Consider the following 556,995-nt stretch of genomic DNA (forward strand, 5'->3'; position numbering starts at 1 on the left):
GCTTTTGTTGCTTGTGCTTTTGGGGAATTATCAAAACAATCCTGACACATTCCAATGTCTTAAAGCATTTCTCCTATGTTTTATGCCAGCATTTTCAGAGTTTCAGGTATTACATTTAACTCTTTGATCCACTTTGAGTTCCTTTTGTATATGATTAGGGACAGGTATTTGGTTTCATTCAATTTTCCCAAAATCAGTTATTGAAGAGACTATTCATTCTCCAAAGCATGTTATTGGCATCTTTATCAAAGATCACTTGGCTAATAGAAGTGAATTAAATGTGAATTTAATTTTAGGTTCTCTTTTCTATCTTATTGATCTATGTGTCTATCCTTATGCCAAAATCATGTTGTTTTGATTACTAGATCTTTGTAGTATATTTTGAAGTCAGGTTATGCAATACTTCCTGGTTTTCTTCTTTTGCTCAAGATGACTTTATTTATTCATTTTCTATGGTTCCATAGAAACTTGAGATTTTTTTTAGCTCTGTGAAGAATGTCATTGATATTTTCATGGGATTTGCATTTAACCTGTAGATGACTTTGTGTAGTATGGACACTTTAACATTTATTTTTCCTAATCCATGAACACAAAAGATGTCTGTACATTTGTGTGTGGATATCCTCTTGGATTTATTTCATCATGTTTTATAGTTTTCATTGTAGAAATATTTTGATTCTTTTGTTAAATTTATTCCTAGATTTTTTATAGTAAAGGGGATTACTTTCTTCATTCCTTTTCCAGATAATTCAATATTAGTGCAGAGTAACACAATTGATTTTTGTATGTTGATTTTATGTCTTTTAACTTTTCTGAATTATTTTATTCTAGTAGGATTTTTTTAATATTTTTAAATTATTTTTAATTATATATAACATTAGGATATATGCTGACATAATCACAAAAGCATTGAACACAACCTGCTCCAGTTCAGTCCCCAGCACTATCCTACCCCACCCAACTCCCTGCACCTTTCCCTCCACTCCACCAATCACTCTTTCAACCAATTTACAGTTTTTTAATTAGTTTCCAGATACATCCAATACTGGGACCCACTGTACCACATCCACGCATACATATACAAAAGTCTGGTCAGATTCATTCCACTCTTCTTCCCTTTTCCTGCCCCTTCTTCCTCCTCAATCCCCTCCATATGCTCTACTTACCTTTCCTCTATTTTGTTGAAATTATGTCCTTCCTTTTTCCCAATTTATCTCTCTCTCTCTCTCTCTCTCTCTCTCTCTCTCTCTCTCTCTCTCTCTCCTCTCTTCTAGTATTTTTTGAATGACGTTTTGGGGTTTTCTATATATAAGTTCATGTCGTTCACAAACAATAAAACTTGACTTCTTTATAATTTGGTTACCCTGTATTTCCTTATCTTTCTTGATTGTTAGGTCTTTGCAGAGGTTTCAACCTGCATGGATGAAGGAAGGGTTAACTGCCAGAGGATGGCATGCCAGCAATAAATCAGTTAATTACCCATAAAAGTATCTAATCAATAAACACACAAGAAGCAATATTCTCTTGGGGGCATGACAGATTAGGCCACACCAGATCTGGCCTCTAACAAGATGGAGTAGGCCAGCTCTTCTTTATTTTATAGTCACACAGGTAAAGGGGCTCAAGATCCGGGAGGGGCTTCTTCTGTGAGGAACAGGATGGGTTGGAGTTAGGGAAGCCATTTGTTTAGGGAACTGGCACATCAATCAGATTGTAAGCCACTCCCACACAGGGCTATATACTTCCTAGGCAGTATATCATGGCTGCCAGTTCCTGGAGTCAGGTCTTTGTATCTCATGGCTCAACCAAATCTGATTCTGCTAGATATGGATGATTTTCCACAGGTCTTCTGGTAATATGTTGAATAAAATTTAAAGGAAATAAAGGGGAATCTTTACAGTTATAGACAAATCTTTCAAACTTTCCCTGTTCATTATGATGTTAGCTATGGGCTTGTTACATACTCTTTTATGTTGAAGTACCTTCCTTTTATACTTAATTTGTTCAGAGTTTTTATCATAATGGTATGCTTAATTCAATCAAATTCCTTTTCTGCATCTATTGAGGCGATCATATGCTTTTTCTCTTTCATTCTGTTGTGTGTGTTGAACCAATCAATATTACTTCCCTTGGATTAATCCCATTTGATCATGATGAATTGTTGGGAGCAGTGAATGAATCATTGCTTTGAACTGCCTGGAGACAGAGGTTGACACCTCTCTTGGAAATTTCTTGGTGGAAAGGCGCTGATTGAAAACTGACCAGTTGATGGTGATGCCCTGTTAAGTGAGGGATTCTGTGTGAGTCATGGAATTTATTAGTTCAATAACCTTGGGTTCAAATGCCAGCTGCCCAAAGGTAGAGATTTATGACTGTAAGCTGGTAAACCCTAATGGCACTGTTTTACCCACATCTTTGGTTTGGTTTTTCTTGAAGAAGCTTTCTCACAATAAATTCTTTGATGTTTAAACCTATATAATAAATGTGCTGAGCCTGCTTATAGTCAGTCAGTCTCTATCAGAGGCCAGCTGGTCCACTGGCCCCACTTTCTCTTCTTTGAGTAGTTTTTCTGTTTTTTCCAATTCTCTCAATGCCTGGTTTGAGGAAACTGAGTTAACGTCATGCTGGTTGTGACAGTGAATAATCTTTTTAAAAGTTGTTGGATATTATTTGCTTATATGTTTGAGGATTTTTGACTCTGTGTTCATAAAGAATATTGACCTGCAGCTGTGTTTTTATTTTTTCTAAATCTTGTGTCCTTGTCTGGTTTTGCCATGAGGGTCGTTAACACTGGTCTCGGGGAATGAGTTCTGAAGCATTCACCACTCTTCAAGATTTGGAGAAAATTTAAAATGAATCTGTACTACTTTCTCTTTAAAAGTTTGGTTGAACTCAGCAGTTAAACTATCTGGTCCTGGGCTTTTCTTGAATGGAAGCTTTTAATTCTTGTTTCAATTTCATTAATCATTGTTTATCTGCATATGTTTCCCCCTTCTTCATGACTTAGTCTGATAAAAGTGTATGTACCCAAGAATTTGTCAATTTCTTCTAGTTTATCAATTTTATTGGCATACAGTTATTTATAATAAACTCTAGTAATGATCTGTGCAGTGTCAGATGTACTGTCTCCATTTTCATCTGATATTTTGAGTTTCTACTATTTTTATCGTTACCTAACTAACTATTAATCAATTCTGTTTATCTTTTTGGAAAACCATCCCTTCATTGCATTTATTTTGCTTAATTTTTAGTCCATGTAATTTGTTTCTGCTTTGATTGTTATTATTTCTTTCCTTCAGCTAATTTTGTATTTTTTTGGTGTTATTGTTCTTGTTTCTTGAGATACAGTAGTACTTTGTTTATTTGAGATAAACAAACTAAAGTAGGTGAACTTCTTCATATTGTGTTTTCTTTTTTAATTTTTAATTATTTTATTTTATTTGTCCTAATTAGTTGTACATAACAGCAGAATGTATTTATGGGTCTTGCTATGTTTTGTTTCCATATTCTTTTAAGTATATTTTTAAATTTTCTTTCTTGACACAATGGTTACTCAGGAGGAAGTTATTTAATTTCCATTTATTTTTATAATTTTCAAAGATTTTGTAATTTATTTCTAATTTTATTGTGTACATTCCCACCCCATTTTATTTTTTATTTTGAGACATCATCTCACTAATTTTCCCATGCTGGACACAAACTTGCAATTCTCTTGCCTCAGTTTCCCAAGTTACTTGGATTATAGGCATTTACCACTGTGCCCAGTTGTAGTCAGAATAGTTGATCAATATGATTTCCAGTTTTAACTTTTTTGGAGACTTGTGACTTATTTTTAAAATATTATTTGCTTTATATACTTCAGTATTTTGTTGTTTAGTACACAAATATCATGACTACTACTTTCCCTCAATGGGTTGTACCTTTCTCAACATAAAATAGTTTTTACATTCTATGTTTTTAATATTTTGGTAGATAAATTATTATTTTCTCAACCAATATTGCCATTTCTGTTTTCTCTTTGTTGTTATTTGGGATGTCTGTAGTTGATTGTGGCTAGACATCCATGCCAATCTCCATCTATAATTCATTCCTATACCCTAGGAAACTTTGCAAGTCAAGTTTCTGGGAATAAGCTGGGTTCTATAAATTAGATGCACTCACATAAAATTAGATGGTGAAGGTGAGGTAGAGCCACACTAAGATTTGGCACTGATATTTTTCAAAACTATGCCATATGAGTCTAATAGATATCCACAGTTGATATCCATAGAAATAAATGGTAGCTATAGCTAATTTCCAGAATCTATAAAGAATTCAAAAAACTCTACACCAAGAATACAAATAATCCAATCAACAAATGGGCTAAGGAAATGAATAGACACTACACAGAAGAAGTGTACAAGCAATCAACAGATATATGAAAAAATGTTCAACATCTCTAGTAATAAGAGAAATGCAAATCAAAACAACCCTAAGATTCCATCTCACCTCAATTAGAATGGCGATTATCAAGAACACAAGCAACAAGAGGTGTTGGAGAGGATGTGGAGAAAAAGGTACACTCATACATTGCTGGTGGGGTTGCAAATTAGTGCAGCCACTCTGGAAAGCAGTATGGAGATTCCTCAGAAAGCTTGGAATGGAAACACCATTTGACCCAGCTATCCCACTCCCTGGTCTATACCCAAAGGACTTAAAATCAGCATACTACAGAGATACAGCCACATCAATGTTCATTGCTGCTCAATTCACCATAGCCAGATTGTGGAACCAGCCTAGATGCCCTTCAGTTGATGAATGGATAAAGAAACTGTGGCATATATATATATATATATATATATATATATACACAATGGAATATTACTCTGCCGTGAAGAATGATAAAATTATGGCATTTGCAGGCATATGGATGAAATTGGAGAATATCATGCTAAGCGAGATAAGCCAATCTCAAAAAACTAAAGGACGACTGATCTCACTGATAAGCGGTTGAGGACATATAATGGGGGGTGGGAGGGGTTAGCGTTAGGGTTAGGGTTAAGTTTAGGGTTAGGGATAAGGAGGCTGGTAAGAATGGAGGAAGGAAGGACTGTATAGAGGGAAAAGAGGGGTGGGAGAGGTTGGGGGGAAGGGAAAAAATAACAGAATGAATCAAACAACATTACCCTATGTAAATTTATGATTACACAAATGGTATGCCTTTACTCCATGAATGAATAGAGAAACAACATGTATCCCATTTGTTTACAATAAAAATAAATAAATAAATAAATAAATAAATAAATGGTAGCTATGGAATTTTATGAATGTCTGGTGAGTGGATAGCGACAGGTCTACAGTCGTTTTCAGGATGTACAAGAGGAAAAGTAGAGAGCTTCACATTTGTAATAAGCTATTGTTTTTCTACCTCTTTATGCACCTGGTGAAGAAACTTAAATTTAGCTATATGGTGTTCAACTTTAAGGTATACATGAATTACTCCAGTGTCTTGTTAAATGCAGGTTCTGCATTTTTACAATTCTTCAGATGATACTGATTCTACTGGCCCTTGGACCACCCTTTCATTAGCAGAATGCCTGGGATCATCAACTTTTCTCTTAGGTCCTATCCCTTATCTTTAAAAACTTCTGAACCAAATGTCCCACATAGAGGTCCTCAGAAGCTACAATTTGAAGGTTGATGCAGTAGCAACTCATGGGACAGTGACACAGATCATAAGATCTTTCACTTTTCCTTAGAAAACTTCATATCTCAGTCTCCTACCCAGCCCCTTCTGGAATTTGAGAGAAAGCTGAGCTCTGTAGAGCAAATTGTTCTAAACTCTCACCAAGAAAGTCCTATTTTGTGGGACTGTGTAACTTGTATCTCAGAATTGTCTTTTTCCCCCTTATCAATCCAGTTCCATCTACCTACTATTTTTAAAAACTTCTTCGAACTTTCTGGTTTCTTTTTTGCAAATTTCCAGTATTGCTATCAACATACTTTCCTTTATATTGCTTTTGTCATTTCAGTGAGATTTGTAAAGAGTAGGGAGAAAAACATATGGGCTTAATTTGTCACATTTGAGCAGAAGCATTGCTTTGATTTTCATAATAATCAAAGTCTCTCACTTGAGGCTTGAGGTCTTGAACTTCTCTCATTACAACTTCCTTGCCTTGTTAAAATGTAAGTTTCCTTTCTGAGCTATTGTCAAAAAACTTAAAGCAGCCACCTAACTCCTTAAAACTCAACCTGGAATTAACAAAATAAATAGTTGGTTCTTTGAAAAAATAAACAAAATTGATAAACCCTTAGCCACACTAACAAAGAGAAAGAGAGAGAAAACTCAAATTACTAAATTCGGAATGAACAAGGAAATATCACTACAGACACGAGTGAAATACAAAACATAATTAGAAGCTATTTTGAAAATCTATACTCCAACAAAATAGAAAATCTCGAAGACATCAACAAGTTTCTAGAGACATATGAATTACCTAAACTGAACCAGGAGGACATACACAACTTAAATAGATCAATTTCAAGTAATGAAATAGAAGAAGTCATCAAAAGCTTACCAACAAAGAAAAGTCCAGAACCAGATGGGTTCTCAGCCAAGTTCTACAAAACCTTTAGAGAAGAGCTCATTCTAATACTCCTCAAAGTATTCCATGAAATAGAAGAGGAGGGAACCCTCCCAAACTCATTCTATGAAGCCAATATTACCCTGATACCTAAACCAGACAGAGACACATCGAGGAAAGAAAATTTCAGACCAATATCCTTAATGAATATTGACCCAAAAATTCTCAACAAAGTTTTAGCAAATCGCATACAAAAATATACTAACAAGATAGTGCACCACGATCAAGTGGGTTTTATCCCAGGGATGCAAGGTTGGTTCAACATCCAGAAATCAATAAATGTCATTCACCATATCAACAGACTTAAAGTCAAGAATCACATGATTATTTCGATAGATGCAGAAAAAGCATTCGATAAAATACAGCATCCCTTCATACTCAAAACACTAGAAAAAATAGGGATAGTGGGAACATTCCTTAACATTGTAAAGGCCATCTATGCTAAGTCCACGGGTAATACCATTCTAAATGGTGAAAAATTGAAAGCATTCCCCCTAAAAATTGGAACAAGGCAGGGATGCCCTCTTTCACCACTTCTATTCAACATTGTCCTTCAAACTCTAGTCACAGCAATTAGACAGACAAAATAAATTAAAGGGATATAAATAGGAAAAGAAGAACTCAAACTATCCCTATTTGCTGATGACATGATTATATACTTAGAGGTACCGAGAAATTCCACCTGAAAACTTTTAGAACTCATAAGTGAATTCAGTAAAGTAGCAGGTTACAAGATCAATGCTCACAAATCTAATGCATTTTTATACATAAGTGATGAATGTTCAGAAAGAGAATTTAGGAAAACTACCCCATTCACAATAGCCTCGAAAAAAATAAAATTTGGGAATCAATCTAACAAAAGAGATGAACCACCTCTACAATGGGAACTACAGAATACTAAAGAAAGAAATTAAAGAAAACCTTAGAAGATGGAAAGATCTCCCATGTTCTTGGATAGGAAGAATTAATATTGTCAAAATGGCCATACTACCAAAAGTGCTATGTAGATTCAATGCAATTCCAATTAAAATCCCAATGATGTACCTTACAGAAATAGAGCAAGCAATCATGAAATTCATCTGGAAGAATACAAAACCCAGAATAGGTAAAGCAATCCTTAGCAGGAAGAGTGAAACAGGGGGTATCACATTACCAGACCTTCAACTCTACTACAAAGCAATAGTAACAAAAACGGCATGGTATTGGTACCAAAATAGACAGGTAGATCAATGGTACAGAATAGAGGACATGGACACAAACCCAAATAAATTCAATTTTCTCATACTAGACAAAGGGGCCAAAAATATGCAATGGAGAAAAGATAGCCTCTTCAACAAATAGTGCTGGGAAAACTGGAAATCCATATGCAGCCAAATGAAACTAAACCCCTATCTCTCACCCTGTACAAAACTCAACTCAAAATGGATCAAGGGCCTCGGAATCAGACCAGAGACGCTTCATCTTATAGAAGAAAAAGTAGGTCCTCATCTTCAACATGTCGGCCTAGGATCAGACTTCCTTAACAGGACTCCCATAGCAGAAGAAATAAAAGCAAGAATCAACAACTGGGATAGATTCAAACTAAAAAGCTTTCTCTCAGCAAAGGAAACTATCAGTAATGTGAAGAGAGAGCCTACAGAGTGGGAGAAAATCTTTGCCACTCATACTTCAGATAGAGCGCTAATTTCCAGAATATATAAAGAACTCAAAAAACTCTACATGAAGAATACAAATAATCCAACCAACAAATGGGCTAAGGAAATGAACAAACACGTCACAGAAGATATACAAGCAATCAACAGATATATGAAAAAATGTTCAACATCTCTAGTAATAAAAGAAATGCAAATCAAAACTACCCTAAAGATTCCATCTCACCTCAATTAGAATGGCGATTACCAAGAACACAAGCAACAATAGGTGTTGGAGAGGATGTGGGGAAAGAGGTACACTCATGCATTGCTGGGGGGGTTGCAAATTAGTGCAGTCACTGTGGAAAGCAGTATGGAGATTCCTCAGAAACCTTGGAATGGAAAAACCATTTGATCCAGGTATCCCACTCCTGGGCCTATACCCAAAGGACTTAAAATCAGCATACTACAGAGATGCAGCCACATCAGTGTTCATAGCTGCTCAATTCACAATATCCAGATTGTGGAACCAACGTAGTTGCCCTTCAGTTGATGAATGGATAAAGAAACTGTGGTTGTGTATATATATATATATATATATATATATATATATATATACAATGGAATATTACTCAGTCATAAAGAATAATAAAATTATGACATTTGCAGGCAAATGGATGAAATTGATGAATATCCTGCTAAGTGATATAAGCCAATCTCAAAAACTAAAGGTTGAATGATCTCACTGATAAGCAGATGATGACACATAATGGGGGGTGGGAGGGGGGCAAGAATGGAGGAAGGAAGGACTGTATAGAGGGAAAAGAGGGGTGGGAGGGGTGGGGAGGAAGGGAAAAATAACTGTATGAATCAAGTCACATTACTCTATATAATTTCATGATTACACAAATGGTATGCCTTACTCCATGTACAAACAGCAAAACAACATATATCCCATTTGTTTACAATAAAAAAAACAGATTAATCTACAGCCAGTATTAAAATAATAAAAAATAAATAAAAATCTCAACCTGGAATCTTTAATTAAAGGCCTTACAAGGGAATCAGATGCTTATTAAGTGGCCCATATATTGCTTTCTGTTTCACTTTCCCTCCAATGCATGTTTACTCGACTTATTACTGTCATCATTACACCTAACCCCAAGCAAGCACTTTCTCCTTGAATGCTCTCGTCCAAATATGGAAAAAAAACCATACCTATGAACTGATCATAGTAGCAATAGTAACAACAATATTGACAACAGTCTCCCTTCATCATTCTCCCTTTGTGGCAGGCCTATGCTAGGAACTCGGTACGAATTGTCTCAAATCTTCGTATTTATCCTGAAGGACAGCTAATATCATTATCCTCATTTTAGTGAAAATGAGGTATAAACAGGCTAAATGACCTACCCAGGTAGCAAGTGCCAAGCCAGAGTCAGAATCCAGGTCTTGCTGAGCCTGGAGGCACAAATTTGTCAGTTTCACTAGAGCAAATATTAGTATATTCAGGTTCAGTTTTCTGTAATTGTACTGCCATTTTCTTCTGGTTTCCAATTTGAGGGACTGACATCTTTCCCAATAACTGAAATTAGCCAATTCCTCTATCTCAGGGGGCTTAGAATCCATGACTCATAAGGAAAACACACAATGAAAAAAACAGTAGATGGATCCCATTTGCCAAAATTATTTCAGCCCATATACCAGATATGTGCAATAAAAATACCAGATATATGCCTTAAAAGAACACTATAAGATGCAATACCAAAATGTTTTTATTTAATAGATTAAATTGGAAAAGAACAAATATGTATATGAAAGATAAGGTCTCTCTATATTTCTTTTATTTTCCCCCTTTATTTTGTAAGTAGAAAAGGAATTTATTGATGGAAAATTAGGTAGCTCAGAGACTTTCTGGGAAAGCTGGATAATTAGTCTTTTCAAACAGGTAGATACTCAAGGCATTCACGAATTTAGAAGAACAGCCCCAATATATCTCATGACCTAGCATTGTGAAATCACAACTGAATGTGGTGTGCCACAGCATTTGCTACTGATACCAACAGCAATGGATCTGGCTGACATTGACATGATGTGTGTTGCTGCCACTGCCAACATCTGCCAGTTCCATATTTAAACACATGGTTGGGTTCATCTGATTGACTTTTACTGCACCATAGTCCTATGATTTTAGACAGTGGGAAAAGGGATTGTTCAACTTTGTCTCCTTCTTTAGCAGTCAGTGACTTCTCATATGGAAAAGATGGAAAGAGGCTCAAAAATACTTTAGCTTCTCATCTGGAAGATGGTGTTGTTTCTGATGGTTTGCTGGCCAGGATGTTTCCCAGCCCGTTTTTCACTTAAATGTGGCAATATGACTAATTCTTATGAATGGAATGGAAATAAAAATGTGGGTCAATGATGATATTAAGGATGGGGGTATTTTGTTCATTTTCTCCTTCTCTGTGACCTTGTATTGAAGAAATACAGCTGCATCCTGGAAGAAGCTTGGAAACAGCTCAGCTCCAGATTTTCATAATTGTGCAAATGGGAAATAAACTTTTGAGAGCTGTGTACAGTTACTGTCATTATTAATTCATTTCTCTGCCTCACCCTCTCAGTCTTTATTTGTACTAACTATTGGAATGACTTTTGATACAATGGTAATTTTGGGATTGTTTTAAGTGTAGATCCTTGAGTATTTCTAACAGTTATTGAACCTAAGGCTCCCAGACTTACAATTGGTCTCAGAAGTAAGGAAAGTCCTGGAGACCTCTAAACTTGACATTAGTGTCAGAAGGAAGAGTGGTCTGAGAAATTAATGTTTGGTGCAACCTATAGCATTGCCACAGTTTGGACTACCATGGCCAATCCTTTATTTTCCATTTGGATACTTCGTCACTATCCCTGCTACTGTGTTAATTTCTCACTTGCTCCTGTCATTGTTTAATAAAGTTCTAGATGTACACTTCTGGAAAGACAAACCTAATGCAGATATACACCCCTTAAATTCCTGTATTATGGAGAAATCTTAAATTGCCTCAATTTCTTTTAGAAAAGGTAAGTCCACATCTTCTTCTAAGCTTTACAGAATAAGAATTCCAGAAATAGAATACTTTTATAGATAAATTTATACACCAAATATCTCATGAATTTTCTATTAAATGAAAAAAAATAGTTAAAAATGAGGGTGTTTATATGTGAATTTTCCTCTTAAGTTTTCATTTGCTCTGACCATTACAACATGGTAGAATTTGTCCTTATCTTTTGAGGAATAATTTAAATCCCCTTGGGCTAGTCAGCTTTTCATTACTCTCACAAATACCTGAGAAAAACAATTCAGGGAAAACATATTTATTTCAGCTCGTAATTTCAGAAGTTTTAGTTGATGGTCTGCTGGCTTCATTGTTTTGTTTATGAGGTAAAGCAGAACATCCTGGTGGAAAGGCATGGTAGAGGAAAGCTGCTCATCATGGCAGCCAAGAAGCAGAGTTGGGGAAGAATCTGGGAATAAGAAGTACCATTCCAGAGCAAACTTCCAGTGACCTACTTCCTCCAACCATGCTGCACTGTCTAGTTTCTATAGCCTCACAGTAGTCCATCCATCTGCCAATGGATTAATACACTGACAAGGTCAGGGCCCTCGTGATCCAATCATTTCCCCTAAATTCCAACCTGTAAACATTGCTGCATTGGGGATCAAGCTTTCAACACATGAGCCTTTGGGAGACATCCCAGATCCAAATAATAACACTCTGCTTTGGTACACATTTCCAATATTTATTAATGTCTAGTTCTCCTGTCCTTTTGGGGTTCATATGAAATTCACAAATTTCTGCTACTTTGAACTTGTGTGAAGTATGTGACTATTTCTGGCCCTTTGGGCTGTGATTGAAAGCAGGGCTAGATAATTTGTCAGTGAGATGAGAAACACTCTAGAGTTCTCTTTCCTGCTGTGTTGATTATGAAAATATTTGTTGAGATTGAGATGCAATAAGATAGAAGACATTCACAGCTCTTCCAGAGAGCCATCTGGATCCATATGGCACAATTTGAATGAGGAAGAAATAAACTTGTGTGTTAAGCTACTGAGATTTGGGGAACATAAATTACTCAATCATAATCAAATGTATTCTGACCAATAAAGAGATTTTCTTCAGAGTTAACAACTCTGTTCTCTGAGTACCATCAGGTGCACATTCATACCTGTTATAGTCCATGTTCTATGTTGTCACTAAACTTGGGGTGACTTGTAGTACCAAGATTGAGTATTTTAGTCATCTTAGTATCTTTAGTGCAGACTACCACAATACCTGGCACAGAATCAGTACCCAGGATATGTAGGTTGAATCTAATTCAGTTGACAGTAGGAATGTGGAGAGGCATAGCTGCTTATAAAGATGGATGTAGCCCAGTCTAGGAACCTACCTTAAATGACACATTGGTGGACTTGAGTAGAAATGATAGAGGATTCAGAAGAACACAGGGCCACTCTATGCCCATGTGTCATCCTTTTTGCTCTTCTCCAAAAAATGAAAACACATTGTCTGAAACTCAAAGTCCACTGGTGAAGGAGGTCACACCAAGACAGAAATGAAACAGAACCAGGAAACTGCTTCTAGGGACAGGAATCTTACTTCAAAACATCCTTCTCCAGCTGTGTTGAAAACACAACTGGTTTAATATACCTATGGCCAGGCACAACAGTTGTCTTGCAGGTTGCAGGACTTGTGGGAGGATACTTGGAAGTCCTATTTTGTAATCGTGGGTTTGCAAGTAAAGTTTTGGACAAGCAAGACATGCTGCAACAGCTTCATATCCTGATCAAGATAGAAATCTCTGTGAGCCACAGGTGAGTAGGTCAGTATGAATAAGGAAATCCCTAATGAACCAAAATCAAGTGTGCCCAGCAGCACAGTGGTGCCTTCAGTGACTTTAATGCTAAAGTAAGACAAAGTCCACATAAGAGACCTTACTACTCTCCCCACAGACAAAAGGACCTGTGGTTGCCATTGCCTATTGAAAGCTTAGATTAGAAAACTTAAGAGGTAGTGCTACCAAGGAGAAATAGTTATGTCACTCTACCCCCTCTGAGGGACAGATAATTAAAGATTCTACCACATAGGAGAAAAGACCAAAGTCTGTAAGAAGTAACTTGGAGTGGGGGATTCCTAAGTGATATGACCTTTGTCTGGGTTCAGAAGGCAACTTTTAAGCTCCTGTGAATTCCCAAGGCAGATATTAGACTTGTAGCTGCAAGGAAAAGGAACGAGGTCAGGAATAGTCTAAGTTTTATAAAAAGGCCAACAGACATGAAAGAAAATGCCATTCATAAAAACATTTGAAGTGCCTCTGGTTACAGGTTAAAATTAGGTTCTTGTGATCTAATCTTCCAGAAAAGACATATAAGGTCACAGAAAATCCGTGGGATGCCTAAAATGAAACATCGGGGCAGGAAGGTCAAGGCTTTTGAGGTAATCTGTCCCAAACCAGGCAAATTCCCTTTATTTTGCAATTGGCAAAAAAAATACACACATTCACACGCACAAAATGGCACGAGAACTGTGCCTGAAGGTATCTTTTTTACTTCTTTTATTGAACTCCATAAATATTTTCATAAGGCTTTGTGTCATTACAACATCTTGTTTTGTTATTAAACATTTTTAACACACAACTTTGACACTTGTTTGACAGAGTCAAACAGTCAGATAATAGAAACAAAAGAATAAACTGGCAAATGCAGAGCAGTAGGGGTAATCAAAATCACTGTTGCCCAACTATTCACCCCAGCCCACCCCACCCCCAAAGCACTAAAAGATCACTATTTGGCTTCACACTAGAATTGTTAGAACTCTCTTGTTGCTGTCCTTAATAGATCCTTTAAAGATATACACATATAGAGAGGGGGAGAGAAGGAGGGAGAGAGAAGAGTTTAATTTCTGTATTGGGACCTCCCCGAAGCAGGGTCCATAGAACATACTAGGAAAGCCTTTTACAAAGCAAATCCAGGCCTAACCAAGTTGAGGAAAGAGGAGCTCAGGGCCATGCAGAAATAGGAGAATTACAGAGTTCGTGGGGTAGTGCTGCTGTAGGGATACAGTAGATTTAGATATTAAGCCAAGGTTATTATGGGCTCCCTCTGGGGCTTTTGGCCACTGGTCTGCTTTGCTGCTATAAGTAGGGGAAACATCCCAATCCATGGAAAGATTTTTTTTTCTCCATAAAATACTGGCATTTGATAAGGCCAGTGGGTTGGGTAGAGTAGAAGGGGGGTGAGAGGTGATATCCCTGATCCTAGAGTCCTGGGTACAGACCCCAGGGAGGGGAAGGAGAAAAGAGTGCCTGGCCCACTCATTTGGTAGATAGGTGCTACAGGCTCAGAGACTTGTCCAAGCATCCCCTCATGATGTGGCTCCAATCCCTGGAGAAGCATGTCAAGGCTGAGCCTAGTAAGGAGGAGTGGAAAGTAGGAAAAGGAGGCACACAAAGGGGAGGCCTACATAGCAACTGAAATATACTTTGTTTGCAGAGAGGATATTTTAGCCTGGGTGCTGGGCACCAGGGTCCTTGACAAGGGGGCTTAAGCAGGTGGGTCATGTGCTGAGTGTAGTGGCCAGTCCCGAGCCCTGGCTCTTAGCTCAGCTCAGATTCATTCATGCCTTAACTCTGCAAGTCTGTCTTGGCTGTGGTGAAATGGAAATTTCAACAACTTGTAACTTGATTCTCACAGGGGAAAACTTCCTAGGTTGTGCAGGGTCTGGCCTGGGTAAGGAGACACAAAGCAGTGACCAAGTCAGCTATGCTGAAGTCCTCATGCAGCCATGGCGGCTGCTTAGTAAGATGAGGTCCTTTTGTGATGAAGTCTTCTCCCATGAGTTCCAGGACAGACTCAATCACCAGATTCCTGGTTACAGAGGCTTTCCATAGTAGGGCCCATTTCACTCCTTTATATCCCATTACCCTTGCCGTTCAAAGTCTATCCATGCAAAGGGCCATGTGGGGAGGAAGAACAGATACTCCTACACCCACAGGGATCCTTCTTATTTGTGGGAGTAGTTAGTTCTCTCCAAGTGGAAAGCCCCTACAAGAAATGATTCTGAGAAGAGCATCTCTGACTTGGACCCTTTTCCACAGGGAAAAGTGTCCCTGGGCCCCTCACTCATTTGCTTCAAATGTCCTGGGATAGGAGGATATTAGAAACAGGGCCTTTTTTGTATGCTATAACTGTTTTAACTATGTCAACACCAGTAATCCTCCGGTGCCAGGAAGGAAGGAGAAAGAAGAAGGACAGGTAAACTGGAAGAAGGGAGCCAGGGAAGATTGTCCATGCAATCTGGTAACAAAGGGGAAGCCTTACACAATTGGGGTGGTAAGAACTACAGGTCAGTATCTTAGATGAAGGCTCTCTCTTTCCATGCTCATCCCTGTTTTTTCTTGTAAGATATTCTATCAGCCTTAGATTCTGTCCAGGTTAATAATTTAAAGGCAGCTGATGATCTTGGTCAAGTGGGTTCTATCTTGAACCCCTCTATAGACTCCTATCAATGCTGCCTTAAAAATCTGCAAATGGGAGCAGGGATGACTAGAACACTGAACTGATTGTTATAGGGAGCCCTGCCTTACTTTAAACCTACTTGGTACTAAGGGAAAGGAATGAAGATATCTCCTTCCCCCAGAAGGCAGAGTCTCAACCTTTTTGCTTCTAGTTCAGATCTTCTATTGGGCTAGAGGGGAGACAGGCCTAAAAGGAGATTTCACTATAAAGGGGACTTGAAAAAGACGCTAATTGGCCCAAACTAACTCCCAGATGCACAACTGCAATGATACAGCAGATCTGCAATATGGGAACCCCCAGTGCTAGAAGAAATAGCCCAAATGAAGAATGTTCCCTGAAGAGATGCTCCCTTCCTTGTGTTTTGTTCTGTGTCTCTCCACAACACCTAAAACACAGTGAAAGCAATAGAAATACCAAGCAGTTATGTCACAGGGCACAATAAAGCATGTCCAGACTGGCACAACTGTGGACAGAGGTTGCTAGGAAAAGGCTGTTTGGGGCAACTGCAGGGCTACAGAAACATTTGCAGATGGTTGGTTGAGGGAGAAGAGATGGGAATCCTCCCCTTCCTCAGTGAGAAGTGAAAGATGGAAAAAAAGAAATTCCAAACCCACCATATCAAATAAAATTCAAAACTCATCAGCATTGGTATCATCAGATAAGAAATACAAGTACATCTATGGTAATAATGACAAGTCAATGAATCACTCACAGAGGAGCAGAGATTATCTTAACAGGAAAAAAAAACAAATAGAAATGTTAATTTTTGAAAGAAAAGGGGAGGGGAACAGGTTAAGAACTGAAAACTTTTAAGAAGGAAACAGGTTTGGAAGTCATTTGTACCTCTTCCTACCAACTACAGATTTCACTTTCCCAAAACAACAGAAAAAGTTTTTGGTCCTTCTCTGTGTGTGTGTGTGTGTGTGTGTGTGTGTGTGTGTGTGCGCGCGCGCGCGCATGCACACATACACACATGCCCACACACACACATGTGTATACTCAGGGTCTGTGTGTGTATATATATGTTCACATATTATATATATATATATATATACACACATATATATATATATAAATTTTTCAACAGTGCTTCTCCGAAAAAAGGTCCATCTATAAATATAATTTTATTTACTTTATTTTAAAATTATCTGCCTCCCTGTAGGTATTATTTTTTGAAGGGGGTTAACCTGCTGAAGTTTTGCCAGAATGGTGACTGGCTGCGCTTGGGTTCGGTGAACTCAAAGACTTGCGACTGAGCGATGCCATCAGGGACCAGGTACTGGCCCTGGTTTAATGGGTCCTGTGGTGGTGGGTAGGAAGGAGGAACTGAGCGGGCAGAGTTGACACCTAGGAGATCAAAGGGAAAGATTATAAGCTAAGTACCAACAGGTTTCTGAAATTGCCCAATAACCACCCTAGGCAGACAATTCACAGTACAAAAGTATCAAGAGGGGTGAAATGGTACAGACTGAGTGTCCTTAATCTGAAAATCTGAAAAGCTCTGAAATTCACAATTTGCCAGGATTCAAAAATTTCAGATTTCCAAGTATTTCAGATTTCAGAATTTTGAATTGGAGATATTTAATCAGGAAAGAAAATGCAAATATTTCAACCCCCCCAAAATGAAATCTTTAAATATTCTGGTCCCAAGCATTTTAGATTAGGATATTCAACCGGTCTTGCAAACCATTCCTCTCCCCATTAGATTTTGGAGTGGTGTGTCTATTACTGCAACACTGCACTCTTCTCCATCAAATCAAGTATAACTAAGAAATTTGGGGTGTTACCATTAGCCATTTTACAGATCAGACTACTGAGACCTGAAGAGAAATGTCATATCCAAGGTCCCACAGTAAATTAGTAATAAAGCAAGAGCTAGAACTCATATTCTTTGACTTCACAGTTCAGAGTTCTTTCTAAGAGACCATAATCTCTTATGCAGGGTTTGGTCCTACAAAGAATAAAATAATTTCCAGGGCTGGGGCTGTGGCTCAGTGGTAGAGCACTAGGCCAGCACATATGAGGCACTGGGTTCGATTCTCTGCATCGCATATAAATAAATGAATACAATAAAGGTCTATCAACAACTAAAATTTTTTTTAAAAAAATAATAACTTCCATTTAATTCCAAAGGACTTTGGTTTTCTCCCTTTCTAACTCCCCCTGGAGTTGTCAAAAAAGCCTGGTTAGAAAATACTGACTTCAGGGAAGATCTCTGGGGGGTTATGGTTTTCTGAAAAGTAATTCAGTTTTTTGCTCTGGGTTGAAAGTGACAACCCTGCATTTAATAGGTGACTGACATTAATAATTGAGGGTAAAAGAAATCTCATCATGAGAAGATACAATCATGGAAATCAAGGAAGAAATGGAGTATATCTGTGCTCTTTCAAAGCAAACAGCTTCAATGACACTAAGATTAAAGATCTTCTCAACTTTTGTAGGTGGGTTTGCAACCATCAAACCAAAGTCCACATTAATGGAGTATTCCAGGAACCAAGGTAGCCTGAGGTCAAAGTTTAATTCTGATATATATCCAAAGCAAAATGAGATGAGGCCAACAACATGATTTAGACATGCCAGGAAGGCCTCTCTATTGCTTGTAAATGCCTTCCTCATCGCTACTTAGTCTCTAAAATTCCAATGTTATAACTTCTTGTTTCCTTTTGCTAGATGACATGATCTTATTACCCTAGAGGCAGTGTCATATTAAGCCATTATCAGCCATTGGCACTTCAGTGGAAAGGATAATGCTCCTTTTTTGTGGTTGGGGGGGACTGGGAACTGAACTCAGGGGCACTTGACCATTGAGTCACATCCCCAGCCCTATTTTGTATTTTATTTAGAGACAGGGTTTTACTGAGTTGCTTAGGGTCTCACTTTTGCTAAGGCTGACTTTGAACTAACAATCTTCTTGCCTCAACCTCCTGAGTTGCTGGGATTAGAGGCAGCCCAGCTCATGTTATTTTAAGAGTCAGTTTTGAGCCCTAAGCAACTCAGCAAGAACCTGTATCTAAATAAAAAATATAAAAAAGGACTGGGAATATGGCTCAGTGGTTAAGCACCCCTGAGTTCAATCTCCAGTACCAAAAGAAAAAAAAGAGTTAGTTTTGAAAAGCAGTTAGTGGCAGAAATGTATTGGATACCAACAGACAATATGGACATACTATGGAGGAAGGTCTACTTTTATCAATTTTTGATTTTGTGCTTCGAGCTTTTGGTGCCAAATTTAAGAACTCCTTGGCCTAACCTAGATCCTGAAGACTATATTTTTTCTACTAAATTTTTGCACAAGGTGTGGTTTTATTTTTAAGTTCCCTTTTTGCCTGTGGAATTCCAATTGCTTCAATACCATTTCTTGAAAAGGTTATTCTTTCTGCACTGAATTTTACTGGTTCCTTTGATAAAAATTAGACATATTTGTATAGGTCAATATCTGGGTTCTGTTCCATGGATCTAAAATGTCTATGCCTCTGCCAAAATTAAATTGACTTGGTAACTATAACTATATAATGAATGTTGAAAACAGGTAAATTGATTATCCTCACTTTATTCTTTTTCAAGATGGTTTTAGTTATTCTTGGATGTTTAGTTGATTTTGAGCTGGGCCTAAACCTCTAGAGGAGATAAAGTCATGATCATATCCTTGGGCGTTTCTGTGTTGATAAACTCAATTGGGTTGATGAACCCAGAATATAGTATCTAACTTCCAGGAAGTTATATGTCATTTCTTGAAACCAAGTCAGTGGGAAAGGCAAAGAAAACCTTTGATAGTAAAGCTAGATCGATCAGTTCCTCTCTACTATTCTCCCAGCTAGACTTCCCTCCCCAAGTGAAATACACTGAGTTGATAATGCCCCATGGTGTTACAGATGGAGTTGAAAAGGATCATTGGAGTAATTAGTCATCCAAAGGCATTGGCATTGGAACCATCTTAACAATGCCTTCTTGTAATGTCTAGGGAGGGGTCAATGGAAGGGAAGAATGCTAGCATTCCTGTGTGTCTGAAAAAACCTCTTTATGTTCTTCCCACATCTATACTATAACCATTGAATTACTAGATTTGATAATCAATTCCACTTATGTAGATCCTTTGAGTCTCAAGAAATATATCAATCACCATAGCCCTGGACTAGGAAGCTCTTGAAGACTGAAAATAGAATGAGAAGAGGATCATATGCTTTCCCAAAGCTTTATGAGTTTCTTTAAATGTTTTAGAATTTCTTTTAAGGTAATAAAACAGGGTAAACCAGTGTTTAAGACACTGGAATTTGAGGACCTGAAAGGGACAGTCTGGAGACTAGATAGGGTAAGAGAGGAATCTGACCCAAAGACTTAGTATGATTTAGGACTGTCTTCTGGTTGGTTATCTTATGGGTGTTCCCGTGTTTGAAATATTCTCAGTGAAAATACCAGTCAGTCACAGATATGCTTGAGGGAACCTGGGCTGGGATAAAGGAGTATCAATCTATCATCTCCATGATTGTCTGTGTGCTAGGGACAGTAGAGTGAGAGTGCTAGGGACAGTAGAGTGAGAGAAGTTCAGAAGGTGAGAGCCTTCAGGGATAGAAGCAATCTGCTAGGACAGTATCCCTTTTGTATCCTGAGGGCTCTCTAGCTACCTGGGACTCTTTTTTGCTCAAATTTCTATCTGAGGAAGAGGTCATTCTTTCACAGAGTTCTCCTGTAAATACAGACAAGATCCTTATTAACTCCAGGTTGATATACAACATCTCTTATATTTTAACTCTAAAATGGTTGACTGACTTTAATTCCTTAAAAGCAATTAGTTTCCCATGACAAAGGAAGAGCCAATGAAGGCCACCCAAGAACAATAAGTAATAAAAGGAGTTCAAAGGAAGGCATGACTATCTAGACAGAGGGGCCTGGCTAGGTGTATTACTTAATTGAGAATCAGAGATTCACAGGCACTAAATCTCCTCAAAGAGAGTTTCATTGGGAATAATTATAGGTGCTTTATATGGTTGCTTGAATTTCAGGCAACTTAAATCTGATAATTTTGTATGGTGACTAATTCAAAACCAGAAGGTCCACTGAGAAAGCAGAAGGGTGGGTCTAGGAAAAGTGAGGTTTCATTAAGATGTCCCACCCCTGGGACAGAGTCAAAAGCACTCAGTAACAGACATAGTTCTCAGTAATTGAGGAGAGACAATAAAGTGAGCTTTTCTTTCCCAGCAAGAGTATGAGATGGAGAGGACTCAAACTCATTTAGGTTCATAATCATTTCACTTTGAAGACCCTTAATTTCTTCATCTAAGAAATGGAGCTAAATAGGGTCCATCTTAGGGTTGCCATAAAGATGAAATGACAGAAGTTATATGAAGAAACAGATACTGAACAACTCCAATAAGCAGACGGCAGTTCCTTCCTTTTGATCAGCTGAACATTTTACTTTTCTTTTCATTAATGATAAAGAGAAAATAAAGCTTTATTTCAGACTTAAATTGATTTTCTGTACATTTTTCTTTTTTAAGTACTTAGTTAAGTTTAAGGTTCTCCATTCTGATTTGGGACTCCTGATTTGACAAGTGCCCCCAGACCAGTGAAAGAAAGTTGAATACATAATCCTATATGTATATATTTATTAAATGTTATATACATCTGCTATTGTTTTTCTGTCTCTAAATTATTAAAGTTTCTTATATTTTTAAATAAAAATTAAAAATGTTTTGTTTTTGTACCCAGCAAATTTTCTTTAGATGTAACTACCCTATACCATTTATTACTGAGTGTTAAAACTTTAAGACAATTTACTACCTGTTATCAGGGACACTAGGGAAACGGAAAGCTATCTGAGCACTCCAAATGAACCCCAGCATGGAAAGGGAACTAGGGCTATGAAAGAATACAGCCTATGTTTTCCTAAGTCTCACACAAAAAATGAGTGGGGGCTAAGTGAATAAAAACCAATTTACCTTTTTGCTTAGGAACTTTTCTCACAGTCATTGCAGCCTGCCTTTTCTGATTTTCAGAAATTTCAAAGCCTAAAAGAAAGAAAGACTGTTATCACAAATATATTCCTTTCTTTAATGTATAAAATAAAACAGCTTTTATGGAAAAACTACTTGGTAAGATTTATATCTTTTGTTATCATATGTTCTGAAACACAAGGTCCTTTACAGGACATTCATTAGAAAGTTGGATAAAGTCTTAGGAATATTTTCTTCAGGTATATACCTAGTTGTGGGATTGCTGGATCATAGCAATTCTAGTTTAAATTTTTGAGGAACCTCCATACTGCTTTCCAAGATGGCACTACTAATTTACATTCCCACCAATTGTGTGTAAGAATTCCCCTTCTCTGCCTTCCCAACAGAATCTGTTATTTTTCTTTTTGATAATAGTCAAACTGGGATGAGGTGATTTCTCATTATGGTTTTGATTTGCATTTTCCTGATGATTAGTGATGTTGAACATTTTTTCATAGGCCATTTGAATGTTTTCTTCTAAGAAATGCCTACTCAAATCTTTAGCCCATATTTTAACTGAATTATTATGATTTTTTTACTATTGAGTTGACTTCCTTATAAATTGTGAATAAAAATACTTTGTCAGATGTATAGTTGGCAAATATTTGTTCCCATTCTGTAGTTTGTCTCTTGGCTCTGTTGGTTGTTTCTGTTGTTATGTAGAAGCTCTTAAATTTGCACGTAAAAGAGACACCTGCTCTCATGTGTTTACTGCAGCACTATTCCAAACAGCCAGGATATGGAATTAACCTAAACGTCCATCAGTGAATGAATGGATAAAGAAAATGTGGCATATATACATAATAGAATACTAGTAACCCATAAAAATGATGAAATCCTGTCATTTTTGACAGAATGGCTGGACTTAGAAGACATTATGTTAACTGAAACAAGTTAGGCACAAAATGATAAACAGCGTGTGATGCCCTTCATATCTAAAATATCTTAACCTCATGGAAGCTGAAAGAAGAAAAGTGGTAACCAATAATTGGGGAGAATAGGGAGGAGGGACGATGTGGAGAGGCTGATAAATGGGCACAATTTATAGTTAGATAGGAAGATGAAGTTCTGGTATTCTACAGAACTGCATATATTTTTGTTTATGAACATATACAAAAGTGTATTGTATATATCAAAATATATGAGCATTTTGAATGTTCTTGCCATAAAGAAATAAAAAAAGTTTAAGTCGGTTCAATATGCTAATTACCCTGAGTTGGTCATTACCCAATGCATACATGAATCAAATATCAAAATGTACTTCATAAAAATATATAAATATCATGTGTCAATAGATCAACTAAAAACAAGATTTAGCAACAAAACTGCATATCACATAATATGATGGTAAAAATATTAAGAACATAGGTTAAGAGACTGTTAAATGGAGAATGTTTAAAGTATGGTGTTAAATGGAAGAAACATAACCAAAAGCAAAAATACAAGGGAAAGGAATAATGAGTTAAAAGATAAGCGACTTAGAACAGAAAATGTATATAGAGAAATGTATATAGAGGAAGGAAAACACTAAATAGTAATAATAAAAAATAATAGAGACATGTCCTGCTGGGACAGGAGAGAAGGGGTGCCATAATAAAGAGAAAATAAAGATAAAGAATTGATAAAATTACTTTGAAAACAGAAGAGAATTTTAGTCTGAACTGATACAAAAGCTGCACAGTAGGCTGGTAGGGGGGTAATGTTTCACTTTCCTTAATTTTTAAGTGGAATACAATGATAAGCAGCCATTTATGAAGGTCATGCCTTAGCTAGCAACAGGAGGAAAGTTAAACTCCAGCTTCTTCTCATTCTTGTTCTTGCAGCAAGATCTGGCAGGGGAGAATAACAGAATTATATACAGTGAGGCTGCAATGAGCTGGGAGTATAGTCATGGTGAGAGAGGAGCTGTGACTGTGGCAAAGGCAGAACTGGGGCAGGGTACACTCCTTTACCCAGGCTCAAGGACATACACAGCCACTGTTCAGGTAGAACATGCCCCACCATCACCTACTGCAAGTGGGCAGAGGATTGGTGAGTGAACTCATACAAAAAATTTTAGGACTATCTTAGTGGAGGTCAAGGTGAGATGTGTGTTAACAGCGTCAGGTACAGACATTATCCTGCAAGCGTATAGTCATTGCCAGTACCAGGGTGGGTTTTGGCCTTTGGGCTGCACAAATCTTAGGCCATCAGAGAAATCTCTGGCACTTGGTCTGACAAGAAGTTACTATGCAGAGCCGAAGAGGATACAGTCCTAGACATGAGGAGGCATCATAGTTGCCCCCACCACATCCAGAGATTTTCAGAGGTCACACAATGGTGGCTTGAACATTTGGCACATCCCCAATACCTCATGGATTCCTAATCCCAAAGTTCCCTCAAAGTGTCTCTGCACCATACCTACCTAGGCAAGAAGAAAATCTTTCTTTTCAATCATACTGTTTGATTTTGCTTGCATAACTTTCTGCAGTGCTTAGTTTTTGTTTGTTTTGTTTTGTTTGTTTGTTTGTTTGGTATTGCTTTTGGTACCAGGTATTGAACCCAGGGGCACTTAACTCTTGAGTCACATCTAAGCTCTTTTTATTTATTTATTTATTTTTGTTTTGAGACAGGGTCTCAGCTAAGTTGCATGGTGTCTTGCTTAGTTGTGAAGGCTGGCTTTGAATTTAGTATCTACTTGCCTAAGCCTACTGAGCTGCTGGGATTATAGGTGTGCACCACTGTGCCTGGATTTTGGTGGTTACTTTTGATCCCCCTTATTAATTGTGACTTGATAATTTCATAAAAATTTGTTTTTTCTTAATTTGCTAATTGGATTTATTCTTTTTTTCTTATTTCTATACTTTCCTCTTCAACTTTACCTTTCTCTTCTCATATTTTCATCTTCTATACCTCTTCACTTCTTTTTTTCTTTCATTTTTTATACATACATATACACACACATATACATATAAAATTTTCTACTTGAGCTGTATTTTCTTTCTCTTTTCTATGTTCTGTGTAGTTCAAAATTAATTCCACATCCTTTTCTTATTTATGATTTACTGTTGTACTTATTTTTTTTAGCTTTTACTGTTTTCCCTCTTATCTTTCCATGTTCTATACAGTTTAAAATTAATTTCACTGTTTTATTCTTCGTCAATGTCAGAGGCACTCTGCTGCTGAGCTGTAAACCTAACCCTTTTTATTTTCATCTTTTTATTTTGTGATCATGTCTCACTGCAAGTGCCAACCTGGACTGTGCTTTCCATAGTCTTGCCTAAACCTCCTAACTAACTGTGATTACAGGAATATACCACTATGCCTGGTTAATCTTACATTATTTATTACCTAACTATCCAGACTTTCCTATTCTATTACTCTTCATTTCTTCTTTCTGGTTAGTATAGTTGAAGAAATCACTTCCAACTAATATTTATTATATTTTATGATACAATTTGCTTTCAAGTCATTAGTTACTGGTGGTTATCCACTCTTCTCAAAGCACTACTGGAGACTGAACATAGCACTTTGGACGTTTTAAGTGAGTGTTTTAATGCTAAAATAAACCTAAGGCAAGGGGAATACTATAAGGAGAAAGCAGATCAATAAAAGGTTCTCAAAGAACAATGGAAGAGATAGTATTCCAAACAGATACACAGACATCAACACAGAAATATAAATTCACAACTCCCTATTACTGAATCCATGGATACTGAAGTGAAGAAAATACCTGCCAAAGAAATTTAAAAGCTAATTTTTCAAGTGATCAATGAATTAAAAGAAGTACTGTGGAAGGAACTAATACAGACAATACAGGATATGAAAGACCATTTCAATAAAGAGATTATGGAAAAGAATCCGATATTTTATAAATGAAAGTCACAATGAGTCAAGCTAAAAGCTCAGTTTGAATGTCTCTCCAATACACTAGATCAAGTAGAAGAAAGAATTATAGGGCTTGAGGACAAGGGTCACACACTTGAATATTCAGAGGAATAATGAAAAAAGTAGAAACTATGATCAGACTATACAAGAACTATGGAGCAACATTAAGAGACTTAAACTAAAGCTCATAGGTATTGAGAAAGGACAGGAGATAGAGGCTAATGGCTCTGTAAACGGATTCCATGAAATAATAGCAGAAATTTTCACAAACCTTGGGAATGAAATGGACATTCGTATAGTGGAGGCATTTAGAAACCTAAATAGACAAAACCAGAAAAGACCCTCTCCACAACACATCAGAATTACATTACCAAAACCAGAATAAAAAAGAATTTTAAAGATTGCAACAGAGAAACACCAAGGTGCTTATAAAAAGCAAATCAATCATAATGACAACAGAAAGTTCAATAGAAACCCTGAAGGCCAGAAGGTATGGGAATGATATACTTCAGCTCTTAAAGAGAAATTGCCAACATGGGTTGCTATATCCAGCAAAGTTATCCTTCAGAATACAAGAAAAAATAAAAATCTTCAAGAGAAGCATAAGCTAAATATATGTATATCCAGTAATCCAGCATCACAAATGATACTGAAAGGAAAAGTACACACAGAAGATTAAAAAAAAAACCTTGAAAATATTATAAGAGAAAATAAGCAAATGAGAATTAGAATTGAACCAAACATCAGAAATAAAATAAAATTACACAAAGCAATACATACCTCTCTATATTATCACTAAATGTAAATGGTCTCAATTCTCCCATTAAAAGACAGACTATGGCAAATTGGATTACAAAATGATACCAGCAACATGTTGCATATAAGAAACACACCTCGTTGGCAAAGATACACAGACTGAAAATGAAAGGAGTAAATTGATATTACATGCAAATGGAAGTCTGAAAATATCAGTACTACTCTCATTCCAGCAAAGCAGACTTCAAGCCAGAATTAATCAGAAGAGAAAGATAAGGTCACTATCTATTAGTAAAGGGAACAAACAATCAAGAAAATATAAAAATTGTAAATATTTATGCCCTGGATATCAGTGTACCTAATCTCATAAAACAAATACTAAATGACACAAAGGCTCATACAGGACCCCTTAATAGCCTAGTGGGTAACATTAACACACATTTCTCACTAACAGGTGATCCAAACATAAGATGAAGATACTAAAGGGTTAAATCACACTAAAGGTCAAATGGCCTTAATCAGCATTAACAGAATATTTCATCAAACCATAGATAAATATAGGTTATTTTCAAATACTCATAGAACATTCTGAAAAGATAAATCATATATTAGACCACAATGGAAGTTTTAGCAAATACAAAAGAAGTTGAATAATGTTTTGCATGGTATCAAAGAATAATGGAATGAAACTAAAAATCAACAGGCAGGAAAACTACAGAAACCATACAAACAGTTGGAGATTGAACAATACATGTTTGAATGATGAATGAATCACCGAGGAAACTGGAGGAGAAATTTAATAATACTTAAAATCCAACAAGAATGTAAATACAAAATGTCAGAATATCTGGGACACAGAAAAAGATAGTTCTAAGAGGAAAGTTTTCATGCATGAGTGGTTACATTAAAAAAAAAATCATGAAGTTCCCTCCAAAAATCCTTAATATTACATATGAAGGTCTTGGGAAAACAAGGACAAAATATTCCCAAAACCAACAGAAGGAAAGAAATAATAAAGATCAGAGCTTAAATTAATGAAATAGAGAATTAATGTAGAACACAAAGGATCAATAAAACAAAGGGCTAGTTATTTGTAAAGAAAAATAAAATAGATTAAATCTTTAGTAAAACAAACCAAAATGAAGATAGAGTGTACCCAAATTAATAAATTTAGAGTAAAAGAGAGATATTCCAATAGATACCTCTGAAATTCATATGATCATTAGTGATGATTTTGGAATTTTACATTGCAATACATTGGAAAATCTAGAAGAAATTGATAAAATTTTAGATATATGACTAACCCAAATTGAACCAAGAGGATACATAAAATCTAAACAGACCAATAACAAGCAATAGGATTGAAGTAGTAATAAAGAGCTTTCTAAAACACAGATCAGGTCTGGATGAATTTACAGGTGATTCAACAAGACCTTAAAGAAGAATTACCACAAATGCTCCTAAAATTGTTTCATGAAATACAAAGTGAGGGAATGCTTCCAAAGTAATTCTATGAAGTCAGCATCACTCTGAATCAAAAATCAAAAGAGGACACTTCAAGGAAAGCAAGCTATGGACCAATATACTTGATGAACATAGATACAAAAATCCTGAATAAAATATTAGCAAATAAAATTCAATAATAAATTTAAAAGATCATAAATGATTCTCAGTTTAATTTGAGGGATGCAAGGATGGTTCATCATACACAAATAAATAAATGTAATATACCATATAAACAGGACCAAGCGCAAAAATCACATAATTATCTCAATAGATTCCAAAAAAGACTTCAACACATTTCAATACCACTTCATGATAAAAGCCTTGATATATATAGGGATTGAAGAAACATACTTCAACATCATACAGGCTATATATGACAAACCTAAAGTCAACATCATACTGAATATGGAAAAATTGAAAAACATTTCCTCCAAAATCAGTAACAAGATGGGGATGTTCATTCTTACCAGTCCTATTCAATACATCATTTGAAATACTAGCTAGAGCAATTATGCAGGAAAAAGAACAGGGATGTAAATAGGAAAGGAAGAGTAAAATTATACTTGTTTTCAGATAGGATCCTGTACTTAGAAGATCCTAAAAGTTCCACCAGAATATTTCTAGATCTGAGAAAAAAAAAAAGCAAAGTAACAGGACACAAAATTACCATACAAAAATCAATAGCTTTTCTATACACCAATAATGACTGAGAAATCAGGAAGACATTTCCATTTAAAATTGCCTCAAAAATAGACTAGGAATTAATCTAATCAAATATGTAAAAGAGATATATAAGAAATATTTAAGAATGCTGGAAAAAGAATGAAGAAACACCAAAAGATGGAAAGTCCTTCCACGTGCAGAGATAGGCAGAATTAATATAGCTAAAATGCTGTATTACCAAAAGCAATCTACATCTTTCCACGTACTACCCATTAAAATACCAATGATATTTGTCTCAGAACTAGAAAAAAAATGATCCTAAAATTCATATGGAAGAAAAAAAAAAAGAAAATCCAAAGCAATTCTGAGCAAAAAGAACAATGTGGGAGGCTGAACAATATTCATCTTCAATTTATATAACAGAGTTGTAGTTAACAAAAACTGGTATAAAAACAGACATGTAGACCAGTGGAACAGAATAGAAGACATAAAAACAAACCCACAAAGATAGAGTTATCTAATTCCTGACAAAGGTGTCAAAAACATACATTGGAGACAAAGATAGTCTCTTTAAAAAGTAGTACAGGGAAAACTGGACATCTATATGTAGAAAAATGAAACTAGATCCCTATCTCTACCCCGTACAAAAATCAACTCAAAATGGTCAAAAACCTAAGAATTAGACCAGAAAATTTATAAGTACTGAAAAAATAATAGGGAAAACACTTCAACTTACAGGTTCAGGCAAAGACTTCCTGAATAAGACCCTTATAGCTCAGGAAATGAGATAATCTTTAAATGGGATGAAATAAAATTGAAAAGCTTCTTAGATTACAGAATGGGAGAAATTCCTTACCAGCTACTATTCTGAAAGAGAATTGATATTCAGAATTTATAAAGAACTTAAAAACACTCAACATCAAAATAACAACCTAATCAATAAGTGGGGAAGTGAACTGAACAGATACTTTCAAAGAATAAGTACACATTGCCAGCAATCATATGAAAAAATATTCAACATCATCAGTGATCATGGGAATGCAAATAAATACTATACTGAGATTTCATCTTAACTTCAGTTAGAATGACAGACTTCAGGAGTACAAATAACTATACATTCTGGCAATGAAGAAGGGAATAAGGAATGCTTAGATACGCTGTTGGCATGAATGTAACTATATAGCCAATATTGAAATTAATATTGAAATTCCCTGAAAAGTTGAAAATATAATAAACATGAGCCAGCTATAACATTCCTTGCATTTATAAAGAAAAAGACTAAAGTCATCACACTTTATAGATACATGCATATCTGTATTTATCACAGAAAAATTCCCAATAGGTTATAGAATTATTCTGGGTATTCATCAATAGATGAATGGATAAAGAAAATATATATATCCACAATAGAGTTTTAGTCATTCATGAAAAGACAAAATCATGTCGTTTGTTAGAAAATGGATGGAACTTCAGACCATATTTTGAGTAAAATAAGTGAGACTCAGAAAAGTGCGTTTGCTCTCATATGTGGAAGCTAGAGGGAAAAAGAACAGAAAATACAGAATTGCCATGAAAGCATTAGGGAGATTGCTAGGGTAGAGGAAGGGGATCAGAGGAGGGAAGATTGGGGGAGGTGTTGGGGAATAATTTGATAAAATTATGATTTTATGTATGTGTGAATGTGGCAGAATGGAACCCAACTTTCTGTAAAATTAACATGCACCAAAAATAAATAACAAAAATTTGACAGAATAGAAGTCATAATTATTGAAAAGAAGAAAAGTTCTTGCCACAATCCAGGTAGGATTAGGATACATAGACACCTGGAAGTTGATTTGTGAGTAAAATGCCTGAACATCAAAGATAAAAGAAAAGAATGTTTCAGACTTCAAGGAAGAAAGAACAAGGTACTTATAAATGGAGAGATGGCAGTATGATTAAAATTCTCATCTGAAATACTGAAGTTTTCTGAAAAATCTTTGAAACAAGAAACCAGAAATCCTAAATTATGAGGAACATGAATAAAAAGGACACTTCATATCAAAATCCATCAGATATAGTAACAGCTTTAACCAATGGAAAATGCACAGTACAATGGTCTTATCATTTTTTAAAATTCAAATTAACCACATTATAGCAATGGAAGTGGAAAAAATATAAAATAAAAACTAAAAGATCACAGACATGTTACAATTTGGATCTGAAATGTCATCCAAAAGATCATATGGTGAAGGCATAGACCCTATGTGGTGGCAGTATTTGGAGGTTGTGGCAAACTTAGGATGTTATTCTTAGTTTAAGGAAGTAGGTCATTGGGGGCATTCCCTCAAAGGGTATATTCGGACTCTGTTCCCCTTCCTTCTTTGTTTGATTTTTGGTTACCATAAGTTGAGCTACTTTATCTACCACATGCTCTCTTCCATGATGTTCCACCTTACCACATGCCCAGAAACAATGAAGTCAATAACCATGGCCTGAAACCTCTGAAATCATGAGCCAAAATAAATCAACTTTAAGTTTATTTTTTCTTATTTTTTCACAGAAACTGAAAGCTGATTAACATAGAACATTGGTACCAAGAGTGGGGTTATTCCTGCATCTATATCTGACCATGTGGTCCAGAAGCCTTTGGAACTCGTTTTCAGGAGGAATTTGGAAAGGTTTGAAGAAGCAGGATATAAAAAGTTTAGGATGCTGTAAGCACAGCTTAATGGGTGATTCTTATGGGCGCTCGGAAGACCAAACTACTGATAAGAAGGCAGAGATTAAAGATGGTGCTGATGAAGATTCAGAGGGAAATGAGAACTCTGATGGGAATTGAACTAGAGGCCATTCATGTTGCATTCTTGCAAAGAACTTATCTACATTTTGTTCATACCCTGTGATTTTGAGAAAGGCTAAGTTTAAGGATAACAGACTGATCAATATGGCCCAGGAATTTTTAAGGCAACATAATATTCAGGCTGTGGCATGAGTTACTGGCTGCTTTTAGAAAAATTTACAGTGAGAATCAAGATTAGAAATAAAAAAGAGCAGAAAGATTTTAAAAACTTCAATTTGGTCATAAAAGATGCCTGTATAAAGGTACACTCAAGAAGAGTATGGTTTCAACTTGCCTTTTTATTATTATTATTATTATTATTATTATTATTATTATTATTTAGCTTTTAATTTTTTACAGACTGCATTTTGATTCATTGTACACAAATGGGGTACATAATTTCATTTCTATGGTTGTACACAAAGTAGATTCATACCATTTGTGTAATCATACAGAGACAAAACAACATAAATACAGTCATGTTATATTAGACAAAGGAGCCAAAAACATACAATGGAGAAAAGATAGCCTGTTCAACAAATGGTGCTGGCAAAACTGGAAATCCATATGCAGCAGAATGAAATTAAACCTCTATCTCTCACCCTGCACAAAACTCAACTCAACATGGATCAAAGACACAGGAATTACACCAGACACCCTGCACCTAATAGAAGACAAAGTATGCCTGAATCTTCATCATGTTGGCTTAGGATCAAACTTCCTCAATAAGACTCCCAAAGCACAAGAAACCAAAGCAAGAATCAATAAATGGGATGGACTCAAACTAAAAAGCATTTTCTCAGTAAAGGAAACAATCAAGAATGTGAAGAGAAAGTCTATACAGTGGAAGAAAATCTTTTCCACACACACTTCAGATAGAGCACTTATCTCCAAAATTTATAAAGAACTTACAAAACTTTACAACAAAAATACAAAGAACCCAATCAATAAATGGGTCAAGGAACTGGACAGACACTTTACAGAAGAAGACATACAGGCAATTAATAAATATATGAAAAAAGTGTTCAACATCTCTAGTAATTAGAGAAATGCAAATTAAAACAACTCTAAGTTTTCATCTTACTCCAATTAGAATTGTTTTTATCAAGAACACAAACAATAATAGATGTTGGCGTGGATGTGGGGAAAAAGGAACACTTTTACATTGCTGGTGGAGTTGCAAATTGGTGCAGCCACTCTGGAAAGCAGTATGGAGAATCCTAAGAAAACTTGGAATAAACTTGCCTTTAAAATGAAGTCAAGTAATTTGCAAAGGGTTAATAGGAAAGATGCTTTCAGGGCATCTCAGGAATAATAAGCAGGACCCCCACCCAAAGGCTCAAAAGTGTAAAAGTACAAACCATTCATTTGAGAAGATAGCCCTGGGCACACTGCTCCTAGAGAGTTGCCTTGTAAGTTGTTTCCCCAGTATTCATTTCATGGTGGTGAGATCTCTAAGCACTCAGAGGTTGCTGCAGCCATCATTCCAGAAGTCTTGGATACTGCTCAATTTGGTGGCAGACATTTGTGTCAACCATGTGGCACTGATTTTGCTGGCATGCAAAATCCAAGAGCTGTGGGGTCGTGGAGGATTCCACAAAGATTTCAAAGGAAAGCCTGGGAGGTCAAGTGTTATGTGGTAGGGATAGAGTCCCTATGGGGGTGAAGGGTGAAGCTTAGAGGGTGAAGGGTGTACCTGTGAGAGTGAAGCTGGAGTTGCAATAAAAATTTCAGAAAGTTATGATGCCAGGAACATGGCAGGTGTGCTGAGCCATGGAAGTGAGCAAACTCAGGCCAAGAGAGTGCTCATGTGGGTTTCAGCCAGAAAGTTCATAAGCGTAGGGTTGCCCAAGTACTTTGGGCCCACAGCCTGCACCACATACCCTCATGCTAGACGTGGAGTTATAGGATTAAACATTTTCTCTGCTGAGTTTTAGTCTTGCTTTGTTCCCATCTCTCCCTTCTGCAATAGGAGTATTTACCCTGTATCTTTCACATCATTGTATGTTTAAAGTATGTAATTGGTATTTTTTTTATTATTTTCACAGGGCCTCATAGCTAAGAGTTGCCTGGATCTCAGGGGAGACTTTGGACTCAGACTTTTAAGCAAGGCTGGAACTGTTGATGCTTTGGAAATTCTTATAGTCGGGCTTAATACATTTTGCATGGTGAGATGAATACAAGGCTTTAGGGGTCAGGGGCAGAATGTTATCATTTGGATCTAAAATGTTCCCCCAAAGCTCATGTATTGAAAGCTTGGTTCTCAGTTGGTGGCACTATTGAGAGGTGGTGGAAACTTTAGAAGATGGTGCCTAATTGAAGGAAATAGGTCACTGGGTTTATGCCCTTGAAGGGTATCTTGAGATCCCAGTCCCTTACTATCTCTCTGCTTCCTTGATACCATGAGGAGAGGAGCTTTGCTGCACCCAGTATTGTCTCACACCACAGGACAGGAAACAATAACCATGTGACCACAAATTAAAATCTCTGAATCTGTGAGCCCAAATAAACTTTCCCTCATTTTAGTTGATTTTCTTAGGTATTTTTTCACAGTGACAAAAGGTTAACACAGCATACGTGGTACATAAAAGTTAAAATTAATTTTTAGAAAAATAGAAATAACTTGCACAAAGGATAAAAAACCTGAACCAAATTCTTTCAAAAGATTAACTTCTGTGATAAGCCTAATTAAAAGACTAAAGTCAGGGAGGAGGAGCAGAAGTTGAATAAAGGCACCAAAACACAGAGTGGAAGAATTATTTCTGGTTCTTCTTCAGCAGAGTAGAATAAACATAGGTTAAAATATTCTATTATATATTTAAATATGGCTAGAAGAGTATGAAATTTCCAACAAATAAAATAACTATTGCCTGAAGAGATGACATGCTTATTATTTGGATTTATTAAACATTATATACATATACTGAATTACATTATAATGTACCCCATAAAAATGTGCAGATACTATATCTGAATAAAATAGACTAATATGAGAAAATAAAGATTTGTAATATTTGAAATGTGAAAGAAGAGCAATATTCACAATTATGAAAGATTAAAATAATAAGATAATATTATATACAGATATATATAACATTAAATTGAAGGTCCATAGAAAAATAATGATTTCCTAGCCAAATATAAATTATCTAAAGTAATATGAGAAGAAGTAGAAAGGCATAGAATTCATGTGAATAAAACCACCATTTTCTTGAAGCAGATAATAATAATAAGACATGGATGAAAGGAGAAAAGGGTCATATTTCTGAATGAGAAAACTTAACAAAAATTCCAAATCTTCAAGCATTATTAGCAAATTTAAAACAGTGCCAATTAGAATCCAAATTGTTTGAACCTAGAAAAAAATAAATTTGATATTGATATCAATGAATAGACACCTAACATTTGATAAGAAACAATAGGAAAGAAGAGTGAATAAGAATTTATTTTGCCAGGCATTAAAGTTTACAGAAATCTACTATAATTTAGAAAGCATTGTCATGACATAAGAATTAACAAATAGAACAGTAGAACAGAATAGAAACTCTAAGTCCAAGTATGTACATAGAGTTACTATCTAAGAAAACTGGCATTTAAATTGTGTGAGAAATATATGATTGATTTAATGATTCTGTACAACTGATTAATCACCTGAAAAAAGCAAAATGGAACCCCTTCCCCACCATATTCAAAGTGTAAATTTCAGATGGAGTACAGCTCTAAAATATAAACAAAAATATTAAAAGAAAATTTAGAAAAATGCAAAGTGTTAGTGGAGTAATGGAGAAAACATCTTAGGTAAGATGAACCTAGAAGCAATAAAATAATACAGACATTTGTCAAAGTAAAAAAATTAAATTTTTGTAAATTTAAGCACCATTAACACAAAAGACATGTAACAGACACAGGAAAATATGTGAAATAAATTCAAGACACAGGAAAATATGTGAAATAAATTCAAAACTAACAATGTGCTACTCTCCATAATACAGATGCTTTATAAAATTACAAATTTACAATTACCATCTTTTTTTTGCAGTGCTGGGGATTGAACCCAAGGCATCATGCATGCTAAGTGGGTGCTCTACCACTGAATTATACCCCCAGCCTACAAATTTATATTCACACATACACACAAAAATAAACATTAGTGAAGGGTATAAACAAGATATTCACAAAAGAATTGGAAATACTCAGCAAGCACACAAAAAAAAGTTAATAGTTGACAAACAGCAAACTGAAAAACGTAAATGCTGTTTAGTGCTAGTGTGGGTGTAGAGAAATGCGTATCTACAAAATTATTCTGGGAGTGTAGTTTTTGTAATTTTATCAAAATTCAATATGAAAAAACAGTAAAATTCATACTGCTCATAATCTCACACTCAGTTATAGTACTTTAGGATATCTATCCTACAAGAAGAAAAGCACCAATATGTAATGAGATATATACATGGATATGTTTTCAGAACTATCTATAGTGGAATAAAATCTGGAAGCAAACATAATATCTAGCAGGAGGGGACCACTTACTATAAAATACTGTGGAATGTTATACAGTATTTAAGAAAGAAGTGTAAAGGCTTTATTGATGTGTCAATTTGACAAGAGTGGGATCTTCACTAATATAGGCATTGCCATGAAGGTATTTTACAGATGTAAACAAAGCCCCTAATCAAGGAGATATAAGGAAGAATATCCTGGATAATTTGAGTGTATCTGACTGAATATGATGGAAGATTTCAAAAATGGGGCTGAGGTCTTTCAAAAAAAGAAGAGAAATTACACCTGTGGAACACAGTTACAGCCCAGGTCCACAAAATTCCATTCTTCTCATGACCTTCTCTTCCTGACTGCCTATAAATGACAGCTTTGTAATCTGCCCATGTGTTTGAGCCTACCCATGAAATTCTGTTTCTGACAGTTTGCACTAAAGATTTCAGAGTCACTTAGGAAGCCTTTGCAAACAAATAAGACAATATATCTCTTAACTGTTTATGCTTCCCTGCTTAAACCCTGACTGACATAAGAAGTACTTACAGATTCTATTTCTTACGTGGAGAGTTATTTATGATAAATTAAGTTTAAAAAAAGTGAGTTGAAATGTGCATGTGTGTATAGTAATATGTAATATATTATAAAAATTAATCCACAATATATACATATGTGTAATTTTATAATTATAAATGTTTATAAATATGTGAAGAGCATGGAATAAGTATGGAAAGAGGCACGACAGATAGAAATACTCATTATTTCACAAAATATAAGACTGAGAGAGATGACAAAAAATGTTAAATATGTTTATACATTTCTACATGGGTTACAATGATTATGATGGTCCTGTGTTAGTTTTATTATTAAAAATAAAAACAATAATAATTATGGTAAATCAACATGGAAGCCATAAAAATAATCTTTAAAAATATTAAATGAAAAAAAAATAAATAAATAAAATAAAATAAAATATTAAATGAGCCAAGCGCAGTGGCTCATGTGTATAATGCCAGCAACTTGGGAGGCTAAGACAGGAGTATTGCAATTTCAAGGGCAGCCTCAGCAACTAAGCAAGGCACTAAGCAACTCAGTGAGACCCTTCTCTAAATAAAATGTAAAAGGGACTGGGGATGTAACTCAGTTATTAAGTACCCTAGGCTTATTCCCCAGTACCAAAAAATAAAACAAAATAAAATAAAATAAAATAAAATAAATGGCTAGGGATGTAGCTCAGGCATAAAGTGCCCATGAGTTCAATTTCCAGTACCAAAAAGGATTAAATGATTTGGTAGAAATTCTAATGATACAATGTGGAGTGAAAAATACAGATACAAAATTATATCTGTGTACCATGGAGTACAGGTATGGGGATATAGAAATTCGGTCATGCTATTTTTTAATATACAGGAAAATAAAGACTAGGTGGAGATACATCAAAACAAAGTGTTTACAAATGCTTTTGCTGTGTTGTAAGTTTTATGTGTGATTATTAATTTTTTCTTCTACTTTTCTAGATTTTTTTGTTTCCCTATGATTTCCTACAATGAAAGTGATTTACTGTGATACTTAGACTAAAAATAAATCCACAAAACTCTCATTAAAAAGATGAGCACAGGTCTATCATGAAATAATTTCTGGAATTTTTCTAAATTAGAAACAAATGTTTTAAAGTCACAGCTTATTAGTTACAGATTATGTGAGAGAAATGGTATTTGAACTAGAGGGAATGAGAAGGGCCTCCTATCTGAATTAGGGTCTGCACACAAATATCAATCCTTTAATGTCTCTACAACCTAAACAGGGTCAGTGGTTGCTGATGCCTATCAATGAGAAAACAGCAACATTTGTATATTACTCCATAGCATGTCTCAATGCAGTGCCCATGTGCTAAAAGCATTTTTTACAAGATCCAAGATGGCAGACTAGAGGGAGGCTACCTTCCTTGTTGCTCCATAACTCAGGTTTTAAGCAGAGGATATCTGTTTCTTGGTGAGGTAGTTTTGCTGCTTATTGATTCCCTGCTGTTTACCCCATTTGTCTAATGTGATCACCTGCAGCCTGCCAGCATATTGACTACTATTTGAGTGCAGACTGCTCACTGGTGCCTACCATCCACTATTTGCCTGCTGCTTGCCTGTCCATCACCTGCCTATCACCTACCCTCACCCACCACCCGAGGTTCACCTCCTGATCTTTGACAGCAGACAGCAGACTGACCACAGACTGCCAGTGGAGTGCCAGCTGCCTGCTGTTGCCTGGCAGTCCACTGTTACTGTACCTGCAGGTTTGGTTACACGTGGATGCCGCCATTTTGAGACAACATCCAGGACCTGTAGGACCCCTGGTCGGACAAACTGAGCCCTGTCTCCAGGATCCCAAAGCCCAACCGACCACTCCCTGCCTCCGGGGCCCCTAGGATTCCCAGACCAACTGACTACACCTTACCGCCATAACCCCCAGACTGACTGACTGCACCCTGCCTCCATGATCCCGCAACCAAACCAACCACAGCCCGCCTCCAGGACACCTGCCCAACCAACTGCACCCCACCTCCAGGACCTCCAGATGACCACATCTACACCCTATGCTGCAGCTCCCCATTTGCCAACACATTTGGAAGCCAGAGTGGCCATCGTGGATTATCCTGAAAGCCATACCTCACATCTTTATTAGGGCAAATATTATCCTAAGATGCCTGCTGGAGACGGGAAGCTCATTTTCAGATACCTCTCATACATCAGGTTACTGAAGACTGGGAGGTTTGAATACTATGATTTTTATAGTGTAGATTTTTTTTCCTCCTTTTTGAAAAATTTTAAGCTTTTATTTCTTTACTTTTCTTGCTCTATTTTACTTTTGCTTATTTGTTCCCTCAGAGTCTCTTTCTCTCTTTTCACATGCTAACAACCAACTTCTTTTGAGTACACTCTCACCCTTTCTATTATCTAGAACTTCTGTAAATTCTTTTCTTATCCCATTAACAGCTACATTCTACACGCCTCCCCATCCTGTTTGTCCTCCATTCGAGGACCTTATTGCAAATCTATTTGTTACACTGCAGATAATAATTGAACTCATTCTGTTTATTATGACAATATTGTTAATGTCCTCATAGGGGCCATTTGGTTTAGGGTTGCATATTGTCTGTACTAGGCACTGCTAATATTGATCACCCCCTTAAAGAAAAGGTTTTGGAAACCTATAGGGTAACATAAGCCTATAGAAGGGAAACTGTAATACCCCAGATCTGCACTACTAGAGGGGAAGATACATGAACAACATGAAAAAACAAGGGAAGAAAATGATCCACACAAACCTAGACTCTATATTAACAGAATCCAGTGACAGCATGGTAGAAGAAATGTCAGAAAAGGAGATCAGAATATACATAATTAAAATGATTCATGAAGCAAAGGATGAGATAAGAGAGCAAATGCAGGCGATGAATGATCACTCCAATAAGTAGTTGAAAGAGCAACTGCAGGAAGCAAAAGATCATTTCAACAAAGACATAGAGATTCTCAAAAAAAAAAAAAAAAAAACCAAAACGGAAATTCCTTAAATGAAGGAAACAATGAACCAAATAAAAAAATTCAATGGAAAGCATCACCAAAAGACTAGACCACTAGGGAAGACAGAACCTCAGACAATGAAGACAAAATATTTAATCTTGAAAATAAAGTTTCCCAAACAGAGAAGATGGTAAGAAATCATGAACAGAACATCCAAGAACTATGGGACATCATGAAAAGACAAAATTTAAGAATTATTGGGATTGAGGAAGCACAGAGATACAAACCAAAGGAATGAACAACCTATTCAATGAAATAATATCAGAAAATTTCCCAAACCTGAAGAATGAAATGGAAAATCAAATACAAGAGGCTTACAGAACACCAAATGCACAAAATTACAACAGATCCACACCCAGGCACATTATAATGAAAATGCCTAACATACAAAATAAAGATAGGATTTTGAAGGCCACGAGAGAAAAGCATCAGATAAACATATAGGGGGAAACCAATACAGATAGCAGCAGATTTCTCAGCCCAGACTATAAAAGCTAGAAGGGCCTGGAACAACATATTTCAAGCTCTGAAAGAACATGGTTGCCAACCAAGAATCCTATACCCAGCAAAATTAACCTTCAGATTTGAAGACGAAATAAAATCCTTCCATGATAAACAAAAGTGAAAAGAATTTACAAATAAAAGCCTGCGCTACAGAATATTCTCAACAGAATATTCCATGAGGAGGTAATGAAAAACAACAATGTAGGTCAGCAAAGGGAGGAACTACCTTAAAGGAAAAATCAATCAAAGGAGAAACCAAGTCAAGTTAAAAACCAAAAATAAGCCCAAATTACTGGGATTACAAAGCATATCTCAATAATAACCCTGAATGTTAATGGCCTAAACTCATCAATCAAGAGACATAGACTGGCAGATTGGATTAAAAAGAAAGACCCAACAATATGCTGCCTGCAAGAGACTCATCTAATAGATAAGGACATCCATAGACTAAAGGTGAAAGGATGGGAAAAAATATGTCACACACACGGACTCAGTAAAAAAGTGGGGTTTTCCATCCTTATTTCAGATAAGTGAACTTCAAGTCAAAGTTAGCCAGAAGGGATAAAGAAGGACATTTTATACTGCTTAAGGGAACCATAAATCAGGAAGACATAACGATGGTAAATATTTATGCCCCATACAACGGTGCATTCATGTACATCAAACAAATCCTTCTTAATTCCAGGAATCAAATAGACCACAACACAATAATTCTGGCTGACTTTAACACACCACTGTCACCACTGGATAGATCTTCCAAACAAAAACTAAACAAAGAAAGTGTAGAACTCAATAACACAATCAATAACTTAGAATTAAGAGACATATATAGAATATTCCATCCATGAACCAGTGAATTTGCTTTCTTCTCAGCAGCACATGGAACCTTCTCGAAAATAGACCATATGTTATGCCACAAAGCAGCCCTTAGGAAATGCAAAAAGTAGAGATACTACTTTGTGTTCTATCAGATCATAATGGAGTGAAATGAGAAATCAATGACAAAATAACAAACAGAAATTACTCCAATACTGGGAAACTAAATAATATGCTATTGAATGAAGCATATCCGGATAACAGAAAACATCAGGGAGGAGATAAAAAAAAATTCTTAGAGGTAAATGTGAATAACGATATCAAAATCTCGGGACACTATGAAAGCAGTACTAAGAGGAAAATTCATTGCATGGAGCACATTCAAGAAAAGAATAAAAAATCAATGACTAAATGACCTAACATTACAGCTCAAAGCCTTAGAAAAAGAAGAACAGAACAACACCAAAAGTAGTAAAAGACAGGGAATAATTAAAATCAGAGCTGAAATCAATGAAATTGAAACAAAGGAAACAATTCAAAAAATTGACAAAACAAAAAGTTGGTTCTTTGAAAAAGTAAACAAAATAGACAAACCCTTAGTCACACTAAGAAAGAGAAGAAGAGAGAAAACTCAAATTACTAAAATTTGTGATGAAAACCAAAATATCACGACAGACACCACTGAGATACATAACATAATGAGAAGCTACTTTGAAAATCTATATTCAACGAAACAGAAAATAATCAACACATTGACAAGTTTCTAGAGACATATGATCTTCCCAAACTGAACCAGGAGGACATACACAATTTAAACAGATCAATATGAAGCAAAAAATAGAAGAAGCCAACAAAAGCCTACTAACCAAGAAAAGCCCAGGACCAGTTTCTCAGCCAATTTCTATAAGACTTTCAAAGAACTCATCCCAATACTTCTCAAAGTATTCCAGGAAACAGAAAAGGAGGGAACCCTACCAAACTCATTCTATGAAGCTAATATCACCCTCATACCCAAACCAGATGAAGACACATCAAGGAAAGAAAAATTTAGACCAATATCATTGATGAATACAGACGCAAAAATCCTTATCAAAATACTGGCAAACGGCATCCAAAAACATTAAGAAGATAGTGCACCATGATCAAGTGGGGTTCATCCCAGGAAATGCAAGGTTGGTTCAACATCTATAAATCAATAAATGTAATCCATTATATCAATAGACTTAAGGTTAAGAATCATATGGTTATTTCAATTGATGCAGAAAAAATGTTCAACGAAATATAACACCCCTTCATGCTCAAAATACTAGAAAAAATAGGGATAGTAGGAACATACCTCAACAATGTAAAGGCTATTTATGCTAAGCCCACGGTCAACATTATTCTTAATGGAGAAAAATTGAAAGCATTCCCTTTAAAAACTGGAACAAGACATAGATACCCTCTTTCACTACTTCTATTCAACATTGTCCTTGAAATACTAGCCAGAGCAATTAGACAGACTAAAGAAATTAAAGGGATATGAAGAGGAAAAGAGGAACTCAAGCTGTCACTATTTCCTGATGATGTGATTCTCTAATTAGAGGATCCAAAAAACTCCACTAGAAAACTTATAGACCTCATCAATGAATTCAGCAAAATAGCAGGCTATTTATAGATTTTAATCAACATAAATCTAAAGCATTTTTATATATAAATGGTGAAATGTCTGAAAGGGAAATGAGGAAAACAACTCCGTTTGCTATATCCTCAAAAGAAAATAAAGTACTTGGGAATCAATCTAACCAAAGAGGTAAAAGATCTCTACAATGAAAACTACAAAACATTGAAGAAAGAAATTGAGGAAGACCTTAGAAGATGGAAAGGTCTCCCATGTTCTTGGATAGGCAGAATTAATATTATCAAACTGGCCATACTTCCAAAGGCACTATACAGATTTAACAGAATTCCATTTAAAATCCCTATGACATTTCTCATAGAAACAGAAAAGGCAATCATGAAATTCATCTGGAAGAACAAAAGACCCAGAATAGCCAAAGCAATCCTGGGCAGGAAGAGTGATGCAGGAGTTATCAAAATACCAGACCTTTAACTCTACTATAGAGCAATAGTAACAAAAATGGCATGGTATTGACACCAAAATAGACATGTAGACCAATGGTACAGGATAGAAGACACGGAGACAAACCCACATAAGTTCAGTTATCTCATACTAGACAAAGGTACCAAAAACATATAATGGAGAAAAGATAGCCTCTTCAACAAAATGGTGCTGGGAAAACTGGAAATCCATATGCAGTAAAATGAAATTAAACTCCTATCTCTCACCCTGTACAAAACTCAACTCAAAATGGATAAGGATAGAGGAATTAGACCTGAGACCATTCAACAAATAGAAGAAAAACAGGCCCAAATCTCCATCACATTGGCTTAGGACCAGACTTTCTTAACAATACCCCCATAGCCCAAGAAATAAAAGCAAGAATCAATAAATGGGATAGATTCAAACTAAAAAGTTTTTTCTCAGCACAGGAAACAATCAATAATGTGAAAAGAGAGCCTACAGAGTGGGAGAAAATCTTTTCCACACTCACTTCAGACAGAGTACTCATCTCCAAAGTTTATAGAACTTAAAAACACTTTACACCCAAAATATAAAGAACCCAATCAGTAAATGGGTTAAGGAAATGGGCAGACACTTCACAGAAGAAGATATACAGGTGATCAAAAAATAAATGAAAAAGTGCTCATCATCTCTAGTAATTAAAGAAATGCAAATTAAAACCACCCTGAGATTTCATCTAACTCTAATTAGAATGGCTATTATCAAGAACACAGGCAACAACAAGTGTTGGTGAATGTGGGGGAAAAGGCACACTCATACATTGCTGGTGGAGTTGCAAATTGGTGCAACCACTCTGCAAAGCAGTATGGAGATTCCTCAGAAAACTTGGAATGGACCCACCATTTGACCCACATATCCCACTCCTCAGTTTATACCCAAAGAACTTAAAATCAGCATACTATAGTGATGCAGCCACATCAGTGTTCATAACAGCTCAATTCACAATAACTTGATTGTGGAACCAACCTAAATGTCCTTCAATTAACGAATGGATAAAGATATACTATGGAATATTACTCAGCCATAAAGAAGAATAAAATTATGACATTTGCTGGTAAATGGATGAAGTTGGAAACTATCATGCTAAGTGAAATAGGCCAAGCCCAAAAAACCAAAGGCCGAATGTTTTCTCTGATAAGTGCATGACAATATATAACAAGGGGGGGGGTGTGGTGTGCGGAAGAGAAGAATAAAGGAACTTTGAATCGTGTAGACGAAAATGGGGTGGGAGGAGGTGGGAGTCAGAAAGATAGTAGAATGAAACAGATAGTATTTCCCTATGTATATGTATGATTACATGAATGGTGTGAATATACATTATACGCAACCATAGAAATGAAAAGTTGTACCCCATTTGTGTACAATGAATCAAAATGCAGTCTGTAAAAATAAAAAAGATTTTAATAAAAAAATAGTTTGAAAGAGGGCCTTGCTAATTTGCTTAGGCTGGCTTTGAACTTGTGATCCTCCTGTCTTAGCATCCCAAGAAGATGGGATCACAAACATGGGCCACTGTGCCTAGCACCACCTTCTACTTCTCCTTCTGAAAATATTACAAGACACTTCAGACATCTCTTGAGGGCTTGAAGAAGACATATGCTCTGGCCAGCTAGGTCCTAGCTCAACGATTATTTCAGTAATTCATTTTGGATGTATTATCTACCAGACAACTTAAGTAGCACAATAACAACAACTAATAAATTTCATTTCAAAAATCAAAAAGAAAAGCATTTTTTACTCTAATGAAACTCAAAGTGAGTTATCAATATGCATTCTACCCAAGATCTGAGAAGACTAGAATTAATGTGTCTTTCTAGAAATCCTTCACAGTCTGACCATTTCATTCCCCAACATGGAAGAATAGGAAAACCCTTTTGTACTCAATGGGTAGGCCTATTTTGCTAGAGGCAGATTTTAGCAACTTAAGCATACAAGCATTTTAAGTTAAAATTCCATTTTCATAAGGAACGGGGCAAAGACAGAAATTGTGTCTTCTCAGATAATTACAAAGGCTGGTTGTTTGTTACTTCTATGACAGAAACAGGACCATGAACAAAAGACCAGATAAGGCTTTTTAATCCACAAACCAATAACTGATGGAACCTGAATTCCACAGTTTGGAAACAGCATAAGAAAATATATCACTGTGTAAAAGGGGAACAATCTGTATCAAGCCAAAAAGTATGTTCGATTATAAATCTAAATCACGCAAATGGTCATAGTTTTATACCTTGTTATATTTTGTACAATTTACTTCGAAATAGATCCACACAGTATGATATATACAGGTGTATCCTTTAAATTTACAGTTTAGGGGCATTTACTTAATATTTAAAGTACCTTAATCATTAATACTTCCTCCAGAGGTGATTTGAAACATATTAAATACTCAGAAGCCTTTGCTTCAGGTCACTACTACCAGCAGTTCAGTCACCTTAATGGAGGAGACCTAATTAGCCTAACGTATGTAAAATGATTCACTTTTCTTGGTAAAATGTATGTTATCAAAGATGTGTACCAAGCAGAAATGTCTTAAGGATATTTTAGCCTTCATAAGAAATTGGTATAAGAATCTCTAGGATCCCATAACCTGTTCCCTTCAAAAGGGGTCCTAAAGCTTACAATTGAAAATAGGTCCTTTGTGTTGGTCCTCATCAGGTTTGTGTTGCCAAACTTTGACCAGAAAGTTGGCTGACAGCTGGTGATATAGCTCAGTGGTAAAGTGCTTGGTTAGTGTGTGTGAGGCATTGAGTTCCATCTCCAGCACCACATACAAACACAAAAAGGAAAGTTGGCTGAATCCTATCAGCATAATTCTACCACATCTGCCTTGACCCTTTTATAGAAGATCATCTTGTGTACCTAAAAACAGAAAGCTGAGACCTCACTGAGATTACAGAATAGGATATATGAATGATTTTGTTTTTTTTTTTTTTTGCTCATAAGTATTTGTTTGGTAGGGAGAATAAAGGCTAAAATTGGTTTTCAATGCAATATGGTTGTCTGTTGATGCAACTTTATGGGAATCTAGTAGGTAACTCACACATATCTCTAACTAATGGAAGTTTTTGGTATTTATGAAAAAGAACCTAATAATAAGGAAATGCCAATGTGCCTTACATCAGTTTGTAACAGAAAACTTTCTTCCAACTCTAGAAAAATGTAAATCAATTCAAACCCTCTATGTTGATCATAGTTTCTTCTATCTCCCTTCAGGTCACTTACCAATTTTTTCATCCTCCTGTACCATTTTCCTCTCTTCTCTGAAAGCCCTGAGCCAACGAATTTTCTCCTCCAGCTTCTTGGCAAAGAACAGATGTACCTCATTTTTCTCCTTGTTTTGAAGCTTGAAAGCATTCTTCATGCTGACATTAAAGTCATCATCTCTTCCATCTTCGATGTCAACCACCTCATACTTATCCATGTCAATGCGGCCTTTGTAGTACAGGATGTCTCTACGGATTAGATCCTAGGTAGAAAGAAAGAGAAGGTGTTTGGCAGTAGGTACATGCAGAGTGGTAACAGGAGAGTTGGCAACATGGGCACAATAGAATACTAATGCTGTCACTGTTTTGGAAAACCAGCAGGGGTTGTTAAAGTCTAAATTTGGGCAGGTTAGATTATCAGTCTTGTCATTGAAAAGCTCATTAACTAGATTCCCTAAGAGATGCCCCATATTCAAACAAAGTCTCAGATCCCAATTTCAATCCTTGAATGTGTTTGTAAGACCGTTGAGGGGAAACAGGAAGCAGTACACCACAAAAATACTACTAACAGGGGCTTTTCCTCTTTCAAAATATTGGCAAATCTACCAGAAATATGAAATGCACTGGCTGGTTGTCTGGAATGTGCTGAGAAACCCAAGAAGACCAATGAAATCAAGGTATCAGAGGAGGACTGAGTAGGAACAATAGTTTGGAGGCCACAGACTGCTGCCAGGGAGGATTACCTAGGGTACATCTAACACTTGGCACTTGGGATCTTTAGAGAAGGCCTACTCTGGCAGGAAAATGGGGGTCAAATTCAATAAAGAACTGGCTCATATATCAACATGAATGCATATCACAAATTTTATTGTGTGAGAAAACAAATTTGCAGATGCATATAAACATTATATTGTCTATCTGTTATTTTGCTCTCAGGTACTGGATTAATCCTAATTCTATTCAATGAGACATTCATCATTAGTTCATGCCTGGTGCTCTTATTTCTCTATTTACTTACATTTTAAATAATGCAATAAGTATTGGTGAACCTGCTCACCAATTCAAATGCAATGACCCCAAGGCATACTCTACCTTAAATCTCATGTTCATCATTCCTCTGGTTTCCTTTCTGTGTATGTGTGCGTGTGTGTGTGTGTGTGTGTGTGTATTTTTTTTTTTTTTTGGTACTGGGATTGAACCCAGAGGCACTTTACCTCTGAGCCATATCCCCAGTCCATTTTATTTTGAGACAGTTTCACTAAGTTGCTTAGGATTCCCATTAAATTGTTGAAGAGGATGGCCTCACATTTGTGATCCTCCTGTCTCAGCCTCCTGAGTTGCTGGGATTATAAGCATGTGCCATCGCACCCATCTCCTTTCTGTATAGTTTTATCTCACTTATCTATTCTACTTGAAAACATACAAAACATGACCAAATAATATTTAGAGATACATACATATGTATAAAAGTTATAAAGGGATACTTGACAATGATACTTGACAAAATCAAGAGTATAAGTCAGAAAATGGGAAGAGGTGAAGGAGGAAGGGAATGGATGTGAAACATAAGAGTGGAAGGGGAGAAAGATCACTTTTTTAAGGAATTATTTAAGTTGAACATTAAGTTCATGAGTGTACATTATATTATTTTATATATTTATGGATATCAAATACATAATAAGTCAAAAAAAGCAGAGGGATGGATAAAATCACATATGGGTCTATGTTAGAGCTGATAAGTCTCTTGGAGTGCCCTTTTAGTCCCTCCTCCTTTCAACTGCCCTCATCCTCCTCAGAGAAGAGACATGGATTACAAATTTTTAGATTATTTGTGAAATACATGCTCAAAAAGTGGGCTCCATTAAGCTAATCTAACTGGAAAAAAAGAAGGAAACCTATAGAGAATGGATAGAATCTATTCTGATCTCAGAATGGTTTGAGTTCAACTTTACCATTCATAACACAATACATAAAGACCTAGAAAGCCAGATCTGGACCACACAGCTAAGAGGTCTGCAACTATAAGACTGAAGCACTGGCAGCCTCAACTACCCAGTTCTGATTCTCAATGAACAACTTCCTTCCACCGCCTACCAAATTAATGTCACATAATCGCTGTCAGCCTTTAATACCTTTGCTAGTTTCCAAAAATGGAACGTATGTGCAAGATCTTGGAACTACATTAATTGAACCTACTTATTGCTTCTTTAGATATTTAAGGATGACAAGGAACTAGATAGAATTTTAGCTTCTTTGGCAGGGTAACAGGGCTAGACTGACACGTTATTGAATTTCTTTCTTTGCAACTCTACAGACAGTGGAATGTGAGTGTTCAGGTGTCAGATTAGTCATAATCCAAATGCTGGGACTAATAGGAATGGCTAAAAATGATCTATTGGCTTGGGAAGTTTAATCAGAAAAGGCAACTAAGGCCATGAAACAACGTGGGACAGTGGAAAGAACATGAGGTAGAATTCAAAGATCTGAGTTTAAAAACTAGCTGCTTAACCTAGTAGCTATATGGTCTTGGGTAAGCCACTTTGAGACTCAACCATAAAATTATAGTTTTCCTTACACTGTAAAACAGCTGAAAAACTCTAATCTAAACATTCAGTTTCCTGATTATGAGGCCAGCCTTATTCACTAAAAATAGCCTTAAGCTTTCTTGCTCCTGCACCAGTGCTTCATAACCTTTTGAATTCCCTTTTGATGAACTTAAACAACATGCTGCCTCTTTTAGCTAATTTAAACTTTCCAAATAAGTTAAATATTATGAGTAAAAATAAGACAAAACAAATGTAAATCAATATTTTTGAAATTACTATCTCTGGAAATTCTACATATTCTTTAAGGATGGGGGAGGTATTTGCTAAATGGTATTTGCCACCTACTCACCAATATCACAGATCTACCTGGGCTCAAAATAATGCTTCTTCTTGTTCCAATCATATCTGACATTGAAATCTTTCTTGACTTCCCGGTCAAATTCACATGTTCCTCTTCCCCAAAGAAACCTTCCCTGACTGTACTCTCCATCTTAAGCTCACGTGGTTCCCCTTCTCCAAATTTTAGCACAAACTATGAAGACCCATACATATTGTTTACCTGACACTTAACCATCATGCTGCTTATACTTTTAGTTCTATCTACCCATTGAGGCTGTGCCCAGTACTGTGTCATTGTTCTTACTTCAATCAGGGACTGTCCAGAGGAGGACAGTTGACAAAGCCCTAAAGATGTCTATAGTCATTTTCTGTATATGGCAAGAGAACAGACCTCCAGAGCCCTGATTGCTTTTGGTCCTGTTGGGAGCAGGCTGCCCACATACATCTTGTTAATGATGGCCTGAGAACCTTCATAGGGATGTGGTGAGTAGGTGCCCCAGAGCAGTTGCTATTTGGATAATCAGAACTTCCCTGCCTAATGGAGTTTATCAGTTCTAAAAAGATGCCAGGCTTCTTTCTTTTTCCTTTCTTCTTGTCTTAGTTCAAGGACATTAAAGCAGCTAATGCTTCTCTAGGAGGTTTTGTCAGTCTGAAGACACCTAGGCCCTGGTCATAGCCTTTCGTTCCTTCAAGGAACCTTCCTTCATCCCTTATACTGCATAATTTAAACAGCTTCCAGCTATTTCAATTTGGCCTCTCTAGGTATTCCTGGGGTTCAGTAAGACATAACGAAGCATTTTGTAAAATGACAGAGGCTGTAATCAGGAGAATACAACTGTTCAGGACCATAGCATGCTTCATTTGTTTATCGGTAGATCCTCCCTGCCACTTTAGAGGGGGGCCTGGTTACTATCACACAGTCTGGACCATGTCAATTTCCCTTCAGATTCTGGGGATCATGAAGCTTTAACTAGGTTTATCTTGGTAAATACCATCTTTCAGCATCTAGAGTGCACGTTCCATACTGAAAACAAAATCATAACAATAAGAGCAAAAGAAAACACTTAAATGGCATACATTATGTGCCAGATACTATCTTGAGTGTTCTGTATTTATTAACCTAAATAATCTTCACAACAATCCTACAAGGTAGGTGCTATCATAACCCCATTTAATGAGAAATTATAGACACAGCAGTAATGAAACTTACCCAGAAATAAAAGCTACTAAATGGGCTTTTAGTTCAGGGTTTCAGGATCTAAAATTTGTGTTTTTGGTACTACAGTGTTATATTGCCTCCCAATAAAAAAAATGCTGAATGATTAGTAACACTACATATACTATAATAGTATTAATAAAACATTTACTAAGTATTTATATTACACCAGCACAGTCCCATTTAACTATCATAATCTACCTTTGTTGTATAAACCATTATGATTCCTATTTTGCAAATGAAGGGATAATTATAAGCACAGAGTTTTCTCAATGTCAGAAAGCTCATAGGAGAAACAGGAATGGTGTCCTCTAGTCATGCCCTAGTATCCATACTCTTAATACTACATACTCCACTACTCCCCACTACACCTCAGGTTGTTCTCCTTGAGACTTTGGGAATGAGTTCTATCATTGACCTAATTTTACAATAAGGAACATAAAGATGAAGTTATAGAACTGGCCAAAGTCCAGACAGGAAAATAAAGTCAAGTGTTCAGGTACTTTGTTTTCCAATTCTCATCTTCTTTGTGCTCTAACCCCATGTCTTTTTCTATTATGGTTTGTGAGTGGTCTCAAATGACTTATCCTCCAAGTTTGGCCTTTCAGTGCAAGAATAAATGGCCCAAATTCAGAAACTTCCCTGAACAGAAGTTTTCTATCTAGTACCATTACATACTGTTTAATTCTGATTCCTCACTATATGGTGAAAGCAACAGAAACACAGAGAAGGGCACAAGGGAGCATGTCCAGACTGACTGGTATGAAGTTTGCAGAGAAGAGGTTGTTTAAAGCAACTACAGAGCTATAAGATGTTAGTGGATGATTTGAGAAAGTGGTTCTACTACCTTTCACAGTAAGCAGTGAAAGGGAAACAAAATAAAAGTGGGGAAATCCTTCCAAAGCATCAAAATAATTCAAAATAATCATGTCAAGAAGAAAACAGCAGAACACGTGCAAAGCTAAAATAACAAGGCAGTGAGACACAGAGGAGCAGGGCAGTTTGCAGAGAAGATAAGAAGAAAGAGAGCAAAAAATTCTTACCTGGATTTCTCAAAAGAAACATGACATGGAAAGTGAAGTTGTGAAGGAAGTTGAAGAAGGGATCACATAATTATAAGCCACTGCTATGTACTATAATTTCCACTGAAAAAGTATCTCTTCTCTTTCTCTTTCCTTTCTGTCCTCTCAAGCCATTCAAACTATTCTAAGTGGGTTAGTCATTCCCAATTCCCAATATATAAAATGGCAAGATTTTGCATAACTGGGAATAAACAGACCCTTAGGAGTTGAATAAGAACTTAATGGCTGGGCCACACGATCGTGAATAGAGATCAGGTCGAATATTTCAATGTCTTCTTTGCAATCTCTGGCAGGTAATCATGTAGCATATATTTGGGTACAATTAGAGATGGGGACCTAATTACCTTGTAAGTCTGCCAATTTCTTTTTGGACATGGGAAAATTCTAAGATTAATGAGCACCTACAAGATTCCAAGCACTCTAACAGGCATTTTCCCTGCATTGATTTCATTTATTCTTCACAAAAATCCTGTACAGAATTTTTTAGAGGCATAGGAAATGACAAATCACTTGTTTGAAATAATACAGTCAGTGCTGGAACCAAGATTTATACCCCAAATTGTCTGAATACAAATTGTATGCCTTATAATTCCATATTTATTCTCTCAGAAGGAAATTACGGGAGAATCTGGTATGCCAGTATGACATCCAGATACTATCTGTCCATTTCAATCCTCCCATCAACTAATCATATTACTGGCAAAATAGAAATGAAGCTTTGTGAGTCATGGCTTGCTCTTAGGAAACCAAATGCTCAGCTATCATGGTGGCTGCATTTTCTTCTAAATGTTCATAGACTATCTTACAATTAATTACAGAATTCTGATAAGCTCAGTGGCAATAATGACATAGAGGTTTTGCCAGTGTAGAATCTACAGCCAGCTTGAATGGATTCGATTCCTGGTTCTATCACTTGTCAGCTATTATGTTGGGAAAATTATATATCTTCTCTATATTTCACTTTACATATCTTTAAAATGGGAATACTGATAGTAACTACTCAGATCTGTTATGAGGATTAAATTGATTATTGTATATACAGTTCTTAGCATCATACAGGCACTCAATAAATGCTAGTTCATGATTATTTTTATCGATCCATATTTTTCTGAACATATTATTTTCTGTTTTGAAAACTGGTACATTTTTCTATCTATAATGTTCTCATAGATTTCATAAGAGCCATAATCCTACAGCAATTCCACTGTGAACATCTGAGGCTTATTTCAGTGCCCAGAAATACATATTTCTAAGTTGTATCACACTCAAATTTTATTAGACTACAAACCCCATGAAGTCAGAGTTTGCTGACCCAGAGTAGGATTCAAAACATATTTTAGAGCAGTGAGGCGCTTTCTTATAACCTCAGATTATTTGGGTCTCAATCCCCTTGTAGTCAGTTTTATGCTTTCCTTCCCTTATTAAGGAATTTATGTAACTCTGTTAACACTAAACCATCTGCCTAAGGCAGGAGGTTATCAGACTCTTTTTTTTTATTTGAATAGATCTTTTAAAATCACTGATATTGTCCTGAACATTTTTAAACTAACTTTGATTCATTGTAGGATTTATGAAACTATTTCTGTCACTTCTGTTAGAACTCATATGTAAAGTGTTATATTACCTAGTCACTTGCTAGGGGCTCTTATTTCCTCCTGTTTAGATATGACCTCATCAGAAAGCTTACTGTAGCCACATCTGATTCTTTAGCTTGCTTTTTCCCTTTTTCTCCTTTACAATTTTTGCCATTTTAAAAATTACTGATTATCTTTCAGGTATGCTTTTAAATTGTATTCCTGAGGTGAGTAAGGTGAGTGAAGAGAAGCCTTCCTCACTTCTGTGTAGTCCTGGTCCTTCCCCTTCCTTTCCTCAATTCCAAGAAGCCTTAAGTATTTCTCTTAGTTCTATCTCAAGAAGAGAATCTTTTATAGTAATGGCAAGTGACTCCTAAACAACTTGGCAAACAAACAATCTTGTCTCCTCACATAACTTCTTTGCATTCCATAATCATTTGTCAAGTTTAATACCTATATGATGAATAGGAAGGCCTATTGAAGATATCAAATGGAAATCCTCAACCATGGCCTCAATATTAAACATCAGATAGTTTTAACAACCTATGTACCAGTCTGTAGTTTATTATGCTCTGGGAAGCCAGTGTCTTGAAGAACTGGGTATATGGACTTGGGAGCCTTATACCCTAGACCCTAGGCTAGCTTTACTCTTGCGAGAAAGACTATGGGTCTAGCTAGAAGAAGACATCTCCTATCTGAGGGAAGCTATGCCTGTAACAAGGTATCTCTTATTTTTGTCATCCCTGTTGCCTACTGTTCCCATACTGCCAGTGTGGCCGATCTGAACTCCTAAGTCCTCCCCTGACTTCTGGTTTCTTCCTTATAATTGGCTCCCACTAGTTGGCTTAGAGTTGACACATCACTTTACCTTGGTTCTATCCCTTGGGTCCTAAAACTTAGCCCACTGTTCATCTTGTTTCTTTTCCTTCATTCCTAGCTTCAGTTTCAGTGTTTTGCATCCTAGGTCCTGGCCATACCACCTATAACCACTGCTTTCCAGAGCCTAGTTTCACATTTTACTTAAAGTAACTGCAAAGTCCGCTGACAGATGCCCAAATGTCTTGGGGATGGGGGACCATACAATAAACCAGGTTCCTGTTTGCAGTCCTTCTCTATGACTAGTTGTTCTGAGCATGAACATACTTTAGTGAAATGAAAGGACACATGACTGTTGGTGATATGGTTGATATGCCAAAAATTCCCTTAGTTGCCTGAAATAACCTTCAAAAATTTGCCTCTCAGTTGTGTGGAAAACCTCAGAAGAACTGGGGTGGGGATATAGAGAGAAATCAGTTTGGGGCTGAATTCCATATTCAGAAAAGTTTTCTCTTCAGCTCCAGATGGAGGCAATTATTATCCCTATGAACTAATTTGCTATTGGTTCCAGAGTCAGCATTCAGAGTTGATTGCCAAATACTAAAGCAGTCTGAATCTATTTAATGCAAGATATGGTACACATATACATACACACAGAGTATAGGAGGTTTAAACCAAATCTGCAGTTTATGTTCCAGACCAAAAAATAACAGTGTTTAATTTGCTATGTTGTGATTCAGCACCCCTCTTTTTTTTTCAGTGCTGGGGATTGAACCCAGGGCCATGTGCTTGTGAGTCAAGCACTCTACCAACTGAGCTATATCCCCAGCCCTAAGCACCCCTCTTTAGGGGCATTCACTATGGGATGAGGAAGAGGATAAAGGGGCTGGGCGATACATTTGGAAAGTCAATTTAAGTACTCTTAAGTTTCTCCATCCTCTTTTATTCTCCCTGCTCACAAATTCTTCTTCCCAACCAGTCAATAGAGATAAAAGTGGTCTGAACTTCCTATCCTGAGGAAGGAAGGAAGGGGAATGGTATTCTATCAGGATCCCTCAGAAGGATTCAGGCTGAGAATATATGCCACCCCTCTTCATCAGGGATAAAAGGCTAAGAAACCAGCATTCAGTTATCAAAGTTATCAAGGGGGTAACTGAGAAGTACAAATTTCACCTCAAATATATTACAAGGGAAGGACAGTGCAGGAGAGATGGTTAGGAGTTGTGAGGAACCAATGCACCTTATATAGGAAATGGGAAAATCTTGTATCACAGAGGTACCTACCTGTCTGAGCAAAAGTAGTAGGCCCCTTGTTGGTTTCTATAGAAGAGAGGGACCAGTTGGTCAGAGACATTAGAGTGGAAATGGGGGAAAGCACTGATGAAGTTATTGTTTACCAATTGGGATAGAATTATTACAATATTTTTCACAACTGTTACAAACTTACTGGCTATCAGTTCTGGGTGTAAGGGAATGAGAAAAAGTACCATTCAAGTCATGAGAGCAAAGGTGAAAAATAGATACCAAGACAAAATGTGCCAACTTCAGAGTATTATTATTCATTGCCTATGATGTTCATGCCACACCAGTGCTCCTGATGTGGAATTACTGCCAATATCCAGCCCGTTTTTCCCCTGGTAGTTGTTGACTACTTCACTGAGAGCCTGGGGATGAGAAAGAGGAAGGGGCTGGTGCCTCCTGAGGTGCCCATCTCCTTCAGAGAAGAAAAAGGGATTACCTTCTTGCAAAGAACCATCTGGTGGTCAAACAGGAAGAAGACCCGCTGTTGGTTTCGGCCATAGGGCTGGTAGATCCAGGCCATCTCCCCAGTGTAGATCAGCTCCGAACTCCTGTCTAGGATGTCCTCACCCTAGGAAGGACATGCAGTGATGAGAGCCTGCCAGGTAGGATGGATGGTCCCATTGCTTACCTGGAGTCACCCAAAGCTGGGCAAAGACTGGGGTGGGAGGAGGCCATAAAGGGCCTGGTAGAGAAGGAAGGAGAAAGGGACTTCTTGGAATCTTCAAAAAGCTTTACAACCATATTCTTATTCACTCTGAGGCTATTGGCCTTACTATCCAGGACTGATACAGCGTCTGTATGCACTCTCTTACTCATGTTCTATCACTCTTTCTTGTTATCCATCTCTCTTCCCTATGAACCTTTTTATGCTCCAGTTTCTCAATCCCTGCTCTATTCTCTCAGTCTCTAATATTGAACAAGTGGTAGAACTCATGCTTCCCAGAAGAGTATAAGGGAACATGGAAGGACAAGAAAAAAAGATGACAGAGAAATAGAATCATCACTTACCCTCTTATAATTATTTTTTCCCTTTCTCCTCCTATTTCATTAAAATTCACTGATTAAACAAGAAACACCATTATTTTGTCTGTTGTTCAGAGAACCTTTAATTCCTCTGCAACATAGAACCAGATTTGGAAAAAAAAAAAGTACCAAGGCACCTGACTCCTCCCTAATTGAATTCTACATTGTTTCCAAAAGCTCCCCTTCTTCTGATTTAGACTGGGGACTGAACCCAGGAGTACCTTATCACTGAGATACATCCCCAGTCCTTTTTATTTTTCATTTAATTTGGAGAGAGGGTCTCACTAAGTTGCTGAGGCTGGCCTCAAACTTGTGATACCCCTGTCTCAGCCTCCTGAGTCACTGAGATTACAGGTTAGCACCACCATGCCCAGCAAGGCCCCCTTCTTTAAGGCAAGGCTCCTGGTCAGAAGTATGTTGGGATGTCTGTAGATGCCAAGCCAGATGTGGTCCCCATTTTTAGAGTTTACATCTCAGCAAATGAGATTAATGCACGTGGGCTCAGAAATCATAGAATACAAGGAAAACCAAACCAAAGTCAGGAGCACAGAGGTGATTGTTTTAGGGCCTATGTGAAGATGTAAAATAAGATCAATGGCCCATGATGTAGAAGAATTAATATATTCTGAGCACCTATATGCTAGATATTCCAGTCTACCTCATAATCATCTATGGGGTATACATTTTTGCTCCCATATTATAGTTTTAAGTACAGAGGTTAAGTGTTAAGCCAAGATCTCTCAGCTAATTAGCTATGAATCTACAACCTAACTCTAATTTCTATGGTCCCAGAGAGTGTACTCACTTTCTATCTTATATTATATTATCTCTAGGCCAAAAAGCACTGGAAGATCTTCTCCCTGGCTCTCACTTTTCCAAGCTGTTAAATGAGGTATATGAGGATTATCTTTATAACCCCAGCCCTGATACTCTGACATTAAGATGTCAAGCCTTATACACAAAAGCTTCAAGGAAAGATTAGGAATAGAATTCCCTGCATCTGCCCATATATAATCAGAAGCAAACAGCCCAGACAGGGTGGTATGCCAAAGAGGGGGACATCAGGAATTGGTGTTCTTGAGTACACCATTTTCTCTAGTTTAAGTGATAGGAAAGAAAAAGGGAACTCAGTGGAATTATTTTTTTTAATTTATTTTTATTGTAAACAAATGGGATACATGTTGTTTCTCTGTTTGTACATGGAGTAAAGGCATACCATCTGTGTAATCATGTATTTACATAGGTTAATGTTGTTTGATTCATTCTGTTATTTTTTTGCCTCCCCCCCACCCCTCCCACCCCTCCCACCCCTCAAAATAAATTTTAAAAAAAAGGTTACATAAAAAAAAACTAAGCGGAATTATTTTCTAATAATAGAATTTAAAAGAAGCTCAGAAATATAGTTAGAGTTAAAACAACTCTAGGCTCAACCTCAGGATTATCCAAGAATGAGGTAAACAATCCTGCTTGAAGGAATGACACACTGTCCTTTGAGTTGGGGAATAGGGTTAGGCTTTCCTGTTAGAGGTATAGGAAGTTAAGAGTAGTACCTTTCTACCATGCTCCACCCTGATGCAGGCTAAGAAGATGCACCACAGATTACTTACAATATGTATGAAGTAAAAGAAAGCTATAAAAGGGACCGGTTATATAAAGTATGGCAAGGGTGCCTTAAGGTTGCTCAACTGAGGATGATCAGACCAGGTGGACTACTTGGAATTATCTGGTCTACCCACTGCACCAGCAAGGGGAACTCCAACTCTATTTTAATACTTGCCCCATTAATTCCAAGCAAAAAAAAATTTGAAAAAAATCATACCCTATATGCTCACCAAGCTAACTGAGCTGAAGCAACTTATATATACTCATTGTGCCTCAGTTTCCTCATACTTAATAAGGATAAAAACATTACCAACCCTATTGTGATGATTGTTTAAATTAACATATAATAAAGTGCCTGGGAAAGTACACATACTGTATATTCTACATAAATCATATTTACTATCCCATGGCTGTGTGTCCCAGGTACTATATGTATCCTGTTTCCTACTAACACTATATCTTCATAAGGTTTGTACTATATTATCTCCTAAAATCAAGATCAGAGAAATTGGAAGTAATATGCCCAAAAGGGCAGAACTCAGGCCAGACTCCCTCTAAAGTCCGTGTTCTTATTCACCATATGGCATTAGAATGATGACACCTACCCCAGTGGAGCAACCAGCTTCAACTGAAGATTTCTGAGATGAGAATCTCAAAAGAGATGATTTCTGGGTTTAGTGCTGCTATCAACTGAACTTTGTGCCTTTGGAAAGTATCTTAAACTCTTTCAATCTGTTTCCTCATTTAAAGTGGAGCCAATAATTACACCTACTGTTTGTTCCACTCCATGTGGCTGCTAGAATACATCAAACATTCTTGTGATGAAAAGGGCCATCTCATTATCCCCAAAACTACAATACCTTCCCACTTCTCAACCCCATGGGCCTTCTGTTCCATTTCTCCAGGATTTTGGTTAGTTGTTCCCTTTGCTAGGCATATATCTTTCTTCATTAGATGGCCAAGGGCATATAGCACTGATTCCAATATCCTCTGTTATGGTTCAGATATGAGGTATCCCTCAAAAGCTCATGTGTGAGACAATGCAAGAAAATTTATAGGGGAAATGATTGGGTTATGAGAATTAATCACCTAATAAGGAATAACTGAGTAGCAACTCTAGGTTAGGTAGGGTATGGCTGGAGGAAGTGGGTCATTGGGGGTACATGCCTTTGAGGTATATATTTTGTTGTAGGTCAGTGTCATTCTCTCTGCTTCCTGGTGGCCACATTCTGAGCCACTTTCCTCTACCACACTCTTCTGCCTTGATGTTCTGTTATACTTTGTGGTCAGAGCAATGGAGTCAGCAATCTATCTACTGAAACCTCTGAAACTGTGATCCCCAAATAGACTTTTCCTCCTCTAAAATCTTTCCCAAGTCTTTTGGTTACAGTGTCAGAAAAACTAAAATATCCTCAATGACTAGCACACAGGGCCTGGTAAAGAGATGTTAAAAATGTAAGTCTCCTAACATCACTTATTTGATCAAAACCCTCTAGTTGCTCCCAACCAAAGAGAAAGCTGAAGTCCTATGAAGACATAATCTTACCTCTTACCTCCCATTACTTTTCTATCCTCATTTGCTTGTACTCTCTCCCATTCTTATGCCACTATGGCCAAACTGGCCTAGTCCTTGCCCTTCCTTCAGCACATATTCCCATTTTCATGGCTTTTGTTTTTATTTTTTCTTCTACCTGAAAAGTTCTGTCCCAAGAATGATTTGCTCCTTGATCTTCTTCAGGCCTTTTCTCAAACGTCACCTCCTCAGGTACTACCCCAATTACTATAGTCTGTTAACATACTTTATTTTTCTTCATGACCCTATCACTCCCTGACAACATGTTATATGTTTGATTCTTTCCTTTCTTCCATACTGGAATATAAATTTGATAAGGGTGGGAATTTTGTCCTGTTCACTGACATACTTGCGAATCTAGAATGAGACCTGACACAGATTATGTACTCAATAAATATCTATTTAATAAATGAACCAAGGAGTATTGAATGAAGAGTGGCTACCAAAAACTACACTGAGCTTTCTTACCAGCTCATTTGCCTTCCTGCTCTGAAGCCAAGGTCTCAGAGAAGAAGCTTTACCTTATTATAATTAATTTTAATTCACCCCCATTTTGCCCAAATTTATTCCATTCTAATTACAGGCTAAATGATATGGGTTTGTGGTTTGAGCAGATCCATAGAAAGGTAAATGACTTCCTTTTCATCTAGTTTGTCTTAACACTGCCTACAGAGAGAAAGGCAAGGAAATAACCAATCCTTTCAGCCCCACATTTGATCTTCTGGTCCTAGGAGTATGCCTCATTAAGTAACCTAAGTTTTTAAATAGATGAGTTTGCTGCCTCCATCATGTTGGGATTTTGTGTTTCCTCCAACTTCTTTGGATCCAATCATCCAGTGGTAAACTGGAAAAGACCTTGGGTATTACACAACCAGGATGGAAGGGGAGGGGTACCACAAAGAGGATATTATAATCACATAAAATCAAACTCTGAACGTGAGTTGTGAATTTGAGCTCCTGCTAAAATTCTACAGGAGAAAAAGATTTAAAAGATGCTGTCAGGGATATGTTCCTTTTCCCTTCCTTTCAAGTGGATTTAATGAATGTGAAAGGTGCCAAAGTGACAATTCAACTAAACCTCAGCATCAGAGAAATTAGAAATGGAAATATTCTAGAAACTGCAATTCCTGATAACAGGTACTTCTCCCTGCTGCTCACACAAACTGCTCTAATGTATTATTACTTAAAGGGATGGGTGACAGGTTAACTTACCTATTTATTTTTAATAAGTCCTGTGGATGGGGCAAAGAACGCTAGTTTCAATAGGATGACAGGGGACAGGGATGGTAACTGGAGTTGGACAAAGAGACTCGGAATGTTCATGGAGAAAGATGATGGAATAGAGGTCTTGAAATAACGCACAACTTCCTTCTCTCCAGCCAGATGCTGTGATTTATTGAGCAAGCACCAATTGCCTACATTTCACTATTCCTCCGATTTCCTCTTCAAGGGAGATTAAACTCTGAAGGTTTGTCTTATGACTCCTGCTTTTCTTTAACAAATGAAGCTGAAATTACTCTGTAGATGATTTTGACAGACACCCTGTTTGTTCAAACATCCGGGAGGCAAGTGGGTGGCAGAGATAGCAAAGCATTGCTTCTTTTGATTTGAAAGGCCTGTCCATACCAGCCCATAGCAATCTGGCAAGATCTCTTTCTTTTCTCTCTCTCCTTTTTTTCTCTCTCTCCCTCTCTTCCTCCCTACCGCCCTGTCTCTCTGTCTTTCTCTCTCTCTTTCTGCTTGTTCAATTTCTTGAGCAAATGGAATACACAAAGAACATATACCAGAGAACCAGAGAGGTTATGTCACCTGTCCAAAGAGTCAGCACTCCATGGAATGTCCATGTTCTATTGCCTTCTGAGAGACAATTTCTAGCACTCCTCTACCTTTAGTTGTACTGGGATTTGAATCCTCCTTTCTCCAAGGTAGTCTCACTGTCTTGTTTAAATATAGACTCTACTGAAAAAACAAGTTGCTATATTATTACAAAAGACATTGACTGGGCTGCAGGAGGTAGAAGGTTGGAGAAATTTGTGGTGTGCTAGTGAAAAGAACACAACAAAGGGAATCAGAGAATAGATTCAAGTTCTAGCTCTGCTACTGACTTGTATGACCTTGGTCAGGAATAAGTATCTCTCTGCCTCTCAGTTCTTCACCATCATAACAAGGTGTGTGAGGATGAATGAGGATGTATGTAAGTATAAATGAGTGTGTATGCACATACAACCAAGGTCAGGGTTGTTGGGGGAGTGCTCTAAGATCCCTGGGGACTCTTTATATTCTAGTTGTATTTAAGACCAGATTCAGCAAACACAACAGATACATTAAAAACCCTGGCCTCTGAAATGTACTCATCAGGCCTTCCTAGAGGAAAAGCTTCCTAGAGGGTAACCCCTCTAGAGCTAACAATCTGCAGTGACTACAGAGTCTGAGAAGTGACCCTGAGTATTTCTTCTTACAAGTTGTTGCGCCCCTCCAAAATTCTTGTTAAAATCTAATCCCGTATGTATTTTATTTGAATGTGAGGTCTTTTGGAGGCTTCCAAAACTGTGAGAAATAAATTTATGTTGTTTACAAGCCACCCAAGTCTATGATATTGTTATAGCAGCCTGGATAAACTAAGACACCAATTTAGATGAGTAAATGTTTCATCAAGCAGGAAGGTACAAGTTTTGTGCAGGCTTGGATGAGATTAGAGAATCAATCTATTATACTAACAAAGGAACAATTAGAATCAAATTTTGTACCCCTTCGCTAGAGAAACATAAAGGAAATATCTTCTGAGATGCTGAGTCTGTAAATCATATCTCAGGGCTACAGAGTTGGGTGCTAATGAAGCTCCCAGGGTAGGCCAAGGGATCTGAAACTGTTACTTGTCCACTATGACCTGAGATCCAAGGACTAGAGGCACAGAGCAATTGTTAGAATTGAGACTTGGAAAGATGCTCCAGGAATAGGAAAACAACTGCTCCTGGGCACCTTCTCTTACATAGAACACTGCCAAGGTAAGAAACAAAGGCCTTCTAAGTAGTCACAATTTCAGAATGCCTCAGAGTTCATGAGCTTGCTGGAAAGCATTTGGCACTGCCCTCTGTCTTAGATCAGAAAACTGGTCAAAGCAAAAAGATACAAGGGAAAGAGAATCCATAATTTTTGAGTAAGTGTTTGCCAGTATTGGCTTAATCTTACCAGCAAGAGGGTCTCATTATATCAATTCATTTCTTTCTATACATTTCAAAGAATCACTGCTATTATACTCTTTTATGAGGATAATACCCTTCAAATAGGACCCGAAAGCTGATCAGAATTATGGTCTCTTCCAATCATCTACATTGAGGAGGAACAAAGGTAGTGGAATAAAAGAAAGATGATATTTTTTCCTTCTAGAACTTGGTTAAGTAGCTATTCATAAGATTGATGACAGTCCCCTTGGAATAGGACAATGCAGTTGCAATGGAGTTGCCTCTACCTCTACACTGTGACCACAAGGCATAAGACTGCCACCCTCTTTCTGCTAGTCTCTCTAGCCTCTTTGATCTTGGTTATATTAGCCCACAGATAATCAGATTGCACGAAGTTGGCCTAAGAGGTAAATGTGAAATATCATTCATTACTCCTGGTTCCATTGGTAGGCATCTAGGAAGGGAGGCTTGAGTGACTTTAGTCACTTGCTTTCCAAGTTCAGAGAAGCCATGGATGTCTTCAATAGAGTGGAAAGTTTTCAGGGTTTATTTTTAGAAAATAATGAGGAAAATAGATCATAATCTGTGGATTCAGCAGGAATAATGGTCATGGCCCAGAGTGTGTAGGCTTGGACAGACTTAGTAGATGTGTCAGGATGAGATGATCACACCAACAAGAAAAGAAGTATGTTGTTGTCCCAAATGGTTAAGAACAAGAGAACCAACCCCATTGTGTTAGTTAGCCTTCTATCACTGTGACAAAACACCTGAGAAAATCAAGTTGAGAAAGAAAGGTTTATTTTGTCTCACAGTTTCAGTTTCCATACATGGTCCACTGGTTCCACTGCTATGAGCCTGTGGTGAAGCAGAACATCATGGTGGAAGTACATGGCAGAGCAAAGCTGCACACCTCATGGTGGCCAGAATTAGAGAGACATAGAGTCAAAGACAGAGAGAAGTTTGGGGGAAGGGAGAGGAAGCAAAAAAAGAAAAAAGAAAAGTCTCTGAACTCTGCTTCCAACATTGGGACCAAGTATTCAATACATGAGCCTTTGGGAAGCATTTTATATTCAAACCATAACACCTATATTCTGTGTCTGGGAATATATTAGTATTTATTGATACTTATCCAAGTGTGCATCCCATGGTCACAAATCCAGGACTTAAAAGAAGTTTGAAGGGCTACTGAGTCAACTCAATTGTTGTTTTGTAACAAGAATCAAAGAGATGAGCCTTTCTTTTCTTAATGAATTATTGTCACAAAGATTTCACTAATCTTCTTAAAAAACTATTAATTACCTAATACCTCTCATTAGCAGGAAGCTTTGCCTTGGGTCTAATCTAAATCCTTCTTGTTACTCTTAAAATCTAATTCCTCTTTGTCCACCCCTTGGCTTAGATGAGCTTTCAGCTAGCTTCCTGGAATCCCCAACACCCCTAATGGTAAGAGGCCTACCTCCCAGTCTAGGACAGAGGCCTGCCACTGGGCAATCTTGTCGATGTTCTCCAAACGTCGCTTGCGTTCGTTGATCTGCTGAGTCACATTTCTCATGACAGCCAAAGCAGCTGCCACATATCTGTAATCACTGTGAAGAAACAAGAGTGCAAGTTGGATGAACCATTATGCCAGAGAACCAATGTTCTAGATGCCAATCCTAACATCTACTCTACTCTTATTCCTTGGTAACTGAAGTGCTGATTTTCAGATAGGAACCCATGAGACATAGAATAAAGACTACACTTCCTATTGTTTTGTCAGCAGGTATGACTATATGACTGAGTTCTGTCCAGTGATTATATAAACTCTCATGTTGGGCAGTATTTCTGAGACATCCTTCTTTAGCCCTTTCTCCATCCTGATGCTTAAAATGTGAATGAATGGCTGAAGTTCTACTCCTATGGAGGATCATGAGGACAAGGCCCATACCCTAGAGGTAGGATAACTGAAAGCTGGAAAGAGCTTGAGTCACTGATGACCATGAAGCCACTATGCCAGCAATGAACCTCCTACTGTATGGCTTCTTTCACATGAAATAGAGTCCCTCTCTATTTTTACCCCACTATTTTTGTGTCATATATAATACAACCAAACAAGGTCTAAGAAGGGAGCTTTACAGAAGCCATAGTTCAGACAAACTAATCATCTCTTCCACTCTATTGAGGGAGTCTCTGCCCAAAGTCACTGTGGACAATGTCCCTACTTTTCTTCCTGCACACAATTTTTAAGAATACAGAATTTGAAGCCAGAGTCTATGAGCTCAAACTCCACTTTTTCCATTGACTAGTGGTGTGGCATTCGGCCAGTCGCACTCACTTCCCCCTTGATTCAATTTTCCTTTATATAAAATGGAGAGAATTATAGTAGAATGTATTGAGGGGGTTAATAAATTAAATACAGTAATCCATGTAAATTGTTTTACTCTTGGCACATAAAAAGTGTTATCAGTTGTTGTTATTACAAATAAAACATTTCTCTAGTAGAGAAATCCCATGAGATGCCCTCCCCTAAATTCAGAATTTTAACACTTGACTCAGCTTCCTGGGACTTTGGATAATCCATGTATCGAGGTTTGCATTCTGCCAAGTTTCCTCTGTTTGTCTGATCTGATTTCCAATTGAATGACTCTTGTGAAAGGCAGAATGAAAATGAGATGTCAGCCATTTGATGGAGCTACAATAAACCAAGAAGGCAAGAGGATGTGTTACAGTTCAGTCTTAACACCTTTCCTTAGAAAAAGCGGAAAATACCTTGTGGTCATTATCCTGCTCACTTTCACAGCACCAATTAGAAAATAGAAGGGAAAAAATGAAAGTGAACAACTACTGCCTTTTTCTTTCTGAATACACTGAAGAATGTGTAGTGGAACAAACATGGGCACAAGGAAGGGAGTTCCAACCACCAGGACAAATGTTAAATATCTTATCATCTTCGCTGGTATCCAAGACTAATTTGTGCCTTATGTACCTTCCAGGACCATGGTCCTCACACAGTCTATCATCTCCATTTGCAGGTTACACCTCCTAACCAGTTTATTGTGTTTTGAGAAACGTGTTAGAAAAATTGACTTAATTCTGAACTTTAATAAGTATTAGATACTATCTTTTTTTTTAGTTGCTGTCACTGATGACTCTTCTTGAACTTGTGACATGCTGTCTAGAAGCTATATCTTTCTCAACCTGTCCCTGAGCAGCTATCTTGCCATCTCCCACCAAACTCTAAAAAATCTTGGGGTTCCTCTGGCCTAAGAAATTTAATGTAACTTTGGATTGTGCTGAAAAACTAACTGCCTTTATGGAACTCTTAAGATTAATTATGCAACATATAGTTTACCTAGTGAATATTATTACTCCACCAGTAAGATTTTTAGAGCTCCTGACAATTTCCACTTAACAGATACTCAGGATATAGGGCAAGTGAATATCTATCATAGAAAAACATATGAGAATCACTCTTTGATGACTCACAAATCTTCCTGTGCACAAAATTTACCTAGATAACTCTTTTAAATGTTAGGTGTTGGGACTATTACTTATGCTTTATATCCTTGTCTCAATATAGACTTGTACTCTGTCATTTTCCCTTTTTGGATCTTAGCCTTTCTGGCTATATCTGACTAGAGGGATAGCTTTTCTAATCTAGGTAGCATATGTATTTTGTATTTTTAAATTAATTTTGAAATATCTTTATTTTAGAAAGGGGTTCTTCAATGTCCTTATTGCCCTCAAGAAAATATCTCAGCTGGGAATGTAGTTCACTGGTAGTGTACTTGCCTGGCTTGGATGAATCCATGGGTTCAATCCCTAGCATCATCACCACAAATGCAAACAGATCCTTAGAAAGCTTGGAACTCAGTTCTGGTGAGGGGCTGAACTAAGTCAAGTGTGACCTACTCATCTCCAGATTTCGGATCTAAAAAGCAGCTAAACTGCTGCCTCAGGAATAAGAGTAGAGTTGTACTTTGTAAAGTCCTGTTTTGTTTGCCTCCCTCACAACAAATAGGTCATGGAAGGTCAATCAATCACTGACCCTGTTACTCATACAAGAAGGAAGTCAAGTGCTATTGTATTTGGGTTAAAATATGAAATTTGCCTAGGGGTCCAGAACCACAGAAGCATATTACTTATACTTTGCTAAAGAAGCAATATCAACTCAAAAATGAACATGGGGATCGACCTAGAAGCTAACATAAACCAAACCAACTGGTCCACACCCATGGCCTTATGCCTCAGATTTGGAAATCAGCCCTAAATGAACCAGACAATGGAACCAAATGGAAGTATGAAGTGGGCCTAATAAGAGTCAGGCTGAAAGCTAAGAGAAATTGGGCAAAGCCCTTCTTTCTTCTCAGAGTGCTTAATCCAAGGAATAAAGCTAAGAGTTTAAAAACAAGTCTAAGATCAGGAATTCAATGCTAATTAAAAGAAAGTTAGACATAAGCTGGGGATCAAAGTCTGAGGTAAGACAAGTGAAAGAGTGGAAATGGTTCACTAAAGGTCACACCTATTGTTGGAGGATTACCTGCAGCATGCACCTTACTGGTAGGAGGTGAATGGTACCATTTACAATCTTGGTGCTTGTTCATTTGTTTAATACTTCAAAAAAATGAAAAAAAGCATTTCAGGGCAAGTCTCAAATCTATTTTCCAATAGCCATACTCTGACTTTACAGAAGATATGCAACTGGGGTAGGACTGAGTAGGGTGAAAAAACTAAAGAAGACCACAAAAGTAACCTTGCAGAAGTTCAGCATCAGTACAAGTTGTCCAGACTATTACCAGGACATTTGGGTCCTTCAACCAGAGTGGATTATATAGTTGAACACTTATTGCATCAGGTTTGATTCATGAGGTCAAGCTCAGGATTAAGTAAAGGGCTTAAATCCCTGCTTCCTGAAGGTAGGGTATACACTGTACAATAATAATGCTGCATGAAGATTTTGCATATGAACCAATTTACAACTTCACAAGCAAATCTCAAAAGCATCCCCTCAATTTACATACAGCAGCCTTGTGAGGTAGATAAGCAGGTACCATCCTGTTTTGCAGATAAGCTAACAAGTTCAGAAAAGGCAAAAATGATATACATTTTCAATAAGCACCAACATGTAAAAGAAGTTCACTCATATCTCCCTCAATTTCTTACCTGTGGTCTTGAGCAGTATACTTGAGGAGCTCAGCCAACTGTAAGGGATATTTGCAGATCTTTTGCACTGGAGTCAAAAGGAAACCATCAATAGCAATGTCAATCATCTGCTGCAAGAGGCGGCAGGCCTCAAAGAAGTGCTGGTAGCGGCTATCCTTCATCAGCTTGGAAAGCTCCATGCAGGCGTCCAGGTGGTTGTTGCAATATTCAGAGTATATCCAGAATCCATCTTGCTGTTGACAGAAGAAACAAAATGAAAGAGAAAGGCTACTCAAGATTCCAAAGGAAGTCTTGAAATAATAGAAAGGAAGACCATGTTTTATGCAGGAATATTAGAATAATGCCAATTATGCTTAAATTGATTCACAATTTAATAAACATTTCAAGAGAAATTATTTAGCAACTAGAGAAACTAACTGTATAGTTGAATATAGAAAATATAAAGTAGAAAAAAGAAAGGTAATGAGAGGAGGCTGATCCTAACAATAATTAAACAGAGCATGGCAAGTAAAATTCCAGTATTTGGTGATAGAAGGAATCATAGATTCTACTTTTTTCAATGAAAAACTAAGTTGTTATAAGACACCCTGCCACTGAGAGCAGCTAGAAAAGCTGAAAATTATAATAAAATCTCTCTGAAGAAATCATCATCTAGAACTTCAAATTACCTTCATAAAATATTCCTTTAGAAACATATCTGGAAGTATTGGGAGATAAGGTAGCCATAAGTGTAAGATGAGTGCTGAGGTAAAAATTGTATGTGTACCTATGGGAGTATACATGCATATAGAGAAAGAGAACAGTTGAGAAATAAGGAGAACAAACAGGTGAAACAAAACAAAAAGGTGAAATGTTAACAATAGTGAACCTGGGTAAATGGTATATGGATATCCTTTGTATTATTCTTATTTTCCAACATTTCTATAAAATTTACATTATTTCATAGTAAAGTCTAAAAAATTCCTTATGGTTTTTCTTATATGTTGCTAATACTAAATTAAAAAATCACCTGATACATGAGAATATAAAACATGAACAAAATATCGAAAGAAAAAAGAGGAAATAGAGACCAACAGACAAAAATAATCAAGAAGATTTTAATACACACAAACTTTTAAAAACAAGAAAAATAATATGCAAAAGTATAAAACACCATAAATATGAGGACTTTGTCTCCTCCAAAAAGTTAACATCATTCTCAAGGATGAAATACTGAATATTTTCCCCTAAGTTCAGGAACAAAGCAAAGATGCCTGTTACTATTTCTACTTAACACTGTACTAAATGTCATGACCAATGTAACAGAAAAAAAAATAGCAATAGAGATTGAAAAAAAGAAATAAAACTGTCTTTATTTAGAGATGACATAATTGTGCATGTATAAAATCATAAGAAATCTACAAAAAATTTGGTGATTTTGAAACTGACTGAAATTGAGGGCAACTTCTTCATGATGAGAGTAACGGCTGCGGGCTGCCCAACTCTGGCCTGAGGGATACCAAGGAAGATGAGATTGGATATTTCCCCTTGCCCTGTCACGTCTAGCATAGGTTAACTCAATCTACATGTGTATATTTCCTGCCTTACTTTGCAACCTCCTCTCTTTTAAAAGCTTTCCTCTCACCAGTCTCCCAAGGATGGAAATTTCAGAACAAAAAGGTTCTTATATCTTCTGTCAAAGCCAGTTTGAATAAAACCTATTTGCCTATCAACTTAACTCCAAATATTGGTAGAACAAAAAGCAGTATAGCCTAGCCAAAGTACACAAATCATCTGTTTTTCTATATGGCAACAAATTCTATGAAGTCGAATTTTTTTAAAAATACCATGTACAATAGTATCAAAAAGCATTTTAAAGCATTTTAAACACTTAAAAATCAAATTTTCAGTAGAGGACATCAGGAAGATGGCACAGTAGGATATGCCAAACTTTAAAATTGGCAGCTATCCATTCACGAACAAAAATAACTCAGAAAGAGATTAGGAGTTCACTTAAGAAATCACCAAAATATAGTGGAAGAAAAAAAAAACTAATAATAACCACATGAAAAGGGTAGGAAGAAGAGTTTCATTTTTCCTGCCTCAATCCCATCCCCCAAATTCTGCTCAGCACAGGCACTCCTTTGGTTCATATGCCCCCTTGTGGGGAAAAGGAAAGCAGCACATACAACCAGATTCCTCAGCTTTTTAGTACACTGCAGTTTCACATCACCCAGGTCTCTAGAGGACTGGGATGGCTGAAATGTCTGGGGAGAGTAAGAAATGAGGAACAGGGATAGGATCTATCAGTATCAACCGCGTACTGGAAATCACTGTGACTCCCCAGTGAACTGTTTGGCAAAATAATACAACATCTCTCTACTGAGGACTACAATACCCCTCATGGTTGGTATATACCACCTTCAATTTTCACTAAGTACCACTCCACTCAATATTCAAGGTCACAATAAGTTTGTTCTGCAGAGGACTCAGCCGGTTATCAATGCTGAGAAAACTAACTGCAAACACAATAGCAACAACAGACCCACTGTGATCTGTCACTGAGGGTGCCAAAGGTTTTGTTTGTTTTTGATTTTGTATTGTGTTATTTCTTTTTTTGTGTGGCAGAGATTAACCCCAGGGGTGCTTAATCACTAAGCCACATCCCAGTCCTTTAGTTTTTAATTTTGAGGCAGGGTCTTGTTATGTTTCTGAGGGCCTCACAAAGTTGCTGAGGCTGGCCTCCAACTTGTGATTCTTGTTTCACCCTCCCATGTTGTTGGGTTGTGATGGTTGCGATTTATTTTTGCCTTCACAATCTCCACTTACATAAGTCATGCTACCTCTCTCCCTGCTCCCTGAAGCCACCTGGTGCTATCAAATTCCTGCTGCTATAGGTGACCCAGTCCTACAGACTTCATAAATTCCAGGTCCCTGATCCACAAGCTCTTTCACTCCCCTGGGTCTGGAGTTGCTTGAGCTTTCTCCTATATATTCACCCTGGCCCAGATACCCAGATTTCTCTAAGTACCTAAGCCACTACTCCTTTTCCCTATATCCATCACAGCTCCTGCTTCTTTGGGAGCTCTCACTCCTAAATTGACCCAGAGCAACTACCATGCATATGTTCACAACAGTTCCAGGGTCTCCCACCACAGACTCCATCCTCACTACCATGTACAACCAAGGCTGACTCTTACAGTCAGCTGCCAACCCTGGCCACCACAGTTATGCATACATAAGCAGTTAGACTTGCAGCCCAGTGACTGCCCTCATCACCATGCTTATAAACCCATAGCTGGTCCCACCAATTGTGGACACATGGACAACTCCAGCTCAGATGTGTAGCTAGCTGTCTATATATAAACAGATGATTTCAACCCTGTCATTAGACTAAAGAGGGCTCTGGAACTGAGGAAGATTCATGGCCCATCAAGCTTGTGCCCATTGTCATTGGCCCCAGGCCTTGTCACCCTGCATAAGCCCATAGCTGATCTCTGCCTAACATGTATGTGCATAAACTGGCCTCTCCAGCACAGGTGTACACATTGTTAGCTCTGACGTTCATCCAATCACTGAAAATATAGGTATATGAGGACTTCAAAAACTTTCACAGCACTGTGGACTTTCCATAGTTTTTGCAGTTGCCAATGTGACAGATCTCAGCTATCTAAGCCAACAAGATGTCTTCCTTCCCAGATATGGAATCACTGCATGCTCCTATAAAAAATACTTTATGACACAACACCTGGTGCCACAGTGCACCCCAGCATGCATCCCCCCAGTATCCACAACAGAGGAAGGTCTTTCTTTACCTACACCAGTCCATAAAATCTAGAGGAGATGAACATTTCTTAAAATTTGCAGTCAATTTCACAAGATTACAAAGATCTGGAAGAATTATGGAAACACAATACCACCAAAGAAACATAATGGGCTTTTAGTAACTGACCTCAAAGAATTAGAAGTCTTAAAAATGAAAGTAAGTTTTTTGAGTTCTTGATAAATCCTGGAGATTAGTACTCTATCTGAAGTGTGTGAGGTAAAGATTTTTTTCCCACTCTGTAGGCTCTCTCTTCACTTTATTGATTGTTTCCTTTGCTGAGAAAAAACTTAGTTTGAATCTATCCCAGTTATTGATTCTTGATTTTAATTCTTGCACCTTAGGAGTCTTGTTAAGGAAGTCTTGTCTTAAGTCAACATGATGAAGATTTGGGCCCACTTTTTCTTCTATTTGGTGCAGGGTCTCTGGTCTAATTCCTAGGTCCTTAATCCATTTTGAGTTCAGTTTTGTGCAGGGTGAGAGATATGGGTTTAATTTCATTTTGCTGCATATGGATTTCTAGTTTTCCCACCACCAGAAGAGGTTATCTTTTCTCCATTCTATGTTTTTGGCACCTTTGTCTAGTATGAGATAATTGTATTTATGTGGGTTTGTCTCTGTGTCTTCTAGTCTGTACCATTGGTCTACCTGTCTATTTTGGTGCCAATACCATGCCGTTTTTACCAAAAATACAAATAACCCAATCACTAAATGGGCTAAGGAACTGTACAGACACTTCACAGAAGATATAAAATTGATCAACAAATACATGAAACAATGTTCAATATCTCTAGTAATTAGTGAAATGCAAATCAAAAATAAGATTTCATCTCACTCCAATTGGAATGGCAAATATCAAGAATATAAGCAACAAAAAGTGTTGATGAGGATGTGGGGGAAAAGGTACACTCATACATTGCTGATGAGAATGCAAATTGGTGCAACCACTCTGGAAAGCAGTATGGAGATCCCTCAGAAAACTTGGCATGGAACCACCATTTGACCCAGCTATACCACTCCTAGGCCTATACCCAAAGGACTTAAAATCAGCATACTACAGTGATACAGCCACATCAATGTTTACAGCAGCTTAATTCACAATAACTAAATTGTGGAACCAACCTAGATGTCCTTCAATAGATGAATGGATAAATAAACTGTGGTATATATACACAATGGAATATTACTCAGTCTTAAAGTAGAATAAAATTATGGCATTTGCAGGTAAATGGATGGAGTTGGAGAATATCATGCTAAGTGGGATAAATCAATCCCCAAAACCCAAAGGACAAATATTCTCTCTGATGAGTAGATAATGATACATAACGGGGGCAGGTAGAGAAGACTGGAGGAACTTTGGATTGGGTGGGGGGCAGGGGGTGGGAAAGACAGTGGAATGAGATGGACATCATTACAAATGGTGTGACTCTACATCATGTACAACCAGAGAAATAAAAAGTTGTACTCCATTTGTGTACAAGGAATGGAAATGCATTCTGCTGCCATGTATAACTAAATAGAACAAATTTTTATAATGTTAAAAGGAAGTAATAAGAATAAAAGATAAAAATAAATGAACTCAATGACAGATCATTTGAAATCACCCAAAGCAGAAAAATAAATATGAAAGAAAGGAGAGGTGGAAAAAGTGTACAGGATACCTGTAACATTCAGAAAGCAAACATTTGCAGAATTTAGGCATCTCAAAAGGAGAAGACATAGAAAGAGAAACAAAGGTTATATAAATAAATAATGTCTGAAATTTTCACAAACCTAGAGGAAAATATAAACCTTTAGGTGCAGGAAGTTTGGAGGTCTCCTGTCAAATTCAAGTCAAAGAAAAGTTCACCAAGACAAATTATAAATAAACTGCCAAAAATCAAAGGTAAAGAATTCCAAAAACACCAAAAGAAAAGCATATCACGTAGATTCAAGTCTTGAGGAAGCTATCACTATATTTCTGGAAAATTCTTAAATACATGGTCCTATGATTTTGATGTTTCCTCCAAAATTCACATTGAAATTTAACTGCAAATATTACTGTTCTAAGAGGTGATTGTGTCATGAGGGCTTCACCCTCAAGAACAGATTAATGTTGTTTTAGCAAGAGTGAAGTGGACTCCTGATTAGAGAATGATATGGGCTCAATTTTTCTCTCTGCCTTACACATGCTGTTCCAGAAGTTCTAAGCAGAAAAAGCTGGAGGTGTCCATGTGATATTAAGCCTGCAGATTTGCCAAATTCAAGCACTATAAGGACATAGTTTCTCCCACCTAGTTCAAAGGATATTGTGCACTGCTTGGGGCCCAGGCAGATACTTGTCATGTGGGCAGTACCAAAGAAGACAACTCGCACTAGGGCAATTGAAGTCATGGAGTCATGGAAGTGGGATTATCCCCAGACCCCAGAACTACAGTGCCAGATTTGAAGAAATGCAGGCATGAGATTCCATCCTGACTTAGCCAAAGCATTGGCTAATCCCAGTAAAGCCATAGTGGTGGGGCTCTCTGATTCTTTGGAGGCACAACTTTTCAGTGTGTCCTGGAGGCAGCACATGAATTAGAAGGCAATTCTGGAGTCTTAAAACTTAATATTGTTAGCCCTGTTCATTTTTTGATTCATTTGGGATGTTATCTTTATCTTGTTTCCAATTTCTGCCTTTTCAAATGGGAATGTCTGTCCTATGCCTGATCCACTATTTGGGAACTAAATGACTTGTTTTGATTTTACTGGCTCATAGCTGGAAATAAATTTGCCTCAGAATGAATTGTGTGCCTTGAATATCAGTCATATCTGAATTAGATGATACTCTGGACTTTGGACTTTAGATTTGATGCTGGGATGTATTAAAGTTTTGAATTTACTGAAAAGGAAGAAATGTATTTTGTATATGAGGACACAAGTTTTGGAAGCAAAATGCTATGATTTGATTGTACAGCCCAATCCCATGAAGTTTGTCACTGTAAGAGTATTAAGAGGTAGGACTTTTAATAATTGATTAGGTCATAATGGGGTTCTACCATAATTAACTTATCAATGATATTATAGCAGGAGTGTGTTAGTTGTTTTGGGAGTAGGCTCCTAATAAAAGGATGAATTTTGTTCCATTTTTATTTTGCATTTATTCACTCTTCCTTCCATCAGTTTATGATGTAGCAAGAAGGCCCTCACCAGAGGCCAAAATCGTGCTTGTGGACTTCCTAGTTAACAGAACTGTAATATATAAATGCATTGATTTTTATAAATTACCCTGTCTGTGGTATTCTGCCACTGCAATATAAAATAGACTATCACATGACAATTAAACAGTGTGCTATTGAATAATCCTGAATCAAAGAAAAATAGGAAAATTTAAAAATACCTTGAGAAAAATGAAAATGGAAGCTCAATATGGAACAAAAGGAGTATTAAGGGCTGGGATATAGCTCAGAAGCAGAACACTTGCCTATTATATGTGAGTCCCCATATTCAATCCCCAGCACCAAACACATACACACACACACACACACACACACACACACACACACACACAAAGGCAGTTCTAAAATGTAAGTTTATAGCAAAGCATTCCTATATTAAATAGAAAAAAATGTGTAAAGGAAACAACCTAATGTTATATATCAAGGAACTAATAACTGAACAAACTAAAACCAAAGTTAGTAGCAAGAAGGAAATAATAAAGATCAGAGCAGAGATAATCAAAGAATAGAAAAACTCTAGAAAAATCAACAAAAATAAAATTTAATTGTGGGGAGAAAACTGAAAAGCCTTTAGCTAAACTAACTAAAGAAAAAAGAAGACAGAAATAAAATCAGAAATGAAAGTGGAGATATTACAAAAATACTCAAAAATGAAAAACATCAGAAGGGACTACTATGAACAAGTATATGCCAACAGATTGGCTACCCTAGAGGAAATGGATCAATTCCTATGAATGAAGAATGTATCACAATTGATTCAAGAAGAAATAGAAATCCTTAAATGAATAATAAGAAAGACATTGAATAGTAATTAAAAATTTCCCAGTGGAGAGGAGCCCAGGGTTGGGTACAGTGTTACATGCCTGTAAACACAGTGATTTGTGAGGTTGAGGCAGGAGGATTACAATTTAGAGGCTAGCCTCAGCAACTTAGTGATACCCTGTCTCAAAACTAAAAGGGCTGGAGGTATAGTTCAGTGGTAAAGCAGCTCTGGGTTCAACCCCCAGTACCAATAAAAAACAAGAAAGAGAGACCCAGGACCAGATGGCTTCAAGGCAGAATTCTGCTATTCATTCAATTAATTAACATCATTCCCTCTTATACTTTTCCAAGAAAATTAAAACTAAAAAGAATACTTTATCATGACCAAGTGGGATTTATCCCCAGGATCAGTTTTGTTTAACATATTCAAATCAATTCATAGGATGTATAACATTAATAAAAGAAATGATTTAAGAAATGATTATTGAAATACGTGCCAAACTAACTAAAAAAGTTCAATATAATTTTGCTATAAAATCTCTCAACAAACTGTGTATAGAAGGAACTTTCCTCAACTTAATAAGGACCGTGTATGAGAAGCCCACTGCTAACATTATAAAAGTGGAGAAAATCTGGAAATCTTTCCTCAAAGATCTGGTGTAACGTAAGGATGCTCACCATCACTACTTCTATTCAATATAGTACTATAAATCCTACCTACAGCAATCATACAATAAATAGAAGTAAAAGGCATCCAAATGGGAAAGGAAGAATTAAAATGACCCCTACTGGTAGCTGATATGATCCCGTGTGCAAAAAGCTCCAAAACCTGCACAAAAATGTATTAGTATAAACAAATTAGTAATTTACAGAATGCAAAATCAACATAAAAAACAACTATACTTCTTTACACCTATAATGATCTATTCAAAAAAGCATTAAATAACACCTTTTATGATAGCATCAGATATATTGAAATATTTCAGAACAAATTTAATCAAGGAGATGAAAGTCACACAGAGAAAACATTAAGATATTGATTAAAGAAGCTGAAGAGGACACACAGAAAATGGAAAGCTGTCCCATGCTCATTGATTGGAAAAATAAATACTGTTAAAATGCCCATACTACCCAAAGCAATAAACAAACTCAACACAGTCCATATGAAAATTCCAGTAATATTTTTCATAGAAGTAGACACAATGGTAAAATTCATGTGGAACCACAATGAGACCCAAAAGGGCCAAAAGAAACCTGAGAAGGAAAAACAAACTTGGAGACACCATATCCCTTGATTTCAAAGCATATTATAAAGCTATACAAATCAAAACAGTATGATACTGACATAAAACCAGATACTTATTAGACCAATGGAACAGAAAGGAAAAAACAGAAACAAACTAAAGCTAAGAGAAAACTAATTTTTGACAATGGCATCAAGAAGACACAACAGGGAAAGGCTAGTGTCTTCAGTAAATGTTCAGGAAACTGGATATTCACATTCAAAAGAATGAAATTGTACCTTATCTTATATCATACACAAAAATCAACTCAAAATATAAAAGAGAACTAAATGTAAGGTAAAAACCATAAAACTGCTGGAATATAGGATAAAAGCTCCTTTACATTATTAATTATTTTTTGATATGACACCAAAAGCACAAGTAGCAAAAGCAAAACAAACAAGTGGGACTACATTAAGCTAAAAATATTCCATACAACAAAGGAAATAATCAAAAAAATAGGTAGCCTATGTATTAGGAAAAAATATTTGCAAATATATATCTGGTGGGGGAGTTCAATGTCCACAATATATATGTAACTCATACAACTCAATAGCAAAAAATAAAAACAAAACAAAACCTGATTAAATATTGGCAATGAATTTGAATACGTATCTCAGAAGAAGGTATAAAACTGGTCAACAGAAGCCAGGTGAGGTGGTGCATACCTGTAATCCCAGTAGCTTGGGAGGCTGAGGCAGGAGGATCATGAGTACACAGCCAGCCTCAGCAACTTAGTAAGGCACTGAGCAATTCAATGAGATCCTGTCTCTAAATAAAACATAAAAAGGGCTAGGGGTGCTGCTTTGTGTTTGAATACCTCTGGGTTCAATCATCAGTACCCCCACACACAAAAAAGTCAACAGGTATATGAAAAGACTTCAACATCATTAATCATCAGAAAAATGCTAATCAAAACCACAATGAAATATCACCTCACGTTTTTTAAATGAATATTGTCTAAAACGAAAAAATATGTAATGTCTAGGGCATAGAAACAAAAATGATTCAATTATATTTCAACAAAACTAAAAGTTTTTGGTTTTCAAAGACATTGTGAAGAAAATGAAAAGCTAAGTCTTGTACAGTGGTGCATGCATGTAATCTCAGTGACTGGGGAGGCTGAGGCAGGAGAATTCAAGTTTGAAGCCAACCTGGGCAACTTAGATTCTGTCTTAAAATAAACAAAATATATACAAAGTGTTGGGGATATGACTCAGTACTAAAATGTTTCAGGGTTCAGTTTCCCGCACTGCAATTAAAACAAGAAAGAAAGAAAATGAAAGGCTATACCACAGACTCAGATAAAATCTTGCAAAAAACATATCTCTCAAAGGACTTATAAACACATAAAAATGTTCAACATCATTATCCATTAGGTGATACAAATTAAAACCAAAGTGAAATACAGTTATATATCTATTAGAAGGGCTAGGAGAAACATTACTGATAATATCATGTACTGGATAATTATTTAGAACAACTGAAACTCATATTAGTAGTAAAAATTCAAAATTATATAGTAACTTTAGAAAACAGTTTGTCATTATCTTATCAAAGTTAAGGAAACACCTATCATACAACCCAAAAATTCTAACCTTAGGTAATTACCTCCACAAAAATACAGAGACATAGGTTCTCAAAAAAATCTTGTACTGAAATATTCATAGCACCTTTTTTCAAAACAGCTCAAAACTGGGAACCCAGATGTCCATTAACATGTGAATGGTTATAAGACACAACTATTGACACATGCAACAACAGGCATATATAAGGCATATGTATTAAAGAATATATTAAGTGAAAGAAGCTAAACAAAATATCCAACTCTCTATATATTTATATGACTATCTATAAAAAACAAAAGTATGATAAGAAAAAACAGATCAATGTTTGCAAAGAGTCAGGGGTAGGTGCATAGATTAACTGCAAAGGGAGGATAAGAAAATGCTTTTTATCCAGTATTGGGGATTGAACCCAGGGGAGCCCAAGCATTGAGCTACATGTCTGTCCCTTTTAATTTTTGATTTATTAATTTTGATTTTGAGCTAGGATCTCACTAAGTTGTGCAGGCTAATTTGATCTTGTGATCCTCCTGCTCAGCCTCCCTAGTAGCTGAGAATACAAGTATGTGCACAATGCCTGGCAGAGAAAATTTTAATGGAGTAATAAAAATGCATGCCTATAATCTCAGAAACTCAGGAGGCTGAGGCAGGATGTTGGTGAATGCAAGCCTTGGCAACCTAATGAAATCCTATCTCAAAATTTAAAAAAATAATAATAAAAAATAAAATGGGCTGGGGAAGTAGCTCAGTGGTAAATTGTCCCTGAATTCTATTTCCAGTATGGAAAAAAATACTCCATATCTTGATTATAATGGTAGTTACACAACCATATGCAATAGTTCAAATTCATGGAAATATATACTTCAAATTTGCAAATCTTATTGTATGTTAATCATACCTAAATATCACTGACAAAATAACATCCTAGAACTGATAAAAATCTAATTTTGAAAAGTAAAATAATACATAAAAAGGGCTAACATACCATTATTAGGAAGACAGTCATTCATTTAACATATGAAAATTGTCCAATTCAAAGTCACCACATTAACAGATTTAAGGGTTAAAGAATACAAATATTTCTATAGATGAGCATTTTTTTTAATCCTCCAGGGGACATTTGGCAATTTGACAGTACCTACAGATATTTTGGTTGTCACAACAGAGATATGAGGAGGTGCTACCAGAATCCAGTGCATAGATCCCACAAATGTTATTAAACACCTTAAAATGCACAGGAGAGCCCACAATTGAGAACCACTGTTCTGTATTCTACTTTCTCCACTCTATAGGATGTTTGTGGTATCTATATGTTGCTATAAGGTATATACATCTAGGCTATTTCTTGCTACACAATACTGAAAAATCAACATCCTTCATGTTTCTTATCCCTCATGCTGGGGATAAAATTGTAAGTTGCTTCTAACTATATATCATTATACACAACACTGCCATGCAATCAATAGCCTTGGTTTGGCTCTGGAGCTCTATAAGACCTTCTCTGGGATATAATTTTAGGAATAGAACTACTAGGTCATAAACATGCTCAACTGATAAATACTGCTCAGGTGCTTTCTAGAATGGCTAATCCAGTTTACATACCATGCAGAAAAGAGTTATCATATCACACCTGAGGATACTATTCTTAGAAAGGCCTGGTTGAAAGTTTTGCCCATGACTAGCATCTTGGAAATTGGATTTCAAGAGGGTTCCCTACTCTATGATAAGCATTGTTCACTACCTGGACACAGTGACACACACCTATGATCCCAGCTGTTAGGGATAGGGAGGCTAAGGCAACTTAGTAAAACCCTGTCTCAAAAAAAAAATAACAAAATAGGCTTGGGATATAGCTAAGTGGTAGAGTTCCCCTGGTTTTAATTCCTAGTACAACAAAACAAAAACAAACAAACAAAAAAACTCGCTTTGCCTGTTCAAACAATGTGGTTTATGTTGAACACCTGCTTTCTTTCTGATCTTCTGAGAGTCTGAAATTTTTGTACATGCTAGACAGAGGGTGCCTATGTGATAAGCATATGAGAAAAACTTTGAATATGAAGTATCTAATGAGTCTCCCTGGAAGACATTTCATATGTTGTCACAACTTATAACTAAGGGATTTAAGGGTATCTTATATGACTCCACTGGGGGAGGACTCCTGGAACGTTGTGTCTGGTTTCCTCTGGACTTTGTCCCATGTATCTTTTCCTTTTGATGATTTTTCTTTGAATCCCTTCAGTATAATAAACATAGTCTTGAGTAAATTATATGCTAAGTCCTGTGAGTCCTCCTAGAAAATTACTGAACATAAGTGTGATATTAGGGACCACCTCAATGCACATTCCCATAAGCAAAGCAAGAAAATTTCCAAAGACTTATTTCTAATGGTATGCTTTGTGTTATTTGAATTTTGAATCATGTGTATGTATTCTTTAAAAATAAATATTTTTATAAAAAGGGGAAGAAGGTTGTCAAAACAACTAGGTTGTCTGCGAATGAGACCCAAAAGATGTTCGAGAGCCAGAGACGTCATATAAAGAAACTTCCTCATACTCTAGATGAGGAAAATAAAGCCCCAAGAGGACAGGATACTTGCCCAAACTTACCAAGACCATCATCATAAACATAGATATCAAATCCTCAATGTCCTATTCCCTACTATTCCTTCTTCTATGTCAATAGCCCCTTTTCTTGCACTTGTCACTTCCACCACCCTAGTGTTCTCACCTAAATGCCCTTAAGAGGCCTACTTTCTTGATAACTATTGTACCCTGTATTTCTCAAATTCCTGGATTTCCCATGTAATGAATATGTTGAGTTCCTTCCAAAACACTGGTTCTCATGGAAAATGAACTCAACAAGAAAAATGAAAGAGAAGCTAAAGAAAAATCTGACTCATAACTATCTTGAAGGACAAGGAGAAGAGAGTGGAATGGAAAAGAAAGAGAATCCTAGGCTAAACCACTGTACCTTCCTAAGTCATCAGAAACTGTTTAAAAATCAGGAATCAAAATCTGAACTAAAAAGGAACTTGTCCCCCACTGCAGGAAAAAGCAGACGAGTAGAACTAGACATGCTCCTTCTATTGCTTCCTAATGGTATTACAAAAACATCACCAAAGGGATAAGATACTTACATGCTCTAGGAAGCAGGGTCCTATCTCGCTGAGGTGGGGGTCATCATTGTTGTACTGTTTCTCTAGGTCTCTCACAAAGCCCATCTGAAACCTGTAGATGTCTTCAATGTTCCCAAAGATTACCTTCAGTTGCTCATCGCTGAACATGTCCCTTCTCTTTCGGCACTGCTTCAGGTAGCCCTGAAGATAAAGGAAAAGTTCAGGATGCAGATGTTCATCACTCTCAGAGGGATTCACAGCTTCCCAAACACTGGGGAGCCTCATTTAAGCTCCATGAAGTAGGCAGGAAATAATCATTTCCAATTTTCATATGAGGAAATTTAAGTTTAGAGAAGGAAGGCTACTTCACTAGTAAGTGATTTTCAGCAAAGGTCTTCAGAGTATAAAGACTCCAGAGTGTAGGACTTTCCCCACCATTCTGGGACTCCAACATCAAAGGACCTCTTTCCAGAAGGTGGTCTTGCATAAACTTACCTGTCTTAGTATCTATTGGTTTAGCTGGATCCATTCACAACTCTTAAGTTTTTTTCCTTATAAGACCCCCAAAATGTCTTAATAATATTGACAATGATCTGACAATGGAGGGCATGGCAGGAATACTTCGGAAAAGGAAATAGTAATGGACAAGACCAAACTATTTCTTCAGGTGAATATCTCAACTATCTAAGGTAGCTGACCTGAAGACATTATTTGGACGAGCTCAGACCACAGGCCCATGAGTACCTGGCTATGGTATTTATAAGATGGTATGTGTTAGGGCACATTTATGAATAAACAGAGGAATTAATACAGCTAGTCATGACAAACAGAGAAGGGAAGAAAGGATTCTTGGTTTGGTAAGTGAGCACCAAGGCAATATAATGAGATCTGGGGCACACTATAATTCAGGGAAATAAACACATCTTAAATTTGGTCTTCTATTCTAAACTTACTGGTGTGGGTTTCTTAACTGATAATTATGTCCTTATTAGAAATTGTTAGCAAATAAAAATATTCTAGGTGAGAACAAATTGTGGTCGTTTGGTTTCATCTAAAAGCTAAGTGTAATTTTCTGAATACCTTTATTAAGCACTGAGCCCCTAAATGAGTGTATTTAGTCTCTGATTTACCATATCTGGTCCTGCTCCCATTATTTTGTCTCCTCTAACTCAGTTGCCAATGAGGTCATCAAGGATTACTCCAGGAAGATTCTCATCCCTGGTGTCGATTCCTTTACCCACCACTTTCAAAATCTCACTTCTCTCTTCTCACCCACCAAATTCAGCCATTAATTATTAGGTGTACTTTAAGTTTTCAAATTAATAATCTGTGCCTGTTTTGACATTTATTTATCTAAAGACTTTTACCCTCATAGATTGGCATGCTCAAGATTTCCTGCATTCTTTCATTTGTTGATCACAAATAAGACACTCTGTAATTCCTACAATACTCTTTTGATTCCACTTCCTTTACTAAAGAATCTCCCAAAATTCTGCTTTCCTAGAAAGATTTCCTTGACTAATAGAGAATCAATAAACTGTAACTCCTCCTAGCTCTATTAGTTCCAAGGCCTAATCTGTCTGGGATGGTCTGTGTGTCTGCCTGGATGTATGTGTTTTGTATCATCCTGCCACCTTTGAAGGTGTCTTAGCCACAATGGATTAGGAAGAGCAGTGAGCATAACATAACATTAAACTGGGGGACAGAGGCTTCCTCACCTCTGCTCCCACTTATTCTCCCTAAGATAGGTCCAAGGGGGGAAAAAGGATTTACAGTTTAAGCAAATTAAAATGCTGATGTCCAGTTAAATTTGGGTTTTTGATAAACACAAAATTAGTGTTTTTAGTAAAATTTTAGTATAAATGTCTCATGCTGTATTTGGAATGTTTATACTAAAAATAAAATTCATCATTTATCTGAAATTTGAAAAAAAAGATAACCCCAAGATTATAGATGGAGGAAAAATTAACAATCTCACATTTAGTATATCACTTCTTAGTAAGCAGTAGGAAATGGTGAGTGATTGCACTGAAAGTCCAGCCTAGATAGCGTCTTTGTTCCCTGAGAAGTTAGTTCATTAGGAAGGAACCAAATGTCATACCAAACATCACAGAATCCCCAAAATGCAGCAATAATGTGAGAGTTCAATGTTGGTATTGAATATAAGGGAAATATAAAGGAAAAAAGAGTGGAAGAGAACGTCAGTGCAGTTTCCTAATTCTCCAAATGTGCCATTCATTGCCATTATTAGGGAAATTGTTTTCTTTCTATTACATTATATTTGTTGTGACTAAAGCTACATATTAGGAAGAATGTGACTGTTCACAGGATGGTGGGACCCTGCAGTGCTTATCAACTGTTCTTAATGCTAGCTGGATGGAATATGACATAGCCATTAAAATGATTAGGAAGACTGTGTAGAAACATGGAAGAATATTTATGATGATATGTGAAAAACAGAACATAAATGTTAGATCCCTATGATTAGAACACTTCAAATATATATATTAAAAAAAGTACACACTTATACACAGATTTGAAAGGCTGATACAAAAACAAAATTTTGTTCTATTTTTGTGGGTATGATTGATTTTGGTACTATTTTTAAACTTCCTGTAATGCTGTTTTCAAATTGTCTTCATGATTAAATGTGAGGAAAAGTCTTTTTCAGAGAATATAAAAAAATACAGCTACAAGAAGGCTTCCTTGAGTGTGATATCAAGGAAGAGGGAAAGATTCAATGTGTTATCAAAATTTCCTCCAGCACAAGGGTGTTTAAAACAAATGACTTGCTGAAAGGATTACAAACAATATTTAGAAACTACCTTTATCAAGGATAAAGGATATGATAAGAATATGTGAGTATTCAGAGAACCCACCATGTTATTCTCAACCTCTATAACAACAAAATGCCTTTGTATCTGGGCAAACAACAGTGAAGAAATATGAACAGTTCACTGGATGCTTATCTTTATTTTTTATCCCCTTCCTTTGACTGGCCTGATGACTATCAAATTTTCCACTGCAGTAATGAATGAAGATTTGGTTTAGGGACCGATCGATACTTGTCTCTTCTCATTCACTTGTTTTTGAGGTATGTAGGTTTAAGATGAAATAGCCATAAAATGTGGCTGCCAAAAATACCCAAAACCTAATATCATTTTAAGTTAAGGAAAAGAAAAAAATAGATTGAGAGACAAAAATGAGAAAGGTAATGGAAGGTAGTCATACCACTGAATGACAGATCCAATTAATTCTGTGCACCCACCACCACCACTTTGCAGAGAAGCATCAATAAAACAGTGCACAATCAGAGGGGAATAAGTAGAATATAAAGGGACCTGAAAATCAACACCATTAAGAATGGCGGAAAGAGTCAAGTATGTTTGTCTTGTATAAGATTCAGGGGTACTCTGAAGGCCTATGACAGGTCAAAGAGGGAAGAGAAGGGATCTATGACTTTTATTATCAGACATGTTTCAAACACTTTCTCTAATCCCCAATTCAAAGGTAAGAGTAAATAGGTGCTAAGGCATTAGGAATAAACTAATTCAAGAGGAACTATTTACTGAGCCTCACTTGTGCCTCCTAGGAGTAATGCAGGCATGGAATGGAAGGAAGGCCACAGAGTAGTTAAGAATTATGTGGGTGTTATCAAATCAGTCACAATTGGCATGAATCAGCACTGGTATTGCTATGGTAACAGCCAAGGAATATTACTCATCCATTTCACTTTGTTCTTAAACCCACAAGGGCTGATGTGGAAGTCTAAATCTAGTGCATTGATCCAGAAATAGTGCCTTGATATGGAACATAAACCATACCTAAGATTTATAGGGAAGTTTCCAAAGACTGTTGAGAAGTAGGATGGATCAAAGGGCCTCTGAATCATCCATGGTATGAGAAAATCTTTAGGAAAGTCTACACCTTAGTGTGTTCATCTCTAAGTTGGATATCAAAAATGATTTCATTGGCTCCTTTCAGGTCTGATTTTCTAGGTTTTGTGTTTTTTTTTGGGGGGGGCGGGGGCTGGAAGTCTGAAGACTGATGTGAGACCAACAAACGTCATCTTGAGTATGAATTTAAGAAAATGAAAAGATAATAACCATAGTTGCCTTATTCTCAGCTGTATCTTTAGAATTTAATATACCTGACATAGAGTTGTGCTCTGTAAGTATTTGTTGAATAAATGCAAAATTACTAGCTCTTCCCATGATAATTATGGCAAAACATAACTTAAAAGGAGGATGTTCAAGTTGATGGTTTTCTTTTCTTCTCTTTTTTGGCATAGGAAACCTTTTTGTTAAATAAAATAAAGCCATTTTTTAAAAAGGAGGATGACAGGAAGGAGAATTTTGTTCTGTACTTTGGATTGAACTCAAAGGCACTCAACCACCTAGTCACATCTCCAGTTCTTTTTATCCTTTATTTTGAGACAGGGTCTTACTAAATTGCTTAGGGCCTCACTAAATTGCTGAGGCTGGTCTTGAAAGTCTAATCTTCTTGCCTCATCCTCCTGAGCCACTGGGATTACAGGTGTCTTCCACAGGGAAAAATGACAAAACATAATATCTGGCATATAAAAGGTACTCCTATAAATCAGCAAGGAAGATATGAGGTACTATAGAAATACAGGGAAATGTTAAGAACAGAGCTTGGGATGTCCAGGTGGTCTATACAGGGTAGGGCTTAATGTAGGCAAAAAAAAAAAAAAAAAAAAACCTTAGCTGGCTACTTTAGGCTAACTAGCAGTCTCACCTTTTTAACACAGCATGCTATAGAAATATTACATTCTATATGGTATGTGATCTTTTTCTGTATGTGCCAAAATATAGAAACAATTGAAAAATCCTGGGATAGAAAAATGATGAAGAAAATCCAAACAGCTAATAAATTTGAAATCTCAGATTTGAACATATCAAGTGTAAATGAAGCTATAGCATGATAAAATTTATTAGACTTGAACAATTATTTGATGGTGAAAGATAAGAGATATTAATATAGCTGTCTCAGGAAAGCTGGCTCTAGGCTTCTTTCCCATGATTAAGTGTCCCACAATGCTCTTCTGGGTACGTGCTGAAGATCCCTAGGGAGCAGGTCTGGTTTCCAACATCCAGAAAATGTGAGGTACTAGAAACCTGCAGGGACACAATAAGTTCACAAGGTAGAAACTCTACTGCCTCAGATTCATACTGTTAGATGGATAGACACACAAACAACATGAAAATGCAGGGGAACAAATAACCCCAAATAAGCCAAGATACTCCAATAACAGAACCCATTGACACCACAGTGGAAGAAATGTCAGAGAAGGAGTGTACAATATACATAGTTAAACTGATCTGTGAAGTAAAGAATGGTATAAGGAGTGAAATCAGACAGAAAATATAGGAAGTGAAAGATCACTTAAATAAAGAGGCAGAGATTCTGGGAAAAAAAAAACACCAGAAATCCTCAAAATGAAGATGTATCAGGAAAGCTAGACTAGCTCCTATGCATGCATTTTAAGACAGAGTTTATTTCACAGTTATAGAATAACTGACAACTCATCCTCCCCATAGAGTCAGAGAAGACAGCTTTATAAGGCATCTTTAGTCCTAGTTTCCCTGTGCCTCAGTTTCACTGATTGGTAAAATGACTTCTGAGGTTACAAGAGGAAATATTACCAATCATTGGTCATGGTGATTTAGAGTTAAATTGAGGGTCTTGTATGTTACTTTCTGGATTTAGAAGAATGTGGTCAACTCATTCAAAATGATCTTTCATTGACTTTACTGAATAACTCATTAAAAATCATTTTATTTACAACTTCCTCATTTATAAAATGAGAGTGTTGTGACTTAAATGTTTGTAAAGCAATTTGTCCTCCAACAGTGTGGATATTTTATATATATATATAAAATAATTTATGTAATAGAGAATAATAAAATAATATATATAATAGAGAAAAAGTTTCTCTAATAGTGTCTTTTTTCTATAATGAATACAATGTCTCTCATTTTTCCTTCAACAAATACAAGAATTAGAAATGTTTAGAGCTCTTCTTGACCCACAGAAGAATAAATGTCATACTTGAGTAAAATGTGTCTTCATGGGTATCAAGAAGAAAGAAGTAGAAAATTCAGAAGAAACCTGTAACACTACAGCTTCCTCTAGTGATGGCATATCCATGTCTTACAGAAGCACAAAAAGTAAGAGCCAGTAATCACTTTAAGAGCAACTTCATCCTACTCATTTTAGAGATGAGTACAAAATTCATGGTGGAAAAGACTCCCCTAAGTCTTCCTAACCATTTGGTCACTAATTAGTGACCAAATGCAATCTTAAATGGGATTCTCAATTCTAAATCTGGTATTGTTTTTGATAAATCATTTGTTCCTCAATACTGTTTCTGGCCCAGCTAGATACAGCTTTCTCTAAATGTATTTGGCATCTGTGGCTGCAATATGGTCAATATGCAATATGGCTGCAATAGTTTCCAACAGGTCAACAAAATCTCCTAATTAGGTTGGCTGGATTGGGCAAATCCTCAAAGTAAGGTTATAGCACTCCTTCTGGGAAGATAAATACTTCCATTATATGTCCCGTAGGAAGAGGCCAAGATAATTGGGAGTTGAGAAAAGATGATCCTTCTAACACTAAAGGACTCCCACTAGGCCACTGGCTAGAAACTGTAAGAAAATAATTGGGCATCCTAGACACTCAATCTGTTGATCTCAAAAATAGGAATAACAACTTTTGCCCTGTTTGAAAATCAAATGGCATATAATGTGAATGTGTTTTGACATGGTAGTACACATATGTGAAAAATCATATTTAATTCTGGCTTTAAGCATTACTTATTGACCATCTACTACATACCAGGCATTGTATTAGGAGCAATGCCTCAGTAAATCATGATATGAAAACCCCTGCACCTCAACAAAATTTACATAATGTTGGAATATGGACAATAAGCAAAATATATAAGTAAAATATATATCAGATAGCCATAGAGTAACAGAGAAAAATAAAACAGGAAAAAGAGAATGGCAATGCAAGTTTATAGATATAATTTTCAGGCAAGTTTCTAAGAATGTACTTAAGTAAGACCTTGAAGGACACAGGGAAGATAGCTATGCAGATATCTGGAGGAGGAGTGTTCAGGGCAGAGGAAAAAAATAGTGTAAAGACTCTGAGTGGGAGAGGAGAAAACTGAAGATCCAAGAAATTAATGGGTTGCCTTTCAGGACACAGGGTTAATTAATGACTAAGGAAATAAAAGTCAGCACTCCATGTCCCCAGAGTCCTTGTGTTTCCTCCCCAACCTTACTGCCTCAAGAAGAGGGGGAAGATAGTCTTTAACCTTCCAAGGAGGGGTAAGAAAATAAGTTGAGGTAAAGAAAGTTGAAGTCTAAAGGTAAAGAAAGTTAAAGCTCACAGTATTTGGCCTTGGCCTTTTCAGAAGATCACTGTCCAATATGGTTTCCATCAATAGCACATGGTTAAATTTAAGTTAAGCATTTAAATGAAATTAAAATTCTATTTCTCAGTTCCACTAGCCACATTTAAAATACTCAATAGTCAGAAGTGGTTGGGTAATAGATATTATATTGGAGAGGGAAGGTAGAATACTTTCATCATTGTAGGAAGTCCCATTGGGCAGCGCTCTAGAGAAACAAGAATATTGAAAAATTTTATAATACTACTGACCTCAAAATGGTCCCCAGGCTGGGGGATAGGAAGTAGGACCTGATCTCTCCTCTAGTAGGAAGGAGACAAAAAGATTCAAAGAAGAGTTTTTCCCTGGGTCAAGTGGAAAGCTATCATTGTGTGTGTTTAATTCTTTTAAAAAATATTACTATAGGGTTGGGATTGTAGCTCAGAGGTAAAGTTATTGCCTGGTATAGGCTAAGCCCTGGGTTTGATGCCCAGCATACTTTTTTTCCATTTCTCATAACTGTTTAGTAAAATGCCCTTTAACAATGCTAACTTGAGAATATGAGCAAAGATGCTGTCATCTTAGAAGAGAGAGAGAAGATGGAATGGATGGGGTTAGGCAAAGTGACATACTGAAGGAACTGAAGCTTGTCCATCTAGCCTTCACCTCTTATAGTTTCTTTCTGCTCAAACCAATAAATGTTCTCCAAGTGAGGGAGGAGTACCAGTAGCATCAACATCACCAGGGATGCTCTTTAAACTTAAGAGATGCTTATGCCTTAACACAGCAAGATAATTGACAAGTTGGGTTCCAAGAGAGAGAATGCTGGGATCTGCATGCTTAACAAATTGCCCCAGGGACTTGGGATGCACATTCTAGAATGTAAATTACTAGCTTGGAGGAATATGTGTTTTGGTTTAATGAGTGAGGGTAGGCCCTTACAAGGGAGCAGAAACTGGATCAGAAACTAAGATGATAAGGGTAGAGATTCAGGATAAGGAAGGAGGGAGACAGAGAAGGGTGAAGGGAAGAAAAAGGGAGAAGGGAAGGGGGAAGGAGGAGAGAAAGTAGAGATGAATGAATGAATGAATGAATGAATAAGAATGAGAAAAGGAGAGAAACCAAAATTGAGAAACTTAAGGGAGCAGTTTCACCCATTTGCCTACACAGGTTGTTTTACCCCTCTGAAAACCTATTGACCCCACTGAGTAGATTCTGGCAGGCCAATTCAGTTGCCCTTTCCAACATCTTGGGACCATCATGGGCAAGCCCATGAGAACTGTCAGTTCTTCACAGAAGTGTTCTCCACACCACTCCGTGGGCCCCTTTATGTAACACCATGATTACCTCACAAATGTCCTTCAGGTGCTTGATGTAGTGACGCTCAGTACTCATGATCTCATTGATGACATTGGCCCGCATCTGGTCCCGGTTCTGTAGTGGCCGGCCCAGACAGAGGCAGTCTGAGTTGGGGTCCAGGTGCCCATTCTGCACATCACTGGGCCCTTCCTCCACCCCATCCTCCTGGTTCACCCAGAGCTGTAGAAGCAAGCAGAAAAAGAATAATTCATTAACCTCTCTCCTTTGAAGATTTTCCAGTAAATAGAAAAAAGGACAAATTAAAACTTATAGGAATTCAGAGAGCCTTCAATCAGAGGATGCTGCAAAGATAATTGTCAGACCTGGCCCTGAGCATGGGTCAAATCCTCTCTAAGTCTCTGGTGACCTATCTGTAAAATGGAAGATATAGGCATAAATAAATCATCTCTGAGTAGCTTCTTTGCTAAGGTCTCAGAAGAGGGGGAAATGGTAACAAGAAGAACTTGTTTATGATGAAGCACATCTAGGTAGCATGGCAGGATCAACTAAAAGATAAAAAATTAGATTATACATCTTAAGTGCCACAGCTGGATTATTGTCAAAACACAGCATTTAAGCACCTATGAGTGTGATTATCTATCAAAGCTGGATGCTGAAGTGGGTGTCTCACAAAGAGGGCCTTTGATATTAACTTACATCACAGGTTATACAAATAATAATAAAAATTTAACTGTAAAATTTCTAGGACATGCAAATATTTCTAACCCTTCAAGGTTATGATGGGGAATGGCACAATATTTCCCCACCACCTAATAATAACAGCCACTGATTAAGTACTTAATATTTATACCAGTCACTATACTAAGAACTTTTAGTAAACTTCTATTCAATCTTGCTGTATAGTTACCATTGTTACTACCATTTGACAGAAGAGGAAACTGTGGCTAAGAGAAGATAAGGAATGAGTTTCAAGTCACACAGTTAGGAAGCAGAGAAGCTGGGATAGAAGCCAGGCAGTCTGATTCTAGAGCCTATGCTCTTAACCACTGTACCAGAAAATTTATGCCTCTGACTCCTAAGGGAGACATGAAGAAAGATGGAAAAGGTTTGAGCCAATGTGGCCTGAGAATTATTAGAATAATCAGAACTGGATATAGTTGACAAAGATTGAGATTGACTATTCCAAATCATGAATTTGGAGGGAAGCTGGGAAAACTTCCCTTGGGAAAGCTGGGTGAGATGTCTCTGGATCTTGTATGACTTAGCTTGAATCAAAGAGATGACCTGTTTCACCCTAGTCCTAGAAAGGGGGAAACATGGAGTAGGGAGAAAAAGAAGTGTTGGCATCCTAGGGAGAGTGGTGAAATTTGTCAGTGGAAATTAGCTGAGGATCTTGTCAGTTGTCTCAACATCGTTAATCAATTCTTCCTATTTCCCTTCCCTACTCTCCAGTTTTTTCTACACCTCCCACTCAAGAAACTTAAGATAAAAGAATTTAGATTCCTCCCCATTTCTGCCATCTGAAAAGCCTGTTAGTGTGTGTCTTTAGGATGACAGAGGCTTTAAGATGAAGCGAGAGGAACAGTAGTTACTTCCCAACTTTCCGTTTTCTTCCTTCTCAGTTTCTTTCCTAGGAGATGGGAAACATTGTTATCACCAAGTAAACCTACAGATGTCATCAGCATATGTTCCACTTATTTGCTACAGGTCAAAGCAATTAGAGATCACTCTGTTTTAATACATTTGGCATAGTCAAATGTACAAAATTTATCTCACCCAGAAACTATCATCTTCCTTGAATTCTCTATTGGAAATCTCTTCCAAAAGGTCAGTTTTGTGCCTTCAATATGTTAATAGCTACCCTTTAGTATGATTGAGAGGCAATAGGAGGGAGGTTAGTCAAAGGATCAAACCAGCTCAAAAGGTGATTACAAGGCACCAAAGTAAACGTCTCATATGCATGATGTTGCTATTTATAGTAATGAAAACCTCAACCTCAAACAATCTATTAGCTTGCTCTATTTCTCACAGAGCAAGCTAAGCCCTGCTGTGCAAAAGGTACAGTTGTTGTTAGGCCTTTAAGGTATAATAATCATTTAATTTCTTCTCTGGAGTTTAAGACAAATTCAAGTCAAAACATTTGCTTTTGGATGGCTGAAATAAAATAAAATATTTAGAATAGTTCCAGTGGGAAGGAGTACAGAATATGAGGGCAGAAACAGAATCAAATTAAGACTAAGGGCATACTTCGTGGCATTGTAGTTCCAAATAACTGAAAGGTAAGGAAGGTAACTGCATTCCAACTAGAAACAGAACCTTTACAAAGAATTTAGTGAAGAAGTTCCTTTCTAAGTAGAACTAAAGGACTTAATGACAGGCTGAAAAGATAACTTTACTTACTCCATTTCAACAACCCCAGAAGCCCATTCCTTAGGTTAAGATCCTGCTTTCATCCAAAAGAACTACTGACATATTCATTCAATTATTCAATAAATCTGTCAATACCTGCCATAGGCCAGAAACTGGGGACAGAGTAGAAAACAAAACAAACAAATCATTGCCCTTTGTGGGTCTTACTTTGGAGAGACAAAGTTTCCTAGTCTAGAAAAAGGTGCCATGCAAGGCACAAACTATTGTGTTTCTGAACTCATGGTAATAAAAAAAAAGATTCCCTGGGCCTGATGATATGACATTTTGGTCTAATCCCTAAATCCCTGCTCTTGTGAGTTTCCCTATTCTGTGTGGATGAAGACCCTAATACACTTGCGTATCAGATTGCAGAGAAACAGGTAAGCTTATAAGCTTATCTTCCCTGTGTGGAAATTCAGCCCATATCAACCAGCCATTATCAACCTGCACAATGACCTGTGCAGGCTAATATGTACCTTTCCACAAGTGTTATTCAGTGATGCTGCAATTAAAATCCATAGGTTGCTGATTATTAGTAAGAAGAAGGGCAATGTCCAAAACCTGCCAGGGTGGAAAGCTTTTCCAGAAACCCTTTCAGAGGACTAAAAAACTGAGTTTCCCCAGCCTTAATTGAACACTAAGGCAGGCTGGAGTAATGTAGTTCAAAGTAACAAATAACTACATGAGACCATTTCTGTGCCTAACTAGCACTAACTGTAAGACATGGGTGAGTAAGACAACCAACTCCTTCGTCTTCTGTCAGAACCAAGGTGTACTTTCCAAATCAGAGACAATCTCTGGTTTCTCATTTTTCCATTGCCACTGGAATTGCCTTCATCTCTTCATGTCTGGATAAGCACCTGGATAATCCCTCTTACATGCCATTATCAAACCAGTTTCCTTGATTTTTCACTCTGATTAACTATTCTTATGCCCCAAATTTTCATTAGCTTCCCAATGATTATGAATCAAGTCCAAATCCCTCATCTTGACATTCAATCTTACAATAATCTGACTCCAAATCTGTATTTCCATCTTTACCTCCTACTACTCCCTTTTAGAAATGTTGGGCTCCTCTCAGACCAATCTGTTCTCAAATATTCCCATTTACATCCTTTAATACAATTCTGGGACAAAGAAATTATATAGTCCAGAGGATTTCAACTACTTCAGCAACAATGAACCAACTTTCAACTTCCTGATGAAGAAGCTGATGCCCACAGATTGCCAGGGAGTTAGCAACATACCCATAACTTTCTAAAAAAATAGTGGAATTCACTGACACACCCATATCTTCAATGTGACCACTTATTTTCATCTTCTATTTTTCTTTCTTTGATTATTATTGTTGTTGTTGTTACTATTATTTTGGCATCAGGGATTGAACCCAGGGCACTTAACCACTAAGTCACATCCCCAGCCCCCTATCTCTTTTTTTTTTTTTTTTTTGAGACACGGTCTCACTAAGTTGTTTAGGGCCTTGCTAAATTGCTGAGGCTGGCTTTGAACTTGTGATCCTCCTGCCTTAGCTTCCCAAGTTGTTGAATTATAGGTATGTGCTACTGCGCCTAGCTTGCGTGTTCTATTCTTGGTTTTATTTTTGAATTATACAATTGATATAGGAACACACTTGCCTTGTAAAAAGTTAAAATAGAGAAAAAGAAAGAAGACTCAAATGACTAAAATCTGAGATGAGGGAAAATATATCACTACCATTACTACATAAATAAGGATTAAATGGGAATACTACAAACAATCGTATGCTAGGAAATTAGATAAAACTATGAAGTGAACAAATTCCTAGAAAGACACAAACTACAGAAAAATGACTCAAGAAGAAATAGAAATTCTGCAAGGACAATAAAAAGTAAAGACATTGAAAGAATAATAGAAAACCTCCCACATGAGGGAAAAAACCGTGGTGCAGAATCAGATGACTTCACTCAAGAATTCTACCAAACATTTAAAAAACAATTAACATTAATCCTTCACAAACTGCTCTAAAAACAAAATGCATAACTCCTCAACAAAATACTAACAATCTAAACCCAGCAAAATGAAAAAAAAAATTTCTACCTTATCAGATAGAATGGATCTCAGAAATGCAAGATTGATTGAACATATGAAAATCAATGTAATAATGAAATAAGGGTTATAAAATCCCACAGAATCATCTCAGACACAGAAAAGGGATTTGAAAAAATTAAACATTCATGTATAATTAAAAAACTACTGAACAATAGTGTTTTGAGAGAACTTCCCCAAAAAGGATAATAGACAATTATGAAAAACCATAAAGTCATACCTAATGGTGCAAGAATAAATGCTTCATCATATACAATCAAGCACAAGAAAAGGATATCTGCTTTCATCACTTCTATTCAACATTGTACTGGGGGTTCTAGTCAGAACAACTGGACAGAAATAATAAAGAAAAGGCATTAAAAACTAGGCAGAAAACAAGACTCCTTAAGCATAAGAAATAAAATCAAGAATCAAAAATTGGGGGTTTGAGTTGTGGCTCAGTGGTACAGCACATGTGGGCACTGGGTTCAATCTTTAGCATCATGTAAAAATAAATACATAAATAAAATGAAGGTATTGTGTCCATCTACAACTAAAAATATTTTTTAAAAGAATCAATAAATGTCATGGATTCAAACTTTTCTTTTCAGCAAAGAAAACAATAACGTGAAGAGAGAACCTAAAGAATGGGAAAAAAATCTTTACAACATGCACCTCAGATAGAGCATTAATCTCCAGGATATACAGACAACTAAAAAAACTCAACACCAAGAAAACAAATAACCCAATCAATAAATGGTCTAAGGAACTGAACAGACTCTTCACATAAGAAGAAATATGAATGGTCAACAAATATATGAAAAATGTTCAAATGCCCCAGTAATTATAGAAATGCAAACTAAAATGTGACTGAGAGTCCATCTTACTCCAGTTAGAATGGCAATTATCAAGAAAAGAATACAAATAACAATAAATGTTGGTGAGGATGTGGGGGAAAAGGTATACTCCTACATTGCTGGTGGGAATGCAAATTGGTGCAACTATTATGGAAAGCAGTATGGAGATTCCTTAGAAAACTTGGAATGGAACCACCATTTGACCCAGTTATCCCACTCCTCGGTTTATACCCAATGGACTTAAAATCAACATACTGCAGTGATACAGTCATATCAATGTTTTTAGCAGCTCAACTCACAATATTTAAACTATGGAAACAACCTAGGTGCCCTTCAACAGATAAATGGATAAAGGAAATGTACACAAGGGAACATTATTCAGTCTTAAAGAAGAAGGACATTATGGCATTTGCTGGTAAATGGATGGAGCTGGAGAACATAATGCTAAGTTAAATAAACCAATCCCAAAGAAGCAAGGGCTGAATGCTTTCCTGGTATGTGGATGCTAATTCACAATGGGGGGTTGGCTAAGGAAGGATAGAAGTACTTCGGATTAGACACAGGAGAGTGAAGGGAGGAAGGAGGTATGGAGGTAGGAAGAATAGTAGAAGGAAACAGACATTATTACCCTGTGTAAACATGATTACATGATTGGTGTAATTCTACATCATGTACAACCAGAAGAATGGGAAGTTATACTACATTTATGATGTGTCAAAATGTATTATACTGTCATGTATAACTAATTAGTACAAATAAAAAAAGATTGGGTGGAAAAAGTAAAACTATTACCTGTCAAAGATCATATGATCTTATATAAAGAAAATCCTAAGGAGTCTAACCAAAAAACCCTGGTTTAACTAATAAGTGAGTTCAGCAATATTGTAGTATGTAAGAACAAAATACAAAACTCAACTGTATTTCCGTAATTAGCAGTCAGTAGTCTGAGAGTGAAATTAAGAAAGCAATTTCATTTAAAGAGCATCAGAGAAAAAATACTTAGAAATAAATTAATAAAAGAATTGTAAGACTTATACACTGAAAACAGCAAAACATTGTTGAAAGAAAGTAAAGATAATCTAACTAAATAGAAATATCTCTCCTTTTCATAGAGAGAACAAAATATCGCTAAGATGGCAATACTCCCCAAATTGATTCAGATTCAGCACAATCCTTATCAAAATCTTTTAGCTGGTTTCTTTGTATAAATTGACAAACTGACCTTAAAATTCATATTAAAATTCAAGAGATCTAGAATAAAACAATTTTGAAAAAGAATGAAGTTGGAGAGTTCACCTTATTAGCTTTCAAATGTTAATACACATCTACAGTAACCAAAGGAATGTGGTGCTGGCAATAAGAGTAGACATAAAGATTAATGTAATATAATTGAGATGCCAGAAATAGATCCCACATTTTTAAAATTTTTAATATTTTTTCTTTCTAGTTATACATGACAGTAGAATGTATTTTGACATATCATACATACAGGAAAGTATAACTTCCCATTATTGTGGTTTTACATGATATGAAGATACACTGGTGATATATTGATATATGAACATAGGGAAGTTATGTCTGATTCATTCTATTGTCTTTCCCATTCTCATTCCCTCTCCTTTCCCTCTACTCTGCCCTGCCCAATCTGGTTAATATTCCCTTCTCCCTTCCCCTGACATATTGTGAGAGACCCCACATTTGTACTGAATTGATTTTTGTCAAAATGGACAAGATGATTCAAGAAGGAATGTTTAGTATTTTCAATAAATGCTGTTGGAAAAACTGGGAATCCCACATGTAAAAGAATAAACATGAACCCCTACCTCACACTATGTATAAAAATTAACTAAAATGTTGAAGGGTCTGAATGTAGAGTTAACAAAGGAACAAGGAAAATCTTTGCAATTTCAGATTTAGGCAATAGTGTCTTAGATATCACATCTAAAGCATAAGCAACCAAGTGAAATTAAATTGGACTTCATCATATTATTTTAAAAATATGTGCTACAATTAACACCATCAAGAAAGAAAAAAGACAGCTGTGTGCAGTGGTGAATACCTTTAATCCTAGTGACTGGGGAGGCTGATACAGGAGGATCTCAAGTTTGAGGTTTGCCTCAGCAATTTAGCAAGACTCTCAACAACTTAGTGAGATCCTGTCTCAAAATTTTAAAATGCATAAATAAAACAGGGCTAAGTATGGAGGTCATTGGTAAATCACCCCTGGGATCAATCCCCAGTTAACTGCCGCCCGAAAAAAAGAAAGAAAAATGACAACCCATGTAATGGGAGGAAATATTTGTATATGTCTGATGAGTTCAATATATTCTGCACACTAGATCCTTATCAGACATATGATATGCAAATATTTTCTTCTATTATGTGGGTTGTCTTGAACCCATTTTAAAAATGATGACGTATTTCAGTAGAGTAGACATTTCTCCAAAGAATATATACAAATGTCCAATAAACACATAAAAAGACAAACAACATCATTAGACTTCAGGAAAATGCAAATCAAAATCACTTCACAGTAGAATGGCTAAAATAATGACCAACAAAAAGGCCAATAACATGTGTTGAGGAGGATATAAAAAAGCTGGAATCCTCATGCACTGTTGATAGGAATAATAAATGATGTAATCACTCAAAAACATTTTGGTAGTTCCTTGACAAGTTAAACATATAGTTATTATAAAACCCAGCAATTCCACTCCTAGATATATACTCAAGAGAAATAAAAACACAGGCTCCCACTGAAACTTGAACTTGAATATTCATAGCATTATTCATAAAAAGTGTAAATAACCCAAATGTTTATCAATTGATAAAGTGGTAAACCAAAATGTGGTTTATCTATACAAAAGAATATTATTCAGCAATATGAAGGAATGAAACACTAATATATGTTACAACATGGATGAACCTCTAAAACATTATGCTAAGTAAATAAGTCAGACAAAAAAGGCCATAAATAATATGATTCCATTTATAGGAAATCTCCAGAATACACAAATCTACAGACAGAAATTATACTAGTAGTTTCCAGGAGCTTAGTTGAAGGAGAATGGGGAAATTTTCATCAAAGTGTACAAAGTTCAAGTTTAGTTGAGAATACTAGAGCTAGGCATGGTGGTGCATGCCTGTAATCCCAGCAGCTGAGGAAACTGAAGAAAGGAGGATTGTGAGTTCAAAGTCAGCCTCAGCAACTTAGTGAGGTCCTAGCAAATCAGCAAGACCCTGTCACTAAATAAAATATAAAAAAAGGGCTGGAATGTGACTCAGTGGTTAAACACTCCTGGATTCAATTCCTGGTACCTAATGATAATAATAATAGAGAACATTTGTACAGTTTGTTGACTATAGTTAATACTATTATTTAGTGAAAATTACTGAGCATAGATTTGAAATGTTCTCCCAACAAAAAAATGATAAATAATACTGTGAAATAATGTACTATAGTGAAATAATTAAGGAAAGTGTGCATGCGTGTGTATATGTATCACACTGTATCACAAAATATAGACAATTTTTAATGCAGAATCCTCAATAAAATTTTATTGTTTTTCTTTCTTTTTTTGAGAATTTTTAAACTTTTTTTATTTTTTCCATATTTCTTTAAATTTTCATTCATTGTACACAAATGAGGTATAACCATTGTTTCTCTGGTTGTACAGGAAATAGAGTCATACCACTTGTGTAATCATACATGCACATATGGTAATGTTTGTCTCATTCTATTATCTTTCCTTCCCCCGACCACTCCCCACCCCTCATTTCTGTCTGCACAATCCATCCTTCTTCCATTCTCCCCTTACCTCCCCCACCCCTGTTATCCACTTAACAGAGAAATCATTCAGCCTTTGGTTTCTTGGGATTGGCTTATTTCACTTAGCATGATATTCTCCAACTCCATCCATTTACATGCAAATGCCATAATTTTATTCTTCTTTATGGCTAAATAATATTCCATTGTATACTTTATCCATTCATCTACTAAAGGGCATCTAGGTTGGTTCCACAATCTAGCTACTGTGGATTGAGCTGCTATAAACATTGATGTGGCTGTGTCACTGTAGTATGTTGAATTTCTCTATTAAAAATAAATATTTAATGAAATAAATGTTCTCTGTCTACATATCCAAAGTAGATGATGTCATTATATTAAAAAGGCACTTGTCTTTTCATGTTTATTATAGCTAAAATATGAAATCAACCCAGATGTCCTTCAGTAGATGAATAAAGAAAATGTGGTATATATACACAATTGAATATTATTCAACAAATAAATGAGAATGTTATCCTGTCACTTGCAGCAACATGGTGGAACTGGAGGTCACTATGTTAAATGAAATAAGCCAGAGTCATAAAGACAAATACTCCATGTTCTCATTCATTTGTGAAAAGTAATAAGACAATCTTGTAGAAGAAGAGAATGGAATAATGAACACTAGAGTCTGGGAAAAACAGAAGGAATGGAGGATGGAAAGAAGTTCACTAAGGAGCACTAAAACACAGTGGAAGAATTGCTTCTGGTTCTTCTTTACCATAGTATGGTATCTACGGGTTAAAACAATCTATGATATATTTCAAAATGAATAGAAGAGTATGAAATTCCCAACATAAAAATGATTATTATTTGAAGAGATGCCAAAGCTTACTATACTGATTTGATTATTATATAGTATATATGTACTGAATTGCAATAATGTATTCCATTGAAGATATAAAATATTCCCCAATTAAAAATTAATAAATTAATTAATAAGACCTAGAATTTAAAAACCAAAATGTATTTCTTTACATTATGTGGAAAGATTCATTAAAGTTTTAACATAAATATAGTTCAAAAAGTAAATAAAAATAAAATGTTTTGGAATTAGGTAGTGGTGATAGCTGCACAACCTGGCAAAAATACTAAAACTTAATAAATGGTAGGTTTTCAAATGGCAGATTTTGTGGCATGTGAACTATAACTCTATAAATATAAACATATAAAAATTTAAAATAGTCTAGAGAAAGTAAAATTTTTCCTTGGACAACTCTCCATCCTACCTACAGTTTTTTTTTTTTCTCCTGAGGAAAGCATGGTTATGGATTTTGTATGAAAAAAAAAAAAATCCAAGGATTTACTTACCTACATTTCTACTACAGTAGAATTGCCACAGTTCCACATGTTAAACTGATGTTCACTCAAGTCCTGGTTATATATTCTTCAACATCTTTAGTAGCCCCTCCCTCCAAAAAAATTGGTAGTTCTAAAAGGAAAGGTGTCATAACATCCAGCTAGTAACTCTCTCATAAGTTCAATAAAGGCTCTGAGATTGTCTTAGAAAGCTAATCTATCCCTGGCTCCAGTAATGTGATGATTTGAAGAAGAGAATGGATAAGAAATATTGCCTAAATCTCACCTTGATATTTTCAGAGGCCAGATCTAGCCAGCCAGAGAGGAGTGATAAGTGAGCTATTTGCTGAGAAAGTGAGGTGTTACTGCCAGTCACATTAAATAACAGAATCTCAGAGCTGGGAAATAAGAGCTACAAAGGAAATGGGAGGTCAGATAGTCTAAACCCACCTCTATTCCCCAATCAATACATAAACTCCCTCAACAACATCCCCTACCAACATCTGCCCAACCCAACTGTTTGAACACAACCAGTGATGAGAAGATCACTGTCTTCCAAGGTAGCACTTTCCTTTTTAGATAATTCTAATCATGAGCAAAGCCCTCTGGTCTGCTTCTGTTTGAATGAAAGCAGCAGTCTAAAAATCTTAGCAAACACAGAAAAATAGCAAAACAGACAAAGGGAGCAAGACTAGAGGGAACACGAACTCTCCTATAACAAAGGTCAACAAAATGCCTTTCTCTTCTACCACAGTAAATCATCAGAAGTTTTGAGATAAAAAGGTAGATGTGGGAGACTGAAAAGAACCTGGTTGGCTGAAGGCACAACTTTCATTCTTGCATACACATATATACCAACCTGTTTTAGAACTCCAATCCCCGTTTCTAGGAGGATCAGGAATGCTTAGAGATCCCTGAAACATATGCCAGGAAGAAATTAGCATTCTTGCCTGGTACAAACACAATCAGCATGGTGTGTACAGTCAAGCACAAAGGCATTCCTTGGTCCCTCAAGGGAAAGAGGTTTAATAACTGTCACTAATTACATGAAAGATCATCATAAGAAGGCTACTGACAAATTGTTCTCTCTTTCCAGCACAGACATAATGAGAAGTAATGAGCTTTAACCACAGCAATGAAGATTTTGGTTATATAACAGACAAAAAGGTAGGGAAATGGAGGAAGAGGAGAGAAAATATTCATGTGAATATCCTATTTTTGCACTCATAGCTGTCCATAAACACATCAAGGGTTCCACTGCATCCCAACACACACCCATGATCTCAGCCAAGCTACATTTTCCATTCATTCCAACACATCCTGTTTATTCCCACCCCTACATCCTTGTATTCTAACGTGTGAATTCTACTCCTACTCCAATACGGCCTTTACCTACTCATTTCTATCAGTCTTTGTTCCTGGCTTCCCTGAAAACCTTGTCCAAGACTAGTCCCTTTCCACAAACTCTCTTACTTGTACTTTAAAGCATTCCTGCAAGGTGGTTAAAGCCAGGTTTATTATTCCCATTTCCCAGATAAGAAAACCAAGGCCAAAGAGGGAGATGCATTATAAGTAAACAGATATCAGTCAGGACTGAAGCAAGAACTCCAGATTTGAAGGCCAAAATCAGAATAGACAATCTATGACAGAGGTAAATGATACAGAATTGGGATCCTGGGTACAAAAATTTGGGGGGGTACCAGGAATTGAACTCAGGGACACTCAACCACTGAGCCACATCCCCATCACTATTTTGTATTTTATTTAGAGACAGGGTCACACTGATTTGCTTAGTGCCTCACTTTTGCTGAGGCTGGCTTTGAACTCACAATTCCCCCTCCCTCAGTCTCCAGAGACTCTGGGATTACAGGCATGTGCCACTGCATCCAGCCAAATATTATTAACTTTACAACTGCCTTGCTGTATAGAACAGAATAATTTACTTAACTTTTCTGTTCCTCAAGTTCCTCTTCTATAAAACAGAATAATGTCACCCTAATTCATGAGTTATTATGAGAATTAAATAAGATAATACATGTAAAATAGTTCCCGGCACAGACTCAATTATTAGTTCTTGTCATTATCCTTAGGTTGACACCATCAATATCTGAGAATAACTGCCCCTCTCTAGGGGCATTTTTTCCCCTGACACAATGGTTTTAGGAAGTACTTTTATAATTGTTTTCATAATTTCCCCAAATTTCTCACACTCCAAATGTCACCTCCTCCAGACTCTAAGCACACCCCTACTCCCACAATCAAAGGGAGACTATATAGCCTGGAAAGGAGATGTTAATGTCTCCTTCCCATGACAAGGCTTCCTAGGGTAAGAGATCAAAATGAAATGGTGTAAATTAGGGTATAGGGAAGAGAGTTTTTCTTCTTTTCCCCCAGTGAAGAAAACTACATGATTCTAAGATGAACTATATTCCACTCTACCCCTAATTCTTCTACTTTTGTTGGTTTTCATGGGCCTATCCTACTTAGAACCTTGATAGAATATGTTTACTAGTAGTCACCAAAGGAGTACTCTGACAGGACCTTCAGAAGTTCATATCTTTTTATTCCTTTGATTTGCTTTCTGTTTGAGTTAAAAGAAAAAGAAGGCTTCTATTTAACTTATCTAGATGTAGAAGTACAAAGTCCAACTCTCCCTGATTTCATGATGAAAGTCACAATAAGGGAGGATGCTTAAAATCAGGGTGACCTGAGTTACTCATCTCCCAAAAAGCTTGCAATTATTTGAATTCAGAAGTGTAAGAAAACAAAACAAAAAACACCTCAGGATGATAGCCTGGAAAAGCACTGGCTTTGGAGTCAGACCATAGGAAGCTTTGTCATGGACCAAAGACATCAACTGACAATGTGTCACTTTTGCAGGGAGGAGGATTTAAAGCTTGGCTCTGAAGGGGGCAGCATTTGGACTATGAGAGTTTGGGGAAATTATGAGAGCAATTATAAAAAGTACTTTCTCAAGCCCTTCTCAGAATAGAGAAGGCATATTTTATTAGATGTTGCCTTATGGTTCTAGGGCCAGATGGTGCCAACTCGGGATAATAAAAACCTAGGAGATTTGTTTTTTGCTATGCCATCTATTGGCATAGGTAATTTCACAGGGTCTCATTCACTATCTGATCTGAAGAAATCGACAAGTGACCCAAATACGGCTTGATCCTTCTTGAGGGTTCTTCAGCAACGTCTACCTTGCATTTTTCAGTCTTAGTATTCACTACCCATGCTGAGATATTCTCTTAAGGCACTTGAGTCATTGCTCCTTCCTGACATCAACTCCTACTGAAGCACACCCCTTCCCTAACAATCCTTGCCTTCCAAACGTCTGCAAAACATTATGGGGTCCAGTGGCTGGGAAAAGGGAGTAATGGAGAATGACTAATAATGGTTATGGAATTTCTCTTTTGAGTCATAAAAAAGAAATTCCATAATAAGAGAGAGGTGATGATTTCACAACATTGTGAATGTACTAAATTGTATATTTTTAAATGGTTGAAATGGTAGAATATATGCTTATTTTACCTTAAAATTAAAAAAAAGATTATGGAGTATGGGTTAGAAAGTTTCTTGGAGTTTATCTGCTCTAATCCCTCCATTTTTAAGGGAGAAAACAGACCAGGCTAATGGAAGTAATTTCACTAAAATCACAGAGCTGCCAGGAGTTGTAGCACATGCCTGCAATCCCAGCTACTCAGGAGGCTGAGGATTGCATTTTTGAGGCCAGACTCAGCAACTTAGCAAAACCCTATCTCAAAATAAAATATTAGGGCACAGCTCAGTGGTAGAACACTTGCCTAGCATATGTGAGGCTCTGAGTTCAATACTCAGTACCACATACACACACACAAATAAAATCACAGTGTTTAGGAAGTTACCTCCCTTCTATATAAGTTCCCAATTCTATACTTAGCCTCTGGAAAAATGGTCTAAGTGATTCTGTATATCCTCAGTAATCAAATGAAGATCATCTGTTGGATGAATTAATTTATATCTAAGCCCTTTCTTCTACAGTTTTAGAAACCGTTTTTATACAAACTGTCTGCTTCTTGATTCCCAGTCACTGTACATGACGTCCTTATTAAATTACACTTAACAGCTTCATGTTGTATTCACTAGTACCAACCACTTGCCATGACAACAATGCCACCTGTCTGCTGCCTACTGCTGCAACACTCTATTTACCAGGTGGAAATTTCTTACAATATTTACAGTTAGGTGGGATCTATCTGACTCCATGATCATATCTTACCCACAACTCAGGTTTAACTAAACTGTAATTTCAGAGCTGATACTGGTTCTGTCTCACAAGAAAGAATTTATTTTATTAAATGTGCCCTTAAGAGTAGGCATTAGGGGCTGTGATTGTGGCTGAGTGGTAGAGTATTTATCTAGCATGTGTGAAGCACTAAATTCAATTCTCAGCACCAACATATAAATAAATGAATAAAATAAAGACACATCAACAAATAAAAATATATATAAATATATGTATATTTTAATATATATAAACATATATATATAAATGCTTTTTAAAAGAATAGGCATTAGACCAAAGACCCTGCACCTACTAAAAGAAAATGTAAGCCCAATACTCCATCATTTTCAGCTTAGGAAATGACTTACATAACAAGACTCCTAAAGCACAAAAAGTAAAATCAAGAATCAATAAATGGGATGGTATCAAGGTAAAAAGCTTCTTCACAACAAAGGAAACAATCAAGAACATGAAGAGAGAGCCTACAGAATGGGAAAAAATCTTTGCCATCTGCACCTCAGATAAAGCATTAATCTTCAGGAAATGAAAAGAACTCAAATAACACAAAAAAATAACAACCCAATCATTAACTGGGCAAAGGAACTGAACAGGCAGTTCACAGAAGAAGAAATACCAGTGGTCAACAAATATATGAAAAAATGTTCAACATCTCTAGTAGTTAGAGAAATGCAAATTAAAAATTCACTGAGATTCCATCTCATTCCAGTCAGAATGGCAAATAGCAAGAATATAAGTATAGATAAATGTTGGCAATGATATGGGGAAAAAGGAACGCACATACATTGCTGGTGGGATGGCAAAATGGTACAACTACCCTAGAAAGCAATATGGAGATTCCTCAGAAAACTTTGGAACCACTGTTTAACTCAGTTATCCCACTCCTCAGTTTATACACAATAGACATAAAATCAGCATACTACAGTGATGCAGTCATATCCAAGTTTACAGTAGCTCAATTTACAAAAGCTAAGCTATGGAACCAACCAAGGTGTCCTTCAACAGATGAATGGATAAAGAAAATGTGCTATAAATACACAGTGGAATATTACTTAATCATAAAAATGACATTATAATTTTTGCCAGTAAATGGATAGATCTGGAGACTATCATGGTAAGTCAAAAACAAAAAGAACAATCCCCAAAAAACAAAGTTCAAATGTTCTTTCTGATACACAGATGCTAACACAAAAGAAAATGTGGCAGAGAATAGAATTTCAGTGGATTAGACAAAGGGGAATAAAAGGAAGGAGGTGGGACAGGAATAGGAAAGATAGTAGCATGAATCAGATATAACTTTCCTATGTTCATATATGAATATACCACCAGTGAAAAGCCATACCATGTTTAACCACAGAATAGGATCCTAATTAGAATAAGTTATATTCCATGTATATATAATATGTCAAAATACACTCTACTGTCATATATATCTAAAAAAGTAAATAAAAAAAGAGTGACCAATACTTACCTAATATATAATTGAATGTAGGCATGAGTCTGCTCTACACATGGCCCTCAGACAAAACTACATTGAGAAGCAATGTCAATAACCTCACTATATCAATAAGTTTATCAAACAAGTAATGAGCTGGATCAAAGGGGAGAATTTACATGTATATTATTATGTCTCTTTTCCCCAATACATTTTACAAAAGATGTTTTCCAATCCATTCTTGGCCTCCAATGCATAGTACAGTGTTTCATCATTTATTTGCTTATAAATGAAGGATACATGCTGAGGTGCTACTCCAGTAACAATATTATGACTCTCGATAGAGACCAGAGAAAGAAAGCCAAGAAAGCAAAATGTCCAAGCACAGGTTCAGCAGACTCATTAGTTGCAATACCATTCCTATTAATCTTGACACCTGGCCATATCAGTATGTCCCAAGTTCCATGTGACCTGTGTCCTCATACAAGTTCCTAAATGGCATAGACCAGAAACCTTACATACCCAGAAGGTCTCACTATAGCCACATACATGTAAGAACAGCAAGAAGCTGATGTGGAGTGAATGACTCATCCAGATAATGAATAAAAGATAAAACCCAGTAGCCTGGAGAATAGGAGAGACTTGGCAGGTGTAATCTCAGACTTTGGACCTCTGAAGGGCTGCCAACAGAATACGGGCTAAGTACATTCCCAAGAGGCTGGAGAGAGTGAGCAAGGGGAAATAAGTATACTCTTCCATTAACATTAATGTTTGTTGTGAATACCATTGGCATCATTAATGATTGCTTCCCATATGTCAGACCACACTGTTAGCAGCTTTTTGCATAATGCAATGTAATTCTCACAAATTAATGAGGTAGGTACTAGTATATCATCAAATGACACAAATAAGATTACTGAAACACAGAAAGTACAAGTGTTCTACCCACGGCCACTTTGCTGATAAATGTAAAGGTTCTGATTCTAATCCAGAAAGACCATTTCCAGAGCCAATGGTCTTAGTCATTTATACACTTCTCATGAGTATAAGCTCTCAAAAGACAGATTTTAGTTTAACATAAGGACAAAGTCTCTCATACCTATCCCTAAGCCATAACCAGAGGCCTGAAGAGGGAGGGAGCTATCTGTCAGTAAACATGTAACATCAGAGACTGAACTGCTTGGGAAGCAAGACTATTTTAGGAGGTATTCAAATATCAACAAGAGAACAAAATTAGATAACTTTTGAGATCTTCCACAAACAACACTGAACCAATCTGAGATTGGAAATTCGCTTCAAATCTAAACACCTATAGGACCCTAGGTGGGTCATAGCCCATCTTGAACGATACTTCCCTCATTTATTATCTGTAATTAGGATGGGAAGGGTCATAATGGAAGAACTCCATAAGATATGATATGTCAAGTAATACACAAAGATAAGGGGAGGGAATGGTGAGGTAGTGATGGTAGAAGAGAAAGAGGGGAATGAAGATAGGAAACTTAGATCCTTTAAATGCCTTCAATGATTTTTTAAACAAGAAATTCCAGGCCTCAACTACCCCAAATGGATTTTTCCTCATATAGCTACACATTTTTCTTCTTCTTTCAGCAGAGGAGAAAAATCAAAGTGAAACAGAACTCTTTATGAGTTTAGAAAGACCTTACTTTTACCTTTAAGGAAATCACCTGTACCTGCAGCAGGCTTTGCTTTGTCTTTTCAAAGATCAACTATATAGCAGGATCAAGGAGGAGGAGCTTGGCATGATGCCATTTTAGATGTTCTGTTACATAAAACTGCATCCCTAGCTTCCCTTTAAATACTTTGATCTCTCTCCAAACACAGCATGGTGTCTATGGTCTTATGTGAAGAAACAAATTAAAGATAGTGAATCAGAGAACAATTTAATGTGCCAGCTCTTAAACATCATCTTCCTAGCACAAAAGCCATATGTTTCAAGAAACTGGCTTAAAATATAGTATTAATACTGAAATAAGGAAGTAGTTTGAGCTCTGTTAAGAGATGCTGGCCTTCTCAAAAGTTAGAGTGATTTAGAAATGATCCTGATTGGAGATTGCAGAATAATCTATGTGACTCTCAAGGTTGCTTTCAATGTGAGGCTTCTATGAGAGGTACACAGGGTGACCCACTGTATCTGAATTTGAAGGAATCATCTGGGTCATGAACAAGCTAGATTTAAGTTTTTTCTCTGAGCTGGAGAGGGCCTTGTATTTTTTGAAATACTAACTTCAATTAGCCAAATGATGTACTAGATAATTCAATCCAAAGCATGTGCATAGTGACAAACTACTAAGATGGATCATACGAATGCAAATAAGTACTAAAAATGCTATTTAAAATTCTAGTGTAGGGGAGAGAAATATCTGTAACCCAGGGAGAAAGACACTCCCTGCTATTATCAGACTTAATTCACAGAGCCTATTATATGTCACCCCTAGGATTAACAGCAGGATTTTCTACATAGAGGGTTAAGGCTGCTGGCTTATGACCACTTGAAGCTTGAATGAATAAACAAGGACTTGCATATCTACCTGCATCCCAAGAAAGCAAAACCACTGATGCTATTATTCTGAAATGAAAGGTAAATACTCAAATGTTAAATGTTTTAGCAGCCTTGTTATCTACTTTTCTGATTGCTCTATAGCCCAGAAGCCCAGTATTAAGATTTAGGAGAGGACAAAATCATTAAAAGTGGCAGAGCAGGGTGCAAAGAAAATAAGTTCTTCCACTTATTTGCAACTCTGGAATATGACACTGCTTAATGCAGGAAAGAGAAGAAAAATTTTATGAGAACGCATTGAAGCATTTTCATTCATCTTCCTACTGTCCTCTGTTTTCCAGTGGCTGAGGAAAGAGTGGCTTACATTCCTGGTATGGCTTGGCTTGTGCCAGGAAGCTATGACTTTGTTCTTAAGATATTATGATTGTGTATTTTGACTTCTTAGCCTTTAGGGACTGGCAAAGAGGTTGACCTTGGGTGGAGTGACTTTCCATACTATGTCCACCTTTATAGAAAGATTTAAAGACATATACTACCTGTGATCACCTGGGGAAAGGGATGGTGATAGGGAAAACAGCAAACAGACTCAAAGGAACAGTGAAGAAAAAGCTGAGAAGGAAATTATCTTGGGTTAATAAAGACTCCAAAGGGCCATCACAGTTAATGGGGAAGTCAGACTGCAACATGCATGCCTAGGATCAGATGCATGCTCAGAAAGAACTAAGAATACCATATGCTTGCATTGCTGGAAGATCTACAGGCTCCATGTAAGTAGGAAGAAAATGCTAAGGCAGAGCTCTGAATGCTATGACCTGACATAGCATTGAAGGAGTATCCCAGTTCAAAGCCAAGCAAAATAGACCAGGAAATTAATATTATTTTTCTCTTACTAGCTCCAACTGATTGAGGAAATCTGTCAGGTCATTAGATGACCAAAGAAAGAACAAAGTCTTCAGTGACCACATGTGAAAAAGAATATGCTATTTGCAAATACAGTTTGGAAAAGTCACTAAACAAAAGGGTAACTGCAGCTCAGCAATCAACAACAGCAAGCATTGTGGGAAGAAGAGAAACTGATTCTTGAGTTCTCACACTATTATATTCAAAATGCTCCCTCCAATTCAACTAAAAATTACAAACTCTACCAAGAAACAGGAATGTATGGTCCATTAACAGGAAAACATAAATAACAGAAAAGCAAGTCATTTCCATTTTCTGGGCCTAAGTTTCCTCAGGATATATACAATAAGGAGTTAAGGTGACTAGTGATTGCAAACTGGGTCCTATGGAGTTAATTTAGCCTATAGATTTGTACTGTTTGACTTTTACTGTATTTGTTTTAAATTGTTAATTACTGGTTAACATTTTTAAACATAAATTCTTACATAAAATCTAATTCTTGATGTTTTCTCTGATATGTGGATGCTAATTCATAATGAGGGGCTAGGGAAGAATAGAAGTACTTTGGATTAGACAGAGGGTACTAAAGGGAGGGAATGGAGGTAGAAATGATAGTAGAATGAATTGGACATTATTACCCTGTGTGCGTATATGATTACACAATCTATGCAACTCTACATCATGTACAACCAGAAGAATGAGAAGTTATACTCTGTTTATGTATGATGTGTCAAAATGCATTCTAATATCATGTATAACCAATTAGAATAAATTTTTTAAATGCAAAAAAAACCCCAAATTCTTGGTTTTTCTTGAAAAATTAGAATATCTGGCTCCACTGATCTTCCCTCCCTCTAGACCCCAACCCACCAATGAGAACCATCCAAGTCACTTGTTCCTTATTTATAGGGCATAGAATTTCCTGTGAGATATATGCCTGCACTTACTCCTTGACACAGACTGTTTCTTCTAGGTAAGTTACCTGCCTGGCCCCGGAATGTATCTTAAATTGGCCACTACTAGTCAAGACGAGTTTTTCCAGTTTTAAAGCCACTGAGTTTTATAGTGGTGAACAGCTTTTCTCAAGGCTCTTCTTGGCTGCAAAAAGAGACACTATACAAATAAAAACCAAGTGACGCTCTAAACAGTGGTCTTCCCTGTGAACAGGAGAGGTTGAGTTTCTGTGACTTATGGTATCTCTATACAAAGGCAAGGAATGAAAGTAATAAAATGCTTCAGTCACCCTTTCATCTCCCTACTTCTAGGCAAGCCAGAAACCAAAAAATCTAGAATTTCTTTTTTTTATTGTTATAAATGGAAAGTATATATCCCACTCCTGAAAGCATCTGGGCAGGATCTTTACTTTCTGACCAAATCCACAACTTGTCACACAAGACCTCATCTCCCATCTGTTGTGTGTCCTATACACTGCCTTCAAGTATGCAGCAAGCTCTACCAAGGGCATCTTCAAAGCCCAGTTTTCTTTCTTGTAAAATGAGAATAATTGGTCTTCTGTAAATTCTTTGTAATGTGTCACATGCTGCTGAATTGAGGATGCTGCTTGATTTGTGTATCTAATAGCAGAATTTAAGCAAGAATCTAGGTTTCTCAGATTCTACATCTTGTTTTAACATGATCAACAACATGTAGGGCTAGCTCAGAACCTCATTAAGCACTATTGATTACCAATCTGGAGTTTGAATTTTCACACAGAAACAATATTTCCAGGTAGGGGATGGAGATGACTCAGTATTTCAATCATCAATTTGACCTAATGATCTATAATGTATCCATTTAGTATAAGGTTAGGAGAAGACTTTCTCTTGTTACTATACTTTCTCATTCATTTTGTGCTAAATAACTGAAGATTCTACTAAATCTCAGCTAATGATGAATCTGGATAAATTAGACAACTCCTATGATGGGAAGGTACAGCAATCTGGGAAATCACCCATTCACCTACCAACTGTATAACACTATTGATTCAATGGTTTAATGGGACCAATATCTATGTCCTACCTAGACATGTCAGAGTCTGAATACATTCTATAGTGCTTCAGAGTTGAAGTAGAAAATAAAAGCCTATGATCATTTACCAAGTGGTAGAATCATCACTCAATCTCAGGTCTGCCATTTCCTAATCTAGGTAGCTCTGTTTACACAAAACTATTCTACCCTCAACCAAAAACAATGTAAAAGAATGAAGATAATAATTCTATGTTTAGAGACCTAATGGAAAAGTGCCTCCATAACTTCCAACATGTAATCCCTTGGGTATTATAAAATATTACCATAAATATAAACCTAATCTTGGGTATTATACAATATTACCATAAATATAAACCTAAAGATAAATACTCACTCATGAGCATTGGAATGTCTTCCTTGGAACCAATACTTATATCATAATGCAACAGACAATACCATTTCTTTTACTGGTGACACCATAACAGTTGGCCTCTAAGGTTCCATGGTACTCTTCCTTAGCAATCTGAATACTGTTTGTTTAAATCAAGCAAGAAGTTTCATGAGATAAAAAATGCTCACTGTGCATATAATCTGAGGTAACATGGAATAATCTGAGGCAACATGGAATAATATTTTACACTGGTACAAACCTCTGAGTTATGATTTAAGTTCTATCGTTAATACTCCAGGTCTATAAACAGTATTCATTCTAGACTTGGAATTGTGCTCCTGATATAACAACTAGCCACATATGGCTACCGAGCACCTGAAAATGTTGCTAGTGTGAATTGAGATGTATTGTTAAAATACACACATGATTTCAAAAATTCAGATTTATCATTGATATTTTTATAGTGGAAATACATATATTATTTTGAATATAATAGGTTAAGCAAAATATATATGAAAATTAATTTCCCTTGTAACATTTTTCCTTTTTTAATGTGATTACCAGAAAAATTTAAAATATACTTGTGGCTTGCATTTGTGGCTCTCATTACATATTCTATTCTCTGATAGAAATATAATGACCATGCTTCATAATCCTTTATGCACAGTAAAAACATCTGGAAGTTGTTTTTAACAACATAATCCTTTATGCACAGTAAAAAATATTTTTAAAGTCTAATTTCTGGTTTTCAATTTTGAAGATTCTTATTAAACTAGCAGGGATTCTGGCTTTTAGTGGTTTGTTTCTTGCTTTTTTTTTTTTTTTTTTGGAGGTTTATTTATTTACTTATTTATTGCTACCCAAGTCATTTATTTTGTTTTACAGTAAGAGTTAAGAACTCCTGGATAGTTGCTATATTCTATACCAAGTGACTGCTAAGGAGGTATGTCTGGAGGAACAATCCCATGGTCTTGGACTTAGGATTATCAATAATTGTTCACTGATATTCAGAAGCTTGACTGTCATCTGCCTTCCAGAGCCATCCTGATGTGCTCAGTCATTTTTCCTCATCCCTTAATTTACTATTTATTATAAAAGTGATGTTTCCCTGAAAGTAAAATGCATTTGGTTTTGGGTATGGTTTAATCTTTCTTTTAAAGAGAGAGAAGTGCCAGTACAAGAGACACAAACTGTAGGCATATAAGGCCTGACACTAGTCCTGAAGGCTGGTGGTTACTGATATGCTCTTTCTGACTACCCCTAGAATTGATTAATTAACCAGCAAAGCTAAGCTGGGACACGGATGGCATTTTGAGATGCTGAAGAAAGATGCCACAGAAGCAAAGATGAAAGGATTGGATATTTTACGAGGAGACTTGTGAGAGAAGGGAATGAGAGGCCGTTTCATCTACTTCCATGCTTCTAGGCAGTGCCTTCACCTAAATCATCACAGTTAACATCCCTCCAAGGAAGGAGGCCCCTCTCAATCCCTAGAGCCAGTCTTGAAACATGGCACTTTTTAGACTTAATAAAGTGACATAATGATGATGTTATCATTTGCCAAGTACCTAACATGTGTCAAACACTGTGGTAGGTATGTCACTTGCATATTTAATTTCATTAAATCCGAATAAAAAATGTTTGCTGTCCTTATTTTTTACAATGAGGAAAGCAAAGTTTGGAAAAGTTAAAATTTTTGTCAAAATTTTAGTAAAGTAGTAAAGTTGTATCTCAGTTTATCTGAACCCAAAGTCCTGCTCCTTCCTTCATATCCTTCCTTCATATCACAGTATTATATGTCAAACTTGAGGCCAGTCAATCTTTAAGAACTCAAGCCCCTCTAACCTTTCATTTGGGGTCCAGAAGACTTAGTCATATCTTAGAGGAGAAAACAACAAAAAAAATGATAGGCTGTGGTATGGATAGTCATAATATGCCCTCATGTGCCTTTGCTATTTGTTTTGCCATGAAACAATTTGCATGCTCCATCCTCATTCACTATGACATTCTCGGGCACTAAGGAATTGTTAACACCATTTTGTAGATGGGGAAAATCAGAGCTTACAATAGTCAAAGAACAAATTCCAGCTCATGAACTCAAGGAAGGCCAGGAGCTGGGATACAAGGTCAATGTTCTTCTCTCACAGTACCATGCTAGTTGGTAACCCAGAAGAAGCAGAAATTGCTGGAAGCCTCATCCCAAGAGTGACTATTCATGGCCAGGTTCTTCATGGTACAATGTCAGAGGCCAAGGCCTTGTAAGCACTCACAGGATGGATGCTTCCATGCCAAGCACATCTTAGGTCCTAGACATTTGACTTACTTGCAAGCAGTAATGATCTGCAATCCATAAACTCTAGACCCTGAGGGAGGTGAGTATATATTCTTACACAAACAACTGAAGATATCCTGTGATAATATGCAGGGGTGTTCATACTTCCCTGGATGAGAGAAATAAGACAAGGGAAGCATAGAGAAAGTAGAAGAAGGGAACAGGTGGGAAGAGAAATAAGAGAAAAGTAAGTAAAAGAAAGGAGAGGAGGTTATGGGAAGGGTCTATAAAAAAGGATAAAAGAGAAGGAACATAGAGAAGAAAGCACAAAAAGAAGAGAGACAAGAAAGGTGATAGTTCACAGTAATTTAGAGTTAAAAGTGTCTTCAAAATCATCCAGGCCAACCCCAGAGGGGAAAGGCCCAGATGTGGGAAGTGATTTGTACAAAGGTGGGGAGAAAAGGAGTAGGGGTTGTTAATATAAGCAAGAGACAAAGGAAATATCTAAAATTAAGAAAAGATTAAAGGAAGTCCAGGTCCTAGACAGTGGAAAGAATGAAAGGAAGGAAGGCAGGCAGGGAGGCAGGCAGGCAGGAAGGAAGAAAGGAAGGAAGGAAGGAAGGAAGGATGGATGGAAGGATGGAAGAAAGGAAGAGAAAAGAAAAGAACAGAAAAGAAAAGAAAAGAAAGGAAAAGAAAAGAAAGGGAACAAATATGAGAAAAGTCACCAAGGGGGAAATGAGCAGAACAGGGGCTAGTGAAAGGGAAGCCAGGGACAGGCAGCCAAGGAGAAAGGAGAGGAGAGTGAAGGCCAACACTCACCCTCACAAAGCTGGCAGGAAACCATCCCTCCTCATCGTCGATCTGGCCCCACCACCAATCCTTGTTGGAAGCATCCAAGACTTTGATGACGTCGCCAGCCTTAAATGCCAACTCCCGGTTGGCCATGGTGACGTGATCCCATACTGCCTCAGCACTAACGATGGAATCTCCAGTGATCAGCTTAGGAGACAAAATGAGAATGTGTTCAGTCCATGCAGCTGCCTACATTGATTAGCCCTCCCCCAACACACAGGGCTCTACTACTTACGGGAAAATTTACATACTTAGTGATGAGGGATAAGGTGAGGGCAACAGCACTAGAGTATAAGCTTTGCCCGGCCACAAGACAGACAATGCTGTCAACTCTCCATTAGCCAGTGCATGGAATGATCCAGTGTGTAAATGTGAACTGTATGGGTGTCATGCTTTTATTCCCTATTCATAAACACCTCCCCCAGGAAAGAAAGGAATCTCTAGTTCAACTATCCTTGGTGCTTCCAGTAGCCCTCGGTCCAGAATGGGTAAAGAGGCTGATATTAATGGCTGAAATGAGGTTTAAGCACATTTGCTTTCAATTCTCTGTGCTCCACCTCTTTTCCTCCTCCTTCTTGGAACTGACCAATTGACAGTTGGTAGTATATTATTTATCCCCACTGTGCCCCTCCCCCTGGGGTAACAGACCATGACATTCCTCACACACAATGGACCCCAGTCCTACAGCCTCCTGCCTTCACCCACACAAGATACCATCCAGAGAGGTCATGGGTATGAAAGAATATGGCTTTCTGTGATGCCCTGTACCCAAGAGACTAGATGTTGGCACGGATTCAGTTAGTGATTTTTGTAACCATCCTATGAGATACAGTGGGGTTCTGGGTTAAATTTGGTATCTAACAGATGACAAAACAGAGCAATGCAGAAGTTTAGGGATGAGGTAAGTATCATCCAGCAATGTAGAGGCTGTGCATGGATTCTAATGTGTCATCAGACTTCATGGACAGCAGAAAATGCAATAACAGGAAAACACTGAGCCTACTGCCACATGAAAATACACATACATGCACATTCATGACATGACACTCAACTAAGTACAAGGACAGAGGTGGGTAATAGTCTGCCTCTCTCTGGCTACCATCCTGACCAATGCTATTTTGTTCTCTTTTTAACCCCAACTGTTTCAGCTTATATGGGCCATCAGTCTTCCCAGCATTTGGGGAATAACATTCTAGAACAGAGAATATATGGCCTGTTAGGAAGAGACTGGAGCACTCTCTACCCATCATTGAATCATTGAACATGTCCTTTAAAAGTCAGCTTTTCCATCAGCTTTCTTTGAGGAAGGACTACCATGACAAGGTAACCCTGGCTACATAAGACTGAAAACAAAAGAGTTAAAAAAAAGACAACAGAAACTACCTGTGGACTATGTATCCCCTCCCACAGGTCTGCAATACAATATACTAGCCAAAGTATAATCCTATAGTCATATAATTAATGTATAACACATCACATACATACACACACAACCTATCTTTTTACTTAAAGTTTACTGTTCATCAAGCCCTGCCTAAGGCATACTTCATTGCTCAGGATTCTAGACTTCATGTCCTCCACAGACAGTAAAGCATAGGGAAACCTCTTCAGAATGGATGCAAAAGAGAATTCCAGCAGAACTTTTTCTATTATCATACTTCGATTACCTTGTGCCTTACTGCATGTAAAATGTTTTCACATTTACTACATCATTTGATCTGTATTGAGTTGGGTTTCACTATCACCTACATTGTAAAATGAAGAAATTGAGGCTAAGAGAAGTGACTTGGCACTTTAGACAATAACATAAGGTATAAATTATGGAGTCAGGACTTCTGAACTCATGTGCTCTTACACCCATCAAACCATACTCCCAATGTCTACTCATTAGTTACATTGAACTTACAGAACTTCAAGTATCACACCATAAATCAGATGACTCCTTTTCTTGACACTGAAGAAGAATTTTTAGGTGGCCATCTTTAGTCACTGTTGTCCCTGCCCCTGAGAGATTCATTTTTATGTTGCTTTCTTCCAATTGCAGTAAAAAAGTCAATATCTCCTTGTTCTTGACTCATTGAAAAAAGAGAAATGCTAGTTGTCAGCCTTAATAAAATAAATCTTAATGGAGAAGTTTCCTTTCTCCTTCCCAAAGTGGGTACTAACTGGGAGTTGGTGAAGCTCAATAAGCGCATATGGCCCTCACTTAGAGGACCATTTGGGCTCAAGGTTTAAAGCTATATCCAAACATTTTAGTCAAGTGTCAAAAGAGTATCTTGGCATTAATTATGAACCTTCTGCTCCAGACACCATTTGTGATGCTGCTTTATATACCCTAGGTCCAGTTATATTTAATTTAACTGTATATACTCTTTACTTTGCAATCTTCTATTTAGTGACTCCATAATCGTTTCTATCAGCAGTAGATGAATCACACTTGTCCCCATTTAGTCCAGTTGACATGCCTTGGCCCTCAGGTCACAAGGCCCAGATATACCCTGGACAACACTATTAAAGGTTGAACATCCATAATACAAAGTTGAAATATGAAATGCTATAAAATTCAAACTTAAATTTTATATTTTGTATTTTTAGATTAGAGATACTCAACAAGGTTATCTATGCAAACATTCCAAAATCTGAAAACCTCTGAAATCTGAAATTACTCTGGTCTCTAGCATTTTGGATAAGCAATACCTGACCTGTAGATTCCCTATCTTGTAGATGAGAAAACTGAAGCTCAGAGGGGATTAAATAATTTGCCCAAGTTCATACAACTAATTAATATCAAAGAAACAATGCAGGCATAGTCTGGCTCTAGAGACACTGCTTTGAACTTATAAACTATGCAGTCTCTGGGTCTCAGACTGCACACCTATAAAATGAGCTATAAATGCCTGGAGAGTTGTAAAACAAAGCTGACAGGTCAGTGTACAGTGGTGTGAGAAGGACTAATCCAGAAGAAGCATGGGTATTATGGTTTGTTATGAGCTATCCATCCAAAAGCTCATGGGTTTTCCAATTTAGCAATATTCAGAAGTGAAACTATTAGTCCATGAGAACTAAAATGTAATCAGTGTATTAACCCACTTGATGGATTAATAATTTGAAAAGACTACTGTACTAGATGGTGACAGTAGGTGGATGGGACATGTCTGGAGGAAGTGGGTCAGTGGGGGCATGCCCTTGGGGATTATAGCTTGTCTCCTTGGCTCAATACTCCCTTTCTCTGCTTCCCAGCTGCCATGAGCTGAGCAACTTTCCTCTGCTATGCTATTCTGCCATGATGTTCTGCTTCATCTTGGGCCCAGAGCAATGGAGTTGGTCAAGAATGAACCGAACCTCTGAAATGGTGAGCCAAAATAAACGTCCTCCTCTAACTTATCATCAGGAACTTTGGATACATCAACATAAAGGTGACCATCACAATGTGGCTCCTGTGTTCTTCCATCACAAACACCAGCAGCACCAAGGGGATAATCCTCTCCAATCTTCTGCACTGTTTTTAAAATGTAAACTAAATCTGGGCTGGAAATTTGTTCCAAGTCTTCCTCTTATATACCAGACTCAAATTCAATTCACTACAAGTTTTTCAAACATTTTCAATTGGCTCATTCATTTTCCATTCCACATTCATCCAGTGAGTTCCTACTGTGTGCTGCTAGGCACCAATAATGAATGCACTTAAAGTATTCTGCAAAGATAGTTAAGGGCAAGCAAACCCAACTTCAATTCTTGGCTTTTCTGATTTAAAAAGTAGCAGTAACAATAGGAGGACAGGCACTAAAGAGTAAAAGGAACAATCCAAAATGAAGCTGTCAGTATGTAACAAAGATACTGTAAAGTGCAATTGTACAAAAGCAAACAAGCATTTGAAACATTTCAACCTTGTGCCTCAGTTTCCTCATCTCAAAAAATGGAATAATGTTTGCCTCATAGGCAGTGTTATAGGTAGTTTGGGCCAAGATGCTGGGTGTACAGCACCTACTACAGTGTCTAGTATATGCTGGCCTAGTACATGACTTCTGAGGAAAGAGAGAATATACATAGCAATTAGGATCTAAGAAAGGGCTTTTAAAATTTTTTTAATTGTAGATGAATATTTATTTATTTATATGTGGTGCTCAGAATTGAACCCAGTGCCCTCACACATGCTAGGCAAGCACTCTACCACTAAACTTGACAACACCAGCCTCTAAGAAAGGTTTTTGGGGGCACAGAAGATGAGACTTAAAGATTGACTAAGACTGTGACATATATAAAGGGAATGGAATAGTATATGAGGTAGAAGAATGACATAATACATGTTTCATAGATGAAGACCATGGGGAATTTGATAGGGCAATAGTAGTAGAGTTTAGAGAAGGTAAGGCTGAGAAGGGAAAGTAGAGGAAGGCACAGCTTCAAAGGTGGGCTACAGTCATGTGTTTAAGGGCATTGAATCAAGTTTGAAGAGAAGGAGGAGGTTAAAGTTGATTATGAGGAGGGGAAATCAATTCTAATCATGACCATTAAAAGCACAAGGGTATATTAGGAGAAAATGACTTTGAAGGAGAACAGATGACAAATTTGCTCTTTAAAGTGTTAAGCAAAAGAGGTCAGTAGGATATGAAAGTAGGTTTGAAGCTCAAGAGATGTCCAAGGAGATAGATATAAAGTTTTGGGAGTCAATGGCCCAGAAGAAACCAAGGAAGTTTGCCCTCAAAGAAAGGCCAGAAACCCAGAGAAATAGTGAAAATGAGAGATGAGAAACAGAAGAAGAATTGGAGGGAAAATATAAAACCTAAATGGAGCTGTCAGCATATTATTAGGATACCAAGCATTGTAATCTCACAAAAGCCAAGAGTAAGAGTTTCAAGCAGCAGAGACTGATTAACATTATCATATAGTACAGGGCTATATAAAGAATGCCAAGGAAAGGCCATCTTGGAATGGCTATACTAAGGACTTTAATTTTCTATTCCCAACCAGGCTCATGTCCCTCTTCCACCAAAATCCCTGGTTCCCAAATATCCCCCTTCTCCATCCTGCAAGCTCAACATTAAGACAAGAGATGTGCTTGGTTACTCTAGGAAGGTACACAAATAGCTCTAGGTCATGGGACAGCACTTCTGTGACTTCTAATAAAATGATTTCCAAACTCCAGGGCATTTGGAGGAGGTATACTGGGAATAGAACCCGGGGAACTTAACCACTGAGCCACATTCCCAGTCTTTTTTATTTTTATTATTATTTATTTTTGAGACAGAATCTTGCTAAGTTACGTAGGGCCTTGCTAAGTTGCTACAGCTGCCTTTGAACTTACAAGCCTCCTGCCTAGGCCTCCAGAACAACTGGGATTGCAGGCATGTGCCAATGCACCAGGCTCCAGGGCATTTTTGATGTAGCACAAAATATGTTGGCTCTTACTAAGACTTATCAATGAGTGGGGCACAGTGTTCCCTACCCTCACACTAAAGACACTTTTGAATATTAGAGGATTGAGAGAGAAGAGTCATAATATCATGCTTAAAACTGAATGAGATTCTATTACTTTTTAGCAAGATTTCCCAAGATCATGAAATATTTTGTTCCACTGAAACCATTTTAACTTGGAAATAAATATCTGGAGGCATTAGGAGTTTGAAATCTAAGGTTTGTCTCTGGTCAACAAGGGATGTGTCTACAGCTGACTTGGAGTTGCCAGTGGGCCCAAAATGAGGGTGAGAAGGGAAGGAAGAAATGAGAAAGAAAGAATATGAGGGAAGAAACAAGGGAAGGCTATTGAGGAAAGACATTCCTAGATATTGAGTAAAGACATTTCTTTTATAGTCTCAAACTGTACAAGGATGAACATCACCATTTCTACTGAAGAGAACTTGTGGGATTAAACAAGTAGCCCATTGTCACCTACATAGTACATAGTAGAACATATTTCAATCTCCAGTTGGCTTCATTCTACAACTGTGCTTTTGCCAATCCCTCATGGAAGGGAGAGAGTTAGATCAGTCTGCCCTATAGATGACCTACACCAGTAGTTCTTAATCCTCTGTAGGGCTTGTTAATTCAGATTGCTGGGTCTCAGTGTTGTGATTTGGTAGATCTGAAGTGGGGCTTGAGATCTTTCATTTTAATCAGGTCCCCATCTGCTGCTGCTTGTCCTGGTCTGGGGAGTACAAATAGGAAACCAATTGCTACAGAGGTTCTTCCCTAAATTGAAAGAGTACTTTCAACCCCTGATGCATCTTTCTCCCCAGGGATCTTCCTGCCACCAATAGGTTGGGCTCCCTTCCTTTAGCACTCCCAGTCTATCTTCAAGGCCTTCCCCAGTGATTACTATATGCCTGAGAAAGGGTATTTAGTGTCATTTAAGAAGCAAGCCTTGGGCTGAAATTGTAGCCAGTGGGAGAGCACTTGCCTAGCATGTGTGAGGCACTGGGTTTGATCCTCAGAATGACATAAAAATAAATAAAGGTTACAAAATAGAAGCAAACCTAATAGTAGTCTGTGCAAACATAGTGGGGGGAAACAGGATCACAGCCCTCAGTTTACTAGAGCTATACCACCTGCCTTCCTCTTCATGCTCTTGCTTGCTATCTGAGCAGTACAAACCTCAAAATAAATATTAATTAGCCTTGGTGTCTGTTAGAAATATTAGAATTTGAATATCAAGAAGGGAGATTTTTTTTAAATGAACCACTATGTGTTGCTTAGATAGTAAATGTGCCTCTTGCTTCTGAGAAGCAGAACATCAGGAAAAGGAAGAATGTGATGGGGGTTTACTTCTCTGAGGTTTTCTCAGTTTGTTGCCTGCTCCTTTACTCTCAGAAGACCCCTTCCTCAACAGCTAAGCAAAGACAAGAGCAAAATTATTTTCTTTGTTCCCATTAAGCATAACAAAAACAAGTTGGAGTTTTATGTTGTTCCCTAAAAGTAGCTAGGTATCATTTTAATACAGCATTGTAAATAGACTGGCTATCTTGCCAAAAGTGCTGAAAGGTAACCACCCTTCATTTCTAGAAAGAAGTAACACAAGTTGCTTCATCAACATCTAGGAAGCAATATAGTGTACAACAAAGCCTGGCATTGACTACTGGAAGAAGTTCTGCCAATAACTTACTGAATGACCTTGGACAGGTACCTTTCCCCTGACTCAGTCTATTTCTTTATCAATCAGGTGACAGACTGAAATCAGATATATAACCTCTCAAATCCCTTCTAGTGCAAGCATTCTATTGAGGTTAACACTGCAGCCCTGCAAAGGACAAAGATTTCATTATTGCAGTTTAGTTATCTTCATCCTGCTTTAAGTTTGATAGGGTGGTTTTTCTGGTTGTTGTTGTTTTGTTTTGTTCTCTGCTGAGGAAATGAGAATTTGGTGTTGGCTAGTCCATTCTTGAAGATAATTCACTCAGACTCTGTTGGTAACACATTAAATCCTAGGCTAGTGCCTGTGTTTTCCCAGACTGGCTAGGAAAGCCAAGGCACTGATTTCTCACTTCAGCCTTTGTCTGCCCCATCAAAAGTCAATAGAGACACTAGGTATGATGGCACAAGCCTGCAATTCCTGGAATTCCAAATTTGAAGTCAGCCTGGGCAGCTTATAAAATAATAATATGGGGCTGAGGATGTAGCTTAGCAGTCAGGATGTATAAGGTCCTGGGTTCCATCACTAGTATCACACATGCATGCACACATGCACACACACAAACACACAATGTCAATAGAGACCTTTCTTTTTTGTTCTGTCCACTTATTCCCAAGAGAAATAATCTTTCACATACTAGCTCTCACTTGCCTGTAGCTCCATACTTCTAACTGCCTGCTACTACCTCCAATAAAACATGTAAAATTCGTCATATGAATTCATCATATTCCCCCTTCCCTAATTTTTCCCACATCAGAAAACTCTACTGGACCTATTTTTTTCCTTCTCATTTTTCTCTCTCAGATATGACCCTTTCTCCTTACTTAGAACATTACTGTTCTAATGTCTGGCTCTCATCACATTACGTTACCTCCTAACTCAACTTCCTGCCCTCCCACATGTCTCTCTTCCTCAAGCTACTCTTTAATGATGTATTTCTAAAAATTTCTTTGCTGGTGTCACTCTCCATGCTCAAGGAGCTCCGTTAACTCCCTGTCATCAATTTCTCAAAGTTTTTCTTTTAACCTAGTACCATCTCTGAAGCCCTTGCCTCTAGGCAAGGACCTTCACCTTCCTTTTGTGCTCCTGGTGATAGAACGTAGGCCCTTGCACATGCTAGACAAGTGCTCTACCTTTGAGCTATACCACCATCCCAGATCTTCTATTTTTGCCAAACCAAGTCTCCTATAAGCAGATGCAATTCTATCTCTGTGCCTCTGATTCAATCATACCCTTAGCCAATGGTTAAGTGCAGGGACACTAGAGCCAGGATTCCTCTTACTTGCTGTGTGAACATGGCCCACCTGCTCCTTAATCCTTTTCCTGATGACTCAAGTCTATACCCTCTCTCCTTCTGCCTCTTTCAGAAATTTCTATTTAGGGTAAAAGAAAATAACCTGGAGAAATGTTGTCAACCACATTTTAAGTTTCTAAATAACCAGAATGCACACTTGTGAATGGTAGACTTAAAACATCTGCTTCATTCACAATGAACAGTATTGTTTTCAACTTCTATCCAAAGTTCTATGACCTGAGCCCTACCTAAAACCAGGCAAGCTTTCAGGCAGATCACAGCAACAGAATTAGGAAGTCTGTCAGGATGCAGAATGTTCTCTATGGTCAAAGAAATTATTTATATAATAAGAACCCAGGTGGTCTATAGGTCAATCCATTGTTACCAAGATTTATGGACAGGTAATTTATGGGTCATACTGGTTTCTGCTTCAGATCTGCACATGTGTCCAATGGTCATCAGACAATGGAACAGAGATACCAGGTAAGAAAGAAACTCAATATTAATATACAAAAATTATTAGAGTTGGTTTTTCTTTTCTCTGCGTCTTAATAGTTCACATCTGGTTGGTTCCAGCTTCAATCTGGGTAAAGTTAGACCCATAACTAACTTCATTTCTGAGCAGAATAAATGGCCCTGAATGTGCTAAAAGGAAGTATACAAATATCTGTTTTCAAGACACAAATCATCTTTTTTATAGTTTGGGTGTGTGATTTGTGAGTCATTAAGGCATCAGATTTCTTTAATGTCCCATCATACCATTCATTTTTCACCTTAATAAAATGAAAGATCTACTGGTAGCTTCAGCCACAACTGGTGGAAGTAAAACCAAGTTGGACTGTTTTGATCTGAAAAGGTAAGCCTAGATGAGAGTCAAGGTTAACAAGAGAAAGACCACTTGATCCAGAGGCCAATATGTAAAGTGGTCATGAGCAAACTTGCACCTTCCAGGAGCTAAAAGACTGGGAAACCCAGACAAGCTCCTTTGGGTATGATGCCACCCAGGGCATTTTCTCATTTATTCTAGGCAAGGTGGTGAAGGATGACTTCTTCCTCCACCTCTTCCAAAGGAAGTCACAAAGTTATCTTAGCTGTAGTGGTGACCACACAGATGAGGGAAGGGGATTTATTTGCTTGGTCTGGACCTTAGTAATAGGTTCTGTTATGAAACTTCAATCCAATACCTCAGTCAAAGGTTTCTGATGTATAGTCCAGCTGCTGTCTCAAAGTTCGCAATGTTAAAAGTTTGGTCTTGTTGAAGAGTGAGCCCTTTAAAGAAAATACAGTCAAATGGTACAAGGATTGCAGATGAGAGAGAAAGTCATTATCTTCTTGGTGAGAGAAGTCTTCTACACTAAAGCAGCCCCCAATCTGATAAACATTAACTTACACCTTCAAAACATCTTGAAAATATGACTTACTAAGTTGTTCTCAATCCTCTGGCATTTCTCAGGCACCTCTGACTCATGGTCCAGGCATAGAAAGAAAAACACTGAAGTTTTTAAATGTGATCCACAGATCCCTGCTCAAAATCACTCCAGAAGTTTTTAACAAGCAACCCCAGTGATTCTAAATCACATATCATAAAGAGATCAACCATCTTAAATTTTCTAAGGCTAAAGAATTCACAGCAGGAATTTTCTCTTATTGCACTGGGTCACTCAGAAGAAACCACAATCTTTGAAACTCCATCTAAAGGCTTCTCCTTGTCCTTTCAGATTCCAGGAATACTGAGGAATGGAAGACAGTTTTCCCAGTCAGCCTTATTAGGCTATCTGCATCTGCTCTGTTCCACCTCCACCCTTGCCCTGACCTTCAGAACTGAGGCCACCACTAGTCCTAATGGAAAGTCCTAGCAGCATCACTCTATTCTATAATATAGGAGCAATTTCCTAGAGCTGTATTCAGTCTACAGAAGGAAGTCTCTGATATTCCAAGACAAACTATTACTAAAATAATGATTATGATGATAATCACAATGCACTCAGCAATGTCCTCTTCATGAGTTGCTGAATCAAAAGCATGTCGTACCAAGCTGGATTTTACCCTAACCCTTGCATGTCTGTTGAGTCAGTTTGGGCTCTATGCTCAAACTGTTCCTTCCGCAAGCATCATGTTCTTTTCTTAGACTTAGTGTGGATGCTAAAGCTCCACCCACTCACTGGGGTCCCTTGTAGATAAGAGATTGCCAGGGAAAACCTAGAGGAGAGTTAAGGAGGCTCAAAGAGCCCCCTGTATCTGAGGTGACTTAGAACTATCCTGAGACCTGTAACTGACTTCTTGAATTTCTTCTTGTGGCTCTACTGGGATCTGTACTGGGATTCTTAATCTTTCTAGGATTAGGACATGAAGCCTCATCTTGGAATTTCCTGGGCAGTGGTGGGGATAGGGTTCCTTCAGGTTTCCAGAAGGTAGGAGGAGGGGGCTAAAACTACATGAAGAATCTGTCCTCTGTGCCTCCTACGTGCATAGTTCTATACTCATCAACACCACAGAGGGTGGGTGGGTAAGGCAAAGAGAATAAGGGAAAGTCATTTTTTATCCTTTTGACAGATGTCGTGTTAAAATCTTGTAGGGGAAAGAGAACTGTAGGTGGGGGGAGGAGCAGGGGAAGAGATAGGTTAGAACTAATGGTTCTAATGTCTAAATGTGGCCATCTGGTCTAAAGTGACAAAAACATGAACAGCATTTAGTCAGAAGCACTGTGACCCTGCTTCTATCAGGAGAATATGGATGGAATAAATATATATTTCAATCAATTTAAACTACCTTTAAATCAACTGAGTATCCCCACCCAGGACACAGACCTGTAAAAGGCTGGGGCCTTGGCATGCATTTCCAAAGAGAAAGTAAGTGTCTCCTGGGGAGTCATTACAGCACAAAGAGGAAATCTGCATTTAATCAGCCCATCCGAAGGTGGAAGAGAATTTCCGTTCATTGATTTTATCTCTGCCTTTTGGCTCCTGTGAGAGAAAAGACATACAGCTAAGGCCAAAGAATCTAACAATACCTCCAGACCCTGTCAGGGGACTTTTGTATTCAGGAGTGGCCATGTTTCTCCTAACAAAGTCTAGTATGATCCTGGATTTCCAGCAGACATTCTGTAAACAGTGAATGAGTGGATGGCAAGGGCATTCAGCAAGCAACCACTGGGTTGAAAGCCCAGGGTCTTAAATTGACTGATCTGACTTTCCCTCACAGACCTTGTTGTTAAAGACTTAGAGCAATACAATATCTAAAGTTTGGCTTCCAGAGAGGAAATGAGAAGCAAAATCAGACCCACCTTCAGGGTTCTGGAAAGATGGCACTAAGTCTATGTCTGCAGGAAAAGTGGTTGTGCTTGTAACTAAAGAACTTCAAGTAGGTCAGCCAAGCTTATGTAAGGAAGCGTCTGCCTGTCTGGGCTAGGTAGAGGATGTGGGGGTGGAGAAGGGAGGGGACCCAGAGCAGTTGATTGAGGGGAAAAAAGCATTTAGTAAGGTGCCAGGACTTGAATCTACTCTTCTTGACTATTCTGGGGCTTAAGAGCCTGAAAGGCAGTCAGTTCTTATAATAAAGAGGTGATCAGGATTGAAGAATCTCAAGAGCTACCACAACTAGTTCAGTCCTCCATTTTACAGAGAGAAAAACTGAGGCTTCGATGAGAAAATCTGCCCAAGGTGTCAGTTTAATTACAAGGAAAGTTAATATTAGAAACCAAGCCTATAGTCTTTTAGGAGGATGACTGATGATTATTTTTGAACTGTATACCTCTATTGCTTTTTTTTTTTTAACCAGGAATTGAACCCAGAGCTGCTTAACCACTGAGCCACATCCCAATCCCTTTTTATATTTTATTCTGAGACAGGGTCTCCCTAAGTTGCTTAGCACCTCACTAAATTGCTGAGGCTGGCTTTGAACTCAAGATCCTCCTGCCTCAGTTTCCTGAGCCACTGGGTTTACAGGTATACACCACCATACCCAGCTGTATACCTCTAGTGTTAATAACAAAACAAATGCTTAGCTGCTCTTTTCTTTAAAAAAGCAATAATGTTCCATGACAGATGTTAATGTGCTTTACTATAGTAATGATTTTAGTATACCCATATGTATCCCATAACATCATGCCCTATACCTCAAGTATGTGCAATAAAATTCTTAAAACACACACATACACACACAAAAACAGCTAGGCAGGGGGATGCACACCTGTTATCCCAAGTACTTGAGAGACTAAGGCAGGATGATCAAAACTTCAAGATCCATCCTGGGTATTTTAGTGATACCCTGTCTCAAAATAAAATTTTTAAAGGGGCTAGGGATGTATCTCAGTGGTAGAGAACTAGCCTAATGTATGTGAGGTCCTGGGCTTGATCCCTAGGATCATGGTGGTGGGGGGACACCAAGAAAACACTTATCCCAATATCTAAATACTACTAATATAGTATGGGCTTTATAAAAATCTCCATACAAATAGAACTTTAAAAACAATGTGATTAACAATTTAATATATAAAAGATTTCCCCTGAGCCTCACTTTGGTGATCACTGGGATATTTTTGGTGCTCTTTCCTCCTGAGTTCTACAAACATTATCCCTTCAGTACTACATAGAGCGCTTGGCTTCTCCTTCCTTTCAGAGTTCCAAACACATGGAATCCTTCTTAGAATTAAGGAGTAAGAACACCTCAGAATCAAGGTTGAATAAAGACACTTCCAGAATCTCCTTATCACCAGATATCTTTTCTTAGTTATCTCAAAATCAAATTCAAAATAAATGCAAATGCTAGTAGAAAAAATGGGATGGGAAGAGTGGACTACAGGTTTGGCTTGATTACTGACTTGCTGTATGAACTTGAGAAGACTGTGCTCCTCTATGAATGAACTGAATTAGATTATGGGAGAAGCACTTTCTTCTCAAGTTTTGAGAGCCCAATGATCTGAGGTTTTTTTGAAAATGAAAAGCTACCATTTTCTTTGTCTTTGCTGCTGCCATGCTTCTGAAAGCAGGTCTTCTCAGGAGGGGAGCATAGGAAAAAAGGAGTCAGGAGAGAAATGGTGTGGGGAAGAAAAAGTCAAAAGACAAAAACAAGTAATTTTTATGTTTTTGCCATGGGTTAAACCTACCCAGAATAGAACTTCAGTACAGGGATGGCCTTGTGTTTCATGTCTAGAAGGAAAAATATTGCTTCCTCTACCTAGTTCAGGCCATTGAGTACAAGCTACCCAAAGTTAGCCTCTACTGAAAAATTAAGCAGCACCTTTACCATCTACTCAGCATATTATAGGATCTAAGATGCTTTCACACTTCTAAGCTAAGTGGATTCTCCCAGCAATTCTAAAATAAGCAAAGTAAGGATGGGTTCCACTTTAACCATGAGAAAACAGAGACCTAGTCAGGGGGAGTCACTTAGCTATCCCAGAAGCAGAGGACAGAAAAAAAAACCTCAGATCTCTGGGCTCTCAAAACTTGAGAAGAAAGTGCTTCTCCCATTTTGTCTTCTAGCACTCCCTCCATTACATGTCAAGTCTCCTAGAAGGGCCAGTACAGTAGGCATTCTGCAGTTTTTAATGGCACAAGTGAAAACAGCAACAGATTGGGTTAGACCCTACCATTCAAACAGTGGAAGTTAGAAGCTAATGCACTGGCAGCATGACAGATGAAGAGGACCTCCCCCGCCCAATGCCTGGAATAGAAAGCCTGACCTCCATAGGTTCTTCTATCTCTCCTTCTTACAACTTTGCCCCAGTGCACCTCCCCTCCCCTCTCTTCAGCTCAGAATGGCATAAATAAGCAAGTTAGAAAGGCTCTAAAAATTTGGCCTATCTCAAGAGTCTTTGATGCACAAAGGAAAAGTACAATAAGAGAGAAAAAGTTAAGTCTAGCTGGATTTTTGTCCACATTGAAGTCAGGTGAGAGTCAGCTCCAGTGGTCTCTAAGGACTCTTCTGAGCTTTGGTTCTTGGATTTCCACAATATTATCCCTCAAGAGTTGGCAAAATCCTCAAAAAAATCAGGTCCCTCAAACATTTCCTCAGATTCCTCATGGTCTACTCCTCAAGCAGGTCAGCCACAAAGGAAGCTGAGAGGAGGTGGGGGTGGCCAAGGTGGATCAAGTGCCTCCAGGGATCCTCCTGAAGAGACTTAGACAAGAAACTCAATTCCCTCTCACATCAGCTTAACATCTCTACGCTTCACTGCTTCCTTCACGCAAGAGACGAGTGGGACGTGAGCTGCTGTGGGAGGAAGAAAGGATCAATCAGTGTGCCTCTCATGGGCAAGCAAGGGTAATGCTGAAGAAGGTCAGACCTCACACATCACTCCCTCCAGTTGTTGCTATGTCAGATAAAAACTGAAGTTTTTACATATATTTACTTAAGCTGCTATTTCCTTTAGCTCTGGAAATCACTAGGTAGCAGCTTGAGGCATGAAAGACAGTACATCTGGTTAGGAGTCCAAAGACATGGCTTCTAATCCTAAACCCATCATTACCTAATCCTGTGTCCTCAGACTCACTGCTCCCCTCTCTGAGCCTCAGTATCCACATCTGTAAAATGGACACAATAATGGTTTAAAGAATGGTATGGAAAAGAGGTGAAGAAATAAAGTGAAAATAAGCTCCTCAATTACCTTCAAACTACCTATAATCACAAACTGGATGAAATCTTAACAACCTAAACATCAGCAACACATGCTTAATATTTTACAAGACACTTTACACAACCTTCATCGCAATGTATTCTTGTAATCCAAAATCCCTTAGGACATTATGATTGAGCCTATTTTCAGAGCAGAAAACTAAAGTTCATGAGAATTTTGCTTACAGGGTCTGGGGCAAGGGGAAACCTGAGATGAATCATTTAGTTCCTGACCCTGTTCCTGTCAACAAAGCAGAAGAAATGACCATCAGTACACTCAGAATAAGTTACTCTCCCAGGGTCAGACCTGGTACCCTAGACTGCTTCCTCTGGCAGGTTGCAGGTACAGGTATTCTGGCTTTGCATTTCCTAGTTCAGGAAAAAGTATCTGCGCCTAAAGCACATAAATGCCGCAAGCATGTTTTCTTTACCAAGTCTGAACTAGCATTGAAAAGCATCTGTAATGGATGAGGGTGAACTCATGACTGATCAGCCTGTTCCCATGAGGATGCCCACCCTTGGCCCAATTTTTGGCTTTTTCTTCCCATGACTACTTTGATTTTGGCCAGGTCCAAATGCTGATGGGTAGTAAAACCAACTTTGTGATAGGTGAGACACAATTTCATGGGTAGAGAACAAGCACATCTGCAAAGCATTTTCTCAACTCTTACCCTATCTGATCCTTGACATCATCTGAGAGTAATAATGGTGGTTTTACCAGTTGACCATATAATACCCAGACAGAAAAGGGGAACCTAAGTGAGCTACAACCTAAGAAGTAGAGTAGTAACTAGAACTCATATTTCTTGACTTCAGTTCCAAAGTTGAGAAATGGTCATGAGATTGTCACCATCAACAGTAAGCTAACTGAGGTTCTGAGGCTGCTAATCATGGGCAGTCCTGGCATACCCTGACTCTCTGTCTCACTGCTTTCTAACCTTTATCCACAACCAATAGGGCCCCCCTCCATCCAGCAGCAGCTTTGGTACCAAGGGCCAAAAAGGCTTCCCCAGGACACCATGACCTGGTTTCTAGCATGAGGAACTCTAAAAATAGCAGGCCCTCATTAGTGGGGCCAGATGGCCCAAGCTGCTGTGCCTAGGGGCTGGGTTGTGGTCATTAAGGATGTGGTTGGTCTGTCAGCCCACTACTAAACAGGAGAGGCTGGGCCACTGCCCAATAGGTCTTGCTTAATGCATTCTACCATCTTCCTTCACATCCTCTTACCCATAATTTAAGGTACTTATGCTCTGGTCCAGGTTGTTATTTCATTCTCAAGAAAAAACAAACTTTAATATTCAGTAACTTTAGGTTTTCTAGGGCACTGCTTCACAGTCATATCACTCCATAGGTTTTTAAGCAGACTGGGGGATGAAGGAGCAGACTTAAGCTTTCTACACTGATTAGTGCCAATTTGCTTTTTCCATTCTTCTACATTTGCCTGTTAACTCATGGCTGAGGTCTCAGATCTGAGTGCTTTTTACCTTCTGGAACCTGCTATGACACATACTGTTGTTAGTATCCATTTTATTACTGAGCTCACTGACCTCTCAAGCCTGATTTCAGGAAAAGGGGCCAGAGCAAACTGATGGAGACCAACCAGCTGGGGCCTGTGACCTGTCACAACTACTTAGAAGAAAGGTACAGCTGTTGGCCCTAGAGGTAGGACATGTTCTGCATAGGGGTGTCCAGAGCACATGGGTGTGTCCCTTTATGTACAATCAAGTATGTTTCATGCAAGACTATTGTTCATCCAAGTATATCCTTAGGAGTGTCTCTCTCAGAGACAGGAGTGCATGTCCTGGAGGGTAAGAGTATATCTAAATATGTATCTGTGTCATATGTGTACATGGATATATACTTTTGTCTTATATGCAACTGTGTGTGTTCATACATGCAATATGCACATGAATGCCTCACGTGTATCCATGGGTGTGTACCCTGATTGTGTTAAGAACAGTCAAGTGTGCATGTGCACCAAACTTAAATGAATATACATGCTTTGAGTGTCAAGGGTCCACCTGTGGTATCCCTTATGTGTTCCAAATATGCTCCAGATATGTCTGAGTGTTTTGTGTGTCCATGTGACCTAAAGTTTGGGTGTTGGTAAAGGGCATGAAGAGAAAATAAACCTAAACCAATTTACTCCCCTCAAAATTTGTTTCTAACAGTCTTCCTTCAAGATACCTGGGTCAATCTGAGACTTTAAGCAAGTTCCTATCTCTCCTTACCTCAATTTCACTGGCAGTATTGAGGTGGTGGGCTCCATGTATGTGTTCTTTCTCATTCTCATCTAGTTACTTCTCAGCTTAAGAACAACAGGTTAATTCTGGGTTCCCTAACCACTACCACAAAGTGTCAGTATGCAGGCATGTACATGGGGCTTAGCACCTGAAGATGTCTCACCCCAGCTCAGGCCCCTCAAGACATAGTCTCCCTATACTAGTCAGTCATTCAACACTCATTTTTCCACTGGTCTAAGCCAAATAGATTAAAAGGAATAAACACATAACCTTGGGGCATATAATCTTCACCAAAGTCAGGGAAAATAATATGAGGTTTATTCAAATCATTCTTCCTCATATTTTGGAATGAATGTGGGAACATGTAAGGGTAAGGAACCAGCTTTTAAGTTCAAGGCATACTCTTTAAGAACAAGACCAGAATTCATGAAAAAAAAAATGCAAACAAACCAGAGCTCAAAGGGCTACAGAATTTAGAGCTGTAAGCTTCTCATGCATTCCTAGGCAAAATGATATTCAGATAGACTTATAGTAGATCTAATAGACGTATCTGAAGTTCCCATAAATGGTTCAATACAACCTAGTAAGCATTATCTAATGGCATCTGCCTAGTTCTTTCTGCTATCTTGACTGATTTTTGTTAAAAAAAAAAAGCTAGATAGAAGCAAAGTTCAGAAGGCATCTTTAGAATGAACCACTTGCTCAAACCACCTAGTATTGATGGATAGATGGTAATTGCTAACTCCATATGCTATGCATCTTCCTAGCACACCACTGTCTTCTAAGCAGCAGCACTGATCTGAGCCAATCAAGCTATTTTCTAAGACTCAGTTTCCTTAGCCATAAAATGAGAACTGTCTTGACCTTGCCCACCTCATATGATCATGGAAAAAAAGACTAATGTGTCAGGGAGAGAAAACTATACAATAATTTTATTCTCTTGCTCTACCCCCAGAGAATTGAGAAGTTTCCAAACCAAATGATGCAAAAAAGGTGAACAGTGTTGATTTGTTCTATGTAGGTCACTGGTCAAAAGCCTGTGATTTCTAAAACAACAATCATATCATGAAACCCAGCAATGCTCATTACAAATCCTAGCCAAAGATTTGGTGGCCAAGAACTGGTTTTAATTGCCAAGTGCCTAGGTTGTTCTGGCTTAAGAATGTGCTAAATAAAAACACAATTAATTTTGGCTTTCTTCCAAGCTCCTCTTTTAGCTTTGCAGGAGACAGGAACAAAGCTAGTTTACTATTCATAGCAACATGTGTGTGAGTTCATGAGAATGGAGTTGAGGATAAATAAAAGAAAGGTTATTGTTTTTAAAATCCAAGCTTTTGACCCAGTAGCTAAAGCATGGGCCTTTCTAGGGAGAGGAGTTTTAAAAACAAGAATCCTCTGTGCTATGTTGGAGATAACTGAGGCACAACAACAATAAGACTTGTTCAAGGTCAGTCAGTGAACAGCTTAATATTTGCAGATACTCTTTATTTTTATGGAAGGCCTACTGAATGTCAGACTTCTTCATGTAGCAGTCACTCACTGATTTCTGCCTCAGAGATTTCTCAGAGATTAGTGGACCCAATTTACAGAAAAGAAAATCAAGTCAGAAAGGCTAATTCACACAGGGTCACAGAACTAAAACTGAAACAATCTCCTAGTTCAGTGATCCTGTTTTCCATCACATCATACAGATTTCCCAAATCACTCCTAAAAGACCAGTGTGACTTGTGCATCTCACAGGTCCAGGAACTCACACCCTTATCAGTCATGTTCTAGCTCCAGCACTACCACTACTGTGTTTCTGGGGCAAATCCTTTTCCTCTCTGGGCTTTATTCCCCAGCTTTAAATGAGAGGATCAGACCTAGCAGCTCTAGAATCCCTTCTGTAGAAGATAAAGCTGGTTGGAATGACTTAAGTAGTACTATGACTTCCAGAGCTTGAGGCCAGAAGACCAGGTTGGAAGAAGCTACATGGCAATGAGTCTTTGAGCCTCATTTTTTCTCATCTATAAAATGGAGATGATTTCTCCTCTATCCACTTTATAGGACAAAAGAGATCAAGTGAGTCAATGTGTAAAACACTGAAAAGTTTAAGACAATGTTCCAGAGGGAGAGTCAAGGATCAAGTAAGTATTCACTAGACTTAGCTGCTTTCTTCTAAATCCAAGTGGAGGGTACATGCAAGTTATGTCCAATAAATCTTGAGTTGTCCTGTGCAGGTCAGACTGGATTTGTAAAACAAGCACCTCAGTTGTCCGCAAGGTTCAAAGGAAATAAATCCTCCACTCCCTTTGGGTCCTATGCACAAAGCAGTATCATTTTCCTTTTGTTCTGAGCCCTGCCACCCTGCCAGACTTATAGAGCCCTGCCTAGAGCCAGACACCTGGCTCTTCCTGTGCATCTGTGACAATGCCAAGGCACCCACTGCCCAGCCCTCTTGCCAGCCAACATGGTTCACAGAGAGAGGAGGAAGGAAGAGAGTGGGTAGAAGAGAGGCTGTGGGAGGTTCAGCTAAAAGTAGCTGCTGCCTTTAGGCACCACACTCTGAGGGGGTGGGGGTGGGTTCTTAGCACATCCTTCCTGCTGTCAGCTGGGCATAGAGGTGCATGGTATCCCCTCCTCTAATGAAAGCAGGCAGGCGGAAAAATTAGCTGCCAGAGCCATTCCCAGGGCTGGCTACAGATGCACAGTGCTGGTCTCCTCTGAGCCCTGAGGGAGGATGGCTACTCAGCATAGGGCTGAATCCACAGCTCCTAGTCTTCAGGAGAGCTAATATGGCCTTCAGGAGACTGTGCTCTCCCCACCCCCATCCCACTGCCTGGCACCCCAAGGACTGCTGACAGGCCTGCTTCCCTCCAGAAAGTTACATAATGCTCTCGTTCTCTGCTCTTAATTCTCCCAGCCTCTTCTCAGTTCACTTTCTCCAATCAAACCTGAAAGAGTATTAATGTCTCTGATCCAGCCAAGAGAACACAGAACCAGAACACTATAAGGAAGGTAGAATATTACAGTGGGCAGTGGTATGATGTGAGAAGTCAGGATCCTAGACTCATCACTGTAACCTTGAACCCCTTTTCTCTTCTGTGGTTTTGTTTTCTTACATTAAAAAAAGGGGGAGTCTGGGTAGGGTGCTTCAGACCTTGCAGGTACATTAATCTCTTCCCTAAGTGATTCTCTGGGAAGCAGGGCCACTTAAATGAATGACCCAACTCTACCCTATAGCCCAACCATGGATGTCCTGTTTCTCAGTTTGGCTGAGCTGGGCAGAGTCTTCCCCTCTCTAACTTCAACTTCCCTAATGACTAAATTCTGCACTGACAGGGATCCTGAGACATTGTCCTCTACCTCTGTCCTAGGCCTGTTTCAAGCAGACCCACTCTGCTTTCTCCTGTTTATGTAGAAGTTTCTGGCTAAAAGTTCTTTTAAGAACATGTTTCTTCTGTTGAAACCACTTCTCATTTTAGTGACATTGAAAGTGAGGTCCAGGTGGGAAGGATCTTCATCAAGATCTAACAGCAAGAGCTTGATACTAGGGCTCCTGAGGCCTTTTCCAGTGCTGTTTCTTCTACTGCAGGTCTGCCTTCTATAAGCCATCATTCTATGCAAGAACAATTTTCCCCTCATCTGTGCTATCAACTCTTCACCCTGATGCTTGAAGCTCAAATGTCCAATCCCTGTCAGGGGCCTGCAACTAGCACAGAAGAGTAATAAGGGCAAGAAAGAGCTGAATTCAGACATCTTTCTCTTCACCTTTCTTCTTCCTCCTGGTTGCCCCCTTTGATCCTTTCTTCAAAGCTTTTCCCCAAGTACTGTTCTGTCAGTGAAACCCCTTTAAGTCTCCAAGAGTCATGACTGCATCCTGTCTACAGGATTCAAAATGCAGGCTACAGTGGAAGCACTGAAAGATATGGTGACAAGGGTCCTGGGTTTTACGTCAGACACTATCACTTCCTACTTTGTAACTGTGAGAAAGTCACTTAATATGTCTTGGCCTCACTTTCATAAACTAGTTTTAGGTTTGAGGAAGGAGTCAACAAAATAACTGGGAAACATTTTTGAAATGCTCATTACTATTAATAGTGGTGTTATGATTAACTGAGTGAATTAATTCTTAAAATACTGCAGGAAGTGACTGGGCTGTCAAAGCAGCAAGTCTCTTATCTCCTAGGCTTTCTCAGACCTATGAGACTGATTCTATAACTATAAGAGGCAATTCTCAATTATTCATAAGGCATATCCCTTTAACAAGTTAAATCCCAAACTGGCATACTCTTGGTACTCAATTCACTATATGGCTCTCTTCCCTGCTTCCTAGTCAGCTTTTGCTCAAAGAATAAAACATATATTTCACCTGTTATAAAGGAACCTTAAGCCCAATATAATTAAGAATGCAAATCTATTACCCCCATAACCACCCTGTGATTCAAAACCTGCTAAAAGGAACTGTTGGATTACATACTGGTTTTGAATAATATCCATGATCATTTTGATCATTAATATTAGTCCCAAAATGGGCACAGATTAGAGCTGATGACATCTTTGAAGGTATCTAATCCACCTCTCCTTATTTTGTAGATGAGGGAAAACAAATTTCAGAAGGGAGAAGTAATTTATCTGAGGTCACCCAGCAAATCAGCAGAATCTTTGCATCATTACAAAAATGTGAAGGAATTTTTTTTCTTGAAGGGTTCAAACAATCTTATAGCTGATTATAATTGTCGCTGGGGATCTGCAAGGGATTGGTTCCAGGACCCTTTTGAATACCAAAATCCAAATATGTTCAAAATCCTTTTGGAAAATGGTGTAGTGTTGGCATAAAACCTAAGTACATCCTCCTGTGTACTCTTTTTATTTTTCATTTTCATTTTTATTTTACTCCTGTGGGTTGAACCCAGTACCTCACATATGCTAGGAAAACACTCGACCACTAAGATATACCCCCAGTCCCACCTCCCATATACTTCAGATTATTTATAATACCTACTAAAATGTAAATGCTATCAAACAGTTGTTATATTGCTCAAATATTTTATATTTGTTCATGCAGCAGAACCTGCAGATACAGAAAGAAAACTATATTTTAAATCCAAATACCAGAAAACCCACTCCCTAGGTTGAATTATTTTTTGAGTGGACACAAACCTTTAGAACTCATCAAGGCCACCACAACTCCTGGAATAAAATTTCACCATCTGCAAAGCTTACCTATGCCCATGTGTGATAAGCTAGATTCAGACTGAGCTAATATTTCCCTTGAACCATTCCATAGCAGTCTCTTTTGTCTCTGGCTAAACATTCTCATCACCTCGGGGAGATTTGAGAAAAAATATTGATGCCAGGGCCCCCACCATGACTAACTCAATCAGATCTCTCTACAAAATGTTGTTAGTCTTGTTAACTCCCCAGTTGACTCCAATGTGCAGCCAGGGCATAAATCCACTGGGTTAATGAAAACAATTCAGCCAAGCAACAAGGAAAACATGTACTATTTCCTGGACTATTTGAGGACAAAATACATTCTGTTTTAAAGCTACATCCATGATGCGCTGCTTTTCCAAAGAGGGGAAAGGAAAGTGATACATATAAACTACAGTTGTGTTACTGGATCCAGTTATGAAAGATCTGGTTTGTAGGCACTGAAAGAAAATAGAGAGCTCTGGAGACTGCTACTTGATTTATCAGGAGTAAGATGCTAAGTAACTTAAACTCCTTTTTCTGAAGGAACCATCATCTTGGCAAATGATACCTATGAACCTAGCATATTATGATGTCTATAAGCACACAACAAATCCCATATGATGTTATCCTCGCTAACACATTAGTAGGAGAGGTGACAGCACAGTCCTATGGAGTCTGCATTGGTTGACGATATACAAACAAAAATCAACAGGCTCCAACTCCAAGAGGGGGGCTATGGTGAGAGTCCAGAAGAGTGAACATTAAACTCAGTATATTAAACATTAATTTGAATCAACAACTTGAGTGATACTCATTTTTCAAATGATGCAATGCTGGAAGAGACTGCTAATCTTATGTGTGAAGTGAAGAAGAAAATAAAAAAAAGCTAAAACAATCACAAACCAAGCAAAATAGAGCTGAATTGATACTCTGTGAGAAGGAACTGCTAATTTATTGCACAGCATGGAGAAAAAACTTTAAAGTCATAAAAATCTAGAATAATGGACCAAACAAACAAAATGTGCATTAACAAGTATGGTTCAAAAATCTAAATTGGTTCAAAAGACCAGCTGCACAAGAGAATAGAGAACTGAACCAGACAGGAAAGGATTTCAAACTATAAACTCCAAAGGCTAATGCAGTGTCTTTTAACTTGGGCTGCATATTTGAATCACCTTGGGAAACTTTAGATTAAGAAAAAAAGCTGCCTGAGACCTAGCCCATTCCAATTAAGTCAGAAACTCTCAGAGTAGGGATCTGGCATAGGTATTTAAAAACTCCCCAAGTGATCTAAACGTTCAGTGAGGATTGAAAACCAGTAGAAGGCTGCATTAGACATTACACAGATAGATCAAAGTCCCTTTGTACTTGATCCCAGTCAGGTGGCACTTGGAGTAGCATTATCAGTTCTGGGCTGCACATTTTTAAAGAAATACAGAAAAATATGTGTTTCAAAAAGAAGGCAAACTGCATTAAAACCGTAGTTCTTTCAAAACATTCTGTATTTTAGGCTTCAGCAATTCAACACTGGCTTTAACCTTGACGATCCCAAAGAGTGACTTTTCATAAGTACGACTAAAGGGAACTTTTTGATATACATCTAAGACAAAAAGGTACCATTTCATAGACTAAAGAATTCTGTGCAAAAGCACCATACAAATAAAAGGTTTTAAAAGGCACTAAAAATGAAAGCAAGTAAAGCTGAGGAAGTTAGTATGACTTCGGGCATGACTCTCACACATTTTCCTCCCTACCCAAAACCTTTCAGTTTCACACAAGCTGGAAATGATCAACTCTGACTCTCCCACCTCTCTGTTGGAAACAAACACCCACTCTCATCCCACCAATCTCTCTTGACTTTTAGCCTTCTCATCTGTAAAACGGAATAGCAATCATCCCTACCACCTCACAAGAATGATGTGATAGTCAAATTAGAAAGGATGTGAGCTACTTTGTAAACTTTATTAGGTCCATGCACTAATAAAGGGTTATTAATATAGCCATTACTGGACTGTTTCCCAAGCCTACTCTCTCCTTGAGAGAGAGTACTTTGGTACCAGGGAAAAGCACAATGAACTAAATACTCTAGAGCTAGATCCACCTGTGGACAGAAGATGTTCTGGGCACATATTGGAAGGCTAAGCTTTAATCAAAGATTCTTAGAAGTCAGAGATTCAGTTCACCTAGAACAAGTTGCAGAGTTAGAAATAAGGCCTAGCTAGTCTGAGATTCACCTCCTCCATCCCATTTCTTGGGACAAAGCCACTGGAGCTAGCTGGAGATTCTGTGAAGGAGGTCTTCTAGAGAGGCATTATTTTGAGAGAAAAGGCATAATTCTCATATCCCTGTCCAAGAGCAAGCACTGGGTAGATCACAGGCTGAGACTAAAGAGGACATACTTAACTACAATCCCCGCAACTACCAATGTGTCTCATCTGATCAGTCAAGTACACACTATCTAGGCCTCACTACAGAACAGTAGAGCACCTCCCCAACAAGATTTTTGGGATCCCTCAGCTCCTAAGCCTGGCTCTAAGTCCTCTTCACCAGCTCCAAAACCAAACTGACTTTCCCAACATGTCTAACTTCCCCAGTCAGAAACTACTGAACCACAGAAAGAACACCCCCTCCAAAATGCACACTACAGCTGGGCTGGTCAGTGTTCCCCAAGCCACAAACAAAATTGGGGCAAACTGCACAAGCAGATGTTGCAGGTTCTGACAAGGCACTCTTAACAGTAGAAAAGTGTGCTGTTTATTCCCATCGAGCTATCACTTTACTCTCTCCATGCTGAAGTCAAAGTTAGGGTGAAAGGAAAAAATGTTTTTTTTTCAGGACCTTCAGACCTCCTTACACCAAAGCTAGGTAGTGAAATGGATCAGTTAATCTTAAAGAGGGAGTAGTAACTATAAAGGAACTTGAACCCATAAGTTTTCCAATTAACAGTCCCCATTACTAGATAAGGCTAGGCTCTGTATGCCTCCTGTGAACATGTTTTCTAGGCATTTGCAGTTAATGAGCATTTTGTTCTTTCTGCGTTCCCTTCCTAAAAGCACCTCTACAAACCTCTCTGGGCTCCAGTCCATGTAGAGACTGTGGGGCTTGGGCCTTTAAATGGTGGGCTCCAAAGCTCAGGGCACAGTGTGAATGGGGGTTGCTAGGATACCAGTAGAGGGCATTTTCTTTAATTCTTTGGTGGGGAGCTGGAACCAAAATCCCTGAGCTGGGATTTTGCCCCTCCTGTAGCAAAAGCTTATCCTGTACTCAAAAGAATCAGAGAGGGGGAAAGGGAAGAAAAGACATTTATGGGGAGCAGACAGGTCAATTCAGAGAGGAAAAGTCCTCTTCCTTACTTCTCATCCTCTTCTAGGGGAGGGGGATTGGTGGTGTTGTCAGGGAAGGGAGAAAACGGAGGAAAAGAGGAGGAAACGGGAAAGACTAAGAGAGAAGTCAGGAGGAGGAAAAAATGAAGACACATCAAAATGCATAGGGTTCCATTCTCTGGACTGGATTTCTCATATTCTCCCACTCTTTTCTCTTTTTGCATGCCCTCACACTTCTGAAGGAGAAATGCCAAACCTTTAGGATTCACACAAGTATAAAGTCACATTGCCACCTTTTGTTCTGTACTTCCCAAATTCCCTTTTGGCTGCTCTAGGATGGCCTGCCATCTGGCTAGGCTGACCCCTTATTTGCCTAGAGAAAAATGAATTTGAAAGGTGTGAACTACAATGGCTAAATTACTGATGGAAGGCTCATTCAAGGTACCCCATATAGCCTGAGGGGTTTAGGTGGTGGGAGGAAGACTGGCATGGGTGACACCCATCCATCCTAGCACCATTTAAATCCTCACAAACCTCAGCACAAGGAGGCCATTCAGAACTATGCTGTCTTTCCTCATTCCTACCACCACCACCTCCATCCACACTCAGGAGTGTGCACCCACACAAAGGCGTGCAAACACTCCCACAAACATACTGCTACCACCCTACACACATACATTCCAAAAAGCCTTTCTAACAAGGGTCTGTCAAGCACTCAAAGGGGAAGGCATTTCATGACACTACTTAATCATAAACCAGAGTCAAAGACTAGTTAGTGTTAGAGACCCATTCTCCCCTTAGTGAAAAAAAAAAGTCCAAAAAAATTCCAGTGTTGCAGTCCCCATTTCCTTACCCCACAGGTAAGCCAAAAATTCCTTAGGTAATATTTATTCTCCAGATACCAGTACGCATATTCAGCCTCTCCTCTTATCATCTCTTATTTAACATATCATTTTCTTTTCACTTGACTTTCCAGTTCATCCCCCTCAGCCTTCAAGTACTTATGGGTGCCCAAAATCATAGAAAGCAAGAACTTGGAAGTCAACTAGTCCAATCATTTCAAAATGCCAATATTAGAATGAATCCCAAATCCACTGAGGAAGGAAAAAAAAAAAAAACCCAAGGTCAAATAGCCACTGAATGAAGAAAATTCCGGTCTGCAGCTGCCCAGTCTTTTCCCCATTCTCCAACACTGTTTCAAAACAAAGTACCCAGGTAAAACATAAACTTACTTTAAATAATATCTCTGAAGCTAACAGATTCAAAAATAAACAACTCACTAGATTCTCTTTGCAAAGAAACAGTTCTTGGTTTCACATAAGGGGTCCGCACAAAGAGACCAAAGAGTAATCAATAATAATGCCAGCAAACCTCCCAGATCATGCTTATACCATGGTATGAAATAAGAAAAAAATAAATAAAACCACAACTCAGTCTCTCACCCACACCGAGTCAATAAGAATGTGCTTTGTGGCTCAAAACCTTGACTGACGCCATTAAATAACTCTCTGGGTCCTGTAGTCAGAATAATTAGAAGGGCCCCTTCATAGTCCCTCTCACTTTATAATCAGTTTCAAAGAGAAATTAACAACAGGGCATGCAACTTGTCAACATAATGCCAGCTGATTTGCACATCATACATGAGCAGCCACCCACATTAATGTAGGGGGAGCATGTGTGTGGATGTGTATGCACCCTGATTCATTGCTATATGTGCCAAAAATGGCAATATTTCAAGTCAGGTAAGCAATGGAATGAGGAAGACCTGACTACATCAACAAGGGAGAAAAAAAAAGTAATATGTACACTGGCATCAGAGACAAAATTTTCCTAGATTTTCCAAGAGCTTTCTTAGCATAAACAGAAATATAAAAATAATAATAGCAACCACTGCCATTATCATATGATAAAAACAAGCAGACATATCTCAAATTGGAATATCACTTCCAGCTCAGGTTTCCTAAGCTCTCATCCCATTTCATCTACACTTCATTTTGGGGTTCAAAACTCTTAATTTAGCACATTACATACATTCAGTTATGGTAATGTATTAATTAGACATCTGTTCTTAAAGCAACAAACAAGAAAGAATACCACCACCACTTTTTCATCAGAGCTATCAAGTTCTATTTAGAATGTAGTTCAAGAACACTATTGCAAATTACCCCAAAGGAGACATATTCAATACTATTATTCCCAATGTAGGTAAAAAGCTGGCTTTTGTTTTTTTTGGAAGAGAACCAGAAAAAAGATTCAAACTCAAATCCAGGGGTACAATCTCTGGGGAAAGAAGCCCAAACATGTCTTGTCGAAGTCCTCTCTTGCCAATTCAAAAGATCAGAGAACACTTTTATGTCCCATTCCACGATTCCATAGAAATTGATATTTAATGCTTTAAGAAATGTTTTAAAGGTGGCTTCTTTCCAAATTGGAAACTGTGAACCCTGGACAGCAAATTGAGATTCAAAGGACACAGTCACCAACTGCCAGCTCAAGGAACCCCACAGCGTCACTTCCTAAATTCTTGCTTCTCATTAGAGATTAAAGAATCATTTTCACTAAATCCATTTCTTGCATCAATTTTCCCCTTCTAAATATCCAGTGCAAGACTGCCATTCCCAAGATCCTAAAATTCACCATGCTCTTCCACAAACCCCTTTCCCCCTACCCCCACCCCAAACAAACCCAAATGCACATCCGAATGGCAAGAGAGAAATTTTGACTTAAATTCCCTAATGGAGTTTAAAGGTAGTTTTTAAGAAAATGAGTTGACACGACACCACAAACAGCGAAGCCACTGTTAAGGATGCAGAGCTTGCTCCATGAACGTCACATAGATGGAGAATACACACACGCATGCACACTTAAAATAGAAAACATTTCTTTATCAAAAAATTTCACTCAAGCAATAAGCAACTACACTCACAGGCATATTTAAAAGACAAGACATGACAAAAGATTTAGGGAGAGATAATATACCAACGTCATACATATCACAGCGAGGCCATGTTGAAGCTCAAAACGTTTTCCCCCCTGAATAAGAATTGCTCTTTCTCTCCCTCTCTTTCCCTGTCTCTGTCTCTGTCTCTGTTTCTCTCTCTCTCTCTCTCTCTCTCTCTCTCTCTCTCTCTCTCTCTCTCTCTCTCTCTCTTTCTCGGTGGCTCTCGGGATGAAATCAAAGCAAGAGTTCGCGACAGCTCAGGTGGCTGGACTCCATTCAGCGCGTTCCCAGGAAAAACATGAGTATGACATTGACAAGCAGGAGGACTACAATCACGGCAAAAACGACTACAGTTTGCACATCCAGGGTCATGGTGCAATGCAGAACACTGTAGTGTTCCAGGTGGGGGGCCGGCAGATTGGGAGATGTCAGTCTCTGTTCTGTCAGACTGTCCATACAGCCACCATGCTAGAAAGGAGAGGAGGAAGTCGGATGGTTAGGGAAGGGCTGGGTTTGGCGCCCGAGTTTGGTCGGGGGGGTAGGGGAGGGGGATGGGGACAGGGGCGCTTGTTTCCCCCTCTCAGGATTGGGCTGATCTTCCTTCCCTAGCTGAGAAATCTTAGCTTGCGCTGAAGACGGCAGAGTCCAGCATTCTCTCTCGGGCGCCAAGGAAAAAGCAAAATCCTGGTTTTCAAAGGGAAAGGCGGGAGGAACCTATCAGAGGTTCTCCAGCGCCTGCTGAGTCTGTCTGGGCGTGCGTCAGTCCGCCTGTCTGGCTAGCGGTCAGTCTCAGTCTCTCCTATTCTCTCTAGTTCCTTTGCTTTCCTAAGGTCGCTTCCTTCCTCGCTCGTTCTCTTCGCGGGGCTCCGGGCTGCCAGCCACTCTTTCAAGCCCTTGCTCGCAGGCCCTCTTCCTCTCCTCTCCCCACCCCCACTTCAGCCCGTAGGCTGCCTTTTTATTCACCAAGAGACTGCGGGCGCCTGCGTGAGGCGCAGCCAGAGCCACTGACAGGACCACCCGCCAATAGAAGATGCTGCTGCAGCGCGTACGCTACCCAGAGGCGGGACTTGAGCTGGCATGCTAGCTGTGGCAGCCAATTGGAGGTCCCAAGACTCCCTGAGCTGGCTTGCTCCATTCCAACAAACAGGAGTCACTGGCAGCCTGTTTTAGCGTGGGGGTGGGGAGCTTGTTGGGGGTGGGTTGAGGGGGAGGTAGAGAGGTAAAGAGGAGACTGGGAAGAAGGGAGGGAGCAGGCCAAAGGGGATGAAGGGAAGCGAACTTGGGCAGGGAGGAAGAAGCATGACCACAGAAAGAAGGGAAGGTGGGAAGAAGGAAGAAAAAATAGGGACTATGATGAAGAAAGAGAAGGGCTGGAAAATGGCAGGGTAAAGTATGAAGAGGAGGGAAAAGGAACGAGAAATTGGGATAGGTAGGTAGAGGGGAGGCAAATACCTTGGCAACCACTTTGGAACCTGGGCCTAGGAGAAAGCAAAGGTGCAGTTGGCCACTGCCAAAAGTATATACAGGCAACTTATAATTAGCTATAAGAATCTGACAGTCCAGTGCTATAGACAGAACCGTGGACATACAATAAATTATTAAAAATTCAATTCTATTTGGTTTTCTCTTATATAGAGATGCCCTGGCCCGGAGAGAGGTCCTTTCCTAATTATAGTTTCTTCACACTATGACAGTTCACATGCATTCTTCAAGCATGCAAGGAATCCAAAAGGGAAGCCAGCTCAGGGTTAAATATTTGCCAGGTATAAATTTTAAATAATGCACAATCTACTTGCAATAACTTCCCCATTCAGTGATCTAGTGTTCATCCTAGGAGGGAAACGTCCTGAACTGGAGACTGGAGGTTTCATATTTACTCAAGCCCTACCTCAAGCTTGCTGTATAACTTTCAGACAACTCCTTTCCAGTATCTGGGCCTCCAACTCCCTTCTGTCACATGAAGACTCATATCTTATCTGAGAATTCAATGAAACCTCAGAACTCTTACCTCAAAAAAAATACACAATTTCTGCAGTTCCCTGGGCCTTTAGAGTTATGGATTACCTCATACAGAAGATCTCTCAGAGATTTCCTTGCTCTTACATACTATATCCATATGAGTGGACAAATAGATAATGGTGAAGAGGGGTAAGAAACTGTTCAGCCAGAGATAGGACAAATTAAGTACTATAAGAGGAATGAGAATTGCTTTGTATTCTCTAGAAATCTTTGAGGCTAAAACACTAATCCATCTTAACTGGATTATTGGAAATTCTGAATGGATGGAGGTCATAAACAAAATGGCCCCTGGTCCTATGAGATAGAATAGACTCTAAATAAGTCCCCACTTAACAAGTTTCATAGCACCACTTGTGAATGATTCTTGCCAAAACAACAAAAACCCCTGAATCAGATCAAGTGTTGAGATTCAACTATCAGCGTATAGAATAGAGGACAGAAAAAAAAAAAAAACTTTTAAACTGTAATGCAGGGATTCAGATTATAAAAACACATACTATAACATCTCCAAGACCAGTGTTCCAGTTCTTTACACATAAACAGCAAGAAAACGAAAAGATTGACTGGTATGGAACTTGCATACAGACACACATACATCTGTGAAATTAATAAAAATCTAGACATAACACAAGCCAAATATTTGGTGATATGAAGGAATTACTATTAATTATATAGAAATGACAATGATAATGTGGATAGGTTTGACAAAATAGGGGGAATAGGAGTAAACTGTTGTGACTTACCATCTGAATTCTTAGAAATGACATGAATGCCAGAGTGACCAAAGAAAAAGTCAGATAATTTGGACGTCATTAAAATTAAAAACTTTTATGTTTCAAAGGGCACTGTCATGAGCATGAAAGTTGAACTCAAAGAATAGGAGGAAATATTTACAAATAATATATCTGATAAGAATCATCCATCTAAAATATATGGAGAGCTCCTAAAATACATAAAAAGAAATATAACCCAATTTAAAAATTGTCAAAGGATCTAGGTAGACATTATACAAAGACATGGTGAATTAAGCATGTAAATGATATTCAACCTGGTTGGCCATCAGGGAAGCTCAAATCAAATACTGGAAACACAAATAAAGGATATTCACTACAGCATTGTTCGTAATGAGATATCTACACTAGATATCCACTAGAATGTAGATTTTACAGTATAGATTTTAGAATCTATATCCCTATACTGCAGTTTAAAATAGTTTTTTCCTCTGTCCTCTGTGTATTCTATATATCTACAGTTGGATCTAGAAGCTCCATCAAATGAATGGATATAATCAAAAAGTCAGATAATAACGAGTGTCACAGAGGTTATGAGAAATTGAAACCCTCAAAATACAGCTAGTAGAAATGTAAAATGTTGGAACTACTTTGGAAAACATTCTAATGATTCCTCCAAAATTAAACAGAGTTACCATTTGACCCAAATAATTCTACCCCTAGGTATGCACTTATGAGAAGTGAAAATGTGCACATGCAAAAAACTGACACATGAATGTACATAGTAATATCATTCATAATATCCAAAATATGGAAACAATTCAAATGCCCATAACTACTGCATGCGGTGGCACACACCTGTAATTCCAGCAACTCAGGAGGTTGAGCCAGAAGGATTGCAAGTTTGAAGCCAGTCTGGGCAACTTAGCAAGATCCTGTCTCAAACTAATAGTACATAAAAAGGCTAGGGATGTAGCTCAGTGGTAAAGTAAACCCTGGGTATGAGCCTCTGTATCACAGAAAAAATTCTGTCAACTGATGAATGGTGGATAACCCAATGTGGTCTATTCAATACAATGGAATATTATTCAGCCATAAAAATGAAATATTGGTCAATGCTCAACCTTGTTAACTTTAAAAATATGCTAACTGTAAGAGGCAGTTACACAAAGTTTTTTATGATTCATTGCATATGAAATGTTCATATATTTACAGTAAATATTGTTTCATGAAGCTTTTGGTCAGTTAAATTTATTAAGTTGTCATGTAAAATGTACTGGTTATAGCAAGTGATGTTCAAAACAGCTTGAAAGTCCCTCTTGTGTGTCATGTTGTGAAAGGTACTAGCTATTCATAATGTGATCAATTAGAATTTTTCTCCAGGCCTTTGAAAGTTTAATCTTACCCTGTCTCTATTTCCCTAATATCTTTTGACCCCTCAACCCTTGTTACCTGGCTTTACACTGTCATCCTATAGACACCTGGAAACTTCCATGAATATAAAAACAAACAACTTGTTGCTAAATCTCACAGCCATGTGTCCATCTTTATCTTTTCTGGATTCTCTCACATTGGATTCCATTGATGCCTCCCTCTTTCCTGAACTGTTCATTTGCCTTGGGGACACCATCTAAATGATCTGTCTGGTTTACTGTCTATGCTTCTTGTCTGGGCTCTTCTTCATTTAGTAATTAATGTCATGATTTCTCATGATTCTTCTAATTCCAGGCACCTCTTCTTCTCATTCTGCACTTGCCTTGATTGGGTTCATCTACTCCCGAGGCTTAAACAACCATTGACTTTACACGTGGATGCACCTCCTTTCAATAAAATTACTGCACATCAGCGAATAACATAATCAGCACAGGCCATTGCTTCCAGAGAGACTGTGTCTCTGCTCAGGAATCCCAGGTACCCTCCTTGGACTCCAGAGATTAATCTCCAACTGTTTCCTAAATCTCTTCTCTTGAATATCTCACAAGTACCTCAAACTTCCTAAGTCCAAAGTTGAAGTCATTTTCTCTCTCCCACCCTTAGATGTTTTCTTCTTCTCAAGTTTTCTTGGGAATGGTAGCTACACAGTGGACTAGCAAGAGGATATCTTTAGCCCTGCCTCTCCATCACCACACAAAGCCAACCAGTCCTGCTGATTGTCTTTCTCTTTCACCTTCTCATTTGTCCCTTTCTCTCCATCTTTCACTCTCTCTCTCTCTGCTACCAGTTCCTTTAATTAGTTCCTCATCATCTCTCATCTATTACAATTCATTGTCTGGTATTTTGTGCTCCTCTCCCTCTGCAACTCAGTATCTACACTCCTGTCCAAATTATTTCCCTCAAAAGCAGTTCTGCTCTTATCAAGCCTGTGGTGGATACTATGGTTTGTTTGCTAAGGTTCTGTGTCACCATCCTACTAGCCTAATTTCCTGTATTGCTGAAAAACTAAAACCCACAAAACTACAACAAACTGGCATTTCCCAGATTTCTTTGTAGTCACTTTTCTCGATATGATAAGAGTTCTGACAGTCTCATAAACATGCCCAATATTTGGAAGGAATTGGTGAGGCAGAAGACATATCTCTGCTATCTCTGTTAGCAAGCACAACAGTGGAGGTACTGAGGTTTTCTGTTGTTGTGTTACCATAAATCCTAGTGTCTGATAGATAGCTCTGCATTTTGAGAGCCAGAAAATGAAGGTTTATTTTTTCTTGAGAATATGGCAGATATGATGGTACTCTACCCAATGATTAGGGCAGTGGCAGTGTCCTGATTCCCAGATCACGGATACAATGGAGTGCTCCCAGCGTCCCTGATCTCCTCCTTTCCTGTTTGCAGCAGAGATAGACACTGCTCTGCTGTTGTTCTTGGAGTCATTTCTGGAAGCCCAGTCTAAAACTTGCCCCTCTGTCCCTTCCACCGATTTTGTAAGCACCTGATTTTCTGTATTAAGATGCTTTCTGCTGAAAAGAATTAGTGTGCATTATTTTCTGCAGCTGAAACCTATATTAAATTATTCTTCTGCTCAAATGCTCCCAACTGTCCCTAAAGCACATTCTATAACATGACATACACTGTTCTGCCCATGTGGTATCTTTGGCCACTCTAACCTCAGATCTTGCCAATATCCTCTCATTCTCTATTCTTTAGCTACACAGAATGTAACAGTAGTTCTGATAACCCACTAGGTTATCTTGCCTCAGATCCTAGGTAACTAATGCTCTCTTTCTCTAGCCTTTTACTTCAAAGCTCAGCTCAGGTGCCACCTCCTCTAGAAGGTTTTCTGTGATGTACACCCCACCCCCACCAAATATCCTAGATGATAGTCCTCTCAGACACCATAAGTAGCCCTTGTGGAACACTTACTCAACTATATTCTTGTTTGTGTCTTTCACTGGAATGTAGAGGGAGGAGGACAGATATTAGGTCTTTCTTATTCATTTCTTTCTCCCCTATGTGCAGCATAGCAGCTGGCATTTAGAAAATGCTTCATAACACCTGTTGAATGCATGAATGTCTTCTTTACCTACTGTTACCACGCAAAGAATCATATCTTCCAATCTAGAATTCAAGACCTTATGAGACTACACAGAAAACTTAAATCTTTATGTTCCAGGTTCCCAGAGAAAGGAAGTCATTTGTCCAAAATGATACCACTAATTGTTCAGAAAGTGGGAAGTGGAACCCATGCTTCATGAGTCTCAAAAGTTCTTTTGAGAGGTCTCACAGTTCCATTCATGGCACTTAATCCTAGCTCTGTCTGTGTGGGGTTGGCTTTCTGAATTAGGTTCCCATTCAATTCTGTTCACAATTTAAAAAGAAAATTAGGAGTTCCCCACATTTCGAACAGCGCTTTTATTGACAAGCATCAAGGAATTGGAGGATCTCTTGGTCTAGCACAACCCCAACTCCATCCTTCAATCCTCTTGTAACATATTGTTTTTCTAGTCTCAGCCCCATCATCCACAGTGATAGGGAGGATTCTCCATCTCAAGACAGTCATTTAATCTTTGGAACAATTTCAGTTGGCAGAAAGTTATTCCATTTCTTTGATCTAGAAGTTATCATTACTTCTGCCACAGACACAAATGAAAAGCTAATCACCCCATGAAAGTGTTCATAATGTCACACTATTTCTTAGAGCCCAAAGGCAGTTAAACAATAATTATAATAATAGCTGACACAAAGTATTCTAAGCCCTTTAAATATATTAATTCTTTCAAACTTCACAATAACCCAATGAAACATTTACTACTATGTATGTCCTTATTTTACACATGAGAAAACTAAGGTAGAGTGAAGCTAAATGATTTGCCCAAGGTCACATGGCTAATAAGTAATGGAATCCATATGCAAAACCAGACAGTCTGGACTGTCTGGTCTAGAGTCTATTCTCTTAAACACTGTTCTATAGTAATGAAACTAGATGATACATATCTCATATTTCAAAAGCACCTGTTGAGATCTTCTCAAATATTACTTAGCCATAAAAAAGAATGAGATTATGGCATTTGCCAGTAAATGAATGGGACTAGAGACTATCATACTAAGTGAAATAAGCCAAAACCCCCAAAACCAAAGACTGGATATTTTCTCTGATATGAGGATGCTGCCTCACAATAGGTGGTGGGGTGTTGGGGGGAGAAGGGGAAATTCACAGGATTAGATAGGAAGAGGGGATGCGAATGGAAAAGATAGTAGAATAGTAAATTTCCTGTGTTCATATATGAATACATGACCAGTGAAACTCTACATCATGTACAACCATAAGTATGGGAAGTTATACTCCATGCATATATGATATGTCAAAATACATTCTACTGTCATGTATAACTAAAAAGAACAAATTTAAAAAGTCATCTCCTGGGTCAATGGAATAAATTGTTTCAATGTCCTGATCTGGACCTGAGTGTTGTACCTCCCAGGTCAAAGATCTCTAGGTTGGAAACATTTGCCTTCTGTAAGGGAAAAGATAATTTCTGACTCTCCTTTGCTTCTCATGCTTCAAACAGCTCCCGAAAACCAACTTCTGCCAAGAGTACTTTCAAGGAAAGTTCCAATTTTTGTCCTGATCTTTCCCACATTGCTACTCACTGATGTGTCATTCGGCCCCCATCCCAGTCACCCTATTATTCACTGATGGTTGCCACAGGCAGTCTTCAGATATTGAATAGTTTGTTCATCGTCTTGGTTACTTATGTAACTAGATGCTCTTGTACATTATTGCATGTCAGTTCTATTTAAGACAGTCAGCTCCCTTGAGGACAAAAACACCAAATTAGCTCAATTATTTAGCACAGAAATCTCCACTCTTCCAAAGTTGGTTCAATTCAATAAGCACTCATTCTAATACATAAGGTGTACTGAGAGGCTCTCAGGGCGCTTATAGTCTAATCAATGATACACATAATTTTAGTGTCATACAGTAAATGTCCCATGCACAATCAGAGAATAAATAAAACTGTTAATGATTGTGGAATGAATCATAGTATTTCATGCTCAAAGGGAAAAAGATCAAGATCATCTTCACCCCAACATCCCTACATAGGAATCCTTTCTACAGTATATATGATAAGGAAAAGATAGGAGGATGAGAAAGAGAAAATACTTTCAGTATGCATGGTGCTAGCACATTAAATATATTATTTTATTTAAGTATTCCCAGAAGTCTAAAAAGAATTGTCATCACAATTTTAAGAAGAAATTATAGTTCAGAATGTTTACATCATTTGTGTATAGCTATACTAGGATGTAGCAATATAGGATTTAAACTGAGATACATTTTCAAATACAACCCTCTTCTCCACTAAATTTCATAAGTTTTATCCAGCAGCTGCTGAAATATTCAGTAATAGAAAACTCACTCTGAAGTTTTCAAAGTTATTATTTGGTTTGAGCTGAAATTTACTACCCTATGGTTTCTGTCCATTTGTTAGAGTGGTACAATCAGACACATGAAAAAACAAAAACAAAAACAAAAGCCACGTCTTTGAAGGCAGTAGTTCTCCTAATCATTTGAAGATATCCATAGTGGGTCCAAAGCCCAATTTCTACTGAATACCCCCACTGTGTGGGTGTGTGCACATACATGTTTTCCATAAAGTAAATATGAACATTATTTTAAGCTCTTGTACTGTGGCATGGTTGTCAGTACTTTCCCTAGGCCAGTTGCTTTTCAGTCTACATCCCTCGGAACATATATTCAAGTATCCAGGTGGGAATAACAATGGGGAATAGGGTGATACTGTCACCTCCCTTATCAGGAACACTGATCTTTCTGTTGATGCACTAAGAAGAGATACCTGTGAGCTCACATTCACCCAAAGTGGATGAGGCCTCTACAATGCCTTGAAAAGCTCATGGCAGAGTGAAAAGAACAGTGGATAAAAAGTTAAAATGTTAAAATGTAAGCCCAGCCTTTGCTTCTTGGTAACTGTGTTTAATCTGACAAGTTTCTTAACTTCGTAAAACTCAAAAAGCTATATCCTGTCTACAATTGTAACTTAAAATGAAGCATCCATTGTTTTAAGCCTTCAACAGCCTTGCTGAAGGTGTGGTAGTGTGGATTTGGTCTCAGTATCCTAAACAAAAGGTAATGGGTAATTAGCTTAAGTTAAAGAATTTGGTTGCATATAATTGAGTGGTGGGGCTAGAGTTTTAGGGCAAAATTCAGACATAGGATTGTGAATTTAACTCTTGCCTGAAGACTTCTCCAAGCTATTTACAAGTTTTGCTCTTTCATCTCCTTAAAAATAGGTCTTTTTTTCTAGTGTTATGTATAACTAAATAGAACAAATTAAAAAGAGTTCTCTCCTAACCACCATTTCTAATATGATACCAACACATCACTCCTCACCCTTTTTATCTTGTTTTCCCCTCACAGTCTTATCACTGCTTTAAATATTAAATAACTCTTTGTTTATAAGTCTACTGTCTTTCTTTCTAAAATGGAAACTCCATGAAGGCAGAGATTTTTTATTCGTTGTTCCTTCTCCAGCATCTAAAATAGTGCTTAGTATTCAATAAGTATATGTTAAATTACTGACTTAATAAAAACCTATGCATAGCCCTGCTGACTTAATGTAGTATGTAGAGGAAATCTAGCATGAAAAGTATTTTCAACTGTAACCTGTGGATACCAGCCTTTGCCCCTCCCCAACCTCCAAGGGCCTTGGTTCATAAGAACTCCTCCAAAAAGAAGTCAAAGTTCTGCACTACAGGCTGAGAATCACAGAACCTTTTCAGCTTTCATTTCTCTGTTGGCAAAGACACCATTCTAAACAACCACACAGAGGCCGTCCATCAGGAAATACTGTCTATACCGCCCTCCTGTGGCCAAAATCTGAAGAAATATCTGAATAAATACCAGGAGCAGCAGTTTCCCTCCTGTTCCTTTGCATAGATCTATTTCAGTCCTATTTCACATTTATTTTGGGCCTATTTCAGTTCTATTTCAAACAAGCCAGTGGGCCAGACCATCTGTCACTACTCAGGGTAGAGAGAGGACTGGTTGGAAAAGAACAGCAGGGGTCTGTCTAAAAGCCCCTTAAGAAGTATAATGGTTTCCTGTCAGGCTTAGGATTTTTCTGGGGCAGCCAAATCATGCATCAATTCAAGACTGGTATGGGCAGTCAATGCTTTTTCAGTATCAAGACCCATTATTTAGTTTTTCAGACTGATCTCCAGGATAGTTCCATTCTTGGACCTCAAGACTCATTCAATCTGCTACCCCATCTGAACTCCATGCCCAGATTTTATTTACAGGCTTCATTTCAGCCACTCGACATTCAGAACACTAAGTGCTTATCATTCAAATTAAACATGGACTTTTGCTTCTAAGAGATGCTTAACAATAATTATATACATAAGCAGGTAGATTGATAGGCATTTATAAAGTATGATAAGAATGATATGAATAAGATTAAATTGCAATAGGAGGAAGAAAGTTAGTTGAGCTGAAGGATTTGTAAGAAGATGGATTAGGTAAGGGAGAGACTAAGGAATAGAATTCAAGGAATTGTATTTTCTATAGATGTCCCAGATTTTCCAGCAATGATACTCTAAGTGAAGATGTTAAGATAAGACCGAATATCAACAAAGTTTGGTAAATAAAAGAATGCAGGACACATAGATGGTTGGAAGCTTATGAAAATTCATGAAGGCCCAGCTAGGATTACTGAAGTTCTCTGCAGATTGATAAGAAGAGATCTCAAAGACACATTATGTGAAAACAGCAAATTGCAGAATAGTATGTATGACATGTGATCTTCAGGTAAACTAAAGGGAAAATAAACATATTTGTATCTGCTTCTAAATCTGCATTTAAAAACCTCTGGGAAGATATACAAAAAGCTATAGAACTGGTGAACTCTGAAGAGTGGATAAAGAGCATCCTCTACATACGTTTTTATAGTTGGATTTTGTTTTACCATAAGAACATATTATTCATTCAAATATTAAGCTTAAAAATATTAAATGAGCTGTGTGGACTTTATAAGTCTGTCTTGGGTCTTTATCTCTCTCTGTCTCTCTCTCTTCTACTAACTTAGCTGTGCTGGGTAAACAAAACCCTAGATTTAGAATCAGTCTAAGTCTAGATTGATAGTTAAGAACACAGGCTTGGGGCTGGGGTTGTAGCTCAGTGGTGGAGTGCTTGACTAGCATGTGTGAGGCACTGAGTTCAATTCTTAGCCCTGCATATCAATAAATAAATAAAAATAAAGGTCCATCAACAACTAAAAAATACTAAAGAACACAAGCTCTTGAACCAGTTTACTGAGATTCAACCCTAGTTCTAGCCATTGCTAGTTGTGTGACCCTGATTGATATTTAATGTCTTTAAGCCTCATATTTCTTATTGAAATGTAGAAGTTGGTAGAATGCCCTGATATTCTTTCGGTCCTTCATTCTGAGCAAACCCAAGATTCACAGACATCTAGTTTCCTCATCTGCAAAAGAGATAATAATGTGGTTGGTTATGATGAGTTAATGAAGGCATGCATGTAAAGCACTTAGAACAATTCCTGGGATATGATATCGCTAAGTAAATGCTAATAAATAATACTGTTTGAGGATTTGAATATCCTAACTTTAGGCAAATTATATACTATCCAAGCCTCAGTTTCTTCATCTGTAAATGATATAAATAGTGCCTGCCACAGAGATGAATTATATAATGATGTGAAAGTGCTCTACAGAATAAAAAATTCAGTTAGGATGTGAAGAAATTCCACAGTGGACAAAGTCAGGTACTAAATAAAGATTCCACCTATTTGAGACTCTCTACTCCTACCTCCAGAATTCAGAGTGAGGTCATACCTAGCAGGCAAGCATAGGTCTTTAAAGGTCATGAGTCATTTGTGTACTAGGTGTCAGGAAATGAGTCCCAGTTCCCACTTCCCATAATCAGAGTGGCCCAAAAAGGGCTACACATCAGTGGTTGTCGCTCTATCGCAAGATGTCAAGTGATTCTGTTAACTGTTCCTATTTCTAGGAGGTGCTGAGGCTTGGTGCAGCCCCCACTCCCTTCAGCTACTTTTCAAAAGAGGAAAGGAAGTGGCACCAGTGCAGAAGGGTCACTTTCTCCCTTTCACACATATGCCTGGTTCACAAAAGAAAGAAAGAGAAGAAAAAAAAAAAGCCAACAATTAAGTTAAGCAGTAACACAAATCCTCCAGATCCCAGAAACTCACTCTTATAGTCTCACTTTATAATATGGTCTGTTCAAATCCATTTCTGGTTTGAATCTCACAAAAGTACAAGGAGTCTGGAAAGGGGTAGGTTGGGAAGGGAGGCACATCATTTGCACAGATCTCACTGTTTCATGGGAGTGGAAAGAAGAATGGATTAAGCGTCAGAAGATCTGGTTCTGGGAAAAGTATTTTAAAATCTGTACAGCTGCATACATTTGGGATTTTAAGAGACTGCCATGGCAGGGCTAGGACTAGAACCCTAGTTTTCCACCCTCCAGGTCAGAATTCTTGATTTTTTTACTCTACTAATAAGGAAGAAGGGAGCAGAAAATAAGGATCTAAACAAAATTATCCCCCAAGAAAAACTAACTGTACCTTATATTTAAATAGAACTTCATAGCTTCCTAAATACTGTGGGTTTTTATTCCCTATAAACCTCATGGCAACCTTGTGAGGAAAATATGCAGGAAATAGGAATCTAAATTTTCAACCACCTACACACATACTTCTTTATCCCTCTGCCCTGCTGTAGTTTTTCTCTATAGCTCTTAGAACTAACATATTACATATTTTATTTAATCATTGCCCTAGCACATACTTCCCTACTAGAATATATGTTCCATAAGGAAAAAAATTTTGTCTGCTTTGTTTACTGTTCAGTGCCTAGAATAGTACCTGCTATATAGCAGGCACTCAATAAATATTACCGAATGTGTGAATAAAGGAATGTTTGCGTGTAGTGGGATGAAGCGAGAAAGAAAGGCCTCATAAAGCAAAGGCACAAAATGGTATTCAGAGGATTTAAATACATTTGCCAGGAAGCCTAATCCCTTTAACTCACTACCTGCCTGGTTCAGTTACATCTTACCCAGACCAAAGGAAATATTTGATACAAACATCTTTGTTCCCTCTTGGGCCAGTCCCAGGCTTGGTGGCTACAGGTGATCTAGGTTTCACACCCCCCCCACACTTATCAGCTCACTCATCCATCCCATAAACACTTATAGAATTTCTTCTATGTATTCAGAAGCACTCTGCCAGGCCTCATTGTCTTTTCATACCAAATACATATGTCATTCATTTGTAAAGGTTCAAAGGGTTTCCTTCAGATTTCACCTTCTTTTGAATGCAGATTGGTGTGGTGGGAAGAAACAGAAAGTCATCTAAGTTTTCTTATCACATGGCCTATGGATCCCTTTCTCTTCCATGCCCTACATGGCAGTCTTTGGAGATTTCTGTCCACCCGATAGGACTCATGGGAAGATTAACTTAGATACACTGTGAAACAGAAGAGTACCTGGCACAAAATCAGTGCTGGTTTAGTAAATGTCAAGACTCAGTGCATTCATAATCTTATTACTGGCGCCCCTCACTTCTAGAATGAAGGAGGCCAAGCAAACATCCACACCTGGCAAGTGGGGATAGTAATGCCTAAGAAGCTATTATGGAGCTACACACTTTTCTTATCCTCTCTCTGGAGGTAGCTGTATGGAAAAGATACTTCACTTTCTACAGCCTTAGTTTCCCAAACTTTAAAGTAGGAACAGTGTTGTGAGGATTACATTAATTCATGTATGTGAAGGTACTCTGAAAATGCAAAATGACAAACAAATGCGAGGGGTTATTATTATTATTATATTGAAATAGTAGTCGTTACTAATTGAGTCCCTCCTGTGTGAAAGACAGTATACTAAGTGCTTTACATAACATATATTATTTCATCCACACAATTGTATCAATGATCAGGCATTGTCATTATTCTAGTTACATATGTAAGGTGTGAGAGTTCATTTTATGTGTCAACTTGGTTGAGTTATGGTGTCCAGATATTTGGTCAGACATTATTCTTGGGGGCTGGGGTTGCAGCTCAGTGGTATAGAACTTGCCTGGCATGTGTGAGTTACTGGGTTTGATTCTCAGCACCACATATAGATAAATTAATTAATTAATTAATTAAAGGTCCATCAACAACTGAAAAAAATTAAAAATATTATTCTTGGTATGTCTGTGAATGCATTTTTCTGGATAACATTTATATTTAAATGATGTAATTTTTAAAATTCTTTCTTTGCAGTGCTAGGGATCAAACCCAGAGCCTCAGATGTTCCCTACCACTGAGCTACACTCCCAGTCCAATATTTCCATTTAAATGGATATACTTTGAGTAAAGAAGATTATTCTTCCTAATGGATTGGTGGACCTTGTCTAATCAGTTTAAGATCTTAGTGACCCAAAGACTAACTTTTGCTGAGCAAGAAGGAGTTCTGCCAGGAAATTGCCTTTGGTCTCAGACTATAGCTCTTTCCTGGATCTCAAGCCTGCCAGCCTACCCTGCAGAGTTTGGACTTGCACCACCAAAACTACATGGGACAATTCCTTAAAATAAATTGCTCTTTCACTCTACGGTCATACCTTGTTTTGGTTTCTCAGGAGAAGTTCAATCAGTAAGTAAGGAAACTAAAACTTTAAGTTATTTGCCCAAAATTAAGCAGCTGGCCAATGGCAAAGCTAGAAACTCCCCACTTCAATATTATTTTTTCCCTGGCCTACACCTCTTCCAATCAAATCCCATTGATTCTAATTTCAAAATAGATGTCTATATATCAATATAGGTGTATTTCTCCTCAAATGAGCTCCCCATCTCAACTTTCATCCTCTTTAATCGCTTCTCTACAGAGCCGGCAAATGTTGTCTTCTGAGATCACAAAGTAGGCCTCACCATTCTACTACTAAACTTGGAATGGAGCCACCATTTGACCCAATTATCCCACTCCTCGGTGCATACCCAAAGGACTTAAAATCAGCATACTAGAGTGACACAGCCACATCAGTATTTATAGCAGCTCAATTCATAATAGCTAAACTATGAAACCAACCTAGGTGCCCTTCAACAGATGAATGGATAAAGAAATTGTGGTATATGTACACAATGGCATATTACTCAGCCATAAAGAATTATGTCATTTGCCATTAAATGGATGGAACTGGAGAATATCATGTTAAATGAAATAAGCCAGTCCCAAAAATCAAAGACTGAATGGAAGGTAGGGAGGGGAAAAATGGAGATTCATTGGATTAGACAAAGGGAAGGGAGGGTAGATGGGAATAGGAAAGACAATAGAATGAATCAGACATAACTTCCTTATCCTTAAATATGAATATCTGACCAGTGTAACTCTATATCAAGTACAACCACAAGAATGGGATCCTAATTAGAATAAGTTATACTTTATGTACGTATAATATGTCAAAATACACTCTACCATCATGTATATCTAAAAGGAGCAAATAAAAATGACCATACTACCAAAAGCAATACATAGGTTCAAGGCAATCTCCATAAAAATACCAGTGACGTTCTTCACAGAATTAGAAAAAAACAGCCCTGAAATTCTTTTGGAAGAATAAGAGCCCAAATAGCTAAAGCAAATTCTAAGTCAAAAAGGCAATACTGGAGGTACTACAATACTGACCTCAAGTTATACTCAGAGCTATAGTTAAAAAAAAAACTGCAAATTACTGGCATAAAAACAGACACATAGACCAATGGTAAAGAATATAAGACACAGAGACAAACCCACACATATACAGTCATAGATTCCTGGACAAAGATACTGAAAACATATAATGGAGAAAAGGTAACCTTTTAAACAAATGATGCTGGAAAAACTGGTTATGGGTATGCAGAAGAATGACACTAGACCCTTATCTCTCACCCTGCAGAAAAATCAAATCAAAATGGATCAAGACCTAGGAATTACATTACAAACTGTGCAATTCTTAGAAGAAAACATAGGGACAACACTCTGGCATAGAGGGACAGGCAATGACTTTCTCAATAGGACTCCTTAAGCTCAGTAAATAATACCAAGAGTTAATATATGGGATGGCAACAAGCTGAAAAGCATCTACAAAGAAATTAATTAACAATGCGAAGAGAATGAGCGTCTTTGCCTCTGACTGAGGTTTAATATCTATAATATACAAAGAACTTAATCCCCCCAAAAAATTAATAAATAGGCAGATGAACTAAACAGATACTTCTGAAAAGAAGAAATATAAATGGCCAACAAATATATGAAGAAAATGTTCAACATCATTAGCAATCAGGGAAACACAAATCAAAACTACACTGAGATTTCAGCTCACATGAGTCAGAATGGCAGCCATCAAGAACATTGAACAAAAAGCTGAGCATGGTGGCACATGCCTGTAATTTCAGTGGCTTGGGAGGCTGAGGCAGGAGGATTGCAAGTTCAAAGCCAGCCTCAGCAATGGTGAGGCACTAAGCAACTCAGTGAGACCTGTCTAATTAAAATACAAAATAGGGCTGAGGATGTGGCTCAGTGGTCAAATGCCCAGAGTTCAATTCCTAGTACCCCACCAAAAAAATGAATACAAACGATAATAAATGCTGGAGAGGATATAGAGAAAGCAGTTTTGGTGGGATTGTAAATTAGTACAACCACTATGAAAATCATTAAAGAAGTTCCTCAAAAGACTAGGAATGGAACCATCATACGGACCCACTTATACCACTCTTCAGTATTTATTCTAAGGAAGTGAAGACAACATACTGTCATGATACATACATACCCATGATTACAGCAGCACAATTCACAATAACCAAACTATGGAACCAATCTAGGTGTCCATCAATGGATGAATGGATAAAGAAAATGTGGTATATATACACAATGGAGTTTTATTCAGCCATAAATAAGAATGAATTACGTCACATGCAGGAAAATGGATGGAACTTGAAAACACTCTTAAGTGAAATAAGTCAAACTTGGAAAGTCAAGGGTCATTATATTTTCTTTCATATGTGGAAGTGAAAGAAAAAAAAAAGGAAAAGAAAGGTGGGGGGTTGTTCATGAAAATCAAAGAGATCAATGGAGTAGAAGAAAGGGACCCGGGGTAAGGAGGAGGGAAGGGAAAGGGCAAATACTGGGGAATGATATTGGCCAAATTATATTTTTATATTGTGTCATGTACAAATATGTAACAGCAAATTGCAGTATTATGTATAACTATAAGGTACCAATACAAGTTATGGAGCCTCAAAAAGAAAAGAAAAGAAACAGAACTTGCCATATTCACAGCACTATCATGTACACTGATTGTGTGCATGTTCACTCACGTTATCCACACTGTAACACCATAGACAGTCCCATTACTATTGCCAATTTTCAGAGGACATAACTGAAGCACAGAGAGATTAAGTAATGTGCTCGAAGTCACATAACTAAGATGTGTTAGAGACATACTTTGAACTCACATAGTCTTATTCCACAGCCCATGCTATTGACCACTTAAACACTGACTGCCGTTGAATATAACAGTGCACATCATGTCAGGGTTTACGAGGTTTTATGAAAGATGATCCTTGCCTTACTTTCAGCTCTCTTGTCATACCACTCACCTCCTTTTCTCCTTATGTTCCAGTCATACTGGCCTTCTTTCTATACCTCAAGCATGCCAAGTTTTTCAACTAGAAGGTCTTTGCATATGTTATTTCTACTGTTTTCCCTCTAACTCACAAACCTCACTGTCTCTTTCTTTATTGATTGATTGACTGTAATCCTTACATAGCTGATTCAGCTTAAATGTTATTTCCCTGGTATGGGAGGCAGGCCTTTTGACAGGATATCTCCTCATGGCAATAGTCCCTCTTAGAGATAGCTGAATGCATTTCTCTTCTTCATTGTCTCATTTCCATTACTTGGCAGCTTAACCACTTGCAGAACTAGTCATTTTCTAAAACACACAAACACATATACACACAATACAATGTAAAACAGCATGATATGAGCTTTTCAAAGCAATGGGCTCCTAAGAGGAAGTTCCTGTCATTATGTCCTGGATCACTGGATGCCTTTCTCAGTTTTTCCTTTAACAGAGAATCCAGAAATTCTTTAGTTGAGGCAAGAATTGTTCCATGTGAACAAAATTCCTGTTGGATCTCTTAGGACTCAAAGAAGAGGAATGCCAGGTCTGATCTAAGATCTGAACTCAGGGCAGTGGGAAAGATCTTGACCCTGCCCACGGAATTGTGTCTCCCCTCTGTCCTATCAGAAATAATAATTGCTACCCTACAGGTAAAAAGTAGCACAATTTACATATCCCTTTCTTGACTATGTCTACTAATGCATGTGATTCTCTCAGCAGACTGATAAGACAAGTGAAGCTATGTGATAGTTTTAATATATCAATGTGACTGGGCCACAGGGTGCCCAGATATTTGGTAAAAATGTGTTCTGGGTTTGTCTGTGAGGGTGTTGATGGCTGTGATTAACATTTGAATCAGTAGGCCCAGTAAAGCAGATTGAGTAAAGTTCACACAATGTGGTTGAGCCTCATTTGATTAACTGAAAAACTGAATAGAACAAAAAGGCTAAGTAAAAGGGAACTCTTCCTGTCTGACTACTTGAGCTTGGATATGGGTCTTTTCTGGCCTTTAGACTTGGATAGAAACAATCAATTCTTCTTGAGTCTCAAGCCAGCAGGTTTGCAGGCTCAAGCATCCTGCTTAAATGTTAGTTCTGTTTCTCTGAGAGCCCTTACTTACACAAGCTATCACCCTCATTTTCTAGATAAGGATGCTGAACTTACATTCAGGTCTCATGTGAAATGATCCATGCCTTATTCTTTACTGGTTCTCAAGAATTTGGAATTGGGCTGAACCTAAACACTTGCCCTCCTGGGTCTCCAGCTTATAGACATCATATTTTAGAACTTCTCAGTCTCCATAATCATGTGAGCCAAACTATTTTAATAACTATTTATCTATTATCTATCTATTCACCTGTCCATCCATCCATCATACCAGTTCTGTTTCTCTGAGAGACCCTTACTAATATAAGCTATCACCCTCATTTCGTAGATAAGGATGCTATAGTTCAGAGAGGTTTAGTAATTTAGCCAAGGACACATAGCTACAGCTCCTGGCGAAGGTAGGACTCAAACCCAGGTCAATGTAACTTGTAATCATGCTTTTCCCATGAAATTTTCACAATAAACATTTGAGTCAGAGTATTTGAGATTCTATATTGATATATCTGTATAATTTGTCTCCAGTTATCAAATAAAATCCTTACCCATTGCCTGTGTCAACAAAGGAATCCTCTGCCTATTTCATTAAGTCATGGTTCTTCTTATCAAAGCTTCTGAATCTGGCATGGCATTCAAAATCCAGATTGATGTGTTTCCAGCCACAACAGAGTACTTATGAGCTGTTTATAGGGCATACCACTTATTTTGTGGCTTGATTCTTTGTTTTATGATGTATCTTCTGTTTGGAATTTCTCATGCCTCATCTACATGTCTACTCCCCACTAGAAGCCAAGTCTGTGATATGAAATGCTTAAAAGTATAGTTTAAATACCATTTCCTCTTTGTAGTTCCACTTAATACTCTGCAACCTCCCCCAGCATTATCTTGCTCCTCCTGTCTTCTGGTTACATATAGACCAGTTGGACTGTGTTTCTTCCCTACTCAATAAAAGTCTCTTAAAGGCATAAACTACGTCTTGCTTTGGCCCGCCCACACTTCAGTCTGGTATAGTGTCTTGGAAATCAAAGCTACTTAATAAATATCCATTTCTTAAAATTACCTGTTAAAATTATGGCAGCATTATTTATCATGGCTGACTGGAAACAACCTAATTGGCCATCAACAATAAAATCCTATGTAGTTATACTAAAGAAGGCAATCTCTGTATGTACTGATGTAGAATAATCTCTGAGACATCTCATTAATTGAAAGAAAAAAATATGAAGTACAGAATTCTTAGAATATGTTGTTATGTATATAAGAGGTAAAGAAAATGTGTGGGGTGTGTGTGTGTGTGTGTGTATAGGTATATATTTCTAAAGGCAAAGAATATCTCTGAACACCTAAGAGAGTGATGACAGTGGCTGCCTCTGGGTAAAAGGACAGAATAATAGGACCAAGGAAAGGAGTAAGATTTACTACTCACTACATTATTTTCCCTATTCTTTGAGTTTTGTACCCTAAGCATGTATTAACCTATTCATGATAATATAATTTCTGTCATGTATCTATTATATGAGAAAGGGAATATGTTGAGTTATTAAGTACTGCCATAAAATTTTCTCAGATTAGCATGAAAGTACACTGAGGAATGTAACATGAATAGTCAGTGATTCTACACACATGAAGCTGCATTTCTGAGTCAACTGGGGTGAGTTCTGACTCTCAGGGAAACATAAAAATAATAACAAATATTTACATAGCTTTTAATCTATATCAAATACTGCTCGAGGTGCTTTACATGTACTCACTCATTTAATCTTTACAACTACATTGTAAAATACGCATGCACTACTATATCACCCATTGTAAAGATAAAGACACTGAGGAGTGAATTGGGATGCCCAAGATTACATGAACAATAAATGGCTAGAGAAAGTATTTGATGGCTACAGGAAAACTGGATCTGGGTCTGTGTTCTTCACCACTAAACTATGTCAATCTCACCAGGACAGAGGGATAAAATCTAGATGACTTTTCCTACTACATCACCAGTACTCAGCAATTTATAAGTGATCAATAAATACATTGAATAAATAAATGAAGGGATGGATGAATGGATAGATGGTTGGATGGATGAATGTGTGTGTACATAGGTAAGAGGTCAGTGGGAGATGAGGGGGTGGCAAATGGAAAGGGTAGGTGGATGGGTTACAGAAAGAATAAGACTTTTACAATCAAGTAGATCTGGATTTGAACTCTGCTGAGGTACCTTCTTTCTTTATCCCTGAGCAAAATGCTTAAGCTGTCTATCCTTGTTACCAAACTGAATTAGAATATAAACTCTGGGAAGGTATGGATATTTTTCAATTCTATTGCCTCTGTTCCTAAAGTGTAGAAGAATACCTGGTACATAGTAGATGCTCAGTGAATATTTGTTGCATGAACTTAAAAGCTGACAAATGAACAAAGGTAGACATTAATAACAATTTTATAGGGGTTATTGTGAGGCGTAATTGAGATAGCATTTAATATAGCTGGTATACAACTGGTGAACTTCCCTTTCCTTGGCCACACTAAATTTACTTCATAGAATAGAGCACACTGAACTGGAAATTTGGATCTTTGGGTTTGTTTTTCAGTTATTAAGTAGCTGTGTGGTCTTGGATCAGGTTCCCTCTCTCTCTGAGCCTTACTGTTTGCAATCTATAAAATGATTAATATCCAAACATTTTATGGGGTGGGTAGGGAGAATGCAGGGTGGACAAAAATCCCTTCTCCAAAATATTAAACAAGAACTCAACATGTAAAGCAAATGCCCAGTTGCTCAGGGCAAGTCAAAGCTGAGCAATCAAATTCCTGTCCTACCCCTTCCCCTGTCTTTCTAAGGCATTGCTTCAGTAATCCTATGACTATTAAGGCAGGAATTTATACATGTTTTCTATAAGGGCCAACCAGTAAATATTTTAGTCATTGTGGACAATATTATCTCTGCAACAACTAAACCCTGCTTAAGTAGCCATAGGTAATAAGTGAATGAATGAATGTGGCTATGTTCTAATAAAATTTACTTATTAACCCTGGAGTTTGAGTTTCATATAATTTTATATGCTTATACCACAAAATGTTATTCTCCTCCACTCCAAACATTTAAAAATGTAAAAACCATTTTTAGCACATGGGCTCAATTTGGTCAGCAGGTTGTATTTTGCTGATTCCTGATTTAAGAAGTTAGGCAAGATTATCCCCAAAGTGATGCAAGTTGGACATCACAGCTGAGATAACCCAGAAATAACATGAGCACTACAGAAAGTTAAATCCCGAAACTGCAGTGCTTCCCTGGAAGTTCTGGAAAAGAGAAAATAAAATGGTTTGGGTCTGCTGCTCTAGGATAGCAGAGCTCTTAAAGGTCAAGTTCTGTTCCTACCTCTCACTTTCTCAAGCTGAATAGCACTTTTTTGGGGGTGTCCCGGGAATCAAACCCAGAGTCTCACACTTTTAAGGAAAGCACTCTACCACTGAGCTATATCTGCTGCCCTTTATATTTTTATTTTTTATTTTGAGACAGGGTCTCACTAAGTTACCCAGACTGGCTTTGAACTTGCAATTCTCCTGCTTCAGCCTCCCAAGTAGCTGGGATTATAGGCAAGTACCATAGTGCCTGGGTCTGAAAAGCATTTCTAAATGCTTAGTAGTTCATCATCTACTCTCAAAACTACAGCTCTTTCAATGCCATCCAATACCCTCTGATCTTGATATCTAGATCATCAATTCCCTATTTTGTATCTACAATGCAAGTGTCCAATCATCTCAGATTCACCAAGGGCTCAGACTGTACTCATCATCTCCTTTCTCGAACCCCTCCCCAAACACTGCTCACTACCCTTTGCTTGCATTCCTTATCTCAATGAAGAATATCACCACCCACTTGCTCTCACAAATAGATTCTCACTGGAAACAGGAGGTCTAGGGCATGTCAAGTTGTGATTGATCCTTCACCAGATTAATGGCAACATCTTTACTATTAGCAATATCTATCGGACTGACTCACAATCTAAAGCTGAGTTCAAACGCTTATTCTGTGTTTCTATACTTGCAGGCATATGGGTAGAATAAGTATTACAATAACTGCAGGTTGTCTCTCAACAGTCTATTCTTCCCCTTGTCTTTGTATCAGAAACATCAACCACATTTTTTAGGTACATACATTGCCACTCAGTTTAATTACATCATTGCCTAGCTTCTCTTGTGATTGGAAGTGGCCATGACTCAGGCCTTCAATGAGATACAAGTAGAATTATTAAACAGGACATCTGGGCAGACTTCTTAAAAATTGGGGTCAAGTCCATTCCCCCCTCTTTTTCCCTTCCAAAATATGGATGTTAGTAAGTTTTCTTGGGCTTTACTACTTATCACAGATCATGAAGAATGGAAGCCAAATGCTAGGGATGATGGAGTAGGGAATTCCCAAAAAGACATCCTGAAGCTGCCAAACTGAGCCCAGGAAGTGTATCTGCAAAAGTGCTAATAATATACTTAATTTTCTTCTCAGAATCCCATAAAACAAGAAACTGAATTCACTGGTAATTTATGTAGAAGCAACCCACACTAAATTTCACCAATGGCCAGGAGCCCAAAGCAGATCATTCAATCATTGACATTTATATGAAATATCCTTGCATGCATATATCTACTCCTTGCTATTTCTAGCCCCACTTTCAACCATCTGAGGATCCAAATAGGTGATTAGAAAGGAGGAAGACAGAGACCATCTATGAACAATGATGGGTACAGTCATTTCATTATATGGATCATCACTATCAGAACCATTTCAAGCTATCATCATCACCTCTAATCTGAATTATTTTAAGTCTTCTCAGAGCTCTTGTCCTTGTGCCCCTACAATCTAATCTCCTATTAAAATTTAAGTCAGATCATGCCTTTCATCTGCTCAAAACCTTCCAATGGCTCCCCATCTCAGTCATACTAATTGCCCTATAAAATTGGCCTGTTTTCTCCCTGATTTCATCTATCATTTCCACTTACTAATTCTTTATCCCCAGGACATTGTTCCTTAAAAAAACCAGTTGTATTCTTTTGGGTGTTCCTTATGGCTAGAACACTCTTCTAAACATACACATGAAGTTTATTACTTCTTTTTCTGCACATCTCTGTGTCCATGTCCTTTAACCAGAAAGCTTTTGACTAGTCTAATATATCATTCTACTCCTTATTTCTGTTATCTTACCTGTTTTTTTTCCATAGTGCTTAGCACATCTTGACATATTGTATGTCCATTTGTGTGACTGTTGAGTAACCCACCTCCTAGAATATAAGTTCCCTGAAAGTAAGAAATTTAATTTTGTTCACTGTTAGCTACTCTGCACTTGGATCAGTGCTGATTCATAATGGATAACCTGTATATTTTAAAATAAGTTAATGACCTCAATAGAATAATGACCTATAAGGTACTCTATTCCCATCTTATAGATGACAATACTGAGGTTTGAAAGAGATTTGACACTTAGCAAGAATTTCAGAGCTAGAGATATAAAAGTCAGGCCCTCAACCTTAGAACTATGACACTGAGAAGAGAGTTCTTTCCTCTCTAGGTACATTTATCAGTAAAAGCTAGCATTGCAGGGAGAAACTATAAATACATATACTGAACAATTTATCATCCTATGTGAACTCACAGTTTAATGCCCTCTATCTATGGTAACAGGTTTTATTCTGTAAAATATTGAACAATAATTTAAGTTCAAGAACCATAAGTCACATGTAATACCTGAAATAAGTTACAATAGTCCAATGTTCTAATCAGAAATCTCACTGTCATAAAAAGCCCAATCTATATTTCGGGTACCTTGCAAATGTAAAAATAAGGAGCAAAGACCATTTGACTAGTCACATTAAAAGATGGTAAGTAGATATACATTCCCTATTTTTTTCATAAGCCACTACTTAAATTTTATCCAACATTTACTCCTAGGAATCTTAGAAACTCAGGTCTGGAAGGCATTTTAGTGATCATTAATAGTCTTACTTAAAGGTGAGAAATCCGAAGCCCAAAGCATTCTTATCAAAGATTTAATAGCAGGGCCAAGACTAGAGGTTTCCTGCCTCTCAGGCTAAAATAGAGTTTATTATTCTTATCCTTTGAATTCTGGCAAGTGGCTAACTCAATACTGTCATCATATAACATTCACTGCCTCAGTACCCTAAAAATACTGAGATTTTCCCCATCTCAGTCTTTGATTACATAGTCTTCATAATATGTCTACCACTCTCTTCTCTCACACAAATGGCAAAACTTCAAATTTCTCCATTTATTTAGTATGTTTTCAGTGGGTGGCTATGGGCCTCTACACTACAATATATTTGGGAGAAGAGGGAAGTCTCACTCAGATATGACTGCCAAAAATATCAGGACTGGTATAGGGGTTTTCACCCAAATTTTATGTCAGTTGTTCATACTGAAGAAGGGCCTCTCCAAAGATCATGACTCTTTGTTCCTTTCTGCCTTTCTCAGCACCATGTGAACAGAGGATTCTGTGAAATAGTGGAGGACAGTGAGGAAGAGTCAGGAGACTCAGGTGCTAGACTGGAATATGCCTCCAAGAGTTTGTGGCTTTGAGCAAATCTCTCCTACTCTCTGATTCTGTTTTCCTGGTTGAACTGCAAGGACTCCAACATCTTTAAAGGCTCTAACCTTTTCTGATTCTAGAAACATTGGATTCATTTTAATTGGGACCCCAGAAAGGGAGGAAGGTCTGGGAAGAAGGGTCTGTTGAAGCCCTTGCATTTAGGCATGTAAACTAGCTGCATTTAAGAACTACTGAAATAGAGAGCCTGAGAATACCCAGAGGAAGGGGACAGCTCTGCTGAATACAGTCCTAGTCTACATAAGATCCCCCCTCCCTTCCAGAATAGGAACAAAAAGGACTTAAATATCAATTTTTGCTCAATTGTTTCAGGCTACTTTGTTTCAGTTGTGGATTGTAAATGGCAGTGCAGAAGTATGGACTAGCATTGCCATCAGTGCTGCTGACCCAACCCAACTGCCCTCCAGGACCCTCTTGTCCATGTCTCCCAGCTGAGGACAAAATCACTGTGGCCTCCCACTCCCCAGAGCACCTGACCAGGCTTGAGCTACCCGGGCTGAGTCAGAGAAGCATCAAGATGCAGGCACCACTTCCTATCTGCAAAGGGAAGTCATTCCAAGGTCTCCAGGTAGACAAGGGAACACCATGGCAAAAAATGAAGTATTGGAGAATGATACTAAACACACACACACACACACACACACACACACAAGCACACGGTCCTTGTGGGGTAGGGGGACTTTGCTAGTTAAAGGTGGCCCAGACCCATTTCCAGAATGGGGTGTTCTGCAGCTGTCTCTCCTTGACAAAGCCCCAAGTGTGAACAGGGTGACCCCAGCCCCAGGCAAGGAAGGGGTGCAGGGCTCCCCTGGAGTCGATCTCTGGCCCTCATGCCTGAGGCTGACCAGGGGCAGGAGGTGCACACAGACTCATTGGGAGGACATGCAGGTATTCCATAAGGACCCCTCCACAAGCCCAGGCTTGCGACTGCTCCCCTCAGCACCGTGCCAGCTTGCCAGCCTCCTCTTGAGTTTCACTGCTTTAAGAGCCCCTGTGCTAGCCCTCTTGCCTCTCTAGCCTCCCAGGTGACCTCTGGGATGCTCCTGGACGCTTCACCTAACCCCCACCCCCATCCCACCCCAATCACAGAGGGTGATAGAAATGCGGAGGGGGATGGGAGGGGGGCTTTCCTGGGCAGGCGGGCGAACCGGAGCTCCTAAAATGGCCACAGCAAGCTCACTGGTGTCTCAAGGACGGCGGCGAGGGCGGTGGGCACAGGCGAAAGGGCTTGCTCCACGGAGGCCGGTTGGAGGGACTGGAGGTGGGGCTGGGGGACTAAGGCTTAAGCAGGGGAAGCCAGGGCTACGTGCACTCACCATTCCCGATCCGCCCCTAATCCACTGCATGGTGCCCGCGAAGTCCGGCTTCTCTGAGGCCCGGTGACTGGCGCGGGTTGTCGCGGGCTGGGTAAGAGGGCTGGGCTGGAGCGAGCGAGAGCCCCAGCGCCCCCTCCGCCTCCCCTCCTCCACAGATTTACAGCCCAATCCCCTCCGCCTGGGACCTCGCCTTCAGTCAGGTTGTTTCATGCCAGCCAGCAGGCTCTGCTTCTCCGCCCCGCTGCTCCCCAGGGGCTTGGCAGTAAGAAGCACGCGAGGGGGATCCCAATGGGCTGCCTTTGTCTCCCCAAAAGGCTTGAGAATGGGGGAGTAGGATACAGGCGAGATTGGGGGCGAATAACCTCCGCCAGGGAGAAGGCAGCTGCCACCTCTGCCTGCCTCCCGTTGCGCTGGAGTTAGATGCTGTTTTTTTGTGGGGCTTCCCAATAGTGTTGAGTCAGCAGAAAGTCCTCTTCAAAGTTGCTTTAAAGGTGTTGAGCCAATCTCCTAATAAGATCCGGCCCCAATGAAGCCATGCCAAAACTCTCAAGCCTCCCTCCCCCAAGCCCTCCATCTGCATACTCCCCTGGGGTATTCTCTCTTGGTGTGAACTATCTTGGGGCTTTCATCTGCATTGCTTTTACTTGTTAGAACAATCCTGTACAAGCAGGCATTAGTATCTCCATTTTACAGATAAACAAATGGAGGTTAGAAGGATGGAAGGGATCTACATAAGCATTCCATACTTTGGTGTTCTTTCTCTTTCTCTCTCTCTGTCTCTCTCTCTCTCTCTCTCTGTCTGTCTCTCTCTCTCTGTCTCTCTCTCTCTGTCTCTCTCTCTCTCTGTCTCTCTCTCTCTCTCTCTCTCTCTCACACACACACACACACACACACACACACACCACTTTAGGATTCTCCCTCATATCCTCAGGAACATGAAAGGCAGTTTGATGATGGATGAATTTTCCATTTGATTATTTTGCTGAGAATGAGTCAAATGTACATCAGCAAAACAGGCAAACGGAGAAACCGCCCACCTCTTCATGATGCCCTCAACTCTGGACAATGCAACCCAGGCTGGCACCATTGCAACTGTTGAGAGTTGATGTTGTCAGTCACATTCACACCCATTATTATTCCACATAATCCTCACAATAACTGTGAGTTTTACACAACAAAGAGTATTAATTATCCCATGCTACAGACATGAACACTGTAACTCAGAGGTTGAAATACATCTGCCCAGAGTAGCACAGAAAAATGAGACAAGAATCCAAGACTCCTGGTATGCAAGGCAATCTGTCAAGAATGGAATTGAAAAAAACAGAGGTTGCAACTACGTCAAGAGAGCATTAAAGTATGATTTCAGCAGTTCTGGAAGGTGACTGGCATGAAGACATCACTGGCATGGTACACAGTCTTGTTGTCCTCTGCTTCTTAGGAAACCACAATTCATCCAAGCCATTGTTCTGGCAAAACAGACCTGGCCAAAGATTTAAGCCTCGATGAGCTCCCAGCCAGGAGAGGTATATAAGCAGAAGCTGAATGGTTCCTAGGCAAGGGATTCTTGAATCAAATGGGAATTTCACCTGGGTAACCTTTTAATATCTTCCCAAGTCTGTTGGTCCAAACATCAGTGGTTCTACAATTTCTTCTCACTTTCCAACATCTGGGCCTTCATTAATTCTAAATATCTTGGATTCACCTTTCCTGCCAACCAACCCATTCAAACTATCATGACTCTTTAAGATTCTGCACTGGCCATAACACCTTTAGAAAGATTTCCAGGAATACTTCCAGGTCTTGTTTTTGACATCTTTCATCTAACTCCTATTGCACTGCCATTTAACTCTCTCAGTTAAAAAGGATCTACTTTATTTCCTGGTTATTACAAGCTTCATAGTGCCCCCCCCATTCATAAATTGAAATTCTAATCACTAGTATCTCAGAATGTGACTTGTATTTGGAAATAGGATCTTTGAGGTAGTTACTAGGTTAAAATGAGACTATGAGGGTGGGCCTGTATCCAGTATGACACAAGTCAGGTATACAGTGAAAACTTGGGAAGAAGACAATTATCTACAAACACAGGAGAGAAGCCTCAGAAAAAACCAACCCTGATTAGACCCTTATCTCAGACTTCTAGCCTCCAAGACTGTGAGAAAATAAATTTTTGTTAAGCCACCTATCTGTGGTATTTGGATATGGCAGCCCTAGCAAATGAATGTTCTGGTTATATGAATATTTTTCTACTACTTGTATGCAAGTTTTTCTATTACTTGTCACTTAAGTGGAATTATAACTTTTTTATTTCTTTTTTTGAAAGCAATAACAATGACTTACTCAACTTAGTATATTGTACAACAGTGTATGGCACATAGGATATAACCAATAAAAACTTCAATTTTTTGATGGATATATATTCATTCAACAATATTATTGGGTCCCTATGTGCCAAGTTTTGTGGTAGATGCTCAGAATATAAGACAAAGTTCCTCATGTAGCTTACTATCTGTTTGGAGTAGATGAGATATAGGTAACAAATCAGTAAACAAACAATAGAAATGTGAGATGTGCTCTGAAGGATATAAGCAATTTATGTGATATGATAGCCCTGGGGTTATGGAAAAATGCCTGTTTACATCAGAGAAACAAAAATTACCTTAGGTTTTTAAAGTTTTTTTAGATTTTTTTAAATTATTTATTTTGGCACTAGGGATTGAACCCAGGGGTGCTTTATCACTGAGCTACATCCCCCCAAATTTTTTATTGTTTATACTGAGACAGGGTCTTGCTGAATTCTTTAGGGCTTTGCTAAATAGATGGAGATGGTCTCAGATTTTTCAATCCTCCTGCCTCATGGGATTGTCCTAGGATTTTTAAACCAGAGAATTTAATATAGTGAATATATCACATGTTCATAGCTAAGCCAAACAAGGAGTGGTAAGGTGGCCCAGGATCTGGTATTCACAGAAAGCTGCTACCATTCATAGATATAGATGGATACTGGGAGAAGATAATGTTATGTGAACCCAGAAACAGGTGCTGGCATGCAGAAGCTAAAAGTATGGTGTGACAACCTATTAGAAGCAGGTTACCATGAACAGAGAAGTTGTTCAACAAAAGCTGGAGACATGGAGATATACAGTTACCACCAAAAAATATTCCTCTGAAGCAGATGGTGGGGGAAATATCCTGGCTCCTCTCTTCTTCCTGCCCACCAGTCTCTTTTGGGTGTGCCTTCTCTTGTGGACAAAAGAAGTGAGAAAGCAAGGGAGCCTAAAACATGTAGTTTTCAATAGAAGAGAGGGGAATGGATCTAAAAGTAAAGGGACTAGAGACTCATGCAGAAGAATGAATGTTGATCCCAGAGGCATAATTAGACACCATTGAATCCAGTGTGTCTAGAATAACTATTTGCCTAGAACCACACAAATAGTTGGAGGTGATAAAACATAGTAGGTATGATCAGTGAATAAGACTAACAAGATTGTTGATAACTATTTGATGGATTCATCCAAGGTAAGAACTTAGTTTAGGGCCTGGTAACCATTAAGCACTCAGAACAGGATAATACAAATCTACAGTTTCAACCATCTCTGTGTTCCAGACCTCTCTTGAAGCCCTGTGACCTCCTAGAAGCTTATATGGTACCTAACCTGGTACGAAATCTCAGTAGGTAAAAGCCAAATAATATCCTCTTTTTTGACCATGAGCAGCAATGAGGAGGAAGATAATTTTAGGTATGTCCCCAGACTGGTGCATTCTCTGTGAGTCCATAGTGATTTGGGGACCCCAAAGACTGGCTTTTGGGGACAAAGGTACCAGCCCAAGCTTATCCCTACCTGGTGTGACTGTAGCTTTGTCCAAAGTTGAGTCAAGGACTAAATTATCTATTGGTGGGTAGCCTGAGACAAGTACCCAGCATCTCTATGTCTCAGGTCAACAATTATGTACCTAAGAGTTTTAAGCAAATACCAAACTGTAGATACCAGTTGGCAAAGGTCTTAAAGAATATCTTCTCCAGCATTCTCATTTTACTGATGAGAAAATACAGTCCCATGGAAAGGATGGAACAAAGTAAGTTAGTGGTTCAGTAGGGATAAAAGAAAAAAAACCTCAAACCCTCGATTCTAGACAGTGAATAGAGTACAGTAGTCAAAATTTAAAGTACACAACTATAATAATGCTACTATTGGCGGCCCAAAGATAACATCTGTATTATAACCCTTGTTGTCTTGATGAAACAATATTTGCTACATATATTACTACCTATTCTTTTTTGTTCATAATTTTAATGAAAATATGTGTCTACTATGTGCCAGGCACTCTGTGGAGCAATGATACTATAGCAGTGAACATGATGGACATATTTCATGCCTTCATTTCTATCCAGTAGACAAGTAGATAAGGTAAATAAATACAGTAATCTAGATGGTAATAAGTGCTATTAGGGAAAGTGAAGGGGTAAAGCATAACCCTGGGTGAGGGGAGAGAGAGTTTAGAAAGGGAAGGCTTCTCCAAGGAAATGGTATATATATAAGTTAAGGCCTAAAGGCATAATGTGAGCCAACCATGTAAAAAGTAAGGAGAAACTATTCTAGGCACACACACAAACACACACCCAAACAAACAATCAAATACAACAACAAACCCAGAAATTAAATTAGTCTAAAGAATGAAACAGGCTTGTAGTCCCAGGAAGTAGAAGCACAATGAGGCTGAAACAGAGAGAAATGGGGAGAATGATAGGAGACAAATGTATCAGAATCTAGGATGTGTAAAGTCTTGAAGGCCAACGGAAAAGATCTTACATATATTCTAAGAATATCTGGAATAGAGGAGAGGAAATTGAGGAGTTTTAAGTGAAGTAGTTTACTTGATTTACATTTCCAAAAGACCATTCAAGCTGCTATGTGGTAAACAGACTGAAGGGGGTGGGGGGGGTGGTAGAAGCTGTTGTGGTGATCCAAGGGAGAGATGATAGTGAATTGGACCAGAAGAACAGTAAAAATGAAGCACAGAGGTTAAAAAATATTTGAACTATAAATTACAAGGTAGAAACAACAGAACTTGATGATAGATTGGGTGTGGAATGTAAGATCAAGGAAGAAGGAATTATGGATAGTTTTAGGTTTTCAGTTTGAACCACTGGGAATCAGAAATTTTTAAAGCTCTCTAGATTATTCTAGTGTGCAATAAGGTTGAGAGCCACTGTCTTGGAGTGGAAAAGCATACACAATAGGGAGAAGTAGTAAAGTTTGTATGGAGTATTGAGTACCTAAATGAGGCTTGTGCTAAAGCAATATAAATCAGCCCAGCTGTAGGAGTTTTATCTAGTTCATTTTGCTTTTCAGACACAGATATGGAGAAGTGGTTGAATGGAATCTGAGGGAGATTTACAAAGCAAATATGATGGGTAAAGACCTGGAAAATGGAGTTGGAAGCATTTGCTTTAGGGTGTAACAGTAATAGTGGACCAGGAAATTCAAACTAGACTGAAGAGAAAAGAGGATACAAGGAGTGTCAAGTATGGGTTAAGGTCAATGGAATGGTAAAGTCAATGAATTGGAGAATCTCAATGATGTATAAGAATTATTGTGAGGTGTCAAAGTGAACTGGAAGAACAAGACACATTGGTCAAAGGGTGGATAATTGAAATTCTGGGGAAAATACATTTGGATACTAGTTATGACAAGATCTAGGGTACTACCAAAGAAATTTTCTGAGTTGGTGAAGGTGAGACCACCATCCACAAGAGATGTTGGTAATAGGCAGACAGGAGAAGATGTGAAGAAAAGTGATAGTCTTCAATGAATGAGGAAGAATGACCAGAAAAACCATCTCTCAACCTACTGTGTTCCAAGTTTGCTGGAGGTGCTGGGAATACAGCAATGAACAAGACAGACTAAATAGTTAGCCTTCAGGAACTTATATTCTAATGGAAGGATTAGACCTTGAACCCAAAAACCAAAATTAGGTAATCTTAGGTACTGAAAAATTATTGTGAAAATGATAAACAGTATAATGTAATAGAAAGTGACCAGGGAGAGAGATACTGCTTTACCTAGGTGATCAAGAAAGGCTTCTCTGAGGAGGTAAATCTGAGTTGGACACAGAAGTAAGGAGAAGAAACCAGCCATACAGACATGTGGAGATGCAGCATCCCAAACAAGAAGAAACAACAAAGGTCCAAAGATGGAAATGAGACTGACATGTGCAAAAGACAGAAGGCCAACAAGGCAGAGTACAATTAACTACAATGTAATGGTGGGAGATGATGTCAGAGAATCAGGCAGGGCCAGAAAGTCAGGAGATAAAAGCAAAAATAAGGGATAATAGGTGGCAGAGGCAAATGGCATGTGCTTCCAAGGAGTCAGTTGTTGTGATGAAAGAAGGGATAGAAATGAGAAACAATGTTATCCACAATAAAGCTAACAATGAAAACAATTTAATTCAAGAGGTTAGTGCAATGGGAAAAATATATATGGGTACACATATATATTAGACTGTGAGAAGACAAATCCAGCTGGGCATGGTGCTGCAGGCCTGTAATCCCAGTGGTTTGGGAGGTTGAGGCAGGAGGATCGAGATTTCAAAGCCACTTATCAAGGCCCTAAGAAACTCATCAAGACCCTATCTCCAAAGAAAAATATTACAAAGGCTGGGGATGTGCAACCTCAGTTTTTAAGTGCCCCTGGGTTCAATCCCCAGTACCAAAAAAAAAAAAAAAAAAAAAAAAAGAAAAAGAAAAAAGATAAAAAGAAAATGGATTCTCAAGGTCATCTAGCCTCTTGCAACTACTCAAATTGTGGTCCTCAGACCAGCACCACCCATTATGAGGGAGTTTAGTAGAATCTACCTGTTGACTCAGCATCAACATTTTCAAAAGATCCCCAGTGATTCATATGCATTTTCAAGTATGAGAAGTTCAACTCTACATCAAATTCCTGTCACCATGTTGGAACCTTTAAGATAACTTTCTTTGTCCAAACTTAAATAAGTAATATATTCTGCGGTATTCAGGAAATGAATAGGCAGAGATCCTGAAGACAACTGCTGTTCCTGATTGGAGAAGAAGGTTTACTGGGTATGTAAGCTCCCATCTCCTCTGTGGAAACATTAGCTAGGCAGTCATTTTCCCTGAGAACACAATTCTTTATCCCCAAGTTTCCCAAGAAACAATTTGACCTTGTATACTAATTCCTTCTCCCCAAGTTTCTCAAGAAGCTCCCTGACCATGCAGACCCAGGCAAGAGTAAAGACCCAGTGTACTATGGAGGTACTTGAAGTATGACAGTAAAGTGGGCACAAGCAGTCAGGGTAAGGGCAGGGAGGAAGTAGTCACACTTATCTGTCTTCAGGCAGAGCCTTAGGACAGGATAAGATGCTGCTAATCAGGCTGCTTCAGAATATACCACCCTAGACTGTGAGGAGATTCAACTCAACAGTCTCACAGGGACCTACCACATGAAGCACCTGTTCTTTCCACAAAGATAGAAACTCATTAGTTTTTCCTACTTTAAGTTTTCCATGAACTCTTTACTCTCAAATTTTTATAAATGATGCGACTTCAAGTTAAACCTCTTCCTAGCACCCACCCTGTTCCTCTTCACCTCCCTCTTCTCTTTATCCCACATTATGTCTCCATCCCTAGCTTCCTGTCTACTGAGGAATTTGATTTCCAGCCCTCTATTCATTTTTAAGACAAATTCAGGACCAGCTGAAATAGTGTCAACTAGATGAGCCAATTTAACCCCCCATTCAAACAGCACTTGGTTATATCACTTGGGTGGATTCAGAACCTACAAAATCCACAAGCATGTACCTGTTCAGAGATTCCCTGGCAAGTCAAGCTCATATGTTAATATCCACCCTTTCAAAGTCCTATCACTGAAGGCATTCAAGCAGAGGCTGGAAAAGTACCTTCTAGTGCTCTAGAATGAATCCTCCATTGATGGACGGTTGTGCTAGAGAACCATGCAAAGAAGTTAGTAAGATGATTCGAGGAGTCCTGTACTAGAAGTCAAGTAATCGCTGTGTAACCTTGGATAAGCTTCTTCACCTGTCATATAATGTACTTACAGTCTCTGAAAGCTTTTTGATTTCTGCTTTTGTACAATGTAGGGAGGGTCTTACGGAGAATAGGTCTTATCCTGGGGAACATGTAGGAGGCTGAGTAGGCAGAACTCTGAACCCCACTTCAACCAGAGTGGTTCTCCTTTCATCTGCTTTATACATTAAGCTTCCAAGTAAGATTTTGATTGAACAAAGAATCCCTGCTCCTGAAAACAAACAAAGCAACCTATACATATCAGAGGCTATAAACAGAAAGTCTGGACAAGAGCCCTGTTTCATTTGCCCACCAAAATGTTTTAAAAGTTTGTTGGATGTTAAGATATATGTTTTTTAAATCAAGATATTTCATAAAAGTCTGGATTTCCATCTTCTCTTCAGGAAGTCTGGCAGCCCTAGACTGGTATTCCTACTTTGTGACAATCAACTGGAATTGATGGCAGCTGCCTCCTTTAGAGCCAGAATTCCCTGACTACTGACCCCAGCTTAGCCTCCAAAGGCTTCTGAATCATGACTTCTGACCTCCATAAGTCTCTTACCATCAGTTTCTTTACCCTTTCACAGTTCTAGGAGACTTAACCCAGAATGGGTTGCTCTAGGAATGGCAGTGACCATACCTGAGAAATGTGGTCTATGTAGACAGTGCGTTTTAAAATTTAATATTAATGGATGTTCTTAGTAAAATGAAGATTATGATTCAGTAAGATCAGGGTGGGGCCTGAGGTTCTATATTCTGCAGTGGATGTTGCTGGTCCATGGACCACACTTGTAGAAGTGAGGAGCAAGTAAAAAAAAGGAAAGAAGTGAAGAACTGAAGACATAAGAGCCCTCGTTTCTAGTACCAGGTTTCACTGACCTTCACTGAATTGTGAGAATGTTAAACTTTCTGTTCTATTGGCCTGCTAAGTTCTTCTCCAGGAAGTAGTAAGTAGTTGAACAGTAAAAGCATTATAAAGAAAATAATCATATGGTGTTTTCCTAATAGGAATTGGGTCTTCTTCCAGGGGATCTGTTGCCATCTTTGACCTGGGATGGCTTGGATCATTTCTCAGTTTCCATGTGCTGATTCCTGAGCTCCAGGGGAATTTTATTTTGTTGCTGAAAGTTCGGAGAGAGTGAGGAAGAGAACAGAGAAGAGATGGAGGGAAAGGAGACAAAATTTTTAAAAAAAGGAAGATGAAGAGGAGGATGAATAGAAAAGGAAAAAAGGAAGAGGAAAAAGAGGAGAGAGAAAAAAGAAGAGGATAAGCACATAATGATGAATGAGGAGGAAGGAGAAGAGGGGGAGAAAAAGGGAGAGAAGAAGGGGGTAAAACAGAAAGGAGAAGGGAGGGGAAAGGGGCAAGTTTCAGAGATCAAGACTGAGGTTTTTCCTAAAGGCTCCTTTCTTGCTAGTCTCCTCCATCTTCATCCGGCCCCTCCTCAGAGTAGGATATCCTCACAACAGGATCCTAAATTCTTTCAGCTCTAAAATTCTGTGATCTTCTGAATGCTATGGCAACAGGATGACCTGACTCCATCCGGCCTGCTATGATGATCTGTTTCCTCTTCTTACATCACACAGCAGGAGCCACCACCCACACCCATGCTTCCTCTTCCTGGTATGTTAGATTTACAGAGTTCACCAGGTTGCTGTAGAAGCCCTGGGGTGAGGAATAATTTGGCAAGGGATAGAAAGCATCTGGGATGAGGGATAAACTGGGAAGGAGGAGAGAATATATATAATTAGCTACCATATCCTGTTGATTATATTCTTATGACATTTCTTTTGTGTAACTCCTCCTCTCTATAATCATAACCCTATTTTTAGGTCAGGCCTTCCTTTATGTCTCTCCTGGACCATCACAGAAGCCACCTATCTGTCCTTCCACGTTTACTTTTACTGCCCTTAAATTCATTCTCTCACTGTTGCCAGAGTTATATGCCTAAAGAACTGCATGATCCAGATGCTCCCTTCATCATATACTTTCAATGACTTCCCTTTGCTTAGGAGATGAAGTTCAAGTTCCTAACAAGGTATTAACAAATATCCAATACCTGACTCTACTCTTCTAACTACACTTTAGTCCCTTTACATAGCCACATTTTCCAGTTCTCATGCCCTTTGTAAAAATGTCCTCTCAGAACCACCCCCATTTCTCATAGTCTGTGTTCTGAGGGGGACAGAGTGACCCCAACAGGTTCCAACTTTCACCACTCTGAGTCTTGCTAGAAATGCTTCCATCTCTCTTCCCATGTCTCTTTTGTTGTCTGATATTCCACAATTAAGCAACAGCTTTTGGGTAAGAAGACATTCTGGGGGAGTCTCTGAAAAAAGCAAAAATTCTTGAAAGAGGGTGGGCAATGATTTTCAAAAGGATATTTACAAACTTTTGGTGAATGGTAAATACTGAAGTAGACTCATGTGAGTGATGAAGTCAATAAAGTGTGTCCTACCCAGATTTTCTTTATTTTTAACAGAAAATATCATAATAAAAGCAAAATGGTAGAGGTATTATATAATGAAAAGTTTATTTCAAGTTTGCATATTAGTGTATATGCAAAAACATATATATATATATATATATATATATATATATATAAAATGTGTCCCAATGTGAACAGTTTGAAATATATTATTCTAAAAGTAAGACAAATACTTGATATGGTTATTTTCCCTGTCTTGAACTCAGTTTCCTTCCCTGAAAAATAGGAATATTAATAGTACCTATATCAAAAAATTGTTGTGAAGAGTAAACAAGTATACATGTGTAAAGTCCTTAGCACAATCCTTGACATTATGTTAACTCTGATGTTAGTGATTAACTGTGGGGTGATGGTGGTTTAGTCAGCTTTTTCACTGCTGTGACTAAAAGACCCGACCAGAAAAAGTGTAGAGGAGGAAAAGTTTATTTGAGGGCTCACGGTTTCAGAGGTCCTAGTTCACATAAGGTTGGCCCATTCCTCAGGCTCAAGGTGAGGCTGAACATCAAGGTGGAAGAGTGTGGCAGAGGAAAACAGTGCACATGAGATCAGGAAGCAGAGAGAGTTCTCCACCTGCCTGATATATATTTATATACCTCAAAGCCACGCTCCAATTCCTACCTCCACCATCCACACCCTACTACTTCAGTTAATCCTTATGAGAGGATTAATTCACTAATGAGGTTAAGACTCTCAAAACCCAATCATATCTCTTCTGAACCTTCTTGCATTGTCTCAAACGTGAGCTTTTGGGGGACACCTCACATCCAAACCATAACAGTAAGGGTAGGGTTGAGGGGATTTCAGAAAGGACCCCTAGGGAGAGTGAAGGACCTTGACAGAAATAATACAAACCATATGTTACTTGTGAAAGGAATAACCAGAAAGGATTAGGGCTGAAGAGTGCCTGATGAGGTCACAGAGGTAATAGGGGCCTGATCCTGTAGGGTGTTAGAGATCATTGGGAGAATTAGGTCTTTATTCTTAGTGAGATGAGAGTCAACTGAAGGATTTTGAGCAGAAGAATGTCATGTGACATGATTTGAATTAAATTTTCATATACTCAGTCTGATGTCCATGTAGAGAGAGAATTGACTGTAGGAGGTTTAGAGAGAAAACAGAAATAAGGAGGAGACAGCATAATGTAGTACTCCTAGTGAAGATCATGGTGATTTAGAGCAGGATGATGCTAGGAGAGGTGATGAGAAGCAACTGATTCTAAATATTTTTTGAAGGTAGAACCAACAGGACTTCCTGATTAATTCAATGTGTTATGTGAGAGAAGATGAGTCATTAAGGATTTTGGTCTGATAATCTGGAAGGGAGCATCTGGAAGTTGCTTTTAACTGACTTAAGAAAAAATGCCAGAGAAATAGATCTTGGGTAGGTTCAGTTTTGGACATAGTAATTTTGAAATGCCTATTAGATATCCAACTGGAAATGCTAAATAGTCAGACATATGTGTCAAAGTGAAGGTTAGCCTAGAGAGATAAATTTTGGAATCAATGTATAAATGTTATTTAAAGTCATTAGGCAAAGTGTGGTTACCAAAGAAGGAATACAAATGGAAAAGGGAAGAGGTTCAATGATTGAACCCTGGGGCCCTCCAATATGTAGCAATTGAAGAGTAGAAATATATAAGTCTGAGAAGGAATAATGTGATAGGAATAAAACTACTATAGTATGGTGTCGTGGAAGTCAAGGAAGAAAGAATTTCAAGGACAGAGTGGTCAGTTTTGTCAAGTACAGCTTAGAAGTATTCTTTTAACAGTTGAGGATGTCAACCACATGACAACTGATACAATAGCTCTTTATGTTCTCATCAAGGAGAAGGAACGTTTGCTCCCAAATTTAATATTCCCTTGAGCGGCCTATACAGAGGAAATGTGACATCAAGATTTGGGCTTGAGAGGCACAAAGATTTGGCCTGGATTGGCCAGCAATTCTGTGTTTTTTTTTAGTGTGTCATCTGAGATTTTGAATACAGAGACAAAAGCAGATGGAACAGTGAGCCACATTGGAGAACCTGGCCCACTGTTCATAGATGTAGAAGGAATGGCTACTCATAAGGTATAGCCAGAAACATTATTGAGACGTCTCCCTCCACAAGTAGACCTCCATATTCCAACATAAGTGTTTAGATTTTCTTATTTTAAAACAGTGACTCACTGTTTTAAACACTTACAAAAACATTGAATCCTCACAACATCACTATGAAATAAATTCTATAATTATCATATTTTTACAGATGAAGAAATTGAGGCAGGGAGAGACTAAGTGCCTTGTCCAAATGCATGTAACAACTAAGTGGTGATCCAGGATTCTATCCATGCTGTCTCCATTGTCCATACTCCTAACCTCTATATAATGCACTAGCAACTATGGTGTTGGCCAAATTCTGCCTGCACCCTGTTTTTTGTACATTTATATAGTACTGTTACAAAAAGAAAAAGATGCAAAAAGGATCAATGTGTCCCACAAAACACCAAATGTTTATTGTCAGGCCCTTCAATAAAAATTTACCAGCCCATATTCAGCAGTATAAAATGGGAAACAATGCTTCTAATTGTGCTGTGGATAGATCAAATTATATAATTTATATAAAGTATCTGGTAGTGCTAAAAAAAGGTAGCAGGTTTCTATGATTCATGTTATACTACTGGGCTGGGGATGTATATCAGTAATCGAGTATTATCCTAGCACGTGTGAGTACCTGGGTTCCATTTCCAGCATACCCCCCCAAAATTATACTTCTTCTCACATCAGTTGTCTACTTCTTGTACTCTCCCCCAGAGAAATATCTCTTGGATCTGACTCATTCCAAACCCCTTTCTCTTCTTCAACTTTTTCTGTAAAGTTACCAGAAATACTCGATCTACACAGCAATGCCAACTATTATTTGTTGAACATTCACATTTTAAAAAATAAGTTAGACTGCTCATGTTGGCACAAGCCTATAATCCCAGCTACTCAGGAGGTTGAGGCAAGAGGATCACAAGTTCAAGGTGAGCCAAGGCAATGTAATGAGACCCTGTCTCAAATTTAAATAGATAAATAGTTGGAAATATAGCACAGAGGTAGAGTACTTACCTGGCACTGGAAATGCTGTCACTGTGATCCCTAGTACCTCAAAAGAAAAAAAGTTAGCACTTTCAGTGACCTTAAAATTCCTAAGTAAATTGAATACAGCCAGGAAGTTCTACCTAAGGAAATCTTGACAGGAAATGGTAAATAAGTGGCTAGGTATTTTTCCCCAAATGACAATTATAAAAATAGCAAGTAAATATATAATATGTATATCTTCTAAGAGGTAAAATTTGAAGTAAGCATCCAGGAAGTTTTAAGGAAGCTATTATTTCCTTGCTTATTACATATAAGGAAAAAAAATATAGAACATTAGAACTTGAAGACTCCAAAGAATTTCTCTAGCCAAACACCCTGAGGTTAAAGATGGAAAATTTGAAACACAGAGACAGGAAGATACGTAAACATGGTGGCTCAGCAAATGTGGAGTTAGAATCTGGTTCTCTTAATGCATTACCTCTTCTATTACACTAGTGATTGGAAATTAGTGTCCTGGGGCTAGATTCCATGTTTACTCTGTCCCACATAATATCAAAATAAATCTGACATTTAAAAGCAGAACATTACACAAGAAAATATGGATTTACAGATTCCATGGGGAACAAAAGCAGAAGATCTAGCCAAAATAATTAGAGCTGGGGCTAGGCAATGGCTCCCTTTTTTAGACTGGGCATGTGCTTTCCAGTTTGACATGCTCCCTGCCACTCTCAAATGCATCCATCCTATAATGTCTCTCATGTCACTTACCAACCAAGCACCTATACAAATTTCTGTATGATCTCCCCACCCTATGACTTCCTTCATTCTCCCAAATAAGGTGTGGAAGGTCCTTCCCAAGGTCCTCAGGAGGATGGTGGACTGAGGAAGCAGAACCATGGACCACAGTAAAAGTTTGGTTGCTTACTCTTGACAGTCGTTGCAGAGAGACTACTAGTTATCTATTAAAGATCAATTTTCCTTTTTTTCCTGGGTATGAATATGCTCAATCTCCTTTGTTACTATGAGGGGCAAATAAGAGGCCAATGGATGGTGGTAGGTGAGGCTTCCAGGAAAACTACGTAGTACGGTGATAGTCAGCTAAGCATGAAACATTTTGCCCTTGCCACTATTTGCAATGGGGATATGGCAGCTGGTACTCCAGGAGCCTTCTTGTGACCTCAAGGATTGATACAGTTTGAATATGGTTTAACTGTCTCTTAAGGCTCCAAGCATTAAAATTTGATCACCCTCATGAGGTGCTAAAAAGTATTGGGCCTTTGGGAAGTGATGGGGATCAGATGAGGTCCTTAGGGTAGAGCCCCTACGATTGCATCCGTTGGCTTCATAGAAGAAGGAGAGAGGCTAAATAGACATATACAGAGGCATATGTACTATCTTTCTCCTGTCATAGGATAGTATGTGCCACATTCAAACTCTACAAGCAAGGCCATCACCAGATGTGGCCCCTTGTCATTGTACCTCCTGAAGCACAAGTTAAAATGAAACTCTTTTCATAAAAACTTACTCAGCCTACTTGAGAACATCATGTTAAGTGAAATAAGCCAAATTCAAAAATCAAGGTCATATATTTTCTCTCATATGTGGAAACTAGAAATGAAAATGTAATAGGTGGGGGGAATCTCATGAAAGTAGAATATAGACTAATAGATTAGAGGAAAGGGATGAAAAGGACAGAGGAGGGGAGGGAAAGCAAAATACTAGAGAATGATATTGGCATGTATGTCTATGTAACAATGAATCCCAGCATTATGTACAAGTATAATTCACCAATACAAAATATGGACACAAATAACAGAAAAAAGTTACTCAGCCTGTGGTACTGTTATTAACAATGGACTAATACAAGCATGACACCCAAGTGCTAAGAAAGATGGTGTCACCCTACCAACCCTGAAACAGCTTACCTCTAAACCTTTCATAAATAATGAAGCCAGAATTAAGGACAGGTAGTTAGTGTAGAAATAGGGGATCAGGTCAAATCGAGGAAATGAAGCCATGAAGCCATCTGCTTCTGGAAGTTGGAGACTGCCCCTGGAAGAATGGAATGTCAAGGATCTCTGGAGCTCATTGATTATCAAATTTACCTGCCTTTATCAAGGACTGCAAGCATGGAGCTGCTAATTAATGCCCCCTGGGCCCTCCCCCTGCCCATCATGTCTCACTTTATGCAAAACCGGGCCTAGTCACTGTAGGCAGGAAGGAGAGATAAGGGGGGGAAAGAACTGGAAAACAAAAGAGACTTTAACCTATAAAAGATGTAGGGTGCGCTCACTTCTTGAGACTTTAGAACATCAGCCATGGCCCCCTTCTTCCTCCTGGGAGAAAGTCTGTATTATTACCTTTAAATAAAACCTGCTTAATATGCTTGCCTTGGCATGCTTCTCCAGTGTTCAAACTTCAACATTAAAGGGAGTAGAACTCGTCACTGTTAAACGGCGGTATCAATAATACAAAAATAAATGCCTGCTTTACTTAAGCCACTATAACATCCCATTTCTATAACTAGCAGTCAAATATGATTTCCCAAGATAAACCAAGCACAAAGGTTCTTGGCCTTGAGTGGTAAAGAAAAATACTGGGGAGAACCCTGTAGATAACCTCAGTGCACTTCAGTCTCCTTGTCTGTAAAATGGAAACATTAATACACTAATAAAAGTCCCCCAAACATGTCCATATGCTATTCCCTGGAACCTGTGAATATGTTAGGGTACATGGCAAAAGGAAATTAAGGTAGTAGATGGAAATAAGGTTGCTAATCCATGACCTTAAAATAGGAAGACCATCCTGAATTATCCAGTTAGGCCCAGTGTAAACACGAAGGTACTAAATATGGAAGAGGGAAGCAGAAGAGTTTGTGTCAGAGGAATGCAATGTGGAAAAAATTTCACCAGCCATTACTGGCTGTGAAGGTGGAAGGAATTCATCAATAAAGGAATACCTCTAGAAGCTGAGAAAAAAAAAAACAGGAAACAACTGTTTTCTAGAGTCTCTAAAAAGGAATGCAGTCCTGCTGACACATTAATTTTAGCCAGTGAGGTTGATTTTGGATTTTCACTTCCACAACTATAAGATAATAAATATATGTTGGTTTAAGCCAACAAGTTTGTGGTGATTTGTTCAGCAGCAACAAGATACTAAAATACATGGTAATGGATTTATAGTGATAAATACAAAATTATTTTTTTCTTACATTGTTGTGGATGGAACCCATGGCCTTTTGCATGCTAGGCAAGCACCATACCACTGATCTATATGCCCAGTACTAAAAATTAAATAATTGATGAAATAAGAAGACACATTTCATTTGACCATTTCATTTCATTTTACAAACTAGCTCCATTTACAGTTGCAGAAATTGAGGTTCAAAAACAAGTAAGTAACTTTCCTAAATTCATCCAGTGAGTTTAGTGGCTAGTTGGTTTCTCCTTACTTACTATCTGCATCTGCTTGACCACTCTGTTTCTTGTCTTCCTAGCTCCAGCAGTGGGAGATTTGCCAACAGATTCCCACATCTGCTGTAACTGAAGTGTGGTAATTGGTTGCTAAGCCATGCATTCAGTTGCTAGGCTCCTTTCCCCCTATGGCCCCAACGCACTTCAGCAACTGGAAGTTAATAATCTGCCAGCAAATTAAATTGGGTGAAAAGATCAGACAGCCTGTTAATCGGGAACCAGGTGATCCCAGCTCATCTCTGAGGACTGTCTGACCTTCTATCAAACACACCCACCCCCTCTCTGGGCTGCTGCTTCCCTACCAGATATATGAACTCCTGGGTTTTTGTGAATCTAAAGGGGGATACATGTATTTCTTTGAGCTAGTAATGAACATGCCTCTGCCTGAGCACATCTCTCTGCCTCCAATGCTCTAAACTCATGTTTCCTAGGATGTTGTAGTTAAGCATGGTTATAGGCAGTGGAAGCCTTATTGCATAGGGAAGATGTTATCACCCAGGAAGCTTTGCCAAGAGAGATACCAGATCCCCAGCTGTGATTCTGATTTTATTTGTCTGGGAAGAGCCTAGATATATGAGTATTAAAAAAAAAAAAAACTCAAATTTCCCATCTGACTCATCTATAGCCAAGAGTGAGCACCACTGGATTAGTAGTTCAGTATAGGAACCTGGAGCTCAAAGACCAGCTTTGATACTTCATAATTGTGCAACACTGGTCAAGCTGCCTAACCTATCTGGGCTACAGCTTCCCCATCTGTAAAAGAGGGAAGAAAATGCTCCTACAGTATAATGCTGTCTTAGGGATTAGATGAGTTAATATATGTAAAGCATTTAGAATAGAAGCAGTTAGTATTAAGGCAAATGAAATAATTGATCTGCAGCACTTAAAACTGCTCCTAGCACATAGAAAGTATTGCACAAATGCTACTAATTATTATATTAATATAAAATTTATAGATGTTTATTTTAATGTATGTTTATGAACAGATAACTAAAATTAATTTTTAACACTAGAATAAAGCTCTCTAATTAAATTATCAAACTTTTCTTGTCACTTTAAGAGAAAATAGTAAGCGAAATGACATCTACAAATGGCAAAAATTATGAAGCTTGGGAAACACTGCCCTAACATCTTCCTATTCATAATTCCTCAGCCCCTGATATCTCCCTATTCCCAATCCTACCTGTTCTTCAAACACCTGTAAAGCATAGATGCCACTATCAGTAGGAAGTCTTTCCTGTTTTTCTCATTTGGAAATGTTTTCCTTCTGTTACAAATTCCCACAGCTTCTTTATCAAATCTCATTGATTCCCTCCCCTTACTCCATTTTCCCCATTTCTTTAATTAGCAGTACCACCATATACCTAGTTGATGGGGCCAAAACCTAGCAGTAGTCCATGATTTCTCATCTCCCTATTTGGATAGTCTTAGTTTTACCTCCTAAATACTGCATAACCAGACTGGCCACTTCCATTCTACCTTGGTTTAAGCCAATATCCTATCTCACCTATCTCACCTGAGATATTGCAGTGGCCTCCTCACTGAGCTTCTGGCTTTCTTGGCCCTAGTGTACCACTCTTCACACAGAAACCAGAGAACCAATTAGATCAGGATGCTGACCATCTTAAGTCCCTCCAGTGCATTCTTATCACTGAAGGAAATCAAACTGACCAGGGCCTTGAAGGTTTTAAGGATCTGCCACCTGCCAACTTCTCTAATTTCATTTATCTAATAGTTTTCCTGCTCCCCAAATGTAGACATATGGGATTTCTTGAGGATCTTTATCTAAAAATCAAAGGAGAAAAGTTAAAGATGTATTCTGAGATTACATTTCAGAAAGATCATTGTGGCTGATGCATGGATCTATAGAGACTGTGAAGATAGGCACTTTAGAAAAGGTTTCTTTGCCATAGTCTTGGGTAAGGGAGAGACATGCATTCAAATACCAATTCCAACATGTCCTAGATTTATGATGTTGTTGTACATGGACAGAATGTCTTTATTTTATTTGTTTATTTTATGCTATGCTAAGGATTGAACCCAGTGCCTCACACATGCTAGGCAAGCACTCTACCACTGAGCTACAACCCAGTCCATATCCCCACTCTTAATACTTGTTATGTGTCAAACATAGTTCTAGGTGCTTTGCTTGTAGTACTAACTCTTAAAATCTTTCTAATTCTCAGTTTTTGACAAATGGGAGTTAAAAAATAGTCTCAGACTCTTGGGGTTATTGTGAAGATTAAATACATCAGTTATTATTAATGCATCTTTCACAAAACCTGATACATAGCAGATCAATAAATACAAACTCATCTCATAAAATAATATTAGCGAATGCCTTTAGGCAGTATTATATGAAAAGGTGAGCCATACAATACTAGAAAATGGACATCAGAGTCCAACTATTTGGGTTGTAAATCCCTACCCTGCTATTATTAGGACCTTGGACATAGTATATAACCTCCCTAGGTCTCACTTATCTCATGTGTAAAATGGAGATAATAAGAAATGTACCTACCTCTATAGATTAGTTGTGCGGATTAAATGAGCTCTTACATACAAACTACTCAGAACAGTGTTTGGTCCATAATAAATAAATGGGCTAATAAACTCAATAAGCATTTAACTCAATAAATGTTAGCTATTATCACCATTGTTACTGTTGGAAGTATGTCTGCCCAATTCTACTGAGTCAGTGATTTTATTTGCCCTTTTATGTATCCTCATAGATTTGAGAGTCCTATAGACTCAACTCATTTCAGATACCTGTCATCCTGTTTGTATGTGTGTGTGTGCATGTGTGCACACCCACTTCTCATTACTTGGCCAGTAGGAGGGCTTTTCAGCCTGGATTAACTGTCATAAATCAATAGCATCACCCTATACAACTCTAAAAAGACCCTTGCTGAAAGTGTATATTGCTTACAAGCATGCATTACAGAATTTAACTACCTGTGTTCAAATCCCAGTTCTGCCAATTACTGAATATGTGGCAAACAACAAGTGATTTCATCTGTTTGCACATCAGTATCATGTCTGCACAACAGGGATGATGATGATGCTAGTACTTACTCCTCACAATTGTGAGAATTGATTCATATAGTTTGTAGAATAGCAGCCGACATGGAGTAACATTATGTGTGAGCTATCGTTATCAAAAACACATAGCCAATGGACTCATATATACTTTACTTCTTTTTTTGGTACCAGGGATTGAACCCAGGGACACTTAATCACTTTGCCACATCCCCAGATTTTTAAATTTTTTTTAAATTTTGAGACTGAGTCTTGCTAAGTTGCTTAGGGCTTCGCTAAGTTGCTGAGGCTGGCTTTGAAATTGCAATCTTTCTGCCTCAGCCTACTGAGCTGCTGAAATTACAGGTGTGCACCACTGTGCCTGGCACATCACTTTACATATTTTTACTTACTTTGACATTCATTGTCACATTTGAGTAATACAACAGTCTTGGTGGGCAAGTAGGGAAGAAATTATCCATTCTGGCTTCAGGATCAGGAAATTGAGACCAGACTAGAAAATTTATTTACATTTCTGATGCTTTAAATGTGTATTTTTACTTTGCATAAAAATCTCAAAACTCCAATATATGTTTGATGTTTGATGTTATGTACCACAATGTTACCTTTTTAAAAAGTTTTTAAATCAGCAAATTATTTATGACTCCTTTAAGGTGACTTACTGAATATAATTTGCCCTTACCTTATTAAATATCAGCTATATCCCAACTACATATAAGTGTTAAGGTGCAATAGTCTCAAGCAACATGGAACTGTGAAAACATTTCCTTGTCTGGGAAATTATAGGTGTGTTTATGTGATAGACTTCCAAATGTCAACCACAATAAAGCATAATGCCACCATCTACAGGTAATGTCAGATACCTAAGTCACTTAATAAATATTGCCAATCCCACCCACACTTTAATTCCCTCAACTTGCATTATAGCTACAGCTCAAACTCCATTGAAACATGTTCCCATGGAGGGTGTCCCTGATACTGCATCCCACACTCAGTGTACTGCATTTTATATGCTTTCTCTTAGTAAAGTGAGTTCTCACCCATTTGGTCCCTTGTCTCATGAGTAAGCATTATTGTATTATGCAAATGAGTAATCAATGACTAGGACAAAATCTGATAGTGCCTAGCCAGCAAGTGTTAAATAAATATATGAGAATACTAATTGTCATTTCCTAGGTGAGTAAACTAAAACTTACACAGCTGAAGTGACCTTCTGAAGGTCACAGAGTTAATATGAAGCAGAATCAAGATTTGAACCCTGGCCTAGAGTACATGCTCTTATCACCTGAGAAGTAAAGAACTTCTTCAGTTCTTTTTTTTTTTTTTTTTTTTTGTTACTGGGGATTGAACCCAGGGCCTTGTGCTTACAAGGCAAGCACTCTACCAACTGAGCTATATCCCCAGCCCTCTTCAGCTCTTAAAATCACATTATTCATTCAAATAACATACTGCTTATTTTTCTGTGACCCTAAGCCTGCTAAGCATCATGCATTTTGACATTTGTTTATAGTCAGTTAAACTCCAGGGCCCATGCTCTTAATTTAGAGGTAATACTTTCCCTTGGTATTTGCTGCAGAACTACTTTTAAGGTTTCTAGGCTTCAGTCTGGGACCCCCCCCTTGTCATGTGACCTTGTATAAGTCAATGTTCCCTTCCACATCTCCTGCAGTGAAGCAAGCAGAAAAAAATGACTTTGTGTCCAGATTTAGCAACACAGGATATAAAAATGATTACTCTTGTATACTAAATGACAGCTTAGAAGAAAAAAATAGCCTTCATTTCAAAGGAAAGTCAAAGGAATATTCAAATGAGGTTGTTTGCAATGGGGGTGAGTTGGAGAGGTATCCCTCAACTGAAAACCTTTGGGCCCTCTGCTATGTAGGTTTCAGATGGCAAGCCATCTTGCGTTAAGGTCATCATGCATTTTTTTTCCAGTATAAATCAGGTTTTGACCTGCATATCTAGCCCTGTTGCTCTCTGAGCCTCCTACATCCTACTGCTGAGCAGCTGCTGCTAAATGGGGGGAGCTCATCCAATCCCTTTTTGCCCCCAACTCCCTACCAGCTTGCTGAGAGGCGCTTGCTGAGGAGGGAGGTAAGCGCTAAGCAGCTGATATGCCTAGTCTATAAGCTGACCCAATTTAGAAGACCTTTAAAACCCAGGAGAGCTGCTTTTTATGCTGCAATACAGCAGTGCACAGAAAGACTACAGCAGCAAGCTTCAAGGTTTTTCAAATCACTCAACCAATATTTATTGGGCACCTGCTGTGAGCCAGACATCATGTAGAATACCATGATGAGGAAGACTAAGACTCTGCATTAATACAGTCACAATCACATTGTGTTAATGTGTGTGTGGGAGGGTGATAAAGAAGATAACACATAGCTATACAGTTCTGAAACAGGATAGAAAATGTTATGGATTATTGAATAAGTATAAACACAGCCCAAGGGAAGAAGGTCACATGAGATGCAGAGGCTTCACGGAGGCTACAGTCTTTCAGCAAAAAACGTAGATAAATATGAGGGGAAGGTATTTTGGAGAGCAAGATTTGTACAGGCTAAGGGTCAGGGATGAGAAAACAGCTGCTTCTGAGGATAGGATCCACTGAAGGAGCAGTAAGTTAAAATGGTGACTCTTTTATTCCATAGAGGATGGCCAAAGAGAGGTGAGATGGGGAAGGGAGAGCAGCTGGGAGGTTACTGCACCAATACAGATGAGAAACAATGAAGGTTTTGAATTAGAACAGTGGCAGAGGAGAACCAGGGGAAATATGAACACAGACATATATACAGGGAGAGCGTGATGTGAAGATGATTGTAGAAATCATGCTGATTTATAAATCAGATATCATAAAACTAGAATTGATGGACTGGGGATTAGCTCAATGTTATAATGCTTGCCTAGCTTGTGTGAGACCCTGAGTTCAATGACCAACACTGAAAAAAACAAAACAAGTAGAATTCCCAAGACTTGGCAAATGATTACACATAAGGTTAGGGCAGAGAGAGGGATAAGTCAGAGAAGAATCTGAAGACTCACAGCTGCATGACTGGAAATATGGTAAAGCAAATAACCCAAAAAGCTCTCTCAGGAGGAGAGGCAAGTTTAGATGAGGTCTTTGTGGTGGTAGTGAGGAAAGCATTTTGAGGAATTCAGAGACACCCGAGGGACATGTAGATGAACTAATCCAGCAGGCAACAGATGTACAGATCTGAATATCAACAAACCAAATAGTATTGATGGTATTTGTTGGGAGTAACCAGATGATGGGTGTCATGGGTTGAACTATGCCCCCTAGAAATTCTCATGCTAAATTTTAGTATTAACCACCAGGTCCTCAGAATGTGAACTTATTAGGAAATAGGGTTAATACAGATGTAATTAAATGAAGATGAGGTCACCCTAGATTAGGGTGGACCCCTAATCCAATATGACTAGTGGAAAACACACACACACACATATGGAAAGCACCAAGTGAAGATGAAAGCTGAGGTCGTAGTGATACAGCAAAGTCAAGGAATACTCAAGATTTCCAGCCAACCACCAGAAGCTAGGAAACAGGTATGGAAAATATTCTCACTCACAGCCCTTAGCAAAAGAGAGTTCAAATCTGGTTAAGTTTCAAATTCATCTTGTGACTTCACAGAGGTCACTTAACCCCACAGTGCCTGTAAACTTGGAAAAAAGTAGATCAAATGATGGTAAGGGTTATTGTCATCAAGTTTGTGTAAGACAGATGGAAAATGGTAATCCTGCTGCATTGTGTGTGGATAAGATTTGCAATTCTTGGTATAACCATTTTACTTGTTTGGTGAATTTAAAAAAGGAAATTAGTACATAACATTTTATCTTTTGAGAACATTCCATGGGCGGACACACTCACTGACACAAAAACACAATCTGAAACTCCCTTTCAAGCAAAGAATCATTGTCTTCCCCCTCTCCTCACTCTATAGAGGTATGATAGATCAGACTCAAATAATCACCATATAGAAAACAGGCTAACAGTTGGGAAATTCACATACAAAAATAAAAAGCTGGCTGTGTGTGGGTCAGTTGTTCAAATCCTTGGGAACCAAATGGAATTAGACTATGAACAAAAATAGTATAGTTGCTAATTACCACTCTGTGTTCAATCAGAGCAGACATTGTGCAAGGCTGGAGCAAATAGCCTACGAGGGGAGATATATAGGACTGATTTCCCCTGAATTTCACCCAAAGCACCAGCAGCAGCCTATTATTGTGCCTGAAATTCCACCATTATAATATCTCCAAAGGGGTGTTACTGACTGCAAATGACCCTGAAGAAAGAAAATGTGTATCAAGGTGGAGAAGAGCTTGATTCCCATGTTATAGCTTCTTGGAAAATTTTTGAAAAATCTTTGTGTCTAGCACTCTTCCAATTTTGCTGATACTCTTAAAGGGTCATCCCTCAAATGAAGTATTTATATTTTCTTAGGGTCATAAAAGACTAAAAAGTGCTTCCCGAGGCCCCCAAAAGAAGCTCTAATCCTAAGATCAAATAAAATGTTGGAGGTTGGAGGACTCTTCAAGCCCAGAAGTTCAACAAAAGAGGATGGAAATGAGCATCAGCAAATGGGAGTTCTAGTCCTAGTTGCAAGGAACTCATCCTGTGACTTCATAGATGTCACTTAATTCCAGAGCATTTGCAAAGCTGGAAAAAAATAAATTAGATGCTGGTAAGAGTTGTCTTCATTAAACTTTGTAGAGTTGATAAGTTTGTGTTTACACTGTGAGGAGAGTCAAGTATTCCAAAATTACTTTATCAATTTCAAGTACCCCTCCCAAAGCTTCTTTTGCCTTTTTTCTCTTCTGTCTCTCTGTATTTTGTTCTCTCATATGCAGTTTCTCTGATACTCTGGTATGGTACTAAATATATGTATTTGGACCTATGCTATTCCTATGTTGTAACTTCTACTTTCTCCTCAGGTTTAATATCTCTTGAACATTTTCTACTTTTTATTTTTGATTCTTCAGGTACTGTAACTTTCAAAGACTTCTTAGATCATACCACAATATTCTCCAGGTGCTCCAGGCTGGCTCACAGTCTCTCCAGTTCAGAACTCCTTCAATGGTGATTGCACAGGAGCAGGGCTTAAATAGTTTGGTGAAAATAAGCTCCACGGTAAGGGACATTGCCAAACATTCTTGTTTTCCTTAGCAAACTACTCGAGTGCTGTCATTCAAGCATTTAGCTAAATCTTTTTTACTTACTTTAATTGATGGACAAAATGTTTACATTTTTATTGTGTACATATGCTCTTCTCCTCCTCTGTTCCTGAATTCTTCTGTGGGAAAATGACTTTTTCCAGTGGTTATGTTTTATTCCTTGCTGTGGAGAGTGGTGACAGAGAATTGGAGAGTAGTGACTGAGATTGGGGTTATCAACCTCATGACCGTGGTATACCTGGTGCCTGTGAAAGTTTCTGTACAAGGGCACAGGATTCCTAGCTTCTATGGTAATGTCCTGCCTGAGGAGGCTCTGTGCAAGAGTCTTATCAGCCTCGATCTTGATCTCTGGTACATAACTCCCAGGGAAAGAGGAATTCTCTTACTAGACAACCACAGTGTTTCAACAACTCTGCTACTCCTGAGTCTACCCCCCTAACGGTAACTTTAAACAGTGAACCTCCTTGAGTGCTACACAAAGCTCCTAACATTGCACATTGCAACTGTAAAACAGCTTCAATAGATGTTTCTAGTTCTGTAACTTTCCTGGGTACAAAAAACAATGTTTGCATAGCCTTTAAGGTGATAATGAGACATATATAAATAAAGAACGTTGACTTAACTCTTTAGATCTGATTCTCCATCAGAGAGCAGCACCCCACCATATCCCACTTTTATCTTCACAATCTATTTGTGTGAGTCTTTATTTTCTAATCCCCCATCGCTCCTTGCAGGAACCACAAGTTTGGTCATGTTGGACGTGGCACCTTGCTTTTTATCATTTGCCTATCCACTATATATTTTTGCTTTGTGGTTATCATAAAGTTCACAAAAATATAGTTAGAAGACATTATTTTAAGCTAATAACAACTGTGATTGCAAAAAATAAAGTAAAACATATAAATCTTTATGCTTTTACTACATCCCCACCATATTTTGAATTTCTGATGTCAGAAGTTATATCTTGTATTAATCTCTAGGATATATAACGAACTCAAAAAACACCAAAAAAAAAAAAAAACAAATAAACCTATCAATAAATGGGTTAAGAAACTGAACAATCACTTCACAGAAAAAGATATACAATATATCAGCAAATATATGAAAAAATGTTCAACATCTCTAGCAATTAGGTAAGTGCAAATCTAAACTACTCTAAGATTTCATCTCACTTCAATCAGAATGGCAATTATCAAGAATACAAGCAACAATAAATGTTGGTGAGGATGCGGGGAAAAATGTACACTCATGCATTGAAAGCATGAATGCAAATTGGTGCAACCACTCTGGAAAGCAGTATGGAAATTCCTCAGAAAACTTGGGATGGAACCACCATTTGATCCAGTTATCCCACTCCTTGACATATACCCAAAGGACTTAAAATCAGAATACTATAGTGACACAGCCACATCAATGTTTATAGCAGCTCAATTCACAATAGCTATACTATGGAACCAACCTAGATGCCCTTCAACAGATGAGTGGATAAAGAAAATGAGATATACACACACACACATACATATGCACACATGATGGAATATTACTCCACTTTAAAGAAGAATGAAATTCTGGCATTTGCTGGTAAATGGATGGAGTCAGAAAATATCATGCTATATGAAATAAGCCAAACCCAAATAACCAAATTTCAAATGTTTTCTCTGATATGTGGAAAGTTAATTCACAATAAGGGGAGAGGACAGGGAAGAATAGAATTACTTTATATTAGGTAGAGGGGAGTTAAGGGAGGGGAAGGGATATGGGGGAAGGAATGAAAGTAGAGTGAAACAGACATTGTTACCTCATGTACATGTATGACTGCATGACCAATGTGATCCTACAATATGTATAATCAGAAAAATGAGGGATTACACTCCATTTATATATGATCTATCAAAATGTATAAATGCATTCTACTATCATGTACAACTAATTAGAACAAATAAAATTTAAATTTTTTTTAAAAATCAGGGGATTTACTAAAAGACTTTTATTCTTAGGACTTGTAGCCTTGGGAGGTCATTTGCAGTTCTATGTTCTTTTTAAAAGTTTGTTTCAATAGAATGTTAGGATTTAGTGGAAAAAAATGTTACATCTTCTTATGTTGCATATCCCTTAACAAATTATTGTGACCATTATTATTTTTAATAATCATGTGTGTTAACCTTCATACTAAAGATAAATTGACTTGCATACTCCCATCACTATGTTAGAGCATTCTGAATTTGACTATATTTGTACATTCATCAGTGACTTCAATAAGTTCAGACACTTTTTTTTTTTTTTGTTTTTTTGTTTTTTTTTGCAGTGCTGGGGATTGAACCCCGGCCTTGTACTTGCAAGGCAAGCACTCTACCAACTGAGCTATATCCCTAGCACAAGTTTAGACACTTTTGATTACTCATTAGCATCTGTTTCTTTCATCTTGAAAAGGTCTCTTTAGCATTTCTTGTAAGACAAGTAAGTGGTGATGAATTCCCTCAGCTTTTTTTTTTTGTCTGAGAAATTCTTTATCTGTCCTTCAATTTTGAAGGACAGTTTTGTTAGCTGTAGTGTTTTTGGTTGGTATTATTTTTCCTTCAGCATTTTGAATGTATCAAACACTGTCTTCAGGACTGTAAGATTTTTTGCTAAAAAATCTGCTGCTAGCTGTATTAGTACTCTTGTTTGCTTCTTTTCTCTTGTTGCTTTCACCAACCTTTCTTTGTCTTTGATTTTTGACAGTTGCAATATGTCTTGGGGTTTTCTTTGGATTAAATCTGATTTGAGGAACTTTAATGTTTAAATATTTTTCCAGGTTTTTCTGCTATTATTTGCTTGAATAAACTTTCGAACCCTTTAGCTTTATCTGCTCATTTTTGAATTCCTCTGAAAATTTGCTATTTGTACAATGTACCCCAAATCCTGTAAGCTTTATTCACTTCTTTTCATTCCTTTATTCTTTTCTCTCCTCAGACTGTAATTTTCAAAAAACCTTTCTTCAAGTCCATGTCACCTTTCTTCCGCTTAATTCTGTTGTTGATACTGTTACATTTTTCATTCTATTCAATGTATTTTTCAGGTCCAGAATTTCTCTTTGCTTTTAAAATTATTATTATTATATAATCTGTTAAAAATTCTTATCTGGCCACTTGTTCTTTTTCTCATTTTAGCGAACTGTTTGCTTATATATTCTTGACTTTCACTGAACTTCCTTTAATGAGTTCATTTGAACTTATTGTGAGGTACTTCATATATCTTCATTTCCTTCCTTTGGCCTCTGGTAATTTATCCCTTTGTTGATGTATGTTTTCCTGAATGTTCCTGATCCTAGTGGCCATGTGTTGATATCTATGCGTTTAAAGTATTGGGTACTTATTCCAGTGTTTGTAGTATGACTTTGTTTGGGAAAGCCCTTCAATAGTCAGCCCATCCAATGAGTCTGGGCAGTCTGTCTGGTATGGTTCTGAAGCCTGGGGCAGCTGGGACTGATGCAGCACTAGGGCAGGCCTGAAACCTGAGACACCAAAATCATTGGGCTTCTGCAGTCAGTCCTGTGCAGGTGTGGCCTAGATGTTGGGAACCCTTAAGGCCTGCCTGCTAGTGTGGGCACTTTGTATTCAGCTCCACAGTTATTTAGACCAGAGATTGTCTCCTCCTCATAGGATTGAAGCCTGGGGTTTAGGGTTCTGCCTGGCACCAGGGCAGTCAGAAGGCAAAATCCTTACACACCATCTTGGAGTTTGGCAGGCATACCCCTGATATATGATATCTCTCTCCATGCTATTCTGCCTGGAGCTGAGGGAGAGTTGTCCTGGGTAGATGGAAAACTGTTCTCCTTATCTTCTTCAATGCACCTTTACTTATTATTTTGCCACAGCCAGGCATTGTGATATTACACGTGATCTGCTTAGCTCTTGTGAAAGTATTTTTGTACATGAATAATTGATTGAATAAATATTTTTGCAGAGTGGTAATTGAGGAAGAGACCTATTCTGCCATCTTTTTCTGCCCCATCTGAATGTTTTTATCTTATCTTGAAGAGGTGTTGGGATATAGCAGAAAGAGCAAGAATGAGCACCATAATAGGAGTCTAAATACAGTTCTAATCTCTACCTCTCAGTCTTTCTTCAAAATATCTGCCCCAGGGCTGGGGAGATAGCTCAGTTGGTAAAGTGCTTGCCTTATAAGCACAGGCCCTGGGTTCGATCCCCAGCACCACCAAAAAAAAAAAAAAATCTGCCCCAACACACTCCACCTATCCTCTCTTCTCCTTTGTCTCATGAGTGATTAGTGCATTTCGTTTTCACCTTTTGTCACATGGCTCAGGATGCAAAGAAGAAAAAAATACATTCCCTGACTTTAAGGACATTTCCTCACTCTGAGATATGTTTTTGACATTGAAACAACTTTCCTGATTTTAAAGATAAACCAATTTGCTTGGAAAGGACAAAAGGACTGTGTTCTGGAGTACACAGTTCTAGACTTAAAGTTAGAAACCCTATTTATACTGCCTCACTCAGCCACCTTAGATCTCTCTGAAACCCCTTTGTGCCTCAGTTTTTTCATAGCATTAACAATATACTACAGTCCAACCTACCCATGTTATTATGAGGCTCACACAATATCATTCATTTTACTAAACTGTTGAAGTCAGAGATTTTTAGCCCTGACCATGCATCAGAGTCACCTGGGAAGATTTTAAAATTATAAATTCCCAGGTGGGTTACATCAGAAACTCTAGATGTGAGACTCAGACATCAGTAATTTCTGAAGATCCTTAGATGATTCTATAGTGTACAGCCAGGACTGAAAACCACAGATTTAAAGAGAAAAGCATAAATATACGTTGGAGAAAATGCAGCCTTTTTAACAAAAGGTGCTGGGAAAACTGGTTATCCATATGTAGATGAATGAGACTAGATCCTCATCTTGGAACAGAAATCAACAGAAAAATGGATCAAAGACCTAGGAATTAAACCAGAAAACATTCTAGAAGAAAACATAAAGGCATAGTTAATGATTTTTAATAGGATCCCTAAAGCTCAGAAAATAGTGCCAAGAATTAATAAATTAAAAAAGCTTCTGCACAGCAAAAGAAACAATGAAGAATGTGAAGAGAGCTGGGCATGTTGGTGCATGCCTGTAATCCCAGAGGGTTGGAAGGCTGAGGCAGGAGTATCATGAGTTCCAAGCCAACCTCAACAACTTAGAATGACACTTATTAACTTAGTGAGACACTGTATCAAAATAAAAAATGAATAAAGAAATAAAAAGAGCTGGAGATGTGGCTCAATGATGAAATACCCCTGGGTTCAATCCATGGTACAAAGAAGGAGAAGAAGGAGGAGGAGGAAGTGGAGGAGGGTGAAGAGGAGGAGAAGAATGGGAGAAAATCTTCATTAGCTTCTCTTCTGACAGAGGATTAATATCCAGAATATATAAAGCACTCAAAAAACTTAGTACCAAAAAAATCCACAATTATTAAATGGGCAAACAGACACTGCTCAAAAGAAATACAAAAGACCAACAATTATATAAAAAAATGTTCAAAGTCATTAGAAATTAGGGACATAGGGGCTGGGGAGATAGCTCAGTCAGTATAGTGCTTGCCTCTCAAGCACAAGGCCCTGAGTTTGATCCCCAGCACCGCAAAAAAAAAATTAGGGACATAGAAAACAAAACTTCATTGAGAATTTGTCTATTCCAGTCAGAATGGCAGCCATCAAGAATACAAACAATAATAAATGCTGGGGAATATGTGGTAAAAAGGAACAATTTACACTGTTGGTGGGATTGTAAATTACTACAGATACTATGGAAATAGTGTGGAGATTCCTCAACAAACGACACAAGGAACCACCATATGAGTCAGCTACACCACTCCTGAGTACGCTAAAGAATTAAAGTCTGAATACTATACAGATACAATCATACTCATGTTTATAGCAGCACAATTCACAATAGCCAAATTATTGTACCAGCACCATTTGTGGAACAGGCTATCTTTTCTCCATTGAATGGTTTTGACTCCTTTGTCTAGTATGAGGTAACTGTATTTATATGGGTTTATCTCTGTGTCTTCTATTCTGTACCACTGGTCTGTTTTTCTATTTTGGTGCCAATACCATGCTGTTTTGTTACTATTACTCTGTAGTATAGTTTAAGGTCCAGTATTGTGATACCTCACATCACTTCACTTTTACTGCTCAGGATTGTTTTGGCTATTCAAGGTCTCTTATTCTTCCAGATGAAGTTCATGATTGTTTTCTCTATTTCTATGAGGAATGTCATTGGAATTGCATTGAATCTGTATAGTGCCTTTGGTAGAATGACTATTTTGACATTATTAATTCTGCCTATACAAGAACATGGGCAATCTTTCCATCTTCTAAGGTTTTATTTAATTTTTTTCTTTAGTATTCTTTAATTTTCATTGTAGAGGCCTTTCACCTCTTTAGTTAGAATGAGTCCCAGGTATTTTTTTTTGAGGCTACTGTGAATGGAGTGGTTTTCCTAATTTCTCTTTCAGAGGATTCATCACTTATGAATAGACATGCATTCAATTTATACTTATTGATTTTATATCTTGCTACTTTGCTGAATTCATTTATTAGTTCTAGAAGTTTTCTAGTGGAGTTTTTTGGATCCTCTAAATATAGAATCATGTCATCAGCAAGTAGTGACAGCTTGAGTTCTTTTTTTCCTATTTGTATCCCTTTAATTTCTTTGGTCTGCCGAATTGCTCTGGCTAGTGTTTCAAGGATGATGTTGAATAGAAATGGTGAAAGTGGGCATCCCTGTCTTGTTCCAATTTTGGGGGAATGCTTTCAGTTTTTCTCCATTTAGAATGATGTTGGCCATGGGACTAACACAGATAACCTTTAAAATGTTGAGGTATGTTCCTACTATCCCTATTTTTTCTAGAGTTTTAAGCATAAAGGGGTGCTGTATTTTATCAAATGCTTTCTCAGCATCTATAGAAATAATCATATGATTCTTAACTTTGAGTCTATCGATGTGATGAATAACATTTATTGATTTCTGGATGTTGAACCAACTTTGCATCCCTGGGATAAACCCCACTCGATCATGGTACATGATCTTTTTAATATTTTTGTATGCAATTTGCCAGAATTTTGTTAAGGATTTTGCATCTATGTTCATAAGGGATATTGGTGTAAAGTTTTCTTTCCTTGATGCATCTTTGTCTAGTTTTGGTATCAGAGTGATAATAGCTTCATAGAATGAGTTTGGAAGGGTTCCCTCCTTTTATATTTCCTGGAATACTTTGAGGAGTATTGGTATTAGTTCTTATTTAGAGGTCTTGGAGATCCATATGCAGTAAAATGAAATTAAACCTCTATCTCTCACTCTGCACAAAACTCAACTCAAAATGGATCAATGACTTAAGAATTAGACCAGAGACCCTGCACCAAACAGAAGAAAAAGTAGGCCCAAATCTTCATCATGTTGTCTTATACCCAGACTTCCTTAACAAGACTCCCAAAGCACAAGAAATCAAATCAAGAATCAATAAAATGGAATGGACTCAAACTAAAAAGCTTTTTCTCAGCAAAGGATACAATCAATAATGTGAAAAGAGAGCCTACAGAGTGGGAGAAAATCTTTTCCACACACACTTCAGATAGAGCACTAATCTACAAAATTTATAAAGAACTTACAAAACTTTACACCCAAAATACAAAGAACCCAATCAATAAATGGGCCAAGGAACTGGACAGACACTTTACAGAAGAAGATATACAGGGTGATTAATAAATATATGAAAAAGTGTTCAACATCTCTAGTAATTAGAGCAATGCAAATTAAAACAACTCTAAGATTTCATCTTACTCCAATTAGGATTGCTATTATCAAGAACACAAACAATAGATGTTGGCATGGATGTGGGGGAAAAGGAACACTTTTACGTTGCTGGTGGAGTTGCAAATTGGTGCACCCACTCTGGAAGGAAGTGTGGAGAATCTTCAGAAAACTTGGAATGGACCTACTTTTGACCGGGTTATCCTGCTCCTCGGTTTATGCCCAAAGGACTTAAAATGGGCATACTACAGTAACACAGTCACATCAATATTTATAGCAGCTCAATTCACAATAGCTAGATTATGGAACCAACCTAGATGCACTTCAACAGATGAATGGATAAAGAAACTGTGGTATATATACACAATGGAATATTATTCAGCCAGAAAGAAGAATAATATTATGGCATTTGCAGATAAATGGATGGAATTGGAGAATATCATGCTAAGTGAAATAAGCCAATCCCAAAAAACCAAAGGCCAAATGTTTTCCCTGATAAGTGAATGATGATATCCAATGGGGGTTGGGGTGATCAGAGAAGAATGGAGGAACTTTAGATTATATAGAGGGAAATGAGAGGGAGGGGGAATATGAAATGATGGAATGAGATGGACACCATTACCCTATATACATGGATGATTACACAAATGGTATGAATCTACATCATGTACAACCATAGAAATGAAAAGATGTACCCCATTTTTGTACAATGAATCAAAATGCAGTCTCTAAATAAAAAAAAATTAAAAAAATAATTACTGTACCAGCCTAGGTTTCTCTCAATGGATGAATGGATAAAGAAAATGTTAGATATATATTATATATAATTGAGTTTTATTCAGCCATAAAGAGAAATGACATTATTTCATTTGCAGGAAAATGGAAGGAACTTGAGAAAGTTTTGTTAAGTAAGTAAAAATCAGAAGGTCAAGGGTCATATGTTTTCTTTCATATGTGGAATCTCAACAGAAAAAAGGAAAAGAGAGGTTGTGGGAAATCTCACGAAAAGCAAAGGGAAACAAGTAGAGTAGAGGAAAGGGTCTAGGGGAGGGTGAAAGGGAGGGAAAAGGAAAATACTGGGAAATGATACTGGCCAAATTCTATCTTTATATTGTATGCATGTATGAATATGTAACAGCAAACTCCACCACGCGTACAACTATAATGCAACAATAATATATGAAAAACTTTAAGAAAATAAAATACTATTTTAAGATGGAATTAAAAAACAAAGCATATAGGAATAATACCACACCAACTGAATGAACACTGGGAAGAGTAGCAGATTTGCATCAGGTAATTTATCTTAAGGGAGCCCTTATGTTGTCATATGTAAGAAATGGCAGCACATGACAATATTTGGAGATGTCATAAGAGCTATAGAAACAAAAATGATCTGGTAACATAGAGAAGGTAGATGTTCCAACTGAGGAAGCCAGGAAAGATTTCAGGAAGGGGGTATCATCTGAGTTAGACTTAGAGGAAGTATAAAATTTCAAGAAACAGAAATGGGGTGTGTATAAGGAATGGTTAGTTAAGGCAGATGAAATGGCATGAACCAAAACCTAAACTATATCTATCTATCCATCTATCTATCTATATATGTATATATATATGTGTGTGTGTGTATATATACATATATATATGACTGATACGGATAAGCTCATTTTGTCCTCACAACAACAATATAAAGGTAAGTCATATTTTACAGAGGACGAAACAGGCACAGAGAAGTTATTCATATAGCTAGGAGGTAGCACAACCAGAATAGTTGCCCAAGCAAGAAATCTGGCCCCCAAAGTTCATACTCTGAATTATGATGTTCTACATCTCCTCTGACATGAGAAGATCTGTGCCTTGGGAAGTTTAATGTAGCCAAAGAATGATGGAAGTATTGAAAGATAAAGTAGCGGATAGGTTGGTGCAATCATCAGCACAGGATGGGATGGAAGTTTGAACTAGAGTCCTAAACCCCTCAGTTATTTACTATAGCTAGGATGTTCTTCAGCCTAACTGGAAGAAGAAATTGGTTTAAGTTTTGTCAGAAAAGATGTACATTAACTCCAAAAAACAAATGCCCAGTTAGTGGAATACAACATAACAGAAAAACAGAACAGAAAGGAAAGGAAATTAGGGTGTATCTTAGGGAGGAAAATGATAGAAAAGACCTCCTAAAGTCTAATATTAAAGAATCTACAAATCACCTCTGATCAATCAATAGCCCACCTGGATCCTTGAAATATGAAGGAATATAACATGTACAGAAATGAGTAGATAAACCAACCTTTGCATTAAGAGACTGAACTTGACAAAGAGTAATCTCCAGGGAGAGAAAAACATCTTTCTTCACCAGGTTTGGAACTCTGTCCTTCCTTCCACAAAGAGCAACAGCACCAAAGGCTGCCATCTTCTTTCAAGGGGATTTCTGAGAAATCTTTGTTCCATACTTTCTCCTGCTTCCTTTCTCTCGTCTTCCCCTCCCTTCTCTCCAAGTCCACTAGCACTGAGCCCAGAGTACAGCTCTAGAAATAGAAGACACCCTCATTACTCTTGCAAGCATAAACCAGTTTGCAAGTATATTCTACCTTGCTCTTCTGAGAAAAAAAAATTCCTTACCTCCTTGTCTTGAAGGAGTCACCTTGACCCATCCTGTTTTGGATATGCCAAAACAAGTGTAAAACACACTACCGCCATTTTTTCCAGACAAAGTCGTTCTAAATTATATTGTAGGAATACTGATCTTCAGCCGGAGTGAGAGAGCCCTAGAAAACTATAAGAAGTTCCACTTGAAACCAAATGTAGGTAGCTCTTTCCAGTGTGGTTTTCTTGACTTGTTCATAAAATGCCTTCCCCAAACTTCTGGTGGGAAGTGGTACATGGTAAAGTATACTGAACAAGGAGTCAGAATACTTGGGATTAATAGATTACCCAGTTCTTGTCAGTTTTACCCTAGTTTAAATCTGTTTCCCTTATCTGCAGATAAAGGTGATGATAACTGACAAAAATAGAGATATTGGCCATTATGTGCCATCATTATGTGCCTCCTGGATAGAGTGACACACACTTCCTGTCAAGTCATCTTGACAAAAATTAAATCTGAATCTGATCAAGTCTCTTGATCTCTTCAATTCATCATAAAGAGAACAGGGAAGAACATTAAAGTACTTCCAGAGGGATGTAGTCAGTAAAATGCATATCAGATTGTGGTAAACGCTAAATGCTAAACCAACCAGTTTCCTCAATAAATATGTTACAAGGAGAGAGGAAGGGAAGGAGAGAGAGGAAAAGTGATGGAGAGGAGAGGAAAATGAATATAGAACCTAAGCTTAATAGAAATTTAAGAAACACAGTAATTTGTAATATAGGAATATAGGGTTCATGCACTTTATTAGGATCCTTATGGGAACACACATTTAAAAATTACCTCTGTGAGACACTCAGGTAAATCTTAACACTAAGGAAATTCTGCATGATGTTAAGGAATTACTCTTAGTATGTTTTTGGTTTTAATAATGTTATTTTAGCTATAATTTAAGAATCTTATCATTTAGACATATTATTATTTTCATATAAAATCATATGATAGTATCCAGCATTTGCTTTAAAATAATCCAGACCTTTGGCTGAAGGTGTAGCTTAGTGTTAGAGTTCTTTCTTACCCAGCATACACAAGGTCCTGTAATCATTATCATCATCATCATCATCATAGTTGTAATCATCATTATTGACATGAAATCAGTGTTATCATCATCTTCCAGAAATGTGTGATGAGAAAGTAGATGAAGGAATAGGTAAATTATTAATTGTTGAAACTGAGCAATGGCTATATGATTTTATTATACTGTTCTAAAATCCATCCCAGCTTCAATCTCAGCAATGCTATTTTTTACAAGCTTTCTTGATAGTTTGAACATTCTATCTTTGGCATCCACCTGCTTGTGCTTAGCTTGAGACTACCCAAGCCACATACAATTAGCCTAGGGGAGATCCATTCTCTTTGTCAAATCATATAAAAGTGGAGAAAATAGTACAAACAGATGATTTTCCAGTCCCTATTTCTGAACGTCTCCACAGCATGGGGGTCTCAAAATGTATTGATTCCTGAATCATTGGCCTCCAGAACTTCTGCCTTGATTCTAGGCATAGACTGTGAGGGTATAGAATGTAACTTGCAATTTGCCTTGGAGAACCCTTCCTCTTTGCCAGGACTCCTCCTCTCCCCCAAAGAATAAGGGACACCACATCTCCAACCTGGAAGACTTGTTCCTTGGGGGCCTATCTTGCCCCCAATCCCAACTCCAGTAGTTTTTAAAGACCAATAATCAATTGTGTTGAAATGCCTTTCACATAAAGTTCAATGAAAATTCATAATGTCTAGGAATATGAGAGCTAGAAAGACTTTAGGGGAGGTCAGGTGTCACAATATTGTGTGAGGCCTACCCTGTGGGGGAAATAAAAGAAGGGGAGAATGGGAGTTTTTCTGGATGTGAACCCCACCAAAAGAACATGCTGGGAGTTCTTATGGGTGCTGAGTTTGAAGAACAAGTTCCTTCTCAGAAAATGAGTGTGGCAGAAAGTGGTCCTTAGTTATTCAGGGAGACCATATCAGACTGCCCCTCTCATTATCAACTCCATAGTCTGATGCTATACCATGACAGCAATAAAACAGAAATAGAAGTAGTTCTGAGAAACAATTCTAGAACCCCTGAAGGGGAAGCTTCATTTTTCCTGAGGGACAGAAAGCAGCTAGGACACTAGAGTGGGGCAAGTTCACCCAGGTACCACGTCTGAACTATACTCTTATTCTCTGAAAGACAAATCCTTGACTCTTAAATGAGGAGTGCAGTCCCTCATCCCTACTACAGTCCTAGCCTTTGGCTTGCAGTCATTAACCCTCTGAAAATTTGACAAGCATAGTGTCATATTCAGAACTAACATGAAAGGACTTTCACCCCAAATGACTTTTTGATTTCTCCCCAAATTGTTTTTGCTGAATGTCAACTTGTAGAATAAATTTCATTACTGACACCTTCCCAGTCCCTTTCATCCCCAGGAATAGATGCCTTCTAAGTAGCTTGGGTTGAGGAAGCCAAATAGGGCATATTTTTATTATTCTCATCTGATGAGACGAGAGAGGCTCTGCTTTTCAGGGTTTAGACCTCTTCTTTTAGCCTTCTCCTCTACCAGTTACTCAGGCTTCTAATGAGAGTAAGCATTTTTTGCTGGGTTTGGAACCCAAGCTTACCCCCTGTCTGGGTGCCACACAGCAGCTGGGCATTTCTATATACAAGATGCATTCTACTGGTAATTGAAATCTATAAATAATCCAAATATCTCTTTCAGCTACCATCATATTATTAGAGTTTTCTTTCCTACTTCACTTTTCTTATTTGCTTTTTATAATGGAAAAATTCAAATATATACAAAAATAGAATCATAAAGTGGATCCATATGTACCCAACACACAGCTTCAATAGTTAACAACTCATAGACACTTTTGTTTCAAACTTTCTTTCTGGACTATTGTAAATCATATCCCAAATACAGCATCATAACATTCCACCCATAAATATGTTAGGCTACACTTTTAAACATTTATTGTAACCAGAGGTGAATGAAAGATCCAAAAGATCCTGTTAAAGGTAAAGAAATTCCAATATCAACTCTGCCACTGATGCAAACCCTAATTTGGGGAAAATCGTTTTCCTTCTCTACATCTCAGTGTTATCATTTGAATAATGAGATTCAAGAGGTGGGAGCATGTGTGTGTGTGTTGGAGGTGATTCACTAAATAGTGCTTTTCAAATTTTAAGGCACACAGGAATTCCGTGTTAAAATGGAAATTGTGAATCAGCAGGTCTGAAGAGGGGTCTGGGATTCTGTGATTTATTTCTTTATGCTTTGTTTTATTATTTGTTTCAGTTTTATTTTCTCAATTTTAGTAAAAGATTCAGGGAACCAATTGACACATATCATAGGATATCATCCGTATTACTTTTTACTTTTTATTGAACAATGAAACACAATCCTTATTCAAGGCAATGGGCAAATGAAGAGATACTATAAATGAAAAAAGGGTTATGCCCAAGGTCAACATCATTCTAAATGGAGAAAATTGAAAGCATTCCCTCTAAAACCTGGAACAAGACAGGGATGCCCTCTCTTACCACTTCTATTAAACATAGTCCTTGAAATCCTAGCCAAAGCAATTAGACAAAGGAAACAAATTAAAGGGATACAAATAAAAAATAAGAGCTCAGACTATCCCTGTTTGCTGATGACAAATTTCTATATTTAGAGTAGTCAAAAATCTCCACCAGAAGGCTTCTAGAACTCATAACTGAATTCAGCAAAGTAGTAAGATATAAAATTACTAATAAATCGATTGCATTCCTATATACCAATGATGAATCAGCTTAAAGAGAAATTAGGAAAATTACCCATTCACAATAGCCTCAAAAAATACTTGGGAATCAATCTAAAAAAAGAGGCAAAAGACCTCCACAGTGAAAATTACAAAACACTAAAGACAGAACTTGAAGAGGACCTTAGAAGATGGAAATATCTCCCACATTCTGGGATAAGCAGAATTAATACTGACAAAATGACATACTACCAAAAATGCTATATAGATTTAATGGAATTCCTATGAAAATTCTAATGATGTTTTTCATAGAAATAAAAAAATCAGTCAGGACATTCATTTCGGAAAATAAGAGACCCAGAATAGCCAAAGCAATCCTTAGTGAGAAAAGTGATGCAGGAGGAATCACAATACAAGACCTTAAATTATACTGCATAGCTATAGTAACAAAACAAGCATGGTATTGGCACCAAAAGAGACATGAAGACAAAAGGAACAGAATAGAAGACACAGAGACAAACCCACATATACACAGTTGTGTCATAAAAGACAAAGGCACCATAAACATAAAGTGGAAAAAGACAGCTTCTTCAACAAATGGTTCTGGGACAACTGGAAATCCATATGTAGCAAAATGAAATTAGACCCCTATCTCTCACCCTACACAAAACTCAACTCAAAGTGGAACATTAGACCACAGACCCTTGCCTATTGGAAAAAAAAAGTCAACTTAGTAAATGACTTCCTCAACAAGACTCCTATAGTACAAGAAGTAAAATCTGGAACCAGTAAATGGAATGGTATCAAACTAACAAGCTTCTTTACAGCAAAGGAAACAATCAAGAATGTGAAGAGACAGCCTACAGAATGGACGATAATCTCTGCCACCAGCACCACAGATAAAGCATTTATCTCCAGGATATATAAAGAACTCAAAAAACCTTAACACCAAAATAATAATAATAATAATAATAATAATAATAATAATAATAAATAACCCAATCAATAAACAGGCAAAGAAACTGAACAGGTACTTCACAGAAGAAGAAATATGAATGGTCAACAAATATATAAAAAATGTTCACTATCTCTAGTAAATAGAGAAATGCAAACTAAAATGACACTGAGATTCCATCTCACTCCAGTCATAATGGCAATTATCAAGAATATAAGTACAATAAGTGTTGGTGAGGATGTAGGGAAAAAGGTTCACTCAGACATTGCAAGTGGGAATGCAAATTGGTGCAACTACTCTGGAAAGCAGTATGGAGATTCCTCAGAAAAGCGGGAATCAGCATACTATTTTGACATAGCCACATCAATGTTTATTAGCAGCTCAATTCACAATAGCAAAACTATGGAACTAACCTAGGTGCCTTTCGAGAGATGAATGGATAAAGAAAATGTGATATATATGTATGCAATGGAATATTACTCAGCCATAAAGGAGAGGGAATTTATGGCATTTACTCGTACATAGATGGAAGTGGATACTATCATGCTAAGTGAAATAAGCCAATCCCCCAAAACTAAAAGGCAAATGTTCTCTCTGATATGTGGATGCTAACACACAACAAAGGGGTGGGGAGAATAGAATTTCACTGGATTAGCCAAATGAAATGAAGGGAAGGGAATGAGATGGGAATAGGAAAGATAGTAGAATGACCTGGACATAAGGTTCCTATGTTCATATATGAATACATGACCAGCGAAACTCCACATCATGTACAACCACAAGAATGGGATCCTATTTAGAATAAGTTGAACTTCATGTATGTATAATATGTCAAAGTACACTCTACTGTTATGTATATCTAAAAAGAACAATTAACATTACAAAAAGAAGAGAAGATAAAATGTTATGTGTGCTCTTTTTGTTGTCAGATTATAAATGTATATGTACCACCACATGGGAGAAATCATTGACGAAACAGCCACATGAGATTCTGTATTTCTTGCAAGTTTACAGGTAATAGAACTGATGGTAATCCCTCGATCATTCTTTCAGTAATACAGTTAAATTTTCTCAAAGTTACATACTTTCACAGTTTTGTAATTCTACAAGTCCAAATTTTCTGATAATTTTGACCATGTTTCTACCACCAGACAAGAAGCATGTTTTAAAATTTCCCAAAATGGCCCAGTTTAAAAATCCTTAAATGAATGTCTCTATGTAACCCCAATCATTGGTATTAAGTAGTTGTGTGCTGATTTTCTCATACTAGACAAAGGGACCAAAAATATGCAATGGAGAAAAGATAGCCTCTTCAACAAATGGTGCTGGGAAAACTGGAAAACCATATGCAACAGAATGAAACTAAACCCATATCTCTCACCATGCACGAAACTAAACTCAAAATGGATCAAGGACCTCGGAATCAGACCAGAGACCCTGCATCTTATAGAAGAAAAAGTAGGTCCAAACCTTCAACTTGTTGGCTTAGGATCAGACTTCCTTAACAGGACTCCCATAGCACAAGAAATAAAAGCAAGAATCAACAACTGGGATAGATTCAAACTAAAAAGCTTTCTCTCAGCAAAGGAAACTCTCCGTAATGTGAAGAGAGAGCCTACAGAGTGGGAGAATATCTTTGCCAATCATACTTCAGATAGAGTGCTAATTTCCAGAATCTGTAAAGAACTCAAAAAACTCTACACCAAGAATGCAAATAATCCAATCAACAAATGGGCTAAGGAAATGAACAGACACTTCACAGAAGAAGATGTACAAGCAATTAACAGTTATATGAAAAAATGTTCAACATCTCTAGTAATAAGAGAAATGCAAATCAAAACTACCCTAAGATTTCATCTCACCCCAATTAGAATGGCGATTATCAAGAACACAAGCAACAACAGGTGTTGGCGAGGATATGGGGAAAAAGGTACACTCATACATTGCTGGTGGAGCTGCAAATTAGTGCAGCCACTCTGGAAAGCAGTATGGAGAGTCCTCAGAAAGCTTGGAATGGAACCACCATTTGACCCAGCTATCCCACTCCTTGGCCTATACCCAAAGGACTTAAAATCAGCATACTACAGAGATACAGCCACATCAATGTTCATTGCTGCTCAATTCACCATAGCCAGATTGTGGAACCAACCTAGATGCCCTTCAGTTGGTGAATGGATAAAGAAACTGTGGCATATATATACAATGGAATATTACTCCGCAATGAAGAATGATAAAATTATGGCATTTGCAGGCAAATGAATGAAATTGGAGAATATCATGCTAAGTGAGATAAGCCAATCTCAAAAAACTAAAGGACGAATGATCTCGCTGATAAGCAGATGAGGACATATAATGGGGGGTGGGAGGGGTTAGCATTAGGGTTAGGGTTAAGTTTAGGTTTAGGGATAAGGAGGATGGTAAGAATGGAGGAAAGAAGGACTGTATAGAGGGAAAAGAGGGGTGGGAAGGGTGGGGGGGAAGGGAAAAAAATAATGAATCAAACATCATTGCCCTATGTAAATTTATGATTACACAAATGGTATGCCTTGACTCCATGTACAAATAGAGAAACAACATGTATCCCATTTGTTTACAATAGTAGAAAAAAGATCCTAAATATTTTAAAAAATGCATCTGCACCGAATGTGTGCAGAGTTTTTTCTTATCATTATTCCCTAAACAATACAGGATAACAACTATTTACACTGCATTCTATATTATAAGTAATACAGTGAAAAAAAAAGTAGTTGTGTGCTGAAGCCAGCTCATATGAACTCTTAAAAGCTAATGACAAAAATTTCAGGAAATTTGTGAGTCAGTTATTTAAAAATATAGCAATTAAAATTAAATTAGCATCCATGTTCATAGCATTATTATGCATGATAGCCAGGAGGTGAAAGCAACCCAAATATCCACTGATACTTAAGTGAACAAATGAAATATGGTATATTGATAAAATGGAATATTATTGAGCATTAAATGGAAAGGAAATATTGACAGACGCTACAACACAGGTGAACCATGAGGACAATATACTAAGTAAAACAAAGCAGTGACAAAAAGGCAAACACTGTATGATTCCACTTAAATGAAGTATCAAAGAGACAATTTTATGAGACATAAGGTAAAATAGTGGTTGTCAAGGGCTGCAGGGAGGGAGAAATGAGGAGTTATTGTCTAAAGGTACAGATTTTCAGTTTTACAAGATGAAATGTTTTCTTTTAAAAGTTTTGTTGCATAATAATTATACAGGAAAGCAAGTTTCATTATGGCATATTAATACAAATGCATAACAAAATTTGATCAATTTCAATCCCCAATACCTCCCCCTTCCTCCCTCCCTCTGATTCCTTTCCTTTACCCTACTGCTCTCCTTTCTATTTTCACAATATCCCTTTTTATCCATTTTTTTCTCTCTAGCTCCCACACACATGAGAACACATAACTAAGATGTTCTAAGTCAGACTTATTTTGCTTAACATGATGCTTTCCAAATCCATACGTTTTCCTGCAAGTGATATAATGTTGTTCTTTATGGCTGAGTAAAACTCCATTTGTGTGTATGTGCATAATCTATAGGGTTACATTGTGTGTGTACACACACACACACACACACATTTTCTTTACCCACTCATCTGCTGACAGACACCTAATCTGGTCCATGACTTGGCTATTGTGAGTTGTGCTGACATAAACATGGAAATGCATGTATAATATACTGATGCTATTTCTTTTGGATATATACTGAAAAGTGGTACAGCTGGATCATATGATGCTTGCATTGTGAGGAACCTCCACACTGATTTCTATAGTGGCTATACTAATTTACATACCTAATGTCATTACATAAAAATTCCTTTTTTCCCCACATCCTCACCAGCATTTATTGTTATCTGTATTCTTTTTTTTTGTATTGTTTTATTGTAAACAAATGGGATACATGTTGTTTCTCTGTTTGTACATGGCGTAAAGGCATACCATTTGTGTAATCATAAATTTACATACGGTAATGTTGTTTGATTCATTGTTATTTTTTCCCTTCCCCCCACCCCTCCCACCCCTCTTTACCCTCTATACAGTCCTTCCTTCTCCATTCTTGCCCCCCTCCCTAACCCTAACTCTAACCCTAACACTAACCCCTCACACCCCCCCATTATGTGTCATCATCCACTTATTAGCAAGATCATTCATCCTTTGGTATTTTGAGATTGGCTTATCTCACTTAGCATGATATTCTCCAATTTCATCCATTTGCCTGCAAATGCCATAATTTTATCCTTCTTTATGGTTGCATAATATTCCATTGTATATATATACCACGGTTTCTTTATCCATTCATCAATTGAAGGACATCTAGGTTGGTTCCACAATCTGGCTATTGTGAATTGAGCAGCTATGAACATTGATGTGGCTGTATCTCTATAGTATGCTGATTTTAAGTACTTTGGGTATAGGCCAAGGAGTGGGATAGCTGGGTCAAATGGTGGTTCAATTCCAAGTTTTCTAAGGAGTCTCCACACTGCTTTCCAGAGTGGCTGCACTAATCTGCAGCCCCACCAGCAATGTATGAGTGTACCTTTTTCCCCACATTCTCGCCAACACCTGTTGTTGCTTGTATTCTTGATAATCGCCATTCTAATTGGGGTGAGATGGAATCTTAGGGTGGTTTTGATTTGCATTTCTCTTATTACTAGAGATGTTGAACATTTTTCCATATGTTTGTTGATTGCTTGTACATCTTCTGTGAAGTGTCTGTTCATTTCCTTAGCCCATTTGTCGATTGGATTATTTGCATTCTTGGTGTAGAGTTTTTTGAGTTCTTTATAGATTCTGGAGATTAGTGCTCTATCTGAAGTATGAGTGGCAAAGAATTTCTCCCACTCTGTAGGGTCTTTCTTCACATTGCTGATAGTTTCCTTTGCTGAGAGAAAGCTATTTAGTTTGAATCTATCCCAGTTATTGATTCTTACTTTTATTTCTTGTGCTATGGGAGTCCTATTGAGGAACTCTGGACCTACTTTTTCTTCTATAAGATGCAAGGTCTCTGGTCTGATTCGGAGATCCTTAATCCATTTTGAGTTTAGTTTCGTGCATGGTGAGAGATATGGGTTTAGTTTCATTCTGTTGCATATGGTTTTCCAGTTTTCCCAGCACCATTTGTTGAAGAGGCTATCTTTTCTCCATTGCATATTTTTGGCCCGTTTGTCTAGTATGAGAAAATTGTATTTATTTGGGTTTGTGTCTGTGTTCTCTATTCTTTACCATTGATCCACCTTTCTATTTTGGTACCAATACCATGCTGTTTTTGTTACTATTGCTTTCTAGTAGAGTTGAAGATCTGGTATTGCGATACCCCCTGCTTCCCTCTTTTTGCCAAGGATTGCTTTAGATATTATGGGTTTTTTATTCTTCCAGATGAATTTCATAATTGCTTGCTGATTTCTGTAAGGATTTTCTGCTCTATTTCTCTGGGATTTTAATTGGAATTGCATTGAATCTGTAGAGCACTTTTGGTAGTATGGCCATTTTGACAATATTAATTCTGCCTATCCAAGAACATGGGAGATCTTTCCATCTTCTAAGGTTTTCTTTAATTTATTTCTTTAGTGTTCTGTAGTTCTCATCGTAGAGGTCTTTCACCTCTTTTGTGAGATTGATTCCCAAGTATTTTATTTTTTCGATGCTATTGTGAATGGGGTAGTTTTCCTAATTTTTCTTTCTGAAGATTCATCACTTATGTATAAAAATGCATTAGATTTATGTGCATTGTTCTTATATACCGCTACTTTACTGAATTTATGTATGAGTTCTAAACGTTTTCTGGTGGAATTACCTGGTTCCTCTAAGTATATAATCATATCATCAGCAAATAGGGATAGTTTGAGTTCTTCTTTTCCTATTCGTATCCCTTTAATTTCTTTGGTCTGTCTAATTGCTCTGGCTAGAGTTTCAAGGACGATATTGAAAAGAAGTGGTGAAAGAGGGCATCCCTGTCTTGTTCCAGTTTTTAGAGGGAATGCTTTCAGTTTTTCACCATTTAGAATGATATTAGCCATCGGCTTAGCATAGATGGCCTTCACAATGTTAAGGAATGTTCCCACTATCCCTATTTTTTCTAGTGTTTTGAGAATGAAGGGGTGCTGTATTTTATCAAATGCTTTTTCTGCATCTATCGAAATAATCATGTGATTCTTGACTTTAAGTCTATTGATATGGTGAATTACATTTATTGATTTCCTGATGTTGAACCAACCTTGCATCCCTGGGATGAAACCCACTTCATCATGGTGCACTATCTTTTTAATATGTTTTTTATGCGATTTGCTAAAATTTTGTTTAGAGTTTTTGCGTCGATGTTCATTAAGGATATTGGTCTGAAATTTTCTTTCCTTGATGTGTCTCTGTCTGGTTTAGGTATCAGGGTAATATTGGCTTCATAGAATGAGTTTGGGAGGGTTCCCTCCTCTTCTATTTCATGGAATACTTTGAGAAGTATTGGAATGAGCTCTTCTTTAAAGGTTTTGTAGAACTTGGCTGAGAAGCCATCTGGTCCTGGACTTTTATTTGTCGGTAGGCTTTTGATGACTTCTTCTATTTCATTACTTGAAATTGATCTATTTAAATTGTGTATGTCCTCCTCGTTCAGTTTAGGTAATTCATATGTCTCTAGAAACCTGTTGATGCCTTCGAAATTTTCTATTTTGTTGGAGTATAGATTTTCAAAATAGCTTCTAATTATGTTTTGTATTTCAGTCGTGTCTGTTGTGATATTTCCTTGTTCATTCCGAATTTTAATGATTTGGGTTTTCTCTCATCTTCTCTTTGTTAGTGTGGCTAAAGGTTTATCAATTTTGTTTATTTTTTCAAAGAACCAACTATTTATTTTGTCAATTTTTTGTATTGTTTCTTTTGTTTCAATTTCGTTGATTTCAGCTCTGATTTAACTATTTCCTGTCTTCTACTACTTTTGGTGTTGGTCTGTTCTTCTTTTTCTAGGGCTTTGAGCTGTAGTGTTAGGTCATTTATTTTTTGAGTTTTACTTCTTTTATTAAATGTGCTCCATGAAATAAATTTTCCTCTAAGTACTGCTTTCATAGTGTCCTAGAGATTTTGATAAGATGTTTCTTTGTTCTAATTTACCTCTAAGAATTTTTTAATTTCCTTCATAATATCTTCTGTTATCCATTCATCATATAATAGCATATTGTTTAATCTCCAGGTGTTGGAGTAGTTTCTCTTTTTTACTCTTTCATTTATTTCTAACTTCAATCCATTATGATCTGATAGAATACAAGGTAGTGTCTCTATCTTCTTGTATTTGCTAACATTAGCTTTGTGGCATAATATATGGTCTATTTTAGAGAAGGATCCATGTGCTGCTGAGAAGAAAGTGTATTCACTCTTCATTGGATGGTATATTCTATAAATGTCTGTTAAGTCTAAATTATTGATTGTGTTATTGAGATCTATGGTTTCTTTGTTCAATTTTTCTTTAGAAGATCTGTCCAGTGGTCAGAGATGTGTGTTAAAATCGCCTAGTATTATTGTGTTATGGTCTATTTGGTTTCTAAAATTGAGAAGGAGTTGTTTGACATACATGGATGAGCCAGTTTGGGGCATAGATGTTTATGATTGTTATATCTTGCTGATTTATGCTTCCCTTAAGCAGTATGAAATGTCCTTCTTTATCCCTTCTGACTAGTTTTGGCTTGATGTCCACATTATCTGAAATGAGAATGGATACTCCAGCTTTTTTGCTGAGTCCATGTGCATGGTATGTTTTTCCCCATCCTTTCACCTTTAGTCTATGGGTATCTCTTTCTATGAGGTGAGTCTCTTGCAGGCAACATATTGTTGGATCTTTCTTTTTAATCCAATCTGCCAGTCTATGTCTTTTGATTGATGAATTCAGGCCATTAACATTCAGGGTTATTATTGAGATATAATTTGTATTCCCAGTCATTTGGTTCATTTTTAAAATTTTATTTATTTATTTTTTGGACACAACTTGGTTCCTCCTTTATTTGACAGTTCCTTTAGGATACCCATTGCTGATTTGCTTCTTTGTTTTTTATCTCTTCCTCATGGAATATTTTGCTGAGAATGTTCTGTAATGCTAGCTTTCTTTTTGTAAATTCTTTTAGCTTTAGTTTATCATGGAATGATTTTATTTCATCGTCAAATTTGAAGGTAAGTTTTGCTGGGTATAAGATTCTTGGTTGGCATCCATTTTCTTTCAGAGCTTGAAAAATGTTGTTCCACGCCCTTCTAGCTTTTAGGGTCTGGATTGAAAAATCTGCTGATATCCGTATTGGTTTCCCCCTGAATGTAATTTGGTTCTTTTCTCTCACAGTCTTTAAAATTCTGTCTTTATTTTGTGTGTTAGGTATTTTCATTATAATGTGCCCTGGTGTGGGTCTGTTGTAATTTTATGTATTTGGAGTCCTATAAGCCTCTTGAACTTGATTTTCCATTTCATTCTTCAGCTTTGGGAAATTTTCTGAAATTATCTCATTGAATAGGTTGTTCATTCCTTTGGTTTGTTTCTCTAAGCCTTCCTCAATCCCAATAATTCTCAAATTTGGTCTTTTCCTGCTATCCCATAGTTCTTGGAGATTCTGTTCATGATTTCTTACCATCTTCTCTGTTTGTTCAACTTTGTTTTCAAGGTTAAATATTTTGTCTTCAATATCTGAGGTTCTGTCTTCCAGGTGTTCTATCCTATTGGTTATGCTTTCTATGGAGTTCTTAATTTGGTTTATTGTTTCCTTCATTTCAAGGATTTGTTTGGTTTTTTTTCAATATCTCTAACTCTTTATTGAAATGATCTTGTGCTTCCTGTATTTGCTCTCTTAACTGTCAATTGGTGTGATCATTCAATGCCTGCATTTGCTCTTTCATCTCGTTGTTTGTTTATCTGTATTCTTGATGATTGCAATTCTGACTGGAGTGAGATGGAATTTCAGTGTAGTATTGATGCATATTTCCTTAATTGTTAGAAATATTGAACATGTTTTTCATAATGCTTGTTGGTCATCTGTACTTCTTTTGAGAGTGTGTGTTTAGTTCATTTTGCATTTCATTCTTTTTTTTGGTATTGGGATTGCCCCAGGTATACGCTACCACTGAGTTACATTCCCAGCCATTTTTACTTCATTTTATTTTTTATTTTTATTTTGAGACAGGTTCTTTCTAAGTTGCAGAGGCTTCCCTCAAACTTGCAATCCTCCTGGTTTGAACTTCCAGGTCCTTGGGATTCATGATCTGTGCCACCATGCCCAGCTTATTTGCCCATTTATTGACTTGGTTATTATTTTGTTGTTGTTGTTGTTGAATTTTTAAATGGAAAGTTTCTGAAGTTCTATTTCATAACAGTGTTAATATGCTTAATATTATTGTTACATTATTGAATTAACAATAGATTACATTTTAATTAGATTATATAAACAAATTATATTAAAATAAGGGTAATAAATAACTTGAAACTCATCACTTCCAACATATTTTAGTACATTTTATCATTATATGTAATATTATTACTATATCATGTACAAATACATTATATGTGTAACATATAACTAATATCTGCATGCAGAAATACTATACAATAATATGCTACTATGCCTCTCCTCTCAACTGCATTCAATAACATTAACTTGGTAGTTTGAAATTAGCCAAAGTTAAAAATTGTGTCTTTCCCTCCTTTACAACTCCTGGAGAACTGGTTTTTAAATATCTATCAGCATAGCACTGGTTCTAGTGACTAACAAATTTTCACTGCCAATAAATTCTTCATCTAGGGTTACTACAGAACTTATCTAATTACATTAAAAAAATTTTCCAGCATGGAGGTGTAAATAAGGTTTTTGTTAAAGTAAGCCACTAAATTGAAATTTAGTTAAAGTAAGCCAGGCTTAGAACAAGTCTTCACCCAATGAATGTTGAGCAACTTTATGTTCTAATCTCTGAGATAATTGCTAAGAATTTAGATAATCCACTCATGACAGAATTCACCTCTGAAGAATAACTGTAATTGGTCAAAATAAGTTCTATTGTGTCTAGGAAACCATTGTGCATGTGCATGTGTGGTTTCATCTTAGCATAGAAAGAGCATTGGCTCAGAGACCTGGACTCAAGTCTTGGGCTTAATACTAGCTATAGGTCAAATGATTTCACTTCTCTATGCTTCATTTTCCTCATCTATAACATAAAGGTGGCAGAATCATCATTATCATGATAGCAAGCACATTCATATGTTTACTAAGGAGTTTACATTAATTCATTAATTTAATCATCACAACTATCTTGGGAAATAACTATTAGTTTCATTACCACTTTACCAATGAGAAAACTAAAGTACAGACAGGTAAAGAAGTTCAACCAAGGTTACAATAGTTAGTAAGTGAAGAGGAGTTACTAGGTGACTTCCCAAATCAGAGTCATTCAATCCTATTTTGGAGAAGTCATTTTCAAGCTGAAGCTGGGAGCCCTGACTAGGGCTCAAGGTCACCTGGTGAGTAAACCAGACAGATGTGAGAGGTTTTGAAAGTATTTCAGTTCCTTGAGTCCTGGGAAATAAATCTAGGACTCCTCTGTCCAAATTGGAGCAGGAAATATAGACGGCAGGGCAGTTTGTGGGAAGTTGCTTCCTATAACTTCATATTTGAGATAGAACAAGCACTTTTTTAATAAGTGACCCAAGTTCTAGCAGGCTCCACTAAACATTTTATGTGTGATGTTCTCAGTGTGATGTTTGGAATTGGGCAGGGTTGGAAAACTAGTTCTATATTTCTTCTTGATGGAATTCATGTGTTCTCTGGGTTTGAATTATCTGTACGCATTTCTCTTGACCAGTGACAATCTTCAATTGATGTAGTCATAAATATACCTAATTGAACTAAGCAGTAGATTCACTCTCACTGGAAGACAAAAATGATATGAAACTATATACATTATCATTTAGCCAAAGGTTCTCATGAGCCATTTTCTAGTATTCTCTTTTGAGGGCAGATTCTTCACTTGCTCTTTTGCATTTTAGCCTGAACACTATTTTTAAGCACCACGAAATCCTAGAGAGTCATAGTCATGGTCATTAAATAATCTTTTCTCATTAGATTTCTTGCTTAAATGATCCAGGGAACTGTACATGGTCCACATGTAATAATAACAAAATATCAAAACGGATAAGGTTGAAAAACTGCCAAAGGCACCAGTGTTATTTTACCCAAAGTGAAACTCTGTTAGAGACCAAAATATTAACTACCAATAGTGACTGCAATATCTTACATTCTGGAAAAGAAGAAGCTGGAAAGACATTGAGGAATCATTAGGATCAGCCATTTGTAAGTATCAAACCCATTTGTAGGTTTCTAAATGTATCAGAGGCTACCTCATGGGGTGACTTTGGTGGGTGCTTGTGACTGATTTGCTGAAAACAAAAACTGTCTTATCTACCATCTTCATAAGTCATGCCATAGGTTATGCTCAATCCACTGGTGAGTCTCTGTCATGTTTCACATTTCCCTTGACCCCCTGCTTTATTGTGATTTTATCTCCTGTGCTGCTGCTGCTGTGTAGAAAATGATTACTTCATAGAGAACATCAAGCAGTGGCTGGTTCATATGGTACTATACAACTATGAAATTTATCATTCTCCCATATTTCAGGTTTTTGTTGATGCCAAAGACAAAGGTGGAAACTTGATTCCTGTTCCTTGGAGCTTATAATCATTTTCTCCTCTCTCACTGAATCTGGCTAAGAACCCCTACAAGGTCACTTTCAGTATATGGAAGAACATGCCTGCATCAAGTAAGAGGTAGTGTGATAGAGTAAAATGGGCACAGGCTTTGGTTACAGGCTTTTGAAGTCTCAGTTTTCTTATCAATAAAATTAAAGTAGTGTATATAAAGGACTTGACACAGAACAAGCATTTAATAAGTATCAGTTCTCTGCCAATAATAGGCCAGTATAAAAGTGATCATTTTCCTTTTTCCTTTTAAAAAAGGAAAGGTTCCCTAACTCAATACTACCACTCAAAAGCTGGGAGGTCATTGGAGTCATTCTAGCCTGACCTCCCCTTTTCTTCTCCCTTTCTCTTTCTTGTTTTATTCTTCTCCATCCCTCTGCTCCTCCTCTTTCATTTCTTACCACCCCTTTGGCCTTACTTCTTTTTTCTCTCCCTTTAACTAACATAGTGAGCTCTGTTTGCACACAGCAGGTGAGAAAATGCAATTCAGTGGGATGGCAAATGATTTGCCAAGTGGATCTGATGGCTTATAGACCTCCTTTCCCGCTGTGGTGTGTGATTATTATTTTGATTAAGCCTCTGAAAAAAACAGTGGTAATGAAGATAGATCAACCAATGTTGTCATCCTGTAGGCCTTTGCTACATGTCTAGCAGTTGACCTGACCTTCTCTAGTACTTAGGCCACACACCAGCTTCCATGTCAGTGAGCCAGGAATATTGGCTCCTGTTCAGGAGTCATAATGTTTGGGGTTGGGGGAGAGAATAGAATTTGTGTAACTAAAACAGTTATGGAAATTGCCTAGATAAGGGATCATCTCCAAGCAGAAAATGATGATAGAAATGGTAATTTGTAAATGAAATGAAACTATATACCCAGATTTTGGAGACTGATGACAAAAGCAGAGGAAGAAGGACTGAATCCCTAGCACACAGTAAGGATTCCTAAGACAAGGTAAAATTTGTTGAATTGTATATTGGTTACAGCTGCCATAACAAGGTATCACAGATTAGGTGGTCTAAACAACAGAAATTTATTGTTTCATAGTTCTGAAGATTTTAAGTATGGAATCAAGGGGTCCACAGGATTGCTTTCTTCTAAGGGCTGTGAGGACATAACTTCTGCTAGTTTTCTATCATTAGCATCTGTTGATTTATAGTTTTCTTCTTTATCTTCACCTACTATCATCTTCCATGATGGCGAGTCTGTCTCAAAATACTCCCCTTTTATTTTTTTATTTTTATTTTTCCTCACTTTTTATTGTTGCATAATAGTTTTGCATGTTGTTGTGATTTGTTGTTACATATTCATACATGCACATGCTACATCAATGTAATATGGCCAATATCACTCCGTAGCATTTACCCCTTCTCTCCCTGCTTCCCACCCCCTTGGTCCTTTCCTCTATGATCCCTCTTTGATTTTTAGGCAATCTACCCCCATTTTTGCTTTCCTTTTCCACTCTAGCTTCTGCATATGAGAGAAAACATAGGACCCTTTACCTTCTGAGTCTGACTTATTTCACTTAACATGATTATCTCTAGCTCCATTCATTTCCTGCAAATGCCATAATTTCATTTTTTTATGGTTGAATGAAACTCCATTGTGTACATCTATCACATTTTCTTTGTCCATTCACCTGTTGATGGACACTTAGACTGGTTTCATAGTTTGGTGATTGTGAATTATACTGCTATAAACATGAGAAAATATCCCCTTTTATAAAACAGACATTGGTAGGGACTCACCCTACTCCAATAGGACTTTGTCTTAACTACATCTCCAACAACCATAGTTCTAAATAAAGTTGTTATGAGGTACTGGGGATATAACTTCACTATATGAATTTGGGGCACAATTCAACCCTTAATGGGCTGGGAACATCAAGGAGCAAGTATGGTAATTCTTGGCATAGGAGGAATAAATAGAATTCTTTATTTTTATTGTTAATATGTACTATCATTTATTGGGTTTCTGTTAGATATATTTCTGGGTTATCTACATGGATTATTTCATTAATTTCCACCACAAACTTATGAGGTAGGTGTTTGTTATTATACCTTAATTCATGCTGTTCTAACACAGTACCATAGACTGGGTGGCTTATAAATAACAAACATTTATTTCTAATGATTCTGGAAGCTAGAAGTCTGAGACCAAGGTACCAGCATGGTTGAGTTCTGGTGAGGGCACTCTTCTGGATTTCAGATAGACAATTTCCCATTATATCCTTACATGAGATACAAAGAGCTTTCTGGGGTCTTTCTTATATGGGCACCAATCTAATTCCTGAAGTACCACCATCATGACCTAAATTACCTCCCCAACCCCCCTCCTAATACCATTACATTGGAGTATAGTATTTCAATATATGAATTTGAAAAGAATGCAACCATTCATTCCATAACAATCTCAATTTTCAGTGGACAAAAATGAAACCCCAGGAGAGGAAGTGAATTACCCCAATGAGGATCATATATTAGGTAACTGCAAAGTAGAATTTGAACTCAGGTCCATATAACATCAAATGATCTTCCTACTGTATACTCTTGTTAATTGGGAGTATCTCACTTTCCCTATTTCATAATGTGAAACACCAGAATCTGCAGAGAAGTGCTTTTGACTTCAGGACTGGCAAGGTTGGTTCAGTGCTCTCAGGATGGCTACAGTATATTCTCTGCAGATATTTAGGAGCAAGACAGCTCTCTGCCAGAGCTTCACAGGATGGAAGGCTGTTTAAATGTGGGGGTATATGCGAGATGTTCCCCAGAGTATCTTTTCAGGAGTGCAGGTTATTGGAGTGAGGAAGAGGACGAGTTAGGAAGAAAGGAAGTAATGAGGAAAAAGTTCAAAGAAACGGGTACTATCATGAGCTCACACTTACACAGCACTTACTACAATGCCAGGCATTGTCCTACACACTTTATGTATATTTACTCATTTGACAAGCAAAACAAATCTGTGAGATAGGTTCCATCTTCATTCTTGGCTTATACATAAGGAAACTGAGGCACTAAGAGGTTAAATTTTCTAAGATTTTTTAAGGCTGGGATTTGAGCCCAAGTATTTTGACTCCAGCCTACCCCAAGCAATTTTTTTCTCTACTTAACTACCCAGTCAAATTGTCATACTGAGATTGAATGTTTCCCAGTGCAATTCATGTTAAAATGCATTAAAGTGTTTCCTTTAGTTTTCACAATAGCCACAGGAGTTCCTCATGAGGTCAGTAACATGTGACTGCAAAGAAAACCAGGGCTCAGAGAGGTTAGATGAAATCTTTAAAGTTATACAGTCACAACAGAGCAGAGCTGAGATTCCAACCCAGGTTTGGCTTACCCTGGGGCTAAGCAGCTTTTTATCTCATTGCCTCAGGGTTTACTGGCTGATTGATGAACAAGATTCTGCCAAGATAGGAAGGCTGATATTAAGGTACCCCAAATGTTTATGCATTTTAACAAGTATTCCTGAAAATACAAACCTTTCCTCCAGAGTAAAGATTCTCTTTGTTAGAAATTTCAGCTCTTCGGACATATCAGACTCCTTAATGGCACAGCCCTTTTACAGGCAAATACCAAGAATCCTAGATGCCGGGTGTTTCTGTGAGTGGGATGGAGGGAATTTCTACATACTTTGACCTTAGTTCAAGAGATATTAAATGAATGATAATATTATATGCAAGTGCAACATTTAACAGGTTTCTCCCAGGAGAAGGATACCGAGAAGACAATGAAGTAAATGCTTATAGCACATTGCGGACAATGTATTCTGCCACATTAATGATTGACTGGGAGGATCTCAGGGTCAAAGTTGGCAGAAATTTCATATATAGGCAAACAAATACTTGTTTTTCCATCCTCATTTTCAGGAATTTTTTAAGGTGGTGAAAATGTTTTATTAAAATTAACTGTAGTGGTGGTTAGACATCTTTATACAGAGGCAAATGTGAAAAACAATTTATTTATATTTCAAATGGGTTGATTTTATGGCATCAGAATTACATCTCAGTAAATATGTTAAAAAGGAGATGGCTGCCTGCTCCAACTGTTACTTTTATAATTTTATTTTTATTTCACTATTTTTATAACATCCCAAAAATTCTAAAGTCTATTATTTTCCCTTCATGGAGGTTACCAGTCTCATGGGTCACTGATTTTACCCTGCACTAAAGGAGGCTGTGAATTAGTGGAAAGAGCCTTCTACATGGATCATAAGACCTAGGATCTGGTTGAGCTCCTGCTTTAGATTAATTTATGTGTGTCCTTGGGCAAGTTACTTGGCCTTTCTGAGTATCAGTTACTCCCGTTTGTAAAAGAGATCAGATATGATTATTTTGGAGTTCCCTTCCATTTATGGTGGTAAAAATGATCAAAAGACCTTCACATTTTTAGCCTCTGAGAGGAATCATTTCCTAAAAGTCTGTTTAAATGTACTTGTAGGAAACAGCTACTCGAAAGCATTTGTAAGTGGATGATGTAAACTGTTTCAGCCTGACCTCATACTTATGGGTATAAGAAATATCAATGCCTGCCTTGTAGTATCATTTCCAACTTTCTCATCCAGGTCCCTATCTCCCAAGAAGGCATGTCTTAACAAACTTAGCAAATTCAATGTGTATTTTGCTCCTCAATTTATTAGATCTTCCAATGCGCCTCTTAGTAACTCAGGTTAAGGACATAGAAACCCCTTTAAGAAATTATGTAAGGAAGTTTTTGAGGAAGGTTTGGACAAATGGTTAAAAAGGAGGAATTTCGAAGTCAACTCTGTATACCTCAAATTATTCTAGGACTACTCAGGAATCTTGTAACCTATCCAACCATATATATATATATATATATATATATATATATATATATATATATATTTCAGGACTAGGAATTCAGAAGGGCAAATGGAGAAAGGTAACTTGGTGCAGTGAATAAAATCACTGAAATGGGAGCTAAAGTGTTTGAGTTCAAGATCTGGCACCATAATTTACTATCTGTGCAACCCTGGACAATTTACCAGATTGAGCCTTATGTTTATCAGCTATCAAATAAGCTACCTCCTAACTCTATTAACAATATAAATATAGAGAGTAAAGTGGAATGATTAAGGATAAGAACTCTGGAGTCAGGTCATTAGGCCCCAAAATTTCATTTTACAACTCACCAGCTACATGGCCTGAGCCAAATTGTTTAACCTCTGTATGCATATTTCTCTATGTATGTAATAATAATAATAATAATAATAGCATCTATCTCAAATGGTTGTGATATATTAACAAGTTGACACACATAAAGTACTTCCCATGGTATCTGGTACTTTTAAATTTTTCTGATAGCTATTATTAAGAGCCTGACAGTGTTTTTGCCTATCTGTACCTGAGCTACTAACCTTAATAAAAAAATGAAGGGAAACAGATAAAACCTCTGAAACTTAGCAAACAGATAGTTAAGTCCAATAGAATTTACCTTTCCAAATGTTTGTTGCTGTTTGCTTGTGAAGAAGTCTGAGACATTCACCTCAAAGGTATCACTCCTTGCTAGAGAACATCAACAATTGCCAAATGAATATTGGAATTTATAGTTGTTAGTTCTTTAAAATCTTGACTTTTAAGTTTTGTGTCTTATAGTCTCATATGGGTTGTTTTTGTGTATCTCTGTAAGTTTTGCACCCCTGGCTTCCCTCCACTAAAATTCTACTCACATTCACCTGTTATCGAGATACTGCAAAATGCTCCCCCACTTTCAAACATCCCCTGTATACACAGCTGATTCAGAAACACCAGTGGACCCTGTACCAGTGACTTTCTGGGGTTATCACTAGGCAGCACCTTTCTAAGGTGCTGGGTTTTGTTGTGCATTTCTTGTACCGAACCTCCAAACAGAATGGGATCTTAAAGGTTTCCCCTTGTGAGGCCAAATTTGATAATTAACCTGCATAGTGACTCCTGATTTGCTAATACTGAATGAAAACTGGACATCTCTTCATTTGTGGCTTATTATTGTGAAAAGTAGCCCATAAGTGCTTCATAGAAAGCAGTGTGGTTTCCTCTAAAGAACAGGGATTTAGTGACCAGACAGATTTATGTTCAAATTATAGCCCTGCAACTTATGAGCTGTGTAACTTGGGCACAGTATTTAACCTCTTCAAGTCTCAGTTTTTCCACTATAAAAATGGGAATTCTAACTTGCTAAGTTGTTTTGAAGATGAATTATGTTAATGTACATATCACATGAAGAATATAGTAGGCCCTTTATAAGTGTAGTTTCCTTCTATTTGATAAGTCTGTCTCCATTTAGAAATAACTAATGACTATAAGACACAAAACTTAAAAGTCAATATTTTAAAGAATGAATAACCATAAATTCCCACAAGTTCCACCTCCTATAATGGTGCTATAAATGATCTGAGAGTGATCCTGACTGGTACCAAACTAATGCTGAATTTTCCTTGCTGGGGAGATAATGAGGGATAGGCAGCACAGAAGTTACTGTAAGAGTAAGCCTAAGGCTCAATGGAGATAAGACCATGGGCTAATTTTCAATTCATCTGTATGCTAGGATTATCAAATGTGATAAGGATGCCACCAGATAACAGAGTATATTTGTAGCCATCAACCTCAGTTTACTGTATAACACATAGTTATTTCCCTTCTTTGACTGCCCAGATGTCCAAAGGGTAAGTAAACCTTGTTTACCATCCTCAATCCCAGACTAGTGAAAAGATTTAAGAGCTACAGGATGTGTACATGTAAACCTAAGTGCTGTGCATAGGCTAGTGAAATAGAATAGAGAATGCACTTATGGCCACATTATTTGGTGCAGAGTTCCCAAGAATATACAATGGAAAAAGGACAATAAATGATATTGAGTAAACTGGATACCTACATGCAGAAGAATGAAATTAGATCCTTATCTCATGACAGATACAAAAAATAGATTGAAAATGTTTTAAAGACTTCCACGTAATACCTGAAACTGTAAAACTATGAGAAAGAAAATGTAGGGAGAATGCACAATGACATTGGTCTGGGCAAAAATCTTTTAAATATGAACCCAAAAGCACAGGCAACAAAGGCAAAAATAGGCAAATGGAACTACATCAAACTTAAAAGTTTCCATACAGCAAAGGAAACTGTCAACAGAGTAAGGAAACAATCTATTGAATGGAAAAAATATTTTCAAATCATACATCTGAGAAAGGGTTAATATCAAAATTATACAACGAAGTACTTAAATAACTTAGTCCCATAGCAATAAAAAAAATCAATATTAAAATGAGCAAAAGACATGAATAGACATTTCTGAAAATATGGCATATAAATGGCAAACAGGTATACAAAAAATGCTCAAGATCACCCATCAGGAAAATGCATGTTAAAACCATAGGGAGATGATCTCCTCAAACCTGTTAGAATGGCTATCAAAAAAGGTGAAAGACAACAAGTGTTAGAGAGGATGTGGAGAAAATAGAGCCACCTCATACTGTTGATAAGAATAAATTAGGGGGGTTTCAAGATGGCGGACTAGAGGGCGGCTGCATTTCATGTTGCTCCAGGACTCAAGATTCAAAAGAGGAGATAGTGAGTGACTTGGAACCAACTCAAAGCCGCCGGGTGAGTTTCTCCCATTGGGGAGGCGTCCCGGATGGGGCGGTAGCCCCGGAACACAGGGAACTTTGTGAAGTAGAGTGGCTCAGCGAGACGTCCCTTCCCCCGCTGGAGCAGTAAACACGGACAGCGGGGAACTTTGCAGAGGAGGTCGCGCAGCACACCGCTAGGTTTTGGAGCAATCTGCCGGGGGTCCGGCAGCTGCCAGAGAAAGAGTTGGGCGGCGAGCTATTTGGACTCAGCAACCGCCAGAACAACGGGGAGGGGGCTGTCCTGAGGAGGTGGAGGTGCACAGTGAGTTGCTTGGTCTCCAAGCGCCCACACAGAACACTGGGTGGCTGCCTGGAGGAAGAGACGAGCGGCGGGTCACTGGGGCTTGGAGCATATGTACGAGGCTCCAAGTGACTGCTCAGAGGAGGGGTCGTATAGCCAGGCGATTAGGTGCATAGCACGGTCCAGTCCGGGGACCTAGGCACCTTTTCTTGAAAGAGCTACACAGAGACAAGCTGAGGGGCGGAGCAAAGTTTCCAGGACTGCGGGCAGCTTCTCTGAGGAGGGGCTACCTAAGGAGACTCGTCTGCGAAGGGCAGGGCTCCCAGGCCCAGGAGGTAGGTCCAGGCCCCTGGGAACATTGCCTGGGAAGGCTGCCCTGCCCAGGCGGTAGATGTGGACTGAGGGGAACCTCTAGGAGGGGAACTGACCAGCGAGACCTCCCCACCAGGTGAGCCTTCCCCGCCGGGTGAGGTTTTCCCACAAGGACGGTAAAACCAGAGACACAGGCCCAAACAGGTCTTGCCTCAGCCCGCAGCCTAGTTCCCCTTTAGATGACCATTGGTCAACAAGTAGAGGCACCTCTGCCCACTAGCAGGGAATATACCCCACCTGAAGACCACCACCCTTAGAGAGGCAGCTTCCTTGGGGAGCACCGCAGTATCAACTTCCTCCAAGACTTCAGACTACTGAAGGATAAGAGGGGATACACTAGCAATCTTCAGGGACATTATAAGTCAATAGAGGAAATCTGCAACATCTCAGCAGTCCACTGATACCTGAACGACATGAGAAAACAAGGGAAGAAAATGCCTCAAACAAATCTGGATGTTACATCAATAAAATCCAATGACAGCATGGCAGAAGAAATGTCAGAAAGGGAGTTCAGAATGGACATAATTAACATGATAAGAGAAGCAAACGATGAGATGAAAGAGCAAATGCAGGCATTGAATGAACGCACCAATCGACAGTTAAAAGAGCAAATACAGGAAGCAAAAGACCATTTCAATAAAGAGTTAGAGATATTGAAAAAAAACCAAACAGAAATCCTTGAAATGAAGGAAACAATAAACCAATTAAGAACTCCTTAGAAAGCATAACCAATACGATAGAACACCTGGAAGACAGAACCTCAGATATTGAAGACAAAATATTTAACCTTGAAAACAAAGTCGAATGAACAGAGAAGATGGTAAGAAATCATGAACAGAATCTCCAAGAACTATGGGATATCATGAAAAGGCCAAATATGAGAATTATTGGGATTGAGGAAGGCTCAGAGAAACAAACCAAAGGAATGAACAACCTATTCAATGAGATAATTTCAGAAAATTTCCCAAAGTTGAAGAATGAAATGGAAAATCAAGTTCAAGAGGCTTATAGGACTCCAAATACACAAAATTACAACAGACCCACACCAGGGCACATTATAATGAAAATACCTAACATACAAAATAAAGACAGAATCTTAAAGACTGTGAGAGAAAAGAACCAAATTACATTCAGGGGGAAACCAATACGGATATCAGCAGATTTTTCAAACCAGACCTTAAAAGCTAGAAGGGACTGGAACAACATTTTTCAAACCCTAAAAGAAAATGGATGCCAACCAAGAATCCTATACCCAGCAAAACTTACATTCAAATTTGACGACGAAATAAAATCCTTCCATGATAAATGAAAGCTAAAAGAATTTACAAAAAGAAAGCTAGCATTACAGAACATTCTCAGCAAAATATTCCATGAAGAAGAGATGAAAAACAAAGAAGCAAATCAGCAAAGGGAGGAGCTATCCTAAAGGAACTCTCAAATAAAGAGGAACCAAGTCGTGTCAAAAATAAACAAATAAATGAATAAAATGAGTCAAATGACCGGGAATACAAATCATATCTCAATAATAACCCTGAATATTAATGGCCTGAATTCATCAATCAAAAGACATAGACTGGCAGATTGGATAAAAAAGAAAGATACAACAATATGTTGCCTGCAAGAGACTCATCTCTTAGAAAGAGATACCCGAAGACTAAAGGTGAAAGGATGGGAAAAAACTTACCATGCACATGGACCCAGCAAAAAAGCTGGGGTATCCATCCTCATTTCAGATAAAGTGGACTTCAAGCCAAAGTTAGTCAGAAGGGATAAAGAAGGACATTTCATACTGCTTAAGGGAACCATAAATCAGCAAGACATAACAATCATAAATATCTATGCCCCAAACAGTGGCTCACCCATGTATGTCAAACAAATCCTTCTCAATCTCAGAAACCAAATAGACCACAATACAATAATACTAGGTGATTTTAACATGCCTCTCTCACCATTAGACAGATCTTCCAAACAAAAATTGAACAAAGAAACCATTGATCTCAATAACACAATCAATAATTTAGACTTAACAGACATTTATAGAATATACCATCCAATGAAGAGTGAATACACTTTCTTCTCAGCAGCACATGGATCCTTCTCTAAAATAGACCATATATTATGCCACAAAGCTAATGTTAGCAAATACAAGAAGATAGAGACGCTTCCTTGTATTTTATCAGATCATAATGGATTGAAATTAGAAATAAATGAAAGAGTAAAAAACAGAAATTACTCCAACACCTGGAGATGAAACAATATGCTATTATATGATGAATGGATAACAGAGGATATTAGGAAGGAAATTAAAAAATTCTTAGAGGTAAATGAGAACAAAGAAACATCATATCAAAATCTCTGGGACACTATGAAAGTAATACTTAGAGGAAAATTTATTTCATGGAGCACATTCAATAAAAGAAGCAAAACTCAACAAATAAACGACCTAACACTACAGCTCAAAGCCCTAGAAAAAGAAGAACAGACCAACACCAAAAGTAGTAGAAGACAGGAAATAGTTAAACTCAGAGCTGAAATCAACGAAATTGAAACAAAAGAAACAATACAAAAAATTGACAAAATAAATAGTTGGTTCTTCGAAAAAATAAACAAAATTGATAAACCTTTAGCCACACTAACAAAGAGAAGACGAGAGAGAATCCAAATCACTAAAATTCGGAATGAACAAGGAAATACCACAACAGACACGACTGAAATACAAAACATAATTAGAAGCTATTTTGAAAATCTATACTCCAACAAAATAGAAAATTCCGAAGATATCAACAAGTTTCTAGAGACGTATGAATTCCCTAAACTAAACGAGGAGGACACACACAATTTAAATAGACCAATTTCAAGTAATGAAATAGAAGAAGTCATCAAAAGCCTACCGACAAATAAAAGTCCAGGACCAGATGGCTTCTCAGCCGAGTTCTACAAAACCTTTAAAGAAGAGCTCATTCCAATACTTCTCAAAGTATTCCATGAAATAGAAGAGGAGGGAACCCTCCCAAACTCATTCTATGAAGCCAATATTACCCTGATACCTAAACCAGACAGAGACACATCGAGGAAAGAAAATTTCAGACCAACATCCTTAATGAACATTGACGCAAAAATTCTCAACAAAATTTTAGTAAATCGCATAGAAAAACATATTAAAAAGATAGTGCACCATGATCAAGTGGGTTTCATCCCAGGGATGCAAGGTTGGTTCAACATCAGGAAATCAATAAATGTCATTCACCATATCAATAGACTTAAAGTCAAGAATCACATGATTATTTCGATAGATGCAGAAAAAGCATTTGATAAAATACAGCACCCCTTCATTCTCAAAACACTAGAAAAAATAGGGATAGTGGGAACGTTCCTTAACATTGTAAAGGCCATCTATGCTAAGCCCATGGCTAATATCATTCTTAATGGTGAAAAACTGAAAGCATTCCCCCTAAAAACTGGAACAAGACAGGGATGCCCTCTCTCACCACTCCTATTCAATATCATCCTTGAAACTCTAGCCAGAGCTATTAGACAGACGAAAGAAATTAAAGGGATACGAATAGGAAAAGAAGAACTCAAACTATCCCTATTTGCTGATGATATGATTATATACTGAGAGGAACCAGGAAATTCCACCAGAAAACTCTTAGAACTCATAAGTGAATTTAGTAAAGTAGCGGAATATAAGATCAATGCTCATAAATCTAATGCATTTTTATACATAAGTGATGAATCTTCAGAAAGAGAAGTTAGAAAAACTACCCCATTCACAATAGCCTCGAAAAAAATAAAATGCTTGGGAATCAATCTCACAAAAGAGGTGAAAGACCTCTACAATGAGAACTACAGAACGCTAAAGAAAGAAATTAAAGAATGCCTTAGAAGATGGAAAGATCTCTCATGTTCCTGGATAGGCAGAATTAATATTGTCAAAATGGCCATACTACCAAAAGTGCTCTACAGATTCAATGCAATTCCAATTAAAATCCCAACGATGTACTTTACAGAAATAGAACAAGCAATCATGAAATTCATCTGGAAGAATAAGAAACCCAGAATTGCTAAAGCAATCCTTCGCAGGAAAAATGAAGCAGGGGGTATTGCAATACCAGAACTTCAACTGTACTACAAAGCAATAGTAACAAAAATGGCATGGTATTGATACCAAAATAGACAGGTAGATCAATGGTACAGAATAGAGGACATGGACACAAACCCAAATAAATATAATTTTCTCATACTAGACAAAGGGGCCAAAAATATGCAATGGAGAAAAGATAGCCTCTTCAACAAATGGTGCTGGGAAAATTGGAAATCCATATGCAACAGAATGAAACTAAACCCATATCTCTCACCGTGCACGAAACTAAACTCAAAATGGATTAAGGACCTCGGAATCAGACCAGAGACCCTGCATCTTATAGAAGAAAAAGTAGGTCCAGAGCTTCAACATGTCGGCTTAGGACCAGACTTCCTCAACAGGACTCCCATAGCACCAGAAATAAAAGCAAGAATCAACAACTGGGATAGATACAAACTAAAAAGCTTTCTCTCAGCAAAGGAAACTATCATCAATGCAAAGAAAGACCCTACAGAGTGGGAGAAAATCTTTGCCAATCGTACTTCAGATAGAGCACTAATCTCCAGAATCTATAAAGAACTCAAAAAACTCAACACCAAGACTACAAATAACCCAATCGACAAATGGTCTAAGTAAATGAACAGACACTTCACAGAAGAAGACCTACAAACAATGAACAAACATATGGAAAAATGTTCAACATCTCTAGTAATAAGAGAAATGCAAATCAAAACCACCCTAAGATTCCATCTCCCCCAATCAGAATGGCAATTATCAAGAATACAAGCAACAACAGGTGTTGGCGAGGATGTGGGGAAAAAGGTACACTCATACATTGCTGGTGGGGCTGCAAATTAGTGCAGCCACTCTGGAAGTTAGTATGGAGATTCCTTAGAAAACTTGGAATGGAACTATCGTTTGACCCAGCTATCCCACTCCTTGGCCTATACCCAAAGTACTTAAAATCAGCATACTACAGAGATACAGCCACATCAATGTTCATTGCTGCTCAATTCACCATAGCTGGATTGTGGAAACAACCTAGATGCCCTTCAGTTGATGAATGGATAAAGAAACTGTGGCATATATATACAATGGAATATTACTCAGCCATAAAGAATGATAAAATTATGGCATTTGCAGGCAAATGGATGAAATTGTAGAATATCATGCTAAGTGAGATAAGCCAATCTCAAAAAACCATAGGATGAATGATCTCACTGATAAGTGGATGATGATACATAATGGGGCATGGGAAGGGTTAGTTTTTAGGGTTAGAGTTAGGGTTAGGGAGGGGGGCAAGAATGGGGGAAGGAAGGACTGTATAGAGGGAAAAGAGGGATGGGAGGGGTGGGGGGAAGGGGAAAAATAACAGAATGAATCAATCAACATCATCCTATGTAAATTTATGATTACACAAATGGTATGCCTTTACTCTATGTACAAACAGAGAAACAACATGTATCCCATTTGTTTACAATAAAAAAAAGAATAAATTAGGATAACCATTATAGGAAATACTATGGAGGCTCCTCAAAACTTAAAATACAACTACTTTGTGACACAGCAATCCCACTTCTAGGTACCAATACAAAGGGATTGAAATCAACATGTGGAGATGCCCATGTCCATTGCTTCATATTCACAGTATTCAAGGTATGGAATCAACCTAAGAGCCATCAAAAGCTGAATGGATAAAGAAAATGTGGTATAGATACACGATGGAATTCTATTCAGCGTGTAAAAAAATAAAATTATTTCATTTGTGACAGCATGAAGGAACTTGGAGGACATTATGTTAAGTGAAATGAATAAGGCACAGAAAGACAATTACTAGATGATCTCACACATATGTGGAATTTTAAAAAGTTGAGCTCATAAGTAGAGAGTAGAATGGTAGACATCAGGAGTTGGGAGCTCAGTTGGAGAGAGAATTCAGGGAGCTATTGATCAAAATATACAAAATTTCATTTAGGAGGAGTAACTTTAAGAGTTCTCTTATACAAAATGGTGACTACAGTTAATAACAATGTATTCTTGAAAATTGCAAAGAGTAGTGTTTAAGCATTCTCATTACAAAATCTAAGCATCTGTAGTAATGCATGTTAATTAAAATTCATCTTCCCACAATGTATATATATTTCAAAACCACATGTTGTACACAATAAATATATACAAATTTTATTGGACCATTTAAAAAGCGCTTAAATTAGAAGAAAAGAATCTTAGTACTATGGGAATGAGACCTTATTGATGTTCCTGGGGAAGAAAATGCCCATGCCTTTTGTTACTCAAAACCTGTGGTAATGTCCTGAGTCCTAGTTCTATCCACTCAGTCTGAGCTAGCTAGTTTGAGCCTAATAGTTTACAGAGCACCTCATCAAAACCCTCCACTTTACAAATTCCAGTCCACAGCCATCAGAGTGACCTCCCTATACTATCAAATTAGATGAGAGTGCTTCAACTTTCTCTAATGGATGTTCTGTCCTTTTTCCTGTGGATAATTAGCTGGTAGCAGGAAACAGAAAAGTAAAGGACAATGTTTTTCATTAACCCAGAAAGCTATTTTGTGAAATTTGAAGCTGCAGAAATTATTCCCATCCCAACAGTATTCCCAGGAAAAATGTTTTCTTGCTATGTCTACTTCCATTCTTCCCTTCTCTTTGGATTATGAAACTGCACCATTTCTATTCCTTCTTAAAGATAAGCTTACAAAACAATGCTTTGCTCACAGTAGGCTCTTGGCACTGTTAACTAAAAGATTGATTCATGCTGCTCAAAACTGAACCATCATATAAATGTGTGGCCTTAGAGCTACACAAGATACACAAAGTAACATGAAATTGATATTGATACACTTTTTCAACTGATAACACTGTGGATTAGGTCATGTCTTCTAAATGGGGAGGGATGTTCTTACTTTTTACTGCTAGGAAATGAAACAAACAAACAAACAAACAAAAGAATCCCTGATAAACCATCTCACAGATCCGAGTACTTGCTCAAAGACTGGACTAAAATTCTGCCTTTAACAGTGGCATAAGGTGTTTTTTGATTTGGCAAAAACCTAGCCCAAGGTGTCTCTCAATTCATGTATTAATAGGGAGAATGACTTTTATCCTCACTGATGATGATAAACATAATCCCCAAAACAATTAATACTATGGAGTACTACAGCTGGCTGGTAGTTAGGGGAAATTTAATGACAAAACTTGCCTTCTCCTTGAAAGTGTAAATGAAATTCTCACCTACAAAACAGTTCTCCCTTCCTAGTAGGTTGCCAGGTCAATCTGAGACTTTAAGCTAGCACTGGGCAACTTGTGCCTTGTATCACTGTTTCCTGCAGCCATTCTCTACTGGGCAGCAGACTGTCAGGTTTTTGAACTGTCTAGTCCACTAGTTGTTTTGCTACTTGCTACTTGGCCAGCCTCTTCTGCCTATACTTGCCCAATTACTTTATATTTTTCACTACCTACTGCTGTCCTGAAGCAAGACTTCTTTGCTAATTGACCAATTGAGAAAAATTAAAGGTGGTGGGATTGATTGGCTGGAGAAGATAAAGGGAAAAGGTGAAAAAGACACAACATTTTGTTGAATTAAAAGACATTTTTGTACATTAAAAACTGTTCCCAGTGTGAATAGGAAAAATAAAGTGAGGTAGGACTACAACTTCAAATATTTAAGTTATTTTAAGTATTATGTTAGATAATGAGGCACTCTATAATTTCAGGTCCATGCTTAGACTCTTCCAAGTCAATGGAAATTATCCCATGTGAAAGAACTCCAGAGAAATTCTAAGGCCTGTCTCATTCATCTTAAAACTTAATAGCTTAAAATTCTAAAAATTTAAAAATTTCAAAAAATTTCAAAAAAAGTTTAAAATTTCAAGAAATTTTGTTTTATATTTATTCCAAATGCTTCATATGCAAAATAATCAATTTTCTTTCCTTTCAGTCTCTGGAAACAAAGGACTGTTGCTCATACATTTGAAGACATTTTTGTGCTCCTGGGAATGTGAACCCAGGGCCTCATACATGCTAGCCAAATACTCTATCACTGAAATATAGCCCAAGCACTGAAGATAGTTTCTAATAGCCCCACAATGTCTTCTCCAAGTTTAACAACCTCAGCTCCTTTAATCTTTCTTTGAAGGTTTTTACAATGATTTCTGTGGTTCTACTCAGGATACCCTTCACTCTCCCTTTACTCCGACTTTAAATGTGGAATCTAAAACTAGGTAAAGTTTTTTAGTAAGTATGAAATACCATAGTAAGTTTACCTTTCCAGTGATCAACTTCACATAATCAGCTTCAACATTTGTAATAGTAGACACTTTCCTGTCATTGGTTACTAAGGTTGTTCTCCATTAATTTTGCTAATTAATTAAATTATAGTACATTAACTTGATGGAATATTATGCAGTCACTGAAAATGATCAAAACTATCAAGAGTGTACAGCAACAGAGGGAGAAAAAATTTATGTACAGCATAGGGATAACAAAAATTGCAAATTACAAACTTACATGGATTCTTGTCTAGGATTGCACATTACTTTATATACTACTTTATTATAGTACTTACCATTTTATATTCATATCATTTGTTTATATGTCTACTGGTCCCTTCCAGGCAATGTAAATTAACTCTGGGGACCTAGGCAACAGTTGAGTCAATTCTGTTGCACCAACACTGTGTGTGGTTCCTGGCAAAGAGTAGGTACTCAGGTGTTGTTTGTTAAGTAAATGGATAAATTGGAGTCATATAAAAATGCCTAAGTATGGAAATAGAGTTTTGGACATAATAGGAGAAAATAAAAAAGATTGTTTTTCGATGAATTTTATTCTTCTCAAATTTTCTTTCACCATTTGTTATTATATAGAAAAAAATGGAAGGGAGTGAAAAACAGGATTAAAGTATTTACTCTTGGCCCCAGTTCTATATTCTATTCATTTATCTTGTTTCATTGTTACTGGACTGTCTTGGTATCTGATCCTTAAGTTTACCTTTAATAAAAAATCCTTGGGAATGTCTAGCTCATTTCCAGAGACACTGCTTACCCTTTATCCCCAACCTAATCTTCCCAGCTCTTCACACCTGGGTGTGACCATAATAAGCATGTTTTAGGGTCATCCCCTCATCCTTACTATCTAACAGTATAATTTCTATTTGGAAGCAGAGCTAATAAAGGGTTGGTTAGGATAAAACCCAGGTTCAAACCTCATGAATCACACCATCCATTTCTGTGCTATATGACCTCAGATTTTATGATCCCAAGATTCTCTATGCCCCCAAGTCTGTTCTTATTTGATCCTTTCAGTTACTAGTTTTAAGACACATTGGATTGGAAATGAAAAGTTAATATGTAATGCATGCCTACTATGCATCATTCAACCTCCCTGTGACAAGTTCTAATACTACCCAGATGTTTTAGAAAGGAGGCAACAGAGGAGTTAGGGTGATATCTCAAGGTCACAGAGATGGCACACAGCAGATCAATATTTAAATCCACATATGTCTGTCTTCAAAACCCAGGCCTTTGATACCATATAACACAGGTTGGGTTGGTAGCAGCTGTGGCTTGACTTTCTGTTGGATCACAGTGATTAAATCAACCCTCTGCTGCTCCCCAGCCTATTAGGAGTCATTATGAAATGGTTTGACATCCGTACTAGAATTGTGCCATCTCAGCTCTAACCTGACATCAAACCACATCTCCTCTCTCACCACCAACATCATCTTTGCTAACTCATGCTAATCTGAGTAAAACATTGGAGGGAACATAACACAGTCATTGAATTCTCAAAGTGTTCTATGGCAGACACATTATAAATGCATAACACACGTAATTCTCACCATAGCTTTATGAGATAGATATGTTCATATTCCCAGTTTTACTAAGGAGCAAGCTAAGCTATAGAAAGGTTAAATATTTGCAAATCATCACACAGCTAGTGAGTGGCATAGTCAAGATCTGAACTTGGGCACATCTACCTCATATTTTTAACACAACACTGTCCTCTAACCCCAGATGCAATGTGAGAACTCAGCAACAAAGCAGAATGGAAAAGATCTGAATTGATGCTAAAGCCAACAATAATATATAGCTTCCATCTAGACCATGTTTTGCAGTTTACATAAGCAAATTTCCACATTGTAGACTCAGGAAATTCTCACAATAAATGTGTGAGTAAGGCAGCACTGATATTATCCTCAGTTTGCAAGGAGACAGTACTGAAAAGAGATTTAAAATCCAGGTTCTGGAGCTTGAATTGGGTTCAAATCCTGGCTCTGTTCTTTCTTAGCTATGTTTCATTGGACAAATCCTTTGTGGGCATCAAGTTCCTCATATGGAGAAATATCTTCACAATGTATGGGAAGTAATTAATTCAGTAATGTATATACAGTATTTCACATATCAATAAATGGTGGCTGTTATTATTAGATGAAGAAACTAAGACCCTGAGAAAGGAAGGACCCATATGTAGCACTCAGGGAAGCATGATCAGAGCAGGGGCTACATTCCAAACCCCATTCCCTAATCCAGTATTCTAAGGCTCTTCACCCTAAAGTTGGGATTAATTGTTTTCCTGGATAAGCCAGAGGTCTGCTACAGAAATTCTGAGAATCAGAATTCTCATTGTGCCTGACATAACCACCCTCTGTTACTAACAACTAAAATTCAGCAACTTGTATGAGGCTGGCAGGTAAGAGACCCTCAGTAAATGTTTACTTAATGAATAAGATATCTAAGTCATTAGCATGTTCTTATTGGACCCTGGGGAGAGAGACAAATAAAACTGTAATCTGTGCCTTCAGGAAACTCACTCATGCCTTTTGGCTAGAACCATCATCATCCAGTAAATTGCCGCAAAGACTAACACAAAGGGAAAGTGGAGAAACACCTGATTTTGTTCTTTATGCCTTTTAGAAAACACAGAGTTTTTCCTTTGGACACATATATATGAATCTACAAGAAAGATGATACTGTAGACATTAAGTGAATGAGTACTGTTCACAAATGAATGTCCCACTAATGTTACCCTGGCAAAAGTGAAAGAATCTATAATGTTACCCATCTTGATTTTGGCATTGTTGTAAACAAGCAAGTTAAAGGCAATATTCCAGCCAAGAAAATTAATGTGCCTATTGAGCATAGTAAGCACTCTAAGACCTGATTTAGCTTTCTGAAATGTGTGAAAGAAAAAGATCAGAAAAAGAAGGAAGTCAAAGAGAAAGGAATGTGTGTGAAGTTGAAGCACCAGGCTTCTCTGCTTGAGAAGAACACTTTTTAAGAACCACTGAAAAGGAGTGAGCTTCTGGAACCTGGTCCTATGAGTTCATAGCATAATAGTCTTTAAAAACCTTTGGACTGTTAAAAAAAATGGAAAAATCTCAGTCCTACAAGAGATATGTACTCCTAAGTGAATGAATGACCAGCAACATGGTAAGTAATGTTCTAGAAGGCTAAAAAGAGCTCTAGAATACATTGGAGGGAGAAAAATGTCATTTCTAATTATTTGTTGGTTAATTCCACTATTCTCTGGAAGAAGATGATGACAATTTTTTTCAAAGAAAATAAAGAGCTTAAGGTGAAATGACAATCAAAGCTCAAGTCCTGACTTTCAAATCCAATGTTTCATCTATGCCTTTAGGAATTCTACATGGGAACCAGATTTCTTTTCTTTTTAAAGAGAGAAAGCAGAAAGTGACCATGATTGCCTCATTCAAAAGTACTACAGTTAGCTTTTTTATTAAGAACTCAACTAAGAAGTTGGGAGACACTGGATGGTACTGATTCAAAGTAGCTTTTGAAATCAACTAGCTGTGTCAAAGTCTAGAAGATGATCTGTACAAGATAACTGGGTGATGAGCTTGAGGCACAGTGAAATCCTTTATGCCTTTGATAGGCCCAAGCTCTAATAATGACTTGGGGTGTCAAAATGGATTTCAACTCTGAAATTATACAAACTTCTAGAATCAAGACTCTATTTATTAGGCAGTCTGAGCTCACAGGCCTTTGAGAGTGGTTAAGTAATGCCCACTGTGAGTGTGTAGTCAGGGATACAAGAAATTTGCCAACTATACTCCATGATTATTTAACATAACTGCAGAGATATATGTATCTCTCAACCAGCTAAAGGAAGGAAATACAAAAATGATTTTCATGATTATTAGTTAGCAGCAGTATCATATTCAGTTATACCACCAAAATTATCACTTGGCATGAAACTCCAAGAAAGACCTTGTTTTGTGTCCCTCCTATAGAAACATAGATTTGAGCACCTCTACCTTGATCCTCAGACCCAACACAGTCTCTCTCATGCCTCTCTCTCTCTCTCTCTCTCTCTCTCTCTCTCTCACACACACACATACACACACACACACACAGACACACACACACACACACACCTATTTACTTTGGCTCAGAATTATATCTCTGCTAATTCAATGCAACAAACTCTGGTTTATCCATTTACTAGCTGTGTGACATAAACAAGTTTTTAACCACTCAGTATTTGGGTTTTTTCATTTGTAAAATATAGGTAACAATAAGAATGCCTGGCACATAATAGGGGTGTTCAATAATTGGAAACTGAGTCAGAGGTTGTGGTGTCTGATGGATGGTAAGGAGTGTGTCTCAGAGTGGAAGGATTCAGGTTGGGAAGTATTGGCTTTTCCAGAGATTTGAAAGACTGAGATTGACTGGCTGACTCCTTAAGAATTCTGCTTGCATTAGGCAGCACCAGCAATCTTGATGCGGGCTATTATATAAGTTACAAGACAAAGCAACTATCCTCTGGTATTAGAACTTGAATATTAAGACTGCTGTAATAGCATGATTTCAAATTTCCACCTCCTTTCTGTCTAACCCTGACCCCTGCCAATTCTAGAGCCTTCCACTTACTGGTCATGCCCACCAACCCCGTAAAATTCTGAACCCACTTTGTCACTCACTCCACTCTTATCTTCCCCAATTAAAAAATACATATTTCCTCAATTACCCTCCTCCTGTTGACAGACAAGTGTTATAACAACGGATTCCCCAGGCAGGGCTCCAAAAGAAAGCAGAGGATTAAAGATTATGTATACAGAGTGTTGGAAAAATTTAATTATATAAAACTATATAAAATGAACTGTTATGCTCTAGACACAGCAGTACTGATATTTTTTTTTGTCTTGTCACTTCTGGTCATGTGATGAGAGGATTCATGCCCCACCCCCAAATGAAAGGTCAGTAAGTCCCCACTGCATTCTCTCTCCCCTGGGGCCTATATGTGGGCAGAATATTCAGCAGGGTCAGCTCTTTCAGCAGACTGCAGTAAGAACAGCCTGGCAAAGCAGGAGCAGTAGTATTTCAAAGGTCTTTAACAAACCCAGTGCTCCATAACTGCAACTGGTCAAAGTGGACAGGAGATAGAGAGATAGGTACAGATAGGCAGACATAACAGTATCTTGGGGAAGTAGAGACTCAGAAAAGGACTCAGAAGAAGACCCATGCTCTAGTAAAGGGTTGTGTTTTATTTCACTTTTTCATTGGCATGACCAAAACACCCAACGAGAATAACTTAGAGGAGGAAAAAATTATTTGGGACTGATGGTTTCAAAGGTCTCAGTCTGTAGATGACCAATTCCATTGCTCCTGGCCCAAGGTGAGGCAGCACATCATGTGAGAAGGGTACAGCAAAGAAAAACTGCTCAGCTCATGGTGGGGTCAGGGCACAGGGGAAGGGCATGGAGGAGGGAAGCAGTTCCCCTCATGACATCAAGGAAGTAGGCTGTGGCACAAGGAAGATGCACTCTTTCAGAGCATGCCACCAGTGACCCACCTCCTTCAGTCATATCCCACCTGCCTACAGTTACCTCTCACTCATTCAAATGAGAATGGACTGATTAGGATGCAATTCTCACAATCCAATCACTTTATCTCTGAACATTCCTGAATTAACAGGAGCTGTTGAGAGGCATTCATATCCAAACCATACCAAGGTGGAATTAAAAATAAAGCAAAGAGATAGAAGTCAAGTAAAAGGGTGAGGGGAAGCACACAAGTGAACAAGAAGAAGAAGGACAATAGAAAGACTGGCCAGGAGAATGTGAGAACAAGGGATAAAAAAATAATAAAGTAAAATTTTTAGGAAAAGAAAAAAGAAAAAAAAAAACCCAGCAGAACAACTTTCAAGTAAGGAAAAATGAGAGCCAAAAAAGAAAGGAATGAAAAAAAGGCCGTTAAATGTGCTGGTGGAGGAAGAGCAGAAATCATCAGGGTCGTAACCTATTTGCTTCTTATTTTGTATTAAGCAATCCTTGTTACCTTCATATTAGGATTTTACTTGACAATTGTCAAGGCTAGTGCATTGACAGTAAATATGGTAAGCAAATGTCGAAGATATTTGTTTTGATGTTCATGACACACCTGATGATATTTTAAAACCAAGGTAATTAGGGAAAGTTGAGGAGGGAAATGAAAAGAGAAAAGCCATGAAGAGGTTTAACAAGTCTAGAACTTTTACTCAAAGTAGGGAGATAGAAAGAAAAGACAGGTACACATGCCCACTTTCAAACAAATTTGTTGGAGGGATTAATAGCCTAGGCATATACTCTTCAAGCAAATGAAGGTGGTTATTTTTTTCTGTACCTCCACCGCCACAGTCTTCATCCTTCTTTCTTTACCTACAACTCCAGCCTCTATTGAGGCCCTGCTAAATGATTCCTAGGGAGATTGAAAACTTATCCTTCCTAGCTTTCCTGGTTCCAACCCTGCCCGATCATCTAAACCCTTATTCCCAATCTTTTTATGGACCATAACTGAACTGTGAGATGATTAGCATGATATGCTGGAGTTAGGGTTGCCAGGCTAAGGACTAGAGACTATCTTTATGTCTATCACTATGGCAGAGGTGCCAGATTCTGTTCTAAGTTGGACAATGTTGTCTGAAGAGTTTTATTTTCTCTAAGATTCCTGCAAAAGAAAGAGGGGGATGGGAGAGGGTAAAGAAGAGAAGAGAGGGCGAGGGAGAGGATTTTACATGTTTCCCATTCATTATTTTTCTATCAAGCAAATAACATCACTGTTCTGGAAAAAATATAATGCATTAAATTAATTTGACCTGAATTGTCTTAAATTACAGATTTCTTTTTAAAAATCAGATGACAATATATTCAATGACTACCAAAGTAGAGCTATGATCTAGCTGAAAGAAAACATAATTTAGGGTCAGGCAGACCTTTGAATATTTCACCTCCCCTGGCTCCTGAATGCTCTGTTACATAACATTTCCATAATTAGAAGTTAGCTTCCCTGCCTCCTCAGCTGGACTCTTGAGTTTTTAAAAGTTTCTTTCCTCCAATTCGCAAGAAAAGCATAGGCATAGACACTATCCTCATTTGACAAATAATCAAGATTCTAAGAGGTTACATGACTTGCCCATTGGCACACTATTCATAAGTACTATGGCCTAGATTTTTAGACAAGTCTACTCAATTAGAGTAGACCCTTATCTATGCTCTTATCTCTATGTTGTTTTAGCTCCTAATGTTAGTAAAACCTCCTGACAAGCAAAAGTTCAACTGCCTTTTTTCTGACTCACCCTATTCAGCTCTTCTAAACATTGATGTAAGTAGGTTCCTTCCATTTTTTGAAACCTTCTATTCCTGTTGTTTCTGTGACACTATTATGCCTTGATTTTATTCCTGTGACTCTAACCAATACTTCTCAGTTTTCTCTGCCTGCCACTCTCATACTCTTTATTCTAAGTCTTCATATTCTCCTTTAGTAATATAATTGAATTCCATACAACTCTATCCTGTTTCTAACAGTCTAGATTCGAATCATTACTGACTCCTGAGCCTCTCCACATGGATATGATTTGGCCACCTCAAACTAAACATGTTAAAAAATCAAGTTAACAGCCTCACCCCTGACTCCTCATCCCTCCCAAGCTCGCTACCACCTCTGTCATGACAATTCCAGTATGTGAATTATATTTCCATAAATACATTATCTATACAAAAAAGAATATGTGAAGGTTTTCACTGAAGAATATATGAGCATATTCAAATAATGACTATGATTTTCATTGTGTGTGTATATATATATATATATATACACACACGCATATATACACATACATACCAAAAATTTACCTTCACAATTATTTTTAAGTGTACAATTCAGTGGCATTAAATACATACACAATGCTGTGCAATCATTATCACTATCCATTTCCAGAACTTTTTCATTGTCTCAATTTTGCATCCATTAGATAATAACTTCCTATTTCCCCAACAACTCCAGACTCTGGACCTCTATTTACTTTCTGTCCCTATGAATTGCCTGTTCTTAGTACCTCATATAAGTGGAATCACATACCATATATCCCTCTGTGTCTGACCTATTTCACTGAGCACAATGTTTTTAAGGTTCATGCATGTTGTAGCATGTATCAGAATTTCATTTATTTATTTCTAGATAATACTCCATTATATGTTTATGTAGCTTTTTGTTTTATGCATTCATCTGCTGGTAGACACATGGGTTGTTTCTATCTTTTAACTATTGTGAATAATACTGCCATGAACATAGGTATACAAGTATCTGTGTCTCTGCATTTAATATTTTGGGGTATATAATAAAAGTATAATGGTTGGATCATACAGTAATTCTATATTTGATATTTGAGAATTTTTCAAACTATTTCTCACCATAGATTTGCCACTTCCAATTTTCATTAGCGATGCACAGAAGTTCCAATTTCCCCACAAGTTCCCCAATATTTTTTCTTTTCTTTTTAATTATGGATATGAAATGGCATCTCAATGTGGATTTGATTTGCACTTTCCTAATGATACCAAGCATGTTTTCATGTGCTTATTGGTGAATGGTATATCTTCAGAGAAATCTCTATTCAAGTCCCTTGCCCATTTATTTATTTATTTATTTTATATTAAGTATTTAGTTATTTTTATTCATCCTAATTTTCATATCAAAATACCTCATTACCTCCTGGTTTATTTCTGAGCTGCCCCATCTTGTTTACAATAAAATTTATTTATTTTTTTTATTATTATTGTATACAAATGGGATACATGTTGTTTCTCTATTTGTACATGGAGTCAAGGCATACCATTTGTGTAATCATACGTTTACATAGGGCAATGATGTTTGATTTATTATTTTTTCCCTTCCCCCCACCCCTCCCACCCCTCTTTTCCCTCTATACAGTCCTTCTTTCCTTCATTCTTACCACACTCCTTATCCCTAACCCTAAACCTAACCCTAACCCTAATGCTAACCCCTCCCACCCCCCATTATATGTCCTCATCCGCTTATCAGTGAGATCATTCGTCCTTTAGTTTTTTGAGATTGGCTTATCTCACTTAGCATGATATTCTCCAATTTCATCCATTTGCCTGCAAATGCCATAATTTTATCATTCTTCATTGCGGAGTAATATTCCATTGTGTATATATGCCACAGTTTCTTTATCCATTCATCAACTGAAGGGCATCTAGGTTGGTTCCACCATCTGGCTATGGTGAATTGAGCAGCATTTAGTTTTTGTTATTGTTAAGTTGTAGAATTTTTTTATATATTGTGAATATTAATCCCTTATCAGATATATGATTTGCAAATATTTCCTCCCATTATGTGAATTGCCTTTACAATTTTTGATAGTGTTCTTTGATGCACAAAAGGCTTTACTTTTGATAAAGTTCAAATTATCTGTTTTTCCTGTCTGTGCTTTTGGTGTCATATACAAGAAAACAGACAAATACAATACAATGTCATGAAGATTCACCCCTGCTTTCTTTTAGGAATTTTATAGTTTTAATTAAAGCATTATCTTAAATAGTTTTTTTTTAAAGTTAAGAATTAGGGATATTGCTAAGTGATAAAGTGCTTGCCTAGCAAACATGAGGTCTTGGGATCACACAAAAAAGTGAAAATGTCCATCAATTAAGTTTGGGAAAATAAATAATGACCTGTCCATAGAATTCTATTTGAAGTTAAAAAGAAAGAGGCAGGTCTATAAATACTGACATGGGAAGACAATCAAAACAAATTATTAAATAGTAATGCAAATTCTACCTTTTTAACACAAAATAGTGTTTTTAAAAACCCCACCAAAATACACTACGGATTTGTATATTTATAGGTAAGAATACATACATAGACACACACATCCCTATAGCATCCAATGACTTAGAAACTGAGTGAATGTGCTCATAAGTGTCCTCAACATAGGGTTTTTTTCCTACTTTCTGTAGAGAAACCAATGTGAACCAGGGCTTCATAAAATGTAAAGAATATCGATTGAAATAGTTTCTTCCAAGCTACAAAGGGAATAGAAAACCTTACCCAATATCTAATCCCCAATCCTGTTCACATGAGATCTCCCCATACCCCTGAACTCATGGAGATAAAGAGGTAAAGAAAAGTTTGTGTAAAGCTACAGAGGCCCAATGGCTCAGGAGGTTGAGGCAGGAAGATCACAAGTTCAAAGCCAGGCTCAGCAACTTAGTAAGGCCCTAAGCAACTTGGCAAAATCTTGTCTCAAAATAAAAAATAAAAAGGACTGGGAATGTGGCTCAGTGGTTAAGCACCCCTGGTTCAATCCCTGGTGTGAAAGAAAGAGAGAGAGAGAGAGAGAGAGAGAGAGAGAGAGAGAGGAGAGAGAGAGAGAGAGGGAAAGGAGAAACAAAAAGAAAACACAGGGGTTGCTCTGTTTATTTATCTGTATTTTCCCTTGCATAATTATTGTCTAGTAAGTGTATGAAGACTCTACTTTTATACTATGTGCCCTACTGTTTCAAATTTCCTGGATTTGCCCTGAGGAAAGGTCGAAATTTCTTTTCTTATTTAGGCAGTTTGTGCTTTCTTCACAAAATGTTGAGAAGGAAAAATATCTGAACCTGTACACTTTGGAGCTAATTTCAGCAGGTCAAATGGAGTAAACAGATAACAGTTTTATGAAACAAAAAACACCAAAACAATGAAAGAAAAGAAACTTAAAGTAACAGTTCATTTTAGATACCTGGTTTGGTATGAAAATTTTAGTAAAGTCCATCATGAATGCTCCCATATGACTAAAATGACGTAAACAGAGTGAAAAAAATAATATAATACTAAAGAAAACAAGACAGAATATGAAAAGTTGGTGTTAAATTTAAAACATCAACATAAATAAGCTTATGATTTTGAAAGATTTCTGTCATACATTCAAGATGCTGGCCACATTGGTTAGGTCTGAGCAGGGAAAATAGGTGGTAAGGGGTTACGGGCAGAGGTGGGGACACTTTCATTTCCAAGTATGTACTTCTGTACCTTTTTGAACTTTATATCATGTGCATGTTTTACCTAATAAAAATGAGTCATTATGTCACAGAACTGGTGGGAATCATCTCCAGTGACTTCCTAACTGCTACCAATCTTAGGCAAAATAATCTAGTGAATGTTCCTAGGTAACACCAAGGAATGGTATTCATCAATGGGTCACCAGTCTATTCTCAAATAAATGGTATAATAAATTATTGGAAGGTATCAGGCACCAAAATTTAAGAAAATTTAATGTGTACCTGGGATATTTTGCTTTGTCAGGAAAGAATATTGAAGATAATCATAATGACTTAGCCATTAAATATGTACTGTGATGTAGACACTGTTCTAAGTGTTTTACATGAATTAACTGATTTAATTCTCATAGCAGCCCTATAGGGTAAAGACTATTAACAACCTCATTTTACAGAAAATAAAATTGAAATAAAAAGAGTTAAAGCCATTTGTATAAGATCAGAATCTTTTCAGAGATGTTTGGAGTAGCTTTTTAAAGAAAATTGAATAGCTTAAAATGGGCTCCCACCTCCCAAACAGTGACAAGGAAAACAAAATATGTAACACCTACCTAAAATAAAAGAAATCTATGAGAATAATATTTAATTCACATATTTAAAAACAGTGTATCATGAATATTTGGTAATATTTTGCATGTTTTGTTGGTGGAAATAATTACTGAGTCAGTAGGATTAGGTATATATCATAAGACAACATTGATAATAATATGGTGAAATACTTAAATTATTATCAAATATCTATATGTGCCAAGAACTCTCCTAAGCATTTAATCTCCATTTTACAATTAAATAAACTGAGGCACATATATATTCAATAGTTTGTCGAAGATCACACAGCTAAGATGTATGAGAGCAAGCTATGAATCCAAGTAGTCTGGGTTCCAGAATCCACTCTCTAAAACTTTACCATCTATTGCCTCACCTCTGGGTCAGAAGACTGTTTAGAGCTGCATGCACCATGAGGTAGAAAAGGTTGTACAATTTTTGCTTTCTTGAAATTACAAGAAAGATATTAGAACATAGAGAAGACTATATAAAGGAAGTTAACTTGAGATTGTGTGGGAAGGGTCTGAGTTGGGGGTAAGAGAATATACTGAGTTGTGACTGACATGCCATTTGTCTTGCTGACAAAACTGAAAATGAAATAAAATGAAATCGAAAACAGTATTAAACCTCAATAAATAAAGTATTCAAATTAATCCAATCTGTCTTTTCTATATCCCCAGTGGACACCACAGAGTAGTCCAGGACTCAGGACTGCAATGTTCATTAATGTCTAATGGCTTTGGGGAAGTAACATAATATGTTGTTTTAGCAACTTGCTAGCATGGTAACACTATCATGGCTTCTACCAATTGCCCCCTGAGCGAATCAAGGACTGCTGTACTTCTTTGCCTTTACTTAGACTGTGATCAATGTCTGTTATGCATGTCACTAGTCCTGCCCTATCAACCCCTTTTCTAAGGCTTGAAAACTTCTACCTATCCCTCAAAATTCCATTTGAATGGCATTGTTGATGGCACCTTTCACAAATGAATTAGTGGGTTCTTTGTTGTACTCTATCACTTGTTGTTTCTTAATATGTCTACACACCAATGATCCTTAATTATACATTAAGTAATTTGAGGGAAAATGCTGTGCTGTGTGTGACTCATATCTAGTGCCTAACACAATGCCAAGATGGGAAAAGATGAAAGCAAATGATAAATTTTCATCATCATCATTGCCAGTGTATCACCATCCTGAAGAACCAACCTAAGTCTACCTACTTATGGGGCTAATAGCTTAACAGCTTCATAAAATCATAACATTTAGGGAACATGGTAGGTATGGGTTTAAATTCCAACTTTATCAATTACCAGCTTTGTAACTGTAGATAAGTCACTTTACCTCTCTGAACATTAGTTTCCTCATCTGTAAAATAAGAACAATAATTGGGTTTTCTTCATGGAGCTGCTGTAAGGATAAAATGTTACTCATACAGAGCACATAGTATACAATAGACACTTAAACAGCAGTCTTTATTATTAGGGCAGTGTACTCGTGAGTGCCAGTGGAGGCCCTGTCTGCTCGAACTCAGCAGTTTGCCCATAATACTCATTCTTCTAGGAACCCCACAGCAGAAATGTTGTGTCAAGCCATTTCTCAGCCCTTCAATAGGACCATAGACTAAAACCATACCAGAGTATGAATTTCTGTCATGGACCCAAGAGAAACTTCTATGAGAAGAGTGGTTTATTGCTCAGGATGAGAATTACTTTGCTCCCAATTCCTAGGACACCTCCAGTATAACATTCTACTTGTCATGACATCAGTGAAAGCCCAGTAGAAATGTGAGTTTAAAGAAACAAAATGGGTCCAAGATGGAAGTCAACTTTCTCCTTCACTCTTAACCTAGCTTCTGACCTTAACTCTATTGTTTGTGGGACAAGTCGCTTCACCTTCCTGGACCTCAGTTTTCTAGCTATGAAACAATGCTGTTGGATCAGGTAGTTTGTCCAGGCCTATAAGTTTGGATACACAAAAGTTCTCTTTTCCTTCCCCTCCTAAATGTTTCTCTACCTTTGGCGAATAATAAATTCTCAAGAGAAAGAGTGGGACCCACTAACCAAAAAGATGGAAAGGATGCACTCTCTACAATAGGAGGTAGCCACATTTCAAAGTTAAGAAGCAAGGCCCTGGTTCCTGACATCTAAGGCACTAAATGTGGGCCCAGAATTATGGGTGATGCCACCTCCTATATGGTGAAGAAAGACACAGAGAAGAGACCCTCTCAAGGGAGGTGATAGTTTTAGAAGTCACCATGCCACAAGTAGTCAGATCTGGCCCAGGATTTTGATCTATCTCACTCATTCCATACAGTCCCATGAGAAAAAAGGAAAAGCCAAGGGAAACATGGAACCTGCCCTCCAGTTATACAACTTTCCCTCTATGATATTCAGAGTCCAGCTGATGAGAAAGGCTGTCCCATCCACTCCCAAATATCTAGGCTAAACCATTAGTCCCTGTTATGGTTTAGATGTGGTATCCCCCAAAACCTCATGTGTGAGACAATGCAAGAAAGTTTGGAGGAGAAATGATTGGGTTATAGGCTTAACCTAATCAGGAAATTGGTACCTGATAGGATTAACTGAGTTGTGACTGGAGGCAGGTGGGGTATGACTGAAGAAGTAAGAATTGGGGCATGGCTATGGGGTATATATTTTGTATCTGGAGAGGAGAGACCTCTCTCTCTCTCTGCTTCCTAATCACCATGTGGGCTACTTCCCTATGCTACACTCTTCTGCCATGATGTTCAGCCTCACCTGAGCCCTGAGGAATGGAGTTGGCTGTCTATGGATTGAGACCTCTGAAACCATGAGTCCTTAACTAAACTTTTCCTCCTCTACGAGTGTTCTGGTTGGGTCCTTTAGTCACAGCAGTGAAAAAGCTGACAAAAACAGTCCCCATGGATTGGAAGGAACTTGTCAAAGTAGGAAATGGAATTAGCATTTGTTGAATCCCTGCTGTTTTCTTGTAAGTATATTCAAACCTTGGAATAATCTAAGAAAAGTAGGGTGGAAAATGCCTGCCCAGCTGTTAAAATGCAGACAGGATTTGTGTTTCAGAAGCTATGGATATCTTATTTTCTCAAGAGAGCCTTGTCAAGAAAATAAGTATCTAAATGTGATCCCTCTACTGGCAGAGACAGGCTGTAAGTATCTAGATAGAGCACATTGGCAAGGATGAGCTAGAGTGGATACACCTAAGTGGCAGGGTTGGGAGATAAGTGGCCGTGATGCAAGTTAGTGAAAGGAAATAAAGAAGCTTCTCTTCAGAAACAAAGCAGCAAAGAAAGAAGTTAAGTGATAGACTGAGGTATTGACCAGGAAGATGGGGGCATAGAAGGTACATGAGGGAGATGGGGGACCTTGAAGGAGAAAGGAGATCATAGCAAAATTATGGGAAATTTGCAGGGACCAGGGGATAAGAAAGGAAAGGAAAGAGTTTGGAGGTTACAGAAGAGGGCAAGAAAGATGTAACTTGGGCCAGAGGAATAGAAGGTATTCATCCACAGAACTGATGGCTCAATAATGGGAAGGAAAAAATGCAAATGTCATGGCAGAAGGGACAGTGGTTTAGAAGGTAGTTAAAATAAGCAAGGAGTTAGGGACTTAAAGGATTGGATATGGGCTAATGATGAGGGGATACCTAAATGAGGTGACCAGAAGTAAATTGAGAGGTAAGAAGCATTGTGGGAGCTTGGTTTTGGGAGGCTGTTAATTAAGGTATAAATCTAGGTTATACCTGGAAGGCATAGGATTATAAACTTTTTTAAACTATGAACTTTTTTAAAAAAATAAAAGAAGAAAATCTTGACAATATAGTTCATTAAGAAGCTCTTAGGGCTGGGGATATAGCTCAGTTAGTAGAGTACTTGCCTCGCAAGCACAAGGCCCTGGGTTCAATCCCCAGCACCACAAAAAAAAAAAAAGAGAGAGAGAGAGAGAGAAAGAAGTTCTTAGACTTGCTGTCAAGAATACCATATATAGAAAGAAAAATCAACAAATTGGACCTTAATGAATTATAAATATTTTTCTCTGTGAAAACCCATGTGAAGCTAATAAAAAGGCAAGCTACATACTGGGAGAAAATACCTTGAAATGTCATATCTGACAAAGTACCAGTATCTAAAATATTTAAAAATTCTCTATGCTTAATAGTAAAAAAATGAATATTCCAGTACGAAATCAGCAAAATATATGAATAGACTATATTAGTTTTCCTCTGCTGAGACAAAATACCTGAGGAGTATCAATTTAAAAGAGGAAAGGTTTATTTTAGTTCATGGTGTCAGAGGTTTCAGTCCATGATTGGTTGTCTCCATTGCTATGAGACTGTGATGAGGTAGAACATCATGGTAGAATATTGGGGCTAGAAAGTTTCTCACCTCATAGTAGCCAGAAAGCAGAGAAAGAGAATGAGGAAAAGGGAGGAGACAAAATAAATTCTTCAAAGGTATGCCCCGTCCCCAAACCCCAGCCCTGTGACCTACTTCCTCCAAATAAGCCCCATATCCTAATGTTTCCACCACCTCCCAATTGTGCAATCAGCAGGGAACCAAGCCTTTATCACACAGCCTTCAGACAATATTTAAGATCTAAACCATAACATACATTGCACCAAAGTGATGTACAGATGTCCAATAAGTGCATGAAAAGGTATTCAACATCATGAGACATTAGATAAATTTAAATAAAAGTCATAATATGATGTCATTATACACCTATTATAATGGTTAGAATAAAAATAGTGACAATATCAAATATTGGTGTAAATGCTTATAAACTGGATTACTCATACACTGAAACATGACACATAATTTTCTGATGGGAAAGTAAATGGCATACCACCCAGGGAAACTGTTTGGTATTTTCTTACAAAATTAACTATGAAATTATCATACCACCCTGCAAATGCGTTCCTGGACATTTACTTCTGAAAAATCAAAACTTATGTTCATCCAACAACCTATCCACAAATGTATATAATAGTCCCAAACTGGACATAATCCTAACATCCTTCAATAAGTGAATTATTTACTATAGGACATTAATACCATGGAAAACTGTATTAGGCATAAAATGGAATGGGATATTGATACATGCAACAACTTAGATGAATTTCAGGGGAATTAGGATGAGTAATTAAAAAACCAACCTCAAAAGATAACATACTGTATAATTCCACTTATGTAACATTTTTAAAAAAAAGCAAAATTTTAGAAATCAAGAACAGATTGTTTTACAAGGGTTAGGGGAAATGGTGAAAGAGAGGTGAGGATGGCTATAAAAGGGCAACAGAATGAATACCTTTGGCGATGCAATGATCAGAACCTTGAATGAGGTGGAAGATACCTGAACCTATGTATATGATAAAACTGTAAAAAACTAAACACATGCAAAAACAGGTCAGTAAAACTGGGGAAGTGAATAAGATTGGTGGGTTGTATTAATGTCAATAACCTGGTTGTAACACTGTATTATAGTTTTATAAACTATTATTATTGGGAAAAATGGGCCAAGGTACTTGGGAATTCTCTATATTATTTCTTACAAATGCATATGAATCTATAATCATCTCATTTGATATTTTCAACTTTACAAAAAGGAAAGAAAATATAAGTAATATCAAGAGCCAAGTTGCAGTGGAAGCCATACATGAAGATAAGCCTGGATAGCCATACACTTAGTGGGGAGTAGGCTGCTAGAAGTGAAGTGCAGGGATAACAGAATCCAACAACTAGGAATGAGTTATATCAGATGTGGGTAGGGGCAAGAAATTTGGAGAGCAAGGTGTTAAATGGGATTTCCCTTGGTGTTCACATCCGCAGTGCCCATAGTCCTCAAACTGGCACCTGAGTCACACAGGCTACTGTAGGATTGATTTCAATCAGGTCAAAATGAGGGACTATGAAAATATTTCCATAAGACCTACAGGTGTGACTCTCTGAGCACACCAGTTAGTAATATTCACACATGACAACAGAGAAGTTCTACATATATTAAGATGGCTTGCCTGACCCAGAGTACTGTAATAGTTTCTCTTTCTGCCATTCAGTTTGAATCAAAAAGCCAAACCTCAGGACCTTGCACCTTTCCTCACTTTTAAGAAGGTTTTAGTTCGATGAGAAACACTAATATTAATTTTCTTTTACTATTGTAACAAATTACCACAAATTTAGTGGCTTTGAATGAAACAAGTTATCTTTCAGTTATGAAGGTAAGAAATCCAAAATGATTCTTACTAAACTAAATTCGAGGTGTGCTCCTTTGGGAACATCGGGTATACTCTTGGGTGGCTTTAGGGGAGGAGCTGTCTCTTTTTCTTTTGCAGCATTTGCAGATGCATGAATTCCTTGTCTTAAGGCACTTCCTCCATCTTCATAGTCAGCAGATTACACCTTCCAACCTCTCTAACTCTGACTTTTCTGCTGCAATCTATCACATCTTTCTTTATCTGAATCCCTTATCCCCCCTTTCCTTTCTGAGGACATTTATGATTATGGCAGATGCACCTAGAGAATCCTGGAAATCCCCAAAATCTCAAAATTCTTAAATTTAGTACATATACAATGTTACTTTTGCCAGAGGTTAAGATAAAGATTTCATTGGGTATCCATTATTCTTCCTATCACAGTGGTGAAAGGATACACAATACTGAGATTTTCTTCAAAGTGGATTGTGATACATGGAAGGAGGGTAAAATGATGAACCTCAGGTCCTGGCATAAGTGAAGGAGAGAGAATGTCAAGAGAAGAGTCTGATTTTCACCTTTCCCAGACTTTTCATTTAACAAATTATGGGCTTGAAGTACTCAGGTTAGAGGAGGGCATATGACAGGTACTCAATCAATGGCCCTGTATCCTCACTTGGAAGCTCATCCAAAGCTTCTCTGATTTAAATAATTACTGAGCTTTCAGAGGTCCCTTCAAGATCTAGCTCAAAAGTGAAGATCACTCCATGAAATTTCCTTCTGTGCTCCCTCACCTACCAGTCAGATATAACTCATCATCTGGCGTTTCACAGCACACTATAGACCACATAGACCTTAATTAGGATCTCTAAATTTGGCCTGTAAATCAACAGGCAATGAAGTGATTGGCTGACTGGGGTGATTGACTCTGATTATTACACAAAAATTTGCTACTACTCCACAGTGAAGATATGGAGAAGTATGTCTGAAATATAGGTCATCCCTTTAAGGCATCTCCTGGCATTATCATACCTTTGACTAAGATCAATGAAAAACTATGCAAACTCAATCTAGGCAGGATAACTCATGACACAGACCTTTAAGTAGTGCATGTTTGGGTGACCCTTCAAGGTCAAGAATTATGACTTGGCCAAGGTTCTTGTTGTGGGGAAAGGGAGTACACATGGGTAGTGGATGATGATAGTTACAAATACCATCTATAATCACATGACCAGTGACAGAGAACTGTATTTGTCATGAGTAATTCCTCAATTTGTTATGAAATGTTTGTGTGTAAGTGTGTAGCAAATATCTTTGTGTTCTTCCCTCTCTTATCCCTCTATCATGCAATAGATGATGTACTGAATTTATATCACAGCAATTAAGTATGGTCAACTTTATATCATAGTACTTAAGGTACAAGAGATATCAAGGAGAATAGTGAACATTATCCAAAATTTTTGTATACTCCTTGGGGTAAAGGGTTAAGGCATTTTCAATTGTACACAGAACAGTTGAACCATGTTAGGTGGAAGTATGATCACACCTTTGTCTTTATTTGGAGTTATGTATGGGCACCAGGTTGACAAGGGGTGGACTTGTGAGGGTTAATTTTATGTTATCAATTTAATGGGGCTACAGGTTACCCAGTTGCTTGGACAAACACTATTCTGTTTCTGCAAGGGGTGTTTTGGTGAGAGTAACAATTTAATCAGTATAGTAAATTGTTCTTCATAATATGGGTGCACCTCAACCAACCAGTTAAAGACCTAAATAGACAAAAAAGATTAGTCCTCCCCAAAATTAGAATTCTCCAGTGTATTGTAGAGTTCATCTGGAATATAAGCTGGTCCTGCCTCACAGCCTGCAAACTGGAACATTAGCCTTTCCTGCATGTCCATCCTGCGTATTGGACTTGCCAGTCTCCATAATCACATGATTCAATTTAGTTATATTTCTCTGGAGAACTCTGAAAAATACAGATTGGAGACACTGGTTTCAGCTAGGAGGAATCTATGGCCTTCCCTCCTACTAGAACAGGCATCCATTAGTGGCAGGGACTATGTATGATCCCTACCTCTATACAGAGGGCTAGGCACAGGACCTCAAAGTGAACATTCGAGTAATGTTTGTCAAGTATATGACAATCAATCAATCGGTCAATCACAAGCATATTTGGGTCAGAGAATTCCACATCTAGGCAAGGTCCCACACATGTCTTTAGCCTCACTAAAGAGAGAGTAGAACATGAATTTATTCTGGAACCTCAATGAATTTCTATTGGTTATGACACCAAGAGTGACCCTGCTCCTCACAGTAAGAAACAGTTCATCGAAAACAGCCCAGCACTATCTAATGTAGATCAATACAAAATAGACATTCTCTACCCACATTTAAATACCATTTGTTGCAGAAGTCATATTAAATGAAAAACTATTTTAACATGCATTTGTTTGTACATTTTTATGGGGTTTACTTGGACACTTTGATACAGGAAACAAATTTTAGAAGTCATGTACTTTGTTTCTGCTTTAAACAAAGCCATTCCCAAAGAACCTTTAAAGAACATCAGGAAGGATGACCCAACCACCTGCTTCAGTCACTTTAGTGCAGTATCAGTACTCATCTTCAAGAAGTTCTAAACCAAGCTGTTCCTAAATATAGCAAGAACAAATGTTCACTGGACACATACCACAAAATAGATTATTTGCTTAGATATTAATATATACTAATTAATTTAATCCTCAGAACAGCCCTATGAATAAGGTATTGTTTTTATCCCCATTTTACTGAATGAGAAAGTAAGACTAATAAAAGTTAACTTGTCCAAGGTCATAGAAGTAATAAGTAGCAGACTTAATATTAATATGCCTGCTGTCTGACTCTATAGGTCCTATTCTTAACCATTATGATTTTCTACACCTGTTATTATATATCAGTCACTTTGTGTAGAGAACAAGACCCAAACCTATGCAGAAACTCAGCTTTCTCAATCTTGGATTCCTAAGTGAGGCATATTGTTTTTTCTACTGAGGAGAAACACAAGTGAGCTAAGCAATGCTGTGCTAAGCCATATTGGAGTCCAAGGCAAAAGAGAATTTTAGCAATAACAATATAATTTTATTTAAATTTTTACTATGTTGTTAATGGTGGATTTTCACATTAATTTGAATATTTACAGTATTACATTTAAATATTATTTATCCTGATTCTTGAGTGTGGTTAGTATCCCCTTAAATTTTGCCCTTAAGGCAAGTGCCTCTCTTGACTCTACCTCATGGCAACATGGCCTTAGGGGGGCAGAGGGGAAAGAATGTCCTTGATCACTTTGTTCTGTCCCATATTGTTCTTGCTATGTAATTGCAGCACTTATTTCCTGAGCAACCCAGACAATGTTGAGGCCTGACTCTATAAGAACAGTTACAGGGACTTCTTTAACCACCAGAACACACCTTTGGTAAGGATAGAAAGGACCTGTGAGGGTATCCAGTTCAACTTTCTTATAATCAGATTAGTAAACTTGATTTCTTCACACAGAACTAAGCACCTCTGTAGTCCTAGATTAAAGTTCTTAGTTCCTTCTAAGACTCAAGGATGGTCAGGAAGGAAATGGCACCCAAATTACCCAGGACCAGGACTATATTCCAGGACTCCTGACTCCCCATTCAGAAATATTTCCTAGACTTTCCATCAGCAGGGGACATTGGTTCCCTACCCTAGTCAAGTTGAATATGAAAACTCCTATATATCTGATTCCAGGACCTATTTTCTGAGCTGTATGCCAAATGGTTAGGAAAGGCCAGTATCTCCTTCAGTAAAGGATTAGGTCTGTGGGAGAGTGAGATTTAGCTAGTTCTAAAGTCTACAGTGAGATGCAGAAATATTGTCAGTTTAACAGTTTTATGACAAATATACTAATAGCATTAAGATCCCATCGCATCTAAGGTCTCCATAATATGTAGCCAAGGATTGGACTGGGAAAAGCCTCTACTTCTTCTGCCTTCTCAGGAAAATGAAAATCATGTATTATCTCCCAGGTCCCTGGGATCAATTCTCTTTGCTATCTAAACAAGGAAATGAAAACAACTCTCAAAACGAGCATTTTTTCAACCCCAAACACTCTTCAAATTCCCAAGACCTCAGGGCTTAACAAGATGATTATCACTTTGGCACTCCCTTAAACTTTCCAACTCAGATCAAGGATATCAAGTCCAATAGAACTCCTGACCTTTGGGGATTCTTTGAAATTCTGAGAGATGTCTACCATCTCATGCTTCCATCTTGCCATTCTCCAAGCCCAGTGTGCTAATTCTGTTCTTCACAACTTTTCCCTCTCTTGGCCTGGAAAGAGATGTCTAATGCTGTCCCTTTCACTCCTTTCACCAGTTTCAGAACACCTGATCATTGTTCTAAAAACATCTACTCTGCAATTCAGGATTTTATCTGTTTCTTTGACTTCTCCAAACAAAATTAAGCATGTCTTAGTCCTAGATTGACGCTTTGTTCCTGGGGTGTATCTCATTTCTCTGATTCTTCATTGGTCTATGGCCTCCTCTGATTATACTGTGAAACCCTTGAGAGCATAGACTTTTAAAATTCTGCATTGCAGCATACTTCCTGAAATGGAATCACTGTTTTCTGAATGAATGAATGAATGAATGAGTGAATGAACAAACAAATATTTTGTATTATAAGAGTTGCTCAGGCCAAAGGACATGAGAAAGTTAAATGATAGGAGAGGGTTAACTAAAAAAGTCAGAAAACGGCCCAGAAAAGATAATGTAACCCCCACCTGCATTTTGTTGTAGTTTTGTGACTAAAACAGATAAGGAACTGAGCTCCGGAGCTAATCCTGTGTAAACATCACCAAATTGCTAGTAAATCAGGAGCTAACCTTGAATAAACATCACCAAATTGCTGGTAAAACCATAAATTTGCCCACCCAAGAAAACTGCTTGTTTGCTTGCTGTTATAAAAAGACCGCTGTACTTTGGCTCGGGGCTCTCTGCCTCTGTCCTGCTGTAAGGACATGTAGTAGGCCCCAGCATGCTTGGACAATAAACCCTGTGTGTGTTGCATGAGAAGGTCTCTTGGAGTCTTCCTTTGCGGGCGGTGGGTGCTGTGACCCTAGCATTTGGAGGTTCCACCGAGATTTCCCTGCTGCCCTGGTCGTCTCCAACAGGCTCTTCTGTTCAGGTTCTGGCATTGCTGTGACTGTCAAGTGTAAGGCGTGCACCTTCCCCAACCGTGGTGGATAGACGTGTCCTGGAACCACAACTCACAACCCTGGGGGGACGCCTCAGAGGTGGGAGGACTCCAGGGACGCCTGGATGTCTCTTTTACAGTAGGTTCTGAAACTGTGACTTTGTTCCCAGAGAAATCAGAATCAGTAAGACCGGTGCACCCTTTGAATTGTTTGTTAACGTCTTTTTGGGGTCGTTTTGTGTCAGTGTCTGTTTTTCTTTGTCTCTTTTTGTATTCGATCTCTTCCATTATTGTTCCTAGTAAGATGGGTCAAGCAACTTCAACTCCTTTATCTTTAACCCTTGCTCATTGGTCAGAGGTCCGCAGCCGTGCCCAGAATCTCTCTCTCGTTGTTACAAAAGGCAAATGGCAGACCTTTTGCTCCACTGAGTGGCCATCCTTCGGAGTCGAATGACCTCCTGAAGGGTCTTTCCATTTGGTCCTGATCAGAAGAGTAAAAGATACTGTCTTCCAACCCGGCCATGATGGTCACCCGGACCAAAAACCCTACATCATAGTTTGGCAGGACCTTTGTGAGACTCCTCCATCGTGGGTAAGACAATTCCTGCCCCCAGATTTAACTCCAAAACCGGCTCCGGCAACTGTGCTCCCTCTACAATCTGACAATTGGAAATTGTTTTTGTTGACAAAATACCAACTAGCCAATTGGACATTAAAGTTAAAGCCCAGTACTCTTACTTTATGACTGGTGAGACTGGCTTGCTGGATGATTAAGATCAAACTTAGAAATTGGAATTAAATACAGAGGCCAAGAGAAAAAAAAAAAAAACAGTATCTTTCCCTCAAAGTCAGCCTGAACCCAGGGAATAAGAGGACTTCTCTAAGGAGCGCTGCAACTCTGGGTCACACAACCTCCTGATCAAGGAGATTGTTGAGACTAGAGGATGAAAATCACTCAGTGCATCTGCTGCAGAGGAGAGTCATGGAAAAAGGGAGACACCCCTAATACTTTCAAGGAAAGCCACCTCATCGAGAAGACCCTGCCTAACCAATGGCACTAATGGAGCTAAGAAGCTGCTCTTAAGTTCTCTATTAGTGACCCATGTGGAAACTCAGCTGACTCTTTAACAAGACAGGAACCAGGTCAATTGGACCAGCTTGATCTTAGACACCCAGCAAAACAGTTAAAACCAAAATATAGCCATTCTTGGGCATTTAAAAGAAATAATAGTTAAATGTAACTTAAGATGTACACTTGTGTTAGTCCATTAGAATAAAGACTAGAAGCTACAATTGAAAGAGTCTTTTTCAAATGTGCCTGATAACTATCAAGGGAAACTGCCAGAGTCAGAAGATTTTAGTTAGTTTAAGGCCTACAGTCACAGGTAGGCTTAACCTATGTTTGCTAGTATGATTATCTAGCCCTAAGTAACAGAAATATAGGGATCTCTACTTAACACAGGCTATACCAATAAAGAGATATTGTACAAAAATCAGATGACATTAAGTAGCTTAACTATATTTTCTGGGGACATCAATGACATTAAGAGTTAAATATTATGTTTACATTCCTGATAACCTGGACGATGTTAAAGTCCCCAAATAAAAGCCTTGTTCCCTCCAGCCTTTGCTAGGCCTTGTTATGGGAACAACTTCTCAGTTCTTCCACCCCCTGGTGAGGAATTACTGACTTCTGTCATCTTTATGATATTCATTGGCATGTTCCAGATTCCACAACATTTATATTGTATCAATCTCATTTCAGTACTCATGTCTTTTTGTTCTTCTCTCATAGAAGCACCCATCCCCAGATGCCTTTACAGCCTGCTCTTCCCCAACCAGACTTCTACCTTGGACCCCTCAGTTGACCCGATTTCTAAAAAGGGAACTCCAAACTGCTTGCCCCACGCTGCCCACTTCCAGCTCGAAGAAGCCAGATTGGTCATCACCCATCTTCCCTACAGCAGTGAAGGAGTTCCTAGTATTGGAGGGGTAAATGAAGTCAGAATTGGGGACAGGCAGTTAGTATAGAAATATGGGATTGGGTCAAATTGAGGAAATGAAGGCCATGAAGGCCATCTGCCTCTGGAAGTTGGAGACTGTCCCTGGGAGAATAAAATGTTAAGGATCTCCTAAGCTCATTAATTACCAAATTTACCTGCCTTTAAAGACTGTAAGCAAGGAGGTCTATGTGCAGCCCTGGGAGAAGAATGTTGGTTTTATGCTAATCATTCTGGAGTAGTGAGGGAATCCATGGCAAAAGTCAGAGAAGGACTAACAAACAGAAAGAAAGAATGGAAAGCTAGTCAGAGCTGGTTTGAATCCTGGTTCAATTTTTCCCCTTAGTTAACTACTCTGGTGCCCGCTATAGTGGGATCCCTAATATTGTTGTTACTAGCTTTAACTATAGGACCCTGTATACTTAACAGAATCATAGGCTTTGTGCAAGAAAGGATAGGAGATGTCAAATTAATGGTAATTAGACAACAAATACACAGCCCTGGGTGACTCAGATGGTCACTAGGATTAGAGACCGACCAAGAGAAGGGGGAAATGTAAGAGTTGCTCAGGCCAAAGGACATGAGAAAGTTAAATGGTAGGAGAGGGTTAACTAAAAAGTCAGAAAACGGCCCAGAAAAGATAATGTAACCCCCACCTGCATTTTGTTGTAGTTTTGTGACTAAAACAGATAAGGAACTGAGCTCCGGAGCTAATCCTGTGTAAACATCACCAAATTGCTAGTAAATCAGGAGCTAACCTTGAATAAACATCACCGAATTGCTGGTAAAACCATAAATTTGCCCACCCAAGAAAACTGCTTGTTTGCTTGCTGTTATAAAAGACCGCTGTACTTTGGCTCGGGGCTCTCTGCCTCTGTCCTGCTGTAAGGACATGTAGTGGGCCCCAGCATGCTTGGACAATAAATCCTGTGCGTGTTGCATGAGAAGGTCTCTTGGAGTCTTCCTTTGCGGGCGGTGGGTGCCGCGACCCTAACAGTATGACTGAGAGAAAATTATTTCACTTCCTATAGCTTGCAGGATTCAAAACAGGAATCATTATGTCCAAATAGTTTTTGAAGACAAACTGATTATTGCCAATTTAAAAGCTCTGGCATAATTACAAAGATAAAGAGAATATCTGCACTGGTCGCAGTGGCACACACCTCTAAACCCAGCTGCTCGAGAAGCTAAGGCAGGAGGATCCCATGTGCAAAGCTAGCCTCAGTCAAAGCAAGATGCTAAGCAACTCAGTGAGACACTGCCTCTAAATAAAACACAAAATAAGACGGGGGATGTGACTCAGTGGTCAAGTGACCCTGAGTTCAATCCCTGGTACCAAAAACAAACAAACAAACAAAAAACAAACAGAAAAGAAGATCTGTGATTTCCAGGGATTAGAGGGGAAAAAAACTGACTACAAAGTGACATAAGGGAATTTGAGGGGTGGGTGATGAAAATGTTCCATATCACAACTGCGGTGGTGATTGCATGACTATATACATTTGAAAAATGCATCAAATAGTACGCTTAAACTCGGTGACTTTTAGTATATGTAAATTACATGGTAATAAAGCTGTCTCAAAATGCTCTGAATTTCCAAGACAAAAGGAACTTTGAAATCTAAATCTATCAATGTAATCCAGGTGGCTATTATAAAAAGAATATAGACCTGAGAATTCAGATACCATGTTCCAATTATGGTTCTACAAAGTTATCTAGGTGATCTTAAATAAGTTGTTTAGTTTCTCTGAGACATCTCTTCTGACTCTGTTAAATAGGTACAATGATATCTGCCTTGTCCAACTGAAATAATAGATGTGGATGCACTTTGAAAAGTTCATAACTTACTATGATCAGAATATCTACTATGCACAGCCAAATTTCAACAAGATTCAGAGATTTTATTGCCTAGAACTCAGGGACAATGAAAAAAAGTAGATCCTGAATCTCAGGGTTTGTACTCATCAACTCCTCTAAAGCAATTTCTCCTCATAATCTGATTAATAAACTTCCTTTTGAAAATATTTTCTTAGAATAGCCTTGGGGAGAAGAGGAGGCTGGCTAATTTTAACCACTGGGAGAAAATGTGGCTGGCTTTTTGACAGGTGGCACATGAGGGTTGCAAATAGGAAAAGTAAGAACTGAGGGGAAGCCCAAAACAGCAGTTTTCTTCTCTCAGACTGGTGGGGATCTGAATGCTGCTCTCACCTCCAGAGTGTTCCCATCAGAGCTCCCTGACTTGGTAAGGTGGGGCACTACCACAGCAGGTTTTCCTAAGACCATCGTCTGATGCCTACCCTGTCAAGGCCAAAGCCAATAAACCCATGTCCCTAGAAAAGGTGGCAAATAGTAGGAGCTGTAGAGGTAGAATATGTCTAGACTCATATGTTTTAACACCTACTGTAGATACCCTGCCATCTTCCCCAAGTGTGCCATGGAATGAACTTCAAGCCACTGGACTTGGGGCCACAAGAAAGTATAAATTATAAACTTAATTACTTTCAGCTTCATTTCATCACCTGAAAAATGGAAGTAACATAGTATTTCCATGATAGCTGTGAGAATTAAAAAGTATTTATGTGCAAAAGTACTTTCTTAACTGTAAAGTATGCACACATGTAGAGAGATTCCTAAGAACTGTTTATAAGAGACGAGCTTAGAATGAGTGTTCCCAGGGGACAAGGATATAGCTATCATATAGCTACTGGCATCTGAAAAGGTCACCTCTTTTTGCTCTATTTCACCCCTTCCCATCATTCACAGCCCAGCTCAAATTCTTGAATATTTCAGCCTACCATATAACTAGATGCTTCTTTTTAGAGTTATTTTGGCTTAATCCCTTGAAATACTATTTTGCTTACAATTCTGAATATTCTGTGATTACAAAAGACAGCATAGATAAAAATCTTACCTTTTGATTTAGGATTATACAGTGAGTTCGGTTCCTGGCTATACTACTTATTAGCAAGATGTCCCCTATTTGCCTGAGAATTTTCATCTACAAAATAGGGTCAAGATTAATTGACAGCACTGCCATGAGGTCAAATGAAATATTGAATTTGGAATAACTTTTCAAAATGCCACAGAGATATAAACTATTATTACTTGTATTATTATTTCTATTATAGGATTATATTAATATTATAGATAATTACATACTATGCATATACTTATATTATTATAATAATATTACTACAGGGCTAATAAGGGCTACAAACTGTTTCTTAAGCGTTATGGAGTCTCTCAAGGCCTTTTTGGTGGTCCCCTAAACCACTGAGCCTGGATATTTTATCATACTGGAACTACTTCCTTGGATTTTACCTCTAGGGACCTTGCAAAGGTTGGCTTACATTGGGAAAGAGTATTATCACAAATGTCTAATTGCTGTCTTTGAACAAGTTCAAATTTCTAATTAGGACAAAGCTGATCATTTTTCTCTAACTAAAGGGAAACCCAGCAGGATGTAGTTCCGTGGTAAAGTTCCCCTGGGTTCAATCTCCAGCACCAATTTTAAAAAAACCCACCATAAAGACATGGCTGAAATGTAAACAGGTGTTCGGAACAATCTATTGGTGTCTTTTTTCACAAAAGTAGTGCACCAGCCTAACTCTGGACTGAGGAAACTAAATGGGAATGCTAGAAAAGAGCAACTGAGCAGAGGGAAGATAATCAGAGAAAGCAACCAAAAAACCATAAAAGGTTTCCTGTGATCCTCTCATTGCAACTCCCAAACTACAACATGAAAACCAATAAACTTCAACTTTATGACACATATCCCTGACCAAGGATACCTAAATGGTATCTATCATGAAACAGGCCTAAACTGCTATGACTAAATGTCTATTTCTGAGTGAGAATATTCAAGTTGTAACATAGTGGTAGTGAAAGTTAAGCCACTAGGCCAGACACCTTTGAAAGCTGCATTCATGGCTATTATTGCTCACCAGGGTTTAGCCACAAGGTTATAAACTATGTGCCCAAACACTTGCTCCCAAAAATACTGACTATTCTGAAATAGAGACATGGGAAAACAGGCATTCATAGAAATCTTTGAGGAAAAAACATGCAAGTGAAAAGGTCTACAGACTCAAACAGATAGAAAGGGTACCATAGGTCAAAACACCCAAAGAACAATCTGACAAAGAACAATCTGACAAAATGGTGTGTGTTTGTGTGTGTGTGTATATATATACACATAAATATATAGATAGATAGATAGGCGCAGGAGAGGGTTAAGTTAAAAAATACATTGTAGTCATGCTGAAAGACACCCACATGTGCACCAAAAAAGTATTTTAACAGGCATGTAATGACAAAGATGCACAAAGGTTTATGTGGACAGACAGACATATTCACAGTTATAGCAAGAAAGCTACACTTACACAAAGGTCCATACAGTGCCCAATAGACATGGGTGTAAAAAATTGTGCTAACACTGAAATCCTAAGTGCCAGTTTTTATGTCTGTATTTATGATAAGGAATGTCTATGAATATGTCACCAGTTAGCACTGAAGATGATCATGAACCTAAAGGATATAATAAAAGCAAACCAAAGTACCCAGGGTTTAAAATCTCACAGTTCCCATCTGCCACAGCAAAGGCAGCCAAAGACAACTGAAGCAGCAAGCTGCATGGAAACCACAAAAAGCCCTTAACTATTCTCATGTAAAAATTAATCCCAGGGTAAAAAGTTCAATGCTCCCAACTTTTATAAAGCCGTCAAATAGTTCTAAATCCCATTTATAAATTGCTTCCATTACACATGCTAGAAGCACCAATACATGTAATATGTGTAGGAAAAGGAAGCTTAGAGGAACTAAGGTACTACGAAAGGGATCTTACTTCATTAAGTGGCTTGTTTCCTGGTCTCTGTAGCTTCCAGTATCCACCAATTTTCTTGCAGATTTCTAGAGTTTTGGAGCCCTGGTCCAAGTTACCTGTGATGAGAGAATGCTCTTTAGACTGAGTTCAGACCCCAGCTCCTTTTGGAGAGTCCCGACGGTTGATCACTTTTGTTCATCTTTCAGAACCACCAGCATTGAGATGTGAGGAGGAAGGGAGGGAAGGGTATGCTCACGTAAATTTAGTAAGAGAAAGATAGCTGAAAGTAGTCAAAAAGAAATCCAAAACCAGTATATGAAGTACCCTGTGCCTACTTAAATTTCTCAGGGAATATCTTGGGAAAAGAAGAATCCCAGGCTCTTGTCTGAAATTACAAAGTAAGAATTCCAGTTCTGGACAATTTTTTGGACTTGAAATCTTAGGTTACATGTATAACCTGGCTAATTAAAATAAACAATAGCTCAAATTTCTTGCCTCTCCTGAGGACTTCCCCAGAGCAACATAAATAGTTTCAAATTTTCATCCCTTTCTGTAGCCCACACCTTTAGAGGAAATGTGAGCAGTGGATGTGTCAAAAACCAGAGAGTAGGAGGATAAACCAAGCACGTATCTAATCAGACCCAATTAGTAAGTGAAATCTGTGTTCTCAGAGCAGTCAAACAGCACTGCTTCCATTTCCAGTATGAGGATACTGAGGCTCTCAAAGAGGGTTCATTATAATTCACTATACAGAAGTATATACAGAAACCCCATAATAGACATCAATCTCCTGACACCTGGTTCAGTTATCAAATGTGGTAAAATTGGTACTACTATCACAGAAATATTCAAATAATGAGTAAACATACATGTTTTTTCTTACCTGCTCAGAAACCAGTGTTTTGCTTAAAATTCTTCTAATTGTTCCAGGGTTGTTTATTCCAGTGGTATTCGGTTCTTCCAGTTGTATCCTACAACTCTCTAGATCAATACCAACCCAGAGCCAATCCTACTGAGAAGGGGCAGTGTCTCAGGGAGAAATGATCTGAATGTTACTTCCAAAACAGGATTCTGAGTCAGCCCAGCCTCAAGTGATTTGAGCAGAGCTCTGCCAATATGTGGGGTGACATGTGTGTGTGCGTGCGTGCATGTGTGTGTGTGTGTGTGTGTGCTTACTGTTAGGGCTCTTTCTGGTGTTCTGGTTCTTTCAAATAGAAGAACCCATCATTTCACTTGGAAAACAAATCTTGAGTTCTAATACTGGCATCTACAGTTATTTATAGACAATGCAGAATATCTGGATAGATAAAAGACATATTCCTATCTTTAACTGTTGTATTGTATTGCCACAATTATAATTTCAGGCTAGTTGTCTAGTACCTCAGCTTATAAGTCACTTTCATGTTTGTTAGCCATTTTAATCCTCATAGTTTTGCCTGTAAGATTCAAATTATTATCCCAAGTTGCATATAAGTAAAGCAATGGCTGAGTAATACTCCATTGTATATATATACCACAATTTCTTTATTCATTCATCAATTGAGGGGCATCTACGTTGGTTCCACAATCTGGCTATTGTGAATTGAGCAGCTATGAACATTGATGTGGCTGTATCTCTGTAGTATGCTGATTTTAAGTCATTTGGGTATAAACCAAGGCGTGGGATAACTGAGACAAATGGTGATTTCATTCCAAGTTTTCTGAGGAATCTCCACACTGCTTTCCAGAGTGGCTGCACTAATTTGCAACCCCACCAGCAATGTATGAGTGTACCTTTTTCCCCACATCCTCGTCAACACCTATTATTGCTTGTATTCTTGATAATCGCCATTCTAATTGGGGTGAGATGGAATCTTAGGGTAGTTTTGATTTGCATTTCTCTTATTACTCAGCCATAAATAATAATAAAATTATGCCATTTGCAGCAAATGGATAAAATTGGGGAATATCATGCTAAGTGAGATAAGCCAATCTCAAAAAACCAAAGGACGAATGATTTCACTGTTAAGCAGATGATGATACATAATGGGGGGGCGGGAGGGAGATAAAAATGGAAGAAGGAGGGACTTTATAGAGAGAAAAGAGGTGTGGGAGGGGTGGGGGGAAGGGAAAAATAACAGAATGAATCAAACACCATTACTTTATGTAAATGTATGATTACACAAATGGTATGCCTCTACTTCATGTACAACCAGAGAAACAAGTTGTACCCCATTTGTTTGCAATAAAAAAATAGAATAGCAATGCACTTTTGGTGAAATTTTCCAGTTCTTTTTCTATATATAGAAATGTTTTAATTTTCCCCTCAAAATAAAATTAGGCTTATATTTAAAAAATAATACTGATGCTCAAAGAAGTAAAATGACTTATTCTAGGTCACACAGGTATTAAGTAGAAGAAGCAAAATTCAAATCCAAGTGATTCTCATTTCCAAACTGTTTTTCTTTCCATCACACTAGGTTATCAGGAAACAAAATTCATTGACTTTACATCTTTATCAATAAATGTCTGTTGAAGGAGCCAAGAGTAAGTAAAAAAATGAATGTGAGGGAGCAGCTCATGTAATAAGATTCAGGTTGAACTCCATAGTGGTGTATGTTTGTATGTGGAAAAAAATCCTTAGGCCTATGGAACTAGTGGTGGACAGCGAGAGAAGAAGCAACCTGCCATCACTGAGAAACCTTGGGTGCTAGGAACTAGGCATTCATACATCCATAGATTCTATTTTATTCAATGCTCACAAAAATGACAGATGTCATTCACTATGCCACAAAAATTTGACACTGGATTTATCCAACTCCAAATTTGATCCTCTTTCCACTATAATGGTGTGCTCTGTCAACCTCCAGGTTAGAAGTTTAGAGGGAAGGATTGGTAAGAGTGTATGTGAAGGCAGTGGAAGTGCAAAAATCCAGTAGTAAAAAATGAACTGAGGTTCTTCAGGTCCTGAACTAGATGCAGATAAGTCAAATACTAATCATGATCTGAATGTGGTCCTTGGATCCTATCACCAGCAGGATCAGAGACTAAAGAGGAAGTAGATGAAACCAGTTTCCCAAATGAGGTACTGATGTCACCCTCTTTCCCAGTGATATATTTAGACTCAAGTGTCTAGTTGGGACCTTGAGAAGCAGAACTGTAATATGGGAGCCATTTATATTCCAAAGGTGAGAGTGGCTGCTGAGGTGATGCCAAAACATAAACCAAAGTTGGGGATATATTTTCCCACCCTTGGCCTATAAATAAGCCCAGAGCAGTCCCTAGGGTAAGGAATATTAACCTTGTCTCTGATGAGCCCTCACCCTAAGGGGCCGTTATATCTTTCTAACAATTAGGAGGCTGGTGTAGGAGTCTATCTGATGCACTTGGCAGTGGAGGCAGGGAGTTAGCAGCTGCTGAAGAACTTCTAAATTGCCAGGGGATAGGTTTGCTTCCTAAGAGAAAAGGAGGGAGGTGATAAAGAAAACCGTGACCAGTTCCTCTGCCTTAGGTCCCCTGACCTGACTTCCTAAGGGATTATGGGAGAGTTCCAGGCAGGGAACTTAGAAAATATAGCAATCATCTGCTGCTGCCTTAATGGTTTATTTTAATCCACCACCTGCAGTTTCCTTACAGAACAGAGGAAGGACTGGTAACTACACTACAGGTGAGTTAGGGTGGAAACAGTCTAGTGTGTATGTGTGTGTGTGTGTGTGTGTGTGTGGATGTACATGAAATATACACATCCACACACATATATGCACATATGTATGTATATATACATTTTTTTTCTTTTTTAACACCAGGGATTGAACCCAGGGGTGCTTAACCACTGACCCACATCTCTGCCCTTTTTTTATTTTTTATTTTGAGTCAAGGTCTCACTACTTGTTTGGGGCTTCACTAAGTTGCTGAGACTGGTTTGAAACTTGCAATCCTCCTGCCTCAACTTCCCAAGTCACTGGGATTACAGGTGTGTATCACCATGCCTGGCCAAATATTTAAGACTCTGGGACAAAACTGGAGAAAAATAGCATTTGGGCATGCTGGAAAGTCAGGATACTGAAACCCTCATTCACTACTGATGTCGTGACCTTGAACAGATCCCTTTACCTTTTTGAGCCTGTTTTTCCATCTGTAAAGCAAAAGGACCACTCAAACTCTCAGGTCTTTCATAGTTCCTGACTGTGAAGGATTATCTACCTGCTCTCAAAATTCTTTACTCTTTCATTTTACTGCCTTCACAACTTTTAGGGATTTTTGAGGAAAATGATGCTACAGAAGATCCAACCAGCTATTTCTTTGAGTCCTACCCTCCTGGAAAGCCAGGAATGAAAGGTTATAAATAAGCTCTGAGTCAAAGCAACCCATTTGTCCCCCACACATGGAATAAAAATAATAAAGGAAGAAATAGGAAAAGGAGCAGGTTCAGGGCAGTTTCATATCCATTGGAGCTATGAGAACCTTGTGGTATGGGGAAGTAGGACTGGGGTTCCAACAAATTTTAGAGACTTTGGAAAGGAATTGTACGTGGTCCTAGTTACCATCAGAATTCAGACTAACTTTGTTTCTATAAAAAGGACTAGAAACAGGCCTGAGGGCTGTTAGGCTGTGGTGTAAAGCACAGGCATCCAAGGGCATGGATTCCCCACCACCAGTGTGACAGAAGATGTAGCTTTACTTGTGAGTGACAAGAACCTGGCAAGACAAAGCTATTGGGCTGAGTCTGAAATGGCCCATTCTGAAGCTATGGAAAGTAATCAGGTTGTTAGATAGAAAATCTCTGGGCATTGAGTGTGTTAAAGGAAGCTGCCCTGAGCTTTGAGGGTTCTTCCATAATCAGTGATCAGTGAAAGAGATGAAGGCCCTAGGACCCATGGAGAGTAGGTCTAGGTAAGGATCAAGAGAGGTAGGACTAGGATGACTCCGTGGTCATGAGGACTAGGCAAGACAGGTTCCTTTGAGGCCAGCATGGTATATATAAGTGCACTGTTAAAATCAGGGAGAACAGAGGGAGAATTGGAATATATGAAGCCTGCAAAGTAGTAGAAACAGAGGTCCTGAGAAAAAGATAGACTTTGAGAAGAATGGAATATGCAAGGGCTTTGAGCTAAAGGGCTGCCCAAATGTGGACAGTCGAATTTTAAAAGAAGAGCATGAAAGGGCAAACTCTATACCAAGGCATTGTTAAAAGATGGATTTCAGATGTCAATAAGAAGCAGTACTGGTGGACTAGATGGCATGGAGGAGGGTAAATGTCAGCATAGTCTGTCTATGCATGAGGCCTACCTGGCATGTCATGCCACAGTAACCAGGGCATAAAAGACATACCAGTGCAAAGCATCATGGGTCTCCTCCAGCCCACTTGATCTAGCTCCACAGGGATACTCTGTGAGATGGGCAGAGAGTGGCATTTTTCCAAGAGGATTTTGAATGGTGGAGTCCTTGGTGATGGTTCAGCTGGAGGAAAGAAGGCCTGCAAAAAACAAACAAACAAAGAAGATTATTTAATAGAAGTGAGGAGCAAGCCAGCACTTGGCTTAAGTGTTAGAGCTTCCATTTTGAAATGTCATCTGGTCCAGGCCCCAAATACAAGCAAGGTGAACATGTGCCATCAATAAATACAATCAAATACCCAAATACCAAGAGTTTAAAAGACATCAGGAAGTAGAAATATCAGTAAACAACTGATTTAAAGAAAATAACATCTATTGTTTCTCTTTTCTAGGATGTCAGTGTGTGTGTGTGTGTGTGTGTGTGTGTGTTTGGTTTATACTGAGAAGCAAGGAGTGAGGTTTCTGCATTTGCAAGGCTCTGACCTTTACTCATTGTTAGACCTGGGGCAAATGATTCAACTCTCTGAGTCTCACTTTCTTCATCTGCATATAAGGAATAGTGAGAGTATATGCCTTTCAGAGTTACAGAGATGATGAAAGAGATAATGCATGTAAAGCACATAATAAGTACTTTGTTAAAAACAAGCATGTGTTCATGCACACACAAGAATGACAGAGACAGAGAAATACTCTTTCAAGAGCACATCTTAGCTAAGATCAAATTCAGGTCCTTCCATTGACATCAACATAACCAGCTATCTTCATCCCAATTCCTTTCTTTTCCAAAACTTGACCTCCAGGTGAAAAATATAGAAAGGAACTAAGATCTATGGCATCTCTGTGGTGCATCTGATATGTATCAGATACTCTGATAAACAGCCTATTTGTCATACTATTTCATAACTACTTCACAATGTAGATAGTAGCCCATTTTACAGTGAGAAAACTAAGGCTCAGAAAGGGAAATGAGTTTCCCAAGGTCATACAACTAGTAAATGATATGTCTATCGGATTATAGGCCTGCCATGTTGCCTTTCTAGACAACATAAAGATAACACCTTGGTGCCTACATCCTTCAAATTCCTCCTCAACACTCCTATGTCACTATGGAAACAGTATGGGTTTCTTCCACCTGTGTACTTATCCATAAGAAGATTGGATGTATATAGCAGTTAACAGTCTGAATGACCCTTAGAAATTGGTTTAGCAATTGGGCAGAGAAAAGTTCCCAATTCAGTTCTTTCTCACAATAGTCACTGGGTCACACTGAAAACAGAGTTTCAGATGGTAGCTCTGTAGGCATCCTATGGCATGATTTTAAGTTTGCTTTTAACTACTCCCCTTAATCCTAACTATTTTACCTTATACACACATAAACCATTAGAACTTGAAACTTTACAAATCAAATAATCTAACCTCCCCACAAAAGAACATATAGGAGAAAAAAAAACCCGAAACCCAACAATGAAAGGTACTGGAACCTTGAATTATTTTTTTATGGATAGAAGTAAGAGGCTAACTATAGAGTATATTGTCAAACTGTGTGCTTTTGCTGAGACCCATACTGAATTAAGGAAAAGTTGAACCCATCTAGAGTATATAAGGGTTAATGGAAGGGAAGGCAGAGGAAAGAGATAAGAGTGGCTAGGAATTTGGTCGGCAAATCTAACTATTGTTTCTTTTACAGAGCATACATTAAGCCTCCAGCAGGTAAAAGACTTGAGAAACTGAACTTGATAATTCTCATAAGACTCCAGAATAAAGTAAGAGGCTATGGAGATCCAGCACTGACCAAAGAGCTAGCCTCCTTGTATCCTGATCCCATGTCTACCACTGACTCATTCTTTGTATCCTTAGATAAGATTTAGTCTTTTCATTTGTACAATGGGGACAACAGCCATTGTCCTAACTGCTTCTGAGCATGGCTATGAGTATCATTTGTAGGCATAAGCTGAATAAAATGAGAAAATGGTAATAAGACCAATAGAACACTGGAAGAGAAAAGGATACTGGGACATCAAATGAGAAAACAGAATTATAGGCACATAGTTAGTGTTTGATATACTATGTTATATATAGCGTTTGATATATTAAGCATAATATTCTTTATTACCTAGAAAGGAAGCAGAGAGACTTCTTATTTCTAGTTGAAAAATAAAGGAAAACAGAAATCAAAATTGTTAAATGACTTATCAAAAGTTACATGTCTGATAAAGTACAAGATCCAGGACATATATTAAGGCTTTTTGACTCTAAGTCCAATGTTTTCTTTCTTCAATGTTTTGCTTTATAATGTGTGATATAAGAATAGTGATAATATTTATAATTAGTTTCTCAAATCACTTTATGCATTGGAAAGCATTATGCAAAGTATAAAGTCATGTACAGATCTAACAAAATTTCATCATTCTTCCTCTTCCTCACTTAATTTGTATTCTACTAATTTTCACTAAGGTGTTAGCATATGATGGGCTTAAGGTGTAGTCCTTTCCTGTGATATGTACTTCTAATAATGACACAAATAGCTAACATTTATTGTACAATGTCTCTTGGCCACATATTGTTATAAGTACTTCTGTTTATTTCATCCTCCAAACAAGTCTACAGGGTAGGTATTATTATCATCCCCATTTCAAAATTAGTCCCTGACTCATAAGGTAGTTGTTATGATAAAATTGAGTTCATATATGTAAAATGCTAAGAACAGTGTCTGGGCACAAAATAAACACTGTGTAAATTTTAGCTATAATTATTAGTATTACTCTCCTCATTTTCTCCATGCATAGAGTGAGGCTTCGTGACCCCTGATGAGACCTATCCACACTCTATGACTGACATCATCCCTTTAAAGATACACCACCTCCTCTGACATTATTCACCTTAAAGCTGCAGTGATAGACTTGACCACAGTCAAATCTGGGCCGAAGCAGTCAGTTTCAGAGCTTCTAGCTCTGAAGGGCTGGATGTGTACACCTCAAAAATGAAACATCCCAAAGGAAGTCAGCCAAAACACACTGTTGCCCTGAGTAACACAGGAAAACCTGGACCTGTATCAGGTTTTTTAGTTTCATTTTCATTTAATAATCCAATGAAATGCATGGTCATTGCTACTTTACAATGTATTGTTTTCATATCCACTATCCCAATTTAGCCTCACAAGAGACCTGAGAGACGCCTGAGGTGAGAATGAGAATTTTCATCTGGTGGAGAAAGCTGCTAAAACCTTGAGGGAGGGTAAGATTTGTGGCAGAGACAAGACTATAATTCTCATATCCTACTTGTCTCCCAGTTTTTGTGTGTCAGGGGAAATCCTTTCCCTTCCCTTAGACTCAGTGTAAATCATCTGTAAAATGGACATCATCTGTAAAATGAACTGAATGAACGAGATAGTCAACAGGACCCCTGACCTATATTGATGTCCCTGACATTCACGGCTATTTCACTCCACATTTTCATGTTCCCTGGGTCTAGTCCTGGGCTTTTTTTTATGTATCAGGGGCTGAATCCAGGGTGCTTAACCACTGAGCAACATCCCTAGCCCATTTTTGTATTTTATTTAGAGACAGGGTCTCACTGAGTTGCTTAATACCTCATTAAGTTGCTGAGGCTAGCTTTGAACTTACGATCCTCCTGCCTCAGTCTCCTAAACTGCTGGAATTATAGGTGTGCACTACTGGCCTGGATGGGCTGGTGTTTTAAACACCAAGGACAACTAGACAGCATCTCTGTGAAACCAGCAGAGGGCATAGGATTTCTGCATAGAAGAGCCACCAGTAAACCACTAGGCAAAAAGGAGGTGACTAATCTCTCACTGAATTTTGAGACAATTACAGGCTCAGATGAGAGGCAAAAATCAGAAAAAGGCAATGTGGAAAGATCCCCAGGAACTGTCTGGTCCAAATTCCCACTGTTCTGATGGAGAAATAGCTCCAGTGAGAGTAAGAAACTGGATTGTACTCACAAAGTTAATCATGAGTAGAAATGAAACTGGAACCCTGTGTTACCTTATTCTCAGACACTGTTCTTTCAACAGTACCAATCAGTTACTGCTATGGTACTACCTTGAACAGTTTCAAAATTATTTGTAATTTACCAAATTTCAGTAGCAGCAGTAGTGGTAATGATAACAATAATAATAATAACTGCTACCACTTTGTAGATGCCCACAATGTGTTGTACATGGTACTATGCTGCATACCTTACATACACTGGCTCTTTTGATCTCCACAACAACCTTTTAGGTAGGCAGTGTTTAATCTATATCACAAATAAGAGGGCAACTCACATCCAATCCTTTGTAATTTCAAAGCCTGTGCTTTTAAAGAGCCCACAAGGCATCTGTACCCAGCACATGTGGCCCAATTTGATGTGCTCATCTGTGACCCTCTTCCAGGTTATGGGTGACTTTGGACATGCAGTGCCCAACTGCAATTGTTAGCTAAAGGAGTTATTCGATATATTTGTTTGCTTGCTTGTTTGATTGTTGGTTTTAAGACTGCTGCAATAAGATTCACTTCCACAGTATTACTCCAATTTTTATGTTCTTAAAGCTTATCATAACTGATAAATGTAATAAGAGAATGTTTGTAAACATATTAATGTCCTTCTCAGATAAAGCAAGACTATTGTTTCTGTCCTGATAGGGCCCAAATGTGACATGCAGGAAGCATGCAGGAAACTCTGGTTTTATCTCCAGCACATACACAAAACATTAAGAACCCAAATTTGAACTCGAATTCTGTCACAATCTGTGTGACTGTGGATAAGTCACTCAAACATTGGGCTTCAGTTTCCTCACTGGTATAAATGAGGATAGTCACTCCTATATCACAAGGTTACTGTAAGAATTAAATGGAAACAATACATGACAGTATTCTGCCAGATTCTGGATATAAAGCTACTGCTAAATAAGTTATGGGAGAAGAATATAAATGGGATGTACTTAGCTTACATTCTTTAGGTCAAATAATTTAGGGTGTTGTTACTAGAAAGTACCTAGAGACATCAAGTGCACCCTGCTGCCCTGATAGGGAAACTGAGATCCAGTCGGATGAAAGGATTTATCTCCAAATCATATAGACAGCAGGGCACAGAGCTAGGAAACAAATTCAGATCTTCTGCCACAGTCCAGAGGCTTCCCTTGAGTCCAGTCTCTAGATCTACTTCCTGCTAGAGGGGAAGGGAGGGAGTAAGGGGGACAAAGCCAGGGAAATGTCTCACGACCTAAGAAAAATGTGAGACCATGACTCACTTAGACATCATTAAATGACCCTCGTCACTTTCCTACTATTCCCAGAGCTCCAGATTTTGGGGCAAGGCCAAATTGAGGTGTGGACTATAAGAGCTCAGCTCCGGGAAGAAGTAAAATTTTCCCAGGGCTTCAGGATCTATGAAGTTCCCTGTACCTGACTGCTAGGAGCATTTATTCCAGGACATCCCAGGCTGAAAGTGGGGTCTGGTGTGTGAGGTATGGGAGTTTAGCTGGCTTCTGGGGTCCCAAATGTTTCAAAGAGTTATTTGGAAAAGCCAGTCTTACCTGAGAATGGCAAACTCCAGAGCAGGCCTTGGTGGCTTTGCCATCTGCATCCCCTGCACCCATTTCCATGTCAAGCTTCTGGGACTTCCTGGCCTGGCTGGACTCCTCTGGTCCCCTATTGTCTTCCTGCTCTTTCATATCACTGGGCTTCTCCTCCAACTTTTCCATGACATCCTCAGTGGTGAACCTCTTGGTACAGGCACCCAATTCAGGGTGCTCTCTGGCACTGTCATCTTCCTTGAGGAAGCTAACCACAGTCTCAGAGTCTTCATCAAGCTCCTCAGAGGAGGAATGATCCCTGTTGGAGGTGTGGCAGTTCCTATGGCACTGGCCTTTCTGCCTCACTGGGTCATCCTGGAACTTGAAGACAGCTGAGGTCACAGAAGAGGTGGCAACATTGCAGGGACCTACTAGGGCCTGGCCAGGAATCTCCTCACCTTCAATGCTCATCTCAAATATGCATGAGGTGTGGGGGTCCTTCCGGTGATGGCATTGGTGCCTTCCCATGGCACTGCCCCACAAGTTGGCTTCAGTGGTTTGGCAGGACAGATCAGGTGGAAAGGTGACCTGGGAGGTAGTGCCCTCTAGGATGAAGTCATCACTGCAGTACGGTTCACCATGGTGGCGGCCCAACTGTGGCTCTTCGCGTGAGAAGGACCGCCATCTGCGGGCCACTTCAGCCATATTGTTGAAGAATTTGACAACAACACTGAATGGAGCCACCTTATCTCTGTGCTGGTGTCCAGGGCTCTCCTCATAGCTGCCCTGTGTGTTGCCTTCAAAGGTGGAGCCCTCAATGGTGGTCTTGAGTCCCTGGACTCTGGTGTCCTCTGTCCATGCAGAAGAGGCCTCATGACACCTGGGGGACATATTTTTCAGGTGACTTCTGGATCGTCTATCACTACTGAAGTGCACAGGAGCCTCCTCCTCCTCCCAAGAATCTTCCTCCACTTGGATGCCAAAATCATCAAAGGCTAGCACCTTCTGGTTTGCCCTCTTTGGCGCTTGCACAAGCCCCTGTACATCTTCAAGGAAAGGCTCCAGACCCTCAATATGGCCTGCATAGGAATGTCGGAAGGGTTTTAGAGCCTCCTCAATCTTCCGTATCCTATAGATACCTGTGGCCTCCTGTGGCTCCTGGACCTTGCCACTCCTAGGGGGAGTATTCTTAGAGCCCCCAGTAGAAGACTTTGACTTCCTGAATGACTTCATTTTGTCCATGAAGGTGACTTTGGATTTCACCTCTGGTGGTCTGGAGATGTCTCCCAGTAAAATCATGGACTGAGGTCGCTTCCTCTGGCTGGAGGCTCCTTTTCTGCGGCTCACAAAATTCCAGATCTTATTGACTTTGGTTTTCTTCTTGTTCCAACCACTCTCTTCCTTGGGACTCAAGTCTCTCTGGTTACACTCCTCAGACCCCTCTAGCTCCTGCAGCCTCACCTCCTTGGTCAGGCCTTCTACCTCAGGGGGGCCTGAGAAGACCTGAGCCTGGCAGCCATTGGGTGCCAGCTTTGAAAAGGAAGCAGTACGGCAAATGCTGAAAGTCTCCATGGTCACAGCAGGAATGGGCCACCAAGGCACAGAGGAAGTGATGACCAGTTATTTCCAGCTGAAGGAGAGAGAGGGAGAGAGAGAAGAAAGACAAGGAAAGAAAGAGGGAGTGAGAGGGAGGGAGAGAGCATATTAATGAGAGAGAGAGAGAGAGAGAGAGAGAGAGAGAGAGAGAAGTACTAGATTAGGCAAGGCTATAAACAGGGTTCTTTATAGATTTGTAATGATCAAATATATAGAACACACTTTACCACAACTGGAGTGCCAAATCTTGAAGACCTTTACAGAGCAAAAACTCATTAATTTGGACCCCACTAGTTTAGGATGTGGATCCAAGATTACAGATTAACTGTGGGCCAAGGAAAGCTTTGATTCTTTGAAAATAAACCTGAGAGGGACATATCTTAAAGCTATTATCACACTATGACAACTGGAGAAAATGCATTTAAAAAAAAACTAAAAGAGAAAAGGCTAAAAGGTACCTCAGAATTCCATGTGTAGATCCTCTCAATTTACAGGGAGGCACTTGCAATTCAGAGAAAACATGTCTTGCCCAAACCACAAACCCAAGGTAGCAGCAGGTAGGGATTCAGTTCACGCTTCCCTCTCACAATTGCTCCTCCATTTACTCAGGAAGCCTGCTTGAAAGAACTCACCTATCAGATCACCTGCTAAAGCAAACATCCCCTAGCTAAATGCTGGACCCTGAGATGAGTCAGATATACACAGCTAGTCATTCAAGCTCACAGGCTACTGGAAGATACCTATAGATGTAAACAAACTATGACAATTGAGCCAGTTCTATACATGCCCTAAAAGATGTACGCACAGGAACAGGAAAAGCTTGGAGGAAAGAAAAGAGAAGATAGTGGAATAAGAGGTAGTGGAGTTGGAGAAGCAGATCAGAGAAGTGAATATGTCCCCCAAGAATATCTCCCAGAATAGCTGGGACCAGAAATTAGAGTTCTCTTATGGAGTCTCTCTCCATACAGTCAGTGCCCTTTGCCCTTCTTCCCTGTACAGTCTGAAAACAAATTTTGCTAAGAAGGAGACAAAGAAAAGAGGGCAGACACATTAAACCATCAAACTGACAGATGCCTTGACTGCTTCTGCTATTTTGGTGTTTTTTCTTAGTAACCAGTTCACCAGGCTGAGGGATGTCTATTCCTCCTCTATTCTTCATAGCTAAATCTCACCTGACATTTTTTCAGACCAAAAAGTAAAAGATTAAAAGGTACCTCAGAAATTCATTGTCATTTTACAGAGAGGCACTGGTGACCTGGAAAAGACATCTGACTTGCCTAAGTCACAGAGCCAAGGGAGCAGTAGGATGATGCATCTACTTTGTTTCCTTCCTGTATATATGTGAATAGCCTACATACAATGATTCAGAAAATGTTCAAGTCAGAAGAGAACATAAAGATGATCTAGTTTAGGAAAATGAGACCAAAAGGGGGCATAGACTTGACAATGATCACATAGCAAGTCAGTGGCAGGCCAAGAAAAGAAGCCTTAGTCCTACTGCCACCTAGGACAAGCAGGATTCTTACCTCTGTACTACACTGTCATCCTCACCCATGAGTTCTGTTTCCTCCTCCAAGTAGGCTGTCTGTCACACTCAGGATAATAACATTTCAACATTCATAAGTGTTCAACATTGCACTAAGTTCTTTATCCTTTTAGTTCTCACATCACCTCTATGAGATATATACTATTGCTTCCATTTTAAAGATGGTGCGATTGAGACACAGAAAGGTTAAATGATTTTGCCTACATTCTCCATAGCTGCTAAGTAATAGAGTTGAGATTTGGATGCAGAAATGTGGATATAGAGGTCATGCTCTTAAATATACTATACTCCCTTTTTATAACACGGGTTTGTTCATAAAATGGTCCAAGTCTGGCTGCCTGCCTCATGAATTCTTTTGGTAATAACAGAATGAAATAAGCTTCCCAAAATGCCTCTGGACACAATATCAGTGTCACAGCCTATAGTAGGGCATAGTGAAGGAATGAGTTTGTGGGAGAGGATCACTATACCTGATAATCTTCTTACAAAAAGCCTTCCCAAATTAGGCAAATTAAATCAGGACTCTTACTTTTCCAAATTGTCCACCCAGCCATAGCCCTTCCCCTTGGAATTTACTCCAAGTGCATTCCAAAAAAGAGCATACCATGAAAAGAGTCAACCTTGTCATCTAAGTACAACTAAAACCAGCAAGAGCTTTGAGATCCCTTCACCCACCCCATTCATCATTTGACAGGATGAAACTGAGGTGCAGAAATTAGAAATGAAAAGCATGTTATCTGAAAAAAATTAAAAAGAATAATATTTATAAAACCATTAAAACATTTAGAAATAAATAGAACCAAAGAGGTGAATGACTTGTATACTGAAAACTATAATATTGATGACAAAAAAGGAAGTAGACACAAATATGTGGAAAAAATGTCCCATATTCTTGTATTAGAAAATTTAATATTTTTAACATGTCCATAGCACCTGTCTTAGTCTGTTTTCTATTGCTATAACAGAATTCTTGAAACTGGGTGATTTATAAAGAAGATTCATTTTGGCTGATGGTTCTAGAGACTGGGAAATCCAAGAGCATGGTGCCAGCCTCTGCTCATCTTCTGGTGAGGGCTTTGTGCTGTATCACATGTGACAGAAAATGCAGAAGAGAAAGTAGGCATGTACAGAGGAGACAAAATATGAGGGGTGGCCTTGCTTTGTAACAACCCTCTTGGAAGAAAGACATTAATCCTTCTTAAAATTACCTAATCTCCTCTTAAAGGCCCCACCTCTCATCATAGCCACATGACAGTCAAACCTCAAAATCAGTTTTGGGTGGGACAAACCATACTCAATCATAGCACTATCCAAAGCAATCTATAGATTCATTGCAATTGCTATAAAAAGTCCAATGACATTTTTTTCACAGAAATAGAAAAAAATTCTAAAATTCATATGAAACCATATAATACTCCAAAGAGCCAAAGCAATCTTGAGCAAAACAGCAAAGCTGGAGGAATCACATTGCCTAGTGTCAAAATCTACTATGTGGCTCTAATAATAAAAATAGTATGGTACTGGGAGAAAGGCAGACTCACAAAGCAGTAAATGGAAAAGAATAGAAAGCCCATAAATAAATCAACACACAGTCAACCAGTTTCAACAAATGTGCCAATAACACAGTGGAGAAAGAAATTTCTTCAACAAATGGTGCTCGGTAAATTAGATATCCATATGTAGAAGAATGAAACTGGAGCATTATCTCATGCTGTATGCAAAAATTAATTTAATATTTATTAACTACTTAAGCATAAAACCTAAAAATATAAAGCTACCAGAAGAAAACTGGGGAAAAACATCATGACTTTGATATTGGCAAAAAAGAAAAAAAATGGGGGATGTGAACCCAGAAGAAAAATGGGGGATGTGAACCCAAAAGCACAGGCATCAAAAGCAAAAATAAGAGACACATAAGACTATGTCAAGCTGAAAAAGCTTCTGTACCTCACAGGAAACAATCAACAAAATAAAAAGGCAACCTATAGAATGAGAGAAAATAGTTGCAAACCATATATCTGAAATGGTTTAATACATAAAATATGTGAGGAAGGAACTCAACTCAATAGCAAGAAAAACAACCCATTTTTTAAAACAAATGGCCAAAAAACATTTCTTAAAAGAAGGTATGAATGACCAACAGATACGAGAAAAAAATTCTCAACATCTCTAGCCATCATGGAAATTCAATTAAAACTCAGTGAGATATCACCTCATACTGGTTAAGATGACTCTTATAAAAATGACAAGCGATAACAAGTGTTGGCAAGGATGTGGAGAAAGGGAAATCTTCTACACTATTAATGGAAATGTAAATTAGTTGAGCCATTATGGAAAAGAATGGGGAAGTTCTTCAAAAGTTAAAAAGATTTGGCAATCTCCCTTCTGGGTATGTGTATCCAAAAGAAATTAAATCAGTATGTGCAAGAAAGATCTGGACTCCCATTTTAATTGCAGCATTATTCATGATATCCAAGATACGAAAATCAATCTAAATATTCATCAATGGCTAAATGGGTAAAGAAAATGTCATATTACACACACACAACAGAATATGTTTCATCTTTAAAAAAGAAAAAAAAATCTTGCTATTTGTGACAATAAGAATGCACCTGGTAGACATTGTATTAAGTTAAATGAGCCAGGCAGGCACAGAAAGACAAATACTGCATGATCTCACTTATTTTCTGGAATTTTTAAAAGTAGAATTCATACATTAGGACAATAGGATAGTGATTTTGGAAGGGTTAGATGGAAAGGAGGTGGTGATTAGGAAGACGTGAGCCAAAGGATACAAAATTTCTATTAAACAGGGGGAATAATGTCAGGTGATCTACTGTGAATCATCATGATTATAGATTGTAATAACATTGTATACTTGAAAATTGCTAGGAGAGTAGTTTTCAATGTTCTCACCACAAAAATAATAAGTTTGTGAGGCAATGGATATGTTAATTAGCTTAATTTAGTCATTCCACCATGTATACATATATCAAAATATGTTGTTTCATAACTATATATGTTTTTATCAATTAAAAAACTGAAAAAAAAACCAGGTACACATTGTGAATTTTTGCACGAACCACAGCTGCAGAGATGGTTGGAACCTTAGAAACCACATAGGTGAGCCTCTCATGCTGCAATAGTGTAATAGAAGATGAACCAGGTCAAGAGACTTCATCCCAGCATATCTTGTTTACCTGCTATCTTTAGTGATTTCCAGGTACCTGGCATATAAGTGTCATTCAGTAATGAAGAAATAAAGCAAATGAAGGCCTGCTACTTATTTTCATAAATAAGGTTTTATTGGAACATAGCCACACTTATTGATTTACATATTTTCTATAGTTGTTTTTGTGCTACAAAAGCAGAATGAGTAGCTACAATAGAGAATAAATGTCCCTCAAAAGTCTAAAATCATTCGCTATTTGACCATTTATCAAAAAAATAAAAATAAAAAGGATTGCCAACCCTGCAGTGAGTAATAATTTGCAGGTAGAGTCCTTATAGTTTACCACTTTTCTATCCCTCTAGAGTGTTTATCTATAGCTCCATTTTACAGAAAGGACAAATGATATGTGGAAAGGTCAACTGACTGGTATCACTGAGAAGTATTTCACACATGGGTATAATTTTGCAACAGAAACATCTTTTATCAGCCTAACTAAAAGTTCCTGATCTCACAGGCAGTGAATAACAGAGCTATAGATAACAGAGGTTCATGAAACAAGGGGGTATGAGTGTATCTGCATCTTTTATAAAGAAATTCATGTTTGGAAGAGACCTGCAAAGACACCTGCATGTCCTACCCAACCCCCCATTTCTCAAAGAGAACAGGCTGTGGGGTCAGTGGTACCTGGGATAATAATGCCTACTTTACTCCACATAATTCTAAGAGAGGATGACCTGCCTCTAAATTTTTCACGTTTGGTAGAAAGACAAATAAGCAATTCATTGCATGGGACTCAGCTACCAGAAAATAAAGGCTCCTTGAGATGAAAGTAATAATGGATTTATTCCTTGGGACTTACCTCCAAACTTTACAATTAACTCAGGCTATCAAAGTTTGTTCTAACTTAACAGACATGAATAAGAGTTTACCTAACCATCTATCCCATACTTTTTGGATTTCACTTTAAGTCTTCAAGATTTCACTTCAAGTGTAAGCTCAAGGTTTCTAAACCATCCTTGTCACTTCCTCATTATAACCTTAGGCATACCATTTTCTTTTTCCAAGATTCAATATCAACATCTGGGAAATGGAGAGAATGAAGCCTGTTTCATTGGGTTGGTAAGAGGAGACAAGACTATAACATGCAAAGTGCCCCCAGTATAATTCCTTACATTCAACAGATATCAGGATGTCAGGAGAAGCCAGATAGAACAGAAATTGATCCACCTTTCATAAAATTACCAAAGTGGGTTGAAAACTTGAATCATTGTCAGAAATCCCCACAGCCACTCTGGCTCACATTCTATAAGGTGCTTCCATAATGGGTGGCATCCTCAGCAGCTATTTGGTATTGAAGAGAAGAGACAACTGGAGTCTGAGACCCTGAGAACACAACCTGACTTGAGCCTGAAGAATGGTTGAAAACATTGACCAACTTAGGCCACCAGAGAAGATAAGCTCAAAGATCTCCACAAGGGCCATCCCCACAAAGGAAGTAAGGATTACAGGCTCTAGAAACAGGTAGCTAGCATTCTCTTTTCAATTACTTCACCTGCATGTAGTCCTTATTAAATGGAGGATTTTCAAATTTTCCCTCTTCTATAGTCTCTCTGCCCCGGAAGATATATTTCCTACCTCGAATCCAATAGTGTTCTAGAAAGCAATAATAGTATGACAGAGTTAGAGTTCATCTAGCCTAATCCCTGATCTAATAAATTGAGAAACTGAGACCCAAGGAGATTAAGTGACTTAACCACATCTATTCAGAGAGCTGGAAACACTCTCAAGATCAAGAATGGGCTAATTTGAGTGTAGTGTATTTTGCTTAAGAAGGCAGGGAAATAAGTGATACATATTCAGATATACTTCCATATGAATAACAGTTAAATGTTCTAAAAGCTTTGGCACTTAATTGGATTTACTTCAACTATCTGGACAACTCATCACTAGTAGAATCATTTTAGTAGAATGCTTTATCCCCTTAAATTATTGAATAAATTATAAAAAGCTTTATATGAGTTTTATACATCAAAATTAATTTAATTTCAAAGGTCTGTACTATTAAACATCTAGTTACCTTTTAAAACTTGTATGTTGTCTTAATTGCCCCCAAATTCAGTACTGAATCTGGTTTAGCCCTGGTGAGTTCACAAGTACCTGCCTTAAATCACTCTTGCAATAAAATGATTGATCAATTTTCTAGTTTCCTGATTAGTTTCAAAATAAATGACTGCTTTTAGATGTCTTCTGTGTAGTAGCAACAGATGAAATCAACATCTAGGGCTTGGATGTGAGTAATACATATTAATAATGTGAATATCAAGAAACAGGTAGTTACTCTTTTCAGAGGAAAACTTTAAGCAAAGTTGACTAGCCTTAGTTAAATATATGTGACTAAAATCCATCTGATTTCAATCCAATCTAGACCTCAGTACCAGCAACTAGTACTCCATTAGATCTTGAAAGAATATGGACAGTGGAACTACAATAAAGCATACTCCTCATGTTACCATTCAAGTACATTTTTTCTTGTCTTATTTCCATGGAAACATAAGAGGGAAGATAGCATTCAGGGTGAGTCTACTACTGGAAGAACCTAAAAGATAGGCTCCAAAAGGAAAAATAAGAGGAGAAAAGTGATAGAAATCCAGGAGATCACAAAAGAAGAGGGGCTCAGCATTTCAGAACTTGGTGAAACAAAACAATATTTACAGTGAATTTTAACCAAGAATGCATAAATAGACAAACTACATTGAGAGTAACTGAGGATAGATAGAGGAAAGATTTGAGGAGATAGTGAGGTAGTGCAGAGCTGGTAGAGTGGAAGGATTTCTACCAAAGAAAGGGTTTCATTCTCATCTCCTGGAGTCTCAATTTCCCCATCTAGAACTCCATAAGGACTTGAGTTCTTTTAACTTACCTGAAGGCATGCTGCATAGCTAAGAGAAGGGTCCCTCAAGGAATACTTTTCTTCTTAACATAAAGGTATTCTAGAAATCTAAGTAATTATAATTGTCAGTACTATACATGAACCATTATTTCAGTGCATATTTTCAATATGTGACACCTGCCACTAGAAATCTGATGTTACTAATGAGATAATTGAGAATTTACTTCACCCTCAGCTATACAGCAACAAAACACGGTAGCAGCTCCAGTTTGTACTGAATTTTACATCCGACCAAGTACATTGCTTTTGTAACCTTTTAATCTGCACAACAGTCTCCACTTATCAGAGGAGGAACTGAGAGTTGAGGGATTGTAGTTTGCCTTATATCTCATAAAAACAAATCAATGAAAAGTTTTGCCTAAAATATGTATCTGTTAAGCCCCAGAATCAATGTGACATTTCACTTTTTTTCATATCTCTGAGATAAAAAAGAAGTACCAGAAAAAATGATTTACATATCTAGCCATTCATGGGACTTATTTTTTCTTGAGCAAATTTCAGAAATTTATGCTTTTTTCAAAATATTATTGTCATCTGAGTTATCAAATTTATTGGCATAAAATTTTTCCTAGTATTTCCTCATTGTTCTTCTAATATATAGAGTGTCTGTAGTGATGTTACCTTTATCATTTGTTATTTGTAGCATGTGTTTTCTATCTTTGATTTTCCTGGACATTCTGGCTAGAGGTTGATAAATGTTATTGATATTCTCAAAGAAATAGATTTGGGTTTCATTGATTTCTTTTTCCTGTTATTTTTCTTTTTTCTATTTCATTGATGCCCATTATGAACTTTACTCTTCCCTTTCTTCTGCTTACTTCGGGGTTAATTTGCTCTTCTTTTTCTAGTTTCTCTAAGGTCATTGATGAGATTTTTCATCAGTGACATAGGATATGAAGGTCAACGTCTGGGCACAAAGTGTGCTGCTAATATGATTCTACTATCATGTCAAACTGGATGGTGTAATGGGTTCAAGGGATTTGGAGACCAAAGAAAAACAAAGAAGGGACAATAGCACACACCAGGTTTAATTTAGATGGATCATTGACTGACTTCATGCTAAGGAAGTTCTCCATAGCACAACATAATCCAGAGGCAATGATGAGGAGCCACCACCTAGATAGGCAGGAGCGTAAGGGAGAAGAGGACCAGAGAGAGGGCTTGTCTGTGTAGGCCATGTCACATGGCAACACAATGGAAAATCTCTGAGTCAAAGAACTCCAGAGGCATGCAGGGACCTGAGGAGTCTCCAGTTAGCAGATTAGGTGCACTTTTCCAGTGTGTGTAAAATAAACTCTAAAAAGCTTTAAATTATGCTTATTTTATTATATTTCAAAAAACTGGATATGTAAAAATTTGAATTTAGAACAACAGGTGGACAGCTTACAGGTCCCAATATACTTTGAAGATGTAAAACCATAACACCAATATACAGGAACCATCTTTAGCCATTTTTATAACACCATGGTTAAACAATCAATGGACATCACAATCCTTTGCAGTATTTTCCTCTAATTTCTTCCCAAGGCTCATACTCAACCCAGAACTGCTAAGCGAGCCAGAGAAAGCTGATAAGAGAATACTGGGATGACTGAATTTACATTTTAATGTGAACAGGTGCAATTCATTCTGGACCTTTTTTTTTTGTACTGGGGATTGAACCTAGGGGTGTTTAACATTTAACCACTGAGCCACATCCCTAGCCCTCTTTAAAATATTTTATTTAGAGGCAGGGTCTCTCTGAGTTGCTAAGTGCCTTGCTAAGTTGCTGAGACTGGCTTTGAACGCATGATCCTCCTGCCTCAGCCTCTCCAGTTGTTGGGATTACAATTGTGCACCACCATGTCTGACTAGACTTCTTTAACAGCTTTATTGAGAGTTGCCACTTAGTTCTTTTTGTAAAATAATGGCTTTAATCGGTTAATTCATCCCTTCGTGCTGCAATAAGAAAATACTACAGATGGAGAATCTTATCAACAACAGAAATTGATTCCTTAGAGTTTTGAATGCTGGGAAGTCCAAGATCAAGGCACCAACAAATCTGATATTTGGTGAGGTTCCAGTTACCACTTCCAAGATGGCACCTCATCACTGCATCCTCCAAACGATTTGTACAATCTGTGCTTACATAGCAGAATAATGGAAGAGCAAGAAATGCAAATCTCTCTGAAGCCTCTTTTGCAAGGGCATTAATTTTTCATGAGGGTAGAGCCCTCGTGATGTGATCATTTCCAAAAATCTCAATTACCCAAAAATGTTGAATTAGAGTTTCAGTGCCAGCATGAATTCTAAAGGGAACACCATCATTTAAAACATACCATGGAGAGAGGATTCAAGATGATGGATTAGAGGAAGACTGCATTCCTAGTTGCTCTGTGGCTTAAAATTCAAGCATCAGTAATACTATTTCACAGTGAGGTGGGTGAAAGAAAATTTCACATAAAATTCAATATTGGACAGACAAAGTGTCTTAGAGACTCAGAAACTTAGGTGCATTGAAAAAAGAAGAAAGAATACATTGGATCCAAGTTAGCTGCAGCAGTGGCAGCAGTGCTGATCCACCACAGAGGTGGGTGGATGATACACAGAGAGAAACACAATGAACAGATTTGGTATGGAAAAACCTGAGATCAGAAATGCAGCCTGAACTTAACTGATCCAGAGGTTGCCCTGAAATCTAGTATTTGAAAAGTGCTCTGTATTTCCCAACTGGAAAGTGAAGAGCTGAGGTGGCAGCCATCTTGAAGAGGCCACACTGCAGCTTATTGCCATGAATCCAGGAGATCATAGCAAACATTGTCATACTGTCCCAGCAAGTGCATAACCATGTGGTCTATTGTTTACCTAATAGAACATGAGTAAAACGGGCACAGAAAAGATTGTCCCCAGGGGAATTCAATTCAGAAAATGAAGGTTTGTCCAACTCTGTGTTTCTATTGAGTCTGGTGACTCATGGGACTAACTGAAGTGGGTTAAGAATCTGAACAGGACGGTGTGAATAAACTAAGGGACTAAGCCTAGAGAGGTTGTATTTGTGGGCAGCAGAGTGTGTGGAGGATTGTCTGTCCTGCCCCGAGGGTAGAATTCCTGGGAGACTCTGGTGATCTACACTCCCAACTGAGATCAACATCAGTCTGACCCTAGGGATGTGTGAATCTAATCTCTCCAGATCAGATACCACTCATTCAAAGCCCCTAAGGCATGATTAGACCTAAGTCCCAGTCACCTGAATTGCCCCATAGAAGTATATAGCACTGGGAGCACACTGATCTGGTCTGTGCAGACAAAATTCCAATTGACAGTACTTCCCATTCCATCATGTCTTATACAGGCAAGAAGGGCAGCTGAGGGATATTTCAACCAGCTTCAGCCCTAAATCACTCCACCTGGCAGTTCAGTGAGCAACACAAATAAAGGAAGGGTTTAATAACCCTTATGCCTTGCTCTCTCTCTTTCAGGACATAGCCCAAGAAGAAATGGAAAGAAGGACAATTGTACATAGGCATTATCCATCCATTCTCATCAGCTGTTTTGAGCACTTCAGGGAAGATGATTCCTTTATTTTGTAATAAGAACATTTTTCCTTTTTTTTGTTTTTTTGCCATGTTGGTTGGTTCATGGATATACATATACACATTTATTGATTTATTTTCATTTTTAACATTTATTTTTTTTTGGGGGGGGGCAGTGCTGGGGATTTGAACCCAGGGCCCTGTGCTTGCAAGGCAAGCACTCTACCAACTGAGCTATATCCCCAGCCCCTCATTTTTAGCATTTTAAAATGTAGCTATTTTTCCTTGCCATATCTTTTGAGGGTAAGAACTTATGGTTTGTTCATTTTGACTTAGTTTTGACTTTGTTTACTTCTCTCGTTTCTCTTTGTCTCCTTTCTAATGGTACTAACAGACAAATTTTCTTGTTCTTACATTCTCTTGCCCTTTACTCTGTTTTTCCTATTTTCTCCTCCTTCTTTATGCCATCACCTGTTACATCTCTTCTGCATTTTCTGTTTACTTTTTGAACATTGTAAACTCTTTTACCTTCATATCACATGTTCCTTGCTCTTATTGTATTTTTATTATCTTTTAAAACTAATTATCTTACATAACTCCTGCCCACACCATCCACGTTGCTGCAATTACTACTGCTATGGATGGCTTAGTTGACATCTGTTGTTTGCTTTAACATCAGATCTAGTTCATAGTTACTTATTGTTTTTACTGTAGTCATTTGCTGACCACACTATTCCTGTCTTTTTGTGGTAATGTTTTAGATCTCATAGTAGGAACCAGTTGTTTATTTTAATGCTATATATTGCTTACATAGGTTGTTTCTATTGTTTCTCCCTATCCTGTGAGGTTCTGGGGACCTACACGCATACTGCAAGTTTATAGGATAGAGACACTGCTACTGAAATAAACTCATCCAAAATATGGTGCACCTTGTTCCACACACAAATTAATGACATTCAAACTGCAGCAATACTATAATACAAACCAACAATGAGGCCCCAAGTAGGAATGGCAAGGGATGGGTCCTCAGGTCCCAGTTACAGATATTCACTACTACAACAAAAACAGAAGGAAGTAACACAAAGGATGTGGATATCAGACCTACAAAGAGGTCTCAATTTAGATCACTCTAGGATACTTTGGGAAGCAAACATTGTGCCCTAAAAAAACCCACACATAAAAGTGCAAGAGAAATACATCCAAACTGATACATCAAACCCAACCCAGGAATATGAGTAATATGACAAATCAAGGTACACAAAATCTCCTAAAGTTAATAATTCACCAACAACTGATCCCAAAGATATTGAAGTGAACTTTGAAAAAGAAGAAATAAAAAAAAATCAGAGTTTGCAAATGAAAAAAATCTAATTTGAAGAGTAGCTAAGTAAATGAGAAATAGGAACAAATTAAATATTACAAGTAAATCAATAAAGCAGAAACTAATAAACATTTCTATAAAACATTATTGAATGTAAATGGTCTCAACTCTCCAATTCAAAGACATAGGCTTGAAAATGCATTGAAAAACAAGATCCAATTATATTTTGTTTGCAAGATACTCAACTTACAGGCAAAGACAGACATGGGGTGAAAGATGAAGACTGGAAATTGATATGCCATGTGAGCAGAGCCCCAAGATAAGCAGGAGTAACTACTGTCATAACTACCAAACCATATTTCAAACCAAAATTATTTAGAAGAGATAAAGAAATTCACTTCATATTGGTAAAGGGAAGAATCCAATAAGAAAATATAAAAATAATAAATATGCATGCCCCAAACATGGGTGCAACTAATTACATAAAAGAGGCATTACCTACACTAAAGCCACAGATAGACCCCAGTACAAAAATACTGGGTAATTTCAACACACCTCTTTCATCATTAGATAGGTCATCCAAACATAAACTCAGTAAAACTCTTTGGAGGCCAGGCATAGTGGCGAATGCCTGTAATCCCAGGGGCTTGGGCAGCTGAGGCAGGAGCACTTTGAGTTCAAAGCCAGCCTCAGAAACTTAGTGATGCCTTAGCAACTCAGCAAGACCATATTTCTAAATAAAATATTTTAAAAAGGTATGGGGATGTGACTCAGTGTTTAAGTACCCCTGGGTTCAATGCCCATACCATTAAAAAAAGATCTTTTGGGATCTGAGAAATATAAATCAAGGGGATCACGGTCCTGTGGGGGCGGTGACTTGGGGCGTGGGACTGGGTGCCCTCAGTCATGGAAATTCAGTTATCAGAATTGACTCCAGAAGAAATAATCTGACAAACCTGTAACAATGGAAGAAATTGGGAAAGTTGCCAAAAAGCTATCATCCCTCACACCACAAGGCTCAGCTGGTGTCAGAGGTTAAAAAAAATCCTTCATGAAGAAGGAAGATCTTAAGCAACATGATGGATTCAAAAGCTCATGAAAAGAGGCCACCAACCCTTACATCTTCAAAACAAGACATCTCCCTTCACACCACAAATGTCAGTGAGATGAAACATTACTTGTGTGACTGCTGCACAACTTTCAACAACATACCCATCATGTTTCCCATTCAGAAGATCCTGTTTTGACAGCAGCTCTAAGGAATAAAAACCCGCGATGTGGTGCTTCAGTTGAGGAGGGATGGATTTAGACTCTTGTTATGTTTGGTCTGTATGAGGATTTGTCTTGCCTTCTCCAAAAGCACATCAGTGCCCCAGAGTTTGCAATCCGTGGCATGGCGGCAGTACTTGCAGGGACAACAGAAGCCATTTTCACTCCATTGGGAAGAGTTCAGACATTGCTTCAAGACCACGAGCATCATGACAAGTTCACAAACACTTATCAGGCTTTCAGGGCATTGAAATGCCATGGAATTGGAGAGTACTATCGAAGTTTGGTACCCATTCTTTTCCGCGATGGATTCAGCAACGTCTTTTCTTTGGTCTTCAAGGTCCCATTAAGGAGCACCTGCCTACTGCAATGACTCACAGTGCTCATTTTGTCAATGACTTTATCTGTGGAGGTCTATTGGGTGCCATTTTGGGATTCTTGTTTTTTCCAGTTAATGTTGTAAAAACTCACATACAATTTCTGATTGGTGAGGAATTTCAGTCTTTCCCCAAGGTTTTCAAAACAATCTGGCTAGAACAGGAAACTGACAAATATTTTCAGAGGTGCCCATCTGAATTACCATCAGTCTCTCATCTCTTGGGGTATAATCAATGCTACTTATGAGTTCTTGTTAAAGGTTATATGAGAAGAGTCATTGGTGAAGTGCCATGCATCAACTAAGTAGACCTAAGAATGTAGTTTGCCCTTATTACTAATTGGCTCAAATATAAGTTGGTGCCACTAATGAATTATGGGCAAAATTAATTTCCTTAAGCTCAACAAAAAGTAAAACAATAAAAAGTGGGCTGGGGATATAGCTCAGTTGGTAGAGTGCTGGCCTCGCAAGCACAAGGCCCTGGGTTCAATCCCCAGCACTGAAAAAATAAATAAATAAATAAATTTAAAAAAAAGTTTCAGTAGGAAAAAATATACATAAATCAAGTGGATTTAATAGACATGAATAGAACATTTTATTTAACAACAGGTAAATACAATTTTTTCTCAGCAGCTCATGGAACTTTCTCCAAAATATACCATATTTTAGGCTAAAACCCTTAGAAAATATGAAAAATGATATAATTCCTTGCATCTTATCAGATAATAATGGAATGAAATTAGAAATCAATATGACCAAACTAATAGAAACTATATGAACACATGGAGATTGAACAATATCTTTTTAAATTTTTTTTTATATTTTAGTGTTTCTCTTTTTAGTTTTACATGATAGTAGAGTCCATTTTGATATAATTATTCAAGCATGGTATATATCTTGTTTTAATTAGGACCCATTCTTGTGGATGTACACAGTAGTGAAATTCATTATGGTGTATTCATATATATACATAGGAAAATTATGTCAGTTTCATTCCACTGTCTTTCCTTTCCTTATCCCTCCTCTTTTCCCTTCTTTCCCCTTTTTCTAACAGACTGACCTTCTAGTCCCAACCATATCATTGGTTTGCTTCCACATATCAGGGAAAACATCAAACCTTTGGGTTTTTTAGATGAACCACATACTTTTGAATGATGAATGGGTTATAGAAGAAATCATGGAGAAAAGTTTTAAAATTCTTAGACTCAAATGAGAATAATGATACAAAATAGCAGAACCTCTGGAAATTAAAGACAGTTCTAAGAGCAAATTTTATAGCTATGAGCACCTACATAAGAAAATAAGAAAGATCCCAAATAAACCACCTAATGATGCATTTCAAGTCCCTTAAAAAAGAACAAACCAATTCCAACCAGTAGAAAGAAGCAAATAATTAAGATCAGAGCTGAAATCAATAAACTTGAAAATTTAAAACAATACAAAATTTTAGGCAGCTAGCAATGAACAGTGAAATGTATGGCAAGGTCATAAGTGTTCTTTAAATTACTTTAGGGTCTTCTTTGAATTACTTTCGAAGTGGACAAGAAAGCAAATGATGGTATTTAATTTGTAGAAAGTAAACAGAAGAGGGCGGGCCAAGATGGCGGACTAGAGGGCGGCTGCATTTCACGCTGCTCCAGGACGCAAGATTCAAAAGAGGAGATAGTGAGAGACTTGGGACCAACTCAAAGCTGCCGGGTGAGTCTCTCCTGTTGGGGAGGCGTCCCGGATGGGGCGGTAGCCCCGGAACGCAGGGAATTTGTGAAGTGGAGTTGCTCGGCGAGACGCCCCTCCCCCTGCTGGAGCGGTAAACACGGACAACTGGGATCATCGTAGAGGAGGCGGCTCAGCATAGCGCTTGGACTTGAGCAGCCGCTGGGGCTCCAGGCGGCTGCCTGGGGAGGAGCTGCGTGGCGAGCTGTTTGGACCCAGAGTGACCGCTTCCGAACACCGGGGGGCTGCCCGGAGGAGGAGGAAAGGCCCGGCGGGTCGCTTGGGTCTAGGAGTGACTGCATCAGAGCCACGGGCGGTTGCCAGAGGAGGAGCTGCGTGGTGAGCTGTTTGAACTCAGAGTGGGCGCTCCTGAGCGCCGGAGGACTGCCCAGAGGAAGAGGAGGAGTGCGGCGGGACGCTTGGTCTGGGAGTGACTGCATCAGAACCACAGGCGGTTGCCAGAGGAGGAGCTGCGTGGTGAACTGTTTGAACTCAGAGCGAGCGCTCCTGAGTGCCGGGAGGTTGCCCGGAGGAGGGGGAGGAGCGCGGCGTGTTGCTTGACCTGGGAGTGACCGCATCAGAGCTGCGGGCGGTTGCCGAAGGAGGAGCTGCGTGACGAGCTGTTTGAACTTGGAGCAGCTGCTCCAGAACACTGGTGGCCTGCCTGGAGGAGGAGAGCGGTGGGACGCTTAGTCTGGGAGTGACTGCATCAGAACCACAGGCGGTTGCCAGAGGAGGAGGCGAGTGGTGAGCTGATTGGACTAAAAGCAACCGCTCCTGAACACTGGTGGCCTGCCTGGAGGAGGAGCGTGGTGAGTCACCTGGTCTCGGAGCCACCGCTCCTGAACACCCGGGGGGCTACCCCAAGGAGGAGGAGGAGGAACAGGGCGGGTCACTTGGACTTGGAGTGACTGCCTAGGGCTACGGGTGGTTGGCGGGAGGAGGAGACCCGAAGTGAGTTGTTTGGATTCCTAGTGACTGCGTCGGAAACCGGGCGGCTGTCCGGAGGAGGAGGTGTGTGGCGGGTCTCTGTGTCTCGGAGCTATTGTACGGGGCGCCAGGTGGTGGCTCAGGGGAGGGGCTGCATAGCCAGGCGATTGGTGCAGAGCAGGGTCCCAGGAGCTAGGTGGCTTCTTGCTGGAAGAGCCACACAGAGACACGCCTAGGGGCGGAGCGAAGTTTCCAGGGCGGAGGGCAGATTCTCTGGGAGAGGCAGCCTAAGGAGACTCGCCTGCGAAGGGTGAGGCTCCCAGGCCCAGGACGTAGGTCTGGGACCCTGGGATCGTTGCAGAAGAAGAGAGCCCAGCCCAGGTGGTAGTTGTAGATTGAGGGGAACCTCTAGGAGGGGAACTGACTAGCGAGACGTCCCCACCGAGTGACTCTTCCCGGCCGGGTGAGGTTTTCCCACAGGGACGGTAAAACCAGAGACATAGGCAGAAACAGGACTTGCCTCAGCCCACAGTCTACTTCCCCATTGGATGACCATTGGTCAACAAGTGGAGGCACCTCCGCCCACTAGCAGGGAATATACGCCACCTGAGGGTTACCACACCTAGAGAGGCAGCTTCTTCGTTGAGCTCTGCATTATCAACCTCCTCCAAGACTTCAGGCTACTGAAGGATAAGAGGGGATATACTAGCAATCTTCAGGGACATTATAAGTTGATAGAGGAAATCTGCAATATCTTAATGACCCACTGATACCTGAACAATATGAGAAAACAAGGGAAGAAAATGCCCCAAACAAATCTAGATGTTACATCAATAAAATCCAACGACAGCATGGCAGAAGAAATGACAGAAAGGGAGTTCAGAATGTACATAATTAAAATGATTAGGGAAGCAAACGATGAGATGAAAGAGCAAATGCAGACATTGAACGATCGCACCAATTGACAGTTAACAGAGCAAATTCAGGAAGCAAAAGATCATTTCAATAAAGAGTTAGAGATATTGAAAAAAAAAACCAAACAGAAATCCTTGAAATGAAGGAAACAATAAACCAAATTAAGAACTCCATAGAAAGCATAACCAATAGGATAGAACAGCTGGAAGACAGAACTTCAGATATTGAAGACAAAATATTTAACCTCGAAAACAAAGTTGAACAAACAGAGAAGATGGTGAGAAATCATGAACAGAATCTCCAAGAACTATGGGATATCATGAAAAGGCCAAATTTGAGAATTATTGGGATTGAGGAAGGCTTAGAGAAACAAACCAAAGGAATGAACAATCTATTTGAAGAAATAATATCAGAAAATTTCCCAAATCTGAAGAATGAAATGGAAAATCAAGTCCAAGAGGCTTATAGGACTCCAAATACACAAAATTACAACAGACCCACAACAAGGCACATTATAATGAAAATACCTAACATACAAAATAAAGACAGAATTTTAAAGGCTGTGAGAGAAAAGAACCAAATTACATTCAGGGGGAAGCCAATACGGATATCAGCAGATTTTTCAATCCAGACCCTAAAAGCTAGAAGGGCCTGGAACAACATTTTTCAAGCTCTGAAAGAAAATGGATGCCAACCAAGAATCTTATACCCAGCAAAACTTACCTTCAAATTTGACAATGAAATAAGATCATTCCATGATAAACAAAAGCTAAAAGAATTTACAAAAAGAAAGCCAGCATTACAGAACATTCTCAGCAAAATATTTCATGAGGAAGAGATAAAAAACAAAGAAGCAAATCAGCAAAGGGAGGAATTATCCTAAAGGAACTGTCAAATAAAGGAGGAACCAAGATGTGTCAAAAATTTTAAATATGAACCAAATGACTGGGAATACAAATCATATCTCAATAATAACCCTGAATGTTAATGGCCTGAATTCATCAATCAAAAGACATAGACTGGCAGATTGGATTAAAAAGAAAGATCCAACAATATGTTGCCTGCAAGAGACTCACCTCATAGAAAGAGATACCCATAGACTAAAGGTGAAAGGATGGGGAAAAACATACCATGCACATGGACTCAGCAAAAAAGCTGGAGTATCCATCCTCATTTCAGATAATGTGGACTTCAAGCCAATGTTAGTTAGAAGGGATAAAGAAGGACATTTCATACTGCTTAAGGGAAGCATAAATCAGCAAGATATAACACTCATAAACATCTATGCCCCAAACAGAGGCTCATCCATGTATGTTAAACAAATCCTTCTCAATTTTAGAAACCAAATAGACCATAACACAATAATACTAGGTGATTTTAACACGCCTCTTTCACCACTGGACAGATCTTCCAAACAAAAATTGAACAAAGAAACCATAGATCTCAATAACACAATCAATAATTTAGACTTAACAGACATTTATAGAATATACCATCCAACCAAGAGCAAATACACTTTCTTCTCAGCAGCACATGGATCCTTCTCTAAAATAGACCATATATTATGCCACAAAGCTAATGTCAGCAAATACAAGAAGATAGAGACACTACCTTGTATTCTATCAGATCATAATGGATTGAAGTTACAAATTAATGAAAGAGTAAAAAACAGAAACTACTCCAACACCTGGAGATTAAACAATATGCTACTATATGATGAATGGATAACAGAAGATATTAGGAAGGAAATTAAAAAATTCTTAGAGGTAAACGAGAACAAAGAAACAACATATCAAAATCTCTGGGACACTATGAAAGCGGTACTTAGAGGAAAATTTATTTCATGGAGCGCATTTAATAAAAGAAGTAAAACTCAAAAAATAAATGACCTAACACTACAGCTCAAAGCCCTAGAAAAAGAAGAACAGACCAACACCAAAAGTAGTAGAAGACAGGAAATAGTTAAACTGAGAGCTGAAATCAATGAAATTGAAACGAAAGAAACAATACAAAAAATTGACAAAATAAATAGATGGTTCTTCGAAAAAATAAACAAAATTGATAAACCTTTAGCCACACTAACAAAGAGAAGATGAGAGAAAACCCAAATCACTAAAATTCGGAATGAACAAGGAAATATCACAACAGACACGACTGAAATACAAAACATAATTAGAAGCTATTTTGAAAATCTATACTCCAACAAAATAGAAAATTTCGAAGACATCAACAGGTTTCTAGAGACATATGAATTGCCTAAACTGAACGAGGAGGACATACACAATTTAAATAGACCAATTTCAAGTAATGAAATAGAAGAAGTCATCAAAAGCCTTCCAACAAAGAAAAGTCCAGGACCAGATGGGTTCTCAGCCGAGTTCTACGAAACTTTTAAAGAAGAACTCATTCCAATACTTCTCAAAGTATTCCAGAAAATAGAAGAGGAGGGAACTCTCCCAAACTCATTCTATGAAGCCAATATTACCCTGATTCCTAAACCAGACAGAGACACATCGAGGAAAGAAAATTTCAGACCAATATCCTTAATGAACATCGACGCAAAAATTCTAAACAAAATTTTAGCAAATCGCATACAAAAACATATTAAAAAGATAGTGCACCATGATCAAGTGGGTTTCATCCCAGGGATGCAAGGTTGGTTCAACATCAGGAAATCAATAAATGTCATTCACCATATCAATAGACTTAAAGTCAAGAATCACATGATTATTTCGATAGATGCAGAAAAAGCATTTGATAAAATACAGCACCCCTTCATGCTCAAAACACTAGAAAAAATAGGGATAGTGGGAACATTCCTTAACATTGTAAAGGCCATCTACGCTAAACCCATTGCTAATATCATTCTAAATGGTGAAAAACTGAAAGCATTCCCTCTAAAAACTGGAACAAGGCAGGGATGCCCTCTTTCACCACTTCTATTCAATATCGTCCTTGAAACTCTAGCCAGAGCAATTAGACAGACCAAAGAAATTAAAGGGATACGAATAGGAAAAGAAGAACTTAAACTATCCCTATTTGCTGATGATATGATGGTATACTTAGAGGAACCAAGAAATTCCACCAGAAAACTTTTAGATCTCATAAGTGAATTCAGTAAAGTAGCGGGATATAAGATCAATGCACATAAATCGAAGGCATTTTTATATATAAGCGATGAATCTTCAGAAAGAGAAATTAGGAAAACTACTCCATTCACAATAGCTTCAAAGAAAATAAAGTATTTGGGAATCAATCTCACAAAAGAGGTGAAAGACCTCTACAATGAGAACTACAAAACACTAAAGAATAGAAATTCAAGAAAACCTTAGAAGATGGAAAGATCTCCCATGTTCTTGGATAGGAAGAATTAATATTGTCAAAATGGCCATACTATCAAAAGTGCTATACAGATTCAATGCAATTCCAATTAAAATCCCAATGATGTACCTTACAGAAATAGAGCAAGCAATTATGAAATTCATCTGGAAGAATAAAAAACCCAGAATAGCTAAAACAATCCTTGGCAGAAAGAGTGAAGCAGGGGGTATCGCAATACCAGATCTTCAACTCTACTACAAAGCAATAGTGAGAAAAACGGCATGGTATTGGTACCAAAATAGAAAGGTGGATCAATGGTACAGAATAGAGGACACGGATACAAACCCAAATAAATACAATTTTCTCATACTAGACAAAGGTTCCAACAATATGCAATGGAGAAAAGATAGCCTCTTCAACATATGGTGCTGGGAGAATTGGAAATCCATATGCAACAGAATGAAACTAAACCCATATCTCTCACCATGCACGAAACTAAACTCAAAATGGATTAAGGACCTCGGAATCAGACCAGAGACCTTGCATCTTATAGAAGAAAAAGTAGGTCCAGAGCTTCAACATGTCGGCTTAGGACCGGACTTCCTCAACAGGACTCCCATAGCACAAGAAATAAAAGCAAGAATTAATAACTGGGATAGATTCAAACTAAAAAGCTTTCTCTCAGCAAAGGAAACTATCAGCAATGCAAAGAAAGAGCCTACAGAGTGGGAGAAAATCTTTGCCAATCATACTTCAGATAGAGCGCTAATCTCCAGAATCTATAAAGAACTCAAAAAACTCTACACCAAGAATGTAAATAATCCAATTGACAAATGGGCTAAGGAAATGAATAGACACTTCACAGAAGAAGATATACAAGCAATCAACAAACATATGGAAAAATGTTCAACATCTCTAGTAATAAGAGAAATGCAAATCAAAACCACCCTAAGATTCCATCTCACCCCAATTAGAATGGCAATTATCAAGAATACAACCAAGAACAGGTGTTGGCAAGGATGTGGGGAGAAAGGTACACTCTTACATTGCTGGTGGGGCTGCAAATTAGTGCAGCCACTCTGGAAAGCAGTGTGGAGATTCCTTAGAAAACTTGGAATGGAACAACCATTTGACCCAGCTATCCCACTCCTTGGCCTATACCCAAAGGACTTAAAATCAGCATATTACAGAGATACAGCCACATCAATGTTCATAGCTGCTCAGTTCACAATAGCCAGATTGTGGAACCAACCTAGATGTCCTTCAATTGATGAATGGATAAAGAAAATGTGGTATATATATACAATGGAATATTACTCAGCCTTAAAGAACGATAAAATTATGGCATTTGCAGGCAAATGGATGAAACTGGAGAATATCATGCTAAGTGAGATAAGCCAATCTCAAAAAACCAAAGGAAGAATGATATCGCTAATAAGTGGATGATGACACATAATGGGGGGTGGGAAGGGTTAGTGTTGGGGTTGGAGTTGGGTTTAGGGAGGGGGGCAGGAATGGAGGAAGGAAGGACTGTATAGATGGAGGGGAAGGGTGGGAACGGAGGGGGAGAAGGGAAAAAATGGCAGAATGAATCAAACAACATTACCCTATGTAAATTTATGATTACACAAATGGTATGCCTTTACGCCATGTACAGACAGAGAAACAACATGTATCCCATTTGTTTACAATAAAAAGAAAAAAAAAATTAAAAAAAAAGAAAAAAAAAGAGCAAATTATATTCCATGCTTTTATAATTATGTCAAAATGAATCCAAACGTTATGTATAAAATACAATATTAAACATTTAAAAAAAAATCATACAGTATACACTCTCTGCACCTGGTTTCTTTCCCTCAGCATTACATTTCTGAGACACACTAATATGGTTGTATGTTGCAACACTTTTTTATACTCGATGCTGTAGAAAATTTCATTATATTAAAAATCATTTATCCAAAAAAAAAAAAAAAAAAAAGAAAGTAAACAGAAGAAAAGAAGCTAATGAGAAAATATGTCAAACGAAAAGGATTAAAGGGGATTAACTCCTGATAGGGTCCATTGAGGTTGGTGACAAGCTAGGAATTATGGCCACAGGTATCCCCATTTGTCCTGGAAGGAAGATTCCTTTAGTAGTGCAAGCACACCAAGATAACTTCCGACCAGTTATTGACCATAATGTCCACATTAGCATGGGGTTGACTTGTAGATCAAGCCCCCCTGAGTAGGATGGCCACCATGACAGTTCCAGAGAGGACTAACTAAGGTCAAAAACTCCACCAACCAACATGAAGGAGGAATTGAACACCTGATTGGCAAAGAGTACAGAAGGTGATCTCCAGTTCTCCTGGTAAACATCAAACGAGAATAAATTTGGAGACAGCATTGCCTCCTTTGTCACTTTCTGCTCAAAGTGGGTCCACTCCCTCTCTCTCTAGAGAGTGCTCCCTGCTTAAGCCTCACTTTGCTTTTCCTTTATTTTCATCTCACTTTCACTTATAATAAAGATCTCTTGCATTTCAATTAGTGTCTGACTTTAAATTTTCTTTCATCAGAACACAAGAACTGAGGTTTGAAGTTTCAGCTCCCTGCTTTCCTGTGAGCAGAAAGCAGAACAGAAAGATTTGAAAAACATGGTCTTGAAAGGTGGGAGTAAAACTGGGGCTAAGGAAGTTGCAGCTTTTAAAGACATTACTGACACTAGAGAAATGCTAAAGACTTTGCTGAGAGGAAATAAAAAAGATGTCTCAGGAATGGGCAAGATCCCATTCTCAGGCTCAAGGAGTAAAAGTAAAAATTCCTTTGTGAAGAGACCCGTGGGGCACCATGCTTGCACAGGGTGATGAAGGAAGTTGTTTAACATTGCCAAGACTCCCAGGAATGGGAGGACCCTGCTGCAGTCAGGGTCCCTGGAGGCTTGGTCACTCATGGAGATGGCAATGGACCTTACCATCAACCACATGTTGCTGGTTCTTTCGGGATTGCTGGATGCTGAAATTAGGGGTCACAGAAACTTCCAGGAAGATTTCAAAGGAAGGCCTGAGAGGTCAGGCAAAGTACAGTAGGGTTGGAATCCCTGCAGGATGCCCCTGACAGGGCAATGCATGGAGATGAGAGGAGGAAGACAAAGCTGCACTAGAGACTCCCAATATTAAAAAATGTAAGTAATGTGGGCTGTCTGCCAAGGAAAACTGCAGGAATTGAGTAGAGACAAGCCAACAGAGTGGTCATGTTGGCTACAACCAGCAAAGCCACAGGGGCAGAGCTCTATGCAAGCCCTTTGGAGAGAATATCACAATATCATGTGCTCCAGATGCAGGACACAGAATTACAGTTCTGTAGATTCCAGTCTTGCTTTGGTCCCATCTCTTCTTTCTATGCCCCTATTTTTCTGAATGGAAATGTTTACTCTGTACCTTTTTATGTTGGATATTTGTAAATTGCTTTTGATTTCTCACAGGAGCTCACAATATGAGTTTGCCTTGAGTCTCATAGGAGACTTTGGACTCGAACTTTGGACAATGTTTGAACTGATGAGACTATGGGAACTCTTGAAAATGGATTAAATGCATTTTCCGTTGTGAGATGAGCATGAGCTTTTGGAGCTAGGGGAGGAATGTTATGATTTAGATATTAGGTGTGAGAATGCAAGAAGATTAAAAGGTTACATGATTGGGTTATTAGAGCCTTAACACCCCTGTGAATTAAACCCCCTGATGGTATTAACTGAGTGGAGCTGAGGGCAGGTAGGGTGTGACTAGAGGATGTGGGCGTTGGGGGGTATGCCTTTGGGGTATATATTTTGTATCTGGCAAGTACAGTCTCTCTTTCTGCTTTCTGATCATCATGGGAGCTGCTTCCCTCTGCCACACTCTTCTGCCATGATGTTCTGCTCCACCATGAGACCCTAGGAACCAAGCTGATGTCTACGAACAGTGAGACCCCAAATACACTTTTTCTCCTCTAAAATTGTTCTTGTCAGGTGTTTTAGTTACAAAAGTAAAAAGGATGACTAAAACATACTGGCTCAAAAGAGAGACATATACCAATGGTACAGAATAGAGGACACAGAGTCAAAGTCACATATCTACAGTCATCTGATCTTTGATAAAATTGCTGAAAACATACATTGAAGAAAAGATAGCCTTTTTCTCAAATGGTGCCGTGAAACAGGTTATCCATATGTACAAGAATTAGAATATATCCTTGCCTTTTGCCCTGAACAAAAATCAACTAAAAATGGATCAAAGATCTAGAAATTAGACCTGAAACTCCTAGAAGAAAATGTAGAGTCAATACTCTAACACATAGACACAGGCAACAACTTTCTCAATAGAATCTCTAAAGCTCAGAAAATAATGCAAAGGTTTAATAAATGGTAGACCATAAAATTAAAAAGATTCTGCAGAGCAAAGGAAAAAATTGAGAATAAATATATAAAAAACTCAGAAAACTTAACACCAAAAGATAACCTAATTAATAAATGGGCCAAATAGATACTTCTCAGAAGAAGAAATATAAATGGCCAACAATTATATGAAAAAATATGTTCAACATCATTAGAAATTAGGAACATACAAATCAAAACTACACTGATATTTTGTCTTACTCCAGTCAGAATAGCAGCTGTCAAGAGCACAAACAATAATAAATGTTGGAGCATATGTGAAGAAAAAGGAACACTTCTTACTGTTGGTGGGATTTTAAATTAGTACAACCACTATGGAAATCACTATGGAGGATCTTCAAAATACTAGGCATAAAACCACCATATGATCAAGCTATACCTCCTCATTATTTATGCTAAATAATTAAAATCATCATACTATAGTGGTACATGCCTACCTGTGCTTATAGTAGCACAACTCATAATAACCAAACTACAGAACCAGCCTAGGTGTTCCTCAATGAATGAATGGAATTTTCTTCAGCCATAAAGAAAAATGAAATTATGTCATTTACAGAAAAATGGATGGAACTAGAGACCATTGTGTTAAGAGAAATAGGCCAGACTCAGAAGGTCAAGTGGCATATGTTCTCTCGCAAACGTGGAATCTAGAGAGAAAACAGAAAAGAAAGGAGAGGGATAGGGGGTGATTGCATAAAAAGCAAAGGGAGAGTAGTATAACAGAGGAAAGGGATGGGAGGTTATGGGAGGACGGGAGAACGTGGGGACATGCTGGGGAGGAATATTGACCATATCGTTATATCGCATGCATGTATATGTAACAACAAATTCCAACATTATGTACAACTGTAATGTACCAATAAAAAATATAGAAAAAAACAGTGTTAAGCTATAATTAATGTGCCATTAAATTTACCCATTTATTTTCTTATTGGTTCTTTTTAGTTGTACATGACAATAGAATTCATTTGGACATAATTATAAAGCATAGAATATAATTTGTTCTGATTCAGTTCCCAGTACTTCCTTCTCTCCCCTCCCCCTTCTCCAACCAATCCCCTCCCTCCACTCCATTGATCCCTCTGCCATCTACACATGGTTTTTAACTTTTTAAAAATTAGTGTCTTATGGATTTATATGATAGTGAGATACACTGTTATTATTCACACGTACACATAGAAATGTTAGGTCATTCATGGATCCAACAGATATACACAGAACATTTCATCCAATAGCGGCAGAATACATATTATTCTCAAGCACATATATGTTGGGTCAGAAAAATCTTAACAAATGTGAGAATACTGAAATCATATCAAGTATGCTTTCTGTCCACAGTGGTATAAAACTAGAAATCAGCAACTGAAGGAATTTTGGAAGAATTCACAAATATGTGTAAATTAAAAAACATACTTCTGAATAACAAATAGGTCAAAGAATAAGTCAAAAGTTTAATAAAAAATATCTCAAAGTAAACAAAAGTGGAAATACAACATAACAAAATTTATGGGATGCTGGAAACACAGTTCTAAGAGGGAAAGTTACAGTAAAATACCTACATTGAAAAAGAAGATAACTGGGTATAATGTTTCACACCTGTAATTCCAGCTACTTCTGAGGGTGTGGCAGAAAGATTATAAATTCAAGGCCAGTCTCAGCAATTTTGTAAGACTGTCAGCCACTTAGAAAGATCCTGTCTCAAATTCTTTTTAAAAGTTAAAAAGGACTGAGGACTGGGGATGTAGCTCAGTGGTGATGTGCTCCTGGGTTCAATCTCTAGTGCCAAAAGAAGAAGGAAGAGGAAGAAGGGGAGGAGAAGGAGGAAGGGGAGGAGAAGAAGACTGGTCTCAAACAAGTAGCCTAGCTTTGCACCTCAAGGAACTAGAAAAAGAAAGCTAAGCCAAATATCAGAGAAGGAAACAAACAAAAATACAGCTGAAATAAAGAAAAAACTAAAAAGATAATAGAAAAGTTTAACAAAAGTAAAAATTGTCCACTTATCGGGGAAAACATTCAGCCTTTGGTTTTTTGGGATCAGCTCATTTCACTTAGCATGATTTTCTCTAATTCCATCCATTTATTTGCAAATGCCATAATATTCTTCCTCTTTATGGCTGAATAATATTCCATTGTGTATATATACCACAGTTTCTTTATCCATTCATCTGTTGAAGGGCATCTAGGGGGGTATGAAAAATGATGGAATGAGACAGATCATTACCCTATGTACATGTATGATTACACAAATGGTATGAATCTACATCATGTACAACCATAGAAATGAAATGATGTACCCCATTTGCCTACAAAGAATCAAAATGCAGTCTGTAAAAAATTTAAAAATAAATAATTTTTAAAAAAGTAAAAGTTGGTTTTCTGAAAACATCAACAAAATTTATAACTCTTTAGCTAGATAACCAAGAAAAAAGAAGAGAAGATTCAAATAAATAATATTATAAATGAAAGAGGAAACATTTCATCAGAGACAACAGAAATATAGAAGACCATACAAAACTACTGTGAAAAATCATAAACTAACAAACTGGATAAATTTGAGTAAATGGATAAGTTCCTAGAGACATATCATCTACAAAAACTGAATCATAAAGAACGAGAAAACTGAATCATAAAGAAAGAGACAATCTAAACAAAACCAATAATGAGAAACAATGAATAAGCAATCAAAAACTCAACAACAACAACAAAGTCTAAGACCATATGGTTTCATGAACAAATTATACCAAACTTTTAAAGAAATAATGAAATTAATGCCAATCTTTCTGAAACTTTTGCAAAAAAATTCAGAAGAGGAAATACTTCCAAACACATTATACAAGGCCAGAATCACTCTCATAGCAATGACAGATAAGTATAATTTTTAAAAGAAAAGTAAATTACAGGTCAATGTTACTGATGAACACAGATGCAAAAATTCTCAAGAAAATACTAGCAAAACAAATTCAACAACAAATTGATCATAAATGATCAATTGGGATTTATCCTTATTATGCAATGATACTTCAACATACACAAAATAACTCAGGTGATACACTATATTAAGAGAAATAAGGGTAAAAAACATATTATTTTCTCAAGAGTAGGAGAAAAAAGCATTTGAAGAATGTCAACATCTTTTCACGATGAAAATTGTCAACAGATATTTAAGGAATGTACCTCAATCTAATAAAGGCCATATAGGATATGCCCATAGCTGACATCATATTCAGTGATGAAAAGCTGAAAACTTCTCCTTTAAGATCAAGATTAAGACAAGGATGCCCACTGTTACCACTTGCATTCAATTATGCAGGAGAAAGATATAAAAAGTACCCAAATTGGAAAGAAAAATGTTCAATTGTCCTGTTTTCAGATTACATGACCTTGTAAATAGAAAACTCTACAAGTCTCCACCAAAAACTGCTATTCAGAGAAGTTGCAGGATACAAAATCAATACATAAAAGCCAGTTGTCTAAGTACTAAAGATGAACTACTCAAAAATAAACTAAGAAAATGATCCCATTTACAGTATCATGGAAAAATACTTAAGAAATAAATTCAACCAAGGTGATCTGAACACTGAAAGCTCTAAGACATTTGTGAAAGAAACTGAAAAAACACACAAATGATAGAAAAATAACCCAAATTCAAGAATGAAAAATATTAATATTGTTAAAATGTCAGTATTACCCAAAGTGATCTACAAATTCAATGTGCATGCTATCAAAATTCCAATAGCATTCTCTCAAGAAATAGGAAAAAATATCTTGAAATTGTGAAATCAATTTTCAGAGAAAGAAAAATATCTGGAGTCACACCACTCCCTACTTTGAAAACAATTTATAATACTGCATTAATTAGAACTGTCTAGTACTGGAATAAAAACATACACCTAATACAATGGAACAGAGCATAGAGCCCAGAAATAAACACACACATATGATCAATTAATCGTTGACAAAGGCATCAAGAATACAAAATGAGGAAAAGAAAGTCTCTTCAGTAAACTACCCAGGGGAAATTGGCTATCAATATAAAAAAAGAATGAAATCACACTTTTTTCATACACCATATACAAAAACAAAGGCTAAATGGATTAAAGACCTAAATATAAAATTTGAAACCACAAAATTTCTAGAAGGGAAGCTGTCTCTTGAAATGATCTTTGAATTAAAGTTTTAGTTATGACACCAAAAGCACAGGAAACAAAAATTTTAAAAGTAGTACAATTTCAAACTAAAAAGGTTCTGAACAACAAAGGAATAATTGGCCAAATAAAAATACAACATACAATATTGAGAAAATATTCCCAAACAATATATCCAGAAAAGGGTTAATATTCATAATATATAAGGAATTCACTAAGCACAATAACAGTAAAAATAATTTAATTTTAAAAATTGATGGACCAGAATAATAGACATCATTCCAAAGAAGATATACAAGTGGTTAATAGATACATGTAAAGGTGCTTAACATCACTAACCATCAAAGACATTTTAATCAAAACCACAGTGAAGACTGGAGATAAACCTCAGTAGTAGAGGACTTGCTCACCACTTGTTCAAGACCTGAGTTCAATAACCAGCACTACAAAAAAATGAACTACTATTTTATATTTGGTAGGATGACTATTATCAGAAAAGCAAAAGATAAAAAGAGTTGGCAAGGGTGTGGAGTAAAAGGAACCCCCATAGACTGCTGCTGAAAATGTAAATCAGCACAATCATTATGAAAAACATTCTGGAATTATCTTAAAAATTAAAAACAGGGGGCTGGAGATATAGCTCAGTTGGTAGAGTACTTGCCTAGCAGGCACAAGGCCCTGGGTTCAATCCCCAGCACCACAAAAAAAAAATTGAAAACAGAAGTACCATATGACCCAGAAATTTCACTTCCAGTTATATATTCGAAAGGGACCAGCCATGGTGGCACATGCCTACAATCTCAGTGGCTCGGGAGGCTGAGGTGGGAGGATCACAAGTTCAAAGCCAGCCTCAGCAACTCAGTGAGGCCCTAAGCAACTTGGTTTATGAGACCCTTTGTCAAAAAAAAATAATGAAAAGGGGTGGGGATGTGGCTCAGTATTTAAGCACTCCTGTGTTCAATCCCTGGTACAAAAAAATAAATAAATAAAGGAAAAGAATTTGAGTTCTTGAAGAAATAGCTGTAATACTGTGTTCAGTGCAACTTTATTCATAATAGCCAAGCTATGGAAACAAAATTTTCAGAGATGGAAGAATGGATAGAGAAATTGTACATTATATTATTCAACCATAAAAAAAGTGACATTTGAAACAGTTTGGATAAATTTGAAGGACATCATGCTTAGTGGAATTAGGAAGACACAAAGGAATACTGTTGAATCTCACTTACATATTCAATCTAAAAAAGTGGAACTCAGAGAAATAGAGTAGAATGGTGTTTGCCAGAGTCTGGGAGATGAAGACATAGAGAGAAAAAAGGGTACAGACTTCCAGTTATAGCATGAACAACTTTGGGGGTTCTAACATACAACATGGGGTGGTAACATATTACATTGATTTGTGGTAGTCATTACACAATACCTATCTCAAACTATCATATTGTACACATTGAATATATTGAGTCTTCATTTGAAAAATTATTTAAAAACATTTTAAAATTTAAAAAGCTACCTGAAAAACATTTTTTAATTATTTAATTCAATGGTTCTTAGTATATTCACAGATACGTGCAACCATCACCACAGAACATTTTCATCATCTCAAAAAGAAATCTCATGCTGTATCTCTGTCCACTCTCTACCTACTGCCCAGATCTACATTCCAACTATAAACCATTCATATACTTTCTCTCTCACTCTCTCTCTTCTGGACATTTAATATGAATGGAATCATACAAAATGTGACATTAAATTTCATTATGTACATATGCCACATTTTGTTTATTCTTAAATTTTATATACATCTTCTCCCCTCCCTCCTTCCCCTCTCCCTTGTCCTTCCCCTCCTCTCCCATTCCCCTTCTCTCTCCTCCTTCTCACTTCTCTTTCCCCTCCCCCTCCCCCTTCCTCTCTCCTCCCCTCCCCTTCCCCCAACAGTCATTACAGAAACATGTTTCTGACTTAAGCCCTCAGAAACCACTGGCTTGCTGTAAAGCGCAAGGCACTGAATCACCTGTCTTTTCCCTGACACTCTTGCTTTCGGTCTCTGGTCACTCATTTTGCCTTAGGGTATGAAGAGTAAGCTCCATGCCCTTGAGAAATGCTCCCAGGCTCAAGAAGAACCCAACTACAAAACCTTTAAAGAAGAGCTCATTCCAATACTTCTCAAAGTATTCCACAAAATAGAAGAGTAGGGAACCCTCCCAAACTCATTCTATGAAGCCAATATTACCCTGATACCTAAACCAGACAGAGACACATCGAGGAAAGAAAATTTCAGACCAATATCATTAATGAACATCGACGCAAAAACTCTAAACAAAATTTTAGCAAATCGCATACAAAAACATATTAAAAAGATAGTGCACCATGATCAAGTGGGTTTCATCCCAGGGATGCAAGGTTGGTTCAACATCAGGAAATCAATAAATGTCATTCACCATATCAATAGACTTAAAGTCAAGAATCACATGATTATTTCAATAGATGCAGAAAAAGCATTTGATAAAATACAGCACCCCTTCATGCTCAAAACACTAGAAAAAATAGGGATAGTGGGAACATTCCTTAACATTGGAAAGGCCATCTATGCTAAGCCCATGGCTAATATCATTCTAAATGGTGAAAAACTGAAAGCATTCCCCCTAAAAACTGGAACAAGGCAGGGATGCCCTCTTTCACCACTTCTTTTCAATATCGTCCTTGAAACTCTAGCCAGAGCAATTAGACAGACGAAAGAAATTAAAGGGATATGAATAGGAAAAGAAGAACTCAAACTATCCCTATTTGCTGATGATATGATTATATACTTAGAGAAACCAGGAAATTCCACCAGAAAACTTTTAGAACTCATAAGTGAATTCAGTAAAGTAGCAGGATATAAGATCAATGCACATAAATCTAATGCATTTTTATACATAAGTGATGAATCTTCAGAAAGAGAAATTAGGAAAACTACCCCATTCACAATAGCATCAAAAAAATAAAATACTTGGGAATCAATCTCACAAAAGATGTGAAAGACCTCTACAATGAGAACTACAGAACACTAAAGAAAGAAATTAAAGAAAACCTTAGAAGATGGAAAGATCTCCCATGTTCTTGGATAGGAAGAATTAATATTGTCAAAATGGCCATACTATCAAAAGTGCTATACAGATTCAATGCAATTCCAATTAAAATCCCAATGATGTACCTTACAGAAATAGAGCAAGCAATTATGAAATTCATCTGGAAGAATAAAAAACCCAGAATAGCTAAAGCAATCCTTGGCAGAAAGAGTGAAGCAGGGGGTATCGCAATACCAGATCTTCAACTCTACTACAAAGCAATAGTAACAAAAACGGCATGGTATTGGTACCAAAATAGAAAGGTGGATCAATGGTACAGAATAGAGGACATGGACACAAACCCAAATAAATACAATTTTCTCATACTAGACAAAGGGGCCAAAAATATGCAATGGAGAAAAGATAGCCTCTTCAACAAATGGTGCTGGGAGAATTGGAAATCCATATGCAACAGAATGAAACTAAACCCATATCTCTCACCATGCACGAAACTAAACTCAAAATGGATTAAGGACCTCGGAATCAGACCAGAGACCTTGCATCTTATAGAAGAAAAAGTAGGTCCAGAGCTTCAACATGTCGGCTTAGGACCAGACTTTCTCAACAGGACTCCAATAGCACAAGAAATAAAAGCAAGAATCAATAACTGGGATAGATTCAAACTAAAAAGCTTTCTCTCAGCAAAGGAAACTATCAGCAATGCGAAGAGAGAGCCTACAGAGTGGGAGAAAATCTTTGTCAATCATACTCAGATAGAGCACTAATCTCCAGAATCTATAAAAAACTCTACACCAAGAATGCAAATAATCCAATCAACAAATGGGATAAGGAAATGAATAGACACTTCACAGAAGAAGATCTACAAGCAGTCAACAAACATATGGAAAAATGTTCAACATCTCTAGTAATAAGAGAAATGCAAATCAAAACTACCCTAAGATTCCATCTCACTCCAATTAGAATGGCGATTATCAAGAATACAAGCAACAACAGGTGTTGGCAAGGATGTGGGGAGAAAGGTACACTCATACATTGCTGGTGGGGCTGCAAACTAGTGCAGCCATTCTGGAAAGCAGTGTGGAGACTCCTTAGAAAACTTGGAATGGAACAACCATTTGACCCAGCTATCCCACTCCTTGGCCTATACCCAAAGGACCTAAATTCAGCATACTACAGAGATACAGCCACATCAATGTTCATAGCTGCTCAGTTCACAATAGCCAGATTGTGGAACCAACCTAGATGTCCTTCAATTGATGAATGGATAAAGAAACTGTGGTATATATATACAATGGAATATTACTCAGCCATAAAGAATGATAAAATTATGGCATTTGCAGGCAAATGGATGAAACTGGAGAATATCATGCTAAGTGAGATAAGCCAATCTCAAAAAACCAAAGGATGAATGATCTTGCTAATAAGTGGATGATGACACATAATGGGGGGTGGGAGGGGTTAGTGTTAGGGTTAGAGTTAGGATTAGGGAGGGGGGCAAGAATGGAGGAAGGAAGGACTGTATAGAGGGAAAAGAGGGGTGGGAGGGGTGGGAGGGGTGGGAGGGAAGGGAAAAAATAACAGAATGAATCAAACAACATTACCCTATGTAAATTTATGATTACACAAATGGTATGCCTTTATGCCATGTACAAACAGAGAAACAACATGTATCCCATTTGTTTACAATAAAAAAAAAAGAAGAACCCAAAATGTGAGTGATGTCCAAGCTATTGCAGCAAAAGACGAGTCCCTCTCTTCCTCCTGTGTTCACTTCAAAGATACCGGCCAGAGTTCATCTGCTGCTGCAGCAATCAGTAATCAAAAACAACCTAGAAGAACCCCATCTACCATGGCTGCTGCTGCTACAACTGTTCCATAATACAACAGCTAATGGATACACCAACCACCAGGTTGAGGGAAAGCCAAATGCCTCACAGGCTATCATTGAGCACTGGGACAAAGGCCTTCTAGACCATAAGGTTACTTTATTGGTTTGTTACCTGCTGTACAAGTATGGAATAAAAGAGCCCATTACAAATGCAAATATGCTGAAAAATGTAATCCAAATGTACAAGAATCACAACTCTGAGATTCTGAAGCAAGCCTCTGTGCACCTGGAGCTAGTCCTTGACATGAAAGAAGTGGATTGGAACAAGAATATCTACATCCTCATCAACAAGCTGGAACTAAATCACAATGCAAAAGTGAATGATAATGAGGTATACCCAAGACCGGCCTGCTAATGACTATCCTGGGCGTTATCTTCACAAAATGCAACTGTGCCAGTGAGCAGCAAGTCTGGGCAGTGCTAAATATGATGGGGGTATATGATGGGAAGAGTCACGTCATCTTTAGGGATCCCAGGAATTTGATAACCAGAGATTTAATGAAAGAAAAGTACCTAGAGTATCAGCAGGTGACCAACAGTGATCCTCCATGCTACAGATTCCTGTGGGGCCCAAAATCCCATGATGAATCCAGCAAGATGAAAGTCCTGGAGTTTTTGGCTAAGATCCAAAATACCATTTCTAATACCTTCCCAGGCTGGTATGAGGAGGCTTTGAAAGATGTGGAAGAAAGAGCCCACCCACTCCTGCGGCTAGGACTCATAATCTGCCATGGTCATTCCATATTCCATGGTCACATCTAGCAGTTTTTCTCGTCCCAAGTGAAGGCTAAGAAAATTCATTATGTTTTTGAAGAGGAAAGCTAATGTTCTCTTTAGTGGAAGGTGGGGTGAGACTGGTGACAACACTGTATAACACATATTCTTGTTCTATGTGATAACTTGGTTATTTATTTAACTCTTGTTCCACTTAATAGACAGTTTATGTAATTTCAGAATCCAATTATGAACAACATGATTTATATATTCATTGATCCTTATAAGCTGTAAGAGTCTTAATATTTTACAGAATAAAATTGAGAGACTTCCCATCTTATTTAGTGATTTCAAACAAGATGACAGAATAGTGGATTATGTATTTCATTGAAAATACGAAAGGACCCAGAAGCAAAATAGACTGAAAAACTAAAGGAAAAAAAGTAAAAGATGATAAATTGTTGTGTTTTGTTATCACTTTTGATCTGTTCTGTAAAATTAAGATATATATATATATGAATTTGTGTAATTCTTCAAGAATATAGTACAAATTATATCATAATAAATTATTTTGGGCTGGGGTGTGGCTCAGTGGTAGAGTGCTTGCCTAGCACTTGTGAGGCCCTGGGTTTGATCCTCGGTACCACATAAAAATAAATAAATAAAATAAATTATTTTGCAACTCACAAAAATAAATTTATGGACATTTAAGTTGTTTTCACCTTTTGGATATTGCAAGAAGTGCTGGTCTAAATATTCATGTGAAAATTTCTGTGTGGACATAAGTTTTCATTTCTCTTGGGTATATGCCTAGGGATGAAATTATTGGGTCATATTATAATTCTATGATTAAATGTTTGAGAATTTTCTAGACTGTTACCCAAGGCAGATTCACATTTTAATTTTCTACCAATAGTGTATCAAGGTTCTAATTTATCTGCATGACAACTCTAGATTCTTACCATAGTACCTGTGGTTTTAATTAACATTTTCCTGACTCATGATATGAAAAAATACTTTTCTGGGCTTGTTGACCATTTTTATATCTTTCTTGGAGAAGTATCTACTCAGATTATTTGCCCACTTTAAAAACTATGTTGTCTTTTTGTGATTTATAAGTATTCTTTATGTATTCTAGATATGTCTCTTTTCAGACATATGATTTATAAATACTTTCTCCCATTCTATCTTTTCAATTTCTTCACAATGCTCTTTGAAGAAAAGTTTTTATTTTAAGAAAGTAAATACATGCCTCATGCCTTCAGTGTCATATCTAAGAATCCTTTGCCAAAACCAAGGTCATGAAGGTTTACCCCTATACTTTTCTGCTTTTTTTTTTTGAGTATGTTCCCCAAAGTGTATGTGTTAGAAACTTAATCCTCAATGCAACAGTGTTGAGAAGTGGAACCTTGAAGAATTAGATTATGTCATGAGGTGTCTCTGACCTCATGAATTGATTAATGTCATTATCATGGGAGTTGTTTTGTTATTCTGAGTGTGGGTTTATTATAAAAATGAATTCAGTCCCCTTTTGCTCTCTCATGCTCTCTTGCCCTTCCACCTTCCTCCATGGAAGATGCTTCCACCACAGAGCACGAAAGCACTTGCCATATGTGGATCCCTTGACCTTGGACTTCCTAGAACTAAAAAATAAATCATTGTACTTTAAGAATTATGGGGGGCGTGAGAAGAATGGAGGAACTTTAGATTATGTAGAAGGAAATGAGAGGGAGGAGGGTATGAAAAATCGTGAAATGAGATGGACATCATTACCCTATGTACATGTATGATTACACAAATGGTATGAATCTACATAGTGCACAACCATAGAAAGGAAATGATGTACCCCATTTGTGTACAATGATTCCAAATGCAGACTGTAAAAAATAAAAAATAATAATAAAAAAGGTACATAAGATATATATATATATATATATATACATACATATACATATATATATATATATATACTTGAATTTGTGTAATTCTTTAAGAATATAGTACAAATTATATCATAATAAATTATTTTGGGCTACAGTGTGGCCAGCACAGTTGCATGTATTTGAGCACAATAGCACAAAAGGAATTAAAACATCTTCTAAGAGATTTAGCTTTTACATGTAGGCCTTGCATTTATTTTTAGAAAATTTTTGTAAATGGTATGAGGTAAAGGTCCAATTTCATTCTTTGGCACATGGCTATCCAGTTGTCCCAAAACAATTTGTTGAAAAGACTACTGTTTAATCCACTGTATAGTCTTAGCCTCCTTCTTGAAAATTATTTGAATTACAGGTGTACTATTTCATTTCTGATCACTGATACCACATAGTGAACTGGGTGGCTAGAACATTTAGATATAGGTATTCAAAAAATTAAACTACATGAAATATTTGACATTTTATTATAAAATAGAATTTGCATTAGATGATTTCCCAATAGTAGTTTAATGCAAGTGTTCTGCACATATTTAAAGTAGGCTAAGTTAAGCTATGATGTTTGGTACATTAGGTATATGAAATGCATGTATTTTAATGACTTAAAATATCTACAACTTTCAATGTGTTTATTAGGAGGTAACATCATCATAAGTTGAGGAGCATCTGTATATTGATCTTGTATCCTGAAACCCTGCTGAACTCATTTATTAAATAATTATTTCTTTAATGATTTCTTTAAGATTTTCAATATTAAATATCATGTCATCTGTTTTAGTCAGCTTTTTCACTGCTGTGACTAAGAGATCCTATAAGAACAACTGTAGATGAGGAAAAGTTTATTCAGTGGTTCATGGTTTCAGAGGTCTTAGTCCACAGAAGGCAGGGTTCACTCCTCAGGACTCGAGGTGAGGCTAAACATCATGGTGGGAGAAGGTGGCAGAGGGAAGCAGTTCATATCATGGTGATCAGGAAGCAGAGAAAGACTCCACTCTCCAAATACAAAATATATACCCCATAGCCACACTCCAATTCCCACCTCTTCCAGTCACGCCCTACCACTTCAATTAATTGCATCAGGAATTAATTCACTGATTGGGTTAAGACTCTTACAACCCAATCATTTCTCCTCTGAACCTTCCTGCATTGTCTCACATGTGAGCTTTTGGAGGATACCTCACATCCAAACCATAAGATCATCTATGACTGAAGATAGTTTTATTTCATTCTTTCCAATGTGGATGAATTTTATATCATTCTTTTGCTTAATTTCACATATTAGAAATATAGTGAAATGGTCACCAAAAGTGGTGAGGGTGCCTTGTCTTCTTCCCTATTTTAGGGGAAATGCATCCAGTATTTCTCCATTTAGCATGTTAGCTGTGGTTTTTCAGAGATGCACTATACCAGGTTGAGAAGGTTCCCCTCCTGTTCTATTTTGTTGATTATTTTTTTCATGAAAGGGAAGGGCACTGTATTTTCTCAGATGATTTTTCTGCATCTATTGGGATGATCATGTGAAGTTGTTTTTATTACGTGAATATGATGTATTACATTAACTGATTTTCTGATGGTAAACCAACTTTGCATTCCAGGTATAAATTCTACTTGGTCATGTAAATGAATTTTTTTGTATATTCCCAGGTTTGATTTGGTAGTACTTAGTTGAGGATGTTTACGTCTATAGTCACAGGGGAAATTTTTTTGATACATCTTTGTGTGGTTTTGTTATGGTAATATTGGCCTCATTAAAAGACCTAGGAGGTGTTCCTTCTTACAATTTTGGAAAGAATTTATTAAGGAGCATTATTAATTCTTCCTTAACTGTTGATAGAATTCAGTATTGAAGCATCTGGATCTTGGCTTTTCTGAGTAGATTTTGTACTATTCATGGCAAGTTTCTGGCTGAATGATACCTCCACTCTAATATATTTGCATTTGGTAGGTGAATACAGCAACCTTAAGTTTTCTCCCTTTGACTGTCTTGATGTGCGTCCACAGTCTCAAAGGCTAGATCGAGGTGACTTGAGGCCTGTATGGTATGCCTAGGGTACAGACACTAGCGTATATGTGGGAGCTAAGCAACAAAAAGGAGCCCTCATAACTGTACTCCCCTTGTTAATTAGCCTCAGCAAGTAACATTATTAGGGAGTATGATGAAAAATGCTGCTCATTTTTGCAAAAAAGTCCTCCAACTGTGATCTGGAGGGAGAGGAAATCCTTGGTTCTTCACTGAAGAAGTGTGGAGTAGAGTCTCTCTCTGGGCTTAAAGGGAGAAAGGAAGGAACAAATTTGGTTCACATACCACAGGCACTCACTTGTCTTACTGTATTTTCATACTTTTGGTCAAATAGATGTGTTTTCATTTGCTGTTTGTCTTTAGAACTGTTTCCATCCTAGACTTTTTACAACTCCAATTTGTGCTACTTAGTAAAATATCTACACAATCTGCCTTGCCTATTCACTTACCTACCACAATCTGTGATCATCTTTAAGAACATGACATCTGGTGATTCTTCAAGGTTATCAGTTAAAATCAGCTGGGACCAAGGTGGCTGCCCAAATGCCACTATGATACCTCAGACTTCATTATCTATCATCTAATCTCTATGTTACGCAAAATGCCCACGTGTGCCATGTCAGCTTAAAATCAACATAGTAGCAAAGAGGAAGGACCACATGAGACAGTGCCTGGCTTCCTAAAAAACCACCACTCTTTTCCCAAAAATCTGATGAATATTCCTTCCCCTAATTTCTGCTGCCTTATCTCTCTGACTCCACAACCCCCAGTGGGTCAAGAAGTTGCTCTTTGAGCTAGCCACCCACTTCTCCATTATATAGTCATTGAATAAATCTTGCTCAGTAGACACACGACTTTGGTTCCAATATTGACTTTGTGAACCCAAAGAGCAAAAGGACCCTACTTTGAGGGTCTCTCCCTCATGTGAGAAGTGAGCATTTTGATTACTTTTCTTTTTTTTTTTTTTTTTTTTTTTTTTGCGGTACTGGGGATCGAACTCAGGGCCTTGTGCTTGCAAGGCAAGCACTCTACCAGCTGAGCTATCTCCCCAGCCCAGAAGTGAGCATTTTGTAGGTAACACTTTTTGTTTGTTTTGGTGGGTGCTGGGGAATGGACCTTATGTCTCACATATGCTAGGCAAGCACTCTAGTGTTGAGATACATACTCAAATCACACTTAGTTGTTTTGCTTTAATTAACTCCTGTTCTTCCCCATAATCAAGATGGTATTAAGGGCAACAGTGTCCAAATGGTGGGTATACACTTCACTAACATATGATCCACACCTAGCAGGTGATTTTCAAAAGTATGGAATTATGTGGATATGGCAACATTTTGAAGATATTCAAAAATGGTTGCAGTTTTGGAAACATTAACATAGGGGAAAGGGTAAAGACATTGAAAGTAAATATACTTTCATTCATTCATTCATTTAACAAATATGTATTAAGTCCCTGTTGAGAACAGGGTGGTATCTGTGCTGCTAACTGTCTCAATCACCCAGATGCAGGCAATACAGGACAAACAGGACTGCTGGGCCTCTGTGCTTACCAAGGTTGTTAAGAGATATTTGTCTGAGGAATGTGCAGTTGCCTGGAGACCTTATCTGTCAAGGACAGGGGGGGCTTAGCCCTGACTCATCTCCTGCATAGTTCACCCCTTCCCTCCTCCCTTCTTCCACTAGGACCGTTCAGTTCTGGCGGGACCCAATGAGAATCAAATAGATTGGCAGGACCCAACCTGAGGAAGACTAATGTTTAGCTGTTCAAATGTTAACCAATTAAAAGAACACTGTAAAACTGCTTGTCTTTCATTATAAAAACCCTACTAAATGAGGGCTCGAGGCCTCTTAGTGTCACCGGTTTTCGAGGGCGCAGAGGACCAGGCTCGAGCTTGCTAATAAATGACTCTTTGTTGCTTGCATTGATCGTGGTCTCTGGTGGTCTTTGTGGGGTCTCGAGCCTTTGGGCACAACATATGGGGGCTCGTCCGGGATGCCCCAAGCCCACCTAGACACCTGATCATAGAGTCATAAGTGACACCTTCGGCCGGTGAGTAAGGCATTGCCGCATGTTTTCTGGTCTGGATTACCTGCAGGTTCTGGTTCTGGGCTGGCAAAGTCCTGGAAGATGCACTATAGGACCCCAGCAGGGTCTGAGTGACCCCTGTGGGAACTCAGCTGACTCTTTAACAAGACAGGAACCAGGTCAATTTGACCAGCTTGATCTTGGACACCCAGCAATACAGTTAAAACCAAAATATAGCCATTCTTGGGCATTTAAAAGAAATAATAGTTAAAAGTAACTTAAGATGTACACTTGTGTTAACCCACTAAAATTAAGAGTGGAAGCTACAAAAGAAAGATTCTTAGGCAAATGTGCCTGATAACTATCAAGGGAAACTGCCAGAGTCAGAAGATTTTAGTCAGTTTAAGGCCTACAGTCACAGGTAGGCTTAATCTATGTTTGCTAGTATGATTATCTAGCCCTAAGTAACAGAAAAATATAGAGATCTCTACTTAACACAGGCTATACCAATAAAGAGATATTGTATAAAAATCAGATGACATTAAGTAGCTTAACTATATTTTCTGGGGACCTCAATGACATTAAGAGTTAAATATTGTGTTTACATTCCTGATAACCTGGACGATGTTAAAGTCCCCAAATAAAGGCCTTGTCCCCTCCAGCCTTTGCTAGGCCTTGTTATGGGAACAACTTCTCAGTTCTTCCACCCCCTGGTGAGGAATTACTGACTTCTGTCATCTTTATGATATTCATTGGCATGTTCCAGATTCCACAACATTTATATTGTATCAATCTCATTTCAGTACTCATGTCTTTTTGTTCTTCTCTCATTGAAGCACCCATCCCCAGATGCCTTTACAGCCTGCTCTTCCCCAACCAGACTTCTACCTTGGACCCCTCAGTTGACCCGATTTCTAAAAAGGGAACTCCAAACTGCTTGCCCCACACTGCCCACTTCCAGCTCGAAGAAGCCAGATTGGTCATCACCCATTTTCCCTACAGCAGTGAAGGAGTTCCTAGTATTAGAGGGGTAAATGAAGTCATAATTGGGGACAGGCAGTTAGTATAGAAATATGGGATTGGGTCAAATTGAGGAAATGAAGGCTATGAAGGCCATCTGCCTCTGGAAGTTGGAGACTGTCCCTGGGAGAATAAAATGTTAAGGATCTCCTAAGCTCATTAATTACCAAATTTACCTGCCTTTAAAGACTGTAAGCAAGGAGGTCTATGTGCAGCCCTAGGAGAAAAATGTTGGTTTTATGCTAATCATTCTGGAGTAGTGAGGGAATCCATGGCAAAAGTCAGAGAAGGACTAACAAACAGAAAGAAAGAATCGGAAGCTAGTCAGAGCTGGTTTGAATCCTGGTTCAATTTTTCCCCTTAGTTAACTACTCTGGTGTCCACTAGAGTGGGACCCCTAATATTGTTGCTACTAGCTTTAACTATAGGACCTTGTATAATCAATAAGTTAATTGCTTTTGTTAAAGATAGAATAAATACAGTACAGCTAATGGTGCTAAAGGCCCAATATCAGCCCATTAAGCAGCAAGAATTAAAACAATACAGACCCAAGATTGGCTCTCTAAATGTTCTTGGAAAGGGGGGAATGTTGAGAACAGGGTGGTATCTGTGCTGCTAACTGCCTCAATCACCCAGATGCAGGCAATACAGGACAAACAGGACTACCGGGCCCCTGTGCTTACCAAGGTTGTTAAGAGATATTTGTCTGAGGAATGTGCAGTTGCCTGGAGACCTTATCTGTCAAGGACAGGGGGGGCTTAGCCCTGACTCATCTCCTGCATAGTTCACCCCTTCCCTCCTCCCTTCTTCCACTAGAACCGTTCAGTTCTGGCGGGACCCAATGAGAATCAAATAGATTGGCAGGACCCAATCAGAGGAGGACTAATGTTTAGCTGTTCAAATGTTAACCAATTAAAAGAACACTGTAAAACTGCTTGCCTTTCATTATAAAAACTCTGCTAAACGAGGGCTCAGGGCCTCTTAGCGTCACCAGTTTTTGAGGGCGCGGAGGACCAGGCTCAAGCTTGCTAATAAATGACACTTTGTTGCTTGCATTGATCGTGGTCTCTGGTGGTCTTTGTGGGGTCTCGAGCCTTTGGGCACAACATCCCTACTACAGTCTAAGCAATTGTCAAGGATATGGAGCCATAACAGTGAAGAAAACAAACAAAAACTTTCCTAGTGTTATGGCCATTCTATTATATTAAACATATGAAACTCTCAGTATTTGACTATTATGGACCTTGAAAAACAGCAATTTCTTATGTTTCATCCTAATAGTAATGGAAAAAACCTCAGTTTTATCACTTGGTAGCTATGTGTCTCCAGGTAAGTCACTATACTTCTCTGAGCCTCAATTCTAACATGTAGAAAATTAAGATAATGGATTTTTCAGGGATGATGATTCTATAAGATGAAAAGTAGGTAAGGTGTCTATCACAGTGTTTGGCACATAGTAGGCACTTGATATACATGAATTTTCTTTCTTCTGAACAACCTCTGCTAGAAATATTGGTAGGGCTTACTTTCTTATTTCCAAAGACAGAGGGTTGGCAACACATAGGAAAAGTATGCCATGCTTCTCTCACAGCCTGGGTGGCAAAAAATTAAATCTTGAGGAGAAAGAGAGAGCATGATAGAAGCTAAATGTCTGTGGCATGAAGGAGAAAACAGCACAGAAAGATCCTGTGGAACACAGAGCAAGGAGACTGGAAGTTTAATCAAGAGAACAAACTCACTGCCACACACAGCTTCCCTTTGAGCCTAATGGACTTCGAGGAATAATTGGAACAGAATTTAGACTGTGGGGCTCCAAAGATTCACTTGTCCAGTTTCATCTTCTAATTTTTCTACTTTGGTTTCCTTGAAAATGGATTTTGGGGGTAGAGTATGAAGCAAAACTGAGGCCACAATTAAGGTGTGCCACCACCAAGGGAGAAGGGAAAGGAAGACAGTAAGAAATTCTGGGGAATGGGCAATAACAGCACAGAATGCACATTTGAGGAACAACAAGAAACAAAAGAAATTTACCATTGATAAATGGCCTTTAACTGTACCAGGCAGATGCTGAGGAGAATTTCTTGACAGGGAAGATTATTTAATTATAGACGGAGAGACTAATCTAGAACAAGTGCCAGTAAACTACCAACTATGGACAAATTCAACCTATAACCTGCTTTTGAAAGGCCATAAGTTAAGAACGAGTTATGATTTTTAAGATTGTAAAATAAAAGAATATGTGATAATGGATGGAAACTGGAAGTGACCTACAAACCCTAAAATATTTATATTCTACCCTTTATAGAAAGAGTTTGCCAAACCGTTTCACATGAATTGGTTCATCCTTGGGGCATTAATTACCTCATACAAAATTTGAATACTAGGGGAGCTTGAAAGTCAGAGTGCAGGGATAAAAGAATGTAGGAATATGTTGAATAGGAAATTACTGTTTGATATACCTTGAGGTTATAAGCTCCAGGCTGTCTTTGGAAGGGCTAGAAGGAATGGGGCAAGAAGTGTGGAAGGACACGGTGGTTAAGGGAGCAAAGAGAAGGAATAGATGAGAACAGTTCACACTAGTCTCATTCCACAGGCAATGTCTCAATGAGGATAAGCCAAAGGAAGGGAAACAAAAAGATGTCAGACTATTGCCATTTGGTTCAGGGTGTTGCTCTTAGAAGAGAGGCTGGGAGGAAACAGATGGTTCAGCCTAGAGAATAAAGCATAAAAAACTGCCATTCATTTGTGTAGATGTTAATTACCTAGACTGAAGTCAGTGAAATAAAAAGGAACTTGGCCTCTTTCTCAGGGTATGTGTGTGGGTATGAGGCTTGGGATGCTAAGCAAGTATTTTAGAGCAAAGCTTGTTTCTGAAAAGGCCAAGTTTTGGTCTCCTCAAAAGGCATCCATCATCATCTCTCCTTTCCAGATTTGAAATTTCTCTTTTTTTTTTTTTTGCAGTACTGGGGATCGAACTCAGGGCCTTATGCTTGCGAGGCAAGCACTCTACCAGCTAAGCTATCTCCCCAGTCCTGAAATTTCTCTTTAATATCTCCATCAAGAAATTCTCCAAACTCCCTCATGTTGGAGAGCTCAATGATTCAAAATAGTCCCCTATGGCCATGTTTCTTGGCTAAGATCTTTTCCTTTGTAAATTGATATATATGTTCCTATTCTCTGATACTTATAGTTTTCTTAGTAATAACAAATAGTTGGTCAAATCCTTCATGGTAAGATCAATGTGTGATAAGATTAAGGAAGGGAGTTAGATTTGGGATCAAGAAACCTGGTTTGTCATCCTGGCTCTGGGGCAATAATCTATCCTGCTGAACCTTATTTACCTCATCTGGAAATGAGTCAAAATAATGCTTTTCCTATATACCACCAAGCTTCATTTGTGCAGATCAAATAACTATTTTCAGAACAACAGATAGTGATTTTGATAGAAATAATTCACAAATTATTAAGAAGACCACAATTGTGAACTATTTGACTATTGCTAATTCTTCATATGTGGACAAAGTATGTGCTTTGGAGACTGTTGTGTTCCCATGACTGATTTGAATCTGTTGACCATAAAGAGATGCTCCCCTTCTTTTCTTACAGGGGACTGAGTAAATTCAGGGAGTTGAAGGCACAGAGATCATAGGGTAGTGGTAGGAGGGAGAGAGGAGTTCATTTTATAGAAAACCAAAGGATAAATTAACCCCTACCATATAAGTGTCACCACTAATAGCATCCTGTCATGCTCTGCTTGAGCTCTTTTAGAATCAAGGGAATGGTGTTTCTTAAAGGGTTACTTTGTGGTCACATCTAATCCTTTCACAGATTATTCTGTTGAATGATCATTGGTCTCCATGCAACTTTGTAACTCTTTGACTTTGGTTCTGTTCTTGGAGCAATTTCAACAGATTCTATTACACATTTCTGCAGGGTTTTGTACAAACAAGAATAAACACATACCCCAACCCCAGTTACTGAAAAAGTGTATTGTTTAATTGCTTGCACTAAACAAGGAAATCATACAATGATTATACTACAAAGTAGTATATGACAAGAATAAGAATTTCCAATCCGTGTGTTATTAAAAAGTGTTAACTTTTTTGCATGATCTTTAGCTCCACCAGTTTTAAAACCAGGAGAGATTTGTCTGGAATAAGTTAAGAGAAGGCCTGCATGTAATGAGGGGAATGGGCTAAATCACCTGAGAGAAATACTCCTAGCCATTGGATTCTAGAATTGCTGTCTCCTAGCCAGCATGGTCACACATGCTAAGCCAAAGGGAGAAACCTGGACTAATCTTGCTACTCTTGGCCTCAAGGAGAATGATACTTGGGAAGTCAAACTTGCCCTTTTCATGACAACTCCCAGAACAGGACTCATTTTATAGGCTTACACTTACCCTAAGGCCTGGCTCAAGCTCACCAGTGCCTTCTACTAGAATATACACTAACGCCCATCCTTGACTCTCCATCATTAGTTAGAACTTGCCATCCAAAAAGACTGGTTCAAGTTCTCTTTCCTACAGCAAACCCTGTCTGTGTCACCTGCTCCCTAGGGTCTTCTCATTCCTCCATATACCACTAGAAACACATTACCAAATGCCCAGACCTCTTGATTTGTCCTATAATTAAACTTGAGTGTCCAGAAGGCAGCCACAAAGGCAATCTAGCTCCATGCCTTATCATAGAGGCTTTCAACTTTGATTTATTATAAATCATAAGTAATATATTTTATATGCCAACCTATTAAGCTGAATCATATGAAATTTCTATTTTAGTAGTTCAAAACCAATTGGATGCTAGTGATTTCATTTTAGTTAAAACTAACTGAAAACTCAAATAAGTTTCAGGAACCAGTACTTCCTCTTACAACACATGAGTTTTTCTATTTTATTCAGTTATTTTCAGTGTTTTGAAATGCTAGTCACAACCCGCTAAAATGATTTAATGAACCATTAATGGGTTGCAACCTGGTGTTTGAAAACCATTGCCTTAAACCCTGTATTCCTTCTGTGATAATAACATGGAAGCCATTTGAATTTTTCTGGCCTCTCAGAATCTGAACTCACTTCCTATGTTTAGAGAATATTCCTCTTGATAAGACTTGATAGGAGGTAGAGCCCATCTACCACCAGAGAAATTGAAAATACCAAATTCTTGATTTAACATTCTCCCTTTGTAGTCAAGACTGTGTAGGCATAGTCAACCAGATGCACCTACCCACACATTGACTCTTGAGCTCTGGAGGTAAGTAAGTAGTAATCATGAGTAGAAGTGGTGATACAGAACTAAGGGTGAGCTCCTAAGTCAAAATGGCAGTTATAGAAAAAGAGTGTCCAATACTAACAGTACAGCATATAGTGCCTTGGGGTAATAGCTATAGTAATATCTTCAACATACAAGTCCTACAGTGTGAAATCAGGATGATACCTTTGGCTATGTAGCCCTAATCCACATTATCCAGCTTTATCCAGAATTCTGTGAGCCCTTCCAATATCATTTGATGTATTATTGAATGCCACTGATACTTGCAGCTCAGACTATTGCCTGCTAAACTGAGCTTTCTCTTGAGCCATACCCTCATGGTAGAAGGCCAGAAGGTCAGGAGTGAGACTTATTTATTAATCTACCACACCCAGCAAAGGGACAGAGCACATGCTGGGAGATCCATGGCATTAAATGTCTAATGTTGTTTTCATGCTACCTACTTCCTCCTACCCTCAGATAAAAGCTTCATCAGCACCATGACTAAGTATTACAAGTATTCAATCAAAATTACTGCCACTGTCCCTCCTAATTTTGACATCATGGGTATACCACCATGATACTAGGGGTTAGTTTTTTAACACTCTAATGTAACTACAGAAATCCTTACAAGTTAGGTAGGCCCAGAAGATGATAAGGAGGGATTTCAGAGAGTACCCTACAAATAGAGGGCATTTGGAGTCAGCCTTAATAATGTGTAACCTTCAGAGGTGCTCCCAACCTATTCCACCCTTCTTTACCTCATTCTATTGGCAGGAGCAGAGAGGAGAAACATATGACCAGACAACCCTTCTTAACTGACAACCTGAGCTTACATTGTGGTTGCCACAGACATTTAGTTTCTCAATGTGACAACAGGCCTCTGGGCTCAGGCAGGAATTCATGGGTTAGCCAAGAAGCTGGCAAACTTGGGACTATGCCAGACCTTATGTGTGAGTCCACTGTCAGTACCCTATAGATAATTTACTACTGCTACACATCCCCTTGCTATACTCTAGCAATTAGCAAGGATGCATCTTTGTGGGAATTGGAAGGCAGTATCATAATCCTGTCCTCCCAACCCTGCCCCCAGTCTATAATTGTTGAAGGAATCTCTTTCCCACTACAGAATGAAGGCTCTAACCTTCTGCCCCTCTTCTCAGCTCCTGATCTTTGGCTTAAAGTCATCCCCTTTGTTTTAGCTTTCCGTCTATAACAAAATACCAGAAATAATCAATTCATAAAGAGAAAACATTTATTTTGGCTCACAATTTAGGAGGTTTCAATCTGTGATTGGTTGGCCCTCTTGCTTTGGGCCTGTGGCTAAGCTACACATAATGATAGCAGCATATGGTAGAGCAAAACCACTCACTTCATGACCAGAAGCAAAAGAGAGGGGGTGGGGGTGCTGGGGTCCTACTCTCCTCTTTGAGGTCATGCTCTAAATAACTTAAAGACTTCCCACTAGGCTCCACCTCTCAAAGGTTCTACCCAATAGTGACATCCTGGAGTCCAAGTCTTTAACACATGGACCATAGGTAGGCATTCAAGATGCAAACTACAGTACTTCTATACACATGAAGCAAAAGAAAACTAAGGCCAAATGTTCTCCTACCATGTTTGAAAGTCTACCAATCCAACCTCTGCCCTGAAATGACTTTTTTTGGCACTATGAACAGTCTACTGAAGTCTGAGGTGTTTAACAGATTCACAATGTTCTTGCTTTTGATGTTCACAGCAATCTTTTGATGTCCATATTATTTGTCATATTTAACATATGAGGAAACTGAGTCATAGCCTAATCAAGAAATGTCTCATGTTGTACCTGGACAGGTAATGAGCTCCTTTTACTGCATGCAAATGGAGTCTGACTGTCCTGTCTGGAAATCAGTAGGAAAGGTTATTTGTCAGATGACAGAAGGAGTAGAGTGTTGAACAGATGACCTTCATTTCAACCTACTACTTTATATTTCTAGGTAGCAGAGCAAAGTCTCAAACTCAAGTTTTCTGCTTCATCATTCTCAGCACAATACATAATTCCACTGGATTATGCTCCTTGGATTACATAAGGTACTTGAAAGCAGGACCATTTCTTATATATCATGTTTATGTTCTGTACCCAACATGTCATAGAGTCTGCATTATATATGTAATTGTTGATTTAACTTCTTGTTGATTTAAAGTCAGTAATAAACTCTTGTAGTCACTGTATGCCAGGCATGGCTCTGAATGCTTTTCATCTATTAACTAAATTAATGGTGACAACAAAACTGTAAGGTATATACTATTATCTGCATTTTGTAGATGAGGAGACAGGCAAGGGAAACTAACATCGTCAAGTCCAAGCAGTCTAGCCTCACAATCCTGCCCTTAAGCATTCCACTCTGCTACCTCTCAGTATATAATGAATATATACATGCTTATTCTTCATAAGTACAGTTTACTAACCCAACGAGAAGCACCATTTCAAACATGCAGAATACTTGAAGTCAGCAATTAGAATGGAAGTCACTTGGCTAACACAAGACTATGTCCTAAACAGGGCAGATGTGGCCTTGAGACGACTGGAGCTCCCATCTGTCTGGCTCTCTTTTCCTTCTCTTCCCAGGCATCCCAGCTGGGGCCTTCTCCTTATATTGTTCCTGTTCACCAGTTATATAAAACCTGGCCCCACCTCAGCCTGGATTTCCTCCCTTCCCTTGTCAAATTCCCAGACAGAGGAAAACAACCCAATATCCCCTGGCTCACATCCTCCAAACCAGCAGGAGCACTGCCTTACCAAAGGCATGAGTAACAGGAGATTCAGATCTACAGATGTGCCCAGCCTAGCAGAGAGCACAAGCCCTAACCCAAAATGCATGAGAGTAGAAGATACTACTTTAAGGCTTCAGCCTCCCAGGTGGGGGCAGGGGAAGCAATCTCCTTGCTGTGACAGTCATGATTTGTAAACTCAGTCCCTGCTAAACAACACAGCTTCTATCCACAGTGTGATACAGATGAAAACCCAGGGAAGCAGAAGCAGTGGGATAATTTTGATAATGATAACCGCTTCATTCATTCAGTTCTTACTCTGACACAAACTTTGTTGAATACTACCAATCATCGTCTCGCTAAGACCTTATCAACAATCCTGTGAAGCAGGTGCTATTAGGCACTTACTTTATAAATGAAACAGTCAGAAGTTAATTGACTTGCTTAAAGTCACATAGAAAAGAGTCAAGTTTGGTATCCAAGACTAACTGAGGCTCGAGTTGTGCTCTTAATGACTACCCTCTGCTACTTTCCTAATGGTCTCTCAGAGCACTTCTTGTCCTACCATGTGAGCATTCAGAGCTCACAGGTAGGATTAACGTGGGTGTTACCATCTTACATGACCATATTGCATCAGGTGCTGGCCTAGCTCCTCTCTTGCTGTGTTTCATGAACCAAACCCCTCACATTACAGACAACGGCAGTGAGGACCAGAAAATGAAATCAATTTACTTGAGGTCCTTAATGACAAGGCCACTCCCAGTCCAGCAAGCCTTCCTCACACCTCCCTCCTTCAGTGATTCCTACAGAATCAAAGGATCAGATTGTCCTCAGATATTGGCGCCTCAATGCTCCACCACTTTTGCTTGAAATGCAAGACAATTTTAACGTTTTTAACATCTACTGTGCAGGGCAGGGCAGCACTTGCTTCTAAACCCAGTAACTCAGGTAGCTGAGGCAGGAGGATCAACAGTTCAAGGTCAATCTTGCCAACCTAAGGAGAACCTGTCTCAAAATAGAAAATAAAAAGTGGTGACATGTAGCTCAGCGGTAAAATACTCTGAGTTAAAATCCTCAGTACTGAAAAGAAAAAAGAAGATTCAAACATCTTTTATATTTTCTTATTCATATTCTCTCTCTCTCTCTCTCTCTCTCTCTCTCTCTCTCTCTCACACACACACACACACACACACACACACACACATACACAAAGAAACATGTGAAATGAGGTGGAGGAACAAATGTTCTAAAATTGTCCATCCTTTTATGTGTCAGAAAACCTAGAGCTGGGAATCCTCAGATCAAATGTTTGAAACTGTTTAGAATCTCCTCAATTTTTCTCAAGTCAGTGAGGTTCAAAATATCTGACAAAATAACAATACATAGATAAGCTCATAGGTTCCCAAGCTCTCTATAGAAACTCTATACTCTCAGAAACTACCTTACATGTAAAATAGTGTGAAAAAATAACCTCTCCATTGAGGCTTCAAGTTGTAGGCTTGAAAAAAAATGTTTCATTAGGCTCAGCATGACCTATTACTTTTCTACCACTAGGTTTAGCATTACCTCTTACATTGATCTGCTTTCTAAATCTCAGTGCCTTTGGAGACAAAAGGGGATTGCTCAGGTCCCTGAAACCTCAGAGTATGCTGCTGACAGGCTAGGAATGAAGCACAAAGGTTCTGGGGGTAAGAGAGTACAGGAAAGTGAAGCAGTCATGACAAAGACTAAATTCACTGGTTCTTAGTGTTTTGCCAAAGGACTTTAAAGATCATTTGACCAAGAACTTTCATTCCCTCACTCCTCAATCACCAACATCACTACCTAGTGTTTACATATTCCCTGTGACATTTCCATAAAGTAATGGCCTCATTGGTTTACATCTCTCTGCTGAAGGATAGTTCATTATCCTTATGGAGCCTCATTTTGAAACCAGAATTGGGGACAGGCAGTTAGTGTAGAAATAGGGGATTGGGTCCAATTGAGGAAACAAATGCCATGAAAGCCATCTGCCTCTGGAAGTTGGAGACTGTCCCTGGGAGAATGGAATGTCAAGGATCTCCGGAGTCCATGGATAACCAAATTTACCTGCCCTTATCAAGGACTGAAAGCAGGGAGCTGCTAATTAATGCTCCCTGGGCCCTTGCCTGACTGAATCACTTTGGCCCTCCCCCTGCCTCATCCACTGCTCACTTTTTACATCTCACCTGCAAAACCAGGCCTAGTCACATAGGCAGGAAGGAGAGATAAGGGGGGAGAGAACTGGAGAACAAAAGAGACCTTAACCTACTTGGGACTTCAGAACATCAGCCATGGCCCCCTTCTCCCTCCTGGGAGAAGTTTGTATTATTACTATTAAGTAAAACCTGCTTAATATGCTTGCCTTGGCGTGCTTCTCTAGTGTTCAAACTTCAACATTAGAGGGAGCAGAACTCGTCACCGGTAAACAGCGGTATCAGATTTGGAGGTCCCACTGAGATATACGCCAAGGTACATGAGATTCTCTCTCCACACACCCCACATCTATTTGAGGTGCATCTTTCTGTCTCTTTATTTTTGGAGGGTAAAATTGGTACCTGTCAGCTACCTAAATGCAGTTAGTGCAGCCGGCATCATTCAAGACTCGGGTGAGAGGTTTCCCGGCCCAGGCAAGTTTCCAATCACCTGCTCTGAACAGACCAGGCATGTTGGACTATACCAAAGCCATTTCCTACTTTTCTGTGCAGGCCCGGAGTGCAATTGCCGTCAGTACACAGTGTCCCTAGTCCTGATCTACCCAGGATGCCTCGTGGCAGAAGAAGGGTTGGAACAACTGTGGGGTTCTCTGGCCCGTGCTACTCTTGGGCAAACCCCAAAGGTTCCTTCTCTAGACTCCCCATCCCGACAGCCCTAAGCGGTATCCAGGGTGATCCGGTTGACAAATGGCACTGAGGAAAAGTGCCAATTACCTTTGCCTCCGAATGGTCTGCACCACACTCCACCACATCCACTCCCTTCTGGATGCTCCCCTTCCCTTGCCAGTCAGACATTAGGAATTCAAACTGTAGAATTAAGACCTGGGATGATTAGTATGAAAATGCCCAGGTTCCCTTTGTTTGCATAGTTAGTTTCACTAGTCTATCTAGAGTCTCCCCATTACTGTACCTGTGCTTAAATGTTCTCACTGTGTTCTCTTTAAGCTGCAAGAGGGAGGCATTTAAAATCAACCCCTACCATGAGACCCTCCAAGAAAAGGGCATTGTACAGCCAAGAACCAATGGATGTCCCCTCACCTTCCAGAGATTCCTTTAGTCTACAGGGCAAAAAGATAGGCAAAAATGCACATTTTTTACTTTTGTCATCATTTTCTTCATAATTAGGAGTTTATAGTGGCAGGGAGGAAAGCAGTAAGGCCCTTAAGTCTGAATCCTCCAAGGGTCTCTAGCACAGGGCAAACTAGGACCCTAGCACTTTGCCAAAGAAGGCCAGAAATAACTTTGGCAAAGCCAGGTAGTGAGAGACAGGATTTTCTGGACCGTAAGGAAGCTCAGTTAAGGAGACGTCCCTAATACTTCTAACTCATAAGGGAGCTTCTCTCTCAATAGTATTGCCAGGTTCACCACTAGCCTGCATACTGGTAAATTACAAATGATCAAGAAAAGTGCCTTTCATATGTTACCATGCTTGACATCAATAATCTCTACCATAAGAGGAGAAAGCCTTGAGGAATCACCTACTAAGGGATGCAAATCAAGGGGACCCTCCCAACTTAAGACAGACAAAAATAAATTTAGGGAGGTTTTTAGAGGATCCTAATAAATATTGAGATGTTTCAAAAATTTATGCCAGTTATTTGAATTCACCTGGAAAAATTATGCTATTAACCATCTAGAGCACAGGCAGTTCCAAGAAACCATCCCAACTGGGATTCAAATAATGAGTAGGATGCCTAAAAAACTATTATGAGGTCTTCAGGAAAGTCCTGCTATTTTCATGGAGAGACTCAGGAAGGCAATAAGAAAACTCACCACCCTGAATCCTGATTCCATAGAGGGCCACCTACTTTTAAAGTACAAATTTATCAATCAGTCAGTCCCAAACATTTAGAGGAAATTACAAAAGTTAGCACGTGGCCCTGATCAATCCTTAGATGATCTTCTCCAGCTTGCATCTTCCATTTTTTAATAGAGATCAAAAAGAAAGAAAAGGGAGCATAAAGACAAGAAAAAGGACTTATTAAAGATCATTCAAAATGACAGAAACTTTTAATGCCTTGCAATAGCTCATGCAATTCACCCATTTTAGGAGTTAAAAAGCAAACTGCCTAGTCCAAAACCTTAGAATAATTAAGCAGCAATTTCCCCACTTACTCTGTTATCTGAAATTCTAGCTGCTGCTTGGTTTATTAAGTTAGATTTAAAAGATGGCTTTTCCTTTATATGCTAGACTCTGAATAGCAATTTCTGTTTGCCTTTGAGGAACCAGATAATGTATCTCAACTAACCTAGACCATGTTGCCTCAGGATTTAGAGATGGCCCTCACCTGTTCTGGACAAACCTTAGCAAAGGATTTAACAAAATTCAGAGATAAAACATCTGTAATTGTTCTCCAGTATGTAAATGACATCCTTTATGTGCCTCCACCCAGGAGGAATATCAAAAGGCCATTGCAGAACTCCTAAACTTCTTAGCTAATAGGAATTATAAGATCTCAAAAAATAAAGCTTAATTATGCCATCAACAGGTTCAATACTACAGGAAAATAGCCACCGTAGGACACTATTCTGCTCCAGGAATATCAAAAAGGGGACTTACTTCAAGCTCCTGTCCTCAACTTACCTATGAAGCAAGATTTAACCTGTTTGTCACTGAGGTGAAAATAAATCCTGGATAGGCAGCCATAAGCAGTTCAATAACCAATGGCATATCTCAGTGAGGAGCTTAGCATAGTAGCTTCATTCTCAAAAGTAATGGAAAATAAGGTCTCAATTTTATTTGACATCCAAACCTGTCCTGATAGAAATGGCTAAAATGCCCTAGGCACAAAGTTTCTGCTAAAAACTGTTATCTCAGCTCCTTCCAGATCTCAGTCAAGGCTTACATTGAAATATAAACAGAGGAAGCCTGAAGGCTCAGTAGGAAACCTGTCTCAAATCCAAGAAAAAAAAAGTAAAAAGAGTCTTACCTGAACTCCAGCAAAAGTAAATTTTATGGTGCTTTACTAAAGTAATTAACGGCTATATCATTTTTCCAGGACTCTTGTTGTTTTTTCTTTTTTTTTAATTCTATATTTTTTGAGCTCATGACTTTTTTTGATAAGTTCTATTTTTTTTATTCAAGCAGAGTTTTTGAACATCTGTTACATTGCAATGGAGATTCACCTATAAAGTTACCAGACCTTTGATTTTGTGTTATTTGTATGTCATGCTGTCTGACATCATGTTTTGTCTGTATCAAAATTGAGCACTCCTAAAATTAAAATTAAAAATGTAACCAGACACTTTTAATTCACGTGTTTTAAAAAGGTTCAATTTAAATTGGGTAAATTAATAAAAGTAAAATGTCTTTAAAATAAAATCACAAGTCTCTAGGTGGTCAAACTAATAAAAATAAAATCACAAGTCTCTAGGTGGTCAAACTAATAAAATGTTGATGTTAATAAAATGTCTAAAATCAATTGTTTCTAGGACTTTTCTTCAACAGGAAAGAGATGGCAAATACTGTTCGGACACTTCAATGATATCTTGGTTTTTACAAAAATAAGGGAATTAAAGTTAACATGTATGGAATTACTCAAATGTGCTTGTAGAGTCATCTGATTAATTTACAAGGCTAAAATGCTAATTGTTAAATAACATCAAATACTCTTAACTCCTTAAATTCTATGGGGTAACATACTTAAACATTATTGGTGTTTTCATAGGTCGGTAAATAAAAAGGGTTTAAAATTGCTTTGTGTCATCACTAAACTAAAAAGTTTACTAAGAGTTATGTCCTAATAGGTACAATTCTATATACAAAGGTTTCCAAAAGTTTCAACTGTGTTTCAATTAGAGTACTATAAATAACAAAATATTTAATCTTATTAAAATGGAGTAATTTATCTAAATTCAGAAATTTCTTAAGAGTTGTTTCAGAATGTGAACACAAAGGGGTCAGCAGGAAAGAGAAAATAAAAAGTTCTAGATATGGAAATATATTTAGTGAAGAACAAAATCTGGGTAAGAAAGTGTTTATGTGATGAAATACATGAGGGTCTAAGTAAGTGCTAAGAAAGTCTGTGTAAGTAAAGGGCACATTTCAATAAGTTTGCATGTAACTAAGTTGGTTATATGTACATGAGACAATCAGTTAAAGCTATTTAAGGTTTTTCCTAAGGTGAAATACTACTGTACTGATATAAACCAAAGTTTAATCTATATGTTAAAATGACAAGGATTTCTTAGACTCTTTACTTTGTGTCTATTAAGTTTTATTCTTTAGAACAAGTAATCTTAAAAATTTGGGTTTATACAATTATGGTTAAGCAATAATTGTGAGAGTATTGTACTATGTTAAAGAGTCTAAATTTTTCTTTAAAAAGTAAATTTGGAATGGTCATTCTTTGTGTATTAAATATGTTCATATTTTCCAGGTATACAAGATTTTAAAGCAGGGAATTTATCAAGCTGCTCTTCTCCAAACTAAACTTGTCTGTAATGGTAATTCTAAATTTATAAAGAGTAAATTTTATTGGGGATTTATTTCTATCATTTAATGTTCTATTATAGGACCTGTTATTAATAGGGTACATGTAAAATTTGTTACTTTTTACACTGAGATAAAATATTTTAAATGTAAATGTATTTCTAAAAGTTAATGAGAGCCTGATTTGTTTAACAACAGAAGGTTAATATCGTGAAACATAAAAGCATTTTGCCACTTTGCCACACAAAAGGAAAGTTAAAAGCTCTCTCAGCCTTTATTTAATTCATGTTTCAGATATAATGTTAAATTGGGTTAACTAATGCTCATATAGACTCAGGAATCAATATATGTAAACTTTTTTAAATGACATTAATGAAGAAGCAAAGATCAATATCAGAATTAGAACACTTAAGATTTGTAAAGAGTCACGCCTTACCTGAGATAAGGCTCTGATTCCCACCTTACTGCATGTTAGAGTGGCTCCAAAATAAGTCAGACTTCAGCTTATTTAAAGTTATAGTCAAAAGATTGGTTCTTGTTGTAAAAGTACTATGATCTCTAACAGGGCATATAATGTGGTGCTCAGCCAAAATTCAAGATAGATATTATACAACTGAATATATTTTTATTCTTGCTAATTTCATTTTGTAAAACTGTTACCTGTTAATGTTTTGCAGAAGTAGCTGATTCAGGAACACACCACCTAGGTAACTTGTGATAATAAGACATCACCTATAGAACAGATAGTGGTAACTTCCAGTACTAATACTGACTCCAGTTAAATAAAAGGGTAAATGACTGTAAAGTTATAGACATTGAAGTTAAAGCCCAGTACTCTTACTTTATGACTGGTGAGACTGGATGCTGGATGATTAAGATCAAACTTAGAGATTGAGATTAAATACAGAGGCCAAGATAGGCCAGTATTTGGATCTTGCCCTCAAACAGCCTGAATTCAGGGAACAAGAGGACTTCTCTAAGGAGCTTTGCAACTCTGGGTGAGTCACACAACCTCCTGATCAGGGAGATTGATGAGACAACTAGAGGATGGAAAGCCAATCAGTGCACCTGCTGCAGAGGAGGGTCATGGAAAAAGGGAGACATCCCTTGATGCTTCCAAGGGAGGCCACCTCATCAAGGAGACCCTGCCTAACCAACTAAGGAGCTAAGAAGCTGCTCTTAAGTTCTCCATGAGCAACCCCTGTGGGAACTCAGCTGACTCTTTAACAGACAGAAACAGGTCAATTTGACCAGCTTGATCTTAGACACCTAGCAAAACAGTTAAAACCAAAATATAACCATTCTTGGGCATTTAAAAGAAACAATAGTTAAATGTGACTTAAGATGTACACTTGTGTTAGCCCACTAGAATGTTGAGGGCCATCTTGGACAAGATGGCGCCTGGCAGTGAGACAAAGGGCACTGGCTACCAAAATAAGGAAGTACCCAAAAAGGTTGCTTGCCTACTAGTTTCTTGGAGACTTATGATGTGTTAACGCCAGGCTCTAGGATTGGCTATCCAATATCATGCCGCGTGTGGACAGTTCGTGATTCATATAGTGTTATGCTGGCATTCCCATGCATGCTCTCCTGCGTGGGAGAAAGCTTTGCTATAACTGGCTGATAAGCTAGGAGCCTGGGGGAGGAGAGAGGGAGAGGGTAGGAGAAGGGAGATAGTGGCAGAAGAAATGAGGCAGAAAAACAGGGAGGTCGCAATAAATCTCGTCAACTAAAGATTGGTGGTGTCTCCTTTCTCCGTGCCGGTTCCACTGGACGGAACAGTAGAATAAAGACTGGAAGCTACAAAAGAGAGATTCTTAGGCCAATGTGCCTGATAACTATCAAGAGAAACTGCCAGAGTCAGAAATTTTAGTCAGTTTACACAGATAGGCTTAATCTATGTTTGCTAGTATGATTATCTAGCCCTAAGTAACAGAAGTATAGAGATCTCTACTAAACACAGGTTATACCAATAAAGGGATATTTTACAAAAATCAGATGACATTAAGTAGCTTAACTATATATTCTGGGGACCTCAATGACACTAAGAGTTATATGTTGTGTTTACACTCCTGATAACCTGGACAATGTTAAAGTTCCCAAATAAAGGCCTTGTCCTCTCCAGCCTTTGTTAGGCCCTGCTATGGGAAAAATTTCTCAGTTCTTCCACCTCCTGGTGAGATATTGACTTCTGTTATCTTCACGATATTCATTGGCATGTTCCAGATGCTACAACATTTATTTTGTACTAATCTCATTTCAGTACTCATGTATTTTTGTTTGTCTCCCATAGAAGCACCCACTCCCAGGTGACTTTACAACCTGCTCTTCCCCAAACAGACTTCTACCTTGACCCAATTTTTGAAAGGGAACTCCAAACTGCTTGCCCCTCGCTGCCCCCTTCCAGCTCCGAAGCAGCCAGAGCAGTCGCCACCCCCTTTCCTTATAGCAATAAGGAGTTCCTAAAGCAAAAGGGGGAATGAAGCCAGAATTGGGGACAGGCAGTTAGTGTAGAAATAGGGGATCAGGTCCAATAAGGAAACTAACACCATGAAAGCCATCTGCCTCTGGAAGTTGGAGATTGCCCCTGGGAGAATGGAATGTCAAGGATCTCTGGAGTTCATTGATTACCAAATTTACCTGCCCTTATCAAGGACTCCAGGCAAGGAGCTGCTAATTAATGGCCCCTGGGTCCTTGCCCAGCTGAAATCACTTTGGCCCTTCCCCTGCCCATTCCCTTCTCACTTTATGCATCTCACCTGCAAAACTAGGCCTAGTTACATAGGCAGGAAGGAGAGATAAGGCAGGAGAGAACTGGAGAACAAAAGAGACCTTAACCTATAAAAGATTTAGGGTGCGCTCACTTCTTGGGATTCTAGAACATCAGCTATGGCCCCCTTCTCCCTACTGGGAGAAGTCTGTAACATTACTAATTTTTAATAAAACCTGCTTAATATGCTTGCCTTGGCATGTTTCTCTAGTGTTCAAACTTCAACAATAGAAGAAGCAGAACTCGTCACCGGTCAATGGCAATATCATGAGCAACCCACAATGTTATGTAGTGATAGCAATACTAAGGCCCAGAGAAAAGAAAAAGCATTAGTCATTTTTTTTTCCATTTGATCAGTATTTTTCTTCAAAGAAAATGTTTCTTAAAGTGTGATTTGGAATGCCTGAGTCAGAACCACCAGAAACAGAGTCTCTTTGAGTTAGAACCAAGGCATCTAAATGGTTAACAAGCACCCTGTGAAGGATTATGGAAGATAATATTCCTGCAACACTGCCCCTGAAGAAAAATGGAGGGAGGTGCAGTTAGGGAGGATGGAGGGGAACTAGTCAAGGAACAATGGGCCGTGGGGGAAAGGGACAGAAACTGAAAGGCCGAAAACCATGACCTTCCCCCATGGCTAATTAGTCCTAAATGGAAGCACAGCAAATACCAATGGGCAAGATTTGAGTACTCACTCCATGGCATCTGGATTCTTATCTCCCCAGACAATGAGTTTCAACCTTTTTACAACTACCCTCCTAAATTAAAGTTTTAACCAGTTCAACTAGCCCCTGCTGGTCAAAACTGTGCATACACAGCTTCCAATGATTACATCATCCTCATTGTACCCTATAAAACCAAAATCCCCTCTGTAACTGGGGGCCATTTTCCCATCTGGATAATGGGTTCCAATGGCAACCGAGTCCACAAAGGAATAAAGGCTTCTCTGAAGGGTTATGAAAAATAATATTCCTATAAGACAGCTCCCCAAGAAAATGGAAGGATGGTGTACCTAGGGGGTGGGGCGGGGGGTGGGAGGGGAAACTAGTCAAACATTAAACCTCTCCCAGTGCATTCCTGATAACAATGGGCCCTAAAGGAAAGGAGCAGATATGGATTGCCAGGCCCTAAACCTTGGCCTTCCCCATGTCAACTTAGTCCTGAATGACAATTCTCATCCCTCAGAGTCTGGTTTTAACCTGTACAACTAGCCCCTGATGGTCAAAACTGCACATACACAGTTTCCAATGATTACTTCATCCTTATTGTACCCTATAAAACCAGAAACCCCTCTGTAACTGACAGCCATTTTCCCATGTAGAAGGTGGACCCAAGTGGCACCCGAGTCTGTGAAGGAATAAAGGCTTCTCTGAATCTGTTGAGGTCTGCTTCCCATCCTTTTGCGTTTATATTCTCTGAATTCTTTGAAGTCTGTTTCCCATTCCTTTGCACTTATACCCTGAGTAATTGTGAGGCAAAATGGAGTTTGAGAACCACAACCTAAGAGTGAGCTACCATTTCACTAATGTTGTCTTGCAGTCTGTGAATATCTGTTGCTAATTAAGAGCTGAGGTTCCCTCTGCAAGCCTCACTAATCAAGACCTTGGGCAGCCTGATGCACCTCCATGGCCTGAGCCCAGACAGCTTTGATGCATCAGATGATTTCGAAGGAGTTCCAGATTGTATACTTAAAAAGAAAAACATCTAGGGGACATTCTCTAAATATCCAGATCTATTTTGAGAAGTCATTCAGTCATTCTTTGAAATATATAACCAGATCTGAGAGCTACTTTACTTCTCTGCATTATCAGTCAGAACACACCTATTTCAATCAGAGATCTTCCTTTCTTGAAATCAAATTCGAAATTTCATCACAAAAGCTTAAATGTCAACCTAAATGTTCCTGCCTTTCCTCTTCACAGCTTCTCAGGCCTTGTTTTTCTGCCCACTTTTCCATCTTCTTCCTTTCCTTAACAAGCTTAATTCCATACTTCAACCCCTCTTTCAGTTTTTTTCTTCTGTCACTCTCATGACTAAAACCTTCAGCCCTTTAACTGTCTCACAACATTTTGATGCAAAAAGCACAGACCAAGTTTCCCCTTGGTGTTCCAGCAACTTCCATTTAGCACAAGAGTGTACCTGTCATCATGCTAGATTATATGCACTGTATGCTTGTTATCTTGGCCATTTTTAAAGCTGAAACCATCAGACCACATCACCATAGGGGAACTGGGACGTAAAAAAAGTGGAGGAGGAAACTCCCCCCTCTATGAATCATCCCAGAAAGTTCCAAAGGTTGGGAAATCCTATGAATTTGAGCATGTCATAGGGCAATATCCAAAGTTATTGCTTAAGTCTCCCAACTATCTGGTCTTTTAGGTATTCAATGTGTCCATTTCTTCACCTTTAAATCTATTCTGAACTAGAACTAGGGAACAAGAACCTTAAATCATTTGGAAAATATGCAAAGAAAAGTAGAGGTCCTTGGTGTCTTTTCTTGCTCACAGTGAGCCACTGCTCTGTAGCAGGAGATAAGATGGTGTTGGCCCCAAGTTTTTCAGAGGGCTCTAGGAAAGAGAAAACACAAAGTGACTAAAGAGCAATGACTGTCCATCTAAAGAAAGTAGGGTGTTAGTTAGTTTGTGAGAAGGTAACTGAGGCTTAGGCAAACCTTTATTTAGCTGTACTTATTACAATTGCAGGATCAGAGACCTATACTTTATTTTCTCCCTAGAGGTTATCATGCTGATAATTCCTCAAGAGGGAAAAATTTACCAATACTATAAAAAATGGTGCACTTTTGAAAGTCTGATTGTATTGGGCATGCTCTGTAATTTCTTTGTTGAAACTTTTTTACCTTTACATAATCTTAACAACTAACTTCAACTGAAAACCCCAGGATCATGTTTGGAATAAGTTCAAAGGTAAGTAGTAGGAATGACACTGGGACACAGTCAGAGCATTCCAAGAATGTAATAAGGCTGGGAAGAAGCAAAGTGGCACCAACACACACTACCTGCCCACTGGCATATGGGCTTCTCTAGATGTTTCTACCATATATAAAAACATGTGTGTGTGTGTGTGTGTGTGTGTGTGTGTGTGTGTGTGTTGTGATATATTCAGATGATGGAATACTATCTATATAACAATGAAAATGAAAGAACTACAAATAGCAACTGTGATTCTCACACTTGAATGTGTACATAAATAATGGGAGGATCTTTCTAAAATGCAGAATTATGATTTAGTAGGTCTGGAGTGGAGCCTGAGATTCTATACTTCTAACAAGTTATGAAATGATGCTGATGCAGATGATCTGGTGACCAAATTTTGGGTACTAAGGGATTAGAGCATCTCTCAATAAAAGGTAAATATTCTCATCCTTTTATTCCATCAATGTGCTCTGTATCCCTCTCAAGCCCCACTGGCCTTGGATGCCCTTCCCAAACTATTTCTCATATTCCCACAAAGAGTTGCCTCAAGAGTCAAACAACTTTCTTTCAGGCCAATATTCTATCGCAAAATCCATTGGTAACTCCCTAAAAAGAAATGAATCACTGAAAGTAGAACTTCAGGCATTTAGGAAAGAAATTTGGAGGCAAGGTACCTTCCTAACACCTATAATTCCAAACCACACAGACAACCACCAACCACTGTCTCCCCCACCACTACTACAATGCCTGCTTCTTCCACATCTTCTGCCCATGGCCTCCTCTTCTCACTAAGAAGGATACTTCTTTCTCTGCTACACAGGTTCCCCAAGGCAACACTTTGCCTCTTCTATGCTGTGCCCTGTTCCTTGTTCCCTGTTCTCCTCCTCAGACAGGATCACACATCATCTAAGTCAAATCTGAACACTCCCATTAATGACTGAAGAAAGAAGCAGGGCTGATTGGAGTAGAATAATGAGGACCCGATTTGAGTTCCACAGAATAGGTTTTGAATGCTGACTTCATCAGTCATAAGCTAGGTGATTTTGACTTTTTGATCAGCATATCTTTAGTGAGCACCCACTGGGTACCAAACATGTTCAGAGACTAAATATAGGACTGATCAAGTAAGACAAGAACCCTTTCCTCATTTTTCCCTCACAGAGCTCACATTCTAGAGGCACAAAAAAATCAACAAATATGCAACATATTGGGTGATTGCAAGTGCTCTGAAAATGATGTGGAGTAAGAGGACAAATGATAGGGGTTGTTATTTGAGATATTAAGGGAAAGTACCTCTAGCATGTGACATTGGAGCATTTTATACAAGGAGAAAAATATTCAAGGGTCATTAACATGTGAAAAATATGCTTAGTCTAATTACTAATCAGGGAAGTGCTAATCAAAGCAACAAGGAAACATTATTTTACATCTACCAGATTGACAAAATTAAAAGGACTGACAATACCAAGTCAGTCAACACTGAGTATAAATGAATACACACAGAAAATTAATTTTCATACCCTATTTGTGGGACTGCAAATTGGCACAGTCACACCAGGAAACCATTTGGCCTTGCCTGATATATTTAAATGTGTGCTTATCTATAAATCCCCAATATTGCGAATATTTACTGGAGAAGTTCCTGCACAAGTACCCCAGAAGGCAGGCACAGGATTATTCAGAGCAACATTGTCATAGCTTCAAACTGGAAACAACACAGTTATTTCCCAACAGTATAATGGGTGTTTTATGTCCACATAATAGATAAATATATAGCACTGGAAAAGAACAAACCTTTGCAACACACATTCAAAGTGACTCAGAAACATAAAATCTGAATGTACAAAATTTGACCACACATTCTTTAAGAATATGTGCCTACATGATAATATCTGAAAAGTAGTGTAATAACTTATACAAAATTCAAAGTAATAGTTACCTCTGGGGAAAAGACAAAATGATGTGATCAGGAAGGGGGCACATATGGTTCTCCATAGTAATGTTCTATTTCTTTTTTTTTTATTGTAAACAATTGGGATACATGTTGTTTCTCTGTTTGTACATGGCGTAAAGGCATACCATTTGTGTATAAATTTACATAGGGTAATGTTGGTTGATTCATTCTGTTATTTTTTCCCTTCCCCCACACCCCTCCCACCCCTCTTTTCCCTCTATACAGTCCTTCCTTCCTCCATTCTTGCCCCCCTCCCCAACCCTAACTCTAACCCTAACACTAACCCCTCCCACCCTCCATTATGTGTCATCATCCACTTATTAGCGATATCATTCTTCCTTTGGTTTTTTGAGATTGGCTTATCTCACATAGCATGATATTCTCCAGTTTCATCCATTTGCCTGCAAATGCCATAATTTTATCATTCTTTATGGCTGAGTAATATTCCATTGTATATATATACCACAGTTTCTTTATCCATTCATCAATTGAAGGACACCTAGATTGGTTCCACAATCTGGCTATTGTGAACTGAGCAGCTATGAACATTGATGTGGCTGTATCTCTGTAGTATGCTGATTTTAGGTCCTTTGGGTATAGGCCAAGGAGTGGGATAGTTGGGTCAAATGGTGGTTCCATTCCAAGTTTTCTAAGGAGTCTCCATACTGATTTCCAGAGTGGCTGCACTAATTTGCAGCCCCACCAGCAATGTATGAGTGTACCTTTCTCCCCACATCCTCGCCAACACCTGTTGTTGCTTGTATTCTTGATAATCACCATTCTAATTGGGGTGAGATGGAATCTTAGGGTAGTTTTGATTTGCATTTCTCTTATTACTAGAGATGTTGAACATTTTTCCATATGTTTGTTGATTGCTTGTAGATCTTCTTCTGTGAAGTGTCTATTCATTTCCTTAGCCCATTTGTCAATTGGATTATTTGCATTCTTGGTGTAGAGTTTTTTGAGTTCTTTATAGATTCTGGAGATTAGTGCTCTATCTGAAGTATGATTGGCAAAGATTTTCTCCCACTCTGTAGGCTCTTTCTTTGCATTGCTGATAGTTTCCTTTGCTGAGAGAAAGCTTTTTAGTTTGAATCTATCCCAGTTATTAATTCTTGCTTTTATTTTTTGTGCTATGCGAGTCCTATTAAGGAAGTCTGGTCCTAAGCCGACATGTTGAAGCTCTGGACCTACTTTTTCTTCTATAAGATGCAAGGTCTCTGGTCTGATTCCGAGGTCCTTAATCCATTTTGAGTTTAGTTTCGTGCATGGTGAGAGATATGGGTTTAGTTTCATTCTGTTGCATATGGATTTCCAATTCTCCCAGCACCATTTGTTGAAGAGGCTATCTTTTCTCCATTGCATATTTTTGGCCCCTTTGTCTAGTATGAGAAAATTGTATTTATTTGGGTTTGTATCCGTGTCCTCTATTTTGTACCATTGATCCACCTTTCTATTTTGATACCAATACCATTCCGTTTTTGTTACTATTGCTTTGTAGTAGAGTTGCGATACCCCCTGCTTCACTCTTTCTGCCAAGGATTGCTTTAGCTATTCTGGGTTTTTTATTTTTCCAGATGAATTTCATAATTGCTTGCTCTATTTCTGTAAGGTACATCATTGGGATTTTAATTGGAATTGCATTGAATCTGTATAGCACTTTTGATAGTATGGCCATTTTGACAATATTAATTCTTCCTATCCAAGAACATGGGAGATCTTTCCATCTTCTAAGGTTTTCTTTAATTTCTTTCTTTAGTGTTCTGTAGTTCTCATTGTAGAGGTCTTTCACATCTTTTGTGAGATTGATTCCCAAGTATTTTATTTTTTTCGAAGCTATTGTGAATAGGGTAGTTTTCCTAATTTCTCTTTCTGAAGACTCATCGCTTATGTATAAAAATGCCTTAGATTTATGTGCATTGATCTTATATCCCGCTACTTTACTGAATTCACTAATGAGATCTAAAAGTTTTCTGGTGGAATTTCTTGGTTCCTCTAAGTATACAATCATATCATCAGCAAATAGGGATAGTTTGAGTTCTTCTTTTCCTGTTCGCATCCCTTCAATTTCTTTGGTCTGTCTAATTGCTCTGGCTAGAGTTTCAAGGACGATATTGAAAAGTAGTGGTGAAAGAAGGCATCCCTGCCTTGTTCCAGTTTTTAGGGGGAATGCTTTCAGTTTTTCACCATTTAGAATGATTAGCCATGGGCTTAGCATAGATGGCCTTTACAATGTTAAGGAATGTTCCCACTATCCCTATTTTTTCTAGTGCTTTGAGCATAAAGGGGTGCTGTATTTTATCAAATGCTTTCTCTGCATCTATTGAAATAATCATGTGATTCTTGACTTTAAGTCTATTGAGATGGTGAATTACATTTATTGATTTCCTGATGTTGAAACAACCTTGCATCCTTGGGATGAAACCCACTTGATCATGGTGCACTATCTTTTTAATATGTTTTTGTATGTGATTTGCTAAAATTTTGTTGAGGATTTTTGCGTCGATGTTCATTAAGGATATTGGTCTGAAATTTTCTTTCCTCGATGTGTCTCTGTCTGGTTTAGGTATCAGGGTAATATTGGCTTCATAGAATGAGTTCGGGAGGGTTCCCTCCTCTTCTATTTCATGGAATACTTTGAAAAGTATTGGAATGAGCTCTTCTTTAAAGGGTTTGTAGAACTCGGCTGAGAAGCTATCTGGTCCTGGACTTTTCTTTGTTGGTAGGCTTTTGATGACTTCTTCTATTTCATTACTTGAAATTGGTCTATTTAAATTGTGTATGTCCTCCTCGTTCAGTTTAGGCAATTCATATGTCTCTAGAAACCTGTTGATGTCTTCGAAATTTTCTATTTTGTTGGAGTATAGATTTTCAAAATAGCTTCTAATTATGTTTTGTATTTCAGTCGTGTCTGTTGTGATATTTCCTTGTTCATTCCGAATTTTGGTGATTTGGGTTTTCTCTCATCTTCTCCTTGTTAGTGTGGCTAAAGGTTTATCAATTTTGTTTATTTTTTCAAAGAACCAACTATTTATTTTGTCAATTTTTTGTATTGTTTCTTTTGTTTCAATTTCGTTGATTTCAGCTCTGAGTTTAACTATTTCCTGTCTTCTACTACTTTTGGTGTTGGTCTGTTGTTCGTTTACTAGGGCTTTGAGCTGTAGTGTTAGGTCGTTTATTTGTTGAGTTTTACTTCTTTTATTAAATGCCCTCCATGAAATAAATTTTCCTGTAAGTACTGCTTTCATAGTGTCCCAGAGATTTTGATATGATATTTCTTTGTTCTCATTTACCTCTAAGAATTTTTTAATTTCCTTCCTAATATCCTCTGTTATCCATTCATCATATAATAGCATATTGTTTAATCTCCAGGTGTTGGAGTAGTTTCTGTTTTTTTACTATTTCATTTATTTCTAACTTCAATCCATTATGATCTGATAGAATACAAGGTAGTGTCTCTATCTTCTTGTATTTACTAACATTAGCTTTGTGGCAGAATATATGATCTATTTTAGAGAAGGATCCATGTGCTGCTGAGAATGTTCTATTTCTTAATCTCGATGGTAGGCATGTGAATGTTCATTTAATTATTCTTTAATTTGCACATAAGTGGGTTTTTAAAATAATTTTTGCATGCATAAGATTTCACAATATTTTAAGAGTGTGTGCTCTAGTGGTAATCTGTGCTTCAAGACAATTGTTCTTGCATTTTGCAAACAGAAGAAATCAAAGAAGACCTTTTCTATTTAGAAAAGGCTTGCATCACAATCACAAGATGTCAACGTTGAAAAATAACTAAATTTTATCTGAACCTCCACCTAATAGTTGAAACCAATCCACAATTTGTTAGGTTGTATATATGAGTATCCCAATAAAACCTCTCTACAATATTGTGAGAAAGATGTTATTACCCTTGTTTCTCTTGTGACAAAACTAATTTGCAGAAAGGGTAATTAATTTATCCAAAGATCTATAAAAAGATAGAACCAGGAATTGAACCCACAGTTCTGAGGTTCTAAATCTATCTAGTCATGAAGTAGAATTTCTTTAACTATGAGAAAGTTCTACCAAAGGTTGATGTGAGAGGAAATGGAGATGGGTGAGGACGGAGATCAGCAGAGACTGTGTAGGAACACTGAACTGACATCTCTGAGGAAATGTGGCAGAGTAGGTGTAGGTGGGACTAGCAGACAGAAAATCTGTATCCAAATCCTACTTCCTGACTGTGTGAGCATGAGCAAATCATGTCACATCTCAGAGTCTCTATTTTCCACCCATATAATAGTATTGACTTCCAGTTTCTAGTCTGATATACAAAGAACTCTGAAGTCATATTCTTGTCCACATAACAAGAAAGAAAAGCTTAAAAAACTGAAATTCAACAATTTTTTTAGATCTATCAGAACTGAGGTCACAAAGCAAAACACTTCCTCCCAAATTGAAGAACTACTCAGGTAGATACAGAGAATCACAACTTAAACGTGAGCAGAAAGCTGAGAATAAAAAACTCGATGGGAACCAGTGCTAGGGTAAGAAGATCTAAACTGTAATTGACAGAATTGCTGGAGGTTCAAACTTTTGTGAGTTTTACCATTAGGAACCCTACCAGGTTCACACATTGATGATGGGAGAAAAATCTTCACTACCTGGCAGGGACAAGGGGGAAAGTAGCCATTTTGAAATGCATCCAGAACATTCTGCTCTTAACAAGGCCTTCCCCTAAAAGGAATTATTTTACCAAAGCTTAGCCAACTGAAATTTGACCAGAGATAGACCGGGGGGAAATATGCTACTCAATATTAACCTGAGAAAGGAAAATACCCCAGCCCCTGCTAGCCTTCCTGTTTCACCCAAGGGGGAAAAAAAGAAAACTAAACCAAGAAATAGTTTTGAAATCCAGATCCCAGGGGAACCTATCATAAATGGAAGTTGGAGTCACTATATTAATTTCAGACAAAGAAGACTACAGAACAAGGAAAATTAACAAGGGTAAAGAGAGGACACTGTAATTTTAAAGAGGTCTATATTCCAAGAAGTTAAAGCAATCCTTAATGTGTATGTGCCTGACACCAGACATGAAAATATACGAGGCAAAAATGAATAGAACTGCAAGAAGAAATAGATGAATTCATTATTATAACTGCAGATTTTAATAGTTCTCTATCAGTAATAGATATATCCAGTACAAAGAAAAACTGTAAAGACCCCGATGAACTAAAGAACACCACCAAGCAACTGGATCTAACTGAAATTTATGGAGTATTCATCCAAAAGTAGCAACATACATATTCTATTCAAGCTCACAGGGAACATTCACCAAGGAGACCATATTCTGAGCCATAAAACATGTTTAAAATTTTTAAAGAATATAAATAATACAAACTATTCTTTCAGATCACAACTGAATTAAACTAGAAATAAATAAAAAATTATGACTGGAAAATCAACAAATACTTTGTTACTAAGCAATAAACTTCCAAATACCACACAGACCAAATAATAATTATCTAGAAAAAGTTTTAAAATTTTCAAATTAAGTGGAAATGGAAATAGAACTAATCAAATTCTGTGGAATGAAGCTAAAGCCATGCCCAGAAGGAAATGTATGGCATTGAGTGAATGAATAAAATAGAAAAGAAGTACAAAATCAATTACCTAAGCTTCTACTTTACCAAATTAGGAGATGAAGAGCTAATTATATATGAAGTAAGTGGAAGAAAAAAATAGATTTAGAACTTAAATCAATAAAATTGAAATAGAAAACTAATAGAAAAAAATTCAATAAAACCAAAAGCTAGTTCTTTGAAAAGATTAATGAGATTGATAAGCCTCTAGCTAGGCTAACTAAAAAGAGGGAAGACATATAAATACTAATATTGGAAATGATAAAGGGAATATAACTATAACTTCCATAGATATTGAAAGGATAATAAAGTAATATTATGAACAATTCTATTCCCACAAATTTCAGTTTTAAATAAGATGAACCATTTTCTTAATATATACAATCTATGAAAACTCACACTGGAGAAATAGATTATCTCAGAAGGCCTACATCTACTAAAGAAATTGAATCACCAATTAATAATCCTCAAAAACAGAAACACCAGACCTAGACTTGTGAATTTTATAAAATATTTAATGTAGAAATTGAGGCAATTTTCTATAATTTATTCCAAAAAATTCACAGAGGAATACTTCCTAAGTCACTCTATACAGCCAGTGCTACCCTAATACCAAATTTTTTTAAAAAAGAGATACTAGAAGACAGAAAAACAACAGACTGATATATCTCATGAAGACAGATGAAAAATCAGAGAAGTGGCACATGTCTATTATCCCAACTACTTGGGTGGCTGAGGCAGGAGGACCACAAGTTTGAGGTCAGCCCAGGCAAAATAAAATAAAATAGGGCTGGTGAAGTAGCTCAGTTTTAGAGTGTTTACCTAGCATATATAAGGTTCTGGCTTCAACCCCCAGTACAAGGAAGGAAGGAAGGAAGGAAGGAAGAGAGAGAGAGAAGGAGGGAGGGAGGGAAGAAGGGAGGAAGGGAGGGAGGAGAGAAAGAGAGAAAGAAAGAGAAAAGGAAGAAAGAAAGAAGACAAATCATGAAGAAAACATTAGCATATTGAATCCAGCAACATATAAAAAGAATTGTCCATCAGATGAAGTGGAAGTTATTACAAGTATGTAAGCTGGTTCAGTATTTAAAAATTAAATAATGTAGTCCATGATCTCAATAGGATAAAGAAAAATCACATGATATCAATAGATGTAGAATAAACATTTGACAAATCCAACACCCACTCATGAAAAAAACTATCAGCAAACTAAGAATAGTGGGAAGTTCCTCAATTTGACTAAAAAAATACAAAAAAATCCTATAGAAAATTTCTTACTTGATAAGAATCTAGACATTTTATCAGTAAGATCAGGGACAAGTCAAAATATTCACTCTTACCATCCCTATCTGAAATCATAATATAAATCCTAACTAGTGCAATAAGACCATAAAGGGGAAAAGGTAAACGAATTAGGAAGAAATAAGCACACTTAACTTTTTCCCAGATAACATGATTGTCCATGTAGAAAAGCAATTAATGAAACTTCTGGAAATAATAATCGATTGTAGCAAGGTTACAGGATAAAAAGGTAATATATAAATATCAGTCATCAGTTGATTTTTTTTTTATGGTACTGGGGATTGACCCAGAGGCACTTAAATCACTGAACCACATTGTGAGCCCTTGTTTTATATTTATTTTGAGACAGGATCTCACTAAGTTTTTAGTGCCTCACTAAATTGCTGAGGCTGGCTTTGAACTTGGGATTCTCCTTCTTCAGCCCTCAGAGATGCTGAGATAGAGGCATGCACCAACAGACCCCCTCAGTTGCTTTCTTATATACAAATGAATAAACAAATAAACAAATGAAATTTAAAATTTAAAACAATGTCATTTACATTAACAAGAAGAAAATGAAATATTTAGAAATAAATCTAAAAACTACATGTAATATCTTACATGAAGAAACTTATAAAGATGATGAAATAAAGGAGAAGTGGTCATATATATATCAAGATATGATATATATATATATATATATATATATATATATATATAAACAGCAATTAGATACCACTACACATTTATTAGAATAGTTAAAATCCCAAACACTGAAAATACCAAATACTGGAGAGGATGTGGAGCAACAAGAAATCTCATTTATTATTGGTGAAAATGCAAAGCAGTACAGACACTTTGGAAGATGGTTTGGCAGATTCTTATAAAACTACCTATACTCATAACAGATGATTCAGCAATTGTGCTTGTTTTTAAAAATCAGTGTTAAAGTTACCTCCTCACAAAAACCTACACACATATGTATATCACAGCTTTATTCGTAATTGTCAAAACTTGTAGGCAGTCCTAGTGAATGGATAAACATCTTGTGATTCATTCAAACGATGGAATCTTATGAAATGAGATATGAGGTCACAAAAAAGAAATGGATATACTTTAATTGCCTATTGCTAAGTAAAAGAAGCCAATCTGAAAAGGCTACACACTGTGCTATTCCAATTACATGCTACCGGGGAAAGGCAAAACTATGAAGATAGTAAAATGATCAGTGATTTCCAGTGCTTTGAGAAGAAAAAGGAAGGGTCAGAGGTGTAGCTCAGTGATCGAGCACTTGCCTAGTATGCACAAAGCCCTGGGTCAAATCTGCAGCACTGCAAAAGCAAGACAAAACAAACAAATACTACCCCTCAGACCAGTTTTAAGCTGAGCTTCGTGGCACATGCCTTGCAATCCCAGCAACTTTGGGGGCTGAAGCAGGAAGATCACCAGTTCCAGGCCAGCCTGGAATTGTTGCTTCAGAGACCCTGTCTCAAAATACATAAAATAAAATAAAATAATAAAATAAAAAGTGCTGGTGATATAGCTCAATGGTAGAGTGATCCTGGATTCCATACCTAACACTGGAAAAAAGGGAAAGATGAATAGGTGATACAATGGTGGTATTTAGGTCAGTGAAACTATTATGTGTACATCATCATTATGCATGATATATAAATGTCTATATGCATTTGTCAACCCCCATAGAATATATAAGACAAAGAGTGGGCTCTAAATTATAAACTATTGTGAATAATTATTTATCAGTAAGGAGTAACAGAAAAACAGAAAATTACATTAAAATATTATTTTTATCTTAAAAATGCAAAGACTGGTGCTACTTTTCAGTTAATGAGATTGCAGAAGGTGTGGTAGTCTTGAGTTTGAACTCTAGTTTGACTTTTTATTAGTTTTGTGATCTTGAGCAAATTATTTATATTTTCTGAACTCTTGTTTCTTTCTTAGAAAAAGATAAATGTGGCTATTGTAATATTATTAGACTGATTATGAACAGAATGAATAAAATGTACCTTAGCGTGAGGCCTAGAACCAGGGTATATGCTCAATATCCACAGTCTTTGAAGCAAATATTTGTGACAAAATGCCCAGCAGTAGATCAGCTAAATAAATCCTATTGTATAACCTATCCATACAATAGAATGCTTTTCAACTTTAAAAAAAAAGATGAAACTTCTAGGAAAGATAAAACTATAGAGACTAAAAAGAGATCAATTGTTATAGAGGAATTAGGAGAGGGCTGTCCTCAATACGACAGATAAAGAAATTTCTGGTATGATAGAACTATATGTATCATGATTGTGATAGTAGTTATACCACTGTGCGTATTTGTCAAAATTTATGAAAAAGTGATTTTTACTTTGTATAAATTTTAAAAGTTAAAAAAAAAGGATGAGAGGTTTAAAAAAATCATTTTACGTTTTGGTAACTGATAAGCTCCATGATGTATAACTAAGAAAAATATAAAATAAAGTGAAATCTATACATAATATGCAACCTTTGTGGAACGGAGAATGTATCTTTTTGTGTATATGTGCATATGTTTGCTTATATATACACAAGGTATTTCTAGTAGAAATATACAACAATTAAAATTAATTGCCTCCTATAAAGGATACTGGAGGGTTGGAGAAAAGGGAGACTTTTTAATCCATAAGCTTTGCTGAAATTTAAACCTGGTGTATGTATTACCTATTAAAAGTAAATAATTTACACTGAAAATATAATCTTATGGAGGATTAGTTCAAGATGGCAGGGTAAATGCATACTCCATCTTGCTCCCCATCATCCCAAATCTCTAAATATTTTTAAAATATTACAATGGCAGTTGAAAATAAGTAAACCCTCAATGGACCAGAAATCCTCAGAAATGGGTATGGGGGCCAGGGAGGAGTGGACAAATGGAAGACAAGTTTTAAAGAAGTCCTTAGGTTCTGGGGTCCAACATCAAGATCCAGGTAATGGGCTGGAACTATTTAAATTCTGCTTCCAAACATCAATATCAGCATGGGGCCTAGATTTTGACCCAGAGTAGAATTAACATCTGGGGATTGAGGGTTGCATGTAAGGAAGGCCTAGAAATTCTATTTTCTACTCAATTTGTGGTTTGGCTTATCTGAATGCCATCAAAAGGTCTATTTATCCAACAGAATCAGCAGTTCTTATGTCCATGATTCACAGATTATGTCCATAAAGCCTATATGTTCTCTCAGTGAACATGACTTACTTTTCCTTTCCATGCTCACACTTCCTGAGGTGATAGCAGGGGTAAGTTACAATGGCTAGTGATAAAGTCTTGTTCAGCATTTCCATTTTTTGTAGTGCCATTAGATCATAGACCCATTATTTTCAAATATATTTTATTACAAACATATAGTAAGAAACATTATGACCAAGTACACAATACATATATAGAGTACCACAAACATGTAAAGAACACTGACAAAAGAAAAAGAAAATAACTTAATTAGAAAACAGGCAAAGGAAATAAATAGACATTTCTCCCCAAAAAAGATATACAAATAGTTGATGAATGCACAAAAAAATGCTGAACACATTTAGTCATCAGAGGAATGAAAATGAGAACCATGAGATATTACTTCATACTCTCTATGATGTCCACAATCAAAATGGCAGAAAATAGCAAGTAAATCAATGAGGACTTGCAGAAATTTTAACCCTAAGATGTTGCTGGTGAAATACAAAAAAGTGCATTCACTGTGGAAAACACGTTGGCAATTCCTCAAAAAGTTAAGCAAGAGTTACCTTTATAACCCAGGAATTTCACTCCTATATATATAGCCAAGACAAATGAAAGTGTATGCTCACTCAAAATCTTACACAAGTATTCATAGTAGCATTATTAATAATAGTCAAAAAGTGGAGACAAAACAAACATCCATCAAATGATAAATGGATGAATAAAATAGGTATATCCATTGCATAAAAATGTTCAATCATAAAAGGAATGGAGTACAGATCTATGCTACAAGATGATGAACTTTAAAAATATTCATGCTATCTTATAAAAGAAAAAGTAGGTCCAAATCTTCAACATGTTGGCTTAGGATCAGACTTCCTTAACAGGACTCCCATAGTACAAGAAATAAAACAAGAATCAATAACTGGGACAGATTCAAACTAAATAGCTTTCTCTCAGCAAAGGAAACTATCAGCAATGCGAAGAGAGAAAATCTTTGCCACTCATACTTCAGATACAGCACTAATTTCCAGAATATATAAAGAACACAAAAAACTCTACACCAAGAATACAAATAACCCAATCAACGAATGGGTTAAGGAAATGAACAGACACTTCACTGAAGATCTACAAGCAATCAACAGATATATGAAAAAATGTTCAACATCTTTAGTAATAAAAGAAATGCAAATCAAAACTACCCTAAGATTCCATCTCATTCCAATTAGAATGGCGATTATCAAGATACAAGGAACAATAGGTGTTGGCGAGGAATTGGGGAAAAAGGTACGCTCATACATTGCTGGTGGGGTTGCAAATTAGTGCAGCCACTCTGGAAAGCAGTGTGGAGATTCCTTAGAAAACTTGGAATGGAACCACCATTGACCTAGCTATCCCACTCTTTGGCCTATACCCAAAGGACTTAAAATCAGCATACTACAGTGATGCAGCCACATCAATGTTCATAGCTGCTCAATTCACAATAGCCGGATTGTAGAACCAACCTAGATGCCCCTCAATTGGTGAATGGATAAAGAAATTGTGGTATATATATACATATATATATATATATATATATATATATATACAATGGAATATTACTCATCCATAAAGAATAATAAAATTATGTCATTTGCAGACAAATGGATGAAATCGGAGACTATCATGCTAAGTGAGATAAGCCAATCTTTAAAAACCAAAGGACGAATGATCTCGCTGAAAAGCAGATGATGACACATAATGGGGGGTGGGAGGGAGGCAAGAATGGAGGAAGGAGGGACTGTATAGAGGGAAAATAGGGGTGGGGGGGAAGGAAAAAATAACAGAATGAATCAAACAGCATAACCCTATGTAAATGCATGATTACACAAATGGTATGCCTCTACTTCATGTACAGAGAAACAAGTTGTACTCCATTTGTATACAATAAATAAATAAATAAATAGAATAGAAAAATAAATTGGCTAAAACTGAAAAAAAACTTCATACTAAGTGAAAGAAGTCAGTCACATGGATTGTATAGTGTATGATTCCACTTATATGAAATGTCCAAAATAGGAAAAGACATAGAGATAGAAAGTATACTAGTTGTTACCAGGGACTATGGAGATAGAGTAATGGAAGTAACTCTTAGAGAATGGGTTTGAAGGTTTAGGGGGGCTATGAAAATGTTTTGGAACCAATTGTGGCAATGCTTGTATAACCTTGTGAAGAAACTAAAACTAATTGAATTGTATACGTTATGAAGATGAACTTTGCTATGTAAATTACATACAAATAAAGAATAAATAAGTGAAAGTGGGCAGTTGCATAGATAAGATAGTGATATTGTGGATATAGAGAAATTATTTAATTTTAGATGCATACTGAAGTATTTAGGAATAAACTCCATAGCATGTATATGTAATTTACTTTAAATACATCAGTAAAATTTTTTAACCAATAAGTAGGGCAAATATTAAATGTTAAACCCAGATGATTCCTAAGATTCCTCATACTATTCTCTCTACTGTCTAGTGCTCAAAAACTATTTGATGGATGAATGAATGAACTAAAGGAAAAACGCAAATCGTTCATAAGCTCGCAACTCCAAATTTATTTTTAATTGTTCCTTATTTTTATCTAGTTAATATATTTTCATGAAATTAACTTTATTAATATAACTCAAAATTTTGAAATATTAAAAATCGTACAGTTAAAGTCCTATCCACTCCTTTTCACATATAATCACTGTTAGCTTTTGAGTAGCTTTTCAGAGGGCTTTAAAATACAGAAAAGCATCAATAAATATATTTTGTTCCCACTCTTTTTAAACAAATATAAAATTATACATAATACTCTGCACTTGCTTTTTAAACTTAACTAAATATTTCCAAGTGCATCTTGGCAATCAGAATTTTCCCTCTCCTGTAAACCTGTTTAAAATCTTCTTGAGCTTAATTTTCCATTTTGGCCAGGTGTTATGAGCTTCTAGAATTTTTCAGTGACATCAGTGGACAATGAGGACCCAGGGGGTTCCCAAAAGAAATTCATAATGAGTCCAATGTCTAAAAACACTGCCTATGGGAAGGGACACTGGGTCACTGGGGAATTCATTGTGGCATTTGTATCAATACAATTTTGAACTGCTTAAATATATTTCTATTTTTACAAACTAAATTAAAATCAGAAGATAGGATATTATATAGAACAGTTAACCTGGCCTCTTTAACAATAACAAAAATGGTATGTGTGCATGAGAGGAGGGACTGACTATATCAAAAGAGAATCAAGGGAGCTAACACGTAAATGCATTAGGGGGGACTTGATTGAAATCTAGTTTAAATAAACCAGCTATCAGTAACATTTTATTTCATGTAAGGCTGAGATCACCCTGTTATAGTGAATTCAAAAGGCAATCATCATGGACGGTTACTAAAGGTATTTGAAGAAGGAAGTGATGTGCTCCCATCTTTGGTTCATCAACGTTATCTTGATGATTTCAAGGTAGAGAAGGGAATCTCTTAACTTCCCCTTGGGGACTTTAAGCAAATCATTTTACAATAAAGATAATAAAATAATTTTAGGGTACCTACCAAAAATATTTATTGACTTTTCTTTTTGTGACTCTCTTGTGAGGTAGGGAGGGGCAAATGTTGAATTTTTTCTACTTCAGCTTCCAAGGAAACAAACCTAGAATGGTTGTGTGTTCAGATAGGAAGTCCAACAGAAGATTGGATGGCAAAGCAGAGATTAGAATTCACATCTCTCAGCTTCTGATCTGCCTAGTATTTTGGTTCATTTTGACAGAATTATGCATTCAAGAAATTTGATTTCAATCACCATCTCTCCTTTTTCATCCCTTCCTCCCTTCCCCATTCTTCCTCCTGTACTCAAGTGATCTTCTTTTCACTCCTTTATTTATACTGTTTTTATTGGTACTCTCTACATATACATAAAAGTGAAATTCCTTTTGGTATATTTATATATGTATAAAACATGATATTATTAAATTCATTCCATATTTCTTCCCCTTTCCTTTCCTTCCCCCCAAACTCACTTTTAGCAGTACCACCAACACTGTCCCTCAATCTACGGACACCATTTTCTACTGCTCTTTTCTCACCTTCCAGATCACTAAATCTCTTTCTATTTTACCCTTTCTCTAATTGAGGCATCCATCATCTTTCATTTAAACTATTATTACAAAATGCTTCTAACTGTTCTCCCTGTCTCATGTCTGAGTCCCAACCCACACCTCACACCTTTTAAGTATCATGAACTCCATCATCAATGTTACTTTTATAAAACTGTTCATTTCTAATATCTAGCAACTCTAGTTTTACCAAAAAATGCATGAATGTGCATAATAAATAAAGTGAAGTTACTTAAAAAGATTACTTTTATAAAAATGGAATCATATTATTTCCTATTTCAAAAGCCTTCACTAATTCCCTAGATAAGAAATCTAAATCCCATAAATTAACAATCAATACCTTGTATATTCTCACCAAAATTGTAATAACATGATTACCATAGTTTCATCTTTTACTATAAACCAAATGATATTTCAAGTCCTTTTCAGATATTAACTCATTTAATCACTTTTAAAAACCAAACATGGTATGTGATATAGGTCCAAACTCCTTAAAGAAAATCCCAGAAATCAGATATGTTTTATAGTTCAAAATTTTTCAGATTTTTAGAAGAAAATATCAAGTATTATTATACACCCCCAAGATTAGGCATAACCAGATTAATTAATATTTCTGTATCAATATGTACAAATATTCACATTAAATAATGCAGACTCTAAAATGTATCATGTCAATTGAGATATCAACAACAATTTAATTTGGGGTTTTCAAAGATTTTGGGATTTGTGGTACTGTGGATCATATGTTCTGGAGTTTTCCCCATTTTATGAATGAAGAAACTGAAGCAAGGACAAGCTCAGGAAATTGTTGGAATCCTCACAGCTAACAGATGACAGAGCCAGGGTAATAAAAGTGAGTGCAACATTAGTATTATTACACAATTTTGTGAGTGGATCTCCTACCCCACTCCCTCTATTGACCCCCACTCCCAAATAAAGACCCCATGACCCATTCTCCTTATTACTTGGCTTTTGATTCTCCTCCCTCATATTTGTTCAAATTATAATCTTCTTTAAAATGTAAATTTCCAGTGGGAGGCAATCAATTTTAATTAACCTGTGGGATCCTCACAATACTTTACTCCTACATTTCTCCTAGCTTTCCTCCTGCTAAAACTACACCCTCTAATAAACTTCAAGATCCTTGTGAAGGCAGTAACCATTTTGTACTTAATTGGTTTGGCCCCCAGTAAGCACTCAGAGTTGACTCAGTGAAGGGGAACCCTTAGCCTGAACTTTTCAAGAGAAGAAAGAAATATAGGGAAGGAAAGAAGAGGTTATCAAGGGACAGAGTCAGCAGAAGAAGCATAAGAAAGGAGCAGGATTATGAATTCCTCAGAGACAAAATGGAAAGAGAAGAACTGGAGTGAAGGAACATATAGAACAAAAGCTGAGGCAGATCAGAGCAGGCTTGGAGGAAAAGGTAACTGGACAAGCCTGACTTCTTGGAGATGAGAAAATAGGAGAGCCATTGGGCAAACCAAGGTGGGGAGAAAGCTCTTTGAGACCAAAATGAATAATCCATTTAAAATCTGAAGCAGGGTTGAAGAGGCTTCTCCTAGTCCCTTAACTGACAGCATTTCAAAATAGCATAACAGTGCCATCAAATGGATATTTCTGGAACAGCAGACAGCTGGCTTGGCCCACAGAGCCACAAATTCCATCCAGACACTGAAAACTAGGATGTTAGGGAATAAAGCTTTAGTGGCAGAGCTCAGGCTAACCCTTGGAAAAGTAACTTACCCTTCTTTCCTAATGTATAATTCATCAACTTTTGGCTTCAGTCGGTCACTGATACACCTTCTTTGGTTTTCAGATTTTCTGCTTCTGTTCTCATTATGCAGGCTACTTAGCCTGGCATATTCTACTTTCCCAATCACTTCTATCCAAACTCTGCCTGTCCTTTTCTTGAATGTTCCTAAATTGCAAAAGAAATGAACTAGAAGATATGAAACCTAGATTCTACTCTAAGTTTGATGATTAATTAGTTGTGTGGCCTAGAGCTAGTCACTTGTATTTGGGGATGTAAAGACTCCCACACAGATAACCTGAAAATATCCCAAGATATCATGTGTGAGAATACATTATAAATGATAACAACCATATAAGTGTAGGATACATGAGTGACATTACTTCTATAAAGTCTCTTGGTCTCTCTTAGGCCTGACAAATCTCACCACTGAAAAATCCTTTTGGCATAATATCTATATCATTTATTTGACCCATATTACACAGTGGTTTGAGTTTTAGTGGGATTTATATATAACCTTCAGAGCCAGACATATGAAGGTTCCTACCTCTCTTCTGCCACTTGGTGACAAAGTAATCTTGAGAAGTTCATTTCACCTCTAATATGTGGTCTTATCATCAGTAAAATAGTAACACATACTTCACAGAAATGTTATAATCTCACCTCCCCCAAACTCACTTTGAGCCCCAAATACTCCATCTCAGGCATCTATTTAGCATGAGAGAGTCAAGAAAGTGGTATGGAAAGAGTTGATCTATATAGACTTCCATTGACACAAAGAATATCTGACACACTTTTAGTTCCTGGTTTGATGAATTCTAGGAACATTTCACAGAGGGAAGAATTCAGAGTGGGTAGTGAGATTAAGAAGTCACATTTTAGCCCTGACCCTAGTGATCAGGGAGTTCACAGAGTACCGACTATTTCAGCAAGGCTCCTCTCAACATGCCCAGATCAGTAAAGAGGATTAGTTCTAAGACTGCATGGAGCTTAAACTGGTCCTACAATGGGAACATGTGGTGAGCTGAAAAGATCAATAGCCTAGCAGCCAACTCCCACTGGCACACCAGAGAAAAAGGAGAATGTTCTATGGTATGTAATGGCTCTTACACAACTGATATTCTAGAATCTAATGAAAACATTGGTCCCTCACCTTCAGACCACTACATCCCCTTACATCCCCTGCATTACTCTTTTAGCCCCTAGAGTCATTTGTTCTCTTTCTACAGCATTGTTTTCAGTTTCATGCCCCATTACTTCAGCAGAGGTTGAAGCACAAATTTGCCTCTATAGACCTAAAAATTCTTACCTTTTGTGTAATGCTTTATACCTATTTCCATACAAGTTTAAAGAATATCTTAATTGTAACATTCCATAGTAGAAAACAGGAAAGATAGTAGTATGGGGTATAGATAAGGAAATGGAGGCCCAGAAAGATATAGCTATTTCTTAAAGGACACATAGATGGAGAGTTGGAGAGCCAGGACAAAACTCCTACTCTTATGTTTTTATCAGAATACTCTAGTGCCTGCTTTGCTGGGAATCCCCATGTCAGATCTGTTGGAGGTATGCATGTGAGGTAGAAAGACACTCCCTAGAAGAAAACTTGTTTTGGGGGAGATGGAGAGCACAATCCAAGGAAGTTAAGATCATTTGACAATGATTCCTATATCTGCACTCCTCCCATTTACTTTCTGGTTTCCTACATTCCTAGGCTTATAACAGAGCTGAAAAAAAATCTTTAAATCCTAGAAATTCAAAACTCAAAGGCCTTTGGAGCATCCTTAATCAGTAGCCATCACTCCAGAGTAGCCCCCACCTAAATGCCATCCTTGAGGATTTACAGAACATTTTGCCTAAGAGAACAAGACATGCTTTTGACTGAATTCTTCAAAAGAACACAAACACCTCAACTCCTAGTAGGCTCACAGGTACAGTGTATCCAAAGCTTAAACAAAAAGACTAGTAAAATTTCATCAAAAGAAATTTGGGTTTCTTCACACAGCAAACATGTAGTCAAACCTTTACAGGTTAGAATATTTTATTATTCCTGATTTCAACTCCACCTCCCTAGTACCAAATTGAAATGTCAAGGCAACACCATTGGGGTGATCTTGCCATGCCTGGAAAACCCCTGACCTAAGCTGAAAGTTGGGAATAAGTTTCAAAACTGACTGGTCATATGCTACAGAGCAGAGGGAACAAAGTCATAGAAAATGATATCTTTTGAAATGGATCTTTAAGATTGCCTCACCATCCTCCTGTATTCCAACACCATTCATTTTAGCAGGTGAAAAAACAATGAGGCCCAGAGAATAGAATGGTCCCAAAACCACGGCATTTCCTCAAACAATACCTGGGTTCTCTCAAGAAAGCAGCTGCACAGAAGGTTAGGGAAACTTTTGAGACTGGGGCACACTGTTAAAAATACCTGCAGTAGCTAAGCACTGTGGTGCGCACTTGTAATCCCAGTAGCTCAGGAGACTGAGGAAGGAAGATCAAAAGTTCAAAATAGCCCCAGCAACTTAGTGATACTCTAAGTAACTTAGTGAGACCCTGTCTCCAAATAAAACAATAAAAAGGCTGGGGATGTGGTTCAGTGGTTAAGCACCCTTGGATTCAATCTCTGATTAAAAAAAAAAAAACCTGCAATAAAAATGTGTCATTTGGAGAGATGACATCAACAAAATGGCAAACTAGGCTGCTCCATGTTCCCATTCATCCAAGGAAATATTGAAAATCAAAGATTTAAAACAACCAGGCAAATGCTCACTCAAAGAAATGCTATCTTTGAAATGTTAAAAAAAAAAAAAGGGTTTAGCTGGGAATGGTGGTACACACCTGTAATCCCAGCTACTCAGGAAACCAAGGCAGGAGGATTGCAAGTTTGAGACCAGACTGGGCAACTTAGAAAGAATCTGTATCAATATAAAAGGAAAGGGGTTGGAATGTAGCTCAGAGGTAGAGTGCTTAGCAAGTGTGAGGCCCTGGTTCAATTCCCAGTAAGGAAAATTTTACAAAGTAGGTAGAAAGTTTTGTGGCAACTTTACTCTACCATGCCCTAATCCCTCTTAAGAACATCAACAGTCAGGGTTTTGAATAGACAGTAGCCTGGTTCCTAGTTCTCATATTTGAACAAGAAAGAACAGAGTTGACCTTACAAATTATTGTGGAGTTCTCTTATAACTGTCTAGCGTGTAGCTAAATAACTGATGCAAGGTACTCATCTGCTTTGCAGAAGTCAGAATTCGGACAGGAAAGCAGCGATCACTGATTGTAAAAACTAAAAACCCACAGATATCTGGGGCAAGATATTACAGATGGAGACATCCAGTGCCATCTAAGACCCAGAAGAGAAGCTGGGAGGATAATCTTTGGGAAACTAGGGAATTCAAAAGAAGACTTCTTTATGGGGGAAGTTAGAAAAGTATATGTGTGCCCAATTAAGATGCATGCTCAGAAAAACCCTAAAATGATCTTAAGCTTTCATATTGGACTGATCCTTATGCTCAGAGGAAGGCTAGCTAAGTAATGAAGGAATGTTCTGGAAGATGAACAATCAATAAAGATTGGAAAAGTTAGTTGATTTCTCTTTGCTTTCAGTTCCTACTGCTAAAAGAAATCTGCTAAACAAAGCATAAGCTGAACATATTCTATAGTAACAGAGACTTCATTAATCCCAACTGATAAGAGACAGTCATTGAAAAATAACTTGGAAGGGCCTCAGAACAAAAGGACTGCTATAACCTTCAAGAACAAGAACAATAACAACCAAAAGAGAAACCCTAAGGAAAGGGGAGAATCTGATTTCCAGAATTACCATATTATAATAGTCAAATGCCCAACTTTCAACAATGAAAAATTATAGGGCATAAAAGAAACAGAAAAATATGGTTCATTCAGAGAAATAAATTGACAGAAATATCCCTGAGGAAAATTAGACATCACATTTAATAGACAAAGATATTAAAACAACTACCCTGCCCAGTGGTGCACACCTGGAATCCCAGAAGTTTGGAAGGCTAAAACAGAAGAGTCCCAAGTTCATAGCCAGCCTCGGCAACTTAATGAGGTCCTAAGCAACTTAGCAAGATCCTGTCTCTAAATAAGATATAAAAATGGCTGGGGATATGGTTCAGTGTTTTGGCACCCCTGGGTTCGATCCCCAGTACAGAAAAATAAACTGTCTTAAATATAGCGCTAAGGTCAAATATACAAAGGAATTAGGAAAATGATATATGAACAAAGCGAGACTATCAAACCAACATAAAAACTATAGAAAGAAACTTAACAGAATTTCTGTGACTGAAAAGTACAACAACTTAAATGAAAAATTCCCCACAGGTACTCATCAGTAATTTAGAGCAGGAAGAAAAAAAATAAGCTAAATTGAAAATATGAAAATAGAAATAGTCAAGTTTCAGGAGCAGAAAGAAAAATGAAGATAAGTTAACAAAGTCTAGCGGACTTGTGGGACATCATGAAGCCAACCAACCTAAGCATTATGGAGGTACTAGAAGGATGAGAAAGGGGAAGAAGCAGAAAGTACATTTGAAAAAATAAGAATGAAAACTCACCAAATTTGATGAAATACATGAATTTACAAGTCTAAGATTCTTAAGAAACTCCAAGTAGGAAAAACCAGAAGAAATTCACGTTGAAAATAATTTAAACTGTTGAAAAAAAATTTCAAAAGCAGAAAAGAGAGAAGCAACTCATTGAAAATAAGGAATTCTCAATAAGATTATCAGACACTTTGGAGTTCAGAAAGCAACAATGTGATGTATTTAAAGTTCTGGGAGGAAAAAAAAAAACTACTAGCCAAGAATTTCATATCCAGTCATTTAACCCTTCAAAAACTAAGGAAGAAACTATAGTATTCTCAAATAAATGAGAGAGGCCTATTACCACTGGACTTACCTTTCAAGAAATGCTAAAGGTAGTCCTTCAGGTTGAAATTAAAGGCCACTAGACTAAATCAATATCATATGAAAAAAGTTAAATGTCTTTTAAAGATGTTAAACACATGGGAAATTATAAAAACTAATATTATTATAATTTTGGTTTATAATTCCACTACTAATTTTCTGTATCATTTAAAAGACAAATGCATAAAGTAGTTATTAATCTATGTTACTGACCATACAACATATAAAGACACAATTTATGACATAAATAACAGAAAGTGGTGGTTGAACCTGATTAGGAATACTTTTTACATCTTATTAAAGTAAACATGGTACAAAATTCTAATTAGAATGTTATTACTTTAGCAAGTTAAATGTAAGTAATCTCCATGGTCACCACACATAATATATCTGTAGAATATATACAAAAGAAAATGAGATGGAAATCAAAACAATTCACTCCAAAAAATTAAACAAAAGCACAAAAAGGCATGAATGGAGGAAATGATAGACAAAACTGTAAGACATACGGAAAACAAATGACAAAATAACAGAAGGCCCTTCTTATCAGTAACAATTTTAAATACAAATGAATCAAACACTTCATTCAAATGGTAGAGATTGTCAGAATGGATTTTGAGTAAAACATGATATAAATATAGTCCTCAATTTAGAGTAGAGTTATGTCCTGATAAAACACTCATGAATTAAAAATGCACTTAATACATCCAACAAACCAAAAATTATATTTTAGCAATATAGCACACTGTAGAGTATCAGCTGTTCAACCTAGTTATCACATGACTGATGGAGAGCTGTGGTTCATTGTGGTTGCCCAGTATAACAAGGGTGTATTACCACATATTGCTAGAACAAAGAACAAAATTCAAAATTCAAAATATGGTTCCTACTGAATATATATTTGGATCATTATGAAAAAACATTTTAAGATAAACCATCAGTAAATCAGTTAAATCACAACTGTCTGCACATGCTATCAAAAAGATACTTATTTTATATCTAAAGAATAAATAGATTGAAAGTCTGGAAAAAGATATTCTATGTAAACAGGAATGAAAGAAAGCTAGGGTAGCTATACTAATATCAGACAAAATTAACTTGATTATGTATTGAATTATTTCCTCCAAAATTAATATTTGAAAATCTAAGCCTCAATGTGACTAAGTTTGGAGAATAGAACAGACAAATAAAGAGGTAATAAATGTTACATGAGATCATAACAGTTGACTTTTAATCCAGTAAAGTGGTGGTCCTTAAAAGAAGAACACAATAAAAGACCTCTATCACCACACAAATATAGAGGGAAGGCATAGTAAGAAAGAACATGTAAGGACACAGTAAGAAAGTGGAATCTATAAGTCAGGAAGAAGATTTCTCCAACAACCCCTCTGACAGAACATTGCTTTTGGACTTCTAGCCTCCAAAGTGGTGAGAAAAAGTTTCAGTCATGTCAGCTACTGTCTATTTGTGTTTTTATGACAGTCAAAGTTCATAGATAACTTACATAAAAACTGTTACAAGAATCAAAAAAGAAAATCATATAATGATAAAAGGTCAATTCCTCAAGTAGATATAACAATTACAAGCATATATGAACCAACTATCACAGCCCTGAAGTATATGAAGAAATCATTAATAGAACTGAGGGTAGATTTTAGTTCTATAATAATAAAGACTTCAGCATCCTATTTTTAGTAATTAATAGAACTATCCATTGGATAGAACTATTCAGACAAACAATAATTAAGGAAATCAATAACTCATATGACACTAGACCACAACTGAATGTAATACACATATAGAGACTATGCCACATAACCACAGAATACATATTTTTTTCTCAGATGTACATGTAACATTCTCCAGAGTAAACAATATAATAGGACACAAAACAAGTCTCAGAAATTTTTAAAATATAGAAAGCATATAAAATATAATTTTTAACACAACAGAATGAAACTGAAAAACAATACCAAGCAAATCTGGAAAATTCACACATATGAGGCAATTACACAACATATTCTTAAACAATTAAAAGGTCAAACAAAGCAGCAAGGGAAATTAGTAAACCTCTTTAGATAAATGAAAATGAAAACACTACTAAAACTTATGGGATACAGTTAAAGCAGGGCGAGAAGTAAATTTAAAGTTGTAAAGGCATACATTCAAAAAGAAGAAAGATATCAAATCAATATGAAATTTCACACCATAAGAAACTGGAAAATGAAGAACAAAATAAGCCCAAAGCTGGCAGAAACAAGAATAATAATAATAAATATTAAGACAGAGGAAAAAATATAGAAAAGAGAAACAATACAAAAATATATGAATTCAAAAATTGGCTCACTAAAAATGTTCAACAAAATTGACAAGTCTTTAAATAGACTAAAAAAAATTTAAATTAAAAAAATAAAAACTGAAAGTGTGGGCATAATTACCCACTTTAAAGAGACAAAAAGAATTATAAGAGGATAAAATGAACCACTATGTGCTAATAAATCAGATAACCAAGGTAAAATGATGTTCTTGGAGACACATAAATTACTTAAACTGATTCAAGAAGAAACACAAAATCTTAAAAGATTGATTGCTACTAAGGAAATTCGATCAATAACAAAAAATCTACTTTCCCCAAAGAGCCCTTGACCATGTGACATTAAGAACAAACACTAATACTTCCCAAACTTTTCCAAAATCATTAAAGAGAAGCATTTCCTAATTTCTTTTATGAGTTCAGAATTACTCTAATACTAAAACCAGGTGAAGACACTAATGAAAAGAGTACCATACATCAACATCCACTTATGAACAGTAATGAAAAAATCCTCAACAAAAAACTCACAAGCTAAATTCAGCAGCATATTAAAAGGATTATTCTCTATAATCAAATGGATTAAAGTCAAACCTTACAACATATACCCAAAGTTAGTGAGAATGAATTAAAGATCTAATGTAAAAGCTGAAACTAAAAAGTTCTTGGAAGGTATAATGTAAATCTTTATTATATTGGATTGGATAATGATTTCTTGGATATGACACCAAAATGATAGGTATTAAAATAAAAGTAAGTTTTTCTGATAAGGTATTGATATTCAGAATATATAAAGAACTTCTACAACTCAAAAATAACAAAAAATTGCTCAAATTATAGTTCAGTGGAAGAGCACATGCTTACTATGCACAAGGCCCTGGGTTCAATTCCCAGCATACACAGAACATCTTTTCTTAAAAGGGTCAAAAGGCTTGAATAGATATTTCTCAAAATGATACACAAATGCTCCCTAAGTACATTAAAAGATGCTCAACATCATTATTATTAGGAAAATACAAATCAATTCCATAATGAAATTCCACTTCACACTGTAATGGGTATCAGTCATTATTAAAATGAAACATAACATGTATTGGCAAGGATGTACAGAAATTAGAAGAACTCTTGGGCATTGCTGTTGGGAACATAAAATTATGCAGCTGCTATGGAAAACAGTTTGGCATTGCATCAAAAAGTTATATAATTTCATAGGATCCAACCATTCCAATTCTAGAGGCACACACAGAAGTATTTAAGGCATAGACTCAAACAGATACTCATACACCAATATTCATAGCACCATCATTCATCATAGCTGAAAGATGAAAACAACCCAAGTTTCCATCAATAAATGAATTGGATACACAAAAACAATGGAATATTATTCAATCTTAAGTAGTAATGGAGTTCTGATACCTGCTACAGCATGAAACACACTAAGTGAAACAAGCCAGATACAAAAGAACAAATATTGTTCGATTTCACATATGTGAGTTCATTTTTCTAGACTAGAAAAATTCAATGAGATAAAAATAGAATAGAGGTTACCAGAGTCTACAGGGAAGGGGAATTGGGGAGTTATTTTACTGGTATGGAGTTTCTGTTCAGGATGATGACATAGCAATAGAAATGGGTGTTATGGTGAATGTGTGTAATACTATGGAATTATACATTTAGAAATTAAAAACTGATAGATATTTTAAATTTTACCACAGTAAAAAAATTCTATGCCAATTAAAGAGTTCTAAACACATATTTGATCCTCTAGAGGGGATCAGTTCTTCTGCAGCTCACAGATACATTCTTCAAGATATTAAAAGGTAGATCAGTGACAGAGAGAGCAGGGTAAAAAGTTAGTCTGGCATGGCCATGAAGAAGAGTTTTCCCCTTTTAAAGAATCTACTTCAGGTCAACTAAAATGTGAGGTTGAGCTGGAAAAGATGCTAGCTTCAGACTCTCTGTAGATTCAGGGATTCCCAGAAAGTATCCCTTGCCTATTCATTAATACCTGGAATTTCTCTGAGGAGGCAACACCTTTTATCTACAGACTAGCAGAGATGCGGTAAGCCTTCAAATTTCAATTCCTAACACTAATATTTCAGGCATGATCAAGGTCCCAAAATTCTTGCTCAAGGTTTCATAGGCAGTAAGTGAGTTTTGGTAAAGCCAAAACTCAAATTCAGATCTGACTACTCAGAATAGAAGTCTATTAGTTTCTGACTAGAGTCCATTTTCCTACACAGGATATCAGCTTCATATTATGAAGAAAAGGTTTATTCTTTCTTCCATAGAGTTTTGACAGGTTGTTTTTACTCCATATCCATTGTCTTCTCTAAACCAGACTAGACTACCAGTTTCTGGAGAAACTTGGGGTACTCCTTTCCTCTTTCTCCATTTGACAGAGGGGATGAGAAATTATACCATAAATTATTTTGTATTTTAATCTGATAGATTTTTAGCTGCCTAAAGTTGGGCTCTAGGTTCCAGAATCAGGCATCTTTCAACACATTCACCCACTTCTTGCCCTGTATCTGTACTGTCTTCGCAGCTGTGGAGGCTAGTTTAGAACAGAACACTTCAAGGTCCTCTGCTGTACATGAGTTAAATTCTTCATAGAATATAGTGTAGAATCTTTCCTGACTCAGAATCAGTTGTCTTCCTGCACTTAGGAGATAGAATAAAAGTTGAAGAACTAAAAGATATTATCAAAACCAAATATAGTATCTCTGAGGTGTGAAAAAATAATCATTTATTGAGCCTCTCCTAGGTGAAAGGCTATTTCCTGTATGCTGACTTATTTAATTCTTATATCAAACCTGTGAAATTGGAACAATTAATATCCAGGTTTTCCAGATGAGGAAACCGAGACTCAATTAGTCTATTGAGCTAGTAAGTGCAATGCTGGGATTTTAGGTGGGGCTATTACTGATTCCAGAAACTGGTTTTTGTTTTCATTGTTTTGATTCTCAGTATCTGTGAGGGTGGATGGAGGCTACTCTGGACATTCAAGTAAGATGGATGTAAAATACTGAGTCCAATCTTTAACTCCTGGTGTGGTCCAGGGGATGTGTCATCACGTTCCCAGTCCTATTGTTGATTGGCAGAAAACCTAAAATAACCCCATCTGTGCTCTGATATTCTACAAATTTGCAATATGGGAACTACCACTGCTAAAACTGGGAAACTGGCATCAATAGAAGCAATGAACCTGGACTTTTCTCAGGAGCACAGGAAAAGCAGCAATCCTTGGACTGAATTCTAGGTGAACAATTTTTAAACTTAAGTAAGCATCAACTCCCCAGGGACTTGATACACATGGACTTTTCTGGTCCCAAACTGAAGATTCTGATTCAGGGGTTTGGACCTGGAACCCAAGAATCCGAATGTATAATATGGTGCCCAGTTGATTCTGATGCAGCTTGCACATTATTGACTTTTATTGTAAAAATTTTCATGTACACAAATAATAAAAGAGCAGTATAATGAACATTTACATATCCATCATTTAGATTTAACAATTATTAGTATTCCACTGCATTTGTTTCAGCTATTTTTTATATATTTTAAATTATAGTTATCATGAAGTTTCACCTTGCATGTTCAGTATGCATCTTTTACCCTTCATAGCCACAATACCATTATCATAATTAACAGATTCAACAATTCCAGAATCCAGACCACTCTAGTGAGAAATGTTGTTCTACTACATTTTTCATGGCTTTGGGAATCATGTTTTTCCTCTTCCTTCACTAACAACAACAGAAGGAGGAAAAGTAACACTATTTCTTGAAAAGTAATAACCTCTTATTTTTTATTCATCATGCTTCCTTATACTCTGATACATCTCCTCCTTTGCAGCCCCACTATCACTGCACTGATTCAGATGTGGGGTCTTAGTTTATCTGGATGGCTGCATTAATCTCCTACTGGTTTGCCTGCTTCCAGATTTCTCCTTTTATAATTCACTCTTCACACAGTTTGCCTTCTGGATCAAATAATATTCCTCACATAGTGTTCATGGCATTCCCCAATCTGCCACCAGTTTACAGGCCTAACTTCATCTCCCTCTTTTCAGTCCCACTCAGGCCCAATCTCTTCACTGGAGTGTCACCTTCTTCAGGACAATTTCTTAAGATCTTCCTGCCTTACTTTATCAGAATACTGGATTCATAACTTTTTCCTCCATGATTTTTTTTTCTTTTTCTGGTGCTGGGGATTAAACTCAGGGGCTCAATAATGCTATGTGGGCACTCTACCACTAAACTAAATGCCTAGCCCCTCCAAATATTTTTCCCTGTACAACAGATTGAAGCTCAGAGTAGTCTATCACTGAGGTACATCCCAGCCCTTTTATCTATTTATTTAATTTTGTTTTGAGACAGGCTGTTGCTGAGTTTCTGAGGCTGATCTAGATCTTGTGTTTCTCTTGCATCAGTCTCCAAGTTGCTGGGATTGCAAGTATGTGCCACCATACCTGACCCTCCATAGATTTTTAATAATCCCATATCTGCCTTTCCCTTCACTTACCAGACTATGACACAAGGGCCCTGCCTGCTTAAACTTTGAATTTATCACTTGAGGTTCTTAGCCTAGCTTTGTGCTCCAACCAGTCATCGAAAATTGCCCCAACTTGCAGAAAACTCTGTAGACAATGGTCTGGAACAGTGGAACATACAGAGAAATAAATAATTGGATTACTTCACACAGGTACAGGGCTATATGAATCTCAGAGAGGCATCTTCAAGTTCTAATTGTATCTTTGTTCAGTCAAAGGGCAGGAAGGAGGGTGAAGAAGGAAGTGTGCATAGAGAAAGGAAATAACTGCCCCAGGTGGGGAGTAGGAAGGGGAAGATGATCATTTTTTCATACTGCAGCTACAACACAAATCCTCCATACTCTAATATTGACCCTTCTCCTCCTTAAAGACCAGAAGATGCCCACCTCTTTCTACAACTTCTTTTTCCTCCAAGATTCTATAGTCCTGGGTATTGGGACTATGAAATTTAGAACTTATTGATTATAGCTCCTGAAGTGCAGAGACAAGGCCTTGGATATTGAAGACCTTTGAGGACCAGAGTCCTTGCTCCTCTGACCTCCTCTAAACTTCTCTCAAACTCTCCATATCATTTATTTCCCCTACAGTATGGAATAGTCCTAGTATAGGCACAGAATTAACCACCAATAAAAGCTGATTGACTGACTGAAAGTCACTTCTACTGTTCCTTATACAGGTCATCTCCTCACCCAACATCCTCTCCCAAGTTAATTCCAACTTCTGCCTTCCATAGGTTCATCTACAGGTAATAAAAGAGGACGTGGCAGCTCATTTCTGCAGTTGCAGGGTCATTTGGAGGTCCTGGCTTCTGTTATGGGAGTAGCATGAATTCAAGCTGGACAGCACCTTCTCAAACATGGAAACTTCCTATTGCCTAAACCTGCTAATTCCCTTATAAGAACTAGAACTAGAACTAGTCTATCATGAGTATCAAATGGATATATACACATACACACCCACACAAATATATGTGTTGGTCACAAATTACATGTTATATAAATATTAGTTATTTTAAATACACTGTTTTGATGCATATAATTTTAGAAAAATATTTCTTAAGAAAGTAGTAGGAAAACATTTCTATAAATATAAGTCGAGATATATCATGATCTCAGGCTATGATGATTTATCTAACCATTGTCTCAGCAAAAATGTACCTGGTAGCTCAAGTTTTAGCCACAGGCAAGGGATGATTAGTGCAGAAAATGTTGGTCCCCTAACTTCCTTTTTAAAATTTTTGTTCTTTTAGTTATACATGACAGTACAGTATAATTTGACATTTTTATACAAATTTTTTATTTTAAAAAAATCATACAATTATTTTTATTCAAATATGGAGTGGTCCACTTATTTCTAAGGGACAAGACTAAGGTTCAATAAAATTCTCTACTTTCTTCCTAGATTCACTACTAGTTTAGAGACTTCACTCATGCCTCAACCCCAAGAAGACAAAGGGCCCCAGAGTCTTGGGCAGGATGAAAGGTGGAGAAAAGTTCTAAAACCAGGAAAAAAATCATTGTGCTTCCCTCAACATAACACAATATGTGTCCCTGGGGAACACTCAATGGCTAGTCCAACCTTTTCAAGATCTAGGAGAATAGCAAGTTAAAGAATAAATGAAAATGGAGGGGAAAAAGTAAGGTTATATTCTGGATGCCAGTTCCCATAGTCCCCCAATACATTTGTGATTTGGAGGATGTAAGGGAATCTTTAAAATTGTGTATAACTGGAACCAGAAGTCTTCCAGAAAAACAGCAGCCCCTGGACCTGCTTCCAGGTTTCTCTGACTGATATCCCAACTTGTAACAACCTTGGGTCAGCTCTAATGTCAGCTTCTAGCACCTAGCTCTTACCCTGGAGACTCCCTGCCACCCAGACACATAGTTTACACATTCTGCTTTCCCCCCATCCTCTTGACCCAGTATCTGCTCTCCCTGGGAATTAGAATTCTATAATTAGGAATTACAGAGATATAGAGGTCACAAAAACAAGTCACATCCTCATGGCACTGAGAGGGAAACTAAGTCCCAGAGAGCTTCAAAGACTTGCCCAAGGAAACAGCAAGATAGAGGAATAGTCAGTACTAGGACTCAACAGTCTTTTTAAAAATATTTAGTTGTCAATGGGCCTTTATTCTATTTATTTGTATGCAATGTTGAGGATTGAACCCAGTGCCTCACACATTTTAGGCAAGTGCTCTACCACTAAACCACAACCCCAGCCCTAGAACTCAACACTTTGGATTTCTGGTCTCATGCTCTTTCCATAGGACCACAATGCTTCTGTCCTGAAAATTAATAATATGCAACATATACTGTGGTCTTTCTAAACATCATGCCCTAATTGCTTTATTGCATTAACTCATTACATCCTTATAAGAAGTCAATGCAGTAGTTACTATTACCCTGATTTACAACTGAATAACCTAAGTCACAGAGAAAGCCCTGCTCTGCTTTTATCCCCCTATTTGTGAAGTGAGAATAGGGACCAGAAACCACAAAGATCCACCAATGAAAGCCAAGAATTGCTGCTGGAGACACAGAATTATGCTCCCAGAGAACTCGGTGGGGAGCATATCAATCACTCAGGTACAGACTTAGTGTCACAGGACTTTACCTAAATTTAACCAATATCATATGGGTCAAAGAAAGGAGTTTTAGTTGAGAGGAGGATCAGAAGCTTAGGGGAAGATAAGAAAGACAAGGAGCTGTAATGCTAAGGCACTTGGGAGTTGAGAGCAGAATGACAGAATAAACTTGAAAAATTAGAAGACCCTAGAATTAGGTACTATCCCCCATGCTTTCCCATCTTCACCCACTACTTAAAGGAGTCAGACCCTCAGGATCTGATGAGGACTACTTCCTTTTAAACCAAAAGGAAAAAGAAGCCAATCCCAAAAAACCAAAGGCTAAATGTTTCCCCTGATAAGTGGAGAATGATATATAATGGGGGTGGAGGGGGTGGGAAGTGAGAGAAGAATGGAGGAACTTTGGATTGTGTAGAAAGAAATGAGAAGGAGGGGGATATGAAAGATGGTGGAATGAGACAGACATCATCACCCTGTGTACATGTATGATTTAACGAATGGTATGAGTCTACACCATGTACAACCATGGAAACTAAATGATGTACCTCATTTGTGTATGGTGAATCAAGGTGCAGTCTGTAAAAAATTTTAAAAATAAATAAATAATTTTAAAAAATTAAAATTATAAAAGGTAAAGTAAAATACTTAACAAATAAATTAAAATAAAGTACAGGAACTCTTTTTAATACTTAAACAAGGTGTTAGTATCTATGATATGCCAACAAATAAAGTTAAAAAAATAAATAGAAGAGAGGCCTGGCCTATGGGGCTGGGTCGGGGAGCCGAGACGCCAGTCCCATGGCCTGGTGATTTCCCATCAGCCCTTTGCCTTCTCTTACAGGTTCAGGAGGCCTCCCAACATTCTTTTCTAGAGAACAATATGAGTACAGCCTCACTTCCTGTTCACAATTCTGTCAGAAGCCAGATTTATTGGTTTCTGTTTTGTTATGGGAGTAGCATGGTTTCAAACTCTACAGTCCCTTCTCCAACACAGAACCTGTCTACTGGCTAAACCTGCTAATTCAGACAGGTAGGGAACTTCTAACCTCTAGCTCCCATGCTACTCAAGAAAATCTTCCATTCCTTCTGTTCTGACTGGCCAGCTGCTCTGAAACCTCCATTTGCTCTGCTCTCACCAACTTGTAAGCCCTGAATCCCTTGTTCTTTCTCATTCTGTTTCATAGAAACAGCAGTGGGAAAACCAAAAAGTCCACTGGTTTGGGGTTGATAAAAAAACAAAGATGCTGTTGTCTCACACAAGGCTTCAGGATTATCTGACTATGATAATGATTATGACACAGGATTACAGCCTATATTCTGTCAGGGGCGGGCTCTGAGGGCCCCAGAGCCGCACCGTGGCCTGATCTCTAAGATGGCACCTGGCAGCTTGCCAAACATAGCTGCACTTGTAAACAAGTTTTAGGAAGTAACTCTGATTGGCTGTTGTACGTGAGGCGATCCTGGTATCTGCCTGGAGACTGTTCCTTGATAGGCTGACTTTCCTGGTAGTCTACTCTCTGATAGGCTGATGTTCTCAATATAAGTCAGAGACTTGTGGAATAAAGCCCCTTTTTGGTTCCTGTGATCAAGAAAAGCGTACGTGTTGTGATTGCCCACCGCCTGCGGGCGGTGGGCGATCATAAGTGGTGCCGAAACCCGGGACCTCGAGTTATAAAGAAGAAACTGATCAGGTAAATACAGGGAAAGTAAAGTACAGTCTGGCCAGGTTAAAGTTCGCTGGATAAGCGACGAGTTAAAGTTCGCAGGGTAAGCGACGAGTTAAAGTTCGCTGGGTAAGCGACAAGTTAAAGTTCGCAGGGTAAGCGACGAGTTAAAGTTTGCTTGATCAGCCACGAGTTAAAGTTTGCTGGATAAGTGACGAGTTAAAGTTCACTGGATAAGCGACAGAGTTAAAGTTCGCGGGAAGCAACGGAGTTAAAGTTCGCGGGATAAGCGATGGAGATTGAGTGTTTGTAAGTGCTTTAGCTCTTGTTTTGCTAGTTAAAGTGCTTTGCATTGTTAGTTTAATAGAGAAATATGGGCACTGAAATGTCACGAATGCGCATGGAAGATCCCTTAAAGGATTTGCTCCGGGCCAATGGAATTCCTCTTGAAACTAAAACAGCCCGAACCAAATGCAGAGAGGCCATAAAACGAGGGGAAGAGGTTTTGGAGAAAATAAAAGAGGAAAGGTCTAAAGCATCAGAAAGGGCGTCAATAAGATCAGAGACAGACAAGGAAAATGAAACTGGGTGTGAGGAACAACTTGTTAGGAAGAGGGAAATCAGTTTAGGGGAGGGTCCCCCATTAGGAGTCTGCCCTACGTTATCCGCCCTTAAGGCCTGCTTCTCTCCAGGACCTCCCAAAGGGGGCTCCAAGTTTCTCCCCAAAGAGCCATCGCCTAAAGAACCGCCGGCTCCTCCCGGTTGCATCTCCTTACAGAAACTCACAAACTCTAACCTCCCCCCTCCCTGTAGGGCCTTCCCGGTAAATGTTAAAATGTTAGTTTGGGAAGGAATGACTACTGATAACAAATTGGCCTGTGCAGGGATGAAAGATGGCTCCATGGGAAGGTGGATTGTGGCTACCAAAGATATTGGCACACAGCTTCCGCAAGCGAGCGGGCAGATGGAAAGGGATTCCTTATCTTCAAGTCTCTTCTTTCTTGTGCTTCTATGCTAATTCCTTCTCCTCCTCCAACTTCGCCCCACCCAGCCCACCTAGTCCTCTTGCCATGAGGTCCCACATATGCCGGTGTGAAGGGAGTAACCAGCCCAACCATCAGTGGCATGTCCTAGTAAGGAGTATGATATAGTAGCCCCAGTCCCCACAAATATTGGGAGATAATTGTTTCACAATTTTCTGCATCCAAACCTGAATTGATTACTAACCAGGATTAAGGGTTAAAATGCCCTAGGCATCAAGTTTCTGCTGGAACATTTCATCCCCTTTCAGATCCAAATCTCAGTCAAGACTTACATTGAAATGTAAATAGAGAAAGCCTGAAGGCTCAGTAGGAGACTGGTCTCAAACCCTAGGAGAAAAAAAAAAAAAAAAAAGCAAAAAGTCTTACCTGAACTCCAGCAAAAGTAAATTTTATGGTGTTTTACTAAAGTACTTAACGGCCGCTTCATTTTTCCAGGACTCTTGTTTTTTTTTGAATTCTACATTTTTTTTTTGAGCTCATGACTTTTTTGATCAGTTCTATTTTTTTTACTCAACTAGAGTTTTTGAACATCTCTTACATTGCAATGGAGATTCACCTATAAAGTTTCAAGGCCTTGATTTTGTGTTATTTGTATGTCATGCTGTCTGATGTCATGTTTTGTCTGTATCAAAACTGAGCGCTCCTAAAATTAAAATTTAAAAATGGATCCAAATACTTTTAATTCACATGATTTAAAAAGGTTCAATTCAAATTGGGTAAAGTAATAAAAGTAAAATGTCTTAAAATATAATTCGCAAGTCTCTAGGTGGTCAAACTAATGAAATATTGATGTTAATAAAATGTCTAATATCAATTGTTTCTAGGACTTTTCTTCAACAGGAAAGAGACGGCAAATACTGTTCAGGACACTTGTCTGATTTCTTGGTTTTTACAGAATAAGTGAATTAGAGTTAACATGTATGGGATTACTCAAATGTGTTTGTAGAGACATCTGATTAATTTACAAAGTTAAAATGCTAATTGTTAAATAACATCGAGTACTTTTAACTCCTTAAATTACATGGGGTAACATACTTAAACATTATTGGTGTTTCCATAGGTTGGTAAATAAAAGGGTTTAAACTTGCTTTGTGTCATCACTAACCTAAAAACAAGGTTACTAAGAGTTATGTCCTAACAAGTGCATTTCTATATACAAAGGGTCCCAAAAGTTTCAACTGTGTTTCAATTAGAGTACTATAAACAACAAAATATTTAATCTTATTAAAATAGAGTAATTTATCTAAATTTAGAAATTTCATAAGAGTTGTTTCAGAATGTGAATAAAAAGGGGTCAACAGGAAAGAGAAAATAAAGGTTCTGGGTATGGAAATATATTTAGTAAAAGGAAAAGGAAATGTTTCTGGGTAAGAAAGTGCTTATGTGATAAAATACATGAGGGTCTAAATAAGCGCTAAGAAAGTCTGTAAATAAACAAAAAGGGGGAATAGGGGAGAGCTTCAGGTCCCCTAAAGATAAACTTTCTCTTTGCCTCTTTATTTTAAAAAAATTTTTAACTCTGGATAATGAGGGTCGCTCTGCCGCTGAGAGACATGGCAATCATAAACAACATGATAGAGTGACGGTAAAATGGAAGGATGTTCTTACAGGACAATGGAACAGCCCAGACCAGGTGCTTTACTGGAGCCACAGCTCAGTTTGTGTGTTTCCACAGGATAAAACATCGCCTATCTGGGTTCCTGAGCAACTAACTCGACCAGTGCCAACGCTACCAACAAGTAACTCAGACCAACATACTTCTGATGACCATGATGCTCGTAGCCCCCCTTGAACTAACTTACAACCTCTTTTTAGTCTCTTAGGGTGCTATCTCTCTCAATGTTGGAATACTTCTAGGTTCCCCCTGGCAGTCTTAATGTGTGTTCCTACCTTCCTACCAGTCCCAGTCTCTGTTACAGATGCGGAATTGCCAGTGTTACTATCAAGAAACAGGAGAGAATTTGGCATCACAGTGGCTATGGTCACTGCAGTAGTGGTTTCTGCAACAGCAGCACTAGCAACTGCCATACCTACAGCAACAGCAGTCAATCACTTGGCCGAAAATACAGCTACAGCCTTACAGACTAAAGAGACCCTAAACCAACATCTAACAGCAGGCTTACTCCTTGTAAATCAAAGAGTGGACTTACTATAAGAACAAGTGGATATCTTGCAAGAACTTTTGGGACTGGGATGTGTTTATCCTTTAAGAGCAGTGTGTGTCACCTCTATTGCTTATAGTAACCTTAGCTCTGGGGTTATATTATCTAAAAATCTCTCTGTCTACCTTACTGGTAATTGGTCATCTACGTTTGATACTCAGAGTCAATGCCACCAGGGTTCAATTACATCGGTATCCAAGATGTTCTCTTTGTTATCTAAAGCCCTGGGATTGACAAAATAAGTGGGCTGGAACAGTAGCTGTTCTGATTATTATCTGCTTAGGGATAGCCTATGTTATACACAGCCAAATCAGAGCTCGCCAAGATGCCCGATGTCATCAACGGGCTATAGTACAGACTTTGACAGCCATTGAGACAGGCACATCCCCCCAAGTATGGCTAAGCATGCTGGACCAGTAGTCAAAGACGGGTAAGATCCGTGGAAATGCATACCAACCTAAGACAGGGTTCTGACGCCTGGAGGTCAGAATTCCAATGACGGGTAAGGATGTAATTTGCCATGGACAACCTAAGACAGGCATGGTCCCAAGTCATCTTTTCTTTATTTAAAGAATAAGGGGGAGATGTCAGGGGCGGGCTCTGAGGGCCCCAGAGCCGCACCGTGGCCCGATCTCTAAGATGGCGCCTGGCAGCTTGCCAAACATAGCTGCACTTGTAAACAAGTTTTAGGAAGTAACTCTGATTGGCTGTTGTACGTGAGGCGATCCTGGTATCTGCCTGGAGACTGTTCCTTGATAGGCTGACTTTCCTGGTAGTCTACTCTCTGATAGGCTGATGTTCTCAATATAAATCGGAGACTTGTGGAATAAAGCCCCTTTTTGGTTCCTGTGATCAAGAAAAGCATACGTGTTGTGATTGCCCACCGCCTGCGGGCGGTGGGCGATCATAATATTCTCTTGCCTTCTAGCAACATCCCCAATCCTCAATAGCCATCCAATACCAGGGCAATGAAGAACAAAGGACAGACTGTACTATCCTCCCTAACTTAGGTTTCAACACTCTCAGTCTGATGATTATCTAACCTTCCCTATCCATCCTCAACTTCCAACAACCCAGGCCTGATACCCACCCCAAAATACCCCAGTCTAATTTGCAGAATGGTACCTATGAAAGCACCAATATAGTGAAAAATAGGTTGGTGGTGGCAGGGAGGTTACTTCCAGGGGACCAGACAGTCTAGGGTGAGGTTGCTCTGATCCCTGCTTCTGATGAACTATTATGACTAATTTCCCTCTCATTCATAGGGGAGCTCTGAAAGCTCAAGAATAAAGATCAATTTAAGATCTTCAAAATTCTTTCCCTTTGTGAGTGCCTGTGTCATAATCTGATTTCATTCACCCTTCCTTAGCCCATCCCTCTCCTTCCCCCTCTCCCATCTCTGTTTCTATCCTCTATTAACTGGCTGTTATGTGGATTGAAGAATAGTTGGGGAAAATTTCATTCTGCTGAATACATCTTTCCATCCCTGCTCTTTTTTAAACCAAAAAAAAATCTGTTTAAAATAGACTGAATTGTGCTGTTTTATTTGTATGTGATCCTCAATAAAGTTTCCTGCAGCTCAGTTAGACTTTACCTAATTGTAGTCTTCAATTACGTTTTCTAAGACTCGTGTCCTAATAAAAATTAATAAGGAAATGGAGAGACAGCCTAATTTAGAAGGACAGCTTGAAGGCTAGATTGTTTGGTTAGGTGCTAGGCAAGGACTAGTACCATCTACTCACAGATCCAAAAAGTCAGGAGTGACTTTGGATGCAATATACTTTTTTTAAGTGCTGAGGATAAAAATTGGGGAATGTATAACAAATGCTATGAACCATGAGTGTCATTTGATTCTGGTTTTCCCCCAACAACCCAAAAGGTCATGGCTTGGGTGAGGGACATAAAAAGAAGGAAAAGTCCATGGTAAATCAGCTTGTGCCTTCCTTTCCCAACCCATTGGCCATTGCTCTCACAACCTTCTAGAATTGCTCAGAAAGAAAGGTTAGACATCAGGCATCAGCAATGGCCTTGGGTGTCTAAGAACAATCCCTCAAAATAACAGCTTACTCTGGGAGACAGACTACACTCACTGGTGAAAAATGGGGAGGTCACATGTGCTAGAAAAGAAGTGTGACAGGGCTTATTAAGACAAGGTGAGAAGGAAAGAAGAGCCATGATTTGTGCTTTTCCCCTGCCTTTCACCTATAAAACAGTTGTGTTGATAGAAATATCTGGATGGACACACTCCGGAATGTGAGAAATAGAAGGACTCTTAGAGATTATTTAGCTTAGTCTAGACTATCTCTTGAGCCCCAGATGAGAAAATTATCTCAGAGCCTAAGTGCCATCATGAGCATACTGGGCTTCCATGGAAATTGTCTTTTTTTGAAAATCATAGATCCAGTTCAATTCCTTTTTACAGATGGCAAATAAAGACCCAGAGAGAGCAAGATACTTGTCCAAAATCATGTGTGAAGCTAGAGCAAGGCTTGGTCTGGAACTCGACTATTATATACAGTATTTTAGTTCTTTTTAATCTGTGTTCCCATACATCATTTAACTGCTCTTTCCTGAGACAATATCAGTATTATTTTCCCATTATTTGGCCAATGAGAACTTGAAGCTCAGAGTAGGGGAGCAGCTTGTCTAAGATGACAAAACAAGGCGTTTCACCCACCTTACAATCAGAATGATTTTGGCATATCAACAACACACAAAGTACCAATAGTATAGCATAACTTTATGAATCCTATCCATAGCTCTCTCCTTGACTCTCTCATTGTTAGGCTCTTCATATCACCTATCATAGAGAAAGCAGATCTGTTAGCACCAAACACAGCCAGATTATCCCACCCCTCCTCCACTGCTATTGCACTCCATCCTGATATCTTTAGATAAACCAGGGACTGTAAGGTAGAGAGGAGAATTCTACTCTTTTGATATATGGGTCCACGCTTATTTTTTTTTTTTATTTTTAGTTTTAGATGGACATAATAACTTTGTTTTATCTTTATTTTTATGTGGTGCTGAGGATTGAACCCAGTGCCTCACATATGCTAGGCTCTACCACTGAGTGACAACCCCGGCACTATCCATGCTTATATTCAAACTAAATTCATTCATTTGTTATTTTTATTACCACCTAATGGTTATTGCTCTCAAAGGGATAGAAAACAGAAAAACACAATAAACATATGTACCCAAGTAGACTGTTTTTTGTAGTTCTGTGTGTGCATGTGTGTGTGTGTACATGAGAAAGAAAGTGAGGGAAGGTGACAGAAAGAGGGAAAAGAGTGAAAGAGGGAGAAAAAAAGTTTCAGAGGAGTATACATTCCTTATAGGCACACTCTTTTTGAAGGAGGAGACTCTTGGCAGGCTGTGTGGAAGAAGTGACATTTTAATCTGAGTCTTAGTGGATAAACAAACTTTGGCCATGTAGTGATGGGGAGATGGAAAATTATTTTAGGTAGAAACTCTGAGAAAGAGCAGGAAAGGAAGAGGAAAATGTATTTTGCATATGAAGAAACACAAGTTGCTAAATTTGGCTGGTGCATACGAGTTTTTGTTTTGTCTTATTTTGTTCTGTTTTATTTTGTGTTGCTGGGGATTGAACCCATGGGCTTTCTACCACTGAGGGATATCCATAAACCTTTTTATTTTTTTTCTTTCTACCACTGAAGTATATCCATAACCCTTTTTATTATTTTTGAGACAAATTCTCCCTAAGTTGCCAAGACTGTCCTTGAGCTTGAGATCCTGCTGTCTCAGTCTCCCAAATCACTGGAATTAAAGGTATATTCTACCATGGCTGCACAAAATTACAAACAAGATAGAAAAAGTAGAAATAAAAAAGCAGGTTGAGGTAAAGATAGAGTGAGACTTAAGGTTTGAGAGTCTGAACTCTCTTAAAGAAATGAGGGTCCATTGAAAGGCTTTGAGTAGGTGAGTGACACCATCAGATTTATTTTAAGAGATTGCTCTGATCATTTTCCAGGTCAGAAATAAAGACAGCCTAAGGTAGGAAATGAGAAATGGGTAGGAAGTAGTTTTAAAGGTTTAAATCAGCGATAATAGTATTTGGGGGGATATCTCATAAACACTGCAAGTATGTAAGAATGTTACAAAATAAAGACCTTCCATAGATCCACGTACAAAACACAAATAACAAATAACAAAACAAGTAACAAACAGACAAAATAATATGCAGAGACAATTTACAGTAAGAAAAAGTATAAATTGCCAATAAACATTTTCATATGTTCAATCTCTAGAATAGTACAGAAAATACAAATGACTAATATATATTGTTATATACATTATTGTATGTATTATTTCATTCATAATATATATGAAAATTAAAAGATGGCTTGATGAATGTATAAATGGAGGAATGCATGAATATATGATAAGATAAATAAAGATATATTAATAATAGAATCTAGGTAGTAGATATATGGGTCACACTATACAATTCTTCAAATTTTTCTGCATGTTCGAAAATGTTCATGATGAAAATGGAAGTTGGGACAGATGGTTGTATTTTAATGCATAACACCTTTGGCACAGTAATTCATTTCCTAGAAATTTACTCTGCTGAAATAGGTGATCACATGCTCATAGATAATTACCATTTCCATCAAGAAAGTTTTAGCATACTCATACTATGAAATATTATGCAGCTGTTTTAAAATATGATGTAATTTTATAGATTGATGTAAATAGATTTCCAAAATATATGCAAAATCAGATAAGGCCACAACACAATAATACTGGGTAACATTAACACATCTGTTTCAACACTGGATAGTTCTTCTAAACAAAAACTGAACAAAGAAATCATAGAACTCAATAATAAACCAATAATTTAGACTTGATATATATAGAATATTCCATCCACCAACAAGCAGATACATTTTTCTCAACAGCACAGAGATCCTTCTCTACAATATACCATATGTTATGACACAAAGCAACTGTTAGCAAATACAAAAAAAAATAGAGATATTACCTTGCATTCTATTAGATCATAGTGGAGTGAAATAAAAAAACAATGATAAAATAAAAAATATAAACTACTCCAACAGCTGGAGGCTAATTAATATGCTATTGAATGATGCATGGATAGCAGAAGACAACAGGGAGGACATAAAAAAATTCTTAGGTGTAAACAAGAACACTGATACAACATCAAAATCATGGGAAAATATGAAAGTAGTACTAAGAGCAAAATTCATTGCATGGAGCACAACAAAAAGTCAACAAATAAATGACCTAACATTAGGTCTCAAAGCCCTAGAAAAAGAAGAATAGAAGAACAACAAAATTAGTAGAATACAGGAAACAAAATTAGAGCTGAAATCAATGAAATTGAAAGAAAAAAATTGAAAACAAAACAAAAAGTTGATTATTTGAAAAAATAAACAAAATAGATAAACCCTTAGCCACACTAATGAAGAGAAGGAGAGAGGAAACTCAAATTACTAAAATTTGTGATGAAAAAGGAAATATCACAAAACACACTACAGGAATACAAAACCTAATTAGAAGGTATTTTGAAAATCTATACTCCAAAAAAAGTAGATAATCCCAAAGTCATCTACAGGTTTCTGTAGAAATATGATCCTCCCAAACTGAATCAGAAAGACATATACAATTTAAACAGATCAATTTCAAGCAATGAAATAGAAGATGCCATAAAAAGTCTACCATCCAAGAAAAGCCTGTGACCAGAAGGATTCTCAGCCAAGATCTTCAAGACCATCAAAGAAGAACTAACACCAATACTCCTCAAAGTATTCCATGAAATAAAAAAGGAAGAAACCCTTCCAAACTCATTTTATGAAGCTAGTATCACCCTGATACCAAAACAAGCCAAAGACACATCGAGGAAAGAAAAATTCAGAACAATATCTCTGATGAACATAGATGAAAAAATTATTAACAAAATTCTGGCAAATCTCGTACAAAAACATATTAAAAGATAGTGCACCATGATCAAGTGGGGTTCATCCCAGGGATGCAAGGTTGGTTCAACACACAGAAATCAATAAATGTAATTCATAATATCAATAGACTTAAAAACCATATGATCATTTCAATAGATGCAGAAAAAGCATTTGATAAAATATAGAGCCACTTCATGTTCAAAACACTAGAAAAAATAGGAATAGTAGGAACACACCTCAACATCATAAAGACTATCTATGCTAAGCCCAAAGCCAACATCATTGTAAATGGAGAAAATTGAAAGCATTTCCTCTAAACACTGGAAAAAGACAGGGTTACCTTCTTTTACCACTTCTATTCAACATAGCCCTTGAAACTCTAGCCAGATGAGAGAAATTAAAGGGATACTAATAGGAAAAGAGGACTCAAACTATCACTATGTGCCAATGCTATGATTCTATATTTAGAGGATTCAAAAAATTCCAATAGAAAACTTTCAGAAGTAATAAATGTATTCAGCAAAGTAGCAGGATATAAAATCAACACTCATGAATCTAATGCATTTCTATTCATAAGTGATGAATCCTCTGAAAGAGAAATTAGGAAAACTACCCCATTCACAAAAGCCTCAAAAAAATAAAATACTTGGGAATCAATCTAACAAAAGAGGTGAAAGACCTCTAAATGAGAACTAGAGAACACTATAGAAAGAAATTAAAGGAAACCTTAAAAGATGGAAAGATCTCCCATGTTCTTGGAAAGGCAGAATTAATATTGTCAAAATGACCATACTACCAAAAGCGCTATCCAAATTCAATGCAATTCCAAGTAAAATTCCAATGACATATATCATAAAAATAAACAAAACAGTCTTAAAGTTCATTTGGAAAAATAAGAGACCCAGAATAGCCAAAGCATAGCATAAAGAGTGAAGCAGGAGTTATCCCAATACCAGACCTTTGAGCAATAGTAACAAAAACAGCATGGTACTGGCACCAAAATAGACAGGCAGATCAATGGTACAGAATAGAAGACACAGAGACAAACCCTCAAAAATACAGTTTTGTCATACTAGACAAAGAAGCCAAAAAAAAAATGGAGAAAAGATAGCCTCCTCAACATATGGTGCTGGGAAAACTGGAAATCCACATTTAGCATATTGAAATTAAATCCCTATCTCTCACCCTCCATAAAACTCAAGTTAAAATGGATCAAGGACCTAGGAATTAGACAAAGAACCTTGGACCAAATAGAAGAAATTATAGGCCCAAATCTTCATCATTTCAGCTTAGGATCAGACTTCTTTAACAAGAATTCCTAAGCACAAAAAATAAAATCAAGAATCAATAAATGGGATGGATTCAAACTAAAAAGCTTTTTCTCAGCAAAGGAAACAATCAACAATGTGAGAGAAAGCCTACAGAGTGGGAGAAAATCTTTGCCACATGCACTTCAGATAGAGCACTAATCTCCAGAATTCATAAAGAACTCAAAAAAACTTAACACCAATAAAACAAATAACCCAATTGATAAATGGGCTAAGGAACTGAGCAGACACTACACAGAAGATATAGAATCAATCAACAAATATATAAAAATGTTCAACATCTGTGTTAATTAGAGAAATGCAAATCAAAACTACCCTAAGATTTCATCTCACTCCAATTAGAATGGCAATTATCAAGAATACAAGCACCAATAGGTGTTGGTGAAGATGTGAGGGAGAAAGGTCCACTTGTACATTGCTGGTGGGACTACAAATTGGTGCAGCCACTCTGGAAAGCAATATGGAGATTAGAAAACTTGGAAATGAACCACCATTTGACCCAGCTATCCCACTTCTTGGCCTATACCCAAAGGACTTAAAATCAGCATACTACAGTGATGCAGCCACATCACTGTTCATAGCTGCTCAATTCACAATATCCAGATTGTGGAACCAACCTAGATGCCCCTCGATTGATGAATGGATAAAGAAACTGTGATATATATATATATATATATATATATATATATATATATATATACAATGGAATATTACTCAGCCATAAAGAAGAATAAAATTATGGCATTTTCAGGTAAATGATAGGAGTTGGAAAATATCCTGCTAAGTAAGATAAGACAATTCCAAAAAACCAAAGGCCAAATATTTTCTATGAATAGTATATGCAGATACATAACAGGGGAGTGAGGGTGGGAAGGAAAGAATGAAGGAACTTTGTACAGAGGGAGATGAGGGGAGTGGAGGGGGCGGGGCTTGGAAAGATGGTGGATGGGACAAAACATCATACCCTATGTACATGTATGATTACACGAATGGTGTGACTCTATATCATGTACAACCAGAGAAATAAGAATTTGTACTCCATTTGTGTATAATAAGTCAAAATGCATTCTGCTGTCATGTATAACTAAATAAAACAAGCAATAAAAAATTTTCCTATGTACACATATAAAAGTGCATAAGTGAACCCCACCATCATGTCCACCCACAAGAATAGGGTCCTTAATTATAATAAGATATATCCTATGCTTTTAAAATTTTATCAAAATGGATTATACCCTCATGTATATCTAAGAAGAGCCAATAAAGTAAAATTAAAATAAAGAAATCTGGATCCATTCTTTTTTTAATTATTTTTACAGACTGCATTTTGATTCACTGTACACAAATGGGGTACAAGTTTTCGTTTCTATGGTTGTACATGATGTAGATTCACACCATTCATGTCATCATACATATACATAGGGTAATACTTTCTGTCTCATTCCACCATCTTTCCTACCCCTGCCCCCTCCCCCATCTCATTTCCCTCTATATTATCTAAAGTTCCTCCAATCTTTTCTTACCCCTAACCCCCCACACCCATTATATATCATCACCACTTATCAGGGAAAACATTCGGCCTTTGGATTTTTGGATTGACTTATTTCACTTAGCATGATATTCTCCAATTCCATCCATTTACCTGCAAATGCCACAGTTTTATTCTTCTTTATGGCTGAATAATATTCCATTGTGTATATATACCACAGTTTCTTTATCCATTCATCTGTTGAAGGGCACCTATGTTGGTTCCACAACCTAGTTATTGTGAACTGAGCTGCTATGAACGCTGATGTGGTTGCATCACTGTAGTATGCTGATTTTAAGTCCTTTGGGTATAAACCAAGGAATGAGGTAACTGGGTCAAAAGGTGGATCCATTCTTGATTCCGCTGGTAGCATCAAACTCTTTATCTTAATGAGTCACAAGATCCAAGAGTTTCTCTTTCTCTTCCCATCCCCCAACCTCTGTCCATCAGCCTCAGACAAGCAGTGAGGATAACACTCAATCCACTGACCACCTCCTGTACCTTCTCTCAGCAGCAAACAAGGTCAGTCAACCTGTTTCCTAGCAAAAGACCAGATCCATACACAGTTCCCTGGCAGCTCTCTCCGGAATGGACTACTACACTCTATTATGTTTCTTCTCCATTGATATTAGTAGGCACTGTCTACCATCAACAGTCCATTTTCTCAAGTCATCTTGAATGCCTGAAAATTGGCAGATTTAAAGTAGAAATTGGATAAAACATAATTCATTAGAGGAAGATCTTCGGTGTCATGGGCATTTGTCCTACAACAACTTCCAGACAATCCAGGCATGGTTACTACTGTCTTTTAAGGAACAAGTCCAGAATACCTGGACATGGTGTTCAAAGGCCTCCTGTGCAACCTTGATCTCTATATCCCCTCTTTGGTTCAGTAGTTACATGAGCCATTAGGTGCCCCTGGCATGTCCAGCACCTCCTTGCCTCTATGAATGCACACATTATTTATTTGCCCAGTGAAGTTCTGTCCCAGCCTCTGCATTCAAAAATGTTAGTGTATGTTACCCAGAATCTTTCAGGGCCTACCATTAATATATCTTGAGGACTCACCCAAACCAGAAATACTCATTAAATATTAGTAGGCCTTAAAGTTGCAGGCCTCAGGCAGTGAGCTGAGTCACCCAGGTGGCAATGAGAGATCAGAATACAGGGCTACCAAACTGCTAGTCCAGCATATTTTTACTGTTCTGCAAGGTTCCTTCTTTTTCTGTACCCCTAACACACTTTGTCTTTCTGCCTGATAATATGGTCAGTATATTTACTTTTCCCGCAACAGACTTGAAGCCCTCAAAGGATAGAAGCTTATTTTACCCACTCCTCTCTGCACTCCAGTCTAGTTGCTTGGCACAATACATCATGCCACCAGATACCCCATACTTTTGTGCTACAAGTCAAATTACCTTGGCAGTTACCAGAAAGTCATGAAGCTACCATAAGAAAATACAGACAACTTTAAAGTGGTCTCTTAATTTTTACCATTCACAACCTTGGCTGTTCAGAAACACTGTTCAGAAAGACTTGAGCCTATCTCAAGTGGATGGATATTAGAGTGACATTTTAGCCAATGAAAGAAGGTGGCAAGATTGAACTTCTCCTGCAGGTGGCCCATATTCATATGCATTATGGAGTTTTGATCCTATAACTCCCCAAAATATTTGTGTGCAGGATATCCAACCCCATTTGTTTTGATTTTTGCTGATTGTTTGACATTGGTAGGCACTGTCAAGAGGAATCTTTTGAGATAGCCAAGAAAAGTCCAATTATCTGACTTTACAGATAGGGGAGTTGGGACCTAGAGAGGTTACATCACCAGTGAGTGACAACCTCTCAATTCCTTTGTGCAAGCCTCTTTCAGTTCCAACAAATCAAAGTGGTTGTAACCAAACTCATCTTAACATGAAATGTGGAATACCTGTAGCCTAGATGAGCAGTTTCTCCTTTCACAAAGCAGGGGTCTTATTTTTCTATTTCAAACATGGTCTTTGACCAGGCGACCCTGCCACACACACACACACACACACACATACACGCATCCTCGTCATGTCAAAGGAAGGTGCCTCCAGTTGCCCACACTGAACCAATATGGACTGTCAAAAGCTCATCTATTCCTCTAGGTGTTCAGGAGAACAATAATCCTAGAGTGAAATGTACATTTCAGCCAACCTAGTAGTTACCCTAAGAAGCAGCTTTTGTAAGCTGCCTCAGTGTAATCATTTCTTGCCAAGCCTGAGCCTTAAACTTATGCAATAATGAATCATAGAATGCATACAGTGAGGATTCTGGACCAGAGATCCCCAGGGTCTCAGGCTCTCTCCGCTGGTGGGGGTGGGGGGGACTGATCCCTTATTTTAGGATTATTTTTTGTCTGTACTGGGAATCATACATAAGGACTTGAGCATGCTAGGCAAGCATCCTACCACTGAGTTATTCCCCCAGCCCCTTACCCCTTAATTTAGAATTTGTATGCTCAGGGTCTAAAAAGGCCTCTTACTCACATAGAACAAATCCCTACATGAGGTCTGAATATCCCCCATAACATGGCAGTCAGGTGGTTCTTTAACATCTTTCTTAAGAAACTGTAGTGACCTGGGTCCCACTACCTCCTTGACATTTTATCATTGAAGAGATGGTAAGAGTTAAGTGAGATTAAAAAAAAAAGCATTCCTCCTTCCCTATTAGAAAGTGCTTTCCTATAGTAAGCCTTCCCTTGTCACCCATCCTGTTGAATTCTGACTCATCCTAATTCTCCTTTGTGGGGCAAAAAGAACAAATAATCCTTTCCCACTTACAACTTTGCAGATATTTGAAGAGAGCTCCTCTGTTCCCCTCCCTTCTCTCACCTTGATACACTGCAAAACTGCCTTCCACCCAACCTGATTTCATCTTTCTACACAGAGGCAACTTAGAGTTGGCCTTACTTTCCACAAAATCATGACATTTATTACTGGAGGATGTCACTTGGGCTCTTCCTAGAGAGTTGGGCTAACAGAAATGAAGTTACCCTGTGGCACCCAGCCTCCTCCTTGCACTTGAAGTAACTCAACACCTTGGCACAACATTTAAGTTTCCTGTGGCCTGAGGTCCTGGACCTCAGAGAAACCAATGGCTTTCTGCTGTCAATGGCAGGTTACCTATCCCTGCCCTGAATTCCTGAAACACCTCTTCCTTTCTTTCTTCCTCATTTCCACACCCCATCTTCTAAAATCCTAAACCCATAAAGTGGCTTGGTGATCCATGGAAACTGGCTGTTGGGCCGAGTTGTGGCAGGCTGGCATTAATGCTCACCCCTCTACCCTGGCGTGTCCAAGCCATCGCTGTCAGGGTTCCCTAGTATCTGTGGCCTCTGCCACTTTCCAGGAGGTGGTGGCAAAATTAGGCCCTTCCTCTGGCGGTATAAGCATGAGGTCAGCAGAGAACCGGTAGGTAATTTGCACTTACCTTGCTAGTAGCAGAGAAGGAGCAGCAGCGCTCCGTCGGACCACTGGACCAGCGAGTGGGCACCACAGTTGTACTCGTTCCACTACACTGTGCAACTGGGCAGCCAAAGTGGTGTGCGGCAAGCTGGCGACAGTCCTGTCTCCTGTCTGTCCCCAAACCGGACAGAGTCACTGATGAAGGGCCGCCTGATTAGCAGTCTTAGCTGGAGGCTTCTGGCGTGGGAGTCCCACTGTGACGAAGCGCGATTGTCCTCCGCTTCAGCAGCCCTCCTAGCAAAGGAGCCTCTGCGTAGCTTAGATGGTCCTTAGCCCCCCGCCGCGCCCCTCGGGAGCGGAGGGTAAGTCGCCTCCCCGGGCAGGTTATGAGCTCGTCTGGGAGCTCTCGCGGAGGTGCTTGCGGCGCCAACTAGGGGCCAAGGAGGCCTTCATAGAACTGAGCCGCTGCTATTCGCCAGCGACTGGCCGTCGGGGCGGCGAATTCTGCAGGTCACAATTGGCGGAAGATGGAGCCACAGAGGCGAATGACTGGGGGGTGGGGTGCAGTTCTGAAGTTGGGGTCGGAACTCTGCCGCCGGCCGGTAGGAGGCTGGCTGGAGGCCAACACACGTTCCCTCCCGCGCTCCCATGAGGCGGTCTCTGCGACCTTGCTACTCCCGGGAACGCGGAGGCTGTGACGCCCAAGTCTTAGTGTACACCATGCGAGGAAGGGTCAATCCAGCCGTTAACTAAGCACCCGCCACCCCGTCCCGCTGTCTACTCCGGTCGTGCAGTCCGGCTTGGTCCGCCAAGCTCTGACTTGTAACCCAAACATTTCATCCGCGTAATTGCTGAGCGGCTAAAAGTAAAGGGCAGAGAGCAGGGATGGGGTGGCAAAGACAAAGGGGTCCACCTCTTTGCAAGTTACGCTGAGAGGTCACCTGCACCCGCCACCTGAATGCCCAGCAGAGCGCCACACCCTCCTGAGACGCTTCCTCACGCTCCTAGGAAGCTGAGCAGACTTGCCAGTGAACAGGGAGGTGGGAGCGCAACAGACTGTCCACAACCATTTTCTTGGGTTCATTCAAAGGACTTCTTGGTTTCTCTGCGGCTATTGCAACACCCCCAGGAGGGCAGATTTCCTGTGTATTAATCATAGTGTGCAGTTTTAAAGACCTATATTTTTTTTAAATTAGCGCTATAATCTTACCCATGAAATCAACAAGCCTGGGGCGGTTGAGAAAAGATTCAGCTGGCTTTGGCATTCGGTGGGAACTGGAACTTGAATGGATGCTTTCCCTCCTCCTTGCCTAGAACTAGGAAGGTATACCTCCTCCAGGTCATGCTTCTTGACTGGAAAACCCCTTGTTTGAGCCCTGCTCCATAAGGGAAAGCCATTGGCTTTAGAATTTTTCCAGGAAGTCTTAATGGAAACAACCCTATTTTAAAATAAATTAGGCTAATCAATCTGGTGATTATGCTAAAACATCTGTATAATAAGCTCTGGTGGAGGGCAGTCACACAAACCACTTCAACATTCATTTTAAAATATCAATGCAATGGAGGCAGTTGTGTGAGACAGCACTTCCCTAGTTAAGACCTCCTCAAAATTCTGCCTGAAGACAAAAATTCAGGGCTTCACAACAAATGAATGGACCCGAACAAGTTTATCCTGTAATGTTGCCAAGGAGATACCACTGAGGTCCTGGCTTGCAGGACAGTCTGTCAGCCTCATAAGGAAGCCAGAACTTGGGTTTCCCTTACATCTCACCCCACTTTCTCTTTTTCCAACCCTCACTGCCTCCTCCTGTTCCTAGTTTTCCTATCAGTGTATGTAATATCTGATGGAAGACAGAGAATGTAGATGACTCAAAACTGGAAGGGAAACCTTGAGCAGTTCCCTTTACTGTGGTGGAGTTTCAGTATTCCTTATCCATAAAATGGACATAAGAAGAACATCCGTATGGTATTTCAGAAACTTTTCAATGTGTTGATCTATGCCTGACCCATAATAGGGGCTCTGTAATCTTCATTTCCTTCCCTAAATGAAAGAAAAATAGTGTATCCCATATGTCCTATTGTCATCCATGGTTAATTACCCTTACTAGAGGCAGAGTCAGATCACTGGTAGTTAACCAGACTCAGGGAAAGGTCCTGGCCTCCTGTTTTAGAAGCAGGCCTATTTACTCTTCCCATATGATTTATCATGGTGAGCCCAGATTGGAGGTTTACAAAATAAGGGCCTGCTTTTCCCACATACTATATATAGTGTCAGGCACAATATTGACCATATAGATAAGAAAACATATTTGATTGCTACAATTATTTCTTTTCGTCATAATCACCATGATAATAAGAACAATAATAACATTGGCACTGAATAACGCCAGTGGAGGGAGGAGACAGCAATAGATTAGATGTTTCTGAGATAGACCTTTCTAGACTCTGCCCATAAAGAAATGTAATCCTTAAAATCTTAATCATGGGAGGTTATCTCATCCAGCTGTTTGCCTCCCAACAGGTCCTCAACATAAGGATTGATCTTGTGTTTCAAGTTTCCGCAGGAAGCTAAATATTCATTAGAAGCTAAATATTCATATTCATAATGTTGGAAATTAACCCAGCTAGGTCCCATGGGTGACACAGATCAACAAGGCCCAGACCCTACTCTCAAGAAAGAATGTTTGCCTATCTAAGAAGATAAGGTAAATAAGCAAATAACAATTCCTTTGCCTAGCATCTTCTGCCTCACATTGTCACAGAAACTACAGAAAATTGGACTAATATTGGACAAACAACTCACTACTAACACACTTTTTCTCTCAATAATCACACAGTGCATACACCACCTCCCCAAGACATTCATTGCAGCCTTGCTAATATTTGACACAGGTTCACTTGGTATGTATGAGCTGCCACAGCTATGTTTAATACAGTTGGCTGGTGTGTCTAATGAGCTATTGAACATCATATTGAACAGGCTTTGGTCTGGTTTCTGTACTCCATATGGGCCAGTTGGTGTTATAAAGAGAAAGCACTAGCCTTGGCCCTCATGTCTTATCATACTAGCTCTTTCCTAGGTCTGTAACACACATCTTTCACAATCTTCTTACACTTACATTTCACCTTTGTGGTGAGCTGAATAATAGATCCCCAAAGATGTCCACATTCTTATCCCCAAGACCTATGAATATATTACCTTACATGACAAAGGTCTGCAAATGTGATTAAATTTGAGCATCATTCAATGGGAAGATTATCCTTCATTATCCAGGTGGATCCTCAATGCAATCACATGTATCTATAGAAAGGAAAAACAGGAAGATTTCACACACAAAGTTGAAAATGTGATAGAAAGATGAAGCAGAGAGAAAATTGGAGATGCCTTCCTTGGAAACTGAACTGATGAGGCCTCAAGCTAAGGAATACCAGTTGTCACCAGGAACTGGTAGAGGGAAGGTAAATGGGTTCTCTCCTATTGCTTCCACAAGGAACAGCCCTGCCAGCATTCTAATTTTAGCCTGGTAAGATCAATCTGGTACTTCTAATCTAAAGAACTATAATATAATATATTTGCATTGTTTTATGTCACTAACTTTGTGGTGATTTTTATAGCAACCATATAGAATGAACATAATTTTATTGTAATCACACTTTATTCTTTCATCAGGTTTATTCTCTGTCTTTGCTACAACTCCCCAACAGATTGTAGGCCACAATTCCAATGCACAGAAAAGGCCTTTATCAGGTTGGCATTAGAAAACTAACTCAATAAAGAAGTGAGTTGATGCCTTTAATCAGCAAAGTGGTCAGAGGGATGGTGCCTCCTGCAGAAATACATCTAAGTTATTCTGTTATTTTATTTTTTCCTCTACAAAGGACAAAACATTACACACATTCTGAACTTCATAAATGTTGTTAGGCTGCATGGTATACTGAAAAAAGTACTAGAGATTTAGGTTTTAAATCCCAGTTCTGTCTGGGTATAGTGGTAGACACCTGTTATCCCAGCAACTTAGGAGGCCCCAAGAAACTTAGTGAGACCCTGTCTCAAAAGAAAATGGTGGGGATGTAGCTCAGTGGTAAAGTGCTCCTGGGTTAAATCTCCATTATCCACCCCCCAAAAAAATCCAGCTCTGCTATTAGTTCATTGGTGACCTTGGTGTGTTATACTCAGAGCCTCAGTTTTTTCAATCTGTGAGGAAATTTTAAGAACACCTGAAAGATACCCTTTCAACATCATTCTTCAATACAAATTAGAGTTTTACCATCTTCTCTGTCACTGTCACCTCTCCATTATGTTTATACTTTGATGAAGAAAGCCTGCTTCAATGATGGTGAGGGTAGAAGCAGGTACAGAAAAAAGAAACTCAGGAAATGATGGTACTTGGGGCAGATCATCAGTACCTTTTAATTTCATTGAAAGGAGATGACATTCCCATGTGCATGCAGATATATGTATCTCTGTACCTCTGTTCTGGTATTGGTTATTTCAGTCACCTTATACAAAGTACCTCACAGGGTGTGTTCTCACATTACTAATTTTCTCTCTGGTTTCATTTTCTATCCAATATAACAGAAATCCTAAGGAAAGAAAAAGAGTGCACCAATGTTTGGTTTCCTAAAGCACCTACCTCATATGGATTTGTTTCAGCAAAAGTCTACAATGGTTTTCCATTGCTTCATAAATAAAGTCTCAAATACCGAGCATTGCATTCAAGACCTATGTTCTCTATATACAGAGAGTAGGAGCTTTATAGACACTCACTAAATCAATATACAAAATGATGCCAAAGCTTCCCATACTTAAAAATGTTTCATGGACTACTGTGATAGTTCCTCACAATGTTAAACACAGAGTTACCATACAACTTGAAATTCCATTCCTAGTTTTAAAAGAGCATTATTTGTTCTAAGAGAAAAATAGAGACAAACAAAATTCCCATTGACAGATGAGTGAACAGAAATATATGGTGTCTCTCTTCAGTGGAATAATATTCAGCCATAAAAAGGAATGAAGTACTGATATGTGTTACAACATGGATGAATCTTAAAACCATTGTGGATGCAGTCATATAAATGTTTATAGCAGCTCAATTAACAATAGGTAAACCATGTAACCAACCTAGGTGTCCTTCAACAGATGAATGGTTAAAAAAAATGTGATATATATATATATATATGTATAAAATGGAATATTACTCAGCCTTAAAGAAGAATGAAATTATGGCATTTGCCAGTAAATGGATGGAGCTGGAGAATATCATACTAAGTGAAATAAGCCAATACAAAAAAAAATCACAAAAGTCAAATGTTTTCTCTGATATGCGGATGCTAATTCACAATGGTGGGCTAAGGAAGAATAGAGTTACTTTAGATTCTGTAGAGGGGAGTGAAGGGAGGGGTATGGAGGTAGGAAGAATAGTAGAGTGAAACAGACATTATTACCCCATGTACATATATAACTGTATGACCGTTGCTATTCAACATCATGTATAACTAGAAAAATGAGAAATTATACTCTATTATATATGATGTATCAAAGTGCATTTTACTGTCATGTATAACTCATTAAAACAAATAAAAAGTTTTTAAAAACATTGTGGTATATGAATGAAGTCAGACAAAAAAATGCCACATATTTCATACTTACGTTGATATGAATTACCTAGAAAAAGCAAATCCATTCCGACAAAATGTTGATTAGTGCTTGCCTGGGGTTAGAAGGAAAAGGGAATGGAGAGTTACTGCTAAAGATTATGGAATTTCTTTTTAGGGTGATGGAAATGTTTTGGAAGCTGATAATAGTAATAATTGTACAATTCCAAATGTACTAAAACACACTAAATTGTACACTTTTAAAAGTGCAAATTTTATGATATGTGTATTGTATCTCAGTAAAGACTTTTTAAAAGAGTATCTTATGTAAATATAGCTGGCCACCTATAGCTGGCCTCTGAGGAAACCAGCATTGTAAGAAGGGTCTCCATTTTACTAATAAATCTTACAATCTGATTTATTTATGGCTTGACCCATTTTCTTTTCAGCCAGGTCCTAAACCAATTGTGACCATCTATATAGCAGAATTCCTGTAACTCAATCAAATATTTCTCCATAAGCTCTCAGCTCCTCATTTACTTGGAAGTAGACTAAAAGAAATGCAAGGCCTCTTCTGGACTTTCCTCTCTATAAGGAGTTACAGGCCTGTGATTCAGGCTGATACTATCCAATATCTTGTGTCTAATAGTCAGACTCGTATCTGGAAACCTCTGACAATCCCCAAAGAGTAGTCTGTTCTGACTAGCCAAAGCCAAAGCTGTTTCTCTTCATTCATTCATCACTTACTTTATGGGTCATGCTTAGAAGACATGCTACATTCTGCCAACATGATGCAGAGAAGGGCCATGCTGCACTCTGTCTAAGGTGGGGGATGGGGATGGGGAAGAGGATGGAAGGCTAATAGGAGGGAGAGCTCCACAGAAGGGCTGGGAAGAAATCATTGTCATCCTGAGGCAACTGGTATGGAGAGGGAGGAAGGGAAAGAAGAAAGAAGGGGGCAACTATAACATATCTCCTTTTGCTTGTGGAAGAAGAACCATGTTGACTAGAGAATCTTTGGGCCCAATACCTCATGCAAGTTCATGTGTAAAAACATAAGCACCCACAAAATACTTTTGGTAATATTGACCAATCTTTCCCCTTTTTCCCCTGTTTCCCCTCCAGGATCACTGCACTTTCCTTGACCCTAAGAAGACTATGGAATTGTCACCAGGGAGAAGGGTAGTGCATTTGTTACCTGAGGAATAGATTTCTACTTATACCTTTCATTCTAGCTTGACCCTCATTGAAACAGATGCATGGTATTTTGGGCTCCCTGGTTAAACACAATTGGAGCAGTTCACACTTCATGCAACTCCAATCTCCACCTTCTGTAATTAGACACATTTACCTGTGTAGTCAGTCACACATTTTACCTTCATACAGCTATGTGGAATTCTAACTTCTTCAAAATCAAAAAGGACATGTTTTGTGTTAAGAATCTTGGCTTAGGAGTCTAGAGAATTGAGTTCTAATGTTGGCTTTGCTGCTGAATGGTAATATGACTTTGGGAACACCATTTTTTCCTTTGAAATTGAGTTTCCCTACTCATTATAAAATAAGAAAATAAAGCAAGGAAGGCTTGAAACTTTCTTCCAAGTACAAAGTACTTTGAGTTGGAGAAGAAAAATTTCAGTAGGAATGATAAAGTTGAGATATTGTGAATTATTTTCCCAAAGACTTTTAAGTTCTCATTGAGAAAGGTGTTTTGGTAATGGACAGAGCCAGTTTTCCAGGTCTTTTTCCATGGGAATGAACTGCTGAGGGTAATTTTCAAATATGTCACAAAACAAACTACTTAGTTGCATAAATATCATAATTCAGGGCCGAAAGCTTCTGTGAAAGAGGTTAAATACATTGGGGTAGGTAGGGGAGGAGGAAATGGTTCTGTTCCCCAATTCTCCAGAGAGAGCTCCATGAGGGCCTATCAGCTCCTCCCCTGAAGACTCATTATGATAAGGTGATATCTTTGCAGAATTCTGGGACTAGAACTCAATGTGAAAACAGGACACATTGAGTGACAACAGCACAGAATTGGAGGCAATGACACACTTCCATCGACCTCACATTTCAGTCCCTAGCTGACCCTGAGAGAGACTTTGGTGGTTTGAAAGTTGTGGAAGTATGTTTCTCTTTTTTTTTTTTAGCTTTCTCTTCCTAAGTACAAGTGTAAATTACCCTACACCCTCTGATCCCCAAACCAACTATCCACAAAAGCACAAAGAAAACCAAGCCTGATGCCCTGCTGCATTCCATGAGGAACAACCATACAAATCAATGGAAAACTGCTGCCTGGTCAAACCCGGCCTTCTTGTATATGTTCTTTCTTTTGATGTTTTCCTTTCTATGGTCTGACCAGATATTTTTTCACGGGAATGAAGTCACACAATTCTATAGGCAGTTGACCATATGCCTGTGACCTGGGGAAAGGGAATGAGTTAAGGACTCCTCCTACGGTTCTTTTTTTTTTTTTTTTGGTATGGGGGATTGAACTCAGGGGCACTGAACCACTGAACCCCATCCCCAGCTCTATTTTGTATTTTATTTAGAGACAGGGTCTCACTGAGTTGCTTAGTGCCTCGCTGTTGCTGAGGCTAGCTTTGAACTCACAATCCTTCTGCCTCAGTGTCCCAAGATATTGTAATTATAGGTGTGTGCCACCACACCTGGCACTCCATATTGTTCTTGAGGAATCAAGTACCTGATACTTGATTTACTGCCAGCATGGTTACCCAGAATAACAAGTCTTCCAATATGCAATTCTCAGAACATGAAAGGTTGCAGGAGAGATTTTCACCTGCTTAGTTCTATGGAGACAACAGAAACCTTGGGCTTCTGTCCTTAAATTCAACAAACCACATATCTTCAGAGACCTAGAGATGAGTTCAAAGCCAAGGTCACTTATCTTGTCTCCTCCCATTCTCAGCCCCAATCCAGATACTATAGCCCAAACATCTTTATCAGTAGCCACCTAGATCCCAGGCACTCTCCTACCTAGACTATCATACTAGCTTTGTAGCTCCCTGCTTCTTTCATTCTTGTACCCTATTTCAGTCTAATTTCTAAACAGCAGCCAGACAGATAATTTTAAAACACAAGTCACATCTTGACACTTGTCTGCTTAAAATTCACTTCCAATGATTTCCTATGTCACTCAGAGTAAAGACTTACAAAGGTCTTCAAGATCCTTCCTAGGCACTTGTCAAACCGACTGCACATTAGAATCACCTGGTGGGTTTAGAAAAAGAAAAATTGAATCTTTCTCCCTCAACACATCCTAGGCAAAATCACTCTTTATCAGTGAGATCCACACCTTGAGATTTTCACATTTCCCCACATGATTCTAACAGGCAGCCAAGATTGAAGACCCTACTCCCATGGATGTGGTCTTGGATGCATCTAGGACTTCCTCTGCCATCACTCTCCCCCTTGTTACCTCTCTTCTAGTCACACTGGCCTCCTTCCTGTTCCTCAACAAGCGAAGTACACATCAGGGCTTTTTCACTCACTCTTTTTTCTACTCGTAATACTCTTTACCTAGCTCTTTACTTGGCTCATTCCCCCACCCGCCCATTTCATTCAATTTTTTGTTCAAATGCCACAGTGAGAGAGGCTGTCTTTCTCTTTTTAATGGCAAAGAGGCTGTCTCTGATTGTGGCTATAGTCCCTACAGAGGCTGAAGATGCCTAGAACCTAGAGAAGTGTGATGATATTTCCCCTAGTTCTAGCATCCTAAAAATCTTCACAAACTGCTCCCTGCTATCAAGTTATTCTCTTTCGATTTTATTTTAGTCATTAATGCTTCTTCTCCTGTCTCTCTACAGATCCTTTTTTTTCTTTTCTGTGCCTGAATTTACACATGGCAATTACAGAATTATACCAAAGGTCAATAATATACTTAAATACTTCTTCAAACAGAAGTCAGTTGGAAGACTTGACCTGAGTTATTGAATGTCAGGCATCCATACTAAACACATTACAAGCACTGTCATGCTTATCTGATCACATAAGATAGCAGATAAACTAGAAAAGAAAGGGAGGTTAATTTTTCACACCCATTCCCTTAGCCACAGGTACAAAGTTCACTAGGTGCTAGTTAGAAATTGCAGCAGGGGTAAGGACCCCTTAGAAGATCCAGTGCTCCAAATGTGTAACTTAGTTTATTACCTTCTGAGAGAGGCAGTTTGGGGGTTGACCACTAATTATTGACCTACAGCCTATGTCCAGCTTCATCCCCATCATTTAATGAAAGTGTAACAGTTTTAAAACTGATACTGTGATTATTCCATGAAGATTTTGAAGCTTGAAGATTTTCCCATGAAAAATCTTGTGACTGGATTTTGTATCCCAATGACTAAATGGAAGTAAGCCATCACAATAACTTTCTAACTCTCTGCCTCTTTCATTCTTCCCCTCAGTCTTATTTCTAAACAGCAGCCAGATCATTTTAAGACACAAGTCACACCTAAGCCAAGTGGCTTTCTTAGAGCCTCTCTTAGAGCCTCTCAGGGATTACCAAAGATAGTGATCTTTCTGGAGTAGAAAGCTGACCACTTTTTTGGTATATTCTAATGTGTACTTTCAGAATTAGTAGAAACATCTTTGACTCTCCCCAAAGTCAGGTTTAGACTCATACTTCTTCAGACCTCCAGGTTTAGACTTATACTAATTAGGGTTTACAATAATGCATCACCTGATGGGAATATGTTCTGAGTACTGTCACGTGATTTCATCTTCATGGAAACATCATGGAGTATTTATACAAAACTATATGGTATAGGTCAACCACTCAGTGCAGCCTCTATGCAATCAGGGCATGTGGTAAACTTGTTATGTATAAGACTGCTACTAGTATAATGTAGTATACAGTTTTACAAAAAACTTTTTCATAAATATAAAATTAATATGAAACAAAATAATGATATAATCTAGTAAATATATAAACTAGTTACACAGTTGTTTATCAATTATTATGTACTATATATAAGTATATACTCTATACTTTTACATGACTGGTAGCACAATAAGTTTGTTTATAGGCATGTCACCACAAAAACATTAGTAATACATTTAATTATAACCTTATGATGGTCATGTCACTACATGATAAGATTTTTTAGCTCCATTAAAATATTATGGGACCACTACCATATAAATGGTCTGTTGTTCACCAAAATGTCACTATGTAGTACGTGATTGAATTTGATGATAAAGGGATCTCTAAAAGTGTGATGGGACCCAGCAAATGTCCTTATTAGTGATATATCTGCCACCAAGTTGTTTGGGAGGGGAGGAATTATGAAAGATGTTGAGGACAAATTTATTAAGCAGGGAAAGGAGACAAAAGAGAAGTCACAAAAGATGTAAATATATTTCACTGAAGAAGATATATCAATGCCAAATAAGCAAATGAAAATATGATCAACATCATTAGTCATCAGAAAACATAAATTAAAACTGTAATGAAATATCAATACTTATTTATCAATGTGGATCAACATATCCAAAAAATATAAAAACCTGTGATAACACACAATAAATACTACGGAGAATGTGGAGGAACTATATCACTCATATATTGCTGGTGGAAATAGAAAATGGTACAGAAACTCTGGAAAATAATTTGATATTAATAAAAAAGAAAGCATGCAATTACCATGACCCAACAATTATACTCATAGGAATTTATTCCATATAAATACTTATGTTCACACAAATGTTTGTTAATGGCAGCTTGACTTGTAATAGCTAAAATATGGAGGCAGTGCAGATGCCCTTTAACAGGTAAATAGTTAAACCAACAATGGCACATTTGAACCACGGAATGCAACTCAGTAAAAACCAACAAACATTGATACATGCCAAGACATGGAATTACACTAAATGAAAAAAAAAGTTAATTTCAAAAGGTGTATAGTATGTGATTTTAATTTTTAATCATTATTTTTTATTTATTTGGTTTATGATTTTAATTTTTTAAACTTCTCAAAATAACCAAAATTAGGAAATTAGTTATTATCTTTGGTTAGGTTAGAGAGTAGAATAATAATGACTGTGGATATAAAAGTTTGTATGAATGACACTTTCTACAAAACATTTCTATATATTACCTGTGGTGGCAATTACACAAATTGCTATGTATGGTAAGATTGAATACAATTTAATTACCCTCCATACATGCACACACACTTAAGCGCACATAAAACTGCTGAATTTCTGAATAATGTCAATGGAGTATATCAATATCAATATCCTGGATGTTATATTGTACTATAGTTATGTAAACTGCTACTATTTCAGAAATTAAGTGAAAGATATACATGATCTCTGCATTGTTTTCTAGAACTGCTTGTGCATCAACAATTATCTCAAAATAAAGCCTGGATTTTAAAAAATATAACTCATGGCTATGAGTAATGTATCCTTTGTCAAGAGCTCAAAAGGAATCAAATCAATTATAAAAGAACTAAAAATATGAGGAAGAATTTTAAAGATAATTCCTCCTGTATCATCAGTATAGATATCACTGAAAGTTTTGAAAATAAATTTGATAAAGATTATGGCCCAAAACATATATTTTATAAGAAATTAGAGAACTAAATAAATTAGCAATGCTTTTTCTAAAATGTGAAGCTATGGTTTTATTTCCTTTTGACTGCAAAGAAGGTAGCTGTAGTTAACACTGACAGTCTAAGGTCTTCTTGTGCCCTTTTAAGTTCCCGTTAAAATCATTCTTTGTGTGAACCAGGAGGCATCACAGACCCAAACCTTCAATTATACTACAAAGCCACAGTAACAAAAATGGCAGGGCACTGGCACCAAAAGAGACAGATACATAAATCAATGGTACAGAATAGAAGACAGAAAAAAACCCACATAAATGCAGTTATCTCATCCTAGACAAAGAGGCTAAAAACATACATTGGAGAAAATATAACCTCTTCAACAAATGATGCTGGGAAAAATTGGAAATCCATATTTAGCAAAATGAAATTAAATCCCTATCTCTCACCCTGCTCAAAAATCAACTCAAAGGGGGTCAAGGACTTAGGTACTAGAACAGAGACCCTGAACCTTATAGAAAAAAAGTAGGCCCAAATATCCACCATGTCAGCTTAGGAACTGACTTCCTTAACAAGACCCCTAAAGCACAAGAAGTAAAATCAAGAATCAATAAATGAGATAGAATCAACCTAAAAAGGTTCCTCACAGCAAAGGAAACAATTAAGAATGTGAAGAGAGAGCCTACAGAGTGGGAGAAAATCTTTACCACACACACCTCAGATAGAGCATTAATCTCCAGGATATATAAAGAACTCAAAAAACTTAACGGGGAGATCCAAGATGGTGGACAAGAGGAAGGCTGCATTCCCTTGTCACTCCGTAACTCAGATTTCAAGCAGAGGAAAATCTGTTTCTTTGTGAGGCAGTCTTTGCTGCTAATCCATCCCCTGCTGTTTACCCCATTTGTCCACCTCCATGACCCACAGTCTGTCAGCATAGCAACTACTTTTTGAGTGCAGATCACTCACTGATTGCCACCTATCATCTGCCATTTTCCTGTTTGCCTGCCTTTTGCCTGCCCATTGCCTGCCTTTAACCTATCCATCACCCACTGCCTGAGGTCCACCTCTCATCCGCAGATCACCCACAGACAACCAACCAATTGCCAGCTGATTGCTATTGCCTGCAAGTTCACTGTCACAGTACCCACAGATTTGGTTACATGTGGCTGCCACCATTTTGGGAAAACAGCCAAGACCTGCAGGATCCCCAGCCCAACTGATTATGCCCCTCCTTGAGGACCTCCAGCCCGACTGACTGCACCCCACATGGACTCAGCATCCACGCCCCATGCTGCAGCTCCCCATTTGCCAACACGTGTGGAAGTTGGTGTAGTCAACTTGGATTATCCTGGAAGTGAAAACAGCCCACTTTAGGAGAGGCCAATCCCATCCTGAGATACCTGCTGGAGACTGGAAGCTCATTATCAGGTATCTCTCATGTATCAAATTACTGAAGACTGGGAGGTTTGAATAGAATATGTTTCTTATAGTGTAGATTTTTTTCTCCTTTTTGAAAAGTTTTAACTTTTTGTTTATTTTTCTCACTCTCTCTATTTTCCTTTTGTTTACCTGTTTCCTCAGAGTCTCTTTCTCCCTTTTCTCATGCTAACAACCAACTTCTTTTGATTCCACTTTCACTCTTTCTGCAATCTAGTACTTCCTATATTCTTCCTATAGTCTTTTCTTATCCCATTAACAGTTACGTCCTACACCACTCCCCATCCTCTTTGTCCACCATTAGAAATTGTAGACCTCTATTTGTTACACTGTAGATAATAATTGAACTCATCCTCTCTGTTTATTATGACAATATTGTTAACATCTTCATAGGTGCTATTTGGTTTAGGGCTGCATATTGTCTGTACTGGGTACTGCTAATATTGATCTCCCCCTTAAAGAAGAGGTTTTTGGAAACCTGCAGGGTTGCTATAAGCATATAGGGGGGAAACTGCAACATGCCAGATCTGCACTACTAGAGGGGAAGATATGTGAACAACATGAAAAAACAAGGGAAGAAAGTGTTCCAAACAAACCAAAATTCTATATTAAGAGAATCCAATGATAGCATGGTAGAAGAAATGTCAGAAAAGGAGTTTAGAATGTACTTAATTAAAATGATCCAAGAAGCAAAGGATGAGAAAAGAGAAAATGCAGGCAATGAATGATCACACCAATAAACAGTTAGAAGAGCAAATACAGGAAGCAAAAGATCATTTCAATAAAGAGATAGAGATTATGAAAAAAAAACAGAAATCCTTGAAATGAAGGAAACAAAAAACAAAATAAAAAACTCAATGGAAAGCATCACCAACAGACTAGACCACTTGGAAGACAGAACTTCAGACAATCAAGACAAAACATTTAATCTTGAAAATAAAGTTGACCAAACAGAGAAGATGGTAAGAAATCATGAACAGAACTTCCAAGAACTATGGGATATCAAGAAAAGACCGAATTTAAGAATTATTCAGATTGAGGAAGGCACAGAGATACAAACCAAAGGAATGAAGAAACTATTCAATGAAATAACATCAGGAAATTTCCCAAATGTGAAGAACAAAATGGAAAATCAACTACAAGAGACGTACAGAACACCAAATGCACAAAATTACAACAGATCCACACCCAGGCACATTATAATGAAAATGCCTAACATCCAAAACAAAGAATTTTAAAGACTATGAGAGAAAAGCATCAGATTACATATAGGGGGGAACCAATATGGATATCAGCAGATTTCTCAGCCCAGACCCCAAAAGCTAGACAGACCTGGAACAACATATCTCAAGCTCTGAAAAAACATGGTTGTCAACCAAGAACCTTATACCCAGAAAAACTAACCTTCATATTTGAAGATGAAATAAAATCCTTCCATGATAAACAAAAGTTAAAAGAATTTACAAATAGAAAGCCTGAGCTACAGAACATTCTCAGCAAAATGTTCCATGAAGAGGAAATGAAAAACAACAATGTAGGTCAGCAAAGAGAGGAACTACCATAAAGGAGAAACCAAGCCAAGTAAAAAACCAAAAATAAGCCAAAATGACTGGGAATACAAAGCATATCTCAATAATAATCCTGAATGCTAATGGCCTAAACTTATCAATCAAAAGACATAGACTGGCAGGTTAGATTAAAAATAAGACCCAACAGCATGCTGCCTTCAAGAGACTCATGTCATAGAAAAAGCCATCCACCAACCAAAGATGAAAGGATGGGAAAAAACATATCATGCACATGGACTCAGTAAAAATGTGGGGGTTTCCATCTTTACATCAGATGAAGTGGACTTCAAGCCAAAGTTATTCAGAATGGATAAAGAAGGAAGTTTCATACTGCTTAAGGGAAGCATAAATCAGAAAGACATAAATGATCATAAGTATTTATGCCCCAAACAATGGCACGTCCATGAACATCAGACAAATCCTTCTCAATTCCAGGAATCAAATAGACTACAACACAATAATTCTGGGTGACTTTAACACTCTGCTGTCAGAATGCACAAGAAAATGCTTTCTCCTCCAGAGTTCTATAAATAGAGTATGTTAGCTAACTTTGGATTTTTGCTAATAGAGAGAGAGAAAATGGTCTTTCATCCACAGTTTTAATTTACATTTCTCTTTATTAATGAGTGAAGTTAACTATCTCGTTATTAATAGCAAATTTTATTTCCTTTTTCTATTTTGAAAGGATTATGATTTTGTCAATTTACATGTTAGGAAGGATAGTTCTTTGTTGTGATATGAGCTATAAATATCTCCCTTAGTTGTCTTTTTATAAAAGTTTGTTTATGTTGCTTCTTTCCATAAAAAACTGATTTTTGTGTAAAAAAAATCAAAGGGAAGACTGAGATTATGACTGAGATTATGGTTCAGTCATGGAGCACATGCCTTGCACACATGAGGCAGTGGGTTGGATCCTCAGCACCACATACAAAACCAAATAAAATAAAGTTTAAAAAAATCAAAAATCAAAGGGAGATTGATAGAAGAAAGGGACTAAGGGGTTTGGGGTTGTAGCTCAGTTATAGAGCCCTTGCGTAGCATGTGTGAGGCACTGGGTTTTATTCTCAGCACCAAATATAAGTAAATAAATAAAATAATGGTCCATCGACAACTTAAAAAAATATAAAAAAAGAAAAGAAAGGTACTAAAAGATGGGAAGCAGGGAGGGAGTGGGGAAGTGCTGGGGAGTGATATTGGCCAAATTACATTGCTGTATTGCTTGTATGTATGAATATGTAGCAAATCCCATCATTGTGTACAACTATAATACACCAATAAAAATGTGAAAAAAAGGGACTGGAGAGATAGCTCAGTTGGTAGAGTGCTTGCCTTGTAAGCACAAGGTCATGGGTTCAATCCCCAGCACTGCAAAAAAAAAAAGTGAAAAAAACTTAACAGCAAAACAAACAAACAAACAAAAAATAACCTAATCAAAAAATGGACTAAGGAACTGAACAGGCAGTTCACAGAATAAGAAATACAATAAATCAACAAATATATGAAAAAATGTTCAACATCTCTAGCAATTAGAGAAATGCAAATCAAAACTACACTGAGATTCCATCTCACTCCAGTCAGTTCCACAGTTATTAAGAATACAAGCAACTATAAATGTTGACAAGGATGTGGGGGAAAAGGTACACTCATACACTGTTGGTGGGAATGCAAATTGGTGCAACCACTCTGGAAGGCAATATGGAGATTCCTCAGAAACCTTGGAGTGGAACTACCGTTTGACTCAGTTATCCCACTCCTCACTTTATACCCAAAGGACTTAAAATCAGTATACTACAGTGAAGCAGCCACATCAATGTTTATAGCATCTCAATTCACAATAGCTAAACTGTGATACTACCCCAGGTGCCCCTTCAACAGATGAATGGATAAATAAATTGTGGTATATATGCACCATGGATAATACTCCACCTTAAAGAAGAATGAAATTATGGCATTTGCTGGCAAATGGATGGAACTGGAGACTATTATTGTAAGTGAAATAAACCAATCCCAAAGAATTAAAGATCAAATGTTTTCTCTGATATGCAGGTGATAATTCACAATTGGATGGAGGAGAATAGAGGTATTTTGAATTGGACAGAGGGGAGTGAAAAGAGGGGAGCGGGTATAGGGTTAGGAATGATAGTAGAATAGATTGGACATTATTACCCTATGTGCATGTATGATTACACGACCTGTGTAACTCTTCATCATGTACAACCAGAAGAATGAGAAGTTATACTCCATTTATGTATGATGTGTCTAAATGCATTCTACAATCAAGTATAAGTAATTAGAACAAATTTAAAAATTTTAAAAATCATCCTTTGTCAACCAGGCACAGTGGCACATGCCTGTAATCCCCTTGGCTCAGGAGGCTGAGGCAGGATAATGGTGAGTTCAAAGCCAGCATCATCAATTCAGTGAGACTCTAAGCAACTAAATGAGACCCTGTCTCTAAATAAAATACAAAAGGGGCTGAGGATGTGGCTCAGTGGTTGAATGCCCCTGAGTTTAATTCCTGGTACCAAACAAGAAAAAAATAATCCTTTGTCCTGGGGAGTACAAACTCAATCCCACTCCCCAAACTGCTTAGAAAAATGCAATTTGATTCAACCTAAGACTGATCCATAGAAATGACCCCAATCAAGGTAGCCAGGTATTGAATGATAATGTAGCCTCTTGTCATGCCCTGGTTAAGCCAGATTCCCCATATGTAGACCTCTGTGCTGAGCTACATTTGCCTCCCAGTGCCTGTGTGTGTACCAGTGAGGGCTTGCCTAAGTGAGTAGGGTGGACACGGAAAGGTAACTGTATTTTACTACCTCACAACTTTCCTCCTTGCAGACCTCATAACTAGCAGCTTGACAATTTCACCTATTGCAACAAGTCTACCCAGCACAATAAAGAGGCAGACTGTCTTACCAAGTACCCCAAATAAAGTATCATTGAATCTAAAATATGGGGAAGATGAAGAAAATATTGTTTTCTGAATCACCCAGATTGAGGGATGGAAGAGAACAGTGAGTCTCTTGCTGGACTCTAGGCAGAGAAAAATTACCTCATAAGCCTTTCCTGTCTTGGATTATTCTGATGTAGCTGAACACCAAGTCTTGGCATGAGTCCCAGGTTCCGTGACTCTAAGTTGTGCCCACACCATTGCTGAGGCGGTTCCTTTTCTCACAACTCTGAGGGTGAGTCACACACCAAAACAAACAAACATTTCCTCATATGAAGAAAGACTGTAGTCCACAGGAGCCCAGTTGGCAGACTCTGCCCTGCAGGATTTACTGCAAAAGGTGGTCACTCCCTTATGAAGTAGGCAAAATCAGTGACTAGACACTTGATCACCCATATGGGGAATTTATACACATAAATCCCTTCACTCCTCCCTTCTAGAATCCTGATTGGTTAAAGAGAAGCCAGAGATCCCCCCTAATGTTAGGGTTTCCTCTGACTGACTAAAGTTCCTAGATGCATTCCATGTCACACACTTTAATTCTAGAAGGTACATACCCAAAATCAGTTGAAAAGATTGCTGCTAAGCAAGAAATAGTAAAAGGGAAGCCTTTAAGGAGTTACATTGTCAGTGAGTAAGGCTAGAATGTTGCATTATTAAACATTTTTGTTTTTATGCACAACCCAAAACTTTTCCAGGTAACAATTCTGTCCCCTACTTTAGAAAGAGCCTGTCTCCCACAGAGAAATTCTAAAGATGCTTGTCGAGAGAATTTCCTTGGTAGAAAAATACAAAAGTGTAGTTTCAACATTTAGAATAAAGTAGAAAGAAGTCTTCCCTCTCTTGAGCTCTTCTTAGATTTTTGTGGGGAATGGTAGTGAAGGTTGAGGCGACAAGAGGAAAGGGAAGTTGAGGTATATCCATTACTACTGTTGCTCCTGAATGAAAGGGATGTGGGGGTTGTCTCACTTCCTCCCCATCTGCTCTAGGGTAGTGGAAGTGCATTAGAAGAATGCAGAGGCTTCATTTGCTATAGAAACCAGCTGGGATCCTTTTTGGTCTTTCTGGATAAGAGGTCTCTCAGAGGGCCACTTTATTGCACAACTCCAAGTGGGGGGTACCATTCATCTTGCAGTCTAGACGACTGGCATCCCCTGTAGTTATACAAAGCACAGTCTATATAACCCTATACAAATCCTCAATGACAATTGAGGGGCAGAGTGGATTAAAGGTTTCCCAATAGTCAGGCAAAACCAAACTTATTCCACCAACAAAAGTTAGGCTTCAAGATCGGCATCATTAAATATTCCTGATTTTGAGGCACAAGGAAATGTGATCAAGAAGTGAGGCCGAATAGTCTTTTCAGGAAAATTAAGGAAAGAATGGAAAATACTTTTCCCAGTTGAATTAAGTACAGCCCTGCCTGGAAGCAAAAAAGGGACATGAGATCTCTGGGAGGCCTGGCTAGTTCCAGTGCATACAAATTTCTTAGGGGAGAAAAGGGTCTAGATAATGAACCAAGCCACAAGGGATGAAAGTCTAAATGCCAACAACCAGATAAAAAAAAATAGTACGGGAACTGTCTTTCAGATGCTCCTGCTTTATGACTGATAAGACTGTTTTATATAAATCTATTGCTATTAGAGAAATTTAGTCTCCCTTACAATAAACAGAAGCCCAATATACTTTGATCTCAAAGCAAGCACAAACACACTCTTTCTCATACACACATGCCTTTACAGGAACATGATTATTAAAAACCCGATTTATTCTTTTGTTTTTCCCACCATAGCAAAAGGCTTATCTTTGTATTGACTGTGGACATCATTTTCTTACAATTGAGACAATTGGGGCTCCCAAGATTTAATTCTACTTAGTAACCGTGGTAAAAAGAGGCTTTGGGTTGGAGAGATTTCTTACACACATACCCCCCACACACACACCTCACGAATAGCAAAGGATAATGATCTAATATGAATAAAAGATTATTATTATTAAGAAGATAATGCAAAATTTTGCTGTGTGACCTTGAAACAAATTCCTTCTCTATGACTTTGTTTTTTCATTTCTAAATTGAAGAGGTTGTAATCTTATTTTGGTGATCCCTACCAATACATCTGCCCCTTGGCATTGTGATTGAGGGCATTCTGGCATTCTGTACTCGGCAAGTACTGATACTGATCCTGAGATCTTATTTAGAGCATGTACAAACAGCTCAGTACCCCCTACAAAGAATATAGGAGAAAATGAATCACAAAACAACATCCAGATCTACATAACATAAAATTGATGATGTCAGGGAACCAATGCTCTGGGGCGATGCATTGCACCCCCTCCACTTCCTTTTCATCCCTGTCACTCTTCTGTTCCCACTCAGCATGCTCATGTATGCACGTGCCCATGTATGTATTGAGACAGATATTTCCCTATTTTTTGATTTCTGAGCTATTTAGACCAACATCTCCCAGAGCCAGACAGGGACTTTAAAAAACAGTTTTTACCCTGGAACATCCAAGTTGTCTCAGAGGATATTTTTCACTAAGGAGATGGCAGGTAATGCCAGCAAAACAAAATTGAACCATAGGATTTCAATGATTCAGGTATTTGGAGAAATTGATGTGTAAGGATCTCAGTGATCTTGGTTTTAGGTAAAATGGATAAATGGGAATTTCTATGATCTCAATTTTAGATGAAATCGATGGGCAGGATTTCAATGTTCTAGGTTTCCACTAAAATTGATGAATGGGGATTTTAATGCTTCAGGTATCAGGTAGAATTGATGTGTACAGATTTATTTGATAAATATTTGCTTATGTCCCATGGACATAAATGAATGAAACTATGTTAGACAGGATCAACCATATGTGCTATGTCTTAGTCAGACTTAGGCTCAAACTAACAGCAAGGTTAAGCCTATTATTCCCTACTGAATTTTCTTGTTTTCAGTCATATTAACAAGCATTCATTGGGACCATACTATGTTCAGTATGAGATAATAAAAAGAACAACAACAATGAAACCCAGAAAACCGAATGTTAGGAAAAATTGTTTGAAATTCTGCTCTGCTGTTTGACCTATGGCAAGTCACTTTTCCAGTCTAGGATTAATATGCTCTTTCATAAATGAGTTGACATTGTTGTCATGTTACCTTCACAGGATTTTCTTGAGATGCAAATAATATGAAAGAGGACCAAGTGATTCATAAACCATAATATGCTATATTATTATGTAGTTCCCAGTTCTTTGAGCAATACAAACTTGGTGCACTTAAAACATTTATAATCTATTAGAGGACACAAGACATATAATTGAAACTTAATAACAAACTAAGAAAGGGAATGATCAAATCCAAATTTACATAATGGATTGTTATAAGAACTCAGAAATGGAGGAGACCATTCTTGGAGTGAAAGACATCAGGGAAGGCTTACTGAAGAAAGAGATATAGAAATTTTATTTTTTAAACTTATTTTGTATATTTGATTCTGGGTCTAATTTCCTTTGAACATTGTATATCACTATCATAAAACAATGCAAACCATTATCTGGTTCATACCTCTTTTCACAGATAGAAATCTAAGATCTAATATTTAGGCCACAATAGGTAATTGATATTTCTTAATTTGGGGGCCTCAGTAGAGTGGTCCAGTCCAAAGTACAGTAGCTTTCCTCTTCCTGTAACAGCACCTGTTTCTAAGAGTCAGAACCCAGACCAACTTCCTACCAACTTCTGTGCTTTTGATGGCAGGCTGCTTCTCACAAGACAGAATCCAAGTGTACTGGGAGAGATGAAATGCTGGTTCTTAGGAAGATTTAATCTCACAGCATGGGAGAGAAGGACTGGAGACAAATAAACTAGATAGAATTAACATTTTATAACCCAAACTTGAGAATAGGAGATCCTGGACCAAGAAAACAGAAAGGAAAAGAAGGAGTCCAACAGAGCAAAAAAGACTTGAGAAAACATGTTGACTGGTTCTAGAGGACAGAAGAAGAGAGAAATAGAAAGGTCTAGATGATGGATATAAACAGACACTTTGGACAAAGTGGAGCTGCTTTCTGTAGATGCAGGTAGAGAAAGCAAGAGGTAACCTATTTTTTTAAATGTTAAGTTCTGTGTTATTCATTACCTTGTGAATAAAAAATTTGTAATTTATGAAATTTAATCTATGAGTTGACTTTTGGCACATAGGTTTCATTAAATTTATTGTCATTCTCATCATGTAGAGAAATATGCAAACATCTTAATTGCTAAATAGCTAGTTCCTACACTTAAAAATGTTTACTATGAAATGTTTATAGATTCATGAGTCCCTATTTTTGATAATTTGTGACTGAGATTATATTAGGGTGTTGAAGTAGATATGCCCTCCAGAAAATCATAGGAATTTAAGGTGTAGATTGAGGAGAGAAAGGAAAGTAAACAAGAACATGAATTTCCCAAATTAGTTTAAGGGCCAAAGATGAAAACATCTGCATAAATAAATGACTGTAATAAAAAATAAGATCTAATTCAGGAAGCAAAAGCAAAAGGCCTCAATCCATACGTTAGTTGTAAGACATTGTCATATATTACAGTGGAAACTTCATGATAGCTCTTGGAAATTCCATTCATTCCTTCATGTTCACTTAATAACTATTTATTGATTACCTCTTCTATACCAGTTATTGTGGGTGCAATAGTGAAAAAATGTTCTGTAGAAGGGACAGGCAGACAATAAACAAATGAGAAAATATTTTTCAGGCAAAGAAATTGTTATAAGGTAAAATATATCAGAGTAAGGTAATGGAATTAAGAAAAATAGAGGTCACGTCTTCTCTGTTTAATCACTCAAGTGTCTGTGTTAAGGGCTATTTAACTAATTTGAGATATGTAGATAAGTTAGGACTTTTTTAAAAAAAACTATAATTATTAATGTATTTTATAGATATTATTGCACAATAAATGTTAAGAAGCGAATATTACTCTGTAGTATTGAAAACACTGTAAGGCAATAGAGCAAGTGGTTAAAATCATTGGATTAGAGCTAGGGGTGTGGAAAAATGAGAAATAGATGGTACTATTTGTGATGGGTTATCAAAGAAGACATTTTTGATGAGGTAAGATTTGAGTAATAGGCTGAAGGAAGTGAATGGATAAGCCATTCAATAGACCATAATAAGACCATAATAAGACCAGAGCAGTCCAGGCAAAGAGGGAAGTTATGGTTTGAATCTGGAATGTCCCACAAGGTCTCAGGTTTAGAAGGCTTATTCACCATTGTAACAATATTCAGAGGTGGAACTTTGGGTATGTGATTGAATCATGAGGGTTAGGTATCGTTGATGGATTAGTTAATTGATGGGTTAATTAATGAATTAATCAATTTATGGGTTTATATTTAAAGGGACTATTGTGAGAGAGCATCCACCTGAAGGGAGTGAACTCTTGGGGAGTGTACCAATGAGGACTATATCTTGTCCCTAGCTCCTTCTTTTTTTTTCTTTCTTCTTTTCAGTTGCCATGAGGTAAGCATCTTTGCTCTACTACACCCTCCCTGCCATGATGTTCCATCTCACCACAGGTTCAGAATCAATGCAAGTAAGTGACCATGGATTGAAAACTCTGAATTCATGAACCAAAAGGAATATTCCCTCCTTTAAGTTTATTTCCTCAGATATTTTTTCACTTTGAAGGAAATCTGGCTAACAGGGGATAATGGTTCCAAAGGCCCCAAGGAAAGAGGGCACCTGTGTTTTCAAAGAAGCATGAAAGTCAGTGTACCCAGAGTGGAGTGAACAAGAGGAAGAGAGTGGAAGAAGGAATCAAAGAATAAAATCATGTAGGGTCTCTTTGGTCCATTTTCAGGACTTCTGATTTTATTCTCTGTGGATTGGAAAACTGTTAGAGGGTTTAAAGTGTAAGAAGTTAAAATTACTTGTTTAAAATTACAGAATTAACTCTAGAATGAAATAACAGTGCTCCAATTCTAACCTAGATTGTCTTGACTCTGGGTCCAAGAAGTAGTCAGAGATTAGAATAGCATTAGAATAGAAGGGGAAAAATATGACCATTTTGGTAAGCAAATAATCCTCCTCACCACCTAAAGGAAAATGGCTTTCACTTCAAATTTCTGAAAGTCAGTTGGCCACACACCCACAGTATCCTAAAAGTGAACCATCTTTGTTCAACATTTGTTTCTCCTCTCCCACAGGTCAGAAAGAAGAATATTATGTCATTCAAGATAAAGGCTACCAAGAGTTCAAGATAGAACCTTCCCTTTCAGACCAGTGAATATGCACATTCTTAACATTTGCCTGCAGAATGAATGTGTCTAAAGAACACAGGCACCCATATACCTGGCAGCTAAGAAACAAGTTTTCACTTTTTGTGAATTTTCCCGAAGAGTGGGACTAGAAGTTTCTAGACCTTTCGAGATATCCCATCACTATGGTTTAACATCTAGGCCACTTGGGGAGGTTTATGTATTTCCCTGGTTATCTTCTGCCTATCTAGGAAATGAACCTAAGATGAATGTTGAGTGTTTCTTTACATTACAGTTTAGATAGAGTAGGTATCATGTCCTACTGGCAGAGTCCACATTACGTTCAAAATTCAGGTACCCCTCAGACTTTGGGCAAAATTTGCCTATGTACACCTAGACAAACCAAATATAAGATGAATCTGATGTTCCCATAAAAGCAATATCATAACTGCCTTACATACAGGCTTCTCCAGAAACTTACTATCTAGTTTTTTTTCTAGTAATCTCCCAGAGAACTTTTAGGTAATAAAATTCTATTAATTCCAAAAATAAATATTTCTACCCCCTGCATAAATATTTCTAAAGCTTTACTATCTGAATCAATTAAAGAGGGAAATACTTTAATTAATTTTATTTATTTTAAAAATAAAATATATATTTTATATTATATATTTAAAAATTTATAATAAAAATTTATAAAAAATTTATAATAAAAATTTATATAAAAATAAATAATATATTATTTATTTAAAAATAAAATATTTATTTATTTCCTTCCCTGTCCCAACTCCAGGGAGAGAAAGGCACCTGTAACCTACAGCCAAAGGAAGAGGATATTTTGAAATCAGAAAGCATACTGACTTAGTGACACAGGACAAAAGCTATTTTCTGTTTCATGTATATAATCATGGGTGCAATGGAGGGATAAAATAAGTACTGACTTTTGTGAGGGATAAGTTGACAGCAGACTATAAATCACACAAAACATTGAATTCTACTCCTACCTGCTCCTTGTGGTTACACTAACAGGAAAGCCTTATGTCTGAACCTCTTGAGTGATTCCACTTGCCAGAGTCTCTGAAACAAGGTCAAATCCACTCCCCACTCCTTTGGCCTTAGGGTTGAGATCTGTGCATATGTGTGCACCTTGTATTAGAACTCCTAAGATGAGGGACCAGGAGAGCCAATATTGGGTATCTTGAGTAATCCTCCCAGATTTTTTCATCAGAGTGGTGATAAGTTATCAAACTAAAAGGATAGGTGTCAGCAACGAGGTGGGGGGCATGACTAGGCCTTAGCACAAAGCATCAACTCCTTCCTTGTTCTGTCAAGTTCCCCTATACCACCTTGTTATCTCCCTGAATGCCACCTTTGCCAGCCCTGCTATATATCCATCTTCTGATTGAGAGACCTGTCACATGGCTCTGTGAGGACCCACTGGATGTAAGTGCCAAGAGCTCAGGGGAATAGATTGAGTGACTATGAGAGAAAACTTGAAAAAAATGACTAGGACACTAACATCCTAATTACCAATAGTTCTGCAGGTGCTCTTTAAGAAAAGAAAGCTGTGGTAGACAAAAATTTTAAAAAGTCAATTGAAAATGATGTGTGAAGACCCTATTGATAAATGTGTTTACAAAATAACACATTATCAGATGTGTATCTTATCAAAATAAGATACAAAGTACTCCCTGCACACAGAACACGGCAAGGCATATAAAGGATTGGTAGGGAGTTTAAAGGAAAGTGTTGCTTCCATTAGTGTGCTGGAGCTGGTCTGCACCAACTGATGAGGGAAGAGATTGTTCTTTCATTCCACCTATACATTCAGTACTACCATGTCTATAACTTAAAATTGGCTATGGTTTAAGCATTTATACTATGGAAATTGGCAATAAATATAAATCTGTTGTTCTTTTTTTCATGGAGAGTCATTTTTTAAACATTTACCAGCACTCCAATGAACAGAACCTGCCTTGATTCAGAAAAGAATTGAGAGAAAGCTGGAAGGTATACTTGACGTTTAATGGCCAAAGTTCTTGGGTTCCCTCCAGCAGAATCAAACTATTCATAGACAACTAGATCTTGTTCTTATGTGTTTTCCCAACAACTGCAATGTCTAATATACTGTAGGTCCTCAAAATTATATTACAAAATAAATATATGTATGTTTTAAATTCAACTATTATATCGGAAATTTGAGGGAAGTTTTTCAAGCGAAGGGCATAATCATTTTTTCAGTTTGCATTTCCAGAGGCATCATAGAGAAGGATGCTTCTGGCTTCTGGTGGGTAGAGTGATAGGTCTCAGTAGAAGGTCAGCGCCTTGGAGGACTAGCCATGGAAGCAAGGACTATGCATCAATTTTGTGGAGTCAGAAATGGAATTTTCTTACAGCTTCTTGTGATACTCAGTTCAGGACCAAAATTCCCATCAACCAAATTCTTCAGAACTTGATGTAAGTGAAAGAAGCTGTTAACTTACTTATTTCCACTGAGCAGAGTTGGAACCACCATTCATTCAAGGAGCTTCTTTACTTGTAGGTCAGTCTATTTGGAAAGCTGAATGTATGTATCCTCAGGAGGCTTTTTTGGTCACCAGAGAATTAGGATAAAGATGTTCAATATTTTCAGGGATGCTTCTGTTGATCTAAGATGACTGTGATTCAAGTTTTCCTCTAAGCATTTGTGCCATATTCACACCTTCTTAGAAGTTATAAAACTACACTATTCTCCGAATCCCAGGCTCTATAGTCCCCTCTCTATTAAAACAATACAACAAGTCACCTCAGAAAAGTTAGAACATATTTGGGTAGAATCAAGGTTTTGAGGTACATAGGGACCCTTTAGTCTGTTCTTTCATTTCAGAGATAAGAAAACCCAGCTCCAGTGAAAGGAACAATTTACCCAAGGTCATATGGCAAATTAAGAGCAAAGGTGACATCCAAACTCGAGAGCTTTCAAGTCCCATGCCAGTGCACTTCCTTCTCCAGCAGTGATTGAGTAATATATATCTATACACATACACATATTATATATAATATATATTAAGTATATAATATGTAATATGTATTAATATGTATTATTAATATATATTATTATTAATATGTAATATTAATATAATATGATATATATAAATTAAAATATAATATGTGTGTGTGTGTGTATATATATATATATATATATGTGTGTGTGTGTGTGTGTTTCTAGTTTTAGGTGGACCTTTATTTTATTTTTATGTGGTGCTGAGGATTGAACCCAGGGTCTCATGTGTGCTACGTGAGAGCTCCACCACTGTGCCACAACCCTAGTCCCAAGTGATATATTTTTGGGGATTAGCTTATCTGAGTTGAGAAACACAGGTGTCCTGTCAGCAGCCATTTGCACATGCCATCTTTGGTTTGGCTGGGCCACTTGCGTAGTTAGCTAGCTTCATCTATTATGGATGGATTTTTGCTGCTTTTTATTTTAGGAATCTCCCTGTGTTCATACCCTGTAGTTGTTCATTTGGTGTCCACTTGACAGGCCCAGACTAAACAGTTGCAGGGTTTATCTTGGAGGATTTATGGATGAAATTAGCATTTGAACCAGTAGACTCAATAAGGGAGATGGTCCTTCCCAATATTGGTGGAAATTATCCAATCTGTTGAGAACCTGAATAGAATGAAGGACAGAAGAAGGAGAAATTCTCCCCCACCCAACCCACTAGCCTTAATGATTGAACTGGAACATCTCATCTTATCTTTGCTCTTGGACTTGTTTTTACACCATTGATTTCCCTGGTTCTCAGGCCTTCAAATGCAGAATAAATTATGTCGCTGGCTTTCCTGAGTCTCCAGTTTGCAGATGGCAGCTAATGAGGCTTCTCAGCCTCCATAATCGCCATGTAAGTCATTATGTTTTATATACTACTGTTCTGGAACTGTACCATCTAGTGTATTGTAGATTTTCACACTCTGCCCATGGTAGGTCATAGTCCATATACCTGCTGTAAGAGTCTTCTTATCTTGAAGAGGACAGTCTTCTTATCTCTGAAGTGGGGTTTCAATCATCCTAAAAACTTTCCAAATCACAGATTCTCTCCTTAAAGAAAAGAATCACAACTCACTTCTTTTTGGCAAAGATGAGAAGCCATTGGTACCTGCAATGGTCTGAATATTGTGTCCCCTCAAAAATTGTGTTGAAACCTAATCACATATGTATTGGTATTGGGAGGTAGGGAATTGTGGATGGGATTAGATCATGAGGGAAAGACCTCATGAATAAGTTTAAAGCCCTTATAAAAGAAGCCTCAGGCGCCTACGCTGAACCTCCACTCTCCCCACATGCAACAGACCTTTGACCCCCCTGCCCACAGTGGATGCCCATGCAGCCCAACTTCCCATCTACCAATGTGGGGCTTTCCTGCTGCTTCTATCTTGGGACACTGCAACCACCACCATAGCCCCCTTGACATGATATTCTCCACCTGTGGACACTGGATAGAGTCTGGAGCCTGCTGCAACACCACACGCCACAGTGCTGCATCTCTGAACAGGTAGCCCAATGCCACCACACAGTCCACCCTTGCTGCTCCATCTCTGAAAGTGGTCACCTCCATCTTGGGACTCCTCTACCACCTTCTTGGGTTACCTCCACTACCACCATTACCATCTCTAATTGGGGAAACTTGTATCTTGGGAGACCAGTTGGGGCCTAGAAGCCTGACATCAAGTTACCTACCATCTCGCTAACCCATCCGAAGTCACCAACCCAACCCAGGACTTGCAGCTACATGACTAGACCACAGCTCTCAATGCCTGTTCCTGATCTGCCAGATACACAATAGCTCTCCACAACAGGCACACAGATTATGGTGCTCAGCCCTCAGAAACTCTGGAGAGAGATTCCTAATTGGGAAGTAGAAAAGGTGGGGGTGAGAAAGATACATTTTAGAGACTTAGAAACCAGGAATTGTGGGGTCCACAGGCAATGTAAAGGGCAAAAACCAGGTTCGAAAATCACACAAGTGGACCCCAAAGGAGATTCCTAGGGTGCAGTCTTCCAACAGGCACAAGTAACTGCTATACCTACATCCAGGAGTTTCATGTCCAAGACTAACCCTCTCACCCTACTAACATTTACAATCCTGAGGTTGGAGACACCAGAAAATTCCAGACAATTCCACCTATTGGATGAGAAGGGAAGCAGGGAAGATATTGAACTCCAATGGAAATAATCATTCAATTTTCCTTCAAGATTTTTTTTCTTTCTTTTCCCACCCTCATATCCCCAACATTTGTGAAACCAAGTACTTTTCATGCATCAGGCTACTGAGGACTGGGATGTCTGAATAGTATGTTATAGTTTTGTGGTATATTCTTTTATCTTTTATTTTTATATTTTTTCTTTTTCTTTTATTCTCTCTCTATATATTTTCCTACCACTTATCTGACTCCCCAGAGTCTCTTTTCTCTTTTCTCCTACTAACAGACAACTTCATTTGATTCCTCTTTCACACTTCCTAAGATCTAATACCTCTATACAAACCAAAGGAATAAACAATCTATTCAGTAAAATAATATCAGAAAAATTTCCCAAATCTGAAGAATGAATTGGAAAATTAATTGCAGGAGGCTTATAGGACACCAAATGTGCAAACTTACAACAGATCCACACCAAGTCACTTTATAATGAAAATGCCTAGTGTACAGAATAAGGATAAAATTTTAAAGGCTGCAAGAGAAGAGTATCAGATTACATATAGGGGGAAACCAATTCAGATCTCAGCATATTTTTCAAAACAAACCTTCAAAGTTGGGAGGTTCTGGACCAACATATACCAACCTCTGAAAGAAAATGATGCCAACCAAGAATCATATCCAGTAAAACTAAGCTTCAGATTTGATGATGAAATAAAAACCTTCCTTGATAAACAAAAGTTAAAAGAATTTACAAATAGAAAACCTGCACTACAGAACATCCTCAGCAAAATATTCCATGAGGAGCAAATGAAAATCAAGAATGAAATCAGCAAAGGGAGGAACTACTCTAAAGGAAAAGCCAATCAAATAAGAAACCAAGTCAAGTTAGAAACAAAAGTAAACCAAAATGACCAGGAATATAAATCATATCTCAATAATAACCCTGAATGTTAATGGCCTAAGCTCGTCAATCAAAAGACATAGACCAGCAGATTGGATTTAAAAATAAGAGCCAATAGCATGCTGCCTTCAAGAAACTCATCTCATAGGAAAAGACATCCACAGACTGAAGGTGAAAAGTTGAGAAAAAACTTATCATACACATGGACTGCATAAACAAGCAGGGGTTTCCATCCTCATGTCAGTCAAAGGGGACTTTGAGTCAAAGTTAATCAGAAGGGATAAAGAAGGACATTTCAAAATCAATAAAAAGAGAACATTTCATACTGCTTAAGTGAATCATAAATCAATAATACATAACAATCATAAATATCTATGCCCCAAACAATGGAGCATTTTTGGTCATCAAACAAACGCTTCTGGTTTTCAAGATGGTGGACTAGAGGGTGGCTACATTTCATGTTGCTCCAGGACTCAGGATTCAGGAAGATGAGCTATTGAGAGACTTGGGACCAAATGAAAGCAGCCGGGTGAGTCTCTCCCATTGGGGAGGCGTCCCGGATAGGGCAGTAGTCCCAGAACGCAGGGAACTTTGTGAGTAGAGTTGCCCAATGAGACATCACTCCCCCCACTAGAGCAGTGAACTCGGACAACTGGGAGCATTATAGAGGAGGGTCACTCAGCACGCTTGGACTCGAGCAACCCACTGGAGCTACGGGCAGCTGCCCAGAGGAGGAGGCACACGGTGAGTTGTTTGGACTCAGAGCGACTGCACTGGAACATCAGGGGGCTGCCCGGAGGAGGAGGAGGAGTGTGGTGGGTCGCTTGGACTCAGAACGACCCCACTGGAGCTCCGGGCGGCTGCCCAGAGGAGGAGGCATGCGGCGGGTTGCTTGGACTTAGAGCGACCGCACCAGAACTCCAGGCAGCTGTTTGGAGGAGAACCTGTGCAGCGAGTCGCTTGGACTCAGAGTGACTGCACAGGGGCTTCAGGTGGCTGCCGGGAGGAGGAGGTGCGCAGTGAGTTGCTTGGACTTGGAGCAACCGCACCAGAACTCCGGGCAGCTGCTCAGAGGAGGGGCCGCACAGCCAGGCGATTAGGTGCAGAGCACAGTCCCAGGACCTAGGCAGCTTCTTGGTGGAAGAGCCACACAGAGACAAGCTGAGGGGCAGAGCGAAGGTTCCAGGACAGTGGGCAGCTTCTCTGAGGAGGGGCAGGCTAAGGAGACTCTTGTGCACAGGGCGAGACTCCCAGGCCCAGGAGATAGGTCCGGGCGCCTAGAAAAGTTGCAGAGGAAGGCTGCCCAGCCCAGGCAGTAGTTGTGGATTGAGGGGAACATCTAGGTGGGGAACTGACCAGCGAGACCTCCCCACTGGGTGAGTCTTCCCTGCCGGGTGAGGTTTTCTCACAAGGACAGTAAAACCAGAGACACAGACCCAAACAGGCCTTGCCTCAGCCTGCAGCCTAGTTCCCCTTTGGATGATCATTGGTCAACGAGTGGAGGCACCTCTGCTCACTAGCAGGGAATATAGCCCAACTGAAGGCCACCACCCCTAGAGAGGGAGCTTCCTTGTGGAGCACTGCATTATCAACTTCCTCCAAGACTTCAGGCTACTGAAGGCTAAAAGGGGATATACTAGAAATCTTCAGGGACACTATAAGTCAATAGGGGAAATCTGCAATATCTCAGTGATCCACTGATACCTGAACAATATGAGAAAACAAGGGAAGAAAATGCCCCAAACAAATCTAGATGTTACATCAATAAAATCCAACGACAGCATGGCAGAAGAAATGACAGAAAGGGAGTTCAGAAAGTACATAATTAAAATGATCAGGGAAGCAAACGATGAGATGAAAGAACAAAAGCAGGCATTGAATGATGAGATGAAAGAGCAAATGCAGGCATTGAATGATTGCACCAATTGACAGTTAAAAGAGCAAATACAGGAAGCAAAAGATCATTTCAATAAAGAGTTAGAGATATTGAACAAAAAAAAACAGAAATCCTTGAAATGAAGGAAACAATAAACCAAATTAAGAACTCCATAGAAAGCATAACCAATATGATAAAACACCTGGAAGACAGAACCTCAGATATTGAAGACAAAATATTTAATCTTGAAAACAAAGTTGAACAAACAGAGAACATGGTAAGAAATCATGAACAGAATCTACAAGAATTATGGGATGTCATGAAAAGGGCAAATTTAAGAATTATTTGGATTGAGGAAGGCTTAGAGAAACAAACCGAAGAAATGAACAATCTATTCAATGAAATAATATCAGAAAATTTCCCATATCTAAAGAATGAAATGGAAAATCAAGTCCAAGAGGCTTATAAGACTCCAAATACACAAAATTACAACAGACCCACACCAAGGCATATTATAATGAAAATACCTAACATACAAAATAAAGACAGAATTTTAAAGGCTGTGAGAGAAAAGAACCAAATTACATTCAGGGGAAAACCAATACGGATATCAGCAGATTTTTCAATTCAGACCCTAAAAGCTAGAAGGGCCTGGAACATTTTTCAAGCCCTGAAAGAAAATGGATGCCAACCAAGAATCTTATACCCAGCAAAACTTACCTTCAGATTTGACGATGAAATAAAATCCTTCCATGATAAACAAAAGCTAAAGAATTTACAAAAAGAAAGCCGGCATTATAGAACATTCTCAGCAAAATATTCCATGAGGAAGAGATGAAAAATAACAATGCAAATCAGCAAAGTGAGGAACTATCGTAAAGGAATTGTCAAATAAAGGAGAAACCAAGTCATGTCAAAAAAAAAATGAGCCAAATGACCAGGAATACAAATCATATCTCAGTAATAACCCTGAATATTAATTGCCTGAACTCATCAATCAAAAGAAATAGACTGGCAGATTGGATTAAAAAGAAAGATCCAACAATATGTTGCCTGCAAGAGACTCACCTCATAGAAAGAGATACCCATAGACTACAGGTGAAAGGATGGGGAAAAGCATACCATGCACACGGACTCAGCAAAAAAGCTGGGGTATCCATCCTCATTTTCAGATAATGTGGACTTCAAGCCAAAGGTAGTCAGAAGGGATAAAGAAGGACATTTCATACTGCTTAAGGGAACCATAAATCAGGAAGACATAACAATCATAAATATCTATGCCCTGAACATTGGCACATCCATAATGTGAAACAAATCCATCTCAATCACAGAAATCAAATAGACCACAACACAATAATACTAGGGGATTTTAACACGCCTCTCTCATCTCTGGACAGATGTTCCAAATTAAAATTGAACAAAGAAACCATAGATCTCAATAACACAATCAATAATTTAGACTTAACGGACATTTATAGAATATACCATCCAACAAAGAGCAAATACACTTTCTTCTCAGCAGCACATGGATCTTTCTTTAAAATAGACCATATATTATGCCACAAAAGCTAATGTTAGCAAATACAAGAAGATAGAGACACTACCTTGTATTCTATCAGAGCATAATGGATTGAAATTAGAAATAAATGAAAGAGTAAAAAACAGAAACTGCTCCAACACCTGGAGATTAAACAATATGCTATTATATGATGAATGGATAACAGAAGATATTAGGAAGAAAATTTAAAAATTCTTATAGGTAAATGAGAAAAAAGAAACATCATATCAAAATCTCTGGGACACTATGAAAGCAGTACTTAGAGGAAAATTATTTCATGGAGCACATTCAAGAAAAGAAGAAAAAAATGAACAAATAAACAACCTAACACTACAGCTCAAAGCCCTAGAAAAAGAAGAACAGACCAACACCAAAAGTAGAAGAAGACAGGAAATAGTTCAAATCAGAGCTGAAATCAACGAAATTGAAACAAAATAGTGGGAACATTCCTTAACATTGTAAAGGCCATCTATGCTAAGTCCATGACCAATATCATTCTAAATGGTGAAAAACTGAAAGCATTCAGTTCCCCTGGAACAAGGCAGGGATGCCCCCTTTCACCACTTCTATTCAACATTGTCCTTGAAACTCTAGCCAGAGCAATTAGACAGACCAAAGAAATAAAAGGGATACGAATAGGAAAAGAAGAACTCAAATTATCCCTATTTGCTGATGATATGAGTATATACTTAGAGGAGCCAGGAAATTCCCCCAGAAAACTTTTAGAACTCATAAGTGAATTCAGTAATGAAGCAGGATATAAGATCAATGCTCATAAATCTAATGCATTTTTATACATAAGCGATGAATCTTCAGAAAGAAAAAATTAGGAAAACTACCCCATTCACAATAGCTTCAAAAAAAATTAAATACTTGGGAATCAATCTCACAAAAGAGGTGAAAGACCTCTACAATGAGAACTACAGAACACTAAAGAAAGAAATTAAAGAAAACCTTAGAAGATGGAAGATCTCCCATGATCTTAGATAGGCAGAATTAATATTGTCAAAATGGCCATACTACCAAAAATGCTATACTGATTCAATGCAATCCCAATTAAAATCCCAATGATGTTCCTTACAGAAATAGAGCAAGCAATCATGAAATTCATCTGGAAGAATAAGAAACCCAAAATAGCTAAAGCAATCCTTCGCAGGAAAAATGAAGCTGGGGGTATCGCAATACCAGAACTTCAACCATACTACAAAGCAATAGTAACAAAAACGGCATGGTATTGGTACCAAAATAGACAGGTAGATCAATGGTACAGAATAGAGGACACAGACACAAATCTAAATAAATACAATTTTCTCATATTAGATGAAGGGGCCAAAAACATGCAATGGAGAAAAGATAGCCTCTTCAATATATGGTGCTGGGAAAATTGGAAATCCATATGCAACAGAATGAAACTAAACCCATATCTCTCACCCTGAATGAAACTCAACTCAAAATGGATCAAGGACCTTGGAATCAGACCAGATACCCTGCATATTATAGAAGAAAAAATAGGTCCAGTTCTTCAACATATCGGCTCAGGACCAGACTTCCTCAACAGGACTCCCACAGCACAAGAAATAAAACAAGAATAAATAACTGGGATAGATTCAAACTAAAAAGCTTTCTCTCAGCAAAGGAAACTATCAGCAATGCGAAGAAAGAGCCTACAGAGTGGGAGAAAATCTTTGCCAATCATACTTCAGATAGAGCACTAATCTCCAGAATCTATAAAGAACTCAAAAAATTCTACACCAAGAATGCAAATAATCCAATCGACAAATGGGTTAAGGAAATGAATAGACACTTCACAGAAGAAGATCTACAAGCAATCAACAAACATATGGAAAAATGTTCAACATCTCTAGTAATAAGAGAAATGCAAATCAAAACCACCCTAAGGTTCCATCTCACCCCAATTAGAATGGCGATTATCAAGAATACAAGCAACGACAGGTGTCAGCGAGGATGTGGGGAAAAAGGTACACTCATACATTGCTGGTGGGGTTGCAAATTAGTGCAGCCACTCTGGAAAGCAGTGTGGAGACTCCTTAGGAACTTGGAATGGGACCACCATTTGATCCAGCTATCCCACTCCTTGGCCTATACCCAAAGGACTTAAAATCAGCATACTACAGAGATACAGCCACATCAATGTACATAGATGCTCAATTCACAATAGCCAGATTTTGGAACCAACCTAGATGCCCTTCAATTGATGAATGGATAAAGAAACTGTGGTATATATATACAATGGAATATTACTCAGTCATAAAGAATAATAAAATTATGGCATTTGCAGGCAAATGGATGAAATTGGAGAATATCATGCTAAGTGAGATAAGCCAATCTCAAAAAACCAAAGGATGAATGATCTCTCTGATAAACGGATGATGACACATAATGGGGGGTGGGAGGGTTTAGTGTTAGGGTTAGGGTTAGGGTTAGGTTTAGCGAGGGTGGCAAGAATGAGGAAGGAAGGACTGTATAGAGGGAAAAGAGGAGTGGGAAGGGTGGGGGGAATGGAAAAAATGGCAGAATGAATCAAACAACATTACCCTATGTAAACTTATGATTACACAAATGGTATGACTTACTCCATGTACAAACAGAGAAACAACATGTATCCCATTTGTTTACAATAACAAAAAAATCCCTTCTCATTTTCAAGAAACAAATAGCCCACAACACAATAATACTGGGTGACTTGAACACAGCTCTCTCACCATTGGATAGCTCTTTCAAACAAAAACTAAGCAAACAATAGTGCTCCATAATACAATCAATAATTTAGACTTAGATATATATACAATCTTTCATCCATCAACAAACGAATATACTTTCTTCTCAGCAGCACATGGATCTTTCTCAAAATAGACCATATATTATGAAAGAAAGCAACTTTTAACAAATACAAAAAATAGAGGTACTACCTTGCATTCTATCAGATCATAATGGAATGAAATTAGAAGTCAATGAAAAAATAAAAAATAAAAGCTACTCCAACCCCTGGAGACAACATAATATGCTACTGAATGAACAATACATAGCAGAAAACATCAGGGAGGAGATAAAAAAAGTATTAGTGGTAAATGAGTACACTGGAACAACATATCAAAATCTCTGGAACACTATGATGGCAGTGCTAAGATGAAAGTTAATTTATTGACCTAATTTATTAAAAAAATAAAAAGACAACAAATATATGACCAAACATTACATCTCAAAGCCCTAGAAAAAAGAAGAAATCAACAGCCAAAGTAGTAGAAGACAGGAAATAATTAAGATGAAAACTGAAATCAGTGAAATAGAAATAATTGAAAAAATTGACAAAAACCAAAAGTTGATTCTTTAAAAAAATAAAATAAAATTGATTAACCATTCACCATACTAATGAAGAGGAGAGAGAAGATTCAAAGTACTAAAATTTGTGATGAAAAAGGAAATATCATGACAGATACTACTGAAATGCAGAAGATAATTAGAAATTATTTTGAATAATTATACTCCAATAAAATAGAAAATCTCAAAGATATCCAGAAATTTCTAGAGATATATGATCTAACAAAATGAATCAGGAGGATGTATACAATTTAATCAGACAAATTTCAAGAAATAAAATAGAAGATTCCATCAAAAGACTACAAAGTATGGACTGGGGATATAGCTCAGTTGGTAGAGTGCATGCCTCACATGCACAAGGCCTTGGGTTCAATCCCCAGCACCACAAACAAAACAAAACAAAACAAAAGACTACCAACCAAGAAAAGACCAGGATTAGAGAGATTCTCAGCCAAGTTCTACAAGACCTTCCAAGAAGAACTAATACTAATACTCTTCAAAGTATTCCATGAAATAGAAAAAGGAAGGAATCCTTCTAAACTCATTCTGTGAGACTAGTATCACCCTGGTACCAAAACCAGACAAAGACACAAAGACACATCAAGGAAAGAAAAATTCAAAACAATATCTCTGATGAACATAGATGCAAAAATTCTCAAAGTATTCTGGCAAATAGCATGCAAAAATATTAAAAAGATAGTGCAGGGGGCGGGCCAAGATGTCGGACTAGAGGGCGGCTGCATTTCACGCTGCTCCAGGACGCAAGATTCAAAAGAGGAGATAGTGAGAGACTTGGGACCAACTCAAAGCTGCCGGGTGAGTCTCTCCTGTTGGGGAGGCGTCCGGAATGGGGCGGTAGCCCCGGAACGCAGGGAATTTGTGAAGTAGAGTTGCTCGGTGAGACGCCCCTCCCCCCGCTGGAGCGGTAAACACGGACAACTGGGATCATCATAGAGGAGGCGGCTCAGCACAGCGCTTGGACTCGAGCAGCCGCTGGGGCTCCGGGCGGCTGCCTGGGGAGGAGCTGCGTGGCGAGCTGTTTGGACCCAGAACGTCTGCTTCTGAACACCGGGGGGTTGCCCGGAGGAAGAGAAGGAGCGCGGCGGGACGCTTGGTCTAGGAGTGACTGCATCAGAGCCATGGGCGGTTGCCAGAGGAGGAGCTGCGTGGTGAGCTGTTTGAACTCAGAGTGGGCGCTCCTGAGCGCCGGGGGACTGCCCGGGGGAATTGGGGGAGCGCGGCGGGACGCTTGGTCTGGGAGTGACTGCATCGGAGCCACAGGCGGTTGCCAGAGAAGGAGCTGCGTGGTGAACTGTTTGAACTCAGAGTGAGCGCTCCTGAGTGCCGGGAGGTTGCCCGGAGGAGGAGGAGGAGCGCGGCGAGTTGCTTGACCTGGGAGTGACCGCATCAGAGCTGCGGGCGGTTGCCGGAGGAGGAGCTGTGTGACGACCTGTTTGAACTCGGAGCAGCTGCTCCAGAACACTGGTGGCCTGCCTGGAGGAGGAGAGCGGTGGGACGCTTAGTCTGGGAGTGACTGCATCAGAACCACAGGCAGTTGCCAGAGGAGGAGGCGAGTGGTGAGCTGATTGGACTAAAAGCAACCGCTCCTGAACACCGGTGGCCTGCCTGGAGGAGGAGCGTGGTGAGTCACCTGGTCTCGGAGCCACCGCTCCTGAACACCCGGGGGGCTACCCCAAGGAGGAGGAGGAGGAACAGGGCGGGTCACTTGGACTTGGAGTGACTGCCTAGGGCTATGGGTGGTTGGCGGGAGGAGGAGACCCGAAGTGAGTTGTTTGGACTCCTAGTGACTGCGTCGGAAACCGGGCGGCTGTCCGGAGGAGGAGGTGTGTGGCGGGTCTCTGGGTCTCGGAGCTATTGTACGGGGCTCCAGGTGGTGGCTCAGGGGAGGGGCTGCATAGCCAGGCGATTGGTGCAGAGCAGGGTCCCAGGAGCTAGGTGGCTTCTTGCTGGAAGAGCCGCACAGAGACACGCCTAGGGGCGGAGCGAAGTTTCCAGGGTGGCGGGCAGATTCTCTGGGAGAGGCAGCCTAAGGAGACTCGCCTGCGAAGGGTGAGGCTCCCAGGCCCAGGACGTAGGTCCAGGCCCCTGGGATCATTGCAGAGGAAGACAGCCCAGCCCAGGTGGTAGTTGTAGATTGAGGGGAACCTCTAGGAGGGCAACTGACCAGCGAGACGTCCCCACCGAGTGACTCTTCCCAGCCGGGGGAGGTTTTCCCACAGGGACGGTAAAAGCAGAGACACAGGCACAAACAGGCCTTGCCTCAGCCCGCAGTCTAGTTCCCCATTGGATGACCATTGGTCAACAAGTGGAGGCACCTCTTCCCACTAGCAGGGAATATACGCCACCTGAGGGTCACCACCCCTAGAGAGGCAGCTTCTTCGTTGAGCTCTGCATTATCAACCTCCTCCAAGACTTCAGGCTACTGAAGGATAAGAGGGGATATACTAGCAATCGTCAGGGACATTATAAGTTGATAGAGGAAATCTGCAATATCTTAATGACCCACTGATTCCTGAACAATATGAGAAAACAAGGGAAGAAAATGCCCCAAACAAATCTAGATGTTACATCAATAAAATCCAACGACAGCATGGCAGAAGAAATGACAGAAAGGGAGTTCAGAATGTACATAATTAAAATGATTAGGGAAGCAACCGATGAGATGAAAGAGCAAATGCAGGCATTGAATGATCGCACCAATCGACAGTTAACAGAGCAAATTCAGGAAGCAAAAGATCATTTCAATAAAGAAATCCTTGAAATGAAGGAAACAATAAACCAAATTAAGAACTCCATAGAAAGCATAACCAATAGGATAGAACAACTTAAGACAGAACTTCAGATATTGAAGACAAAATATTTAACCTCGAAAACAAAGTTGAAAAAACAGAGAAGATGGTGAGAAATCATGAACAGAATCTCCAAGAACTATGGGATATCATGAAAAGGCCAAATTTGAGAATTATTGGGATTGAGGAAGGCTTAGAGAAACAAACCAAGGGAATGAACAATCTATTTGAAGAAATAATATCAGAAAATTTCCCAAATCTGAAGAATGAAATGGAAAATCAAGTCCAAGAGGCTTATAGGACTCCAAAAACACAAAATTACAACAGACCCACAACAAGGCACATTATAATGAAAATACCTAACATACAAAATAAAGACAGAATTTTAAAGGCTGTGAGAGAAAAGAACCAAATTACATTCAGGGGGAAGCCAATACGGATATCAGCAGATTTTTCAATCCAGACCCTAAAAGCTAGAAGGGCCTGGAACAACATTTTTCAAGCTCTGAAAGAAAATGGATGCCAACCAAGAATCTTATACCCAGCAAAACTTACCTTCAAATTTGACGATGAAATAAGATCATTCCATGATAAACAAAAGCTAAAAGAATTTACAAAAGAAAGCCAGCATTACAGAACATTCTCAGCAAAATATTTCATGAGGAAGAGATAAAAAACAAAGAAGCAAATCAGCAAAGGGAGGAATTATCCTAAAGGAACTGTCAAATAAAGGAGGAACCAAGATGTGTCAAAAATTTTAAATATGAACCAAATGACTGGGAATACAAATCATATCTCAATAATAACCCTGAATGTTAATGGCCTGAATTCATCAATCAAAAGACATAGACTGGCAGATTGGATTAGAAAGAAAGATCCAACAATATGTTGCCTGCAAGAGACTCACCTCATAGAAAGAGATACCCATAGACTAAAGGTGAAAGGATGGGGAAAAATATACCATGCACATGGGCTCAGCAAAAAAGCTGGAGTATCCATCCTCATTTCAGATAATGTGGACTTCAAGCCAATGTTAGTTAGAAGGGATAAAGAAGGACATTTCATACTGCTTAAGGGAAGCATAAATCAGCAAGATATAACACTCATAAACATCTATGCCCCAAACAGAGGCTCATCCATGTATGTTAAACAAATCCTTCTCAATTTTAGAAACCAAATAGACCATAACACAATAATACTAGGAGATTTTTAACACGCCTCTTTCACCACTGGACAGATCTTCCAAACAAAAATTGAACAAAGAAACCATAGATCTCAATAACACAATCAATAATTTAGACTTAACAGACATTTATAGAATATACCATCCAACCAAGAGCGAATACACTTTCTTCTCAGCAGCACATGGATCCTTCTCTAAAATAGACCATATATTATGCCACAAAGCTAATGTCAGCAAATACAAGAAGATAGAGACACTACCTTGTATTCTATCAGATCATAATGGATTGAAGTTACAAATTAATGAAAGAGTAAAAAACAGAAACTACTCCAACACCTGGAGATTAAATAATATGCTACTATATGATGAATGGATAAAAGAAGATATTAGGAAGGAAATTAAAAAATTCTTAGAGGTAAACGAGAACAAAGAAACATCATATCAAAATCTCTGGGACACTATGAAAGCAGTACTTAGAGGAAGATTTATTTCATGGAGCGCATTTAATAAAAGAAGTAAAACTCAAAAAATAAATGACCTAACACTACAGCTCAAAGCCCTAGAAAAAGAAGAACAGACCAACACCAAAAGTAGTAGAAGACAGGAAATAGTTAAACTGAGAGCTGAAATCAACGAAATTGAAACGAAAGAAACAATACAAAAAATTGACAAAATAAATAGTTGGTTCTTCGAAAAAATAAACAAAATTGATAAACCTTTAGCCACACTAACAAAGAGAAGACGAGAGAAAACCCAAATCACTAAAATTCGGAATGAACAAGGAAATATCACAACAGACACGACTGAAATACAAAACATAATTAGAAGCTATTTTGAAAATCTATACTCCAACAAAATAGAAAATTTCGAAGACATCAACAGGTTTCTAGAGACATATGAATTGCCTAAACTGAACGAGGAGGACATACACAATTTAAATAGACCAATTTCAAGTAATGAAATAGAAGAAGTCATCAAAAGCCTTCCAACAAAGAAAAGTCCAGGACCAGATGGGTTCTCAGCCGAGTTCTACAAAACTTTTAAAGAAGAACTCATTCCAATACTTCTCAAAGTATTCCAGAAAATAGAAGAGGAGGGAACTCTCCCAAACTCATTCTATGAAGCCAATATTACCCTGATTCCTAAACCAGACAGAGACACATCGAGGAAAGAAAATTTCAGACCAATATCTTTAATGAACATCGACGCAAAAATTCTAAACAAAATTTTAGCAAATCGCATACAAAAACATATTAAAAAGATAGTGCACCATGATCAAGTGGGTTTCATCCCAGGGATGCAAGTTTGGTTCAACATCAGGAAATCAATAAATGTCATTCACCATATCAATAGACTTAAAGTCAAGAATCACATGATTATTTCAATAGATGCAGAAAAAGCATTTGATAAAATACAGCACCCCTTCATGCTCAAAACACTAGAAAAAATAGGGATAGTGGGAACATTCCTTAACATTGTAAAGGCCATCTATGCTAAACCCATTGCTAATATCATTCTAAATGGTGAAAAACTGAAAGCATTCCCTCTAAAAACTGGAACAAGGCAGGGATGCCCCCTTTCACCACTTCTATTCAATATCGTCCTTGAAACTCTAGCCAGAGCAATTAGACAAACCAAAGAAATTAAAGGGATACGAATAGGAAAAGAAGAACTCAAACTATCCCTATTTGCTGATGATATGATGGTATACTTAGAGGAACCAGGAAATTCCACCAGAAAACTCTTAGATCTCATAAGTGAATTGAGTAAAGTAGCGGGATATAAGATCAATGCACATAAATCTAAGGCATTTTTATACATAAGCGATGAATTTTCATAAAGAGAAATTAGGAAACCTACCCCATTCACAATAGCTTCGAAAAAAATAAAATAATTGGGAATCAATCTCACAAAAGAGGTGAAGGACCTCTACAATGAGAACTACAGAACACTAAAGAAAGAAATTAAAGAAAACCTTAGAAGATGGAAAGATCTCCCATGTTCTTGGATAGGCAGAATTAATATTGTCAAAATGGCCATACTACCAAAAGTGCTATACAGATTCAATGCAATTCCAATTAAAATCCCAATGATGTACCTTACAGAAATAGAGCAAGAAATTATGAAATTCATCTGGAAGAATAAAAGACCCAGAATAGCTAAAGCAATCCTTGGCAGAAAGAGTGAAGCAGGGGGTATCGCAATACCAGATCTTCAACTCTACTACAAAGCAATAGTAACAAAAACGGCATGGTATTGGTACCAAAATAGAAAGGTGGATCAATGGTACAGAATAGAGGACACGGATACAAACCCAAATAAATACAATTTTCTCATACTAGACAAAGGGGCCAAAAATATGCAATGGAGAAAAGATAGCCTCTTCAACAAATGGTGCTGGGAGAATTGGAAATCCATATGCAACAGAATGAAACTAAACCCATATCTCTCACCATGCACAAAACTAAACTCAAAATGGATTAAGGATCTCGGAATCAGACCAGAGACCTTGCATCTTATAGAAGAAAAAGTAGGTCCAGAGCTTCAACATGTCGGCTTAGGACCAGACTTCCTCAACAGGACTCCCATAGCACAAGAAATAAAAGCAAAAATTAATAACTGGGATAGATTCAAACTAAAAAGCTTTCTCTCAGCAAAGGAAACTATCAGCAATGCGAAGAAAGAGCCTACAGAGTGGGAGAAAATCTTTGCCAATCATACTTCAGATAGAGCACTAATCTCCAGAATCTATAAAGAACTCAAAAAACTCTACCCCAAGAATGTAAATAATCCAACTGACAAATGGGCTAAGGAAATAAATAGACACTTCACAGAAGAAGATCTACAAGCAATCAACAAACATATGGAAAAATGTTCAACATCTCTAGTAATAAGAGAAATGCAAATCAAAACCACCCTAAGATTCCATCTCACCCCAATTAGAATGGCGATTATCAAGAACACAAGCAACAACAGGTGTTGGCGAGGATGTGGGGAGAAAGGTACACTCTTACATTGCTGGTGGGGCTGCAAATTAGTGTAGCCACTCTGGAAAGCAGTGTGGAGATTCCTTAGAAATCTTGGAATGGAAACACCATTTGACCCAGCTATCCCACTCCTTGGCCTATACCCAAAGGACTTAAAATCAGCATATTACAGAGATACAGCCACATCAATGTTCATAGCTGCTCAATTCACCATAGCCAGATTGTGGTACCAACCTAGATGCCCTTCAGTTGATGAATGGATAAAGAAACTGTGGCATATATATACAATGGAATATTACTCCGCAATGAAGAATGATAAAATTATGGCATTTGCAGGCAAATGGATGAAACTGGAGAATATCATGCTAAGTGAGATAAGCCAATCTGAAAAAACCAAAGGAAGAATGATATCGCTAATAAGTGGATGATGACACATAATGGGGGGTGGGAAGGGTTAGTGTTGGGGTTGGAGTTGGGTTTAGGGAGGGGGTCAGGAATGGAGGAAGGAAGGACTGTACAGATGGAGGGGAAGGGTGGGAGGGGAGGGGGGGAAGGGAAGAAATGGCAGAATGAATCAAACAACATTACCCTATGTAAATTTATGATTACACAAATGGTATGCCTTTACGCCATGTACAGACAGAGAAACAACATGTATCCCATTTGTTTACAATAAAAAAAAAAAGATAGTGCACCATGATCAAGTGGTGTTAAATCCAAGGATGCAAGGTCGATTCAACATCTGGAAATCAATAAACATAATTCATCACATCAATAGACTTAAAGATAAAAAACCATATGTTCATCTCAATAGATGCAGAAAAGCATTTGGCAAAATACACACGCCTTCATTTTCAAAACACTAGGTAAACTAGGGATAACTGGAACATACCTTAACATTATAAAGGTATCTGTGCTAAACCCAAGGCCAACATCATTGTACATGGAGAAAAATTAAAATCATTCCCACTAAAAACTGGAACAAGACAGAGATGCCCTCTTTTACCACTTTTATTCAATTAGACCGATGAAAGTAAAGAAATATGAATAGGAAAAGAAGAACTCAAACTATCACTATTTACTGATGACATGATTCTGTATTTAGAGGATTCAAAAGATTCCACCAGAATCTTCCAGAACTCATAAATGAATTCAGCAAAGTAGTAGGATATAAAATCAACACTTATAAATGTGATGCATTTCTATTCATCTGTGATGAATCCTCTGAAAGAGAATTAGGAAAACTACCCCATTTATAATAGCCTAAAAAAAAAAACACTTGGGAATCAACCTAACAAAAGAGGTGAAACACCTCTACAATGAAAAATATAGAACACTAAAGAAAGAAATTAAAGAAGACCTTAGAAGATGGAAAGATCTCCCTTGTTCTTGGATAGGCAGAATTAATATTGTCAAAATGGCCATACTACAAAAAGTGTTATACAGATTTAATGCAATTCCAATTAAAATCCCAACAACATTTCTCATAGAAATAGAAAAGGCAATCATGAAATACATTTGGAAAAAAAAAAGTGACCCAGAATAGCCAAAGCAATTCTTATCAAGAGGATTGAAGCAGGAGGCATCATAATACCAGACCTTCAACTATAGTACAAACCTATAGTAACAAAAACTACATGGTATTGACACCAAAATAGACATGTGGACCAATGTTACAGAATAGAGGACGCATTGATAAATGCACATAAATACAGTTATCTCATACTAGACAAAGGCACCAAAGACATATAGTGGACAAAAGATAGCTTCTTCCACAAATGGTGCTGGGAAAACTGGAAATCCATGTGTAGCAAAATGAAATTGAATCCCTTTCTCTCACCCTGCACAAAAGTAAACTCAAAGTCAATCAGTGTCCTAGGGATTAGACCAGAGACCCTGCATTTAACAGAAGGAAAAGCAGGCCCAAATCTTCATTATGTTGGCTCAGGAACTGAATTCCTTAACAAGACTTCTAAAGCATAAGAAATAAAGTCAAGAACCAATAAATGGTATGGATTCAAAGTAAAAGTTTATTCATGCAAAAGAAACTATCAGTAATGTGAAGAGGGAGCCCACAGAGTGGGAGAAAATCTTTACCACACATACTTCAGATAGAGCATTAATCTCCAGGATATATAAAGAACTCAAAAAACTTAACACCAATAAAATAAATAACCCCATCAATAAATGGGCTAAGGAACTTAATAGACATTTCACAGAAGATATATAATCGATCAACAAATACATGAAAAAATATTCAACATCTCTAGCAATTAGAGAAATGTAAATCAAAACTACTCTAAAATTTCATTTCACTCCAGTCAGAATGGTAATTATCAAGAATAGAAACAACAATAATTGTTGGCAAGGATGTGGGGGAAAAGATACACTCATTGCTGGTAGAGTGGCAAATTGGTGCAACCACTCTGGAAAGCAGTAAACTCAGAATGGAACCACTATTTGACCCAGCTATCCCACTCCTCGGTCTATACCCAAAGGACTTAAATCAGCATACTACAGTGATGCAGACACATCAATTTTTATAGTAGCTCAATTCACAATAGCACAACTGTGCAACCAACCTACGTGCCCTTCAATAGGATGAATGGATAAAGAAACTGTGGCATACATACACAATGGAATATTACTCTGCATTAAATAATGAAATTATGGCATTTGCAGGTAAATGGATGGAGCTGGAGTTTATCATGCTAAGCAAAGTAAGCCAAACCCCAATATCCAAATGCCAAATGTTTTCTCTGATAAGTGGATGCTGATCCATAATGGGGGGCAAGGGAAGAAAGGAGGAACTTTGAATTTGGCAGAGGGGAGTGAGAGAAGGGGAGGGGGTGTGGGGATGGGAAAGATGTTGGAATGAGATGGACATTATTACCCTTTATATGATTACATGAATGGTGTGATTCTGCATTGTGCACAACCAGAGGAATGAAAAGTTTTGTTCAATTTGTATACAATGAGTCGAAATGCATTGCCCAAAAGTTCAGGTTGGAAGTCTCTTCTGAGACTCAAGACAAATTCTTAATGTGAGTCTCTGCAAAAATCAAAAGTAAATTACATACATCCAATATATAAAGGTATAGAGTAAACATTTCCATTCAGAAAAGTAGGGGCATAAAGAGAAGGGATGGGACCAAAGCAAGACTGAAATCCAGCTGGGCAAACAAGTCCCTTAGCTCCACATCTGGCATCTGGGGCACACGGCATCCTCATGTTCTCTAAAAAGGGCTTACATAGCTCCACCCCTATAGCTTTGTTGTTTGCAGCCAACATGGCCTCTCAGTTGGTTTGCCTCTACTCAATTCCTGCAGCTTTCCCAGGGATACATCCCATGTTATTGGCATTTCTTATCACAGGTTTCTCCACTGTAGCTTCAGCTTCTTCCACACATCTCCATGCATCACACTATCAGGAGCAGCCTGCAGGGATTCTGCCTCTGTTGTACTTTACCTGGACTCCCAGACCTTCCTTTGAAATCTCTGTGGAAGCCTCCATGATCTCCTAATTATAGCAACGTGCATTTCTGCAGAACCAGTACCATGTGGTTGCCACCAAGCAGTAGTCTGCTGCAATCTCAAGCAATAGTTAAGCCTCCTGGGACCCTGGTGGCAACAGCCTCTGAGTGCCTATGTGGCTTAGAAAGGTGAAACAACTTCCTAGGCTGCCCTGTACAAGCAGGTCATTCCACTGGTTTGTTCTCAAAGAAATTTTTATTTTACTCCCTTGAGACTGAGATGGGTATGGTCTGGCCAACTCCTGAGATTCCCTCAAACCATCTTGTTGCCTCTGGGAAAAATCTTTAACATTTCTTTTTTAATAACTGCAACTTCCTTAGCCCCAGTTTTACTCCCACTTTTCAAGGTCAAACTTTTCAAATTTTTCTTCTCTGCTTTCTGCTTCTGATTTTCACAATAAATTTGGCTAAAATCCACCAGCAATACCCATGCCACCACCTGAATGCTATGCTGCCTAGAATTTTTCTCCCACCAGATTAAGAAGTACATTGCTTTTAAAATCAACCTCATAGAAAGGCTCAGGACATGGGCAAACTGCAGACAACTTCTTACCCACTCCAATTTTCAATACTTCTTCTCTAAAACCTTATGATTCCAGTCTTTACTCAGTGTAGTTCTATCACCATTCTGGTTTTCTGAGCTCCCAAAAGACATACCCATTAAGTTCTGCTTACAATAGTCTAAAGCTTTTCTGGTTTGCATTGTTAAAATTTTCAAAATTACTCCCATAAACAGCAAAAGCTCCAAAAGCTTGTGAACCACTTGGTCAGGTTAGTCACCACAACCAATCCACTTCTTGGTACCAATTTCTGTTTTATTCAGCTTTTTTGATGCTCTGAATAAAAGATCTGAAAAGAACAACTTTAGAAGATGAAAAGTTTATTTTAGGGCTCACAGTTTCAGAGGTCTCAGTTCATAGACAACTGGTTCCATTCCTTGGGGCTTAAGAGAGGCAGAATGCCAAGGCAGAAGACTGTGGTGGAGGGAAGCAACTCCCATGATGATCAAGAATAGATAGAGACTCCACTTTCCAGACACAAAATATATACCTCAAAGGCACATGCCCCAGGGATCCACCTCTTCCAGCCACATGATCTTCAGATATCACTCAGTTAATACCTTTAGGGGAATAATACATTGATTGGATTAAAGCTCTCATAACCCAAAAATTTCACCTTTAAGATTTCTTGCATTGTGTCACACATGGGTTATTTGGATGCCTTATATGCAAGCTATAACAATGGCTTTGTCCATCTTGAAGTTTTTAAGAGGATCAGGAAGTCTCCCAGACTCATTCTGAAGGGTAATTGGAAATGCCATCTGCTTGCTCTTTCCTCTTTTCTTCTACACCAACTTCCAAATTCCATCTTCATTGCCTCCAAGTCTATGTACCTCCTGCAAGAGTCAGAAATGTTCTTTTCACCCGAAGTCACCAAAACTCTTAGGAAAATCTCTTTCAAAGTTGCTATTGTCACCCTCAAAGCATTCTTGATATGTCAGAAAGGTTAAATGATTTATCCCTTTAAGTAAGGAAACTTTCTATGAAAGAATATCTTTGAGATTTTTCTGAGAAACAGGTATTAATGTCCATCTCCAGAATTTTATCAATTAAATTCAAGGGGAAGACTAAGTGACTTTACATATTTTAATGTGATAAATAGTAGAGACTGGAGGCTTCTTGAGTTTTATACCCTTGTAGCTCAAATTCCAAGGAACAAACTTCTATAAAAAAGAAAAAGAAAACTTAATTATAGTGTAAAAGCATCTGCCTGAAGCCCAGTCACACTGGTCTGAAGTCCTGAAACAGAAGACATGGATTTTGATATACATTAGGAGAAGTAAAGTAAACTAACATTTGTATAACATCTATCATAGATCAGACACTATGTTAGATAATTTACACACATTATTTCATTCAAACTTCATGATGATTCTGTGTTGTGGGCCTGATTATTATAATCTTACAGATGAGAAATCTGAGACACAGAGAGGGTATTTGTGCTATTTTTGCTTCATGAGTTTCCCTTCCTTTTGATAAAAGACTCATGCTTTTACTTTAAAGACATGATCTCTCCCCTTTCTCAATACATGTGCTTCAGGTAGATTCCAAGTGTGGGGTTTGTGAACCAGCCATGACCAATCAATATATTGATTCCCAAAGTAAATTACACATTCAGTCACAGAGAACTGCACAAATGACCTTGGGTGGTCCATTGAGGGGGAATCATCGACTTGCATGAGAATGTCCAGAAAATATTGTTTCAAAACACACACACACACACACACACACACACACACACACACTTGAAATTATGAAGTATAGAGCTTCTAGCAGCTATCTTGCCATCCAAGAAGGAGATTCTTCCTAAATGTGAAAGCAACCAAAGAAAACATCAGAGGGCTGGGGTCAGATCCCAGGAATAGCCAGGGAGCTCCTAGATCAAGTGCATCTACCTCTGGCTTTTTAGTTATGTGAGCCTATATATCCCCCTCCCTTTTTTTTTGGTACCAGGAATTGAACCCAGGGGCACTTAACCCCTGAGCTATATCACCAGACCTTTTCACGATTATGATTATGATTTATTTTGAGACTGGGTCTTGCTAAACTGCTTAAGGCCTCGCTAAATTGCTGAGACTGGCTTTGAACTTGCAATTCTCCTGCCTCAGCCTCCAGAACCACTGGTATTATAGGTTAAGTTAATTGGAGTTGAGGTTTCTGTCACTTAAAATGAAAACAACTGAATGACAGAATGAATGACATCTTCAAATTTACCAACCTGATAAGTAGAGGAATTGGAATTGAATCCTGTGTAACTAAACCTTTTCTAAACTATAATAACTCCTAGAGAGTATTTAAATCCTGTAGGCCAATACTTACTTGAATCTACTGCAGACATTCCCTGAAGTCATGTTTTAGATTATTAAATACTTTTTTAAAAGATAGGGCTAGCATAAAGCACAGTCCTTAGCATGTGGTTGGAAAGTCCAAGAAAGAACAAGATAGCTGCTTCCCTTCTTAAAGATCATATACTTCTGTTTGTGTTGCCTCAGATCACATTATTTTTCTTCAAAAGTCACTCCTCATTGGAGGCTTATTATGAATTTAATTACTAACCACAACCCCTTTATCCTTTCATATATGCTGATGGCTAAATCACATCTTATTCAGCCTGAACTTTTCATGTTAGGCATTTTAAGTTATTATTAAAATTTAGTATTTTAAAATATATTCACCTAGTTATACAATTATCACCACTAATTCCAGAATATTTTCATCATTCCCCCAAAACACTAGCATCTCTTCCCCATTTCCCCCTTCCACCAGCTCCTGGAAGCCACTAATATACCTCTGTATTTATGTATTCTTCTATGCTGGATGTTTCATGTAAATAGAATCGTAGAGTTTGTAGCCCTGTTTCTGGCTTATTTTGCTTAACATGGTTTTAAATTTCATCCATGTTATATAAAATGCATCAGTACTTCATTGCTTTAGAAAGTTTTGTGATAGAACGTATATAACAAAATATTGTGATTTTTTTAAGTGAACAATTGAGTGGCATTAATTATAATCATAATGTTGTGTAAACATTACCACTATCTACGTGTTAAATTTTCCATCATTCCCAACATAAACTCTGTACTCATTAAATAATAACCTCCCCTTCCTTCTCACCTTCCTTCAGCCTCCCTGGTAACTGCTATTTTACTTTATGTCTCTATGAATTTACCTATTCAAGGTACCTCACATTATGTGTTCTGTGCCTGAGTTATTTCACTCATTGTGTTTTCAAAATCCATCCATTTCATAAAATGCAGGAGATTTTCGTGCCTTTTAAAGTTGATAATACCGTTAACTGTTATTAGACATTTGGTTAGCTTCCAATTTCAGGCTATTGTGAATAATTCTATTATGAGCATAATCAAACAAGTATCTGTTTTGAACCCTTGCTTTAAATACTTTTGCTGATACACCAATAAATGGAGTTGATAGATCATATGGTAGCTTTCCTTTTAAACTTTTGAGGAACAAGTAAACTATTTTTCATACCACTGCATCATTTTAAATTCTCACCAGCAATGCATGAGGGTTTCAGTTTCACCACATCTTCACCAATGGTTGCTATTTTTTGTTTTATTTGTTTTCTAACCATCCAGTGGGTATAGCATGGTATCTCTTTATGTTTTTCATTTACATTTTCCTTGTCACTACTGATATTGAGTAACTTTTCATGTGCTCTGTGACCATTGTACATCTTCTTGGAGAAATATCTATTCCATTCTGGTTCATTTATATATTTGTTTGCTTGTTATTTTTTGTGGATTTGTAGGGGTTCTGTAGGTATTCTGGATATGAATGCCTTGCCAGATATATGGTTTGTAAAGATTTTCTTCCATTCTCTGGTTAAATTTTTCACTTTCTTGACATTGTTCTGGATGCATAAAAGTTTTTAATTTTGAAGAAGTTCAATTTATCTATTTATCTTTTTTCTTGTGTTTTGGTGTGATAATTATTAAATTGTTGCTAAATTCATGTCATGAATAAGTCCCATGTTTTCTCCTGAGTTTTACAGTTATAGCTACTATGTTTAGATCTTTGATCCATTTTGTATGTCATGTAAGGTTATGATTCAACTTCATTTTGCATGTGATTATCCAACTTGTCAAGCACCATTTGTTGAAAAGACTGATCTCTCTCTATGGAATGGTTTGAACAACCTTTTTGAAAATCAGTTGAACATATGTGTATTTCTGGACCTTCTTTTCCATTCCATTGTTCTATGTCTGTCCTTATTACAAAAGCCACACTATTTAATTACCATATCTTTATAATGATTTTTGAAATAAAAACGTTTTTATTTTTCAATAGTTTTTGGCTATTGGAGGGACAGTTCCATACAATTTTGAGGATTGGCTTTTCCATTTCTGTGAAAAAGCTGTTGGAATATCCATAGAAATTGTAATCAATATGTAGATAACTTTGAGGTTAGTCAACTTTCAGTTTCTATAGTCAAATATCTGAGAGAACAAATTTGGAAAGAGGAAATGCATTATTTTGGCTCTCAGTTTTGGAGGTTTTAGTCCACAGTCAGTTGAACCTGATGCTTTGGGGACTATGGCAAGGCATTATATCATGGTGGGAGAATTTGGCAAAAGAGTCCATTTGGGAAGGACTTGGGTATGAACATCCCCTTCAAGGTCATGCCTTTAATTACTAAACTCCACCTCTTAATGGTTCTGCAATCTCCCAATAATGTCAAGAAATGGGAACTAAACCTTTATCATATGGGCATTTGGGGACACTTATGCAAATCATAGTATTTGGGTATTATTGACATCTTAAAATGTTAAATCCATTATTAATGTCGTTTATTTACATATTCTTTAATTTCTTTCAGCATTGTTATGTAGCTTTCAGTCGACAATTCTTTTCCCTCCATGGTTTGATTTATGCCTAGGTGTTTAATTCTTTTAGATAATGCTGTAAGTGAAGTTATTTTCTGAATTTTATTTTTGATTTGTTCATTGCTGGTGTACAGTAACAACTGATTTTCATGTTTTGGTCTTTAATTACTTTCAATTTCTTTACTTATCGTAGGTCTATTGGGATTTTCTATTTCTTCTTGAGTCAGTTAAGGTAATTTGAGTGTTTCAAGGTATTTGCTCATTTCTTTAGGTTATCAACTGTGTTAGCATATAACTGCTCATAGTATTCACTTATAACCTCTTTTTGTCTCTGTAAGGTCATTAGTGAGGTCCTCACTTTCATTTCTGATTTTTGTCTTCCCATTTCTTTTTCTTTCACTAATGGTTAATCAATTTTGTTGAATATTTATGAAGAACCAATTTTCAATTTAGTTGTTTTACTCTATTACTTTTCTGTTCTCTACATTGTTCTGTTCTATTCCCTTCATTCCTATACTGTTGATATTCACTCTAATCATTATAATTTCCTTTCTTCCATAAACTTTGCCTTTAACTTGCTTTTCCTTTTCCATAAAATCATATTTCTTATTTGAAATGATTTTTTAATGAAGGGATTTTATAGCTAAAAACATTTCCCTCCCAGTACTGTTTTTACTGTATCACATAAGTTTTAATATGCTGTTCTATTATTTTCATTTTTCTCTAATTATTTTCTAATTTCCCTTGTCATTTATTCTTTGACATATTGTTTGTTCAAAAAGGTGTCGTCAAATTTCCATGTATTTGTGGAATCTGTCCTTTTAAATCTGCTGAGGCTTGTTTTTTGATTTAACATAGACTATTCTAGAGAATTTTACATGTGAAATTGAAATTCTATATTCTGCTAGTATTATTATTATTATCAGTAGTAGTAATAGTAGCACCAGGGATTGAACCCAGGGGCCCTTTCCACTGAGCACATCCCCAGCACCCATTTTTATGGCTTATTTTGAGACAATGTTTCTTGAGTTGCTTAGAGCCTCACTAAGTTACTGAAGCTGGCTTTGAACTCTCAATCTTTCTGTTTCAGCCTACAGAGTTGTTGGAATTACAGACATGGGCCACTGTGCCTGGTCATATTCTGCTATTATTAGATGGAGTGCCCTATAAATATCTGTTAAGTCTAGTCGGTTTATTGTGTTGTTCAAGTCCTCTATTTTCTGGCTTATGTCTGGTTGTTTTATCCATTTTTGAAAGTGGGGTATTAAAGTCCCAATTCTTACCATAAAATGGTTTATCTCTCCCTTCAATGTAGTCAGTTTGCTTCATATATTTGAGGGCTCTTTATGAGGTGTGTAAATATTTATATCTTCTTACTGTATGGAATTCTTCATTAAAATATAATGTTGCTTATCTCTTATAAAGATTTACATTTAAAGCCTATCTTGTATGATATTAACATAGCCACTTTTTCTTCTTGGCTACTATTTGCATATCTTATACAATTTTTTCCTCACTTCTTACATTGATACTTTCTTCTGAATTTTTTAATATTTTGTAGTGAATTATTTTCTTTCTCATTCCAGTTTGTGTATATTTTATAGATACTTTATAAATATATTCTTTTTGATGACTGTAGGGGATTGTATTTAGCATACTGTTGTGATTTGGATATGGGGTGTTTCCTCAAAACTCCCATGTTAATGCAGGAATACTCAGAGGTAAAAGTATTGCATTACGAGAACTGTGACCTAAGCTGTCCATCCTAGTTTGGACTAACTGGGTATTAACTGTAGGCAGGTGGAGCATGACTGGAGGAGGTAGGTAAATGGGGGCATGCCCTTGAAGGGTTCATCTTCCCTGTTGCTCCTTTCCTCTCATTGCTTCCTAGGTACCATGAGGTCTGAAACTTTCCTACACCACCAACCTTCTGCCAGTGATGTTGTGCCTCACTTTGGACGCAGAGAAATGAAGGTATGAGCTGAACCACTCTAAATGTGAACCAAATGAACTTTTCCTCTCCTCTAAGTTGTTCTTGTCAGGTATTTTAGTCACAGCCATGAAGACCTAACTAATTTGTGTGATAAAATAATAATAATCACATTAGAATGTATTCCAACTTAACTTCAATTGCATATAAAAACTGTTTCTAATAGCCTCTGTCCACCTCTATCATTGATGTTACAGAACACATCTTTATACGTTTTATGCTCAATAACATTCATTTATGTTCTAAACCATGCAGAAAATAAAAATTAGAGCTACAAACAAAAATATAATAACACTAACATTTATAATTACCCATATATTTACCTTTAATGGAGATCTTCACGTTTTCATATCTTCAAGTTACTGTCTAGTGTCCTTTAATTTCAACTTAAAGGACTACCTTTAACATTTCCTTCAGGACAAATACAATGGTAGCAACTCCTTTGCCTTTTGCTTATCTGAGAATGCTATAATTCCCCCTCATTTTGAAGGAAAATTTTCCTGATATTGAATTATTTTTTTAAATTGTATTGGTTCTCCTTAGGTATATATACACAATGGAGGATTACTCTGCCATAAAGAAGAATGACTTTATGACATTTGCCAGTAAATGAATAGATCTGATATAGAATTCTTGATAAAGAGTTTTTATTTTTCATTCAGCAGGTTGAATATATTAAACCTGATTTTTGCCTCCATGTTTTCTTACAGAACAATCAAGCTGATAATATTATTGAGCATTTCGTATCCATTGTATGTTGCTCCTCTCTTTCTCCATACAAAATTCTCCTTTTGTCTAGGATTTCAAAATTGTTTATAATGTGTCTCACTGTGGGTCTTTTTCAGTTCTTCCTACTTGGATTTTGTTGTGCACCTTGGATATGTTGATTCATGTCTTTTAGCATATTTGGGAACTTTTCCATTATTTCTTCAAATTTTCTAAATTTCCCTTGCTCTTTCTCTTCCAGTTGTTTCTTAGGATCTGGTCACTTTTCTTAAATATTTCTTCTTTCTTTTCCTAGACTTGATCATTTCAATTTTCCTACCATCAAATTTTCTAATTCTTCATCTGTCTTTTAAATCTGACATGAACTGGACATGGTGGCACAAGTCTGTAATTCTAGCAACTTGGGAGGATGTGGCAGAAGGATCTCAAGTTTGAGGCAAGTCTGAGCAACTTAGTGAGACTGCGTAGTCAACATTTTATCACTGTGACCAAAAGACCTGATAAGAATAATGTAGAAGATAAAATGTTTATTTGGGGATCATGATTTCAGAGTTTCAGTCCATTAACAGTCGACTCCATTGTTTTGGGCCTGCAGTGAGGCAGAACATCATGGAAGGAAGCTGCAGCAGAGGAAAGCAACTCAGAATATGGCAACCAGGAAGCAGAGAGTTTCTCTCCTAGGGACAAAATATAAACCCCAAGGCAAACTCCAAGTGTACTGCTTCCTCCAGTCACACCCTAGTTGCATACAGTTACTACCCAATTAATCTATTTCAGTTGATTAAACTACTGATTAGGTTACAGAACTCATAATCTAATTGTTTCACCACTGAACCTGCTTGCATTTTCTCACACATGAACTTTTGGGGGACAGCTCACATCTAAACCATAATAAAAAAAATAAAATAAAATAAAAAATAGAAAGGACTGAGGATGTAGCTTAGTGGTAAGTTCCCTGCAATCAATTCTCAGTACCAAAACCAAAATATGATTTTGAATCCCTCTAGTTGGATTTTTCTTTTGTTATTACACTTTTAAGCTTTATCATTTCTTTTTGTGCCTTAAGTTTTCTCTTTATTGATACTCTTATATTGTTCATTAATTTTTTCCTGACTTTGTTAATGTCTTTCTTTGGCTCTGTGAAGTTTTAGACATTTTTTTAAAGATTTTGCCTGCTAATCTGCCATCTGGTTTTCCTCAGAGGGAGTTTCTATGGATTTATTTTACTCATTTCAATGGGCCATACTATACTGTTTCTTAATATGTCTCTTGAGTTTTTGTAAAATCTGGACACTTGAATTTTTATAATATGGTAAATCTGATTTAGATCCTTCCTCAAGGTTTTCTAGGATTTTTGACTCTTAAATTGTACAGTATCTCTTTGCTAGGGATCAGTCTGCGGTGAAAACTTGAAGTCATCTTCGGTATTTCCTCATCCTTTCTTTGGGCATATGCAGAAGTTTCACCTTACATACCTGCCTCTAAAAGAAGAAAATTTTAAAAGTAGAAAAATAAAAAAATCAAAGAAACACCGTCTGTCCCTTTAAATCCTTTGGAAGGCACTTCAGCCCCATAGAAATAAAACAATGAATATGTGTGAGGAAACACAGGGAAACTGCACTTTTATGATCAGAAACAAAAACCATCTATCAGAACACAGATTTCCTATATTTGGAGAATATAGTTGTAAGAATTTTTCATATTATCTGGGTAATAGAGTACTTATGAGATATATGAAGTACAAACATTTTCTCCCATTATTTGGATTATATTTTCACTTTTTTGATAGTGTTTTTTGAAAAATTTTTTGATGCTAATATTTCTGTTACCATATCCAAAAATCTACCACCTAATACAAGGTCATGAAAATGTGTACCTGTTCTATTCTAAGAATTTTAGCATTTAAATCTTATATTTTGGTCTTTGATGCATTTTGGGTTAAGTATAATATGTGGTGTGAGGTAGGGTGTCCAAACTCATTTTTTGGTATATGGATCTAGTTTTTCTAGCAGATTTTGTTGAAAATTTTTATTTTTTCCAGAATGGTCTTTATACCCTTATCAAAAATCATTTGACTATAGATGAATGCTCCATTCACTTTTGAAAACCAAAATATCACTATATTTAATTCAATGTGTGATTATATTATGAACATTAATATAGCAGTGAGTGATGTCAGCAAGATGGTTGACTAGAAACTGCTAGTGCTCTCCCCATCACAAACAAAAAACACAAAACAATGAGTAAACGATTATATTTGAAACAAAATAACTAATGGAGAACACTGGAAAACAGCTACACTGCACAGAAATCCAGGTTGGTCACTTACAGAATGGAAGGAAACACCTTGCCTCAGCTACCCCATTCCCTCAGTGAGTGTCACCCCAAGAACCAGGAAGGATTTAAACCTACAGGGAAAAGGTAAGGAAGAAGAACCCAGTAGGCCCTATAACCAGAGAGACATCAGCAGTCATCATTACTGGAGACTATTGCAATCCTCAGAATCTCTGCTACCAGCTCAGGGAATTCCCCAGACACCACGTGCTGACCTCTTCCCAGGGAAGGAGTTAATGTTGTACTCCACCACCCTATAGCACATTATGCCACTGCTGTGTGTCATCATAGAACTGGAGCTACTGCTAGAGTATGCATTGGTCCAGGGCAAGTAAAAATTGCATACCTCCATTTCTGAGGCTCAGTCACCACTGATACTGTGTCATTCCTGAGAAGAAGTGCTACTATGCTCTACCCTATACATATAAGCTTGCATCATCCCTTTAGGGTTCAGTTGAAGTGGTACCTTCAACAAAATTTTGAATCACCAGAGGTCACACTCTCAGTGCCACAGCTAAGGTAGTACTCAGTCTCCCAGGGATTTCAGGAATCTTTCATACCAGAGTATTCATGTCCCCTAGGACCACAGATGAGGCTGCATCATATCCCTATGGATATTAGACTTCCAACACAAGAAAATATGTGTGCCTCTCAGCAACACAGCTTATGTGGCACCCCACTACAGGGGTTCAGAGACTCCAATGACCTATAGCTATACTTTCTGGGATCAAGTAGATATGGTTCCTCACATTCTATGGAATCAGAGTCTTGTCTGATTGTGCCACCCTATCCTCCAGGAAAAAAAATACCACACTTCACTTACCTGAAACTGGAATAGTATCCAAAAGTTCAAGCTGTTGAGTCATCATACTGAGGAATGGGGTCATTGTTGTGTTACTTCCCATTCCACAGTGCATAAGACACAGCATCACGTTAGTATTTTTGTATTATTTCTGAGTCCTTCTTGCTGCCGCATATGGCCTCACAAAGCCCAAGATACTGCTATGTCCCACATTCCAGTAGTCCAGAGTCACCACTGTTTGGTACCCTATACCCCAGAGGCTGAGTTGTCACTATACCTTGTTGGTTTTTGGTCCCAAATATGAGATGCAACATGTTCTCTAGGGTATGAGCCTCCGGTGTCCCCCTTCTTAGCCAGAGCCATGCCAATGCTCTGCCCTTAGTCAGAATCACAGCCACATTCCAGTCCCCTGAACCCAATCGACTGGGGTGTGCCTCAGAGCAACAAACCCTGACTTAGTGGAGAACTACATCCACTTGTGCCTTGAAAAGTGAACTTGTGCTTTCTGTCATTGGTGTTAGTTTCACAAGACCATGAGGTTCTTGTGAAACAGGTTTCATTGCTGCTCCCAACACCTGTGCCCCAAATCCCAAAGCCAATTTGGCTGCCGGTAAGCAGTGTCAGATGCAATACCAACAAAGATATCTTCAGCTAAGATTCCACACTTTGAGGAAAAAAAGAATAGGAAGATACCTAGAACTTTTGCCCTAATAGCCTACAAAGTCATCATCATTGTCACCATCTTCTGCCATCTGTACCACTGAGGCAACTCAAGTCATTGCCAACATTGATCACAACTCAAGAAGCTTCATGGAGACTAAAATTACTATAATCATACAGACCCAGAGTCACTGTACCCTGCCCCACCAGGTCCCTGAAGTTCATTTGCAAATGAAAGTCTGCCCTAGTTGAAGGTCTTTCTGTAAAGTTTGGAAGAGGTGACTACATCGCCAGATGTGCAGACATCAACGCAAGAACACATGAAACATAAAAAGAAAAGAAATATGACAGTGCCAAAGGAATACAAAAATTCCCTAGTAACTGACCCCAAAGAAAAGGAACTTTATGAATTGTCTGAAAAATAATTGAAAATAATATTTTTTTATTGTAAACAAATGGGATACATGTTGTTTCTCTGTTTGTACATGGCGTAAAGGCATACCATTTGTGTAATCATAAATTTACATAGGGTAATGTTGTTTGACTCATTCTGTTATTTTTCCCTTCCCCCCACCCCTCCCATCCCTCTTTTCCCTCTATACAGTCCTTCCTTCCTGCATTCAATAATAATCTTAAAAAGTTGAACACAGGGATGGATCCAAGATAGTGGACAAGAGGGAGGCTGTGTTCCTTGTTGCTCTGTAACTCCGGTTTTAAGCAGAGGATATCTGTTTCTTGGTTGAGGGAGTTTTAGCTGCTTATCAATCCCCTGCTGTTTACCCCATTTGTCTGGATCACCTGCAGTCAGTCAGCATATCAACGCCTTTTTGAGTGCAAATTGCTCACTGTCAGGCACCTATCATCAGCCCTTTGCCTGCATCTTGCCTGTCCATCTCTTGCCTTTCACCTATCCATCATCCACCACCAAGGTTTACCTCCAATCCCACGACAGCAGTCAGCAAACTGCGGACCACCAGTGGAGCGCCAGCTGCCTGCTGTTGCCTGGAAGTTCACTGTGACAGTACCTGAAGGTTTGGTTACCCGGGGCTGACACCATTTTGAGACAACAGTCAGGCCCCATAGGACCCCTGGCCAGACTGACTGAGCCCCGTCTCTAGGATCCTTCAGCCTGACCGATCACTCCCTGCCTCTGAGGTCCTCACGTTGATCGACTACTCCCCATCACCAGGAGCCCCAGGCGGACTGACTGTGCCCTATCACCAGGACCCACAGACCGACTGACTGCACCCTGCCTCCAGGATCCCGCAACCAGACTGAACACACACCACCTCCAGGACCTCCAGCTGACCAAGCCCACACCCCGAGCTGCAGCTCCCCAATTGTCAACACATTTGGAAGCCAGAGGGGCCATCTTAGATAATCCTGGAAGCCGTAGCTCCAATCTTTAGGTGGGGCAAATCACAACCTGAGACGACTGCTAGAGATTTGAAGCTCATTGTCAGGTTCCTCTCATGCATCAGGCTACTGAAGACTGGAAGAGGTTTGAATACTATATGACTGTTATAGTGTGGATTTTCTTTTTTCTCCTTATTGAACAATTTTAAGTTTTTATTTCTTTACTTTTCTTGCTCTCTTTTCCTTTTGTTTACCTGTTCCCTCAGAGTCTCTTTCTCTCTTTTGCATGCTAACAAACAACTTCTTTTGATTAAACTCTCACTCTTTCTATTATGTAGAACTTCTATATATTCTTTTCGTATCCCATTAACAGCTACATCCTACATCCCTCCCCATCCACTTTGTCCTCCATTAGAAACTGCAGACCTTATTGCAAACCTGTTTGTTTTACTGAAGATAATAATTGAATTCATTCTGTTTATTATGACTATATTGTTAATGTCCTCATAGACTCTAGTTGGTTTGGATTGCATACTGTCTGAATTGGGCACTGCTAATATTGATCTCCCCTTAAAGAAAAGGTTGGGAAACCTATAGGGCCACTATAAGCCTATAGGGGGGAATCAGCAATACTCCAGATCAGCACTGCTAGAGGGGAAGATACAGGAACAACATGAAAACACAAGGAAAGAAAATGATTCAAACAAATCTAGATTCTATATTAATAGAATCTAATGGCAGTATGGTAGAAGAAATGTTAGAAAAGGACTTCAGATTATACATGATTAAGATGATTCATGAGGCAAAGGATGAGATAAGAGAGCAAATGCAGGCAATGAATGATAATACCAATAAGCAGTTGAAAGAGCAACTGCAGGAAGCAATAGATCATTTCAACAAAGAGATAGAGATTCTCAAAAAAAAAAAGAAAAACAAAAAACAAATAGAAATCCTTGAAATGAAGGAAACAATAAACCAAATAAAAAACTCAATGGAATGCATCACCAAAAGACTAGACCACTAGGAAGACAGAACTTCAGACAATGAAGACAAAATATTTAATCTTGAAAATAAAGTTTCCCAAACAGAGAAGATGGTAAGAAATCATGAAAAGAATCTCCAAGAACTATGGGACATCATGAAAAGACCAAATTTAAGGATTATCAGGATTGAGGAAGGCACAGAGATACAAACCAAAGGAATGAACAACCTATTCAATGAAATAATAGCAGAAAATTTCCCAAGCCTGAAGAATGAAATGGAAAATCAATTACAAGAGGCTTACAGAACACCAAATGCACAAAATCACAACAGATCTACACCAAGACATATTAAAATGAAAACACTTAACATCCAAAATAAAGATAGGATTTTGAAGGCTGTGAGAGAAAAGTATCAGATTACATATAGGGGGAAACCAATATGGATATCAGCAGATTTCTCAGCCCAGATTCTAAAGGCTAGAAGGAACTGGAACGACATATTTCAGACTCTGAAAGAACATGGTTGCCAACCAAGAATCCTATACCCAGCAAAACTAACCTTCAGATTTGAAGATGAAATAAAATTCTTCCATGATAAACAAAAGTTAAAAGAATTTACAAATAGAAATCCTACGTTAGAGAATATTCTCAACAAAATATTCCATGAGGAGGAAATGAAAAACAACAATTTAGGTCAGTAAAGGGAGGAAGAAACTTAAAGAAAAATCCATTTGAAGGAGAAACCAAGCCAAGTTAAAAACCAAAAATAAGCCTAAATGACTGGGATTACAAATCACATCTCCATAATAACTCTGAATGATAATGGCCTAAACTCATCAATCAAAAGTCATAGATTGGCAGAATGGATTAAAAAGAAAGACCCAACAATATACTTACTTCAAGAGTCTCATCTTATAGAAAAAGACATCCACAGACTAAAGGTGAAAGGATGGGAAAAAACTTACCGTACTCATGGACTCAGTAAAAAAGCAGGAGGTTCCATCCTTATTTCAGATGAAGTGGACTTCAAGATGAATTTAGTCTGAAGGAATAAAGAAGCACATTTCAACTGCTCAAGGGAACCATAAATCTGGGAGACATAAAGATTGTAAATATTTATGCCCCCAACAACGGTGCATCCATGTACATCAAACAAATCCTTCTCAATTCCAGAAATCAAATAGAACACAACACAATATTCCTGGGTATCTTTAACACACCACCATCACCACTGGATAGATCTTCCAAACAAAAACCAAACAAAGAAACCATAGAACTCAAAAACACAATCAATAACCTAGACTTAATAGACATACATAGAATATTCCATCCATCAACTAGTGAATTCACTTTCTTCTCAGTAGCACATGGAACCTTCTCGAAAATAGACCATATGTTATGCCACAAAGCAGCCCTTAGTAAATGCAAAAAAAATAGAGATACTACCTTGTGTTCTATCAGATCATAATGGAATGAAACTAGAAATTAATGAGAAAATAAAAAACAGAAATTACTCCATCCTCTAGAGACAAAATACTATGTTCTTGAATGAAATATGGATAACAGAAAACATCAAGGAGGAGACAAAAAAAATTCTTAGAGGTAAATGAGAATAATGATACAACATATCAAAATCTCTGGGACACTATGAAAGCAGTACTAAGAAGAAAATTCATTGCATGGAGCGCATTCAAGAAAAGAATAAAAAGTCAACAACTAAGTGACCTAACATTACAGTTCAAAGCCCTATAAAAAGAAGAACAGAATAACAGCAAAAGTAGTAGAAGACAGGAAATAATTAAAATCAGAGCTGAAATCAATGAAATTGAAACAAAAGAAACAATTCAAAAAATTGACAAAACAAAAAGTTGGTTCTTTGAAAAAGTAAACAAAATAGACAAACCCTTAGCCACACTAACAAAGAGAAGGAGAGAGAAAACTCAAATTACTAAAATTGGTGATGAAAAAGGAAATATCACGACAGACACCTCTGAGATACATAACATAATGAGAAGATACTTTGAAAATCTGTATTCCAAAAAAATAGACACTACCGAAGACACTGACAAATTTCTAGAGACATATGATCCTCCCAAACTGAACCAGGAGGACACATACAATTTAAACAGATCAATATCAAGCAATGAAATAGAAGAAGCCATTAAAAAACTACTATCCAAGAAAAGCCCAGGACCAGATGGATTCTCAGCTGAGTTCTACAAGACCTTCAAAGAAGAATTCATTCCAATACTTCTCAAAGTATTTCAGGAAACAGAAAAGGAAGGTACCCTACCAAACTCATTCGATAAAGCTAATATCACCCTCATACCCAAACCAGGCAAAGACACATCAAAGAAAGAAAATTTTAGACCAATATCCTTGATGAATATAGCTGCAAAGATCCTTAACAAAATATTGGCAAACCGTATCCAAAAACATATTAAGAAAATCGTGCACCACAATCAAGTGGGGTTCATCCCTGGAATGCAAGGATGGTTTAACATCTGTAAATCAATAAACGTAATCCATCATGTCAATAGACTTAAGGATAAGAATCATATGGTTCTTTCAATTGACGCAGAAAAAGCATTTGACAAAATACAACACCCCTTCATGCTCAAAACACTACAAAAAATAGGGATAGTAGGAACATACCTGAACATTGTAAAGGCTATTTATGCTAAGCCCATAGCCAACATCATTCTTCATGGAGAAAAATTGAAACCATTCCCTTTGAAAATGGGAACAAGTCAGGGATGTCCTCTTTCACCACTTCAATTCAACATTGTCCTCGAAACTCTAGCCAGAGCAATTAGACAGACTAGAGAAATTAAAGGGTTACGAATAGGAAAAGAGGAACTTAAGCTGTCACTATTTGCTGATGAGATGATTCTATATTTAGAAGTTCCAAAACACTCCTCCAGAAAACTTCTAGACCTCATCAATGAATTCAGCAAAATAGCAGGCTATAAAATCAACACGCATAAATCTAAAGCATTTTTATACAAAGTGATGAAACATCTGAAAGGGAAATGAGGTAAACAACGCCATTTGCAATAGCCTCAAAAAAAAATAAAATACTTGGTAATCATTCTAACCGAAGAGGTAAAAGATATCTACAATGAAAACTACAAAACACTGAAGAAAGAAATTGAGGAAGACCTTAGAAGATGGAAAGATCTCCCATGTTCTTGGATAGGCAGAATTAATATTGTCAAAATGGCCATACTACCAAAAGTGCCATACAGATTCAATGCAATTCCAATTAAAATCCCAATGACGTACCTTATAGAAATAGAACAAGCAATCATGAAATTCATCTGGAAGAATAAGAAACCCAGAATAGCTAAAGCAATCCTTAACCGGAAGAATGAAACAGGGGGTATAGCAATACAAGAACGTCAACTCTACTACAAAGCAATAGTAACAAAAACAGCATGGTATTGGCACCAAAATAGACAGGTAGATCAGTGGTACAGAATAGAAGACATGGACACAAACCCAAATAAATACAATTTTCTCATACTAGACAAAGGTGCCAAAAATATGCAATGGAGAAAAGATAGCCTCTTCAACAAATGGTGCTGGGAAAACTGGAAATCCATATGCAGAAGAATGAAAATAAACCCCTATCTCTCACCCTGCACAAAACTCAACTCAAAATGGATCATGGACCTCAGAATCAGACCAGAGATCCTTCATCTTATAGAAGAAAAAGTAGGTCCAAACCTTCAACTTGTTGGCTTAGGATCAGACTTCCTTAACAGGACTCCCATAGCACAAGAAATAAAAGCAACAATTAACAACTGGGATAGATTCAAACTAAAAAGCTTTGTCTCAGCAAAGGAAACTATCAGTAATGGAAGAGAGAGCCTACAGAGTGGGAGAATATCTTTGCCACTCATACTTCAGATAGAGCGCTAATTTCCAGAATATATAAAGAATTCAAAAAACTCTACACCAAGAATACAAATAACCCAATCAACAAATGGGCTAAGGAAATGAATAGACACTTCACAGAAGAAGACATACAAGCAATCAACAGATACATAAAAAAATGTTCAACATCTCTAGTAATAAAAGAAATCCAAATCAAAACTACCCTAAGATTTCATGTCACCCCAATTAGAATGGCAATTATCAAGAATACAAGCAACATTAGGTGTTGGAGAGCATGTGGGGAAAAAGGTACACTCATACATTGCTGGTGGGGTTGCAAATTAGTGCAGCCACTCTGGAAAGCAGTGTGGAGACTCCTCAGAAAGCTTGGAATGGAACCACCATTTGACCCAGCTATCCCACTCCTTGGCCTATACCCAAAGGACTTAAAATCAGCACACTACAGAGATACAGCCACATCAATGTACATAGCTGCTCAATTCACAATAGCCAGATTTTGGAACCAACCTAGATGTCCTTCAATTGATGAATGGATAGAGAAACTGTGGTATACAATGGAATATTACTCAGCCATAAAGAATAATAAAACTATGGCATTTGCAGGCAAATGGATGAAATTGGAGAATATCATGCTAAATGAGATAAGCCAATCTCAAAAAACTAAAGGACAAATGATATCGCTGATAAGCGGATGAGGACATATGATGGGGGGTGGGAGGTGTTAGCGTTAGGGTTAGAGTTAGGTTTAGGTTTAGGGATAAGGAGGGTGGGAAGAATGGAGGAAGGAAGAACTGTATAGAGGGAAAAGAGGGGTGGGAGGGGTGGGGGGAAGGGAAAAAATAACAGAACGAATCAAAGAACATTGCCCTATGTAAATTTATGATTACACAAATGGTATGCCTTGACTCCATGTACAAATAGAGAAATAACATGTATCCCATTTGTTTACAATAATAAAAAAAATTAATTAAATTTAAAAAGAAAACCTCACTTCTGCCTGCCAAACCCAATCATCACCCCATGGCAGAGCCCCTTCTTAGTCACTGTCATTTGCTCCTGAGTGGCTCTAAGACAATTACAAAAATTCAGCCATAATCTCTCCCTATTTTTCATCTTTCTATTTTATTTCCCAGATTTTCAGAATTTACCCTAAAAAAAAAAGAAGAAAACTCTACACCAAGAATACAAATAACCCAATCAACAAATGGGCTAAGGAAATGAACAGACACTTCACAGAAGAAGATATACAAGCAATCAACAGATACATGAAAAAATGTTCACCATCTCTAGTAATAAGAGAAATGCAAATCAAAACCACCCTAAGATTCCATCTCACCCCAATTAGAATGGCGATTATCAAGAATACAAGCAACAATAGGTGTTGGAGAGCATGTGGGGAAAAAGGTACACTCATATATTGCTGGTGGGGCTGCAAATTAGTGCAGCCACTCTGGAAAGCAGTGTGGAGACTCCTCAGAAAGCTTGGAATGGAACCACCATTTGACCCAGCTATCCCACTCCTTGGCCTATACCCAAAGGACTTAAAATCAGCATATTACAGAGATACAGCCACATCAATGTACATAGCTGCTCAATTCACAATAGCCAGATTTTGAAACCAACCTAGATGTCCTAGATGTCATCAATTGATGAATGGATAGAGAAACTGTGGTATACAATGCAATATTACTCAGCTATAAAGAATAATAAAACTATGGCATTTGCAGGCAAATGGATGAAATTGGAGAATATCATGCTAAGTGAGATAAGCCAATCTCAAAAAACCAAAGGACAAATGATCTCGCTGGTAAGCAGATGATGACACATAGTGGGGAGTGGGAGGGGGGCAAGAATGGAGGAAGGGGGGACTGTATAGAGGGAAAAGAGGGGTGGGAGGAGTGGTGGGAAGGAAAAACTAACAGTATGAATCAAACACCATTACCCTATGTAAATTTATGATTACACAAATGGTATGCCTTTACTTCATGTAAAAACAGAAACAATATGTATCTCATTTGTTTACAATAAAAATAAATTTTAAAAAGTTACAGCAAAAAAATATTGCCTTTGCAATAATTTTTGAGTATCACAAGCTTAGAGCACTAAAAACAAAAATGAATAAGTGAAACTACATTAAACTTAAAATCATTGGCACAGCAAAGGATGTTTTATTATTTAAAAATGCTAGCAAGTCTACAAATTTAGGAATAATATGCAAACCATATGTTTGATAAGTGATTATTATTCAAAATTTACAATGAACTCATACTCAATAGTGCAAAAAGCAAATAACCCTATTAAAAATAAGCAAAATACATGGATACATATTTCTTGAAAGAAGAGAAAAAATGGCCAACATTTATATGGAAAGTGTACAACATCACTAATTATCAGAAAGATGCAAATCAAAACCACTATGGGTTACTACCTCACACTTGTTAAGATAGGTATTAACAAAAAGTATAAAAGTAACAATAATTGATGACAGTATGGAAAGGCAGAACTATCATACATTGCTGATGGGAACGTAGATTTATAAAGCCATTATGGAAAACAGTATGGAGATTTCTAAGGAAATTAAAAATAAAAATACCATATACTCGTCAATCTCTCTTTAGGGCATATATCCAAAGGAATGAAGTCACTGTAACAGTGGTCCACTTTATACTTTGAATGTACTCCTTGCTGCTCTGCCACTGCAACTTATTTTTAAAATGGATATGTTTCTTTCTCTTCTCTATCCCTTCTCCTCCCTAATCTCTCCCTCTCCGTAATCTCAGGGGAAACAGGATTACCTTTCTTTCCCATCCTAGTCAGTTATCTGTCCCTGAAGTACACACCCACCATAGCAACAAAGTAATCCAGACTTTGGGGATGGTACCAGATCGCAGAAATGACTATCTCCCAAATTAACAAGTGAATTACAACTCCAACAAAGAACAAGTGGAATGTAGAGTTTGAGTCACCTCTTTAAAAGTCCCTGTTCCTGCTGATGGGCAGAATCACAGTCTTTGGGAGAGGAGTCCCATGTTTTTCCTTTGCTAGCAAAGCAATAAACTTTCTTTTTCCTTTTTCTCAAACCATGTCCTCATTATTGGATTGGCGTTGGGGACAAGGATGGAGATGTTGGCAACATCACCACCCCATAAAGATACCCATATTCCCAAGTTAATTGCAGCAATATTTATAATAGTAAAAATAGGGAAGCAATAGATACATAAATTGATGTAGATACATAAAATGGAATATTATTCAGTCCTACAGATGATCTTGCCATTTGCCACAACATGAATGAGCCTGGAGGATCCTGTACTAAGTTATATATGACACAGGAAGAAAAATATTGCATAATCTCACTTATTTTTAGAACCTAAAAAGTTCCAAATATATAGAGGCAGAGAACAAAACAATGATTACCAGGACTGAGGATACAAAGTAGTATATATGTAAAATGAAAAAGTCTAGAGACATAAATCATAAAAACAGAACTATAGGTAATAAGATTATATTCATACAAAATATGAAATTAATACTAAATGAGTACATTTCAGTTGTTCCTGTCACAAAAAATAATTCAAATTCAAGTATGGGAGATAATGGCCATGTTAATTTGCTTCACTATACTAATCTTTCTATTATCTATATATAGCCCATAATAACATGTTGAAGACAGAATTGAGGTCAGGAAGTTAATGTAGATTAAGAAATATGGTGGAATCAAGGAATGAAGGCCATCTGAGTCTGAGAAGTTGGGGACCACCGCTGGGAGATTGGAATTTCAATGTCTCCAGAGCCCTTTGATCACCAAGGTTACCTGCCTATACTACCCCAACCAAAAGACTGCAAGCAAGGAATTGCTAACTTATGCCCCCTGGGCCCCTACCTGCCTGAATCCTTCCCCCTGCCATCTGCTTCTTACCTTTTTTGCCATGTCATGGCATCTCCTGGGTCTAGCCACATAGGCAGGAAGGAGAGAGACAAGGGGGAGAGAACAGGAGAACAAAGGAGACCCTAATCTATAAAAGATGCAGGGCCCGCTCACTTCTGGGGATTCTAGAACATCAGTCATGTCCCCTTTTCCCTCCTGGAAGAAGACTGTCTGTATTACTACTTTTAAATAAAATCTGCTTAATATATGCTTGCCTTGGCGTGCTTCTCTGATGTTATACTTCAACATCTGAGGAAGCAGAACTTTTCACTGATAAATGGTGATATCAATGTTAAATATACTGGATAAAATTTATCAAAATAAAACTAAAACAAACAAAAATATAGTAGTAGCAGAATTGATAATAGTAATTCCAGTAACAGTAGTAGTAGTTCTATATTGAATATGGCAATTTAGCTGATTATACATTCACCAAACTACCCTGTCAGTCAGTCATGTTTATCTATTAATCAAGAGACATGCAGAAAAGGTGTGGTAATTTCCCAAACGTAGGCCAGATAATCATATATCTTCTTTTCCCCAATTCATAAGGCTAGTTATATCACCAATAAAGTCAATGCAGTTAATCCATCTTACATGTTGTTTGTGTTCCAGGCAAGCCTATGAGGGAATGTACTGATTACCACTCTTTTTCTAAGTTCCCACACATCATTCTTTCCATGGTGTTTTCCAGAATCTTGTCCAATATCATACTCAATCTGGTTGGTCCCTGATTTTCAGTACCCATTCCCTTTGTTGTTTTTTTCTGTTGTTGTTTGGTTTTTTTTGTTTTTAATGAGAACTTTTCTATTTTTTGTTCTTCACAATTTCTCCTACTCTTTAGGATCACTGTTTAACAGCTATATATATGGAATTAAACCTAGCATGGCAACAAAACAGTTTGGAAATATCAATGAGGTCTGAGACATTCTTAGATTGTCATGCCTTGTGTGAGAGAATGATTCTTATTTTAGGAGGCCTCCTCTTATTCTGGGTTACTCTGAGTAAGATTTCTACACCATGACAATTATAGGGTCCCTAGAAAGTGGAAATTGAGATACCTGATTCTCTAGAGAAGTCTAAAGAGTCACAGAAGATAACTCACTCGGTAATCTTGGCCAATCTGTTCTGCCATTTAAGAATTTAGTTTCCCCACCTTCAAAATGAGGAGATGAGCTAAGAAGCCTATAAAGATCCCTTTCATCTTTGAGACTGGATGTGCCTATGTAGTGGCTACAGAATTCCAGAAGATCCTGAAAGTATAGAGGAACTTTAAAAGAGGTAAAAGGTACCAATTATTCCCCAGGGAGAAAAAACAAAAAAGAAAAAAATCAACTTTGCCATTCCCCCATCCCCTCCTCCCTGCACCAACTATTCTTGACCCAAAAATAAACATACACAAACAAGGCCCAGAGGAAGGCAGGCCAGCAGGAGCCTGTAAGGCTATAACCTGTGGGCTGTTTCCGTTGCTTGGCTCCTGGGAGCCTAGAACAGGAAGTCTCTCAGGAGAGGAGACAGACAGGGCTGTCCAGCCCAGCACCACTTTCTCCTACCCTGAAAAGAGGAGGGATAAGAGCTCCCACTGGTAGGGTGGAGGTAGGAGATGGGGGTGCGGCAGAAGCACAAATCCTCTGTGGAATCTTAAAACAACTCCAGGAAAAACAACTATAAAGCAACAGCCATTGGATCCAGGGTATTTAAGCACTAACAAGAAAAGGGTCATGGGTCAGTCTGATGATCCATGATAACAGCACTTCTGAAAGGGTGGAACAGAAACATCAAACCAGATGTCTATCCTTAGGAGAGGATTCAGGCTTCTAGGAGCTGTGGGGAGGCACCTAGGGAGTTGGCAAAAGTCAGAAGAAAAAGGAAACTCCTGGGGAAGAAGGAGCTTAGAAACAAAGCAGGGTGACAAGTCAACAACAGTGGGAAGAGGAAGAAGACTCAGGTTAATTATGTTCCATTCATCTGACTACACCAGGTATTTTGTTTCCTTATTACTCAGCACTCCTAAAATTCATCATCGGCCTCATTCTACTGATACAGAAACTGAGGCATATAGTTGTGAAGTAATTTCCTCAAAGTTACACAAATTTAGTGGCAAAGATAGGATTCAAAGTCAGGTCTACCTGCCTTCAAAGGTTCTGTTCTACCACATCAAGATTCCTTACATTTTTATATTTTCTTCTTAAAGTAATCACTTCCTTACATCATTATTATGCCAACTCATTCATTCATTTTTATTCATCCAGCTCTACCACAAGCATTCCTAGGCCCCATTTTATATAGTGGGCATGTTCCAGGTGTTGGTGATGTAAAGAGGTGTTTGGTCTAGTCCATGGGGAATTCCCCAGCTTGGTAGAGATTTCCATATAAGCAAATCTTCCAATATAGTGTAGTCTGTACTTTAATGGAGAAAGTAAAATAAAGGGCATTGTACAGACTTCTCAGAAATTGGTGGGTGAACAGAGTTTTCAATTAAGTATCATACACAATAGTTTTACTGACCTAAATATCCCCCATACTCCAACCTGTTCACCCTTCCCTCTCTCCCCCATAGGAACCCTGACAACCACTGTTCATTTTCTTGGCTCTGTAGTTTTGCCTTTTCCAAGATTTCATATAGTTAGAATCATATAGTAAGCCATCTTTTCATATTGGCTGATTTAACTTGGTGATAATTATTAAAGATTCCTCATGTGATAACTGATTTTATCACTGAATACATTTCATTGTATTCCACAGTTTGGTGATCATTTACCTATTGAAGGGTAGCTTTATTCCTTCTAAATTTTAGCAATTACACATGAAATTACTGTAATATTTGTACGTAAATCTTTGTGTAGATACTAGTTTTCAACTTAGGTAAATAAAAATGAGAACAATTAATGGACTGTATGGTAAGAATATGTTTGCTTTTTAAATAAATTATCAAACTGTATTCCAAAATGGCTATACTGTTTTGTAATTTTACCAGTAATGAATGAGAATTTTGGTGGCTGCACATCCACACCAGAATTATTATTGTCAGTGTTAAGGATTTAAGCCATTCTAATAGGTGGGTAGAGCTATCTTGTTATTGCAATTTGCAATTCCCTTATGACATATGATGTTGAACTTCTTTTCATGTGCATACTAAACATCTGAATATCTTCTTTGATGATGTTATCTGTAAAAACCCAGAAACCACTTTGGAGGCGGGAACTCACATATGAGAATTTATTAACCAAACAGGCAAAGTGTCTCCCTGCAGGGTAAGAAAGAAAATGAGAGAAAGAGAAAGAGAGAGAGAGAGAGAGAGAGAGAGAGAGAGAGAGCATGAAAGCGAGGAGGAGAGAGAGAAAAAATGGCGGGGGAGCTATTCTTAAGCAGTCAAATTCCGCAGGCCAACAGAGGACCAATAACAGAGAAGGATACTTGCAAACTGACTGATGAACCAATAGCTAGCTAGGATGTTCACAGACTGACAAGTTAGGTTGTAAGTTGGAAGGCAGGGAAATGACTGCAGCGTAAAGGGTGGGAGAGCATCTTTATATTATATTATTATCTGTTCAGGTATTTCCCCATATTTAAATTATATTGTTTTATTATTCTTAAGTCTTAAGGGTTCTTTATGTATTTTGGATTCCAGTGCTTTATCAGATATGTGTTTTGGATAGATTTTCTCCCATTGTATGGGTTGTTTTTTTGGTCTCCTAACAATGTCTTTAATATATCTGAAGTTTTAAATAACATCCAGATTGCCCATTTTTTCTTTCATGAATCATGCTTTTTATGTTGTATCTTAAAAGTTATCATTAGATCCATGGTCACCCATATTTTATCCTATATTACCTTTTAGGAATTTTATACTTTTGAATTTTGTATTTAGTTCTACAATCTATTTTTATGAAAGTTGTAAGATCTGTGTTTCGATTCACTCTTTTGCATTTGAATGTTCAGTTTGTTCAGCGCCATTTTTGAACAGATGACCTTTCTCCATTGAATTGCCCTTGCTCCTTTGGAATATATTTGTATGGACATATTTCTGGTCACTTTATTCTTTTCCATTGATCTCTTTGTTTATTTTACCCAAATATAAATACTTTGATTATTGTAGCTTTATAATAAGTATTGAGGTCAGTCAGTATCAATTCTATGACTTCCATTTTTTTCCTTTAATATTGTGTTGACTATTCTGGGTCTTCCGCCTTTCCATATAAGCATTAGAAGCAGTTTTTTAATATAACTTGCTAGGATTTAAATTGAGATTGTGCTGAATCTATAGATCAACTTGGGAAGAACTTATATCTTTTTGTTCTTATTGTTTTTTTGATTACCAGGGATTGAACTCAGGGGCATGAGACCACTGAGTCACATCCCCAGCCCTAATTTGTATTTTATTTAGAGACAGGGTCTCACTGAGTTGCTTAGTGGCTCTCTAAATTGCTGAGGCTGGCTTTGAACTTCCATCCTCATGCCTCAGCCTCCCAAGCTGCTGGGATTACAGGTTGTGCCACCATGCCCAGCTGGAAGAACTGATACCTTGACAGTGTTGAGTCGTTCCATCCATGTTCATGGAATATCTATTTGTTTAGGTCTTCTTTTATTTCTTTCATCAGAATTTTATAGTTTTCATCGTATCTTGTGCATATGTTGTCAAATTTATAGCTACATATTTATTTTTTGGTGCTAATATAAATGGTATTTTTAATTTCAAATGTTGATTGCTGGTATATGAGAAGACAGTTTAAATTTTAATATTTATATTAGTGCATCATAGTTACACATAATGGTGGAGTTCATTTTCACATAATCATACATGCCTGGAATATAATTTGCTCCATTTCACTCCCTAGTCTTTCCCTCCTTTCCTCCCTTCCTCTACTATACTAGTCTTCCTTCTATTTATTTTTTTAAGTCAGTGCTTTATAGATACACAACGTTGCATTGTTATAGCCATATATACACATAGTATAATTTGGTCAATTTCATTTCACAATTTCTCCCTTTTCCCATCCTTCCTCCCTCCCCTTCAATCCACTTACTCTAATCCACTGAACTCCCCTCTATTTTTGTGGCTTATGATTTCAGAGATTTAAGCACATGGTTGGTTGGTTACATTGCTTTGGGCCTGTAGAGTAGACCGAACATTATGGCAGGAAGTGTGTGGTGGAGGAAAGCTGTTCACCTCATGGTAGCTGGAAGCAAAGAGCATGAGGGATGGTCCAGGGTTTCAATTTCTTTAAGTGTACACCCCCATGACCTAGCTTTCTCCCAATTCACCCCATCTCCAGAAGATTCCACCACCTCCCAGTAGAACTACAGACAGGACCAAACCTTCAGCACATGGGTCTTTGGGGACCATTCCAGATCCAAACTATAGCAATTTCTGTTCTTTAAAATATGTTGTAATATATTTTATGTCCAAGAATTTGGTCTGCCTTATCTAATGTTCTGTGTGAACTTGTAGGCCACTGTTATTGGATGATGTATTCCACAGATGTCAACTAAATGTTCTTACTGATTTTTTTGCCTGCTGGATCTATAAATTACTGATAGAGTGGGCATTCAAGCCCTCAACTATAAAAGTGAATTCATCTACTTTTCCTTCGTTTCCTTATACTTCTATTATTATTTGACTCAAGTATTTTGATGCCCTGTTCTTAGAAACCGGCACATTAAGAATAATTATTTCTATTTGGAATATTGAATATCTTTATGTATTGCCCCTCTTTATCCCTCATACCTTTCATTGCACTGAATTTTGCTCTATCTGAAATTAATATAGCTATTCTGGCTTTTTATGTGTTATGTTTACTTTTATTAACATATTCATCATAGATATAAATGGGGTTCAGCATGATATTTCAATATATGCATATGCCACATACTGAACAACTTCAATCTCTATTTATAGACCTTGTATTAGTCAGGGTTCTCTAGAGGAACAGAATCAACAGGAAGTATGATTATAAAAAGGGGATTTATTAGGTTGGCTTACAAGACCAGAAGCTAGATAGTCCACAATGGCTGTCTGCAGCTAGAGAGCTGGAAGAACCAGCAAGCTGCATAGTCCAGGACATAGAAGCAACAGAACAAGAAAGATCAACAGTGCTACCCTAGTCTGAGACCAAGGCTTCTGGAAACTACCTGGAGAATCTCTGGCAGAGTCTACTTGGGAAGAGTGAAGAAGCAAGAGTCTGATATCCTCAGATGATCCAATCAGCAATCAAGAACCCGTTCAAGAAGAGCTGAGCTTCCATCTGCATCTGCTTCCTTATTCTTCCAACTTTTATTCCATCCTTTGGATGGTGCCACCCATGCTTAGGGAGGGGCTCCACTTCAGTTCACTATCCCACATTCCAATCATTCCTAGACATGCCCTTATTGACACACCCAGAAACCTCTTAATCATCAGTATCTCTTAATCCAATCACATTGACAATTCAAATTAACCATTACATAACTTCTCTACTATTGCCAATCTGTAGTAATCACTATTGTGTATTCAGGTCAACATTTTTTGGAACTTTCACATATTAAAGAGTAATATGAGGTAATTGTACATGAGGTAATTGTCTTTCCATGGATGATTTATTTCACTTAAAATAATGTCTTCCAATTGCTGCAAATGATAGAATTTCATTCTTCTTTATGAATGAATAGTATTCAATTTCATATATACCTCATTTTATTTATACACACATCTGTTGACAGGCACCTAGACTGATTCCATATCTTAGTTATTGTAAATAGTGCTGCAGTGAACATGTGTTTGCAGTTATCTCTGTGGTATACCACTTTAATCTCCTTTGGATATACCTGAAATTGTTTTTAGTTTTTGAAGGAACCTCCATACTATTCTCCATAATGGTGTACTAATTTACATTCATTTCAATACTATCTAAGTGTGCTTTTTCTTCCACATTCTCACCAGCATTTGTAATTTTGTGGTGCAAGTTAATTATACAAAAAGGTGGGTTGCACTGCAGCATAACCATCACACAAAGAAACATAATTTGATTACATTCACTCTCTAATATCTCCCACACCTCTTCTACTCCCTGCCCTGATCCGCTTCCTCTACTGTTTTCTTTTTATGACAACAATTCTACCTGGGATGAGATTGCATCTCATTATAGTTTGATTTGTATTTCCCTGATGGCTAATGATAGTGGCCATTTTTATACATTAGATGGCCATTGTATTTCTTTAGAGAAGTGTCTGTTCAGATCATTTGCCCATTTTTAATTGGATTTTGGTTGCTAAGTTTTTGAGTTCTTTATATATTCTGAATATTAATTCTTTATCTGAAAACTAGTTGGCAAATATTTTCTCCCTTTCTATAGCTTGTTTCTTCACTCTCTTGATTATTTTCTTTGTAGTTCAGATGCTTTTTGGTTTGATGTAATCCCATTTGCCTAATTTTACTTTCTTTTTTTTTCATTTTAGCATTTTTTAATGCAAGTTGTAAATATGGTTACTTTATTCCTGCATCTTCTCAATTGTTTCTTCTTTATATTTGCCCTTTTCCTTTCCTACTTGGCGAGACTTGGCCTTCCGTTCCAGGATCTATTTGTGATCTTTGTCCAGTTTTAGTCTGGTGATAACCACCTTGCTGGGGTGAATGCCCACATGGACAGTTGTGCCATTAGCCTTTTCCCACTGCACCATTCAATATAGATGATGTATTTCTTCCTGTAAACCTGGACCACTTTGCCAATCTACTGACCTTTATAGTGTCCTCACACAACCTGAACTTCGTCATCCTTTCACATGGGCATAGATAGAACATTGTACTTCTGTCTCAGCTCTTTGGAAAGAGGAGAGGACATAATCTTCCTGCGAATGTGTGAAGTTGCACTGACTTTTATGGTTCTTGCTTCAGTCAGAAGTCACAAAAGGATTGAACTTCATTTTAGCTGATGCCGCTTCAGCAATGGCCGCAAAAGGGAAGAGCTAATTTTACTTTCATTGACTTACTTTTTGGGTCATATCCAAAAGAGTATTGCCTATACTGATGTCTTGATATGTTTCCCTGTTTTATTCTAGTAGTTCCATAATCTAAGATCTTATATTTAGGTCTCTGATCAACATTTAGTTGATTTTTGGTATAGGGTGAGATAGGGGTCAAGATCTTCTGCATATGGATATGAATTTTTCCCAGTACCATTTATTAAAAAGGCTGTCCTTTCTCCAATTATGCTATTGGCAACTTTGCTTACAGTCAGTTGTCTGTATATGCATGGGCTTATTTCTAAGATATCTTCATTTATCAATGTATCTGTTTTTATGCCAGTGCCATGCTGTTTTGATTGCTATTTCTCCGCAGTATGCCTTGAAATCAGGTATTATGATTCTAACAACTTTTTTTCAATATTGCTTTAAATATTTGTGCTTGTTTGTACTTCCCCACAAACTTTAGGGATGTTTTCTAGTTTTGTGAAGAATGTCATTAGTGTTTTGATGGGAATTTTATAGAATCTGTATATCACTTGGATTAGTATGGACCTTTTAACAATACTAATTCCAACTTTTTTAGGAGGTTTACTGGGGATTGACCTCAGGGGCACTCGAACACTGAGTCATATCTTCAGTGCTATTTGTATTTTATTTAGGAACAGGATCTCACTGAGTTACTTAGTGCCTTGCTTTTGCTGAGGCTGGCTTTGAACTCTCAATCCTCCTGCTTCAGCCTCCTGAGCTGCTGGGATTACTGGTGTGTTCCACTGCACCTGGTCCAACTTTTTTTGAATAGTGGTTAGCATGGTACATCTCTCTCCATCCATTTATTCTTACTTCATGTGTATCACTATTTTTAAAATGAGTTTCCTGTAGAAAACATGTAGTTAGGTCCTGTTTTTTAAATCCATGCTGACAATCTCTGTTATGTTTTGAGCAGTTGTATTTATTGCAATTATTGGTACATTTGGATTAATACCACCTTTGTTAATGATTCTTATTTATTTTTCTTACTTTTGTTTCCTTTTTCCACCCTTTTTCTTCATTTTTTCTTTTTAATTGGACATTTTATATTTTTCCATTTTTTTTCAGTTCATAGCATGTCAATTTTATGCCTTTTTAAACATTTTAGGTGGTTTCCTTTGAATCTGCAATGTACATTTATAAGTAACACTAATCTTTTTTTTTCATATAACACTATGCCACTTTACAAGTTGTACAAAATACCTTACAATGATACATTCCCAATTCCTTTCTCCAATACCTTATAATATGGCTATTATTCATTTATTTATCAATAAACTATAATCACTGAATATATTATCACTATTACTATTTTGAACTATTACCTATGAGATCAATAAAATTAAGAAAATAAACATTTTATTTTACTTTTATTTATTCCTTTTGTAAGGATTTTTTTTTATTAGAACTGAGTTTCCTATATTTTTTTTTCTTTTCCAAAGAACCTCCCTAAATATAACTTGAAAGTAAGACCTATTGGTGACTAAATCACTCCACTTTTGTTTGTGTAATTCTTTTCTTCTTTACTTTTGAAGAATAATTTCACTGGATACAGAATTGTAGGCGGTAGGGTTTTTTTCCTTTCAATTCTTTAAGTATTCACACCAGTGTTTTCTTTTATACATGGTTGCTAAAATAAGTCTAATATAATTTTTATACTTTCTCTTTTATGGGTAAGATACTTTCCCTCATATTTAAAAAATACTTTTTAGATGTTTCATTCCATTCATTTATTTATATGTGGTGCAGAGAATTGAACCCAGTGCTTCACACATGCTAGGCAAGCACTCTACCACTGAGCCACAATCCCAGCCAGATATTTTCCCTCTTTATGTTCAAGAATTTTTCTTTGTCTTTGATTTTTTTACAATGTTGATGCAACATATGTAGGTATAGTGTTTTTCTTTTCTTTTCTTTTTAAATTGTGTTTCTCTTGTTTGGTGTTCTCTGGATCTGGGTTTGGTGTTTACCATTCATTTTGTGAAATTCTCAGTCATTATTGCCTTAAATATTTCTTCTCTTCCTTTCTTGTTTCTTTTTCCTTTTGTTATTCCCACTCTATATTACAGTTTTTGTAAATATCTGATTTGGGGGTATTCTCTTCTGTCATTTCTTTTTTTTTTCTCTTTGTATGTCAGTTTTGGAAACTACAATTAACAGTTCTCTTAAAGCTCACTGCTTCTTTCCTTGGACATATTTAATCTATCAATGAGCCCATTAAAACATTCCTCCTTTGTCTTTTTTTAAGTTTGATTTCTACCTTTTCCTTCTGAGTTTCTTTATTTTTTGTTTGTTTTGATTTTGCTGGTGTTTCTTTTGTTTGTTTATTTGTTTTTGTCCTGAGGATTGAATCCAGGGATGTTTAACACTGAGCCACATCCCCAGCCCTTTTTATATTTTGTTTACATACAAGGGCTCTCTAAATTGCTTAGGGCCTTGCTAAATTGCTGAGGCTGGCTTTGAACTTGTAATCCTCTTACCTCAGCCTTCTGAGCCGCTGGCATTACAGGCATGTGCCAACACCCTAAACTTCTCTGAGTTTTTATCTCACTAGCTACATAACCTACATGTATGAGATATTAGTTATATTGTCATTTTCACATTATAACCCTTAGCATTTTAATCATATTTGAAAAAATATTAACCTGATAATTCCAGTATTCTATGGGTCTGACTCTGATGCTTGCTTTGTGTCTTAAGATTGCTTTTGGCCTTTTAATGAGTCTTCCGAATTTTTGTTGAAAGCTAGATGTGATATATTTCCTAAAAGGACTTGGGGGTTTTAGTGCCAGGTTCTATGTTGATCTGTTTGGGAGTTAGTTTGTGTTTACTGTTTGCTGTAGATGTTGATATCAGGAACTAAAATTCTCTCTGGTGCCATTGTTATGGTTCACCTTGTTGTCTTTTGATTTCCCTAGAGATTTCCTCCTAAAAAAGTTATAAGTCATGTAGATATTTCATAGTATCCCCTTGGTCTGTAAACTTTATAAGTGCATCTGTTTTTGTTCCCCTCATAAATGAGATAGGAGGAGTAAATAGGGGTAGATTTGGTTATTTTTCCTCTCCCAGGTTGGTTAGCTCTCCTGAAACTCCAGTCAGTTAAGATTTGGTGAAGTAGATTCCCTTATTGGGCAGGGCTTATAATGAAGAATAAAAAGCTCATATATTTTATTATATGGTCATGTTTCAAAATGTCTACCCCCCTCCCCACCATAAATATCAAGGGATTTTTCTCAGATCATCACTGTGAGAATCTGAGATTGCTCATGGAGGTAAAACTCACAACCATTCCTGCTACCTCACTCCCACCATCACAACTGAACATTGAATAATTCATTACTTATAGTTTAACACTTTCTCTGCTCCTGTACTGGTGCAGTAAAGAGTTTTGCTCCTGGAGTTCTGCTCTGATAAGCCATAATTCTCTGTATCTGACCACCTGTCTCTTCAAGTTTGGAAAAAGTAGATTGCCCTGTGACCCAAATTCTTGGCTATATCTAAAAAGAGCTGCTGACTTTCAATGTGTTTAGCTTTTTCTCATACTGTGAGGATGAAAGTGACAATTCTAAGTTCCTCACATACCATTCCAGACTCTGGAAGTCCATTCATTATTTTACAATTTAATTTGAGAACACTTATTGAGCACCTACTGCATGCCAACATTGTTCTAGGAACAAGAAATAGAGTAGGGGATAAAATACACAAAAGTCTTTCTCCCAAGAAATTTATATTGTGGTTGGAAGAGACAGGTAATAAAGAAGTAAACATTCAAATTAGTACCTATAAAACTATACACTTAATATTTTACTTAAGTCAATTAACCATTTTACTTACAGAAGTTTAGTTTAAATGGAAACTTTATAGCACTATCATAAGTACCAGTAATGTGACAGAATTAGAAGATCAACATAAACCTTAACTTTGTAACTGCTAAAAAATGATCATGAGAGTTATCATTTATAAGAATGTCTGATGCCATCTCTGGAACTCAAGCCACAGTTCAAGAAACACTGATGTAATTGAATCCATCATTTTTCATATAATAAACTCAAGATTCAGAAGTCAGATGCTGGGTTGAGTGCTTGCTTAGCATGCACAGGGCCCTGGGTTTGATTCCCAGCACATAAGCACATCCTCAAAATCAGATCTTATGTTTTCAAGGACCAAATGTATTCTTCAAAATTACTTTACCAAAGAGGAGGGACATACACAAAAACTGTATATGGCCATACAAGTTGTACATGGCAAAACTCTAGGGAATTGTGAATGGTGCTCCTTGGAGTTGAATAGTGCCCAACTTGTATAACCATATCCAAAGGCCCTCAGGACTCAATACCAGAGAAATAGATTATAATGGTTAAAACTGCAATATCTAAAAGCAGCAGTTACCAGTCATATGACCTCAGAAATGTGACTTTAACTTCTATCTGATTTGATGATAATTATGATACCTTCTTCTTGAGACTGGGATGGAAATTAGATTACTGCATCTGTCATGTGACAAGCACTCAATACATATGAACTATCCTTATTATTATAGCTCCAATGCCAGAGTTTCAAATGGGCCCTGTATTTTCTAATGCCACTAAGATCTCAAAATACTTTTAAAGTCCTAATAGATGATGATACATCTGAAGACAAGATAAAATTTAAAAATAAGAAAAACTCAAAATGATTGGCAACAAATAGACAAAATGTTCAAAAACTTTGGCATATACACAATTCATTGGAAATGAACATTATCCACAGTGGATACAGATTCAAAAGATGTGAACAGCCAAATAACTGAAGAAGTTTAAATAGATAATAATCACACTGAAATGCTCTTAATCTCATGTGTTTTAGTCAGCTTTTTCACTGCAGTGAATTAAAGACTCAACAAGAACAATTTTATGGGAGGAAAACTTTATCTAGGGACTCAAGGTTTCAGAGGTCTGAATCCACAGACAGCAGACTCCATTCCTCAGGGCTCAAAGTGAGACTGAACATCATGGCAGAAGAGTGTGGAAGAGGGAAACAGCTCACATAGTGATCAGGAAGCAGAGAGAGAGAGACTTCACTCTCCAGGTACAAATATATATACCCCAAAGCTATGCCCCAGTTCCCATTTCCTCCAGCCATACTCCCACCTGCTTTCAGTTACCACTCAGTTAATACCTATCAGGTAATTAATTCACTAGTTGGATTAAGATTCTCACAACCCAATCATTTCTCCTCTGAACCTTCTTGCATTTGTCTCATACATGAGCTTTTGGGGGACACCTCATATCCAAACCATAACATTCCTCCCTGGGCTAATAGCCATCTCACAATGCAAAATACATTTTATCCATTTCCAAGAGTCCCCATAGTCAACAGTTCTGAGATTGCCCAAAGTTCAAGTTCAAAGTCTTCTCTGAGTCTCAAGGCAATCACACATTGTAAGCTCCTATAAAATTAAAAGTAATTTACAAGTATCCAATATATAAATGTACAGAGTAAACATTTTCATTCACAAAAATAGGGGCATAGAAAAAAAGGAATGGGACCAAAGCAACACAGAAATCCAGCTGGGCAAACAATTCCTGTAGCTTTGTGTCCGGCATGTGGAGCACATGGCATGATGTCCTCTCCAAAGGGCTTGTGTAGCTCTTCCCCTGTGGCCTTGCTTGTTGCAGCCCAAGGGGCCTTTCTGTTGACTTGTCTGTGCTCAGTTTCTGCAGTTTTCCTAGGATGATGTCCCACTTTACTGGCATTTCTTAATCTCAGGGTTTCCACTGCAGCTTCGGTTTCCTCTTCACATCTCCACACTTTGACTTCTCAGGGGTACCTGCAGGGACTCTGACCTTGCTGCACTTTGCCTGGTCTCCCAGACCTTCCTTTGAAATCTTGGTGGAAGCCTCCATGACCCTCTAACTCCAGCATCCTGCATTCCTGCAGAACCAGCAACACATGGTTGATGTCAATGTCTGTTGCCATCTCAAGCAGTATCCAATCCTTCAGGAACCCTTTCTGCAGCAGCCTCTGAGTGTCTGGGTGGCTGAGTAAGGTGAAACAACTTCCTAGGCCCCCTTGTGTAAGAATGGTGCTCCACTGGTCTCTCTCAAGAGAACTTTCACTTTTATTCCCTTGAATTTGAGATGGATGTGGTCTTGCCAACTCCTGAGATGCTCTTAAGCCGTCTTATTATCTCTGGCAAAGTCTTCAGCATTTCTTTAGTGGTAGTAATGTCTTTAACAGTGGCAATTTCCTTATTCCTAGCTTTACTTCAGTCTTTCAAGTCCACTTTTTCCAAATCTTTCTGCTCTGCTCTCTGCTCCTGGTCATCACAATAAATTTGACTAAAAGTCACCAGCAATATCCATGCCACTGCCTGAATGCTATGCTGCCTAGAAATTTCTTTTGCCAGATTAAGAAGCCCATCATTTTTAAAGTCAGTCTCACCTAAAGTCTTAGGACACAGGCAAAATGAAGACAACTACTTAGCCAGAACTTAACACAAATGGCCTCTAGTTCAAATTCCAATAGAGTTTTCCTTCTCTGACCCCCTTGAGCCCTGTCTTCAACTGTCCATGGTCTTCTGCACTCTGGTCCTCTGAGCTCCCACCAGAAATGGCCATCAAGTTCTGCTTATAATAATGTAAAGTATTTCCAGCTTGTATTGATAAACACCTCAAAATTCCACCAAACAATTCCAAAATGCTCCAAAAACTTAAGAACCACACACTCAGGTTAGTCACAGCAATGACTCCATTTCTTGATACCAATTTCTGTTTTAGTTGACTTTTTCACCACTGTAACTAAAAGACCCAACCAGAGCAAGTGTAGTGGAGGAAACGTTTATTTAGGGGCTCATGGTTTCAGAGGTCTCAATCCATAGAGAACAGGCTCCACTCCTCAGGGCTCCAGTTGAGGCTGACCATCATGGCAGAAGAATGTGGCAGAGGGAAGTGGCTCACATGATGATCACGAAACAGTGAGAGGTCTCCACTTGCTAGACACAAATATATACCCCAAATCCATGTCCCCAATTCCCACCTTCTCCAGTCACACCGTACGACTTCAGTTACCAGAGTTAATCCCCATTAGGGAATTAATCCAATGATTGGGTTAAGACTCTCACAACCAATTGTTTCTCTTCTGAACCTTCTTGAATTGTCTCACACATGAGCTTTTGGGGGACACCTCACATCCAAATAATAATATCATGTATAATCAAACAAATGAAAATTAAATGAAGTTCATAGTTTTCATCTATCAAATTAAGCCATTTTAAAACTGCATACTAGTTGCTAGAGGCGATGCAATGTACTTTAGAGTCACTGACACTGCTGGTGTAAATGCAAATTGGGTCATTTGTTCTGGAAAGAATTCCACCTATATATGTCATTGACCTTCCAATAAGAGTCACTGAATTCAGTAATCCTAATTCTGGGAATTTGTCCTAAGGAAATATCTTTAAACAAAAAAAGTTTAATGCACAAAGTTGCATTATTTAAAATTGTAAAAATTAAGTAGCAAACATAATTTAGTTTCATTGAGAAAGTGAATTATTATTTAAAACTGCAAAACATTGAAGAAAGAAATTGAGGAAGACCTTAGAAGATGGAAAGATCTCCCATGTTCTTGGATAGGCAGAATTAATATTGTCAAAATGGCCATACTTCCAAAGGCACTATACAGATTTAACACAATTCCAATTAAAATCCTTATGACATTTCTCATAGAAACAGAAAACAGAAATTCATCTGGAAGAACAAAAGACCCAGAATAGCCAAAGCAATGCTGGGCAAGAAGAGTGGTGCAGGAGTTATCACTATACCAGATCTTAAACTCTACTATAGGGCAGTAGAACAAAAATGGCATGGTATTGGCAACAAAATAAACAGGTAGACCAATGGTACAGGATAGAAGACATGGAGACATACCCACATAAGTACAGTAACCTCATACTAGACAGAGGTGCCAAAAATATGCAATGGAGAAAAGATAGCCTCTTCAACAAATACTGCTGGGAAAACTGGAAATCCATATGCAGTAAAATGAAACTAAACCCCTATCTCTCACCCTGGACAAAACTCAACTCAAAATGGATTAGGATAGAGGAATTAGACTTGAGATCCTTCACCAAACAGAAGAAAAAGTAGGCCCGAATCTCCATCATGTTGGCTTAGGACCAGACTTCCTTAACAAGACCCCCATAGCGCAAGAAACAAAAGCAAGAATCAATAAATGGGATAGATTCAAACTAAAAAGTATTTTCTCAGCACTGGAAACAATCAACAATGTGAAAAGAGAGCCTACAGAGTGGGAGAAAATCTTTTCCACACACACATCAGACAGAGCACTCATCTCCAAAGTTTATAAAGAACTCAAAAAACTTTACACCCAAAATACAAAGAACCCAATCAATAAATGGGATAAGGAAATGGGCAGACACTTCACAGAATAAGATATACAGGTGATCAACAAATATATGAAAAAGGGTTCAGCATCCCTGGTAATTAGAGAAATGCAAATTAAAACCACCCTACAATTTCATCTAATTCCAATTAGAATGGCTATTATCAAGAATACAAGCAATAATAAGTGTTGGTGTGGATGTGGGGAAAAAGTACACTCATACATTGCTGGTGGAATTGCAAATTAGTACATCCACTCTGGAAAGCAGTGTAGAGATTCCTCAGAAAGCTTGGAATGGACCCACCTTTTGACCCAGCTATCCCACTCCTCGGTTTTTACCCAAAGGATTTAAAATCAGCATACTACAGAGATGCAGCCACATCAATGTTCATAGCAGCTCAATTCACAATATCTACATCGTGGAAGCAACATAGATGCCCTTCAATTGACAAAAGGACAAAGAAACTGTGGTATATATACACAATGGAATATTATTCAGCCATAAAGAACAATAAAATTATGGCATTTGCTGGTAAATGGATGAAGTTGGAAAATATCATGCTAAGTGAAATGGGCCAAGCCCAAAAAACCAAAGGCTTAATGTTTTCTCTGATAAGTGCATGACAATATATAACGAGGTGGGGGCGGTGGGGGAAAGAGAAGAATGAAGGAACTTTGGATGGTGAGAGGAAAAAGGGGTGGGAGGGTTAGGAATGGAAAAACAGTAGAATGAAACAGACAATATTACCCTATATATATGTATGATTACATGAATGGTGTGAATCTACATTGTGTACAAACATAGAAATGAAAAGTTATACCCAATTTGTGTACAATGAATCAAAATGTGTCTGTAAAAATAAAAAATATTTTAATTAATAAAAGAATGAATTATTAAAGATTATGAATATTTGTAAAATATACAGCATAACTGATAAAAAATTCTTAAAGGATTTGGGGAGGGGAGATGTTTATGTGATTATATTAAATGAATTAAGCAAGAACCAAAATTACATATTTAGTGCAATCAAATGAACTCTATAAAAATATGCATGGTCATACCAGGTTTGATGCTTGCACTCACCTATAGTTCCAGCTACCTGGGAGGCTGAGGCAAGAGAATCACAACTTTGAGGGTAGCATAAGCAACATGAAGAGACCAACCTAGGCAACATAACAACATAGCAAGACTCTGGTTTAAAAAACATAAAAATATGCTGGTCATGGTTGTGAATGTCTGAAATCCCACTGGCTCAGGAGACTGAGGCAGGAGGATTGAATTCAAAGCCAGCCTCAGCAAAAGCAAGGTGGTAAGCAACTAAGTTAGACCCTGTTTCTAAATAAAATACAAAAAAAGGGTTGGGGAAGTGCTTCAGTGGTTGTGTCCACCTGAGTTCAATCCCCAGTACCAAAAAAAAAAATCCCATAAAAATACAAATAAAATTAAAAAATAAAAATATACATTGTATCATACCTGGAAGAAGATAAAATGTTCATTGATGATGGTTGTCTTTAGGGGGTGGAATCATGTGAAATTTTTCCTTGTTTTATATTTTTACTTTTCTATATTTTTCAGAATTTTGATAAGAGCATGTTTTTAATAGGTTTATAATCAGAAAATAAATGGTTTTCATATTTAAAAAGGACTTAAGATATTGAGACTGCTAAATTCTTGCCCTCTAGTGGTTAATATCCTAGTACTACAGACCCATGTGCCAGGCCATTCCTGTTTCTAGTCAGGTCCCCTGCACCTGTCTTCTGCAAGTGACTTCCTGAGCTGTGCCATTTGTTGAGCAACAAAAAAAGACTTTAATGCACCTCCTGCTTTCTGATATGTGACAGATACAATATATGCTCCCTGCAGACCATATTTAATATGCCAGCTCAAATGTAGTATTTCAATTTCAGAGCATTTCTAAAGAGCAGGTATTTCATATTTTTCCCTTACACAAGAAAACCAAGGCCCAGACAAAGGAATTTGCTCAAGGTCACATAATCTCTAAGTGGTAGGGTCAGAATTTGAACTCAGGCTTGACAGCTCCGAAACCTGACATTTCTCCCTTCTTCCTTTTAATATTGGACTGGGGAGGCAAGTATTCAGAAGTGTGAACTCAGATACCTCTATAGTCCTGTCAAATGAAGGATCATAGTACTAGGGACCACTATGATGGGCTTTGGGTAGTATTTCACAAAATGTGACACATTGCTAAGGTGGGCTCCCTTTTCAAATATGTGTAAGAAGTGGTATAACTTTATCTCCCCTTGTTTCATAATGCACATTGGTAGGGTAGTGACTCCTTAAAATGTTTAATTGCTTTTTTTCATGGGATTTGATCACAGTACACCTCCACACCCACCAAAATGCTTGTTGATATTAAATGGACTGTCCATGTAAAGGGAACACACAAATCAAGGAGTATGGAGAGCATTTTTCAGATATCTCTTGGAGAGAGAAGCAGACAATAAGACAGAAGGCCCAGAAAAAGGATGAAGGGTCCTAGAGTCTAGCTTCATGAATACTGGCAGTTTGCTTAAGCCTCTTCCCAATATATACATTATATATCATTGGTAATCATCCCTATCAAGTCAGTCCAATCTGGGAACTCAAGATACCTGTATATAAGTATAGTCTCCCTTTCTCTCTGGGGCATCCTCTCCTACAATTGGCAACATTAACCCACCTACCGCATCCAGTATGTTCTCTGTGGCCTTCCTCTGCCCATCTCCTGGATTGTGCTAGAGGGAAGACAAAGTCATTGGCAAGAAGAGACCAAAATAGCAAACATAAAGTGATGTCGAGAACAATTAGAGTAAAAGTCAGACAGGCAAGTTACCATGTTGTAAGTGCATATACTGGAAAAGAGAATGACAACTAACAGAAAGCATTTACTCTGTGACAGACACTGTTTTAAGTACTTTAGTTCTATTAACTCATATAATTGTCACAACAACCCTATTCTGTAGGTAATCTTATTATCCTCATTGTACAGATGGGGAGGCTGACTTAAGAGAGGTTAAATAATTTACCTACCCAGGACCCCAAGTAACACCACAGAGACTTGAAGCCAAGCACCCTGGCTCCAGAATACATCTCTGAACCACTAAAGTTACACTGCTCCATCTCTTAGTCTTCCTTATCTCAGTAAATGACACAATCATAAACTTTGTTGCATGCACATGCACATGCATTCTCTCTCTCTCTCTCTCTCTCTCTCTCTCTCTCTCTCTCTCTCTCACACACACACACACACACACACACACACACACACACACACACACACAAACCCAAAGAGGTATACTTGATTGGTCTTTCTCCTCCTACCTCTAAGCCATCAACAAATCCTGAATATTCTACCTCTAGAATACATCACAGATCCATCCATGTGTCTCCCCTCCACTGACCCCAAACCTAGTCTAAGTCATCATCATTTCTCACATGGGCTACTACAATAACCTCTTCACTGGGTCCCATTGCTCTACTCTCATCCTGCTGTAGGCATTTATCATACCATAACTAGAGGGGTGATTTTAAAACCTAATCAGATTACATTATACCTTTGCTTAAAACACTCCAAATGGCTTTCTAGAAGATCTAGAATAAGTTAAAACTCCTTTCTGTGGCTTCCTAAGTATTATGTGGTATAGTTTTGCCTCTTCTTTGACTTCATTTTATATCCACCTTCTACATGCTTAACTTTGTACTAGCCCTGCTGGCTTTCCTTCTGTTCCTCAAACACCCAAAGTTAGTTCCTACCTCCTGGACTTTGCATATGTTGTTTTCTTTTTTTAATTTATGAAGAAAATAAGTTTATTTAATTTATTGGTTCTTCTTAGTTATACATGATAGGATTTTGATAAAATTATACAAGCACAGAATTGTACAAGCATGGAATATATCTTATTGTGGGTGGGAATAATAGTGAGATTCACTTAGGTATTTGCATATGTGTACATAAGAAAATTATGTTACTTTTATCTACTGCTTTTCCTATTCCTATCCACCCTCCCTTCCTTTCATTTCCCTTTGTCTAATCTACTGAACACATTTGTTGTTTCCATGCCAAAACTGAACATAGTTTGGCTTACACACTTACCTAACTGCTACATGCTTCAGGTCTTCATCTTCAAAATGAGATTAGTATATCATCCTACTCACTATAAGGTGATTGTAGGAGTTAAATATACAAAAAGCACTCTGTGAAAGTCCTGGCATATAGTAATCACTCAATAAATGTTAGCTATTGTTTTAGTCTGCTATTTCGCTGCTGTGACAAAATGATCTGACTAGCACAACTATAGAGGAGGAAAAGGTGTACTTAAGGGTTCACAGTATCAGGGACCTTAGTCTTCCTTCTTTGGGGCTCCAGGTGAGGTAGAACATCATGGTGGAAGAGTGTGGCAGAGGGAAGCAGCTTTCATCATCAGGAAGCAGTAAGAGAGAGAGAGAGAGACTCCACTCTCCAGATACAAAATATATACACAAAGTCATGCCTCAATTCCAATCTCCTCCAGTCACACCTTACCACTTCAATTAAACCCATCCAGGATTAATTCACTGATTGGGTTAAGACTTTTACAACTCAATAATTTCTCTTCTGAAATTTCTTGTATTGTCTCACAATGTGAGGGACACCTCACATTAGCTATTAATTCCCCTGTTTAAAACTTCCTCAACTTGGAGTGACTCCAAGCTAGTTTTATAAAGTCTCTTGACATCAAATACTTCCATTTAAGGATCTTTGTAATGTGATTCTCTACCTCTGCAGTCCCTTCTCTTTTTGTTCCCTTGCCTAGTCATCACATATTCCAGCCATTCCACATAACTATAATCTTCAAATATGTGGTATGCTTTCATGACTGTAGGTCTTGGCTCATGCTATTCCCTCTAGAATGTTCTCTTTCCACAGATAACTTCCTGTGTACCCCAATGTCTATTTTGCATCCTGCTGAAATAATATTCTGTTTTTCTGGATTTTTCTTACATGATAGCTCCTTTGGTAACCCAGCCATTATCAACAGGTTCCTTCAGAATTAATTCCTACTCTCTCTGTGCTACCAGATTACCTTGCTTTATTTTTGTTGAATCACTCAACACAACTTTAATTGATGCATTATAATTATATGTAATAGTGGGATTCATTGTGACAGATTCATACATGCACATAACATATTTTTGTCAACACAATTGTTTTATGACTTTACTACTGAGATATAAACAGAGCTCATGAGATGCAAGGACTATGACATCTGCATTCATGAAGTCCAGAGCTGTCACAGGGTAGATGTTCAGAAAACATCTGCTTTCTAATGAATAGAATTGGACACCACCCACAAGGATGAACACAGACTTTTAGTGTCCCATCTCCCAGGAGCCCTTAAACCTGGTACAGAGCCAAAAGGAGAGGGATTGCCAATCTCATGCCTTGAAGCTTTCTCAAACTATTATTGGGTACCCACTCTTCCCTAAGTAATTTTCTCCTCAATTGGTTTTGATACCACCTTAGAGTAAGTGTGAGTAAAGGAGGTGAAACTGAGGCTCAGTTCAGTATATGTGAAATGGCCCCTAGGAAGTGGACATATGCTCTTTACATTAAAAACTATCATTTGATAATTATAGCAGTGCAATTCCCAATAGCTAAGCTGTGGAATCAATCTAGATTCCCATCAATGGATGAATGGTAAAGAAATTGTGGTAGGTATACCCAATGAAATATTATTTAGGCATAAAGAAAAATGACTTTATGACATTCACTGGTAAATGGATGGATCTGGAGATTATCACACTAAGTGAAATAAATCAAACCCCTCCCAAAAAAAGGTTTAATGCTCTTTCTGATATGTGGATGCTAACTCATAACAAGAGGGGATAGAAGTTCAGTGGATTAGACAAAGTGGAATGAAGGGAAGAATTGGAGATAGGAATAGGAAATATGGTGGAATGAATCTGACATAATTTTCCTATGTTCATATATGAATACATGACCAGTGAATCTCACAAAAGTGTACATACACAAGACTGGGATTCTAAATAGAATAATACATACTCCATGCTTGTATCAATATATCAAGATAGATTCTACTTTCATGTATAACTAAAAAGAACAAAAAAAAATGCTATCTTCTTCATGGAGTCAAGGGAAAATGCTAGAATATGCCCATATCTGTATCATTCTTTTTCTGTCCTTGTGTTCCCAGATCTTCATGCTTGTAATCCCTACTCTGCTCTAATGAATGACCATCAGGTGCTCTGACAGTTGTGAGGAATTACACTTGTCAAACAAATCGTATTTTCCCAAGGCCTCTGTGGTTTACTGGATTCTTAACTATAAAAAAAAAAGTTGACTTCTCTGCTATAGACTATGGAAACCTGAGGTAAACTGATACATGGTGATAATAGAGAGAAACGGAGAGAGAGTGGCACTAAATAAGTTGGATGATGAATGGATACAGAGTCCATTCTCTTTCTGGGCATCCTCTATAATTATTATGCTAATATCCTCTTAGTGGGTGTATCATCTTTACCTCATTGTGGCTACATTTTTCTATCTATAAACTGGCAATAATAATAATCCTTACTACTGATCCTAAGTAAGGGTCCAATGAATGCATATATCTAAAGCATTTACAATGTAAGTTGGCACATAGGAAAAGCTCAACTAATGTCAGCTCTTACTGCCATTATTTTTCTTAGTAACTTACCTCTCCCAGGAAATGTTAGACCCAGAATGGGAGAGAAGTATGACCTCTTAGACACCAAGGAGACCCTTCCTCCTTGTTTTAAAAGGAAAAAATGGGACCCACAGGGAAAGGATGCACCTAAACTCATTCAGTTCACTAGGATCCAGACTAGAAAGGAGACCCAAACCTTCTTCCTCACACTGCTATATTCCTTCAGAGAGGCCCAGGTTACCTGAGCTGTGGAGGTAATGGAAGGGAATGATAATATCCCTGTTCTCTCATCTAGAGGGCTCAGCCTTCTAGGCCTGATTCTTTCTGTGGAAAAGCCTAGGCCCCTGCTGAAAAGAAATGTGCAGGTGTCAGGGAGCAATGGAATAGACAAAAGGATATTTAGAGGAAATTACATGCATCCAGCTCAACGGCGGTCAGGAAAGAGGAAAAAGTTTGACTTTTAAGAGCTAAGCAACCCAGAAGTCAGGAGTTACCAAGCCTGGGAAAGAGGGGTGTGGCAGAATGAGTCTGGATAATCAAACCTGGAGCCATTAGGTAGAAAGATCCTCTGGTGTATCAGCTTATCTCAAGATGAAATGCCTGCCAAAAGGCTAGAGGAGCGCCCTTAAATTTTAGTCCCCATCACAGGATGTCAGTTCACCTTCCTGAATAGGCTAGAAAAACATTGCCTGGCAGGGATCTGACTCACTTCCCCCAAACAACAATGCCTCTTCACATAGGCTCAGACAGCACCTCGCTCCCTCTAAAACCCCATTCCCTCCCAGGAGCTCCAAGAAACACAGGGACTTGGAAAAGCTGAAAAGGCTTCACAGTTCATCACTAGCCCCCATCCACTGCCCTTTTCAGACCTATCACCCAAACCCTGTATACTGGACCTGGGCCCTGAATCCTTTAGGTCTTTCCCCTCACTCTTAAAAAGCATTGACTTCTCTAAAGAGCTTGGCACATGCAGGTGAAAGAACAAGCTCTTCCTTTTCCCATGGGGGTATCACTTTGAATAAAGGACCTTGAGTAACTAAACAGGCTCACATTTCTGGCACTTTGACGAGTAGGTAAGGGAGATGTTCTGGAACAACTCAATGCATGAGCCTTGGAGTAAAACAACCATGGATTTGGTATTTGTACCAACTTTGTGTGATCTTGGATAAATTACATAAACTTTCTGTGCTTCCTTTATTAAAAAAAAAAGGAGCTGTACTACCTGGCTCATAAGTGACTAAATAAAAGGAAAATTTGGCCAGGCACAGTGGTGCACACCTGTATTCGCAGTGACATGGGAGGCTAAGGCAGGAGGATTGTAAGCTTGAGGCCAGCCTCAGCAACTTAGTGAGAACCTGTCTCAAACTTAAAGATACAAAAAGGTTCAGAAAGTAGCTCAATGATAAAGTACCCCTGGGTTCAATCACCATTAAAAAAAAGAAAATATGTTGAAATTCTGTCACCAAAAGCTCAGTAATTGTCCCCATGCCAATTCAATTATAAAGACACAGTTTTGAGAAATAGGGAAAGCAAGGATGTATTGCTTTGCTAGCAAAGAAGAAGCATTGGGAACTCTTGTCTCAGAGGCTGTGATTCTACCCATCAGCAGGATGAGAGGGCTTTTAATGAAGTGATTCATTCCAGGTGTTCCCTGTTCGGGAGAGGGGGTGTTGTGATTCATCTATTAATTTGGGAGATAGCCATTCCTTAGATCCTCTGGTACCATCCCCCCAAATCTGAATTACTTGGTCCTGGTGGTGGGTGTGTGCTCAAAGACAATAACTCGGTCTAGGAGGGAAAAAGTTAATCCTATTCTCAGCCCCACCCAGGTGAGGGAGGGGTGAAAGGAGAAGAGGGAAAAAAACATGTACATTTAAAATAAGCCTCAATGGGCATAGTGGCACACACCTGTAATCCCAGCAACTGGGGAGGCTGAGGCAGGAGGATCATGAATTCAAAGCCAGTCTCAGCAACTCAGTGAGACCCTGTCTCTAATAAAATTTTTAAAAGTACTGGGAATATGGTTCGGTGGTTAAGTGCTCCTGGGTTCAGTCTGTGGTACCAAAAATAAAATAAAATAAAATAAGCCTTAGTGGCAGAGCAGCAAGGTCAACAATCAAAGCATGAGGTGGACCACTGTTACAATTCCATAACATAATGCCAAGCAAATGCCAGGTGATTGAGATTAAATGAAATATAGTGTAACTGAAGCAGTTAGGAGCATGGATTCTGGCAACAGAAAACCTGGGTTTGAGTCTTGGTTCTGCTATTTACTAGCAATGAAAGCTTGAACAAGCCACTGCCTTACTTCCCCACAGAAATGGGTTCATCTTTCTCTGCCTCCATTTTTTTACATACAAAATGGCAGTGTTAACAATAGACACCTGAAAGAATTATTCTCAGGATTAAACAAATTAGCTTTTGTAACTTTAGAAGAGTTTGATATGTGATAAAGTATTAAACATTATATACTATTTTTTAACTATTTAATCTGTGATGGGTTGATTGTCACCCAAAGATCCATTGTGACTAAAGGCATGGTCTAGCAGAATGGCGTTATGTTTGTTGAAGACTAGTGAGATGTTCTTATGTCATTGAAAGCATGCCCCCAGAAAGTAGTTCTCTCAAGAGTTATTACAGTTGTCTGAGTTTGGCCCCACCCAGCCCTCTTTACTTCCCAACTTGAGATGTGACCATTTGCCCTAATATGCATTCCTACCACTGCCATCCACCATTTGCCATGAGGTCATCAACAGAAATGAACCAGTGCAGAGTCCATGTCCTTCAACCTCCAAATATGTAAGCTATACTAATTTTTCTCTATAAAATGAGCTGTTTGAGCATTTCAATGTAGTAATGCAAAGCTGACTAATACAATGTGTATTAATGTTACTTTCAAACTATATACTAAGATATACACTAAGAAACGTAATTTACACTATCACCTTTTCCCTTGGAACATGTGTTTTAGTAAAGAAAGGCTTAAGCTAAAAGAATATGGATTTAATGGAGGGATTTAAGGCTTTGGCTAGTTTGAGTGGACATTCCTGAAATGCACACATGAGTAGTGTCAACACAATTGCTCTCACTCAATGCTACTTAGGCATTCTCTCTTCCAAACCCACACTAGAAGTTCTCTAAGTCAGGCTAATATGTGAGTGTAGCTGCCAGTGCACTCAGATTCATGAATAAATTGTTTTATTGTATTATATTGGGGGTCAGTACCTCTTTCATATTATACAAATATATTAGATGCATTTGTCAAGTAAATAAATAAGGTATTTTCCTCCAAATTATGCATTCTTTGTTCTTCAAAGTTTCCTCCCTGAGAGGAAATTTTCTTATAATTCTTTTGTGGTTCAGAGGGTGGAAAGTAGATAAACCTGCATTCAAATCTCACTTCTGTCACTTACCAGTATTATGACATTGAATAAACCACTAAGCTTCTCTGAACTTCAGTGGAATAAGGCTAATAAATCCAACATATCAGGTTGTTTACAAAAAGAATTAAGTATGCCTAGCACAGTGTGTGCCCTCCAGAAGGCACCCAGTTACAATCTCTCACTCCATTCTGGGGAACAAACATCACTCAAGTAAGTATAGGAGCCTCATGAGAACCTTACTTTTTTTTTTTTTTTGCCCAAATCAATAGTTCCCTATGGTTGATGTTTTAGTTATCTTTTTCATTGATGTGACCAGAGACCTGACAAGAACACTGTAGAGGAGGAAACGTTTATTAGGGACTCATGGTTTCAGAGGTCTCAGTTCATACATGTCTGATTCCACTGCTCTGGGCCTGAGGTGAGGCAGAATTTTATGACAAAGGGGTGTGGCAGAAGAAAGCAGCTCAGGACATAACTATCAGAAAGCAGACAGAGCTCTGCTTACCAGTAACACAATATAAACTGCAAAGGTATGCCCTGCAATCACTTACTTCCTCCAGCTACACCCTATCTCCCTACAATTACCATCAGTTAATACTTGTCAGTGAATCAATGCACTAATTAGGTTAAGATACCCATAATCCAATCATTTCCCTCTAAACTTTCTTGCATTTTCTCACACCTGAGCTTTAGGGGGACACCTCATATCTAAAATATAACACCAATTTATCCATAAGAAACAAATACCACTTGATTTGTATACAATAAATATACAAATTTTTATTTGTCAATTAAAATAAATAATAAAAAAATAAAATAAAATAAAATAAATAAATAGAGGCACTCCAGTGGCGGCGGGTGTCCGAGGGAGGTAGGCTTTGAGGGTGCTTCGCGCTCCTTGAGACTGCATCTCAGGGACGATGGTGGAGGGAGATAATAGCAGCACCAACCTGCTGGCTGCAGAGACTGCGAATCTGGAAGAGCTGCTTCAAGGAAGGGGAGAAATGATGCTGATGGCTGATAAAATTCTCTGATGGGAAAGAGCCTGGTTTCCACCCGCCATCTTGGGTGTGGTTTCTTTGGTGTTTCTCATTATGTATTATTTGGATCCATCTGTTCTCTCTGGTGTTTCATGTTTTGTGATATATTTGTGCTTGGCTGACTACCTTGTTCCCATTCTAGCACCTAGAATTTTTGGCTCCAATAAATGGGCCACTGAACAACAGCAAAGATTCCATAAAATTTGCAGCAATCTAGTGAAGACTTGATGCAGAGATGTGGGCTGGTAGAAATGCCTCTTTACATTAAAGGAAGAAAAGCCTAAAATGTACTTCATGACCATGATCGTTTCTCTTGCTGTGGTTGCTTGAATTGGACAGCAAGTCCACACCTATTTCTCACCTACCTGACAGTGACTTTCTTACTGTTGCTTCCTGAACTTAACCAACATGGAATCATTTCGAAGTACATTGGAATGGCCAAAAGGGAGATAAACAAACTTCTCAAACAAAAAGAAAAGAAAAATGAATAATGCATCTGCTTTATTTCTGTGTTAATGCAGTATGCATCACCCCTGGGAATAGTTCCTACTATGCTGTTTGGATGCTAAAGTGTTACAGAAGTAGCTCTTGCTCTGCCTTACTCTGCCCTTAGTTCATAGAAATTCACACTTGCCAGGTAAGGCTTTGTGCATAGTGTCATTGAGTCAGGTGTAGCTGGGTACATTTTCATCAGTTGGCCTTAAATGGACAACTCATTAATGAGTATGGCTTGTCTTGATTTTTCTCACCCAGGGTTAATTGAATTTTTACTTTTGACAATTTCCTTTAAAATAACAGTGGTGAATTTTACTTTTCAGTGAAATTAACAGTGTTGACATTTGTTTTAGCTAGGTGCAAGGTAGTGATCTGTGGCTTTAAGAAGCTGGATCTACTGTCTGCTTCACAGTTTGCTTAAAAAAACTGGCTTCATGGGTATAGAGACCAAGTTTACTACTTCTGAGGAAGAGACCAATTAATTAAGATTTGTTCTTTGAGCTGTTTTTTTGTTTGTTTCTTTGTTTTTCACCATGGGAGAAGAATCCCCATGGAATAAAATATAGCTAATTCCATGCCCTAGTTTGTATAGGTTTCTCTCTTATGCAAAACTTAAGCCATTTCTAGGAAACATTGATTCTTTTTTCCACAGGGAATCTGACAGACTTAGAGCTGCTCTTCCCTGCACCACTTCAAGTTAGTAAACTCTTAAGTCTTTTTAACAGCAGACTTCCAAAAGATTGTACTTAGGATTGTTAGCATACTTAGCATTTCATGTTTGCAGCTGACTTAAAGTCCGTAGTAGATTAAGACTTGTGTTCAATACCTTTACTCCATGACTAGCTAAATGAAAACAAAAGTCTTCCTGTGATTAGTCAAAATTCATTACAGTAGAGAAGAAAATAATCTACTAATTTTTAAGACCAGAGAAAGCCTTCAAGGGTAAGCCTCAAATTCCCATTCTTTAGTTGTGGCCATTACTTGGTCCCTTTTGGTTTGGCACTGAACATAGTAACTACACTGATGACTTATTTCCTTCAATATTTCTTTGAAAAATTCCAGGGCTGTTGGTGAGAGCAGACACATAGTGATAGCTGGCCTCTGGTCTACATAGATTTGTGACTCTTTGGAAAGCTCGTCAGTCTTTCTGTCTCAGTAGCTAGAAATTTAGAGTAGTTGAAATCTGTAGGAATAAACCTTTGAGGGCCAAAAACCTGACATGTTTAGGAACAATTCTTAAACTGATTAATTAGTCGTAATGTAGTTTTGTGAATTTATTGCACTGATGCTGTAAAACCTGTACCTTATGGTATATCTGTTCCTAATTAAGTGTTGTTTTCTCCCTTCAATATTGCTGTAAACAGTGGCACCCAGTATGTTCGTTTCTTTTTTTAATGTTTCATGTGACAACTACCTTAATTTTACATGTGTTTCCTCATTGTAAATAAGCCTGTTTTCCTATCTGGATTTTTTTGGTGAATACTTGTTCTACCAATTAACTACTTTAGCAGTTTTAATCCTGTATTATTTCTTCTACTTTGTTTTGTGTAAAAGGGGAAAAATAAAAAAAAAATTAAAAAGCCAAAAAAAAAAAAATAGAAATTAAATCCACACTCACAAGTTCAAGACTTGTTGGTGGTTCTGATATAGTCTGGGTCCAGAGCCTCTCCTTTTTACTAACACAGTGAGCTGTCTTTCTTATGAAAACCTTCACAGAAGGCCTCTTCCCTTTGGGCCTTGGCACCCACTTCTGAAATGCAGTCTTGACTCCATCGACGTGACCCAGCCCCGGCCCAATGCCCACATGCAACTCCAGTGACACCCTGTCCCAACCCTCGCCTGGCATGGTCTAGCACCCCACACTGTGGCTGACCATCTACCAACATGTAGGGTCACCTTTGCCCGCTATCATGGATTATTCCTGACCTGGAGGCCACCATCCTTAGTGGAGCAGCTCCCTTCTTGGGACACTACATTATCAAGTACCTCTCAGGCATCAGGCTACTGAACACTAGGAGGCTTGAACAATACATAGTTTATGGCAGAATTTTTTATTAGTAGTATTATTATGATTATTCCTGTTATACCTACTATTATTCCTACTTTTTTAAAAATTATTTTTCTCACTCTATTTTCCTTTTATCTGTTTCCTTGGAGACTCTTTCTCCCTTTCCTCATGCTAACAACAAATTTCTCTTAATTTTTCTTTCACTATTCCTATGACATAGTACCTCTATAGATTCACAACTTATTAATATTACATCCTACACCCCTCCCCATCCTCTTTGTCCACCATTAGAAATTATGGTCCTTATTGCAAACCTATTGTTTATGCTATAGATAATAATCAAACTCATCATCTCTGTTTATTAAAACAATATTGTTAGTAGCTTAATAGGGATGATTTGGGTTAAGGATGCATAATGTTTGTATTGTGTGCTGCTAATATTGATCTCCCACTTTAAGGTGAGTTATTGGAAACCTGCAGGATCACTATAAGTCTATAGGAGGGAAACTGCAATACCTCGGATGCACTGCTAGAGGGGAAGATACACGAACAACATAAAAAAACAAGGGAAAAAAGTGTCCCAAACAAACCAAGATTCTATATCAATAGAATCCAATGACAGCATTGCAGAAGAAATGTCAGAAAAGGAGTTGAGAACATACTTAATTAAAATGATCCAAGAAGCAGAAATTAGATAACAGAGCAGATGCAGGCAATGAATGATCACACTAATAAACAATTAAAAGAGCAAATGCAGGAAGCAAAACATCATTTCAATAAAGAGATAGAGATTATGAAAACAAAACAATAAAAAACAAACAAACAGAAATCCTTGAAATGAAGGAAACAATAAACCAAATTAAAAACTCAAGGGAAAGCATCACCAACAGACTAGATCACTTGGAAAACAGAACCTCAGACAATGAAGCCAAAATATTTAATCTTGAAAACAAAGTTGACCAAATAGAAAAATATGATAAGAAGTCATCAACGGAAACTCCTAGAATTATGGGATATCATGAAAAGACCAAATTTAAGAATTATCGGAATTGAGGAAGGTGCAGAGATACAAACCAAAGGAATGAATAATCTATTCAATGAAATAATATCAGAAAGTTTCCCAAATCTGAAGAATGAAATGGAAAAATCAAATACAAGAGGCTAATAGGACACCAAATGTACAAAATCACAAAAGATCTGCACCAAGTTACTTTATAATGAAGATACCTAGCATACAGAATAAGGATAGAATTTTAAAAGATGAAAGAGAAGAGCATCAGATTACATATAGTGGGAAACTAATACAGATATCAGCAGATTTCTCAGCCCAGATCATAAAAGCTAGAAGGGCCCGAAACAACATCTTTCAAGCTCTGAAAGAACATGGATGCCAACCAAGAATCTTACACCCAACAAAACTTACCTTTAGATTTGACAACAAAATAAAATCCTTTGATGACAAACAAAAGTTAAAAGAATTTACAAATAGAAGGCCTACACTACAGAACATTCTCAGCAAAGTATTCCATGAGGAAGAAATGAAAAACAATGTAAGTCAGCAAAGGGAGGAACTACCCTAAAGGAAAAGCCAATTAAAGGAGAGAACAAGTCAAGTTCAAAACCAAAAATAAGCCAAAATGACCAGGAATACAAGTCATATCTCAATAATAACCTTGAATGTTAATGGCCTAAATTCATCAATCAAAAGACATAGACTGACTGATTGAATTAAAAAGAAAAACCCAAAAATATGCTGCATTCAAGAGACTCATCTCATATTAAAAGACACCCACAGACTAAAGGTGAAAGGATGGGGAAAAACAAGCGACACAGTAAAAAAGCAGGTGTTTACACCCTCATATCAGATAAAGTGGACTTCAAGCCAAAGTTAGTCAGAAGGGATAAAGAAGGACATTTCATACTGCTTAAGGGTAGCATAAATCAGCAAGACATAACAATCATGAATATTTATGCCATAAACAATGGCTCATTCATGTATGGCAAACAAATCCTTCTCAATTCCAGGAACCAAATAGACCACAACACAATAATACTAGGTGACTTTAGCCCACCTCTCTCACCACTGGACAGATCTTCCAAACAAAAATTGAACAAAGAAACCATAGAACTCAATAACGCAATCAGTAAATTTAGACTTAACAGACATATATAGAATATTCCAGCCATCAATGAGTGAATATACTTTCTTCTCAGCAGCACATGGATCCTTTTCTAAAATAGACCATATGTTATGCCACAAAGCTACTCTTAGCAAATACAAAAAAATAGAGATACTACCTTGTATGCTATCAGACCATAATAGAATGAAATTAGAAATCAGTGATAAAATAAAAACCAGAAACTACTCCAACACCTAGAGACTAAAGAACATGGTTAGCAGAAGACATCAGGGAGGAGATAAAAAAATTCTTAGAGGTAAACAAGAACAACAATGCAACATATCAAAATCTATGGGATACTGTGAAAACAGTACTAAGAGGAAAATTCATTGCATAGAACACATTCAATAAAAGAAGAAAAAGTCAACAAATAAACAACCTTACATTATAGCTCAAATCCCTAGAAAAAGAACAGATCCACACCAAAAGTTGTAGAAGACAGGAAATAATTAAAATTAGAGCTGAAATCAATGAAATTGATACAAAAGAAACAATCAAGAAAGTTGACAAAACAAAAAGTTGGTTCTTAGAAAAAATAAACAAAATTGTTTAAACCTTAGCCACACTAACAAAGAGGAGAGAGAAAATTCAAATTACTAAAATTCGTGATGAAAAAGGAAATATCAAGGCAGACACTATTGAAATACAAAACATAATTAGAAGTTATTTTGAAAATCTCTACTCCAACAAAACAGAAAATCTCGAAGACATTGACAGGTTTCTAGAGACATATGATCCACCCAAACTGAATCTGGAGGACATACGCAATACAAACAGATAAATTTCAAGCAATGAAATAGAAGAAGGCATCAAAAGTCTACCAAGAAAGAAAAGTCTGGGACCAGATGAGTGGGATAGCTGGGTCAAATGGTGGTTCCATTCCAAGTTTTCTATGGAATTTCCATACTGCTTTCCAGATTGGTTCCACCAATTTGCAGTCCCACCAGCAATGTATGTGTGTTCCTTTCCCCTACATTCTCACCAACACTTATTGTTGCTAGTATTCTTGATAATTGCCAGGATGACTAGAGTGAGATGAAATCTCAGTTTTGATTTGCATTTCTCTAATTGCTAGAAATGTTGGACATTTTTTCATATATTTGTTGATTGATTGTATGTCTTCTTCTGGTGGAAGAATTTTAAGGAGCATGATTTAGAAAATGTAGATTGCTTTAAAGAGACTGTCATTAGAAATATAGACATTGAAGATACCACTGGTGAAGACTCAAAAGGAAAGTTAGGAAGCATTACAGAGAAATCATAACTTTTTTGAAGATAGGTTAAATCCCTGTGAACAGAATGTTAATAAAGACAAGGACTTTAAGAACGTTGCCTTTGAATACTTAAAAGAAAGCAAGGAACAAGTTATTGGAATCTAGAAGGAGAAGGATCCTTGTTATGTTGAGGCAGAAATCTTAATTAAATTGTGTCTTTCACATGTGTGGAAAGTAAAACTTGCTCATGCTTACCTTGGATATATGGCTAAGGATATTTCTAACCAAAAATTTTCCCTTGATGTTTTTAGTAAAAAGTGAGAGAAGAAAGATAATTTGAGGGAAGAACTATTATAAGAATGGAAATCAAACTGGTTGACTTGCAAAATTGCTAGTCTATCTAGATGGCCAAAATGCTAAAGTTATGAGAATATGGTATATAGTGAAAATTTTAAATTTTGGTAAAGAGATATAAGGAAGGGTATGCCTCAGATCTTCTCAAGCGATCCAGTGGTTATCTTGGAAATTGAAGATAATTGTTCCTCAGTCATGTCAGAAGAATTCAAAGGTATAGAAGTGATTATCTCAGAAAGATTTGTCGATTGGCCTTCATCAACTGGTATAAACTCAAATGAAATCAATAAAAGGTCCACCAATTTTTTGAGAAAATTATGCCAGTAGGAACACTGCCAGCTTGGGTTAAAAGGGATCTAGAGTTAAAAAATTAGAATAAAACCATCAGGTTCCTAAAATGCTACTGGAAAGAAGTGGGCTGATAAAAATTCTCAGCTGTAAACAAATGATACCTTTCATGAAAAACAGAAGGATGACTCAGAATGTGGAACCAAAAGAACAGAATTCAAGCTGGAGTTTGCTTGTCTGGATTTCCATGCTGCTTTGAACTGGTGGCTACTGTTTACTTTTGGTTTTACCCATTAAAATAAATAGTTTTAGATAGACACAATACCTATATTTTATTTATTTATTTTTATGTAGTGCTGAGAATAGAACTCAGTGCCTCCCACATGCTAGGGAAGAATACTACCACTGAGCTACAATCCCAGCCCAATGGTGCTGTATTGAGATGAAACTTTTGGGGAATTTAAGGGGTGAAATTTTTTGTACTTTAAAGATATATGAATGTTGGAGGGCCAAATAGTTGACTGTGAAAAGCAGAATACTACAATGCCCTATTTCACACTCTTCTGGTGTATATAGCCTGCATAATCCATGAGACTGTAAATAGGATGGATTTTTCCACCATGATAAGCCTATGTTACATGACACAGTTGATTCTAAACATGGAAGATTATTAAGGTAAACCCGACCTAATTTTGTGACCTTTAAAACAGGGAAGTCTGAGATGGTATGAGAAGGATTGGGCATGTCCTGGCTAGCCCAAAGATAAGAAGGGAACATGTGGAATGACCTGAGAGTGGTTTCTAGGAGATGACAGTCATCAAGTAAATATAGACCTGAATGCTGTAACTACAAGGAACTTAATCCTGATAACAAGAATGAGCTTGGAAGTAGATACTCCCAGAACCTCCACATAAAAAATCAGCAGGGACAACACCTTGATTTTAGCCTTGTGATAGTGTACACAGAAAATTCCACCATGCTGTGCCATACTTCTGACTACAGAAATATGAAACGGTTGTTTTATGTCCTTGTATTTGTTATGCAGTAACAGAAAACTAATATACTGATAAACCAATAAGACTTTGTCTAAGGTTGAGGTTAATATAATCAAATACTATAGGTCTCTTAGCAGTATTGGGAGCCTCCTAGATCATCTCCAAGGAAGTAAAATATGAAAGAAATCCCTTGGGATTTGCTTCAATACATCTGAGTTGTTAGTATTTTCATAAGAGGCCTGTGAAATTAAGAGAAAGCTGACTTCACTCTGACCTCATGCTTCATAGGCATGGTGGGGGATGAAATTTGTATTTGTTGAGTGTCTTCTATGTGCCAGGAAGAGGATGATAATGTTCTTAGGATTCAAGGAATAACCCTGTCAAGGCATCCTAATATTTCCTGGCAGGAGGCTGGTGTCTTGGTTGAAAGTGTGCCTGGAGATTCTGTTTGGATTACCCTTATGAATCTTATTTCCTAAGTCTGGTTTTCCAGCTTCTATGCAAAATGGCCCTTCATTAACCTTCTTTGTCTCCCACTCCTCCCCAACAAGTATTTGTTCTTCAGTTAGGTTGGTCACTCCCAGTTCTAAGTTCTTTCTTGCCTCCACACATTTTAGTCATTGTTCCCTCCTCCTGGGATGCCCTCCCAGCTATCCTGTGTTTATTCAAACCTGGTCACATTTCCAGGCCTAACTTGACTCTTCTGTCCTTGAAATGATCTCATTTAACCTCTACTGGCCCTCAGTAAGCCCTAGTGGTAGAAGAATGTAGCACTTATTTTGATGCTTAATCATCAGAAAAGTAAACCTAGAAGGACTATAACCACTGCTCAACGAAGTTGACAGAGTGAGGTCCAACAAACTTGAAAGTAGTTTCATTAAGAAATGAGTCAAAACTACAAAGGGAAAACATCATCACAAAGGAAAGATCTGGTGCCAACTGCCTTCAACAAGTGATCAAACAGCATCATTGGTGGGAAAAAAACCCTTGTGTGTGTGTTTGTGTGTGTATGACTCCTGATGTAGTACACAATATTAAATATCAGTACCACGTGTGAACTATTCTTGCCAAAAATGTTTAATATAAATATTCATTCTTTAGATTTTTCAGTTTTATAGAAAATATAAGAGACAGAGAATCAAATTAAGTGACATCCTCAGGAACCAATCAAGCAAACCCAGAATGAGGTACATTTATAAGACAACTGGCCTAATCTCTTCAAAATATTAATATCAAGGAGGAGAAAGGGTGAGGGGACTATTCTAGGTTAAAAGATATGATAAAGCACAACCTGAGAACTTTCATTGGATCTGGTTCAAAAATTTCATTTTGGGACCTAATAGGGAAAATTGAAATGTGCACTGCATATTAGATAATAGTATGAATTATTTCTCTATGCTGTGATAATAGTATTACATAGAAGAATGGCCTCACTTTTAAAGGTGCATAATAAAGTATTTATGGGTAAAGTGTCATGATAACTGCTACTTCTTTTCAAATGGTTAGCCAAAACTTTAGCTATATACACAAGAGATAAAATTTCTCAAAAGATATTTGTGAACTACATGGAAAACTTTAACTGAATGACACTACTTTGATATATTCAGCTAGTCAAACAACCATACCTAAAGAGAGTTCAGTAGACCAACAGATGAATGGAAACTAACAATGTGATATCTAAAAGAGATACATTGAAAGCTTGAACTTAGGTTTAAAAAGAAATCAGTTGTACAAATACAGGATTAGGAAGACCTGGCTTAATAGCCACTAGAATGGAAAACTCTTCAGGTGGTTCAGAGAGAAATTTTAAGAAATAGCTACAAATGATCTACATACATAGAAAGAACTTGATGAACTTAATGACTGGTCAGACATGTGATGGAAGGAGGGGAAAAAAAGGGCACCATGAACTCAGGAGCCAGACTGCCTGGATTGTAACCTGACTGCCACTTACTAGCATACAAACATAGATAAGTCCCTTGTCCTTTTTGTGTCTTAGTTTCTTCATCTGTAAAATGGGAATAATAATAGTACCTAACTCTGAGATCTGCTATGAGGATTAAACATGATGCTACATGTAGAGAACAGTACTCGGCACACAGGAAGCACACATATGTGAAATATTATTTTTCCTGTTTTCCTGTATTATTCACTCTGTATACTGCTTAGACCAACCAGCTACAGGGAAAAAGCACACTCACCCAAGATTGGTGGGGCTTGATTCCGTTGCTGTCGTTCTGTGACTATCTGTAAAACATAGAAGCACTAGGTGATCTATAAATTCCTGTCAAGCTCCATCTTTCTGTGTTCATGAAATTCTGCATTGCCTACTTTAAGGCTGGGGTAGATTGGTTAAAATACCTCAGGAAAGGCATGCCAGTTTGAAAAACAAAACAAAACAACAACAACAACAGTCGAAACGAACAAACTATTAATTTACTATAAAGCCCCTTGCTGCCTAGGGCTGCATTGGTGAACTATGGTCTATAGAGGGTGCTCAAAACACACAAAGTACTATTATTCCACTAAAGGTTCTCAGAAAGAGCTCTGAATAGAATAGGACTTGGCAGAGAGGCAGCTTTTGTCAAAGAGAAGGTCTAATTGGAGACTGCTGTTGTACACAGGTTGGGGATCTCCCGGAATACAGTTGCAAATGCAGTCATTACTTATTTATCATCCCATGTCCCACAATTTATTTATGATTATAATCTGAAAATAAGAAAGAACTGGTGCTAAGTTTTGACATCTCATTTCCCCATAGCTTCCCTTCTAGGTTCCAGAGTCATGTAGGACTTTAGGGACCCAATGATGGAGTGATGTTTGGAAGAGGTACAGATAAAGCATTTCACTTTCTAACGAGATTTGAAGATTGGGATAGGAAGGGGAATGTTAATAGCCTAAGAGAGAGACCCTATGGATACTCCAAAGATCACTAGTTCCTGGACTGGGATAAGTGACTGTGGCACCCCCTGGGAAAAGGTCCTGAGGTAATGAGGTCAAAGTGAATTCGTGTGGCAAAGAGATCATAAATGTTCTACAGTCACCTGGGCAGTGCAATATTAGGAGAGTCTGGTTTGAGTAGAAATTCCTAACTTTATTCTTTGCTGCAGCAAGCCCTTTTCTGGCACCTCTGGTACCTACATGAGTGAATTCCTTTAAAAAAATCTGCCTTGTGCCTTCTGTTCCGATTTCTGTTAAGCATAAATTTTACTGCCTCTGGGTTTTAATGAGGTGCTTACTTACACACATTGGTTGGAATCCTCCCCACATGATCTTCCTCTCCCACATCTAATAAGGATTCAGAAAGACCAAGGGAGAAGGGGCTCTCTCTTGGAGATTTCTTCCCTGATCTGGTGTCTCATTTTGTTTTGTCTCAGATCTGATTCCAGGTGAACACAAATCTCCTCAAAAAGAAGACAGTTCTCTCTCTGGGACTGTTTCCCCATGTTGAAAAAGAGGATTGCAGTGGGTCTCTGCTGGCATTAGACCTCTTCTGGAATATTAAACACTGCCATTTAAGCTTTTCCTTGAGCCATTTGAGGAAAGGAAAGGAAGAAAGATCACAAGAGAAGGGCATACAGGCCATTAGTGGGGTATTATTACAGAGGGACTCAGCATTCTGGAGGCAGTGCTGACTTCCTCTGGTCTTCTGATGCCTGGAGAAAGTAATTAGAGATACTGGCCAGGGCAGCAAAAGAAACACTCCTCCCCTGGGTCTATCTCCTCATTCTGCCCCTGGTTCTGACCAGAACTTTCCCCAGAAACAGCAATCCACTGTGCTAAAATGTGCTGGATTGGACTGAGAAAACACAGGGGTTTTTAAATTTAATTTTTATTTTCATTTTGTTTTTATAAGTTGGCTTGATAAATATGGAAAACTCATGACTCTGGGCATCAGATAGCTCTCAGTGACTGCCAGCAACTTATCTAAATTTTCTAAGTCCTGCTTTCCTCATCTATAAACTAAGGGTAATACTCTCATTCCTGGTAAATTTAATCATAATGCCCTCAATTAAAGTGCTCACTTCATATGTGTTCTCAGTAGAGTAGAGGTTTCTTTCTTCAGAAGTCCTTACTCACACAGTGTCTCCTGGAAAACACTCTGTAATCTTTCTGGGTCAACATTTTTCAATCTGCAGAATTGAGGTAGGTTGAGTAGGGGATTGCCACTCAGGAGATGTGGGCCAAAATGAGATGAAGTCATGGATAAACAGAGGTATTTATTAATATCTCAAGAGCAAATCCAGGAAAAACCTGTAGTTGGAGAAACCAAATACCTGATTATTTTACCAACTGGTTTGGAGGCCCATTTTATTCTCCTCCCAATCAGCTTGACTTGTTCCAGAGATGTAAGTTTAGAAGAGAAGAAAGTCTTGGGCCCATCCACAAGCCCTAAGAGTGAGAGGGGAAGAAACTGTTTACTCAGAGGAACTGAAATACTCCAAACCAAAATCAGAGGCTGAGCACACCAGTCAGAATACCTGCCAAGATAAGGTTCAGAAGGCGACTCCAGTGCCAGCATTGAACTCAGAACCATTTAGGATGAGTGTTCAGTGGCAAAGAAGCAGAGAAAAGGGGCAACTGCAAAGTCTCACTGATGGAATCCAAATTCCCCACTGCAGACTCATTCTGGCCTTTCTCCTACTTGCATGCATGTACACATGTACACATGTATACACATACTCAGGTTTTGGTAATCAGGACCAAGAAGCCAAGGGAAAAGGGGACAAGTATTTTCCACCCAGGGGACAGTTTCTGATAATATTTGGTCAGAGTGGAATGGAGGATCCAGAGGTTTTTAGACTAAAAATGTTTCCACACTATTTGTCTGAAATCCTTAGGTCCTGATCAGCCAAGATTGACTCCTAGGACTTTCAGGGATATGGCCACTTGGAGGGCAGCTTTTCTTTGCTAGAATCAGAGAACAGTGATAAAAGAGAGGATATTAATTTGTCTAACTGCATGAAAAATATAATGTGCAGTAGAAATATTAGAAATAGCAAATTTTACTGTACTGATTGTCACTTGTTGGACATGAGGTAAGTCCTGGATAGTTCTGCTCTAAGGCAGATACGTGTATGAGATGATCTTATTGGTCTCTTCCTCCTCACTTTAAGAACTCACAAGAAAATGCTTCCTACAATACAGCTGGAGATAGTTTTTTTTTTAACAGTAACACAAAATTTATTGGTTTTGTACAACTTGAGATCAAATAAAAGTACATTATCACGTAGATCTGTCTTATTTTAAAAGCATAGGAAGGTCAATTTAAAATGCACTACCCCCTTTTATCCAAAAGTGAGCTTAAAACAAATTAAAAAGAAAAATTGAAAATCAGGACAAGAGACAACTTTCTTTTACAGATGGACTCAGGATAGGTGGATAACTTTCACTGATGTAGATATGGAATAAATTACTTTAGGAAAAAAAATTCCCAAACACCTATGAAAAAGTATACAACTCTACTTCAAAATATGTTGCTATGTACTCACCGCCAAAGACAGTTTTATTTGAAACGTTGTTTCTGTAATTAAAGCCTAATTAGCCATCAAAAAAGGTTAGTGCATATGTAACCTTTCAAAAGTTAAACAAAAGCCACAAAAATTGAGCCACAAGGCTTAAAGGATTATCTATTTCAAATGCTCATTTCCAGATGTAACTCTAAGAATGTTAATTTGTCATGTCAACGAACAAGACCATAAGTAGATCCATCACGTTGGAGGATTTTAATGACATTTAGAATATTCTTGCCACAATAACATGCAATCAGTGCATTCCCTACATGCCTCTATTATGGCAATGAATCAAATTCTAGAAATACTATAAGTGAACTTACATAATAAAGGAGATCATACAACATAAACAATCCATGCCTGCCATAGATGCATGCAGCTTTTCACTTTTGTTATGAAGCAGCACCAGAATAGTAAAACTGCTTGGTTACTCAATCAGATTTCACCATGACAAGAGTTGGTTACCCATGTATCATTTTCTAAAAGCTTTTTGATGTAAATAATATCAGGAGCTTTATAACCACTTAACTCAGAGCTGTATACATCTAGGATTGAGATGAACAAATACAGCATTAAGAAACCACACAAAGGAATGACAGTGATGCATGTATACAGTTGGACTCCCACAGAGGCAGTATTCAGTCACTCATATCCATGTCTTCTTCATGATGATCATCCCCATTCACTTTGGATTCTCTTCGTGAATTGCCAGTTCCCTTTTCCACAGAACATTCCTTTGTTTTAGGGGAACCTGTTTCTGTTGGTTTCTTCTCCTCTTTTTTCTCTTTCTCACTGTAATACCCCTGTTCCTCTTCATCGTAATCCCGTGTAACTTTTAGATCTTTATCACTCTCTGATTTTCTTTCCTGTTCTTTCTCTTTCTCTTTAGTCTTTTTCTTTTTGCTTGTTGATTGTTCCCTTTCATGCTTCTTTCTTTGTCTTTATCTTTCTTTTTCTCCTTTTTATGTCTCCTAGGGGATGGTGAGTGAGACAATTTTCTTTTAGGAGACCTAGGATTTTTAGGAGATCTTGTTCCACTCCTGCTTTTTCTTCATCATCTCTCTCTGCTCGCACTTCTCTAACGTCTGGTTGTGCTGTAACTTTTTGGTGGTGTTTTAGAACGTTTCTTTTCTTTGTCTTCCTTCTTTTTATCTCTGGTTTTTGATGTGCTCCTTGATCTTCTACCTCTTTCTCTGGAATGAGATCTTCTCCATCTTGGACTTTTGGGTCATCGTCTACTCCTCGACTTAGAATGTGATCGCCTCCTCGATCTGCTTCCTGATCGCCTGTGTCTAGAAGATTAGGGAGTCCTTCTCCTCCTAAAACGTGATCTTGATCTTGAATGCCTTCTTTTTTCTTCTTTCTTATCTGGTTCTATAGCAGCAGAAATCAAGGGCTGTGCTTCTCGTACTCTTTTCATAGCTTCCTCTATTTCTTTACTAGAGGTATCTGATTTCGGACTTGGTGAAACAAGACCAGCAGCTACATGATTCAACTTAGGATCAACAGTGCTCATAAGCTTCAGCAACTAATCTGCTGCAAGAGACTGAGAGTTCAAGTTTGCTCCAGGAAGCCCAAGTGCAGCAAGGGCAGGATCAAGAGTAGGAGCTCCCAAAGCAGCCACTGGAAAAGCACCAATCTGGATAAGTGGACTAGGCATAGGCAGGAGTCCACCACCAGGCAGAAGACCTGCCACTGCATTAGCTGGTGCCAACAGAGACAAAGGCTTAGTCTCATCAGGAATAACTCCTGCCTATGGTACGACTACCAAAGCTCTGTCAACGAAAACAGTATTTGTCAGATGCTGTGCCACAACTGCTGAGTCTGCATCATGGAACTTAACAAAGCAGACACGAGATGAGACTGGCAAAGGTGAATCATCCGGCGGGAAGAGGCGCAGTTCGTCGATCTTGCCTAGGAAACCAAAGAGAGACCGTCCACATCTGATCAGAGCTAGCACTCGGGGAGACATTAGTCACCTGGATTACCTCAGTGCCACCGCCTCCGCCACCCGGCCCGCCGCTGGGGCCCGGGCCCACAGTGCTGGGGACAATGGTAGTGTTGCTCATGGCGCTGCTCGAGTTCTCATTCAGGAACGAAGTAATTCCAGGATGCTAGGCTGGCACTGTCCGATAGTTGTAACAGTTCCCAAATTAAACTGGAAATACTAAAAATCTGTCACAGAAAGACCCCTGGGAAGTCTTTGAGGAAAGCATACTCATGTTGTGGATGGAGAAACTCAGGCAGAGAGGGGAATCAAGAGAAAAAAAGCAGGTCTATGGTCAGTGACCAAGGCCCATGTATGGCAACAACTGACCTGTTTGATACAATTTGGACCATCCTCAGGTTCAGTTTCCTTTCTAAGGATCAAAAGAAGATGATTGGAAGAATGATTCCTCATTCATTTACTCCACGTAGGCAATACAGAATCAAATTCAGCAGCCCCCTGGGGCACACCATTTCCCAGTATAAGAGGTCCCACGTTAAAGGAAGGTGGTAGTGAGATAATTAATGATAACAATAGTTCAAGCTACAACAAGTAATGCTGAGTTAGTACCTCAAGTCTGGATCTTGTATTTTATATGCATCACATATAATCTCTCAGTTCATACTCACATTGATCTTGCAGGGTAGTCTGAATGTTCCCATTTTACAGATGAGGAGCTTTAGGTTTTAAGGGTTGAGTAACTTATCCAAGGGCACATAACTAAGCAGTGGAGTTGCTGACTTTGGAACCTAAGGTTTGAGAACTTAATGATTATAATCTCTTGCATGGAGGCCCACATGACTCCACCTGAAGGCTAACCAATCTTTCCAATCAAGATTTTTCCCTCACTTCTAAATTTGCTTGTCATGGTTTTCTATCTTGTATTATCATATTTGTATCTGTTTTATTTCCCTCATAGACTGTGAGCTTCATGGGGAATATGGGCTGTTCCTGTTTTCTCTGTGTGTCTCTCTCTGTCTCTGTCTCTGTTTCTATCTCTCTTTCTGTGGGTACACATATGTGTTATCAGCATCTAATGCAGTGCCAGGTGCAAAGAGAGTACTTGCACTTAATAAATATTTGTTTACTGATTGACTGAAAGGTGTTGATAATACCCAGGCTTAAAGAGCAGCTATGAGAAAATGACAAGCTAGGTTCATATTCCTGTCTTTCTACCATTTTGGAGTTAAAAAGGTTGTCTTAAAGTTCCATATGAAGTCAGACCCCTGACACCAAGGCACTAGTGGTGAGAGCCTTTCCAATAGTCCCTTATCTCCTCAATCTCCATGGAAAATACCATTCTCAGCTTTTCCTGAGGGAAAAGGGATTCCCACAGGGTGGCTTTATAGCTGACAGGAGCAGAAGTATTGGCCTAATTTCAAATAGGGGTATGTAATAATTTGGATATGAGGTGTCCCCCTTCAGGTTTTTGTTGCTGTGATCAAAATACCCAACAAGAACTGCTTAGAGGAAGAAAAGTTGATTTTCACTGACTCCATGGTGGCTGACTCCATTGTTCTGGGCCCAAGGTGAGGCAGAACATCATGGTGGAAGGGTATGGCAGAGGAAAACTACTCAGTTCATGGCAGCCAAGAATCAGAGAGAGAAAGGGAAAGGGGCCACAGGAAAGATGAAACCTTCCAGGGCAGGCCCACATGATCCACCTCCTCCAGGCATGCCCCAATTGCCTAGAGTTACCATCCAGTTAGTCCATTCAAACTAGGATGGACAAATTAGGTTATAGCTCTCACAATGCAATCATTTCACTATAGAACATTCCTGCATTAACCCAGGAGTTATTAGGGCACATCTCATATCCAAATCCTAATCTGAGCTTTTGGTCACCACACCCTCCCAGACCTCAGTGGCAGGTGCTGGTCACAGGCTGCTGATATCTTCAGTCATATCAGGCAAGCCACTGTGGATCAGAGATAAAAATCTCCATAGAAATGTGAAAGACCAGTACCACTTATTTTACAGACAGGAAAACTGAGACCCAAAGATTGGAAAGCACTGCTCCACTGTCACACATTCATTCAATGTCAAAGCCAAGGCTAGATCTCTAGGCATTTTGTTACTCAGCACTGGATGATTTATATTTTGCCATAATGCTTCTTTAATCATAAAGGTTTCCATAAATTATCACCTTAAAGGAGTGTTTTTGTTTTAATTCTCTATGAAGTAGATTTCAAAAAATGTTACAATATTTCCATTTGCCAGAGTTGGAAAATTGAAGTCTGTTCAGTGAACACTAAAACTAAGCCTCAGTAAAAAGGAAATTATTTGATGAGGAAAAGGAAGGAGGAAAGTATTATAAATAATCCTACCACCTCTTCATGTTTGTAACTGGTGCTCTTCCACATTATCAGAAGATGGTAGTGGGTCACAACTCCCTAATAAGTCTAATGAAACACAGGACAAGATTTCCAAAACCTTCCAACCTGATTACTGCTTCAACACTCTGCCTCCTCTGCCCATACTTTGGGTAATTACAAGAAGATATATGGAAATATTGTTTATTCAAGGACTATCCCTAGCCCAGCCACCAAAGTGTCATCATAGGATTATTGAAATGGTATTTTTTACTTGTCAAGAAAATTAAGGACATCTACTGGTAGTAGTATCTTGGTACTAGAGCCAGGCAGAATCTATATTAACCATGTGACATCGAAGAGTTTATTTATCCTTTCTAAGCCTGTTTCCTCAACATCTTTGGGATTCCATACATCCACCTATTCACCTGTCCATTCATCTCCATTGTCTCAATAATCTATTCACCCATTCAAATGTCTATCTGCCTACCCATTATCCCATCTACTGCTTAACCAGGATAGGTTAAGGAGTTAAGAAATAGCTCTGGAGCAAAACTTCCTAACTTCCTTACTTTCTGATTATGTGATATTAGGCAAGTAACCTGACCTCTGTGTGTTTCAGTTTCCTCATCTGGAAATTAAATGTGATAACAGTATCTACTTATATGACCATTTTGAAAAGTAAATGGGTTAGTCTGTTTAAAACATATTGAATAGTTCCTGAAATAAAATAAGTACTTGAAAATAAATGTTGACTTTTATTGTTGCATACCAAGTAGAATTCAGGCAGTTCATTAGGCTCTGAGGATTTAAAGTGAATGAGACATATCCCCCAGACTTCCAGAGCTCTTTGTAGAAATGAAGTCATATATGTAAATCCATAAATTACAATGCAATAAAAAGTGTCCTAATATGTTTTTGTAAGATATAGTAGTGTCCAAAGAAGTGGGAGACCAAGACTACTGAGGCTGAATTTGGAAAATGCCTAATAGAAGATACCATTAGAGCTGGTTCTTTTTTGTTTGTTTGTTTGGTTGGTTGGTTATTTTAGTTATACATGATCATAGAATCTATTTTGATAAAATTATACATGTATGGACTATATCTTATTCTAATTAGAGCCCCAGTCTTGTGGATGTACACAATGGTGTGATTCACTGTAGTGTTTTCAAATATGTACATAGGAAAGTTATGTCAGATTCTTTCCACTGTCTTTCCTATTCCTATCATATCCCTTCCCATTATTCCCCTTTGTCTACTCCTCTGAACTTTTATTCTTCCCCTGCCCCTTACTGTGGGTTAGCTTTCACATATCAGAGAAAACATTTGCCCTTTGGTTTGGGTGAACTGGTTTATTTCACTTAGCATGACAGTCTCCAGTTCCACCCATTTACTGGTAAATGTAATAAAGTCATTCTTCTTTATGGCTGAGTAATATTCCATTGTGTATATGGTACAAGGAGTTGTGAGAGTACTGTCTGAAAAAGTGTTCAGAAGCCTGGAATTGTGTGGCACATTAGGAAAAAAAACAATTTAGTCGGTGTGGCTGGTGACCTAGGCCTAGGGCAGAGTGCCAGAACCAATTGGAAAAAGCCTTATTCCCCAGGTGAGGAGTTTGATCTTCGCCTTAACAACAGTGGAGAAAGAATGGAAGCATTCTTCTATAAAGATGGGGACAAAGTCAGACATGTTCTTGAGGATAGACACTTTAGGCACAGAATGGATCTGGAGAATAAGGTGAAATCAGAGGAAGAAGAGTCTGTAGAGATGGCAAGGACCCGAGTGGACAGGAAGATGGAAGAACTACAGGCAATTGTAGCCAGCCTCAAAACACTGCATTCAAATATAACATTGCATCAGAGCATGAATACATAAAGCAATTCATAACAGAGCTATTCTGGATGAAATCGGATGGGTATTCTAATGAACCTTTAAGGAAGTCTACTAAATCCAGAGTTCAAAAGTTCTAAGCTTTCACATAAGAGGTAATGAAAAGTAACCTTTTAGTCTATCTCTCTGACTTGTATGTCAGGTGTGTCACTGCAGAAGGCCATGAACATGGCTCATTTCTGTGATTCATTTAAATTTCCATGCACATATCATGTGCTCACAGAGGCCTTTCCTGCCTACTCTGTCTAAAATAGTAAGTTCTATTTATGTGTTATCACTCAATGCCCAGCCTCAACTGGGCCATACTATGGGCAGGGAGGAAAGACACCTCTTATCCTCAAGCTTCCCACAGTATTCTTTCTCTCTCTCTCTCTCTCTCTCTCTCTCTCTCTCTCTCTCTCTCTCTCTCTCTCTCTGTGTGTGTGTGTGTGTGTGTGTGTGTGTGTGTGTGTATCTATCTCACACACCCAGAGCTACAACATAAAATAAATTAAGACAATCTAGTTAATACGGTCCATCCAAGTAGTGTTATAGAAGTTGACAGAATGAACAGGAAAGGGTCTCAGAATTTGAGCTAGAGTTGACTTGATTTCTTCAGAAAGAAGGTGGAATCTGAGAGTTGCATTGAAAGAAGAACAGGAAGTTAGGCGGAGAGTATAGGTAGGAAAATAGTGGTAAAGAACATGGTAATTGTAGTCAACCAGTCTTGGGTTTGAAAGTGGACTTCACTGCTTACTCTGTTTCCATAGACAACTTACTATTTCTCTCTAAACCCCAGTTGTCATCTTTCAAATGGAAAGAATAATAGTACTTACTTTAAAATGCAGATGTGATTTTGAAGGACATGGAGAGGCAATCAGGGAATCTTATCTATTATTGTTATTGATCTTTCATACCTCCTGACATCTGTAGCCTTCTAATTTTTCATGGCCATTCCAACTCAGGTTTTCAAAGATCCATACCAATTGTGGCACCCCACACTGAGGCCTGCCTTAGGAAAATTTCCTGGGTTAGTGATGTTCTCTCTTCTGTCCCTCTTATTCAAATCTGATTTGGCCTATATTCCCTAGTTCTTTGATCTGATAAATTAATCCCTACTGAGCAATCAATAATAGATAATGACTTCTTACAGAAAATTTTCTTTTTTTATGACTCCTATGTATATAATATTGACACCAAGAAGTATGTAGAGAAACCAAAGGTTTCCCAGACGGGTTATATCTTTAAGTAATGGGGACATTTTTCTGTTCAGGCCCTAGGGACCTATACTGCTTTCTTTTCCAATTACTTTCTCTGAAAGGAAAATTTTCCTACTATCCTCAGGCCATTAACTGCTTGCCCCAACTGCTTGTCTTTTCCCCTCTCCTTTATCCTGTTCGTACTTGGTAATCCAGCTCAGAATGGTTTATATTAGCAATTCTAATTAGAAAACTATACAACACTGTTTCTTAGTATCCTAAGGCTCTGTGCCCTGATCTACCATTCACACGCATCAATTATTCCTTTAAAGCAGGTACGGTAAGCACGTTGTACCATGCTGTATAACTCCCTGGTCAAACTTTTCTTCCCAAACCCTGCACCTAAATACAGACAAGAGATGGCATTGGGAATGATTAAAGATAAATGATATCACAGGAACTGGAACCTGGAAAGTATGTAGGGCAAATTTCATACCATCAACTTGGCTTCATCTTGTTGCCATGGTGAATTCCAACTCAAAGGATTTTAGTTTCCTGTCTGTGCTATCAGGTGGCATGTTGCAGGAAAGGTTTTATTGTTCCTTCCTTCTTGAATGATAATTTCAACCTATTTGAATGGCTTTCCAAAAGGTGACACAGCCATAGCAGCCATATGTAAAAGTAACATCAGTGAAACATATGAGGGTTACTCTGTGACAGCACTCTCACAAATAATAACTAATTTAATCCTTACAATAAATCCAGAAGGGATACTAACATCATCTTTGTCTCTCATTTTCAGATGAGGAAACAGACACAGAGATGGTAAATGACTTGGAAGGTTACACACCTAGAAAGTGGTAAAGCTGGGACTTCTTTATTTGTTCTAGATATTTATCCTCTGTCAAAAGAGTAGGTAGCAAAAATTTCTCCCATTCTTTCAGTTTTCTTCTTCACATTCCTAATTGTTTTCTTTTCTGTGCAGAAGCACTTTAATTTGATGCTGTCCCATTTATTGGCATTATTTCCTGAGGTTTTCTTAGGTGTCCTATTGAAAGTTATTGTCTGTGCCCAAAAGCTGTAGTGTTGACCCTGTGCTTTCTTCTAGGAGTTGCACAGGTTCTGGTCTAATTCCCCAGTCTTTGATCCATTTTGATTTGATTTTTGTGCAGTGTGAGAGATAAGGGTATAGGTTCATTCTTCTACATGTGAATAACCAGTTGTCCTAGTACCATTTGTTAAAAAGGATGTCTTTTCTACACCATATGTTTTTGGAACTTTTGTCAAGGATCATGTGTATGTCTTTCTCTCTGTTTTCTATTCTGTACTATTGATCTATGTGTCTTTTTAATGCCAGTTCCATGCAGTTTTTGTTACTATAACTCTGTAGTATATTTTAAGTCAGGTATTTTGATGCCTCCAGCATTGCTTTTGTGGCTTAGAGTTGCTTTGGATATTATAGGATTTTATTCTTCCAAATGAATTTTAGGACTGTTTTTTTCTATTTCTGTGAAAAACGTCATTTGTATTTTCATAGGAATTGCATTGAATCTGTAGATTGCTTTTGGTAATATAACCATTTTAACAATATTAATTCTGCTTATCACTAAACTTGGGAGATCTTTCCATCTTCTGATGTGTTTTTTTTTTTTTTGCACGTTAAAGTTTTATTGTCTCAATACAAAACATTCCAAAAAGTGAAAATGATCTATAATACCTAAGTTCTATGTTCAACTACCAGTCAAACAAGGAAAACATTTTATCATTCCATTTCTTTTACAACCAATATAAAGCAAGATGAACCAAGACCAACTCTTTACCAATGGAAAAACTAAGCCTTCTGGGTCTTTTAAGTTGTTTGTTAAAAAAGTGTCTGGTCATTTCAGCATACTCTTTACTTTGAATTTAGTATTCATACTACAATTAGTCTATTCTACACTATCTCCAAGAAATCTAAATAAAATCTCAAGAGCCAAAAGGTCCTCACAGAAGCACCAACTCAAGTAATTTGATTATGGAAGACTTGAGCTAAGACAGCTATTCAAGTGCAACTACTTAATTAATTGGTCAGTATCCTCATGGTCTGTGAGTTAGGAATGTGACCAACGAGGGTTAAATTTTATTTTCCTGAATCACAGATGTTAAACAAGATAGTATTATACCATGCAAAAATTCTCAGAAGTTGAACTGCTTCCTCTAACCCAACAACTCTGTTTTGAGAACATTAGTATTTAAATTATTGGCTCTCATCTCCAAAGCAATAAACTGGTTTTATCACAATTTGTTTCCAAGATTGGGAGCTGTGGGTAAAGTAAGCTTATAAAACGATACAATAACCAAGTGGCCAATTTGTTTCCAGTTTCAAGTGTGCTTTCCACCATTCTAGCAATATTTCCAGTTGTTACTTTCATTTTCCCCCTGTTACTCCTTGCTTTAGTTTTGATGTAAAACTGAACCTGATAAGCTAATGCCAAAATAAGTTTCACTTGCTGAAAATCAGACACTACTGGAAAGAGAGTTACGAGTTATCACTTAATGCCTATCATGATTCAACTTTTTTTTTTCCTTCTTTTCTTTTGCAGTACTGGGGATGAACCCAGGGCATTCAGGCATGCTAGGCAGGTGCTCTACCACTGAGCTACATCCTCAGTCCTTAACTCAACTTTCTGATATCCAGTGATACTTAGTTCTAAATTGCAGAGTTGCTTCAGCTAAACAAAATGAAAGCCAAAGCTATAAACTCTATATAAATAGCCACAAGAACTTTCTGAGTACCTCCTTCACTTGCCAATTTCTTTGTTTCCCTTTCTCCATTTGGTCAATTTTAAGTAACTACCGCTCCCTGGTTAAGAGTGTTAACCAACACTAATGCCTTCCTCAGATCCATAAGAACCCTTGAAGACAAAAACCTATTGCCTGCACCAAACCAATTCTGATGAGCACTGCTTATGTGACTGCTGTGACTGATCGACAATCAGCATTCTTCTGCTTCAACAACTCTTAGCATTTGATTTCTCTTGCTGCCAGCTTTATCTACTGTGAATAAATCAGCACTCCATGACCACAATGACCATAAGTCCTCAACCATCTTTGCTGTTTCACAGGCATTTGGTGCTTTAAATCTGATGTGGAATGCTGATAGATTCACTTTTTAGAAGTCATAAGCCTTTAGGAAGTTGGAGATAACTTCATTGCTTATCTATTTTCTCCTTTGCAATCAAGCTGTTCCTTTAAAAGTGAGACACTACAGAGTTGCAAAAATTTGAAACAGTAAGAGCAAGCATCGTTTTCAGCTTCATGGTTGGTTTTGGTCAAACTTTTTATTTAGTATTCTGTAGTTGTTTAACACACACTTAAATGGTCTTATTGGGGGAGGGGAAAAGGGAGGTTCTTGCAGATTCCCAAGGAAATGTCAGAAAGGCAAAATATGGCCAACATTATCCATTTGGTTTTTTGGGGGGGAGGGGGGTTTACTGGGTGAATAGCACTTTCCTTACATAGATATCTGATCTCAGGTTTTGCATACTGAGAACATTGAGATTTCAGTTGGAAGACACCCTGAAATCCTAAGAGTAGCATACCCCGACCACCCTCTAATAGCTAGCTTCTTTGTATAGGCAGAACGATTCATCTCTCAGTGGAGATCAATGGACATCTAGATGGCTAGATGTTTGTGGAAGATCTTAGAATTGCTTGCCTCATTTACTGGGAAAAACTGGACAGGAAGTGGCCTTTAGGGACACTTTTACTTAGAAAATTACAATCCTAGTACAACAAGTCTTACACATTTAACATTTGCTTATGAAAGCAACTCAAAATCAAATGAAATTAAACATGTTTTACTTTTTTTCTCTCACAAGAACATAAAAAATTATGAAGGGGAACTTAACAGGAAATTTTAAAAAGGTAACACAATTTTTCCTTTTAGTAGTCCTTGGGTAGTTATGACAGAATGGTTTCCACTTTTTGTTTGTTTCTTTGAACGGGGAATTTTGGTCCAAAGTTTTGTTTGTTTCTAGATTCTGCTTCTGCCTCCCCCTCTATCAGATCGGCTTCCTCCACGGCCACCACCTCTTGGTGCTCCGCGGCTTGAACTGCTGTAGGAATCACGTGGAGGAGGGTACCCCCTTTCCATAGAAGGGGGAAGCCCTCGTTCTTGTCTGCCAACCCGATCACGACCACTTGAGTAGAGATCACTTCGGCTGCTTGAGTAACTGTCTCGACTTCCACCATATCCGTCACGTGAGCTGCTGTAATCATCATAGCGACTGCTTCCACCATCAGATGGCGGGGGCCCTCGTGTAGGTGGAGCACTACGTGAGTTACCATAACTCTCATATGAATCTCTGTAGGAACCTCCACTTGGATGATCTGAATAATCACGATCCCGACCATATCCATCTCTATCACTATAGCCTCTTGATGGATAGTCATCACGTGAACTGGAATGACCATAATCACAGTAAGTATAATCTCTCAGAGGTGGTGCATAATCTCTTGTGTCACGAGAACTTGGGTAATCTCTGCTTGAATAGCTGTCTTTAGTAGAATATCCATCATCTCTTGGGGATAAATAAACATCTCTACGAGAGGGCAGGGGTTCCCTTCGAGGTGGGCCTCTATAACTATCTCTTCCACGTGATACAGGAGCTCTTCCTCCCATTCCGCTGCTGCTGCGAACTGGTCCTGAAGGGGCTGACCTTTTAGGAGGAGGACCCTCACTTCTTGGTGGTGGTCCTCTTTTTACTGGAAGAGGTCTCCTGGAAGAACTCATGTTAAAATGCATGGAATAGCCACCATCATCCATATGCCCTCCACATGAGGGAGGTCCCCTAGTTCCTCCGCTTCCTCCTCTTCCTTCTCTAAGACCTCTGGGAGGGCCTCTGCTTCTTGGAGGTGGAGGTGGGCCACGTCTACCACTTTCAAATGATGGTTTGGTGGCTTGTTCCACCTTGATGGCTTTTCCATCTAAGGACTTTCCATTCATGTCTCTGGCTGCATCCTTAGCATCTGCTGGACTTTCAAAGGTGACAAAAGCAAATCCTCTTGATTTGTTGGTTTCACGATCTTTCATCAAGAGCACTTCCATTATTCGTCCATATTTGCCAAATACTGCTTCAAGGGCTTTCTCATTCGTTTCCGTGTTAAGCCCACCAATGAAAAGCTTTCCTGGGCGATCTGCTTCAACCATCTTTCCCCCCTGATGAGTCTGCGGAGGGGTGGTGACTGTCTCAAGCTCCTACGAGCTCGCCAACAAGGCCTTTCAAGCAGCTCAGCACGAGTGACAGCTGCTGGATCCGGGAACAGAACAGAGAAGCTGCTAGGACTACTGCGCAACGAGAGTGATGTGTTCTTCAATGTCTTTCTTCAATGTTCTATAGTGTTCATTAAGTAGTTTTTCACTTCTTTGGTTAAAGTTATTCCTAGGGATTTTATATATATATATATATATATATATATATATATATATATATATATATATATATTTTTTTTTTTTTTTTTTTTTTTTTTTTTTGCGGTGCTGGGGATTGAACCCAGGGCCTTGTGCTTGCAAGGCAAGCACTCTACTGACTGAGCTATCTCCCCAGCCCCCTATTTTATTGTTTTAGTGGCTATTGTGAATGGAATTGTTTTTCTGATTTCTCAGCACATATGTTGTTGATATGTAGGAAAGTTATTGGTTTTTGTGGTTGATTTTGTAACCTGCTCCTTAGCCAAAATTGTTTATTAGTTTTAGCAGTCATTTGGTGGAGTTTTGGGGCCTTCTAGGTATAGGATCGTAATATCTGCAAACAGTGATAATTTTCTTTCTTCCTTTCCAATTTTTACTACTTTCATTTCATTTTCATGCCTAATTTCTGGATAGAGTTTCTAGAACTCTATTAAATAGGAATGGTGAGAGTGGACATCTTTGTCTTGTCCCAGATTTTAAAGGAAATGCTTTCAGTTTTTCCCCATTTATTTATGAGATTGCTTTGAGTTTCTCAAATATACCCTTTGTGATGTTGAAGTAAATTGCTTCTATTCCTAGCTCAAGAAGTATTTTTTAAATGTAATTAGGTGCACTATCATTATATATTTTTGTTGGATTGTTCCTTTTACCAATATATAGTGGTCTTCTTTGTCCCTTCTGATAAATGTTTGCTTTACATTTGCTTGTTCAGATATAAGAATAGGTACTGTTGCTTGATTTTGGACTCTATTCACATGGAATATATTTTCCATCCACTTTCAGCCTGTGTAGGTCTTTGCCAATGAGATGAGTTTTTGACAAATTGTATATAGTTGGATTTTTTAAAAAATCTAGTCTTCCAATCTATGTCTTCTAATCAGAGTTTTGACCTTTTTTATTCAGTGATATTATGGATATATGTTTATTCCTGCCATTTTGGTTCATTTGCTATATTTAATTTAATACTGATTTTCATTTTGTAGGTTGCTCTTCTAGAGAGCTTCATCTTTTGGGAGGTTTTGGGTTTAATATTTTAGTGTTTTTGGTATGTAGTGTATCTTTAAGCATTCTTTGTAGTGCTGGATTAGTGGTCATAAATTATTTTAGTTTATATATATCATGGAAAACTTTAATTACTTCATCAATTCTACAAGATAGCTTTTCTGAATATAGCAGTCTTGGCTGGCAATTGTTTTCTTTTAGAACTGTGAATATCTCATTTCAGACCGCCTTGATTTTAGGGTCTGATTTGAGAGGTCAGAGAGGAGCCTTAACTGTGACCTCTAATTGTAACTTGACATTTTTCTCTTGCAGCTTTTAATAATTTTTCTTTATTTTCTATTTTAGCCATTTTGATCATGATTCATCTTGTCAAGGTTCTTTTTTGATCTTGTCTATTTGGGGTTATATATGTATCCTGTACATGGATGCTCATCTCATTTCTAAGGTTATGTTTTATTATTATTTCACTGAAGAGCTTCTTAGAGTGTTTAACCTGTATTGTCCTGATCTCTTCTATCCCAATGATGTTGTTTCAGAAATCTTTTATATTCTGATCATTTGGTCATTTTGCCCTATATTTCATACTGAGTATTCAAGTTCATATACTTTATCTTCAAGGCCTGAAGTTCTGCCTTTGAGGCCTAAAATTCTGTTTTCTATGCAAACTAATTTGTTGGTTATATTTTCAAAGTGTAATTTTAATTTGATTCACTGTGTCTTTCTTTCTGGGAGTTGTGATTGGTTTTCATTACATGTATTTCTTTATTGAAATGGTACTTCACTATATTTACTCTCTTAATTCATTCCTTTAGATATTTTAGTTACTTGAACATCATAATGATGAGTTTTATATAGTCTTTCTCTGGACTTAATCTGCCTCCATATTAGTGGGATCCCTTGTTGGGGGTTTGTGAATTATGGGGGGGGATTTTTTTTGCTTATTTCCTCATGCTTTCATAGGCCTTGAACTTTTGCATCTGTTGAGATGTAGTACTCTTTCTCTTTTATACCTGTGTCCTTTAGTCTGTAGTTTTATTTCTTCCTTTTTCTTTTCCTTTTTTTTTTTTTTTTTTTTTTTTTTTTTGGATTTTGGGAACTTCTTTCCATTAGTTCTGTATGAGCAGATGTCCAGGACTGGGACCTGCATTCCCCCTCTAATTGTTCTTACTTGGTGCCTGGTCATTGATTTGAAGTTTTTGTCTCCCCTATGCTATGCATTGAAGTATTATTGAGGTTTGAGTGGGGTTGGTTCATGTGTGGAGTGAGATTTGCTATTACTTGGTTGTGCTATGTGTGTTTCTCAGCAGCACCTCTATTCTGTAGACATGAACTGTCCTAATAATTTCCCAGCATTTCTTAGAGAAAGGGGGATTGAGGAATAAAAATAATGTTAGCAACTATGTACAGCCTTAAATGTCCAACATCTATTTTGACATCTATAACGTTAATTACCACCTGCAGAGGAATGGTGGTGTCAGCATTCAACATCACTGCCAACAATAAATGATTGTAAACTAGATCAGACATTAAGTAGCAAGTGTCTACTATGTGGTACACTGCATTAAATATCACGGCAGATTGACTAGGATAGGAATTACATAAACTATATAATTATATCAGATGGTGGAAATATAGTTTTTTTAAGTGAAGAGAAAATAAAGTAGCAGGCAAGGGAAATTTTGAAATATTTAAATAGTGAACAGAGAAGAAGCAAAGGAGATGTAGCAGATGATGGCTATAAAAGATGAAGAGTTAAAAAATAACTTAAATTTAATAAAATAAAGAGAGGAACCAGAATGGGAGCATTTGGCCATTAGTGAGGGAAGATAGTAATGAAGGGGTAATAAGAGGAAGAGAAACCAAGGTACAAACAAACATAAGAAAAAACAAATCAAACCCATGTAAAATTTTATGCCAGCAAAGTGAAGCCAAGGCTAAGTAATAAACAGGTGAAGAAAAAAATCAATTTAAATGAAAGAAAAGTTACATGAATATATATATATATATATATATATATACACACACACACATTTGTGTGTGTGTTTGTGTATTCTTGAATCTATCAGCACAGCAAGAATGAACACACACACATGCACACACACACACATCCTGCACAATGGAAAAAGTCAAATTGATAAATAAAATTTAAAATGAATTTTAAATTAAAAAAGAAGGAAAAATGGGAATAGGAAAAAATTCTTATTCAGAAATAAAGGGCTTGTTCCACTGAGGTGGTCAATACTGTTAGCAATGATGGATGTTCACTGCTTATGTTGTGCCATCTTTGCATTATATTTTGTACTGTATAACCCTTGAGTCAAGGACTGAGGGATGAGTTTCTAAAAGAAACTCATGTGTTTCTAAAAGAGCTGCCGGCTGTTGTGGCCTGGAGTCAAAGCTGGTTTTAGTAGCTCTCAATTTCCATCTCACAGTATAGGATGGGATAGACTGGAGAGTGTTGATAAATAATATATTCCCATTACATGGCTGGGGCAGATTTATAAAATGGCAGTTCAAGAAGATGTCCTTTGGAATTTTGTCAATGGGTAATTGACATCTGATTCACACACACACACACCACTGCTGAGCAGATGCCGAAATCTGCTGTATATTTGGATGTCAGTGGCTTCTTGAAAATTCCACATTTAGGGTAAGGAGTCTCAACCTCCACAGGCCTACCATATTCTACCTCCATGGATGTGAATTGTGTTGGATCAGACCTGGAGTACAGATGCACCTGTCTGAATGTTACTGGTATCTTCCTACTTGCTCATAGGGATGCCAGCAACAAAGGAGCTCTGTTACCTTGGTATCCCCAGCTTGGATTGCCCTCACACAATCCTCTCTATGCCTGTTTGAATCATGGTGGTCCAGGCCTCTCTGCACCCCACAATAGGTGACTACTGAGTCAGGCTGGTAACTTCATTTATGAGTCTTCAGTCTCCCATCTGACTTGCTACTGCATGGCCACTTGAAAATGGTTCCTGTTGTCTGACTGTAGTTCCCGCTGGACTCTTCACCAATCAGTTGAGCAATTCTGATCACTTTTCACTTGACAACTTCCCCCATCATTTCTGTGTCAATTAAGATAAGCCTCCTTCTCAACTCAATTCCTCAGGTTTTTTCAAGCCAATTTTATTCACCAGGTTTCTCTCTCTCTCTCTCTCTCTCTCTCTCTCTCTCTCTCTCTCTCTCTCTCTCTCTCTTCCTATGTTCTCCTTCACCTCTGTAGTGGACTAAAAGCACTCATGCCACCACCAGACAAGCTGGTGTGTCTATAATGTATTCTGTCTTATTTTATGTTCAAAATTTCTGACTTTGTGTATCCAGTGTTTTATTGTCCAGTGTTGAATTTCAGTGAATTGTCTTAGTCACCCATGTCACTAAGGAGCAGTCTTCCCAATGTTTAAATCTTGAGCTGAGGAGGGCACCCTTTCTCTAATTTGTGAGATCTATCTCACTTGATTTTCCTTTTTTCTTTCACTCATTAGTAAAGATTGTGTTAATATCTATATATTTGTTAAATTTTCAGTTTTTATTCTCTTGTTGATTTCTTGTTTCCTTTGGTTCTCTTTGGAAAAGATACTTTATGTGATTTCAATCTTTTAAAACAATTTAAGACTTGTTTTCTGACCTAATGTATGGTCTACCCTGAGGAATATTCCATGTACACTTAAGAAAAGTTTTGAGGGGCTGGGGAGATAGCTCAGTCGGTAGAGTGCTTGCCTTGTAAGCACAAGGCCCTGTGTTCGATCCCCAGCACCCAAAAAAAAAAAAAGAAAGAAAAAAAGAAAAAAGAAAAGTTTTGATTCTACTGTTGTTGAGTGACCTATTCTTTATATTTCTTTTAGGCCCAATCAATATATAGTATTACTCAATTTCTCCATTTCCTTACTGATCATCTGTAACATTATTTATCTATTATTGAGAGTGGGGGTATTAAAATCTCTGACTAATATTGTACAATTGACTACTTGTCTCAGGTAATAAAATTAACATAACTTTAGCTAGATTAAGAAAAAAGGAGGGCTTCATTACTAAATCAAAAATGTAGGGCTGGAGAGATAGCTCAGTTGGTAGAGTGCTTGCCTTGTATGCACAAGGCCCTGGGTTCAATCCCCAGCACCGCAAAAAAAAAAAAAAAGAAAGAAAAAAAAATGTATCCCATTTGTTTACAAGAAAAAAAAGAAGAGTGATAGACAGGAATAAAATTGTACTTAGAAGAAAATGTTACAAATATTCAAAATGCTTCCATTTAGCAGCCCTAAGGAATAAAATATTTCCCAGTTAAAGAAGAAAAAAAAATGGAAGTGGGGGGAGATCCAAGATGACCGACTAGAGAGAGGGAGGCTGCTTTCCTTGTCGCTCTGTAACTCGGGTTTCAAGTAGAGGAAAATCTGTTTCTCCGTAAGGCAGTCTTTGCTGCTCATTCATCCCCTGGTGTTTACCCCATTTGTCCACCTTGATCACCCACAGTCTGCCAGCATATCAACTACTTTTTAAATGCAGATGGCTAACTGACTGCTGTCTGTCAGCTGCCATTTGCCTGTTTGCCTGCCTCTTGCCTGCCCATCACCCACCTTTCACCTACCCATCACCAACTGCCTAAGGTCCACCTGCCAATTGTCTGCCAGTAGCCTGCAGACCACCTGCAGACTGCCAGTGGCTTGCCAGCTGCCTGCTGTTGCCTGAACATCCACTATCACAGTACCCACAGGTTTGGAAAAAAAGCCAAGACCTGCAGGACCCCTGGCCTTGCCTCCAGGACCACCAGCCCACTGACCATGCCCCGCCTCCAGGATGCCCAGCCTGACTGACCACACCCCACATGAAATTGGCACCCAGGCCACGTGCTGCAGCTCCACATTTGCCAACAGGTTTGGAAGCCAGTGCAGCCATCTTGGATTATCCTGGAAGTGGAAACTGCCATCTTTAGGTGGGGCCAATCCCATCCTGAGATACCTGCTGGAGACTGGAAGCTCATTGTCAGGTACCTCTCATGCATCAGGCTACTGAAGACTGGGAGGTTTGTATAATATATGACTCTTACAGTGTAGATTTTTTCTCCTTTTTGAAAAATTTTAACTTTTTGTTTCTTTATTTTTCTCACTCTCTCCATTTTCCTTTTGTTTACCTCTTTCCTCAGAGTCTCTTTCTCCCTTTTCTCATGCTAACAACCAACTTCTTTTGATCCCACTTTCACTCTTCCTGTGATCTAGAACTTCTATATACTCTTTTCTTATCCCATTAACAGTTATATCCTACACCCCTCCCCATCCTCTTTGTCCACCATTAGAAATTGTAGACCTCTATTTGTTACACTGTAGGTAATAAGTGAACTCATCCTCTCTCTTTATTATGACAATATGTTAACATCTTCATAGGTGCTATTTGCTATAGGGCTCCATATTGTCTGTACTGGGTACTGCTAATATTGATCTCCCCCTTAAAGAAGAGGTTTTGGAAACCTGCAGGGTCACTATAAGCCTATAGGGGGAAATCTGCAATACCCCAGATCTGCACTGCTAGAGAGAAGGATACACAAACAACATGAAAAAACAAGTGAAGAAAGTGTTCCAAACAAACCAAGATTCTATATTAATAGAATCAAATGATAGCATGGTTGAAGAAATGTCAGAAAATGAGTTCAGAACATACTTAATTAAAATGATCCAAGAAGCAAAGGATGAGATAAGAGAGCAAATGCAGGCAATGAATGATCACTCCAAAAAAGTTGAAAGAGGAACTGCAGGAAGCAAAAGATCATTTCAACAAAGATATAGAGATTCTGAAAAAAAAAAAACCCAGAAATCCTTGAAATAAAGGAAACAATAAAGCAAACAAAAAACTCAATGGAAAGCGCCACCAACAGACTAGATCACTTGGAAGACAGACCTCAGACAATCAAGACAAAATATTTAATCTTGAAATTAAGTTGACCAGAGAAGATGGTAAGAAATCATGAATGGAACATCCAAGAACTATGGGATATCATGAAAAGACCAAATTTAAGAATTATTCGGATTGAGGAAGGTGCAGAGATACAAACCACAGGAATGAACAACCTATTAACTGGAATATCAGAAAATTTCCCAAAGGTGAAGAATGAAATGGAAAATCAAATACAGGAGGCTTAAAGAACACCAAATGCAAAAAATTACAACAGATCCACACCCAGGTGCATTATAATGAAAATGCCTACCATCCAAAATGAAGAAAGAATTTTAAATGTTGTGAGAGAAAAGCATCAGATTACATATAGAGGGAAACCAATATGGATATAAGCAGATTTCTCAGTCCAGACCCTAAAAGCTAGAAGGGCCTGGAAAAACATATGTCAAGCTCTGAAAGAACATGGTTAGCCAACCAAGAATCTTATATCCAGCAAAACTAACCTTCAGATTTGAAGACGAAATAAAATCCTTACATAATAAACAAAAGTTAAAAGAATTTACAAATAGAAAGCCTGTGCTACAGAATATTTTCAGCAAAATATTCCATGAGGAGGAAATGAAAAACAACAATGTAGGTCAGCAAAGGGAGGAACTACCCTAAAGGAAAAGCCAATCAAAGGAGAAACCAAGTCAACTAAAAACCCAAAAATAAGCCAAAATGACTGGGAATACAAAGCATATCTCAATAATTGTCCTGAATGCTAATGGCCTAAACTCATCAATCAAAAGACATACACTGAGACCCTGCATCTTATAGAAGAAAAAGTAGGTCCAAATCTTCAACTTGTTGGCTTAGGATCAGACTTCTTTAACAGGACTGCAATAGCACAAGAAATAAAAGCAAGAATCAACAACTGGGATAGATTCAAACTAAAAAGCTTTCTCTCAGCAAAGGAAACTATCAGCAATGTGAAGAGAGAGCCTACAGAGTGGGAGAATATCTTTGCCAACCATACTTCAGATAGAGCGCTAATTTCCAGAATCTATAAAGAACTCAAAAAACTCTACACCAAGAATACAAATAATCCAATCAACAAATGGGCTAAGGAAATGAACAGACACTTCACAGAAGAAGATGTACAAGCAATCAACAGATATATGAAAAAATGTTCAACATCTCTAGTAATAAGGGAAATGCAAATCAAAACTACCCTAAGATTTCATCTCACCCCAATTAGAATGGCGATTATCAAGAACACAAGCAACAATAGGTGTTGGCGAGGATGTGGTGAAAAAGGAACACTCATACATTGCTTGTGGGGTTGCAAATTAGTGCAGCCACTGTGGAAAGCAGTGTGGAGATTCCTCAGAAAGCTTGGAATGGAACCACCATTTGACCCAGCTATCCCACTCCTTGGCCTATACCCAAAGGACTTAAAATCAGCATACTACAGAGATACAGCCACATCAATGTTCATTGCTGCTCAATTCACCATAGCCAGATTGTGGTACCAACCTAGATGCCCTTCAGTTGATGAATGGATAAAGAAACTGTGGCATATATATACAATGGAATATTACTCCGCAATGAAGAATGATAAAATTATGGCATTTGCAGGCAAATGGATGAAATTGGAGAATATCCTGCTAAGTGAGATAAGCCAATCTCAAAAAACTAAAGGACGAATGATCTCGCTGATAAGCAGATGAGGACATATAATTGGGGGTGGGAGGGGTTAGCATTAGGGTTAGGGTTAGGGATAAGGAGTGTGGTAAGAATGAAGGAAAGAAGGACTGTATAGAGGGAAAAGAGGGGTGGGTGGGGTGGGGGGGGAAGGGAAAAAAAATAATGAATCAAACATCATTGCCCTATGTAAACGTATGATTACACAAATGGTATGCCTTCACTCCATGTACAAATAGAGAAACAACATGTATCCCATTTGTATACAATAATAATAATAAAAAATAGTTTGTTTATTGTGCTTCTTTCCAGAAAAAATTGATTTTTATGTAAAAATAAGTGGAAGTGGGGAAATAAAATCTATTGCACAGAAATAAAAAGGATTTTATGAAAGTACTATGAACAAGTTCATGCTAAAAATTTTGTTAACGTGGATAAAATAGACAAATCCCCACAAAAGCAAAACTGATAAACACAGAATTACAAAGAAAGAAAATCTGAATTAACCTATCCTATGGTTTGGAAATGGTCTGAGCATGACATCAAAGGTCCATGTGTTGGAAGCTTGGCCTTCAGTGTGGCAGTGTAGAGGTGGTAGAACCTTTGACAGATAGCTCCTAATGGAAGATGCTTCTATTGTTGGGAGCAATGCCCTATAAAGAAATAATGATTGTCTTGAGAAGTGAATTACTTCTTGTGAGATGAGTTGATACAAGAGATTATGGTTGGCCCTTGATTCTTTCTCTAGCTTCTTGTCTCACAATGGGATTTCTTCTTATAAGTGCTACAGGCATGATGACATCTGCCGTGTTGTGACCCAAACAACAAGGCTCTCACCAGAGGCCAAAACAAAGGGGTCACCTAATCTTGGACTTATCATCTCCAAAATTGTGAGCTAAATAAGCAGTTTTTTCTTTATATATTACCCAACCTCAGGCATTTTGTTAAAGCTACAAAACATGGATTACTGCAACTTTAATTACTAAGGAGATTTAATATCCTCCTGACAAAAGCTTTGGAACACATGGTTTCACCAGTGAATTATAACAAATATTTATAGAAGAACAGATATCAATCCTCTTAAATTTCTATCAAAAATTAAGGGGATGCAACACTTCCTTATTTGCTCTCCAAGTCCAGCTTTGTGCTGGTACTAGTATCAAATACTGATACCATCATAAACTACAGTCCAATATTCATTATGAATATTGATAGAAAAATTGTGAACAATGCTAACAAAGTGAATTCAATCTCATATATTAAATGATTAAATACTGTAAGTTAAATTTACTGCCAGAAATGTCCAACATACAAAAATCAATTAATACACAGCATTAATAGGATGAAGAAAAACACACATTTTTTTCTATTTATGCATAAAAAGGTTTTCACAAAATTCAACAACCTTTTATGATAAAAACTCTCAATAAATGGGGACTACAAGGAAACATCCTTAATGTGCTAAAAACCACATATGAAAAATGCAAAAAAAAATGCAAAAAAAAAGAAAAATGCATAGTTAACATCATTCTCAATGGTGAAAAACCCTTTTTTTCCCTAGGATTAGGAAAAAGATAATGATACCAAATTTACCAGTTCTAATCCACTTAATTTTGGATGTTCTAACCAGAGTAATTAGGTAAGAAAAAGAAATGAAAGATATCCAGGTTGTAAAGGAAGAAATAAAGTTTTCTATAGCAACAGATGATATAATACATGTGTAAAAACATTGAAGATTGTGCAAAAACTATTAGAAATAAAAACTAATTCAGTAAATTAGAAGGTTAGAAATTAATATATGTGCCTCAGTTACATTTATATACACTAACAGTGAACATTCTGAAAAAGAAATTTGGAAAACAATTCCATTTACAATAGCATATAAAAGAATAAATTTCTTCAGGACAAATTTAATCAATATGGAAATCTTGTACTCTGAAAACTACAAAACATTGCTGAAATAAAGATATAAAAATGGAAACATGTTCATGAGTAGGAACATTTAATATTGATAGGATGATAATATTGAACAATGTGATTAATGGATCAATGCAAACTCTATTGGAAACTTAGTGGTCATTTTTTACAGACGTGGAAAATTTAACCTTAATATTATACAGAATCTTGAGGACCTCTCAAAAGTGAATTCTGAAAAAGAGGAGATTGGGAGGATTCACTATTACCAAATTGAAAACTTACTACAAAGCTACAGCAATCAAAACAGTGTGGTACTGGCATAAGGACAGACATAAGCATTTAGGATAAAATAGCAAGCCTAGAGATAAATCTTCACATATTTGGTAATCAATTTTTCACCAGGGTTTCTGTTCCATTCCTTTGGAAAAGGGTAATTTTTTCAATAAATAGTGTTGGAAAACATGGACATCCATTTCCCAAAGAATAGAAGTTGAATTCTTAACCTCATATCTACACAAAATGCTAGTCCAAATGGATCAAAGACCTAAAAATAAGATCTAAAAATATTAAATATATAAAAGAATCATCCCTGACAAATAGTTTTGGCAATAATTAGAAATTACATAAAAAGCAATAGCACTGACTAAATCAGAAATAAATAAATAGTACTTCATTAAGTTTAAAAATATTTGTGTATCAAAGACACTAACAAGGGAATGAAAAGACAACACACAGAATGGAAGAAAATATTTGCCATATATATATGTCAAGAGATTTATATCTAGAATATATAAGGAACTCCTACAACTCAATTACAAGAACAAAAAAATAGTTAAAAACTGAAGAACTTGAATAGGAAAGATAAATTATTGAAAAGCACACAGAAAGACACTCAATGCCACTAGTCAGTTAGGAAATGTAAATCAAACCCACTAGAATAGTTAATATTTTTAAAATGGAAATGAACACATATTGACAAGGATTTGGAAAACCAGAAACCCTTGCCCATTTCTAGTAGGTATGTAAAATGATATACCCACTGTGTTAAACAGTTTGGCAATCCCTCAAAAATATAATAAAAAAGTTATTGTATAATCCAGTAATTCCAAAATAATTCTAAAATAATTGAAGGACTCTGTGAGATTTTTATATGCCAATAATCATCTCAGCATTATTGTCAATCCCCAAAATGTGAAAAGGATCCAACTGTCCAACAAATAAGCAATGGATAAACATTGCAAAGGAATATTATTCAGCCTTCAAATGAATGAAATTTGGATACATTCTTCAACATGGATCAACCTTGAAAAATTAGGCTAAGTGAAATAAACCAGAAACAGTCAAATATTTTAAGATTTCACTCATGTGAGAAGACTGAAAATTGACCCCTATGTCCCACTGCTGTAAAAAAATCAACTCAAGAGAGATAAAAGACCTGAATCTAAAACGTGAAACTACTAGAAGAAAACCTAGAGAAAGCACTTTCAGACATTGGTACAGGCGATGATTGTCTGGACAGGACCCCAAAAGAACAGGAAATGAGAAAAGTAACAAATGTGCTCACATCAAACTAAAAAGTTTCTGCACAACAAAGGAAAACAATCCACAGAGCAAAGAGTGAATATATCACACTGAACCCCATTAAAATATAGAATTAAAATTGCTAATTAAAAAATAAAAGATTAAAAATAAAAAAGTCAGAACACTAGAAACAGCAACACTTAAAATGAGAAACTCAGGAGCGAGATTAGAATAGATCAGACAGGAAAGAGTAGAAAAATTCTGGTTATCTCTTTAATCATTTCCTTTTGAAGTCTTCGCTTCCCTGCTGCAACACCAGAGTAGCAAAATCCTTTCTGCTATTAGTAAAGAATTCACTTCAGAATTTAGAGCCCTTTCCTCTTTGCCCTTACATTTGGCCAAGGGAAAAAAACAGAAACTAACACTCAGATATAAAAGTAAACAATTCAAAAGAGGTTATTTTCAAAAGGGAGAGAAAGAATTGAATCCTGTCAAGTGTTTTCCTGGATCAAAAAAGATAATCAGATTATATGTCCACTTTAGTGTTTTAATCAGCTTTTTCATCACTGAGACCAAAAGACCAGGAACAACATAAAGGAAGAAAAATTTATTTCACGCTTATGGTTTCAGAAGTCTCAGTTCATAGATGGCCAACTTCATTTCTGTGGGCCCATAATGAGGCAGAACATCATGGTAGAAGGGCACAACTGAGTAAAGCAGCTCATAAAATGGCAACAAAGAAGCAAAGAGAGAGTTCTGCTCACCAGGGACAAGATATATACCTCAAAGGCACACCCACAATGGCCTACCTCCTCCCTCCATACCCTGTGTGCCTATAGTTACCACCTAGTTAATCCATCAGGGTATCAATCAACTGATTAAATCACAACTTTCATAATCTAACCATTTTATCTCTGAACATTCTTGCACTGTTTCACATATAAGCTTTTGGGGGACACCTCATATCTAAAGCCTGACCCCAAAAGCCTCATACACATCTCACAATGCAAAATACATTAAGTCCATTTCCAAGTGTTCCCATACTCAACAGTTTCAGCATTATACAAAAATCCAAAACCAAAGCCTCTTGAGACTCAAGGCAAACTCAGTGTGAACCCCTCTAAAAATCAAAAGCAAGTTATATATATATCCAATATATAATGCCACAATGTATACATTTCTATTCCACAAAGGAGAAATAGTGTCATAGAGAGAAGGGATGGAACTAAAACAAGACTGAAATCCAGCTGTTCAAACAAGGTCTTTAACTTTATGTCCAGCATCTGGGGCACATGACATCATGATGTTCTCTTCAGAGGACTTGTGTAGCTCTACCCCATGACCTTCCAGATTGTTCCCTGTGTGGACTTTCTTTTGGCTTATTTCTGCTTGATTCCTGCAGCTTTGCTTGGGAAATGTCCCACTGGCATCTCTTTATCTTAGGTGTCTCTACTGAAGTTTTGGCTTTCTTCTCAATTCCTCACACATCACCCTCTCAGGGGAAGCCCACAGGGACTTTGACCCTGCTATTTTGCCTGGTTTCTCAGATCTTCCTTTGAAATTTTGGTAGAAGCCTCTATGACCCCATCACCCCAGTATCCTGTATTCCTACAGAACCAACACCACATGGTTGACACCAAGGTCTGCTGCCATCTCCAGGAGTAGCCAAACCTCCTGGGACCCAGGCTGAGTGTCTGTAGATGATCCTGTTAAAAAAATCTTTCTAAGCCCTCCACCTTCAAGCAAGCAGGATGCCTCCATAGTCTCCTCTCAGAAGAACTTTTTGCTTTTATATCCTTGAGCTTGCAATGGGTGTGGTTTTGCCAATTCCTGAGTCATCTTCCTTAAATCATCTTTCCTATTGTCTCTGGACAATGTATTTAGCATCTCCTTAGTAACAATAATGACTTTAACAACCACATTTTCATTAGCCCCAGTTTTACTCACATTTTTCTGGCCAAACTGTAAATTATTTTTCCAAATATTTCTGCTCTGCTTTCTGTTCCTGATTATCACAGTAAACTTGGCTAAAACCTACCAGCAATGTCCATGCAACTGCCTGAATACTGTGCTTCCTTGAAATTTCTTCGGCCAGATTAATTAGTCCATCACCTTTAATTTCAGTCTCACAGAAAGTCTCATCGTACATCAGAAAAATGTATATTACTTATTTGCCACAACATAACATGAATGACCTCTAGTTCAATTTTCAATAGAGTCATCTTCCTCTGAATTCAGTCCTGTGGACCTTCTAGTCTTCTGAGCTCCTGCCATAATTTCCCATTCAGCTATACTTACACCATTCTTAAACCTTTCCAGCCTGCTTCTCTAAACTTATCAAAATTCCTCTAGCAAACTCCAAAAAGCTTCAAAATTTTGTGAACCACCTGATTAGGCTAGTCACAGCAATAGCCTCACTCTTGTTACCAATTTCCCTTTCAATTAGCTTTTTAGTTGCTATAACAAAAAGACCTGATAAGAAGTACATTTAGGACAGAAAGTTTATTTGGGGCTCATGGTTTCAGAGCTCTCTGTCCATAAGTGGCTGACTCCATTCCTGTGGGTCAATGGTGAGTCAGAACATCATGGTGGAAAGGCATGACTGAGAAAAGCAACTCTGGGCAAAGCAACAAGGAAGCACAGAGAGAGCTCTGTTTACCAGGGACAAAATATATTCCCCAAAGGCACACCCCCAATGACTTACTTCCTCCAGTTATTCCCTATTTTTCCTTCAGTTACCACCCAGTTAATCCACCAATTAGGTTACAACATTCATAATCTAATCATTTCAGTTCTGAATTTTTTTTGGTACTGGGGATTGAACCCAGGGATACTTAACCTCTAAGCCACATTTCCAGCAAACCCCCCACACTTTTAAATTTAGAGACAGGCTTTTGCAAAGTTGCTTAGAGTCTATCTATATTGCTGAGGCTGGCTTTGAACTCATGATGCTCCTTCCTCAGTCTCCTGAGCAACTGAGATTATAGTGAACGTATGTTCTTATGTTGTCTCATACATGAGATATTGGGGGAACACCAAATATTTTAAAACATAACATTTAATGTATAAATGTGGCAAATGCAAATGTAGGTAATAAACCTAGCATGTTAATTTTCTTCTCCTCCTGAAATGCCACAAAGCAATTTTTCAAACATTACTTTCATAGATAAATTCTTTCAGAAGAACCATCTTTCCTTAACTTCCCCAAATTATCCCCAAATTCAAAGTAACATTTGAACTTCCCTTTCTCCTCTTCACATACCAAATTCACCCCATTCCAAGAATTAGCTTTCAGAACTACACCTTCCTCTGTCTTCCAACAATTGCCACTGCAATCTGGGCCTAAGTATCCAAGGCAAGTAGCACTGTGACAAGAGCATTTTAACCTGGCCTCCTGATTTTCAGTGTTTTTCTGCTTCATCCCAGGTCTATCAGAACTTGTGTCTGGAAAATATTAAGGTTATCACATCATCAGTATCCCAGAATAGTGTCATGTTTGTCTATCATTTGTGCCATCAATCTTAAGCAAAATTTTTATGACTCATGAAACCTTGGATCTCCTACTTGCTCCCTTTCCTCATGGGTCTGTAACTACCAGGCAAACCCCTCCTTTCTGCCCTCACTGAAGACTTGGTCATGCCCATCTCTGTGTTTGCTTTTCCTGTTATACCATCTAAAATCACTTTGCTCACTGAAATCCTGCCTATTCATCAAGCCCCAGACTAAGGGAAATACTTTCTTGCATACTCATCACAACCTATATATTTCAGTGTTTTAATGTGATTGGAATCACTTGTCCAGTTCCTTCCTTTTTCTAGACTATGCACAATCATGAGTGCAATCCTCAAGGCTTAAGTTTTACTGTTATATTTCCAGTATCCAATACTACACCTGTTACATATAGATCAAACAATAAATATCAATTGAAATTAATCGATTCAAGCATTTGAGTACCTTTATGTATACAGAGGCCATCAATCCTGGAAATTAGTTCTTGGTATTCTTTCAGCAAAATAATTTATTAACATCATAATTCAATTAACACTATGTCACCAGCTTATGGGTCCCTTTCTATGCCAAAGTACTAGTTTTTTCATCTTCCCTCCCCAGTCCTCTAGCACCTAGTCCAGTTCTGGAGTACAGCTAGTACTCAATTTATAGTTACAAAGAAATGACTTTTAGGCCTATGGTTTCTTGAATGGATTTCTTTGTTGGAGTTCTTATTTAAAAAATATTTTCATTTGAATTCACAAATTAGAAAGATATAATTTGTTTTGTCAGGCTATACATTTAGATTTTCTATTTGAGAAATAAAGATTTCATATCTGTATGCTATGACTTGTGTAACTACACCATCCACACCATCCTATTTCCTGAATTCATATTCATTATCTAGACCATACGGCCCAACATTCAATACTCAATCTGTCAATATTAATGCAGTAGTTGCTATTTTCCTTGTGTCAGGCACCATGACAAGTACTTTAGTATTTATTCTTATTCACGCTACCAATTCTAGATGTACCATTATTATCCCCATTTTACAAATGAGGGAAGTTAGCATCCCAAGAAGTCACCGATTATAAATGGTAGATATGGGATTCAAACTTAAACTTATTTGCACACTGTCAATCAGTATGCCAATGGTGTTTAAGCTATTTGACCACAACTCATGTAAGAAATTCACTTTTCATTGCATATCTCTACACACTATCACTCTTATATGTGTGTATATGAAACATATACCTAGACACATAACATAAAATTGTACAAAGAATGCTATTGAATATTCTATTATTTTTTGTTCTATTATTTCCTTTAAAACACTGATCTCTACACTCTGTATTGTTTTCATAACCCCCAAATGAATTGTGACTCCTGTTTGGGAAACACTACACTAGACTGTGCTAAAACCTAAAGTCCATTAATGAATTTTGCCACCTCCACTGCCACTACCTTAAGCAAGAAAATCATCTCACACCTGAATTATGGGAAGAGCCTCCTCACTGCACTCCTTGTATTTTCTCTGGCTCCATTCTCTTCACAGTAGTCAGAGGAATCTTTTGAAAGCCTAAATCATGTCAGTCCTGTTTTAAAAATCCCCAAAAGATTTCCTATCACGCTTAGAATAACATATAAACTCCTGTTCTTGGCCTAAAAGACTTTGCATAATCTGGACATTGCCCACCTCTCTGATGTTGTGTCATCCTTCTCCTTCTTGTTCCTCAAACATCTCAGCTAGTTCCTAATGAAGGTTTTTGTACATGCTTCCTCTCAATCTGGAAAGCTCTGTGCCCCAATTTCCCCATGACTGTCTCTCCTCATCTAGATCTCAGCACAAATGTCTCATCTTTGCATCTACAGAGAGGACATGTTTACTTTTTATGGTTTGGATATAAGGTAACTCCCCCCCACCAAAAAAAGCTCATATGGCAATGCACAATCATTCAGAGGTAAAATAACTAGTTTATGAGAGCTATAACAATCAGTGAATTGTGTTAATAATTTTAATTGATTACTGAGGCAGGTGGGGTATGGATAGAAGAAATAAGTCATTGGGAGTATGTCCTTGGATATTATATATCTTGTCCTTGGCTTCTTTCTCTCTCTCCTTCATAGTTGTCATGAGCTAAGCAGCTTTTCTCTGCCACATTCCTCTGCTAGCTTAAGCCCAGAGCAATGGAGTTAGCCAACCATGTGCTGAACCTCTGAAACCATGTGCCCAGGTAAACTTTTCTTCCTCTAAATTGTTCTAGTTGGGTATTTTGTTCACAGTGATGAAAACCTGACTAATACACTACCCTAAAATAGTCCCCAAAACTCACCAAATTTCCTTGTTCATGATTCTCCATATTTTCCATACTTATTACTATTTAAAATAACAATATTAAATTTTGTATATGTTTTATTGTTTCATTTTAGTTATACATGACAGTTGAATTCATTTTGATACAAGCATGGAATATATCTTATTCTAGTTAGGACCCCATTTTTATGAATGTACATGATGTGTGATTCAATATGGTGTATTCATATAAGTACATAGGAAAATTAATTCAGATTCATTCCACTGTCTTTTATTTTCCCTCCCCCTCCCTTCTCTTCATTCCCCTTTGCCTATCTGCTGAATATCTATTCTTCCACTCTCTCCCTTATTGGGGGTTAGTTTTTTTGAGATATTAGTGAACATTTGAGCTTCGATTTGGGGGACTGGTTTATTTCAATTAGCATGATAGTCTCACAATTTCTTTATCCAATCATCTGTTGAAGGGTATCTAAGTTGAATCCAGATCTTAGCTATTGTGTATTGAGCTACTATAAACATTGATGTGTGTCTGCGTCACTATAGAATGCTGATTTTAAATTTTTTTGGATATAAACTGAGGAGAAAGATAGTTGGGTCAAATGGCGATACCATTCTTAGTTTTCTGAGGAATCTCCATACTACTTTCCATAGTGGTTGCACCAATTTGCAGTCCCACCAGCAATGTATGAGTGTACATTCTTCCCCACACCCTGGATAACATTTGTTGTTACTTGAATTTTTGATAATTGCCATTCTGATTGTAGTGAGATGATATCTCAGTGTAGTTTAATTTGCATTTCTCTAAGTGCTAGAGATGTGGAACATTTTTTCATATATTTTTTGACCATTTATATTTCTTCTGAGACGTGCCTGTTCACTTCCTTTGCCCATTTATTGATTGGGTTATTTGGTTTTTTTGTTTGTTTGTTTTTGCTAAGTGTTTTGAGTTCTTTATATATCCTGGAAATTAACACTCTGAGGTGCAGATGGCAAAAATTTTCTTCCATTCTGTAGGCTCTCTTCACATTCTTGATTATTTCCTTTGCTGTAAATGAGTTTGATTGCATCCCACTTGTTGATTTTGCTTCTTGCACTTCAGGAATCTTGTTAAAGAAGTCAATTTCTGAGTCAATACTCTGAAGTGTTGGGCCTATATTTTCTTCTAGTATTTGCAGGGTTTCTGGTCTAATTTTCTAGGTCTTTGATCCACTTTGAGTTGAGTTTTGTGCAGGATGAGAGAAAGGGGTTAAATTTCATTCTACTACATATGGATTTACATTTGCCCCAGTTCCATTTGTTGAAGAATCTTTTCTACAATGTATATTTCTGGTGCCTTTATCAAGGATGAAATAACATATTTTGGGGGTTTGTCTCTGTGTCCTCTATTCTATTCCAATGCTCTTCTTGCCTTTTTTGGTGCCAATACCATGCTGTTTTTATTACTAAAGTTCTGTAGTCTAATTTAAGGTCTGGTATTGTCATGCTTCCTGCTTTTCTCTTCTCACTAAGGATTGCTTTGGTTATTCTGGGCCTCTTATTTTTCCAGATGAATTTCATGCCTCTTTTTTCTATTTTGATGAAGAATGCCATTGGAATTTTGATGGGAATTGCATTGATTCTGTATAGGGCTTTTGGTAGTGTGACCATTTTGATAATGTTAATTCTTCCTATCCAACTATATGAGAGGTCTTTCTTCTAAGGTCTTCCTCTCTTTCTTTAGTATTCTGTAGTTTTCACTGTAGTCTTCCTTCTCCTTTTCTTAGATAGATTCCCAAGTATTTTTTTAGGTTATTGTGAATGGGATGGTTTTCCTAATTTCTCTTTCAGTGGATTCCTCATTGGTATATAGAGACCTATTTGATTTATGTGTGTTAATTTTGTATCCTGTATTTGCTGAATTCATTTATAAGTTTCTGAAGTTTTCTGGTAGAGTGTTTTGGGAATTTTAACTATAGGATCATGGTGTCAGAAAATTGACAGATGAGCTGAGCTTTTCTTTTCCTCTTTGTATTCCTTTAATTTCTTACTTTTGCCTAATTGCTTTGCCTAGAGTTTCCAGGACTATATTGAATGAAGTAGTGAAAGTGAGCATCCTTGTCTTGTTCCTGTTTTAGAGGGAATGATTTCAGTTTATCTTCATGTAGAATGATTTTAGCATTGGGTTTAGCATATATAGCTTTTATAATGTTGAAGTATGTTTCTTCTATTCCTATTTTACCAGTGTTTTAAACATGAATGGATGTTGTATTTGTCAAATGCTTTCTCTGCATCTATTGAGATAAGCATGTGTCTTTTCTCTAAGTCTATGTGATGAATTACATTTATTTATTTCTGTATGATGAACCGACCTTGCAACCCTGGAATAAAGACTACTTGATCATAGTGAACTATACTTTAATGTGTTTTGTATGTGATTTGCCAACATTTTATTAAGAATTTTTGTAGGGCTGGGGAGATAGCTCAGCTGGTAGAGTGCTTGCCTCGCAGGCACAAGGCCCTGAGTTCGATCCCCAGTACCGCAAAAAAAAAAAAAAAAAAAAAAAAAGAATTTTTGTATCTATGTTAATCAAGGATATTGGTCTGAAGTTTTCTTTCTTTGACGTGTCTTTGGTTTGTGTATCAGGGAGATAGTAGCTTCATAGAATATGTTTGGCAGAGTTCCCTCCAATTTTTATTTTATGGAAAAATTTGTGGAGGATTGATATTAGTTCTTCTTTAAAGGTCTAGAAGAACTCTGCTGAGGATCCATCCAGTTCTGGGGTTTTCTTTGTTGACAGGCTTTTGATTGCTGCTTTTTTTTTTACTTGAAATTGGTCTGTTTCACTTTTATATATCCTTCTGGTTCCATTTGGGAAGGTACTATATCTCTAGGAATTAGTCAATGTCTTTAAGACTTTTTGCTTATTGGAGTATAGATTTTCAAAAGGTTCTGATTATCCTGTTTATTTCAATAATCTCTGTGGTAATATTTCCTTTTTCATTCCAGATTTTAACAATCTGTGTTTTTAATATTTTTCTTTTGTTTAGCTTATCTTGGAATTTATCAATTTTGTTAAATAAACTAAAAGAACCAACTTTTTATTTCATTGATTTTTTTCATTTTTTAAAAAATCTCAATTTCATTGATTTCAGCTCAAATTTTAATTATTTCCTTTCTTCTATTGATTTGGTTGTTGGTTTGCTCTTCTTTTTCTAGGGTCTTGAGATATTATGTTAGATTATTTATTTGGTATCTTTCTATTCTTTTAATGAATAAATTCAATGATATGAACTTTCATCTTAGAACCACCTTCATAGTATCCCAGAGATTTTGGTATGTTTTATCTCTATTCTCATTTGCTTCTAAGTATTTTTTTAAATTTCACCCCTGATTTCTTCTAGTATCCATTCATCAATATGTTTTTTATCTGTCCTATTCACTTTTTTAATCCCTGGCACCTAAAACAGTGTCTTGTATATACTAGTCATTCTATAATAAATTTGATGAATGAATACCCTCTGGCTTCCCCCACCACCTTGAGACTGAGTACAGGTAAAGTTTCTGCCTTTTATGACTCCTCTAGGGTACAGACTGGTCCAGTATCCACACATGAGATATGATTTAGTTCCCATTAGTTGTTTCAGTTGCTTTTATCAAGCTGGATAGGAATAATGAGCTATCTTAAATCTACTTGCCTCACCTTTTGCCACTCCTTTTTGATGATAAAAATCTGTTCATCAGCCAGGCAAAATACTCCAAGAGCAACTTCATGAGAGCATAGGCCTTGCATTGTCTGGCTTGTTTAACACCATATACACAGAGACTAGAAAAGTATCACCTTATATGTGCTCAATAAATTCTTGTTTAATGGATGAGTAAAAATGTTGAATGACATTAGTCAGCAATATTGCAGAAGAGACTACTACACTGGGAGGTTAGTTTGACCAGAGGACTTTTAAGGTCTGTGTAGGTCTAAATATAAAGGGATAAGAGTTTGTCACACAGACAAAGTTGCAATTTGGGTCCAGAGTTGCTCTGGAGAAGTGATTCTCAAAGTGCAGGTACAAAGTTAGGAACATCAGGATCACCAGGGAACTTGTTAGAAATACAAATTCTCAAAACACATGCAGACCTTCCAAATCAGAATCTCTGGTGAAGACGTTCAGCAACTCTGTTGTAATAAGCTCTTCAGATGATTCTGATGTATGCTCACATTTGAGATGTAGGGAAATTAGAGCTTGGCTCCCCTTGGTATCCCAGCACAGAGCACCAGGTTGGCCACATCCTGACTCTACTCCCACCTCTCTATCTCCCAGTAAGACCCTATCCCAAGCTCTTGTTTCCACCTTTCATCAAAATGGTCTAAATAAGAACATAAACAATTCTCCCCAAACCTGACTCTTTCTCCCTGAACAAATTTTTTTCCTTTTCACAGAATTCCCCAGATTCAAAACTCCTGAGTCCTTTCGTTTTCCTCTTACTGCCACCAATTCCTATTGATTCTTTTGAACAACATCTTTTTCTGTGTTTCTCCTTTTCTTTCTTATTTACTGTTTTCCCTCATTCCTTTTTTCCCTCTTCTCAGGATGGGTCTTTATGACTTCCCTCCAGTGAGACAAAATAGCTGTTCTCTCTGCTTCTAGCTCCCCCTGGTAATGGGTTAACAAAGATGACTTCAGGGCTTAATCACAGGAGCTCTCACTTTCAGCAGAAAATACCTTCATTCTTCTCACCATGCAGTTTAGCAAAGTAGTATTTGGTCAAATAGCATGGATTTTTAAAGGTAGACTACCTAGGTTCAAATACTGGTCTCTCTTTTTCCAAGCTTCATGCTCTTGGGCATAGTCCCTGACCTATCTATGCCTCTTATTTCCCATCTGAAAAATAGAGATCATGGTCAGAGTTCCCACTTCAGGGGTTTATGGCGAAAATTAAATGGGTTACTATGTGTAAAGTACTTAGAATTATGCCTAGTTCATGGTAAGTACTATCTCTGTGTTTTTATTGCAATTAGTAGTAATACAAATACCTAATTTTCAAATCCCAACCAATCCCTAAGTTCTTTTCAAAGCCTGCCTTGATATCAAGAAGGAATTGTTCTCTTTTCTGCTCTCTATGACATCTAATCTCATAGGAGATCAGGAAAGAACTAGGTCCAAGGTCATCCTCAGTGACTGTTGGAGTTAACACAAGGCTCTCTGGCTCCTTAGCACTCTCAGATACTCCCAGATACTTCCTTACAGGGGCCCTAGAATAGTCAGAAAACAAATGTTTCAACTAGCACTTAAAGTGGCCTAAATCTTCTCAGTCAGAAGGATTGAGGTACTGGGGTAGGATTGAGAAAGAAAATAACTATAAAGGAAAGTGAGTGCTGAATATCTGCAGGTGACTCAAGAATCCAGTTCTGAGTGACATTTGACTCAAACATATCTGCTCTCTCCAAATTTTGTCCTTGGCTAAGTAGGTGACAGGGAGATAGCCAATGCCCAAAAAGATTAAAAACCTGTCACAAGGGTCAGGATATAGGGAGAAGGGGAGAAGGATGGGAAGACTAAAGCAAGGGACTACTTATATATAATGTAACTGGTATTAGTATGGTTTGAGAGCCCTGGGGCATTGGGCTAGAAAGTGGAAGAGAAAGTAATAAAAATGACTAACCACTAGCTTGTTGCTGTGACATGACTGGTTCCTTCTTACCTTCCTTGACAGGTAGAAGAAACCATTAAAATGTGGGCAGGGCTAGTCTGACAAGCTGTGGCATGACCTAAAAAGACATTTGGAGAGATTGTGGTTTTCCAGACAGTAACTTCCCCTGGCAAGCAGGTTTTAGTCTGGACTGAGATTAGGATACTCCAGGCTTTAGTGTTCAAGGTTCAATCTCAGAGAAAGACAAGCTTCTTCTCAAGAATTAAAATAAAACTGGGAGAACTCAGAACAAGTTAGTCAAGAAAGAAAAAAATAAGCTAAGGAGTAGATGAGATGGGATCACAGAAAATCTTAGCACAGAAAAGGTCTTTCATTTTCCATTCCTCAGAAAGGAAATGGAGGTTCCAAAATTGGAAATTGTGTGTCTAACATCAGACAGCAAGCAGTCTGTATGAGCAATACTTGCACAATTATCCACTTAAGTACTGAATCTATGAATAGTGCATGGCACTATTATGGTAACCCTAAATTTGTCAAAAGACTGGTGAAGGAGGGAGAGAAGGTGGGTGGAATCTAAGTTATAGTGTGCTTACTCTGTCCCAAGCACCAGATTTACATTTTCTAAGCAGGCCTATAGCCCTGGATTTTTCCTGAATGCAAAGACAGCATTTAACTGAAGCCAGTCCTGCCCCAGCCTGACTACTTGAAGAATAATCATCCCAGCTGATATTTATTGAGCCCTTCCTGTTTGACAGCTATTTTCCATGCATTGGTTCATTTAAACCCTCACAATAATCCTGTGAGGAATGCATGATCATTAGATTCAGATTGTACAAGAGGAAACTGAAGCAACCTGTTCAAGTATGTAAGTAGTAAAGATAACTTGTGAACCCCTTCAGGCTGCCTCCAGAACTTAGGAGCATGAGCCTAGAACCCTCCCTGGGTTGGAAACCTATGTACCTAGAGCTAGTGGTTTCCCATTTTGGAAATTTATGTTCCTCTATAAAATAGGGATAATTACAGAACCTCTGTCTTAACATTGTTGAGAAGATTACACAAATGAGTACACTTAAAGCACCAGGCACATTTGCAGTGCTCAAGAAGGGAGTGGTTTTAATAGCATACAGCTTTCAAACACTGGCCGTGTGGCCTTCAGTGAGTCACTCATTATGGAGGGAATTGTTTGGCATCAAATATCAGTGAGCTTTCCTTAAGTAAAGCTTAGAATGGTCCATATGAGCTCTCTCAATTAGGAGTTTGGGACTGAGGAGAAGGTAAAAATGGAAGGTGTCCTTAACAACTACTGTGTATTTTCATTTCAAAACTGTCCTCTGCATTGCCAGTAGGCCATGTTGTCTCCAAGCAGTAGATCCCTTTGCTTTCCAGACAGAATTGACTAAGTGTGACCTTCTGTTGGGTCAGGCTGAACACTCCCTGCTGGAGTTCATAGCAAGAGGCTTCTATGTGCTTATTTGTGCTGGTCTCGTAACTTGTGGTCCCCTTCTCATTTCCCTAGCCACACTAAGAGCCACAAGTTGTATTTATCACTGTGGAGAAACAGGATTTGGAGAGTCTCAAATTCTTCAGTAAAATAACTGGAAAAATGGAAAGAATGAAAGGTGGAAAACAATAATAGTATATTGAAGTAAAGGTGAGCATGGGCCATAATACATGGACTCTCAATGAGGAGTCTTGGGCTGAGATATTAAAACTGGAACATTTTAAAGTATATGTAATGATGGTCAATATTAAAAATGAGAAGAGCACTGAAACGGGAGTCAAGAAGCTTAGACTGCATTCCAATGTTTGCTGAGAAATCAACTGCTGGCCATTTCATTAGAGTTCACTGTGTAGATACAACCATGTAGAAACTTTCACTAAATTATATCACTCAGTACTCACAAACACTTTGTAAAGAAGACACTGTTACTATGACTCTCATTTTATGGAAGAGGAAACTGAAGCTCCAAAAGGGATATAGCTTGTCTGTTTCCATATATCTAAGAAGTGGGCAGAAGTAATATTTAAACCCAAACTGTATGACTTCAGATCTTATTGTACTAAACCACTTCCACTCCATATTTCAACTTTGGGCCTCAGCTTTCCTAACTGTAAAATGGAACCAAACTCCTTTTCAGCTCTGAAATGTAACTTTAAAACTTGGAAAGGGTGCCTAAGTGAAGTCCTGAAAACTGCCATTGATTTCTATCTTTTTGACCAGGGTTCAATGGGAGCCAGTAGAAGGCAGGAGGAGAGTTTAGTAGAATTCTGCCTATTTTGACACTTTCCCAACTGAGGAGCTTGTGACTTATTGGATACAAGCATATCTGTGCCCATGGTCCTCTTAATCTGCCCCTCCCCACTCAATAGTCCTCTCAAAAAGTAGAATGAACAAAGAAAGCCACCTGATAGATCTGGGTAGCCTAGAGACAAAAACCAACTCTGTCTACTAGATGAGTACACAGAAAAACTTTGTTCCTTCCCACCCCCTGACTCACAAAGTGGCTAGCAAGGCAGATTGTCTAAACCCCAATTTTCAGTGGGAAGTCTTTAAAATCCAAAGTCAGATGGAGTTGTTTGATTTCCACAATGCATTTCCAAGCATTTTCTGAGCATGTGATAATTTCTAAGAGATGCTCCTTACATTCTCTCCTCTCATGCTTCCTCATGGTAACCCTGAGAACGTGGAGAATGAGGAAGCTGAGACTCAGAGAAGAGAAGGGTAATGGCAAAGGTCACACAATCAGGGGCATGCAGGCTCAGGAGGATCAGAAAGAGAAAATTCTGATGTTGGGTAGACAGGTAAGCAATCACTACTATTATATTGAGTTAGTGGATTTTGTCCTACACTGAACAAGGTATCTGGGGGTTATAAAGGATGACTTACTCTATGTTGTGCCTGCCATAGACAGATAGAAGAAATTGTTAACCCAGTTATCATCATAACCTAATTTTAGGACATTTCAGTCACCCCCAAAAGAAGTCTTGTATCCATTATTGATGCCCTTCAGTAAAAGGCACGTCTGTATTCAAACAAATTAGGTTTATTACTCATTGCAAAGAGTGAAAACACACACAATGGGTAGCTATAGGGTGTCTTAGTCAGACATGTAAGAACAAGGTTGCCCCCCCTTATGGTTTCACTTCCCACAGTTTTATTTAAGTGTAGTCTGAAAATACTGAATGGAAAATTCAGGAAATTAACAGTTCACAAGTTTTAAATTACTTTTATTATAGCTACTATTATAATTATTCTTTTATTTTTGATAATTATTGTAATCTCTTATTGTGCCTATGTATAAACTTTTCACTGGTATGCATGCATAGGATAAAAACAGTATCTAAAGGATTCAGTGTTATATATGGTTTCAGGTATTCCAATGGAGATCTTAAAATATATCCCTCATAGGTAAAAGGGGACTACTGTATAGGATTTGTGCTTTTGTGGGGTGATTTGGAGAAGGATATAAATAAATAAGTGAATGTTTGCTCTAGATTATATGATATCAGAAACCCAAGGCTGTTCTAAGATTATACATCTCAATAAGTCTTATTAGAGAGGGGAGATGAGAGTGAAGATAAAATAAAATTGGGTAAAGAAATGGTAAACATTCATTTTGGCCAAGGTGGGGGATATTTGGTAATTGTGGACAGCACAGTGAACTTATTTTTGTATGGGCTTAGACAAAATTATGAAGTGGCCTTGATTTGTCTCATTTTCTCACATTCTCAGAGAGGCTTGTCTGAGGTTGGTATTCTGCAAGACTATATTCTGTATGAGAATAACAGGATTTAGCTATGCTTCTGAATGTCAGGGGCTGCTCTTTTTTTCTTTTCAGTTCTCTGTTTTACAATAACAAATGAAATTAAGCTATAAGACATCAGTTCATAATATGCAGATTTTCACCATTACTGATATTTTGTTGATTAAGTGTGTCCATTCAATGTTACCTGTTGTTAAACCAGGGATCATCCTTTCTTCTCCCATTGCAGGATGAGTTTTCAAAACACATGACTGGATGTAAACTGCTTAGTAGCATTTAAGTCTGTATAAGATATATTGGTCAACTGCATTAAAATTGTCAGATATAAAAATCACTATTAGTTTTTGTAATGGGTCTTGAAGACAGGAGTCTATGTTATGAAACCTAAGCAAATAAAACACATCCCAGAATTTGGGTTGGTCTGTTTCTGAGAGTCAGGTGGCCTTTACTTTTAGCCTAATCACAGACTGTTCAATTCTTCCTGTAGTATTTATACAGATTCAACAGGAAACATTTGCAATAACATAAACTCCTACTGGACTGGCTAAGAGGAAATACAGGGCTATACAACCCTCCATAACAAGTCTTATTAATGAATTTAAACTAGTTAATTGGGCTTCTAGAATGGAAGTGATTTAATGACTTCAGCTTAAGTCAGAGATAAGTTTTGAATCACCTCTTCTAGTTTTTTCATTCCCATTATGGGAACTGTCAATCACAGAATATGCCTTGGGAGAAAATCACTTTTCCTTCCAGGAAGTTTTACTAAATTACCTGTGTTCATTTTATTTTGAAGGTTTCTTAGTATTGTTTTTAAGGAAATAAAATTGACTGAGGAGATAGTAGTTTTAAATATCTGAAAATCTCCAATAATTCTGGCTAATACACAGGAAAATTAGTGTGTCACAGGCAGATATAAGCCTGATGTTCATATAAAGATAGACTAAATGGGTGTACAATGGAATATTATTCAATCCTAAAGATAAAGTTCTGATACACACTACAAGTTGATGAAACTTTTAGACATTTTGCTAAGTGAAGGAATCCAGACACAACATGACAGTCATTGTATGATTCCACTTGAATTGTCCAGAACAGGTAAATCCATAGAGATAGAAAGTGAATCAGTAGTTGACAGGTACTGGGGATAAAGGAATAAGTTGTGACTGCTTAGTAGGTACAGGTTTTTTTTTTTCATTTGTATATTTGTGGCAATAAAAATGTTTTGGAAATAAAGGGAAAGTTTTCACAACATTATAAATATACTAAAAACCATTTAAAATGGCAAATATTATGCAATATGAATGTTCTCAATGGAAAAATAAAAAGAGTATGCTAGTGGAGCACAGATTATATGAGAATTTAAATATCATTTATTATAATACAATCGAGTCAATTTTGTGTCCCTAAAGGGGGCCAAATTCCTTGAGCAAAATTAAACAGTTCCTACAAATGTTGAAGTGTCCTAGAAGAGAGAAAATCAACTATTTTAGCTACTATGCTATTATAATGTGTGCTTATTCCTGAACATCCAGACCTTGCTGACAGTATTTTAATGAATTCAGCAGAAGCACTTTGTTAACATGAGATCAATTTCTAATTTTTGTAAGAGTAAAATATCAGATTGATGATATCAGGGGAATCTAGGTGCCAGAAGGAGCCTGTTAAAGGGAATTGGTCTTCTTAAATATTATAAATATAAATCAAGCCTTTAATTTTTTGTTAGCCAACTCAGGAAAGAGATGGTAGTTCTAGAAATCCACTATTTGTATTCTGTGGTCTGCACAAACATGAGAGGTTTTTGTTTTTTTTTTTCCTCCCTTAAGTGGTCTCCTTTTGGAGACCATAGAACATGAGACACAGTAGTGTGAAGATAAGGGAGAGCATAATGATGTTTCAGAGAGTTTCAAGGTAGAATAATAGGCAAGATTAGTAGAAGAGTAAAGGAAATTGAAGAAACAAAAAAATTAACACCAAGTTGACATCTATCATCTTGGAAGAAGCAGTTTACCTCTGAATTCAGCTGCTTCTGGAGGATTCTTAAGAATGTTCAGGGACTGGTGCTGTAGTTCAGTAGTAGAGCACTTGCCTAGCATATGTGAGGCACTGGATTCAATCTTTAACACCACAGAAAAATAAATAAATAAAAAGAATGTTCAGTCTAAGATTTTTCAATGGAATGGATGTCCATAAACAAGGAAGAATTTATGATACATATTTTTTGAGCTAGGAACCATGAATCTAATTATAAAAACTTTTAAAAGTGTATCAATTTGGCATAAAGCAGTCTTGGTCTGGGTTTTTCTTTATGGGAAATTTTTTATTACTATTCAGTGCTTTACTCGTAATAGGTTTATACAGATATTCTCTTTCTCCTTGAGATTGAGACATTTGTGTCTTTCTAGGAATTTTTGTCCATTCCATTTACTTATTGATATGTCTATGCCCATGTAATCTTTATAGTATTTTGATTTCTGTATGATCAGTAGTGATATCCCTTGATTTTAATAATTTGAGCCTTCTTCTTTTTATTCCTGGTCAGTCTAGCAATGGATTTGTCAAAGTTATCTAACTTTTGCAAGAATCAATATTTGGATTTGGTTGATTTTTTTCTCTACAGTTTTCTATTCTGTATTTTATTGTCTTAGTTATAATCATTATTTCCTTCCTTCTTACTTTGGGATGGGTTATTGATTTGTGATATTTCTTCTTTGTGATATAGATAATTATAGCTATAAATTCCCAAAAATGACTTTAACTGCACCTCATAAATTTTTATATGTTATGTTACTGTTTTCAGTTTTTTAATTTGTTCTAATTAGTTATACATGACACATTATACATAAATGGAGTATAACTTCTCATTCTTCCGGTTTTACATTATATAGAATCACACCAGTCATGTAATCATACATGTACATGGGGAATAATGTCCTATTATCTCAAATTATTTTTTAAATTTGTGATTTTGTCCTTCAAAATATTGGTTTTATGGGAGTGTTTTAAAATTCTATATATTTCTGAATCTTTCTAATTTTTTTCTGTTGTCTATTTCTATTTTAATTTCATTTGTGGTGGGAGAGTATTAAGTATATGATTTCAATCCTAAAACTACTGAGACTTGTTTTATGGTATGGTCTAGGATATGGTCTATACTAGAAAATGTTGCATATTCACTTGAAAAGAATGTGTTTTTGGATGTTACTGGATGAAACATTTTTTGTGTATTATTAAGATTAGTTAATTTATACTTTTGTTCAGATCTTCTATATGCTTGGTATATTTTGTTAACATTACTATTCCAAAATGATCATCTTTATCTATGCTGACCATTTTTGTCTCATTAATAAAGTCACTCATGCTCTCATTTGATTGCTGTGTATATACTATATCCTTCTTTACATCGTTTTATTTTCAATCTATTTGTGTCTTTGAATCTAAATTTTTTCTCCTGTGGAGAGTATAAAGTTTGATCATGTCTGATAATCATTGATTTTGATTGAATTGTTTTATCCATTCACTTTTTTTTTTTTTTGGTACTGGGGATTGAACCCAGGGGTGCTTAACCACCAAGTCACATTCCAGTCTTTTAAAATATTTTATTTAAAGACAGGGTCTCACTGAGTTGCTTAGGGCTTCACTAAGTTGTTGAGGCTGGCTTTGAACTTGCAATCCTTCTGCCTCAGCCTCCCAAGCCTTTGGGATTACAGATGTGTGCCACAGTGCCTGGCTCCATTCATATTTAATATTACTATTGATATGTTTGACCTGTATATACCACTTCTCTTTTTTGTTTTCTATATATCCCACAGTTATTCTTTTCCTCTGTTCCTCCTTTACTATGTTCTTTTATCATAACTGTATATTTTCTAATGTACAATACTAGTTACTTTAATGATTTTAAGTATAGCTTTAGAGTTATTTTCTGAGAACTTACAACATACATCATAATGCATCAAAGTCTACTTCAGAAAATTTGAGCAAGGTAAAGAAACTTTATGCCTACATAGTTCCCTTCTCCCTCTTTTTTGTGTCATTACTATTATACATATTATATATAATATGTATATATTATATAAGTTTTTAAATGTTTTATAATTATTATTTTATATAAAATTATGTATTTCTAAATAAGTGAAGACAATAAAGAACACAAATATATTTATAACTCTGTTTTTTTTCAAATGAGCCTTTTTATTTACTATTCTTGTATTTATTTCTTCCTGTGGGTGTGAATTCCTCTCTATTGTCATTACCTTACTCCAATATATCTTAATTCCTACTCTTCTCCTTTAGATTATTATTGTCAAATATATAGTATTTCCATGTGTTTTAAGACCCCAAGTACAATTTTATAATATTGTTTTCAGCAATTACCTTTTTATTATTATGTAATTTGCATGTCCCCAAATTCACCATTTTAAAGAGTGCTAATATAGGACTTTTACATATTCACAGAGATATGTACCCATCATCATTAAATTCAGAACATATTCATTACCCCAAAGAGAAAGCACATATCCATTTCTAGCCACTCTATATTTTTTCCTATGAATAACTCCTTGCAACCACTAATCAGCTTTCTATCTGTATAAATTTGTCTATTCTGGATAGTTCACAGGAACAGAATCATACAATATGAAGACTTTTGTGTCTGACTTATTTCACTTAGCACAATGTTTTCAGAGTTTATCTACTACATAGCATGTATTATAACTTCACTCTATTTATGATTGAATAAACTTCCATTGCAGTGGATATTCCATATATTGTTCATCCATTAATCACTTTAAGGACATTGGACTGTTTCCACCTTCAAGCATTAGGAATAATTCTGCTATAAGCATTATAGACATGTTTTCATGTAGACAAGTGTTTTCAATTATTCTGAGCAAATATCTAGGGTTGGAAACTCTGGGTCATATGGTAACTCTATTAAACATAGTATTTTTGGAACTATGTGAGAAACAGTGAAACTTTTATTCACAGCAGCTGTACTGTTTTACATTCCTGTCAGCAATGAGGAAACCAATAAGTGTTCTAAATTCTCCACATCCTTGCCATCATATTTTATTTTGTTTTTTTTTAATTACAGTCTTGATTATGGGTATGAAAGAGTACTGCATTGAAATTAGATTTGTATTTCCCTAAAGAATAAGATATTGAAAACCTATTCATTTAGGTAATTAGCCACTTTTGTATCTTTGGAGAAGAGTCTATTCAAATTCTGTGTTCCAAATTTATTTTTAATTGACATAATAATTGTAAAACTCTATGGAGTACAATGTAATGTTTTAGTATGTGTGTACATTTTGTGATCAAACCAGAGCAATTAGCATGTCTATCATGTCAAGCATTTCCATATAGTGAAAACATTCAAAATACTTTTTTCTATATTTTTAAATTTAAAGAATCAATGTATTATGATTATCTGTAAACATCCTACTGTGCAATAAAACATCAATACTTCTTTCTCTTCTCTAACTAAAACTTAGTATTCATTGATCAATTTATCCTCATTTTTCCCTCCACTGTACTCTCCCCAACTTCTGGTAAATATTCCTAATCTCAACTTCTGTACAATAAACTTTTCAAGAATCCACCTACACATAAGATCATGTAGTACTTGTCTTTCTATGTATGACTTATTTTACTTTACAGATTGCATTCTGTAATGTGATGACCATTCATGTTGTCACAAATGACAGAATTTCATATTTTAAAGCTAAATAATATTCCATTGTGTGTGTATATATAATGTATATATATGTATACACACACATTTTCTTTACCCATTCATCTGTTGAAAAATGCTTGGTTGATTCTCTGTCTCAACTGTTGTGAATAGTGCTGCATAAACATAAAGATTGAGACCTACGCGGTGTGGCTCAAAAGCTGCTACTTTTACTACTAAGTCAGGTGCCAACAGAAAGAGGCAAATGAATTCCTACAGAAGAGCAAATGAATTCTGTGGAGGTCAACAAGAAGTGGTATTTAGAATGCATCATGAGAGAGAAATTGGATTCAAGGGGTCAACCTAATGGAAGTCTAGATGGAGGAAAGAACATGTATAAAGGCCCTGTAGTGATAAAAATGACAGCTACAGAGGAGACAGCTGATAAATCTCGTATATTAAGTGATGGAAGTTGGGGCTACAAACGAGATCAGTGCTATAAGATAGAAGTTATTGAATGCCAGGCTGAGAAAGTCATTCTTAATTTCGTAGGCAATACTGAGGCATAACTTGAGCAATTGAAGATTTTCAAAGAATATACTGGTGGCACAATCTAAGAGTAGAATGTAGCAGAGACCAGGGATGATGGCCTAACCTATGAACATGATAACTGAGATGAAGAAGAGATGGATCCAAGAGCTCTTTATGTGGAAGAATCAACAGAATTCAGGGAATAATTAGAGATGGAGATTGAGTGGAGAAAAGAAGCAATGATGACTCTCAGTTTAAAAGCCTGGTTGGCTGGTAATTCCATTAACTGAAATGTCTAATTCTTCTAGCTTCAGGAAATGGAAAAAGGTACTACAGCATCCTCTGTATAGCAGTTTTTTGAGACATGAAGCCTATTATTCTGTTGACAAGCTGACTTCTTTTCTCAAGGAAAAATTCCTTTCACCTTTCCCTAGGGATCCTATTTCCAACTATTATATTCATTTTCCTTTGCTTTCTTCTAGACATGTTCTAATCTCTGATACTCTCAAAATGTAAGACACGAAGTGGTGATTATGGGAGAGATGGAGGGAGGAAGGAAAGAGAGAGAGAAAGAAAGAGAGAAAGAGAGAGGGAGAGAAATAATGAGACTAAGACATAAGGAAATAACCTGGATTCTAATCTTTCACTTAGAAGTGAAAAAGAGAAAAAAGACAGGTAGTCATCCTACTTCTTTGTTACTGTGGTTCTCAAGTCAGAGTCTTAGCCATTTTTGCAAGGAATCAAAGGACAAATAAGCCCTCTGAAAGGCACAGAGAAGGGAGTAATGGAGACTTCTAGGTCAAAACAACCTAACTCCACTGCAGCCTCAGATCATCTGAGGGGGCCTTAGGAAATCCTTTGTACAAGTCCAGTTATTCCCTTATGCTATAAATAATGTTGTTAGATTGAACCCTATAAAATTGACAATACTAGGCTAGTTTTGAATGGCACGAACAACATTCACATAGCAACTTAATATTTTTGTCTATTATAGTCATATGCCTGCTTATCTTACTTCCAGCATATGCGCGCGCGTGCACACACACACACACACACACACACACACACACCCCACTAACACTTCAGGAGTTCTCTTGTAACTGAGATAGGTCTAGATCTCTGAAAAAAAATATAAAAATGTGCTGACTTATAATGTTTGCTGATTTCTGTGATGTAAATTACTTCTACTATAGACTAATTAAATTCACTGATGGGATGTCATTGAATGTGGCATTAGAAAGAGATATGCGCAACTGGCTTTTGAGAACCAATTCAAGCTGGCTCTGGGACCCTACTGTTTCTCTAGATCATCTAGAGTACAAGCTCTCAGATTTAGCATGAGGGAAGAAAAATTTTTTTTCATTTTGAAGATTCAGTCTTCTCTTTGACAACCTAAGGCACAGAGATAATGCCAGTAATAATGACAACCATTCTGATTCCTCCCTTTACAATTTTCAAAATGGTCTTCATATCCATTTCACTAGAGGGAGAGAGGGCAATGATCCATATTCTCACCCAATGGATGATGAAGCTGAGGCCCAGAGAAGTAAGGGAAGTACTCAAAGTAACACAGATGGGCATGCTAGGTCCAGAAAGGCAAGTCTCTGATCTAGTTCCCAGGATTGATAGGTGGTCACTCCTTCTGCTGTTGAATTCTACTCACTGGAGATCAGCTCCATCTCAGGCTATGGAGAAGATACTCCCTGATTCATGATCCAGGAACTGGGAGGCTACAGACCATTTTCACTAGCTTTCCACAATTAGCCTTAATAGTGGCTGCCAAGAACATGGCCAGTCAAGGAGGAAGCTACATGAAGCCATCTATTCTCTGTATGATCCTCTAGCTGATCCAAAACATCCTCAGCCTTGGTTCTGAGAATGATAGAGACAGAGAGAGGGAGAGAAAGACAGACAGAAGGAGGGAGGAAACATACCAAAATATTGAGAGAGACAGAAACAGAGAAAATGAAATTGAGGAGTTGGTAGCCTCAAGAGAGTAAATTCCTCTGACAATTTTTTTAATCAAAAAAATACTATGAGTTAAAATAAGACTTAGTTCACCTTCTCCAATGAGTGGGCTATTCAGTGTTAGGTCTAGTTGCTTTTGGGTTCAAAGGACTTTTCACAGGGCCCTGGCCTTGTGAGAGAGCTGAGGTCAGATAGGGCAAACAACCAGTGCCAAAGTATTTGGGTCATACTACCATCTTATATTGTCATAGCCTTGACAATTTTTATAAAGTACTTTTATATTCAGTTTCTAGTAGGGAAAATAAGGATGGCCTCCACATGAGCACAGAATTATTGGGAGGGAGGCTGAGAAGACATTATTTGTCTCATTTAGCAGGTGAGGAAACATGTTCAGGACTGGGGGCAGACCTATCCAGGTTCTCAAGGACTTGCCTATTACTCTGATTATTCTTAGCCCAGACCTACCACAAAGCTGTTATTTCAACTTCCAGGTAAGAAAAATTTCTCTTCAGATTGGCCTCCTACTACGTCGGCCCCACAGGTGGAACTAGAAATATCTTACAAATACTTTATTCTAGAGTTTGAGGTACCCTGAAAATAGTAATCAATGTGGGGATCCTGAGGAACACATCTTGTTGGGTACCCCATGCACACTGTATGCAGATACAGCTCACTCACTTCCATAAAAACTTTCAGGGGCTCATCAGAGCCCATCCTTAGCTTGGAACACCAGACATTATCATCTCCTTCGCACTTACCTATTTGGTCCCACTGTTCCTTGCTTGCCTCCTTTGGTACTGAGCTTCTGATGCCCACTGTAGGCTCCTTACTAAGATGATTGCAATGCAACTCAGAGTTAAACCTGCCTTCCCATACACAACCTGTTGCAGGTCTCCTGGATCTAGTGGTTTCCAAATTATGATAAAAAAAATTGCCATTGTCTCCCCAATGGAAGTTTCCATTTCCACCTTCTCTCAGGATGAGGGCATTAGAATTTGAGCAATGGTTCTCCTGGAAACTCTAGGGCACTCACAGTGATCAATGGGAAAAAAATAAAAGGGTCCATATTCTTACTTCCTCAAATGCTGAGACCTTCACATTAGGTGACCAGATTGACCAGATTCTTTCCTACTACAGGATCCATACCTAGCAAGAATTCAAAATGAGGCTGCCTATGCCTATGTGACCACAATGACAGCCAAGTTTGGCCACCATCAGTGCAGGGCCTACATGGGCCAGACACTAGAGAGGTTTTACACACATTATTGCTAATCAACATGACAAGATGCAGATTATTTTTCTTATCTTACAAATGAGTGTGATGAGGTTTACAGGTGTAATTTATCCCAGGTCACACAGACAGTAGGTTGTGGAGTTGGAGATAGGACCCATGTCTGACTCTAAAATTTACAGTACCATTTAGCCTCTTACAGTTTTCCAGGAAGAATGATAATGAATTTTTCCTCAATGAATTTGTCCAAAATATTCACACTTAGCATATTAAAATTGTCTATGGTGGTATTTTTTTAAACCTTATTCATTTTCCTGAAAGAATGTCAGTGTTAAAAGGGTGTTAGAAAATATCAAGGAAAGCAAAGGCTCCACACAGCTATGTTTAGGTTGGGCAGTCCCTGAAAAATCGTGTCCTACTCTGGGACCCATATTAGAAGAGGGCCAAAATACACCACAGTATGTCTTGGAGAGAGCAAAAAAACTGGAAAGGGGGTTAATTAAGACCAAGGGCACAAGGGAAAAGTTTGGAAAGAATTTGAGTGGCTTGAATGTGTGTGTGCTACCCAAATTCTTATGCTGAAACCTAATTCCAGTGCAATATTTTTAAGTGGGACCTTTAGGAAGTGATTAGGTCATGAGGGCTCCAGCCTCATGAATGGAATCCATGCCCTTATAAAAGAAGCCCAAGAGAATTTTCCCTGTCATCACGTGAGAACAAAGAAAGAAGTCTCCATCAGCGAGGAAGTGAGTCATTACCAGACACTAAATCTATTGGTGCCTTGGTATTGGACTCCCCAGATACCAAAACTGTGAGGGATAAATTTCTGTTGTTTATAAACTACTTAGTTGATGGTAATTTCTTATAGCAGCCTGAACAGACTATTGAGCCTGGAGAAAAAAGAGACAACTCCAGGGAACATGAGTCAGTTCATGTCACTCTGTCCCCATCTCACACAGGACAGGAGCCAACATTTTTAAATAATCTACAAGGTCCTTTTTCATTTTCTTAGGCCCAATACTGTAGCTGTGATCTCATCTCCTATCACTTCTCCCTTCATTCACTCTACTTCAATAGCACTGGGCTCCTGGTTTTTCCTAGAATACATTATCTGATCTTACCTCAGAGTTTTAGCTCCTCCCTGGAATATGACTTTTCAGAGTACTTTCTGACCATTTCATTTTAAATTGCAACCTGTCTTTCTCCCCTATTTTTTTTCCATTGTACCTATCACCATCTGGCATACTGTGTTTTTTGTTTAGTGTCTACCCCTACCCCAAAAAACTTAAGGACTATGAGAAGAGCTTTATCTTTCTTGTTCATTGTTGCACCTGGCAAATCATGGGCACTCAATAGTATTTGTTGACCCAAAGAACACTATTTTTGCCTTCAGATTTGGAAGTATTATAGGGCACAGGGACTAGTTACCAAACTTAGTTCAATTACTAAGTCAATTCTAGCTCAAAATAAGAAGTGACATCTTAACATATTAAACTTCTCCAAGAGCCCATGCCAGTTGGATGTGAGTAGGCACAGGACAGATGTTGTAGGGAGATTCAGACATCACAAGATGCAGGGTAAAGAAAGAAATTATATTTTATCCAATACCCTCATTTATAGATGAGGAAAATGAGGTTCTGAGAAATCATTCAAGTTCCCATGAGTTATGGGCATTTAGAGACTAAAATTTTGGGCTCCTAAATTCTAGGCTAGAGTAATCACTTTTTTCCCAAAGAGAAAATCTTTCTGTAGCAGGATAATTTCTGGGAATATTAATGTTTTTTATTTCTGTTGTTTCTCTATGTCTTTACTTCTCATTCCCATATTCCATGGACGTAACCACACCCTTGAAAGATCTCATGCAAGAAGGATTTTGCAGTGATAAAAGAAGCAGCATACTGAATTCATCTTTCTTTTATAAAAGCCTAAAAGCCCCACTGAGGACATATTGTCCTAAAGTCAAAGGGGAGAAGGAAAAGGTTTTGGAAAGTCCAGAAAGGAAAGAGGAAAGATTCCTACCACCCCCAGTCTCCACTAGCAAGGGAGAGATCCTGAGTCTGGGGATGTAGGAACACTTAGCAGTGTCTCAAGGAGAGGGAGGAGATGACCCTATAGTTCTCAGAGGGAGGCAGGAGTGGGTGGAATCCCCCAGTCATGACCGACATGGAATTTCCCACCTTCCTATTAGGGAGTCAGGATTCAGCTACTTTTTGGAAAATACACGAGACTTTCTTCCCCAACTATATCTGAATTTGTGGATAGAAATGGATGTCCAATTCATCTTTAGCCCCCTTAAGTATATAATATCACTTTAAATCACAGCATTTGTGATCCACAGAGCATCCTCTTCCTGTTGGTGATGGGTGCTGCACATGAACCCTTGGGACACTGCAAAAGGCACTCCATAGGCTGGGAGGGTCACAAAGAAAACGTGCTCCAGCATTAGAAGAGAGGAAGGGGGAAAGAGAGAAAGTGAGGGAGCAGAGGAGACCAGCCTTTAAGAGCCCATCAGACATCAATTATTCTCCCAGTGAAAGAGACTGTTTCCCACTGTGGCTATTAAGTGATTTACAATTAAGTAACTCTTCATGAGGTAGTGCTCCAATTGATGGTGAAGGTCTGAGTGGCAGGAGGCCCCATTCTCCCAGCATCTAAGTGCTCATGTCTATTGACTGACTCTGCTATTCATCATTTTTCCCAGGCTGCTTATTAGCAGTCTGAAGTGGGAGGAGGGTTGGGCCCACCTGGCTGGGTACAATTCCCAGAGCCTCAAGCCTGGGGTGGGAGTGGGGGAAGGGAATCTTATCATGAGCTCACAAGGGCCTCTGCTCAAGTTATAATGACCCAAGGTTGGAACTGGGAAACTGGGCTGGGTTCTAGTGGCACAAAGGTAGCCAGAGGTCTCTTAGCTTTATGATGTCCTGACCTGGGGCCAACTGCTGGGAGGTCTTGCTGGTATTCACCCCCAATGTTCAGGTGACCAGCAGCTTCACTAAAGAGCAATGGAAAAAGCACAAGATTTGGAGTCCAGTGATTTGTCTGTGTGAATTTTGGCCAGGTTCTTAGCCTCTTTTAGCCTCAAGTTTTCTTACCTGAAAATGAGGATAATAACAATGTCAACCTCATAGGGATAAAGTGAATGTTACATAAGCAAATGTAAAGTGTCCAGTGCCTGGCACATATCAATGGTATTATTTGTTGTTTGGAGAATTATTAGCAACAAAATTTCTCTTCATCCTAGCCTGCCCCACACTGATTTGAAGTGAATATTACCATCTGTATGTCATTTCTCTTCTTCATGACTCCATTTCCTCATATTTAAAGAATGGATGAAATCACTTGCTCTATCTATCTGCTTCTTGGGACCTCCTAGAATATAATGAAGATGGAAGAATTTGTCAAACTAGAAAGTATTGCCCTTAGGTTACTTGATTTGACTGGTGGCTGGGTCTGGTTCCCAGA

At 37.8% G+C, this 556,995-nt stretch overlaps 3 protein-coding genes and 4 pseudogenes across 9 annotated transcripts; 3 read left to right on the forward strand and 4 right to left on the reverse strand.

Annotated features, from left to right (window-relative positions):
- Window positions 1-13,831: 13,831 nt before the first annotated feature.
- Arhgef9 (Cdc42 guanine nucleotide exchange factor 9) lies at window positions 13,832-280,541 on the reverse strand. Of its 7 annotated transcripts, XM_047536786.1 has the most exons (12): window positions 280,162-280,541; window positions 274,621-274,765; window positions 269,332-269,426; window positions 115,040-115,219; window positions 90,018-90,209; window positions 81,272-81,451; window positions 67,524-67,756; window positions 63,838-63,967; window positions 55,438-55,569; window positions 46,146-46,389; window positions 21,743-21,811; window positions 13,832-17,156 (listed from the first exon to the last, which is right to left on the reverse strand). In XM_047536786.1, the coding sequence occupies exons 1-12, from the start codon at window positions 280,327-280,329 to the stop codon at window positions 16,975-16,977; spliced, it is 1,950 nt and encodes a 649-aa protein (XP_047392742.1). In that variant the 5' UTR covers window positions 280,330-280,541; the 3' UTR covers window positions 13,832-16,974. The 7 variants fall into 7 exon arrangements, with proteins under 7 accessions (XP_047392742.1, XP_047392744.1, XP_047392747.1 ...); XM_047536788.1 differs by lacking the exons at window positions 269,332-269,426; window positions 274,621-274,765; window positions 280,162-280,541 and adding an exon at window positions 170,705-170,809; XM_047536791.1 differs by lacking the exons at window positions 269,332-269,426; window positions 274,621-274,765; window positions 280,162-280,541 and adding an exon at window positions 143,842-144,710.
- Window positions 280,542-295,313: 14,772 nt separating this feature from the next.
- LOC124971334 (mitochondrial nicotinamide adenine dinucleotide transporter SLC25A51-like) lies at window positions 295,314-296,152 on the forward strand (annotated as a pseudogene).
- A 19,948-nt stretch (window positions 296,153-316,100) lies between these two features.
- Window positions 316,101-317,032, forward strand: LOC124971471 (melanoma-associated antigen B10-like). Its single transcript, XM_047535234.1, is given in 2 exon segments — window positions 316,101-316,596; window positions 316,599-317,032. Coding segments are annotated over 2 exon segments (930 nt in total).
- A 154,042-nt stretch (window positions 317,033-471,074) lies between these two features.
- Window positions 471,075-471,506, reverse strand: LOC124971994 (60S ribosomal protein L26-like; annotated as a pseudogene).
- A 19,420-nt stretch (window positions 471,507-490,926) lies between these two features.
- LOC124971995 (ADP-ribosylation factor-like protein 6-interacting protein 1) lies at window positions 490,927-491,540 on the forward strand (annotated as a pseudogene).
- A 12,885-nt stretch (window positions 491,541-504,425) lies between these two features.
- LOC124971992 (serine/arginine-rich splicing factor 11-like) lies at window positions 504,426-506,198 on the reverse strand (annotated as a pseudogene).
- Window positions 506,199-515,296: 9,098 nt separating this feature from the next.
- Window positions 515,297-516,697, reverse strand: LOC124971993 (RNA-binding motif protein, X chromosome-like). Its single transcript, XM_047536060.1, has one exon. It carries the CDS (start codon window positions 516,652-516,654, stop codon window positions 515,479-515,481), a length of 1,176 nt encoding a protein of 391 aa, XP_047392016.1. The 5' UTR covers window positions 516,655-516,697; the 3' UTR covers window positions 515,297-515,478.
- Between the last annotated feature and the right edge of the window lie 40,298 nt (window positions 516,698-556,995).

This window comes from Sciurus carolinensis, chromosome X (assembly GCF_902686445.1).
Source record: "Sciurus carolinensis chromosome X, mSciCar1.2, whole genome shotgun sequence".
Classification (NCBI taxonomy): domain Eukaryota; kingdom Metazoa; phylum Chordata; class Mammalia; order Rodentia; family Sciuridae; genus Sciurus; species Sciurus carolinensis.

Bases quoted from the DNA above. Each gene is read 5' to 3' on its own strand.
- Arhgef9 (XM_047536786.1), bottom strand. From the start codon at position 280,329: ATGGAAAAGTTGGAGGAGAAGCCCAGTGATATGAAAGAGCAGGAAGAC. The intron at 55,570-63,837 runs GTAGGCCTCTTA...TGTCCTTCCTAG, and splicing joins CCTCTGTCCTAGACTGGGAG to GGTGAGGACATCCTAGACAG. The intron at 17,157-21,742 runs GTAAATTGGTTT...TTGATCTCCTAG, and splicing joins AAAAGTTCCTAAGCAAAAAG to GTGTCAACTCTGCCCGCTCA.
- LOC124971993 (XM_047536060.1), bottom strand. From the start codon at position 516,654: ATGGTTGAAGCAGATCGCCCAGGAAAGCTTTTCATTGGTGGGCTTAAC.